This window comes from Apodemus sylvaticus, chromosome 17, assembly GCF_947179515.1.
Source record: "Apodemus sylvaticus chromosome 17, mApoSyl1.1, whole genome shotgun sequence".
NCBI lineage: Eukaryota > Metazoa > Chordata > Mammalia > Rodentia > Muridae > Apodemus > Apodemus sylvaticus.
In genome coordinates, this window is record NC_067488.1 from 54,600,271 (window position 1) to 55,173,836 (window position 573,566).

A 573,566-nucleotide genomic window follows, 5' to 3' on the forward strand; every position below is an offset into this window, starting at 1 on the left:
CGGTAGCTAAAATGCTTGACTCCAACGAGTTCCTTAGATTTTGAAATCTAATGGGCAGCTAACCGGATTCGGTCCCACTTTGTTTAAGGTGCGACATTTAAATGGAAAGAAAAATAATCTAGTTTGGAAGTGACAGTGGGAGGGTCCTTGCTCCCCAGGGCATACTGTGGGCCCTGAACATTGGTGGAGAGAGCCACCTGACACCAAACCACTAGTTACTGCCCATCAGGGGACAAGCAAACACTGAAGGGACAGGCACCGTGAGTGCCTGGGGAGAACCAAGAGAAGGGGGCTGGAGCACCTGTGGAATCGAGGCGTTCACTCACGCCCTGCGTGAAGGGGTGGGGCGTGGCTTTAGATCTGCAAGACAACGCCTTGAATCCTTAGGAGCACACCTTGAAGGAGGTGCTTCAAAACTAGGGAGGGGGGGCGGAGCTTTCAACATTTTCCCCACCTCCTTGAACGGGGACCAAGCCCACCGCAGCCCCAGCACCCACACACTGAGGCAGGCCTCTTGCCTTTGAAAGATTTTTCCTGCTGTGATCAATTGAAGGAGTGGGACCCTGACGGCTGCTTGATCACCATTAGAGTTGGGTTTTCTAGGTAGTCAGGGCCCAGCAGGATGACAACAGGACACAGGGTGGCTTTAAAAACCATCAAACATTAATAGCATATATTTGTACTAATATACATATATATGATATTACAGTATATATATTATCATACATATAGCATAGTTTATGTCATAGATGAATCGCCGGTTTTTCTCAGTAGCTGAAAATGATCTCACTGGGATCAACAGAAGACATTACACTGACCTGAAGGTAGAGTTGTGTTTGGACCCTTGTAAATCTTGGGAGCCCTGCTTTAGAACTGTGTATGAGGAGAGCAGGGAAGGAGAAAAAAAACAAATTTAACACTTAAACGTGACAGGGCCAGGACCACTTTACCCCAGTCTGCTCTTGGGGGTGCACTTGCAGGAAATTCGAGGTTCTGGAGCCTCAGGAAGAAGAGTTCCAGGGATGTGGGAGGGAGAAAGCTGGAGAAACTCTCTCTCTCTCTCTCTCTCTCTCTCTCTCTCTCTCTCTCTCTCTCTCACACACACACACATGCACACGCACACGCACACGTATACACACACACAGAGTTCGTGTAGCAATAGGACTTTAAATAGGGTAGGTTGGGTTTAAATAAACAAAATTCAAATGCAGCGAGTAAGTTGGGTGTGGGTGCTTTCCTGGAATCAGACACCTGCGAGCTGAGCTTCCAGCTAACATTTCCTGGTCCCAGGGATCAGGCCAGCCCACAAGAGCAAATCTGGTTGACAAGCTGTCAGCAGAGGCCAATAAGAGTTTTCTGTTCACAGACAGGCCGGGAGCAAGTCCCAGTCCACCACCAGGTGGGGGCCAAGGGTGCCCCTCTCTGAACCTGGCAAAGTTCATTTCCCAGAGCTATGAAGTGCATAAACGACACCCTCTTTCCCTGTGCACATCCAGGCCCACAGTTTTAAAGGGAAAGGATAAAAGACAGGCTGCAGCTTGGGGTGGGGTTTCACGGTGGTCCAGTGGCATCCAAGGGACAGAAATGGGGTGTAGTTCAGCGACAGAGATAGAGCACCTACCCAGCATGCTCCAGGTCCTGGCATCTAGTCCTAGCACTACAAAACATAATAATTTAATAAAATATGCATGGGGTGGGGGAGGGGGAGGGATTGGGGGAGAGGGATTGTAAGGGTGGAACTGGAAGGGGTGGGGCTGTGATGGGGATGGAAAATGAATAAATAAAAATTATTGGAAAAATAATATGCAGGTTTCACGTGAGAACAAATGTCATCTGTTGGGGGGGAATATATACTTCCATAACAGAATACATGTTTTGTTTTTAAAAAAGAATTATTTGTTTATTTTATCTATATGAGTATACTGTAGCTATCTTCAGACATACCAGAAGAGGGTATCAATCTCATTACAGGTGGCTGTGAGCCATCCTGTGGTTGTTGGGAATTGAACTCAGGACCTCTGGAAGAGCAGTCAGTGTTCTTAACCACTAAGCCATCTCTCCAGCTCGAATACATACTTTGTTATGTGTTCATGGCTAAGGAGAGGCAAGGGCTGTGACTTTTAGCTCTCATCACATTTCCCACTGAATCTGTGCTAGACAGTGGCCCAGTCTGCCAGGTAATTACTGAAAGGAAGACACACAGCTGGGGCTTTGTAGCGGGATGTGGACTGGCGTGGGAGGTAGCCTCATCCGGCACCGCCTGAAGGATGCCCCTAGCCTGGGTTTCTAGCTGGCCGCCATCCTGCTCAAGGAAGCAGTCCAGTCATTCTCCTGCCGATCCCTTGAGATTACTACCTGAGGCCATCCTGTTCACCATGATTTAATGTGTGTGGATTTGCTGCCACCACGCCCAGAGGCGCAGGGGGCTGTAACTGATGTTTCTATTTTGCAAGCATTCCAAGGTATTTCACATCAACTCTAAAAATAGAAACAATAAAAAAAATAAGCAGGAGCTATGAATTTCTAGAGTTGAGTATGAGTTTAAAGTGCTTTTTGCCGGGGGCTCAAATTGAGACATGAATTCTGGACTGGGTTCCTTACCTCGTGCATTCCTGAGTTAGCTTTGGAACAGGCAGCCCCTGCTAAGAAACCATCCCGAGGAGAGAGTCCAGGTGCAATGCGATCTGCTCCTCTGCTTTTAAAATTCACAGAAAAAAAAAAAAAAAAGACTTCGGGAGAGTAGAACTGAGCCCATCCACCCTCCTGACCCTGGCAGCCCTGTGTTCTGAGAGTGGGGAGCGGAGTTGATTCATGGAAAATCGTGAAATTTGAAACATGAAACAAAAACCGAGCCTTGCATTAATGAGGATGCTAATAGAGGCAAGAGAACAGAACGAAGGGATTTAGATCTTAATCAGCTATGTCTTCCAGCCTGGCTTCTCAGGAAACACTAGGCCTATGACAAAAAAGGAAAAATATTTTCCTGCTAGTGAGGCGCCAGAACCAACCCAAACACTGGCAGCGCCATTTCTACCTCAGCACAGGGTGTGGTTTCCCTAGACCCCTACATAGGCACCTCCTGGGACTGGATCCCTCGGGTGTCGCCTGAGATCCCAGCCCCTGATCCACCTGTGTAACTTTTAGGAAAGTCTAGGCTCCAAAATAGATCTGGAAGGATCCAGGATATCACAGCTGGGTACCTACGCAGAAATGGAGTCTGCACTGACTGGAAATGAGGTGAATGCGGGCCGACGAATCTCATGTTCAGAACCTCTTTGTAGTCCCTCTGGGAGAGAGGGCTATGTGTTCCTCAACCCTACAGTCCCCTCCTTCCCCTCGGCAGCTTGCCTCCTTAGGTCCCCACTGCTCACCTTAGTACACTCTGTACAGGACCTGTCTCCAGGCTGCACTGACCCCTAGTGGCTAAACTGTGTCTCTACACCTCAGAACATCCCAAGTTGTCACCTTCTGTTCCACACAAGTACTCAAATGCCTGGAGAGGGCAAGGACAGTAGCCTCTCTGGGCTCCAGGTTGTGGCATTGAGAGCCACACACCAGATGGAGTGTGAACTCCAAGAAGCTTAGACCTGCACCTCAAGTGCAGCCACATACTTCTGGGATCCCTGAGCCCCCTCGAGGTCTGCAGCTCAACAGTTCCCAGCCCTACTGTAGACAGTGGCAAACTAAGGTTCCGCCCTGGTGTACTGTCAGACCTCATCGCTAGGCCCAAGGACGGAAAGTGAAGGGTCAAACCATGTGCCAATGCAGCGGGAAGGGGTCAGTTGCTCAACCAGTGGGAACCCACAGAGAGAGTCAACTGGGATGGACTGGAAACTTCAGAAAGTTGCACAGACAGTCATGTGCAGTCAGAACAGCACCCACCTGCCTGGGCCACAGAACCAAACATCCCTGTTCCTCTCTGTCTCTAGCGTTACTACCCCTGGCCCCCAACAAACACACACTCTTGAGGTTGACACCGAGAAGTAGCACTACCTTGCTTGACAGCATTCCTTCCCTACACACCTCCTGTTTGCATGAAGACAGGTTTGTGTAAGGCTTCCTATAGTGCAGTAGCTGTGATTGGTGACCGTCTCTGGCTACCAGTTACACTGTGGTTCTAACAGTTTTGTTTTCTGCACAAGAAGCTTTGTGAGATCTTAACATTTTGAAAAGAAAGACCCTTGCGTGGTCATGACGTCACCTTTTCTGAAGTTCATGTCTGGGTCAGTGAGTGTATTCACCATCAATTCCACATTTTCATTACCCAGGGAAACCTCGAATCAAGGGCAGTCTCCCACACCCTAATCCCCCTCTGCCCTCAGACCTACTGCCCAACCTCCTGTCTGGATCCATCTCTTCTAGAAGCTTCCAAGTAGTCTCTCAAGGCTGGCCTGTGCCTGGCCTCTGTCCCTCAGTGCAGCCTCAGTTCTCACCCCTTCCCTGAAGGCTTAGCCTCGGTGCTGTGGGTGTTTCACAGTCCAATTAGCCAGTTATCAGTGGACTGGGGCATTGACTCTACTTGTTAAAAATAATTAATTACTATCATTATTAATTAATAATTGTTACTAATTATTAATTAATGTTGATTGTTTGGAATCATCTCCTTCCCCCTTCTTTTTGCTTCCTTGTTCTTTTCCCCCTTTTCCCTCCTCCCTTCCCCCTTTTCCTTTTCTCCTTTCCTTTCCTTTCATCCTCCCTCCCTCTCTTCCTATTATTCGTGTCTTCTTCCTTCCTTCCATGTTAGCTTCAAATTCACAGGCCTCCTGCCTCAGGCTTTGAAGTGCTAGGATTACACTACATCTGACTCTCCCCTTTGAGCACAGGGTGCAGGGGGAGAACAAGATGCTGTTCTCTGTGCAAAATTGCACATAAAATCTTTAAATTTATTCTTTGCTTTCCCATTTTTTACTTTATAGCTATGACTCTGTCATCAATGGCTCACGGGGGACTTTCCTTGGGGACTTTCCTTTGTCCCTGGCGAGTACAGGGAGAGATGCTGAAGCTGACCCGGGTTGGCTGGTGAGGTCTGAGAGAAGCCAGTTGCCTCTGCTTCCCTTTTTCCTGCCTGGTGTGGCTGGACTTAGGAGACCACGGAGAACATAAAAATGGTCACATTTGGGCTGGAGTTTTCGGGCAACTCAGTGGGTCTTGTGGAGTAGAAGTGAGGACACGAGATTGACATCAGGATCTCTCACCATCTGGAATGAGGACAGAGCAGTCAGTGTCTGGGTAACTGAGATAAATGCTATAGCCCTGCCCAGTCTCCCTTTACCCCCATGTCTGGCACACACTGGTGCTTCTTCAGTCAGGAAGCCTTGTCTTGGGTGAAGCCCGGGGGTGTCTAGTGACCATTCAGCCAGGAAGCTGGCTTGAAGAACTCAGGCACCCTACCTAAGGATGCAGAAGATACTCTGACCACCTACCTGCTTCTGGAAGGAAGTTGTGGCCAGTGGGCACATGCACAGCTGTGGGCCCTTTCCTGTTGATTTCTTTGGCTCATGTGTAAATGTGTAAAACTTCTGGAATACAGGTGATATAGACAAGAGTAGTTTGCTCCGTGATTCTACAGAGGAAAAGAAAAGTCCAGAGAAGGTAGAGCTGACATCCAAATATGAGGTATAGTGTGTGTGTGCACACGCGTGCATGTGTGCGTGTGTGCGTGCGTGTGAGTGTGTGTGTGTATGTGTGTGTTGAGGTCTCATGCAGCCCTGGCTTGCTGCACACTCACTTTGCAACTGAGGGTGACCTTGAACTTGTGATCCTCCTGCTCTGAAAGAGCCCTGGGATTGCACCCATCTGCCACCCCACTTGGCTTCTACTAGAGATAGAAACCAGGGGGCTTCATGTATGCTAGGCCGGCGTTCCACTGACTGAGTTGTAGCATTAAAAAAATAAAATGATCGCTTCTCGGCCTTTTGGCTAAGATCAAGTGTAAAAAACTAAAATGAGGGTTGCAGAGATGGCTCAGCAGTTAACAGAAATGGGTGCCTTTTTGAGAAGAGCCAGGTTCAGTTTCCTGCATCCAGGTCCAGTGGCTGACACCTGTCACACTTGCCTGTCACTCCAGCTCTGTGGAATCTCAGGCCCTCTTCTAGACTACTCAGGCACTGCTCTGACACACAAGTACAAACACACACACACACACACACACACACATACGCACACTCACACATGCCCATGCACCTTGTCTGAATCATGAGCTGAATGACACTTTATGCTGGAGTGAGACCCTGTTTCAAAAACAACAGCAAAAGTTAAGAGGACTGAGGCACGTATCTCAGTAGTGCTGCCCTTACCTATTAAGAGAGACCTTCATGCTAAATGAAAGTGTGTGTGTGTGTGTGTGTGTGTGTAGACAGACAGACAGATAGACAGACAGACAGCCATAGTGCTCTAGCCCCAAAGCTAGAAACCACTCCAGTTGATGCTGCCCCATATGAGTTGCCTTCCTGGGACAATGATGGCCATATCCAGGAGACCAAGGCATGGAGGAGAGTCCAGCACGTGTGACAGGTTGCGTCCAGTGATCAGTGACTGGAGATTCTCCCTGTTCAGGTCTCTGTTACAATGGAATGTCCTCCCCACCTCCCCACTGCTGTTTTCATGACTCCTAGTGCCCGAGTCCAGCCGCCTGACAAAGATGTGTTAGAGACAGAGTACAGGCCTCCTGGCTTTGGTCATAGGAAGAGGGTAAAGGACATTTGCCAAGTACAGGGAAGGAAGGGCCAACCTCTCTAAGATGCTGCGACAGAATATGTGATGGAGTCCACAGACTGCCCAGCTGTCAGTATGAACAGAATGCCTTGAAAAGGAGAGTTCCAGTTTGAAAAGAACTGAGGGTAGGTGGGCCCTGCATGGCTTCCCAGCAAGAAATCCCAGCCTCGGAGAGCCACCAGTGCTTAGGGGCTCCATGATGCAGGTCCCCCCAGGGAAAAGAAGCAACCTAAGGAGGTCCTCTTTCCAGTGAAGACTCATCCTTACAGACTCTGCCGAGCTTGCTGAAATTTGGGCAGGGGAGGATCTCTAGGGCCCCACCGGCACTGCTGGCAGAGGCTGTGGTCCCACGGGGCACAAGCAGTGAGTCAGGCTGAGATGGAATGCCATTGAACATGCTGAGATCTGCAGCTTGGAAGAGGAGCTCAGACCCTGCCCTGATCAAAAGCGAAGAAGATGGATTAGGGCAGCGCAAACAGCCCAGAGCCCCAGCCAGCCAGCCTCTGGGGGCCAGGGCGGACATGCTTTCTGTGTTCACAGAGCCAGAACTGCACATCCAAGATGACGATCATGGCAAGCTACCACCTGCATGGCGAGGAAGAGGGGGACCCAGGAGGTTATTGGCAGAGTGATTGGTTCCTTCAAATTCGGACTGCTGTTGGAGTTTGATTGATTGGCTTATTTAAATGACTGAGGGCTCATTGGTTTCTCTGTCCACAGAATCCACTCCAAGTCCTCTGGTCTTCCAGAACCAGCAGTGAACATGTTTGCTGGGCCTATATTGCTGTCCTCTTGGAAGAATAGTGATGGTAGCAATTAAAAGTCCTAGCTGGGGGCTGGAGGGATGGCTCAGCGGTCAAGAGCACTGACTACTCTTCTGAAGGTCCTGAGTTCAAATCCCAGCAACCACACAGTGGCTCACAATCATCCGTGATGAGATCTGACCCTCTCTTATGGTGTGTCTGAAGGCAGCTATAGTGTGCTTATTTATAATAATAAATAAATCTGTGGGACTAAGCGAGCAAGGTTAACTGGAGCGAGCAGGCTGACCAGAAAGAGCAGAGGTCCTAAATTCAATTCCCAGCAACCACATGAAGGCTCACAACCATCTGTACAGCTACAGTGTACTCATATGCATAAGATAAATAAATAAATCATTAAAAAGTTCCAACTATAGGGCTGAAGCAGTGGCTCAGCGGTTCAAGGCACTTGGTGTGGAGGTCCTGAGTTTAGTTCCTAGCACCCACGGTGGACAGCTCACAACCATCTGTGACTCCAGTTCTAGGAGCTCTTCTGACCTCCTTGCCTGCCCGCATGCGTGTGGTGCACAGACGGACCAACAAGCACATACACATATAGATGTAAATTAAAAAATAAATTTTAAGGCAGTTCTCATGGTAGGTTCGGGCGAGTCTCTTTTCTCTCTGGGCCTCTATCTCTGTCCTCTGTATCCCATGCAACAAAATCTCACACTCCTTGGAGTTTAACACAGCCGTCCTGATTTATTTTACAGCCCTGGGGTTGGGCAATGGGTCTCAGCCAACGCAGAAGTCAGAGGCCGTGAGTGCCACATGCCTTTCTGGAGCCTGCGAGAGAACACCTTTTCTTGTTGGATTTTTTTTTGTTTTGAAGCCACTTGCATATCATGGCTCCTGGTCCCTTCCTCCTTTTTCAAAGCCAAGCAGTGGGCAGTTGAATCTTCCTGACATTTTGTCTGAAGTTGGCTTCTGCCTCCCTCCTTTGCCTGGTGTCTTAGTGAGAGTTTCTATTCCTGCACAAACATCATGGCCAAGAAACAAGTTAGGGAGGAAAGGGTTTATTCAGCTTACACTTCTACACTGCTGTTCATCGCCAAAGGAAGTCAGAACTGGAACTCAAGCAGGTCAGGAAGCAGGAGCTGATGCCGAGGCCATGGAGGGAGGTTACTTACTGGCTTGCTTCCCCTGGTTTGCTCAGCTTGCTTTCTTATAGAACCCAAGACTACCAGCCCAAAGATGGCACCACCCACAAGGGGCCCTCCTCCCCTTAGTCACTAATTTAGAAAATGCCTTACAGCTAGATCTCATGGTGGCATTTCCTCAAGGGAGGCGCCTTTCTCTGTGATAACTCCAGCTTGTGTCAAGTTGACACAAAACCAGCCAGTACACCTGGCAAGACCTTTCTGGACACTGGGCCCAGCTACAGCACAGGATACTTTCCTGTCTCAACAGTCAGCTGTTGAGCAATCCAAACTCCTGCTTTTCGAGGGGATCTTGGCTCTATTCCAGTTCAGGTTTGGGACACCGAGGCACAACACCACCTAGAGACGCCTAGGAGAAAACTGTCTATGCTCCCTAGAGCAAAGGGCAGGAAGCAGGGTGAACAGGAAGAAGGTGGGCCTCTGGCTACATACAGGTCTGTCCCGGGATAGGAGCTCTCACAGACCACCACAGCCTTTGTGAAACAAAACTCAGGTCAGGTCTGGAAGGCAGAAAAGCTGTACTCCGTGGCAGTGAAGCAGAGGCTAGAAGATAGATGGGGCTTGTGTCCCATTGGAATCTTCTAGAAGCATGCCATTTGAACAGGGAGAATCAGGGTAATCTGGCCAGTTAGCTGTCTGTAAGACGCATAGGGGTAAGATGCAGGCAAGAAGGGCCGAGCACCACAGCGCGTGTCGTCTTCTTTGCTGTCATGGCTCAACCTGGAACTCAGCGCCTCCAGGCACCTAAGTCTCCTCGTGGGGAGTGAGGGCACTTCTGAGCAGCTGGGGCAAATGAGGGAGGAGAGCACGCACCTGAGATGGAAGAACCGTAGGGGTGGATCTAGAGTGCTCCGGAGAAGCAGAGCCCCAAGGGTGGGTGGCACTGTAACTGGCTGTGTCACAGACATTTCTTCCAAGGAGCCTGTCTGGTCACAGGCACACCCACTAAGACAGAGAAGGAGTCTGTTGGTTTCCAGGTACTCTCCAATCCAGACGGGATGAATCAGTCCTTCCCCTTAGCATGAGCCGTCTACTGTTCTTTCTCCTGCGATCCCAGCTGTCCCTGGTCCTGGGCATCCTTAGGAATGTCTACAAGGTGACCAGCAAGGGTGCGCATGCAGGTCAAAGCCTGGAACAGAATAAGCAGCAGGCATAGATCAGCTCCATTCTATAAGCTGCTCACAAAACCTCACACTCTAAGTTTACTTTAAATACCTGCTCCAGGACTGGCAAGATGGCTCAGCAGGTAAGGGCATCGGCCACCAAGTCTGACGACCTGAGTTCAACTTCCAGGACACATATGGCTAAGGAGAGAACTGACTCCAGCAAGTTGGCCTCCAACTTCCACACATGTGTCATTGCACGCATGCACACTCCCATAGACAAACAAATAAATCAACATGACTTAAAAAGTCTGCTCCAAGGGAGGTGAGAGCTGTTTCAGCAGCCAAGAACATCTTGACACCACGCCCAGAGCGAGTCTTGAGTTGATTGACTCTTGACAGCTTGACGAGGAGAATCACCCATACCTTCTCCTCCATGTGGGCAAATGTCTACACTGTCAGACAAAAGCCTGGCTTCGGGAAAGGCACAACCAGAGAAACAGCTGGAACCAGAGGCAAGTCACAAACAGTTCCTTTGGCAAAGCAGAGTGGTGAATATTGGGCGATTGGGGAGACGACCTAAGGTCCCTACATATTGGGTTGTAAGCTTCAAAGTGGGGTCATATCTCAGGGAGCTAGTGGTTCCCAACCTGCCTGTCAGCAGAGAGAGCCCTCTGGGAAATGTGGACAACTTCCTCTAAATTCTAGGTAAAGATACTTCAAAAGGACGATAATTTCCCTCAGGAATGTGCAATCGGAGGGCAGCTTTCTGCTCTCCCGGTACTGAGGTTAAACTCACACTCTGCTCAGAGACAGGGAAATCCCAATCAAGAAATTAAAGTAGCCCCATATTAAAAGCACCCCTTTATAGCCAGCAGGAGTAAGCGCAAATCCTTCCTGAAGGAGAGATCCCAGTGAGGCCTCAGGATTTCTCTGGAGGAAGCACTAATATGAATTCAAACACAAGGAAACCAGCTGGAGAGATGGCGAGGCAGGTACGGGTGTTTGATGCTCTTACAGAGGGTCTGGTTTGGTTTCCACGAAGCAACATGCAAACATCTGTAATTCCAGTTTCAGGGGATCCAATGTCCTCATCTGGCCTCTACAGGTACCTACACGCATGTGGTGCATATACATACAAACTCAAGCACACATGTACAAAAATTAAAAAAAAATAAAGTAGACCAAATGTGGCAGCCTAATCCCAGCACTCAGGAGGCAGAGATGGGCAGAACTGTGAGTTTGAGGCCAGCCTGGTCTACATAGTAAGTTCTAGGACAATCAGAGCTAGATAGGGTCTCGAAATAGTGAGATCCTGATACAAAAACAAATAAAACAAGTATATGGAAACCTAAATAATGTTATTTCAGTTGGAGCCAGCATGAACTGCCAAATCTAGAATTTCCTTATTTATTTATTTATTTATTTATTTATTTATTTATTTATTTAATGTATATAAGTACACTGTAGCTGTCTTCAGACACACCAGAAGAGGGCATCTGATCATTTTACAAATGGTTGTAAGCCACCATGTGGTTGCTGGGAATTGAACTCAGAACCTCTGGAAGAACAGTCAGTGTTCCTAACCACTGAACCATCTCTCCAGACCAATTTCCCTCTTTTTAAAATTAATTTTATGTGTATGAGTGTGTTTGCCTGCATGCATGTCTATACATCACATGTGTTCCAGGCACACAGGGAGTCCAGAAGAGGATGTTGGATCTCCTGGGACTAGTGTTACAGATAAGTGTGAACCGTGATGTGGATCGTAGGAATTGAACCCAGGTTCTCTGGAAGAACAATTGAATGCTCTTTTATTAAAGAATGTATTTATTGTACTTTGATGTTTTGCCTGCATGTATGTCAGATCTTGGAGTTACACACAGTTGTGAACTGCCACATAGGACTGGGAATGTGCTGGTATCCTCTGGAAGAGCAGCCAGTGCTCTTAACTGCTGGACCAACTTTTTAGCCCCCAGTCAGTGTTCTTAACCCCTGAGCCAAGTCTCCAACCCCATCTATATTTTCTTAATCCATCACTAGAAAGTGCCAAGACAGGGGTGGCAGAGGAAGCAGAGGATCTTGGCCAATTGGAAATCAGGAAGGCTTCCCATGCAAGGGAACAGAATGACTGCTCTCGCCCAATGTCAAGTGAGGGTATAGCTGGCCATCCCTTGCAGGCCCCAGCTGTCTTCCAGAGAACTACATAGCACACTCCAGGCCTAGCCTCTGCCTGGGCAGGTCTGAGGCTCCCAGCTCAGCTCTCAGCAGTAATTAATTTCTGGGGGGGCCTCAGGTCATGTGGGAGGAGGTAGAGGCCAGAACAGAGAATCTCTAGCTACAAGACAACCTGATGCTCTCCTTCTTCTGGCCTCCACAGGCACACACACACACACACACACACACACACACACACACACCACATACACATACACAGAGGTAAAAATAAAAAAATCATGTAAAGAATAAAAACAAATCTTTAAAAATTAAAAAATAGGACAATTTCATTCTATATATATGTATATGTGTATATAATATATAGTACATTTGTGTGTATTTTTAAGTAACCTTTATAGTAGGTTTCTCTCTATATTTTTAAAGGTCTTTGGTATCATTTATCCCTACCCATAATCCTCCTCTAACCTACCCTCCACCCCTCTCCCTGGTGTAACACTTCCTGTTCCATTATTCTCATTTAACCTTTATTCCAGTAGATTCTATTGCCCCTCCCTTACACATCTCTCAGCATGGCTCCTTAGTAAACACCTGGCCTCCATGGATACTCTAAATGAAGCACACAGATACCTCTGAAGAGCCAAAGCTAACAATCCCAGTTGAGCGAAAACATGATGTTTGTCTTCTGGGTCTGGGATACCTCACTCAGAATGATTGTTTCCAACTCCATTAGCCTGCAAATGACATGATTTTGTTTTTCTCTGTAGCTGAGATAATATTTCAGTGTGTAAATACATTTTCAATATCCACTTGTCGTGGCAGACATCTAGGCTGTTTCCAGTCCCTGGCCATTGTGAGCAGGGCGGCAATGACCGTGGATGAGCGGGTATCTCTGAAGTAGAGTCCTTTGGAAAGTTGAATTATGTGGTAGGTCTGTTTTTAGGGTTTGGGGGGGACCTCCACACTGATTTCCATGGCGGCTACATTGTTTTGCTTACTGATTGACCAGTTACCATCAGTTAATGAAGGTTCCCTTTCCCCACACCCCTGCTGGCAAGGCCAGTCCCTTTCCCCTCATCTCTGCTAGTGTTTCTCATCATTATCTTTAATCTCAGTATTTCTGATGTGAGTGGCATGAAACCTCGAAGACGCTTTCTGTGAATTTTCCTGATGGCTAAGGATGATGAACATTGTCAAAAGTGTTTCTTAGCAACCTGTAAGTCATCTTTTAAGAACTGGGGTTTGTTTGTTTGTTTGTTTGTTTGTTTGTTTTTTGAGACAGCATTTCTCTGTGCAGCCCTGGCTGTCCTAGAACTCACTATGTAGACCAGGCTGACCTTGAACTCACAGAGATCCACATGCCTCTGCCTCCTGAGTACTGGGATCAAAGGCATGCACCACCACTGCCCATCAAGAACTCTGTTTACTTCTATGCCCCATTTAAAATGACTTGTTTTCTTTTTTGAGATTTTGATCTTTTCTTTCTTTTTTTCCCCCATTTATTTACTTATTCACGGGCTGGCGAGATGGCTCAGTGGTTAAGAGCACTGACTGCTCTTCTGGAGGTTATGAGTTCAAATCTCAGCAACCACATGGTGGCTCACAACCATCTGTAATGAGAAACAAATAAAGAACCGATGGTCTGCAGGGCGGTGGTGGCGCACGCCTGTAATCCCAGCACTCTGGGAGGCAGAGGCAGGCGGATTTCTGAGTTCAAGGCCAGCCTGGGCTACAGAGTGAGTTCCAGGACAGCTAGGGCTATACAGAGAAACCCTGTCTCAAAAAAAAAAAAAAAAAAGAAGAACCTATGGTCTGGGGTGAATGGGGGCCAGAGCAGGAGGGAGAAAGGGAAGGGGGAAAATTTACTTATTCATTTTCCATCCCTACAACTGCCCCCCTTGATCTTTTCATATATTCTAGATTCTAATTCTCTACAAGACATCTAGCTGATGAAAGTTTTTAGGTTTGTTTTTTTTTTTCCAATCTGTAGTCTGCCACTTTACTGGAGTGATGGTGTTCTTTTCTGCACAGACTTCTTTTAGTTTTATGAAGTCCTGTGTGTTAATTGTTGGTCCCAATGCCTGAATACTGGGATTGTGTTCAGGAAGTCTCTTTTACTGTGCCAGGGAGTTCAAACATTCTCTTCTTTCTCCTTTCTCTGAGCTGGTGGTTTGAATATGCTTGGCCCAGTGACTGGCACTGTTAGGAGGTGTGTCTTGTTGAAGGAAGTGTGTCACTGTGGGGGGTGGGTGATCAGACCCTCCTTCTAAGCCCATGGGAGTCAGTCTTCTAGAGGCCTTCAGATGAAGATGTAGAACTCTCAGTTCCTCCTGCACCGTGCCTGCCTGGATGCTGTTCCCACTTGATGATAATGGACTGAACCTCTGAACCTGTGAGCCAGTCCCAGTGAAATGTTGTCCTTATATGAGTTGCCTTGGCCATGGTGTCTGCTCACAAGAGTAAAATCCAAACTGAGGCACAGAGACAGAGTATCAGGTCTATGTTTGGTCTGTGGAGGTTTGAATATGCTTGCTCCAGGGAGGGGTACTCCTGGGAGGTGCAGCCTTGTTGGAGGAGGTGTGTCACTATGGAGACGGAGCTTTGAGGCAATACATATGGTCAAGCTCTGCCCAGTGTGAGACACAGTAGTCTCTTCTCCTGGTTACCTGGGTGATCAAGATTAGAACTCTCATCTCCTTCTCCAGCACCATGTCTGCCTGGACACTTGCATGTTTCCTGCCATAAAAACGACCTGAACCCCTGAAACTGTAAGCCAGCCTCAATTAAATGCTGTCATTTAGAAGAGTAGCCTGGGTCGTGATGTGATGTCTCTTCACAGCAATGGGAACCCTAAGACAATGTCCTTGATCCATTTGCAGTTGAGTTTTGTGCAGGGTAAGAGGTAAGAACCCAAGTTTCATTCTTCAGGAAGCTGGGCAGTTTGGCCAGCACCACAGTTTCTCCTTGGAGAAGAAACAAGGAGGCTGGAGAGATGGCTTAGCGGTTAAGAGCACCGACTGCTCTTCTGAAGGTCCTGAGTTCAAATCCCAGCAACCACATGGTAGCTCACAACCATCCATAATGAGATCTGACCCTCTTTTCTGGAGTGTCTGAAGACAGCTACAGTGTACTTATATATAATAAATAAATAAATCTTTAAAAAAGAAAAAAAATCAACCACAGCACCAGGAAACACTACACTAAGTGAGCTGACTGAAGAACTTCATAATTTATTCTAGACTCCCTATAAATAGAACCCCCAATTAGCAGTTTGCACTGTCAGCTGGTAACTACTAGAATAAGGATTTATGCAAAGCATTATACACACAGTAGCTTACCACTACTGAAAACAAGTGCAGTCCCTTTAGGAAAGAAAACCAACTGGACTCTAAATTACACAGCATAGTGACAAGACTCCCCACCACTTGGGAATGTAAAACGTTTCATTTAAAATGTTGCCATTGTGATAGACAAAGTAGCTCTTATAAGTGCGCAGGATACATTCTATAGCTTCCAAGCTTGCATTTTTATGGTCGGGCTTAACAGGCCCAATTGTTACACATCAGAATCAAGTCATAACCAATTTAGAGAAAAAAGAGCCCTGCATATTTATTGATCAATCCCCCTCCTTAATGGCTCCCTTGCAGGTCATACAGAAACAGGCATCACCAGAAGCAAGAAATGACACTGTCCTTCTGCACAGTAGTCACTCGTTCTGGCCGAGCCTCAGTGCTCACCCCACTCATCCAGAGTGACATAAACACAGGACAGCCTATTATAAGCAATTTCTTATAGAAAAATTCTCAAATGAAAGAACTTTACAGGACAAATTACAAAATGCCATTAAAAAACTACCTACGCCTCCACCCTCCATGTATCTGGCGAGGTGACTGGATGCCTTTGGGCACCCTAGCTGACTCATGCCTAGTGTGTTGGCATATGGACGCTACTTCAGGTGTACTTCGCCAGCTTCTCGAAACACAACAATTGCCATGTCCTACCGTCTCAGGCTAGTTCTGAAATCCTAGGTGAGTTCTCTAGCCAACTTCTGAAAAGCATTTTAGGGGCCAGGAGCTGTGTCAAGAACGATGGGGAGGTGGGAGACCTGGAATGATGGCTCCGTGGCTAAAAGCACTTGCTGTTGTTGTTGTTGTTGTTGTTGTGTTATTGTTGTTTATTTTTAACTTATGCTTTGTGAGTTTCACATCAGGTACCCTAGTCCCAATCATCTCCCCATCCCCTTATATCTGCCCTTCACCCTTGCCACCTCCCCAACCCCCAAAATAAAAAACACACAACCATTCGACCAACAACAAAACCAAGCATAGAGAGCATCTCATTGTGGAAGCCGTGGTGTGTCACAGTCTATCCCTCTGTGCACACATCTTCACTTGCAGACGTTCATTGCGGTGAGTCATTGGTCTGGCTTGAGATCTCTAGTTTCTGCGACGCCATCTTTATTGGGTCCTCATCAGAACTCCTCCCAGTTATTCTGTTGTTGTCCTATATCAGGGAGCTTCTGCGGCTTTGGATCATCAGGACTTGGCCTTCCACGTGTCCCAAATGTTCACAGATGATATAGATTTTGGGGTGGGCCTACTTGGTGCCCTGGATCTGGGCCTGGGTTGGTAGCTGAGCTGGTCAGCATGCTGGCTCTTCCTTATCTGCACCACCATGTTGAGGTCTTTAACACTACTCTGGCTGGGCCAGCCAATGCTGCCACGGGAGGAGGCAGGGTCAGCTCTCCTGCCCTCATGCCCTTGGGGCTGCTCACCTCCAGAGCCAAATCCATTGTGCTACCCAGGCAAGGCACAGGGTTCACACTCCCAGGTGCTACAGCCAGTGAGGGGGCAGGGCTAGAGCACTCTTGCTCTAAGAACACTCCTTGCTCTTGCAGAAGACCTGGGTTTGGTTCCCGATGCCCACATGGTGGCTCACAACCATGCATACCTCCAGTTTCAAGAGATCAGATGCCCTCTTCTGACCTGTGTGGGCAATGCACACACATGGTGCGCAGACATACAAGCAAGCAAAACACTCATACACATAAGGTAAAAATAAATAAATCAAAACACACACACACAAAATCCTACAAACCCTGGGTCTGGAGAGACAGCACAGCCATTAAAAGTATTTGCTGCTCTTGCAGAGGACTCAAGTTTAGCTCCTAGCACCTAAATCATAGTTGCCTGGGGCTCTGGCTCTAGGGAATCTGATGTCTTCCTCTGGCTTCCTCAGGTACCACACTCATGTGCACATAATTCCACACAGACATACACATAATTTAAAAAAATAAAGTAAATCTCTTTTTTCTAAAAGTGTCCCCCTTTGACTCTGTCCATATTCTCAAAATATGATGCGATGTGTTTATTATTAGGACTGTTTTAATTTCATTCACTGTAAAATTACTTTCCTTTTTCCTTCCAATCATCTCCCCGGTCTTCCGAAGTACAGTCATCTGCTCTCGCTCTAGTGAATCCTGCTGCCCCTTCGCAGTCCCGTCCTTCATTCCCGTGCTTTCCCTGGCTCCGGTTCCCACTGCGGGATGGCCTGCATTCCCGCGCCAGACTTCAGCCAGCCTGCTGCCTCACCATCCACACGGGCTGTTGCATTGCAATCTGTTCCGCCAAAATGCAATCGGAACTCCCTTTCCTGGAAGTAGCTACATTCCACGTGCTCAGTAGCCACGTGTGGTTAATGGGTACACTGTACGGACCCAGCTGTAGAAAACGTGTATAATTCTAGAAAGTTCTACAGTATGAAGCATTGGCCTATAGACCCCTAAAGGTTCCCTTACAAGAACTTAGGATGTAGACCATCCTGTCTACAGTTCATTTTTACATGGGAAGCTTCTTTTGCTTTCTGAAGGGATCACAGGGACCATGAAGGTTGTGCTGGCCATGACTTCCTGCCCCTGCCCCCTGCCCTGGCCCCTCCCCCAAAACTGTTCTTCATACTTTTCTTTATACTTCTCCCACAGATCCTGGCGCTCCACCTTGTCTGCCAACCTCCACCTGCTTCTGGAGACCCCATTCCTTTGCCTCTGTGGCCCCTGTTCTTCTGACAATCTACTTCTTCAAGTAGCCTGTCCTGGAGGACTGGGCAAGGATGTATCCTCAGGAAAGAAACCATGTCTGGGCTCCTCCATGCCTAGACTGTCCACACTTTTATCCACTGTTGGATCTTCTTGCACCCTGCTCCCCAAACCACCAAGGACCAGGAAGGGGCCAGGAAGTCCCCTCCTCAACCGGGTCCAGCCCCACGAAAGCTGCTTCTAACACCTGGCTTTCCGGAGGTCCCTGCTGTCCGCTCCCTCATCCTTTCTGTGTGCACACATTCTCCAACGTTCTCTGTACAAGTTCTCCCTTCTCCCACTGCTCACTGCCCCAGCTACAAAGCCCCTGCTCTGGTTCACTACCCCAGGCCTTCATTTCCCCTGCTAGCGCCTCACCACCCCCACCAGCTCACCGATCCCAGTTCCCCGCCGCCCTGCACTGGCTCACTGCCCTCAGCCCTTCATTTCTCCACCAGCTCCTCACCACCCTGTTGACATATTTTTGCACTACTTTATTGGGTTCTTATGTCTAGCGCCCTCCCAGCCCTCATTTCGCCCCTAACACTAGGTAGGAGAGAAAGCTTAGCGGGGAAAGTGGACAAAGACCTCTTTAGACTACTTCCCTCTGACTTGGGGCATTGAGTTCCATGGGGCAAGTCCAACCCTCACTGTTAGAATATCTCTAGTCAGCAAACCAGCAGAACAATCCAGCATTAGCAAACACAGCAGCAGGGGCCAGCAGCAGCCACGTGCTTTCTACAAAGTCCCCAGAATTCCAAACATAAACTATCTGCATGTGGTAAAAATCACGCCCCTCCTAGAGCATGAGACAATCATAGTGTAGACAGTCTGAGGCAGTCCCATATCCCACACCTGGATAACACATAACATAACTGGAGTTTTATTTTATCTTTTTTTCCCCCAGAGCTGAGGACTGAGCCCAAGGGCCTTGCACTTGCTAAGCAAGCACTCTACCTACGAGCTAAATCCTCAACCCCCATAACTGTTTTTTTAAAGAAACCAAAATTCTAGCCGGGCGGTAGTGGCACACACCTGTAATCCCAGCACTCTAGGAGGCAGAGGCAGGCGGATTTCTGAGTTCGAGGCCAGCCTGGTCTACAGAGTGAGCTCCAGGACAGCCAGGGCTATATAGAGAAGGCCTGCCTCGAAAAAAACAAATCCAAAAAAAAAAAAAAAAGAAAGAAAGAAAGAAAGAAAGAAAGAAAGAAAGAAAGAAAGAAAGAAAGAAAAGGAAAGGAAAGGAAAGGAAAGAAAAGAAAAGAAACCAAAATTCTCTGTCACCTCACTGGTTCACTGTCCACAGCCCCTCACCTCCCCTGTATTGTCCTGGTGTCTATCTCCCCAAATGCTCATACACTGGCCAATATATGCCCATAGCTTCCAGCACTCGGTGTTGACTTGCACCTGCCCCAGAACCTAGAGACCCTGAAGACTGTCGCCCCTCCATGGTCTAACCTCCTCAAATGCTTGCTTCCTAGGTTTTAAGATTTCCTCTTCTGCTAACCGAAAGGCTCACATCACGAAAGGCCTCCCCTCTGGTCCTCTGGCCCTAGTGAGCATGTGACAAATGGTTCACGCGTGGGTCTTTCACCCCCAGAAGGTCTTCATGGCCCAGATCTGCTGGTCATGGGTCTCTGAGAATGGCTGTGGAAGGAGTAAGGGGTAGGAAAAAGTAAGGAGGCAGCCATCAGCCTTTGAAGTAAAGAAACAAAGGCTTTGAGACCTTACAGGGACTGGCCAAGGTCACCAAGCAGGTGAAACTCAGAGCCCAGACTATATCAGGGCCAGAAGTCTGTCCCAAAGTGAACACAGACAGAGATGCAAAAAAGAAAGATTCTACCATGTGGTCCCAAGTGGTGCCTGTGCTTGGCAGGCTGCTGGGTAGGGAGAGGGGTAAAGGATGGTACTGACCTCAATAGGCCATCCCGGAGTGCCATTTCTGTTCTCTGTGCCGTGATACCACCTTCAGCCACCAGGTGGCGCACCTGTCAGCTCTAAAGCCCTAACTGGTTTGCAGTTTACCACCTCCAGCTACCTTTTCTCCCTTCTGTGCACTGACTCACTACCCACAGCTCCCATGCCAGGCGGGGAGCCTGCTTTCTGGTGCCCCACAGGCCTGGCAAGGCTGTACAGAAGACCCTCTATTCTAGGAGTAGAGCCTCCCAGGGTCACATCAGAGTTGGAGATCCTAGGGCAGGACCTTCCCCGTGTCAGGTCACATCACATCCATGTTCCTTCCGAGATGCCCATACCTTGTCATGCTGTCATGGGAACAACCTAGAACAGAGTGTACCTAACACATCAGGATTGGGGTTTCCCCTGAAAGACAGCTGTTACATCGGTGGGGCCAAGCTGGGCGGTGGTGGCGCACGCCTGTAATCCCAGCAGTCTGGGAGGCAGAGGCAGGCGGATTTCTGACTTCGAGGACAGCCTGGTCTACAGAGTGAGTTCCAGGATAGCCAGGGCTATACAGAGAAACCCTGTCTTGAAAAAAACCAAATCCAAAAAACATCTGTGGGGCCTCTGACTTCAGAGGGCATTACTTCAAAGCTAGAGAATATGTGAATTGGGTTTCTAGATGACATCTGACCATTTATTGGGCCCCTACTCACTTAATGCCTATAATAGGGAGAGGAAATGACATTGTGTGCAGACACACATTCCTCTGCTTGACACCATCAGACTACCATCAGACATCATCAGACACCATCAGACTGCGCAGCTCTAGCTGCTCAGGCTTCTTGATCTCTCTTGGAGACTCTGAGTCCTGATCTCCCACAGGCTGCTGCTGCTTGATTCCTCTGTGGGGAGAGAATCGGGGCTGAGACCCAGTCCTTGCTGCTGTCTGGTTATGGAGGGCAGCTCACTGCTGCACCTTACAGACATGGAAACTAAGGATCCAGGGCAATATTTCTCAACGTGTGGGTCACAACCCCTTTGGGGGGGGGGTCCCATATCAGATATCCTGCATACCAGACATTGGCATTATGATTCATAACACTAGCAAAATTACAGTTATGAAGTGGTGACGGAATACATGTATGGTTGGGGGGGGGGTGAGAGGGCAGGTCACCACAGCATGAGGCACTGTATTAAAGGGCTTCAGCATTAGGAAGGTTGAGAACCGCCGTTCTAGGGCGTCCAAAATGTGAGCCCTGGCACATTAAGATCACTGGTCTTTCTTCTGTAAGACTGGAATAAATGGTAAGTCTGGCTTGTGCGATGGACTGGCCTCTGCCTGACCCAGGGAGGTCCTGCAATAGAGAGTCATTCTCCTCCCGCTTCACAATCTCCACTTCTGCTGTGGAAACCAGAAGATGGTGGACACTTTTGTTCCTCGGTGTTCCTCAGAGTTCTGATGGGAGGCTTTGGGGACCAAGAGGGTCCAGCTGGCCTCGGGGTGTAAACAGGTTCTACCTACCTTCCTATAGATTCCAACGAGGCTCAGGAGCTTGGGAGCACCTGCTGGCGTGGCCCGGACTTAGGTGTCCCTCCGGATCGAGCTCACTTTAAGCAGAGGAGGTGGGGTCAGTGGTGTCATTATTGGATCTCAGTGTGTGTGTGTGTGGCCTTTCGTATCCGGTGACTTTTAGGACAGCGGGTGCAACAGCGATTTCCTTACTGTCCAAGGTCAGTTCCTTTTCACCAGGGTGTGGAGTCTCCGCCTTCTCTGTCTCCATATGGTCATCCCTCTCAGTCTGTGTCTGTGCCCCGCTTGTCTTTTTGTAAGAACCAGGCAGATAGCTGGGCAGTGGTGACTGACGCATGCCGTTGATTCCAGCACTTGGGAGGCAGAGGCAGGTGGATCTCCGAGTTCGAGGTCAGTCTGGTCTTCAGATCGAGATCCAGGACAGACAGGGTTACACAGAGAAACCCTGTCTCAAATACTCCCCTCCCCCCACGAACCATGCAGCCTAGACTGGAGCTAGCTTATGTGGCCCCACTGGCTTTTCTGGCCTCTGTAAAGATCCTGTCTTCAAATGCAGTCATGTCCCAAGGCCTGGTGGATTAGGACTTCAGTATTCAGATTTATGAGACACAGTCCAGACCTCAAGAACCTTTATCAGTTAATGAGGTGCCATGGTTGTGCGGAGCCTCTGAGCAGATTGTGAGCATGGTAACCCCAAGTTCTCCTGGGGGTGGTGTCTATCCAAGTCTGTCTTCTAGAATGTACCTTATTGACCAGTTTCACTTCCCACCAGACAGAAGGTGGGAGTGGGCACCCAGTGGATGTTTGTGGACAGAAGGGGAGGGATTAGGGAGCCTAAGAAGACTCTGGAAGTTTGGCTCTGTTGTTGGGCTCCTGTCTACCTCCTCCTCATGGACACTCATGCAAAGCACGTTCCTGGGCACCCTCTGGGTTAGGCCAGGGTCTGGCTGTTGACTGTATCTGCTGGCTCCCTTCCTGATAGGGTGATGTCATAGCCTCAGGTTGACCAGAAGTCCCAGCAGCATCTCCCAGGCTCCCTTCCCCTTCCCATCATCATCAATACATGTAGGCAGAACCAGAAACAGCAGAGGAGATATGCTACAGGAATAAGGCAAGGGAGGGTTCTCCCCTGGGGTCAGGAGCTAAGGGCAGGAAGTCAGAGAGAGCGCGACTGGAAGTAAGGGGCAGGGCTTCCTGTAACAGCCCGCATAGCATAGTGCCCTTCTGCAGCCACACTGGCTGTCCTCAGGATGTCCTGTGTGGTCGTGAGGACCTGCCTGCCATGCTATCCTTGTGAGAGCTGTGTCGGGGTCGAATGTCAGGGACTTACTTATCTATTGCTTTGATGAGACATCATGACAAAGGCAACTTACAGACGGGTGTCTAATCTGGGCCTCCCGCGGGTTAGTCCGTAACTATCACGGCAGGCAGCATGGTAACCGACAGGCAGGCATGCTGCTGGAGCAGTCTCTGGGAGCTTAGACTTTGAGACATGACACGAGGCAGAGAGAAAATTAACTGGGCATGTGGCCTTGTGAAACCTCAAACTCAGAGACACACCTCCTTTAACAAGGCTGCACCTTCTAATCCTTCCCAAACAGTGTCACCATCTGGGGAACCAAGCATTCAAACATGTGAGCCTATGGGGGGGCGGGGGGCGACATTCTCATTCAAGCCTGACCACCTTCCGTCATGAGCCTACTCTATAAAACCAGCTCCAGTCATAAAGCCCTTCTGAAAGCAGAGCCCTCCAAAGAAATCACCGTGCCACGTGGGTACACTAGGGGTTAAGCTTGCAATGCAGGGACTTTGGGGACACATTTTAACTCCAGCGGGGAGGCATACCTACATGAGTGCACTGAGCTTTTCCTTGTAGGAGCTACCCAGCTGAATTCCTAGGAAAGGGGTGGGGAATGACTCTTAAGAACTCTGGCTTCGTGGGAGGCCAGAACCATTTTCTAAACCAGCTGGTCAAGGCAGGCTTTGTGGAGTTTGGAAGTTTGGGTAGGGTAAGAGTGGAGAAGCTTCCCCCTCCCCCACAGGGAGGATATGGCCTAGGCAATCCCAGAGGCAGGAAAGTAGACCTTGTGCTTTGGGGGGGTGGGGAGGGGGGACCAGAGTCCTGTTTTGCTGGAGACCAGAGAGGAAGCAGGAAAAGTCAGAGGTAGGAGGAACCAGCAAGATTGGCATGGCCTTGGGCTGGGACGCCGCACAAAGGTGACTCAGGAGGTTCCTGCCCAAAGTAGCTCTCATCTTGCCAAGACCAAGCCCTGCAGGCAGCTTAGCCTGGCACCTCGCACTGCCAGCCAAGAGCCATGGGACAGACCTCATGTTGTGTTACACATGGGCATTGCTTCTCATGCTGCAGAGAGAGAGGGAGCTCACCTCCTGGAACCCCTCTGGGTGCCAGCCCCTGACCCCTGTTTTAAAGGCATGTCTGGAAAATAGGCAATGCTGGAGGACAAAGGGAGGGAGCCTGAATCCTGCCCCCACCCCCAGAAAGCTTCAGAGTCCTTCAGCACCCCTCAGACCTCCCGGGGTGCTTGAGACATAATAAGGTGGGGGACAGTTCGGGATTGAGAGGGCTAGAGGTGAGGTAGTCAAAGCCTGCAGAGCAAGCGAAGGGTCGCGGGCACAGGTCTAACGCTCAGGCTGTCTCCACTTGCTGATGTTGAGCTTGCTACAGTCACCTCCTACCCTGTAGCGCGCCTCCTAGGTCAGACCCCACAAGGTGCTTGCTGGTCGGTCCTCCAATCAGGTCAGGGCCTGAGGTTCTAGAGGGTGCGGTCTTTATCATTAGTTACCTTTCTGGGGGGCCTTGTCAACCCTTGTTTCTGAAAGGCGAGTCAAAACCGGGAAGTGTCTACTTTTCCTTAAGGTAGAGCTAGGGCTGAAATAGGCTTCCTATCGCTAAGGTGACATTTAAAGGGTGTGGAGCCATTCCTGGCTAGGTACTGAGTGTGGGGGAGAAAGGAGGAGTTGCTCACTGCCCTCCAGGTGCAGATTCCACGTCCTTTTCTCAATGAGGAGCTGTGCCGAGTCCAGCCTGGCGCTGCCAGGACAAGTATTTCTACTCCTAGCACGGGTCTCCATTGGCCGTAACCGTCAAGCCAGCTCACCAGAGAGAGGTGACAGTGGAGTGTATGATTGTGCTCGGTTGTGCCAGTGGCTGCGACTGGCAGGCGGCCACGCGTGCGCGTGGGCACGCGCGGCGAGGACCCACGTGGGTCACCCAAACAAAGGCGGCAGCGCGTGATCGAGCTCGCGCGCGCGCGAACCCGGCTGGGAGGGCGGGGAGGAGAGGGGGCGGAGCGGGGCGGCGGCTGCGCAGGCCCGGTCGGTCGGGGGCGCGCAGACTCCGCGCAGCAGGACGTGAGCGCGCGACGCGGCGCCGCCTCCGCGCTCGTGGCCGGCACCCGCGGGGCCGCGTAGTCCCCGCTCCCCGGCGCCGCTGGGCTCCCGGGAGGGCGGCAGGTGCAGCGCGGCCGGGTGGCCGGCCAGGGGGGCGCCGCGGCGGCGGGTGGATGAGAGTTGGCCCCGATCACCCCGCAGGGTAAGCGGCGCGCACGCGGACTCCCACACGGACCTGGGCGACGCTCGCCACGCTCTGTCCCGGCCGCCGGGCCGCGACCCAGTGTGCTGTGCCTCTCTCACTCGGTGGCCCACAGCGGCGACCCTCCCTTCGGGGAGCAGCGCGGGCGCGCCGCACACACACGCTCCCGGGGCGCGCGTCACGGCCGCCCCTCACGCGTACCACGGGCGCTGTGCGGGTCAGGGTCTTGGTGGGCGAGAGGCAGACGTCAATGGGACTCAGGGCCCAAACTATGATGTGGGGGAGTCATTAGATGGGTCACCATGCCTAGGCCGCTAGCGGGGGGGTTCAGGGTGAGGGCGCAGTAAATGTCGTCCTACTGACCCACTCTTGGGGGTGGGGGAGGACTGGAAAGGAGGAGGGCTGTCCAGGCCGGTGTGGCCCAAGAGATGACCCGGGGGAAAGTTGTGGGCGCTTGCTCCCTTTCCACACCCTGCTTTCTGTGCGTCTTTTCCTTTCATTTGGATTCTATGGGATTCTGGGCACAGTTGGTACCTGGGCTGGAGCTTAGGCCTATGTTTATACAACCGTTAAGGTGGGGGTGCTGTGTGTCAGTCCCTAGCCTAAGACCTCATCTGTCCAGAGCGGACCAGCACCTCTGAAGGGTGGAGAGGGGCTAGTCTGGATGCTGGTTCCCTGCCCCTGCCTGTCTGTGGCCAGGGTAAGGAGCAGGCTTCTAGGGCCAGAGGCAGAACCTTGAAACTTCCCCATTTCCAGAGGTAAGAGAGATACAGTTTGGGGAGACCTTGTTCAGAGTGGGTTCCCTTCCTGTCTTGCCTTGTGTAGATTAGGGACAAAATTAAAGGTGCTGAGTCTTAACACCCCTCCCCTCAACCCCTAATCTCACAGAAGCCCAGCCAGGCAGAAGAGCTTACTTTAGGGTCAGGCCCAAGACTCTGTAGGGTTTGAAATAAAGGACAGTTGGAAGTCAGTTTTTCTTGGGTACCTGTTCCGAGACATTGGGCAAGGCAATGAGTATCTCCTGCCTCAGTTTCCTTATCATTGAGTGACGAAAGAAGATAAGAGTTAATGATACAGTATAGCTTCCTTGCTGGCCAGACACACCCTAGGTGAGGAGTCAGGCGAAGCCATCCACCCTTTGCCTCTCTGGTGGCCTTGGTGGCTCTGCGGAGATCTGAAGACTCTTCTCTCATTCTGTCCAACCTGTTCCTAGGCCCCTTTGGGGACACACAGCTTGGTCCAGTGAGAGTGTTTTATTTAAGTATCCCTGTCCCATGCTAGGATGAAGCCACAATCCACAGATGCTCTCTGAGACACCCCAACTGGGGGGGGGGTGTCGGTCAATATGCCTGCTCCTCCCTCCTCCCCAAGCTGCTTCTGGACCTTGGAGCCCCCTGCTTTTGCTGTGATCCTGACTACTGAATGCCCAGGGGATATGGGCTAGGTACTGATGCCTAGGAGGCTGGATGCCCAGGATCGAATTCTCTGTGGATCATCATGTCCCTGCTTTCTTGCTTTTCCTTGGCCATCCTGGCTGATGGTGGGGAACACGGCTGTCCCCATTGGTCCCAGAGGTGTCTGTCTGAGTCTATGCTAGGACTTATTTCCTATAAACTGCCCGGGACAGTCTCAGAGTTGAGGTCTGTTTCTATACAGCCTTGGCATCTGTTTATCCTGTGCCTCCTACCCAGGTAGGCAGAGGGGTTTTTGCAGAGGTGTCTTCCTTAAGGAAGAACCAGTAGTCTGTCTCTCTCCAAACCTCCTGGCACCCTCTGTTAGCCTGGCTCACCCGGAGTGGCGCCAGCGGACAGCACGGTTGTCAGTGCCAACAGTCATGGCTTCCGCTGTCCTCGCTGGGCTTCACCTTCTTCACCACCTAGAAAGAGGAGAGTTGGACCTGTTTCCTGAATCAACATTTCTGCCTCACAATAGAGAACGCTCTGCACAATGGAAACAGTGTCACTGGAGGCTCTGAGACGCTCTTGGCTGCGCTCTGATGGCCCCAGCATAGGAAGTTACAGCTGTTTAGAAATAGCAGCTACAATCGTGCCACATCTGGATGGAATTCATGTCTGGAGAACCAAAGGCTCAGTGTTCTGCTGTGGGATCCTTGTTGGCTAATGTGCTTCCTGGTGTCCCTTCTCTGGGGACACATGGGAGCCCTATCCAGTGTCCTATGCTCTAGTAGGGCTTCTCTCTAGAAGTTCAATCTACTGAGCCTTTACCGAATTGGGGTGCTCATGATGGGGTGAAGATCGTGTCTGGGGACCATCCACTTTGGGGAGCTGGGCAGGTAGGTTCTCCTCCTGAGGAGCCCTGGCCTCCGTACTCTGGTGTGTGACTTTCTTGGTATATCTTAATGGCAACACTTAGTGTGTGTGGTGGCAAGGGCCTGTTAGTGGGAGATGCTGTGACTGGCTGGTGTGGTTGGGCCACCTTTTCTGAGTTTCTGCATTCTTCCCTGCTGGGTAGATGGCAAGGGTGTGGCGGGCCCTCTAGCAGTGTGGGGCAAGGCTGCTGCCTGCTCGTGTAGGTGGCTGTTGGCACAGCTGCTGACCACTCTGCAGTGTGTCAGAGTGGAGAGACATCAGTCCTGAATCTAGAGATAAGATGGGAGCCATGCAAAGCGAGTCACAGGTGAATGTAGATTCTTGTGAGGCAGATCCTCTTTCCCAGGTGGCCATTTCCTGGGAGGCCTCCGTCCACCCCCAGGCCAGTTTGACCATAAACAGGCACTGGAAGGTTTGGAATGTGATCTCTGTGAGCCGATTGGGGATTTTTTTTTTTTTTTTTTTTTTTTTTTTTTTTTTTTTGGTGCCATCCATAGTGGCTTTGGGGCTGCTTTCTCCTTGGCTTTCCCCTGGTGGCTTCCTGCTTTTCTTCATTCTGGATAGAACTAGAAAATGATGCTTAGAAAGGGGGTGAAAATCCTTAGCCAGATGTGGGCAGCTTTAGGGAAGAGGCCTATCCCAGTCTAGGTGTGCGGGCCCAGGGCAACTGTACCAGCCTGTGGCTGATGGAGAAATGTCCTCTAAAGAAAAAAAAAAAAGCCTGGCTGTGACAGACTGGGGATTTTCTAATTGTAGAAAACGTCGATCTTTTCTCCTGGGGTGTCTGTGTGTGGCCGGTACAGAAGGCCTGGGAGGGGACTTTCAGCTATAAGTCACCACTAATAACATTTGACATCTAAAGGCCATTGTTAAGACTATTTGGTGTTTGAATTATAACCAGGGTTGTGATTATACTTAAGCCTGTGATTAAAGTCCCCTGTGGTTAGACAGAAAGACAGGATGTATTGGCCTATCAAAAAAAAAAAAAAAAGAGTAGTACGAGAAATCAGTCTACACACTACACACTGTGTCGACTGCCTTTCAGGAATCCTCTCACCCCACACCATTTTACGATGATCACCAGGTAAGGAAACTGAGGCACAGAGAGGGCCACAGCTTGTTCAAGTGCTTGTTAGTTTCGAAGCAGAGCTAGGATTTGAATTTGTGGCCACAGCAGCTCTAGGGCCCTCTTGTAACCCTTCTGCAAAGCTGAATTGAAAGAACCATCCGGTTCTAAAGGGCGCGGCAGTATCTCTCAGAGGGCCTGGCAGCATTCTTCTGAGATGTTCTTGTTTGTGGTTTGTTTTTGTGACTAGCGAAGGCAGGTTCTGTGGTGGGCTCCATATTAGAGGTAAGGGAACCTCTAATAACTGAGAAGTTTGGGGGTTTCTCCAAGATACAAGACTTTGTGTCTCCTTTTCTCTTTGTCTCTCCTCCCATGGAGAGGGTGTGTGTTTCCCAAAGACAGGGTCTCTCCACACCTGGTTAGCGCCATGTCCCTTGTGTCTGGCAGCCTCTAGTGAGGCCTTGTGGCACGCAGTGGGCATCGTGCTTTGCCTTCTTTGGGCCATTTGGCAGTTCATACTGTACAGACCCTTGCTTTAGGGTTGAGCTGGGCTGTGTGACCAGGAGGGGCCAGGCTCTCTGACAGCTGCCAACAGGGAGGGAGGGGGCGAGCCTAGGAGAGAGATTTTTTCTTTTCAGCATCTTTGTGGAGGGATAATTCATATGCCACACTACCCACCCCTTACAGAGATAATGTACTGCTTTCAAAGCCATTCATAGTCTTGTCACTCGTCACCATAAACCTTAGAGGATGTTTCCAGACCCAGGCAAGGATCGGGTAGCTGTCACCTCACTGCCTCTTTCCCCAGCTGAGGCCATCACCATCTATCTGTGGATTTGACATTTCTGGATACTTAGTGTACCTGCAGTCACACTGTGTCTGGCCTTTGTGTTAGCTGTCCTTGTTCATTGTGGATGTGTCCTGGTGGCAACTGTGCCTGGTGTCCCTTTCCTGGGGCCCTGCTCCACCTCCTATGCCAACACTCTGTTGCACTGTTAACATTTGAAGCTGGTGTGGTTCGCTTGTTACTGTTTGTGGACTAGTACTCCTACGTTAAAAAAAAAGTTGTAGATTGCATTTACTTATGTTTGTAGTTGTGAATATGAAACGCCACAGCATGCCTGTGGGGACCAGAGGACAATTTTGGGGAGTGAGTTCTCTCCTACCATGGGGTTCTCTGTCCCTAGGGGTGAAACTCAGGTCATCAGATTAGGTGGCGATCTTGCTGTTTCCATCTGTGGTTATCAATGAAGTTCTCTGCTTCACGGGTTACCTTCATTTTTACCTCATGTCCTTGTTTCTGTCCCAGGACCCCATCTAGAGCCGTCATATGTCTGGTTGCCAATTTTTCTTAGGCACCTCTTGTTCGTGACCCTTGTTGGTTGACTCCCTGAGGAGTGTGGTGGCCCGTAGGACCCTGTGTTGGAGCCTGCATATCACTTGGGAATCCACTCCTGAAATTTAGATGGTTTTGTCATGATGAGTCTGGGGTGGTGGGTTTGGGAAGGGCTGCGACATTCTTTTTATTTTATTTTATTTTTTGTTTTTCGAGACAAGGTTTCACTGTATAGCCCTAGCTGTCCTGGAACTCACTCTGTAGACCAGGCTGACCTCGAACTCAGAAATCTGCCTGTCTCTGCCTCCCAAATGCTGGGATTAAAGGCGTGTGCCACCACTGCCTGGTGGGCTGCAACATTCTTGATGTCTGGATTCTATCTTTCAGTGTGACTCCAATATTCCCTATCTGTCAAGGATCCTCTCTAAGGCCCTCCCTATGCTTCTCTTTAGAGGGAATTCATAGTGTATTCTACAACTGAGGCAAGGAAAGGGGGTTCTGTGCTACCCCTCTAAAGGCCAAGAACCTGAGTTATTTGAATTCCGTGTGGATAGGGGAATTGTCTCTTCTTCACTTAGCCACTTATTAATCATTGATTTCTATTCGTGTTGATTCATATTTTACACTTTGTTGTGCCATTCCACTTGGCTTCTTTCCTTACTCTGTTCTTTTGTTATTACCCCAGGGTCCCATAGATAGCATATCCCTACGAGAACCTAAGTTCCTCGCTGCTGTTTGGCCCATAGTATGTTCTAGCTTCAGCCCTAGAGTCTGCCCATTCTATATGCAGCATCAGAAATCCAGATCTAGTGCTGTTTGCTTCTGGAATTTGGTTGCTTCTAGACCCCCTCAAATGGAGGAAGAGGAAGTACATGTGTGAACTCTGACCTCTACTCCGCACCTGCATCTCTCTGTTCATGAGCACATACACCCACACATGGAGATCTGTGTCTATAACAAGGGAACTGTGTTCACAGATGGCTAGCTCTAGTCTGGTCACCCGTGAATGGTTCTGGTCTCTTCTTGTAGATCAATACTATTCCATCTTAGCAGTATGGAGCTAGGATCTGTCTCCCTTAGCTACTCACGCATTTAACCCTTCAATGTCAGTGCTCACAAATCGAGACCAGAACTGTTATCTTGCAGTGCACAGGGAGAGTCTGCCAGCCCAGAGCCTTACCAGCCCAAGCAGTGGGTATGCAGAGTGTAGGGAGGGGTAACCACCTCCCCAGAGATGCTTCTGGGATGGCTTCTGTGATAGAGAGAGAAACAAGGGGAAGTTGTGGATGGGGGGACTTCTCTGCTGTGCTCAACAGCCTGGCTGTGGGATGGGCACAGACTGGGATATCCCTTTGAAACTTGAGAGTGGGACTGACTTTTGAAGGAATCCTCATAATCTGGCCTCCTCAAGAAGGGAGGAGAAAGGCTGTGGTTGCCTGGCAGCTTTGGAGTTCAGAGATCTTTGACTTTGATCCTGGCTGGGTCTGTCTCCTGTCTGCCTCTGAACTTGCCACATCAGCGGGGAGGAGTCTTTGAATGGGTCTCTGAGCACGGAATGTTCACACTGCTGCCTTTCTGGAAAGTGCCACGCATGTGCTGTTGCCGCCCATGGCGGGAAAGGGGGATAAATTAGACACTCCTTTGTGGACTTGGGCTTGGCTTGTTTCCACTTCTATATGGTGGGCTTGATGGTAGCCATTGCCCTGTCCCAGCAGCTGGTGCCTGTGGCAGGGTAGGGGGATCTGTATGCACAGCACTTGTTTAGACAGGAGTTGTGTAGGCTGGAGGTGCGCTGTATGCAGGCTGAATGGATGGGTAGATGTCAGTAGACAGATCCCAGGGCTGAGAGCAGGTAGAGGGGACACTGATATTTCAGAAGAATGCAGCTCAGGAGACACCTGGACAGCACCTCTATTTCATGTTGCTGTCTGCTTGAGCTGAAGAGAGATAGGATACCAGACGACTCTCGGGCTCAATGAGGCTGTTTCGTGGTTGGGATTCTATTTTCTGTGTGATGTAGGCTGAGCTCTGTGTACCCTGGGATAGATGCCGCCCAAATCCCTGACAGGCTTGGAAGTAGATAGAGGGGATGGGGGTGTGATCTGTGCTGTCTATACTCACAGGGAGGGGCATGCATATTGCTGTCTATATGTGGTGACTGCTGTTTTCTCTCTCTCTCTCTCTCTCTCTCTCTCTATATATATATATATATATATATATATATATATATATATATATCTTTAGAACTTAGAAGCATTTTTTTCCTGCCCACTGTTGAATACTGATATGGGGGAGAGCCTCTGGCTATAGTTTAAGAAGCCCTGGCTCGAAAGATCTCAGCTTCATCTGCATACCCAGCCTTGTCTCTGAACATGTTTATCAGGGATCTGCTCCATGCTTGACACTAGACCATGCCGAGTGTCATCACTGTCCCCCGGGGGCCCGTGGTGGAAGGGAGGCTAGAACGCCTGTCTGCTCCCTGAGAAGGCAACCCTGGGAAGCATGGCTGTGACAGTGAAGGTCAGTGGTCCTTCATGGTCCCCTAGTTGTCCTACCCTGCAACCCAGGCAGGTTGCTGAGGCCTGTAGCTTAGAGGACACCTGGGCGGAGCCCTGTGATGTCAGGAAGACATATTACGGATGGCCCATTGAGTGAGCAGTTTGGCATTTAAAACTCTGAAGCTCAGGGTGGAGAGATGTCTCAGAACAGTAGTCGCCATTCTAGCAGAGGACTGGGGTTCAGTTCCCAGCACCCACGCGGTAGCTCACAAGGGTCTAACTCCGGTTCCAGTGGTTCTGATGTTCTCTTTTAGCCTCTGTGGGTGCCAGGCATGAACATGGTACACACACATGCTTGCAGGCAAAACACTCATACACATAAAATAAAAATAAATAAATCCTTTTTTAAAAAAAGAAACCAAGTTCTTGAAAAAAATAAAGACGACAGAGCATGTGACATGACTAAGAGGCTGAGATAGGAAGGCAGTTCAAAACCAGCCTGGGCTACGCCACAAATGTACCTCAGTGCTGTGGCAGTCGTCTAGCATATATGAGGATCTGGGGTTCAATACTCGGTATAGACTATCAATCAATCAATCAATCAATCAGTCAGTCAGTCAGTCAATCCACAAAACTTCTATGTCGCAGAACCCATTCTGTCTTCAGAAGCCTGTAATAGCCAGCTAGCTGCCCAAGGACTGGCTGGGAAGGCCACATGTTGGTAGTGGTTCTATGCTCTGTCTCCTCTACAGATTTCTAACAGGATGGGATCTTCTTTCTCTCAGAGGAGTTTTCAGTCAAGTAGAGGACCCTTCTGGGTTCTCATAAGCTTGGGAGGGGACCCTGAGCTAGAGGAGATGATGTTTTTCTGTCCCTAGCCACTGCTAGGCATCGAGGGAAGGAGGCGTATGAGTCACTTCACAAGTCTGAGAACTGGAACCTGAGGTTTGAGTGTGTGTGGGCAGGGATGGAAGGCTGGCTGGAAGCCCAGCTGTCCAGAGCGATACCCCTCAACATAGGAGAAAGCTAAGCAGTCTGTGCGCTAGGGAGCCTCAGAATATGCCTACCTGGGGTCCCATGCTAGCTTCAGAGGCTGGTTTCTGTAGCCCACCCCTTCCCCACCCAGTTTACCCGTGGAGACTGGTCAGGGGTCTGATAGAAGAAGATGGAGGTCATGTGTCATTTCCCAAGGCAGTGCCAGAGAGGTGGCTAGGGATGAGGGGGTGGGGTAGAGTGGGTGGGGGGAGGGGACAAGGGTTGTGATGCAGGTCAGAGGTGGTAGGGCCTGGAAGAATGTGGAACAGGCATGCTTACTAGATCCTGGATCAAGAAGGAAGGTGACATTTTGTTCAACAGCTTGCTGAGGAGTGCAGGGGTGTGTGAATCACTTCAGAAGGCATTTCCGTCAGAAGGTTTAAAAACAGTGAGAACGAGGGAGGGGTGGTGTGGAAGGAGAGGGGGAGCGGGAGGAGTGGAAGGGTGGGACTCTGGTGCTGGAGGTAGAGTTCAGAGGAGTGACATCTGTGAACACCGGTTGTTGGTCTTTGGGACCACTGCCCCGGTGGGAGCGACCCACGTGCGACTTTACCACACATTTCGTTGTCTTTGTAGAGAGGAAATGAGACATGAGTCAGCCTCCCGCAGCACCAGGGTGGAGCCCCAGGAGGATGGCCTGGATGGCCTCCTACACACACACACACACACACACACACACACACACACACAAACCATCCGCCCTGACTGAGAGCCCTACTCCCCTCACTGTATTCGAGTCAAGTGACAAAGGGACAAGGGCTTGGTCAGGAGAGGCACTGAGGGCAAAGAAGGGGCTAATGGTGGTATCTAGTGATGTGGGTTAGGGAGGTTGGGCTCCCGCCATGTTGGGCTTGATCTGGGATACCTGAGCACTGTTCTCTGAGCTGAACACCAGGAATTGTGACCCCAAGAGTGGATACCTTGGAGAGTCCCTGGGAGGGACAGGCCCTGTGATCCAGGTGATACTAGCTCTACCTACAGAGGACAGTGAATGCCACCAGTTGGGTGCCAGGGCGCTCGTGTAGCTGTTAAATATCAGGGTTGAAGAGGCCCCCAGGCCAGCTCCCTGAGAGGAAGGCCGGCATTCCAGCTCCTTGAGACCAGCAATACCGTGTCGATGAGGGGCAGGCTGGCTGGCTCCCAAGACAGGCATGGGTGGATGTTCTGTTTACGTTGATATATGTAGGGTGGGGCGGGGTGGGCTGCTTATAGGAGGAAAAAGGGAACTGGGCCCTGGCCAGCTACCATCTGGGCTTTTAAAAGCCCATCTGATCTATGGCAACAAAGTGCTGTACTTCAGAATTGCCCATTTATATAGATGAGCCTGGGAGTTGGGGTCCTCAAAGCTTCGAGTTGCCCGTCTAGGGATCCTTCCTGTAGCCCTACATCCCTGTCACTGGGCTAGGCCTTGGTGGTCCCACAAGGTGTGGGGAAAGTATTAGATTGGATGAGTCTGGGTGGCGACTCTTTTCTCTAACTGGGCTGGTGCCAAAGCCCTCAGTCCTTGGTCGTGCCATGGGGCACTCATAATGGTGGGGCCTGGAGCAAGTGTCTGAGCCTCTCTGCGTGTCTCTCCTTTCTCCTCCAGAGTGAGGTCAGTGACTGCAGAATGCTTGTCGGTTCTGGGACGTCACGTGGAAAGTGCCCACCCAAGCAGTGTCAGCCATTGCTGAGTAAAGTCTGGGTCTGTAGGCTGGGAGTCCGTAGCCATCCAGGGCAGCTGCTGGGTGGAGCAAGATGGCTGCTCCAGCACTCTCGCGTGGAGGAGACCTTTTCCAGAGTGAGAGACCTTCTTTGAATATACTGGTTTCTTTAACCCCCCCACCCCCTCTTTAAACGAAGAGAGTCCTGGAAGCTATGGGAGTCCTGGATGCTGAGGAGCATGGATAGCAGCAAAATCTCTGCCCCAGGTGGTCCAAGGGCAGATGGCAGACAGGGGCTGGGTTAACTGGGCCCAGGAAGAGATGCCTGAGGCTGCCCGAGGCAGAGAGTGGATGGGCAGGCCAGAGGGTGCAGGGAGGAGGCTTCCATCCCTTTACAGTAGCCCCAGAAGGGGGCCACGTGATCTCCACATTGCAGATGAGGAAGCAGGCATCCCAGAGGTCCCACCTTGTCTTTTGGGGGAAGGGGGGTGGGGGGTCCACGCTCTCCACATCCTGCTCCCCACTGTGGTCTATGTATTTCCAAAGATCAGTGCTGGTTTTCACTCTTGTTCTTGGGCATGGGCCTTGAGGGGTAATCCTCAAGTCTTTTTGTTGACCTCTCCTCAGGCTTCTAGGTGACCCCCTATCCTGTGTACCCCTGAAGGTTCCCTCGTGTCTGTCTGAACCTCTTTCACCTCCCCTCCCCTGGAAACCTCCTTGCAGCAGACTGTGTTTATGTGGTAGTCAGACTCTCACGTAATCCCCCAGTCCTTCCTAGGACCCTCGAAACCTTTGCCTACATGTGTCATGGCGTGTTCATTGGTATGAGGCCCCACCTTGTAATGTATTCAGTGCTGCAGAGTAGGTTCAAGAGAGGTCAGGTGCCTTCCTGGCTAGATAGCCAGAAAGCTGTGAGGCCGGTGGCTCCAAAGCTAGTGTGTGTCTCCACTGCTGACCTGAGTGACTGAGCCAGAGGCTGGTGCAGACCCAAGGCTGTCATAGATCTTAATTTGGAGGAGAGGAGAGATCTTGAGAGAGAGATACTCAGCTGCCAGTTCTAGATGCCACCACAGACATGACCTGGGGTTGAAAGTCAAGTTGATTTAAACCTAAATTTACCAGAACTTCTCAACAGATGTGGACTGTTGTGAGTTGTGTCCCAAGGGAAGGCCATTTCCACCCCCTCACAATGAGCTAGGCACAGGCAGAGGTGCCAAGTGACGATGATGGGCTTCAGCGCTAGCTCTGAGCCTGAGGGCTGGCCAGTCTGCCATCCCTTCTTCCCGTTGCAGCAGGCTCTACAAAGGCAGGTGCCTCCTCCCCTCTGTCCCCAGCAATTGGCTGAGGGCCTGGGACAGGCATTGAGGACACTGTAATGTCTGAGGAGGGCCCATTGGTGCCAGTTGCCTGAGTACAAATCCTGTCCCCACGGCCTGGCTCAGTAGGCCACCAGGGCTTGTCTTGGCTGTGCAACAGGTATGGTTCAGTCTCTGCAGGATCCTGTTGCCAGGGGAGGGAGGCCAACTTCCCCTGTCATCCCCCTCCCCGACCACTAGCTTAATTGACAAATAAGTATTGTTCCTTTGAGATAGGCGAGGGTGTTGGGTTTTTTTTTTTTTTTTTTTTTTTTGTAATTGAGTATTTAATGGTAGGATTGAAAATAGTCCAGGGTGTTGCTGCAGTGATTCAGAATGCTCAGCGGTTGTGTTGGGGCCTTGCTCATTCATTGTGGGATTGGCTAACTGCATAGGCCTGGGGGTGGGGGGGGTGGGGGGAGGGGAGTGGGAGGGGAGATGTTGCTGGGGGCTGGCACAGCTCCCTATACTCGGCTAGGCAGGCTTCCCACCACAAGGGGCTTAGGGCCCCCTAGTTGCCATGAAGGGGAGTTAGCTCTGTACTTGGTTTTCACTTCCAGGCTATTGCCAGCCTGAAAGAGGGGCCGCAGCTTCCTGCCGCCCGCCTTGCCTCTTCTTCCTGATAGAGGAGTTAGTTCTGCTGTTTTGAGTGTGAAGGATTTTAGCAGTAAATTGAACTCGTTATGGCCTCGCTACCAAGTATCTCAGAATCACACGGATATTTCGTCCTAAATTCCGTGTAATTAGAAGATAGAAACTCCGCTCGGCCATTATTTTGGTTCACCAACGTAACCTAAATTAGAGCTATCTCTGCATGTGTCTTCAGAAAAGGAAAGCTTTTGAATAACAGCACGAAAGGAATTGATTTTTATCTGCTGGGCTCCCAGATGCGGGAGAGCAGAGCAGTGGCTCAAGTACCCCAGAGGCGGGCGCCTCTCTTCCATTTGTTGGTGTTTTCTCCTTACCAGTAAGAGAAAGGAACTGTCATGTTATGATCCCCGACTTCAGGGACCCCAGGCCTTCAGGGACTGGGTCCTCACTGGTGGGGTTTTTTGTCCCCAGGCCTTGGGTGAGAACATCTCCCTGCCTGGAATGCTCTCACAGCAGGCAGTCTCCTGTTTCCACAGGGTGTTGAGAGTGAGGTAATTGGAATGTGTTGCTCTTTCTGCTGTTTTTCAGTTGCCTCATGCCTGTGGGTCTGTGCCCATGTGAGAGCAGGTGGCGACCCCCTCCCTGCCCTCTGAGGAGTGCACTTAGGGCATATAAGGTGAATCCTGTTGCCTTTAAGAAAGAGATTTGGGCTGGATATGATGGCACATGCCTTTAATCCCAGCACTCAGGAGGCAGAAGCAGGTGGATATCTGTGAGTTCAAGGCCAGTCTGGTCTACAGAGTAAGTTCCAGAACATCTAAGGCTTTATCACAGAGAAACCCTGTCTCAAACAAAAACAAAAACAAACAAAAAAAAAGAAGGAAGGAAGAGAGAAGAAAGAAAGAAAGAAAGAAAGAAAGAAAGAAAGAAAGAAAGAAAGAAAGAAAGAAAGAAAGAAAGAAAAGAAGGAAGGAAGGAAGGAAGGAAGGAAGAAAGGAAGGAAGGAAGGAAGGAAAGAAGAAAGGAAGGAAGGGGCTGGAGAGATGGCTCAGCGGTTAAGAGCACTGATTGCTCTTCTGAAGGTCCTGAGTTCAAATCCCAGCAACCACATGGTGGCTCACAACCATCTGTAATGAGATCTGACACCCTCTTCTGGTGCATCTGAAGACAGCTACAATGTACTTAGATATAACAATAAATAAATTTAAAAAAAAAAAAAGCCGGGCGGTGGTGGCGCATGCCTGTAATCCCAGTACTCTGGGAGGCAGAGGCAGGAGGATTTCTGAGTTCGAAGCCAGCCTGGTCTACAGAGTGAGTTCCAGGACAGCCAGGGCTATACAGAGAAACCCTGTCTCGAAAAAACCAAATCCAAACAAACAAACAAAAACAAATAAAAAAAGAAAGAGATAGATGGATGGATGGATGGATAGATGGAGGGATAGGTAGGTAGATAGGTAGGTAGGTAGACAGACAGACAGACAGACAGACAGAGTTGGGCCTGGGAAGATGGCCCAGTGGGTAGAGTAAGGTACTTGCTGTACAAGTGTGAGGATGGAGTTTGGACCTTAGAGGGAATGGAGCTCACCTGTAATTCCAGTGTGCAGGAGGCAGAAACAGGACTTCAAGCATACTGGATGACCAGACTAGCCAAGCTGGTGAGCTCTGGGTTCAGTTGAGAGACCCTACCGACACATATAAGGCAGAGATTGATCGAAGACACCTAGAGTCAAACTCTGGCCTCCATATGCACCGTCCCTACCACAGCTTGCCTGGACAGCCCGGCGCCTGCCTGGCATGCCTTTCCTCCTCCCGGCTGCTCCACTGTCTGGAGGGAGGCAAAGGTGGCCTCATCAGACAGGGCTGGCTGAGTTAGGGAAGAGAAGCATCTTTTAGGCCAGGACAGGTGCAGAAGCCTGCAGGTAGAGGAGCCAGACCTGTACAGTCATACTTGGAGTGGATAGCCTGGGGCATAAGGGCACCGGTGAGGGGTCAGAAGGAGGCTTCCAGGTCTCTTGGAACTCCAGGCAGAGGATGAGATAGTCTCTGGGTCAGGAGAGACTTTTTGGGTCGCTCTAAGCAGGGCAGGTTTTCATCAGGAGGGAAAACAGAGTTAGACACAGGGCAGTCAGCTCTGATGGGACAGGAGGCTGTGGCTCTTCTGATGACAGAATCCCCTGGGAACTTTTTTCCCTTAGGGGAAAGTTGAGACCCCCAAAATGCGAAGGCATAAGAGAGCCAGCCTGGGAGGGAGTAGGCAGGCTCTCAGGCTCCCCACCTCTGCCATCTTGTAGACCTGTGCTGTTGAGTGGACACCCCAGGGAGTTGGACCTTTTGCTGTGGATCCAGCTCTCAGCTCCATTTTGAGTGTCATTTTCCTGTGCCTGCCTGCTACAGGTGACAGAGCCACGGAGCCGAGACGTAAAAGATGCAGCTGTCTATTTCCCACAGCATCAGGCCCAGAAAAATGTCCTCTTCCCTGTGTTGAAGTGACACAGGCTCACGGGAGAGCCTCTGTATCTGCACCTGGAGCACGCAGTCCAGGCGATTTTCAGTATGTGTGTGTGTGGGGGGAGGGGTGTCCACACACAGAGCAGGTTTTCCACCTAGCTACTTTCCAAAGCAAACATATCTTCCTCCTCTGGCTTTCTGCTCTGTGATTCTCCCTTTAAAGCCACATGACACAGGGACACCCCCTCATGTGGGACAGCCATTATCTTCAGACAGTAGCTGGGACCACTTGCAATGTACCCCTGAGGCGGGGCCCACTGACTGTTGGCATTCCCCGTATAGAGGAGAGTAAGGAGAGCCACTGGACCCTAGTCTGAGGTTCTAGCCACTCTCTCCTATGCTCCCCAGACAGCTCTGTGTATGACTTTACCCTAGTTGCCTGTGGCCTTGGGGTCTGGGAAGGAGCTACAGGATATTGAAGCTGGAAAGTTAACTGTAGGGGGGGTCCCACCTATGCAGCTGTAGAGAAGTCATCAGCTAGGCTGAGAGGTGTTTGGGGGTCACCCATGCTCTGTGAGTGAGTTCAGTAAACACGTTGGTTCATCAAGTTGGACACTGGTGGCATAGTACTTTGGTCTGTCCTTGGTACTATATCTGAGGAGCAGACATTTGTTTGGGTCTTCCCTAAAGAAGTTCATTCAGACCTGGTTTTTATCATCCATGGCTGTCTGTGAACCTGATATTCTGAGCCAGTGACACTGGGTTCCTGAGGGAAGAGAATTATGGATTCTGAGAGGAGGAGAGGCAGGGCTTCTGATTGAGGCAGCTCCATTCTTGAAGGGGATTGGCCATCCTCTGCCAGCCATGGGGGAGCCCCCCTTTTCCTGCCCCCATACCCCTGGCTTCTCCCAGAGCCCCTCCCCAACTGTGAGGGGAATAGCTGGGTCCTGTCAGGAGGCTAAGACAAAGCATTAAGAGAATCACCAAGTCCCTACCACGTGGTACGTGACTACCCTGACATCAAGGTAAAGGGTTGAGAGACACATGGCTCTTTAGGGACCTGTGGGCTCTTCAGTCTGCATTCTGGGTTTTTCAGGTTCCTGGTTTTCAATCGATCATGATTGAAGGTGGATTCATTACCTCACCACCTCACAGCTCATCCGGGGAGTGAAGAAGGTGGATGTTAGGAGTGGGCATGAAACAGATTGGGAAAGGATCTTCACCAACCCTACCTCCGACAGAGGGCTAATATCCAATATATACAAAGAACTCAAGAAGTTAGACTCCAGAGAACCAAATAATCCTATTAAAATGGGGTACAGAGCTAAACAAAGATTTTTCACCTGAAGAACTTCTGATGGCTGAGAAGCACCTTAAGAAGTGCTCAACATCATTAGTCATTAGGGAAATGCAGATCAAAACAACCCTGAGATTTCACCTTACACCAGTCAGAATGGCTAAGGTTAAAAACTCAGGAGACAGCAGGTGTTGGCGAGGATGTGGAGAAAGAGGAACACTCCTCCACTGCTGGTGGGATTGCATGATAGTACAACCACTCTGGAAATCAGTCTGGTGGTTCCTCAGAAAACTGGACATGACACTTCCAGAGGACCCTGCTATACCTCTCCTGGGCATATACCCAGCGGATTCCCCGGCATGCAGTAAGGACACATGCTCCACTATGTTCATAGCAGCCTTATTTATAATAGCCAGAAGCTGGAAAGAACCAGATGTCCCTCAATGGAGGAATGGATACAGAAAATGTGGTATATTTACACAATGGAATACTACTCAGCAATTAAAAACAATGAATTCATGAAATTCTTAGGCAAATGGTTGGAACTGGAAAATATCATCCTAAGTGAGGTAACCCAATCACAAAAGAACACACATGGAATGCAATCACTGATAAGTGGATATTAATTAGCCCAGAAGCTCTGAACTCTCAAGACATAATTAGCATATCAAATGATACCCAAGAAGAGGGAAAGAGAGGGCCCTGGTTCTGAAAAGAGTCATCCAGCATTGTAGGGGAGTACCAGGACAGGGAAATGGGAGGGGGGTGATTGGGAAACGGGCTGGGCGGAGAGAAGAGGGCTTATGAGACCGATGGGGAGGGGGGAACCGGGAAAGGGGAAAGCATTCGGAATGTAAACAAAGAATATAGAAAACAAAAATAAAAAAAAAAATAAAATTAACAACAATTTCTAGACCCCTTAAAAAAAAGGAGTGGGCACAAGCTGGCTGTGGGGTACACCGTGTGTGTGTGTGTGTGTGTGCGCGCGCTCCCTTCATGTTCTAGATTCATTGTCATGGTCCCAGGTTGGCACCTTGAAGGGAAGTCAGGGGCCACTACACTGAAGTTTCTCTCTGTTGTCTCTGCCTGGACTGGTGATGAGGAAGGATATGGTAGCCAGGCCCAGCTCCGTGGCTTCTGTGTGGAGGGACTTGAGCTGTGTTTTGGAAGGCCATGGAATGTAGTTAGCTGGTTAGGTGGCATTTCTGAGTCAGGCTTGCAGGTGTGCATGTGGCACAGTGACAGCTGTCACCTGGTTCAGCCTGTAGTAGGACCATGGACATAGTGTCCTGTGGAGCCTGACGTAGCTCTGTACCCGTGCCCTCTGTCCTCTGTGGGTGGAGGCGGGTACTTCTCTGGCTTCAGGGTATGTGTACCCAGCCCAGCCTTTGGTCTTCCATTTCAGCTAACTGGCAGCCAGGAGTTTTTAAGCCTCTGGAATTGGGAGGCGAGGCCCCACGGAGCATGCTCTCTTTCATCCCGGGACCTTCCCCTCACAGTACCCTGCCACCCCTTTGTAAAGTTCCCTTGCGCAAGGTTGACACGGCTGCTGTCTGTCTGGTGGAAAACCAGGAGCCTCCCTTCTCCACATTTCTCGTGAACCTGCTTGTCCGGCCCAGCCAGGTCTTCACGCCTGCGTTCTTGAGACCTGCCCACCTGTGGGACTTAGGGACAGACCTTTGAGCTCTGGGTCGTTGGCCTGGAGGACTGTGAAGTGGCTGTGCTGCGGGAGCTGTCACCGTCCATGAAGAGGGAAGGCCTCTGCCAGGCGCCAGGTGTGGCCTTGGAGCGGTGGTGTGACTGTGGAAGGAGACATGTCAGGAAGCAAGGCCACGTATCAGTTGGACTTTCACGCTTCAGAGCTTGGATTTTCCCAGAGAGAAATCAGTCTAAGCCCCGAGGCCTGTGGGCCTGAGACAGTGCGGTGAGTTTGGGTGTTTGCTGAGATCTCCTCTGCCTTTCTGCTCTGGAAATCTTTCCAGCTGGTTTTCTTATTTTTCATTAGGCCAAAACAAGTGCACTATTTTTTTTTTTTAATCTGAAGTGAGTTTGTGACAGCTTTACTTGACACGGGCTTTGAAAGGCTGTCATAACTTTTCAAAGCAGAGATTGGTCTGTTCTGGTCAGGTGCATTTATTGATTTTTCAGTTTAGTTTACTAGGGTTTCACTGTGGTGACCCTTTTTTTTTTCTAGTGAGACTTGGGCAAGTCTTTAGATGTTTGGGGTTCTCTTGTTGCTGTGGTAATCAAGCAGAGCCAAGGGATAGGGTTGTTGGAGGGAGGGGACAGCGGGGTGTGTGGAGAGGAAGTAGAGTGTGTGTGTGTGGGGGGGGGGTATTGGTAATGGAGGGAGGTGTCAGCTCGTATCTTGGTTTTTGTTGCCGTGTTCTTTTTTTTTTTTTTAAAGATTTATTTATTATTATATCTAAGTACACTGTAGCTGTGTTCAGACACACCAGAATAGGGAGTCAGATCTCATTACCATGTGGTTGCTGGGATCTGAACTCAGGACCTTTGGAAGAGCAGTCAGTGCTCTTAACCACTGAGCCATCTCTCCAGCCCCTGTTGCTGTGTTCTAATTGTAGAAGGTTCAGAACAAGATCCTTCTTGTGGTGCTAGCCTGGATCTGGGTGCTGCTTTTGTCAGCATTCCTTTGGAACCCTGCAACAGTATATGACTTAGGACTTGCCAGCCGTCGGGTCCTGGCTCATGGATGTTCTGGGTATGGGTTGAGCTATGGGGGTGGGGGGTCAGTTCTCAGCAAGGACCCATTGAAAAGCAGCAGTAGCCCTTGACTGTAGAACAGGGGCTCTTATGGTAATATGGCCTTGGTGCAGCTCTGAGCTCCTGGAGAGCAGGGCACCTGATATGGATACAGGCGCTGAAAGTCAAGTCCACAGCTGTGTGGACTCCGGAGCTCTTGAGGCGATGTCCTTGCCAGCACTGAGGCCTATTTCAGGCTGGGACTGCGGGGAAGGGTGCATGAGGCAGGGGAGGAGTGCATGGAAACCGCTGCGGACGGGCATGGGAAGGTCAGGATGTGGACCTGGCATACACTGAGATGTTGTGATGTCAGCTCAGCATGGTCCAAGACCTTAAGAAAATCCAGAACGTGTAATCCAGGAGACCCTTGGAGAACTGTGCCCCTTGGCGCCCAGGGCAGGTACTTCTCCTGTTAGGCTGCGTGGGTGTGGGCCTGGGTACCCTGGGAGCTGTGCCCTCTGGGATACGGTTGCGGAGCTGGCTTTGGCGTTCCCTTCTGGATAGTCTCGTTGTTAAAGAACTAATATCACCTGGAGTAGGATTACCACCTGACAACCCAAATTAGCCAATGAACTTTGTTCTTCTAAACTAGACTCTGTGCTTTGGGGAAGACGGAGGTGTTCCACCCAAAGGTCCCTTGCAGTGAAGTGGCCCCACCCACCTCTGGGTTATACCATCTTGACTTTGCTGGAGAAGGGCATTGACGGGTGTCTCATAGGCCTTGCTAGGTAGGGACTCAGCATTGCTGAGGGGCCTGGGGGTGGGGTGTCTTCTTGTCAGCAGGTTAGTGAGCCTCCCAGCTGTGGCTGGCCACTGGCGGTGACCTTTCTCTCTGTAGCCTGGACCTTTCCTGGGAAGCTTGCTGCTCATGAAGCAAGTGTCACTAAGCCCTGACAGGAGAGGGGACAGTTTCAAGAGAGACTGTCCCATGGCCACCCCTCACCTTTGTTCATATGTGTGACAGGCATGTGGAAACGGGAGCTGAAGCTGATGTGCACAGAAGACTTGCACTCTGCACTTACCAAAGGAGAGGCCAAGGGACAAAGAGCCAGGCCCAGGGCAGACTTCCACAATTACTTTAAGTTGGGGAACCTTTAATGCCCTCTTCCCTTTGATTCAGACATGAGTTAACAACTCTGACGGAACAGCAATACTAGCGGCAACCCAGAGCACAGGCGTCTTTTCCCACACGATGGGGCCCTATCTCTGCCCAAGTATACATACATTCTGGCCTTCGCCTCAAATTTGCTTAACAATTGGGAGATAACACATACAGGGATTTAGACTTCTTTGTCCCTCTTGTTAAATAACTCTGAACAAACCCATTGTTCTTTACCGATCTCTATTTTCTAATTTTATTGGGGTATAGGGAAACTGAGGCAAGGGATTTATGGACCAAAGCATCCCGTAACAGACAATGGTGGGGGTCTGTGGAGGTGTCCTGCCCTTTAGTCATGAAATCTTCTCCTCAAACTGTTTTGGAAATTGACCGCTTCCTGCCTAGTTACATAAGGCTGGCCATAGCTAGGCCCTCCATAATACACCCCCATAGGCACAGTAACAGTTCCTGAAGTGGCTGCCCAGAGCTCTCACCTGGGGGCTTCGTCCTGAGCCCGTCTAGCACATCCCAGATGGGAAGTATTGGTCTTCACTGAAAGGGAGGATGCTGGGTATGGGGCCTTGGGGAGGTGCACAGCACAGGCAGCAGAGAAAGGTGTGCAAGAGAGCTCAGCGCTGGGGAGCAGATGTATCTGAGCAAGCCCTCAGGTGTCCAGGTGTACGAGCTCACCCAGGCAACCCATCCAGGCGTGTGGGTAGGCCCATGAAGGTTCTCAGGTACCTCAGGACTGCTGTGTGCTGAAGATAAGAGGTTTGTGTGGACTGTGGGAGTCAGGGAGGACTTCCTGGAAGGGAGGCCTTATGTAGGGAGGCAGGAAGAGGCAGCTGTGCATAGCAGGGGTTCTGGGAAGTGTGCGTGTTTAGAGACAGGGCTTGTATGGGGCTGGCTGTCAGATTAACGCCAATCTACTGTTGTGCGTGCCAGTCTACTGTTGTGCGTGGGTGGTGTGACATTGACAATGACCAGAAGTCTGGAGCGAACCCCTGCCTTACTGGGTCTCCACCCTTGCCCTTTGTGTTGGGGAGGGACAAAGCCAGGCTGCGGTTAAGAAGCCAAAGGCTTGGGCTGGAGAGATTGCTCAGTGGGTAAGAGCACTGACTTCTCTTCTGAAGGTCCTGAGTTCAAATCCCAGCAACCACATAGTGGCTCACAACCATCCGAAATGAGATCTGACTCCATCTTATGGAGTGTCTGAAGACAGCTACAGTGTGCTTACATATAATAATATATAATAATAAATAAATCTTAAAAAAAAAAAACAAAGGAGGCAGCAAAGGCAAGGCTCACAAGTACTGGCGTAAGGTCCACAGGGCCATGAGCCTGTGGTGGTGAGGCCTGGAGTCCTGACTGGGAGCAGGGCACTGTCCCATCTTGCTGAAGCTCTCCTTGTTCTGTTTCTTCGTAATGGGGTGGTGGCTTCTACATTTGATCTTAGCTGAAAGGCCGAGAAGCGATGGAGTGGTGACCTCCATCAGGTGGATACATGAGGATAAAGTCGGGTCACTGAGGACCCTGAGATGTCCCAGCTGTGTCTTGCCTTCCCAGCAGCCCTTATGCACAGTGACCTCTGGTCAGGGCAGGGAGGAGCCCTGGACCTGACACGCTCCACCCCCTCAGTTTCCATGCTGCCATCATCTGTTTTTGCCCGAGCCACCTGCTGGCCTCCATGCTAACACCCACCCACCTTTTCCTTGTCTCACCCCTGGTTACCAGCTTCTCCCAGGCTCTGCCTGTCAGTGGGTGTTGTGGACAGTGGCCACTTGCCGAGCCATCCTGGGCTGTGTCCTTCTTGACAGTACATTTATACAAGGAGCCGCCCTCCAGCCTTGACTGTGACCTTCAGGTCCTTTGCTAGGTTAGTGAGGCAGGCTAGAGGTCCTCATGTCCTACTAACTTAGAGAGGACTCAGGGCTGTTTCAGGCTGTGACCAGAAAGGAGATGGGTACCCTAGCTGGCCCTGGGACAGGGGTGATGTTCTGGGTCTCCTCTGACCTTCTCTTTAAAGTGAGACTTTCTTGACCTGGCTCTTCTAGATTATGCCTGGACATAGCTCCCTGTAGACCTGCTTCAGTCCTCCAAGACCTAGTGGCAGGTCAGAGGTCACAGGTGGGCTGTGCACTGGTTGCCTGGTGTCTATCTGGGAGGCCTCAGAGTCTGCCTTCCGCCCTTACCTCCTCCCATTCCTTCCTGCTTGGTCCCCACCCCCACCTTGATCCCCTCACAGCCTTCAGGGGCTGAGGACATTCCAGACTGTGTTTACATGGATTGTGTCTGTGGCTACCTCTTGTCCCAGAAGTTAAAGCAAAAAGACTTTAAAGATATTTATTAACTTACTGAAGATGTCCACGACCGCCCTCATCACTACATGTCAGCTTACACAGCACAAGCTCACTCAGAAAAATTTCGAGGAGAACAGAGAACAGGGGCACCAGCATTGCTGTAGCTCTCCATTGGGTCCGCTGTGACCGGACAGCCTAAGGATGGCCAGGTGTGTTTGGGGAGGTGCTTTGAGCAGAGGTTTGTGGACACCTCAGCCCTGGGGGGTTGACTCCATTTTCTCATACTTGGATTCAGAGATCTGCTCACTGGGTCACTGGGTCTTTTCAGTCTCAGAGGGACTGTCTTCCTGCTGCTCTTCATGGTCTTCTGTGGTTGTCGCACACGAGTGTGTGTGTGTGTGTGTGTGTGTGTGTGCGCGTGCGCGTGCAGACACACACACACACACACACACACACACACACAGCCCAGCACAGCTGCCTGGAAACAGGCTCCTTAGTTCCTCCACTCACCTTGCCTCATTCCCGGGTTCGAATCCTGGTGGGCCCCAGGAGAGCACTAGAGCATCTAGGCCAGATTCCATCGTCTGCCTTGTGATGGTTGTATCTTTTCCTCCCTGAGTCCCATTTCTTCATCTCTTAAGAAAGGAAGGCCTCCGTAATCACCATAGACTGCTCGAGGATTCTCTCAGTATGTGTGATGCCTAGAGACACAGATGAGGAGCCGGGAACCCAGCTGCTGTCCATGGGCTTCACTGAGGCGTGGCCTGGCAAGGGCCAACAGGTCGCTTGTCCTCAATGGAGCAGCTAGGCTGGCTTGACTCATTGAAGGCTGGATGGGTTAATTACACACAGCCAATTCCTGCCACCTCTGCTGCCCCATGCAGTCTGGCTGAGACTCCCAGATGAACCCTGAGCTGCCTGCTGGTTTCGATATCTACAACCCGAGCTCATTTCCTGCGTCTTGACCACTGCCTTCTCCCCTCTGTGAGTCACAGGTCACTTGAAGCCCCATACTGTGCTTGGAATGAGATGATCCTTAATAAGATTGCCCTGCCATGTCCCCATTTCCTCTCTGGTTTGTTTTGGTAAGAGGACACTGGCCACGCTGCCTTCCCTGCATATCCATCAGCTGGCTTTTTACCTCAGTGGAGTGGCTGTCTTGGGCCGTCCTGTCTGTCACCCAGGTTAGGGACACTCTTCTCCCCCGAGACCAGCATGCACAGCTCCAGCAATATCACCCTCTCTTTCTCTGCTCCCCAGCCCCAAAATCAAGTGCACCTAAAATTCATGTCTACAATCCTGGCATTCTGGAGGCTGCTGCAGGAGGATTGCTGCTAGTTTGGAGCTAACCTGGGTACATAGTAAATTGATTAAAATATAGTAATATTTTATTCTAGATGCAGCATAGTAACAAAAGCAGAGGCACATCGTAGATGCACCCAGAACTCCTGATAGGTAGTGTCTTTAATGTTCCTGAGTGGTGACACACTCACACACTTCATCTTTACTGGCTGGCTGGAGCCTCGGGTGAAGTCCTCACAGACTGTAGCACTCCCAGGAACACTGTCTTCCTACCACCTTGCCCTTGGGCTGCCGGAAGACTGCCTTAAGGCCAGATCTGACTGCAACAGCTTTCTGGTTACCTGTGTCGTAGGCTTCAGGTGTACCCAGAGAGCTTTGCAACTTGCTTTTTAATTTTTCTCCTATCCATAGAACTTGAGAGTTTTTTGTTTGGTTTTTGTTATTATTGTTTTGAGACAGAGTTTCTCTGTATAACCGTGACTGTCTTGTAACTCACTCTATAGCCGAGGCTGGCCTCAAACTCAGAGATTCCCATCCCTCTGCCTCCTGAGTGCTGGGATTAGAGGTGTGAGCCACCTGTCACACCTTGAGTTTTAAAGCAGAGGCTATAGGTGAGAGGCGAGGGGTGCTGAGGGGTCAAGGTGTGACCCCTGCTGGCTGGCAGGAATGGTCTCCCTGGTGAGTGCTGGTTTAGAGATAAAATGTTTGGTAGCAGTTGTTCTCTGCTGGCAGTACAGTTGGTACATATTCAAGGTTTGCCCGCTCTGTGTGAGTCTCAGGCCCGGCCTCTGATAAGAGCTGAGGCAAGCTAAGAACCAGAAGTGACTGGAGGGAAGGAACCTGGCTTGGTAGTTCACGGTCTTTTCAGCTGGGAAGCTGTTTAAGGCCAGAGTCAGGTTCACGTAGGGACTCCCTGGACATTTTCTGAACTCCCACTGGACTCGTCACTCATCTGGTGCTAGCTCTTGTGTCCAATTGTATATGAAGAGACATGAACAAACTTCCATCTACCCCAGATAGGGCCGGGACAGTAAACCAAAGATACGATCCACATGAGTCTAGCGTAATGAACCAGGGAATTTATTGGGGTTACTCACAGAAGATTCAAAGGTATCTACATCATTGAAAAGCCCACCCCGGCATGGTGATGACTCAGAAAAAAGCTACCATGCTGGGAGTCCCCTGCGCAGCACAGACAGCTTGACCAGTTGGAAAGTCTCCACTCTTCAGAAGGTGTTGCTTTTCTGGGCCTTGTGAAGCCTTTTAACTTTGGAACTGTGTAAGTAAGTTTGATTAGCTGAGGACCTCCCTCCACCCTGCAGGAGGGAGTGCTTTAAATCCTCCACATACCTGGGGAGTTACTTGCTGTAAAGCTGGCTGCCAAGCCTACAAGCCAGCGGATCCAGTTTTCCCGTTAGTGTGCCCTGGGGACATGGAAGAGCCCGTGCAAGGGTCTGGGAACATGACCTGGAATCTCTGCGAGGTGGCACCTGATCCAAGGTTCTTCAGGTGCCCAACATACGCTTGCCACCATGAGTAGAAGAGCCAGCTGGGTCCCTGAGAATGTGCTGGTCCATCCTGGGTAGGCTGGCCTCTGACTGAACCCTCAAGTGACTGCCCTGTTTTGGACTGATCCGGATTTTATGACATCTTCTGTACTGTGTGCTTGGTTGGGAGAATAAGGGATAGTCCTGGCTGCCACTGGGCACTGTGACTGTTCACAGACAGCTTTTCCCCCTGTGCCTATGGCTGCTGAGGATCTTGTAGGCTCTCTTGCCTCTCAGCACACAGCACAGGTGGGATACAAGGGTGAGTGGCAGTGTGGGGCTTCTTACTGAATTCCTCTGTCTCTATGTGACCTGGATTTATGTAGTTCACACCTGACCCTGCTCCTTTCCTTCAGGGTGTATGTTCCTCTGGCCTCCAAAAGTAGAACCCTAGTGCTGGTCTTGGGCCTGAGGTTCTTGCTGGCCTGTCCAACCATTTAGTGGGTCAGTAACTCCCAGGACTCTTGTAGGATTCTTTCTCTTCATAGATGCATTGATCTAGGATGGAAGGTACATATAGCTACCTGTTTCTGCCTGGTTTTGTAAATGCTTATGGCACACAACCATGCCTGTTGGCATTGTGACAGAAAATTGGGCAGGGACTAGATGACCCCATCCCACCTGGCCAACAGGCTTCCGATAGCCCCATCTGCCGAGCCCTGTTCCCGCAGCAGGCTGCATGTTTTCAGATCAATGATGGTGTCACATACTGCTTTCTGCAATGTGGGCCTGTGGGCCGGGGCCACGGCAGGGAGACAGGTTGTATCCAGGAACTGCAGAGGGCTTCTTCTTGCCGCTGTCCCATTGGTTCCATCCATTCCTGGTTGCTTTGAGGATGGCTGGAGTTGGGGAAAGAATGCTTTGCCAGTGAGGAATTCTTGCGTGGGTTTTCCCCGCTGCTGAGTGTAGTCACTTATGTAATAGAGGTTTTTGCTCAATTACCTGCTGAAATGCAGGTTTTCCCTGCAAGCTTTGTTTTCTTAAATGAAGCTGTGTGTGGCTGCTCTGCTAGATTCCCACCCAGTCTCAAAGGCGGAGGGACCTGAGGGCTACATTATACTGGGAAGGATGTCTGGGATCGGAGCCCTGGAGTGTGCTGGGATCAACATGTATTGCTGCTGTCTTACCTCTTACCATGCCTGCCTTCCCAAGCCTCATTTCCCCCAACTGGATCAGCAGAAGCAACCCTCAGTGTGGTGACCGGAACTAAGAGAGAGCTGGTGTGTGTTGCTGGTGGGGCCAGATGATCATTGGGCAGCTTGTCCCACTAACTGTCCACTAAGGAAAGGGCCAACAAATGAGATGCTGGCCTTCGGGCTTGAGGCTAGAGGTCCTGGAGTGACTGTGCTTGTCAACAACATTCCAAGTGTGGCTGCTCTGCTGACATTACCTCTGAGGGTTGTGTTCCCCGCAGGTTGGAGGAAGGTTCTCTCCATTTCAGGAACAATAGGGGCCTAGGGGAGGTCCCGGGATCTCTAAGTGCTATAGCCCCAACTGCCTGGCGCATCTGCAATGGGGTTCTGTGCAGTGAGCCTGGACAGAGACCAGGTCACCTGGAGATGGTCTTCATGTGGGCGGGGCTTGTATATAGTCCAGGCGGCCAGGTATGGTTGGGTCTAGGAAATTATCTTAGGATTTTACTACTGTGAACAGACACTACGACCATGGCAACTCTTATAAGGACAATATCTAATTGGATCTGGCTTACAGGTTCAGAGGTTTAATCCATTATCATCAAGGCAGGAGCATGGCAGCATCCAGGCAGGCATGGTGCAGGAGGAGCTGAGAGTTCTACATCTTCTTCTGAAGGCTGCTATGAGACTACTGGCTTCCAGGCAGCTAGGATGAGGATCTTAAAGCCCACATCCACAGTGACACACCCACTCTAACAGGGCCACACCTTGTAATAGTGCCGCTCCCTGAACCGAACTTATACAAACCATCACAGAACTCACTTCAGTCTAAACCTTGCAGAGCTACTGAGGGACCTGGTCACAGAATATAGAGGGCTTTGTACAGGTGGGAACAAAGAGCTTGGTGGCTAGTGACTGGCTGGAGAAGCTTTGCTTCCTTAAAGTGGCCTCCTCCCTGCCCCCAAACACATCTGTACTTTGGGTGTCAGAGTCCTTCTGTCCTGATGCCTGGTCCGTGTCTCCCCGGCTCCCCGCACTGAGACTGCTCAGAAGCTCCTGGAGACAGTCTTAGGGTAGTCTCAGAGCCACCCACTCTCACTTCCATCTCTTGCTAGATGGGAGGGCCACCATAGTGCCCCAGGGGTTATGTGACGGAGATTTACAGGGAGCTACAGATACTTGGTCTCCTCCTGGAAAGTAGATCTTCATCTTTGCGACTGTCCGTACTGTTGGCCAGACCTGTTACTGGGTCCTTCTGGTGTCATTTTAGGTCATCCTCTATAGCCGTGTGAGTTAAGGACTCAGCTATATCTTCTATCAGAAGAGCCCATGGCATGGAGAAGTCATGTGACTGAAGTCACACAGCCAAGGTTGCAGGCTTCAGGCTGTCCCTGGCACTGCACCACATGGCCAAGGGCCAATCTAGTGGAAGGTGATCCACTCTAGCTTCAGTTTCCCCACTGCTAGGGTATTAGCAGATGTGGCCCTGCAAATTGGGGTTGGAGGCACTGGGTGGTAATATGCATCTCAGACCCTCAAGAGGCGGCATAACCCGTCTTAGCTACTTTTCATTTTCTGTGGCAAACACTATGATCAAAGCAACTCATGAAAGAAAACATTGTATTTGGGGCTCCTAGCTTCAGAGGATTAGTCCAGGGTTATCATGGCGGGGAACTTGGCAGCAGGCAGGAAGGATGGCCTTGAAGCAGGAGCTGAGGGCATACATCTTGGTCCCAGGTAGTGAGAGCTAACCTGGGATCAAGTGAAATGTTGTGAATGGTGTGTGTGTGTGGTGTGTGTGTATGGGGGAGGGGGCGTTGTTTTGTTTTGGGTGTTTGTTTTGTTTTGAGACAGAGTCTCACTATGTAGCTCTGTCTGTCCTGGAACTCACTCTGTAAACCAGGCTGACCTCAAACTCACAGAGAACCCAAGTGCTGGGATAAAAGGTGTACCACCATACCCTTATGGTGTGGGCTTTTGAAATCTCAGCACCTGCCCACAGTGACATCTCCTACAACATAGCCAGCTTAACATACAGGGACCCCAAGTCAGGTGCATTTGGGTTGCCATCCGTTGCCCAGGTTACAGGACCATGGTGTGGACCTAGAGTGCAGGAGGTGGCCCCCAGATGCACCTAGAGCTTGAGCAGACCTGGACACCCTTAAATCTGAACCAACATCCCAGACTGGTGCTGGGATGACAGTGGCCAGGGGCAGATGGGAGTGTATGGACAGAATCTTGGGTAACAAGATCCTTACTTGGAGAGTGTGGGGGAGGGGCACTGCCTGCGAGGGTATGTGGGTGACCTCCAAGGGAACATGCCACCAAAAAGCGTCTGTGAGCTGGAAGCTTGAATACAAGCAGAGGCATTATGTTCTGGGTCTCATCGTTGATTTCTTATTTAAAAAAAAAATAATAATTGTGGCTGGGAGGTGGTGGTGCACGCCTTTAATCCCAGCACTTGGGAGGCAGAGGCAGGCGGATTTCTGAGTTCAAGGCCAGCCTGGTCTACAGAGTGAGTTCCAGGACAGCCTGAGCTGCACAGAGAAACCCTGTCTCAAAAAACCAAAATAATAATAATAATAAATAATAATAATAATAATAATAATAATAATAATAATAATAAATAGTGTATGTTTACCTGTGTGTATGTCTGAGCGTCCTGTCCATGCAGTGCCTCTAGAAGCCAGAAGAGGGCGTTGGATCCTCCCAGGACTGGAGTTACAGATAGCAGTGAGCTGCCATGTGGGTGTTAGGAATTGAACCCAGCATAGATGGATAACAATTTCTCCATGGTTGCATAAAAGGAGCCTTCCCTTCAATTAAGCTTTCTTACTTTGTATACGCTGTCACAGACTACAGGATCATGTGCAGCAGAATTACTTACGGCTAGAGATGTGTGCAGAGAGGGAGTTGCTAGCATCCAAGAGGAGGCTGGAGTGACCCTCTCCACCCTCTTCTGTGAGGGAAGGTTAGCAAAGGGCCTCTTGCAAGTAGTTTCAGCTCCTCGACTGAAGATGGTAATGGCGGTTCCACCCAGGGGACAGTGTTTCACATCTTCTGATGTGGTCACCTGACCATGGGAAGTCTAACCCCCTTCATGTCCTCGAGGCTTAGGGGCCACCTTCCCAAGAAGACAGATTTGGCCCAGGGCCAGGTGGCTCAGTTTGGCTTGGCAGCTGGGGGCCCCTGGGATTGCTCTGTAGGAGCAAGGGTTAGCGTCCAATGGGAAAGAGGATGTGGTTTATCTGGGGATTCGTGGGAGAGCTACCCGATGAGGACGGCCGAAGACCCTGAAGACCCTGAAGACCGCAGCTGTGCCTCAACGCGCGGGTCGTGGGTTACAGGCCGGTGCGTCCTAAGTCGGACTTTGAATTCAGAGAGGAGTTTTCAGCTACGGAAGGTGAGCCTGAGCTGCTCCCGGGCCCAGTGCTAAGGCTGGCAGCCGCTTTTCTTTTTCTTTTCTTTTTTTTTAGTCTTGAGTTTGGAAAGGGAAATAAAGCCCTTTGTGGTTCCCAAGTCCGGGGTTCTCACACACTGTCTCCTTTGTGTGTCTGGGAGCCATTCAGCCGCTTTCCAGCGCGGTGTGCGGTGGCACTCCAGGGCACATTTGCAGAGAGGGGCTGGGAGACTGGCAGCGTGCCACCTGAGCTGGAGGAGCCTAGAGAGCAGAGAGCACCCACTGCCCTGCCCTGCTAGGGCCCTCAGATCCCGGATCACCAAAACCCGGGCAGCAGGTACCAGGCACTCGGAGGCTTTGGTGCCACCCCAGATATGAGACTGGCAGTCACTACTGTGCCCTTGAAATATGCCCCTGACCAGTTGTAGCTGGGGGTGTGTTTGAAGCATGCCTCCTTCCAGACAGAGGTGCAGTCGACAGCACGGCTGAGGGGGTGGTGGATTGTACACTGCGTGTCTGTCACTGCCTCGAGGGAGTCTGTGAGTTCCAGGTAGCACCTGCTTGTGTGGAGCTGTCTTGATCTGGAGAGAAAAACACTCCCCTCCATGCTAGTTGGTCAAGGTAGAGTTTGGTATAACCCAGGGAGAAGTCAGGACAAGCAGAGCAACACGTGGCGACCTAGTGCCACTAAGGGACCCAGCAAAGGAATTGTCCCATCTCAGGAAGGGCCACTACATAGACCTTGACAGGACAAGGGGGTAAGATGTAATAGCTGCAGAGAGTTCTGGCGGGGGGGGGGGGGGCAGGGGGGCAGGGCGGGGCGGGGTGGGGCAGGGCAGGGCAGGGTGCTGGAGTGTACAGGGCTCCTGTGGATGCATGCCAAGGACCTGTTGTGGGGAGAGCAGCCAGGCTACAGGCTGAAGAGTCTCTTCTTTCCGTGGCCTGGGGACAGTGGTCAGTTGGACACAGGGAGGCCTGGGGGAGGCCGTGGAGGATATAGAGCAGTTGCAGTCAGGGCAGCAGGCAAGGCTCGAGCACAGTGGTGGGCGATGCTGCTGCTTTTTACATGGAGGCCCAGCCCTGGAGGATGGGCAACCCTAGGTGCCCTCTGCCCAGGCCTCCTCCTCTGTAAGTCAGGTTGTGTGGAGTTGAACAGTGCCCTCCACGTTCATGTTCATCTAGAAATAGGGTCTTTGCACCTATGGTTGAGGTGTGGTCACCCTGGGGAGGGTAACACGCTGTTCCAGCCAGCAGGGGAATGCCGATGTGGGTGTGACAAGTGTCGGTCCCTGGGCATGTTTGCTGGGAAAGTCAGAAGGGACCTATCTCTGGTAGCTTAGGTTTTAGTCTTTCCCCTCTGAAGCTTGAAGAGTTCACCTTTTTGAGGGTCCTAAGAGGGGGCTAAAAGGAGAGCGGTGGGGCCTGGGAGGGGCCTCTGGTTCCCCTTGCTTGGGGGGAAATCTACACATCTTGGTTCCCCCTTCAGTGCCAGTGTGACCAGCTCAGCAGGACCCTGTGTGAGCTGAGCAGGAGGCCTGGAGCTGGGGAGCCTGAACTCCCATGGTTGGTCGGTTGTCAGCCTCCCATGCCTTCCATTCAGGTGCTGGCAGGCTAGATGCTGGGCCGCCTTTGTTCCCTCTTCTCATTTGCTTGCTGAGGCTTAATGGGGAAGCTGGCCCTAGTTCCAAAGAACTGCAGAATCTTAGCTGGGGGAGCTCTCTTGAGGGAACCCTCAGAGAGCTGAGAGCTCCGTGTAAAAGCGTGCTTTCTACTTTGCCCAGCCTGTGGTAGCCTGTGCCCACTGGGTATGTGTGCCCCTGCATCCAGGCACCCATTGCCACAGCATCTTGGCATCCGCCCACCCTCCTTCTGCAGCCTCTAGCAGCAGGACCAGGTCTGGCCATTCCCAGAACAAAAGGAGCTCAGTACAAGGTTACAAAGGACCTTCTACCTGCTTTGGTTTTGTTTTTTGTTTCCTTCCTTCCTTCCTTCCTTCCTTCCTTCCTTCCTTCCTTCCTTCCTTCCTTCCTTCCTTCTTTCCTCCCTTCCTTCCTCCCTCCCTTCCTCCCTTCTTTCCTTCCTTCTTCCCTCATTCCCTTCCTTCCTTCCTTCCTTCCTTCCTTCCTTCCTTCCTTCCTTCCTTCCTTCTTCTCTCTCTTTCTATTTGTGTGTGCACCTGCTCACACACAGAAGCCAGAAGAGGACACATCAGGTGTCTTCCTCTGTCACACTCCACCTTATTCCCTTGAGACAAGGTCTGTCACTAAAACTAAAACTAGACTGGCAGCCACCTGAACCCCAGTGTCCCTCCTGTTTCCAGCCACCACAGCATCAGGGTGACAGGTGTGCATGTGACTGAGTGCATCTTTTTACATAGGTGCTAGGGATTCGAACTCAGGCCCTCATGCTTGTATAACAAGCCCCCTTACCCACTGAGTCCCCTTCCCTACCCCCCATCTTTTCTTTTTTAAAGATTTATTTATTATGTGTAAATACACTGTACCTATCTTCAGACACTCCAGAAGAGGGTGTCAGATCTATTTACCTGTGGTTGTGAGCCACTATGTGGTTGCTGGGATTTGAACTCAGGACCTTGCTCAGGGAGAGCAGTCTGTGCTCTTAACCACTGGGCCATCTCTCCAGCCCTGATCTTAGTTTTCTAAGTTAAAGCCATAGGCACTGAAGTTTCCATAAGCAGGATGAAGAAGGAAAGGGGCTGGTGCTAAGCAAGAGAAGGTGACTGTGATTTTACAAGACAGAGCACCCTAGGATGGATGAATATAGTTAACACCACCGAGTGCACCCTGGAAAGTGCTTTACGTAGCACATTCTCTGCTGTGTGTGAGTCTTATTATGGTAAATAAGACTCTGGAACAAAGTTGCTGAAAAGGCACCGTGGAACATTTGGAGAGAGACTTGCTGGAGCCGCTCTAAGCCAGCACCCTGATTGGGCTGTGTCTCTTCATACCTATTTGCAGTGACCACAGGGCTATGGTGTTTTGCAACTGGTGTCCCGTACGAGGCCACAGCAGGCACATCGTTGCCCCCACCCTGTATGTGGTTGGTAGTGGGTAAGAGTGACACACAGTGAGGATTTCCACATACAGGGTGTGTACCCCCCCCTTTTGTATTTGATGGTGGGAACGTGGACCACTGGCTCTGCAGACATCAGTATTCTAAGGTGCTAAAGCACCTGCAGTGTTAGTGTGCATTGGTTTCCTGCTTGGCATCACGGCCAGTTCTTGTATGCGCTAGGAAGCGGTCTCCTCACTGCCCCCTGCCATGCCCCACACACCCTCCATCTCCCACTCTCATTTATGCAGTCCTGGGAAACGGGAACCGCTCTTTCGCACTGGCTCTGGCATTTTCGGTTTCATTGTGTGTGCTTTAACTTTTTTGTTTGTTTGTTTCTTGGTTGGTTGGTTGGTTTTTTTGGATTTGGTTTTTTTCGAGACAGGGTTTCTCTGTGTAGCCCTGGCTGTCCTGGAACTCACTCTGTAGACCAGGCTGGCCTCGAACTCAGAAATCCGCCTGCCTCTGCCTCCCAGAGTGCTGGGATTACAGGTGTGCGCCACCACCGCCCGGCGTGCTTTAACTTTTAAACACGTGTGAGCTTTTTTGTTTGTTTGTTTGGTTGGTTGGTTGGTTTTATATTTTACATTTGTCCAATGGTCTCTGTTCTTTTCTGCTTTGTGATTTTATTTTTCAGTCTTTTTTTTTTTTTAAGGTGTATTTATTTTATATTGTGTCTGGTGTGTGTGTTTTGCCCGCGGCACGCGTGCCTGATGCTTGCAGAGGTCAGAAGAGGCACCGACCCCTGAACCTGGAGTTTGGATGGTGGTGAGCCCCAGGGTGTACGCTGGGAACTGGTTCCCTCGAGAAGCAGCTGGCTCCCTTAACTATGCAAGGCCATCTCTCCAGCCAATACTTTCCCAATGCGGACCATTAATTATCTCCTCTCTGGCGTTTTGCTGTATATGCTTTTAAGTCTAATGTCCCTTTGGTCCCCCTGAAATTCATAGTTCCTGCATGAGATATTTCCTAGTGGCTAGCATTTGTGCCCACCCTGAGCGTCTGCTTGCCCCACCCACCACACTGCCTCTGGCTGGGCGTAGGTTAGGTTCCTTTCCCCCTTGGTGTACGCTCGCACTTTGGTCCGACAGATAGGCTGCATGCCTTCATTGCTCTGCGGCTAGAACGAACAAATTCTTTTTCTTTCCTTCCTTTTTTTTCCTCCACTCCCAGCCCCCCCCTGCTTCTTTCCTGACAGGATCCCACGTAGTCCAGGCTAGCCTGGAACCTACCGTGTAGCAGAGGTTGACTTTGAACTTCTGACCCTCTGCCTCCATCTCCCAAGTGCCAGGATGACAGGCATGTATCGCCACAGTGCTGAGGATTGAACCCAAGGTTCTGTCCATGCTAAGCAACTAGCAACTGATCTATTCCCTCTGGAACCCCAGAGCGAGTTTGACAGAGGACTTACGGGTTCCATCATTCGTGAATCTTGCCGAGGGCCTTGATGACAAAGAGAGCAGGAAGGAGCCTTGGGGGCAGGCAGGCTTGTCTGCTGCAAGACTCTGTCCAGGCTCTGATTTATCTGTCCACTGAGGGCTTCCGTGCTCCTGCACCAAACAGGAAGCTCTTCCCGCCTTGCTGCACAGAGTCCAACCCAGTTCACTCCCCCCGGTTTTCCTTACGTGAAAACAATCCTGTGGTTGACTGGGCCGAAGCCCAGGCCTGGGGTCAGGCCCTCAGCATGTGTCATCTTGAATTCCCAGAATACTTTGGCCTGGTCAGGATCATTTCTGTTTCAGAGATAAAAGTCTCATCTTGGAGAGGTGGTGAGCGACAGAGCAGTCTGGAACCCCGGCTGTATCATTGTGCTGCACCCTGGGGCTTTCAGGCTCTTAAAGATGTCAGGACAGGATCTGTGAGGAGGGCAGCCTGCAGCCTGTCGGTCCTGATCTGGACCAGCCTTAGACCTGGAGCTGTATGATAGGAGCTGGGGCCTTCCCTGCTTAGCCAGCCCTGCTATGGGCCTGGGAATGAGGCCAGCTGGACACAGTGGAAAAACAGCCTTTCCCCCTGCAGGGGGGATTTTGAGGGTTGCCATGGTTCTCCTGGTCCAGTTAGGATACAGGGGTGGAAAACAGGTCTCCAGGGGGTGCCCATCATTTGGTAAACATTGTCTGTTAATTTACATGAGTTTTGCATGCAGCACACAGTGTGTAGCGGGACATGGAACGAGGCCTTTGCCCAATTTCTGAGTCCATTTCTGGCAGGACTCGGTTTTAGGAGCTGAGCCTCCAGGGCCAAGCCAGTGTTCGAAGGTGCAGGGGGAAAGTTGGGCAGACAAAAGAATGATGGAGTCAGTCCCTGCCCGTTTTCCCACAGGTCCCAGTGGGCCTGCAGGGCATCTATAGAGGTAGAAGATGCTGAGACCCAGCCTTGGCGCTGTCGCAGGCAGCGTGCAGTACTGCATTAAGACTAGTCTCCAGTCTTAACTCTGAGCGTTTTAGAGAGTACTCAACCTTTTCATTCTCAGCTCTGTTCTTCCCATACCCTTAAATCTGTTACAGTGTGGTGACCCACGCTAGACAGCTGGCCGGGAGGTCCATGGTTGGGGTGATGTCTGGTCCGATCAGATCTGGCCATTCATTGTAGAGCAAAGTGCTCGCCGTCAGCCTCAGTATAGAGCTGGGACCGAACACGGCAGGGGCCGCAGACAGCGGGCAGCTAGTGACGTGCTCCGTTCTCTTGCAGGGAAGCCCCCCGTCATGTCCAGGTGAGGCCAAGGAGCGCCGTGCTGAACATGCTCAGGAGGCTGGATAGGATCAGGTTCAGAGGCCACAAGAGAGAGGACTTCCTTGATCTAGCCGAGTCCCCAAATGCCTCGGACACCGAGTGTGGAGACGAGATCCCCCTGAAGACGCCACGGCCCTCGCCCCGGGACAGTGAGGAGCTCAGGGACCCTGTGAGTATGCCAGACCCTGAGACTTTTACATCTCTCTCGGTGGGTGTGGATATTGAGGGAGGGATATCATACCCAGTTCAAAGGTGGCCAAGCTGAGTCTGGATGTGGGAATACATATGCCTGACCAGGCTGTTTAGATATGCTCAGAAGCCCAATTCTCTGTCTCCTGTTGCCTGTCCACAACAACCCACAGAGCACAGGGACAGGCCCTTGGCTATTCTGTACAAAGCTTTGTCTAGAAGCCATATTTTTTTCTGGGTGTTTTGGAAACCTGTCATATAAATACAGTGTTGTCGCTGGCTGTTCCTCCCACCCCACCCCCAGGATTGGTGTAGTGATGGGCCAGGGTGTGGCTGGTATAAAAGCTACTGGCACCCAGCAGGTCTGTCCATGCCAGGATGTATGTCACTGACCCAGCTACTGGCTGAGCCCTCATTAACCCACACAGTGACCAGTGGCAGGGACCTCTTTGCCCAGGCATCAAGTGTCACCAGAGAACCTGAGCAGGGCAAGACTTTGGTGTGAACAAACCAAGAGCCCCTGCCTTCCAGAGCTTGCGTTTCATGGGTGTGTCAGGCTGGGGAGTGCAGAATAGAGCTGGGTAAGCGAGTGCCTTGCAGTTTTTGCTCTGGACAGGCCTCTTGAGTCTCAGGCTGGCTGTGGCATGCACCACTGCTCAGTCTCTGTCCCTAGCACCCCAGCATCCTTGAGTGTACTTGATGGCCACTGGTTTTCCTCTGTCAGCCCCCGAGCCTGGTAATCTTTCCAGATGTGACTGCGATCACTGGCCTTCTCTTAGCTCTTGCATTATTAATGCTTCATAATAGGATGGGGACTATGTACTGCTCCTGGCAAGATTAATAATTTATTAGCGCAGCCTCCTAAGAGCCTGGCTGTGTGCCCTATGCTGCCTAGCCAGGTGGGTGGGGCCACTCGCCTTCCTATCCAGCCTCCTGGTGTGTGTGGCTGGTGCTGTTCCCAGAGTTCTAAGTCAATGGCTAGTCCATTAGCTATTGGTCTAGGGGATGGGTCATGCTTTTTAGCTTGGTATGTCCTGTTTTGCAGGTGACAGTACAGAGTAATACAGACGTGACAGAAAAATGGGATCTTGTCGAGTGCTGGGGTGGAGGTGTGTAAGCCATGGGTCTGGGTGAGATGAGAACCTTTGGGTTGAGCACCTCAGGGACAAGAATTGCCCCCCCCACACACAAGCATTCATGTACATATATATGCATATACATGCTGGAATGCCCAAATATACACATACAATCACATATACATATACATAAACACACATATATACATACATGCTTGCATACATATACATATGCACATGTATGTGCCTACAGGCAGACAGACAGTCAAACGGATTCACACACACACACACACACACAAAAGATATGAGATTCTGGGTTCAGTTAACAAAAGAACCTCTTCAGAGGCTGAAGCGTGGTTGTCTTGGCCGTCGCTCTGTCTGCCCATCTCTGTGTCTAGCCAGGACTATGTGATGTGGTAGAATTGGACTAGGCCTGGGCCTACTTACCTGTGTACATGTCTGAGGTAACATGAAGCAGTGTATGGAGAAGAGGGTGGTATATGGGTATAAAAGTGACTTATTCTTCTGTAGTAATTGTCATCTCTGAGGCCTACTTCCTCTGTCTGCTAACTTAGGCCTAGTCCTGGAAGCTTCTAGCTTCAGTATAGTCTAATCTAGGCCTAGAATGTTTTCAGCCTCCAAGCCTTGCTATTGAATAAGCTCACCCTTTCTAGCTCTTGCTGAACTCTGGCTGGCTGGTGACCAACTCAGCTGTTCTGGCTCAAAACTCCTCTCCACGCTGACTGATTCAATATGGCTTCTCTCTTGGCCTCTGACTGAATTTCTCTGCTTGGCCTCATACTGACTTTGGCAATATATTCTAATCATTTGACTCCTTCTCATTCTCTGGCTTTTTCTGTCTTCACCTCTTTCTAGCTTGTTCTCTCTTTGCAACCTATCTCTGTACAACTGTTCTGGTAAAACTGCCCTCTCTCCCTTTGTCTCTCAGCACTGCTCTCTTAAGTAGCCTCTCTTTTCTTTCCTCATAAGAGTTGGGCATATTCTATTCTGTTGAATCTTTCTCTGATTGGTCACTTTCTCTGTCACTCATTTAGGCATCACTTTGAACACGGGTGTTTCCTTCTTCAAACTAACTTTACTGTCTCTGTTTGGGATTCAAGGTGTGTACTAAGGGTATATCCAGCCAGAGAGATTAAAGGTGTGTGTTAAGGGCTGAACAACACCACAACTAGAAATAGGGTTTTTCAGTAAATAACACAATCTTTGGGTCCACAGTAGGATCAACTATTCTATAACATACCAGGGATAGCCACCCCAAGTCATAGCCTCATTTGGCCACTTAGCAGCTGTAGGGTCTAGTTGGAATGCAGTTTGAAAGAGTTTCCTATAATATAGTCCATAGGTGCTTCTGTCCCATGCGACCTTCCACCCTGGGTTGTCTGGCCAGCCCTGGACCCTCCTGCTGCTGACTTAGCTAGGTGTTGGGTTGCCAGAAGATTCTGAGTTTGTGGCCTCAGCCCATGGCCACATGCAAATGATTGGGAGCCCTCATGGCAGACAAGGGCTTGGATATTGGTTGATAATAGGGTTTGGTTAGGTAGGGAGTGACATATTCTAGGTCAGGTTCTTGTGGCTACTCTGGGCGACATTGGTCTAGAACTGGGGCACCTACTGAGTAGAGAGGGCAGGTAAGCTTGTGCCCTTAAAATTTGCATATCCTATCTTTGCTTGTCTTGGTGTCACAGGGAGAAAGCCGCTCCCTGGAGTGTGTTGTAGTCGCCAGGGGTACCATAGGAGGTGAGTTGATCTTAGGCAGAAGAGAGTTAGTCCAGAAGTTGCATGTTGCTGGGCCAGCTAGGAGAGGAGACCGCAGGGTCTTAGCTGGAGGCAGAACATCTGGATTTAGGGGATTCTAGGGGCCCTGGCCAGGGAGGGTCAGTGCTGGAGCTGGGCTGTTTTAGGGTGACTAGCTTGGAGGTATAGTTTGGAGAATGTAGATCAAGAAGGGACATGCCAGAGCATGGTGCTAATTGGATGTGTAGGAAACTCCCTGTGGGACAGGAAGGTCCTGAGGGATGTGTTGATTTAGGAGCTGGGCTTTACCTCCTGGGCTGCAGCTGAGAACAGCTGCTGCAGAGGCCTCAGCAGGTCAGACCTGGGACCTGAGACCTGGGCTCCTGAACATTAGGGGCCTAATGCTCCTGGCATTAGGGGCCCTGTGGGGAAACTACACCAGAGGAACCTGGGTGCCAGGAATTATGGGGAATCTCTGCCAGGGGTTCAGTTTTGAGGGCAAAACAGGTCCTAGCTCAGGTCACTGTAGAGTCCCAGGTTACTGGTTCCAGAGGGACTAGGTGATGCTGTTTGCCTTTGAGCTACCCCCCAATGCCCACAGATTAAAAGGGGGACATGTTAGTGTTTGTCCCAGTTTGAGCCTTAAGTGAGGCTCAAACTGGTTGGCCCATTGTTACCATGCAGGTAAGTATCAGCATGTGTAAACTAGCCACTCAGAGGCTTCCTCCCAGGCCAGGCCCTTTGCTGAGACTTGGTTGTGTTTTGTGTATACCCTGCTCTAGGGTCTCTCTCTAGGGACTCCAGGTCGGGGTGCACAGTGCTAAACATTTTCCCACAAGGAGAAAATTCCTCCTTGGAGATGAGGTAGCCTTTTGTTTGTGTAGCATCATGGAGAGATTGGGAGTCCAAGCACCAGCATGGAAGCCTCAGTGGTTGGCTGGTTTGATGCCAGGCTAATACCAGCATCCTCACAGCATTATGGGGGCCATTGTGTCAGTCAGATTCAGTGGTCCCTGGGATATGTTTTTATATTGTGCAGCCCAAGAGGGACTGTGCATGTTTTAGTGGTCATTGATGATTCCCCAGTTTCTACCCTGCCCACCACTGGCCTGCTGTGTCTCTGTGGCATTTTATATTCTTAAAAAAAAAATTCCAGGCATGGTAGTACATGCCTTTAATTCCAGCACATGGGAGGCAGAGGCAGGTTTCTCTGTGAGTTCAAGAACAGCATCCAGACAGACAGACAGTCTGTCTGTCTATCCATCCATCCATCCATCATCTATCATCTGTTTATTCATCCATTCATTCATCTATCATCTATTTATCCATCCATCTATCATCTATTTATTCATCCATCCATCATCTATCTATCCATTCATCTATCATCTGTCTATCCATCCATCCACCATCTATTTATCCATTTATCATCTATCTGTCCATCCATCCATCCATCCACCTATTCTCCTATATTCATCGTGACATGTCAGTAGAGGTCTGAGAACAACTTGTGGGAGTTGACTCTCTCCTTCCACCGTCTAGGTTCTAAGATTCTAATTCAGGCTGTCTGGCTCGGCTGCAGATGCCTTTACCTGATGAGCCATTTCACTGGCCTGGCACTGCCTATCCTGTACATTTTCCTGTAAAACAACTAGCACAGGGTGTGACCTCTGGTGTCTGGCATTTTGCCTTTTTATGACTTAATAATGACCTGTGGTTTGGGCTGAGGATATAGCTTAGCAATGGTGAGGTTACCTAGCACGTGCAAAGCCCTGCGTTTTCCCAAGTGTATCTGTGTGCCTGATTTTTCTGGAGTGTCAGGATATGTCTAATTCCAGAACTCAAGAAGGTAAATGCAAGATTACCACAAGGCCATCTTAAGCGATATAGCAAGTACTGGGCCAGCCATAGGTATATAACAAGACTCTGTCTCCAAAACAAAACAAAACAACCTTAAAATAAACAAATAAAACAAGCCCCATGGTTTGGATGGACCATGTTTGTTTAGCCAAGCACATACCAGTAGATACTAGATTTGTTTCCACTTTGGGGCTCTGAGAAACAACAGAACGCCAGTAGCACAGTTTCTTGCAAACATCTGTTTGCATCTGGAGTCACTGGGTCACATGGAGGCCCTGTGCTTCCACGGGAACTGCTATGCTTCTATCTGGGAATATGCATGCTATCTTCCCAGGCGATGAGGCCGTTCCCCACTCCCATGTGTGGAGTCTGTGGATTGCTACGGTCTGGGTGGCGCAGATGCCCCATTCACCAGCGCTCTGTGGAGCTCCCTGAGGGTCATTGAGTTGTGTCTCTCGGGCATTCAGGCTCCGACTGTGGGATAGGTTTCTGCTTTCAGTGACCTCCCCACTGAGAGACACTGGTGCCCCCCAGCTTCAAGTACTGCTGGGTCTGTGAGTCACTGGAAAGTCGTGGAGCCTCCAGAGGCTGCTGCCGAGAGCTGCCCTCCTCTAGGCAATGTGCTTCATCCCCGTGGCTGGCCTAGAGGCCTGTGCTCCTGGGCCTCTCTGCCTAGGGTTCCCTCCAACTCCTGTGTCAGCTAATTCAGGCAAAAATGACAGCTCAGCTTGCCTGGCTTTTATCATGAGAGAGGTGGTCGTCTCTGCTCTCAGTGCATTATGTAAATCTACAGTGTTTCGTCCCAGTCTCTGTCTAGACCCCCTGACTCCCAAGTCACAGTCACTCTTCCTAAGTTTGAGAAACGGCCAGCCAGGGATCCAGGAAGCTTGCAGAAGGATTCAGAACAGAACTTCAGCCCAGTACCCTGGGGCCTTGTCATCCTTGTTAGAGACCTTTATCACTCGGCCAAGTCCCTTAGGCCTACCTTCAGTGCTGCTAAAGAGTCAGGGGACTCCCTAGAGCTTTGACCTCTTCTGCCCTGAGGCCTCCAGGATTGACTTGCTGGATTGGAAACCCTGAGGCCAGGTGTTAGGACACCCATTCTGGGATGTAAATGAGTGCATTCAAGTGTAGCTGGCCCTCCAGGGATGAGCTGGGTGCTTTTGGCAGGAGCTTGCTAAACCCATCAGACTGACCTGTCTCTCTGCCTTCCCTGCCAGAATCCACACCACACCCTCAGCTTGCCTGCTGTGTGGCTGCCCTGCTTTCTTCTGGGAAGGTTGGCTTACAGGCTGGGAGGTGCTGGTTCCTCTCCAAACTTCCTTCCTTAGCCCCATCCATCACTTGGGGTTCACCCTTCCTGGCCTGGCAGGCTGAGAAGAGTAGCATCGTTGAGTCCAGTTGGTTTCCTGGGCTGATTTGAAAACTGACATTACCTGTAGGCTCCAGGATCCCAGGATCCCATGGTCCCATCATGACCCCAGCCAGGATCGAGAACTTGATCCTTGCTGCTAGAGGACAAGACACATAAACAGGACATATGGGTGACTGTGCCATGCCTGGCACTTGATAGGTGGTTATATTTTGATTTGAAAAAGAACCTTGGGTTCTCCCCCAGCTCCTCCTTGGGAATGAATTCTTGTCTAGAGCAGTTTGTCTTAGGACCCCACTCCAAGGCATCCCCCAGTGGTTAAAGCAGGCGCTTAGGATGAAGGGACATGGGTACACATCCTCGCTTTGTTCCCACTAACAACTGAATGGACTGTACCCACCCGTATGGCCTGACTCACCCAAGACTCCTGCCGTAGGGTCTGTCCCTTGACAAATGGGGCCTCGGACAGGCCTGCTAAGGCCAACATCATACTCCTGCTGTAAGCCTGCTGGTGCCTGTGAGCAGAGCTAGTGAAATATTTAATACATCTGCTTGTAGGCTAGCCCAGACTGCAGTCAGAGTGTGGGGCACTTCTTGGAGAGGAAGGAGGAACAAGGCTGCAGAGCTCCTGGGCTGCTGGATCACATTTCAATTCAACATTGATGACCTCGTTCTTAAGATAGGCCTTGCCTGAGTGTGCCGGGGGCAGGGAGGCTAGATGTGACTCACGGAGAATGAGTAGAAGAGCTTTTAGAAGGTGCACAGACAAGACAGCCAGAGGAGAGGAGTTGGAGACAAAGAAATCGGGGTGCACAGCTAGAACTAGCCTGCAGTAGAGATGCTAAGGGAGAATGCAGTATGCTTACCTGTTCAAGTTAGGAGTTAGGCGCTGACCAGGATGGCAGAGATGAGCCAGTCACATGTGTCCTGAAGTTTGCATCTAAGATCCTGTGTGAGTCACATGGTCCCTTCACAAACAACCACTCCAGGCATCTGATCACCCAGCTACCTTTAATGTTTCAGGGGCTAGTTGAAAGGAGAAGGGGTGGAGACAGTGAGCTATGTTGGAGTTTGCCTGCAGGTTTGATAGCCTGTATCTGTGGGAGCCCTACACACAGGCCACTACAGACTCAGTGGCTCCCTCCTGGCTCAGTATGTTTAGTTTTGGGGCTGGCTGGATCTGAGCCACCTCTGGAAAGATGTCTGCCTGGTATTTCTGGGCTGAAGGTCATCCATCTTCCCACCTGCTTGTGAGATTTCTTGGTATCTACTGCTGTGTGACCTGGAACATGGCAGGAATGCATATCCTCTTGGGGGAGTTTTCTTGTCCTAGACAGGGTTTCTAGAGTACTGGGGTACTCGTGAGCTCCTAGTTCGTCTAGAATAGGTGTCTCTTAGGTGGATTTCATCTGTCAGCTTTGAGCTGGGGAGTGACACCCTAGTGCCTCTTAGCTTTCAGCCAACCCAAACTTTCACATGCCACTGTTTGTACCAGGGGACCTGGTTCATGCCCCTGCAAACCTGTGCACTGGTAAACATAGCTGGGAGTGGAGACCAGGGGCACAGACAGGACTGTGAGGGCTTTGTGCTTATTCATGGTCTGGAGGGCTTTGTGCAGTCTTTGGTCTTCCAGCGCCTGGAAGGAATCCCAGGCTACGGCACCTGAAAGGTACGCATATCGACCGAGTTAACTCAGCTGGCTTGTTACACATATGTCCTATTGCCTAGGAGAAGTTGGGGGACCCAGGCAAGGTGGCCAGGACTCCCCCGTTGCTTATAAGGCACCCGTGTGCCTTGTTTTTGTCATGTCTATAGCAGGGCACAGCTGTGGGGATGACAACGTGCATTCCCACTGGCCCGGAGGCTGTGCAGTGCTGGGTGTGGCTGGGTGGTCACCAGGCTGCATAGCTGTATCCAGCGCCTATGGCAGTGGCTATGGGGATTGTGACTAGAGCTAGCCCCTGGCCTCCAGGACAGGACAGTGGTGGAATTTGCTCTCTGGAGAACCAACAGGAAGGATCTGGTGTGGAGTGCGCTCATCTTGGTTCCTCACAGATCTTACTTAGAAGCTGTTTTGCCCTTGATCGACTCAGTGTGGGATGGACTCCCTTGGGCTTCCATTAGGAGAGCCACTGCTCTGGTTGGGTCACTTCCCGGCTGGACAGTCCCATGGCTTCTTCCATCTGCAGTAGGACAGTTAGTGTTGCTATCATCAAGAGGCTCAGTGCCAGTTGGGCGTGACAATACACACAGCTTTTCCAGCACTGGAGAGTTTGAGGCAGGAGGATAGTAAATTTGGTCTGGACTGTATCATGAGACTGTCTCAAAATCAAAACAACAGAAACCAAGTTTAACACTTTATGTTAACCCCCCTTTCCGCTGTTAAGTCTGTATATGTAGTGTGCGTGTACATGTGTGCATGTGTAGGTTAATGCGTGTGTGCATGTTTACATGTATGCATGTGGAGACTCAAGGTCGATGTCCTGAATCATCCTCCACTAGTTTTCTGCTTTATTCACTGAGGCAGGGTCTCTCAATCGAACCCAGAGCTTGGTGATAGTGAGTCTGGTTAGTCCGTCTGCTCTTGTGAGTCCCTGTCTCTGCTTTCTGAGGCTGGAATGCCCACCTGGCATTTGTGAAAGCTCTGGGAATCTGAACTCTGGTCTTCAGACTTGTGTGGCAAGTGCCTTAACCACTGAGGAATCTCCCTGCCCCCCACATAGGGTTTTGGTTTCTGTGTTATTTCTTAAAACTTTGTGTCAGGTCTGAGAAGTTCTGTACTGTCTAACATCCTGAGGTGGGTGGGAAGGCTGGCACAGTAGAGCCCATGTTTCTTTGTCTCAAATGTTCAGGAAAATGCTCGTGGAGGTCCTCTGGCCATTATTTTGACCATAATATACATTCCTTTGTGATCTGTCTTGCAACTGCCACCCCAAGGCTCTCAGGGCTCCTAAAACCAACTGGGATCAGGCAAGACTACTTCTGTGTGGTCCTCTGATCTCTGGTGTTCTCCCCTTCCAGGCTGGTCCAGGGACCCTCATCATGGCGGCGGGTGTGCAGGACTTCAACAGGACAGAGTTCGATCGGCTGAACGAGATCAAGGGTCATCTGGAAATCGCCTTACTGGAAAAGCACTTTCTTCGTGAGTGTGAGGAAGTATTTGTGGGGGGATGAGCCACAGCTGAGGCAGGGTGAGCCAGAGATGCTGTGCTGTGGACATGGGACAGGTGTGTGTGTGAAGGCAGGTGTGGATGGGGGCGGCACGTGTGGACGTATGCACGCATGGAGGTAGGTGTGAACATAGGTGTGTGCAGGGAAAGGCTTAGACCAAGGTACAGACTTGGACTTTGGACTTTGATGCCCCGACATGACATTTCCCTCTGAACGTGGAGCTTGTCTGTCTGTTGCTTCACAAAACCCAGCCCTGGCCTGTGCTTTGCAGAGTGGGGTGAGGAAGCAGTTGGAGTCTGGGAAAGGAGTGACCTGTTACATGAAAAGTGGCAAGATTTTAATGAACGGAGCACAGTTAACTAAGAATTTTCAGAATCCCTCAGGCATCTGAAACTATTTGTACTGCCACATACAGAGGGACAGTGGGAGGACCCTGGGACCCAGTTGTTTGCTGGCCATCCCCTCCTGCTTCCTGCTGGCCAGATCTTGATCTTTGGAGTAAGGAGGAGGTGGCTTTTTGGCAGAACAGAGCTCTTGCAGGTTCAACCCAGACACAGCTCATGTTTGGTTTTTCTCATAACTCCTACATCCTCCCCGTCTTACAGATGAGTAAACTGAGACCCGGGTGACTGAGTAGTCATCCTACCATATGGTAGGAGTAGTAATAAGGGCTTCAGCCAACCTGGCTAGCTCCAAAGTTGGTGCTTCTGGCCCCCGATATGTGTTGCCAGAACTGACGCTCTGTAGGAAGCAATTGTAGGAAGAGAGCTTCAGCCCTGCTTGCCCAGAGCTGGCCACTGTGAATCCGTGAAGTGGGTCCAGGCCAGGGGCAGGGTGCATTAGGGCTGCAGGAGCACTCACCCCACTGGGGAGCAATTTGAAGGTGCACAGCATGAAGCCAGCCAGAGCTCATGGGGATGTGGGGGGAGGGGGGGACTCTAAGGCTTATAGATCATGAAGGAAAATGTCATACTTGGCTGTAAGACACATTGTTGGCATGCTAGAATCATGCCCACAATTCTTTTCTCAGTGTTGCCCAAGGAGGTGTCTCATCCTACTCCTTGGTAACTCTTCTTCCTGGGAAGAAGGTGGGGGTTTTCGAGACAAGATTTCCCTGTGTTTCTCTGTGTAACCCTGGCTGTTCTGGAACTCATTTTGTAGACCAGGCTGGCCTCCAATTTAGAGATCCGCTCACCTCTGCTTCCTAAGTGCTGGGATCAAAGGTGTGCATCACCACTGCCCTCCTTGGTAACTCTTAAGGTAGGTGTGGCATTTACCCTGACAGTGTGTGGGCTTCTCCTGGCAGTTTCTTTTTTCATTAATTATGGAAGATTTTGAATATACACGGAAACAAAGCAGAAAGCGTCAGGCTCCTGTCAACTCCGCCTGCCTCTCCTGAGCGGATTCTAGGCCAGGCTGGCTTTCGCTCCTCCCACTCTGGGCTGGGGGAAGCTCAGCCAGCGCTCTATCGCTTTATCTGTAAATATTTTAGTAGATAGCTCAATATGTTTTAATGACAAAAGCTGAGAGACCAAGATGGGAAGTAGAACAACACACAGCTTTTCCCCCTGATTGCAGCAGAGACCGACTGGAGCTGGGATCTCCCTGATAGCTTTTTGACAACTCCAAATTGATACCCAACGAGGTCCGTGGGCGGGAACGGCTGGCGTCTCTCCTCTGTCTTTTGGTGCCTTCTCTCTCTATTACTGCCATAATCCTTGGTGGCTAGCTCACCAAGGCTGGGAGTCCCCGCTGGATTCTGTGGATAATGTCCCATAGAGTCACCATGGCTGCCATTTCTCCTCTACAGTGATGGATGTGGTTGGTGTTTGGGGTAGCCCTTTGATGACACTGCTGTCCGTCACCCTGAGGAATGCTGCCCCTGATGTCCCAAAAAGCAGGCATCTCAGCAGAGTTTTCAGACCAATCAATTTTGTTCATCCGTACTTCTTTTTTTTTTTTTTTTTTTTTTTTTTGGTTTTTTTGTTTTTTTGTTTTTTTTTTCGAGACAGGGTTTCTCTGTATAGCCCTGGCTGTCCTGGAACTCACTCTGCAGATCAGGCTGGCCTCGAACTCAGAAATCCACCTGGCTCTGCCTCTCAGAGTGCTGGGATCACAGGCATGCGCCATCACCGCCCGGCTCATCCATAGTTCTTGGTCCATTGATTAGTCAATGAGTTTCTGCAAATTCCTCTTTGCTGTCTTTACCTTGAGGTATGGTAATCATGGGCAAGGTAGGATACACAAACGTCCTCCCTATGTGACACAGTTTCACATATTCCGCCTGAGACCAGGGAGGGTGCCTGCTCCACTGTGTGTTTTAGACTCACCAGGAGCTCCAATAACAAGGAGTGATCGTGGAGTTATGACCTGTGCGTGCTCATATTTCTGCCTCTGGGACGCACACGCCACTCATCCCTTGGCTTCTTGGCCCCGCCTGCCATTAATACTTCCTGTGCCAGTGATGGAATTAACCATTTTTCAGGGCAGCCCTGGTTCTTTTCGGAGGAAAGTGATCTTTGGAGAGCAGCTGAGGAGCTGGGAGTCATTGTGTCTTGCTGGTTCCACTGACCAGGGCCTGGGCAGTATGTGTTCTGACAGGTGACTCTGTAGGCAGAGGCAGCCAGGACGCCTGGGTGTCTTTTGCTCATCCCTGGGTCTTCACTGTGCCTGTGTCTTCAGCTCACACTGAATTTGGTTCCCAGAGGCAGCCACAGTTTTCCTCAGTTGTCTTATCTCACAGTAATATATGCGAGTCTCAGGACCAGCGGGGCATGGTGGTAAACGCCTGTGATCCCAGCGCTGAGGAGGCAGAGGCAGGAGGACTGTAGGATCGGAGGCCAGCCTGGGTTACAGAAGGGAAAAAACCCTGTCAAAACCAAAACAAAACCCCACAACCACCCTGGTGTGGCAGTGCATACCTTTAATCCCAGCTCTTAGGAGGCAGAGGCAGGAGGCCGGAGGCAGAGGCCAGCCAGAACTACACAGTGAGACCCTGTCTCAAAAACAAACAAAAATGCCAGGGCTGCCACCAACCTGGAGACCACTGAGTCCTGTCTGGGTGGGCTTCTGCCACTTCCTCAGCTTCTCCGTTAAAATGCCACCTACATAGTTGGTTCCTGTGTCTGCCTCCTGGCCCTGCCATTGAGGAGTGTAGGCCGTCTCCAATCCTTTCTCCCACCCCCCCACCCCCTGATGTATACAGAGATTGCCTTTGTTTGGCTGGAGTTAATTTCGACTTTATTTCAGACTGAGAAGAAAATTACAAAAATAGCACTGAGAATGTCTACTTGCTTCTCTTGGAGTTACTCCTCAAAGGGTAACAATGTTGTCACACTTGGTAACAATGTTGCCACGCTCGTGCTTCTGTGGGTTTTATCTGTCCAGGCCCCTTTTCACCATCTAACCGTCTATACATTTACAAATACATGTGTGCATCCGCCCATTTATCTATCTCCCATCCACCTCTCATCGATCTAGCCGTCCACCCACACATCCATCCATCTTCCATCCATTCATTTACACATCTATCCACATCCTACTTACCTATCAATTCCCCATGCATCTGTGCATCTCACCCACTCAGGCACCCATCCACCACATCCATCTCTTGCCCACCAGCCCACCCATCCACCCACCCCTTCATCTCTCATCCACCTACCCATCCATCCATTCATCCATCTGTCCATATATATATATATATATATATATATCTGAGCTGCCTGATGGTCTGTTTCAGACATGGTGCTTCTGAGTTCCAAATACTCTTGCCATGCAGCCTAAAAGCAAGGCTATTCTCTTATCAAGCCATGATGTGCAGTGTGCAGTTATCAAAACCAGGAAATAATGTTGCTATGCCATTCTCTGGTAAGAGACCTTATTGTGGCCTCATCATCGTCTCGTGTCCTTTTGAGCAGAAGGAAGGTCTGGGAACACATTGCTTCTTTAGATTCCTTTCCTCAGCTTGTTCCCTGAAGCAGGTGTTTTATGAGGCACGTAGGTTGCTTATAGAATGGGCTTGGGTTTAGATGGTCTCTGTTGCTTTACAGGCTTTTGCCCTGAGTGTCACAGACGTGATGGTGTGTCCTCAGTGCCGGTCACAAGGTACAGGATAACACCTCATCTCATTCTACATAATGCCAAAAGTGCCTTGTCAAACTAAATTCTTGTAGCTATCTAAAATGGTTGCACAGGGGGTGTAGCTTAGTGGCAGAAGGCCTGTCAGGCATGCTCAAGTCAGGGCCTGGGTCCCTCCCACAGAACCAAGGGAAGAAAAAAGCACCCGATCAAGAAAAAAAACTGTTTACAGTAGCGTAAGCCTATGGTTTCAGCGCACAGGAGGCTAAGCTAGAACGTCACCAGAACCCTGGAATTCAACACCAGCCTGGGCAACACAGTGAAACCCCTTCGAAAAGCAGATTTTTAAAAAGATAATACTGGGTGGTTTATGTGGCCGCATTATCAAGTGATAGTCGGGGGAACTTGAGTCTCCTCTGGAGTCTCAATTTTCTTCTAACTTAATAATCCTTGCTATTGATTTTGTGTTGGCTTGCACCTTCCCCTCTAGATAAGGGTTGGCACACTCACGCTCTATGCACACTTGTGTTCTGCTCTGGCAGTCGCTCTCGGATGGTACCAGAGTTACTCCCTGCTCTGTTTTCTGTCTGTGTCCCCAGTCTGGGTGTGGCTTAATCTCCTAGTTGCCTGTTGGCGACTGATTATACCATCTCCAGCCTTCTGCACTGGCTACTAGTTATAGGCAGCCCTTCGAGGCCCTCTGCACCCCGAGGGTGGGGCGGGACCTATTTTTATACCCGAGGCTTGATGTCTCCAGTGTAGTGGGTGCTGAGTGACTGGAAGAAACTGCAGAGAAGCCTGGCAGAGGTGGAGCCTGCACAGAGGAGCCTGTGACTCCACCCAACATGGCATTCCTCACAGTTTCCAGGGTAGTAGCGTTACAGTCTTGAGACAGACAGATTATGTTCTGGCTGTCACTAAGTCTATATATATAACACGTGCTGGCCCGGTGGTTCCTGTTCCTCCTGGTCAGCAGGGGAAGTACCATGTGTGGGGTGGGGAGAGCTGCAGGCTGGCCTTGAGACCTAGGTGTCCGGCTCTTTTCCTTCTTGCACTAGCAGCTCAGCATGAACTGTTTTGAACATTGGCTCCTTCCATAGCACCTAAGTGATTAGTGTTCCGATTCCGTTCAGCTCACCCAGCCGACCTTTCTCTTTGACAGTAGCCTGTCTGTCATTCTTCACGGAGGAGGGAACTAGCTTCAAGTGCACAATAGGTTTCTTCAGTGATTAAATATTGAAGGGTACAGATGTTCCCTGGAGAAGGTGACACGGGACGAAGAAGGTACAGTTCCCAGCCAAGGGCAGGGGCCTAAGCATGTTAAAGACTGTAAATGAGTAACTGGTGTCCATGTCCAGTAAGTCTGAGGTGCATTTCACTGGATTATTGCTCGCACATTCAATAGAAGCACATTCAATTCCAAGGCCTATAACCAAGCACACATTTATTGCTTGCTTGCTGCATACCGGCTCCGAAAAGTGAGATCACCAGCACTGTCACACATGCACACAGCTTCTACCCCAAAGCAGTTTGGCATGTGGCCAGATTTTGGAGGGGAAAGTGTTTCCGGCCTGTCAGGAGCTTCCTGGTTGATGGTTGCTAGGCTGGGCTGTAGAGCTTTGTATGGATTGAGGGCCCTTCTGAGGTGACACCTCCTCAGTGTAACTTCTGCCAGCACCTCTCTGGTCAGGCTAGAGGAGAATCCCCTAGGGGTTATGCCTTGTCTCCAGCTTCTGACACCTATACAGTGGTGTAAGTGGATTCCCAGTGGAGGCAGCCAGTGGATAGCAGTGATTCCTGAAGCGTGTGAGCCAGAGGGAGGAGGCCTTTGCTCCAAACCCTAGACACTCCTAGAAGTCCCCTTCATGCTCAACACGTGGGGGAGGGCTATAATGGCTGACCCTTGCTCTGTGGGAAGAAGGCAAGCAGCGCTTACCTCTGGATGTACAGATTCAGAAGACAACAGGACCTTGTAACATGGGTTAGCCTGGGGTGATTGATCTAGATGATCAGAGGTGAGCAAGACCACCTCACTATTAGTCTGTGGAGAGCAGAAACCTGGGAGTCGCCAGAGTGCCTCCAGAGTTCTGAAGACTGAGGCAGTCCAGAGACCAGCTAGAGACAGAGCCAGGTGTGTTGTTGACAAACAGGCCTGAGCCCACTCCTCCAGACCTAGGTCGGCAGATGTCTTGCTGGGGGGCCTGGCCTCCTAATGCTGCCTCCTCCTATATGTTAAGTGCTGTGGAGCTCAGAGATAACCCCAGGGACAGAGCCTGGGAGGGTCTGCTGCTGTCCCTGGGGTAAAGCTGGTGGGAGGAGGGGTCAGAGAATACGGACGGAAGACCGAGATCAGCTCCACACAGGTCCTATGGGGATTTTTTTTTCCAGGAAAAAGATGAAATTGGCCCCTAAAAAAAAAATTAAAGCTCTGGCCCATTAGGCCTAAGGTTTCATATTTCTCTGTCTAGGGGGATGTGGGCTAGTGATAGTTATTTTCTTTAACATTTATTTATTTATTACATGTAAGTACACTGTAGTTGTCTTCAGACACTCCAGAAGAGGGCATCAGATCTCATTACAGATGGTTGTGAGCCATCATGTGGTTGCTGGGATTTGAACTCATAACCTTTGGAAGAGCAGTCGGTGCTCTTAACCGCTGAGCCATCTCTCCAGCCTCAACAGTTATTTTCTATCATGTGTGAGACCCTAGGATCTGTACCCAGTGCCAGGGTGGGGAGGAGCCCCAAAGTTTTGCTTTTCTACATCATTTCTGTTGCCCAGTAAAATATACTCTTGAAGACTTCATTGCAGATGAAATATCTGTCCCCAAAGCTTGTCATTGCCCAGGATATAAGTTCTTTGAGCACAGAGGCTGAGCCTGCTCACTAACCCACCCCCCACCCCCAGCCTGCTGTCTCTCATACTTCAGAGGAAAAGCTCAAATGCCCCGGTGCTGACTTTGGCGCTGCTCCCAGGGCCAGGCCTCCTGCAGTACTGGGGTGAGATGGTGAAATCTGGGGTTGGCATGTTCATCTGCTGCGTCATGCTGACAGCCGGGCAGGATGCCTTGGGCAATGACAATTGATTGTCATGGGAGTATTCCAATCAGGAGCCTCGGTCCATCTCTGTGACCTCATAACCTGCCCTACAGGCACAGCATCAGCTCCAGGGAGAGGGTATCATCCCATCTCTGCTTCGGGGTGGCATGTTAGAGGGTCCTGTGTTTGTAGTGGGGAGAGAAGACATCGGGCCAGCAGCCATGTATTCTCCGCTGTTTCCAGTGGTCCCCGTGGGAAGCCTCAGGTACCAGAGACACTGTCGAGCGGCATGTGGGATGTGTTGGACAGCCCTGCGGGGGTCAGCACAATCGCCTGTCTACATTGGCATCCACCAGCTGCGTTTTATAGGAAGGAGAGACGCCAGCTGCTGCCTCATCTGTATGGTCCCAGAGCCCGGCAGCTGCAGGGTGCTCAGGACACATCTGGGTGGATGGCTGGATGACTCAGCAGATCGCTGGCTGTACCAGCCAGAGGTGTGCACATAAACAATGGGATGAGTGCATAGATGACCAGAGTGTGCCACCCTGCACCCAGGCATGCCTTTCTGCACATCCTTTGGGTCCTTTCTAGGCACCACCGAAAGCCATTCTCCAGCCACAGCATCCTCCTTTGTTTTCTATCTGGTGTTTGGTCCCAGGCACAGTGTCTCCACACAAACCTTTACTCCCTAGCATGTGTTCCGAATACAAACCTCTGTACCTTGCTGCTGGCGGGGCGTTCCCACCTGCCCTCTGGCCCATATTAAGCAGGTACTGGGTGTCTGGCTGGGAGCTTGACGCTTTGAGAAAGCTTGGCTGCTGGTGCATGATTGGAGGGATGTGACCAGGAGATAGGGAGTGGATAGAGCAGACACCGAAAAAACTGTGCGTATGTTCTTTTGCCTACACGTATAACATATTCATGCACCACATGCATGCCTGGTGTCCATGGAGGTCTGAAGAGGGCACTGGATCCTGAAACACTGTGAGCCATCATGTGTTTGCTGGGACTTGAACCTGGGTCCTCTGGAAGAACAACCAGTGCTCTTAGCCATGGAGTCAGCTCTCTAGCCCTTGCCCTTCTCCTTCCAGACCCGAGGGCAGAGACTTTTTAATAACCACGTCTCTCAGCCCAGGGCTAGCCAGGGCATTGGCGTCCAGCCCTTGAGCATCAGAGGCAACAGCATGTCACACCCACTCCCCGTCTCATACTGAAGGGCTATGTCCTTCCTTCCTTCCTTCCTATCTATCTATCTATCTATCTATCTATCTATCTATCTATCTGCACACAGATTTCAAGACACCGCCCTAGTCCCATAATTGACTTCCTAAACCCAGACTGTCAAGCCCAAGCAGCAGCCTGTCCCATTAGAATGCTAAACGTCCAGAACTTGGCCGCACACTCCCTGATTTTGAAGGAACGTTCAGCTTGGTGTTGACAGTTCATCAGTCTGTAAATGCCACTCCTGAGCAGAGCAATGAACAGCACAGTGATAAGTGAGCCCTAGGAGAGTGCACAGGCTGTGGGGGTCATGGAGGGCAGGGCACCCTCTGAGTGGAGTGGTCAGAGAAAAGTAGCATTGCACAGTGCCGCTTCTCTAGGGCTGGATGTGAACGGGTGTCCCGAAATCAGGAGGTGACTCATTCCTTGTCCACTGGGGAGGGCAGGGCATTGTCTTTTAAAAAGGTCCTTAAGGATAACAGGAAGGGAAACTGGGCTGGCAAAAACCTGTTCAGGTGCCCAGTCGTGCAGCCCAGCCTGGCTGGGGAGAGCTTTCTTTTCCCCTCCGGGTGGCCTTCTGTGTATATGTGCTCTAACCGGGTGGGGAGAAATTTTATTTAAAGCTTATCATTTGATTTCCCCCCTCCCCCTCTGGCTAGGCCTGTTGCATCTTGTGCCAAAGGGATTCCTGCTTGAGAGATCTGCTTTTGCAAATTTAAAAATAGCTTTGAAGTTGTTTTCCTTCCCTGTGGGCCTGCAGCCATGGAGGCTGCGCAGCCTGGGCAGGCCATGCCTGGGGGGCTGACTTATCTCCTCTGTGTCCCCTTGAATCAGCATGCCGAGGAGGGAGGAATGGGTTTCTTGGGGGTCAAGAGTCCACGAATCACCTGCCCTTCACCTTCAGAGCCTGGCGAGGCTAAAGCCTGGAGCAGGTGGGTGGACAGCAGGCCCAGCTGTACCAGTCTCCCACGGCTTCTGTCATGCGTGTTCTGTGAGGAACCCTCTGCTGTACCAGGTCCCCCTGGCTTCAGGGACTCTGCTTTTGAGTTTGTTTTGCCTCTTTGCTTTGGAGATATCTGGCAGTCTCCAAATGGCGTTGGGTATGCCGATCAGAATCTCTTCCTTCTGAGGGTCCCTGAGGGTCACTGTCATAGGTGACCTGGTCCTTTAGGACCTATGTCGGTGTAAACGTATACTTGGACACAGAAATAGTCCCCCCGGCCCCAGCTTTCTCTCTCCTCCACATTCATTTTGCTGCCTCATCAGCTCCTATGTGGGTAGGGTTGGGGTAGACCTTGTCCCTCTGGAACTGTCTTGGTTCCTCTGGAGCCATGCACTTGAGTCATCTTGCTTGTCTTCTTGGTAATTGGTTTGCTGGTCTGCTTAAATGAATAACACAGTGACAACATGGGTGTCATGTGAGCAGAAGCCTAGAACGGAGCTTCTAAAGTGTGATATACACCCTGGGGACTTGGAAGTTGCGGGGACTGACATCTTCAGCAAACATCCCCACTCCCCTGGCCTTCTGCAGGCTCCATGCCACCCCTGCTATGTAACTAGGCCGGACGAGCTCCTGGAGTCGACTATTGCTAGCAGTGGGCCTTGAAAAAAAGCTAACCCTTGGCCCAGGAGCTGTGCCACACCATTTGTGTCATGTGACACATAGTGTCATAGCTCTGCAGCATTGGCTCTGTGGTCTAATGTGCTAAGCTATGGCTTTTGCCTAAATCTTCACTTGTGACTTAGACACAGACCCCAGATGGCTTCCTCGCTTGACTGAGCCTGCGAGATCCCTCCTTGTGGAAACAGGGCTCTGACCTCGTATCCATCTCTGTCCTCAGACAGAGGGCACAGGAGAACAGGTGGCTTTCTGCCGTGTAGCTCAGAGCATATTATAGGATGCCACACCTATTGCCTCTGGCAAAGTGCTGCTGCCCATTGGTTCCTTTCTCAAAACTACTGGATTTTTAGAAAGTCTATGTAAGCATTCATTGGCTAGGCTGCCTTAGCGGGGTGCTGGGGAGTCCTGCTTCTGTGTTGGGGGACATAATTGGAGATGACAAGAGAGTGAAGTTGGAGGGGGGACCCTTCCAGCTGGGGTGGAGGTGGGGGTCCTTGTACCCAGGTAGGCCAGTATGCCCATCAGAGGGGGGCTTCTTGTTTTGTGACGCTCAGGGTAGCTGTGAGGCCAGAGAGTCTTCTGTGGGCCTCTGTCTATTGGGGGCTCCTTTGCCCTGTCTGTTATAATCTCAGGGGAGAACACGGTAAGTAGAATCTCGATTTCCCCACGAGTGTTTACCTCTTAATCCCTGGCAGCTATATGCATGTGACCGACGGTTCCTTGGCAGATGTGACAGAGTTGTCAGCCTGAGGTGAGAAGACCCAAGATTATCAGTGGGTGCAAAACAATCTCAAGGAGGAGGCTGGTGGGTTAGATGGAGGAGGCGGGTCAGCATGACGTCATTGCTCCTCTGGATGCTGGAAAAGATGCAGTATACCTAATCTTCCCTCCACTTCCAAATAAAACTGACCCATTGACACCTCTATTCTATCAAGCCCAGAACACCTGTTTGATCTCTGGACCTTTTAAAACCATAAGATAGTGTCTTAGTTAGGGTTTTACTGCTGTGACCAAGGCAACTTTTTTTTTTTTTTTTTTTTTTTTTTTGGTTTTTTTGAGACAGGGTTTCTCTGTATAGCCCTGGCTGTCCTGGAACTCACTCTGTAGACCAGGCTGTCCTCAAACCTAGAAATCCGCTAAGGCAGCTCTTATAAGGACAACATTTAATTGGGACTGGTTCAGAGGTTTAGTCTATTGTCATCAAGGCAGAAGCATGGCAGCATCCAGGCAGGCGTGGTATAGGAGGAGCTGAGAGTTCTACATCTTCATCTGAAGGCTGCTAGCAGAATACTGGCTTCTAGGCAGCTAGGAAAAGGGTCTTATAGCCCACACCCACAGTGACACACCCACTCCAACAGGGCCACACCTTCTAATAGTGCTACTCCCTGGGCCAAGCATATACAAACCATCACAGATATTGACTATTGTACTAAGTCAGAATGTAATATTATCGGCCACAAGAAGCTCATATGTAGATATTCAAGGGGGGCCATTATCCTACCCTTCACCCCATGGGGGACCCCATGGTCTGTCCTGGGTAGGTCTAGCATCATCAGCCTCTGTAAACAGTGGGGGTTATATTAGAGACTGAGGTGACCCTCCCCCAAGTCGTAACAGTGACAGGCATATGGTATGGGGGATCCAAAGTTCTAGGGCAAAAAGCTGGGACTGCTAAGGGGCCACAGTCAGATCTCAAGACAGAGACTCTGGGGATGGAAGGGGCTGCCATGGGCCTCGTGGCTCCATTCCGTGGGGACAGTGGGCAAGGATGGCCTTACAGGCAGCCAGCTCAGCGCTTTCTGCCTGGCAGGCAGTCAGCCTTTCCCTGAGGAAAGCAGGAGAAACCGATGACTGGGGTTTGTATTGCTTTTGTTCTGTGGAACGGCAGGACGGGACACTGCACTGCATCTGACCTAAATGTGTCACCGTGGGATGGAAGCTGGCCCACATTACCAAGACACTGGGGTTCATTTCAGTTGCAGAGAGAGGGCTTTGCGGGGAGCCATTAGCTGAGGGAGAAAGAGTTCGCGGAAAGAAAGGCTCAGAAATCCCACTGGTTTTTACACGCTTAGCTCTCTCTCCGAGGCACCAGGAAAAGGCACGAAGCCTCTGGGGCCCTGCTGGGAACAGACAGGCTGACTCACTAAATTGGCAAGGGCTGCAGTGGACCTGCCCCTGCAGCTGAGCCCATGATGGCTGGGGAGGGCAGGTAGTGTTGAGAGCTGGGCTGCAGAGGCACAGGATCATAGAGCAGCAGCTGTACTAAGGCAGGGCTGAGCTTCCCGCCCTCAGGGCTCCTGGGAGGGGGGAGGGGTATTTGTCAAGGATACTTACACTCCTCCAAGGGGCCCACACACACGCCCTTCCACACCAGAGAGAACTCTGTATGCACCCTGCTCACCTTGGGAAGGGATCTCTCTCTTCTACTATCCCTAAGCATCTGCCGTGGATGGAACCTGCTGATGAGCTTTCCGATAGAGTGACACCAGGAAGACACAGACATTCAAGGCGGGCCAATTAAGGAAAGCCCAATTTCCTGTTCCTGGCTGAGCAGCTTGCACTGTAAAGATAGAGAAGAATTGCTTTGATCTTCACTTGGGCTGGGAGCCAAGAGGCCATGGGGGTGGTGGGGGTGGGGGTGGGTCAGGTGATCAGACAAGAAAGTATCCAACCCCCCACCCCAGCCAGCCTCAACCCTCCTCCCTCAGTCTCCCTCCAGCAATGTAAGGTTTCTTAGCTCTGCTTATCTGTGGTATAAGCATTGTCAGAATAGAAACAGACGATGGAAGATAGAGACCTCCCAGGCTGAGTCTGCTCCTACATCTGGTTCTTTTATTTTATTTTATTTTTTTTGAGATTCACGTATTATTTTTATATGTACTTGTGTTGGATAGTTCTATGTCAACTTGATGCAAGCTAAAGTCATCTGAGAAAGTCTCATTTCTCAATTGAGAAAATGCTTTCATAAGATCCAGCTGTAGGGCATTTTCATAATTAGTTTGATGTGGGCAGGCCCAGCCCATTGTGGTGCTTTCCCTGGGCTGGTGGTCCTGGGTTCTATAAGAAAGCAGGCTGAGTAAGCCATGAGAAACAAGCCAGTAAGCAGCGCTCCTCCACGGCCTCTGCATCAGCTCCTGCCTCCAGGTTCCTGCCCTGCTTGAGTTCCTGTCCTGACTTCCTTCAGTAATAGACTATGATGTGGAAATGTAAACCAAGTAAACCCTTTCCTCCCCAACTTGCTTTTGGTCATAGTGTTTCATCTTAGCAATAGAAATCCTAACTAAGACAATACTTGTGTGCCCATGTGAGTTTATGTGCACCACATGGGTACAGGTATCCACAGAGGCAGAGGGCATCATATCCCCTGGAACTAGAGTTATGGGTGGTCGTGAGCTATCTGAGACAGATGCTTCGAATAGAACCTAGGTCCTGTACAAGAGCAGTAAGCACTCAACTGCTGAACCGTCTCTCTAGTATCCCTACTCCCTTAAAAAAAAAAGATGTCTTTCCACACCTGGTTCTTGAGCTGGCCACGTGCAGCTGCCCTAAGTGCATGCCTGATTAACTGCACTGAGGACGTGCCTGAGCCAGGTAGATGGGCGCCTTTGGGAGAAAGCTCACTGGTCGTCTTAGAGGAGGATGCCAGGTGGTTGGTCTACCCACCTGCCCATTCACTGAACCCCGATAGCTCTTCTACTACACCTATCCCAGGCTGTAGGACAACGGGCCAGGTGGCTGAGAGTTGGGTCCTGTGGAGGAAGGCTTCTGGCCTGCCTGTCTCGAGTGATCATACACTCTCCATGTTGTTCAGAGGACCAGGCTTTCTTAGCTTTCATCTATCCCATGACCCTCTCAGGGAAAGGCCTAAGGCAGCATAGTCTCCCCGCTGCCCCAGCATTATAGGCATGGTTCTGACCACTAGGGGTCCAGGCTAGCCAAGGACTAGCACCTAGGCTTACCCAATGGGTCCATTCATTTGCTTGAGGCTGCTCATGAGGCCCCACCCAGACGTCTGCTCTGGGCACCATATTCTCCCCAGCTGGTGTCCCAGGAACCTTGACAGGCTAAGGCATTGGAACTCGGCGAGTGTCTACCAGTGAAGCTGTGTGTGGCTAGGCCCTCACAGCTGTGCCAGGCAGCACTGGGGGAATAGAGGCAGCCTTTACCTCACAGTCAGGATTAGCAATAGGGTGGGTGGGATGCCCTATGGTGTCTAGGGCTCATGGGCTGAGGACCCCAAAAGTCCAGGACCCTCTGCTGCCTCTGCTTGGACTTTCTTACGGGGGGGGGGGTGTAGCCAACAGCTGTCATGGGCAAGGCTCTTAGCACCCTGATTCCTCTGGGTCAGTGTCCCCAGGAATCACAATATGTTTGATGTCTAGGGCCTAAGCCAATGCTGCATACATACGCCCATGTTTAGTTCTATGACCCCATGTTTGGTGAGGTGACTAAGACAGGAAAGGAAGCCACTGAGTCACCCTGAGAAGTTCCCATCCAATCCAGAGAGGTTCCAGGCTACTGTGGACCTCACCTTTCCTACCAGCATGGAGTAGCTGCCTCTCCCTGGGAATCTAGCCACATGGCCACACTCAGAGACTATAGAAAATAACTTTGTCTAGTTCCTTTGTCTTGGAGCAGTACAGGGCAAAGCTTGTCTTTTCCGGCAGAGATTTCCCTCCCTAGGGCTCAGCTCACCAACCCCAGGACTGGGGTGCTCTGTGTGATTGAAACCAATATTGACCCAATATCTGAATCAGCAGCCAACACAGGCCACAACTGCAGTCTGCATAGACAGTCCTTAGATCACATCCAGACAGGCTACTGCCATCCAGGGAGCCAAGCTCAGGACACACAGACATGGCCTGACCTTGGCCCCGTGGTTATCATAGCTTGCTACGTGCCTGAGCCTTTGGAGCCCTAGATAGCGGTAGGTGTGGGCACTGACCCTGCTTCCACAGGATGCTCCTTAGAACCAACCTCCACCTCATCCCAGGAAGACCAAACTCCACGTGAGACATTCATGTCCTCTGTGGTGATAGGAACACCTTGTCCTGGTTGTCCCCTTGTCAGCATTGGCAGAGTCCATGGCACGTAGTCTATGGGGCTCTTCTTACCTGGTGTTTCTCAGGGCTCTGGAAATAGCTGGGGGCTGGGCATGTCCTGCGGTTTAAGCTGCCCTGACCCTTGCTGATATCTTCCTTGCTGTGAACCTTCCTCACAGACAGCTCTAAGTACTGAGAGCCCAGGCCAGGCTACAGCTCTGTGAGGTGACATAGCTACCTGTGATCTAGGTGGTAGGACCCTGAAGAGGTTCCCTGCGGAGGTGGGTTGGTCATGGCCATTGTGAGTGGGCAGAGCTGGGTCTCAGAGGCATAGCTCAGCTTGAGGCGGAATGTAAGCCTGGCAGCACTGTGAGAGACCCTATCCACGGCGCTCTCCCGGACCGAAGCCCACCACTGTGCTAGTTAGCAGCCGGGCCTGGATCCTGGGCTATGTCTATAAGCAGGCCTGATTGCTTCATCTGACTGCCTGGGCTGACATCCCCAGATGGTCTTGCTGGCATAATCTCCTACTTCCATCCCCACTTACAGTGGGCGAGCCCTCCAAGGCTCTCAGGTAGCCTGAGTAGTTAGTTCACTTGTCTTCTGACCCCCAGCCCGTACCATCTGCTGCCCTGTCCCTCTCTGCCCGAACCCTACCCTCAATGCCCCTAGAGGGCTGTTTCCATTCCTGTCTGCCTTCCTGCACAGTTCAAGGCTGGCCAGGGCAAGGTTGTCATTCATGACTCCCTCCTGGCTCAGTCTCAGCTGTCTGTGGGGACCATGGGGGAACTGAGCACAAAAAAAGCGGTGTGTCGAGGGCGGTGGCCCTTCACCACCCAAACCCTGGCTGCATTACGCTGCGTCACGTGGAGCGTGATGGAAATAGGGAGATAAAGCGTTGCTAACTAGGACCCCTCTTTTCATATCAGTATGGAAAAGGTGGAAGGGGACAAACCTCTTGTATGGCTGTGACATGCGTGAGTTCTCTCAGAACAAAGGGCAATCTTCAACGACTTTGACCTTACACTTCGACATCTGCAGTTTTAGGCCCCGCCCCCTCAGTCAGCTCCTGCCTCCTCTGCCCTCCAAGCTGCCAGGTTTTCTGCCCGACGCCCCTCCCCCAGCCATCTGCAATCTGGCTCCTTAGTTTCATCTGGGACTCAGTTCTGATCTGACCTTCCTGAGGGTCTTTCCAGGTGTACCACACCGAGTTCCCAGACTTCTTACTACCCAGGTTCCTCTGTATTGAGGTGGCCCGGGGGCTGGCTTGCCTCTATTCTGCTGCTGGCACCTCCTGGAGCCTTTAGTCTTTCTGTCCCAGTCCTGTTGACTGAATCAGATGATGGTGTAATGCCCCAGGGTGTCCTGTGTGCTGGTGACTTGGCTAAAGGGCTTTTCTTCTGTTACTGAGCTCAGGAAAAGCCTTCACCCATGGTTTGCCCCAGTCTTGTCTCCACTGGGTAAGAGGAGCCCCAGTGAAGAGCCCCTTCTCCCAGCAAATACCCCAGAGGAGGGCTGGGAGGAGCTGCTGACACCCTCATGAGCAGACAGGGACCAGACTGCACCTGTCAACTGAGCATTCAGCAAACTTGAGAAAGTTCACGTGCTCTGGTCCCTTACTTACCAGGAACCTATCTGCTGTTCTCAAGTCGGCTTGTGTTGTCATTGGGGACAGTGGGCGTTGAGTGCTGATCACCTGGCTCTCCTCTCCACAGAGGAGGAGCTCCGGAAGCTTCGAGAGGAGACCAACTCAGAGATGCTACGGCAGGAGCTGGATCGGGAGCGGCAGCGGCGGATGGAACTGGAACAGAAAATGCAGGAGGTGCTAAAGGCCAGGTGACCCCACATTCATCTTTTTTTTTTACTACTCTAGCGATATCCCCAACGCTGGTACTTACAAAGAAAAGAGGTTTTATTTAGCTCCCTGCACTGGAGCGTGAAGAACTCAGAGCTGGCATTGATTCAGCCCCGGTGGGGACTCATGGCGTATGGCATCATGGTGAGAGAATGTGTAGGAGAGAAGTTACAATCTGCCGGAGGCAAGGCAGAGTCAGACACACTTAATGACTCTTTGGTGAGAACTAACTGGGGGTCCCAGAGAACTGCATTAACCCATCCCCAAAGCTGCTCCCAGGACTTGAGACTCTTCTACTAGGCTCAGTCCTTTAAAAATCCCCCAACCCCTCCACCATCGTACCAAGAACAGAGCGTCACGAGCCCTTGAAAGACAAGCCACCTTTAAACCACAACTTTACCTCCTCCTCGATGGGCAGGGTTTCCCCACACCCTCAGCTCGGATCCATGGCGTAGCCATGCGCTAAGAATGATGAGAGCTAGACCATCTGAGAAGTCCTACTTAGTCCCTCAGGGGGTTCAAAGTGAGTCATATTGCTGGCCAGATCAGACCCCTACGTTCAAGTCTTGCCTGAGCTTGTCCAAGCCGTGGCATGAAACGTGTCTTTCTTTCTGGGAGATGAGGTACCCTGTAGGGGTGCGCTGTCACCAGCCAGACCTATGCAGAGCTGTGACCCAAGGGGGCCTCAAGACAGCAGGCCACCGGATACCCTCCAGTCTTGACTAGAAAATGCTCCCTGACCCGTGGGCCCTGTCCCCACCCTGTTATTTATTTAGCCCCAGAGAGTTGCCTGGGCCTCTTGGGACCTTCTGAGGACACTGACTCCCCTTCCCTGCCTTGTATTTTCCTATATTCCTTGCCCTTCCCCAGTGGCTACTTCACCCCTGCTCAGGCCCTGTGGCCTAGAGAGAGGCTTGGTTGCTTCTGCAGCTTCAAGGCAGGGTCCTAAGCACCCCCACCCAGCACATGCACTCTATCCTACTTCTGTAGAGTTACCCACCAAGCTCACACCCTCATTGTCGCAAGCTTTCTCTGTGGGTGACGTTGCCACCCCGGCTTGTGCAGGGGGATGTCTGCGAGTGAGAACTCGTCCTTGGATATGCGTTCTGAACACTTAACTCCCCAGGTACCTGCAGCGCCCTTGGCCATCCATCCCTCTGACCACCCTCAGGAGCACAGCTTCTGCTTCTGCTGTCTCTGGTGGGAGGCACATCAGCAAAGAGCCTCATACAGCTATAATCCCTAAGACTGACCCGTAGCTTATATAGTTTGAACTCAGTCCCTCTGCTCAGCAGCCGTAGTGCTAGCTGGGAGACAAGGCTGGGACCCAGGATCCCGGCTTTCTCACCTCAGCACCCACCACCTTCACCCCTATACTCTCAGCCTCTGTCCCTGCCAGGCTAGAGCAAATAGCTGTTGGCAATTTGGGACACCCACTTTTGCCTCGTGAACCCCTCCAACTGGGCAGTCCATGCTCCTGGGGAGTGTCTTCCTTGTTGGGATTTTTGCCCCTTGAGTATGAACCACACTGGCAGCGGTGCTCACAGCTCAGTCTTGAGTGACAGGCTCAAGTGTGTTCTCATCCACTTCCGCCTGGGCCTTAGTCTACAGTAGCAGCAGCTCTGAGAAGTTGAGATCTTGGGATAAGAAGCCGCCTATTCCCTGTCCTGACATTCCTAGTGACAATTCACGTGCTCTGTGGTTCTTGTTAGTCAGGCTACCCTGCTTCCCTCCCCCGGTCTCTGTGCCCTGTTTGGGGAGGAGGGACCCTGCCTTGCCTTTTAGTCCTGGCTTCAAGGCTTGTGCTCCCCACTCCAGGGCCTTCAGGTAGAATTCTCCTGGGTTGACCTCAGAGACTAGAAAGTTAAGAGCGTTCCATTATGCATAGGATGTCCTCTTCCATTCTGCCTCCCAGCTTCCCAAGAAGCCAGACTCACCCTAGCAGGAGCATCCAGCCTCTGGCTGACCCTGTCCCAGCAGCCCCCGCTTCTCCTGCCCATTATCTATCCCCTAGCCCCAACCCCACTCTGAGGCTCTAGCTCTCCTCTCTCTCCTTTCTCCCTTAGTGGGTGAGCTTGCCTGGCCCAGAGTCAGTTCTGAGTACATAAAGGGCCCAACTAGGATGTGGAAGGGAAGGAACATCCGGGTTGTGACCCAGGAAGTAGAAAATGAAGGTCTCAGGAGAAGCAAGGGGCCTCTTCCCTTGCTCTGTTCTGAGGATGTGGAAGAGTTCAGGAGCCCTCTGGAAGCCTGAAACTGGAGGGGTTGGAGCAAAGGACATTTCAGGGGTGGGGGAGGAAGACTTCCTAGTTTGTGATAGTGTTAGTGAACTGTAGGGAGAGAAGGGCCATGTAAGGACACTTCAAACACATGCAGTGCACACTTCCATATACCGCACAGCACATGTACGTGTGTCTTAGGGTTTCTATTGCTGGTACTAATCACCGGGACTAAAAAGCAAGTTGGGGAGGAAAGGGTTTATTTGGCTTATACTTTCACATTGCTGTTCATCAAAGGAAGTCAGGACAGGAACTCAAGCAGGGCAGGAAGCTGGAGGCAGGAGCTGATGCAGAGGCCATGGAGAGGTGCTGCTTACTGGCTTGCTTCCCCTGGCTTATTTAGTTTGCTTTTTTATAGAACCCAGGACCACCAGCCCAGGGATGGCACCACCCGCAAGGGGCTGGACCCTACCCAACTGATCACTAATTAAGAAAATGCCTTACGGCTGGGTCTCACGGAGGCATTTCCTCAACTGAGGTTTCTTCCCCTCTGATGATTCTAGCTTGTGTCAAGTTAACACACCAAACCTACAATGTTTGTAGCCCACATACCCCACAGATACACATATGCATGCTCACACTGCACCCTGAAGCTGCAGTGACAGCTGTTGTATGCCCGTGGCCCAAGCCAGTGCTGGCTGAGATGGCTGGTATCCCAACACTCCAGAGGACAGCATAGCTGGCCAGAGAGACGGGATGGAGTTGCCACCCAAGGGATGTGACCCGGGCTGCTGCTGCTGTGGTGTGTATCTCCCTCAGGGTGTGCAGTTAAGTGTGTAACAGCGAGAGTCTGACAGGTAAAGGGACAAGACTCCAGCCAAAGGCAGAGCCTGAGGATGCTGTTAGACCCAGTAAAGACTCTGCTGGTCATGAGCTGAGCTGGGGAGGGCTGGGGGGTAGGGAGCCAGGGAGGTGACTGGCATGGCCTAGTAGAATCTAGCATAACCATATTGGGGTATCATCCAGCTTTGGCCTAGTGTGGTGTTGGATAAAGAGGAGCTTGGTATTCTCATTAGTAAGTTATTTATTTTTTCCTGAGCTTAAGGATGAAACAAGTAACTGTTAAAATTAATAGGAATGGTGAGAGCCTCTTGCTTATGAGATTCTACTTGCCTTTTGTAAAATAGAGTGTAAGCCCTGGTGCTTGCTGGGCTCTGTCCTCAACAGCCCTCCAGCCTTCAGGGCTTCAGGAGCTGGCAGATCCCACCTGTCCCCGAAGTCCTCTTCCACGTGGGGCTGCAGGCATTTGCACTCATGAACTTTGCCTTTGTCCTGTTTAAGGTCGGAGGAGCAGCCGGCCCAGCCTCAGCAGCCGCCGAAGGGACAGAGCCAGGCCAGCAATGGCACAGGCACAGGTAGGGCCCCCTGGGAAGGGATGGTTCTCTCCTTAGCCAGGCCTCTCCCATGTGGGACTCTGCTGCCATCAGAACTGGATCCGTGTCCCTCACTGCAGCTCGTCACCCCAAAGGTGATCTCATTTCCGTGCACAGATGTGACCTGTTGTCTAGTTTGGCCAGGCCTCCTGAGAGGCACCAAAAGGCACACGCTGGCTATGCTATATTGACTCGCTGACCTGTTCCCCATGACTGGTCATCCCATGTGGGTATTGAGGGGACTGTGGCAGACCACAGCAAGGAATGCCCTAACCTCCCAGGTAGGGAACAAGCCTTTTCTCGTTCCCTTGCTTCCTGCCTTAGCGCCCACATTCATCTTGCCACATACTTTAGCTTCTAAAGTTGCCCTTTAGAGGAGAAGTGTCCCCTGTACATTCTTGCAGGCCCTGGCTGCACCCTCACAGACACTGTCCAACATAGTGACCATGCACAAGGCTCTCCCGCCCTATGCCAGTAAGCCTGGCCTAAGCTATGACTTAGGTCATTAGCCCCAGGCTGCCAGCATCAGGAAGCAGCCCAGAAGAAGAGGCCTCTCCTAAGGTTCTCCCAGGTCCAGCCACAGTCCACCCACTGGCAGCCAGCCCCAGTGCAGGTCTGGCAGCTGCATCCCCTGGGAGGTGGCCTCTGCGGGCCATCCGGAGGGTCCCTGGCCAGTTCCCAGGTGTAGATGGAGAGCCTTTAACTTGTGAGTCTCGATTACCAGGCCAGGAGCAGCACAGAAGACTCCAAGACTAGTGCTTGGTGGTAGTGAGGGTTGAGAAGTTGGGGACACCCAGCTCCTTGGTCATTCACAGGGGCTGGGGACCCCTTGTCCTCTCATCAAGGTCGGGTCTAATTTTTTCTCTTTTACAAAAAGATTTATTTTTATTTTATGCATATGAGCATTTTGCCGGTCATGTATGTCTGTACTATGTAAGTATCTGGTGCCCATGGAGGCTAGAAGAAGGTGCATAGAATCTCACGGAACTGGAGTTACAGATGATTGTAAGCTACTATGTGAGTGCTGGGAATCAAACCAGTGTCCTTGGAAAGATCACTTTTAGCCAGCGAGCCATCTCTCCAGCACCCACAAACATAATCTTGATTGCATGGTCTCCAGGTGTGGTGGGCTGTGTGGGACTGTGTGCCTTCTCCACACTGTGGTCCGTGGTCACCCTCCAAGGCAGGAAGGGTGTGGTAGAGGAGAGGGACCACACCCTGGCTCTGCCACATCCTAGATAAATGAAGGAAGCTAGCCTTCGGGTGTATGCCTGCCTCAGGCTATCCCTGGACCTCAGCTGTACACCTTGGAGCATGAAGCACTGCTTCAGGCCTTTCCCTTCTTAGACACTAGCTCTGAATGTGGCAGAAAGCATCCCCCGCCCTGGAAGTCAAGCAGGGCCTCAGGACTTCAGGACCGGCTGAAGATGGCCATCTTCCCTGGATCTGGGGTCCACAGCCCTTAGGCCCCATCTGTTTTTTTGTTTTGTTTTGTTTTTTTTTTTTGGCATTTTGATTTCGTGAGACAAGGTCTTTCTATGTAGCCCAGACTGATCCTCCTGCGTCAGGCTCCCTGCCCAGTGTTGGGATTGTTGATGTTCGCAACATGCCCGGCCTAGGTTTACATTTTTAAATAACTTTTTATATATTTAAAGATTTACTTATTTTATGTATATGAGTACACCATTGCTCTCTTCAGACACACCAAAAGAGGGCATCAGATACCATTACAAACGGTTGTGAACCACCATGTGGTTGCTGGGAATTGAACCTCTGCAAGAGCAGTCGGTGCTCTTAACCACTGAGCCATCTCTCCAGCCCCCCCGCATTGTGTATATTTAAGTGGTTGGGAAAAACAACACAAGGAAGATTATTTTTAAGTAAATGAACTTCTTGTGTCCAATGTTCATAAATAGTGCAGTGGAAACACAGGCTGGCCGTCTTTTGCCTGGCCTTTAGGCTCCCATACAAGCTTCTGGGCCTGCCTGGATCCACCTGCAAACCTTGGTGGGTAGTTATAGAGACAGAGAAGCCTGCAGGCTGTCTGGGTAGCCCCCAGAGACACACATCTCAGCCCACCCACCTTCCCCCTCCCCCCGCCCCCCAACCTCCACTGCGGTGACCTGTGTCCTTCAGCCTTGTTTATATTGACTGCTGTCCACTCTCCCTGGCTCCACAACACACCGGTGTGTTTTCGTTTAGTTTTAATTGACACATGATATCTGTGTTTATGACACCACAAGTGTCTGGAGTCCGCCTGCTGCCTGCCAGTTCCAGGCTTTTAAGTTATGGTGGAGTAGCGCCCCCTGCAGGCAACTTCACACCTTGTTTTCTTTACGGTGCAATCTGGGGGCACTGCAGGGCAGCCTCAGCCCTGGCTGCAGCTATGAGCTCACCTTGGCCAATAGCTTGGTCGCCGGGTCCTGTACCCCAGTGTGCCCTGCTCACACAGGCTGGACCTCAGGACCTGGCAAGGTAGAACCCCCCTCAGCCTCTTCCCGTGGTCAGACACGGCCTGGACATAAGCCTGAGGCTGCTGGAAAATTGAGGTCTGGAGATTGCTGGAGTCAAGTGTGAGGTTGGGGACATCACGCTTCGCAGGGTCTCTGTAGCTGGGGTGGCTGTGGCCTGCGTTTGTTAGTTTGAACCTAGTGTCTTCAGGCGGCGAAAGGCCTTCACATATTGCTCCGTAGTGAAACCTTCATTCCTCTAAACCTTTCCTGTATCCCCACCTAGACTGTCATTTTCTGCGAGACCCATAGCTGCCCTATATCTCCATCCAGTCTCTGGAGGGGCTGTGTGGACCCTGCAGTGGCCCTCGCTGATATCTGCTCCTTCCCACAGAGCGCCGCAGCCAGGGCTTGTCCGCCCGTGTACAGAAGTGGTTCTATGAGAGGTTCGGGGAGTACATCGAGGACTTCCGCTTCCAGCCAGAGGAGAACACGGTAGAGACAGAGGAGCCCCTCAGTGCCCGCAGGTAGGGGCACCTCGCCAAGACCAAGGATCTCCGTGCTAGGACCAGGGCCCTGCACTAAACTTTGGTGGGCTGGTCAGTCTTGATGTCCTGTTGAAGTGACGACTGCCACAAGCTCCTAGAGACCCCCCTGTGCCCATGTTTCTGGGCCACCTCCTTGTAGGGGCTTGTGGGAAAGTAGAGTCATGTCACATGCACGGTGACTGACTTGTGCTTTGTGACAAGAGTCACGTGAGGGTTGTGTGTGCCCGGTGTCCATCATGGGCACTTGACGGTTCATGGACCTGGTCCGTACACAGAGGCTCCCCTTATCAGACGTTCCCATAGACCCCCAGGGGCTCTAGAGAGCCAGTCCATCAAGGCCTCCTGAGCTGCAAGGGCACTCAGCACTGTGCTGTGTCACTGTGTATGGACTCCAGGCTCCTGAGGGTTCCCGGGCACTTGGATGTCTGTCCTCCTTGCTGCCCTTGTACTAGTTAGTAATGGTGTTTTCTCCAAGTGGCGTGCTGAGCTGCTTGAGGACTTCACCCTGAGACTGGTCTCTTCCCCTCTCTCAGGTTAACTGAAAACATGAGAAGACTGAGTAAGTACTGTGGGGCTTGGCATGGGGGAGGGGAGGGGGAGAAGGAAAGGAGGGGAGAGGAGGAGAGGGGCAGGGGTAGGAGAGGAAGGGGAAGGGAGGAGAAGGAAAAGAAAGGGAAGGAAGGGGGAGGAGGAGAGGGGAGAGGGGGAGGAGAAGAGGGGAAAGAGGAGAGAGGGAGGAGGAGGAGAAGGGGAGGGGGAGAAGAAGAGGGGGGAGATGAGGCAGGGATAAAGGAGAGGGGGAAAGGGGAGGGGAGAGGGGGGAAGGGGAGGGGAAGAGGCAGCCTCTGTGATTGTGAGCTGAATAGAACTCTCCAGAAAAAGCATTTAAGGGCAACTCTACCCTCCACCTCCCTTAGTCCCCCTCAATCCCCCCCATCCTCCCTGAGACAAAAGCCTGTGGTAGAAGTGCCTGGAACACACCACCTTCAGGGCCAACGGAGTGTTGAGCCTGCTCTGGGTAACTCAGAATTTGGAGCAATGGTTCTCAAGTTTCCTGCTGCTGCGACCCTTTAATATAGTTCCTCATGTCATGGCGACCGACCCCCCAACCATAAGGTTATTTTTGTTGCTACTTCATAACTGTAACTTTTACTACTGTTGTGAATCATAATGTAAGTATCTGTGCTTTCAGATGGTCTTAAGTGACCCCTGTGAAAGGATCATTTGACCCCACCCCAAAGCGGTTCCGACCACAGGCTGAGAAACACTAATTCAGGATGAAATACGGCTGTGTCCTCTGATAGTCCTTAAGCCCCTCAGAGTACAAATGGCGGCTGTTCTCACTGTTTCTTCCCTTCCTCATCTCCTGCTACTTGTGGCTGTGCTGGGGGCAGGTTCCCTGTGAGGACCATAGTCAGTGGTCAGGAGGGACGCTGGCAGTAGAGGCCCTCAGTGGGTTGGGTCTTGCACCCACTGCAACCAGTGACCCAGTTTTGCTTCTGCCTTGGAGGCCCACGTGACCCTGCTTGCATGCTACAGGGCAGGCCAGTGCTGACTGTTGCCGTCTGTTCTGTCCCCAGAGCGTGGTGCCAAGCCTGTCACTAACTTCGTGAAGAACCTGTCTGCCTTATCTGACTGGTACTCCATCTACACCTCTGCCATTGCCTTCACAGTGAGTATTCTCCCAGGCTGGGTAGAGCCAGCAGGATGTCTGGACCAGTCTTCCCAAGAGGCCCCTGGAAGGCAGCCCCCAGGTTGCCTAAACATGTTCGGTTTCAGTCCCTCCGTCAGCATTATGGGTGTGTGCAGTGGTGAGCCTCCTCATCAGCTAGGAGAACCCAGGCATGGGAGTCACACTGGAGTAAAGCAAGACCTCTTCAATTTCCCCCACCCCTTCCTTTTCTGATCCCTACTCATCCAGAACAGCATCCCTGTCCACCACCTGCCTGTGTGGACCTCTCTTTTAAACTGGAAGCATCCTTCCCAACTGCCCCATCCCACATGCCCTGGTTCCCTGGACATTTGTTGAGCTGGGATTGGTCTTCCTTGTTGTAGAGAGGAAGCAGGCAGGCCATACTGTGTACCAGAGCGCTCTGTTTGCACGTCCCTCACCTTCCGACACGTCCCTAACCACGCCGCTCACATTTCACCCTCAGGTATATATGAATGCTGTGTGGCATGGCTGGGCCATCCCCATGTTCCTGTTCCTAGCAATTCTGAGGTTGTCCCTCAATTACCTCATCGCCAGGTAGGTGACCTGCACTCTTGCGTGGCTACACTGCATGCATATGACTCTGCTGGGTCGCCTGCTTCCCCATACTGCTGTAACACAAGCTATGCCACATAGTTGTTTGTGAGTGGTCCTCTGAGAGGCTCTGGAGTCTTTAGGGGGCAGGCAGTGGCTAGCTTAGCTTCAGTACCACCCCAACTGCCTCCCTGGGGGGGGTCCCTGGGGTGCTGTGTGTTTGGCAGGCAGTTCTCCCCACCCCTGGGGTGAGTGGGCAACACTGCAGGGTGCTGCACCCCCATGAACATACTGATGCCTGTTGGTTATAAGAAGGAAACACTGAGCAGGCAACGTTAGAGTTCACAGTGTGAGCAGCACGCACACACATGTACACATGTGTGTGTACGCATGGGGGTGCTTCACTCAACCAAGGCTGAGGCCGTCCATTCCCTCTGTCACTGTGTCCTCACTGAACATCCCTTTCTGAAGAAGCCGTGTCCCCTGGGTCGGGCTTTACCTGTGATTGCTCCTAGGAGTGAGCATTAGTCTTCTGCCTTGGCTTGTGGCAGAGCCCTTGACTTCCGATTTCCTCTCAGCTCCTTGTCTGTGCCTGTCCCTGGAATTGATTTGAAAACAGTTTTTGTAAGAAACACTGAAATGCCTCTGAAGGAGTCTTAAGTCCCCATTAGTCCACAGCCCCTAATGACCATCAATCCACTAAGAGGCATTGCTGATGTAAATAAAACTTTATTAACAGACCAGTTGGTAGGCACGATGAGATCAAACAGGTAGTGTCGGGCTTCTCTGTACCCACAATGGTTGCCTTTGAATATGCGCTAGCAGAGGAGAAACTAGCGTGGGTAGCCGGTGAGATCTCAGAGCCCAGCAGCCTAGCTCCTAGGGTCCTCCTATGTGGCCATCCCTGAAAGAGCAGATGGCCATACTCTAACTGGTAACTCAGCTGGGAGCTCAGTGTCGTTCCCCCAAAGGTGACATTGTGGTGGCTTCTGTTTTCCAGGGGCTGGCGGATACAATGGAGCATCGTGCCAGAAGTGTCTGAAGCTGTGGTGAGTCCTGGGGTGGGGGCAATCTGTCCCTCTGTCAGAACTCATAACCTAGGGCCACACCGTGGGGAATCCAGATGAGTATCCTGCCTTGCCAGGGGGCCAGGCATGCCAGCCCCGAGCTCCAGGAGGATACCCACCCAGACACTCAACTGCATCAATCTTCGAGGCCTAGAAGCAGATTGCCTTATCCATGTGCCCTGGGTGACCTTTTCTGCCTGGGACTGATGTAGAGATAAGAAGGGAATTAGTATAGCCCCCATATAGCTTGTGGGTAGGGAGACAGTGATGCCAGACAAGTGGTCATGACTCTGTCCTGGACGCCAGAACTTCCCTGCCTGGCGTGGATATAACCCCTGCAAAAGGACCATTCGACTCCCAAAGGGGTCATGATGCAGCAGTTGAGAACCTCTAAAGTCTAAAGGGACTCTTGAGCCTGCTGCACTGAGGGAGGCCACAATGCCTGCAGGCATACCTGATATTTTTCGGGGTACCTAGGGACTGGGCAGTCTCCAAGAAGGAGAGCCAGTGTCTTGCTGAGCCTAGGACTGGGGAGGCCCTTAGGAGATTCTTTATATGTGTGTGTGTGTGTGTGTGTGTGTGTGTGTACACTATAGCTGTCCTCAGACATCCCAAAAGAGGGCATCCGATCTCATTACGGATGGTTGTGAGCCACCATGTGGTTGCTGGGATTTGAACTCACAACGTTCTGAAGAGCAGTTGGTGCTCTTAACCGCTGAGCCATCTCTCCAGCCCAGGAGATTCTTACTGAAGCAATACTCATGCGAACTTAAATGGGCCTGTCCTCAGTTACCCTGCCTGTCAGGGAGTGAATGGGGGAGGTTTTGACAGGATATCCCACTGCAGTGAACTGGGAGGGTGAGCCAGGGCCTTCGTCCACCACTGTGTATGCTCACCCTATGGGGCCCCCCTGCACTGGGGCAGGGCAGCAAGCACAAGGATAGAGTCTACCCTTAGCCCAGCAGTTGCATTTGCACCCAGTCCTCTGGCTGTTTTGAACAGCAGTGACCCACAGATCCCTGGGGCTGGGAGTCTTCGTGCCGTGTTGTCAGTAATTTCTCTGAACTGTTAAATTCCAGTGGAAAATTCTCTCTCCCCTTTGACTGAAGGAACCTGCAAAGGAAGATCTGACCGTGTCTGAGAAGTTCCAGCTGGTGCTGGATGTCGCCCAGAAAGCACAGGTACCGGCTCTGAGCTTGCCCGGTACCCGGGAGGGAGGAATCCTAATCCAGAGGCCTTACACATCTGCTGTGGGCTGACCTGCCTCTTCTAGTCCATCTTTCTCACTCTGGTGAAGTGGCAGGGGACACGTGACTTCCTGATGAATCTCTGGCCTTTTACCACCAGGGCTGAGCACCCCAAGAATTCATGGCTGGTCATCCCCCAGAAAGTCAGAGCTCAAATTATCTGCCCTCTTCATCACATCCAGTGAGCTTAGCACAGTAGGACCACCAGGCTCTGGAGATCGTGGGCTGTGTATTTCCCTGGTGCCTTCTGGGTGTGTCTGCATGATTGACAGGTCCTGGAGCTTGTGGTCACTTCAGTTTCTTCTTCATGCAGAATCTCTTCGGCAAGATGGCTGACATTCTGGAAAAGATCAAGAAGTAAGTGGCTGCCCCTACAGCGAGGGTGGTGTGCACCGCCCCACCTGACCTCCATCTTCCTTCCAGCTTGTTCATGTGGGTGCAACCTGAGATCACGCAGAAGCTCTATGTCGCCCTGTGGGCCGCCTTTCTGGCTTCTTGCTTCTTCCCCTACCGTCTGGTGGGGCTCGCTGTTGGTAAGGAAAAAGAAAATGCCACTGTCCTGGGGAACGGTTAGCGGAAATGTCACACAAGATGGGGGGATGGGCGGGGTGCCCGCCCTTTGTCTGCATGGACGTGTCCCTGCTCTCTCTCCTCAGGCCTCTATGCTGGTATCAAGTTTTTCTTAATTGACTTCATCTTCAAACGCTGCCCAAGACTCCGAGCCAAGTACGACACTCCCTACATCATCTGGAGGAGCCTGCCCACTGACCCCCAGCTCAAGGAGCGTGCTGGTGCCACCGTGTCACGCAGGGTGAGCCCCTCCAAACCCCACCACCCTGAGGTGGGTGCAAGCAGAACTGTGAAGCTGATAGACCCTGACCTCTGGTTCTACATCTGCTCACTTGGAGCCTGGTGTTTTCCAGACCTTAGCAGCCTCTGAGATAGACAGTGGAAAGCACCGTGAGGTTTTCTCCTGTGACCACTCCACTTTATACCTCAGGGGCAGCCAGCCCTGTCAGTGTGTTCTCCTTAGGCAGGCGGGGTACCCAGGCCCAGCGGTGCTCTCAGGAATGTTTAAGAAGTTGCATTAGAGTCTCCTCCAGATGAGTGTTCTCTCAGGAGGGTCTGCCCCAGTGACTGGCTGCTTTTTGTAAGAATGAAATGCTGGGACCCAGGACAGCAGAAACTGTTGGGAAGCTGAGATCAGCCACAGGTCAAAGCAGCCAGGCCTGGAGAAGCACCGCTGGCTCTTTTCCAACAAGTGGAGGGTCCCCCAGGACACAGCTTGGCCTTTAGGGACAAATCGAGGCCCCATTTTAGCCCTGGATTGGCTGGGACAGGAACCTCCTAGGGCTCAAGACCACATATCATAAGCTAGGACATGGCTGATACATCCTGGTGGAGGCTACCCCACTTGGTCCCCTGTGTCCCACAGGCCTTGTGTGTCTGTGCTGAATTGTGTTCAGTTTATAAGTTCACATCACACGTACTCCATTTTCTTTTGTGACAGTCACATGTGTGCCTGTCATCTCCTTTCTGGCCAGCTGTCAGGGCATGACAAGGTACTGTGTCCATGTGGAAGCCCCCTCGGGCCTGCTGCAGGCTGATGCTATGACATTGCTGTGCTATGATTGATTTTCTAGACTTGTGTGACCAGTTGACTTCTGAAATGTCAATTTTAACTGCGCTAGTGCAAATCCCATGCTAGGCAGCTGTGTCCTTGTGTGTGCTGGAGCCTGGGCTTAGTTCCAGCACTGTGCACATCTCTGGGGGTGGGGGTGGGGAAGTGTCTTATCTAGCCCAGGTAGCAAGCGGAATATATCCAATGCAGGCCCACTGAAGAGGCCTGTGGGATCTACACCCTACATTTTTTTCAGAGGGGATAGAGCCCATCTGTCCATTTGCAGCTGGTTTAGGCAGGCAGGCAGGCCAGCGTGTCCCTGCATTAGCAGCAGGTCCAGCTGCCTCTTGCCAGAGCCTGACCAGGACTGTGTGCTGTTGGCAGCTGCAGACAGCCTCATCACGGAGCTACGTCTCCAGTGCTCCAGCTGGTCTGAGTAAGGACGAAGATGCTGGTCGCTTTCACAGCACCAAGAAGGGAAACTTCCACGAAATCTTTAACTTGACTGAAAACGAGCGCCCACTAGCAGGTAAGCATGCGATGAGTCCATGACCCAGCCAGTCATGGAGTAGAGGGAAGACTGGGGCAGGGTCTGAGCCCACACAGGAGGCATGACCTTACCCCCAGGATCTTCTGAAGGGACCTGTGAGGAAAAGGCCCAGACTTACTTCCCGGGAGAGGCCACATAGGAGTAGGGTCTTGGGTTGTTCCAGGAATCAGGAGGAGGTATGACATCACAGTCCCTGAACTGTTTTCAGCGTAGATTCAGATGGACTTCTCAAAGCAGGAATCCCCAGAGAGTAGGGCTCAGCCTTACCTGCCCACTTGCTGGGGATTCTCATATCATTAACTGCAGGATACAAACCTGACACTAACCCAGGTGTGCCCTGGCATTTTGGCTTGAGTGTGCAACCTGTCACAGATACCTCAAGACTGGGTTGTCCAGTCAGCCTTCTGGAAAGGTGTTCAGTAAGTGTCTGAGAGGCAGAGTCTCCTTCCTTGAGAGTCTCCTCCTGTGCTGCAGGCTTGGTGTGGGAAAAGCTTCCTGAGTCAGTATGGACTGCAGCTTAATTTGGTTATTGTCAGAGGAAAGCTCTCCCCACCCTCCGTGGACTCTGTGTGTATTCACAGTGCTGGGAAGGAACCCAGGGCTGACGTGTGCTGGAAGAGCACTGTGCCCCCATCAGTCACACTTGGACCTATTCTGCCAGTCCCTTGCGGATGTGGTTACATCTTTAACAAGTTGGTGCTGACAGGCCCCAGCCCAGGTCAAGGCCCAGGTATTTCCAGAGGAAGGAAATTCCAGGTCCGTTTTCTCCATCAGTGTGCGAGAATGGTTGGCGTTGCTGCCTCATTAACAGAGACCGGAAGATGCCCACGGACTACATCAGGAATGGGGTTCTGTACGTGACAGAGAAGTGAGTGATGTCACAGGCCCAAGCGTAACTGTCGGGGAGGGAGGAAGTGGGTGAAGGTCCTCCCCGGTTCCCAGACACACGCCCAGGTCCAGCAAGCAGGTTTTGCAGTGCTCAGACCCAACCTCTGTTCCACATTCTCTGGACTTCCGGGCTCTATTCCTGGGCCAGCCCCGCCCTCCCTTGGGTTGATGGATTCTCTCATTTGGGATGCTCATGTGGGTGGGGCTCATGGCTGTTCAGATAGACAAGGGTTAGAATCTCTCAGGAAGTAGACTTCATATAGGGATCTTTGAGGGTCCAGTCCGGGACATTTGCTGTCTGAGGCTAGGCTAAAGGTAGCTTTGGCCTTTCTCCACTCTGGGATTACAAAGCACCCTGTCCATGCTATGCCTCAGCACCCCGTGGGATCTGAGGGAGGGCTACAACAGGGGTAGGGTGTATAGATGGTCATTTCATGGGGCCCTTTACCATCCTGTCCCCTCCCTGCACCTACAGCAATAACCATAGCCCCAAGTCCCTTCCTGCTCACCCAGTCAAAGGAGTCTGCCCGGGAGAGCCTGGTGAGGCCTCAGGACAAGTCCCTGCTGCTCCTGCTAGCAATCTTCTGGGACAGAAAGGCCTAGATCTAGATATAGCACAGAGAAGTTCAGTTCCTTACAGGTGCAGAGTGTGGGGTCACCGTCCATCCATGGGGCTGTGGAGGCAGTCGGGGAGGGCCCCCACCCCGTGGCTGCCCCATGCCTCTGCATTTATCCCCACCCCCTTCCAGTTACCTGTGCTTCGAAAGCTCCAAATCTGGGTCATCAAAGAGGAACAAGGTGATCAAGTTGATGGACATCACAGACATCCAGAAGGTGGGTGCCCACGTACAGCCTGGGGGTCAGTAGGTCACAAAGATGGAGAGGATTCCCGGTACGAGCCCAGGGTTGGGGGAGGTGTGATCTAGAGACTTCTCCTTCTGAGATAGTTGAGCGCCTTGGGCCACAGTGCAGTCCCACTTCTCCCATGTCCCTGGGAGTCACCACCTGGCCTGGTCAGTATTATACACACAGAAAGGGGCAAGAGTGACATCTGCCTGACCTGCTGGACTCACCCCCCCCCCCCCTGCTTCTCGGATCTCATGTAATCCAGGCTAACCCTGAAGTCTTTTGTTTGTCTGTTTGCTTGTCTTGTTTTTTTGTTGTTGGTTTGTTTTTCTGTGTGCTGCTGGGAATCAAACCCAGGGCTTCATACATGTTAAGAAAGCTATCAGCTGAGCTACATCCCAGCCCTTGCTGTGTCTTGAAAGGAGAATCAGACCTTCCGCCTGGGTCTGAGACACCCCCAAGAAATGTTGGGGTCCTGCCACAGGCACTTACAGACATTTGTACACATGGAGTGAGGCTTTCCCCAGAGGGTTGGTATGTGGGATATGCGGTGTCTAGAGGGCTGGGGGGGGGGGTGGATCAGAGGACGAATGACTGCTGAGCTTAGGACCAACCAAGTAGCCTGGGCCCAAGCTGGCAAAAGTCAAGAATGGTCCTAGTATAAGACAGGGTCCTTCTGTTGCCTTCAGCCCATGGCTATCTAGTTACGTCCCCAGGTTCACAGTCAGGTAACCAGAAGGCATGCTGTCAGGCCACAGCCAGGATCATCCTAGCCTATCCTTAGGGATCAGTCATGCTGACCAGTGGTGGCCTTACACTGACTATCAGCCGTACCGGGGGGTGTGGGGTAGGGCACCACAAAATCAGAAGACACAGCCCTTTACCTCCTATGGCTGGGATGTCCTAGGCCTCTACGGGTCTTGGTGTCTGTGTGCCTGACCTGTAGGAGCGTGTCCTGTAGGAGGAGCATGTCCTGGACATGTGGGGGACTAGCTTCATCCTTGCCCTTAGGAGAAGCAGGTAATAGTGGTTGTACCTTTTCATTTCAGTACAAAGTCTTGTCTGTCCTCCCTGGCTCTGGGATGGGAATTGCTGTATCTACACCATCAACCCAGAAAGTAAGTACCTGGCAGATGACAGCCCCCTCCCCCGCCCCCGGCCCCTTCTCCTGGCCAGGGGACCTGAGTGAGCCTCTCTGGAATGTGGTTTCAGCTTGAGGGGAAGCTCCCTTCTCCCTCAACACAGGAACCTACTCCATGGAGTCAAGATCCAAGAAGCTTAGCTTGGGTGGGCGCCATACAGTTACAGGACAGACATGTTAATAAGGCCCAGAGAGAATGGATCCAGCAGATATTCAAGGAGAAAAGGCTTGGGCTAGAGTCTTCTGGGTGAGAGAGTATCTGGTCATTCGCCAGGCTATCTACTCCCTGCCAGGCTGGTACCCTGGTCTAACAGGGGCCACAGTAGCCCCAGCCTGGCTATGAAGCGCTCATCCCCCCACAATCCATTTCTTCTCCCCCAGCCGCTGGTGTTTGGCGCCATGGTGCACAGGGACGAAGCCTTTGAGACCATATTCAGCCAGTATGTGAAAATCACATCTGCAGCGGCCTCTGGCGGTGACAGCTAGTATTGACTCCCAGGCCTTGCTGGAATCCCTTCCAATTGGCTAGAGGAGCAGGCGTCCTCAGGATCTTCGGCAATAATTCTCCCGGGACCCTGGCTGGTTATATTGGCCCAGGTCCTGCAGACCAGAAGGGCTGGACCTCACACGGAATGGTGCCGGGCTGGCCCGTGCTGAGCGCGTGAAGCACCTTCATGGCCACCTGTGGACACAGGTGGGCAGAGGATCCTCTTAACCTGTTGGAAGAATGGCACACGAGACACTGGTCCTCAGGCCCTGCTAAGCACAGCTCCTCACTCTCCTTCCTGGCCTGGGTACAGACCTAGCCCTTGTCATCCTGAGAGGCTCCTTGGTCTTCTGATCCTTGTTCTCCAGAGGCTTTTTCCACTAAAGCCATAGCTGGGAATGGTTGTGGCCCCTTCCTGCAGGGGTGGTGAGACAGAGAGGAATGGTGGGGCGACCCCTCTCCAGTGAAGAAATGACCAGTCATCTCACCCAGCCCGCAGACCCTCCTTCCACGTTGGACCTACTGTGGGCACTTCGAGGCTGTGGGTAGGGCTTGGTGTTTTGGGGGTAACTTCCCCTCCAGTTTCAGTGTCTGGGTATTGAGCTATCATTCACCTGGCTGTCCTCGGCCCGACACTCTAGCCAAGAGGTCAGGCCAGCGGTGGGTGTCCGGCGAGGGCCCAGAATGGCATGTCGGCAAAAGCACACTTTTTAACACTTTGCTCTTTGGAGGGTTCGGGGAGCATTCTCCGCCCTGCTGTTAAGTAAGAGGCTGAGACTCCATGGTGGTCGTCTGACTGGCGTTTGGCCTTCAGGCTGCAGCCACTCTGAGTAACCGGATGGGTTCAAGGAGCTGTCCTGAGGGGCTGTGAGGGAGATAGAGGAGGGCCCTGTGCCACAGGAGACAGCTGTGGGCAGAGCCTAGAGGTCAGGGGCCCAAGCTGCTCTGTACCTCTGACAGCTAACAGTATTCTCTCTCACTGCACGCCCTGCAAGGATAAGGCAGATCCCACCCTACCCATACTCCCTGCCCCAGCAAAGGTAGAGACTTCATGGGTGTGCGATCTTGCAGGCCTGGGCCTCTGAAGGGGGCAACCACTATGCCACCTGTGGATTTCCCAGGTGGACCACTCTGGCTCCTTCAGCTTGTCCCAAGTCCTTCAGATGTCACTGAGATTGCTTTTTTGAAGAAACAGAAGATTATATTTTTTACAGAGAGCAAGCTGTCTTTCTTATTTTTGTACCATTTTTCAAATGTAATTTTTACCTTTGCTCCAACGCTCATTTGCCGGGGTGTGGGTGTGAGGCCCGGTGGCTTGGGCTCATGACACCTCATTCCCAGGGACTTCAGGCCACACACTGGGGGTGGGAAGGGCTTGCCTGGCAACCAGATCAAGCACACGTACCACTCCAGTGAGCGTCAAAGGCCGTATGGCTCCAGGCACATAGCTGAAGGATTCTGAACGGGGAGGCAGGACCCTCCACCCAGGGCTGTGGCTTGGGCCCCTGGAATATGCTCGTGCTTTAAGAGCGTGGCGTGAGCTAAGGAGCACCCCAACAAGCCAGAGGGGAGGCAACATGGCCTCTGATCTGTCTGTGGGGATGGCTTCATGGGTGATAGCCACACACGGTGGCTGACGCTTTATGGACCCTGGCAGTGCTGGGGTTGGTGAGTGTTACCACCTGGTGTGCCACAGAGAGGCCTTAAGCTGTGTAGGCTTTCGGGGTGGAACAAGTGGTTTAGTTTGAGTCTCTTTCTCTGGGAAAGAGAGATGAAGACTGACCATGGACCAGGGCAGTGGGTCAGGGAGGTGGCAGCAGCCCCAAGTTCCACCATTGGCCACCAGCAGGTCTTTGGGTGGAGCTCAGGGGCCAGAGCTGGGCCAGGGGCCTGTGCAGCTTCTAGGAATACTTAGAGAGACACTGGGGTTTGTACTGGATTGTGTGATCTGGGCAGGTGTTTAATTGCTCACTAATCACTGACCTAGAATGTTCAATTTTGTATGTGTGAAGCTTGAGTCCATTTTGGATCTGTACATAATTGTTACTGGTGTAACTTTTGTTCTACAAAAGGATCATATTCTATAAAGGATAGGGAAAAAAATCCTGTCACTTTTTTTTTTAAAAGAAAATCTTGTTTAGATACAAAGTCTTGTATAAATTATAATTTTTATTTAATAAACCTAAAATGCTCCGTGCTGAGTCTGGGGAGTTCTCTGTTCTTAGCAGACTGTGTAGATGTTGGTCGGGAGAGCAGCAGGATAGCTAGCTCCCGGGCCTACACCACACCAGGCTTACACCACTAGTGCCATTGGGTTCAGCACAAAACTGTCTGCGAGAATGAAGGCTTGGGTCTGAAGAGAGATGGGGAGTGGGTGCTGATTGCCCCCTGACTGTGCCCCTTGGTGTGAGGGAGACTGGGAGCAGGAGGTAATCCCTGAGTCCCAGAAGACAGGCAGGAGAAGTGGCTGGCCCTGGGTGTGTGAGGGGGAGTCTGGACCAGGCAATGCCTTGGCTCTGTTGAGCTGTGGTCTCTGCCAGCCTGGGGTCCTGAGCAGAAGGGTCTCTGGCAAAGCTGTGACTTTATTCAGATACCGACTGTACTGGCTGGTTTTGTGTGTCAACTTGACATAGGCTGAAGTTATCACAGAGAAACTTCAGTTGGGGAAGTGCCTCCATGAGATCCAGCTGTGGGGCGTTTTCTCCATTAGTGATCAAGGAGGGAGGGCCCCTTGTGGGTGGTGCCATCCCTAGGCTGGTGCTCTTGGGTTCTATTAGAAAGCAAGTGAGCAAGCCAGGGGAAGCAACATCCCTCCATGGCCTCTGCATCAGCTCCTGCCTCCTGACCTGCTTGAGTTCCAGTCCTGACTTCCTTTGGTGATGAATAGCAGTGTGGAAGTGTAAGCTGAATAAACCCTTTCCTCCCCAACTTGCTTCTTGGTCATGATGTTTGTGCAGGAATAGAAACCCTGACTAAGATACCAACAGTGGATGCAGAGGGATACGATATCTATCTATAACAAGCATATACCACCTGTCCATCCATCTGTCCACCCCATCTGCTCATCCGCTCATACATACATACATACATACATACATCACACCCATCTACCCTTCCACCCATCCGTCCATAGCACACACAGGCTTTGGTGCTGTGACATAGCATAGTCAGAGTTCCCTAGGTACTTAGCAAATAGAATACTCTCCCAAGAGCACACACCGCCATGAAGTCCTAATCACTCCTCACTCACCCTCTCTGTGTCTCTGCAGCTGTCTTCCTGAGCCAGTGGCACGACCTCTCAGGTGTATAGCATCACCATGCCTAGTCCTGTGTGAGGCTCACATTTGGTTCCCTTAGGCCAGGCGGGGTGTCTGAGGGCACAGTGCATGCAGACCCCGATGTGAGCCACTGTGGCTGGCTCTGTAGAGACAGTGTTCATGCTCTACCCAGCAGAGCTGTACCAGGCAAGCGCAGCTGTATCAGTAAGAGACCAGTTGTGAAGAAACACCTGGCGTGTTTCCTTCTGGCCAGTGGCAGAGCCTACTAGCTAAATAATAATGCTGTGTGAGATGAACCCCAGGTGACACAGGGAGGGACTGCTCGCATGTTAAAATGGCAGCAGAGCAGCCCACAAGGGGCCTGGGGGAGGGGTGGACAAGTCAGGGAGAGCACCGTGAATATTTAGGGTGTCATTTAGTTTCTTAGCAAAGATTCATTAAACTGTGATTTCATCTTTTTTTTTTTTTTTAAATCTGTGTTCAAAAGAACTTGTACTTGGGAGGCAGAAGCAGGCGGATTTCTGAGTTCGAGGCCAGCCTGGTCTACAGAGTGAGTTCCAGGACAGCCAGGGCTACACAGAGAAACCCTGTCTTGAAAAAACAGAACAAAACAACAACAACAACAAAAAGAACTTGTAAAGGAGGGTTGAGGGAAAGCCATATTCTACCCAAAGTAGCTTTATTTTTTATTTTTTTATTTTTGTCTTCTCAAACATATCAGATCAAATATGCCATTTCCTAATCTTGAAGCCAGCAAGACCAGGAGGCATACTGGGCCATTCTTATCAGTGCTCCCAGTCAGTGCTCCCAGTCAGTGCTCCCAGCAGCTCCAGGAGATTGCATTGAGGAATGAAGCAGCCTCTGGGAAACCAGTGGCTCCCCTGTTCCTGCTGCTTAGTTTCCAGAAACAAGAATAAGTTACTGCATAAGACTGCTGCCTAATTAGTGTGCACCAGTGGGAGTTAAAACACGGACCGGATCCCCTAACACGGACCGGATCCCCTACAGGATCCTAAGTTGCCACTGTCTAACCTTTACCCCTGTTTTTTTTTTTTTTTTTTTTTTTTTTTTTTCTCCTAAAATACCTAAGACCCAGGGAGGTTGGGCTATTGCATCTAAAAAGCATCATGGAGACCTCTACTGGTTGGGAATATCGGGGTCCCCACCCCATCCTGCGTGTCAAGGGTCCTAAGTCTCTGACACTCACCATGCTCCACGATAGCGCCAAGTTTTGAGATTCCGGACATGGCTTGCACTGCTAAGCACCGTCAAAGCACCTTCTGTCTGCATCTCTCCTCCAGAACTGGCAGTGGCAGGGGGTGGACCAGGGCATGGGTATCATGTGGCAAGGCCAGTGAAGACCTGAATCCTCGGAGGAGAGTGCAGTTCCTGAGATCCAGGGGGCACCCACAGCTGCCTCGGCCCCAGTCCCCTCTAGAATGACAGGGGTGAGGGGGCACATTGAGGTGGCCAACTGAGCATCTGCCCCGACACTGCTCCAGGGCTGCCTACCTACTCACAGAGCTGCTAGTCTGGTACCTTTGGGCTCTGCCCATCCAGGGACAGATCTGGATAGAAATTGCTAGGTGCATTTATTCTTTCTAGTGAGCTTTCTACTCAACAATCATTAAATAGCACCACCACACAGTTGCCTTTAAAGTGGTCCCTAAACATAGCCGCTTCCTTTATAGCTGCTCTTTTGTCTGGATGGGACTGAGTACTAAACAGGATTTCGTGTACGCCTCAAAACAGAGGTCAGTGAAAGAGCACCTAGAAAGCGGTGCAGCCCGCAGAACTCCGCACAGCTAAGCAAGTAACAGGACCCGCAAGAGACGCATGCTTTTCCCAAAGCAGAACCTAAAACCTACTCTTGTAACAGTCAGTGCCCTTCCCCATTTGCAAGTCAAGTTTAAGCTGCGTGGTCTTGAATTTCACATAAAACCCTTTTTACACACATTTCAGATGCGTCTGTCTGTAGACACAGCACAGGCCATAATGTGTGGCTGAGAAGCCCCTGGGTCAGGAATGCCTTCAGAGGAAAACTGGTCATGAGCCCAGGGCTTCAGCCAGGGCATCTAGCGCCCCTTGTGGAGACAGCAAATAGCCAAGACGTGGATTATATTGAACATAGGATGAGATGGACGCGGAGGAAGCTGTGAATAAGTACATGGGACACAATCCATGGTGCAGGAAGAATGGATGTGGACCCAGGAATAAGGCTTGCACCAGGGTTCCTGGGGGTGGGGTGACCTGAGATCATCCACCATCCCGCTGGTAACAGTCGGGTTGAGGGTGGTATCGAACTCACAAAGTACCCTCTGTGTGTGCCAGTTACCCTCTATCCCTGCCACCTTCTATCTCCCTCAAAACCCAGCTATGAAAGTGCTTTGATTCCAAATACAGCCTCCTCTTAGCCAGCGCTTCACAGACTGCCCTGGCCGGGGTGTGCAGGGTACCAGGGCTGACAGAGTGAAGCTTCCAAGTGGGCGCTTTGCTGGATTGTCTCACAAGATGCAGCTGTGATGGCAGCGGATGTGGGGATCCTGAGGATGAGACGTCACCCTGGGTGTCTTCTCGCAGTGACATGGCCCCCCGATCTGCAGGTGTAGCTGTGCGGAGGACCTCGCTGAGTTACAGTTGTGGTGTGCGGCAGGGGCCACATAGCGACATCCTGATCATAAATGAAGGTGGATGTAAAGCGAAGGCAAAGACAGCAGTCTACCTTCCCAAACCTGGTCACGGACAACTCCAGAGAAAATCACCAAAGGAGTCGGGGTGACTGGGTTGTTACCCGTGTGTCCAGATGGTGTAACCTGATTCCTGGGACGTAGTCATGTTATAATGTCCCTAAAATTATTGCAGTGTAGCCCACTAAAGGGCCGTCTTGAAATCTGCATGGTCGGCATGGCTAAAAGCTAGGAAACCCATGCCCGGAACCAGCAAGCGCCGATTGCTGAGAACAGGTGAAGAGCGACACGGAAGTGCGCGTGCGCGGAGCCGAGGGTGCCAGGTATGGATACAGAATTGTTGACAAAGCTGTCTTTTCTAAAAACCAAGATTTACCTATCAAAAATAAATTTCTAAATTCAAATGGATATATCAACATAATTGGTCTGTCGAATTTTTCTTAAGGAATTTTCACACTCCCCAAGCTCAAGGCAGACGGCTCCTGGGCTTTGGGATTCTTGCTTAGGACTCTTCTTCGATTCCCCGAGCAAAGAGGCGCACCAGCTGGCAGTGGACCCTGCGGAGACAAACAGCGCCTTTAAACTCCACGCGTGTCCCGCCACTCACAGCTGACCTGAGCCCGCACCTCCCGGAATCTCACAGTTCTCCCGCGGTCTCCGAATGCGCCGCACAACCACATTAACAGTGTGTTGTTCTCAAAAGACGCCTTGCTTTATTCTTTTTGCAGGGAAAGACTTTTCCTTGTTCTGTTCTATTGGTTGGGGAACAAATGCCCTCCACCGGCAAGAGTGGGCAGGGGAAGCCTTCCTCCGGCCTACTCACTGCTTGGATACTGGGCACTCGAGGCCTAGTTAGCAAGTTCCGGGGTGACTCGTGTTAAGGCTCAGTACCAACCCTGTAAGCTTGGCTAAGAGTGTCTCTGAGCTCCCTTTGGTGACTGGGTGAAGTCACTCAGAGCCAGCCACCTGGCCCCAGGTTCTTGCACACGTCCTTATGGGCCACCGGAGGCTTCCGAGGCCCCTAAGGCTGTGTGGTGTGGCCTCTAGGGGCTCCTCCGAGGCTCCTATGTCCTCCTTCTTTACCTGACAGAACCAGTATGCCCTTCCTGATTCCTCTGACTCCTGCCTGGTGCCCCATATCCCAACCTTGAGCACCTATCACTGACCATAGGCTCTTGGGGCGTGGGGGGTGGAGGGGGATGCGGGGCGGGGTGGGGAGAGGAGTCCGGGACTTGGAAAGCATCTAGGAAGCCAGTCGCTTTTGCTTATTTTAACTAGAGAGGGGGACTAAGACTGACAGAGACCAAGGGCAGAATGGCAAGTATGGCGGAGAAAGAGAACAGAGCCGAGGAGTCTCAAAGCCCCAGGAACCTGTCTGCAACACACAGCGCCAGAGTCAGCACCTGCCCCATGCACACGTCAGACTACACAGCTTCCACACCTGGCATAAGGACACGGGGAAACAACGCCTCGTGCTTTCTGCCACAAACCCCGGTGAGCGGTCGAGATGTCTGTGAAGCACCCTTTGGTGGGGACAGACAGACATCTGGGCGGGTGGCGGGGGCCCCGCCCACTCACCTGACCTCGATGGCGGGGCTGTGCAGGATCTCCCCGTCACAGTTCCAGGAGCTTCTGGAGGCTGAGCATGCGCACGGCGGCTTGTCCTTGCGGATATGCCCAAACTTCTGCTTCTCTAGTTCCTTCAAGTCATTGTCCTCATCCTCCACGTGCTTTGATGTGAAGTGGAATTTCTTGACTCGATAAACTTCAACAAAAGTGAAGTCGAACTGTGGAGGCAAACATCGTGGGGCAGCGGTGAGTGTGTGAGGCAAGCGCCCCACCTCGGCTGCTTCAGCCAGCCAGGACTCGCGCCCCATTGAAGACGCATACAAGTGTCCCCAGGCCATCAGCCCTCCGTGTCTGACAACTTAGAGACCGGATGTGTACTGCCCTCCCAGGAGCTTCGAACAACTGCCGATACCTATGAATCTCAGGTCTGAGACCAGGGAGATGGCGCAGAGGTTACGTGCTCAGAACGCTTTGCAGAGGAATCAAGTTTGATTCCCAGAACCCACATCAGGCAGCTCAACAAGCAACTGCTTGTAACTTCAGTTCCAGGGGAATCCAACATGTTTGTTCTCTGTGAGCAATGGTACACACATGCACATACACACACACACACACACACACACACATACACACACACACGTTATCTTTAAAAATCCTCCACAGATATAAATACTTTAAAGAATCCTATGGTTCATTAGGGGTGATTTGTAGAATTCTGTATTTCTAAAAATTATTTTTAAGTGTGTGTGTTGGGGGGTGGGGTTTGCCTGCACATATATCTATCTGTACACCATGTGTGTGCCTGATGCCCGTGGAGGCCAGAAAAATGGCATTGGATCCCTTAAAACTGGAGTTATTGACACTTGAAAGCTAGTATGTGGGTGCTAGGAAACTGAATGTAGTTCTTCTGCAAGGACAACCAATGCTCTTAACGGCTGAGCCACCTCTCTGGCACCCAGACTCATATTTTAAAAATGAAAATTTACATGCAGGAACTGACAAGGAGCTTAAGGAGAGTGAAACACCCAAAGATTTCCCTCCCAAAGATTTAACTTCCCTGGAGTTAACAACAGATCCTACAAACCAGTACTGTGGTGGTGGTGGTGGGGGGGGGATTGCCCAAATGTAAATGACCTCGGTCGGTCAGGGCAAGAGTGCGCCTCACCTGGTCCTCCTGGTTCGTGTGCCGGATGAGGAATCTCAGGAAATTGAACCTGGAGCACTTCCGGATAAGGATGAGGTCAGAAGACCCATCTCCCAGGTGGGCAAATGGGGACAGGCCCCTGGGGCTCCGAGGGCAAGCACAGGACATGTTGGTGGCGTTGATGGCCAGGAACTTCCCACAGGCCACTTGCCACTCTTCTACTTCCTCTGCGGAGGAACAGCGGGTGGGCGCTAAGGTCGATGTGGCACAGAGGTCGCTGCCTGGCATGCAAGGGGTGCTGGCTGCTCCACCTCCCTCCCGCTGGGTGCACCTGCCTTTCACCCCGGCCTGACTGCACACCATGGGACCACTGCCCACTCGCCTCGGGACCCCCCTCCCAGCAGGCCTTTTTTTTTTTTTTAAGATTTATTGACTTATTTATTTATTTATTTTGGATTTGGGTTTCTCTGTGTAGCCCTGGCTGTCCTGGAGCTCACTCTGTAGACCAGGCTGGCCTCGAACTCAGAAATCTGCCTGCCTCTGCCTCCCAGAATGCTGGGATTACAGGCGTGCGCCACCACCGCCCAGCTGATTTATCGATTTATTATATGTAAGTACACTGTAGCTGTCTCAGACACTCCAGAAGAGGGCGTCAAATTGCACTACGGATGGTCGTGAGCCACCATGTGGTTGCTAGGATTTGAACTCAGGATCTTGGGAAGGGCAGTCAAGTGCTTCAGTGCGCTTAACTGCTGAACCATCTCTCCAGCCCACCCCTCCCCACAGCAGGTTTTATGGGGAGCAGGTTATTTCTCCTTCGGAGAGGAGTTTTGCAAGGGTGAGCAGCCCTATGCAGGGGGTGGTGGATCTGACCTACCATTTCTTTTTATATGGCTTATAGGCTAAAAATGGTTGCCACAGATTTTGGTTAGTCTAAAAAAAAAATTAAAAGAGCAATAGCTTGTAAAAAAAAAAAAATACTACACAAAATTCCAGTCTCAACAGCCCATGGACAACGCTATAGGCCCGGAGCACGCCCATTTATCCACACACTGTAGCTGTCATCCCTGCAGGGAAGGGGGTGTAACAAAGACCTTGTGGTGAATACAGCGGAAGGCACACGTTCAGCTAAGCCCTAGCAGGACATTTGCCAATCCATCTTTCATAGCAGCTGGAAAGGCAGCTGTGGTTCCAGCCAGCCTTGTGACGGTGATGGAACACCTTCCTACAAATATCAAGGCTCCCTAGCATCTCCTATGCTGAAATGACTCCAGGCTGCCTGGAGCCAGACAGGAAAATTGACACCGTACAACCAGAAAGAGAGGGGAGGTGGGTGGACGGTCACGCGCTTCGAGGCGCGTGCACAAGAGCACGCTCGCAATGATTACCTGCGTTCTCCAGGCCATACAGGGCTTTCTTCTGTTCTTCTTCCAGCTGTTGCTTGCTCTGCCTGCACACAAAGCACCTGAAAGACAGCATGCTCGCCTTGCCTCTAGTGCATGCACTGAGCGCCTTTAAAAAGCCAAGCTCCTGGTCTCGACACACAGAAAAGCATTTAAACTCCTTTCGGACAGTAAGAAGCTTGAGTTTCAAAGGCTCCACCGGAAATCGTTCTTTAGGGTACCACTCTCGAACTCTCGAGATTAGACCTAAACTCACCCCTATTAATCAGCAGTTTCCTTCTCCAGGGCTTGCAAACATCTCTAGGATAGGCGTGGCCACCCAGCTCAAGATGCACCCATGGTGGGTGAGAGTGCCTTTGTCTCAGGGAACAGACGTGATGAGCCTGTGCTCCGGTCAGTAACTCGGAGCTGAGCCACTGACTTGGTGCAGATTTCTTATCTGGGTGTGGGTGAGACTAGCCTCGTATTGGATCCACCCCTTGAGTCTGCACCTTGGGGAGAACATGGCTGCTGTGCACACCACCAGGATGGAGTCAACAGGTCAGCTCTTCTGGAAGCATCTATGAACTGGGAAGCTCTACACAACCCTATGAAACTCGGAGTCTTCCCCTCTACATCTGGAAGGTCCTTCTGCATCTACTGTCCTAACAGGGACAGTCTCCTAATCAGCCCTGCACAGGTCAAGTCATTTACAATGGAAACCCAAGCAGACATGCACCTGCTTACCCAGCCCGGCAGGGTTTCTTGTCCCGTGGAGATCCCACCGTGTGCTGTGCGGGGAGGAAGGACACTGTCCCTTCATAGTACTGATGAGAGAGAAAGGCCTTCAACCCTGGGACAGGAAAAGAGCAGATGAGAAAGAGCACCCATTTGTCACTGCCTGGTTGTGAGTGTCCTGATTTGCGCACTACCACCACCACTATCACCACTGTCAAAAGAGTAGAGGTCTGGAGAGCTGGCTCAGCACCTAAGAGCACTGGCCGCCCTTCCGTAGGACCCTAGTTCGATTCCCAGCACCCACATAGCAACTCACAACCACATGTAACTTCAGTTCCAGGGGCTCTGATGTCCCTCTTCTGACCTTCACAGACACTGGGCATGCATGCAGTTCTCAGACACAAAAAAATTAAATAATAATTTTTTTTTCAAGAAAAGAAAACTGGGAACTAACCAGCCTACAGGGGGCAGGAAGGCCCTTGCAGGTGACATTGTTATTTTATCAGAAGGAGGTATGGATTCTGCCGTCCTCACAGTGGCCCCAAGTACCATACCACCAAAAAACCACGGTGAGGGGGATGGTCGGGGCTTTGGCCACATAGTCAGGCTGCCACATATTTGACAGCAGTGCCCTTGTGTGAACTCGACAGCTTGGTGTTCTCCACCACCCTCTTCAACATGGTCAGCAATGCCCCTGCCTCCTGTGTGCTTAACCCCTACCAGAGTCGCTATCATCCACAACATTAGTGTCCCCTGGGTGAACTTAGGACAAAGGTCAGGGTGGCACTGCCCCCCTCCCCAGAGCGCCTACCAAGCCATGATATCCATGTTGCCAGCTGCATGGCGAGGTCAGGATGGGCAAAGCCAGCAGACTGGGCTGCTGGGCCTCTGAGAGTGGGGGGGGGGGGGCGGTCAGGAGAGTAGGGGCAGGTGGCACAGGAGAGTCCAGATATGCCCTGCAAGTCTCGCTCTGGGACTAGCTGGGCTTGCCCTGGTCCTGTGCAACCTCTTTGTCTAGTTTATGTACACTGTGGAGAAGGGCACCACCTTGCCTAGTTTATGTACACTTGAGAAGTCCACCCCAGTTGATCCCTCATACACTGAGCCCTTCCACTCCACCCAGGGGCCAGGCCCCACTTCATCATACCGTCATCTACAAAGCCACAAGCACCTGGCCCCTGGGGAAGGTCCCAGCTCCTCCCTCCCTATTCTGGGTGCTCCTCCAGGTGCTAGTGCCCTGTGCCAGGTGCTAGGTGCAGAAAGTACGCCAGAGGGAACTTTGTGGATAATGGCTGCGGATCGTGGGGCTTCTTCTGCCGTCTCTGCTTGCATTGGTTGGCATTATATTCTCTTTCCAGCCCCTAGGTTCCCATTTCTGGCTGCAGTCGGCCAACCCTAGATCGTCCAAGAGTCCAGGACAGGAGGCTTCATCTCACACCTCATTCTCCTTCATAAAACCCTCAGCTGCCCATCACAGTGGACACTTCCCACCCCACCACAGCCCAACACCAACACCCTGACCAGTGCGTGCTAACACTGTCGAGGGGTTATGTCAGGGCTGTCATGTGGTGGGGACAAAACCCAGGACAGTTGCTCTGTTTGAGAGGAAGGATGGGGCTTCTCAGATGTGTTCTGAGGGAACTGGGAAGGCAGGCACTGGCCAGAGGCTGTGGACCTCGGGCCTGCCAGGTAGCATCCTGGCATAGGGGGCAGGCACAGTACCTCGATATGGAAATGGTCAGTTTGCCCAGTGCCCAGAGCCCTTCTTTTCAGAATGGCTGGGTATATGTTGGATCTCTGGCACACCACAGGGTCTAAGCTGCCTAGCACACTCTGGGAGGCCTTCCCTTCTCTCACACGGAAAAGTAGAAGTTCTGGTGCTTGGAGTCATTAAACTTCACACAGTTTCGCCAGTGGTGAACTGCAGACAACAGGGCTCATACGAGGGACGCAATAGGCACAGGAAAGGGATTCATTCATCGGGACCATCAGAATGCCACATACTGCATTTCAAATATTTTTCTAAGCTCCTCTCTTGGCATTTTAAATCTGATAGGGGAGGGAGGTGTACCCACACATGCCCTGAAGCCAGCAGGCGGTCACTTTCGGTAGCCTGAAGCTGACCTGCCTTTCTTGTTCCTTCTGGCTTGGTGACTAGGTAAGGGGATGTGGCTATCATTGAGGGCTCTAGCTACATCCAGAGGGCCCTGGTGGGTACACTGTTTGCAGGTCTGCAGCATGTCAGCAGCATTTTGGAAAGGCCCCAAGGTCTGGGTTCTAACAAGCCTCCCAGAGACACTGATGTCTACCTCCTCCGAGAGCCACCGGCCCACAAGAAGGGTGACACCCGGCCTGGGCAAGTCCCTTAAGCATACTGCTTATTGTCTCAACTGTGAAATGGGGACTGAGCACAACAGGAGGACAGGGAGGAAGGAAAACACCTGTCTAGTCCTCCCTGACTCTGCTGAGTCCTGCTCAAGCAGATGCAGACCTCAGAACTCCTCTAGTTGGTTATGCATGCTCACAGTTACGCATGCTCACCGATGTAGCTGAATGGATGGATGGTGGCCGCTACTGTAGAAGCTCAGGAGGACAGTGCATTTGTGGAAGGGGAAGAAATGAACCTGAACCCAAAGGACAGATGCCCAGGGCTGACCTTCTTCACAGGGACGAGTCCTCCTACTTCAGCTACTGTAGGCTCAGGGTGATCACAAAAGGAATCTTTTCCTATGAAACCATCTACCTTGGCACCTGGGGTTAGCACCGCTTACTTGACGATGATAGAACAAACAAACCGTCCAGTCCGTACAGCCTCCCTCAGTGGGGTTCCGATACATGTTGTGACTCTCTGGGGAACAGGATCTGGGTCACACTAGCCAGATTCAAGGTCACCTCCCCACTCTGGAAAGCAAGACCTGAGTGCCCTGTCAGCATCCAGGAATGCTGTCTTTGTGGATTTATTTGCTCCACGTCTGGGAACACAGCGTACCTGAGAAATCATAGCGGACGAGGCCCATCCACCGCTTCTTTTCACTGTCCTTGATTAAGTCCCCATAGAAACCGTAGCCCAGCAGAGACACCGAGTACCGTAGCAGTGTGCTATTGTGGTGCACGGAGGACACATCTATAGCCAGTGAGTCCCCTGTGGGAGAGGAGAGCGATAAGGGATCCCCGCCCCCACTCTCACCTCCTCTGCCCTGCCCCAGACAGTTCTCTGAAGACAGCGGAAACGGAGCGCGCTCAGCGTGGCAATCGGAAGGACAAAACTCGGATGTGATGGACTCTGGCTGCGACATCTGTCGCGCCATTGTGCACACCAGGGTCGATCTGGCTGATAAGGCTGGGGTCCCCTTCCTCCTTCATTTCTTAATCTGTGTCCCTCCCGAAGCTGTTCACTCTGTCAGAGGACTACATTCCTGGATTAAGGAGGATCATTCTTGGGCCCAGGGTGTGTATGTGGTGGACCCTCAAAAACAAGCTCTCCAATGGCAAAATGTGGCTCATATGTCCAAGCAAGGTTTGAGAATCGTTCTGATCTGACAGAACAGAATGTTCGGGGGAGGGAAAGGGGGCATCCATATGACTTAATGGAAGAAGCGTAGGGTTGAGGTCAAAAACAGGTTCACAGGGGCTGGAGAGAGGGCTCAGCGGTTAAGAGCACTGATTGCTCTTCCGAAGGTCCTGAGTTCAAATCCCAGCAACCACATGGTAGCTCACAACCATCCGTAAAGAGATCTGACGCCCTCTTCTGGTGTGTCTGAAGACAGCTACAGTGTACAATAAATAAATAAATCTTAGAAAAACAAAAAAAAGAAAACAGGTACACAGCACGTAAAACACAAAATCTGCCAGGTGTGGAGGCGCACACACCTGCACCCAGGAGCCTGAGGCTAGAGGACTGTGAATCTGAGGCTAGACAGAAAAGGCTTGTCTCACAAAATTGGCTCAGTGGTTAGGAATACCAACTGCTCTTCCAAAGGTCCTGAGTTCAATTCCCAGAAACCACATGGGGAAGGGATCACAACCATCTGTAATGGGATCCGATGCCCTCTTCCACTGTGTCTGAAGACAGCTACAGTGTACTCAGATAAATCAAAAATGAATAATATTTTAAAAGTTATTTAAAAACAAAAACCAAAAAAAATCCTGAGTGTTCATCTTAAAATACAGCATTTCCGTATTTCCATGACTGCAAGTAAGACAGGATACTGTAAAGAGAGATGGGGTGGGCGGGGCCACCAGCCATTTCTCATAAGCCCCACAGCTACACCTCCTGTGGGTTTTCTCACTGGGACTGGAAGAGGGGCTGGGTGTGTGTGTCACTCAAAGGAGTAACTGACCCCGGAGCCTTGCAGGTGTTCACAATGGGGATTAGCCCCGGAATGTGGCTTAGGGAGGAAAGTAGGGGAGAGCATGAGAAAATGGGCCATGGAGGAGCCGGCAGGGGCCTGCAGCTGTGTGAGGGGCATTCACGCGTGTAAGACAGGCCTGCAGATCCACAGCTGAGGTATCTCCATGACACAGGGCGACAACAGGATATCTGAGAGGAGCCCAGGGGGAGGATCCAGTATGGGTGCAGCAGAAGCCAGACGCCTGAGCCAGACCAGTGACCCGCTGCAAAGGGCCTTTGCAAGTAAAGCCGTTTGGGTAAAGGGGTAAGCTGTGACACACCACAGCCTCCACGGCAAGATGGTTTTGTTTTGATTGTTTTTTCTTTTGCGGGGGCGGGGGCGGGGGCGGGGGCGGGCATTGCAAAGGACCAATGAGTAGTATTGGGGTGGGTGCATGATGTGAAATTCATAAAGCATCAATAAAAAGTTAAAAGAGAAAACGACAAGACTTGGGACTGGAGAGTTGGTTCAGTAGTTAAGAGCACTTGTTGCTGTTGAAAAAGACCTGGATTTGATTCCCACCACCCACATGGAGGTCACCACTTCCTCGTGCACCCTGCATACATGTGGTACGCAGATGTACACACAGGTAAAATGCTCATACACATAAAATTTTTAAAAAAAAGAACTCAGAAAAAACAAAAAAGGCAGGACTCACCAATGATGATGTGCAAAGCGGACGTCTCTGCATCGTTTGTACCCACTGTTGAGTAGCACACACAATCTGTGGACCCTGCAAAGAGGATGAGAAAACCCTTAGCGCTCATGTGATTGTCCAAACCTGTAACTGACTTCCCGTCAGGTGAGTGGCACCTTACCCTGTCCTTCTGTGACCCTGAAACAGCTGGAGAATAAGAGGAGTTTACCCACAAGATGAATGTTAAACAAATATTTAAAATGCCCTATGACTGGCCAGATGGCGGTGGCACATGCCTTTAGTACCAGCACTCAGGAGGCAGAGGCAGATGGATCTATGTGGGTCTGAGGCTAGCCTGGTCTACAGAGCAAGCTCCAGGACAGCCAAGGCTACACAGAGAAATCCTGTCTCGAAAAGGCCATAAAGGGGCCTGCAGCAGACCCAGACAGCATCCTCACAGACACACCCAGGAGTGGGCTTTCCCAGTCTCCTGAGTAACCCCATGGAGGTAAAAATCAAGATCATCACACTGGATTTTCTAAGAACTAGGAGATTTTTCTCCCCACCCCCCTTTTTTAAATTTGGGGGTTTTGTTTTGCTTTGTTTTTTGATTTTTGGTTTTTTTGAGACAGGGTTTCTCTGTATAGCCCTGACTGTCCTAGAACTCACTCTGTAGACCAGGCTGGCCTCAAACTCAGAAATCCGCCTGCCTCTGCCTCCCAGAATGCTGGGATTACAGGCGTGCACCACCAACGCCTGGTCCTAATTTGTTTTTTATAGACAGGGTTTTTCTGTATAGCCCTGGCTGTCCTGGAACTCACTCTGTAGACAAGGCTGGCCTTGAACTCAGAGATCCACCTGCCTCTGCCTCCTGCGCACAGGGATTAAAGGATTGTGCCACCACCGCTCGTTGGTTCATTGCCTATCCAGCTTCTTTATCTAGCCCATCTGTAGAATCTGGGCCACACCGGGATAAGCATCTTCCCAGACACACAGTCATGTTCTTTCTGCTGGTCATGCATTATCTCGCAGAAAGGAGTGTAGTTATGGGAATTACTTTTTAAAATAATTTATTTTTACTTTATGTGCATTGATGTTTTGCCTGCATGCTGTCTTTGTGAGGGTGTTGGGTCCTTGAGTTACAGATGGTTATGAGTTGCCGTGGGGGTGCTGGGAATTGAACCCAGGTCCCTTGGAAGAGCAGCTATTGCTCTTCACTGCGAGCCATCTCACTAGTCCCCTGAGAAATCACTTAAAAACAAAACTACAACAACAACAACAACAACACAAAGAGAGATCTGATGTAGCCTAGGCTGAACTCACTATGTAACAGAGGATCATCTGGAACTTGCTTCTGCTCCCCGATCGCAGAATCACAATTTAAATGAAGTATGAACCAGGAGTGATTATCCCCTGGGTTGGGCCTCAGCGTGACCATAGGACTTCGAGTGCTCCGTGGCTGTGGATGCAGACCTCCTCCTAACTTCAGCAGTGGAGAGAAGAACGCTATACACACGCCTTACCTGCGGGGATGATGCCGATCCTGAGGGTACTGGGCACCAGCACGGCTCGGGGGTGGTTGGGATCAATACCAGCTCTCTGCTGCGTCTTCCCAATCACCCCATGCAGCACCTCGCTGAACATGCCGTCCCCGCCTACACACACGATGCTGCAGGAGGAGCATAGGTTTGTTGAGTCTGTTAGTCCTCTACTTGCAGTAGCCAGGGGGGTCGGGGTGAAGGGTGGAGAGGGGTGGGGGGGGATAGGGGTGCTGGAGGCAGCTTGAAAGACTGGCCTGCCAGACATCTGCCAGTCTGCCTAATTTACTTTATTCTTCACAAACCTTAGCTTTTCCTGCTAGGGATACAGAATTTTGGTGGTTTCTAAGCAAAGGGTCAGCCATCACCCTAAACCTATGGTTTGGGGGGACTTCACAGATGGCTCAGTGGTCAAGATCACACACTGCTTCTCCAGAGGACCTGGGTTCTATTCCTAGCACCCACACGGTAGCTCACAATTGTCTATTAACTCCAATTCCAGGGAACCTGATGCCCGCTTCTGCCCTCCAGGAACACCAAGCTTGTCTATGGTGCATACACTTACATACATGCAAGCAAACCAACACATACATAATATATAAAAAAACAAAAAAACAAAACCAAATAAACTATAGCTTGGGTTGAAGTAGCTTAGTGGCAAAACACCCCCCTAGCACACAAACACTCTGGGTTTCATCCCAACACTGCAAAATTAGATATTAAATGTTAGAAGACATTGTGTTTTGAGATTTGAGTATGTTTTCCAGGCAGAAATAGCACCCCAGTGTGGTGGTAGCTGTTGAGAGGTCCTCATAGGGCATTGGATACCGTTACAGATGGTTGTGAGCCACCATGTGGCTGTCAGAACTTGAACTCAGGGCCTCTGAAAGAGCAGCCAGAGCTCTTAACTGCTGAGCCAACTATCCTCTCCGGCCCCTGGTGTCTTTGTTTTTATTGTCAACTTGTCATGGCCTAGACTCACCTGGGAGGAAGGAACCTTAACCAAAGATCCGGCTCAATCAGCTTGACCTATGGCCATCCATGTCTGCGAGAGGTTGCTTTGATTGGTGTGGGAGGCCCCAGCTAGTTGGGTGGCCTTGCTGTGCTCAGATAAGAAAGGAAGTCTGCTGCTGTTGTCAAACCCCAGCCCCGGGCACAGTCTTGAGAACTCAGGAAACAGGAGTAGAGGACCAGGTGAGAGCCAGGTCAAATAAGTGGGTAAGGAAAGCTAAGGGGAGATAGTGGGTAGTCAGGGTTTACAATGTCCTGTGCTGGGGATGGCTGGACAGCAGCATGGAGACGTGCGTGCATGGATGTAGAAGACAGATATGTCCTACAACATGGAGGGAAAGAGAAGGACATGCCCAAAATCCAGGGCAACCCAAGCGTTCCCACAGGGTAGCTCTTGGATAGCGCCAGTCTGTGACCAGGAGGAAGGCAAGTGTAACTCACCCGTCATAGCTGTCAGTGTTGATCTCGTATAAAATCTCCTTGGCTTGATTGGCGTGGTCAGTAACTGTGGGGGAAATGTTGCAATGGGACCGTTTTTTCTTCATATCTTGGAGCCGATGTGTAAGCTAACTGGCAACTGATGCTATTTTATAAGAGGTCCCAGAAAGCTTCTAGGAAGATTTCTTGCAAGAAGTCCCACCCCAGACTTGCCTCACTGCCTTTTTACAAAAGAGCAAGGTGGCCTCTGTGAGAAACAGTCATCTCAGGATCCATTCTACCAGAACCTGACAATCTTGGTGTTAGCATTCCTTCTAGGCTCCACCCAGCAGTTACCTGGCAATGGCCAGGTGGGCGTGGCTTACTATAAAAGGGGCTGCTTGCCCCCTCCTTACTCTCTCTCTGGCTTCTTCTCGCTCTGACCCCTTTCTCCCTTTCTCTCCTTCCCCCTCTCCCCTCTCTCTCCACGTGTTCCTGGCTGACCTCTGCTCATGTAAGCTCTCCCCGCCCCCCTCTCTCATAAAACACAATACTTTGCACATGTCAACAACTAATTTCTTTTATTTTTAATTCATGTGCACGAGCATCTGCCTGCACGAATGTATGAGCACTGTGTGGATCCCTCGAGACAAGCGTTACATACAGTTGTGGTGTGGGTGCTGGGAACGGAACCCTGGTCCTCCGCCAGAGCAGCAAATGCTCTTAATTATTGAGCCATTTCTCCAACCCCAACAAATAATTTCTTTGACAGCAACTAAGGGTAGTTTGTTACACTTATTCCTTAATATACAGGTCATTTTATTTGTTTGTTTGTTTGTTTTTAGAACACATCTGAATGTATGAAGGAGATAAGGCTAGCCCCATGGTCTTTGTGCCCAAAGCAAAATTGCTAGTGAAATTTACTACGCACAGGATTGACTCTATGCCCAGGGGTTCCTCACATCACAATCTCTCTCTCTGTCTGTCTGTCTGTCTCTCTGTGTCTCTCTCTCTCATGCTGGAGAATCCTTGGGGGGAGGCCCCTTTAATAAAGTCGCTGTCTACTGCTCCTTTGGAGCCACCACGATTTCATGTTCACATCTCCTCTTGGGGACATCTGCAGTGTTCCCACTATGCTGTTATCATGAAGTGTGCCAGGATATCTGAGTCCCAGTCTTGGTGTACCTGACTGATCAGATTTGGGAAACGGGTTATATTGGGAAAACCTCTTCATTTTTAGACTTTTGACTCGTATTGCTATATTATTATTGTTATTATTATTATTATTATTATTATTATTATTATTATTGATGCAGGGGTTACAGCCATGCCCAGCTACACTAAGTGTCTTACTAACAGGGTTATACCAAACCCCAGAAGGCCTGCAGGAACAGTGGACTGTGTCTGTCTCCTCCTCTGAAACCAGCATCCCACTGATGGCAGAGTGTTAGGATGTGGGGTTACAAAAATGACCTATGCTGTGACATTCTGAGACATCCTCTGCTTGTATCTTTTCCTGCAAGGACTTCCTGTCCGAGAACTCTGGGTTGTTTTTTTGTTTGTTTGTTTGTTTTTTATCTCTTCATTGTTCCTGTGAGTACTTTATAGGCAAAGTACATTGAGTACACTAGGTTTTTTGTCCATTATTATTATTATTATTATTATTTATTGGTTTTTTTGAGGTAGGGTTTCTCTGTGTAACCCTGGCTGTCCTGGAACTCACTCTGTAGACCAGCCTGGCCTCGAACTCAGAAATCCGCCTGCCTCTGCCTCCCAAGCGCTGGGATTACAGGCGTGCGCCACCACGCCCTGCTACTGTTTCCATTATTTTATTTATTTATTCACTTTACATCCCGATGTCAGCCCCTCTCCTCCCCATACAAACCCCTCCCCCAGCACATTTTTTCCTTTGCCTCCTTCCCAACCCTGATTGAGAGCTTGAAATGTCCATCTAGGACAGTGGTTCTCAACCTGGGGGTCACAACCCCCACTGGTGTCACATATGAGAGATTTACATTATGATTCGTAACAGTAACAAAGTTACGGTTAGGACGTAGCAACGAAAATTCTTCTATGATTGGGGGCGGGTCACCACAACGTGAGGAACTGTATTAAAGGGTTGTGGCATTAGGAAGGCTGAGAATCACTGCTCTAGGATAAAGCCTCCCCCAGGGGCGGCATGTGAGTCCCTTTCATGCTGGCCCCTGCATGCTTCCAGGTGCCTGATACACTTACTGATGATCTCGGTGGTGATAGAAGCCAAGGTGAATAGAGGCGCCACTTTTTTTTCATAGATGCGCTTGCCCTGACCTTTCCCTCCGAAAGGGTTGATAAACACCAGCAAGTGCTTTGGTCTTGAAGCTGCAAAACAACATCCGCACACCTGGGTCAGTCACAAGGGGTGCAATAAATTCCAACTCACTTAGTGAGCTGCTGCTGTAGCTGCCGCCGGGGGAAGAGCTGATAAGTTTTGACAAGGAGGTCTTGGTTAACAAAGGAGAAAAGGGACCATCTGCTGAGGTGAGGGCGGGGCTTTGCATATGGGTGGGGCATCAGGAAGGTCCCTGTCCTGGCCAAGTCTCACGAGGTGTGAGCGTGGATGGTGGCAGCTCCTTCTGCCCACAGGAAGGACAAGGCTTTTGAAAACAAGAATGAGATGGGAATATAGGAAGGAACGCAAGGAAAGGAGGACAGGCGCCTGGAGAGACAGGAGGAGTCGATTGGATGCACAGTGGGAAGAGAGGCTCCTAGAGCATCAGAGCCCTCCTGAGGCGCCCGTTTTCCTATGACACTCACACATCTATTCTGGTTGGTGGAAGCACATAGCCATTTAAGTCTATCAAATCAGAGTAACATGAAAGAAGATACCCAAGGAAACCCAAGATGGAAGTCTACACCCAAACTTGAACATGGTGTTCATCACTGAGCTGTTTGGATTAGCCAGCAAGGGGCTGCTCCAGGCCTGTGGGGTTGGGTGAGTGGCTAACAGCTAACTCCGGAGCGCTTACCCATGGAGCCAAAAAATGGCTGACCTCTAGGAGAGAGGCACGTACCCAGAGGGTGGGCGAGTGGCTGGCCATGGGGCACACACCCAGAGTGGCTAACTGTGGGTGCATACCCAGAGGTAGGGCACCACCAAAAGCACCGTGGATGTATACCACGGGTGTGTACAAGACGGCTCATCCACGTGACTCCATTTGCACTAGGCTCTGGTGGTGAAAAAAAAAAAAACAAAGCCGGCTGGGAGGGCGCCCTTATAACTAGAGAAAATGGAAATACAGTGTGTTCGGGGTGGAGTACGGGACAGAGCAGCTGTGGATCATAGATCGGACCTTAAAAAAAGGTAAAGAGACAGAGGGGGGAGGGGAACGAGAAAGAAAAAGGAAAGAGAGGGAAGAAAAAGAGGAAGAAGGAAGGAAGGAAGATCAAATCTTGAGGGAATTTCAAGGGATATGAAGGTTTCAAAATCTGACAGGCGTGGTGGTACACATCTGTAATTTCAATACTTGGGAGCTAGAGGTAGGAAGATCGAGAGTTCAAGGCCAGCCTTGGCTACGTAGAAAACCTGAGTCCAGCCTTGGGTATATTAGACCTACTCTCAAACAAATAAAAGCAAACAAATACAAAATGAAGAGACTTATACTATGTCTGTCTCATATTTTATCATTTCTAGTTGTAGCAGAAAACCCTGGTGCAGCGCCAAGGAGATGATGACTCAGTAAAGTGTTCGCTGTACACACAGGAGGGTCTGAGCTCAGATGCTCTGTGCCTACAGAAAAGTCAGGGGGATGCTGTGCAGTGGTGTTGCATGCCTGTAATCCCAGAACCTGGGAGGCAGAGGCAGGAGGATCTCTGTGAGTTTGAGGCCAGGGCTACAGAGAGAAATCCTGTCTTGAAACAACAATAAAAAGAAGAGAAGAGAAGAGAAGAAGGAAGGAAAGAAGGAAGGAAGGAAGAAAACCAGTCTCCACTGTACGTGACCTTTTCCAAAGGATGGGGGGGGGGGGAGGCATTTCTGAGTGATTCATTAAGAAGTCACTGTGACCTACAAGGCAACACCAGACAGGGATGTCACCGAAAGGAAGTCAGAGGCCAACTTGTCCTTGCACCTAGGTAAGAAACTCCTAAGTGAGGTTTCAGGAAGTCAGATGCAGTGATACGGAAAGGGGCGAAGGTCATGGGCAGGATGGCCGCTCTGGGAAGAGCATTAACAAGCAGACCCGAGCGAGCGAGTGAGCGAGCTTAAATCCAACATTGTGACCACCCTGTCCCCCAGCATGCCCCTTCTGAGATGATTACGATTCTTAGAAGGGAATTCCATTACTGTAAGGAGGCTGACAGGTCCCCTGCATCCCCCATGGCGCGTCCCCCAAGTCAGGACTGAGAAGGAGGTGTGGCTGTCACACTGCACTGGAGGCCCAGTCTGGGCAGCACTTATAGGAAGGGACCACCTTATAGGCGGTGACCCATGCAAGCCTTAGAACCCATAAGCAGATCTGTCAAGGAGAATCATGACCATCTATTAAATGTCTACAAAAAAAGCAAGCAAGCAAGAAAGGAAAATGTGGGTCAGGTATGCTGCTGCTGCTTCATTCCTATAATCTTGGCACTTCAGAGGTTGAGGCAGGGGGATCACGAATTTGAAGCCTTGAACTTGAAGTAGATAGTGAGACCTCTCACCAGAGAACACACAGCTGGCCTATGAAAACATATGAGCGTATGTCTCAAGCATCTGAGAAATATAGATTAATAGTATAATATAAAGCAACGAACCCTGACTGTGGAGCCAGTGGAAGGGACTCAACAGTGGGTGCGTGCAGAGGGACCCTTGGAGATCATCTGGCAGTGTCCACAGTCCGGTCCTCAGCACACTCTGGAGAAAGCCCACAGGCCCACACAGAAGCCATGTAGATGAGCCTCAGCCGGAGTGACGGCTATCAGGCTAAGGATGCTGGGCAGCCACGAGAATGAACCACCACAGCCACACCCGAGATAATGGGGCAAGTTGTACATTCACAATGTTCTTCTCAATGCCAGGTACAAAAGATCTGAGGCTGATCCCTTTGAATCTATGAAGCATGAAACAGGTCTAGTTGTTTAGACCTTCCCAGGGTCACGGTGACATCTGGGACCGAGTAGGGGGCCTAGGGACTCACTGAGTGCCCTGCCACGCTGTTAGAATGCTCAGTGTGAAAGCCCACACACTCAGAGTACAACCGCTTCTCTGTCTGCTTCAATAAAGCATTAAAGCAGGTGGCTCACGGTTAAGAGCTCTTGGCTGTTCTTGCAGAGGACTTGGGTTCAGTTCCCAGCACCCACATAGGGGCTCACAGCCTTCTCTTGCACCCTCTTCTGGCCACTGTAGGTACTGCACACAAATGATGTGTGACACACATGGAGTCAGAACACTCATACACATAAAATAAAAATAAAGACTTTAAAAAATACATTAAAAAAAAAACCTCTCTAGGGTTAGAGAGATGGCTCTGGTTTAGAGCACTTGCTGTTTACGCAGAGGACCTGGGCTTAAGCCCCAGCATCCATGTGGTGACTTACCACCCATAGCTCCCATTCCTGGCCAGGGCTGATACTTTCCTGACCTCCAGGAGCATGGTACACATGCATACAAGTGGACGGAACGTTCTGGCCCACAAAATAAAATGAGTATGTTTGAAAAAAATTTTTAAAAATATGTTAAATGGGGCTGGGGTGACAGTGCATTCAATAACGTGCTTTCAAAGCAAGCACCGGGACCAGTTCAATCACCAGGGTCTATGCTCATAATCTTCCAAGAGCTAGGCGTTGATACACACACTTGTGATTGTGATCCCAATCTGTGCGGAGGCGGTGGAGACAAGTCGATCCCCCTGGGGCCCGGCCATCCTGGGCTATTTGGTGAATGTCAAGCCAGTGAGAGACACTGTCGAAAATAAAAGTTGGAAGACTCTGGAGGAATGAATGATAGCCCAGGTTACCCTCTGGCCTCCACACTGGCATATGCACACACACACATACAGATAGGGCGACAGACAGACTGGCAGGTATACACACGTGGCGATAACAGAACTAGATGCTAAAAGTAGAGAGAGCAGACTCATGTGCTGTTTTATGCCTGTGGGAGTTTTCTGTGAGCTACAGAGAAAGAACGAAACCTCCAGTGGGCCAGGTGCTGGTGGCGATGGCACAGGCCTTTAATCCCAGCACTCGGGAGGCAGAGGCAGGTGGCATCTCTATGAGTTTGAGGCCAGCCTGGTTTACAGAGTGAGTTCCAGGACAGCCAGGGCTACACAGAGAAACCCTGTCTCAAAAACAAACAAACAAAAACAAAAAAACAACCAGAACCCCGGTATTTTCTAGGGGAGTTGGAGCCTGTAGGCTCAAGCCTGACAGAAACTCATGGAAACAAGAGTGGGGGAGGGGCCAAGCAGTGATAGGGGGTGGGGGAAGAAGGACGAGACTGGAGACCAGGAAGCAGAGAAACTGAGGCAGCACAGAGAGCAGTAGCCAAGGGACAGAGCTAGCAAGAGAAGGTCTAGAAACTCAGGGTGATCTTAGAAGGCAGCAGCGGGGAAGTCAGTCCCAGGGCAAAATGGAATCTAGAAAACCAGTTCTAACTAGCCCAGGGTGATGGACAGAAGTGTTTCATGAAGAGGCCTGGAGTCCACTGTTTCAAATACCTTATAATCCAGTTTCTCTCTCTCTCTCTCTCTCTCTCTCTCTCTCTCTCTCTCTCTCTCTCTCTCTCTCTCTCTCTCTCTCTCTCCTGCTGCCTCTGTCTCTCCCACCCCTCTCCCTGCTCCACGCTGTATTGTATTGTATTGTATTGTATTATGTATGTGGAGGTGAGAAGACAGCTTGTCTCTTTCTGGCCTATGGGTTCTGGAGATGGAAGTGAATTTGTCAGTGGCTGCCCCCCCCTTCTCTTGTTCCCCCTCCCCTCCCCCCAGTGCTTAGAGACAGTCTCACTATGGACCTGAAATGCCCTCTCTCCCTCCCAAGCGCTGGGATCACAGGTATGTGCCATTATGTCAGTCTTTTTGTAACTCACCTTAATCTGTTTTTTTTTTCCGTTATTATTCCTTTCTTTAGTGTGTGTGGCATGTGATTGCACATGTATGCCTGGATCACATACCCCAGTGCACGTGCAGAATGTGTGGGATTCAGAGCGCAGTCTGAAGGATTTGGTTCTCTCCTTCCACCACATAGGGGTCCTGGGGCTTGAACTCAGGTCCTCTGTGTTGGCGGAGAGTGTTTTTTACCCACTGCGCCATCTCAATGGCCCTATAATTTACTTTTTAAAATTTACATATGCCAGCCAGGTGGTGGTGGCACGACCCTTTAATCTCAGTACTTGGGAGGCAGAGGCAGGCAGATCTCTATGGGTTCGAGGCCAGCTTGGTCTATAGAGAGAGTTTCAGGACAGACAGAGATACACAGAGAAACCCTGCTTTTTTTTAAAAAAGAAGAAGAAGAAGAAGAAGAAGAAGAAGAAGAAGAAGAAGAAGAAGAATCATATAACAGTTTAACTCTCCAAAAGGTAAAAAGCTAACCTGTACAGTGCTATAGCTGTTGTCCAAGTCTAGTGAATAGCTGTTGCCTTTGTACATAAATTTATAACATTGCCCGGTGTTACAGGTGCAAAAAGAACAGGCCGCCATGTTTAAGGCGACAAGAACTGGTCCCTCGGCACACATTAAACGAGGGACTGGGCTCTGCAGCACTTCAGAGGCCACCTCCCAGAAAGTAAGAGGTCATTCTCCCACATTCTGTCCAGTCTTGGACAGAATTTACACCTGGAAAATATTGGCACCCACCCCACTTACAAAGACAGATAACGAGGCTTTGGAGCCGAAGGGATTTGCTCCAGTCTCCCTGCTCATAATCAGGGGCAGGGCCAGGACTGCAGCAGCAATGCTCAGTCTACAGGCTTCCGCTCCTCCACTGTGACCCTCTAAGTAGGAAACATAAAAACAAAGCAAAGGGAGCCATCACGTCCACCTGGGTCAGGTCACTGAGTCCCGCGTGCCACCACAGCTGTGCTGCCTGGCAACAAATCCGAAAGCTCGCCCACGTACTCAGGCTCTCCAGCAGCTCACGCAGGGTCTGCAGCCACAGGTGACACAGCTGCTCGTCGGCGCTCCAGAAGGTCACCCGTGCCCGCTTCCAGCGGTGGTGTCGTACTCGCTTCACACGGTGGACTGCACAGAAAACCAACACTGGTTAACAGCGTCTACAGTCTACAGCTCCGGAAGGGAGACCTCAGGGCTGTGCGAGCCCCCTAGGGGTCTCTTGTCTCCATCCCTCATCTCACTGCAGGAATGCCCGTGTGGCCAAACCACCACCTTGAGGAGTTTTGCTTTCCTAGCAAAAGATCACCCCATCGGGGCTGGTTGACAGTTTGCACCTCTTTTGTAGAAGCTCAGATGAGGGCAAGAGATTCGCTTTTGAATATCCTGTTGCCCTCTACCACCAGGCAGCGCTGGGCGTGGTCAGGGGCGGGGCCAGAGTATTTAGAGGCCAGGGAGACTAAAGCAGAGGCTCAGGCTGTGTGACTTGAAGGGAAACCCTGATCCCTGATGGGTGAGGCTTTCTAGGCACAGTCTATTGGGGGGGGGGGAGAGGAGCACCCACACCCTTGTAAGTAACTCCTCCTCATCATCATCATCATCAACATCATCTAGGCTCTGTAAGGAAGCCCAGTAAATTCAACTGACTTCCCCAGGGCGAACTTTGGTGCTGAGTTGCCTGGGTTTGTCCTTGGGATGTTGGGAGGAGGGAGAGTTTTAGCAACACATGGAGAGACAGAGAGCAAGCACTTTACACTCACGTTTACCCAGCCCCCAAAGCAGATGCTGAATAATTGCTATCAGCAAGAGTCTATGAAGATGAGCCAATCATTGGCTTTGATAAGTACCCTTCACCGCGGTCTTCATGGAGCTATCTGGGGTGGGGGAGTTGGCACGGGAGGCGGGGAGGAGTTGGGAGGGTGGCAAACCTCTCACCTGTGAATGCGAACGGATTTTCCATTTTATGCCATCGGCCACTGGAGGACTGTTTATCGTGGACATCTTTTTCCTCAACAGCGATGATCTCCGACACTGGTACTGAGCGGGCATCTACAAAGACACCACACTTGGATCCAAGGACCCAGACAAAGCTACACAGACAGAGGCCCCAAACTGCGAAGGCTGCGGATACTCATTCCTACTTTCATTAGACACCCCAAACAGAAAGGAAGGCCTAGGTCTGCCTCCGCGGGTAAAAGTGCCTGCTACCAAGCTTGATGACCTGCGTGGACTCCTGGGATCTGCAGGGTGGAAGGAGAAAACCAGCTTCTACAGATTGTCCTCTAACTTTCCCAGCACACCAGGGCACACACCCTCTCCCAAGAAATAAACTGCGATCTTTTTTTTTTTTTTAAAGAAGGAATGAAGGAAGGAGGGCAGGAAGGTTAGAGGTCATGTCTCTCAGAACAAGAGGCAGCTTGGTGTCATCGGAGGGCAGACTCGAGCTCTGACCCTTACATGGTCTGTTCAGCCATTTAAGCCACAAGTGCTGATTTCTGAGTCAGCTATTGTTCTATGTGAGACGCTGCCGCTCTGGGCATGTTCTCTGTTCTGAGGCCCAACAGTGGCTCAGAAATCCAAGCGGGTTGGAAGACACAGAATACAGGATGCCAGGGCCACAAAGTATGTGAGGCTCAGGGTCCAGCCTCTGGAGAAGTGTTCCGGAGAGGCTGGGCTCTGATTGGACGCAGAGAGATGGGAAGACTTGGACAGGCCCAGAGTAGCATTTTCTCAACCTGTGTGGATCCTTTGGGTTGCATCTCAGATATTGGATATTTACATTACGATTCATAACAGTTATTACAGTTATAAAATAACAATGGAAGAATTTTCTGATGGGGGGGGTCATCACAATGTGAGGAACTGTATTGAAGGGCCGTAGCATTAGGAAGGCTGAGAACCCCTGGCCCAGAGGATTACGGCTCCAGGCAATCTTTTGGTTTGATTCTGTTGCTGTGAGTTACCTAAATTCTTTCTAGGTATCCCAGGTTAGCCATGGACTCTCAATCCTCCAGCCTCAGCCTCCCGAGTGCTAGGATTACGGGTGTGCTTCGTCATGCCTGGTGCCAAACATTCTCTAACCCAGTAGCCCAGAGAGTGGCAGACTGATCTAAACTTGCTTGACTCAAGCTGCAATTACTTGACTTGGATCAAAAGGAAGTTCTAGGCTGGGCACACAGCCGTGGGAAATAATAGGTTCTGACAGAAGCTGTGGGCAGAGGCTATGCCAGTCAGAGGTGCAGAGAAGATTATAGACAGAAGCACCCTCTTTGAACTCAGGCTGGACTCCGAATGCTTCTTTGTGAATCACCTTGTATTTTTGTACAGATGAAGACTGCTACCTGCTGCCTTCCTAGGTTGGCTCTCAACCCTGCAGTCTAGCTAAAAATCCTGCATCTTTGCCAGCAGCCAAATTAGCAGACCTCGCTGTGGTGGCGCCCATGATCCCTTTTGTGGTAGTTTTTCCTGAGTTGTTGCCATTGAAATTGGGACATTAGAACCTAGGAAGGTTCGATCTGAGCCATGAAAGGATTGTTTTCGTACCTCCCGCACCCTCAGAATCCCCAGAGGCTGGGGAAGGACTGAACTGGCCAGAATCAAGCCCATTGCCATGTGGACTCTGTGCCCCACCCCACACACACGGTTTGTCATTACTTCTGCACAGGTGCAGCCCCTTGGCAAGCATCTGAACACCTGCCTACACAGCAAGTAGCTTCACCACCAGCAGCCAGCTCTCTGACAGGGCCCCTCCCTTCTTTTGCAACTTACCCATCTTCCCCATGTCTGGAGGTGTGGACCTGACCCTCATGGAGCCCCCTCCAAATCCTGCCCCACTCATGACTCCCTGTACCCACCTGACCTCTGACTGCCTCCTTCCCACAACACCAGGCGGTGACAGAGGCACAGCTCTGTGTTGTTGTAGGTCACCCGCCAGGCTCACAACAGGTGCTCAGAACAGACCCGAGGCAGTGACCCTTTGATAAAAGTGACCTGTGCTTTGAGTCTAGGACCATTGAGAGCAGACGCCACGCATCTCCCAGTGCCTCTCTATTCATAACTGTGACTGTCCCAAAGAATCGGGTGACAGAGGCTACAGCTGCTGAGCACAGTAGTGGACCGAGATAAGCTTCTGATGTTCAGAAGACTAAGAGGCAACAGTCGTGTGTTAACATCTCAAATTAACTAAAGTGTGCCAGTGACCACTGGACAACTCTCTTAAAAGCGAGCCCGAGAATCATGCTTCATTTTACACATTCAGAGGGAGACTCAGCCCAAGGAAGAAGAGAACAGTGTCCTAATGTCCCTAATGTCACATGCTCTGCTGGCCAGACCCCAAAGGCCATGCTGCACCAGGGACCCCACAAAGCCACCCAGCCCACGTACATTCCACAGCTGCTGCGGCACACAAGCCACACCGCAGCTCACGTGATACTGGCACTGTCCCTTGGTGGGAACAAAGCTCTAAAACCAGCATTGCTCAAAATCCCACAAGCAAAACCCGAGGGTGAATCGGGAGGCGGAAAAACAGCGGAACTAGAGTAAGTCACATGAGCTGTCAGGAGGGACTCGGGCCTGGCAGGGAGGGGCTGGGGAGATCTCGTGATCGGGCTAGTGGTTCAGGAGCTTCTGAGAGAGCTACAGTAGGAAGAGGGCAGGCCAAGAAGCAGTGAGGGGCAAGGAGCCAGCGACGCAGGAAGAGAGAGGCTCAAGAATGGGAATGTCACGTAGGGTGTAGGAGATAGTAGCATCACTCTGCTAGGGACTGGGTGGAGCTAAGGGAAGGGAAGGTGTGAGGCTCAGTCAATACGGAAGGATGGTTCAATAAAACCTGAGCTATTATCATTGGGGCTGGGATTCCCACAGGCCCACATCCTTGCACAGCAGACAAGGCCACCTCTACATCCAATGCCTTGTCGTAGGAAACTGAGACTGTCAGTCACAGAGGTCAGTGGGGACAACTGAGTGACACAGAGGCATTGGAGGAGATGGCAGGTGGTCCTCTTGAGGCGGAATGCCCCTCAAACAAGTTCTCTGCTTTGCAGTCTAGACTGTCTGGGGAGATGTCCACACACCAGAGCGGCCATGTGGAACACTTGATGACATCAACCACAGCAACTGAAAACAGGCTGGGGGAAGGGGCGGGCGAGCGGGGGTGGGGGGTGGGGGGCTGGTAAACAGCTGGCCAAGAGGCGGGAATTCTGGGCCCTTTCTGTTCCTATAGAATGCTACTATTTCTCTGGTACACGTCCTCATACACTGCCAGCAAGGTTAGAAGGTTCACAGAGACCGGAGATGAGAAGTGCAGTTTTCCCAGAGCAGGCAGGCCCCGGGCCTGGGTGAAGGTGACACTGGCATCGGGCTGCCCCTCAGGGATCTTTCCACTTTGAAGGGAAAGGAATAAGGAAGCCAGGCCTAGGCATAGCTCATCCGGCCCAAGGGTGGTGTGCCGTCCTGTGCTGCCTAGGCAGCATCTGGGATGTGCCCAGAGCGGCCGATTTTCTCATGCCTCCCTGGTCCACACTCGGAGCCTGCCAGGCAGCTTTGGCCATGCGCGGTGGGTGTTGCTCCAGGGTCTTGCAGATCCAGTTCCTGATCACAGAAAAGCAGTGGCTGGCAGTCATTAGACGAGTCCCCTTCCCTTTAATAAAATAATGGCTCGTTATGACTCTGAGCCAAACGTCCTGGATCATTACAAAGGATATTAACCTGTGCCCTGCCCCCAGCCTTGAGCGGGCTATATAGACCTTACGTGTTCGCCACAGTTGGTCTTTGCAGACCTGGCTGACCTAGGTGGAGTCTTCTGCCTTGCCTCACCTGCAATTTCCTACAGGAGCAGACTGCCGGCTGGGTTTGCTTTGCAACACAATCCAGCTGAAACAAAGGATGGGTCTGTGGGTTTTCCCTATATAAACAAGAGCTGAAAATTAAACTTTGAGCCTGGATCACAAACCTTTGTCTTGGCCTCATCCTTCTTTCTCTCACTCTCTCTCTCTTTGCGCATGTGCGCGCGCGCACACAAACACACACACACACACACACACACCCATCCTGTTTCATTTTCAGCCTCCCTTTCAGGTATACCCAGTTCTCCACGGCTGCTGGACAGCTACATTAACCTCTTTTCTAGGACCCCACAGTCAGACTGCTGACCAGCCTTAGAGCAGAGCAGTGAGTGTCCAAGACACAAATTGGATGACAGAAGCTGTGGCCCACAGCCCTAAGAACCAAACCCACACCCCCATGGTGCAGTTTCTACCTGTCCCCTCCCAGGGACCACAGTGCTCAGCCTAGCCTGCCACTCACTGTGCCAGCCACACACTAACCCTGGCGCCCCAACACTTTGCAGATGTGACAAGCACTCACAAGTGTCCTTGCTTACTCCATTTGGAACTCTGGATGGGTCCCCATCAGCCTGTCACATGAGGGAGGGCCTAGCCAATCGTGGGTCCAGTCTTGGACTCCCTACTACCAGCAATGTTTCCCAAATCATTCTACATACTTGACCAGAGGGCCTAGTTAGAGCAGTGAGGCCCACCTCGGAGTGTCACCTCCTTGCCAGTGACTCGAGCACCGAGAAGCCACTGTCCCCTTCAAGCCAGAGTGTTTCTGCTCCCAGAGAAATCTACCCTTTTCCTTCAGAAGCCAGAGGTTAGAGTCACCCCTGCCTCCTCCTACCTTCACTGCACAGGCCAAGTGAGCTTTGGCAGCACCTCCCAGGGGCCCCTTCCAGACACCCTCGCCTCACGAGTCCCCCCACCATTCCAGCTTCTCCTCAGCACAGGGAAGCAATGGCATGAATTGCAAAACAAATCCCAAGCAGAGTAGGGAAGACTGGCTTGTCTTCTCCGGGTCTGAGGAGATGATTAGTGGGTACACTGCTTGCTGAACAAGCACAGGCGCTCAAGTTCGATCCCCAGCACCTACTTAGAAAGCCATTGAGTGTGGCATGTGTTTGGGATCCCCGGGTAGAGACCGGAAGACAGACCCCAGGGGTTCACTGGCCAGACATTCTAGTCCCAGGTGCCAGGAAGAGAGCCTGTCTCAAAAAACAAATTGGGGGGCAGGGGTGAGGTGGGACTGGAGAGATGGCTCAGTGGTTAGGAGTTCTGACTGTTCTTGCAGAGGACATGGGTCTAATTTCCAGCAACCACATGACAGCTCACAGCTATCTGTAACTCCAGTCCCAGGAGAGCCGACACCCTTTTCTGGCCTCTGTAGGCACAAGGAACACATGGTACATATATACATACATGCAGTCAAAACACTCATGAGCATAAAATAAATATAAAAATTTTTAATTAAAATAAAGGTGGAGAGTGAACGAAGAAGAGACTTGATGTTAATCTTTGACATCTATACATACACATGTACCTTCGCACATGTGTTGCTCGCATGCACACACACACACATACATAGGCACCTGCACTTCCATGCACACGTGCTCAGAGCTTTTGTTTTCAAAAGCACTACTCCAGTTACAAAGAACAGCAAATGGCTCCGAGACCAGGTCTCTGTCTGCTTTGACAGGACGAAGGCTTCTGCCTATGAGGGTACTCTTTCAGATAACACATCAGGGCAGGTTCATCTTACAAGACTGTATTTTAAATGCTTTTCACACTTTTGGAGTTCAGCTCAGAGATGTTAGAAGTGTCTACTCCAATCACAGAGCTCTTCTGTCTCTTTTCCACCAGGCTCCTCACTGCGATGAAGCTGCTGCCTGTGTGTGACACCAGCTGGGACCCTTACTCATTTCCAGCCAGCAGAGCTAGACCTGATTGGACGTGCCCATTTATTAGTCATCTCCTGACATTAAATCCAGCTTTGATTCCAGCACTGGGGGGGGGGGGGGGAGCGGGCGGGGCAGAGGCAGACTGAGTTCCAGGCCAGCCTGGTCTGCATAGTCAGTTCCAGGACAGCCTACACAGGGAAACCCAGTCTCAGAAAAACAACAAAGAAAAACCAATCCATGTTAAAACAAAACAGAACTGTTTCAAATAGGACAATGTTATAAATTCAACGCTGCTCCTGTTTGATAAGCCTTCCCAAACTTGGACTGAAAATCTGTAAGTGAACCTTGGCTAAAACTCTGAACACTTTTGCTGACAACAGACAAATTCTCCTGCCCTTCTGTTCACGCCAGGGCGACTCATGTGAGTTCGCAGCTCACCCTACAACCAAAGGCCAACACATTCCAGAAAAATCAGCTGCCCTTGGCAGGTGAGGCTGGCCTGCTGGTGCCTGTCATCAGATTGAGTTTGCCAGCACCTTCTCCACAGCCTGCTGTGGTATTTGCAGTCATCACATAGCCTCGTGGGACAGACGGGCATCAGCTTCTAGTACTTTCTGGGTTCTGTGCTGTTTGTGTGTGTCTTATGACCACAGCTCACTGACAGGAAACCAGCGTCTGTTGTCACTCAACTGCAATGTCAGAGTCTCTGGGATGCCCATCAGTTTCCCACATGCCTCCAGGGCAGGAAGATTCACCAGTGACCCAGGTGCATACACGGCTACGATACGCCCGCACATATCGGACAAGGGTCAAGATGATGGGGACATTCCACTCAGTCGAGCCTCCGATGGCCACCTGGAAAGCTCAGGGGATAAAAATCAAGACAACAAACTGGGCACAGTGGCACATACTTATAATCCCAGCCTGGGGAAGTGGATGCAAGAGGACAAGAAGCTTCTTATCAAGAACTGCTGCACGTGGTTCTCCGAGACCTTGAAGTCTGATGTGACAGGAGAAGAGGGGTTGGGACAGGACAGCCACTCCCCCAGTGCCCATTAGCAGGGTTTACAGGTCATGCAAGGCTGAGGCTACACTCCCACGGAAAATAGGTATGAAGTGGCGCCAAGCACCTTGGCTTGTATGCACCCAGTCTGTACAGGAACCTGGGCAACAAAGGCACCCAAGAGAACTGGGTAGGGAACATGCCCTGCAATTAAAAAGGAGTCAGACACACTTCCCTGGCAATGGGCCACTCAGTATCATTTGCTGTGTGAACACCTGGCCTTCGTTAAAACTCTGTACGTGGGCCTCTGGGATGCAGAAATACCACATAGGCTGTGATTCTCAGGGTAATGATTCTCTTTGGAGAATGGCTGACCTTTCTGTTTCCTTCCTTCTGGGCTGGCTCTTCCATCCTGACACAAATTCTGCCTCTTGTATCTTCAAGGGCGCAGACAATGACATGAACCAGACACAGGAGTCACCAGACGGGAGCTCTGAGTTGGCTGCGGGCTCCCCACCTGCTGAGGCCTGCCTGAAGCCTTTGAGTAGGTTACACACTGACTGACGGAGGCGCTCAGGAGAGCTGAAAAGCTTTATGTCTGAAGCTTAACACTGCAAGCTGCTCTCCGTGCCCCCGTGACAGAAATCTGGAGCAATGTGGAGAGGTGCCTAGGAAGTGGGTCAGTAGGAACGGTCTAGTCTGAAACCACAGATACCTTCAACCCCTGGGATGTACTGGATGTGTCTCTCCTCATTTTTCCTTCTTGGACTTCAGATATGAAACCCACCTACGGAGGCTCAGAGAGACAGAGGCACAAGGCAGCTGCCAGGGGTTCAGGGCAGGCAAGGGACCCGTGGGTTTCCTTTTATACCACAGAGCTCTGACCTGGAACGGAAGAAACCACTATTGGAAATGCACAGACAAGACTGTCAACACAAGCTAGTCCCTGCAGCCTCAGGCCAGGGCAGGGTCAGACAGTGAGCCTGGAACAAGAACCACCACACCCCACTGAAAAGGCCAGCCCTCCTTTTCCAAGTGAGCTACCTGTACCGAGGAACTCACTGCAGACTTCAAGATGTATTTACTTTAGGACTGAGGGCTAGAAGCTCCGGAATCCTAACCACTCATGGAAAGAGTGCAGGGGTGGTTGTGCTAATATCCAAACCAAAGGAAGTCTCCCGGGATGGAGGGCCCGCTGTGGCAAATCTCCCGGTGTGCAGCAAAAATAGCTGCAGAACACAAGGTGGAGACGGATAGACCCAAACATCTGTACCCAAACATCTCAAGAACAGAAAGAGCACAGGTCTGGAAAGCAGACAGACAGCGTGCAGAACTCATCGCTGCCTCCAAGGGTGGATACATCCTTCCTGGGAGCCCTGAAAACTGATACAGTCTAGGGGCATTTATCAGGTTCATTTTCTCTGCCACGTAGAGAATTAAAAAGTGTGTGGGGCGGGAGGTGATTCTAAAGCATGAGGGGCAGCAGCAGAGTCATCTCAAATCAAGCATCATGAACAGAATCAGCAGTTGAAGAACAGCGTTTATTGGAAGTGAGGACAGATACACACACAAGCAAACAGAGAGAGGAGAGAGGAGAGAGAGAGAGAGAGAAACAGAACACCCTCTGCTTGCAGAGTGCAAAATCCAGTCTCTTCTGGAAGCCTGTGGGTTTTAAAGCCATAGAGGAGTTTGCCTTCCCTACTTTAGGGCTGGTTAGTTTGAAGAAAGCTCGGCCGGCTGATCATCTCAGAACTACCATGTGACATGCTCTAAGCAGGCCTTGAACTCAGGCAGAAGCAGGAGGCCTTCTGGTGGGAGACAAAAACCTACAAAGTGTTTTGCTTTGTTTTAAGCGGCCAGACTTTGGTTTCAGGCCAGGAGTGTAAGGAAAGACGCTTGGAAAATCAATACCTTTATTGTCCAGCTATGGCACCGTCTCCCTCCTAGCTGCTGGTCCAACAGGGAGTCTGACTCCTAGTCGCCCAAAACCATCTATCTAACCAGGAGACCTCCCCCAAATATATCTCAAACATCTACCTGCCCAGGAGCTCCTGTGTTATACAGTGCTACACTTGAAATGGCCACCATGGTGAGATCAGCTGTGCCTGCTGGCAAGGATCTATCTATCCATGAAGACCTATGGATCTAGGCATTTCCTCAGAGAAGGAGGGAGAGGGGTCAGTGGAGCCCCACTCAGGATTCTAGCCACCCATATACAACATTGCCCTAATTGAAACTGGTGGGGGTAGAGTGGGGTGGGGTGCTCCCGGGGAGGGGCTAGAGTGTATATAGGCTGGGGAAGGGCAAGGGGAAGGAAGAGGGGGCCATCATCCCTGCTGGGTGCCGAACTTCCAGGATGGCTTCTTTAGAAGTAGGAGGGGGAGGGAAGAGGAGGGCCACCCACACTCCTGCCTATAACTTCTCCCCTATGCTTTCTAAGTAAGCCTACTAAACTCACTAATTCTCCGGTAGTGTGGATTTTGCTTTGTCATTAGGACCTTATGAAGGGGGTGGGGGTGGTGTTGCTTAGTGCCCCTTTGGGATGAAAATTCTTGCAGCACCCCAGCACCCCAGGGCAGACTTGCTCTGTGTACACTTACACCTTGACTGTCAACTTCAGTCGATCTATGAATGGAACTGGTCAGAGAGGTGAGAATCCAAGTCCCAGGGGTCCTGAGGCTCTGCAGCTGCAGCTGCTGTTCCTCAGACGGGCTGAGTCAACCCTGAACCTATGGGTTTCGCCCTGGCAGAGACCTGCCACAGCTGCCAGGAGAGTGTGCTCCTCAAATAGAAGCAGCAATTCCCCATCAGGTGTGGGGCTTTTTAAGTTGTTTTGAGCCACCCAGATTCATTACTTCTACAAGATGTCACCCTGTTAGTCCCTCTTTGCTAAAAAAAAATAATAATAATAATAATTACTTAGAGCAGGGATTGGCAGTCTACAACCACTACCCCAATTCAGACTGTCGGCTGCCTTTGTAAATAAAGCTTTATTGGCACACAGCCACGCCCCGTTGTTGAAGTAAGTGTCTGTGGTAGTTTATACATTCAAAAGGCAGACCTGAGTAACTAGAGCCAAAGAAGCCTCTGTTAGTCCCTTTTAGACAATGCTTGCCTTAAGAGACATGCTTATTTTTATTCAAGACAGTGGTGTCTCAGAGCTGGGCCAGGCGGCCTGCCACTTTTCTTTTTCAAGACAGGGTTTCTCTGTATAGCCCTGGCTGTCTTGGAACTCACTTTGTAGTCCAGGCTGGCCTCGAACTCAGAAATCCACCTGCCTCTGCCTCCCAAGTGCTGAGATTAAAAGCGTGTGCCACCACTGCCCTGTGGCCTGCCACTTACAAACCTCTTAGTCTCAGAGCTGGGGTTATAGGCAGGGACAGCCATACCCACTTGCTGATTTGTTTTGGATTACCAAAAGTTAACCAGGAAATCCAGACTATTGCAAGGACCTCTGAGACCTGCGATCTCTCAAGAGCCACTGTGACACCAGCAAAGAGAGGCTGCTTCCTGCCTGAAGGCTGTCTTCCAGCCTCTGTCTGGGAGGCTGCTAAGGCTGCAATCCAAAGAGCTCTGTGACCACTGGACTGATCTGGAAGAAGACTGTTTCGGATGTAGGTTGACCGGATTGCCTTTTATTTCTCACAGGGACACTAGGAGGAAATGTGTGTGCCATCAGCTTCCTGTAAATTGATTGTTTCTGTTGCTTCTGACCTCATAACGCGGCACGAATGACGTCTGTGCGGCCCTGTTAGGTCGATACCTCACAGGGAGCACTTTACACCAGCACCTTTCATGCCAGGATGGTATAGGGGGAGGGGTTTCACAAACTCATCAGGCTCCTCAGACCACCGCTGGCTTCCCCCCCACATTCCTTCAGAGGCAGGAAGAGGCAAGTGCAGTCACCCAGCAAGAATTTACCAGAAAGCCCCTTTCTCCCTCCTGTGTCTCACACTCCGTGACCTCAGGAGACCCAACAACCAACTGCAACTTCTAATCCTGATGGGAAAGTACTGGGGGTTCCTGAGCCAGGGACCCAAGTCCGCCCAACAGAGGGCCTGAAGTGTGACCCAGCTGCTGAGCAAGGAGTGTACGCTGTCCTTGTCCTTGTCACATCCTGTCCTGCAAGCATCTACTCAGGGGATGAGGGAGTCCTTCAAGAGTCAGGAGACACACAGAAGAAAATTCTGGCAAGGATCCTACCCCCAGAGAAGGAGGGCAATAAGAAGAACACATTACAAGGGACAAAAAGAAATGGCCAGCAGAGAGCCCCGTGGAAGGCAAGGCTCTTTGAATCATGATAGTTTGAACCACGAAGGACAGGAACCAGAGAGACTAAGGCTTGCATGGGAAAGTAGAAGGAAAACGCTTAGGCTAGAGAGGGCCACGTCGAGAAGTGCCAGGGAATCCAGAGCATCCCTCGCCCAGGGCTCCGCTGCGCTAGAGAGCACGTGGTGGTAGGGATGTGAACTAAGGTCAGGGTTGTGTCATGGGAGAAGGTGTGGGCCACGCACCCTTGGAAGATGCATGGGGGCAAATCAGACACCCACAGCACTGATAAGCCAGTAGGCCTGAACATAAAGCATAAAGAATCCAAGGCCGAAGTCTGAGGGAGGAGGACCATGAACGTGTGTGTGTGTGTGTGTGTGTGTGTGTGTGTGTGTGGTGGTCTGAACTAGTCTGTGGCCAAAAGAATAGAACTGGGTTCAGCTGAGAACGGAGAGGAAGAATCAGTCCAGAGAAAAGAAAGCTGACAGGCAAAAGAGCCCACCTACAAGAGCAGCCGGCTCATGGTCCTCTGTGTTGGGAGAGATGTTGGCTGTCTCCAGGCCAGAACTAACTCTTAAGAGAAAGCAGAAACAGCTCTTTTCCCTGGCTGGCAGCGTGGAGACTACACAAGGCCTGGAGTCTCTGCAAGAAGTTAAATCAACAGCCTTGTGGGGGCTCTGACAGCCTTTCTGGGTCCCCAGGTGGGTAGACACAGTCAATATGTCCAGACATAATGGGCTTGCTCCCTGCAGTGAGAACTGGCTCCCCACGCCAGGTGCTTCCCCACCACAGGAAGGGAAGTTGGCTCCATGGTCAAGATCTGTGGCGGTCCACAGAGAAGTGGTGGCAGGCCCATGTCCTTCAAGTCCTACAGAGGTTAGGGGGTGGAAAGTGGTAGAAAAAAGACCATACGAGGGCCTCAAGCTAACACCTTGGGGACAGATCCAGACAGGTGGCAGCTACCAGTGAAGACCATCAAGACAGAGGGGTGTGCATTAATAAACTGCCAGAGAGAAAGGGGAGGGTGGACAAGAAGGAAAGCAGTTTGGAGAATGTAAAGAAAACAAACATATTGTCAAGGTCTCAACAAGCACAGACACTGTATCTTCAAAAGCATCTTCTGTAGGATGTGGAGTGGAGAAGTGGAGTTCGCTTCCAGAGCCGACACTTAACATGTGAGGCCCTCCTTCCAGCTTCAGCACCAAGAAAGAAAAAAATAAATAAATGCTAAGTCAAAGAAAACCATTTGGGGGGTTGGAGAGATGGCTCAGCAGTTAAGAGCACCGGCTGCTCTCCCGAAGGTCCTGAGTTCAAATCCCAGCAACCACATGGTGGCTCACAACCATCCGTAATGGGATCTGACGCCCTCTTCTGGTGTGTCTGAAGGCAGCTACAGTGTACTCACATGTAATAAATATTTTTTTTTTAAAAAGAAAACTATTTTTAAATTTTCAAGATATTGAGATTGTTTTCCCCAAGCACCAGAGTAGTGACTGCGCTGGCCCTTCCACCCATCGTGCCTGCTCCCTCACTCCCTGGGAGGAGTTGGGGGGCAGTTCCTGAGGCACCTGAAGGATGCTCTTTGCCTTAACCTCCCAGTCACAGGCTGAGGACAGCACCTCTGTGGCCTCCACTTCAGGATCTGTTTTTGTGAATGGCGTCTCCTGTCAATCATGTGCCTATCTATGTATCTTCTACTTACTTATTTATCATCTACCTCTCTATCAGTAATCTATCTTCACCTGCCTATCAATACTTTATCAATTGATTCTCTATCAGCCATCATTTTATTGATACGTCTATCAACCATCTACCATCCGTCTTTCTACTATCTATTTATCTATCAATAATTTATCTGTTGATCATCAAGCTCTTATTGTCTACTCTTCCGTTTCCTGACGTTGCTCTGATGGGGTGTCCATTTGGAGACAAGGTCTTACTATGTAACCCAGGATGGCTTTGAACTCATGTCCTCCTACCTCCATCTCTCTCAAGTGCTGGGATTATAGGTGTGCACTTCCATGCCTGGTTCCACTTTCCAGCCGATACTGTTTTGTTTTGAAACAGAGACTCACAGTAGAGTTCAAGTTGGCCCTGCTAGTGATTCCCCTCCTTCCAAATCCTGGGATTATAGATGTGTGCTATGAGACCTGCCTTTAATTTTCATAGATGCTTAAAAGGTTTTCTTTAACTTTTTAAGCTTTGTTATATCTGTCACACACACACACACACACACACACACACACATCACATCACATCATATCACACGTGCACGCCATCTTTTTTTTTTTTTAAGTTTAGTTTTGGCATCTTTATTTATTTTTTTTCTTTTGGTTTTTAGAGACAGGGTTTCCCTGGCTGTCCTGGAATTGACTCTGTAGACCAAGCTGGTTTTGAACTCAGAGATCCACCCACCTCTTGAGTGTTGGGACTAAAGGACTAAAGGTGTGTGCCACCACTGCTGGGCATCATATGGATGTTTTACAATTTTTGTGTAGTGGTATAGTTTAGCCTTTCCTGTTTCCTCGTAGGCTAAGAAGGCCTGTTCCTCATTCACAGCTTCTCGGGTTTCTTGTAAGAATTTGCTTTTGTGTAAATATCTATCATCCCCTGACTCTGACTTTAAGAAACTTCCTCTCACAAATTATTCACAAAGGCATTGGAGAGCCCAGTGTGGTTCATGCCTCTAATTCTAGCATTTGGGGGTCTCAAGTAGGTGGGCCTCTTCTAGTGTGAGGACAACTGGGGCTACAAAGACCAGGCTGGGCTGTAGAGCAAGACTCAATCTCAAAAGCCCAACAACAAAAGGGTAATAGTGATTTTTCACATAATACAATGTAATAAAAAGCTTATCTGAAACAGTCCTTTTCCTTAATCTAGCTTGGTCCAGCTTTCTTCTTTAAAGTTGCACCCAAGGGAAAGAAAAGCAGGTATCTCCAAAGGATCCCAGAATTCTTCCATTCTCACACATACACTCAAAGGTGGAAACAAGTCCAAGAATGCAACAATGTGTAAACTATGTATCTATATGAATACACACACACACACACACACACACACACACACACTATTAAGTCAAAATAATTAACCACAGATAGATAGTTTTTAAAACCAGTAAAGCGAGACAGAGATGTCAGGAGTTTTGGCTGTGTTTCTGTGAAGCACCTGGACAGTGAGGGCCATCCCGTGGAGTCAGCTGGGCAGAGAGCTTCCCCAGAACTGCATGTGGGGGAGGCTCTGGGCTAAGGCTCCTACGCCCTATCTCGGCAATGCTTACACAGGTGCAGTTATCAAAACACATCGAACCGTGCCCTTAAAAACTGAGGAGGATTTTATTGCAGGAGAAGCAGATCTCAGTGAAGCCTCTCTTTAAGCAAAACAAAACATGTTTCACAGCAGTAAGCTATGATATGGGAAGTCGCTGTTTATTTCCTATCCTTTTTTTCTACCCCGTGCATTTTACATACACGGAAACGCCAAACATTAAGCACTCTGTATGTATGATATTAAAGGTCTTTTTCTGCTTCCTAGATGTTTTTAAGATTTATTTTTATTTTAAAGTGATGTCTCTGTCTGTGAGAGTATGTACAGATAAGGACAGAAGCCCAATGAAGCTGAGGTTACAGGTGTCCATGAGCGGCCTGACGTGGGTGCTGGAAACCAAACTCGGATCCTCTGCAAGAGCGGTGCATGCTCTTAACCACTGAGCCAGGACTCCAGCCCAGCTTTCAGGATTTTTAAAACTTATTTATTTATTTTTTGCAAGAGGATGCTAGTAACCCATCCTAGGCCCTGGTGTGTATGTGTGTGTGTGTGTTATGCACTCTACAGCCGAGCTATACCCTCAGTCCCATGATTTCTTCGTATAAGCTTGCTTATTCACGGCCCGTGGTGGGGAATGATGAAGGTGTAGGCAAAAGATGGACGGTGACTTGCCCGTGAGCTCACTGCCAGCTTTGGGGCACCCAAGTGGAGGCTGGCAGAAGACAAAGAAGAGGGGCTGGAGATGGCTCAGTGGTTAAGAGCACTGATTGTTCTTCCAGAGGTCCTGAGTTCAATCCCAAGCACCCGCATGGTGGCTCACAACCATCTGTGATGAGTTCTGATGCCCTCTTCCAGTGTGTCTGAAGACTGGCTACAGTGTATTCATAGGCATAAAATAAATAAATATCACAAAAAGAAGACAAAGGAGGTTTTCCCCACAAAGGCAGTGGCCTCAATGCCAACCTTGAGTCTTCAGCACACTCTGAAACACAGCCCACTGAAGAGCAACAAATGCAGAATTGATAGTGTGCCCTGCTGCCCCCGGGGTGGGAGAAGCCCAGTCACTCCAGACTGTTTCAAGTTCAACCAGTGACCCACATAGAGAACCCCCCCCCCATTTCCTGTTTTTGGTCTGCCCCACTTCCGCCCGGGCTGTGGCCTGGAGAAGAAGCACTTGCTGGCCCAGCTTCCTCCAGTGTGGATCTCCTTGCGCCGCCCCCCCCCCCCCACACACACACCATCACATCCCAAGATTGAGTCCTTATCTCTGTTGCCCGGCCCTTGGCAGCGAGCGGGGCAACCGCCCCAGAAAGAATGTGTCGGGGTTCAGAGCCTCCCTCTGCTGTGCACCAGATACCCAGGGAACAAGTAATCTGTATCTTCCAGTTCTCATGTCTACCGCAGGAGAGGATGGAGGAGGAGATGAAATACCCAGCTGCTTGCACCTCAGGGCTGTCTGCGAGTTCCAGGGCCTCTCACATGTCTTACAATCTGTTTTGCACAATCTTCTGCCCATGGTTCCCAGCCCAGGTAATTCAGGTGTGTCCAGACACACCTGGGGAGTGGCAGATTGGAAGTGCCACTGGCTAACTGAATTAAAAGTGCCACAAACTGCTCAGAGCATGCTCTCTGACTCCGCAGACTCAAATCTCACCTTAGTCTAAAGTAGGCCTACTTCCCTGGGGGGGTTGAAAATGCAGGGTAGGGGCGGGGGAGCCAAGATGGCTCCCCCCGACACACCTCCCAAGTTGGTTTGCCAACTTGTTTTTGTATTCAACACAGAGGTGGAGAGAGAGCACCAGGAAGGGGGAAGTGAGCAGGGTGCTTTCTGAGGCAGCCTCCCAACTGGTCCCTCACAGCCAGCCCTAGAGAAGACCGGTCTGTTGGGGCTGCTCCCCAAGTGGCGGTGGATAAGCCTACACAAAAGTGGCTGCAGACTTCACAGGGGTGACGCAATACTCATGGAGCTGGCCAGCTGTGGAAGCCACCTGCCAGCAAAAACAAGCCGAGGAAAAGCAGACGCTGCCGGCATGCCAAGCCTAGAGTGTGGGCACCAGAAACCAAGAGAGAGCGGCTGACCAACTGTGTCAACGCTGACAACGGGGCGACGGGTGATATCCCACCCCACACCTCACAGAGGAGAGTGGGTCTTCATGGCCTCCCTGACCCAGAAGAGGCAGTGCTCCCCTGTAAATTCCGAAATTGGGTTTTCTCAGCCTCAGCTCCCCATCTTGGAGCCCATGTCCGTATGACCCAGAGCAAAGGGCTGCAGTCCCCACATACTGAGCACCCCCCACCTTTCCACCCCCACCCTCCCCCCCATGCAACAGCATTCTTACCCTAAGCCTAGACTCTAGACCCTAGAGGCTTACCTGAAATTCAACCACTTAGGCCTAGGCAGAACAGTGGTAACAAAATAAAGTCAGAGAACACGAGAGACATGGCCCTAGGACGTGGTGCCAGGGGCACATGGGAAGAACTTCAGGGTAATCAAGTTCCTGAGCCACAGAAAGGCCCTCTGAAGACAATGCTGCTTTGATCCCCAGGTTGGTCACGAGTCTGAGGTTACCTTAGCCCTACCTACCTTCAGCTCAGTCGGCAGAGCCTCACAGCGCAATGCCAGAGTCCTTACAGGGCCCCAACTACCCACAGGACACCAGAAAGCCATTCTGGGTTGAATGAATGAGTGAGTGTGAATGAATGAATGTCAGCCGAAACTCAGAGTGTCCTCCAGGGAGTCCTGACTCTGGCTATTCCCACTCTCAATAAGTTTTAATAGAAAACTCCATGCTCCTCCCACAGGTACCTTCGCAAGGTGACAGTCCCACTTCACCCAGCCTTGCCTACCTCCACTGTCTCCACCTAGTAAGTTAACTGGCTGCCTTCCACTCTGCTCTGTCTCTCCTCCCTATCCTCCCTGAAGAGATCGCCAGGTCTTTGTAAACAAACAAACAAACAAACAAACAAACAAACAATAAAGCTGGAAACCACTGTCCAGGGGCTCCTGGATACCCTCAATAAAGACCAGTGCCCACTTCAGCCTGTTAGGCCCCATTCTCCAGCTCTTCCCCACCAACCGTGACCCTGACACACGTGTGTCTTGAGGTTCTTCGGGTCTTTATTAGTTTGTCATTGACACTCAGCCCCTTCAGGTTTCTCTGGGCAAGTGCCACCAAGGAAGCGAGGCCTGCTTAGCCCACCCTGAACCACTCCTTTGTAACGCGAGCTTGATGCCTACCTTCAGAGTTCTTCTTGCCTACCCTCGGAGTTCTTCTCAGGATCCAAGTGACACTTCTTCCCATGTGTCCCCCTGTGCCTCCTTAAGTGCCCCATTCCATCAGCGACTAGGCTAGAATCCCCCAGGCTCATCCCTAGCAGGCTCTGCAAGGGAAACTTGCAGGGAATGTTTGGTGTTTGATGGGAAAGCCTGTGTTTAGCAAGCCATGAGCCCTGGAGTCTATCATTCCCAGCAAAGAAAGAGAGAGAGGAAATAAAAGGCTGGGCTTGGTGGCACACCAAACTAGTTTGAAACCGACTTGAGCCACATAGGAAAACAGTCTCAAGACAAACACCAAACAAACAAACAAACAAATGCAACCAAAATGAGCAAGGAATGAATGAAACTGAATTGTCTACAAGGCCATCCCTGGGGGCCCCCACTCCGGGTGTCCACCCACAATCTTCTGTAATCCTTTTAAGGAGGACTAGTTGACATCTTTAAAATCTCGGCCAATCCCTCGGCCACCAGACAACCTGCAGCAAAGCCCGGGAGAGTGGCTCCAGTGTCCTTCCACTGTCTCAGTCACTGCGGGTGGGTTGCGTCTCCCCCACCCTCCACCCTCGCTGCCCCCGTGCTGGCCTAAGGTGCTCCTCTTTCAACCCTGGGGGCCTCTGAGCAGGGTGCACACTCTCCGGGAAAAGTCAAAGCCCCTTGCTCAACTGCCTAATCGCAGGAAGTCCCTGCCAGGGCCTCTCTGGGCTTCTCCCAAAGAGAAGCTTGTCTGTACTTAGGTTCACTGTATTGGAGGAAGGAGATGACCAGAAACCAGTCCTGTCCAGGTGTGCCAGCGCCATCCAGACGGCAGCACCAGCAACAGACCTCCCCTGGGGTCCTACGGATGCTCCGGGGTGGGGGTGTGGGACTGTGGATGTCCGCTCTTCCCCTCCCCCTCCAGCACCTCCAGAGGCTTTGTCATCCCAGTTCCAGGAATATCTAGGCTCTCAGCACCCGGACGGTTCCCCGCCAGAGGCCGCGGGGTACTTAGACTGCCCGGCACCCGGGCTCTGTGTCTCGGATTCCCCGCGCCTCGGTGCCCCGGCCGCCTCTCCCCGAGCCCCAGGTCTTCTTCCTCCGAGTTCCGCCCCATCCCAGCCTGCCTGGAGCGCTCGGGCTACGCAAGCCAGGGGTAGATGCAGCGCCCGCCCCGCCAGCCCGCGATGGCCACACTTACCGGCACCGGGCACGGAGGGCCCGGGCTCCGGGCTCCGCCACCAGCGTAGCAGAGCCCGCGCGGGCTCCAGGCTGACGGCACAACGTTGCCGCTTCACCCACAGCACCGAGTGCAGCGGCTCCGCCGCCCCCATCGCCCCCATCGCCGCCGGCGCGGCCTCGTCCGCCGGGCGCGGGGCGCGCGGACGCCGGGGGGCGCGGGACCGTTAGCGGCCCCTGCAGTCTGCTCGGCGGTGGCGCGGGGAGGCGGGAGCGGGAGGCGGCGCTGCGTCACCCGGTACGCAGAGAGGGTGGCGGGGATCCGGGAGGAGGCGACCAGAGTGAGGACAAGAGAGGCTGGACTTGGGGACAGAGAAGAATCAGAAACAGAGGATCGAGGTTGAGGAACAGAAAAGGCCTAGGAAGGAACGGGAGGGGTCAGAGGAGGGGACTGAGGGACCTGGCCATGGGGAGGGAGGTCGAAGCGACCGGGTGCGCTGAACAACGCTAGCCTTTCGCTCTTGCTGCCCCTGGGCTCTGCTGGGTCTGCACGCGCGACGCGGTGGGGAGGGCTGCAAAGGGACAGGCGGAGTCCCAGCAGCGCAGAAATGCTTCCCCGGGCGGTCCTGTGCAGTCGATGGGAGGCCTTGGAACTGCCGCTGTGCGCCCACGAGCGATGTGACCTTGGGCATCAGTCTCTTTTTTAGGTCTTGGTCTCCTGGCGGCTACCAAGAGTTCTGCAGGTTGGTCCCTGTAGGCAAAGGAAGGCTAGGAGGGAGAGGACAGGGATTACCTTCTAGGGGAGTGAAAGCTGTGAGTCTACTACAGCCACCAGAGACGGGGAGAAGGAGTCTTCGGGTCAGTCACCTGACTGTTCCCTCCCAAACAGGCCCAAGGAACTGGAGCTGCCGTTCCCGATGCAGCTTAAAATGAGACAAACTCAACATGTCCACCTCAGGGAGGTCTTCCTGGATTCTGTCCCCACCCCCACCCCCCAGCTAAAGCATCCCAATTCAGCAGGGCAGAATTCAGCACTGCCCTCAAAGCATATCTACCAATCTCTGTGAAAATTTCATATGGGCATATGGGCTTGTCCCTTTCTCCAGTGTCTAAAATAGTGTCTGTACATAATGTTGTTATTCGGATATTGGTTGCATGATGCTATCTGTTTCATCTGACCTAGGAAGTGTCTCCTCAGAGATGCTAACTGGTCCAAGAGTGCAGGACTCTGGTGTGACAGAGCTAAGCCTCACATCAGGGTCAGCCTTCAAGAAGACTGGAGAGCCTCCTGCTCTCCCCTCAGCTCTCCTACTGTTGCAGACTGAGGCGGAGCTGGCCAAGTCTACCTTGCCTGTGCCTGGTACCAGAGGGCTAAGGTACAGGTCTGATCCTGTTGGTGCCCTGTGTCCATCTGCAGGGCAGGGACAGCCATGAATCACTTGCTTCCTGGAAGCCCAGCCCAGCGGTGGCAGGCTCCCTGACAGCCCTGGAGTGTTGGTTAGGCCCAGGCAGAATCCTAGCCACACCCTGGAGCAAGCTGGACCTGATCTAGCTCAGTAGTCAGTTGAAGCAAGGGCTGCCCCAGCTCTTTCCTTCCAGGGCTGTCGGGGGATGGGATGAGGCTTGGGTACGTGGACATGAAACTTCTTCAGAAGCCTGGTGTCACTGCTGGTGATGGCTGCCTCTGTTACATGTGAGGGGCTGTGCCAGGCAAGGGCAGCAGGGGCTAGGGACTCTAGAACACCAGCCTCTCTATTGGGCGTCTCTTCTGGCCTTCCTGCCCCTTCACATTTAAACATGCATGGCTTATAATGATGATGATGATGATGATGATAATGATAATAATAATAATAATTATATTATTATTTTGTTTTTTTTGAGACTGGGTTTCTCTGGGTAGTCCTGACTGTCCTGCAGCTCACCCTATAGACTCTCAACCGTCAAGGTCCACCTCCCTCTGCCTCCTGAGTGCTGAGAATAAAGGTATGAGCCACCACGCCTGGAAATTCATGCAGTGTTTATATGTAAGTGTTTATATCCAAGAGGACTTGACTCCACCCAAGTCCCAGAGGAGCTCCATCCAGGAAGACACAGCCACATGGATCACAAAATACTAGAGAGCCTGAGGAGGGGCCCCTGTGTGAATTATAGCCCACTAGTGGGATCCCCCAGTAGCTACTCTGGGCTGAAGTGTATCCCCCCTCCCGCCCCCAATTTGAATTCTGAAGCTCCAAGTTTCATGCCATAGGTACTGGCTTATTTGGAGTCAGGGCCTTTAAAGAGGTGACTCAGTGAGGGCTTTGGGGGTGGGTAAGCAATAGGCATGGACAGAGGTTACCACTTCTCCAAACATGCTCATCCACATATGTGTACTTGCACACATAAGAACACATGTGTACAAACAAGTTAGACCATTAAAGTATTCTCAATTCAGGTCAACTGGTGTACGTGGTATAGGGGAGATTTGAACACAGATCCAGGGATGTGTACATAGAACACAAACTATGAGAAGCACAGGAGGAACGGCCATCTACAGGCCTCAGGAGACACCAGCCTGTTGAACCGTTGGTGTTGGGCTTCCTGGGTATTAATGTTCTCTGGTGACCCTGGCCAACTAGTGTCATTAGTCTGCCAGCCTGGGGAGCTGCAGTGCCAGGACTCGCTGGGGAGCCTCTGCCAAGGGGAGGGCAACCTAGTAAGGGCTGTGTCCTGGGAAGCTGAGGTAAACGGCACGGAAAGGCTCAGGCCCTCCAGGCTGGGGACCATAATGAGCACAGCACTGGGGGTGGACGGAAAGGAGGATGCTCTATCCAGAGCAGCTGCCAGGCCCTTGCTGCCTCTGAGTCCCCTGAGGTTCATCAATTGTTGGGTGTGAAAGCAAATGGCAGCGCAGCTGACAGAATCTTGGAAACATCTGCACATCCTGGATCAGTCCTGGGATGTGGGTCTCCGCACTGGGACACACACCCAGATCCCCCTGATGGCTTCCCAAGCACCCCGGCTCAGCTCTTATCTGACTGGTAAACCCTTCCCCATGTCTATTTGGAAAGTTTCTACCCACTTTCCTTACTCACAGCCACCTCTTTGTGCCGCTGAGGCCCCTGGCTGCCATAGAACTTCAACCTGTGCCTGACTCCCTTACAGCCAATCATGCCCCAGCCTGTTGTTGGCCTGGTGTATGCACAGCTGGCCCCAGGTTTAGAGGGACCATATGAACAGGAAGACCAGGGCGTGGGTTCGGCCCCCCTCATGAGCTAGACACAGTCCTGCCCCTTCCCTCCTGTCGTATGGCAAACTGAGCCACTCAGTTCCTGACCTGATGTTCTAGGTCATGTAAATCTGCAACTATGGCCAGCGCCCTCCCTCCTGGGGGCCAGGTTCTCTCACACATGGGTTGTCTGGCTCCTGAGGTCCTGTCTAGTCCCACATATTGCCACTAACCATGAGTGTCCCACCCACTGGGTCACCCACTGGGGGGCGGGTGGCACCTTCCAACATAGTCCATTCTGAGCTCCTCTCCCTCCGGGAACCTATGCTCATGTTTACACTTGGCCTGCCTGCTTATCTTCCCAAGCTTCCTCCCTGATGAAGTCAGCAGGACTAATTGACATCAGAAACTGGAACACTGCTGGGCGGGGCCAGGGGATCTGGCAGGCCATACCCACAGGCTGCCAGGAATGCTGCCCTCTGCCCTCCACCCTCGAGGAAGAGCCTTCCAAACACTGGCTGTCAGAGCTGACTGCCTGGAAGAAATGTCCCAGGCTCGGAAGCCTGGATGATGTTTAATGGTTAGACTCACGATTCACAAAATTGACAACTGCCCTTGGGACCCTGACAATGACTGGAAATACCCATTATCTACTCCATTTAACAGATGGCAAACAGAGACCCCAGAAACCACACTGACCTGCTCAAGTGACAGAAGAAAGCAGTTAGACGGCAGGGTAGTCAGGCTCTCCTGTCCCTGAGGTGCTTCAACACCTCAGAGTTGAAATGAGACGTTAGATCAGCGGTTAAGGGCAGACTCTTTTCCCCTGAGGTCCTGAGTTCAATTCCCAGCAACCACATGGTGGTTCACAACCATCTGTAATGACATCTGATGTTCTCTTCTGGTGTGTCTGAAGACAGCTACAGTGTACTCATACATAAATAAAATCTTTTTAAGAAAGAAAGAAAGAAAGAAAGAAAGAAAGAAAGAAAGAAAGAAAGAAAGAAAGAAACAAGCAAACAAACAAAGAAACAAAGAAGCATAGGCCAAGCTTAATGCTTCAGTGGCCATGCTGGCTTCTGAGGCACCTCACTGGGACAGCCAGTCCACCTTTCAAGAGGGCAAGTAGGAAAAGACTATTCTGGCAGAAGTGTTCTCTCTCATCTAAGAAATTTAGGCTTGGACTGAAGAGCAGGTGGCCCTTAGTGTGACAGAGCCTAGAAAGGCTTTAGGGTAGATCTGGCCAGAATAATCCTGCATTGGAGCCGGAGATTGGGGTACTTAGTTCTCTGGAGAGCTGGGGAAGTACCCTGCCTAGGATGGGGGGTGAGGCAGAGATCTGACTTTGGTTTGCTTTGAGTCTGTAAGTTCATCAGACCTGTAGGGGTGACCTATCCTGAGCAGGCACAGGAGCTGGGCACTCTGCTTAGCTGAAGCATATGTGGTCCCAGGGTATGGTGCCCCAAAAGGCAAGCCAACAGCTTTGTGAACTTAGGGATCGAGCCCAAGGTTACGAAGCCAAAAAAGAGAACTGGGAAGAACACAGCTACAACATTCAGAGCCTGGCCTTCCCTGCCTGTCAGCCTGTTGGCCACTGTCTGCATCCCTTTCCAGATGGAGAACATCCTGTGAGCTGCCCAGGATGTCAACCCGCATGGAAGTTTGCTCTGTGGCAGCCTTTCTTGGCAAAAGCACCACCTCTTAGGAAGTGAGCGTGAGCTGGGCAGTGCTGGCATGGGCCTTTAATCCCAGCACTTTGGAGGCAGAGCCCCCGGTGTCTGTGAGTCTGAGACCAGCTTGGAACAGCCAGGAATCCCCTGCCTGCTTTGCCCTGCAGCTGGAGGAAAGATGGACAACCTTGTGGACACACAGCTCTTGACCATGTCATGGGCAGGTGACTGACAATGGGCACTCAGGGTGGGAACAGAATGTGTGTGTGTGGAGGGGGGGCTCTCCCGGACTTCAGTGAATAAGAGAGTAGACACTGCGGCAATGTTCAGCTTTAGGAGTTGGGTGAGTTACCGTCCAGAGTGCCCATTAGTGGTACCTGTGATCCTCCAAGGCTCAGCTGAATGGTCTTTGCACATTGAGAGTTGCTTGGGTGTCCTCGAACCATTGGGGACCCTGATCTGAAAGAAGAGATGGGATGGTGCAGACGCCATTGCTATCCCTTCATCGGTACTTGGAGGAGCAGGAGATGTTCCGTCTGTGCATGTTTCACTTGTCTTTTTGTGTACAGGAGAAAGCCACTTTCAGACAAACCCAGTGTGATGGTTTGTATATGGTTGGCCCAGGGAATAGCCCTGTTTGGAGGTGTGGCCTTTTTGGAGTATGTGTGGCCTTGTTGAAGTAGGTGTGTTACTGTGGACTCCGCTTTAAGACCCTACTCCTAGCTGCCTGGAAGTCAGTCTTCTAATGGTGGCCTTCAGTTGAAGATGTAGGACTCGCAGCTCCTCCTGCACCATGCCTGCCTGGATGCAGCCATGCTCCTGCCTTGATGATAATGGACTGAACCTCTGAACCTGTAAGCCAGCCCCAATTAAATGTTGTCCTTATAGGAGTTGCCTTGGTCACGGTGACTGTTCACAGCAGTAAAACCCTAAGTAAGACACCCAGTGCCTTGGAAACAGCACCCTCTGGAGCAGATCATTTCAGAGAGATAACACAGCCACAACAGGCAACAGGCATTGTAACCCAGGGAATGACGGATTGGATCCAACCCCAAATCAAAACCAGAAGAGATTTTAAAAGTCTAAAAAGAAACTGAATACCACTAAGCTCAGTGCTCATGGGTGGCAAAGAAGATACCATGGCCCCAAGAAAAGCCACACTAGAGGCACTGCTGGGCAGTGCTGGCAGAGAAGGATGGGTGGCCACAGGACACCCAGGAAGATGAGGAGCCAAGTCTACCACCCTCAACAGTCTGCCAGAAGCCTGGGGTGTGGGGAGTGAGGAAACCTGAATTGAAAAAGGGGCGCCTGCACCTTGAGAATAATGCTCACCATGTGAGATCAGGAAGCCTCACGATGCTCCCCGCACTGTTTTCTACAGACCAGGAAACTAAAGCTGTAGTGCCTGCATGTGCGCGCGCGCGTGTGCGTGTGTGTGTGTGTGTGTGTGTGTGTGTGTGTGTGTGTGTATGTGTGTGAGGAAGGTCAGAGGCCAGCTTGCAGGAGTCAGTTCTCTTCTGTCATGTGGATCATGGGGGTCAAACATAGGTCATCAGGCATGGGAGTTTTGCCTGCTGAACTGTTTTGCTGGCCCAGTAACTCCACTCCCCCACCCCCCACCCCCCAAAACCCAACTTCCCTATACCATCCTTGTCCCAGGGCTGTCACTTCTGATGTTCTCCATCAGCCCTTGACACTCAGTTCTGTATAGGGCCAGCCACTGTGGCTTCTGCAGAGAGCAGAGCCATACTCCTCTCCTGCAGAGATCTGCCTGTCAAAAAGTGACAGGGCTGTGAAGCCCCAATCATTTGCTGCCAGTTAGGGAGAAGGACCCTTTGTGGCTAGCTTGGCAGAGTTTTCAAGAGAAGGCAGGCAATGACACTTTTATAAGTGACTCTAAAATAGTAATGGGTTTGATTTTAAAGTGGAAAGTGTTTTGCGGCATGATAAAGTCCTGGCATGGGCTGGGGCATCCAGAGGCCAGGCTGTGATGGCTGGATTAGCAGCATAGAGTTAAGATAGATGTAAAAGGTCACTATTCAGACGGACAGTGGTGACACACGCCTTTAATCCCAGCACTTGGGAGGCAGAGGCCGGCAGATTTCTGAGTTTGAGACCAGCCTGGTCTACCGAATGAGTTCCAGGACAGCCAGGGAGACACACTGAAGCCCTGTGTCAAAAAAAAAAAGTCACTATTGGGTGGCAGAGATAGATGAACACATGATAGCATTGTATGACAATGCTCAGACAGGAAGGATACAGAAACCCGAGCGATGCTTCTGCTGAGGGCATGCAGAAGGCTTGCTGGGTGCAGACATGCTGGGTGAGAGGGGACCAAACAGGTTGTCCTGGGATTCTCCCATCCCTAGGAGGCAGCAGGGAGAACCTCTTATAGCAGCCATCAAATCCAGGGTACCAGCTTACCCTGGAGACCCAGGAGCCACAGGGGAGCTGCAGTCTGGTGCTGAGGGGGAAGGAGGGAGGGGATAGTCAGGGATTAGCCTGACTAAGTATCAGGGTCCGAGGGACACACAGAAGAGCCCCATCCTACAGCCCACTTCTGTTCCAGCTGCTGATTCAATGAACAAGATGACTCCTGTTCCTGGTAGTTCACTCAGTTAAGGCTTATCAATACCTTTGCCATGGAAGGAAAAGCTTCATTTCCCATAAAGGATCCTTGTAACCCTGAGACACCACTCTGCACCCTGCCCTGTACCTGCTCTAGGAACCGCTAACCTCATTTCTGTCTGGCTTCGTCCATTATAGATTTTTTCATAAAGTAGAATCACATACTACTCCTCCCCCAACTCTTTGATGGGAACAGAATGAGCTTTGCACATTCTAGAGAAATGCCTTACCACGCCGTTACACTTCCAGTCCCACTAAGTGGCCTTTCTGTCTGTCTTCCACATAGTGCAGTGTTTCTCAACCCATTGGGGTCAAATAACTCTTTTACAGGGGTGGCCTAAAGCCCATAGGAAAACACAGATATTAACATTATGATTCATAACAGTAGCAAAATTATAGGTACAAAGTAGGAGTAATAACTTTATGATTGGGTCTCCCCATGAGTTACTTCATTAAAGGATCTAGGTACCAGAAAGGTTGAGAACCGCTGACCTGGTGTCCCAGTGCACTTCTGCTGTCACAAAACTGAGGACTGAATAATTCCATTCATTCACTCAAGGTCTCACTCATGTTGTAACTCAGACTGACCTGAAACTCATTATGCAGTCCAGGCTAGCCTCAAACTTGCAGCAATCCTCTCACTTCAGCCTTCGAGTGCTGGCATTACGGGCATGTGCCACCATGCCTGGCTGGGACCTAACGATTTATGAACAACAGGAATTCATCATGCTCATAGTCTGGAGGCTGGGCAGTTGGAAAAAAATGAGGTCCATCATCCACTGAAGTCCTCAGACAGGGCAGAAAGGACAGAAGGGTCAAAGGTGTGAACACTTTGTCCTCATGTGGTGGAGAATAGGGGAGCTGAGAGGCCCTAAGTCAGCTCCCTCAAGCTCTCAGGGCTATGTATCCATTCACAGGGGATGGCCACCTATAATTAATTGTCACAACTTCTTCCTCAAAGGCCCCTGTCTTCATGTCACTGCACAGGGCACTTGATTTCAGCATCGAATATAACATTTTCAAGGTCTGTCTTAGTTAGGGTTTTATTACTGTGAAGAGACACCATGACTAAAGCAATTCTTTTTGTTTGTTTGTTTGTTTTTGTTTTTTGTCTTTCCAGCCAGGGTTTCTCTGTGTAGCCCTCGCTGTTTTGGAACTCACTCCGTAGACCAGGCTGGCCTCGAACTCAGGAATCCAATCTGCCTGCCTCTGCCTCTGCCTCCCAAGTACTGGGATTAAAGGCATGCACCACCATTGCCTGGCTTTCAAGGCAACTCCTATAAAGGACAAGATTCAATTGGGGCTGGCTTATAGGTTTAGTGTTCTCTGTTCAGTCCATTATCATCATGATGGGAAGCATGGCAGCATCCAGACAGACATGGTGCTGGAGAAGGAGCTGAGAGTTCTGCATCTTGATCTTAAGGCAGCCAGGAGGAGACTCTCTTCTGCAGGCAGCCAGGAGGAGGGTCTCTCTAGTGCAGTGGGCGAAGCCTAAGTATAGGAGTCCTCAAAGCCTACCTACATAGTGACAGACTTCCTCCAGCAAGAACACGCCTATTCCAACAAGGCCACACCTCCTAATAGTGCTACTTCCAATGGGCCAAACATATTCAAACCACCACAAGGTCTATCCGAATTTTCTGTCTCTCTCCATCCTTCTTGTGGCTTACTTGTACTCTGTCATGGTGTGCTGCGTTGATTTGTTCATTTGTGGACTGATGGGTGTTTGGTTGCTTGCACTCTTTGGCTGTAGGAATAATGGGCTCTGGGCATTGAGGGATGAGTTTTTGTGGATACATGGAGGAGTGGGATTGTCATGTCTTCTGCCCCTCTCTGTTTAACTGTTTGAGGAATCGTCAGACTCACTGCCTGACAAGCCCAGAAGGGCACAGAAGCTTCCAGCCTTTGCATGTCTGCTCTGTTGGTTATGGTTCCCTGTTGGCTGTAGCCATCTGTAAACAAAAGTTCACATAAAGAAGCTGAGCCTTCTCCCTGGACCTTCTGCAAGGCCGATGAACTGATCAGAACTTCAGCGACTGTGGGCAGCTTGGAATGTTACAGGTCCAGGGCCAATTTGTAATTATCTAGGACTATCTTCAGGCCCCTAATAGCCATTTCTCGCTTACCTCTCTGTTGGACCTGATGCTCTAAGACTAACAGATAAAACCCTCTTGGAATGTGTTGGCTTGGCAGGCCACTAGCTTCCTCCAACCTCCCTGTGAAGAACGGTTGGACAAGGACAACATCTGAGGCCTGTAGCTGAGATTTCTTTGCTGCAGTTGTTTCTCTGATGCCCTTACCAGTGTGCTTGAAAAGCACCTTGATTTATGACTTTCTTCATTTTTGACTATAAAAAGTTCATGAAACCACTTCATGTTGTACAGAGTTTGGAGTAACCTAAATCTATGTTCCTGGGCTATGGTCACTTAAATTCAGGTTTGAGATAAAGTTTATCTACTATCCCCACTGAGGTGAGAGGTGCTTTGGCATTGAAGTATCATAGTTGGTGTAAATTGCCTCAGTGGGTTTGGCTTAGCCTCTCTGTGAGAAAGCAGATCTGATCTGTCTTACTTACTCACCTTTCCTCTCTCCCTTGGCTTTTCATTGACAGGGCTGCTGTTTATTTATCCTCCTCTCCAGCTCTAACTGTGTCTACCTCTCTGTCTTTCTTGGGTTTGGATCCCAGCACTGGAAATAAACAGAAAAACATAGGTAGTTTCTGTCTCAGATTGGGGTACACTAGACCAGCCAGAGCAGATTGGACCAGGGTGATCCCAAAGCAGAACTGATGTCTATAGTGATTGACAGGGTGTGGGCAATAAGGGTCTGGGTCCCACATCTGCCCTAGCATCATGTCTGGGTGGGTGGGTGCCTATCAGTCACATCTGAGACGTCTGCTCAGTGAGCATGTGACCCTTGATCTGTCCAGGGAGCCCCATGGCTCTGTTTTCCAGGACAGTCCTGATGTGCACCTACTGTGCCAACATCGATACAGCTGCTCCTCCCTCCAGGCTCTCTTCTCCAGAGCAGCTCTGTGGGTGACTAGTGGCCTTGCTACCCATAACATGTAAGGACAGCTGGCAGAAGAGGGGATCCCAAGAGGACACTATGGCACTGGCAAGACAGTATGGAGGCTGTCAGGGGTCTGGAGAGGGAGGGGTAGCTTTGGGGACGCAGCTTTGTGTATGTTAGTGATGAGAGTCTGCCCGTATCCCTTGAAGCCTCAGTTTTTCTGCATGAGAACTGAGAGTCAGATCACAGATCCAAGTGGGTAAAGACTAGAATTCAATTCAAACTGGCTCTGCCTGCCAGTAGCCAAGTGCCCTCACCAGGGTCTCTTAGGCAAATATTACCTTCCTTGTGGCAGAGTTGTCCCCAACAGTGTGGAATGCTTCCACTTACTAGGTGCCTGTAATAAACCACCTCTGGACATTGTCAAATGCACCCCTGAAGAAACACTGTCTCCATACATCACTTCCATACTCTGAAAACACAGACCCTAAACCCACCATATGGGATGCCATGCTGCTGCCCAGGGTAGCCGGTATATACACGACACTTGATATAGTGTAGGACTCACTAAATGAATCCACAAAATGAGAGCCCACAGTTTGGGGGCACAGTGGAGATATCTGGTAGTCGTGAAATCGTGATAACCTGAGCCTGGCATTGGGGGTAGCCTCCAGAGTGACTGCCAGGTTGAGACGGCAGCTGTGGACACCTGCAGATTCCTGTCCCACCTCGGGGAGGGCAGGGCTTGCTCATGCTGAGAGGAGAAACAATCCAAGGACCCAGATGCTGGTCTTTTGGGGGGCATGAAGGGTGAGTTCCTAAGACATGGTGGTGGCACACACATTTCATCTCAGCACTCAGGAGGCAGAGGCAGGTGGATTTCTGAGTTTGAGGCAAGCCTGGTCTATAGAGTGAGTACCAGGATAGTCAGAGCTACACATAGAACCATGTCTTAGAAAGGAAGGAAGGAAAAAAAGGAAGGTAGGAAGGAAGGAAGGAAGGAAGGAAGGAAGGAAGGAAGGAAGGAAGGAAAAAAAGGAAGGAAGGAAAGAAAAAAAGGAAGGTAGGTAGGAAGGAAGGAAGGAAGGAAGGAAGAAAGGAAGGAAGGAAAAAAAGGAAGGAAGGAAGGAAGGAACTCAGGATAGTTACGTCAGGACAATTTGGAGTGGCTGGAGTGACCACTCCTCTTATTCTGCTGGAAAACCCTGGCTTTACCACTTAAAGTCCTCCATCCAATATTCAGTCCTAAATCCAAAATTCCTGGTCCCACAGCCCTCCTCAGAGAAGAAGCTCACCTGCTGGCCAACCACCCTTAATCTCCTCACCAGGCTCCTCGCAGGCACACCAGGCTGGTGACCTCATTTAGGTATTGAGCAGAAATAGAGCAGCAGCTCTAATTAGCTCATCAGCGGGCTTTGCAAATGGGCCACAGCCTCTGACAGTCTGGGATGTGGAAAATTCCACCCACTCTTCCTCCGGTGATGGGCAGGAGTGTGAGGTCCCTTCCCCTGGGGAACACATCAAACTGTGCCGCTTGAGGAGGCATAGCACCCCCTGCCCCTCTCCCCACGCCAATGCTTTGGGGGCAGATTGGGAGAGAACCTGCATATTTCATACAATCCTCAGTGACAGTATCACCCCCCAGCTGGTCCTCACACTGGACAGTACAACATAGTAGGGGCCTTATTCTGGTCTACCCAAGGGCAGGGATCCAGTGGATTTTTTTATAGCTCTTTCCTAAAAAGACAGCTGAGGAGGTCAAGGTCTGAGTGGGACTTGACCTATCGTTAGCTACAGGGTTGTCACTGCAGCCAGGCTCTGCTACAGTCCTACTCAAAACAGTGGCCTCCCTCTGTCACAGGTGGGCAGTGTCTGGAAGCCATCGGACCTCTGTGGTCCAGACAGGTGATGTTGGCCTTTCCTTTCTCTTGTTTGGCTCTCTTTCCCCTGAAAGCAGATGGGGTGGGGGATAAAGGAATCCCGGGGGGGGTGTCTCTCTGGGTCCTACATGCTGACTGTAGCTTGACTGTGCTCCCACATTCAAGCAGAAGCTTGGCTCTCAGTGAACAGGGCCTAGGTTGCTGGGCCACCCTGTAGCTAGCTGTTCCTGGGGTGTCAGAATGTAGATCAGTCTCTGTTAGGAATACCTTCCCGAGATCTGTGGCCAGTCACAGCCCCAGAAACCATCACTGGGCTGAGAGGGGAAGTCTCAGAAAGCCCCCCACCCATCTGTTCCTCCTCCTCTTTCTCCACCCTCTCTGCTGTGTCCTGCCCTTGGTCCGCTCTCTTTGTCCTGCCTCCCTTGGAGGGAGGGAGGTGCTCACCCTGGCCAGAGTGGAAAGGCAGAGATAGGGTGTGGCTCAGCATTAAAGCAATCCCAAGGCTCTGGGCTTCATCTCCGCCACTGTGAAAATAAATGAACAGATTAATAATTAACGAATTGTTTAAAATAAAAACAAAGCATTGCACTGGGGAGAGGGCTCCAGTTGGTAAGTGCCGGCTACAGAAGCATTGAGGGTTCAAGTCCCACCTCCAGAACTCACTCAAAAAAGGTTGGGTGAGGGGGACATGAGGTTGTAATTCCAGAGCTGGGGCGGTGGAGACAGGGGCATTCCTGGTGTTTGCTCGAGTTCAGGGTTCCAGGTTCAGTGAAAGAAAAAAAAATGAAAGAAAGAAAAGACAAAGGAAAAGCAAGGTGGAAAGAAACTGAGGTAGGTACCCAATGTTGGCATTTTGTCTAGGCTCTGCCCACAGTTACCTGGCAGCAGCCAGGTGTGCCTGACTCACTATAAAAGGGGCTGCTTGCCCCTCCTCTGTCACCTTCTTGCTCCCCAGCCATCCTCTTGTCCTAATCTCCACTCTCTCTCTCCATTCCCCTCCCCCCCTCCATATGATCAAGGCCGGCCTCTACTCCTTTACTCTTTCTCTCTCTCTCCCTCCCTTCCTCTCTCCCTCTCTGCTTTTCTCTGTCTCTACTATCCTGTCAACTCCCCTCCCCATGCCTTGAATAAGCTCTATTCCTGTGTGGCTGGTTCCTCTGGGAGAAAGGATGTCTTAGCATGGGCTCACAGAGACACCCCCTTCCCCCACACCTGACTACACATCCACCAACACCTGACATCAACCCTCTGCCAAATGTGCACACATATGTAAATGTGCACACACACATGCACAGAGTACAGGGGCTCCAGGCATAGCCTTGGCTAGCAATGCAGGGCTTGTTTATGACTTCCTTGAATGATCCACTGGTCTCTAGTTCCTAACTTGCCAACTTGCAAGGGATTGGTCAGGATGGAGTAATGGAATCCCCCACTGTCTGTGACTTTCTAAGGCTTTCATATCCTTGGCCCCCAGTCATTTGGCCAAGCGCTGTTTGTTGTGTGCATTTTGTGACAGTCCTGGGAGCAAGAAGTCTGTGGCAGAGAGGCAAGTTTTAGGTGCTTAGAGTTTGCTTTGCTTCCTGCCTAAACTTGTACAGAAAGAAACCCTCCCTCTTCCTCTTTAGAAAAGGAAATAGCGGAAGTAAGCATGACAGTGTGTCACTGTGACCATAGCTATAAGGATACATTAGAAAAAGACCTCCTGCAGGTCCTGCAGATCCAAAGCTGCAGGATCTACCCGACACAAAGTAACTACAGGATATCCAAGAAGAGTCCTGGTGAGGATCCAGGGTGGACAGCTTAGCAGAAGCCAGAGGCCTCGAACCAAACCCGTGACTCAGTGTAATGAACATTTGCAATTAAAGATGTGTGGATAAAAAAAGAATATGTTGTGTGACACGCTGAGACACACTACAGTTTCCATGATGAGACTTTTGTTTGTTGGGAGGGTTCTTTTTGCTTTGTTTTTGTTTTCTATTTTAATTTAGTTTCTTTTGTGAGGGTCGAGGGAGGGTGTGGTAGGATTCTGTCTAAGCTCCACCCCACAGTTACCTGGCAACATCCAGGTAGGCCTGGCACACTATAAGAGGGGCTGCTTGCCCCTTCCTCTCTCTTACTCTCTTGTCTCTCTCTCTCTTGCCTCTTGCCCTCTTGGGCTCTCCTCTCTCCCCATTCCTTTCTCCCCTCTCTCCACGTGGTCATGGCCGGCCTCTACTTCTCTACTCTCTCCCTTTCTCTGCCTCTCCTACCCCCGTAACTCCCCTCCCCCATGCCCTAAATATGCTATACCATCCTGTGTGTGTGTGTGTGTGTGTGGTCCTTCAGGGAGAAGGGATGCCTCGGCATGGGCCCGCTGAGGCACCCCTCCCCCACACGTCCATAGAACATATTCTTATGAAGTTTTCTCTTTTTTAAGATCAAAACAGGGTGGATACAAAGGGATGGGGAGATGAGTGGGATTGGAGCGCATGATATGACATTCTCAAAAGAACCAATAAAAAGTTAAGGGGCTGGAGAAAAGGCTCAGCGGTTAAGAGCCCTGCCTGCTCTTCCGAAGGTCCTGAGTTCAAATCTCAGCAACCACATGGTGGCTCACAACCATCTGTAATGAGATCTGATGCTGTCTTCTGATGTGTCTGAAGACAGTTACAGTGTACTTACATATAGTAAATAAATAAATAAATCTTTTTTTTAAAAAAGTTAGATAAAAAAGGAAAAAGAAAGAGACCCCTTTGTCAGGCTGTCACCATCCTATGGGGACAACAGTCTCTGCATTAGGATAGCACAGGAGCAGCTGACAGCCAGGGCAGGAATCCTCTGGGACCACTCACCCGTGCATCTTGCCGTAAGGAAGTGGGACTGAGCCTGGCATGGTGCCATTTGATCACTTACGGACTTGAGGAGGATCTGTCAGGTCCTGGGGACCCTCACCACTCCCGAGGGTCAGAATCCTTCTTGGAAGAGGTGTCTGCTGAGTTGTCTTCGTGCCAACTAAGTCCCGGGGGTTAGCAGGAGATTGCATCTTACTAGGGCAATTCCCCAATTATTGCTTTTTTTCAAAATCTTTACTTATGAGGTATGCAAGCTGGAGCTGGTTCCCTCTTTTACAGATGGGCGTGGTTAGGCTCAGAGAGAGGCTGGCTAGCTTATGCTTGAGTCCCATGAAACCTGGGCCACCTAAGAGGCAGCTCTGGAATCTTACCCAGAGCTCCAGAAAGACATCATCAGATCAACTGGCACTTGGGACTGGGAAGCCTCTGGTGGAAGGCACACACTGGAGAAGCAAACCCTGGAGATGGGGGATGGGGGAGCGGGTGAAGGGTGGGGGTTGGACAGCCTGGGGTTGTAGGGTTCCAGGGGTCTCAGCAACAGGTTGAAAGGGTCCTGGAGTCAATGCAGAGAGGACTGGGAAAGGGAGAAAAAGAGGAAACCCTCTGAGAAGTCTGAACCTAACAGCAGGAGTTGTCCTGTAGACACTGGGAGCCATTGATGGAGACACTGGGACTCCTCTGAAGGAGAATGGGCAGCCATTGTGAGGAGCAATTCCTAGGGTGAGCTGGTGGGAGTCTTGGCTTGCATAATCCCATGGGCAGGGCACTTGGCATGCTGGGAAACCAGCTGTGACTGGGACAGGCCATAGCAGCATCTGGGGGCCAGGGACTGACAAGAGTAAGAGAAATAAGGAAGTGGGTAGGGCGTGCTCTCAAGCCAGACTCCTGCTCTGTCTCCCATGCCCCGCCCTGGCATCTGCTTGGTGCCTAAAAGCCACATCTCAGCTCTGACAATGCTTAGGAATGAGCCCCGTGCTGAGATCCCGCAGGGGTAGCCTAGGGTTAAGGATTTATCTAGTTGCTCAATTTAGGCTTCAAACAAGAGGAGGCTCTGACTCAGCTTTCTGCCGCCTTTATCGCCTTCCCTCCCTATTCCAGTTCTTCCCCCATTCCTCTGCCTCCCTGAGACCCTGACAGAAGGTCTGTGGGTTGGGCGGGGCAGAAGCCATAATCCCCACTTTATAGGCAGGAAAGGTGAAGCCCAGGCCAGTTCCCCACCCCTCCTAACACTATCAAGTCTGCACCAGAAAGGAAGCTAAGTCCTGAAGCTAAGCCCATTCTTCTCAAAGCATATATCACCCTAGAAGAACCCTAAGACTTGACTCTGCGCTCCGCCCCTGATTGTAAACTGGGTGGTAGGATCAGGAATAACCTAGAGTGTCCTTTGCTTTAGGACAAGGCTTCTGTGGCCCTATAGCCTTCTGGGGGGCTCTAAATCCTGGCTAGTTTATTTGATAAGCATGTTCTGAACCCTCAGCCTGCTGCTACCAGAACAAACAGCCAGCGGCAGTGAGAGAATGGCTGTCACCTGCTGGACTATCTGCAGAGCCAGAACCATGAGGCTAGAATGAGGAGTTGGGTTTCAGACACAGCCTGATTGAGGACTTTCTGGATGCAGAATGGGCAGAGAGGATGACGGGCAGTATGGTGGCCTCTACTAAAGGGGTCCAGTCCCCTGCTGGAGATGACTCCTTTGCCTCCATAGCTGCCTATCTGTTGGCCAATCCCCTCCGTACAGGGCTTGGCATCCAAAGTGGGTCTGCTTAGCAGTGAGTTCCCCAATCCCTCACCCTCCTGATGCCTTGTGAGGGTCAGAAGAGGGCAGCAAGGCTGGTTAGGAGCCTGGTGGTGATGGCACATACTTTAATCCCAGCACTCAGGAGGCAGAGGCAGACGGATCTCTATGAGTTCGGGGCCAGCCTGGTCTACAGTAAAACACTGTCTCAAAAACCCCAGAAAACTGGTTAAGGGAGGACCCTGGGTTCCATGCAGGCATGAGAGGTCCTGCTTCCATGGGACCCTTGACACTGCTCAGGCTTGTCACCTCCAACAGGATGGCTTCTTATTGAGCAGCTCCACCCCAAGCAGCCTAAGACATTCATTTTTTTCTGAATAGGGCTCTTCCCCAGTGGTAGGCTGTCCTTAGCCCGATCCTTTGTCTCACAGTGAGAGGGCTAGCTGTAGGGCTGACCCTGGCCTGTGTCACACTACCTTCACAGCCCTGGGGTCACAGATGTGGTGGAGGCTGGGTGTTTCCTCCCCTAGGAGCCTGATCTCTTCTTCAGTACCTGGAGATGTGAAGACCACAGTAGCTCAGGGATGAAAGGGGGGCAGGAAGTGGGAAGCCAGAGAGAGCTGAGGGCAGAGCCTGCCCAGGATCGGCCTCCAGGAGCTCTTCCCAGTTGTCTGTCATCAAGGTCACCATAACATTTTCCTGTAACTAAGAGCAAGGGGAGAGGGCATTGGGAAGAGCTGGATCCAGGTTGTAAGACCTCCATTAATAGTTTCCTTCCTGGGCTGGAGAGATGGCTCAGCAGTTAAGAGCACTGACTGCTCTTCCAGAGGTCCTGAGTCCAAGTCCCAGCAACCACATGGTGGCTCACAACCATCCGTAATGAGATCTGATGCCCTCTTCTGGTGTGTCTGAAGACAGCTACAGTGTATTTACATATAATAAATAAATACAAAAAATAGTTTCCTTCCTTTCACCTGCCACATGTGCGGGTTTGTTCTCCCCTTCTATGTAGACAACCTCCTGTGCAAAGCAAGGAACCGAGCCCCTGACCCCTCTGCACCTGAGTCTCCCGGACAGCTGCTGCCTTTGGGGACAACTTACAGTGTCACTCACTGCTTCTCCAGGTGTCACTCTGGAGAGCCTGATGCCAGTGAAGATGAGACAATACTAAAGAGCCATGCATGGGGTCAGGGGTTTGGCGGGGGTGGGGGTGGTGGTGGTGGAGTTGCTCACGAGAGCCAGGGCAGGCGCTCTAACAGGGCTTCTCCGCTGCCAGAGAGCTCTTTCTGACTTACCTGTCCACTTGTGATACATCCTTCCTGAAAGTCCTCTGATCGCGGAGCTTGTTCAGCGTACCAGATATGGCCCTCCAGAATCCCTGCCCTGGACCCCCGCTTTGTTGTACAATAAGACAGTTTAGATATCTTATGAATAGAAAATCGACAAACTACCAGGCATCTCAAAGGATGGGACTCTTCAAACCCCACTTGCAGAGAATGGGGTGAACAAACCTCACTGGGAACAGGAGACTGCTGACATGAAGGAATTACAATGGGCTGGTGTGGCGGTTTGAATAGGTTTGGCCCCCATAGACTCACGTGTTTGAATGCTTGGCCAACGGGGAGTTGCACTAGTAGGAGGTATGGCCTTGTTGGAGGAAGTGTGTCACTGTGGGGGAGGGCTTTGAGGTATCTATGTTCAGGCTTCGCTCAGTGTGTAAGATAGTCTCCTCCTGGCTGCCTTCAGATCAAGAAGTAGTAGAACTGGGCTTCTCTAGTGCCAGTACCTGCCTGGATGCTGCCATGCTTCCTGCCATGATGCTAATGGACGGAACCTCTGAAACTGTAAGTCAGCCCCAATTAAGTGTTGTCCTTTGTAAGAGTTGCCTTGGTCATGGTGTCTTTTCACAGCAATAAAACCCTAACTAAGACAGCTGGAGAGACACCCTAGTGGTTAAGAGCACTGGCTGTTCTTTTTGAAGTTGGATTTCCTGCACCCTCATAGTGGCTTGCTCCGTCTGTAACTCCACTTCCAGGGAACCCAATGCCCTCTTCTGGCCTCCACGGGTATTGCATGGACATGATGCACAGATGTGCGTGCAGGCAAAGCACCCATACACATAAAATAAAATAAATTTAAATCTAAAAAAATAATAAAGGAAAGAAATAAAGAAGGAAGGAAGGCATGACTAGCTTTTGCTATGGGAAAGCTTCACCGTAGTAAAATTGATGAGTGATCGCACAAGGCAAGCTATGCAATAGATCTCTGAAATGGGAAATCTATTACATGTATCCTGATAGATAACTTGCCTCTAGCTAACCTCCAACCTAGGCAGAACAATTAACACTATGGTGATTTGCTGAAGTGAATTCAAATGGCTATCCATCTCCCAGCAAGCCCTGAATTTTAGTGGACTTGGGGGATGGAGAAGGGCTACCCCTATTCTGTCCGTGCACAGGGGTGAGTGGTATAAGCCAATCAGAGTATGGGCCTGCCTTTTCACAGAGCGGTTGCTTTAGGGATGGCAAGGTCAGCTAGCCTTCAGCACCTAGGGAGACCTCAGACTCCCCCTTCCCCGATAATTATCAGATGTGTCATTCTGTCCTATATATAGAAGAGCATGGCTTTTATAGTTCAGAGAAATGGCTTACTCAGCAAAGGGTTTGCTGTACATGTAAAAACTGGACATAGTGGTCCACCTCTGTGACTTCAGGGCTGGGGAGGTAGTGACAGAGGGGTTCCTGGTGTTTGCTAGCTACTGTAGCCAAATCAGTGTGTTCTAGATTCAGTGAGAGATTCTGTCTCAAAAATTATTGTGGAGAGGTACTGAACAAGATATTGACTTGGACTCTTCATGTATGTGGACACAAGTGGTGTGAACACTCATGCACACACATACACACAGAGTACAGTATTTGCTCAGAGCTTACGCCTATCTTCCATGGACTTTAGTCATAGATTATATAACACCCAATACAATGCAAATCCATGAGGTAGTTGTCATACTGTTCTACTTAGGGAAAGATAATGACAAAAGTCAGATGTGGAATCTGTAGATACAGAGAGACAACTGGTATCTAAGCTGAAGTCAGGCAGAGCAGGTATCCACCTGGGTGTGACCACGCCTGGCTTGGGACTGGATTCATTACTGCGTGACCTGCTCTTAGTAGCTCTGAACTAGAATGCCTGCAGCTTCACTGGCAGCCATTCTATGATAATGAGAGAAGCCAGTTTGCAGCTTTTGTTACCCCAGGAAGGAGGCCAGAGGTAAGAGCCTGGTTCCTAAGTGGACCTGCAGCCTGGGCTGGCTATATCCGAAGTGTGACTTATTTCTACTCCCCCCCCCCCCCCCCCATTGCTCGACCAGTAACTTCCTGTAATTGTTTTTAAGTCAGTGTATGTTTTGTTCATCTGGAAACATTGTAACTCATACAACAGAGTTCTAGAATCTTCTCTGTGTACATGTATAACACAGTCTAACAAAAGATGGAACTACGTCTTTCCAATTAATAGTAGCCTATAAATGATTTCTATTCTTCTAGTGACCTAGGTCCTCATGAATACTGAGCTCCTGTTCAGCCACTGAACTATATCCCAGCCTTCTTTTTATTTTTTATTTTGGGGCAGGGTTTTTATTTTGAGGGTTACTCTGCCCTGTACTGGCAGCTGTATCACAGTTCATTTAACCCACTGCTTTTACAGTCGGATGGAAGACTGTGATTTTTCAGTTTTCAATAGTGGTAGAGATGGCACTTGAGATGTGTGTCTCTTTGCCCAGTTCTATAGGGTAAACACCTAGACGTTGAAGTGTGAAAAGTTTGTACGTTTGTAGAGTTCTGAACTCATCCAGTTTGTCAAATGGCACTGTTGAAATGTGGTCCTGGTTTATGCTCTCAGTGACTGTGATGCTTCTCCACAGTCATAACAGCCACATCGAGTATGTGTGTGTGTGTGTGTCTGTCGCGCCACCACAGGCATGCATGCACATGCTTCATGTGTGTGTGTGCAGTTTACTGAGGATTATTTGTTTGGAGAAAGGATCATGTTATGTAGCCCTGGCTGTCCTAATGTAGAGCAGGCTGGCCTTGAACTCGAAGAAATCCATCTGCCTCCCCAAGTGCTGTGATTAAAGGCACACATCTCCACACCTACTCTGTTTCTGGGAGGTTGAACATAAGCTCTCAAGCCTGGTAGGTAACGATCCTATCTAAAGTTAGTCATATCCACAGTCCTTTTAATGTTTAAACTTTAAAATTTTGAGGCAGGGTCTTGCTAAGTTTTACAGGTTGGCTTTGAACCTGCAATGCTTTTGCCTCAGCCTCTTGGGTACCTGGCTTTATCTTCATCATTCTTTTTCATCTTTGTCAATCTTTGTCAAATGTTTCAAGTCTCATTTTCTTTTTGAAGGATGGTATTACTGTGTAGCCCAGGCAGGCCTTGAACTCCAGATCCTCCTGTTTCTATTCTTGGGTTTGCACTGTTTTTCTGTTGTTACAGGTTTGCACCATGTGCCCTGTTTTTGTTTACAATTTGTATTTCCTTTTTAAATGCCTTGATTCATTTTGCTTTTCTTAAAATACATACTTAATTATAAAAAGTATATCTATTTTCTGTATAGAATTTTAACAAATATTTATTTGCTCATTTTATGTTCACTGTAGTTGTTTTTAGACACAGCAGAAGGAGTTGGATCCCATTACAGGTGGTTGTGAGCCACTGTGTGGTTGCTAGGAATTGAACTCAGAACTTCTGCAAGAGCAGCCAGTGCTCTTAACCAGCGAGTCATCTCTCTAGCTCCCTGTATGGATTTTTTTTTATCTTCTTACTTACAAGGTTTGCATATATTAACTCCTCTTCAGACATGCTTGATATATATTTTTTTCATTTCAACTGTATTTTTGACAAACATTTAATACACTGACCAGTCTTCACCACATGTTTCCTGCTTTGTTGTTGTAGAGAGAAGACTACTTACTTTAAGGGAGGATTTTTTGTTTGTTTGTTTGTTTTTTGAGACAGGGTTTCTCTGTGTAGCCCTGGCTGTCCTGGAACTCACTCTGTAGACCAGGCTGGCCTCAAACTCAGAAATCCCCCTGCCTCTGCCTTGCAAGTGCTGGGATTAAGGGCATGCAACCACTGCCCAGCGAGAGAGGAAGGATTTATCTTGACTTGTAGTTTGAGAGGGTACAATAGGAGTGGTTCCAGTCTGATTACATTTTATAGGCAGCTAGGAAGCAGAAAGAGAGTTTGGGCCAGGCTAATTCCATAAAGCCTACCCCTAATGATAAGCTTCCCCCACTGAGGCCCCACTTCCTGAAGATTTCACATTTCCCTAAAGCCAATAGCAGCTGGGGACTAAGGATTTACATACAGGAGCCTGTGAGGGACATCTCACTTCCAAACATAACAATCTTCTTTTTTTTTTTTTTTTTGGTTTTTTGGATTTGGCTGTTTTCGAGACAGGGTTTCTCTGTGTAGCCCTGGCTGTCCTGGAACTCACTCTGTAGACCAGGCTGGCCTCGAACTCAGAAATCCACCTGCCTCTGCCTCCCAGAGTGCTGGGATTACAGGAGTGCGCCACCACCGCCCGGCCATAACAATCTCCTTACTGGACAGCTACCACAGAAGTTTGCCAGCTCCTGTGGAGCAGATGCGGTGGAGAAGTCTCTGAGGGACCTTGGGTGAGCCAGAGCGTCTCATCTTGCTTGCACTTCTTGGGTAGAATGTGCAGAGAATACAACAGCCAGAGCTAAGGAGGAACTGTCCTGAACGTGCCAGGCTTTGCCACAGGTGGACCCTGAAAGCTACAGTACCGGATCCGCCAGGCAAGTTATGCAAGAATGGTGTGACTGTTATGGGCTAATCAGCCACTTTTAAAATTAGACTTGAGGCCTGCTACACAGGAGGGAATTAATGCCTGGTACTGCAAAAAATTCATGCCTGGTCAAAAGTTCATGGCTGGGGAAGGTCACAGGCCCTAAGGAAAAACCTACTACAGCTGTTTTGCTAAATGGACATTATCAAACTGCCTTTTAAACATTTATGTTTCTCGCCCTGTTCAGAGAAGCCTCTTTTTTGCAGTATGCAGCAGTCAATTCAGAGACTCAAAACAACTCAGAGAGACTATTGAGTACTCAGGCCTAAAGGAAACATTTGTGTTAATCCATTGTCCTCAAGGAACATCAGGGGAGAAAGGAACATCAGGGGAGAGAGTGAAGAGCATCAGAGCTGGAGAGTGGGGAGGACTGCTCGACGGCTGAGGCTGAGGCGTGGCCATTCCACTCAGACTCCTGGCAGTCACAGAGACTTGTGGTACCCACTGGTTCAGATTCTTCTCTTTCCTTAAGCAATGATCAGTTCCTTTCGTTGTGTTCTGTCTTGCTTACTAAGCCACAAGCCATGGTCCCATGAGACCCAGTGACCATCCTCCCTGTCCCTCCAGCCTCCCAGTGAGCCCTGCCTATTCTCAGCTGCACTGTTTTAATGTGCCTCACCCCAAAGTTCACAGCAGCTCAGGGCACAGCAGAACAGGAGCTCAGACACATGCTAATGTAAACTCAAAGATCAGAGATGTGGAAAAGTCACACAGACTGTCACAGGCACCTGAATATAGTCTGCTTTAAGATACAAGCACCACAGCACAAGGAAACCTATGAATTTTCCGGTTATTGTTCCAATGCCCAGAGGCAAACACTCCTCTGGATTTGGCTTTTAGCATTCTCATGCTTTAAAAAATGGTATTAATAAAACAGAACACTACTAAATGGTATTTTGCCACATGCATCCATTATAGCCTTTTCTCTCAACCGTGTGAAATTAATGTTGATGTCTGTAAAAGTGAATTTATTTTTATTACCAGAGTATTCTAGCGGGAAACTCGTTTGTCAATTCTTCTGCAGATGACAGTTTGATTGCTTTTCTTCCAACCCCCACCTCCACTAGGAGAGAAGATAAAATGAACATTCTATTCCTTGCACAGCTGGGTATTCTGCTCCAGGACACATAACCTGAGGGAAACTGCTGACTTGCACAATATCTTTATCTATTAGAAGATTTAAATGGCCCAAGTTATCGGATGCATTTGGACCCCCTCCTGCAGTCCATAAAAGCTTGTCTTTGTTTACAAACCCATATTTTCATTCGACTTGGCATTCACAGTTTTCTTCAGTCTTTTCCTTGTCAAACAGTACACTGCTTCTTTTCATTTGCTCGTCTAAACCTCAGTGAATGGAAGCCTCTTAAACCTACTGCTCAACAACTCTTTGCTTCACCTACAGTCCTAGATACTTGAGAGGCAGAGTGGGAGGGTCAGACCAGCCTGTAACACAGACAGGCTCTGTCTTCCTCCCCAAACCGTTCCACTCAACAGATTTCTTACCTCAGGCATTTGGGACAATGTCCTGTCTGCTCCCTGCACAGGTCCTAATCCCAACGTTGCATCGCTGTAACTTTTAAACCTATCTTTCTTCATTCTCCTTTTGAATCCATGTATGCCCTTGCCACAGCCATTTCTAAATGCTCCCTACCTTGCCTTTGTCTTGGTGATTGTCAGTCATGACAGTGCTGTCCCCAATCATTAGGGGTTTGTTTTCCCCCTGGTCTCTCTGAAAGGACTTTCAGCACCAAGATGAAAGGGCTTAAAAGGGGAGAGTATAGAGGGTTAGGTGAGTGTGGCTAGGCAGCGTGGGGGAAGGTGTCCAGGCAGGCCCTTGCCTGGGCACCTCTGCCCCTGAGGGACCACACACACACAGACATGGCATAGAGTTTATTCAGAGTAGGGGATGGGAGTTAGTGGTAGAGAGAGGTAGAGAGGTAGAGAGGTAGAGAGAGAGAGAGAGAGAGAGAGAGAGAGAGAGAGAGAGAGAGAGAGAGAGAGAGGAGAGAGAGAGAGAGAAAATAGAGTGGAGTGGAGGCCGGCCATGACCACATGGAGGGGGGAAAAGAGCCCCAGGGGCAGCAGAGAGGTAAGAACAAAGAGAGAGAGGAGGAGCAAGTAGCCCCTCTTATAGTGGGTCAGATCTCTGGGGTGGGGCATACCTGGCTATTGCCAGGTAGGTGTGGGGTGGAGCTTAGACAAAACCCCAACACTCTCCACCAGCCTGCCTCATCTATGAATGTGAGTGCTCTAATATAGTGTCTGATCGAGGTGACACAGACCAGGCATAACCTTACTCTGCAGACACGGTTAATCTCCGGCTTCACTCTTTGCCCCAAGACAGCATGTAGGAAAGTCTCCAGGCGGCTCTGGACGGCTGACTTTAGGGTACCATTGTCATACCTAACCTGTCACAGCAGCTGCGAACTCCTTCTTTCTGCTCCACTGTTCCTCCTAGTCCTGCTGGCTCCTTGCTTTTTCAAACTTTGCATAAACCAAAGGAGATTCCTGAGGCTACTGGGGCCCTATCCCTGGTGAGGTCTCATGGCTGGCGGAGATTAGGAAGATCCCTGGAGCCTACTTTTTTTTTCCTTTTTTTTTTTTGAGTCAGGGTCTATGTAGATCAGGCTGGCTTTGAACTCACTGAGATCCTCCTGTCTCTCCTCCCAAGAGCTGGTATTAAAAGGCTCATGCCACCAGGCCTGGCACCTGCAGCCTTCTTGAACTCCACTAGGGTTCTAAGACTTCCCATCTCTAGGCACCACCGCATATGCTAGGTAAGCACTGTCACCATTACTGTCCCCAGCCTTTAATATGTATATTTTAATTCTTTTCAGAGAGGATCTTCTTATATACCCCAAGCTGACCTTAAACTTGAGGATCTTTTATCTGCAGCCCCTGATGGCTGAGATTATACACCTATGCCACTGATGCTCAGGTTTTATTTAAAAAACATGATACACTGGGGTGGTCGGATGGCTCATAGAAGTGTTTGTGGCAGAAGCATGTGGGCCTGTGTTTGCATTCTTAGCATTATGTGAAATCCTGGTGTGCCCTAGAACTTTAACACTGGGTGGGCAGAGAAAGGGAGAGTCCCTAGAATAGTCTAGGCAATTGACGAGAGCAGGTACTGTAAGAGATATGTTGGCAAGCCACAGGAATCAAAGACAAGAGGTTCTGTGGGGCCTGACTGCTAGGTCTAACTCAAATTCTTACCTGAGGTAAGAAATCTGTTGAGTGGAACAGTTTGTGGAGGAAAACAGAGCCTGGATGTGTTACAGGTTGGTCTGACCCTCCCATTCTGCCTCTCAAATATCTAGGACTGTAGGTGAAGCAAACCTCCACTGGTGGACACTGAACAACTCAGGGAGGGTTGGGGTATACCTTTGCACACTCTCCTTCTGGGAGACTTCCAAACTATCACCAAAAAACAGAAACACTACTCCAGGGGAGGGCTACTGGGCAGAAGGGCAGCCCAGAGGCTGCACAGACTTCTTCAGGGCCCAGTCCTCAGCAGCATCCTCCAGCAAGTCACAAGACTCCTCATCAGCTCTGTAACATGGGTGCTGTTCTCAAAAGTGCCTGATATGCAGCACAGCAAAAGCAGAGAGGAAAGACGGCTGTTTTTGGTAATGTGGGGTCACACCAAAAAACTGGGACTGTGTCAGTTTCCTGTGATATCTGTAAAAGTCTATAAAGCATATAGCTTCAGCCTAAAGAGGTAGAAATGTTTCCCCTCCTGGGTAGTGAAACCAAGATGTCAGCAGATTGTGCTGTCTGTGAAGGCCATTTCCCACCACATCTAGCGGGACATTTGGGGTTGACTACTGGCTTCTGCCTAACACACACACACACACACACACACACACACACACACACACACACACTCCAATTTTAGTATATGTCCCATTGAAGTGAGCACACCCAATTTTTAATTTCCATTCTCCTGCCTCAAGAAGCTGGGTTACAGCTATGCACCACTAAAGTTTTCTTTCTTTAGTGCTCACTAGGCAGTGCTAGGAAATGGTTATTAATCTTAGTTTTGCCCAATCTCTCAGATTCTAAGGATTATTAGAAATAAGCTGAAGCTATGTTCTACAGGCTGTGCCTGAAGGGATCACCTGGGACCTGTTGACATTGTCCCTGGTATTTCCTGAAGTTTTTACTCTTGTGTCAGAAGGGAGCCCTAGAGAGCCCTGGGGTTGTCATCCAGGCAGCAAACAATTACGAGGCCATGGCTGTACAGGGAATGAAGAGGAAGAGGCGCCACCCCTTTTTGCAGAATCAAAGTGGAGTCACTTATAGACTGCAGTCTATAAGGAGCTGCAGAAGGCTTTCCTCTTAAAAGAATGGGAACAGAGCTGTGATACAGAGTTGGACCATTCATTCACCCTGCTCTGAGTACTTAGGATAAGTCTGGCATACAACTGGGCTAAGCCATATCGAGTCTTTTAGTGTGATTTCTAGCACCCACCAAGTGCTAAACCAACACCACTTTCAGTATGTCTAAAAGTCTGGGTCTTGAGTTAAATAGGGAGACTGTATCAAAAGTAGAAAAAGTGCAAGAGACAGCTGTCGTTAATGTTTCTCAGTAGTAAAGGCACTTTGGCAGTTGGCATTACCAGTGCTACACTAAAGCTCTGGCCTGTTATGTCAGCCTCTCGCCCTTGAGTCTAAGACCATAGAAATTTTACACCAACCACGTAAATAATTTCACGTAGCTACGCTACACTGCAAAAAGTGAAAGTAAACTTAATATATTCTACAGAACCAAATATACATAAAGCATCATTTAATGTGAAATTATACTTAACATATCCATATTAAGCTTTTGGATCTTACAATTAAAGCACACATTACTGCAGACTTAGAAGCAAGCGAGCGCCGGCAAGATGAATTCTTCATGCCTCCGTGCCTATTCGATCTTCAGCTGAAGCCCGGGCGGATCCCCGCCGTCGCTTCAGATATGCTCTGGTAGTAGTTGCTTCCTTCACTTCACTGTGTCTTGTTTACTAATCCGGGGTCAATGCCCTGGCAATGAGACCTGGACCTCACCACAGCGAGAGAGGCTTTCCACCTTCCCGCCGGCAGCTGGGTCCGGATCTGTGCTTTGCTCCTGGTTCTCCGCACTTGTTAGCCGCCTGCGAGCAAACTAAGGCCGACTCGGACCCCAAACGCACGCGGCTTCGGGGCTCATGGCGGGCAACCCGCCCCAGGGGTCAGAGGCTGGGATCCAGCGTCCTCAGCCCGTGCCGCCCGACCTGAGCACTCTCAGGGCCGCCCGAACACACGCAACCCGAAGACTCCGCTTTCTTTGCTGCGCAACAGCCACGCACACCGCTCAGCGTCGCCTTTTCACGGCGTCAAGTATAGCCTGAAACGAAGGCGGGACTTCCGGAATCGCCGAGTCACAACTTCCGGACGGAGGCGGAAGCGCCTCTCGGGTCTACGCTCCGGAGTCCTGGTATCTCTGAGGGGCCACCGGGGCACAGGAGAGGGCCGCTAGAGGTGTGCCGGCCGCTCACCGGTGTCAGGGTTGAGGATCTGAGGGATGAGGAGCGGCCATGGCCAGCGACGGGGCCAGGAAGCAGTTCTGGAAGCGCAGCAACAGCAAGGTCCCGGGCAGGTGGGTGTGACGGGTCGGGTCGGGTCGGGGTCAGGGGTCAGAGGTCAAGTGTCCGTACAGTCCTGTTGGACTGTAGGTGGAGTAGGAGTCTGGGAAGGGGAACCTGGATTCCCAAGAAGACTTTTGGGCGATGTAAGGGGCTCAGGGAGTGGGGGTCCGCAGTGGGAGTGTGGGATCTGGAAGGTGACAGTAGCCCTACCTAAGAGCAAGGAGAAGAAGAGCTGCCCCAAGTGCTTCCAGAGCCTGGCAGGTTCTCTCCAGCGAAACTCTTTAGCTCCCTGGGGAAGCTGGAAGGAACTGACCCGGGTCATGCCCTGGAGAGTTTGCTGGAGTCAGGAAACTGGCCAGGGAGAGGCAGCGCCTGCCAGGGAGATCGGTCTCTGCAGGGTGCATAGTGGTTTGAACACTTGGTTTTTCTTCTCTCGTCTCTCTTGTGATGCTTTTGCTTTGACCGTGGAAGTGCCTTGTGAATCTCTATGAGGTCCCACCTTCTAGCCTCTAGACACCAGTCTTCTGACAGCATCAGGAAACAAAGAATAATAATAAAAATACCTGGGTGCAGTCTGGAAGCTATCAAGCTCCAAAGTCCTTCTGTGATTGGTTATGGCCTGATGCCTCTCTAGACCTTAGGGAATGAAGAGACAGCACGCAGAATATACCTACGATCGATTCAGTCACGGACTAGGCTTTATTTCAGAAAAGTCCATCTCAAAATTTCAAATGTAGTTTATTCTGTTCTCAAACCAGAGATTCAGATATGAAATTTAAGAGTCTAAGAGTAGCCATCACACCAGTCCTGAAGATTCTGACATTAAGGTCACTTAAATAGAACCATTCACGAGCACAGAAAATGGTCTGTCTTCCTGTGTGCTTCATAAGAGACACCACTGTGTAAGTGTTAAAATTGTAAGCTTTGACATCCATTGTAGTCAATCACAATATGTGCTTTTCAGGGTGGTTGGCGGTTAGCAGGGGTTTCTGACTGCTGGGCCAGTGACTTGGAACATGGAGGAAGTACTCAGAGGTGCCCAGACACTGTATTTTTTTACAGTATCAGGAATGGGCTTTATTGAACAGTTAAGAACCTTTATAAAAAACTATTGTTATAGTTTAAGATGAGTTGCAGGGATAAACATGTCAAGCCTAGTGCCAGATAAACAGAAGCACGTGACAGCGTGACTTCTCTTGTTGTTACATCTAGAGACTTGGTTCCCCTGAAGTATGAACTGTAATTTATTGTTATGAGTCAACTGAGATATAACAATAATGGAATTGCTGTATGGAGTTGTAGAATTCAAAGACCCTTCTTTCCATCAAATGCTGTCTCTTGATAGTGCTTTTTTAATTATTTTTTTTTATTATTTTTTTGAGATAGGGTCTCATTTATAGTGCAGGCTGGCCTTGAGCTTCTGATCCTCCTTCCTCCTTCTCCAGAGGAAGAAGTAGTGGGTCACTACACTTGGTGTGGTATTTTGTCTTTGTACTGGGCTAAACAGCAACATATCTAATACTTGTACTGTGACTGTGGCTGTGACCTTGCTTGGAAGCAGGTTCTTTGTGGATGTTACTGAGCAGTGGGGGAGGTCCTCACTCAGGCTCTGGTTCCTGTAAGAACATGGGACTTCATATACAGAGAGAGGCAGAAGTGGGAGGAATGACCATGCAAAGATGGAAGAAGAGATTGGAATGATGTGTTCACAAGTCAAAACTGGGATTTCCCGCAACCACCCGAAGCTAGACATGGTGGGAAATGGCCCTCACAGACAGCACAATCTGCTGACATCTTGGTTTCACGACCCAAGAAGGGGAAGCATTTCCACCTCTTTAGGCTACTGCAGATGTCACAGGAAACTGACACAGCCCCAGTTTGCTTGTGTGTGTGTATGACCCCACATTACCAAAGACAGACTTCTTTCCTCTCAGCTTTGTTGCTGTGTTGTATATCAGGCACTTTTGAGAACAACTCCTATGTTTCAGAGCCGATGAGGAGTCTTGTAACTTGCTGGAGGATGCTGCTGAGGACTGGGCCCCGAAGAGAGTCTGTGCAGCCTCTGGGCTGCCCTTCTGCCCTGTAGCCCTCCCCTGGGGTAGTATTTCTGTTTTCGGTGACAATCTGGAAGTCTCCCAGAAGGAGAGTGTACAAAGGTGTGCCCCTTTCCTCCCTGAGTTGTTCAGTATCCACATTCTGGGCTTTCACCTGTACAGGAAAGTGCTACAGAGATCTAGGCCAGGCTCTTCAAGTGGGCCTCATGATTGTTGTCTTCAACCAGGGACTCTCTCTCTCTCTCTCTCTCTCTCTCTCTCTCTCTCTCTCTGTGTGTGTGTGTGTGTGACCACAGAGATTTACCTCCGAGTTCCAGACAGTGAAGGGAGTTTTGCACAGCAGAACCCTTCTCAGATCCTTGAAGACGATGGACAAAGTTCCATCAAGGACCCGGTGTTTGCCACATACTATTCTCAGTGCTCCACTGTACGTTGTCTACTAGGAGTTTGCCATTTGCAAAACGTGGCTTTGTCCTCTAGGCAACACTTAGTAAGGTAGGGTGGGTGTAAGGCCCTTGGCTGTTTGTCTACCCATGCTTGTTATACACAGATGTTCCTTTGTGCTGTTTTACACTTTTGTAACCTGGCCACTGCTCAGCTTTTAGCCTCAACTCCTCCTCATTCTTTTGAACTGTGCACTGCTGATGGCCTTCACTTCTAGGGTCTTCCATATCCCATGCTGTGTACAATCCCATTTCCATGTACATGGAAAGCTACGTTTTCACGCTCTGTTTAGCTGACTGAATGTTCCTTCCCTCCTCGATTACATTTTTTCTTTTTCTTTTACTCTTCACGCTTCACCTGCAACCTACTTCCTTAATGCCCTGCTGGTTCATCCGCAGTGTGGACTCAGGTACTCGTTCAGGCCCTGGCTTCTTCAGTTAGGCCACAAGCTCTGCCTGTTTAGGACGTACCCTGCTCTCATCTTCATTGTGAAGGACTGAGAAATGGTTGATCCCAGCTATATTAGCCTGGAGTGAGAAACAGATTTAGCTAAGAGAGTTGTGTGAGAGATGGTTTTAAGACCCCTCTCTCTTATTGGGCTTCCTGATCTTTGTATGTGTATTTAATGGAGTTGGTGGTTTTTTTTTTTTTTCCTGAATTTCCATTTTCTTGATGAGCTAACATATATAAAGACAATACCTTCTACCAGAAGGCTATGGATCTGAGTGGATTTTAGCCATCTCTTCCTGTGTGATACTTCCAATTTCTGCCATTCCTGGAGCCATTGGTTGCTGTATCTGTAATGGGACGGGGTTATAGATCACCTAGGTGGCTGTGACAGCCAAGGGGAAGATTTGCTTGATCTATGTCTTAGTAAGGTTTCTGTTGCTGCGACAAAATACCATGACCAAAAATAAATTGGGGAGGAAGGGCTTATCACTGTTCATTATCAAAGGAAGTCAGGACAGGAACTCAAACAGGATAGGGACCTGGAGGCAGGAGCTGATGCAGAGGCCATGAGGAGTGCTGCTTACTGGTTTGTTCTTCATGGCTTGTTCAGACTGCTTTCTTGTAGACCCAGGACCACCAGCTCAGGGGTGACCCTGCCCACAATGGGCTGAACCCTTCCCTATTAATCGCCAATTAAGCAAATGCCCTACAGCCAGATCTTATGGAGGGATTTTCTTAGTTGAGATTCCCTCCTTTCAGATAACTAGCTTGTGTCAAGTTGACACAGAACTATCTAATACAGTCTATCTCTATTCTTTCAGACAGATAGAGATATAGATGATAGATAGATATGATGGATAGAGATGGACTGCCTGAGAGCTTGATAAGTTATTCATCCAGTTAATTTTTATTTAACTCATGCTATTTGCCAGGAACAAAATTGGCTAGGATTTGTGCTCTATCCTTGGAGAGTTGATTGTTGGAAGGTGGTAACCACTATGCAATCTTTGCTGGGAAGGAGGGTGGGCAGTTTAGAGCCAGATGTAGCTGGAGGGTCTCATGGTGGCACAGTGGCTGCACACCTCTCACTGAGAAAGTGCCTTCTGAGTACAGCGCTGTAGGCACTGAGGGAAAGCCCTATGGGTAGTTGGAGGAAGGGGGCTCTAGGCAGAGGGATGGCAAGTGCCAGAGGCTCTGCTCCTCAACAGGACTGGAGTGTGAGGATAGGAGGAAGGAGCACGGCTGCTGTAACTGAGGTGATATGGTCAGAGTAAGATATGGACTGTTACTCTTTCATTCTGAGTGGGTCAGAGCCTTCAGAGGACTTGAGTAGCTGTGTGGCAGGGGCAGCCCTTCCTGTAACAGGGTTGCTTTGGTTGCTTTAATGAAGAGAGACAGACAGAGAGGAGAAGGGCAGAAGCAGGGAACCATGTAGGAGGCTCTGGGAACACTTTCGGATGGAGGACAGGCGTGGTGGTTATTGAAGTGGGGAAGGCAGGTAGGCAGGTGATAAAAATCAGAAAGCCTGGGTCCCTGTCTCTCGTGGGTCTGTTCTTTCTGGAGCCACTGACTGTTGACTCCTGTGGAGCTGCTGCTTTCTGCCATCATCACAGTTGGAATTCCTGCCACACGTAACTTTAAATGCCAAGGCAAACTCCCACACTTTGGGTTTGTGAACACAGGCAGCCTTTCAGCGTGGGGCTTCTGCTTCATATCTTACCCTGATTCTGTTCTGAGTCCTGCTGAGAGGGGGGAGTGCCTGCCCCTGGGGTGGGCGCAGGATGGTATTTGGATGTGCAGTGTTGGCAAGAAAGGCCAAGCTCAATTATGGTGAGGTCCTGGATTTTTGGGGCAAGGCTCGGGCGGAGGGGCAGCCTTAGCTCTGTGCCCTGGAGAGCTTTCAGCCCCTACTGTTGGAGCTGTGAGGAGTACGAGCAAATGAGACTGCTCAATAAGTCTGATTCAGTCTCAACTAAAGGGGGAGGGGTGCTGGGGATAATGGAGCCATTCACATGTGTTTAAGCGCGTTTGATGTGCCCGAGACTGAATGCTGGACAAGCAGATGTAGTCCATGGAGGCCAGCAGGGGTTAGGGTCAGCGGACATGTGAATATGCATGCTGCTTGAAGTTCTGTGAAGGTCAAACATAATTTGGCATGTTGGCATAATACCAGGATCCTATGAGGGGATATGATCACTTCCTTTCCAGGGACATTCTGTTTAAGCCGGGACCTGGAAGTGCAGAAGGAGTCAGGCTGCCCTCAGAGATGCAGAGTGGGCTGCAGGGGGACACCTGTGCCTGAGGAGGGATGAGAGCAGCCACAGCACACCGGGCTGCTAAGGCTTTGGAGGCCTTTGGAGGCCGTGGAGAAGATCTGGGTCTGGACTCAGTCTTGAGAATATTGGAGGTCTTCAAGCAGGGTGTGGTGCTCTGCCTTACAGAGTGAGCATGAGGGGGCAGGCCAGCTGTGAGGAAGCAGTCAGGGTGAGGGCAGACAGAGGCTGTTGGAAGGAGTAGACCGGGTCAAGGATCTATCAAATGGAACTTGCACGTTCACTGACAGCCTGGATGTCAGGGGTGGGCATGATTACTAGCCTGTGGCCTGGTAAGCAGAATCATCATCCCAAAGGTCTGGGTCCCCATCCCTAGAACCTATGAGTAAGCCATGTTATGTGACAGAGGGAGGTCCATGTGATCAACCAGTTGTCCCTGTCAGTAGGTTAGTCCTGGCCGGTGGCGGGTCCATGTGTAACCATGTGAACTTGTAAAGTGGTTGGAGAGAATCAGTATGATTGGAACTTGGTCCACAGTTGCTGGACTTGCCCAGGGAGGATGGGGCCAGATACCAAGGAATGTGCTGTCTTGAGACGCTTAGAGCATTGTTCTACTAAGAGTGGGAATGCTGTTCCTCTACTGCAAGAATCCAATTCTGCCCATAGCTAGAATGAACGGAAATGATTTCCCCCTTTCCAGCATAGACTGGCTCATATCTGGACTAGTCTGCTGACACCCAGGACCACCTTCTAACTTCTGTTCTCTGCACGGAGTGTGCTGAGGCTGTCTAGTGGGGTTAACTGCATGTGACTCTCAGCACCTCCCTCAGCAGAGCCCTGCTCCTGACCATAGGCTGGTTCTTCTGGTTAGCAGCTTTCAAAGTTGTTGGGTAGCTGCTACAAAGTGCCTTTATTCTGGGTGCTGGAAGTGAGAGGGACTCTTCTATCCTGTGTTCTGCTTGTCTGGCCCTGGCATTAAACAGGTTTGCCTCTCTTGTCCTGTTGCCTCATGTTCTTAGAGATCTGCCTTGTGGCTTTGAAATGCTCTTTGCCTGCGTGGTACCCACACTTCCATTTCTCAGCATCCCAGAAGTCCTGGAATTTGCCTCCCTATAGAGTGTGTTCGGAGTGGGGCGGCGGATAGGATCCACCGTGTGACTGGGGGTTTGTGGAGGTGCCAGAAGGTGGCTCTGCTGGGTACGCAATTCTTTTTCCTACCCCTCAGCGAGAACTTCACTTTGCCATGTCAGATGTCTCATTCTGTCAGCTACACTTGAAAATAAACGTGAGTCATATTCTCCCTTGCATATTTAATATAGCAAATCGATACTGGAATTAATTTTAAATGAAGACCAAACTAAGAAAAAAAAATCCTGTGTGCTCTGGTGTAGCTCCCAGGTAGAGCATGTGCCTGGCTTGGTGTATGTGAGGCTCTGGCATCTCTCAATGTCAAACCCAGTAGCCAAAGCCTCAACATTTTATTTCTTATGTAGTTACTATAGCATGAGGGCAGCAAGTGGACTTCCCTGCTGTGTCCAGGGAAAAAGAGGAGTGTGGTGAAGGGAAGACAGACTGCTCTGCTCCCTTGCCTAGCTCTCCGTGCTCCATCAGGACGAGGGCCACGGCAACACGATGGTTCTGGCAGGAGAATGACCTTCCTCTTCCTGTAGCTTAGCCCTCCCCCACCTCCCCCACCTCCCCCACTGTGACGTCCCAGTACCTGAAGTGTGGAGCTTCGCAGGCCATTCTGTGACAGGAGTCCAGCACAGGAGCCAAGCTTTCTGCTTACAAGGGGGCTGGCTGTAAGGACTCCACCCAGACATGGGATGTGGGATGTGGGAGCATCACTTGGCCTCCGGAGCAGTTGTGGTTGACCATGTTCTTCTTCTAGTATGGAATCGAGGGATAAATCATTTCTAGAGCATGGTGTCCATGCTGTGTCTGTGTTGTGGAGGTGGGAGTCCCAGAGCTGGTTGGTGACAGGGCTGTGGGATTGTTTACTGAGTGGTCCAGTCCTCTTAGTGGTTGCTGGGGCTTGAGACTGTTGTTTCCCCTTCACAGATGAAGCTTGCTCAGAATCCTGTGGCTTGTGAGCAGAGTCTGGGTTTGAACCAGAGTCTCTGTCTACTCTGTGTCCGACTGTCATAGCACACACTTCTCATCTCTTTTTCATCCCTAGCTGTGCATCTCTAAAAAGCTGACTCACCCCAGCCCACTGGAACTGGGCCCTCCAGGTGTAGCCTAGACTCCCACCAGCTTCTCACAGCCTTCAGGGTGTGCTGGGCTCCTCACCACCCAGAGAGCACCGAGCTCCCAAGCTGCCAGGCTGCATTTAGGCATGTCTCTGGGTTTGCAAGCTTCTTCCAGGCTCATGCTGGCGTGCAGATATGAGGCAGAGGTGTCACAGGGTCTGAGGGAGTGTGACCACTGTTCTTCCCATTCCTAAGGCTTGTCCGTGGGACTGCTGTTGTGCGGATGCCGGCCTCTCTGTTCTCCTTTTCTGAAATGCTCTTTCCTCTTTTCTAGGGACAGTGTGGGCGCTCCACCTTCGCCTTCCCCTCCCAGTACAGGGCACAGCCGTGGGTTCTCTCATGTAATGAGCTCAGGGCTGAGGAAGCTGCTGTGACTGGAGAGAGAGAGTGCAGGTGGAGCCTGGCCTTGCATTGAGTCCCTAGTGTGCTGTTCTGTCCACTCTCCCTGCGTGGCTGCAGTGGGCAAGCTGAGCCCTGGCCCGAGGCTGCTGCTCCTCTGTGAGCTGGCTGGACCATTGTAAGCATGCAGTCAATCTAGAGCCCTTCTTACCTCATGTGAAGCATTGGTCTGTCCCACATTTCTCATTCTAGGATTCACCCTCCGAGGATACACCTCAGGCCTGATGTGTGCACAGGGCTTGTCCAGCATTCTGATCTGTCTTCCTCTACATCAGCGCTTCTCAACCTTCCTGATGCTGCGACCCTTTAATACAGGTCCATATCTTGTGGTAACTGTCAACCACTTCATTGCTACTTCATAACTGTAAATTTTCTACTGTTGTGAATCATAATGTAAATATCTGCTATGTGACCCTTGTGGGGGTCATGACCCACAGGTTGAGAACTGCTTCTCCACATGCACACTGAGCCTGTCTGACTTGAGCTGTGCACTAGCCAGATCTGAATGACAGAGGTCCAGAAGCCGCTGTCTGCTTGTTCCCTTATATATGTTTCTGTGCTGGTGTGGAAAAAGCATCTTCTCTGAACATTTCTACTCCAAGGCCAGATGGTCAATGTTGGCTGTGGACATATGTGTGAGTAGAGAGGCAGGGCAGAGACCAGGTACTGAAGAGGGGCAAGTCAGTCAGCGGCACTGTGGACCTTAGTGTCAGGGACAGCTGCTTTTACTAGCCTGGGGAGCTGCCTGCCTTGTTAGAACCTGTGATCTTGTGACTGAAGTCTGGCCATTCCTCCTCCACTGTTCTTTGTGCTGTGTCCTAATGAATTGTCCACCTCGTGAAGCCACCCAGCGGCTCTTGTTTTTCTCGCCCCCTTTGGTGTTAGCATTGGCTGCTGCTGGCTTGTTGTATTGGATGAGACTTTATTGAGCTGTGTCGTGCAGAGCGGACAGTATTTTATGGTGCTCCTCAAGCAAAGACCAAGCTGGAGAACTTGATGTACTCTCCTGATTGGTAAAGACTGTTCTGGCCAAAGCCCTAGTGTGGCACATACCTCAGAGCTTTTCTTTCTCTCTTGGGCATTTCCTCAGTGTCTTCAGCCTGTCCTGTCTCATACCAGCCCTCTCTAGAGGTAGGTACTTCTGATTCTGGGGCTACACTATCATTTCCCTTCCTTCTCAGTTCACCTTCTTGAGCTGTCATTTTGGTGAGGGGCAGCTTCAAGACAGTGTTTTTCAGTGTATTCCTGGCTTTCCTGGAACTCACTGAGTAGACCAGGTTGGCCTTGAACTCAAGAGATCCATTTGCTTCTACCTCTTAAATTCTAGGATTAAATGTGCGAGCCACTGATGCCTGCCTAGCTAGCTGGCTTCCTTCTTTCCTTCCTTCTTCCCTTCCTTCCTCCCTCCTTCCCTCCCTCCCTCCCTCCCTCCTTCCCTCCCTTCCTTCTTTCTTTCCTTCCTCCCTCCCTCCCTTCCTCCCTCCCTCCCTTCCTCCCTCCTTCTCTCCCCTCCCTTCCCCCTCCCACCTTCCCTCCCTCCCTTTCTCCCGTTCTACTTCCTTCCTTTCCTTCTTCTAAGTTCTCATTTTAATGGGGCTCCCTTGTCCTGAAAAGGTAAATTTTTCTAGCCCCCTTGGGGCTGTGAGACATCTGCTCTAGGGTCATCTCTCTGCTGCCCTTCCCTGGCTTACCTGTCATGTGCTGCCCTCTGTGGAGATTGCCCTGCTTGCATTTGAGTGAGAGCCTATGCCGTGTAACAGGGTTGCCACCTGTGGCCTCAGTGATGTACATGGCTTGCTTGTTCTCTGTGGGCGAGCCCCTCCTACCTGCCTTGTTGTGGGACCCTCAAGCTATGTGCGGGGTAGACAGTGGAGCGTAACTAACAGCCCCTCCCCGTACGCTCCGTCCTTGGAAGTTTTCCTTTCTAAGGAGTCCTTGGAAAGTTTTCTGTTTCTGCTTTGAGGGGATATAAAGTTCCCGTTCTTTTCATGTGAAACTCCCTGATTTATTTATTTGTTTATTTATTTTTGGCCTGTGGTAATCCATTCTTCCTTCCTTCTGTATGGTGATGTCATTTGCATACCATACAATTCTCCCAGTTAAAATGTTCACAATTTAAACAAGTGTGCGTGTGTGTGTGTGTGTGTGTGTGTGTGTGTGTGTGTGTGTAGGTAAAACCACAACTTATCTGTCTATGAACAGAGGACAATGTTTGGCAGTCTGATCTCCTTCCATCTTGTGGATGACTCTGGGATTCAAACTCAAGTCTACTTGTGTCTAATTCAAGCAGCCATCTTGCCAGCCAGACATTCATGATTTTACAATGCACCTTTAGAGTTATGTAATTATGACTATGATTGACTTCAGATACTTTCATTCCCAGAAAGAGAAACCATATCTTATTATGCCTTACTTTCTTTTTTTTTTTTTTTTTCCGGTTTTTGGATTTGTTTTTTTCGAGACAGGGTTTCTCTGTATAGCCCTGGCTGTCCTGGAACTCATTCTGTAGACCAGGCTGGCCAGAACTCAGAAATCTGTGCTGGGATTACAGGTGTGCGCCACCACTGCCCAGCTATGCCTTACTTTCTACCCTTTCCCTGGAGACCAGGAATTTACCCTGTCTCTGGGGGTGATCTTTAGACATTTCATGTACTGTAATCATACAGTATCCCTTGGTAACTTTTTATTTGTTTGAGATAGGGCCTCATTGTGTATCCCAGGCTGGTTTTGACCTACTACCCTCTTGCCTCAGCCTCTTGAATCCTGTTTGACCTCCTTTTTGCTTAGCACATTTGTATTTCTAGACAGAGTTTTCCTTTGTAGAACTCACTCTGTAGACTAGACTGGCTTTGAACTCAGATATGCCTGTCTTAAGGTGTGCACCACCACTGTCCAGCATGCTTGACATATTTTTAAGGCTTGTCTATGCTCCGGCTTGAGACATTTGAGGTGTTCCTTGGTTTACAGTAGGATTCCATCCCAGTGGGTGCCCTGTTGGAAGGTCAAAGTGTACATAGCTGTGCAGCGTGCCTGGCCTCCAAGGATACCTAGTGGTATACTTCTAGCCTGGGGTAGACTGCTGTGAAGCACTGTGATCTCTGCTGCTCTTGCTATACAGCTGGCCAGGAACTGGGGCTCACTGCTGCCACCAATACTGAGTAAAGGTATTGCATCACATATTACAAGCCTGAGGGGCTGGAGAGATGGCTCAGTGGTTAAGAGCACTGTTCTTCCAGAGGTTCTGAGTTCAAATCCCAGCAACCACATGGTGGCTCAGAAACATCTGTAATAGGATCTAATGCTCTCTTCTGGTGTGTCCAAAGAAGTGACAGTGTACTCACATGAAATAAATAAATAAATCTTAAAAAAAAACAAGCCTGAGAAAGATTATAGTTCAAATTGTTATGTGTGTTTTCTGTTTAGTATATATTGCTTTTACACCATTGTGAAATTTGGAAATTGTGCTGAGCCATCATAAATTGGAGGCCATTTGTAATTTCCTCACTCCCTGCTTGGGACAGGGTCTGGCTTTGTAGCACAGGATGACCTTGAACTCAGTTCCCCTACCTTTGCCTCCTGAGTGCTGGGATTACAGGTAGGCAGCACGTACCTGGTTTCCTTCGTTTTATGATTTAATATTCCACCGTGGACACATCACCCTCATTCCCCTGTTGAAGTGGCAGGCTTTAGGCCCTCTGTCCTTGTCGTCTGCTTGTCATGCTGTGCTGTGGAGCTTTCTGTTCCTCAGATCTGTATTGCCTGCCTCACTGAAAACTGCAGCACCTTCACCTTCTGACTCAGGGAAGCAGTGCCTTACGTGAGTGTCTCTGGTGACCCTAGAGCAGTGGTCGTCAACCTGTGGGTTGTACCCCTTTTGGGGGGTCAAGTGACTCTTTCATAGGGGTTGTCTAAGACTATTGGAAAATACATATTTACATTATGATTCATAACAGTAGCAAAGTTGCAGTTATGAAATAGCAACAAAAATAATTTTAAAGTTGGGGGTGGCTACAACGTGAGGAACTGTATTAAGGTGTTGCAGCATTGGGAAAGTTGAGAACCACTGTCCTAGAGCCTCGTTCCTTAGAAGACTAGTTAGAGATAGAAACCAGCTGTCGAGACTACAGCACCAGGAGCACCGGCGGCGTCTCCTCCAGCTCAGAAACAAGTGTCACACCCAGTGGAGGTTGCTGAGTCTTCTCCTTGCACCCAGGTCCTTTTCCCTGCTCCTAAATAGTCACTGTTCTGAGCTACGCCGTCATTCTCATGCATGCTGTACTGAGCGCCTTCAAAAGCTACAGTCTCCAGATTCCTGCCCTGGTTAATTTCCTGCCCTGACGTCCCTCAGTGATGGACAGTAGCTGGAAGTGTAAACAACCACTGCCCCTCCCCCCAGGTTGGTTTTGGTCATGGTGTTTATCACAGCAATAGAAAGGTAACTAAGACACATGTGATAGGAATTATTTTTGCATTCATGTACACATGCCAAAAGGACAAGGTTTTGCACCAACACTTACTGGTGACATATTGTATATTAACTATACATGGGTATTTTTAACTTGCTTTCAGTGTTCTGTTGGTCGGTTAATGTTATTTCTGTCCATCACGGTTAGTACCTGCTCTGTCTGGCGTAGCTGGGACCTCATCTGTGTTTATACTCACAAACTGTTTCCTTTGTACTCATTCCTCAGTTTATAGCGAGCATCTAGGAGAGAGAGCCTGGAGCCTTCTGTGTGCTGGCTGCCGGCCTTATCACACTCGGCATCTTGGTCGTGTGTGTGTGTGTGTGTGTGTGTGTGCTGGAGGTGTGGCTCAGTGGTAGGGAGTTGGCACAGCACACAGGAGGCCCCAACTCTGAGACCCAGCCCTGCTAAGACTTTTTAGTTTCTTGTGTAGTGTCACAGACTTTGCTGAGCCTAGGGGTTCAAAAACAAGAGGTTTTGTGTCTCTATGTCAGGATGTGGCATTATGTCACATGTCCTTGCCTTTCCCAAAGTATCTTAGGGTCCAGTATAACTGTAGAGTTTTAAAAGAAGTATGATTTATTCAGAAGCACATTTATGTACTTTTTGGGGGGAGGGGTCTGAGACCCTGCACATATACCTCTGCGGCCTGCCCCAGTCTTGTATTCTTGCAGAAAGATTTCCTTATCTGAGGTGAGTGTGCATGTCACTTGACAGTACCTTTCAGTGGCTGCACTGAAGTCTGTTTTTCTTTCTTAGCAATTCAAGACCAAATAAATGCAATTTTAATAAGATAAAAACGAGGCTCCTTTAAGTCTGAGCTTGAACTTTGTTGGAACATTTTCTACTCAATAAACACAAGTGCTTTGCCTATGAAGAATTAATGAGTTTCCCGCTTTGCTGGGAGGGAAAGGCCTGAAATCTTTGATAATGCTGCAGAGACTTTTATGAAAATGACATGCAAATAGTGCCCTGCAGGCCAGGCTGCCGACTGTTTTGAATATAAATATATTGGGAATAAGAAGCAGCATGTGAGTGTTCGAGGCAAGAGAGCTGGGCGGTTGTGACAGGTGCTCCATGTGGGTCGCTCTCTGTATACACAGTGCTGCTACTGCAGCTGTCCTGGCCATGGTGTGCACTTGGTTTCTGTTTGGATGCCAGGTTCACACGGGCCAGCCCACTCTGTCACCCATCTGCAACTGCACCCTGTGCAAATTCTCATTTGGGTTCCCAGGGTGAGGAACTTAAAGACCAGAGAGTTAACTTACTTTGAGCTGTACCAGCTGGTAAGTGTTGGCACTAGAATTGGAACCCAGGCCTTTTGATTCTTCATCCTGAGAACTCTGCACCAGGGTCAGACACCTCTGTAAGGTTTGGAGAAAGGACACTCTAGGTTGTGTACGATCTGAGTAACTATATACCTTTTCTCTCTCTTGACAAGTAGTACATTTCTGATTCTCCTGGGTTCTGTAAAATTCAGGAAGTGCACAGGGCCATGGGGGCTTGGTTCTCGCCTTAGGATGTTCTGGAAGCCTCTGGGAGGACTGGAAGGTTGGGGCTGAAATAAGGCTCTTCACTTTTTGTCTTACTGTGGTAAGACACAGTTAGGATGTTAGTTATGATGGGTAAGTTGAGATGGGTACTCATGGGCACGTTTTATGACTAGTTAGGGTTTCCTCATAGCATATTGACTGGGGTTGAGGAGAGAAAACCCAGACATTCAGGTGGAAGCTCTAGTCAGGGTTCAGCAAGCATGTTAGTTCTCCCATTTTATATCCTGTGTAACTGCACCCACCCTCATATCCCCTGTAACTGCACTGGCCTCATAGCCCCTGTAACTGCACCGGCCTCATATCCCCTGTAACTGCACCGGCCTCATAGCCCCTGTAACTGCACCGGCCTCATATCCCCTGTAACTGCACTGGCCTCATAGCCCCTGTAACTGCACCGGCCTCATAGCCCCTGTAACTGCACTGGCCTCATATCCCGTGTAACTGCACCGGCCTCATATCCCCTGTAACTGCACCGGCCTCATAGCCCCTGTAACTGCACCGGCCTCATAGCCCCTGTAACTGCACCGGCCTCATAGCCCCTGTAACTGCACCGGCCTCATAGCCCCTGTAACTGCACCGGCCTCATATCCCGTGTAACTGCACCGGCCTCATAGCCCCTGTAACTGCACCGGCCTCATATCCCCTGTAACTGCACCGGCCTCATAGCCCCTGTAACTGCACCGGCCTCATATCCCGTGTAACTGCACCGGCCTCATAGCCCCTGTAACTGCACTGGCCTCATATCCCGTGTAACTGCACCGGCCTCATAGCCCCTGTAACTGCACCGGCCTCATATCCCCTGTAACTGCACCGGCCTCATAGCCCCTGTAACTGCACCGGCCTCATATCCCGTGTAACTGCACTGGCCTCATAGCCCCTGTAACTGCACTGGCCTCATAGCCCCTGTAACTGCACCGGCCTCATATCCCCTGTAACTGCACCGGCCTCATAGCCCCTGTAACTGCACCGGCCTCATAGCCCCTGTAACTGCACCAACCCTCATATCCCCTGTAACTGCACCGGCCTCATATCCCCTGTAACTGCACTGGCCTCATATCCCCTGTAACTGCACCGGCCTCATAGCCCCTGTAACTGCACTGGCCTCATATCCCGTGTAACTGCACTGGCCTCATAGCCCCTGTAACTGCACCGGCCTCATAGCCCCTGTAACTGCACTGGCCTCATATCCCGTGTAACTGCACCGGCCTCATAGCCCCTGTAACTGCACTGGCCTCATATCCCGTGTAACTGCACTGGCCTCATAGCCCCTGTAACTGCACTGGCCTCATATCCCGTGTAACTGCACCAGCCTCATAGCCCCTGTAACTGCACTGGCCTCATATCCCGTGTAACTGCACTGGCCTCATAGCCCCTGTAACTGCACTGGCCTCATAGCCCCTGTAACTGCACCCACCCCTCACATCCAGTGTAACTGCACCCCCCCTCATGTCCAGTGTAATTGCACCCACCCCTCATATCCCATGTAACTGTGCCTGCCTCATATCTCGTATTACCACATCTAACCCTCATATCCAGTGTAACTGTACTCACCCTCATATCCCGTGTAACTGCACCCCCCTCATATCCCCTGTAACTGCATCCACCCCTCATATCCCATGTAACTGCACCCACCCACTTCAAATCTATGTAGCTGTATTTACCTACTCAAAGTGTGAGACTTCCTCCATTGCTCTTCCCCTTTTCACTGAGGCAAGGCCTGTCAGTCAACCAGAACTGGCCTGTGTGGTGCCATTGGTCCTGCTAACGAACCTGCTCCAGGTTTCCTCTGTCTCCACCTCCTTGGGTTGGAATTACAGATGAGCTACCATGCTCACTTACGTACACACCTGGTATTTATGAGGGTCCCGGGGTTCCAGATTCCTGTCCTTTTACCTACTGAGCCATCTCCTCAGCCCATCTGTCTAGAATTTGCTTGCCCCCTTTTCTTAGGTTCCGGTATACCACTCTTTCAAGGGAAAACCAACACTGGCCTTAATGTGAGCTCATGCTGCGTTCCCATAGGAATGACCACAGGGCTACACTGTGGTTATAACACTGGGCTACAGTTCTCTTTGATAGGTTCATTGTTCTGACGGCAGTACAGGAAAGGGTAACACAGTTACAGGTTCTGGATGTGGACATTTTGGTGGGACAGCTATTTGCTGCCATACAGCATGAATGACACGGAAGGAAGTCTCACTTTGCAAATCAGTAAGCAGGTGAATCCTTGTTAGCAGATGGACATGGGATATGAATAGTTTACAAAAGAAGAGGTTCTAGTGAAAAATATCTGAGGCACAGAGCCAGTGTGAAGATTGCTTCTGTGCAGTTAGTGGTGTCTGGCCATCTGCCAGCCCTTGTTGAGGGAGAGGGAACTACTTGACTGTCCTTTGGCAGCATGGCCAAATCTCCTTAAGTGTGTGCCTTATGTCCAGGGCATTCCCATTGCAGGACTTTGTCCTCAGGAGGTTATCAAGTGCTGTGTAGCCATTCCTCTCCAGAGGTGTTATTGCTGTCCTTGTAACCACAAACAATTTTCAATCAGTTCTGTGTTTCACAGTCAACCTTGGGTAAACTCATTCTGTTGTAGCCATATGGCAGCACGGTGTGAAATTAGAAGTGATGCTGTCCGGGGAGGTGGCACAGGCCAGAGATGAGGTAACCAGAGCTCGTGCTATTCCTGTGGGGTTTAAACGCTTAATGTTGAGATAATTAAGATTTACAAGGAGTTGCAGAGGTATGTAGAGGGAAGTCCGAGCACTCTCTGCCTCAGAGTAGCTTTTCAGTTTATATATGCTACTCGTAGGCTCCTTACACATCAGGTAACACATCTGAAGGTAAATGAATGATTTTAGTAAACTGAAGAAGGAAGTAATAATTCGGGGAAATACTTCACATTACAGAGTCAGCAAGGTAAGACTTAATTTTTTTAAAAATTATTTTTATTATTATTTAAAATATGTTATTTATATATTTTATTTTTTATGTGTGTATATGTACCACAGCATGTAGGTAGAGGTCAGAGGTCAACTTGTAGGAGTTGTTTTCTCCTTCCATTGTGTGGGTCCTGGGGATTGAACAAACTCAGTTTGTCGGGATTAGGGGCAAACAGTTTTATCCACTGAGTTGTCGTAGTGATCCTAATTTTTTTTTTAACTTCTAATTATGTTTATATGTGTGGTGGTGGAAGGATGTGTGTGTATGAATGCAGGTGCCCATGGAAGCCAGAAGAGGACATTTGGTGTTTTGAAGATGGAGTTATAGGTAGCTTTAAGGTGCCCGGGTTGGGCGCTTGGAATTGAGCTTGCGTCCTCTGCAAGAACTGCATGTCCCCTCTCTCCCTCCGTTGTCCATCTCTCTAACCCTAGGCTTTAGTGAAAAATGTCTTCTAAGCTTTTCCTTGCCGTGGATGGGGATCAGCTCTGTGCAGAAGAGGAGGCGGAGAGATGCCCAGAGCCAGAGATGATGGATCATCCCAAGGAAACCCAACAGGATGATCCACATATTAGTTCTCAGAGACTGACAGCAGGCACCAGACCTGCACCAACCAGATCAGATCCCAGCACTGAGAGGGGGGGGTGGACACACACAGTCTCATCCTGAATCAAGAGACTGTTTGAAAGGGACAATCTGTTTCCTCCAGTGGGGTCTGACTGGGTGTGTCACCACACTCCAGAGTAGCTGGCTGACAAAAAATGCATGCTGGGTAGTTTTGTGCACTTTTTGTTTTGTTTTGTTTTGGCTTGTTTTAATCTTTCTGTTTTGTTTTAATTTTTCTTTCTTTCTTTCTTTCTTTCTTTCTTTCTTTCTTTCTTTCTTTCTTTCTTTCTTTCTTTCTTTCTTTCTTTCTTTCTTTCTTTCTTTCTTTCTTTCTTTCTTTTTCTTTTTGTAACGGAGGTAGGGAGAATCTGAGAGGACCTGGGGAGAGGGATCAAAAGTATGGTCTATTAAAAATAAAAACATGTTTTGACTCACTTAGAAATACTACATATATTTGTGTATGCGTGTGCGCATGTGCACATGTCACAGTGCTTGGTGCTTGGATGGAGTTCAGAAAACAACTCTGGGAGTCAGTTTTCTCCTATCACTATGTAGGTGACTGAATGAACCCAGGGACTGAACTCAGGTTGTCAGGCCTGGCAGACAGCGCCTTTTCCAGCTGAGACATCCGTGGTCCCAGGACTTCATTTAAAAAAGAAAACAACACGCATGTGCTTACCTAAATTACTATTTCTGTCTCTCTCTGCACACTTCTTTTTCCATCAGGGTCTTGGGTCAGAACCCCAGAGTGGCATGTTGGTGAGGATGTCTGATGAGCAGGGACTCCTTTGTCTCCTGTACTTGAAAGGGAAAGGAGGCGATCTGCCTGGACGCCTCACTCACGCAAGCCATCACAAGGCCACTCTATCTCTATCTGTACCAGCCTTGAGAGGTGGCTTCATTCTCAAGACCTCTCATGCTGAGGTGACAGATATCCAGGCCTCACCTCACCTCTGTTCTGGGACATGCCTGACTCAGAGGAGCTGAGGTCTAAGGGAGCTTGCTGGCAGAGCCCGTCTGTTTTTGTGGAAGAGTCGCACCCTCGTATATTTCTAAGATTGATTAAATCTTTACAAAATTCTTTGTGTTTTGATAATCAGAGGGGCATCTGGTGAAAATTCCTAGTGAAGTTATCTTGTGAGGTCGAGTCCTACTTGTGAAACACATTTGTGAGCGGAGGCTCAGGAATGTTCCCAGTGGTCTGAGAGGGCTCCTGGGGCTCCCTGACAGAGGCTTCTGCTCTCAGGATTGGCTTGAAGGTCCAGACTGTTGTGGCCTGTGTGGGCCCGTGGGCGCTGTTCTTCATGGGACTGGCCCTTAGCCCCGGGTGGCTAGACACGTAGATGTTGATAGAATGTGGTTTTCCCTGGGTGTGTGCCTGAGGGGCTGGCACTTTGCTTGGTTCACTGTTGGGCTTTCGGCAGAGCTAAAACAACAACAACAAAAAAACCTAACAACTAATTTTTGTCTCGCTGTTTTCCAGCATCCAGCACGTGTATGGAGCCCAGCACCCGCCGTTTGACCCGCTGTTACATGGCTCGTAAGTGGCAGTCAGTGGCCGGCTTTGCCAGCTCATTGGAGGTTCAGAGGGAGGGGAAATGTTTTCTGAGTCAGCACATGGCTTAGCCACTTGCTTTGTGAGACACTACTACCCGTATATAGTTCCCCCTGAAGCTGGGCCGTGGGATGTGGGCCTGCAGGTCATAGTACTCTGCAGAGAGCTGCCACTCCTGGCTCGAGGGCAGGGTGGCTCCAGACTGCCCTCACACCTTACCTGAACCCTTCCTCGGTCCTGCACTCTCTCTGACTTGGTGTTGGCCCTTCTAAGTATCGGGCCTAGCCCATGCTGGTGTGGCCCTGCAGGGCAGCGCCTGTCTGTCATATTTCCAGACCTCTACTGGGGTCCATGCTATATGTAGTCAAGCTTAGAGAGAACTCTTTGGACTATTCGGTCTCCGAGTGTGTGTGCAAAGGCCCTGTTCTCTGCAAGGTCCTCTTGCTCTGCACCCCTCAGCTGCTGCTTTAGGGGCTTGGCTGGGATGGAGGGCGCGCGGGAGTGGACTTTCTTGCCTTGGCACATTGCCGTGTAGTTCTGTGCTATTGGTGGCCCTTGTCTGAAATTCCTCCCTCCCTATCACATAGCCTGTGCAGTGCCAAGTCCTGTTTTGATGCCCACACTTTGTGCTTTTCTTGGTACCCTCATCTAGATGAAGTGCCTTCTCCCATGGGATTCTTTTTTGGCTGAGTGTGCACAGTAAAGACACCTTTGCCTTGTAGCTTGCTCAAGTCCACGCCCAAGGCACCCAGCACCCCAGTGAAGGCCAAGCGGGTCAGCACCTTCCAGGAGTTTGAGAGCAATACCAGTGATGCTTGGGACGCGGGCGAAGATGATGATGAGCTCCTGGCGATGGCGACAGAGAGCTTGAACTCCGAGGTGGTCATGGAGACAGCACATCGTGTCCTGCGCAATCACAGCCAGAGGCAGAGCCAGCCCTCACAGAAGAAGCCAGAGCCAGAGCCTCAGCCCATAGCAGAGCCTCCTGTAGCTCCCAGTGGTGACCTTCGCCTGGTGAAGTCTGTCAGTGAGAGCCACACTCCTTCTCCTTCAGGTAGGGACGAAGGGGCAGGAGAGCCAAGGAAGGAATAAAGAGGGCTGTGTACCTGTTTGCACCAGGACTCTGGGCCACGGGAGCCTATACAGCCATCTTCCATGTGGATGTGACCCTCCTGGGCCCAGGAAACAACCTTGTTGCCCGGCTCCAGATGGTCTTTTCTTTATTTTTGGAGTTGAGACCGTCTTTTGTACAAATGAAATGACCAGGCTTGTGGCTGGTGTGGGGGCCCAAGAAGAGAGCCACTAAGGAGCACAGGAGGTGGGAGACCCCAGCCTTCCTCAGAAAGGAGCCAGCAGTGCCCAGGCATGCCCCCCTGGGTGAGGGTTCAGCAGTGCCCAGGCATACCCCCCGGATGAGGGTCCAGCAGTGCCCAGGCATGTCCCCCTGGGTGAGGGTTCAGCAGTGCCCAGGCATACCCCCAGGATGAGGGTCCAGCAGTGTCCAGGCATGTCCCCCTGGGTGAGGGTTCAGCAGTGCCCAGGCATACCCCCCGGATGAGGGTCCAGCAGTGTCCAGGCATGTCCCCCTGGGTGAGGGTCCAGCAGTGCCCAGGCATGCCACCCTGGGTGAGGGTCCAGCAGTGCCTAGGCATGCCCCCCTGGGTGAGGGTGCTCTCATTTACAGATGAAAACCACACCCGTAGTAGCCTGAGGCCACCCTGCTAGATTCAGAAAGGGCTTTTACCTAGCCTGGTTTTCAACTGCCTTCTGGGAGTTGATGTGCTAAAACAGTACCATATCTTCAGGTGAGAAGCTGGGTTTATTTCATTTGTAACAAATTTGGATATCCGAGTTGCCATGGCTTTTGAATTCTCTGAATCTGATGGGGATTGCTCCCTTCTAGGCAGGGTGCCCTCTAGTGGCGGCATCCGAGGGTTGGCAGGGCCCTTGGGTTCTTCTGCTCACCCCTGTTCTCATGCAGTGTAGGCGTGATCTCTTAAGTGCCCCCAACTGTCTGGGCTGAGGGCATTGGTATTGCTGGTGATGGTCCTCTGTGGCTCCAGAGTTCCTCCTGTTAATGCTGGCTCCTGCAGATACCAGGAGTTCTCATTCAGAAATCATGCCGCATGGATCATATGATGGATAAATGTGGTGTGTGCGGCAGGGATGCTGCTCAGATTTCTGCAGTGTCCTGGCAGAGACTGAATATCGCCCCCTGCCACCCCCATTCAGTCAGGCCAGGGAGTCCTGCACTGGAGTCAGTGAGACTTCTACCAGGATTAGTCAGGCTGGTCCTGGGAGCTGCAGGAATGTGTCTATCCAGGGCTCAGCCCCTGGTCAGAGTGCTACCCTCGGAACATAACAGCTCACCTCTTCATCAGAACAGCTGCGACTGCTTGCAAGAGACTCTCAAGGTTGGACCTGTCAGCTGTTGATGTTTCCTCATATTAGGAAGAAATGTGAGAGACACTGGATCCTTACCCCAGATTCTAGTCCTTCCCTCCTGTGCCTCCCAGAAAGCTATGTGTGACTCTGCCTCCATGGCATGTTTTCTTCTGGCCTCTGTCCTAGTCAGTGTCCTACTGCTGTGAAGAGACGCCATGACCATTTACCTGGGGCTTGCTTACATGTAGAGGTCTAAGCCATTGTCGCCCTGGGAAGCACAGTGGCATGCAGGCAGGTGTGGTGCTGGAGAAGCAGCTGAGAATTCTATATTCAGATCCGTAGGCAACAGGAAGAGAGAGACACACACAGGCCTACTTTGAGCATTTGAAGCTCCAAAGCCCGTCCCCAGTGACACTTTCTACGAGGCCACACCTACTCCAGCAAGGCCACACCTCCTAATCCCTGTCAGATAGATCCACTCCCTGATGACCAGTCATTCAGATATCTGCACTGTAGGAACCATTGCTATTCCAGCCACCACAGCCCTGGATGCTAGCATGTCTAGATAATGGAGGGTCTCTGGGGCTTGCTGGCCAGTCAGTCCAGCTAAACCAGTGAGCCCCATGCCCAGTGAAAGAACCTGCCTCCAAAAATCCAGTAGTGAGGGACTGAGGAAGACAGCTGCTGCTGAACTCCAGATTGTACATGTCAGTGGACATCTGTGCATCACACACACGTGCATAGACTCCCCATGCTGTTCTGCTCCTGAACTCCAGGGTGGTATGTGGGAGGGTGTATAGGGTGCCTGTCTGCAGGGCCTGAGGTAGACACCTGTGTGTTGAATCTGGATCTTTCCTGAAGCCCACTTCTGACCACAGACTGGTCTGTGCCTTCTGAGAGTCGAGGCTGCTGGGTGGAGTTAGACCTAGCAGTCAGGGGCCACAGAGCCTCATGGCTTCGATTTCTGTGGCTCTGCAGTGAGTGACCTGGCCAGGTTCCAGAACGGATTGTGCCATCTCACCTCCCTCCTCAGGTCTCCTTGAATCTGCAAGGTTTTGGAGGCAGCACCCCTCCTGAGAGAGGGAGGGGTGCCTGACTTGTCCGTGGAGGCTCCCTGCCTGTCTGGCTTTCTTTGTCCTTGTATGCTGGGACTTGGGATGGGTGGGTAGTGGTGGTGGGGTACTGAGTGAGATGTGCTCTGGTCACAGCCAGGTCCTCCTGAGCCTCCTGGTCACTTACCTGCTGCCCTCAGTGCCTTTGGGGCATCATCCTTTCCTTTCCTGGTGGACAGTGACTTGCCTGACGAGTACACCTGGATGACCCATTAAACCTACTCCTGCGCAGGTCTACCTGGCTATCCGAAGGCCTTTGCTGACTGTCAGGATGTGATCGAGTGTAGGTGTATGTTTTTCTGGTGAATAGTACTTCCTCAGTGTGCTAGTGTTTGGTGCTGGGTGATGGGAGGGAGGCAGTCACAGAGGGCCAGTAAATGACATGGTGAGCACGTGGACACCTGGGTAAAGGGAGAAGGTGTGCTCAGGAGGCCAAGGGTTTCTGCTAACCTTGCACTCTGCTCTTCTGTCCTTTCTAGAGAGCACCGGTGATACAGTCCCCCTGCAACGGTCCCAGTCTCTTCCCCACTCGGCCACAGTGACACTGAGTGGGACATCTGACCCACATGTCCTTGCCGGCTCAGCCCTGAGTAAGAGAGAGACCTCTCGGCTGGACAAGTTCAAACAGCTGCTTGCTGGCCCCAACACAGACCTTGGTGAGTCCCCGAGAGTGGGTTGTCCTTTCTTTCTTTATTTTTTTTAAAGATTTATTTATTATTATATCTAAGTACACTATAGCTGTCTTCAGATACACCAGAAGAGGGTGTCAGATCTCATTACAGATGGTTGTGAGCAACTATGTGGTTGCTGGGATTTGAACTCAGGACCTTTGGAAGAACAGTCAGTGCTTTTAACTGCTGAGCCATCTCTCCAGCTCAAGGGTGTCCTTTCTTACAAGACCAAAGGTATCATAACTGGTTACATACATGCAGCATTGTGTTTTCATGATGTAGAGTCCCTAAGATGCTTGCAGTTGGGCTGCTTAATTCCTTTAGCATGTTTGCTGACATATCCCCAGTTCAGTTTCTTGGTATACACATTGAACTCCTTTCTTAATGCTACAGTGTGCTTTTCCTACTGTGGTCCTCAGGGGAGCCCCAGGAGCCCTGGCAGGTGGCTGTCCTTGTTTTTCATAGGCTGTGGGTTGAATGTGACATCTGGGGGGTGATGTGGGGTGACTGTCATCAACTACTGACTTTGTACTTTGCAGACATGGGACTAGGGATGGCATGAGTGTGACAGGTCAGGCCTAGGTGGGCAGTGGGGAGAACGGATGGCTGTGGACTGAATCCTTGTGAGTTGTGTGATCACCTGCAGTACTTGGGTGGACACTGGCCAATCAGTCTCCAGGGCACTTGCTTTCAGGATACTGTGGTGGGATTGCCGCCTGATGACTGGTTCTTTCATTTTCACAGCCCGTGTTTGCTGAAGGAGCTCAAGGATAGGTGTTTATTAGGGACCTGAATGTTCTGAGGGCCAGGAGTGGTCCTGGCCATGGGATCACTCATAGCAGAGAAACAGTTTTGAAAATGAAAGATAGAGGCAGTTCCCCGAGCAGCAGGCTGCAGGCCGGGAACTAGGAGTTGCAATGCCCATTTTGGTCAGGAGGTGGCGGGTGGGGCCTGTGGATGGGCCGTAGGAAGCTGACCTGTGTGTCTGGGAAGCTTTAGGAGGGATGAACAAGTTTTCTGTTCAAGGCTGGAGCAGGGCGCCTTAGGTCTTAAAGCCTATACAATGGAATTTTTCTCCTGGCTTAATAACTTTTTTTCTTCTTGGGTTTTTTTTTTAATTTTTTTTTTTTTTAATTTATCAAGACAGGGTTTCTCTGTGTAGCCCTGGCTGTCCTGGAACTCACTCTGTAGATCAGGCTGGCTTTGAACTCAGAAATCCATCTGCCTCTGCCTTTTTTTTCTTCTTGAGTCAGGGTCTCCCTATCTAGGGCTGGCTGTCCTGGAACTCTGTATGTAAAGTAGGCTGACCTTGAACTCACAGAGATCTGCTTGCCTCTTCTGAGTGCTGTGATTAAAGGCATGTGCCACCACGCCTGGCTTTTAATTATGTTTTAAAAAATCAGCAGCACATGCCTGCCATAGGGTATTAGGGAGCACGAGAGGATGGAGACTGAGAACGGGCCTCTGTTCTCTTGTGTCGGGAGCCCCTGCTCTCCCGTGTCAGGAGCCCCTGCAGAGGCGCCCGGGCGTATTGCTCCAAACACTGTTTATGTGACTTTACACTTGCGGAAGTCTCCAGGACAGAACAAGCAGCTACACACACGTCACACACTTTCCCCAGTTGTCTGAATTTCACCCACTCACCATTCTCGTCTGCGCTTGTGTGTGTTTCCAGACCCATTTGAGAGTACATCGGAGACCTCCTTCCGCTTTCTCCCGAGAGCTTTGCTCTACAGTTCCTAAGAGCATAGGGGTCAGTTCATTCAATACAAAGAGATGTAGCCTAGACACAGCGCCGTTTGCCTTGTGAGGATGCATGTGTTGGTTCACATTTTCTATCTGTACCCCAGAGTGTTCATTATAGCTCCTTTCCTTGTCCACAATCTAGAGCTCCGTGGTCCTCCCCACAGTCCTCTCCTCTCTAATATCTCTGTGCGTCTGGAACGCTAGTTTCCCGTGTGTGCCCTTTGATCCCGACACATTCAAGGCGTGCAGGCAGTTCTCTGTCAGGGTCCCTCTGTTTATGTGTGTCTGAGGCTCCCTTGTGATTAGGGCCAGGGGATGATTCCCCATTGGCAGGGCCTCGTGTTGGGTGTGTGTTCTCCTCCTTCCCTCATCTGGGGTCCTGAGCAGCAGCTGTAGAGCGACACCTTGGCGTCTGTGCAGTTATGCAGGACTTTGTCTTTTTCCTTTTCCCTCTTGCTCCAGCCCTGCTCACTCCAGCCCACAGGCCACCATGTGGTTGCTGGGATTTGAACTCATGACCTCAGAAGAGCAGCCAGTGCTCTCTTAATCGCTGAGTCATCTCTGCAGCCCTGCAGTACTTTTTCTTCATCCACACAGATGGACATGTTGGTCCACACCTTACTTTTTGAATTTATACATATTTATGCAGTAGTGCATAGAGAGCCACATGGCACTCTGTGGGTGCCCGACAGTTTGTTTCTCGAGCCCTGTACTGATGGGGATGGAGGCTAGCGCTGATTGTCAGTGACTACAGCCCAGGACCTTGTACAGATAAGGCGTCTGCTACATTGATGATGGTGTCCGTGGAGCTCACCTGGGGTGGGGAGGAGACTGCCGACAGGGTGGCTTTTTTAGGCTTTGCATAGAGCTAGATGGGGTAGAAGTTAGTTCTCTTCACCAAGATAGGAAATTAGGGTTTTTCATGCAAAAGGAGTAGAATCTCCTAGTTGAGATTGAAATCCTGTCTCTGCCTTTCTAGCGTACCATGCACCTGTCAGTTGCTGAGAATCTTCAGTGGAGCTCACTGAGTATGTAGGGAGGAGGCGGATCCCGCCATGCCTGTGACAGGAGGCTCTGGAGTTGGCCATCTGGGTGGAGGCCTTGAGCAGGCTTGGTAACTTGTGATCCTGGTGGTTCAGTGTCCTTGCTCACCTGGAAGGGGTGCCTGGAGCGGGGCTGAGACAATGCATAGACTGGAGTACATGCCCACGGATACTGCTTATCACAGTCCGGCCCCTTGGTGATCTGCGATGCATCAGAGTTGTTTGCAGACATTTTCCTGAATATGTCTAATGGTTTATGCCATAGCTAGGTAGCCAGGAGATAGTTGATGAAAACAGGTTTACCTGATGGCAGTCTGGATCTGGTTCAGCTCTGGGCAGTGCCTAGAATCTTCTTGCGGGTCTTACCACAAGGTCAGCATCAGACATCAAATTGTCTGGGGCTTGTGGGTCAGCATGAGCATGTGTGGGTGAAAGGTCAGATGCAACAATCAGGCCCTTTGTCAGGTTGGTGTGATTATGGTTTTACTTTTTTCTTTAAGAATTCCGTTTGAATGTTTAAAGCCAGAAAGTTAAAACCATTTGCTTTCAAAGATAAACAATTACTGGATTTGTATTTAGTGGCAAGAGAAACATAGCCTGTAAATTGCCTGTTTTCCTAAGGCCTTTAAGGTAGCTCTGAGGACAGTGGAATACATTATCCTCCCATTACATAAAAACCAAAGTGGTAAATATTTGCCGAAGCTGGAGAAGCAGATCGCTGATGTGCGAAGGACCAGCAGGAATGGCTGTCCCTGCCGAAGGCCTGTGCCAGCGTCCGCCGCTCTGTGTGGCTTATGCTCTGTCGTGAGCCCAGGGATGAAAGTAGCAAATAGAACTTAACAGCTCACTCCCCTCTTAGCATCAACTTAGTATTTACTCACACAAAGCCTGCCTGCTTTGAAGCCTGGGAAAATGACACTTGGAGGCATTCACGTTCATCACATGTGTCTGCTGATCCATTCAGAATATGCAAAGTGTGAGGCTTCCTGAAGGCTGCTGAGTGACTGCCACGCAGCAGCAGGGGCCCCGTGGACAGGCTCTGCAAAGCTCAGCCTAGAGATCTGTCAGCCGGCAGAACAGAAGATGTGCCCTTTGCTCTGAGGACTGAGCCAGGCACAGAACTATGGTCTGGGTACCCAGCTTGTCCACTCTGGGTTTGAGGATGGAAAAGGTGCCTGGACAGAGGGGGAGGAAGGCGTGAGTGAAGTATGGAGTCATGTTCCCTGGGAGCATGGCCATGAGCAGATGCCCTGCGTGCCTTTGATGCGAGGGCCACTTGGCAGGGTCTGTGACAATAGAGTCCACCCCAGCATGGGTTCTGGCTGAGTTCTTTTTTTGTTTTTTTTTTGTTTTTTTGTTTTTTTGTGTTTTCTGAGACAGGGTTTCTCTGTATAGCTCTGGCTGTCCTGGAACTCACTCTGTAGACCAGGCTGTCCTTGAACTCAGAAATCTGCCTGCCTCTGCCTCCCAAGTGCTGGGATTACAGGTGTGCGCCACCACACCCAGCTTTCTGGCTGAGTTCTTCACTCTCTTTGTGACCAACTCACTTGAGTGTTTCACCTCAGAGGAGGGAGGGAAGTCCATCCTCTCCTACGGAGTTCTTGGGAGGGTGGGAGGTAATTGATGCTTTCAGCCATAGGGGAGAAATAGGGACCCAGACCAGCGGAACCCTTGCCCTCGAAGAGCTGCCATTCTAGTCTGGGGAAGACAGACAGACAGACAGACAGACACAAACCCACATCGAACACCCCAGGGATGCTGAGACGGTGGTAAGTACACCTGGAGGTGAAGCAGTACTGAGGGCCCACTGAGGTGCTGCTGGCCAGCAGGTGGCCATCAGAGACCCTTTGACATGAGCATGTTTCTGCTGAGCCTCTTGTGGAGAGAGACCAGGTATGGGGGAAGGTTCTGGGGAGAGGAACCAGGTGCAAAGGTCCTGTGGTGGGAGAGCCTCAACTGCTTGAGGAATGGAGGGAAGAAGGCTGAGAGAGGTGGAGGAGAGAGCCAAGTAGAGTGGGAAGGCACTTGGACTCAGGGCTCAGAGGCGCAGGAGGAGGCACATAGCTTTTGCTTGAGCACGTGTAAGCCCCAGGAAGCTCGGAACCCTGTGGAGTAGAGCTTGGAAGGAAACACCCCGAGGGCTTCCTGCAAGAGGGGGCAAGTAGCCTTGGACTAGGTGAATTGCTTTGGTAATTGGTAAGGTCTAGAGGGGAAGGAGAGGCAAGATGGTTACTAGGGGCAGAATCCAAGCCAAGGGTCTTGACCTTGGACATGGTGGGTGATTTAAATACTATCTGGTGAGTCTGAGTGGCTGTGCATGAAGCAGGGTGGACTGGGAGGAGAGTGTCATGTTGTCATAGCTTGGAGCCCAGAGGCAGCAAGAAGTAAGAACTGGTGGCCCAGACAGAGCACTTTTCTGGAAAGATCATTCCACCAGAGGGAGCAAACACTGGGCTTTGATACGACTGAGAAACTGCAAACCAGTGCCATGGCTCAAGACTCATAGGTCTCTGTCCAACCCCACAGCACCCCGTCTGTCCCTTGTCAGTGGCTGACTGCTCAGGAGGCAACCCCTCAGTGAGTGGAGCAGGGCGGGAGAGGATGAGGCTGGCTTTGGGCTCCGTTCCCAGGTTTTACTTAATGCAGATAGCAGCATTCTCAGTACCCTTTGGAGGCCAGAACTTGTTCTTCTCCTTTGGGTCTTGTTGGAATACTTAGCATCTGGTCTAGAAAAGGTTGGTCGTGGGTGACCTGGGATGGCGTGGAAAACCATTCCCACATCCCAGGCAGCTGGCCAGCCAGCCAGTGTCCAGTGTTCCCCTCTAGTAGCCAGAGCCACATAATAGCAAGATGCCTTAGTTGGGTTTTGTTAGGTGTTAGAGAAGTGTGTATGTTGTGTGTGTGTGTGTGCGTGTGCGTGTGTGTGTGTGTGTGTGTGTGTGAGAGAGAGAGAGAGAGAGAGAGAGAGAGAGAGAGAGAAGAAAGAATCTGTCTGTGTTCAGTGTGATGATAATGTGAGAGGTACAAATCGAGAAGTAGCTAATTCTTGCCCGAGATCTTATCAGGGAAAGTTGCTTTGGCTATTAACACCCAGTGACCCGACACATAGGAAAGCAACTTCTCATGACTCACCAGGGCCCCCTTTCTGCCTGCACCTTCGTACAGCCAGGGATGAATATAGAAATGTCTGCTCACCCACAGTACAATAGTGTATCCTTTAGGCAGGGGCAGGGCTCACTAGCTGTAGGCTCCTGGCTGCCCCTGCAGTCCTGTCCCTGTCCTCTATTCCCCAGCTTTGTTGGCTTGTGTGCTCCCACCTGTGTGAGAAACTGCACCTTCTCTGCATGTCTCATCTTGGTGATTCTGTCACATCATTTATGAGAATGTGACTGTAAGCGGGGAGCACTGAAAAGATGGGGAATACAGCGAACCCAAATGGCTGCTGCATGCACCTGTGGCGTCTGAGGCAGCGCACTCCTTACCCTCTTGTTAACTCCCAGTCACTTCCTGCCCAGCCTTCAAATGCCAACAAGTCTCCCCACCCCCGCTGTCTTTGCTTCATCTGCAGCTCTGGAAGGTGTCTGAGCCCTAGTCAGCATTCTGGTCCCTGACTCAACTGCAGTACCACCTTTGTTTCCCTTTTAATGACGACGTTTTCATGGCTGGATGTGACATTTGAGTGACATGCCATGTCACTAAGTTTAAAACAACCAAACTTAATAAACACAGCCTTGCACAAGCTAGTTGTTTCATTGTAAGTGCCGCTGGCTGTATCTTCAGTGTAATAGGATATTGTTCACGGCTCTTTTAGGTAAATGTATCTGGGGATGATGAACTTTGGTATGTAATCTTCAGAGAAATATTAACAGTGTTCATGGGCTACTGTATAGTTTTAAACAGGCAGGCAACCTTTAAGTTTCTCTGTTACATGTTTGCCCTTTTTTTCCCTGTGTTTCTTTTGAAAATTAAGATGCTAAATAATTGTGCAATTAAGAGACTACAGGATCAGTGGCCGTTAATGAGAAAATTTCCTCTACAGGATGATAGAAGAATGGAGGAGCACTGAGGAACTGCAGGAATTCCGTGCTCCCCATTCTCTGCAGTGCTGTGGATGTGCCTGTCATTTGTCTGCCTCTAACCATATTAGAGCCCATGTCTGTCTGTCCACTCTACAGTCTGAGCCTCCTGCAGGCTGTGGCTGTGAGGTTCATGTCCTTATATTCTAGGAACCTTTACAGGCATGTGCATAGAGCAGTCTCAGGAAGTGCCAGTGCAGTTACCACATGTCAGTTTATTGCCCGACCAGTGTTTTTAATGGTTATGAGTATTTCTGGCTCAGCAGTTGACATAGGCTGCTTTGTGTTAGCGAGTACCAGGGGAGAGGGTTTTCTGAAGGTAACAAAAACCAGACCCAGAGGCTTTACATATATGGTGCTGTGTTTTTCTCAGGAAGGTGTCTGGAGTTTATGAATCTTCTTGCCTCCAAGTCACTTGTCCTCTCATTCATGGCCACAAGGTGGCGATCATTGTCTTGGGTCTGTATCCTTGAATCCGAAAGGCAGACTTGAATTGTTTAATATACTGTGTTGACACAGATTCGTGGTACAGTGATGGTTTCATTAAGACATTGTCACAGAAGTACCACTGCCTTCTTTTCCTCCCATTCCATCCTTTTCCAAACAGTGCCACTTCTACCGCCACAGCGCCATATGTGTGTAAGGATGATTGTAAGTATCTGTGTGAAATCTCAGATCTACAGTGAGAGTAGATGTGTAATATTTGCCCTCCGAGCTGACTTGTTTTACTTAACACAACCCTCAGTTGTATCTGTTTTACTGCAAGTAGCATCATCACCTCACGCTCCCTTATGGCTGAGTAAAACTCCATGTATGTGTGACAGTGTGCATGTGTCTGTATGCGTGTGTGCACGTGTGTGTGTGTGTGTGTGAGTGTGTGTGTGTGTGTGTGTGTGTGCATGGGTGTCCCATTTTCTTGTAGATGGATTCCTGTTGAGATTTGGTAGTCTGGCTGTCATTGGCACTGCCATAGTAAATAGAGATGTGCAGTATCTGAGGTGTGCTTAGAGTCCTGTAGGGACTCTCACTAGAGTGATTGATTAGTGGGTCACAGTGTGGTTCCAGTGTCACTTTTCTTTGAGGAATCTCCATACTGGTTTCCATAGCGACTGAACTTGCTCACACTCCAGCGGCACCTATGTGGGTTCCCTTTTCCCTACGTTGTCACCAGCATTTGTGGCCACCAGCATTGTGGCTGCCTTAGTGACAGCCATTCTGACCAAGGAGAGAAAGAATGTCACAGTTGTATAGTTTGTGTTTCCCCGATTGCTAAGCCTTTTGGACTTTGGTTTTCACTGGCCAGAACGTAATCTTTTTGAAAGCTGTCTCATTAGTCCATTTGTTGAGTACATTGCTTGGCATTTGGTATCTAATCTGTTGAGGTTTTTATACATTATAGGTATTATTTCTCTGCCACAGCTGGCAAGGATTTCACTCAGTTATTGCTTTTGCTGTGCAGGCTTTACAATTTCTCTCACACTGACTGGTCATACCCTGTCCTCTGAGCTGTTAAGAGTCCTGTTCAGAAAGTCCCTGACCACCGCCTGTGTCTGCTTTCCCAGGTCTTCCTCTAACAGTTCCCAAATATCAGGTCTTAGGTTAAGGTCTTCATTCCACTGTCAATTGATTTCTGGTTTCATTTTTTAAAACGTGAATACTTGGTTTCCCCAGCACTATTTGTCAAGGAGGCTGTCTTTTCTCCAGTGTACATTTTGTCATCCTTGTGAAAAATCAGGTGTCCCTGTGGGTTTATTCCTGGGTTTCCATGTATTCCTTGTACCCCTGCACATCTGCTTTTGAGGCAGTCATGCAGTTTTAGTTGCTGTGCCTCTGTAGTTCATCCTGAGGTGAGACACTGTGCTTCTGTAGTGCATCCTGAGCTGAGACACTGTGTCTTTGTAGTGCATCTGAGGTGAGGCACTGTGTCTCTGTGATGCATCCTGAGGTGAGATACCATGCCTCTGTAGTGCATGCTGAGGTGAGACACTGTGCCTCTGTAGTGCATTCTGAGGTGAGGCACCATGACTCTGTAGTGCATCCTGAGGTGAGACACCATGCCTCTGTAGTTCATCCTGAGCTGAGACACTGTGTCTCTGTAGTGCATCTGAGGTGAGGCACTGTGTCTCTGTGATGCATCCTGAGGTGAGATACCATGCCTCTGTAGTACATGCTGAAGTGAGACACCATGCCTCTGTAGTTCATCCTGAGGTGAGGCACTTCGTCTCTGTGGTGCATCCTGAGGTGAGACACCATGCCTCTGTAGTGCATCCTGAGGTGAGGCACCATGCCTCTGTAGTGCATGCTGAAGTGAGACACCATGCCTCTGTAGTTCATCCTGAGGTGAGACACTGTGCCTCTGTAGTTCATCCTGAGGTGAGGCACTATGTCTCTGTGGTGCATCCTGAGGTGAGACACCATGCTTCTGTAGTGCATCCTGAGGTGAGACACCATGCCTCTGTAGTGCATGCTGAGGTGAGACACGCTGAGATTTTAGCATTCCTCTCTTGCCCAGGATTGCTTTGGCCTTTCCCTTCCATGTGAGTATCAGCATTGGTTTTTCTGCTTCCTATAAAGAATTTGCAGTTTTGATGGGGATTTCAGTATCTTTACCATTTTTATTGTAGAAGTCTTTACTTCTTTGGCTAAGTTTATTCACATATATTTTATTGTTTGAAGGTATTGTGAATGGGGTTAATTTTTTGATTTCTTTCTTAGATCTTCTTATACAATATGCTCATTTCTGGCATATAGGAAGGCTACTGATTTCTGTAAGTTGAACTTGTTCCCTGATTTGCTGAGAGTATTTATGAATTCTTAGAGTTTCCTGAGGGAGCCTATAGGGGGTCAAGTTATGTGGTCTGCAAATAAGGATAATATGACTCCCCTTTCCTTTTGTAGCCATTTTATTTCTCCTCTTATGCTTTAGTAAGACTTTAAGCAGTACACTGAGAGAGAAGATACCCATCTCCTGTTCCTGATCTGGGGAAACTTAGTTTTGTTTTTCTCCCTTTTTTCGTGATGTTGGCGTTAGGCTTCATAACTAGCCTTTAGTGTGCTGAGATGCGTTCCTCTATTCCTAGTCTCTTCAGGAAGTTTATCATGAGAGGATGCTGGACTTAGTCAACGGTTTTCTGCAGCTATTAAATAACCATGTGATTTCTGTCCTCAAATCTGTTTATGAGATATTGTATATTTATTGATTTGTGTATGTTGAACCATCCCTGCATCATTGAAATGAAGTCAAGTCTATCAGGATAAATGCTTGTGCTGGTTAATTTTATGTCAGCTTGACACAGGTTCTGAGAGGAGGGGACCCCAATTGAGAAAATGTCTTTTTAAGATTGGGATTGATTGATTAGTGATTGGCCTTTCCCTGAGGAAGGTCCAGCCTATGGTGGGTGGGGCCATCCCTGGGCTGGTGGTCTTGGGTTCTATACGAAATCAGGGTGAGCAAGCCATGAGGAGCAAGCCAGGAAGCAGCGCTCCTCCATGGCCTCTGCATCAGTTCCTGCCTCCAGGTTCCTGTCCTGTTTGAGTTCCTGTCCTGACTTCCTTCAGTGATGGACTATGATCGAAGCAAATGTTAGTTCTTCTTTAAAGGCCTGTTAGGATTCTACAGTGAGTTTGTCAGGACCTGGACTTATTTTATTTTATTGTATGATGTAGGTATATATGTATGTATGTATGTATGTATGTATGTATGTATGTATGTTTTTTTAAAGTATGAGAACAACGGTTTATTTAACAGTCAGAGGTAAGTTTTTTTTTCCTCCTGCTTGCTTTGGCCGGCTCAGTCAGGTCTCACTCCCTTCAGGCTCCCCGTGGGGCCCCTCATCCCCTATCCCCCCCATCCCCTCCCTCTGGCTCCTCTCCTTCCTGGAGTGGAAGGCTTAAGATTTATTTATTTTGTTTTATATGAGTACACTGTTGCTGTTTTCAGACAGAACAGAAGAGGGCGTCAGATCCCATTACAGATGGTTGTGAGCCACCATGTGGTTGTTGAGAACTGAACTCAGGACCTGTAGAAGAGCAGTCAGTGCTCTTAACTGCTGAGCCATCCTTCCAGCCCTTATTTTATTTTTGATTAGGAGATTTTAACTTACTGCATCATTCTTATTGGTTGTTAAAGATCTGATTCCATTCTTTATCGTATCTCAGTTTAACGTTGGTAGGTGACATTCCTTTAGAAAGTTACCCATTTGTTTTAGATTTTCCTATTTTAGTATTTGTTTTGTATTTTAAAATTTTTAAAAATATTTGGTGTGTGTTTGTGTGTGCATGTGTGTACTGCAGTAGGTCAGAGGATAGCTAGTGGAAGCTGGTTCTCCTCCTCTTCCTCTCTTTTCTCTTCTACATGGATTTTGGGGATCAAATTCAGGTTGTCAGGCATGGCTGCAGGCCCCTTTATCTTCTGAGACATCTCTTTGGCCTGAAATGTTTTGAAGATATGTTCTTATTGTTTTCTGGATTTTTGTGGGTATCTATCATGATGTTTTTCTTTTCATCTCTAATTTTATTAGTTTGGGTCTTTCGGTTAGCTTGGCTAAGGGTTTGTCTAGTTTGCTTATATTTTTAAGGAACCAACTCTTCTTCCCATTGCATCTTTTTAAAAAAAAGATTCCACTAATTCCACTAATTTTTGCCCTCATCTTAATTGTTTCCTTACAGCTGCTGCTTTTGAGTCTGACTGCTTGCAGGTGATAGGGTTGCTGTGCATAGCTTTTATTTGTTGAGGCATGCTCCTTCTATTTTTGGTTTCTCAGGGCTTGTATCATGGAGGGATGATGAATATTGTTGAAGGCCTTTTCTGAATCAGTTGGATGATGATGTGGTTTCTGTCCTTGGGTCTGTTTGTCCTTGGGTCTAACAATTTGCTTATGTTAACCTGTCTTTACATCCCTGCAATGAGGCCAACTTGATCATGTTGAATGATCTTCTAGATGCATTGTTGAATTATCCTTGCCAGTATTTTATCCTTGTCAATATTCTTTTGTTTTTCTTGTCATTATTCTTTATCTTATCTCAGTTAACTTTGGTAGGTAACATGCCTTTAGAAAGTCAGCCATTTATTTTAAAAATGTCCAGTTTACTGTTTTTATTTTGTACTTTCAAAAATCTTTTTTTTAATGTTTTAATGTGTGTGTGCTTGCTAAATAGGGAGAAATTCTGATTCCATGTTCATTTGTGAAAATAGTCTGTAAACTTTCTGTTTGTGTGTGTTTCTGGTTTTGTGGTCAGGGTGACACTGGCATCATAGAAGAGTTTGGCACATTCCTTTCTCTCTGCTTTATTGAGTATCTTGAGAAGCGCACTTGTTAGCTCTGTTTGAAAGGTCTGGTGGAGTTCAGTGTGAGTCCACCTGCATCCAGACTTTATTTTTAGTTGGGAGACTTTACTCCTGCTTTGGTCCCACTTACTGTATATTTATTTAAGCTGTTTATATCTGTGATTTTGGTTGGTCACATGTGTCTATATCTATAATTTTCAATTTATTGGAATAGAGGTTTCCAAAGTATGCCCTGGTGACCTACTGAAGTTCATTTGTGCCTAGTTTAATGTCTTCTTTGTCATCTCAAATTTTACTAATTTGTGCCTTCTTTTTCTCTTGATTAGTTTATCTAATGGATTGTCAATCTTGTTTATCTTTTCTTGAAAAGCCAGCTCTGTCACTGCTAGTATATTTGCTTGTTTCATTGCTTCTGGCCCTCATCTATATTATTTCTTTCTGTCTACTGTGTTTGGATTGGCTTGCTCTTGCTTTCCTAAGTTCTTTAAATTATTTTTAGTTCGTTTTATAATTATGAGTCCTTCACCTGCATACATATTTGCATGCCATGTTCATGCCTGGTGCCCATGGAGGCCAGAAGAGGGCATCAGATTTCTTGGGATTGCGAGTTACAAACACTTGTGAGCTGCCATGTGGTTGTTGGGAATCAAACCTGGGTGCTCTGGAAGAGCAGTCAGTGCTCTTAACTGCTGAGCCATCTCTCTAGTCCTTTGTTTTTCTAAGTTTAAGTTATTTATTTGAGATACTTGCATTTTTTAAAAATCAGCTGTAAACTCCCCCTTGGAACTACTTTCATTGCACACATAGGCAATAACCTATGAGTTTTTATAGCTTTACATTTTAGGAGTTTAACTTTTCTCCCCTTAATTTAATTTAATGGTTGTTAGGTGTGTCTCTATGGGTGCCTGTTTGTTTGCAGTTTCTCTTGCTGCCGGTTTCTGTTCTGTAGTCCATTGTGATCAGATGGATTGCAAGAAAGTCTTTCAGTTTTCTTGATCCAGTGTCTCCATGCCCTGATAGACTGTCTTCCACTTGATCTGTTTTATTGGTGAGGTCTCCACTGAGTTATTTTTGACTTCAATTTGATTTTTTCAGTATTTATATTTATTGAATTCATCCTTCATTTGCTGTATTGACATCTTTATTTCATTCAGCTATTTGTATTGTCTTTGAATTCATTCAGGAGTTCATGTCCTCTTTGATTTTGCCAACATTCTTAAAACCATTCCTTTGAATTCTCTGGCATCCATCCGATTCATTCTCACTGAGGTCTGCTGTTGTGCTGCTTGAGGAGTCGCATCGCCCTGGCTCTGTGTCTCTGCATTGGGACTTGTACATCTGGGGTTTGGTTGTTGGTTGCCTCATTATTTGTTTATTTATTTTTTTATTTAATTTCTTTGTGGTGTCGGAGAGCAACTTAGGGCCTTCACACTGAGCTATGTGCCCAGTCCCAGAATGTCCTTTAATCACCTGCATGATTTTGGTTGAGGTTTGCAGTGTCTGGGTGGAATTGGCTTATACTCCTGCGGGGCCACTCCTCTCAGCCTCTGTGCAGGGTCCTTTCCAGACTGTGGGCGGGTAGTGCCTCAGTGAAGAACTGGAGGTTGCTTATGGTGTTGGTTTCTGCCTCGGACAGCAGGGGTCAGCCTTCCCTTAGGAGTGGTCCAGCCCTTAGCCGGGGAATCTGTTTCCCTCAGTGTGCTGCATGGTTCAGCTGACCCAGGGCTCTGCTGTGGCTTTGCTTACCCTTGTGCCTGGTATGTTCTTGTTACCAGTGCTGTCTCAGCTCGATCAGGGTGCTGCATGGCTCTGTGCTCTCTGGGTCTCACTTTCTAAGTGGGTAGAAGGGATCCTCACTGAGTGTCAGGACAGACCAGCTCCTGTGTGGTGCCACGTGACTGTGTTCTGGGGTGCATCTCCCAGTAGGTGCTAGGTGATTAGTTTTCAGATTCTCTCAGGATCTGCTACCTCCTTGCCTCCCTGATGATGTAGCTTACAGGTTTTTGTGTTTTTTTTCCCCCTGCTTCACTGGCTTATTGGTCTCTCCATGAAAACCTTATTTTCAGTGATTTTGCTTATAGGGTTTTTGTTCCTTTTATCTACTGGCCCTGGGCAGGGGGAGGAGGCTCTCCTCTTCGTGCTTCAGTCCAGTGTTCTAGATCATTGTCTGTCTGTGTGAACCAGAAATTCAGTATCTCCGAGTTCATCTACTCTCCACAGTCTATTTGTGCTGTGTTGCTCTTCCGTCCCTGATTTTGAAGGCCCAGGTCCATTGTTTTCTTCCAGATTCCTAGGGACATCAGAGTGCTTCCAGTCCCTACTCTGCCATCCTGTGCCCTTGCCTAGTAAAGGAAAGCAGACTGTAGCGCTGAGTCATGGACTGCCCAGCTATCTGGAGCGATGTTGGTGGTGATGATACTGGTGAGGATGTCGATGGACGTGACAGTGAAGAAGATGATGGCAGTGTTGCTACTGCAGCTGACAGTGATGTTGGTGACAGTGCTGATGGTGACAGTGCTGATGATAGTGCTGATGATGACAGTGTTGATGGCGACAGTGCTGATGGTGACAGTGCTGGCTGTGATAGTGCTGATGGTGACAGTGTTGATGGTGATAGTGCTGATGGTGACAGATTCCTGCACATATCTGTATACTTATGTTGTATAGGGGAAGCTCAGGAGTGTCTGCTGATTCCATTGTGTGGGGTTGATGTCCAGGACAGGCTTTCTGACGAGGCCTTAGACTGTGTTGAAATAGTGTCAAAGGGAAACATTCACAGTGCCCAATGTGGACAGCAGAATAACACTTTCTCCAGACGAGGAATTCAAAACAGGTGGTGATGTGAGCCTGCTGTCGCAGAACACTGCACTGGGCACCTCATAGGACCCACATTGCTTTTCAAGATCCGGGGCTGGGCTGAGGATTTCTGGTGAGGCCTGTCCTCTTCATTGAAGGTGGCACATAAACGTTGTCCCCACATGGCTCTGCTTTGTGTATGTACACACAGAAGGAGAACTAGAGCAGGACATAGAGAAGGAGCAAGGATGGAGGCAGGGCAGTGTTAGAGTTAGAGAAAGAGAGAGGGAGGAGGGAGCAAGGGAGGGAGGGAAGGGAGGAGGGAAGGGGAGGAGGAGGGAGAGAAGTGAGAGAGCTAGAGTTAGTAATAGAGACAGGGAGGTTGGAGGGAGAAAGCTAGAGTTAGAGAAGAAGGAGAGAGAGGGAGAGTGGAAAGAGCTGGAGTTAGAGCAAGAAATAGGGAAGCATCAGGAGAGAGAGAGAGAGAAAGATAAGAGGCAGGAAGGGCTGTAAAAGGAGAGGCAGAAGGGGGAGAGATGGAGGAGGTAAAGGAGGCTCAGAAGGGAGAGGGGCTGGAAATTGAAGGGAGAGAGAGGGGTGAGGGTGGATGGGGAGGGGAGAAAGAAAACCCAGTTAGTGATAGCTGGTGGGAGAGAGTTACACTTGAGGTGCCAGCATGGACCCTGTGTGGAAGGCCTGCAGACACAGTTGGAGTTGGGCCTCACTCTGTGCATTTTTGAAGGACACACTTCAGTCTACAACAAGTAAGGTCTTTTTTAACCCATGATGTTACTCATGTATTTGTTTTAGTTTCTAGAAGTTGGGATACATGGATTATAGAAAAGTATGAGTTTGTCACTTCCAGTTCCTGGCTCTTAGCATCTTGGGAGGCAGGGTGGGGTGGGTACTGAGTGTGGGCACAGGTCCTGCTGTGCCATGCCTGATATCAGCAGGTTGCCTGGGCATTGTCCTGTTACCTCCTTAGAGCTTCCATCTGTCCCCTGTAGAAGGGGCCTCATACTTGCCTGTAAGCTCCCGGAGGTGCAGGAGACCACCTCAGGGAGTGGTTGGTGAGGAGCTCCCGGAGGTGCAGGAGACCACCTCAGGGAGTGGTTGGTGAGGAGCCGGTGGCAGGCACCGTAGTCTCTTTGCTGTGCACACCCCTGTTCTGTTCTTTCCCACAGAGGCTGGGGCTGTTCTGGGATTTGCTGGGTTACTGTTTTAAACTTTCCCCCTGGTGAATGGTCCATCATAAGCCATTCCATGCTGCTGCTTCCGCCTCAACCACACTAAAAACTTAAAAAACTTTATTCTTTAATGTGTATGTTGTATTCACACAGTGTATGTGAGTTCACATACACTGTATGAATACAGATGCCCAAGGAGACTAGAAGAGGGTGCCAGGTCTCCAGGCACTGGAGCTACCATGTGCCGTGTGTGTGTGTGTGTGTGTGTGTGTGTGTGTGTGTGTGTGTGCTGGGAAGTGAAGCCAGGTCCTCTGTGAGAGCAGCCAGTGCTCTTACCTGCTGAGCCATCTCCAGCTCCTCTTGCCATTATTTCTTTAATGGCTGTACAATGATTTGAAAACTGTCTTTATGTAAAATTGGTATTAAAATTACATATCTGTCTGAGGCAGCATTTTATTTTTATGCTTCATGAAGACCTTGACATGTTTTGTGGTCTTCAGAATCAAGACTTAAACTGTAATACCAGGAATGCTGTTCACTGACTTCTGGAGGGGAAGGGGAGGCGAGGCTCGTCACAGCGTCTAGGGAACGGGGATGCCTCCTTTTACTTTTGATTCACTAATTATTTTAATTGAAAAGCTGCATTGCAATACAGATTTAGAGAATTGGAATGTTCCCGAAGGGCCCACACAGTGACTGCTCTCCCTCTGCCACCCAGGTACCTTGTGTCTTGTCTTTTCTCAGGAGGAGGCGTGGCTAAGTACACTGTTGCCCTCCTACTCTTTCAGAGATACAAATGGCAGCGTGGAGGTGTTATATACTCATTCTTTACTTAGAAATAGAGCCTAATCCCAGGAGCCCGGGGACAGGAGGCGCCCAGCATGCTCACTCGCTCCGCCCCCATGTGCTCACCAGTTTCTTAATGCCACAGGAGCCAATTAGTGCTGTAGAGAAACACTCTTATCAAAGTCAATGTAACATTAAAATAAAACACAACTGGCTATCTCAGGGCAGACGGCTAAACACCCCACCCTCCCAGTGGTCATCTCCTTGAATGGCTATCCTGCCATTCTGACAGGACCAGGCTGACTGGCAACTGGTCCTTCATCTGAAAAGGTTTCTGTAATAGTTATGAACCTGAGGACTTCTCATTTTTACTATTGGGTGAAGAGAGGGCCCTTCTTGTGTCTCTGGGGTGGCCTCTTCAGGTGCTCCCCATGACCACAGAGCTCTTCTGTCAGGATCTTGAAGGTGGTTTGTCAACTCTTTTCTTAGTCCTGTGGGACCGTGGGGACCGTGGGTGCCATTCACTCATGCTGTTGACATCTAGGATAGCATGAGGCTTAGGTAGCCTGTGCTTAGCACTAAGACTGCCAGTGGTCTCCAGGCATAGTCCACCTGCTCTTTCCCCTGGGTGGCAGATGGTGTCTCCCTGGGACATGTCGGCGCTCAGTCTAGTGCCCTTCTATCTGCAGTAGGTACTGTTGCTCCTGCTGTGATAGAATACTGGGGAAAGTGATGCATGGAAGGAGGGGTTTCTTGTGGCTCACAGTCCGAGAGCTCAGTCCATTGTGGCCAGGGCACATGGAGCAGGAAGGTGGGCACATGGGGCAGGAAGGTGGGCACATGGGGCAGGAAGGTGGGCACATGGGGCAGGAAGGTGGGCACATGGGGCAGGAAGGTGGGCACATGGGGCAGGAAGGTGGGCACATGGGGCAGGAAGGTGGGCACATGGAGCAGGAAGGTGGGCACATGGTGCAGGAAGGTGGGCACATGGGGCAGGAAGGTGAGCACATGGGGCAGGAAGGTGGGCACATGGGGCAGGAAGGTGGGCACATGGGGCAGGAAGGTGGGCACATGGGGCAGGAAGGTGGGCACATGGAGCAGGAAGGTGAGCACATGGGGCAGGAAGGTGGGCACATGGGGCAGGAAGATGGGCAGCTGCTCCTTTTGCATCTTAGGAAGCAAAGACCAGGGCTGGTGCCTACACTGGCTTCTCTTTTCTTCCCTTTCCATTCAGTCGGGAACCCTAGCCTGTGGGATGGTGCCTCCATGTTCAGGAGATGGGTCTTAGTTAATCTTCTCTGGAACCATCCTCACAGACACAGCCTGAGATGTGTCTCCTATGTGATTTCACATCCAGCAGCAATGAAAATTAACCACTCCACCATCCTGCCCAGTTGGCGCCTACAGCCCTCTGAGGTAATTGCTGTACTTCACATTTTAAGTCAAGGTTCTTGGGTAGAAATGGGCATTGAAGCCGCACCTCTCTGACACAGTCCCTCTGTGCTCTGCTCTATCAGTCCTCCTCTTGCAGAGAACTTGGGGCTTAGTGGGAAGACTGCAAGTTCTGGGTAAGTTTAGAATGTAGCTGTTCATTTGTTTTGTGTTGTTCATGAGCACTGTAACACTGACTAGTATTCCCAAATCCACTGTAGCACCACCTAGTAATTCTAGTGTTCAGCTATTAAGAATCCATAGTTGGGGGCTGGAGACATGGCTCAGAAGTTAAGAACACTTGCTGGTTTCCCAGAGGAGCTGTGTTCAAATCCCAGCACTCACATGGTGACTCACCACCATCTGTAACTCCAGTTCCAGGGGACCCAACACCTTCTTTTGACTTCCTCAGGTATTTTGTGTGTGGTACAGACATACATGCAGGCAAACACCCATATACATTGTGGTAGATTGAATAAAAATAGACCTAAATGGGGTGGCACTGTTAGGAGGTGTGGCCTTGTTGGGATAGCTGTGGTCTTGTTGGAAGATATGTGTCGTCTCAGTCTCTTCCTGCTGGTTGTGGATCCAGATGTAGCACCTTCAGGCTACCTTTTCAGCACCATGTTTGCCTGCATGCCACCGTGGTAGACAATGATGGACTAACCCTCTAAGCTGTAAGCCAGCCCCAATTAAATGGTTTTCTTTGTAAGAGTTCGGTGGTTATGATGTCTCTTCACAGCAATAGAACCCTAACTAAGGCACACTTAAACTAAAAATAAATAGATCTTAGAAAAAAAAGCCCTAGTTGAGAGTGGCCTCACACACTTAGTGTGAGAGCAGGTTCAGGGTTCCTAGGCATGCTCTTAGCAGGTGTGTGCTAGGCACGGGGGCGTCTGCATCTACAAATGAGTGTGCTTTGCTAGATGCTAACACTGAGTGATAGCAGGCTTCTGTGACAAGGCTTTGGTATCTGGTTCTGTGCTGTAAGACCAGCTGGGTGGAGGGGGAGGAGCTGGCAGGACAGGTCTTGGGGGTGCTGCTGTTGGACATGCCAAGAAGAAGGCACAGGCTTACCCTACTCTGACTACTCTTATACATAAGCAGCTGCTTGCCCAGGTCTGATGTGTTCTGGAAGGTGATGTGCACACTTGAGGGTGTTACCTGAGGCTGGTGTTCATGGGTAAGTCCATGGGTAAAACTTCACACTTGTGAGTGTAAGACAGGGCAAAGCCAACCCTAAGGAAAAGCTTAGGAAAAGGGGGCGGGGCAGGTAGCTATCCCAGGGAATGGGGATGTAGCCTGGTGGTTCAGAGCTGTGCAGGCATGGTGTGCATGGTGCCAGGCACTCCCAGTTTCAGGGTCACCCACTGGTAGAGCAGCCCTGGAAACCAGGTGGGTCTCAGTTGGCCAGCCTGCATGAGTGTTGGTTCTGTGACAAAAGCCTTGGGCAATGAGCAGAGTGCAGCTGGCTGCTGGCCACGCACTGGGTTCTGAGAGAGCTGGTGTGCCAAGAGGAGATCACTGGAGGGGGAGAGAAGGTGCTGACATCTCCTCCAGATCCGCCTCCACAGCCTCAGACCTTCTCTCCACTGACTCCATGCTTTGCCTCAGTTTCTCTAACAATAAATGAAGGAGTTGGTGGAGATGGTTGTCAGGATCTGGAAGTCGTCCAGATTTGGACTTTGTTCTTGGATTAGCTGGGAGCCATGGGATAGTTGCGGGCAGGGAAGTAGATGATCGGAACTGTGTTTGGGGGAGGTTAATCAGGCCTCTGTTCCTTTGTGACGATCCCAATGGAAGGCAGGAGGTAGCAACATGTGGGTAACACTTTGAAATTCAGCAGCAAGTGAATTAGTTGGGCTCTGAACTGCAGCTGTTGGAACTCCCTCTGGGCCGTTTTTTGGGTCTGGCAGAAGCTTCTCTCCCCTTCCGCTGCCTCCTCCTGCCTGCTCTCTCCCTGGCATCAGCCCTTTCTTCTCTGCACACCCTATGGTCACAGCAGGCTCAAGGATAATGAGGCTGTTTGGAGCTGGCTGGGGGCAGAAAGAGAACTTGGGGTTGTTCATGAATCAGGATCACAGCCCACAGACAGGATGCTGGCACTCGAGCCACACAGGCCCCAGGGCTCATCCATACCAGCCACTTAAGCTCTGGGGGCTTCTCAGCTGCTGTTCCCAGCTGACTCGGGCCAGCACACCCTGGCTGGAACAAGCTGCCATTTTGGTGGCTTCCAGGCCTTTGTCTAGTTCTTTGGAATCATTTAGAAATGGATTTCAGGGGCTGAGGAGGTGGGAATTTGTGGCAGGCTCACTGTGATCTGAGGTGGATTTCAATTGGAGGAGGTGTGGGCAGGTGCCTCAAACTGTAGGTGACTTTTCTGAACTTAGTATCTTAGCAAGTTCAGGGACTGTAACTCCATTTCCTTAGAAAGCTCTCTGACTCCTCCAGATCCTAGCTTGTCTGTTTGGAGATAATCTTGTACCTGCTTTTAACATTTTTTTTTCCTTTAGTTTCCTGCCAGTCATTTTCTGGTGAGCATGGTCATATAGTCTTGCACATTACAGATCTAATTCTTATGTCTGGACTGCTCTGGTGACTCATATGCCCTCCCTTGCCTGCTGCCTGTTCCCTGAAGTCTTAATGCAGGCCACTGGCTGCCACTGCTTATGCCCTTGGTCTAAGCCCTTCCAGCTCAGGCCATGAACTGTACAGCAGGGCCTCATCCTTTCTCCCATTCGTTCATCGTTATTTTCTGAATAAATGTCTATGGAACTAATACGATGCATGCTTCCTTTGTGTGCTAGTTCTCTCAGAAGCCATTAAAACTTTTTTGTCTTCTGTGCTTGAAAATCATCTCCATTACCTAAAGCACGTAGTGAAGTATAACACCTACTTAGCACAGCCATTCTGATTCTCAGTGTGTATGCAGCACTTAATTTATAGTTATGTCAGATGAGAATTTGAGATTTCTTTGGCTAGTATGGATGATTTTTTTTTCTCTGGGAGAGAAATCTTATTTTCATCTTAAAAGTTTCTTCTTTTTCTTGGGGTAGGAGGAAAATGCTTTTATTAAGAGTGGAGATTACTTCATTCAGTTGCAGTAGGCAGTGGGCTCCTGTGAGGCCTTAGGATGTAGAGTGTTTCCCGCCGTAGGAAGGTAGGAGTGCTGTGAGCGGCTGCTGCAGAGGCGGGAAGGAGAGGCACATCCTGTATGTGCCCAGCCATGGGAAGGCAGTGAGGGAGTGATGTACTGGCTGGGTCTTGGGTGGGGTGTGTCATAGCGCTGGGATGGCTGTCTATGTGCTGTCTGCATTGCTGGCTACTATTGTCAGGTGAGCTGCCACCTAACCTGAGTTGAATGAACTTTACCTTGACCCAAGTTGAGTCCCATCATGACTCGGGTTGACCTTGATCAGGGACTGGAGCAGGTCAGAGTAAGGAGGGGCCACCTCCTGGGCCAGAATGGGATCTGGACACGTCTGGAGTGCTGGGAAGGTGCTGTGGCCTGGGTATCTGTGTTTTAGAAGCAGGGCGTGGGAACTGGCTTGAGGCCCCGGCGTCCTTTAGAAGAGCCATGATGGTTTATACATCTGAGCAGCTTTTGCACGCTCAGGAGACATTCTGTCCTGGTTCACCAGCTGTTGGTCAGGAGTAGCTCCAGCTGTGTCTTCTGGGATATTTATCTTTGTTATTCCTCCTGCCTCAGCCTGCATACCTGCTTCCTCTTTGCCTTGCACTGCCTCCCTCCCTCCATCTTTGACAGCACAGAAGATGGATCCAGGCAGGTATTCCACTGCCTCTCCAGCCCCCTTTTCCTGTTTATCTGAGACAGCATCTTTTTGTTTCCTAGGTCAGCCTTGAATTGGAAATCCTTGGACCTCGACCTCCCAAGTGGTTGGTTTATCTCAGATAACACACATCCAATCTTGATTTCAAATGACCTACCTTTGGTCTACAGAATTTAGCCAACATTGGGCACACTAATAAAAACAGTGGTACCTGATATTTTTAAATTCCTACTGTACCCATGGGGTGGTGTGAAGTACTTCTCCATCACTTCTTTCAACACCCTATTTTAAGATGGTAGACAGAGCCAGATGGGTGATGAACTGGGCAGAGGTTGCACTTTGAGAGCTGGCTGACTTAGATGTGTCTGAGGCTTCTGGGTGTGATCTTGCTTGAGGGTCATAACCTCCAGTCAGGAGGAAAGATAGAGACCCTGTAGCTTCCTCTGAGATGGCCTCTGGAGGCTGTCTTGGACCTGTCTGATTGACTGTGCCTTTGTAGCCTGTGTCCCGTGTGACCATGGTTGGTTTTTTTTTTTTTCTTTTCTTTCTTGATGGCACTTCCTGTGGCACCAATCTTCCTTGAAAATGTGATTGTCGGTGCTTTCGCAACATGATGTGCTTTAAAATGTCCCTTTCCCTGTTCGCAATGGACTAGACATTTCTTAAGCTGGTTTGCTTAGGTAGATACAAGTCGTTTCTGGCATTGCTTCTGTTTTCTGTGGGTCTTAGTTACTGCCTTGTCAGGCACACCGCTGACACAGAGTCTGGGGCCCTCTGTGCTTTCCAAGTATGAGTCCTCAAGAGGACTTGGTGTTAAATGGAGGCTTGTTGCTGGTAACTTGCTTTCTCTGTGGCCGCGCTCGACCCTGGCTCTCCTGGGTCGGGTGATAGCAGCCGTTGACTCATTGCTCTCTGCTTTTCCACCTCGTCTGTGTCTGTGCTCTGAATTGGTGCTGCACACCAGTTTATCTGGACTCTGCTGCTGCCTCCCTCAGAGACTGTGAGCCTGTTTTCCCAGTGTGCCATTTGCCAAGGGTTTTCTGCACAGCATTTCTTGGACTCCTCAAAGGTCAGTAAGCAGTTTTAACAAGATTGCAGCCAATTCTCATTTAAATTAATTTATTTACCCCTCACTAATTAATTCATCCGCGTGTGCATTGAGTTGTCCCCTCATCTATCTGGAACTCTTTGGAGGCTCCTGTCTGGTTCAGCATGCTGAGGGCACAGAGCTGTGTGGTAGCTGTGAGTCTTCCTGGAGGAACTGCTGTGTGGGAACCACCAGTTAGTCCCGGTGAGTCCCGGCCGTGTGGCTTGCAATACAGCAAGGAGCCAAGGCTTGCTTAGGCAGGAGGCTGAGTGAAGTGCAGGGCCACAGGGACTGGTGCATCCTGCAGAGTGCACGCACCACCGTGAGTTGTGGTGAGAGATCTTGGGGAGGCCTCTGGATGGGAGGCTAGTTTGGAATTATAGAATCCTGTTTCAGAAAACAAACAGAATACATTAAAAACGAAAGGCCATCATCACAGCCAATCTCACTCGGGTCTGGGACAGACCAGGCACTTGGCACTTGGAGTTGGGGTCCTGGCTTGCTCTTTGCCCCTCATGTTCTGGTGGCACAGAAGCCATTGTCCTGCAGCCTGTGTCCTGTTCATCCTGTTTTCTTGCCCAGGGCTTTTCTTGGCTGCTGCTCCTACTTGTTTAATCTTCTCCTCCCTCGGAGCTGCCTCCCGTGCCCACCCTGCTTAGTTCTCTCTGGCTCTTCCCCCTTTTCCCTGCTATGTAGTCTGGGGGAGACTGGGGTCAGGGCACTGGTTAGCCCCATTGTCCAAGCACTTGGTGACCTGGCAGACAAGCTCTGCTCTAGGTGGGGTTTGGTCTTTCCTTCATTCATCTCAGTGGCAGATTGTGGTGTGAAAAGTTCACAGGCTCCCTGAATGTGGACCAGGAAGCCTCTGAGGAGGAGCTGGAGGTGGAGTAGCCCCAAGATAAGATGCCTCAGGACTGCATCAAGTCCACAGTGCCAGGGCTTGAGGGCCCAGTGGTATGCCAGGGCTTGAGGGCCCAGTGGTATGCCAGGGCTTGCTGTGAACAGCACTCAAAGGTGGGAGCTGTGGTGCCTGGGGAGTCAGAGAGGGCAGCTCCTCAGTGTCTCCAGAATGGCATGGCCAGCCCTGCCCATGGATGAGCTGAGGAAGATGATGAGTTGGTTAGAGTGGGCGTGGCAGGAATGGGGCGCTGGACGGTGAGTAGGGCTCGAGTCAGCTGGTGAAGGGATGCTGGGTACATGTGAAAATTGTCTCCTTGTCACCTCAGAGTCATAGGTAGAACTGGATTCTGGAGTATGTGGGAAGCACAGTCAACATTAGGGCCTGTTCTCTGTGACTCATGGGTAGAATCAGCATTCTACAGTGGTCAGTACCAGGGCCCCGGCCCCAGGGCAGCCTAGTGGAAAGTGCACTGCTCAGCATACAGACCGCCTCTGCAGTGGCACGCTGATGTGCTGGCCTCCAGACTTGCTGCAGACTTGTGCTGAGGGCTTGATGTCTCCGAATAGTGCTTTGTAAATGCTGACCATGCCACCAAGTTTCTTCTTGTGGGCACTTCTCTCTTCTGAGCTCAGCTTAGCTCGCTGAGTTCCCTTGCTGCAGAAGGTCCCCAGGGCCGAAGGTTAGGTGTACTTGGGCAGCTTGGCAGGGGCCCCTCCTTGACCTGATGGCAAAGCTGTCAGTGCTCAGGGAGGACATGGTACTAGGACGGCATAGCAGTGGAGCAGTCCTGTCCCAGGGAAGATGGTGCCTCCTGCACATGTGCCATGTGGAATCTTTAACTGTGTTTAGGAAGAGCCAAGCAGCTGGGGGATTTGTTTTTATTTTATTAAATTAACCCAGTACATAAAAATATTATCACAATATAATTTCATGTGCAATTGGTTTAAGAACCATTCTAGCTGACTGTGGTGCCTAGTATGCGTTTTACACATAGGAAACATCTTACATGGCATGTTTTAGGTGTCTGTAGACACTGCGACATCTGTATTGGAAAGCACAGGATTGGAGTGAGGTGGGTCAAGCATCTCCTTACGCACGTGATTAGGTTGGGCTTCCTTCTGAAGATATATATCTGTCTTCAGAAGGAAGCCCATTTTTATATATATTTATATATATATACACATACAATGTTTTACCTGCATATATACCTGCATACCAGAAGAGGGCACCTGATCTCACTATAGATGGTTATAGGGTTATAACCATGTGATTGATGGAATTGAACTCAGGTCCTCTAGTAAAGCAGTCAGTGCTTTTAACCTCTGAGCTATCTCTCCAGCCCCTGAAGTAACATTTAAGCTTTGGTCTGAGCTCTGGGTAGTCAGACCTGTGGCTGTTTGGGGTAGAGAGCACATGAGAGGAGCTCACTGTGCTGACAGGCTTAGCTAAGAGGCTAAGCACCATGACTGTGGTGTAGTGAGGGAAAGTGGCCTGGGAAGGCTGTGGGACTGTCAGGGCTGAGCCCCTGGTGGAGGTGGCTGTGGGGATTTGATACCATGCTGGCAGTGGTGGAGGACAGGGGAAGGTTCGCAACACTATCAGGAAGAGATTTAAATTTCCTGAAAGTGCTGGTGTCTTATCCGTGAAGGTAGAAAGATAGCTTCAGGGGTGGTGTGAGGCCAAGGGGAATGTGGGGTAAGGAGTGGGCTGTGGAAGGCCTGGTGGCCTGTGGGCGTTTCTCCAAGCTCTAGAAAAAGGACTTACTCTTGGCTGAATGTGGGGAACTGGAGGAGGCCCTTTGAGAGTGACTGTCAGCCTGTGACTGGATGTTGGCTAGCTATCTACTTACTGAGGTGGGCACTTGAGCAGGTTTTGGGAGAAAAGAACATTTGTTCAGGGGCATATAAAGTTGGGATACCAGTGCAGCATCTGAGATACAGTGGAATAGTCAGGAAACATGGTGGCATGTCTGCAGGGCCGGTGTCCCTGGAGTCACATGGTTTTTGTGCAGTACACTTCTCGCCCTCTTGCTGACCTCCTTGGGCTGTTACATACTTCCGTGCTATAAAAATGTGCTATAAAAAAAAAAGGAAGACTCATGTCTTCCTTTAAAATAAGGTTTCTGTGTGTGCTTTGGGTCTTACTGAAGTCTGTGGTATCAGGGATAACCATCCTTACAGAAGTCAAATAGCTTTGTGGTTCCCGGCTGTCCCTGATCCTTTGCTGTTGGATGCAGAGAATGCTAGTCCCTCCACTGATGTGAATTATGTGAATCCTCTCCACAAAGATCACAGTGAATGGTTTTCAATAGAACTGGCCTCACATACATATTAAATACGTAATATGAGAAAATATTTTTCAAGCAGAAGTTCATCTAGGCTGCGAGGCTGTCACTGTTCTTTGTACAATTAATAATAACCCTCTGCTCTCCGCATGATTAGACGTCCTTCTGCAAGCAAACATTTAATAACCACACAGGGCCGTCATTTGGAGCTGCTGCAGTTTATAGAGACACCCCCTATTGTTATGCATTTGTTTTGTCCCCAAGTTTCCCTGCCAGACACTGCTCTCAGCATCCTGATGCTGGCATCTTTGCTCTGTCTCTGGTTGCTTTCTTGGGATAATTACTATACAGAAATTCATTGATTTAAAGACCACACATATTTAAGACTTGACCACATTGTCCTTTTGCTTACCTATCAGGGACCTCTCTCTCTGTCATCAGTTTTCACGATTGATTACTGATTATTATTACTATTGCCATTATTATTTTTGAGGGCAGGTTTCTGAGTAGCCCAGGCTGGCCCCAACACATGCTTTTTCTGGATCTTAGATTCTTTTCCAGCTGCTGCAGTATGCCCTGACAAAGAAGCGTTTCAGGGGGAAGGCATTTATTTCAGCTCCCAGTTTAAGCTGCAGTCTGTCAGGGAGGGGACGTCAAGGCAACAGGAGCTTGTAGCAGCTGGTTACATTGCATCCCGAATAGAAAGCAGAAGATGAATGCTAGCTGGTACATTTTATGCAGTCTAGGATCCCCTGTCCTGGGAATGGTCTTACCCACATCAATTACTATAATGAAGATAATCTCCCTCAGGTCCACTTAAGTGGTTCCAGATTCTGTCAAGTTGACAGTTAACACCATCACATTCTGTTGCCACCTCTTGGGTACTCAGATCCTAGTGCCTGACTAAGGCTGACCACTGAGCAACACGGTCTCATCTACTGTCTTGTAAGAGGGCATTTCCTAAGGAGCCCAGCCCTCGTTGTGCTGGACAGTGGATGAATGCTCAGCTTATCATCAGCACTTGGACCCCTGTGAGTGCTCTATAGGACAAGCCCCTGGTGTGTGTGTGTGTGTGTGTGTGTGTGTGTGTGTGTGTGTGTGTGTATTCCTAGGGCAGGCCTGTGCCTGCGGGGCTCATGGACACACTTGACCTTTAGCTCTCACAGTGATCCCTGGGATGCTGTTATACCCATTTTACCTTAGAGAGCCGAAGGCCAGCTCAAGGATCCTCCATCTTGGTCACCCACATTTAAGGGAAGGGTGACACCTCAGTTGTCACATCTGCTTCACTGACCCTGACTTCAGGCTCCTGTCTTTCTTCCTCATATTCCTCTGAGTCCCACCTCATATTAAGGTGACTATGACTATAGTGTAGCTTCAGGAACCCAAAGACTTGCGTGTACCTTAGGTTGGTCCGTTTTAAGAAGAGGCAGCTTCAGACCACACGTTTGCATAAGTACTTAGGCTGAATCCTGCTGCCTCTGAGCCACTCTGTCTGGAAAGCAAGGCTTGGCTCAAGTCCTACTCTGCCCTTTAGGAGCGTGGCCTGTTGTAGGTGCTGTTTTCTGCAGGGAGGTTAATGAGCACCCTTCCACCTGGCAGAGTTGCCGGCAGCTTATGTGAGATCACTGCTGCTAGAACACAGAGTGCTGGCCTGGTAAATCTGCTCATTGACTGTGCGGTCTGTACATTTTGATTTTTGAGAAATTAAAATGGTAATCAATGCTGTCCTAGCACTGAGGCTGTGTGCTAATAAAGCACTGGTGCTCAAGGACCTCCAGGAAGGCCCAGGCTGCCTTCTCCACATGCTGGCTGCTCTGCTCTGTGAGGCGCTCCACAACCGCTCCAGACAAGTGCAGTCATTCTGAGGTGAGCTCCCTCAAGTCGGAGGTATGGCTCTGCCTTCCTGCGGTTTCTCTTGCATGGAAGGTTAACACTTTCCATATGTCATATGTCATGTGGCCTTCCCAGGGGCTTCTGCTGTATGCATGAGGTGGAGTTATCTCAGCTGCCCTTGCCAGCTCTTCACAGTTGGCCTGCCTTGGAGGCCAGCTCTTCTGATATTTCTGGGAAAGGCTGTAGCGAGAACCCGAGGCTTCTGGCTCTCACCCAAGGCAGCTGGGCTGTTGGGAGGCCTGGCCCAGAGTTACCACAGGTTGTGAGGCCTGGCCCAGAGTTACCACAGGTTGCCATTGCCACCTGTCGGAGTGATGACCTGTTTCCATGCACAGGAGGCTGTGTAAAGCAACTGTGGGAGCCTTGCAGCTGTGGAGAGGGGAGCCTGGGCATCCCCCAAGTTTATATGATTTCAGAGTGTAACTTAAGGCTACTATGTTCAGGATGGCTCCTGGCTCATGGTTAGCATCCAGTTGTTGAATGAGTAAGTGAAAACGTAAATCTGGCTTCAGTTTTCATTTTTTTTTTATTATTTTTTATTTTAAAGACAGATTAGCTCACTGTAAAATCTGTTTTTCTTCATTTGCCAGAAAGCCATCAACAGAGCCTCTTGCCTCTGTTGGGGTATAGAGTTGATTGACATGGTTCTTTGTGCCTGGAAAGCAAATTATGTTAAAATGTTCTTCGCAATCTATTTATAAGTCTCACAGTTTAGCAGCAGCGCTTGGTTATAATCCGTGTCCTGCAGTGTTCTGTGCAGCAGCTGCTGTCACTTGGGAGTGTGGCATGGGCACTGGTGAGCACAGTCTGGGGACAGAGGACTGGAGCCCACTTCCTCTGCAGGGCGTGGCCTTTTCACTACGAGTGACTAGAGTGAATATTGTGTTTAAGTGTGACTGCTTCACCCACCTTGCTCATCCTCAAGACACTATGAATTCCCATTTCCTTTCTCATGGGAATACTGGGTGAGGGTGCCCTCACGATTACTCTCCTGTGTGGGCGCCGGAGATCAGCCTCAGGTGCTGTTTCTCAGGACACAGGGTCTCTGATTAATACAACTTTGCAAGTAGCTTAGGCTGGCTGCCAGTGTGCCAGGGAACAGCCTACCTCCGGCCTCCCAGTGCCTGAGGGACAAGTCAGTGTCGCTGCCCTGCTCTTTACCAGGGCTCTGGGGGTCGAGCTCAGCCCCTTAAGCTGGCAAGGTAAACTCTTTACAGATGGAGCGATTGCTACAGAGTTCTCTCTCTCTCTCTCTCTCTCTCTCTCTCTCTCTCTCTCTCTCTCTCTCTCTCTCTCTCCCTCCCTCCCTCCCTCCCTCCTGGATATGGGATTCTAGATATATACCACTATGTTTTAGACCCCAGTATATACTAAATGTACTTAGTGAATGATGACCTTTGAACCATAGAGGCCTGGCTGCCAACTAGCACACCTACTCATTACATGTTCTGGCCTGCCTGGGTGGCGTGGGTGTTTCTCTTACCTGGACACACTCCTTGGCTTGGTCAGCTTGTGCCTCCTCTTCCCCCATCAGGTGAGTGGGTTTCTTTGTGGATGACCAACTTGGCTGCTGTCTCAGGGAGGTCCCTAGAACAGCTGGTACTCTGCTCAGATGCCTTTCCCACTCGGGCCTCCTGTTGGCCACTTGATGCAACTGGAAACTCAGAGGCAAGGGGCTTTGAGGATTTTTGTGTCTTGTAGCAGCAGAGGCTTTGTTTGCAGCCAGTTCCTTATTTGTTCAGCATGGGCTCTCTCTCTGACTAATGACCTGTCAGTCTGATGGAGTTAAGACTAGAAGCTGAGGCAGGGGGAGAGGCTGGGGCAGGGCTGGAGGAAGACAAAGGAGTGGGAGTGGAGGAAGGAAGACATTTCTCACGTGTTGATTGTATTCTCAGGTGCTCTTGCTCTGGTTGGTTGGTGGTCTCTGTGTTTTAAGCACAGTGAAGACGCCAGTGGTCCTGCATTTTACTCTCTGTTCCATGGTTGTCCCTGGAGTCCATATTCCTTTGGCCCTGGGCCACTGTGGATGGTGGTTTCTTCCTGTCTGTCCCACCTAGGGATTGTACCACGTAAGTCTGCTGCCTAGGAGCCTTTCATAGGCCCTGTCTCGGGTTCAAAGTGAAGTTCGACTCCTTAGCCCAGGGCAGGAGGCCGAACCTCTTCCTTCTGGCCTTCACCTATCCTCTGGTTCATTGTGGCCTACTTACCTCTTACCTCTGTACCTCTTAGCTCCTCTCCAGCCATGGGGACTCTTCTATTTTAATAACACACACACACACACACACACACACACACTCACTTTGAGTGTGTAGTTCATATGTTGTCCAGGCTTGTCCTGAGTGCCCTATGTATGTTTTTTGAGACGTTGACATTATAAGCAGACTCTCAGGTCACAGGACGAGGGTTAGCACCTGGCTTGTCTGGCCTGTGCTAATCTCCAGCTCCAAGCCTCCTTGTTTCTGCCTGTACTTTCAGACCATTCTGCTGGTCATTAGCTATCAGTCTGACAGGACTGAGAACCCCTGAGGAGACGAGCTCCCACACACACCTGATGACCTACTTAGATTAGGACAGATCTTTGGTAAATTTTCTTAAAAAATTGTTTTATTAATTTTTTTCATGTACAATATATCTTGTTCACATCTCCCCCCCCCCCCCATTTCCAAATACTCTTTAGGTTAGTTGGGGTAGGAAGACTCTCCCTAAATGTGGGTGGCACCATTCCCTGGGCTGCAGCCCTGGGTTGTGTAAGTGTAGACAGTGAGTTGAGCACAAACATTCATTGCTGTCTGCTTGATTGTGGGTGCAGTGTGAGCAGCTGACTTAAGCTTCTGTCACCAAGCCTGCTCCCATGCTGGGCTATAACCTCCCCCTGGGAATAAAAGAACCACCCATCAACTCTCTGAGACAGTGTCCAGATCTTAACTGCTCAAACCTCCATGGCCGCCAACTCCTTTGAGCTGTGCGTCTCTAGGCAAACTCTCTGGCCCTGTGAAGCCACTTAGCCTCCTGGGGCCATTTCACTCGCAGGGCGCGGCTCAGGTAACTCTCCTGGTGGAGTTCTGCACTTCAGCCCTGTACCCACTCCTTCCAAATACCCAGGAAAGCATGATTCTTAAACTTAAATAGGTAACCAATTGTATTTATGGATATGAAACACCCAATTACAAGATGTCAGTTTACAGTGATGAAAGTCTTATCCCAATTTTCTAACCTTCGGATAAGTGAATGTGTGACTCCATTGCTCCTTGGTTCTTCTCCCCTGCCAAGCACGCTTCTCTCCCACACTCCTGTGGCTCCTCTGACCTCCCAACCCTTAGCTCCGCCTCCCCCTTTTCTCTCCATTCACAGGCCTCTCACTGCCTTAGTGTCATTGGATAGGAAATAGCTTGCAACACTCCCCATCAAGTTCCTCTGCCCCAGTGTTTTATCACAAGAAGGGTAGCTGAGACGTTGACATTGTTACTCTCTTGCCTCCTCTCATTGGCTGGCATCTAATAATCAACTAATTAATTCACTTCAGCTTCCTCCCATCCCAGCAAGCCACTTGTGTGGGCATGTGGAGCCCTCTCAATGGCTTGTGAACTCCCGAGGGTAAGGCTGTTTCTTCCTTCATATCCCACCATCCTTGGTGCAGATTGCTGTGAACTATCTCACTTTCCTGGTGCTTGAAGATTTGGGGAGAGCTGCTGTGTTATAGCTCTAGGGGGAGGACTTCCCTGCTTTAGCTCTGCTGTTTTCTGTGTGCTGTGAAGTCAGTTCTGGCTTTGCTGTGGAGACCCAAATGTCCTAACAGACTTACTAGCGTGGAGTGGATCCATCTACTTAACATTGCTGCCAAATTAATACTGCATCTGGAAGGCCAGAGGAAAGCCACTTGAGAGAATCTCCCTGCATAATTTATAAAACTCTAGTCATAAAATAAGCATTTACAATGGCCTGTTTGCCCAAGGTAGAGAATGCTAATTCAGCCATTATTCATCGATTCTGGGCAGGGACATTTCTTTGTCTCCCAAAGGTCTCTTGGCTTGTAATCTCTTCAGTAGGTTTCTGAGGTCACTCCTATCCTCTCTTTCCAAAATGGTTTCTCTTCTTGTTTGAAGACCTGTTCTTTGGGGTTGAGTGTTATGTAAAAGGGTTTAGGAGAACCGAGTATGCCAGTATTTTTGAACAGTGGGAATATCATGGAAAAAGCAAACCAACAAAACGAGCCCCAGAGCATGCAGACTCAGACCGCTGTTCTATGAACAGAGCAGGAGGCAGAAAGGAAGATTAGCCTGACAGACTCTTGTCCCAGGTGCTGCCAGTTGGTTGGAGAAGCAGTCGGCTTACCTGCCAGTGAGAAAGCAGGCCTGGGGAGAGCCTGCAGGCAGCAGGGCTGGCCATGGATTTCGGGTGTCAAGAGTGGGTGTGTGGAAGCTGGAGAGGCACTCAGGGCCAGCCAGAATGGTGAGGGGCTTCTTTATGAGACCCTTGGTTGCCAACTCCAAGAGTTGACTCCAGCAGCTCACTTGTAGTCACTTCCTGTTTGTACCCAGCTCCTTCCAATTGGCCATAGTCTCCTGAGGACAAGGCCTTGTTATCCTTGGTTGAAGCAGTAGTTATATCTGGAAAGGGCATGGCTCCTTGTAGTCTCTGAAGGGCTATGAACAGCTCTGGTGTTCTCCCACTCTGGGATCAAGTTTGAAGCTATAGGCTCTGTCTCAGGCTGTGTTCTCATGGCCGGGGATAGACACAAGGAGCTGTTGGAGGTTCCCCGTGCCTCTCAAAGCCTCGCCAGAACTCTGTGCTTGTCATCACCATGTTCTTTCCAGTACCCGGTGGCCCCCAGCCAAGACTGTCACAGCAGATGAGAACGCATAATCCTTTTATAGTGAGTGACCTTAGCAACAGGGATGCAGGCCACCTGGGCTGTCTAAAAGACCCTAATCTCTAAGTGATAATTTCCAGAAAGTTCATTTTGGTGTCGTGGGAAAGGTGAACTAGGCAGTAAGTGTGGAGAGCCAAGCAGTGGTGCGTGGTGTAGGAGGAAACTGAGTGGTCTCTGGTGAGAGTCAGGAGGATTTGGAAGCTGTTGCCTGGGAAACTACCTGGCAAGCCCAGAGTTCAAAGTAGTTGTTATGGAAAAGGCCATGAGAGGTGGACAGATTGGGCAGTTTAGTGCTGGACCCTTGATTACAGTAACATGAAGCATGAGGTGGCAGTGGGTAAGAAGACACCCTTCCCAACACTGCCCTGACCCTGACCCTGACCTGGAGGGACACTGCTGGACACTGCTCCAGGGTCTCATTTGATGGACAGTAACTCTCTAGGAGGGATTCTCTTACCGCTTAGTCGTTTAATAGTTGTGAGAACTGAAGCTCATGAAGGTCAAAAACCTTGTCCCAAGGTCATCCAGGAGTTGTGTCTACAGTTAAATCCCCAGTCTTGGAGTGAGTGTGTACCTTCCAGTGGGTGGCGTCCCTTCGTGAGTAGGACCACTCACAGTGTACTTCAGTCAGGATTATGACTGCTAGATAATGAAATTTTGTTTGGTGCAGTGTTTTTGTGTAGTTTTTAAAAAGGGGAGTTCACACCCACGGTCTGATTGAAAAAGTAATTAGTATTCAGATTAGAGCTTTCCAAACAATTCCCTGATATTTGAACATCAACAGAGGAACAAAGCACACTGTCTCTTGTCTCTGATTTACAGCTGCCCGTTTCCAATGGCTCTGGGCAGAAGGCTATAAATAAAATTAAAATAAATGGAAACAATGCACCTATAAATTGTGTTGCAGGAACCTCCAATTGCCTTTTAGAGGAAATCCCCAATAAAATGCTGTTTGGCAATCCATTTGAGGGAGAAGGGGCCGTCCATCATTCTGGCAAAGTCAGTGAAGTGAAGGACAGGCTAACTCGCTGGAATATTTTAAGTATGAAAATTAGCTAGCTGATCCCATGGAAATCCACTCTTTGGTGTTATAGCTGTATTGGAAGGTCCTCTGTTTCTTTTTTCTCTTGTTGTTAGTGCTATTTTTTTCCAGGTGGAATAAAGCTGTCAGTTGAAACTGCAGATTTCTTTTTTATTTCTGAGTCAAATCCTGAGCTTTTGATTGTAGAAAGTGATGGTGGCCTAGAGGGCTTGGGCTTGGGCAGAAAGTACAGTCGAAGCAGCCTATGCTAAGGAGAGGCAGCCTGTGTCTCATGGTGGTACTGGAAACCAGGGCTAGAGGTGGGTGAAATGTAAGATGACAGAGTGAGGTGTGCTGGTAGTGGAGTCACCTTGTTGTCTTGGTCTTGTGTACTTGGGGCTGGAGTGGTGGCTCAGTGGTTAAGAGCACTTGCTGTTTCTTGCAGAGGACCTGAGTTTGGTTCCCAGGCCCTTTACCAGAGCCTCCTAACTGTCTGTAACTCCAGGTCCAGGGGATCTGACTCCCTCTTCTGGTCTCTGTGGGCACTGTACAGACTCACATTGCACACACTTAAAAAAGATAACAACAAAAAAGAAAGCTTGTGTTCTTAATTATTTCCTTCCTTTAGTTCCCAGTGGATTGTGTAATGTGTGATGCAGGAAGGGATGGGACAGGGTAAATGGTGTGGACTGGTGGAGAATGGCTGTGTGTGTAAATGGGGCCTGGGGACAACAAAGCATCCGTGCAGTTTGAGATTTGTTGTACAGGACTGGGCCCTGCTGCTTGTTGGCCTGTGCTGGTTGGAAGCCTAGCCTCCATGCAGTTTGGAGCTGTCTGGGTAATGGAAGATAACCTCTTCTATAGCCTCATTTATATGCGTGATGAACAAGCTCTGGTCCCCATACTCTCACATTTAAACATGATTGTGACTGTTGACTTGGCCAGGCTCATGGGAAGTGTTGTTACTGCTGATGGCCACAGGGCAGGGTCCATCTTAAGGCTTGTAGTAGTAGCCTCTCAGGAAGACCAGTCCTGGGACAACCTGAAGTTGAATCAAGGCAACTGTTCATTGGCTGTGAAAGGTTGGAAAGTAGAGATTAACCCAGACCAGCAGCTCCTTGCTGGCAGGCATGCTGTCTTCCTACCATGTCCCATGCCGAGCTGTCTAAGCCCTCAGGGGCTGTAGAGGTGAAGGGACACATATCACTGAGTGAAAAAGGCTTGTGTTGAAAGGAGGGAAGAGCTAACCTAGCCAGACTGACAAGAAGGGAAGGTGGTCCAGGCAGAGCCGCTGGGCTTCAGTGAGCCTACAGACTGGGGAGGAGTGTGGAGTCAGGTGGGGATGTGGAGAGTCTGGAGAAGGTGCAGCTGCTTCTAGCCTGTTGGCTCCCAACCATTGCACTTCATGGGTGAGATAAGGTACAAGGATTTCCTGCAGTTAGAGCTGGGTTTTCATCCCTATTCGGTCCTGGCCTCTGAGTAGGCTCAGTCCCAGCAGAGGAGAGCAGGCACAAAGCTCATCTCTAGAGTAAGAAGCATGCTCACAGACTGCTGGGCTGACTAAAGCACCAGAGAGAGAGAGAGAGCCAGAGGGCCTGAGGGAATGTCACAGGGATGTGACAGGGCAGGGTGGGGTTCAGGACTCATTCCCACAGAGGAGAGCTGTGTGCTAGTGTGGGAGTTTACTGGGAAGTCTCAGTGTTCGGAGAGAAAACTTAAGAATGCACAGAGAAGAAGGTAAGAACTTATGACACTGACCCCAAAGCCAACACTGCCAGTGCCAAAAGACACCCTTCAGCTTTTGAGTTCTCTTTTCTTATTTTTGGAAACATTTATTTAGTGTGCATGCACGTGAGTGTGGTCCAGAGCCATCTAGCCAGCATCAGCATCTGGTTTCAGTCAGAAGTGAAGGTGAGAACACAGAGAAGGGCTAGCTGGCCGCCATGGGCTGCTGCCCCAGAGCTCTGAAGGGATCATGTGGCTGGTCAGGGCAGGGAAGAGAAGCTTTAAGGCAGATACTGTCCCAGCAATAAAAGGCATATAATAGGGAAAAGGAGCAGGGCTCCCCAGTTATCCGGAACTCAACAGAGGACTGTGTTTGTAGGAATTGCCTAGTGGAGTTCATCCAGAGACCTGTCCTTGAGCCTTATAGGCTGTTACACTTGCAGACATCCCCCCCACTAGACCATGTGTCCTTCCTTCCAGCAGCCCCCCAAGCAAGTGCCCTCTGAGGTCATCTTGCCATTCCCTACATACAGCACGTGGCCTTCACAGGTTGAGCCTGATCACACAGACAGCCAACTCCTACTCCACTGGCTTGGGAGACAGAGCCTGACTTTGAACACTTCTAAGCACTGCCTTAGGGGAAATAAACAGGTGCCTCTTAGCACCTGTGCTGTGCATGTATCAGCAAGCTCTCCCCTCAGCTTTGACTGGCAGAAGGGGCTATAGGTGGAATGTTTTACTGTTCCTCTTGTGCTGCTCAGCCTTTGTCAACTTGATGCCAACTACAGCCACCTTGTACCAGGAGCCCTCGATTTAGGAATTGCCTCCACCAGCTTGCCCTGTGGCTAGCCTATGGGGCATTTTCTTGATTTATTAGTGCTGCAGGAGGGCACAGGTCCTAGATGGCATGAGAGAGGAGGTCGAGCAAGCCTTGGGAGCAGCAGTATTCCTTTGAGATGCCTGCTCCTGCTGGGCTTCTTGTCCTGACTTCCTCAGTAGTGCACCATGGTGATTAGGACATGTAGCCAAATAAACCTGTTTCTCCCAAGTTGTTTTTGATTATAGTATTTTGTCACAGTAACAGAAGGCCAACTAGGAAACCCTGAGAAGAGCTTTCTCTGAAACTACTCAGCAGAAGTATGCAAAAATAGCTACCTAAGACTGCAAGGAAAACAAAGAGGCAATATTAAGGAAATGTGATATGAAGCTCTCAAGTGTTTCAGTCCCATATCCCACAGAAATGGAGGCCTACACGAAGGACTCAGTCACTGTTTTGTAGAAGCTGAGGGACCAGTGAATAAGACTTTACAGCTGACGTAAGGAAACAGGGATGAACAAAGTGAGACATTTAACAGACAGGAGTCATAGCCACACTTGAGAGCTGCAGCTAAGCAATGTGACTGAACTAGGAAGTGCGCTGGGAGTTTCAGCCATAGGCTCTTCCAAGCAGGAGGGGGGAGGGGAGAGCCAGTGAATTCAGAGACAGGTTGTTTGTAATTACCCTTCAGGAGAATTGGAATGGTAAGAGTGAAGCCCTCACTGGGGCTCTCTGGGCCTGACAATGAACCAGTAGGAGAAAAGTCACAGAGGCAGAGTGTGGTGTAAAGAAATGTTCACTGAAAACTCTCCAGGGCTGAGGGGAGACACCAAAACTCAAGTCTTCTGAGCCTCACATCATTAAAATCTAGAGAGAATTTTAAAAGCATGAGCAAAAAGCAACTTGTCCTCTACAAGAGAGCTTTATCAGATTTACCAGAAGGTTCTCAACAGAAACTGTGACCTGAGTCAGTGGGATTATACATTCAAAATACCCCATGAGAAACAAACCTGCTAGCCCAGGATACCCCACACTGGCCAACCTGTCTTTCAGAGATGGAGGTGAGACTGGATTTTCCCAGAGAATGGAAAGTGGAGGACACGCATCACGTGGCTTGCTTTTGACAGAAGCTACAGGGAGTTCACTTCAAGTCAGCAATGTGAGCATGAGGAAGGCTAGCTCACTGTGAAGGTTTGCCCTCAGATTCAGATGAATCCGCATGTAGATCACCTTTAGCCCTAGAGTGATTGGAGAGCCTAATGGAGCTGGAAGGAGCTGTGGGACCCAGCCCCTTCCTCTCTGCCTTTGGCTTCCTGGCCATGAGGTGAGTGGTTTCGTTCCATCTTGTGCTGCTACCATAATGTGCTGTTCGTCACAGGTTCTAAAGAAATGGCACTGAGTGATGGTAGATTGAACCTTCAAACTCTGAGTCAAAAAGATTGTCTTTTTCTTTCCTAAGGTTGACCCAGGGCCACACATCCTAGGCTACAGCCCCAGCTTAAAAATAATTGAGACAAGGTCTCACTGAGTTGCCCAGGCTGGCCTTGAACTCACTCTGAAGCCCAGGCAGGCCCTGATAGGTGATGCTCTTGACTCTGCCTCCCCAGGCCTGGGCCTTTTCCTTGGAGTTAACGTTTCAGGCATTTGTTACAGAAATGCCAGATGGCTTACTGTGCTGTCATCAGCTTCAAAAGGCTCTTGCTCTTCATTTTATTCTTTAAGCTCTATGATGTTTTATGTAACCGCAAAGAAAAACCTTTGATTGATATAAAAAAGAAAGAATCACAGCTGCTAGTACTACCAGACAATGATAACAACAAAACCTGACCCAACACCAACCACAACAAAACAAGAAGGCCACTGGAATGGTGCAGTAGGTGATCAGTCCAGGGGCTGTTTGCCAGGGTCAATCAGATGCCGAGCTGCAACAGCTCTAACAAACTGGAGGAAATGAACTCTCTCTTCTGGCCACCATGTTATAAAACTGGGAGTCAGTAATAGGAGGAAAAGTCACAAATAACATGGCAATTAGACAGCACACTTTCAACCAACCAGTCAGCTACAGAAGAAATCAAAGCAGAAGTTAGGTCAAGATGGAAATACAACATACCAGTACTTAGGCAATGCAGCCAAGCTGGCCTAAGAGGCCGACTTATAGTGGTAAGTGCCGTCAGGAACAGGATCTCAAGTAAATAGATGAACTTTGTATTTTAAAGAAAGAGATAAAATAAAATAAGTTCAAAGAGCAGGAAGAATAAATAACCAAACTGAGGGTGTGTGTGTGTGTGTGTGTGTAAAAGAAAATTGACATTTTTAGCTAGACTAATCAGGTAGAGGAGGGGAATAAAATAAAATTAAAAGTAAGAGGAATCAGTATAGCCTGTAGCACACGTTCAGAGGGTGATGTGAGACCACCGTGAACAGTTAGATACTGGATAATAAAAGGAGGGGTTGATTCCTAGAGTACACAACTTCCATGGACCATGGGAGATAGGATACATGCATAAACCAGCAACGAGATAGAGATGAAATCAGTAGTCACAGACTCGCAGCAAAGAGCCCAAAGCGAGACAGCTACACTAGTGATTTCCCCAGTTTTAAGGAAGAATTAACTTTTTCCTAAATTCTTCTAAATATTTCAAGTGGGGGGGAACAGTTCTGCACTTGTGTCACCTGGTGAAAAGCTAGAGAAGAACACCACGGGACAGAAAAACTGCTGACAGTGTTCTGTGAACATTGAAGTGCGCATTCTCAACAGAGTCCTAAGAAATGGAATTCATCAGCACAGTAACAGGATCTAACACCTGATCCTTCAGCATACACAAACCATCAAATGTGATAAGTTTCACTAGCAGAATGAGGGAAAAATTTGCACAGAACCATCTCAATAGATGCTGGAAAACCTTTGAAATCAGTGTCTTTGCATGATAAAATAACGCAATAAATTAGGTATAGAGTGTACATTACACCCCCCCCCCCCTGGCCTGGTAATGGGCAGAGACACTTTGTTAGTGGAACTGTTCTTATATCAGTCAGCAGAGTAGATGTGGTTCTTTGTTCATCCTACCTAGCTTGCCTGGCATGGTGGCCAATGCTGTTTTATGTCTAGGACACATAACAGACCTGTCCTCCTCCCTACAGCTGGGGTGGGCCATAGACATACAGAGCCCTGCCTGACACCACACAGTACAGCACTGGAGGAGGAATACAGATGGTGGACCACCATGGCATCCACAGGCCTGTCCCCAGCCAGCTATAAACCCACTTGCCAGAGGATGTCGCCCAGGGGCCTGCCGGCACTGAGGCTAGCCTGCAGCAGGAGCCACCACAATGTTCGAGTATGTTCTAGAGAGAAGGGAGAGAAAGATAAATGGAGCAGCGCGAGCATTATGAAGAGAGATGGACTGGACACTCCAGAGTGGAGTGGCAGCCATCACCTGGGACCATGGTGAAATCCCAGTCCGAGCTGCCACCGAGTGCCATGTCTGAGTTTGTGGCTACACAGTGCAGAGGCCACTGTTGATGCTGTGACTCATATTCCCACCGGAGAACAATGACCAAGTGGATGTTCAGGGGCTGTGCAGAATGAGTCCTGCCCCTCACTGGCTGCTGCATCTGGAGAGCTGGCCCTTCCTCACTGGCAGCACATGGAGAGCAGGGGCTCTACACCTCACCCATGCAGCACAGCGGAGCATGCCCTGGTGGTGGTGGGGTGATGGGGTGGTGGGGTGGGTGGGTAGGTGATGGGGTGGGTGAGCTGCCCCTAAGAGAGCTGGCCCTATCACTCATCTGCCTTAAAGTGATGTGGTTATAGAGGCGATGCCCTCCCACCTCACCCCTTACCACCTGTGGCAGTTGGGAGAGCTGGTCCTGCCCACTTCCTGGCTGTAGCATTTGGGAGAGCTCACCTGGGCAACAGTGGAGATGGCCCTGATGGCCAAGGCACGGGTAAACCAGTCCTGAGAGTGAGAGCAGGAGAGGTGATCCAGCCCCTCACAGGCTGCAGCACATGGGAAAGTAGCTCCCGTGTTGACTGGGCAGCACAGCAGAACTGTCCCTGGAGGCGTGGGTGTGGATGAGTGGGCCCTGAAGTACGGGAACAGGAGAGCTGACATTGCCTCCTGCCGATGGTGGCACTGGGTGGCCTAGCTAGAGCTGTGCTGGGGCTCTGCTTATGAGGATAAGAGAGAACCAGTGCACTGACCACCCAGTTACCACCCAGACCCAGATCCCGGGCTCTTCTCCAAAATCTATAATGTCTGTGAATGGTTAGGATGCGTGAAAAGCCCAGTCCTGTTGATCCAAAGCTGCAGGATAACCAGTTCTGATGAGGAGCCAATATTGATGGGGTCACAGAAGTCAGAGACCTCAAACCAGACCAATGACTCATTGCAGTGAACATTTGCAAGTAAAAATGTGTGGACAGAGGGGTATACTGTGGGGCACATTGTGACATAACTAAGGCTTCCACTGTGAGTTGTTTTCTATGGTGTGTGTGTGTGTGTGTATTTTGGGAGGTTGGTTGTAAGGGCAAAAGGAGATGAATGGGACTGAGTGCATGATGTAAAACTCACAATCAGTAAAAAGAAGAAGACAGTATATGTTAATTTAGCAAAGGCTGTGCAAGACAAGACCACAGTTGGCCCCGTGCCTGATGGGGAGACATTGAAAGCCTTTCCTCTAAGGTCAAGAACAACACAAGGATTCATCACTCCTGTTAGCACAGCAGTGAAACATTAGTCAGCACAGAGGGCAAAGGAGAAAAACAGCACCCCCAGCCAAACCAAGGGCCTCCAACCAGAACAGAAGCAGTCAAATCGAGTGGTACCTGTTTATCCCCATCTGCCCATCTCTAGCTAGCCCTCCGTCAATTTGGGGATGCATTTCAAAGTGAGATGTGTATGCTAATTTACCCCTAACTGCAATGTACATGCTGTTAGCTAGATATGGATTTTTCTGGAGAAAGTAAATATTACACATGAAATGCTCAAATCTCCAGCACAATACTTACTTGATGAGTTTACATCACAAACGTATTGAGCCTAGCCAGTATCCCTTCAGGAAGTGCTAGAGAGCTCTTTTGCAGTGTACAGACTATGCAAACAGAATCCAGTGAGTATTCTTGGTAGATTGGCATGGAAGGGAGGGCTGAGTGTCCTGACAGGCATGGTTGTGGGGAAGTGCACGGAGGCTGTGCAGCACAGGTGAAGCCTGTGTGCTAACAGGAAGGCAGAGGAAAGAGCAGTGGGACTGGGTCTGATTCTACTGAACTGTGCCATGGCGTTGGTTCCTAGGACACTCTGCGAACCAAGGCACTTGGCTGGGATATACTCTGTCCCACACACTCTGGGGAATGATCATGTCCATACGCTTCTCCCAGCCCAGACCTGCACCTTTGAGCCAGCTCTTAAGCTCTCTAGGCTTTAACGTCCATGTTTGGGACATCGTCTACTGTGGTGTGATGACCATGGGATCCAACACTTCCATGTTTGGGACATCAGCAACTGTGGTGTGGTGACCACGGGGTCTAGCACTTCCATGTTTGGGACATCGGCTACTGTGGTGTGACCACAGGGTCCAGCACATTCTGTTACTTCTCATGAGGATGAGCTAAGAACACCAGTTTCTCTGTGCCTCACCATCCTCTCCTGTCAGATGTTAACACAGCTGGTTGGATAAATTAAGAGTAGGTAGTGGTGATAACCTTGGTTAGTTGTGCTATGAGCAGCTGGTATATTAGATGGTTGTGCTGCCCGCTGGCTGATTGGGAACAGGCAATGTGTTAGGTAGTGGCAGTGCCCTTGGTTAGTCCTGCTCTGAACAGTCAGTATATGACATGCTGGAGAGCTAGATACCTGACTGGTTGGGTTACTAGCAGCCTCTGACCCCAGAAAGTCCTCAGGGTAGCACTTACACACTGCTGGCTCAGCGTATGCAGTGGCTTAGTGTCATTGTGTGAAATTTTAGTAGAATTTAGAGAATGGAGCCAGTCATGGTGGTGCCCACTTTTACACCTAACACATGGAGGGTAGTTAGAAGCTATTCTGGTCTACAGAGAGGAGGCATTATGTGGCTTTCCCATTGTTTTCTAGGCTGCTTAGCCTGGGTGTTGAGTGATGGGACACTGCTGGCCTGCTTCCCTCTTTCTGAAGCATGGGGCTGCAAGTCGTGGCCATGTACATAGTAGGCAAATGATCTGCCCCTGCGCTGTGTCCCCCACCATGTGTTTACAGTGTCACTGTGACGCTGCTTTATGAGCTCACCCTCTGCAGTTCCTAAGCCTGCGTTTGTTATCATCACAGGAGTCCAGTGGAGACCCAGGATGCTTTTGGTGCAACACGCTGCTGCGGGAATCCCTAGTTCTGTGCTTAGCTCCTGGGGACTTTTGGGATGCTCTCAGAGGAGGGTTGTTGGATCCATTATCTGTTTTGAGGGTATGAGGCAAGCAGAGCTGCATTGCCTCCTGCTTCTCTGGGATGTCAAAGGTCAAGTTTCTTTCCTACTAATGAAAGTGAGTTGCATCTGTGACACTAATTCACCTGCGAACAGACACTGGCAGGCATCAGCGAACAACACCCTATGTTCTCACATGATCTGTAAGGGCAGCTGCTTTCAATTCATCACATAACAGACACCAGTTCCCTACTGTGGGGCGGGGGCTAGAAAGCATTTGGGAGGGTGTTAAGAAATCTCAGGCTGGATGCAGGTGGTGTTCAGCAGGATATGGTTCCACAATCTCTCGTTGGCTTGTCACTTGCAAAAGAAGACTTGGCCTGGGTCAGCTAGCCTCACTGTGGTGCAGATTTGAGTGCAGGGTGTGGTGGTGTGGGGACTGGATTTAATCCTTCTGGGTCCTTGGGGAAAGTCCACTGAGAGTCATTTTTGCATTTCCCTGCTACTTAATTGTCTGGAGACCATGAGCTGTGGTCCACGTGCTACAGCTTTTCCCTGTCTCCCTGATTTGGAGAGGTTTACATGCACAGCTCTAGTGAGGTGACTGCTAAGAGTCTGTGAGGCCCCTTTAACTTTGTGTATTCACCCACAGGGCTTCATAAACACCTCCTCTGTGCCATGTAACAGCCATGTGACTAAGGCTTCAGGGTTAGGTACAAGAATTGGGAGAGCTGATGGGAGGATTAGACAGTCCAGGAGTAAGCTCAGCTGGGATGCACAGGCCAAGGCTGCTAGGTGATTCCTAAACAGGGTTGGCTTGGGTCAGCTCTCCCATTTGGGCCCCTATAGGATCTGTAGCTGGACCCATGCGTGAGTAAGTCCCAGCATCCCTTTGGGCACTACAGTAATTGACGGGCAGAGCTGCAAGTTGAACTGTGGGCAGGAATGCACTGTGAGCTTGTGGCTCTAAACTGACCCTGGAATGGACAGCAACAGGAGCGTGTTGGGTCACACATGGTCACAACCTTGTCCAGGTGTTACCAGTGGCCAGGTCTTAAGTCTTTTGTTGCTTCTGCTCTAGAACTCTGGAGAAGACAGCTCTGTTTGTCCATCCAGCAGCCCAGGGGTCCTGGTGTCTAGGACACTATAGACTTTGGTTTCTGTGCTGTCCGTAGGCAGTAGTTACCTGTGTCAGGAGAGAGGCACCGCTGAGAGAGAGGGGGACTACCTTTCATTTTCTGATTAGTGAAGAAAAGACCCAAACAGTGGGATAGTGAGGTTTTTAATCAATTGTTTCCAGATAAATACCCAACTTTCTCTCATCTCAGCTGATTAGATCCCATCTTTGTGTTGCCGACTGACGGATGTCTGCGCTCAGGCGCTGGCTTCTGTCTGACTGAGTCTCAGTCATGTACATGTATTCTGAATAAGCCTTTTGTTCCATTGAGAAGATTAAGGGCAGTATTTGGTTGGGAAAATTTTAATGAAGCACCTAACAGGGCTATTATTCATTTTTGAAACAAGTTGCTCTGGTTACCATAGTGACATTAAACCTTTTATTAAATGTTTTCCTTTCAGCCTTGAGTAAGTTTTTGGGAAATGCTGGTGGGGGAGCTGCAGATCCACGGACCTGGCATCTGGAAGGAATTTTCTGGCTCTGTCGAGTTAAATCATTCAGGGAATTTATGTTATAGGAACATAAAGCTTATAAATCTAGTTTATCATATCTATCATTTAATTGTTCATGCAAGCCAGCTCTTCATGTAGCGATTTACAGTAATCTCAGTGAAATAACAGTTTTGTGTCACAAATGAATAATGCATGCAAAGAAATTGTTGAGCTCCTTAAAATCATTATGCTCAAAATATTAGGCTCTTATTTGAAAGTGATAGAATGATGATCGCATAGAGGCTGCAGGCTGGCGACCTCAGAGTGGGTCGCCGTCATCAAGCCAGGGCTCCAGCTCTCAGGGAGGAAGTGGCACAAGGTGGCTCCGGAATGATCTAGTGTCTTGCCGCAGTTCCTGCTTGTAGCAGCCAGCCGGGAACTGGTGATACCAGGCCTGTGGGTGGGCTGGGGTGTCGGCTCAGGGGGAAACACTCTGTGTTTAAAGGCTGAGAGGCTACGTAGACATCCATCTGTCTGGGACCAGAAGCGAGTTATGTTGTCATTAGTTGCCAGGCCAACCCTGTGGAGTTTGCCACCGAGGGTCTGCAGCTGGGCACCTTGCTCTCTCCTTTCCCCTTTGTGCTTCCCAGCAGCACATGTTTGCCACAGGTAAGCTGTCAGAAGCTAGGATGAGTGGCAGTCACTGCTCTGACGTTCAGTGGGGAGGATGCATTGACCGTGGCTCCTTATTATCCCGTCTGTCCCACGTGTGCATATCCTTGGGCTGGTGACAGCCACCTTGCCAGGACATGAGACCTTTGAATGGCTACACTAAGAAATGTGGATGATATTGGGGTGCCTGGGTGTGAGAGGGAGACAGCTCCTCATCAGAAGGGGGAGGCTCTGCTTCTCAGGAAGCAGGGATTTTCCAGAACGAGTGTCATCAGTCCTTGTCAGAAGGCCTGTGCTTACTTTACCTGCTCTCATGCCTTAAAAAAAGAAAAAAAAAAAAACACCTACATTATGAAAAATTTCAACCATACACAAAGGTCAAGAGAACATGCTATGAAGCCAGGACGCCAGTCCCTGACATTCAGCGACTGTCAGTTGCTGGCACGGTTGGCTCATTTGTCCCTCTTTTCCTTTTCCTTTGCTGGAGTATTTCAAAGAAAATCCCAGACATCATGTCATCTCACCTCCCTGTACTTCAGTATGCATTAAAAAAATCTCTACGTCTCCTTCTATTTTCAGAACATGGTGCTGACAAAAGCCCCTCAGACAGGCCTCCCCGAGTGGAGACTGTGGGGACACAGTAGGTCAGGCCTAGGCCTTCCAGGCTAACTGCCTTCCTCACTCCCAGTCAGGGACTTGTGTGGTCTTTGACTGACTGGGACTTGGGTTGTGGTCTCAGGTTGACAAAAATCATTCAGAAGAAATCTAATCAGTAGCTTGAGTGGTCTCATAACCTAGGGACATGTGGTGTGTTCTTAAGATTTAGTTTGAAGAAGAGATGTTGCTTAGGAGCCCAGGAGGCAGGGTTACATGTGTTGAGGTGTCCTGCTACATAGTCCCTCAGTCCCACAGTCCCGCTCCAGGTTCCCACACTCACGATTCATCATGGATCTTGGATCTTGGGTGTGGACTGCCTAGGTCTGTCTTGTGTCTTGTTTCCTTTTATGCGGAGGCAGCTGCTTCTTGTTCTTCTTGTTCTTCTTGTTCTTCTTGTTCTTCTTGTTCTTCTTGTTCTTCTTGTTCTTCTTGTTCTTCCTCTTCTTCTTGTTCTTCCTCTTCTTCCTCTTCTTCCTCTTCTTCCTCTTCTTCCACTTCTTCCTCTTCTTCCTCTTCTTCCTCTTCCTCCTCTCCCCCCCCCCTGCTCCTCCTCCTCCTCCTCCTTCTTCATCTTCTTCTTCCTGGTCTGCTGGTGATGCCTGTGTGTCAGCGTCTCCTGAGTCAGGACTTAGAAGGTTTTTATGATAAGGTGCACACATTCACGTTGTTTCGGAGCCTACCAGGCACTGTGGTTCACTGGAAACAAGTACACCCTCATTCCCGAGAGCAAAAACAGCATTTCAGGCATTTCAAGTTTCAATTCCAAGTTGACATTTGTAAACAAAACATCTAAAAAGCATGTTAAGGGCCAGTTCTGAGGTACCTTGGGAAACAGCTTACAGACTGAGAGCAAGTGAGTGAGCCTGAGGGAGAGCAAGACCATGTGTGCTCACACGTGTGGGCGTCTGTGTAGAGAATACCAAATGAGAACTTCCCCGGCACCTCCTTAGTGGCAGGCCTTCCTCCTGGGGGGCAGTCTTGTTTCAGAATGGGGTGAGAGCTTATTTGGTATTTGAAGGATGGCTTTGTCATTGAGGGCTTTGCTCATTATGAGTGGCTTGATACATTTCCTCGGTATTCAGGGCCTCTGGTATTTTCACTCCCTCAGACAGTGTGGAGGAGGGACTTGACAGGAGCTCTTGAAGTACCCTCATGGAGATAAGGGTCTGCTCAGCCCCTGCAGGTGTAAATCACAGGCTGGCAGCTTTCCATCAGGGACCCTGAGAACCACAAGGGGTGCTGCTGTGGGGAGGCCGTGCTTGTGTAGCTAGCTGGGGTTGATTCTAGGCCCATAAATTGGCCCGTGATTAACTGCAGTGGTTTTAAAAGCAGGCTGCATGTGAATTTTAAGTAATGCCTCATTGAGACAGCTACTTCAGAACAGGCCATGGGGTTCTTAGAGCTGAGGGGAGACCTGGGGCCAGGCTCTCTGCCAGTGCTGCAGACAACAAAGCCACGCTGGGCTCTTTGCTAGGTATTTATCACTTCTTTCTTCATGACAGGGCCTTTTGGTTGCTGGAGCTAGCGCTGTAAGATGATGTTTATGCTGTTTCTCTATATTACTTTTTTATTGTGTACTATTTCTGTTGCAAATAGTCATAAATATGCTTACAGTTTTGACTGCATCGTGACATGTTGCTGTAAGTATTCACATGCACTTTGGGTTACAGGCAGAGCAGTTTTGTGTTCTTGTGGCATTTCTCCTGGTGTGCATTAGTCTCTGGTAACAGTGTCTGGTCCCTTCCTACTGACCCATTGGGCATGTCAGGGTCTGTGGCCTCTGATCCCATTACCTTCTGAGGCACTTCCAGTACACTCTTGGCCTTCACCAGCCTAGGGCACAGCCACTGATACCTTTATTAGGAAACAGCTAAGCCAACTAGCTCACTTGTCCACCTCACCCTTCTCCCAGCCTGGAATGGTTGTCGAGAGAGGCTGGGCAGTGGGCAGTAGCAGAGAAAAGAGAAAAGTATTGGTCATGTGATCCAGCTTACTTAACCTATGGTCCTCCAGGACCGCTGTCTTCTTGGACATATAACAGCTGGGATTATTTGCTTACGACCTGTACACACATAGTGGCTGAACTGTACACTTCAGATGTTTGTGTTATTTAAATTGTGTGGCAATAAAAGAGTTTAAATTAGGTGCCTTTTGGCACTTGTCATGGGCTATGTCTGAGGGATAGGACAGAGGCCATTTCTCAGGGAGGTTTTGGTCTCTTGCATGGGAGGGTGGTATTAGATGGTAAGTCCTGGCTGGGAAGACTGATGATAGTTTCAGTGTGTTGCTGCCTGATATTTCCTTACTGGTTCAGACATGGGTATTTCTTATGGCCCTCCTGTGTCCATGTGCTTGTCCTGGAGTCCCTTCTGTTACCCCAGCTGTTTGCAGAGACCCCATCACAATTCAAAGGTGGTCAGCTTGGGCTGAGTATAGAGCCAGCATGGATGCTTTAGAGGGCTAAACCTAACCTGGCCTCTTTGCTCACGAGGCAAAATGAGATCTGATGAGCTTTCCTCTGTGGCCCCAGATGTTGAATTAGAATAGTGACCAGAAGTCCACAGTTCACCTCAGAGGGGACAAGATATCCACTGGGGAGGAATCAGAAATGTAGATTCAGATGTCTGAGTTTGTGGCCATTGGCTGGGGAGGCAGGGGAAGGCAGGTAGGAGGAGGGCCTTGCTCAGCACAGAGCAGCTGCTGAATTTAGGCCTTTCTGATGTGCATACTTTTCCTGCCTGGATGTCAAGTTATAGGAATGGTACAACAGTGTTAGCAAGCCAGCATGGACTTTCCAGAGCCCTTCATTTTGTATATTCAGTGTTGGAAGTGTGTGCTTGGATGGGCTTCTTCCTAAAGGGTGCCTTGTCTCACCATGGTGGGGCTCCAGGGATGCTGAAGCGCCCTCCCTACAAGCCAAGGGCAAAGTCAGGATCAGATGTATCCTGTACACTGTGTGCCTGGCTCTTTGCAAAGATACCGTGGGTCTGTGTTGTCTGACATCTCTTGCTGCCCAAGGAGACAGGTGGGTGGTAGAGAGACAAGGGAGCCTTGCCTAAGGCCAGCTCTACCTCCACCAGGCTGGCTAGATTGGAACAGAACATCCATCTTTTTTTCCCTACCTGAGCTCCTAGGGTTATAGCTGTCTTGAGTGGTACACTGTGCTACTTGCTGGGAATCTGGCTTTTATTCCCACTTTGCAGAAACAGAAAATTTGAAGGTATTCAAAGACCTTGCATTTGCTCAGATGTTCTTGAGAGATGAACTGGAGCCAAGAAGTCAGTTCAGTTTCCTGATTCAGAGAAAAAGAAACTGCTCCTAAACATGGCCATGGATTCCAATAGACATCAGTGAGCTCTCACTGGAGATGGGCCTCATGGCCAGAACTGGACAGTCAGCTCATTGTCTGCCCACTGGGTACTGTTGCTCAGTCTCTGTCGGTCTCTGAGGTTCTCTCCTCTGATTCAGCACATTTTGAAAAGCTTTCCTTCCTAGACATCTGTTTCCCCTGCCCCCTGAATGTTCCAGCAGCGGTTCCTTCTTCTACCCTCACCCCACATTTACTAAAGTGAGATTCATTCTTTAAAAACCTTATTTGATTCTGAGTGGCTATTTTTCAGCTCCTGGCCTTTGCCCACTGGTACCCTACCCTTCTGGAGAAGACGTCTGTCTCACTGCCGACTTGTTCCATCTGCAGCAAGGCCAGTGCAGTGTAGAGGTCTCAGACTCCAGTCAAGAGTCAGCCTTGAGTCCTCTCCTCATCTGTAGAGATGGGAACTGCCTTGCAGGGTGGCATGCCATCACTGGGAAGTGACATGGCAGTGGTCATCGTGTTAGACTTCTTACCACAGGGACAGACACTCTAGAAAACAACTTGAGGGAAATATTTATTTGTGTTCATGGTTGGCCGGCTGTGCTGCATTGAGTCTGAGAACAATATGGCAGTTGAAGCCTGTGGCAGGGGCTGCTGGAATTACAGCTGCTGGGAAGCAGAGTGGAGAGTCAGGCAGAGCAAGGCCTGTGCTTGTGCTCTCCAGTATGCACGTGATGGCTCTTCTACTAGAGTGATCGCCTGATTAGGGTATGTCTGCCTAATCACTTCCCAAAGCTCACCAGCTACCACAGCAGGGGTGTGGGAACCTGCGGGGTGTTGCATATCCAGTTGTGGTGGCAGGTCGCCTCAGACCTTCCATCTGTCTCTCTGTCCTCCCTCTTAGTTAGGTTAGCTGCCTTCATTTTCTTCTGCCTCCCTCCCTCCCTCCCTCCCTCCCTCCCTCCCTCCCTCCCTCCTTCCTTCCCTCCCTTCTTCTCTTTCTCCTTCCCTCTCTCCCTTCTTCCCTTTCTTCCTTTTTCTGAGATAGATTCTTGTAGTAACCTAGGTTAAGAGTTCTGCTGCCTCAGCGTCCCAGATTCTGGATTAAAGGTATGTGCCACCACACCCAGCACTAGCTGCCATCTTGGCCTGTTCTTTAAATGGTAGGTGTCACTGGTCTTTTATGGAAAAGCCTGATGGTCTTTGTCAACCTTTCTCATGTCTGTTATAGTGACAGCCAACCTGCCCCTGTTCTTTTACACGTTGGCCCAGGGTTGTTCTCTGCGCACCTGGGCCTGCCTTTGGTCAGTTCATTTTTTTCGTTGACCTGGGGTGACCTCCAGTCAGTTTTCTCACTTCTCCCTCTCCTTTGATTGATTCCCTGTCCTCTAAGGAGGGAAGTCACATGGAAATAGAACCTTCCCCTGCAACTTTCACAGTCTTCGTTTGCTTCCAGAGCAGAGCCTAGCTTCCTGCTACTTAATGCCCTTGGGATGGGAGCCCTGCTCCTGCATCTCCACAGCAGGAGTCTGCTGGTCTGTCTGGACTGTTCCTGTTGCTCTCCTCAGATACTTGTGAATAGTAGCTATTAAAGTTGTGTTAAGATAATAGAAGGCTCTGAGGACAGAGCCACAAGATGGATGCTAGGGTGGGGCTTAGCCTTTGTTTCTTTTCTTTCCATTTCCTGTGATCCCAGCATCTTCATAAAGCCTTGGGATCCTTACGCCAGCTAGAGGATTTCCTGATGCTTGCACACAGACAGGTTACCTCTTGGCCTGGAATGACAATGTCTCACCTTGTTGGCTCTGCACAGTGTCACTTGGTTTTCCATCTACAGGTGTGAAAGGTAGCCTTCCTGGGACAGGGGCTCCTTGACAAACCTGGAGCCCCGTGCTAGTTTGAATGAAAATGGCCGCTATAGAGTCACAGGAGTGGCATTATTGGGAGGTGTGACCTTGTTAGAAGCATGTCACTGGAGGTGGGCTTTCAGGTTTCCAATGCTCAAACCAGTTTCAGTGTCACTTTTTCTTCCTGCTGCCTCATGGTCTGGATGTAGAACTCTCTGATTCTTCCTCAGCACCATGTCTGTCTGCATGCCTCCATGCTTCATACCTTGACCATAACGGACTAAACCTCTGAACCTGTAGGTCAGCCCCAATTAAAAGTTTTCCTTTAGAAGAGTTGCCGTGGTCATGGTGTCTCCCCACAGCAATAGAAACATTAACTAAGACAAGCTGTTCTTTCTTACTTGTCTCACCAGCCCACGTCCTCATGAAGCTTGTGACCAGAGTGTGCATTAGCCTGGAAGCAGGTCAGCTAACACTCGTGCAGTGGGCACAGGAGGCTCAAGGGCCCTGAGAAGAGGGAGCACTCACTAAGGCACTGCCTCCACCAGGAACATTGTGGCGCCCACAGGGAGGGCCACTCTTCTTGGGTCACTGGTGGACTTCTGGGTAGGAACCTGGGATAGACAGTGTTCTAAACAAAAGTACTCTGGTGCCTCCCCTCCCCCAAGCCTTAGTCTGCTCAGCGACTAAGTTATGGGCTGATGATGGCAGCTCTGGCCAGGTTTCCTTGCCACCTGAGCGATCTCTCAGAGCATCACAGGTGACATCATTTGTAGGGACTGGAGGAGTATGTTGCTCTGCCTTTGTAATGACATTGGATACTTATCTGAAGTTAATTGGCTTAGCACAGCAAGACTGTCTCTGTCCTTCTGGCACATCCAGCTTCCTGCCAGTAGACCCTTCAGTCACATGTGGCATCCTTTGGTGCTTCCCAGCCTTCCGGGTCGCAGAAGTAAAGCAGCCAGAGAGAGTCCCTCTGGAGTGCCCCGCACCCCTCTGTCCTCTCCTAGCTGTCCATGGTCGCAGGAGCTTCTGCACATGTCGGATGGCTCATCAGCGCGAGAGCTGGAGTGAGCGGGTGTGGATGGGCTGGAGTCTTCACCCTGTGCACGGATAGGACAGAGGCTGTTAGGAGCCCGTATTCCTGCCTTTTAGCATTGCGTGTGGTGGCATCAGTACAAGGGTGTCCCCAGCCACAGGTGCTGTTGTCACAGGTAGTTCACCTCCGTGGGTCAGGGCTTCTTTTCTTCCACCTTCCCTGTCTCACCTACACACATACAAATATTACAAAGACACGATATTGTATGCTGAAATTCCTAGGAGGTGCAGGGTCTGTCTTCAATGGCTCTTACTGGAATGCACAAATGGGAGTCTCAAGTTTCTAATTTGTTTGCAAGGATTTAGATTTTTAACATGAAATAGCAGTAGCCTTTCCTTTAATTAAATGCCATGCAGCATTGGCTGTGAGATCAATGTATTGAAGGGAAAGCCAGTGTAATTAGACCTTGGGAAGTGACTAACAGGTGATTAGGGCTCTCACAGGCCGGGAGGGAAGGGGGAGCCTGCTCCGTGGTTGTACTTTGCTTTCCCTGTCCCTTTCCTTCTTTTGAAGGCCAAAGTTTCTTCTTTACTATCTTGGGTGTGTTCTCAGGTATCTCTTGAGTAACAATACTCATTTAGGATCTTTAAGATAAAGAACATCCCTGCAAAATAAAAGTTTCACCTTTATGGGTCAGGCCAAATGGGAGGCCCAGGCCACAAATGGCCAGAACTCTGATTCTGCACTAAAATATTTGCATGTGTGTAGGGGACTGGGTAGGGGATGGGAGGAAGGGAGGGAGGGCAGGAGAACTGAGAAAGAGCCACCTCTTTTCTAAATGTGCTGTGATGGGCATTAAATGCCTGTTTGTACTGTGCATGATCCCAGAGTCGCAGAAACAAAGCTATTGGCCCAGGGGTGGGAACATTTTAGTTCCTCTGGCTTGTGGGTGAGAGGAACCCTTCCACAGACATCCACTCAGGATCACCTCCACCCACCCTACCTCTTATGTGGTGAAGGGTTGAGTGTTCCCCGAGTTCCTCTTGGTTCTCTGTACTGTCTGTCCATCTTGTGGTTAGCCACATCCACATCCTGATGGCTCCTTCCATCTTATAGGACCAGCCCTCCTCTGTCTGGAACAATAGCTGTCTGCCAAAGCCTGGCCTTGTACCTGCTCTTGCAAAGCTTCCATCTTTCAGATCTCCCTTCCTGACAAGATGGTGTGATTTGAGGGGAATCACACACCACAGAATCCAGCATCTAAAGTGTGTAGTTCCATGGTCTTCAGTGTATGCATGTGTATGGAGTTGTGCAGTCACCATTGTCAATCTTGGGGCCTTTTCACCACTTCCCTAAGGGACTATGTGCTCCCGAGTGGCATTCCCCACATCCCAGCTCTTCTTGCCTTAGCTACACAGCCACTCTTCTACCGCTTGTGTGGATTCACCTACTGTGAGCATTTTTATGAATGAAACCCTAAGTAGATGGTCTTTGCAGACAGGCTTCTTTCACAGTATTTCCTTGGCCTATCCACATTGCCACATGCAACCTTTGTTAATATATTTTGTTTGAATAGTATTCCATTGTGTGGTGGCTTGGCTGTATCTCCCAAAGACCTCTGTGTTAATGTTTAGTCCTCTCAGCCTGTGGTACTTTTGGGGGAGGTACACTGAACTTTAAAGACAAAGTGCCTACTGGATCTCATGGTCTGTGTGGCTTAGGCCCTCCCCCAACCCTTTCCTTTCTCCATTTCTCAGCATGGCTGTGAACAGTTCTGTCATAGCCTGCAGCCAGGCCAGCAAATAAACCATGGCCTGAAACCGTTAGCTGTGAGCCAAGTGACCCATTTCTCTTTGGAGCTGGTTGTCTTAGGGGTTGCCACAGTGGAAAGCTGACGGCATGGTGTGCAGGTTGCAGTCTGTGTGTCCATTCATCCTCTGATGGACACGGATGTTTCTGCTTTGTGTTTAGTGAGCTGCATGGGGAGACATGTTCAGATGTACATGTCTGTAAGTCTCGTTCCTGGTGCTCTCAGATAGGTGTCGAGGGTGTCTAATGTGCTGAGGACTGGCAGATTGTTTTCTGTTGTGCCATTTTTTCACACTTATAGTGGCTTGGGAAGGTTCTGGTTTTCCTGCATTTCAGAATTTTAGCTTTTGCGTGTGAAGTGGCTCCTCCTATCAGTGTGATTTTGAGTGTCTTTTCATGTGCTTATTGGCTGTCTATATATTTCCATGGGTAAATGCCCCTTCATATTCTTTTCATTTCCGATTGGCTGCTGTCTGCTTATCATCGACACTCATGGAATTTGCTTTATTTTTCTCTTTTCGGTACTGGGGGTGGGTGGGTCACATCCCAAGCTTTATGCATGCTGGGCACACACTCCATCTCCGAGCTCTTGGCCAGTCAGCTGTTATGTAAGCCTACTCCTGACATTTAGTAATAGTCTTGTATTCAGGTTGGCTGCTGTGAGCAGGTCCTATAGGTTGGGGGCAGCACGAAAGCTGAGATTGCAGGTCATGTGGCACCCGTTTCCTGGTTTGACAGTTGAGACCTGTGTGTAGCTTGGGTAGCAGCAAGCTGGGTCTGGGTCCCGTGTCACAGGCTGGTGGTCACAACCAGTCACAAGCAGGTACTGCTATAGTGCTCTTGTTTGGACACCGTCTAGAGGCTTCCTGCACTGATACAGAAGAAGAACAGACAGAGGCGCCTCTTCACAATGACAGTAGAGGGACGATTCTAGGCTTGGAAGAGATGGTTTTAGCATCCTTGCTGGTAGGCTGAGGAGAGGCGGAACACCTAGCAGAGGTGACACAGGGACCTATGCAGCCCTAAAGCAGCTTTATTTCAGGAGGACTTGCTCCCTTCTGGTTAAAGCATGTTCTCTGTGTGTACAGTATAAAAACAAAGTTCACAGTGCTGTTCAAAGTATAAAAGCATCAGTTAGAATAATAACTTAGGATGGAAAAACTTCCTGGAGCACCCGCCTGGTAGGTCCCAGCAAGCAGGACAGGCTGGCATGTTTCTAGAGGTTTATACCTGCGTCATCATGGTTTGTGGCAGAAAGCAGTGTCCCTGCTGGTGTCTGCCCTCTTGCAGAAGAGAAGCCTCCTTGTGGGCAGCTAGTACAGGGCACATGTGTTATTCTGCCATGAAGTCCTTGGGCACAGCCCTTTCATGGTCTTGCAAGTAACACTAGAGGCTTCCTCAGGTGAAATGGCTGTTCAAAGGTTTTAACAAATCTGATCAAGTAGAAATTACCCCAGTCTCTACCCACGGCAGACTTCTGAGAGCAGCTGTGTGTCCAGTCCTTTGGGTGTTATAGTTCATTTACAATTTAATCCGTCATTATTGTGGAGGACTTCTTATTTTAACATGTAGGTCTTTGATGACATCAAGACTTTTGTGCCCTGCTTTTGTGTAGTCTCTGCTGTTTGTTCTGGGACTCTGCATTTTCCCCTCTGGGCTCTTCGCCTTTCAACTTCTGTGCGTGCCCTTTATGTGTGAGTGCCGTGATCCTTTCATATGCTACACGAAATTGTCAAACCTGCCACTTGCTATTTTAATAATCTAGGTCCTTTCGCTGTAAAGTTGCCTCCTGACTTGTATATTTAGCTTATTAATCTTTTTATTTGTAGTTTCTGACATTCATGTTTCATTTTGGGAGGCCTTTTCTCATTAATATCTAACAGAAGATTCCATACCCTCTAGTGCTTTAGCCTTTCCTTTACACACAGAAATAGCCAGGCTTCCCTCATTTAGACTTGGTGTCATTCAGACCTTGCTTTAGTGGTAAGATCCAGACTCTTTCTAGAAATAGGTGAAGTGTCATGTGAATACCACATTATCATATCTCAATGTTCATGTGTGCACAGATTTGATTTTGAACTATTTTTCCTGCCTCAGTACCTGCTTGCTCTGGCCCAAAGATCTATTTATTATTATATGTAAGTACACTGTAGCTGTCTTCAGACACACCAGAAGAGGGTGTCAGATTTCATTACAGATGATTGTGAGCCACCGTGTGGTTACTGGGATTTGAACTCAGAACCTTTGGAAGAGCAGTCAGTGCTCAGACCTCTGAGCCATCTCACCATACCTTTTGAAAACATTTTTAAAGATGTATTTTATTATTTTAAATTATATAGGTGTTTGTCTGCCTGTGGATATGTGCATGTGAGTGCTGGTGTCCATGGGCCAGAGTCACCTAGTTTTCTGGAGCTGGAGTTTCAGATGGTTGTGAGCTATTGATGTGGGTGCTGGGAATTGAACTTGGGTCTCCTGGAAGAGCAACAGTAATCACTGCACCATCTCTCCAGCTCCACATTTTTTATCTTATTTATCGTGTGGTGTATTGTGTGCATGTCTGTGCACATATGCATAGAGGCCAGAGGTCAATGTCATGTTTCTTTCTCAAAAATTTTCACTTAGTTTTGGAAAAAGGGTTCCTTACTGAATTTGGAGTTTATGAATTTGTCTGGATTAACTGGCCAATAAGGCTCAGGCTCAGGAATCCTTCTGGCTACTACTTCTGCCAGCGTGTTGGGGTTCCAGCATGTGTTGCTGTATAGGTACTTGGGTATTTGGGATTGGAATTCAGGCCCTGAGGCTTGTGTGGCAGTCATTCCCTAGGGAGATGGCCATCTCCTTAGACCCCCCATTATTCATTCATTCATTCATTCATTCATTCAGGTTTTTCGAGACAGGGTTTCTCTGTGTAGCCCTGACTGTCCAGGAACTCACTCTAGACCAGGCTGGCCTTGAACTCAGAAATCCTCCTGCCTCTGCCTCCCAAGTGCTGGGATTAAAGGTGTGCGCTACCACCGCCCAGCTTATTAATTTATTTAAAGATGTTTTGAAAAATTTATTCTTCTCTCATACATTACATTTCAAACATAGTTTCCCCTTTGCCACCCCCTCCCACATTATTCTTACTAAGAATTTTATTGGCTCTCTTAGGGCCTTGCTCTCCAGATGAACTTGCCAAATTTTAGGATACTTCTAGCAGAGCCTGTTGCGATTTTACTTTTCTTTGTATTAAAATGACATTTTCTTTTGAGTGACAATTGACATAAATTTCCAGTCTGAAACCCACTATCTATCTAACCTGGTTTGACTTGTCTTGTTTTTATTTAGCATTTCTCTCTGTCTCTGTCTCTGTCTCTCTCTGTCTCGCTTCCTTGCTGCCCTCCCCTGCAGGCAGTCCTCTTCAGTCCCTTGCGTCCACTTTGGCCCTCTAGTCTGCTGTGCACAGCAGGCCAGGCTCGCCTGAGCTCCTCCTGGCTTGTCCCACCCACCTCTTGTCTTGTTTTCCTGTTGTCACCTTCTCTAAGGAGCCAGCCTGACCTGAAGCAGCATGCCACATAGCTTTCCTGGTTCTTCTGGCCTTTTCTCTTGAGTAGTGTTGGTTTAGTTATGGCTTTGGTTTAGTTATTTTTGCTTTGGCTGGGAGGTGAGCCTTCCCCAGTGCCAGGCATAGAGGCCATATTTGTTGTTGCTCATGGATATGGTTTCTTTACCTCTGGCTGTCTCCCTACCCCAGAGGAACTATACCTTAAACCTTGTTGAGCCTGGCACCTGCCTGTCTCCGTGCTCTTCCCAGGGAAACCTGCAAGTTAGTTTCCTCACATGGCCTGTACACTTTGTTTTGTCTTTGAGAGTTTCTTAGTGTAGTCCTGGCTTTCTTGGAATTCATATTGTAGAACAGACTGGCCTTGAACTCAGAAATCTGCCTGCCTCTGTCTCCCAAGTGCTGGCCTTAAAGGCATGTACCACCATGCCTGGCTGACCTGCAGCTTTTAGGTTCATGCCCTTCATAGTTTTCTCTTCTCTGTCACACAGGGAAAAGCTGTTATTTTGGCAAGTTTGTGCACTGCCCATCCTGCTTAGTGTGGGCCTGCATTTCCTGCTTTGCTCTTCCTTCTTCCTCCCTTCAGTAGGTTGTAGCTGCCCAGGTCGATGGTTTTAACAGTATTCAGTCTCACATCTAACCAGGGCACTGTCCGAGGGAGAATAATGGTGGTTTCCAAGGGATTCTTTAGGAGTGAGGACTTTCTTGGAGTCCTGAGCAATTGTGCTATTCTCTCGGTATCTAAGATGGACTCCTAGTCCCATGGCACATCGACTATGGGGAGGGCCTTAGTCATGCATTAGCCTGCATGGGCCCCCTCTGGAGCTGAGTGGGCTGTGCTTGGCTGGCCACTCATCACATCTCAGCATTTCAGGTTGGCCTCAGGAGCTGTGGGCACTTTGACAGGCAACATTCTTCTACAGAGGGAATGCAGGTTTGGGCCATCTGTCATTGCTGAGAGTGGCTTTTCTCCAACAGTAGATTCAACACACTCATTCCTCCACCCTTGGAGTGAATCTTGTGATGTGAGCTATTCTTCATATATATATATATATACACATACATACTACTGTGTCTGAATCTGTTAAGACTTTCTTTGGGATCTCTGTATTGATAAGTGGTATTTGACTGTGCTACAAAGTCTTTAAGAATAGGAGTTAATACAGTGAAGACAGCTTGGTATTAAAGGCCAAGTTACTTAACCTCTCTGAGACCAGTTCTCATTCATGGACAGGGCTCACAGCCCTGATTAATCCAAGCTGCTTTGAGGAGCCAGTGAGATAATGTATGCAAAGCTCTTTTTAAACACTGAACCGAGACAAGACGAGAACTTTATCTCATGCTGTATATGCAAGACTCTTGAGTGTGTGTGTGTGTTTAATGTGGAGATGGGGGCAGAGAACATTAACCAGAGTGTTTTCTCAGTGCTTTCTTCATAAACCACAGCCACTGTGTGGAGGGAGAGACTCAGCAAGGAGACAGAGGTGCAGTTAGCAAACACTGTTATCGGCATTTGGATATTAGGCCCCCATTCTCCATGGCGTCCTTGGGGAGCTGGGGGAGATTTGATGTTTTCTGAGGGTTCTGTGACTGCAGGTTATGGCTGGTGCTGTCATCCAATTACTCTCTACTTATTTTACTTAGACTTTAGTAATTGGAAAAAGATTAGATGTCAGGACTTTGCATTTTGTTGATTATATTACCAAAGTCTTCTCTGTAATCACTTCTCTTATTCCTGGTATTAATCATGAGCTCTGAGCGGCTAGAAGAGTCTAACAGTAGATTTCTAATGGAAGCAAAGGAAGCAGTTGTCTTTGTCTTGCTGAGACTGGAGTGTGTGGATGTCTCTCCACACCCACATGTGCTCTCTAGACCCCCCCCCCCCCCAGGAGATCAGAGACAAGCAGAACCAGGGCCTACTGTTCTTCCCCACCATGTCATAACAGTGACTTCTCTTACCCTCTAAAGCACTCACTGCCCTGGCTGCAGGCCCCTCTCCCTCTGGCCAATCCTCTGGTTCTCCTTGTTAGTGGTATTTGTCAAGACATCCAGACCTGTGTTGTACACTTTGAAACCTTCTTATCCTATCTGTATATCATGTAGCATACCTTTGTCAGTTGTGTGAAAACAAGCTTATCTCCCAGAGACCAGCGCTGAGAAGACAAATCAGATAGGCATTAAGAAACAGTGAGCAAGGGCTGGAGAGATGGCTTGGCGGTTAAGAGCTGGCTCCTCTTCCAAAGGACCTGATTAAGTTCCCAGCACTCACATGGCAACTCACAACTGTCTGTAATTCTAGTTCCAGGGGGATCTGATATCCTTATACACACATACAAGCAAGAAGAACATCAATGAGCATAAAAATAAAAATAAGTAAATCATTAGGAAGCAGAGAGAGGACTGGAGTGGGAGAGAGGAGGAGAGCCGGCTGAGCTGTCCGAATGGAGACTCAGCATGTGGACTCAGGAAACTCAGAATTAGTGGGAGGTGAGGAGTCTGGTACCCTGGATGCTACTGCCCTAGAGAGAAAGGGTCTCACCTGTCCCAGGGTGCACCAGAGATACCTGGATGCCTTTGACAAGTAAGTACCATCTAAGATTTGTGCACAAACAGGCAGTGTTCTGGTTTGCTTTAATAAAGTGGTACGACTCATTTTCTTTTGTGTATCGAGGACATTCACTCTGAAATGTTTATCATTAAGGCTTACTCTGGATTCATTTGTGGGGCTCCCTGCCCCCTAAGGGTACTGACAGGATATGGTAAAGTACTGTGGAACTTTTGGTAACCCTGCTTTTCTTTGTTCTGTTTTTTTCTTCCAACAGAGGAATTACGGAAGCTGAGCTGGTCTGGAATCCCAAAGCCAGTCCGTCCAATGACATGGAAACTTCTCTCAGTAAGTCCGCACACCAGTGCTCAGCCTAGCTACTTATTCCTGTGAGCCCAGTGGCCTGGCACCTGTCTGCAGGAGTTTGGCTTGCTGGCCATGGCCACACACTTGTCCATCTTGGTTGCATAATGACACAGGCCTTTGCCGTGTCCAAGAAGGCATTGTCTAGTTTTAGCTTAATTTCAAGGTTGGTTTGGCAAGTCTGGAAGAAAGTGAAGATGGGCAACAGCTCGTGACTGCTGCGTTCATTCCCATCGACTTCCACCATTAAAGAATCGCTGTGTGCAGGCTTGTGACTCAGGGGCTTACAGCACAGAAGACTGTACGGCCCGGAGGAAATGGTGTGCATCAACAAAGAAGGGTCGGCAGTGCTGCTGTTGGTGGACAAGAACAAGAGGAAGAGGAGGATGGATATGAGGAAAAGGGGAAGAAGAGGAAGAGGAAGTGGAGGAGGAAGGGGAGATGGAAGGGGAGGAGGAAGAAGGGGAAGGAGGACAGGCAAAGGAAGAGGACAAGGAGGCAGGGCAGGAGGTGTTGGACATTGCTTGTTAGTGTAGTGGAGAGGGGGCCAGTTCCCCCTCAGCACTGAGCTGCTGCTCCAGAAGCCCTCAGAGAAGGCCAGTGGTTGGTGCCCTCACTTACAGCTTAAGATTGGAAGTGGGACTAGTTTATTGGCAGCTTGCTTCTCTTTTTCCTTTGTTTTATTTTTGGGAGCTAAGTCACAGGGAACTCCAGGCACCTACTCTAAATTGAGTCTGACTTTCAGTGTTTAAAAGACTTGTGCTAATGAGTCATAATAAATTTTCAGTTCAGTACCTCGTAATCCTAAATGCAGATGCAGCTCTGAACAGCAAATATTTATTGATTAAATATCTCTTGCAATTAAGGCTAGATCTGCCATGATCACTTGCACTCTGTTTTGTAGATTTTAAGTGTTTGTAGCCATATTTCCAAATGTTCTCTAGAAGAGAAGTTATCACTCTTGATTGGTTTGTAGGAAGTTATGATGTAAATGTCTGGAAGCTCCAATGTCAGGGTGTTGTGCTCATCAAGAACTGGCTGAACCAGGCAGTGGTGGCGCATGCCTTTAATCCCTGCACGTGGGAGGCAGAGGCAGGTGGATTTCTGAGTTTGAGGTCAGTCTGGTCTACAGAGTGAGTTCCAGGATAGCCAGGGCTACACAGAGAAACCCTGTCTCAAAAAACCAACCAGGAGAAACAAACAAACAAAAAAAGAACTGGCAGGTCTAGGTGGAAAGGCTTCTGAGAGGCTCTTACCCTTTCCATCACTTCGTCGCCTGTGCGTGTCATAGCTGCAGTGCCCTGAGCTGCTGAGCTGCACACTGGTTACCATGTCAGTGGGCAGAGAGCATCAGAGGAACAGCAAGGGTTGAGGTGGGCTGAGTGGTGGGCTTACCCCACTGCGTTGGTGTGGACCTGGGAGTCTATACGCAGAAGTACTGGCAATGTAGACCAAAGAAAAACTGTAGGGGGCTTCCTAGAAACACCGAAGGCCATCAAGACCCAGCTGCTTCGAGGAAGAGGTCAGGGGTCCAGGCATGCAGCAGGGTAAGTCCAGCACAGTTTGTCACAGTGTATTTGTGAGGTGTTCAGGGCTTAGGTGTCAGCCAAGGGGAGGGGTTGGGATGGTACGATGGGGTGGCCAGTTCCTAGGGTCAGTTTTGTGAAGAGGAGGCTTTACAATGGGTCTCCAAGGCCATTGCAAGTGCACAAGGAGGGCAGGAAGGCTAGGGTAGTCCTCAGGCCTGAATTGACAGGTGAGAAGATAAATTCTAGGTTAGTGGGGAAATCTGCTCTTTGCCAAGGAGGTAGTATAGACAAGTGGGATGCCAGGCAAGGCTCCTTGGCATGCGTGCAAGCTCACAGTGCATCTCTGAAGAGTGTCAGTGTTACTTGGATGAGGGAGTTGGGCAGGTCACAAGCCTGAAGGGTGTAGTATGGGTGGGGCTGGTCAGTAGCACAGGCTAGGCAAGTGCTTCTTCTTCAGGTCTCCTTGGAAAGGCAGGGTGGAGGGCCAGGGATCAAGAGGAGACCATGTGTATGGTTGATCCCAGATAACATGGCCCCCGTCCTGAAGGACTTGAGCCAGGGCCGTGTAGCTATTTCTGGAAGGAGAATAACCTGTAAAACCATTGGTTAGTAATTTACTTATTTGTTGGAGACTAGTTGAACTTTGCGTGTTTCAGGCATTATGTTTGGTGCTGGAAAAGGGCAGGGTATGCTTGAGACTAAGTGCCTGCCCTATTGGGCCCTGCACAATACAGAGGAAATGCCTACCCTTCTGTTACTACGCAGTGCATGCCAGGGCTTCCTGCACAGAAAAAGAGCCTGTTTCTGTGCCCCAGGCATGCTATGTGCCCCACTTGTCCTTTATTGGATGCTTGCTGCGTGCAAGACAAGGCATTCTCAGATTTACTCAGAAGCTGAGTTATGTCCCTCAGAGAAGGAAGTGACTGTTACTAAGTTAGTTTGTGCAATGTATAGTAGTGATGGGGTGACCTCCAAGGGGCATCAGGGAAGCTAGAAGGGGTTTGAGTTGGAGCAGGGTCAGTTGGAATTACCAAGGCCACATGTATTTGTGGAGGGAGTCTGGCCACTAGAGCAGAGCCTGGGTCCTCTGCAGGGCACGGGCATGGGCACAGGCATGTGTATGGGCACAGCTATAGGCTGTTGAGTACTTGGCCTTTGGTTCTGTGATGCTTTTCCTGTGACGTCTGCTGCCTGCAGGCTCAGGACCTGCACAGGAGAGGAAGCCATTTAGCTGGGATGCTAGTCAGACATGGAGTGATGAGGTAGGAGTTGGTCAGAATTGGTGGGGTTTTTCTCAGCTGGAACTATCCGAACCCTGAAGTCCCATGAGAATGGCTTCCTTGTTTGAGGCAGCTTGCAGATGCTGTCAGCTTCAGCATGTGCCTTAGTTGGGTTACTGTTGCTATGATGAAATATCACACCCCAAAGCAAGTTGGGGAGGAAAAGTTCATTTGGCTTATTCTTCTACACCTGTAGTCTATCACTGAAGGAAGTCGGGACAGAAACTCAAACAGGGTAAGAACCTGGAGGTAGGAGCTGATGCAGATCATGGAGCAGTGCTGCTTACTGGCTTGGCTTCTGTGTCTTGTTCAGCCTGCTTTCTTATAGAACCCAGGTCCACCAGCCAAGGGATGGCCCCACCCACAGTGACCCCCCCCCCCCCCCACTCCATGTCTGACCAGCTGTGGTCTCTTTTTAACTGGTTGTATTTTACTGTCACTTGGGAGGTTGGGCAGTACTGATCCCTGGACTTGCTAGTGGACCCAGGTTGAACCCTAGACCACTAGGAAGCATGGAAGACAGGAAGGGCCCAGATGCTCACGAACCTGTAGGAAACTGGTCTCTGGAAAATGCATGGCCCCACTGAAGGCAGTTGCTCACTGGGCCTGACACCCAGACTAAGGGGTTGGACTGGGAGGCCGTGGCTGAGTGGGAAGTAGGTTATGAACCTAGTTCAAGGTCTGGCCCACTAGTAACATTCCTCCAGCTTGCCCATGGTTTGTCATCAGCATAGTTCTAGTGTTTGTGGACAAGTGTTACTTTTAATCAATGAGATGACATTCTTCTGTAGAGGAGAAATCTAGCTGTGTGGCTTTTATTCGGAAGAGCTCTCTCTGTAGCCAATGGGCGCCCCATTAAACACTAGCGATAATATTTAACTTTTAAATTACATGCAAGCAGCATAGGACCTTTCTCAAAATTAGTCCCAAAGAGAATCATAGTTTTGATTCTCTTTTTTTTTTTTTGTTAACTGTTTCAGAAAGAGTGAACAAAAACTAATTAAACATTTAACATTTATGCTAGTGAGGATATTGGCTAAAAATGACAGCGAGGCTCCAGCATCAGTGTGGCTTCTTTCAGTGTGTTACAGCCAGTTTGCATATGAACGCAGTGGGAGGGAACACATTGATTTTTGTGTCACCAGGACAGTTTGGATTTAAGTATCTGCATGCATTGTTTTACATTTATGATTAGTGTTTTTATAGCATGCTAATACAGCAATTAAGTCTTCTGTAGTTCTGTCATTTAAAATTCATTGCATACTTGAATGTATTTCATTTGCATAATTTCTAGTCTTGCTTAATTATCAAGAGGCCTGCACTTGCACATGTGTTTTTTCCTCTAGGAAGGGGATGGCAGGAGAATGGGTGGGCCTCTTCTGATGGCACACTTGCCTTTTAGAATTTGTGTTTCATTTAGTTAACCTTCTGGGAGCAGGGAATCTCCCGAGAGTGTTCATTCCACTCCCCAAGGATGCTGCTGGTAGCCATGGCCGTCTCTGCTGAGCACTCTGGTGATCTCACTGGCCTCTCTGCAGCCTGGGCCCGGGCCCTTCACTCTAGCTGTTGAGTGCAGCGGCCAGCCTTTCATCTGCCAGGCTCTGCTTCGGTCTTTGCTTAGCCTGGACTTACTTCCAGCACATCTCCAGGCGCCATGTCGTTTTCCATTGTCTCTGCTGTCTCCACCAAACCGAGCCAGGGAGCTGGGCTAACTTACTCTCTCCCTGAGACCCTGGGTCTGTGTCATCTCTCTTCATCTTCTTACATCATCCATTCATCCAGCATGCCTTCTGAGTATCTGCTATGGCACCAATGTTCTAAGCCCTTGGGTATATCTCTGAGAAGAAAGAGAGAGCTTACATTGTTACTGGAAGAGATAGAAATACATTGGATATGGGAAGCTGGCAGAGGTGATTGATGGGTGCTGGTCAGGATATGAGCAAATCAGAGTGTTGTTTAAGTGTGTGGTCCTGGTGGGCCTCACTGAAGGATTGGAGCCAGTGGGTCCCAATAGAGGAAATAATGAGTTCAGAGGGAGACCCTGAGGCAGGAGGTGTGGTGTTTGAAGTGTGTTTAACTGATTAGAAGGTAGAGAATCTGTCACATAGAGAAGAAGGAGCTTGTATGCTCTGGCCAGGGAGGAGGAGAGGCCAGGCAGGGCCCGGGTGGCCTCGGATCACATCCTGAGTGTGGCAAAAAGTCATTGAGAGTTGAAGGGGCTGATATGGTCAAATGCTCCCCATTTTACCATATGCTATGGTAAAGTGTGGATTTCTAAAGCCATAGTGCAGAGATAAGTCTCACCAGGGCAGAGAGTGGCGGGGGTGGGGCTCTCTGCAATTTGGCTTCTCCCGAGAGCCGCCTTGTTCCATACATTGAGCAGGGACACAGGTGTTGCTGTGTATGACAAGGCCTCAGTGTGGACTGTTTCTAGGAGCTCTGGGAGCCAGGAGTCAGCTGGTATCCCTGACAGGTGTGGGATTGTAGGGTAAGGGCAGGGACGATATTATGGGGAGGCCTTGGCTTGAGTCTGGCCTCATATTTCTGTGGCTCTGATCATGCCACCATGGTTTGCCATGTCTGTCTCCCTGTCTGAAAGTGGGAACCTTGACTACCTCTGGATGGCTAGGACTAAAGGAACACTGAGGTGCCTGGTGGGGGCCACACCTTCCTTGGAGGCCCCATGGGTGGGCAGTTACCACACAAAGAACAAGATGTATCTTAGGACATTGTTATTCTTTAAGTGCATATGAACTGAAACTGAGATAACTCCAAGGAGAAAGGAGGTGTGGACAAAGCCTACTGCCTGGCTGGGTTGTCCCTGGGGCAGCTGTTAACTGGATGGTGACATACCTGTCATTACGTCTGCCTGTACCCTGACCTTGTAATTTTGTGCCTTCGTCTCAGTGGCAGGGCTGTGTCCCTGGTGTCCCCAGCACTAAGAGCTCTGTTGGGATGTCCACAGGGGTGTTGCAAATGGCTCTGATTACCAGGTGGGTGACATTTGGGCTGGTTCTGGTCCTGTTGGTGCTACATGCTGTGTGCATCAGAATGTGCAGTGGAGTCTTGGCGATCTCCTCTCTTCAGAGAAGAGGAGAGAAGAGGAGAGGAGAGGAGAGGGGAGGGGAGGGGAGGGGAGGGGAGGGGAGGGGAGGGGAGGGGAGAGGAGAGGAGAGGAGAGGAGAGGAGAGGAGAGGAGAGAAGTATCTGAGGGTTGTGGTTTTCCTGTAGAAAACAGTGTCATGAGCCTTTCTTTCCCTTGAAAGCTCTCAGGTGAGCATTTCGTGGTGTGTTGGCTATGAGTTGAATTTGACACGTTAGTAACAGGACTGTGGAGGCACATCACTGGTACCTCCTGTGGCCTCCTTGGGAGTAAGTAGCAGGATCTGTAGTGCCCACAGCTCACATGGAGGAGGAATTCATATCAGGAAGTAATCAGGTGTTGACCAGTGTGTTAGAGGTGGGGCAGTTTATGTAAATATATGTGGAACACTTGGCCTGGTTGTGTTGCCTTCAGGGTGATGTCTCTTCAGGGCTACCAGGCAATCTTGGAAGGACTGCAAGTTAGCCCATGGATCACATACAGTCATATAGCACTCAGCCCATGGATCACATGCAGTCATATGGCACTCAGCCCATGGATCACATGCAGTCATATAGCACTCAGCCCATTGATCACATGCAGTCATATAGCACTCAGCCCATGGATCACATGCAGTCATGTAGCACTCAGTCCATGGATCACATGCAATCATGTAGCATTCAGCCCGTGGATCACATGCAGCCGTGTACTGCTCAGCCCGTGGATCACATGCAACCGTGTACTGCTCAGCCCGTGGATCACATGCAGCCGTGTACTGCTCAGCCCGTGGATCACATGCAGCCGTGTACTGCTGTGGACACTGTGCAGGAGCAGCCACACACTATTTAACAAGCAGGCAGAGTGGGCCCAACAGACTGTCCTTTACAGAAGTAGGTGTGGTTCAGTTGGTGCCTCCTATTGTCAAATGTCATTTAATCACAGTAGGGGTATGGCTGTGATTTTTTTTTTTTAAATTTTTTGGTTTTGGGCTTTTAGTGACAGGGTCTCACTATATAGTTCTAGAATTCTCTCTGTAGACCAGGTTGGCCTCAAACTCAGAAAGATCCACCTGCCTCTGCCTTCCAAGTGCCTAAAGGCATAGGCCACTCTTCTTGACTATGATTTTCAAGTGCAGCATTATGAACCTGAATGTTGGGGAATGGGTGTTTTCCTAAAAAGATCGACTGTACATCAACAACTGGGGCTGTCTCCAAGTGAGGGCCTGCTCTTCATCACAGGACATTACTGGGGCACAGCAGCCCTCCACAGGCCGGGATGAAGATGCTTCCCACAGGCCTCACCTGCAGACCTGGAAGGAGACTGTGCCCTGACTGGCCTGACTGGAAGCAGACTGCATCTGCGCTTACCCTTCAGCATTGCTCCGTGCAGGGCCACCCACAGCCCCCGGGGAGTGCAGATTTTTCCTGCAGTCTGGTGGCTAGCTCAAAGCAGCTAGAGTGGCCACCGTGGGAACTTTTGTTGGAGTATCTGTGCCCCAGCAAGGCTGTACTACAGCCTGAGCCTCACCCTTGTGCTCATGGGTGGCTGCTGCTGCTCACACTTCCCATATTCACCCAGATTCATGGAGGCAGCAAAGGAAAGCCCTGGGCTTTGGGCTACCCAATGATGTGCCCATCTAATGTGTCCCAGTCAGTGCTGGCTGGGGTGTGAAAGGGTGTCACCTCCTTGGAAAAGATCGGGCGGTTCCTTAAAAACTTCTCTGTACCCTCTGATGTCCGCACCTTTCCCTTGCTCTTAGGTCTGAGAAATCAGAGATGCGTACCTCCAGAGTCTGCAAGAATACCCATTAAGCTTTGCTCATTCATAAGCATTTGCTCATTAAACTTACCAGAATACGTGCCATGGCCAAATCTCAGAAGACAGGGTGCACAAAATCCTAGGTTCTGAGTTTGTGTTTGGAGAGTCCCAGATAGAGCGAGTCAGCTCTAGTGAGAAACTAGCACTTGCAGGGTCCAGGTGGGATGGTGGGAATGGGCTGCAGAGGGCACCGTCACTTTGGGCCGTGGCAACTGGGTAACTGGGTAACTGGGTAACTGGGTAACTGGGTAACTGGGTAACTGAGTAACTGGTAAAGACTGTCTTTCTGGGAGTAGTAGTCAACTGCCTGAAGCTTTCCTTGAGGCTATAGGTCTGTGCTTAAAATTAACAAAATTTAAAGGTATACTGTATGTATCATAAGATTAACTTAAAACGTAGACAAAGAAACAAATAAGAAGCCACAGAGAAAAGTGTCCATTTTATGTATTGAAAAGTGCCAGGACCCCACCCCCACCCCCGAGAGGCTTTGGAGAATGCAGGCACATTTGCCCCCATGAATGCTCTGTTTATATAGAATCAATATTTGTGTATATGTGTGCATGGTTTGAGTGTGAGACCAGACACACTTCCCTTCATGTGGATGTAAGCCCTGTGGAGAAGGGGTTAGTATCTCCATACCATGCATTAAGAAAGCATTGGGCCCGGGTATCATGAGATGACGTTTATTGGATGTGAGTGACTTAGAACTGGTTAGTGACACTGGTGGGGTATGCCGGTGCTGCCTGCTGTCCACTGCTTTGTTCTACCTGAGCCATGCTGCACAGGTGATTGTTCTTCACTCTCATGATACACGGTAACCACAGGTGCCTGTGTTCTTCTGTTCCTCCAGGGTTACCTTCCTGCCAATGTTGACCGAAGACCAGCCACGCTGCAGAGGAAACAGAAGGAATACTTTGCTTTCATTGAGCATTATTACAACTCTAGGAATGATGAAGTTCACCAGGACACATATCGCCAGGTGTGTGTGTGTGTGTGTGTGTGTGTGTGTGTGTGTGTGTGTGTGCGCGTGTGTGTGTTGTCTCTCTCTTCACTCAGTACTGGGATTTGGAGGTGGTTTGTAGGGAATGTGTTTCATCTATCAGGAACCTGATAGGCTTGCAGATTTATATTTTCTAACCATAACCATTTGAAAGCAACTAATGTCAATTGGCTACCTGCGGCAGACCTGACTTGCTTTTGTTCCTTCTCAGGCAAAGCATGAGGCTTGAGTCAAGTTACAAAATAGATGCTGAGATCTTCTAGTGATGACCAGCTCTGCCTGGGTGATGGTTGGCATGTGGTACCTTGGCCTGTGCCCAGCATTCTATAACCTATATATATATATAACCTTCTATAGGGCAGTGCCTTGGCCTGGGCCCTGATCTAGTGCCTTCCTGCACTGGATTATCGTGTATTTACTGTCTCACTGAAGGTGATATCCAGGCCCCATGGAGCTAGTTAGCGATAATATTTGCCTGGCTTGGCTTCCTCTCTGTAGGTCACCTGCTGATACTTGTGGCCTTTCCCCTATTTTCTCAGGCCTGTTATTGATGAGGCAGGCCAGGGGCAGGATATGGAGTATGATGCATACACTGTCCTGGCTGCATAAGAAACACATTGCCTGGGGTTCCTTGCTGGAATTGGGTATAGAGGCGGATCAGGCCTGCTTTCATCTTGTAGGAGGCCAGCACATACATCTGTCACCAAAGAGAGCAATGGACTGGCTGTGGCTCCTAGGATGCCATGCTAGTGGACCTGGGCAACCTTGTTCCTCACCCATACCTAGGCTCCTACATGTAGCCCTCCTGAGTCTGTGTAGGTATCCTTCTGCAAGGGTGCCCGTGGAGTTTCTTTCTGTGTGCTCTGTGTGCAAGTTTATCTCATCTTGTTCCTTTGTGCGGAGGACTCAGACTCTCACTAGTAGCCCTTTGAAGGATACAAACTGCAGGCTTTTTGTAGTTGGAGAGGCTGAACCTAAGTGCCTACTCTTGGCCACAGGCTATAGTGTCAGAGTGAAATGGTGACCCTATTTATTAGGTGCTAACTGTGGCACTGTCTGTACATGGACAAGAATGGAACTAAACTGTTGAGTCCCCTTTGGGTTAAAATATGCTGTCTCCCTCAGTTTGTGTAGGCTGTTTCCCTGGAGCCTCAGAGTGATGCGAGTGTTACTGGTGTGGGGTGCGCTCCTGGGACATGGAGCCAGCCTGTGGTGCCAGTTGTGCTCAGAGCACTCCTGTTGGGTCACCTCTTAAACCCCACCCTCAGGCGGTAGTGCTAGCAAACATTGTCAAAACTCTTGTCAGGTGGTGCTCACAGGAATCTGCTGACACCAGCAGAGACTTTCAGGAGCTTCCCTTAATGTGTCCTAGATTCCTCATGGACACTGAGAAATAGAGGAGACTGTGGCCGGTGTTGCAGACAACCCTGTCACTGCTCAAACAGTGCATTGTCAGTGTCCTTGAGTCCCGCCCGGTGTCAGGCTGAAAATCAGTGTGCACTGATTGCATTGGCTCATGCTACTGAGCAGCCGAGGCCCACTCTATTCCTAACCCTGCAGTGAGCACAGCCGGACTGTGAAGGGGCAGGACAGCCACTGAGGACAGTCAAGTCTTGCTCAGGTGGAGTGTGTCTCTGGGTGCTTCCTATGGAGGAGCCTGGTGACAGTCCTCTCAGAGCAGGTTAAGGGTAAGTCACACGTGTCATCAGGACTGCTCCATCCTACAAGATAAACATATGCCTCTCCTGCATCTGCAGATCCATATCGACATTCCTCGGATGAGCCCGGAAGCACTGATTCTTCAGCCCAAGGTGACGGAGGTAAGAGGAGGCTGGCCAGCTGGGAGTCTCTGCTGATGCCTGTCGCCGTGTGTGACCATTGCTACACTCAAGGGTCCTGATCCAGGAGCCCCAAGGTCCATAATTAGTGGGTATGGAAACACTGATCATTCTCAATTTTTTTTGATGTACACCAAAAAATACAGCAAAAAGAATATATGCAGTATGTGTGAGGGTATTTATAGTAGAAATGTATGTCCTTGAATTTAGGAGTTAGGACCTCTCCAATGATGACCAGCTGCCTCTATGAGTTTGAAACTGGCAGCACAGAAACTATTTCTCTGTGCTCATGGTTCTACTGCCGCAGCTCTGTTTCTGTTCCCTTCTCCCTACCAACCTCCAAAAGAGTTGGACTATTGTCTCCAAATTTTATTTGCCGTAGTTCGTGACTTCAACACTAAGGAAGCAGTGCTGTGATGGTGTTGCCTCTTGAACTGTGTGTTCCTTTCTTTGTGCATGCATTCAGTCTCCGAAGCTTGTGCTTTCTTCTACTGTGTAGCAGTCAGGGTGAATGTTTGGACCCTGCCTAGTGCTCTGCAGTTGGGACAGTGTGGCTAGAATCATCAATCTGTTTATGCAGTATACCCCTGTGAGAACTTCTCCAAGCCTTTCAGGATAATATCAGTGTGATTTCTGGAGGGGTCTGCAGACAGGGCTCATCTGAAGTGCTGAAACCCTGGATTTCCATTCCTTGGCAGTTCTTGGAACATGGCCAGGCTCCTGAGCTCTGTATGCCCGGTGGATATTCCCATCATGCTCCTGGCTTCACTTTCCCTGACTGCTGGTGGGTAAAGAGCCTCTCTATATGTAGAGATGGGCATCTTCTGTGTTCCTGATCTGGTAAAAGCTTGTTACTGGCTGTCCCATCCTTTTCTTGTTTTTACCTTAAAAAAAAACTTTGTGATGTTTATACATCTGGGATTCTAATTCTTCATCGGTTATTTGATGGGACAGGCTTAGCTTTGCTGAGTTGAATGTGATGCCCCCTCTTAGGTTATCATGGGATACTTTCTTTAAGAACTCTTTTCCCACACATTTGTCTCATAAATGGTCTCCCATCTCCTCATTTGATAGTTTTCTTTCCACATCCTGTGTTTAATTTGTAGCTGATAGCAGCACCTCAGGGTAGTCAGTCACAGTGCGGGCTGTGCAGGGACTCGGGCTTGTCACCTCAGTGTTGGATCCATCTGCACCATGTTCCTAGGCATCCACAAGGAGGTCAGCGCCGCCTTCTCCCTCTGCAGAGTTGCCTGGGTCCTCTTAGTCTTTACGCAGTCAAGTCATTTTCCGAATCATGTTGCCAGGATTTTAAAAGTCTGTTTGATTTGTGAATGGGATTGCTTGGACTCCTTTGATCTGCTCAGCAGGCCCTCTTCCACTGGGCTCTGACTCCAGTCCTATTTTTTCGTGTTATTTTGAGATCAGGTCTGTCTGAGTTGCCCAGGGTAGCCTTGATCTCAGTGTAGATTGCACATGCCCTGAACTTCCTGCCTTATCCCACCAAGTAGCTGAGATCACTGACAGGGCCACCAGACCAAGGCAAGCCTTTAGGAAAGGCCTTATGTATGTTTTATTAGATTCATCCCTAACCTCATATCTCTGTCACTAAAGTAAGTGGTATCTCTTTAAAGTAGACTTACTATCTGAAATACTTTGTTTTTCATCTTTATTTTCCCCCAGTAAATGCATTTTGAAACGTGAACATCTCTTGCCTGCACAGTAAAGCTGCTAAAAAATTCTGACATTGCTGAAGTAAAAGTGCTCATAGATTGTGGAGCACAAAAGGGGAGAATGAGTTGCCGTAGGGGCGGCCGCTCTGAGGCCCTTCTCTCTGATTGCCCTTCTCAGTGGTGTGTTCACAGTGGTGTGCTCACAGTGGTGTGCTCACAGTGGTGTGTTCACAGTGGTGTGCTCACAGTGGTGTGCTCACAGTGGTGTGTTCACAGTGGTGTGCTCACAGTGGTGTGTTCACAGTGGTGTGCTCACAGTGGTGTGTTCACAGTGGTGTGCTCACAGTGGTGTGTTCACAGTGGTGTGCTTACAGTGGTGTGTTCACAGTGGTGTGCTCACAGTGGTGTGCTCACAGTAGCCAGAATCAAGGGTAATGCATTACCACCTCGTCTTTACTTAAGTTTTTCTTTAACCATGGAAAATAGACCGTGTGTGTGTGTGTGTGTGTGTGTGTGTGTGTGTGTGTGTGTTTCTCTACAGCTTGACATACTGCTCATAGAGCTGGCCTTGTGGCCTCTGGCCACAGTTATGGTCTGGAGTCACTACCATTTTGGTGTGGTCAGGTCTTAGCCCTTTTCCTTAAGAGCATTTCCTTGGCAGTGGGTTTGCTCAGCCCTGAGACTCCTCCAGGGGTAAGGGGTGTGTATACTTAGCAGTTGGCAGGGCTGAGCAGGGGCTGTGCAGCCTTCAGGACAGGTAGACCTCTGGGGAGGAGGGCAGACCATCCAGGCTGGCCATAGTGACCATGGATCACTTGAGGGTAAATGTGTATCTGGGGATATGAACTGAGGAGCAGATCCTTGAGGAAAAGCATTGGAAGGCAGGTCTTGTGTCGGCCAGTTTTCAGGAGCCAGTTAGATTTCTGGCACCTTAGAAGTTGGAATGTATCCACGGTGACAGCAAATCTATTGCCATGGTAGCTTCTTGAGATGGAAGCTGATGACGGTGTCCAGAGCTAGTTGTTGGTCAGACGGTTGGTTGCCACTGTGTGCTTGGCTTTAACCTCGAGTCCAAGCACCTGCTTGGCTCTCTTGTTCACATTTGCATCCCACTAGCAGGTGGGATCCTAAGACGCAGCTAGGAAAGAGCAGGCACATGGCTTATGAAGGCCCGTGAGGTGGCAGTGTGGTACCACTTATAGCCTGGTCACTTAGTGTGGTCACCTGGAGTTACTTCCTTGGATGGGAGCTGGGAAGGTGGCGCAGTGTCCTGAGTGCAGAAGTGCATATGGCGGCTCGGTGGGGCTCTGTGGAGTTTCCTGAAATCAGGCTTTTGGTTTGTTTTCTCCAGTATTGTTATGTGAAAGAAAAATCACTTTTTAGCCACCTTTAATTTTTTTTTAGTCTTGGGCCCATTTTGTTGATGAACTCCCTCTTAACATGACCTGTGGCACTTAGCTGTTTGTAGATAGTCCTGTGTCTTTGTTGAAGACCATATTCAAGTGCAGATGTTGCCAGGTTCAATATCTGCCCAGTGGCCTTTCCTCCACAGCTGTCCTGTTGTCAGTCCTCTGTTGCTTTAGAGCAGTCTCAGGTTCAGAAGTAAGGTTGCTGCTGGGATGTGATATCTTGTTACATATGGAGAGACACAGAATAGTGAGCCACACAGGTTGTGAAACTGAATTTTTGACCCAAAACTACAAGTGGATTTAGAAGCCACCTGTGACTGGGAAAGAAGGGACGTTCTTGCAGTGAAGGTACCCATGGAGCATCAGCCTTTTCTGCCAGGCTTGAAGGCTTCCCAGTTGGAGGTGGCAGTCTCCCCAGATCCACATCTGGTCCCCATGTGCCTATGTATGGTTTGGGGGGGGGTGAGGACAGGGGTCATGTGCTGGTCCCTGCTTCTAGAGTACTGTTCTCCTGCCCTGTTGACAGGCCTCCTGAGCTGCTGGTGCACCTGTGCTTACCAGGTTGCTAAAGGTGCTTGGAACCCTGGCATCAGCCACCTGTTCCCCCTCTTGCTGTAGCTGTGCTGCAGAGTGTCCCCACCTCACCTCTGTAAGGCAAGAACCTCCTTTGATGTCTCCTAGTCTCACCATGGTGTGCAGGCCCTGCCAGGGAGAAGCTGGTCCCTCTTTTCATTGCACCCTGATTCTTCTCATTGGCTTTCCACCCCGATGTGGGCATGCTGCATTTAGAGCAATGAACTAGGCATCTCCACAGCCTCGCAACCCTGGCACGGTGTCTCCCACGTCTGTTTTACCCTTGTCACTTTACTTGATGTCTTAGTTATAGTTCTGTTGCTGCGAGGAGACACCATGACCAAGGGCAGCTTATTGCAGAGCATCTAATCAGGCTGCCTTACATTTTCAGAGGGGGAGTCTGTGATCATCACGACAGGGATCATGACAGCTGGCAGGCAGGCATGGTGCTGGAGCAGTAGCTGAGAGCTCACATCTGGTCAAGCAGAGAGAGGGAGTGAGACTGGGCCTGGTGTGAGCCCCACATCCTGATCCTTCCCAAACAGTCCACCAACTGGGGACCAAGTATTCAAACATACGAGCTTGTGGGGCCTTTCTCATTCAAACCACCTCGGTATCATGCTTCCCCTTCTAATTTACAAATGGGGTCACAGTTTAAGAGTCCAGAAAAATCTTACTTGCTACTGAATCAGTTCATCACACTTTTCTGGTATCTGTTGGGTAGGGGTTGGCCTGTCATTCATTTCTTTTCTCTGTTTTTGTGGCAAAACCATCAGATCAGAAAGCTGTCTTTAACATACATGTCGCATCAAAGAAATCTAAGAGTTTTAATTTTAGGTCTTCATTGTCAGGCATAAGGTAGAGAATGGTGCTGGTATCTCCAAAGTCTCTTCTTGTGCCACATGCTCTTTATGATGTAAGTAACCTCTGTGATTATGGTGGCTCTCCAGTTCTTTGTCATGTCTTTGCCAGTGGCACAAGTATGGACTGCTCTTCTTGATGGTGGGCATTGATGGCCGATGCTACTGGAGTGCTCTTTGGGCAATGCAGCCCTGAGTGTGTCTACCCACCTTGATGATGGAGGTTGACAGATGGTACCAGCAGTGTGCTGGCTGGGGTGTTTCACTAGAGAGTTTTTGTTCATATGTAAAGAACATCAATTGGATTTGCTCCATCATTACCTACTTACCTGTTCCCTAATAGTCTCATTTTTACTTTCTTTTAAAAAAAACTAATATATAATAATATAATATAATATAATATAATATAATATAATATAATATAATATAATTTTCACTAAAACAATTTTACACATGCAAGTGATATACTTTGCTTGTGTTTCCTGCCATTAATTATCCTTCTTTCCTTCTTCTATTCTTTTCTTCTTTTGTTCCATTCTCCCAACCCAATACTCTCTTCCAGTCTTCTGTTTCTGTCTCTCTGTCTGTCTCTGTCTCTGTTTCTGTTTCTCTCTCTCTCTCTCTCTCTCTCTCTCTCTCTCTCTCACACACACACACACACACACACACACACACTCCACACATAAAACATACTCGTTTGAGTCTAGCTTCTTTCACTTAACATGATGCACTCCTATCTTCCCATTTTCTGTAGATGGCATAATTTTATCCTTTGTAGATGAGTAAAACTTCACTGTCTACAAATACCACATTTTCTTTATCCATTCATCTGTTAATGGATGTCTGGGGTGATTCTGTTACTTGGCTGTTGTGCATAGCATTGTAAGCGTGCTTAATCCTCTCCAGCTGTCTATCCAGAAGTGGTGTCACGGGGTTATGTGACAGTTCTATTTGGGTGCTTTGAGGATTGATTTTCACAGTGGTCCCCTGAGGGATGAAGGGCTCCTTTCTCACCAGCGTTAGTTGTTTTTTTAAAGGTAGCCATTTCGACTAGGGTGAGATAGACTTTAAATGAGGTTTGGATTGTTATTACCCTCATGGCCAAGGATGCTGAACTTTTGATGACATATTTATTGGTCCTATCTCTTTGCTTTTTAGTTTAGGGATCTATGTGTTCAGTTCATTTGCCCATTTATTGATGGGGTGAGGTTTTGGTGTTTAGCTCTTTGTGGTTTTTGTAGATTGTGGATTCCTGTCAGATGGCAAAGACCTCCTCCCCTCTGTCTTGCAGGCTGGCGCTGCACTCTGCAGAGTTGCTTCCTTTGGGTCCTTATACAGTCCCATTTATCAGTTCTTGTCCTGACCACTGAAAGCCCTAGTCCTATGTTTTCCTCTAGAATGTTGAAGTTTGATGTCTTATTAAAGTCTGTGATTCATTGTGAATTGATTTTTTTTTTTTTTTTTTTTTTTTTTTTTTTATTAATTGGGTGAGAGATAGTTTCTATGTCATTCTTCTCCAGTGGTTTGGAAAAAGTCTTTCTTGTCTTCTCTGTTTGCTTTGGCACGTTTCTGGAAGGTGGGTGCAACTGTGTAGGTTTGTTTCTGAGTCTTCTGTGCCCGTGGTCGGTGTGTCTGCTGTTAGAGTTAGTTAGTTAGCGGCTTGCTGTTGTTGTCACTGTGTCTTTGTAGTGTAGTTTGAGGTCAGGTACTGTGTAGTCTCCATCACTGTTCCTTTTCCCCTGGCTTGCTCTTCTGCACCTTTATTTCTGGAATGGTTTCCAAGTGGAAAGGCAGTGGTGGCCCGGACCCCCAGCAGCCAGGCCTGTCTGCTGTCTCTCAGGATTTCTAGCTGGTCTTGGCTCTCTTGGTTTGTCTGTCTTTTTTGTCCCGACGTGGCCTTGGTTATTGTAGTCTTGAGTCTTGTGGGCCAGGCCCAGACTGCCTGTTCCCAGTGTGTTTCTTGGCCTTTCCTTGTCAGCTTGTTAGGTGTTATGGACTCTCCCAATTCCAGTTGTGTTTGTTGATCTGTTTGGAGGGAATTAATGTTTTGTTTTTGTGTTTGCTTAGATTTTGTCTTTATTTTTTAAAGATTTTTTTCTTTATGTGAGTGCTTGCCTGTACCACGTGCATGTAGTGGCTTGCCAAGGCAGAAGAGTATGTCAGATTCCCGGAACTAGAGTTGTATAGAATTTGTGAGCACCCACCTCCCTTTCTCCCCTCCCCCAGTGCCGTACTTCTAGTTACTCTCCACGGAGCTTGACTTCTTTTTGGTGGGTGCTGGGATTCTGAACTCAGGGCCTCATGCCTGCACAGCAGACACATAACCCGCTGAGCCCATCCAGGCCTCTTAAGTTTTTCATACCTGGGGAACATGTGGTAGGAAGTATTTTCATTACAGAATTTCAGAAACGAGCCTTTGGGAAGAGTTCAAAGTTTGTGCTACTTTGAATGCAGTCCTCTCCAACAGACATGGGTATTGAGAATGGTGAACAGGGCCAGGCAGTGGTGGTGCACGCCTTTTATCCCAGCACTCGGGAGGCAGAGGCAGGCGTATTTCTGAGTTCGAGGCCAGCCTGGTCTACAGACAGAGTTCCAGGAAGAAAGAAAGAAAGAAAGAAAGAAAGAAAGAAAGAAAGAAAGAAAGAAAGAAAGAAAGAAAGAAAGAAAGAAAGAATGGTGAACAGAAAGAATGGTGAAAGAATGGCTGATAATGTCTGCAAGTGTAGGCATGTCCATGGCCCAAGGCCTCTGTACATCATGCCCTTTAGTGGATCATGTGTGCGCCCCCACAGTTGAGCTAACATTCTGTGCCAATGTGATCTTCTCCTTACATCTGCTCCTTGCTAGGCTGACCCTGCTGCCACGGACAGTCCTCTTCAAGTGAGCATGTTGTTTCTACCCTGCTAGAAAAGTCCAAGAGTTTTTCATGGAGTTGTGTGCTGTGGCCCCTATCCCCTAGAATGTTTTCAGATGATATGACAAAGAAGTTTCAGTAGATAATAAGTGACTAAGGGATCAGGACTGGTTTTGCAGTTCCAGTCACTACCCACTGACTGGAAGTCAGCCTTAGCTCTTCTCCTGAAGCCCATGTCCGCGTGGTTCTAGAAACAGAGCTGGAAGGGAGAGATTTCAAGTCACAGGGATTAAGTTATCAACAACTAAGTTGACTGTGAGCTTTTCTCTGCTCACAAGAAACTGGAATACTTCTGGATTTTTCTGCCTTTTCAAGTGCATTATGATGATAGGGTGTGCTGGGTCACCAGCAGCTGGAGAGGCCTGCTTTGAGGCTCCTTCAGGGGAGCACTGTCGCGCCTCTGCAGAGGAGCAGGAAAGCATTGGCCTCTTGTTTGCAAATTGGGCTCCTTTGTCCTCAGCACACACTCTGTGCTACTAGTTTGCCTTGGTCCCCCAGGAAGGTGCTGGTACTATTGGGTGGTCTCGAGTCTACCTTGAGTCGCACTGACAGAGGCTCGTGCTTGGAACCAAAGTCTTACGAGCCCAGGCCAGCCCAAGTGTTTCTTCAGCCTTCTCAGGCCTTGCATGGCATGTGCAAGGCCAGGGCACAGCATATGTCTTGTTTGTGTGGGTGTGAACAGATGGAGCTCTGCTTCTGGGTAGCTGTGACAGTCTCCTGTGTACTGAGGACCTCTGATGAGGTTCAGATATTGAAGTGTGTGAGTGTGAGTGTGTGTGTGTATGTGAGAGAGAGAGACAGAGACAGAGACAGAGAGAGACAGTATATGTGAGAGATAGATAGATAGAGAGATTGTGTGTGTGTGTGTGTGTGTGTATCATGTATTTGTTAGTGTGGATTTGTGTGTGCATAGGTCCCAGCTCAGCACTGAGTTCTTTCCCTGATTGCTTCCACTTTTATGTTTTGGAGCCAGCATGTCTCACTAACCTTGAAGCTCTTAGATTCACCTAGGCAGGCTGGACGATGAGATGTAGGGATTTTCCTGCCTCTGCCCTGCTGCCAGGATTATATGATTATATGATAGGGCTCATAGCCGCCCCGGCTTTTCACATGTGATCTTGGGATCCTAACTGAGGCCTTGAGCTTGCAGGGTGGCACTTTGCCACTGAGCTATGCTCCTAGCCTCTGAAAACGGTTTTTATTTTATTTCATTTCAATATTTTGGTGGTGCTAGTGATTGTTTCCAGGGCCCTCACACATGCTAGGCAAGTGCTCTGTTAGTAAGCTGTACCCCAGCCTCTGAACTTTGTTTAAATATTCATTTCTCTCTAGGAAACTGTTGACTGATGAAAAATGTATATGAATCTATATGCATGAGCGTGCCACTCACTCAGCAAATATTGAGCTGGTGCCTGCTGTGCTACAGGTGGTGGTGCTTGTTATTTACTTGAGCAGCGGGTGATGCTGCACTGCTGTGGGGGTGGGGTCTGTTTGCCAGTGGTAGGACCATGCCTTGGGATCAGAGGCTTTGCCTGTCAGGGCTCTAGACCTCTCCTTTGTAAATCCTGGATTCATGCACCTTGAGGGCTCTAGACTACCAAGCCCAATCATACTTGGATGGTAGGTGATGTAGGAAGTGCAGCCTGGGGTCTTCCAGACTTGGTGTACTTAGAAGTTCTGAAACAGCTTTACTCATGTGAGCCCTTAATTACTGCCTTACTCTACTGTTTGCCTGTGTGAAGTCTGGGCAGAGCAGTAAGGCCTGGCCTTGTCAGGATTTGGAGCCCAGTTTCAAGCAGGAGCTATCAGTGAATGACAGTGGGAAAGAGGGAGACCAGAGAAAGTCACAAGGTAGGATATGACTTGCTCTTCCATAAAGAAGGTGGGCCGAGAGCAGACAGAATAGAAAGGAGTACTTGGAACTGCTCTCAAATACCAGCAGCTAAGCCAGAGGCAAGGAGAGGCCCTTAAGGCTGTGGGAACTGAGATGTAGCCTGCTGGGCTCTGAGGAGGGTACAGTATGTGGGTGTTGGTTAGAAGAGGCCCCTGGGGCAGGGTTTGGGGAGACCTGGGCAATAAGCTTATGGATGAAAGGAAGATCTTTAAGCCATTGGAGTGGGTGTGCATACATCCATATAGGGTGGTATGTAGGGTGGGATTGGCCTGCTGTACCTTGATAAGATTAATCTGAAGCGCGAAGATGGAGAAGAATGAGTGGGATGATGAAGAAGAAGGAAGTTAGGAACATAGTCATGGCTCAGGGTGCCTACGAGTGTCTTCTTGGATGAAGATAACCTTTAGGGTGTTAAGAAATCCATTTCCCTTGTGGGTAACCGGATGCAGGCATGTGCGCTGCAGCTCTCTTTCCTTCATGCCCTCCTTCTTGTTCTCCCTCTTCTCTGCCCACCCGTCTATCACTAAGGAAAGAGCCATTGTCTGCCAGCTCTCGTTTGCTTTGTGTCCCTATGACCTACTTGTCTCCAAGGAGCAGAGAAGCAGGTGCTGGTCCGGGGAAGAGGTGGTAGAGTACTGTAGTGCCTGTGAGCCAATAAACAGCTAAGACTGTTGGACTTCTGCAAAGAAACTAGAATTGATATCTGTTTATGTCTTGTGCCTTAGTGTTGGAGACAGAAATATTGATGGCATATATTTTAATTAAAAACGTGAGTGCATTTTAAATTTTTACCATGTTATTTCTTGTTTTACTGCCAATTCCATTTTCTTTCAGATTTTCGAAAGGATCTTGTTTATATGGGCTATCCGACACCCTGCCAGTGGATACGTTCAGGGAATAAATGACCTGGTCACTCCATTCTTCGTGGTCTTCATTTGCGAGTACACAGGTAGGCACACACCTTGACACCGTGCCTCCTGGATACCCAGTGTGAATGTCAATGGATTTGCTGTCCTCAATGCATATTTACACCAGTGCCAAAAATTGCCTCTCACCATCACAGTCCTAACGAATGGCAGGTGCTAGTCAGAGTTCTCTAGAGGTTCCGTCCATCCATCCATCCATCCATCCATCCATCCATCCATCCAGAAAGGGCATTTATTAGAATTGTTTGCAGGCTGTGATCTAGCTAGTCCAACAGTGGCTGTCTACCAGGTCTAAGAATCATGGGTCTAAAGCCCATGAGTCTGGATGTCTCAACTGGTTTTCAGTAAATGCTGGAATTTTGAAAAAGCAGGGCAGTGAAGGATGGACTTGCTAGCAAGAATTAGAGCACACAGGCAAAAAGAGTAAGCTCCCTTGTTCCATGTCCTTTATATACACTGGTAGCAGAAGATGTGACCCAGATTAAGAGGTGCATCTTCCTACCTCAAAAATCTGGATTAGAAGTGGATCTTCCCCAACAGGGTCAACTAACCTGGACCCTTGGGGGGGGGGTCTCAGAGATTGAACCACCAGCCAAAGAGCATATCTGGGGTAGACCTAGTCTTCCCCACACACACATGTAGCAGATGTGCAGTTTGGTCTTTATGTGAGTTCCAAACTGGAGCAGGGCTATCCCAAATCTGTTACCTGTCTGTGGGATATGTTCTTCTAGCTGGGCTGCCTTGTCTGGCCTCAGTGGGAGAGGATGTGCCTTGCTCTGCAGAGTCTTGATGTGCCAGAGTGACGTTGGGGGTGGTGGTGCTCCACCCTCTCAGAGGAGAAGGGATATGGGGAAAGGATTATGGGAGGAGGTGACCAGGAGGAGGGGCAGTGAGCAGGATGTAAAGTGAATAAATTAAAAAAAAAAAAAAACCCAAAAAACAAAAAAAGAAGAAGCGGATCTTCCCACTTGAAATGGTTTAATTAAGAAAAAATTCCTCATACAGCTACTTGGATTTTAGTTAATTCCAGATATAGTCAAGTTTGACAGCCAAGAATAGCCATCACTAATCCTGGAGAGGGGCAGTCTTATCCTGGAGGCCAGCTTTAAAAAACACCTTTAAATCCATACTCAGTCACTCCAGATATACTCGCAACTGACACTATCCCATTTTAAAATAATATATGGGAGAAATGAGTCTATTTGGGAGTTTGGTTTCTCCCAGATGCTTTCAGGGCTGGGTTAAATGTATTAGAGTATGATTAGAACAGTGTTTTGTGTATAGCTGTGAAGCAGGCGTGCTCCTGCTGGCTTTCAGCATCTTCTCAACCTGACATTAGTAGTGTTGTTTCATGAGCAGGCGGGTCACATGCTGTGAGAGATAGACTGCGCCATGACTCAGAGTTTTGTATCTTTACAATTTTTTGGACTTTAGTGTGTATGTGTGTGTGTGTGTGTTACATGTGCAGGTGCAAGTGCAAGTGCATGTATAGGTAGGTTGGTTGGTAGGTAGGGTAGGTACATGCTTCGACATGCCTGTGGAGGTCAGAGGGCAATCTGTGCAAGTCATTTCTCTCCCTCCTGTGTATGGACACTGGGGATTGAACTCATGTTGCCAGGCTAGGCAGCAAGCATTTTTACCCACTGAGTCCTCTTGCCTGCTCATGCGTCCTTTTCTTTGGTGTAGAGTAGCAAACTATAACATGACATCCCATGCTTTGAGCAGTTTATTAGTATCTGATTAGTAATGTGTACTTTCTGATTCATGTGTGAAAACATTAAGTACATAGGATGGGCCATTCTTTGGATTGAATGCTGGTTTAAAATTGGCGCCGTTTGTTTTCATGAGGCCACCTTTTCTATGGTGCTGCCTTATTTCTGTGTGGTTATAGACCGGGGTATTTCAGCCCTCAGGCTGCTGCAGATCCTTCCTTTTGTGGTCATTTGGAAAGATGGGATCAGTCAATGACAGGTCACCCTGAGGATGGCAATGCATCCAGTCGGTGAGCTGCTTCTATCATAGGTCATTGCTAAGCAACGAGGAAGAGCCACTGTTTACCCCCCACCCCCAGCATCTTTGTCCTCTCAGGACCATCTAAGAGGTAGTAACAAGGGCACTCCTGATGGTCCTGGAGCTGTAGGACCTCAGTCTGTGGCCCTCAGTCAATGGTAAAGTTCAGCTGCATGCTTAGAGGATTGATGGTTCAGGCTAAATGGGCCATTTGATTAATGTGGTAAATAAGTTTGTTTTAACTGCCCTCTTCTGTTGTAAGACCCAAGTGATTCTTAATGCATTTCCTGATCATTAGCAGACAGGGTGAGTGGCCATGACTGTGGTGTTAATTGTCTAGGAGAAACAGTGATCAGAGGAGGTAGGAGCTGCACTCTGCAAGTCAATCTGGACCTGGGCTCAGAGCTGCTTTTGCAAGAACTCCTCTCTTCTCCACTTGCACCCCTCCCCATGAGCATACACATGTAAAGATACATATGACTATGCACACACACTAAATAAAAGTTGAATTTTTTTTTTTTTTTTTTGATTTGGTTTTTCCGAGACAGGGTTTCTCTGTGTAGCCCTGGCTGTCCTGGAACTCACTCTGTAGACCAGGCTGGCCTCGAACTCAGAAATCTGCCTGCCTCTACCTCCCAGAGTGCTGGGATTACAGGCGTGCACCACCACCGCCCAGCTGAATTTTTTTTTTTAACACTACAGGACTCAGAGAAATAGCCTCATGTGGAGGAGAGACTCTGGGCTTAGGAAGGATGTATTGGTGACCATAATAGTGTATTGAAGAGCTTTAGAGAGATGGACTGTTCTCACAGACAATGTCCTGAGCTGTTGTTGGTTGGAGGATAAAGATGACTTGCAAACCTGCCTACAGTTGGTGTTCCTGTAGGCTCTGAGGAAAGTCTATGCATGGGCAGCAAGCCTCAGAAGTTTTGAGAGGAGCAGGTAATCACTGCTGTGGATTAGCTCTGAGGAAGGCAGGTCTTAGTGAAGGACAGGAGAGGAGATCTAGTGATCTTCAAGATCACTAGAGGCAAGGGAAGAGGCCACAGGATGGAGAGTTGGCTCCAACTGGAGGTGAGCAAGAAGCTGAGCCCTTTGGCTTATTGTGACTCAGTTTCCCTGTACCCTCCTGGGTGTCTGGCTCTTCCTTCTACTTGAGTCTGGGCATGTTGGTGTCATGCTGTGCACTCTAGGAATTTGGCAACGCCATTTGGATTGAATCTCTAAGATGGCTCTCTGTTGTGCAGTTAAGAGCCAGGGCTTTTAAACTCATGTAAAAGAAAGAGGGTTACCACTTTTGGAAAGTACAGGTAAGAGGGAAGGAATCAGTGGGAACATCTGACCTTTCTGTTGGTGGACCACTCTTCTGGGCTTCTTTCCTCTAGCTAGCTCAGGGGTTGCTCAGATTCCTGGGACACAGTACACATTATCAGATGGGAGGAGGCTTGTTGTATAGGCAGCCAGTTGTCACTTGTGGGTGACAGTGATTTTGGTGCTCCCTCTGAATCCTCTTTAGCACACTTGTATTACTGCAGTTGGCAGTACACCGTGCTCAGTCCTTCTCTTGCACCAATAGTAGCATATGCTTTCTCATTGTATTGAGACATCTTCCTGCCCCAATCTCATTCTTGCCTCCTGCATATGGCATTCTGTGAGATAATGTTGTATAATTCATGAACTCATTCTGCTGGTATTGGGTTTTTTGAGCACCCCTCCCCCACGGTGGTATAATTTTTAAGTAAATCCTGTACTTTTAAAGCAGTCACTCTCATATTCTGTCCAAGAATGTTAAATTTGACTTAAAATTAAGAAGCATTATTCCATCACCTTGGTTCACACATTTTCAGCAGAGAATGTATTTTAGTTTAAATATTTTGAGTATAGGAGGGGGAAAAAAAAACAAAACCCAAAGAAACAAAGATTCATTCCCCCCACGCGTCTTTGCTATTTCAATTTAGAAACAATTTTGACCAGGCACTTTGGGCTGCTACCTTAGGGTAATTGAATGTTGGTTGGCTGCTCGGGAGGAATGACGATGACTGTTCTGTGCGAGGAAGACTGTCTCACAGCGGATTCTCTCTCAGGAGGTTTAATCTCAGGTTGATTTGATTCTGTATGTCATCTTCTCATAAATTACTCTTGAAAGCAAACATGGCAGGGGACTGGAACAAACAATGCATTTCCCCACGAGCATTAAGAATATTTATTTCTTTGTTTCATGTGTAAGTCAGAACTTAAAGTACAGCTTGCTCTGAGCATTGCTTTCTGGAGCGGATGCTTCCGAATATGGCTGAGGTATGTGGTACTGCCAGGCTGCAACCACACTGCTTACACAGGAAGCACATCGATGCCAGAGGACTGGACACTGGCTGGATGCACACATGGTTGCCCCTCCAGTGTGCATTTCCACAGAATTTGAGGGACGGTGGCGAGAGGATGCTGCTGAGGCCTCCCACTCAGCGTCAGTTAGAAGTATGTGCTCTCATGCTGGCCTTCAGTCTTACCTCAGTGTACGAGTCTTTCCCATGTGTGATGTGAGCCTGTGCTGCAGCTAAATTCACATGCCAGGCATCCCTGAGTACTCCTCAGTGGGGAGGTGCTGCTGCTGTCCACAATTCGTTCCCAAGCCTGCAGAGGCACAATATGGAACATCTGTGCCCAGTGCAGCTTCTGTGGCCGTTGTCATCCAGGAGGAAGGGCAGACAGGGTGCAAGCGGGTAGAGTGTTACCGGCAGGTGTGAACCCCAGTGCCCGTGAGTTTACAAACATTTACAAAGTGCCAGAGCAGTGTGCTTCTGCTGACAGATTGGAAAACAAATTCAGTTACAGTATGCCCCAGTGGGCCAGAGGCTGTCACTGGGAGGTTTGTCCGTGCATTGCTGTACATGGCAGACACCATGCCCATAGTGTGTGCATGCGTGTGCATGTTTCAGGGTTACCTGGTTCCTTATTATTCAGTACTTAGAGAGTCATTCAACATTTGAAAAGAAATGTTTAAAAATTGTTAGCATAGTGCTTTATCATAATGGGCAGGAAAACTCAGCAGAAGACCAGTGAGGGTCTGGAAGATGGAGGGCCAGCTAGAACCCTGTGCTTGTCAGCAGCACAGAGGCCATGTCCTGTCCAGAGTGCAGAACCCTTGCTTCATGTGGGACAAGTGCTAGTAGTACGAGAGCCCACGCAAATCAGGCATGCTGTGTTCTTCTCTGAACGGGTAGAGTGTTACCGGCAGGTGTGAACCCCAGTGCCCGTGAGTTTACAAACATTTACAAAGTGCCAGAGCAGTGTGCTTCTGCTGACAGATTGGAAAACAAATTCAGTTACAGTATGCCCCAGTGGGCCAGAGGCTGTCACTGGGAGGTTTGTCCGTGCATTGCTGTACATGGCAGACACCATGCCCATAGTGTGTGCATGCGTGTGCATGTTTCAGGGTTACCTGGTTCCTTATTATTCAGTACTTAGAGAGTCATTCAACATTTGAAAAGAAATGTTTAAAAATTGTTAGCATAGTGCTTTATCATAATGGGCAGGAAAACTCAGCAGAAGACCAGTGAGGGTCTGGAAGATGGAGGGCCAGCTAGAACCCTGTGCTTGTCAGCAGCACAGAGGCCATGTCCTGTCCAGAGTGCAGAACCCTTGCTTCATGTGGGACAAGTGCTAGTAGTACGAGAGCCCACGCAAATCAGGCATGCTGTGTTCTTCTCTGAAGTAGCTTCAAGAGGAGAAATCAGTGACTGTCTGAAGAAACTGGAAATTTTAGAACTCTGGACACAGGAAGTCCCTGTGAGATGAAGAAGGTGAAAATAGACACAGAGCCTGGGCTGTAGCCGGGCTCCACCCCAGCAGAGACCCACACTGGGCCGACTGCACTCAGATGTGGTCTCCAGCTGTTAACACAATTGCTGACCCTGGAAGAACAAACAGAGGAGGGGAGGAGTATGCTGGCACAGACCGGAAGCAAGTGAAATGGACAGCAGGCCAGAGAAGGTGCCCACAGTTTTAGCTAACTGGAGCAGGTTTGAGAAAGAGTGGAAGGGAGAGTGTGAGACACTCGAGCAGGTGACACCGTGGTAACTTCAGGGGCACAGAGCACCAAACAGATATCATGAGTAACCCTGCAAAGTAAGTTCAGAATGGAGGAATTCCGTGCAAGACACTGTTGGCTAAGCCGTGCTGACTGATTCTTACACAGATTTGTCACCAGGCTGTCCTGACCGGCGGGACCTAGTAATTCGGGGAGCTGAGGAGGACCCAAGCCTGAAAGATCGGGCAGGAAAGAAGAGTGAGGCCAAGCAAACAGGGTGTTCTGTGTCAAGGCCTCTTTAATGAAACGCAAAACACCTGGTTATGAACCTTCCGTAAGAGGAAGTAGGGAGGGGCTGAGGGGAATACTAGAAGCACAGAAGGAGGAAAGGTCATCCAGGACAGATGCTGGCTGTGGCTCGAGGCATCTGTAGCTTTCCTGGAATGCTGGTTCCGCCCAGACCATCCCAGGTGTTCGGCTGGATAAAGAACCGGTTGATCAGCCTTGTGTGAAGAAGAGTGTGTGTGTGGGGGTCTGCTGTAAACGGCAAAGTCAGTGAACTTTCAAGGTGAGGGCTGTTGAAACTCTGGTTTTCTAGGGTTTGGTCTCTGACACAGGCTAATGGTTAGACACCAGTGAGTTGCAGATGTGAATTCTGTGAGCGACATTTAAATCAGTTGTCTTTGAGTAGAACAGATAACCCTCAATGCTTAGGTGGGCCTCTTCCTTTTGTATAGATAACCCTCAATGTATAGGTGGGCCTCCTCCTCTTGGGCACTTGAAGGCTGTGGCTGGAAAAAGTGCCCCATGGAAGCAGGGCTCCTTGAGTGTGTGTCTGAGTTGCTCTGCCCTATACACCTTTAGATTACGGATTCCTTCTTCTCTACAGTCCCATGAGGCACTTCCTGGAAAGTTTGTTTTCTTTCCCTCCCCCTACCCTATCTCCCATATCATATTTGTAAATATAACACAACCCATATCTTACATATATATGAGATTGCATTAGAAATCTTTAAAACAGTCCCATAATGCCAAGACAGTATATATGAGAAAGAATTAACATGCTTGTGTCAGAGTTTCTCAAGCAGAAGAGGGAGGAACAGTTTACACTCACCAATGGAGGCCATTGTGACCTCATGAGCAGAACCAGGTGGGAGACTCCATCAGAAGAAAACTACACACCGAGATTCTGTAATAAATGCTAGCAAACCCAGTGTGGCAAAGTGGAGGCGGGATTCTGATATGAGAAGTGGAATTTCTTCCCATGACTACAAGAATGCTTCAATGTATGAAAATCTATGTGTTACCCTTTATCTACCGACCAAAGACTAAAATCAAGTGATTATGTCATTCAGTATAGAAAATAATATTAACAGAACCCAGTATAAATTACCTCCTCAGTGATAAAAATATTTTACAAAGGAGTACTAGAAGGGATGGTTCTAGAACAGCTGGATATCATCAGGAGAAGGGATAAACCTTCAGCCCTGCCTCTCAGAGGATGACAATAGGCGGACCACAGACCTGAGTCTAAGGTCATGAGAGGCCAGGCACCGTGATCCACATCTTTAACCCCAGCACTTGGGGGTCAAAGGCAGGTAGGTCTCTGAGTTAAAGTCTAGCTTGGTCTTGCTCAAGGTGAGTTCAAGGCCAGCCACATGTATGTAGAGAGACTCTGGCTCAATAAATAAATACATACATAAGAAAAAGGAGAAAAGGGGGTTTTATAGGATGATGGAGAGGAGGAGCCAGCCATCATGACCTGGGTTAGACCATGATTTCTCAGATGTCTTGCCAGAAGCAAAGACAAAAGGAAAAAAGGGGCTTTCTCAAATGAATTGCTTTGTATTGTGAACAATACCATCAAGAATGAAGTGACAAGCCAAATAGAGAGAGTGTTTGCAAATTGTAAGTATGCCAAAAGTCTTCTATCTGGTGTGTGCAGAGGTCTCTTAACTCAGTAAGACGGCCTACTTCAAAAAAAGGGCAAAATGTTTCCTTGGACATTTCTCCAGAGACAATTTGCAAATGACCAATAAAAACATGTGAAAATAGTCACTGTTATTAATCATTAGGGAAGGCAAATTGGACCCAGCGAGCCAGCTGTCTATATTTCCCAGCTTCCTATCTATCTAAGGGTAGCCGTGACGAGGCCTGTGGTTTCTATATGAACTGTCCCCAGAGGCTCACGTGTTTGAACACTTGCTCTCAGCTGCTGGCACCGTTCTGGAAGGTTGTGGAATGTTTATGAGGTGGAACCTTTCCAAGGGAGGTGGGCCACTGGTGGCAGGCCTTGAGATTTTGTAGTCTTAACCCACCCCTTGTCTGTCTTCTGCTTTCTAACTGCTGATACAGTGTGACCAGAAGGCTCACTCTCCTGCCACCATGTCTTCTGTGCTGTTGCTGGTCTGCACTCTTGGACTGAGCCATGGGAAGGAAGCTTGTAAGTTGCTTCATGCTAGCCGGGCATTTGGTTACAGTAACAGATGCCTGAGATAGAGCAGAGGTGGAAACCCAGGCTGTGGGCATGGGGACTGCCTGGGAATGAGTGCAAGATTGCCTTTGGAGGTGTAAAATGCTGCATTAGATGGTGTTGTGACCACTTAATTTAGTGCATATACCAAGAATACCCTTAAGTGACCTAATTGTGTGGTATGTGAATTGCATCTCAAAGAAAATGGAGCCCTTATTTGTAAGGAGAGATCACAGTTTGGTGACAGACACATGTATAGCTTCTTTTTCTGTTGCAGATAATATCCATAGTATTTGAATAAATATATTCTTGGTTGCATTTGTATTATTTTTCATTGTAGTATCAGAGGCACCAAGAATGACTGACTCATTCTTGGAAGAGGTGCCACTGAATCAAGGTCTACAGCCATTTTTACATCTTGACAGCATTACTGGGCGGTTTACCATAAAGATGACTGACTACATATTTTCATCAGCCATTTGTGGGATTTCCATTTTCCCTTGTCTTTGGTGTGATCTAACTTGATTGACTGGAGAGAGCTCATTTGTGTGTGCACTTATAGACATGATAGTATCCTTCAGGGCTGCATGGCCCAGAGCTCAGATGCTCAGTGAACAGCTGCAGTTAGTGTTCTCTCCCGTATTCACATTTGAGTGTTTGCCTCAGATAAGAGCAGAGGGCCTCTTTGCCTGTTCTAGAAGGAAATGCAAAAATATATGCATGCTCGTGTGTGTGTGTGTGTGTGTGTGTGTGTGTGTGTGTGTATGTGAATGTGTGTGTGTGTGTGTGTGTGAGAGAGAGAGAGAGAGAGAGAGAGAGAGAGAAAGAGAGAGGGAGGGAGGGAGGGAGGGAGGTGGGGGAGACTGAGCATGAGCGCACACGTGCCACAAGACAGCAATGGTGTGTCTGCAGTTGTCTGGTGGATGTGTGGCAGCAAGGTAGAAGTCAGCATGGGACTGGCAGTCTCTTGGACTTGGTACATGAGTGATTGTGTCCACAGGAGTGCTCTGGGTCTGGGTTAACAGGCAGTGGAGGGTGGTCAGTGTGGGCAGCTTTGTTGTGATGTAGCCTCCATCTTGGTTGCATTGTGCCAGCCTCTGATAGATGTTTCTAGAAAGGAGGCATGTGAAGGCTGTGGCCTTCTTAGGAAGATATCTGGCTTTGGACTTGACCTTGACCTGTGCTTCCAAAGTTTCCTGGCCCATCTGACTTAAAGTCTGTAGTGACTACCCAGGAGCTGCCGACAGGTTTCCTGGGGTGTGGCCTTGCCTGCTGCTGCTTCCCTTGTGTGCTTTGTTTGTGTTGGGTCACAGGCATTCCCCTGAGTTATGAGGTCTTTTCACTGTGTTCTGATTTGTCACTCTGTGTTCCAACTGACAACCTGAGAAGACAGATATCTGCCGGCACACTGATGGATTGTTATGGAAGTCTTACTCTGCTGTTATGATGCTTCGTTTCTGGCTCATGCGCGAAGCCATTTGTGAGATTATTGAAGGTGTAAGTGCTTTGCGGATCGAGGCTTAACTGCTGTTATTAACGAGCTCACTTTGTCGGATGCTGTGCTAAGTGCTTAATTACTCTGCAGCCTGCATCCTTAAAAGCTTCGGGCCATAGCGCCCTCTTCCTCATTGAGCACCTGGGGCACCATAAGCCCTTGCATCTTCCTGAGGCTGCTGGGGTACACTGAGTGGCCCGAGGGCTTCAGACCTCAAGCTCCCTCTACCTCAGTGGGCCACAATCAAGGGGAGCACATGCAGAGGGCCCGGCTTTCCTGGCATGGACGTTTTTTCTGTAGGACTCTTAGGCCAGCTTGTGACGCTGTGTATGGTGTCTGTGCTGTACTCTTGTCTCGGACCTGGGATCCATGCTGCACCAGGAGCGTCTTCATCCTAGCTCAGGGGGATCCCTCCCTCCCTCTTTTCCTTCCTTCTTTCCTTCCTTCCTTCCTTCCTTCCTTCCTTCCTTCCTTCCTTCCTTCCTTCCTTCCTTCCTTCCTTCCTTCCTTCCTTCTGGAAGGTTATCCTCTGTGACGGTGGCTTTGATGTCACTGGTCTGGGAGGAGTCAGAGGCGCTGCCTGCTGGGCTTTCTGTTGGTACCAACAATTCCTTTGAGTCCTGCTTCCTCTGCTTTCGGGAGGTACTGAGCAGGTAGAAGCTTGCTTCCTGCCTTCCCTCTTGATCTGTTAATGGGGGGCGGGGGTTGATATTGGTAAGCAGTGTTTGGTGACAGCCATTGTCTTTCTCTATCTGTGTTATTTTAATTTTCTGTTTTAACAAAGTGGAAATAAAATCACTAACCCAAAAGCAAACTAGCAAAATCTCCCTGAACAATCAATCTACTTTCCAGACTCTGGCCGTTTTTGAAGTCTATAGAAGTGAGGTATTTTCTTTTAAAATTTTATTTTTTTCACAACTTTATATACACATATAAAATGTTCTTTGATCCAAGTTACCCCAATTATTCTCTTTTATTCTCTTCTGCCACCAAATCCCTTCTTCCTACTCCTTTTCCTGCTTTCCTGTGTGCGCGTGTATGAATGTGTTATGTGTACATGTGTGTGTTTGTGCCGTGTGGTCGTGTGTATACATGCTACTGCATTTAATTAGGGTTACCTGTGTGAGCTTGGACCAGGGGTTTTCTGCTTGAGCAAGGACAGTGTAGCAGTCGCTGGACCACTCAAAGAATGGCTTCCCCTTTCAGCAAACAGCACTTGCCTGTAGTTCTTCCAGGATGCATAAAGCCTTATGAGACTCTGCTCCAAACAGGATGGAAAGTGTGTGGGCCTCTTGAAGTTCTTCTTTCATTCCTGACCTAAAGGTGCAATTCATGTGAAAGCAGGTACTGCTGCTGTGGATTTGTGGGTGCAGTAGCCATGCTATGTCCAGAAGGCAGCATCTCCCACCTCTCCTCCAAATTTCCTTGTCTTCTAGTTTTTTTCTGTTTCCTCTCTGTGATGATGACCAGTTATGGTCTCTGAATGGAATACTTCCCACTGCAAACAGAAGCTTCCCTGGCCAAGGTTAGGTCAACATATATCTATGGATATAAACATAACTACTTAGAGGGCAGTTTGAGAACACATCCATTTAGCAACACAATAATAATAGGTTCCCCCTGCATCCTATGATGTCCCCAGTGGGGCTTTTGATCAGGTATACAGTACCAGGAACTGATTCTTTTGATGGAGTGGACCTCAAAATCTAATCAGAAAGCAATTGGTTACCTCTGTAGCAGTCATGCCTCTATTGTACTAGTGGACACACCTTAGCTGGCAGATTATAGATTGCACACTGATTGTAGGGTCAGCTTCTGACTCTGCAGCCTCAGGGGATGGAGTCTTTAGTGAGTAGACAAAAGTCTCAGGGCATCTTCTCACCTAGTTACTCCACAGGAAGGGCTCTGTGCTCCTTAGATTTCCTTCACTGTTACCAAACACTGGGTTATTGTAATAAGAAAAGGTTTCTTTAGGTTTATAGTTGTGCAGGCTGAAGGTCACGATTATCAGGCTCTGCAGCTGTGTGCCTGTGGTGGGGCAGCACATGATTGAGGCATGTGCATATGTGGCATGGCAGGATCCATGACTTTGTAAAAGATGGGCTGGGGTTCTGTGACCGCATCAGGAGCATTCCCTCAGTGACCTAGGGTCCTCCCATGGTGCCTTGCCTCTAAAAGGTTCCACTACTTACTAGTAGCCTCCTCCTTATCATGGGTGATTGGGGGCAGTCAGCATCCACCCTCCAGCATGCAGTGTCACATTGCATTTTAGAATAACACTGCAGGAACATTTCTTCTTTCTGGTGTTTTCAGGTCAGACGTAATAGATGCCATTCCTAGATGGCTAACTGCTGAAAGGGGAGGAGGAGATGCAGAGACAAAGACATCTAGTGCTCACATCTGTTCATAAACCTAAAGGTGAACATCTTGTGCATTATGGAGAAAAGGAGGTAGCACCATCAGAAAGGTAGTACATCCTTAAAATAATTGAAAAAGTAGTGTGCTTAGGACATATAAGAGACAGAACCCCATTCATTTGGAGTCATGACTCCATCTCAGCAGCCGAGTATGTGAGGAGCCCTATGCAGGTGGGGTTTGTCCACGGTGAATATGGAATGTGCCATCAGGATTTGCAATTCTGAGATGGTTCAGGCTTAATGGGGATGGCTGCCTAGCAATTGCAGTCCTTCTGCATCTATGGAGATTGGCTCCTGGGCCCCTGTGGACAGTGCAGTCTGCAGATGCTCACATCCATATATGCATGCGGAGGATTTGCATGCAGCCTTCACCTCCTCCCATAGACTTTAAACAGTCTCTAGATGACTCATCACACTGTGCATGTTAATGTGCTGTAAACAGTTGTTTTCCTGCATTGATCAGAGAATAATGACAAGAAAATGGCTGTGCCTGTTCTGTGCAGACAGAGATCTTGAGCTGTGAATTTTAGAATCCATAACTGTGGGTCTCATGAATATGGAAGGCCATGGACAGTGAGTGGCAGAGGGCTTGGTTCACTGTCCTGGATTTCAGGGAGATGATCACTCAGGCAGTCTTACGTCCCAGAGTGAGTGGCTCAGGTGGTGGGGTAGGAGCAGTCTTCCCAAATGGGCTTCTAACATTTTAGGTCTGGAACATGTACAGGCTATGCAGGTTGCCAGCTGGTTTCAGATTTGAAAATAGGTCCATGGTGCTGGAGAGATGACTCAGTGGTTAAGAGCACTGACTGCTCTTCCAGAGTTCAACTCTCAGCAGCCACATGGTGGCTCACAACCATTTGTAATGGGATCTGATGCCCTCCTCCTGTGTCTGAAAACAGCTACAGTATACTCATATACATAAAATAAATAAATAAATCTTAAAAATAAAAGACACAGGTTCATTGGTAAAGGAGTGCCTCAGTTAGTTTTTGTCAACTTGACATAAGTGCAGACATAGCTGGGAAAAGAGAAGCTCAAGTCAGAGTCTCTGTCAGATTGTCTGTGGGGCATTTTCCATACACGATAGACTGTAACCTGCAAGCTGAAATAAACCCTTAGGACAAGCCCTGCCCTGCCCACTTTGGGAAGAAGATGAAGGTCTGGTGATTACCATCCACCATAGCTGCACCTTCCTGCTGTGGCCTGCGCTGCGTGCCCCACATCTTATGTATATTCTCTCCAATCTTTAAAGTCAGTCTCATCACAATCGGGAAATTGATGCCGGTGAAGTTCAGGGACATGGTTGTGGGCGGACTCCAAACTTTCTCCAGTTGAGAACACATAGCTCTCACGGTTCTTTTGTTCTTTACTTGGGTTTAGGACATCAGACAAGACGTCCTTCTGTACTTCACCTTCAGGCACCAGTAGTGGAGCTGTCTTTTGCTTTTACTTTGAGTACTTTCTCACTCTGACTGATGGATAGGGAGAGCATGTCTGTCTGTGGGTGAAGAGCTTGGCCTTATGACAGTGTCTCCTTTACTCCCAAAAGTCCAGCCTTAGCTGTGGCCATCTGTTTCTTCCGGTAAGTCTTAGGAGTCTCTTGTGGGTAATTAGAAGTGGCTAGTTTGGCCAAGCTTTCACGGCTGCTTAGCGATGCCAGTGATGTCAGATGTCTGCGATTTTGCTTCAGTAATAAACACTGAACAGTATTCAAGAAGGATTCAAACTGCATTAATATTTAAGAGCCTTTCTAGATCCAGAAAGTGCCTGCGAGCCCCTCCTGAATGTAATGTATACAGCACATGTCAATTAGGAAGAGATGATGTGCGCGTGGCTCCCCGGCCGCTGAGGCTCCCTTCACTGCATCCCAGGACGTGCTTCTTGCTGGAACACGAAGATTGCCAGTCTCCCAAAGGGATTCTCATGGGAAAACAGGCCTTCCATTACTTCACTGTTCCTAATACATCTGTGTCCCAAATAGGAAAGAAAATCAATTTAATTACTTATGAAACTTTTCCTTTAGGGTGAATGAATTATGAGGAAAAAATGAAGTGTCTGTCTGTCATCAGCGACTTTATTTCAGGCTGAGGATGAGAGATATTAATTTGCTCTGAAGACTGGGTGTTGGGTCACTGGTGAATCTAGAGAGGCGTGCCAAGGTGTATACACCCAAGGCTGCCTGACAGCAGGAGCTCTTCACTTCTGAGACTCCATGGAAATGAGCTTGAGGACCACTGGCAGCGAAGACAGTGCTGAACTGAAGCCAGAGGCCTGGGCAGGTGTCAGAGTGGGAGAATTGTGAAGGAGGAGAGAGTTAATTGCAATTAATGTAATTAGGAGGGGAGAGATGTTCTCTGGAGGGAGTCACATGCCTCGCTTCTGGCTGCTGCTCCCAGCCTCTCTGTGGCAACCATCTCCCTGTAATTAATGAACCCCATCTCCCATCGGAAGGCTTGAGGTGCTGCGCAGGCTGGAGTGTGCTTAGCTAGGTCAGAAGGCAGCTCTCAGCTTCCTCTCCACATGGTCTAGCCTTGCAGTTTGGCCATGTCTGAGGCAGGGAGAGAGCTGGTCTTTTAGCTGTGAAGGGCAGGGTGGTGCTAGACAGGCAGGCTGGAGCACCCAGGATGGGCCTCGCCCCAGCAGCCCTCGGCCTGTCACTGGCCTGCTTTACTGTCCTGCAGGGACACCATGCTCGCCTGTGCACCCTTCCCAGGCTCTGGCCACCTCTCAGCTCTCATCGCTTCTCTGTGTGGATTTGCCCACTCTACACGCTTAGTCGTCCACTGTGTGACTGGTTCTGATTGGCTGCTTTGGTGCATCATATACTTCTGGCCCCATCCATTCCTGGTCAGTACACGCCAGCATCCGTTCTGTAACCGGAGTTCTTCTGTGAGAGGACTCCAGCCATCGCCCAGGGGTTGAGCACTGGGGCAGTTTCTCCTGGGATGTTCTGCACTTCTTAAATTGAATGGCTGGTCATGTGGGGATTCTGAGCTAACCAAATCCTAACCAAACCCTCCTGTAATTTTACAGTCTCATTGGTAACATGGTCCTCTTATTTAAGCACATTCTTGTCAGCTCTGGCTACTATTTTTCCTTTTTAGTTATCCTAGTGGATACAAAGTGCTATTTAATTGTAGCTTTAATTTGTATTGTTTGGTGACTAATAATGTTGATTATGTTTTATGTGCTTATTATTTTTTACATAGCAGTTTTATTTCATAATGATTGGATTCATTTAAGAACCTTTTAACTTTAAATGCTCTCTTTCTCTCTCTCTTTCTCTCTCTCTTTTTTTTCTCTTTTGAGACAAGGTCTCATAAGATGGCTTGAGCTGACCTAGAATTTGCTACTCAGTCAAAGCTGGCCGTGGACTCTCCCACCCCAGCTCTCCCAGTGCTGAGCCACCACCACTGGGAGCATACTGTTATTTTAAAAGTAAACTTTTCCACCTGGGCTTTTCCGTCTGCTATAAATGGTTTGGAATTGTCCTCAGATTTTATGCAATGAAGGGACTCGAGTCCCTGCAGATAGGACAGTGAAGTGCAGGCCTGTGTATGCACAGTGTGTAAAAGCCATTGTCTGCCCATCATTATTTCCTGTGCCCATCTGTCTGTCTGTCTGTTGCACATCTCTGGTTTTCTTTGAATGGGAGCTCTGGCCTGGGCTCGTATAATTGTTCCCTTCCTTGCTCCGGGTGGTGTGCAGGAAATGAGGTCATCTCCCCTCTCTGAGTCTATCTGCCTGACAGCTTGGCTGGCCTTTTGGGAGAGTCTGCTGCCCCTTCCTTTGTGTTGCTCACTTGGGGGACCTGTTTGTTGAGCTCTTTCTTCTTCTCCAGAGAGATGCAGAAAAGCTGGCAAGGCTTTTAGAATCCTGCTCTCACCTGATAAACGCGCCTTTTAATGCCAGCTGCGACTGAGAGAAGGATGCTCTTTGTACACTTGCATAAATGAGGTGTTCTGAGCGGTGCTGTGTTGTCTAGGAAACATGCCTTTGGAGGTCCGCAAGGACAGAGGGCTGGAGCATTAGAGATGAACAGGAGAGATTGACAGAGCACACTGAGGACAAAACAACCTGCATGCCATCAAATGGAACCGTTTAGGTGAACAAGAGACAAGAAGTCACTGCTGCTCAACCAGTCCAGGGTTTCCCTTCAGCCGTTAAACTGACAGGATGTGCTCCTCACTCAGTTCTCCTCTTGCTAGTTCTGCCCCAGAGTAGGCTTTGATCACAAACAGCAACAGTTGCTTCATGAACTCCTGGGTATGCTCCAGTAAAGACTCACTTTGGCATGTGACTGAAGCTCTGGGTATGAGACCCCGCTCTCTTTGGTTGACCCATAGGCTGCGCCTCCATGGGACAGGGCCCCCTCTTCAGCAGAGCATGGTGCCTCTTGGCTCATCATGGGAACTAGTGTCCTTTGTTCGGTAGTGGTGGCTTCAGCTCTTGTTAGCTTGGGACTCCATTGATGCAGGCACAGTGGACTTTGGTCCAGGAGGAGGAAGTCACAACCTTTTAAGAAAGAAGTGGCATAGTTCAGAGCCTGAGACCCATGTGGGCAGTGTGCTTCTCTGTTGTAAGCCACTTCCCTCCTGTGGCCATGCTACACTGACACATAAAAGTGTGTGTTAGCACACTTAGAAACCTACCTGATAGGTGCCCCATGCCCGGTGTAAATGCAGCCGTATGTGCTGGGCACAGAACACACAGAGGGAACAGACACAGTACAGACAGGAGGCATCTCTGCCCCCTCGACTCCTATAAGGTGTGTGGCTGCTCTGATGCTCTGACTTTTGAGCACTGTCCTTGGAACCGACTCAGACAGGTGTAGCCTGAAGGTCCATTCAGATACTGGCATGGCCCTGAGCAGCATGGCAGGGTACATCCATCACTGTGGAGGCAGAGGCTGAGTAACAGAAGGAGGTTTGTGAACCTGGGGCATTCTCATTTCCACAAGAGGAAACTGAACCTTGAGGAGGGCTGTCTTTTCTAGATCATCTAGAATGGCAGTGGTAGGCTGGAGGAGGGAGCGGGCTACTCTTGGCCTTGGTCACCCAGAGAGGGCGTAAGGAGGTGGAGAAGCCACACTTACCTTCCTTGTGCTGCACCTGCTGTGCTGTGCTGCAGGTACAGGGGCAAGTGGGCCGCTATGGGTGTTTTAAGTGGCTGGGGCAGTTCCTAGCAGTTGTCACTTGCTTTGTGATAGGATGTAAGAATTGTTTTTTTGGAGTATCTGATCTGGTTTCTGCTTGGCTGATTTGTGCCTTGTCTCTCTTGTGCCATGCATGCTTCCTGCATCTCTCTGCACTCAAGAAACTTTTATTATTCTGGTGGCATTAAAGGTATTTAAAAATATATTGTGTTAAAATGTATTATAAGATAAAGATAAGGTAGCATTAGGCAGAGTGAGTGAGAAGAAAGGGTTACTGGGGTAAGGAAGGTGGTGATGTTGATCTGGAGCTAGTCTGTGGTTCCCCACAAGTAGGTTCTGGGGGATGTAAGCAACTCCCGTGCTTCACCATAGAGAAGCCTGCAGAGGGCTGGAGGAGGCCCAGACCTCAGTGGCTGGAGCAAGCCCAGCAGGGGAGGGAAGAGAACTCCATAGGCAGAGAAGGCAGTAGTGGGACGTTGGTCATTGTAACCTCATTTGCAAAGGGTCACTTTGGAAGTGTGCTGAGACTAGGTTCGAGAAGAAACTAGCCAGACTCGAGGAGACCAGTTAGGCCGTCGTGCTAGTCTAGACGGGCAGCCAATGCTGGTGGTTTGGAGTTAGGGGTTACTGAGGAAGGTGGTGATGTCTGCTTAGGGGCCAAAGGATTTGTTGATGGACTGGGCAGTGGGTGGAAGGGCAGGAGGGAGAGAAGACAGCGAGAAAGGCCATGGCAAGAGGAGGCTTCGAGGCGGTTCCACAGACCTGCCGCACGGGAGAGAAGGGTGGCTGTTCCTGACAAGGGGTGGCTATTGGAAACTAAGCTTAGACTTCGATGTGCTGTGTGTCCTGACCCTGTAGCATTGCTTTTCTATCATATGACACATGGGAGCCATTGATCTGGCCACCGTCCTTCCAGGTCTTTGTGTCTACTGTGAAGTGTGACCCTCTCCTTCAGGCACCCAGCTGGAGGTTTGTGGCTTCCTGACTCTTCTTTTCCTGCCAAGGTCAGAGCTAGTTGCCAGCAGTCTCAAAGCTGGCTGGTCCTCACTTCTAGTTTGATTACAGTGACACCTGAGGACCCACAGGGAAGGGCGGTGGCAGCATGTGGATCAGTGCAGTTGCCGCAGACCTTCCTGAGGATTGATGAGTGGTAAGTAGGGGACCATGCTGCTGAAAGGGAGGAGAAGGAAGGAGAGGGGTGGATCTTTACTGTCCTTGTGCCTTCCGTGTGCTCACACTTGCAAAGCCTAGGGAATCAGAAGAACGGGTGCACTGGAGCCCAGCCCTGCCTGCTCTGCCTTTGCTCCAGTTTGCAGACAGACTTTGCATTATTCCTTGTCAGAGAGACTTTTTCACAAGTGTTTCTGCCTTGTGTAAGATGCAGGCATGGCATTGCCCTAAGAGGTCTGGGGCGGGGCTGCATCTGCACCCATGTGTGCACGCACCTGTGTCTGTTTGTGGGGAAAGCCGCCGGCAGCTCTCTAGCCCTCATCTGTCTGCGTGCCTTTGTCTCTGCGTGGACTTAGCATCTGCAGACCCAGGCAGCGCCAGCAGCCTCTCTGCTCAGGGAGGTTAATGACTGAGACGTGAGTGCTGGGAAGTCTTTGAAATAAAGTTGCGTGCATTATGGTTATAGCTCTGATGGTATTTATATTTAAATCATCATTACAACAATAATGTACCAGTTTGCCAATAAAATACAGAATCACTTTGGAAGAACAGTCTCCATACCAGCGCATTTCTGAGGCTGAGCTACTTGGTCTAACTTTGGGCCTTTGCAGCTGGATGCAGAATTCATGTATTATGTATTTTCAAAGAGTAATGAAGGTTGTGTGCTTTTGCCTAGGGCACTAAGTATTGAAAATATATGGCCAGTCCAGTGGTGCTGAAGGACAGATGGGAAGTGTACGTTGACAAGGCTGTCTTTTATTCCAGGTTGGGTGCCACTGCCTTCCTTGCCTTGGAGTTGAATGTGGTGATAATGTGTCATTAGGGACAAGTCCCTGTGTCCGCTGTCCAGCAACAGTGAGGCAGGAAGTGGACGAGCATCTCAGCAGTGACGGATGGCTTTTTTCTTTCAGAGCCATACAAAATTCATAAACCTGATTTATAACCAATGAAGTTTGAGCTGCTTGAAGCAGAAGGCTCGAATGCGCAGCTTTCCTGTGCAGGCAGTGGCTTTGTTTTGTCTCCAGTCCTGGTCATGTGGTGAAAGCACACTCTATCAGTGCCACAGGCGCAGGACAGGCAGGTCTACTTACTACTCTTGCGTCTTTGGCATCACATCCTGGAGAAGTTATGGTAAGGGTAGGAGTTGGCCAGAGGAGGCTGTTCATTATTGCTGAGAACAAGTTGAGCCACGTGTCCAAGGCAGGGGCATCTGTACAGGACAGGCGGAAGGAACCTGTGTGTTCTTTGAGTCAGCTCTTTCTGATGCCACTTGGGACCATTTGCCCAGTAGCCACTGTGTTCCTCTGTGGCATGTCCACTTGTCTTTGAAAGCTTTTCCCTTCTGGCTCCAGGCCAGTGAGCCCTCCTGGCCGCATCTATGGTCCCTTTCTTACTGACACCTCGGACTCCTAGTTCTACTGCTTATGTGTCTTCTACTGCCTGGTGCTTGTTCTGTCTGGGTTCCCTTCTCTGTTCTCTGCTCTGGCATGCTAATGGCTTCACTGTGCCATATGTGTTGATACCTATAAGTTCTTTCTAGCTGCTTTGTGAACTTCAAAAGCTAAGTTACACACCGCACTTGTGTTTTTCTGGACATCTGGGTCTTCTTACCGTATTGTGCAGTGGTGTTGAGGACGTGCAAGGGCGAGACCTGGTGTTTGTTACTTTTAGAGACCAGCCTGCCACATAGGTCACATACGCTGATGTCAGGGATAGGTCTGTGCTCTCTTCTCTGGTTGCTGTATCCACCGTGTGTGCAGACACAAGACCTTGCCTTACACCTCAGGCTCAGGTCCTGGACCTGGGCCCCTCGGTCTCCTCCATCTTCTATCCATATCTCGGCTTCATATCAGCACCATATCTCTGGCTCTAGCTTCCCTGGTACCATGCCATTGGGCACCAATGACACCGGTTCTGGTTTGATTACACTCTGCCTCTGTAAGCAGGAGTTTTCTCCCAGGGACATCTTGGGATGCTGTTCACACCTCCACCCTTCCTCAAAAGGATTTCTACTTGTTCATTTTCAGCTCTTGCCCAGTACCTGTCCCCACACAGTGAACTTGGCCATGCTGTTTGCTAGACCTTTGTACATCATTCTGGATTTGGTTCTCTGTGGTGTTTTCCTTATAGGTAGACTGTGGTAATGGGCCTCTTGGAGGAGAACAGAGAAATAAACATTATTTTATTCTATGGGATCAAGGCTGCATACTGTCAACATGGCCTCAGTACTGCTGGTGACCGTGATCCCAGGCTTGGGATAATTGCTTCTCAGTTGTCTGCAGGGTGTGCTCGTGTTCCCACTTCACATCCTGCCTTTTGGATGGAAGTCATTGACCAGCCTTCATTTAAGGAAATTGGTGCTATTCTCTGCTTCTTGAAGGATCTGTATTAGTGTTTGGATTTCTGCATGGGAGGTCTGCCTAGCTCTCACATGTGTGCTCTGATCCTAGTTGTTTGTCTTAATAGGGATTCTAGAATTTTTCAGGATTTCAGTTATAGTTCAGTATTACATTCTTTGATTTCCTGGTGATTCTTTCAGTGCTGTCTTTGAGAACCCTTTCAGTTGAATCTCAGGTCCTGCTGACCTCCTTCATACTGTCTGTCTGACTACTTCAGGAACTCACTCTGGAGGTGGTGACAAAGGCTTTAATCCCAGAACTTCGGAGGCAGAGTCAGGCAGAGTTCTGAGTTTGAGGTTAGCATGGTGTATACAGTGTGATCCAGGCTAGCCTGGTCTGCATGGTGAGTTTTAGGCCAACCAGTGCTCCCCAACCCTCTTTAATTTATTGTATCATAGTGCATGTTTGCCAAAAAAAAAAAAATAATGACTGTGTTTAAATCACATTTTCAGTAGGCGTTGGATTGTGTGGCCAGCGTCTTCTCTCAGTGTTTAAGGATGTTCTTCCTTGTCTGCAGCGTGAGGCGCCCCATTGGGAGTCTGCTGTCAGCATTACTTTTACTCACTTAGATTGGGAGTTGGTGGGAGTCCTCAGAAACCAGTTGGTACTATTCTTCACATTTGCCAGATGTTGACTTGTGTCAGCCTCTGGTAAGTGAACCATTTCCTGTGCATCTCCTTTAGAAACCGCGAAGAGGAGCCGGTGCTGCCTTGCAGTTCCTAAGTTAGGAAGTGGGTGGAGAAGGCTGCTGAGGTGGGCCGTGGAAGCTCTGGCAGAGTCTGAACTCTGCGTGGGGAGATTGGTAAGCCCATGCCAGCTGAGTCCAGTGGACCTGGAAGTCAGGGGCTCAGGCGTTTTTTTGTTGCTCAGCTCTGTGTCACCCTGCCCCTTACAGGCCCGTGCCTTGCTGAGTGCCTTTTACCTGGAATAGGGGAGTGTGACTACCTGCTGCTCCTGGGAGTCCAGACGGAGACATGCGACACTCACGGTGTGAGCAGTTTGGTGGCCCCTGGAAGATTTTCTTGGTTGTTGTTCCAATCTTGCCTGTTGCATTGATTAAAGAATATGCAGGTCAGAGGGCACAGGTTCCCCACTCTATACCAAGAGCCATGGCCACAGCAGGCCTCCTAGTGCCCTGTCCCCTCTCCTCCCCTTTGGGCTCCTGCGCTTCCTTGGCTGTAGAACCACTGCCTCAGCCCGACTGTCTGTTCCCACCTGACTTCCCTTGCTGGCTGAAGCCTGAGAACTCGAGTGCGGACCCTGTTCAGCTTGTCTCTGTTCCTTAGACTCATTTGTGTCACCAAGAATAGATACCTCAAAGTCCTTGTATGACAGGACATACAAGGACTTGTATGTGTAAACTGTCAAGCCCCGAGGAAGTGCCTCGTGGTTTCCCCATCTTGTCTGTTTTCTGCCTCAAGTCTCATGTGCCTAGGATGGGTGGGACATTGTGCTATGTTCTAGGTTCCTGGAGAGCCTGTGAGGACCTTGGTGACTCAGGGGATGGCTAAGAAAGGTGGTACACGGCAGGGTGCATGTGAGAAATCAGTGGGCCTGTGGGGGAAGGGTTCCAGACTAGTGGATGAAGTGGGGAGTGAGGCATGGAGTTGAGGATGGTCATATGAAGGAGGGCAGGGCACGCAGTGCCCGGGGAGGCTGGAGTGTAAGGGGACACTGGGAATGACTCCAACCTGTCAAGCTAGTGACTGGAAGGGGGTGAAGGGGAGCAGGAACTCACTCCACACTCTCTGGATAGCCTCTGGAAGACTCCTCATGGGGAGCATCATAGGCCAGTGTGAGTGCTTGGCTGCCAGCGGGAGCACAGGAGATGTTCAGGGAGCCGAGGTGGTCAGATGTGTGTAGTTTAAGCTGAATGCTTTCCCAGTACTCCAGGCTGAAGTCACTTGAGAATCTACTTTCAGAGGCCTCTGTATCCTCTGTCCTTCAAGCAGGCTAAATATCATCCCCCCTTCTTCAAGCAGAATAGGGTCTCTCATCTCTGGCAGTAGCCTGCTATGAGCCTCCTTCCATCCATTCTGCTTCCAGTTGCCTGCCTGGGTGTGTGGTTCTTATTCCCATGTCTCTGAAGCCTGTGACTCCACTGGACGTAACTCCCAGGTCTTGGCGGCTCACCCCTCATCCCGCTTCGGTAATTCTAGCAGTGTGCATTCTCACAGAGGACAGGAGGGCTGTGTGGTGCATTGAGTGGCATCTAGTGAGACCCCTCTGGGTTGCTGTAGCTCTATGGTAGCAAGGCAGAGGGAGGCGGTCACTGGCTCATACATATAGGTTGTGACTGATGGAACGTGAGGTTGTAGGCAGAAATAGAGCCCCACCTGTTGTTCCAGGGCTTGGTGTGCTTGTCTTCTGTCCCTCCAATGGAAGGTCCTTGGAAAGGACTACTCTTGGTTGCCCATGTTTGATGCAGCCCCATCTCTGGGTGGCAAGTGGAACTCAGGACCTCACTGACTGAACTGGAGGGTGGACAATCACCAGCTCTGAACACTGTTACACACTAATGTCTTCATTCAGCCTCATGAGAGCTACAGTGAACTGTGTTGTCTGCATGCTAGGATCTAATGGGAGATAATGCTGTGTAATTTATACAGCCATGGCATAACAGATTGTGTATAAATTAGCAAAAATGTTTCAAAATGCTAAAAGCAGGTGAAATGGAAATGACTGAATCCCAGATAAAATCATCCCTGAATATGCAAGAAGAAAATCTGATCAGCTTTGGGAGTGAAGGGGTTACCCCTGGTAGTATTTTATTGAACCACAAATTGTTATTTATAACCCATGTCAGGAGCAATTAAACTGATTGATGATTAAGAAAGTTTAATAGTTGAATAATAAGATGCAGTTCTTGACAGCTATTTTTTCTCATTCTGGAAGCATATTTTATGAGTCTAATAACAGTGTTGAGGATGGGCTGTATAGCATGTTGTGGTGTAATTATATGGTGGTAATATAATATTCAGTCTAGTGTTACGTGGTCTATTATGTATAAAAAAATTAAAATACTAATTACGATTTTTGATTTATCATTGAAGTGGTTTATTAATTTTGGCTTACCCCAAATTTACATCCAGAAGCCTTGTTGCTGGTTCTCGTTGCCCTGGCTTTCATACCACGGTGATTGTCTTTACAAATGACTTCTTAGGTTGGTGTGGAAGATACATGTCTCAAAAATTGCTCGAGATATAGGTGTTGATGTTACAAAGGAGGAGATATGAATGCTTACAACTAAAAGCACACTCTAGCCCCTCAACAGCATGTGTATGTATAGAGAAAAGAGGTTTGACTCCCTGACAGACAGGGCGTCTGGTGGAAGCTGTGGAAACATTTGGCTGTGCTTCAGTCGTGTAGGTGCTCGAAGGTGTTCCTCACGTGTTTAGGATGGCTGGTGCTGGTGTAGTGGTAGTCTGTCTAGTTGCTTTACTGACGGTCCTTTGCTCAAAGCAGCCAAGGAAGGAGTCTGGTACCCTTTTCCCAGCAGTCTGGTGCAACCACTTCATTCTTGGTAGCAGAATTTTCTTCTTTGATATAGTTTGTATTCATTATCCCTGGAGTGTCAGCCTGAACTGCTTTTCTGGAAGGCACTGATCCTGTTAGCTTATGTATCTGTTTCTTTTAATGCTGCCTGCCCCTCAGCCCTTCGAGCTGACCTGTTCTATCTGGCCTTTCCAGCATTCCCTCCCTGGGTATCCCTCAAAGCTGCCTCCAGTTTCATCAGCAGCCTCCTGTTGACTTCTGCCCAAAATATGGTTCTGATTCCTTGGTAGTGGGGGATTGTGCCAAAGACTCACGCTTGTTTTTGCTTGGGCCCTGGGAGGCTGGCAAATCTCACCGAGGGACTGTCCACTAATGATGAGTCAGGGCAAGGCCACAAGTCCAAGCTGTCCCTCCAGTTTACGGAGTCTCTTTTCCAGCCTCCAACGGAGGAGCCTCTGAGTCTGTTTGAAACCTGGCACTAACATGATGTGTACTGCTGTCAAACCTTAGTGTGAGTAACGGTGTCGGACCCAATTTAGAAATTGCGTTATCCTTTGCATCCTTTTGATGCGCAACTCAAAGACCCTCAACTTGACATACAGTGGACAGGTCTAGGCCGTCTAGCTTGTCAACACCACCTGAACACAGCACAGAACAAGATTTCCAGTCAGCTTTTAAGAGAATGAATTTTCTTAAAGATGAGAAATGAAAGCCTTTGGCCAGGCTTTCTGTCACAAAGAACCTTTCATAAAACCCTCCTAGAAAATACAGGTACAAGCTGAACGTTAGCTATCTGAAATGCTGGGCCAGAGGTCCAGATGTCAGTACTTAGGGTTTGTAGTGTTTCCACAGATGTTTCAGGTAGAATACTCCATACGTGAAACCCCAAAGACCAAGGTGCTCGAGTTAAATATTCTGATTGCTGCAAGGTCCTGTGGAGTCTAAGGACATTAGATTTGGAGGTGGGGGTCGAGGGTGTTCAGGCCTTTGCCCTTGGTTTTTAGATTACTTGCATTCATTCTGATAGTTAACCTTTTTATCTCACGTAGCTTTAATGTTGATCCTAATTTCTTAACTGCTTTTGAATAAACATAGGTATTCATTATACTAATTTATGACAGTCTAGGTTTTGAAAATCCACTGAAAATGTCATGGAACATGACAAATGAATGTCGAGGATGTTTCCAAGTTCCTTTTAAAATTGTGCCCTATATTCACTGTGAGTTCTGGCCGTGGGTTGACACTGAGGCTCCTTCTCACGCCCACGCACTAAAAACCCCTGCAGCTTAGATGACGCGCTGTGTCTGTGTGCCTCTAGACTCAGGCTTCTGTAGCTCTCCCATCACACTGATTGACCATCCTTAGAGTTGATGCACACCTGGAACAAGCACAGAGGCCATAGGAGCCAGGTCCCTGTCTCAGTTAATATACCCTAATTTCTGTGTGGCTCGAGGCTTTCTAGGCCCACACCCCAAATTCTGCATTTTGTGCATTTAATACAAACATGAGGGAGAAGAAAATGTCTCTATGTAATTGGTTGATAGAGACCACATTTTTCATAGCTTTTCTCTTAGTGGCCTTGCGCTCACCCCAGAAAATTGAGGCACCAGGTTTTGACATGTGTCAGTAGGCCTTCCAAGGCCATGTGCTAAGGACTCAGTGTGAGTCCTTAGAGTCCGGAGGTAGGATAAATGCCATTAATTCTTTCCTATCTCCAACTCCACTCCCACTCACCTTTTAAAAAAATAATGCCTTCCATATAGCCTAAGCCAGACTAGAATTTACTCTGTAGGCCAGGATGTTCTCAAGGTCTTCATCTACCTACCTCAGCCTCAAGTACTGGGATTTCAGGTGTGCACCACCACACATGGCCACCAGTGTCCTTCTAACTGACAGAGGTGATTTGTGGAGGTTGCATGTTAGGTAGTATCATGACTGTGGACTGTGATGGGTTACTTTGCAGAGAAAGATAATGGGGCAGCTTTTCACTTGTGTGTTGAGGAAGTGTTCCTGAGCCCGCTGAGGTGCTGAGCTAGACCAGTGCTTGCTGTGAAGGCAGAGCCAGATGCAGATGTCTATAGAAGGCAGCCAGGGAGAGCCTTCTGCAGTGGGAATCCAGACATGTAGATCCTGCCTTCACCTCCCAATGGAAAGGGACAAAGATTGCTTTAGGTAATCCTTCTGGCATCTTTGTGCAGAAAAGATGCCCAGTTTAGTGCGACATTCCTTATAATAGTAGGATGTGAGGTCAGAGAGATGGTTCAGTGGTTTAAAGCATTTGTTGTTACTGCAGAGAACTTGGATTTGGTTGCCAATACCCATGTGGTACCTCACAATCCTTTGTAGCTCCAGTCCAGGGGATCCAATACCCTCTCTGGCCTCTGAGGGCACCAAGCACTCTTTCAGAGCAGATATGCATACAGGTACTCCTACATACACAGAAAATAAAGTAAATAGTAAGATATGTGATTTGATGTCTACCTCCGAAAGAAAGGATGTGGCTGAGCACCTGGGACCAGCTTCCTGGAAGACTGTGCAGCAGCTTCTGCAGTGGTCATATTTTCGGTGACAGGGTTGTGGCTGATTTCCCCTGGTAGATAACATTTTAAGTGACTCAGATTTCTTCTGCACTGATTTTGAAAAAAGTGCCTGGTCTTTATTCCACGGAGAACTTGGACCTGCCCTGTAGACTCTTACATGTTAGTGTTTGTGATGGTCAGTGTTAATTGTCAATTCTGCAGACTCTAGAGTCACTGGGGAGTTTGGGGCATTATCTTGACTATGCTAATGGAGGCGGGAAGACCTGCCCACTGAGGCTGACCCCAGTCTCTGGGCCAGGAAGCCTGCAGAAAGCGAGTACCAGCATGCATTCACTGCTCTCTTCTGACTGGATGCCCCATGACCAGCTGCTTCAGGCTTCTGCTGCCTTGATTTCTCTACGTGGTGGATGGTCCTCTGACTCTTCCTGCCAGACTGTTCTCTGAGACTTTCTCCCAGAGATCTCAGTGGCTTTTGTTAGCCCCTCCCCACAAAGTCTTCTTGATCCTCTTAGGGCTGAGTACTGTGTTTGGGCCTGGCCTTGTGGGTTCTAAAAGTTTGCTTCTTATTCCTTGGATAAGGTAGGCATCATTTTAACAGAAATGGCCCTCCTGGTGTGGGTGAACAGTATGTCTTATGGACCAGTTGGTTTTACTTCGTGGCTTTAGCTGGCTTCTTTCCTACAAAGTGTTTGAGGGTGTTTTCTTTATTCTCAGGTGGCCTCCTGCCATGTATTTCTTACTGAGAAATAACTCTTTGTAGATTATGGTTATGAGCCTGTAATAAATTTGTTGGCCTTTCCCTCTTACAAGCACTTAAGAGTTTTCGGTGATCCAGTAGCCCTGTTTCCGGCTGCCTTCCTGACCTGCCCCTGAGGGCCTGTGCGGAAGCTGCGCAGCTGCCCAGAGCCTGCACTGCATTCTTGTTTGTAACAGGAGTGGCCCCTAAACAACCCACCGAGGTGAATTTAGTCCCAGTGGAGGACCCCCTGGTGTGGGGCGAGTGAAGCCGGGCTCTGTAGGGCTGACTGACCAAGGGTTTAGGATGAACAGCCTGGGTGGCTGGTCTTATTTTGGTCTTTTATTCTCTCTGTTCCTTTATTCATAATTTGAACCAGGGCTGTTTTGCTGATTGATATGAAGACCTGCGGTTACTTTTGACTTAGTTAGATAGAGATAAATCAGTTTAGTAGATTGATTTATGATCAGTTTGTATTCTCAGAAAGTTCATTTTCTATAGGTTCCCACTGCTGAGAGGTAGGTGTCTGTGTAGTCTCCTAATTGGAAGACAGCTTCAGAAAGAAGGTCTTAGCTGGAAGCCTAAGATGCTTTTCCTCATTAAGAAATAACGAGGGACCCACATCTCCTAATACCACATTCAGGCAGGCATCCTGTGAGATGCTGGGGTGCTGAGCCTGTTCTCAGCTGCACAGCTTGTGGCTTAATGACTCCGAGGGTCCATGGATTTCCTGCTGTCCTGTGTCAGGAAAAGCAGGCTTAGGGTTGAAACCCCCCTCTCTGAGACAGCTAGGATCCCCCAGGGACATATGAGCACCCTGCTTTCCTGAGAAAGTGGGCCTATAATTTTCAAAGGCAAACAGCGTTTTAACAACTGTAGCTTTTTGAGGCTTTCAAAATAGCCAAATTGTTCTCCATCTTCTGAGAGAACTGAGTCTTCTTGAGGGGTGGCAAGGGCGAGTTAAGGGGGCATGCTGGGAAGAATGCTTGCTTCCTTCAATTTGAGTGAGTTCCTTTTTACTGTAGTGTTGTTCGTGCTGTCATTGGCATACTCAGACGACAGTTCTGATGCACTGCCATCAGTTCAGTAATAGCCTAAATGTTTTCTGTAGCTGAGAAGCTGGGCTGGCGTCTACTTCTTATTCCTCAAGGATTAGTTCTTCTCATTATGTTTGTCATTAGTCATTCCTCCTAGACCACAGGCTCTTTGAAGGAAGTCCGTTTATTCCCTCGTCATGCATTTAATGAGCATCTGCTCTGTGCTCCATACTGCTGTAGGTGCTAGAGACATAGGCCTTGAGGTACTCTTCTGTGTTGAGGGTCAGTGCCAGGAAGGCATAGGTAGGAGATGAGGCTTGTGGCATATGCTGTGTGGGGCCTCTGCAAGCTACATTCTGTCCTTTGTGGTGGGGATTGTGACTGTGGAATTGACCTGTCCCCCTGTGCAATTGTTGACTGTAGTGGACCATACTCATTAGTGCTGCTGTGGGCATCTTTCTCTGCGCTGTCCTGTGGCCACCTTAAGTTGGGTTGGCTCTCAGCTTTCAGTGTCTCTGTGATGATAGGGATTTACATGGGTCAGCCCAGAGCCAGTGTCCAGGCTCTGTGAGTCTCACCCTTCTCAACATCACCTTCCTTCCTGCCACTGTGAACTCAGTATGGGCAGCCATCTACACTGGACAGACACCCTTACACTTCCGTCTCTGTCTTATTTGCTTTCTCCTGTTTGTTTGTTTGTTTGTTTTTTAAATTGGCAAACGTCCCTACAAACAAGCAGCCAGAAACCACTGAGTCCAGAGGGCAGCGACTAATCTTTTTCAGACATTAAAGATGCTCTTGTCTCACCCTCTCCCTTCCTACCCCAGTTTCTTGCTAGTGCTTCAAGCTTGCGATAGAACCTGTTACTGCTCCAGCGAGTAGTTTTTTTTTTTATGAACAAAAATGCCTACTCACAGTGTGTTGTGAAGCCAAGAGTCCAGGCACAGTCAGAATGCTGTGTCTTGAAAGAATGAAGAGTGACGTCACAGGTCCACAGAAGGAAGTGCCTTCTTTCTGTGCTTGCATCCCCACTAGGGTCTTGCATCACAGGCCCACTCTCTTCCTGTCTGTGTGCTCTGTGAGCTTGGTCAGTGCTCTGTAGGGCATGGAGAGCGGGGGGATAGGGAGCAAAATGTGTTACTGTGGGAAGCGGCTGCCAATTCTCATCAGCCAGGACTCTTCCAGGCTCCCTGGTCTTGGATATGTACCAGCTCACCCATCTCACCCTTATCTTGTGGCTCTTGTCTGTTCCCACCCTTCCCTCCAATCATAGGTATGTGCTATGGTCCCGTGGGTGGTGGCTGAAGTTTTCAGCTGTGGAGTAGAGAGGGAACGGTGACCGCGGTTTCTTCTATAACCTTGAATTGAACATTATTTATATTAGAATTAAACATTCCCACTGCAAAACCAATTTGATCACAGTGTTAGTTGTTTTTGCTGAACCAGAGTTTTGTGAATTTATAGTCTGGAGTTGTGGCGCTACCCTCACCAAAGCAGGACCCTTTCTCCACAACAGAACCCAAATCTGCGTAATTAAGTGGTACAATCTCCATCACCGAAGTGTCAGGGTTTCAAATTTAAAACTCCCAAGTTGGGAAATGTGAAGATTAGATCCATAGAGCAATTCCAGCTTGCTTATAAAGAACAGAATATTTTTGATTACCAGTTAAGCTCCTAATTATGTGAAGAGGTTTATTGCAGGGTTTGTGCAGCATAGGTGATTAGTGTCGTCATGACAACAGCCTCTCCCTCCTTCCTACCACCAGGAGCTTGCTTTCTGCCAGGTGCTGGCTCTTTACTCTACAGCCTGGCATCTGTACCAGTGTCGAAGGCTCCTTTGGCAGGAGGGGGGGCATATAAACTGGAGTCATTTTCCTCCTTTCCAGTCATCACCCTGTTATGTGAATTGATATGAAAGAGATCCCAGTTCCACTCACTGCCTCCTATTACAAGGTAAAATTCCAGTGCTCAGGTACCTTGGCCATTTCAAATCCTGATGTCATCCCTGGAGGCCTCCCCACCAGGAGGCCTTAACTTGGGGTGATGTCATGGCGTCAGTTCAGTCCTTTGCTTGAGTGACAACCCATGTACTGAATGTTTTACTGACAGTTTCTACTCTCTAAGTTCTACTTTCTAAAGTTGTAGTTGTATAAGTGGGTTCAGTTAGTTCTTACAGGAGCTCCTCCACTCTGTGCCCTAGCTAGAGGCTATGGTGTCAGAGCAGGCAGGTGAAATGGGGAGGGAATGCCCAGGATTCATATCAGGCCCTGAACCTTCCTAGGCCTTGTCCTGAGTTCATCATTTCCCAGTAGGCTGCCCCTGCACCCTAATAGATGCTCTTCCACTAAGTGGGTTGAGTGTATGCAAACAGGCTCTAGCACAAAGTCAGCACAAAGACTCCGTGGTTAGCAGGTGGCCGATGTCCTAGCAGGCAGCTCTTGTCACTGCACTGTTCTCCATTCTGAGCCTGTCTCACCTCTTGCTCCTCTTTGTTTCTGGGTGTGGGAAGATGTGCAGAAATTTTTATTCTTTGCTTTCCTAACATAGCCTTTTTATATTGAAAAACAACAATTAAACACCTGTGCCTGCCGCCTGTCTAAGTCACTTAGATTGTTTCTTCTATCTGTCCACCCACCACTTATCACCAACTTCCTGTCCCCTGCAGCTTTCTGCACTCACATCAGTGCAGACTTTGAGGATGGTTAGGACTTTCTCCAGTGCTGGCCCCTCCTTGTAGCACCCGCCCTGTCCATTGAATGCAGTAGCATTTTTCACCTGGTTCTGACCACAGGACCCTGTACAAGTTCCAGTCGTGCTGTCCTTAGCAGCCCTGGGGAAAGATGAGCTGTCGAGACGGCTCCAGCAGCATCGTCTATCCTGTTCTCTATGAGACTTCCTGCCATTCTACCCCAGACCCTTCTGCAGAGAAGGCCCTAGGTCTCCATCCTTGCCTCTCCACAGTGTATGTGACTGCTGTAAGGGCTAGGGTATGTATTCCATTCTAACAGTGAGGCCAAGCGCTGTCCTCTTGGCGTTTAGAAGACGAATAGGCAGAGGGCTTCTTGGAGTTAAATGCCATTCCTTCGTTACACTGAAGAGTAACAAATGAGCTGCTGTGAGAAATGACGCCCAGAACAGGCTGCTGACATTTCCATGGCTAAAATAATAGGCCGGCTAAACAGACTAAGAAATATTGAGGCTTCTGCCTGCCCCACACAGTGCCTGTTTGGTGCAGGCCCAGGCTAGGCTAGCCTGGCTGCTTCTGTGCACTAGAGGTCTGAGAGGGCCCTTCTTGCTGTTTACCTTTGATTATGCCTGAGGAAATGTCTCTGTGCTTGGAAGGCCCTTGAAAAAGGGTATGCCAGTGGAAACCATCTCAGAAGATGCCCTTGGAATGTGGTTGTTGATTCAGTGCCCTGAGACTGGAAGATAAAATCAGACTTGCTCCTGGGCTCGCAGGGTAGGAGTCAGTTCTGCTAAAGAGTTGTTCCTGGGAAGCAGGAGGAAGCATTCATACCCACATATGCATTTTTTAAAGATTTATTTATTATTATATGTAAGTACACTGTAGCTGTTTTCAGGCACTTCAGAAGAGGGCATCAGATTTGTTATGGATGGTTGTGAGTCACCATGTGGTTGCTGGGATTTGAATGCAAGACCTTCAGAAGAGCAGTCGGTACTCTTAACCGCTGAGCCACCTTTCCAGCCCCCACATATTCATTCTTGATCTTACCATTTCAGTCAGTGGAAAGGGGGCATTGGACTGGGCTGAATGTGAGGCAGGCTGTGGTAGTCTCCCTATTGCATCTGTCACCTGAGAGAGGTGATAACTTCTGCCACTGCAGCCCAAGGGACCAGGGAGATAGCACCTTTCTCACAGAATCACTGAATGGTGTATTCACTAAAGCATGTGTTCAGATCTGCCTTTCCAAGATCAGACATTTTCCAGGAGTGGGCCTCTGAGGACTGACTATGAGGGGAGGATTCTTGCATCCCTGCAGGTAGTAGGGGACAGAGTTTTAGGAGTATATGACTGTTACAAGACAACTCAGGAGTATCAGATGAGGTACCACAGCCATGCCTGTCAGTCTGACCTGTATCCAAGGGAAGGGGAAAGTTAACCAATTGTATCTCTTAGGGTTGTAAATTCTTTGGCTCCAGTGTGACATCAGTGACAGCGTCCTTCCCACAGGGTCTCAGTAGTCACTGACCCTGGTTCTGGATTTCTGCCACTTGGCTGTTCTGGCCCTGAACATGTGTTTTTCTTTAATGAATTAGCCTCTTGGGGGTCATTGTCTATCCTGCCTAGCTGTCTGCCCAGGGCTTGGTCTGGAGTGATAGTTATCATACAGCACCTGCTATGTCCATCACCCCATAATATAGACAGTCCACTATTTGCCAGCATATAGAAAACAAGTCCTGATCAGTCTCCAGCACACATGTACCGTGAAGGCCACAAGGTGTGGGCTCCTCCCTACGAGTCATCCAAAATAGGCACAGATGCAGACAGGAGTTGGTGGATACGGCCAGGAACTGGGAAGATGGTAGGAAGGGAGTGACTCCCGAAGGATACAGGGATTCTTACTGGGCTGAGGAAAATGCCTTGCAGTTAGTTCATGGTGGTGATCTCACAAGCTCTTTCCACAGACTTATGCATGTGCTTGCAGTATGTAGGCATGGTGAAGGCCCTGCTTTTATTCATTTAAAGTGTAGATTTCATGGTATGAACTACGTCACATTTTAAAAAGAGATTCCCTAAACCTAAGCAGTGCCACAGAGAGAACTGGGGCACAGGCACCGTTTCTTACAGACCTACTATCACTGTAGGTGAAGTGTGAGCTGGTACCAAAGGGCTGGGTGCTGCTGGTTCTGTGTTGGACTGTCACCATCTCCAGGCTCAGTAGGTCAGCACAAAAAGCCTGCCTGTCAGCTTCTACCCAGGGACTTCGATATGACAACGCTTTTCCATTACCCTTCTGGTCTCTGTTATATACAAAGAACCAGGAAGACTCATCCTTACGAGTGGCAGGATCCATGCAGGTGCTGAAGAGGAAGTCATCACTGAGGATGGTTAGGAAGCTGGGGGGCGGGGGGGGGGGCTTGGCCCAGGCCCTTTGTGGGGAGCAGTTAGGAAGGTGGTCAGATGTGATGGCAAAGGATGATTGAGCAGCTAGAGACCCCACACTGGTCTCAGGTCTCAGGTCTGTTGTGGGCTTTCTGAATTCCAGGCTGTTTACCTCTGCTGTATTGTTGTTTCTCTGCATGTCATAGGCTGTTAGAGACCCTGACAGTGGGAATAGAGTTGTGGCAGGTTGCTTGAGTGGGCGTGTCTGAGACATAGGGGATGATGGGAAAATGATAAGCTCTTGATAATTAGCAGTGTTGTAGCATTGCTGGGCTTTGCCTGGACTTTCAAAATGAATGTGGACTAAAATGTTTTCTTCTTAAAGAACATTTTCTTTATAAAGATGCACATGTGTTTGCAAATAAAATGAAAATAAGAAAATGATAAAATGGGCAGTCAATTTCTAAACTGTTTATGAGCATTTTCCTGGGTAATAGTCCTTCTCAGGGTCAAAGATGAGTTTGCTCAAATATCTGATGAACCATTTCAATTAGGCATCTGTTTTCTCTACTTTTAGAAGGAAATTATTTTGAATACCACTGTCTTCTCTAAAGCTCATCTGTGCCTCTGCCTTCTGGGGCATTAGATAGTAGCACAGAAATGTTTACCCTGAGCAGTTTGGGAAGCTCTCCCTCAGAAACTGTATTCCAAAGGAATTATTTCCGAATGAATATATAAACTTATTAGAAGCAGAGTTTTTAAAACTCTGATGGAGGAACTCTCAGTTCTGTTAGGACTTAGCAATGTATGGAAGGTTTTCTCTTTCTAGAATATGAGCTGTTTGAGAAGTAATAATTTACAATATATTAATTATGCTAATTAACCAGAATGGATTCAGAATATTAATTATCTGCAACTACTTAGATATTAAAGTTGAGAAGTGTTAAGCGATTAGGTGTGGGTCTCATGAGCCGTTTATTCAGCATGATCACCTAGCCCATGGTGGAGGGAGGCTGGCCTGCACGGGGATGGTGGGTTCCTCGTTTGTTTACTTCACGTGGTTGATTGCTCTTGTGTCTCTCATACTTGCTTCTGCACAGACCAGGAAGACGTGGACAAGGTTGACGTCTCCAGTGTGCCTGCAGAGGTGCTTCGCAACATTGAGGCTGACACCTACTGGTGCATGAGCAAGCTGCTGGATGGCATTCAGGTGAGCCGGGCGGGGTTGGGGGGGTGGGGAGTGGGGGCAGGGAGCTCTAGGCTGGGAAGGCCACTGGGCATCTACCTGAAGAAGCAGGCAGCCTTTCTCTGACTGTGGCAGCACATACTTGCCTCAGTGTCACAGGTGTGAGATAAGTTGTCCATGCTCCTGGTTCTGGGAACAGTCACTGTGTCCTGCCAAGTATTCCAGTACTTGGTGTGTATGGAGTTTGAGCCCCATGCTCTGACCTCCCTTGCTTCTGCATTCTGAATTCTCCAGTCTTTAGAAACATTGTGGGCACTGATTCTTGAGTCCTTGGCAATCTACCGGGCACTTATTCCTTAAAGGGCATCAGGTCCAGACAGTACCCCTTGACTGTACCTTCCAGGCCTGTGACCAGCCCATAGCCCTTCTAGCTTTGATGGCATGGCCTCTGTGTGCATGTGTCACTCCCACTGTGCCTGATCCATGGGTAGACTCTAGCTTTTATAGTCTGGGTACCTGGGTATCATGATGGGGACATTGTTAATCTCCATATGGAAGTTAGGGTTAGTGCCTGTGATGTTCACAGAAAAGCCCCATGACAGTATTTGTGTGTGTTGAAACCTGCACAGTGCCTAGGACATTTCTCATTAGCTAATGACTTAAGAATGGGGACAGCAGTTAGATAACTTGTATAGCAGTGGCTGAAGTAGGCAAGCCAGCTCTCAAATGTCCTGTGGATTATTTTTGGTTTGTCTTGGCCCAGAATACCTTTGTTAAACACCTCCTTTGTACCTGACACTGTGTTCTGCGCTTGGGAAGGCGCAAGGCATGTGGCAAGCCTGGAGGGCCACGCTGTGGACTAAGGCCCAGATGCTTCCTTACCATGCATGGAGGCAGCAAGTATAGGCTCCCAGGATTAAGGGTGGCTAAAAGAGATGCTCTAGGAGTACAAGGAGTTTTGTTGATAGAAGAGGGGGAGGGACCAAGTTCCCAAGATTTTCTCTAGGAGCCACTTGCAGAAGCCATACAAAGAAAGCTGTGCCATGCCAGCTAAGGGAGAGTCTTAGCCCTCAGGGCAGCAGGAAGCCAGCCGGGCCATAGTTGCCCTCCTCTTTCTGAGTAGGTGTCTTGTCTCATCTAGTGGACCTGAAGGTCAAATAGTGCTTCAGAAAATGTATGGTTTAGACCCTCAGGCTTAATCTGCGTGGACCAGCCAAGTGCTGTGTCAAGGAGATGGGTTTGCATTGCTTTTCATACCCGAGACTGACGGGGAGAAATTAGCATCCCCTGTGGAACTGAAGAGTGGAAAGCTCTTCTGGGCTCTTGATGCAGATGGCCCTTGACTTATTTTGTTTCTTGTAAAGACAAATGTGCCCACCAGAGACTTGTTTGGGCCCAAGCATCAATTCATCACTTCCAGCCTTTGTTAATGTTTTCATATTTGCACCTTTTTCAGGAACTTCAGGCCTTTCCCTGTTACAGGAGGGATTGAACCATAATGTAAAAGTTTATAAATTATCATTGTCGCGTCTCTGATTGTGAGCGATGGGACTTGCGCCATTTAAATACAAGATTATCTGGCTTCTGTTTGTAAATAAGGTCGCCGTACAACAGAATCAATGCTGGCCTTCCATTTTTCACCTGAGCTTTGTTGTCGGGCAAAGTGGTTTATTGACAGGGCCGACAAGCAGACGGCCCCACAGTCCTCTGGTGCCTATGTTTATAGCGCGTTCACAGCTCAGTGGGAGCTATCTGTCTTCTCCTCGCACGCTAGGATTGATTTTACAGAAGCCGCAGTAGAAGGCTCTCAGTCCCACCATCCGGGATTTGGGAGCTTGACTAGATTCTTGTGGCTCAGGCAATCTCAAGAGCCTGGAGACTTCAGGGCTCTTCCATGCCAGAGCCAGTCTTTTTCTAGGTTAGCCTGTGAGGGCATGAGCTTGGTTAAAACACAGGCTTGAATGGACCAGCAGCGTGCTCCCCAAGGGCCTGCACGGCTCTGGCCTTTGTCAGTGGCAGCTTGCTTCCTAGACCACTTTCCACAGCTGGTCACACCTCTCTTTCTCCTCCATTCTTTTTGTTCAGTTGGAGTATCCTTCCATGAATAGGCATTTCCTTGTGCCATGGTCTAGGTTGAAAGCCCTCAGAAAATAGTCCTGTTTTATTAAATGGAGATACTTCTATCTGGCCTTTACCTGTGTCTCTAGTTCTTCTATAAGGCTAGGTTGACTTACCAAAGCGTGTTAGGGATCCATAGCACTTCCTATGGAGGAACTTCCATGGAGTCATGGTTCTAAACTATGGACCAAACTAGGGTCACCGGCTTTGTGGCTAACCACAGTGCTCTCAGGGATGAACATGGGAGTTGAGTACCCCATGGCTGCCATGGCTTCTGCTTTGCTGAAGTAGATAGAGTTAAGTTTCTTTTGCCGGGCAGGCTCTAAAACAGTAGTTTTCAACCTTCCTAATGCTGTGACCCTTTTGTACAGTTCCTCATGTTGTGTTGATCCCCAACTACAAAATTATTTTCCTTTCTACTTCATAACTATAATCTTGCTATAAATCGTAATGTAAATAGTTTTAGAGATAGAGGTTTGCCAAAGGGTTTTGACCCACAGGTTGAGAACCTCTGTTCTGGAGGGTAGAAACCACATCTGTCTTTTGTTTTTGTTTGGGACACTCTGAGTAGCTATGTTTGTTTCATTGTGGGCCTCAGTTGGAGATTCTGTGCCCACTAAGTTATTGTAATTGCTGTGCTAACTGTTCCTTCCTCCAGAGTATGGTAAGCACACTGTGCAGGTGTGGAGGGTCACTGTGGTGGATGTGACCAGCACTGCTCTCCCGCCCAGACCTCAAGTCCAGTTGCTAGGTGGGAGTCAGGCGAGCAATGGAGGTGAGCAGAGAGAACTGGCTGGGGGTTCTGGCCCAGGAGGAGAGCAGACTTTGGGAAAACTGTTCCCACTGCAGCTGCCTGGAGTTGACCATGTGCAGAACACATGTGACTTGCTTTGATGGCTTGTCAGCAGCAAGGACAGTCCTCCAGAAAGGATGTGTGTTAGCTTGGTAATAGCCAGTCAGTGCATTTGAGGAGAGTCTGCAAATACACTGTGGCCTAGGTATTCCTGCCCTGGAAGCGTGAAGTAAGAGAAGAGCTGGCCCTGCCCTTGGAGATCTCGGGTGGCAGGGTGTGCAGAGCAGAGTTGCCCATGGCCATGTGTTTCAGGGCCACAGGTTTGCCATCTTGATTAGACCATCCCCAGTCACATTCCTTAGCAGTGTTTCTTCCTCAGAGTAGTGAGCCATAATCTTCCAAAACTCAAATTCTTTACTTGGAAGTATAAATGTTATTATTGGTAACAACCACAGTCTATTTTCTGAAGTGATAGAGGAACTGCTCATTTTAGGGAAAACAATTGGTAAGGTCCCATATTTGCATAGCCAGTTTGCCTCTGAAAGTGGAGAGGGCATCCTGTATAGTTCATAGCTACAGTAGCACTGTGGAACCTTCCTGGAGAATAGCTTGGTTGTCTCCATATACAAAGCTTTTTCTGCCATCCATCCTGCCTCAAAATGTTGGAAGAGGTGCTTCTTCCAGACAGAGTTTAAGTAATCTCAGTAGTAAAATTAGACTTAATTCATTAATTAAAAAAAAAATCGAGACAAGGACTTTCTGTGTAGCCTTGGCTGTCCTGGAACTTGCTCTGTAGACCAGGCCAGCCTTGAACTGAATAGAGTCATCCGCTCTGCCTCCTGTGTGCTTGGATTAAAAGTATGACAACCACCGCCCAGTTAGATTTAGTTTTATTGTAGCAGTTAGATTCCTACTTCATGAAGGCTGTTCTTCAGGGAGGCTTCCTTTTGATTGCACTGACCACCAGCAAGGCTTGGTGGTGCTACCTGGATTCTTGCTTATGTGCTGGTGTCTGCTCACTGTGCTGTGTGATTTAGTACACATGTGAGCAAGTGAAGAAGGTCGTTTGTGTCCTTGTGTTGTTATAAAAACAGCTTTGTCCTAACAGACAACTTGAAAGGGTCTCAGGGATCCCGACAGTCGGCTGGCTGGCCATTGAAGGCTTTTGAATGAGACTCATGCTTTCTTAATCCAGGCACATGACAGTTTCACTGAGAAGCCCCAGAAGGTGAGCTCAGAGAAAGTACCGAGTGAGCTGGACCAGAGTCCTGGCAGAGAGGACCAGGGGATGAGAAAATAAAGAAGATAGGAAAGCCTGTGATCAGGTGATGTTGCCCAAGCTGGTGGCTCATTCTAAGCACACTTACTAAGAAGCACAACATCTTATATACTATTTGCAGGAGTGAAATGGGACTGAGTAGAAAACTATCATACAATGGCATGAAATCAGCAGGAAGCTAATCAAGCAGTGTTGCACAAGGAGAACACAGGATATCCCAAGTTCATCAGCCTTGGGACTTATAACCACAGTCCTTTAGGGGATAAGAGTTGAATTTCAAGATCTAAAGTTGCAGGTCTCCCAAGACCCTAGCTGCAAGCCATTCCTGGCCTTGCCAAGCATGTTCTTGGTTTTAGAGTAAGACCTATATGTTTTCTCTGTACACCAGGGCCTTAGGAAATGCTCCCAACAACAGAGCAGGCAGTGATCCTGTGTGGTAGAAAGCTTTAGTGTCACTGTTGGCAGGACAGGAGTCCTGGCACATTGACTGAAAGGGCTACAGTGTCCTATGTTTAAATAAAATGTTAAATTAAAATATAAAGGGCGGAGACACCGTTTGTAACCAGAATAAAAACTCTGAAGACTTTGAACAAACTAACTGGAACTTCTGGCAGCTAGAATTCCAATCATTACATCGCATCCCAAGAGGAGAGGATTAGTGGACCAAGAAGGTCTGAGGAGATGAAAGGGCAGAGCAAACCCAGACAGAGAGAATGGCTGGAGGGAAGCAGTGAGCAGATGACGACAGAAGTTTGGGCTCTTGTTTTGTTTGTTTATAATAAAATTTTTATTTATATTACAACTTAAGTAAAATGATTATTGCATGAAAGCTAACTGGTACATGTAATTATTCCATTAAAGTCCACTATTAGAAAATATAGAGGGTCTATACACAATGATCTGATAAAATTGAAGAAATATGTAGAAAACAGTGTTGAAATAGGAGAATTTTATGGAAAATAATAATGACAAGTTGGTAAAAATAGAAAATATATCTATACTAATTGGCCAAGCACATAGAAAAATTTTCTGATAAAAGTGAAGATTTTCAAGGAAAATAATTCTGACAAAATAGAAGAAATATATAGAGAAAAGTTTGAAAATTGAAGATTTCATGCAAAATAATACAGACAAAGTGGTAGACACAGAAAACATTTCTAAACTAATTGAAGAGTTAAGTAGAAATATTTTTTCATAAAATTGAAGATTAACATGGAAAGTTCTGATTAAATTGAATAAATACATAGAAAAAATATTGAAATTGAAGTATTTAATGGAAATTAGTACAGAAAAAAGGGAGACATGGAAAACATTTCTAAACTAATTGACAAAGCATGTTGAAAATTTTTCTGATCAAATTGAAGAATTTCATGAAAAATATTTCTGATAAATTAAAGAAATATAGGGAAAAAGTGTTAAAATTGAAGAATTTGTTGGAAAATAGTAATAGTAAAAAGGTAAACATAGAAAATTTATGTTTACAAAATGACCAAGCACATGAAAAATTTCCTCATAAATTTGAAGATTTTGATCAGTATATTTCTGATAAAATTGAAGAAATATAAAAAATGTGTTAAAAATGAAGATTTCCATGGAAAATAATAGAGATAAAATGGTAGACAGAAAAAATTTCTAAACTAATTAAAGAATTAAATAGAAACATTTTCTGATAAAATTGAAGATTTTCATGGAAAATAATACAGATAAACTTAAACATACATGAAAAAGTATGAAAATTGAACATTTTCATGGAAAAAATTAATTGTAAAATGTTAGACATAGAAAAAAATGTCTAAACTTATTAAAGAGATAAGTAGAAATATTTTCTGATAAAATTGAATATATACATGAATAATATTTCTGAAAATATTGAAGAAATATATAGAAAAATGTGCTAAAATTGAAGATTTTCATGGAAAATTATAGATTAAATGTAGAAACAGAACATTTTTAAACTAATTGAAGAGGGAAGTAGAAGCATTTTGTGAAAAAACTGGAGAATTAATATAAAATATTTCTGAAAAAAATGGAGAAATATAAAGAGTTAAAATAGAAGATTTTCATACATTATAGCTAAAAAGGTAGTAATAGAGAACATTTCTCAACTAATTGAAGAGGGAAGTATAAATACTTTGTGAAAAACTAAAGAATTACATGGAAAATATTTCTGCTAAAATTGAATTAATATATAGAAAAAGTGTTAAATTTGAAGATTTTCACGGACAATATTATAGATAAAATGATAAACATAGAAAACTATGTAATTGAAGAAGGAAATGGAAATATTTTCTGATAAAATTGCAGATTTTCATGAAAAATATTTCTGATAAAATTGAAAGAATATAAAGAAAAAAGTTGTACAATTGAAGAGTTTCATGGAAAATTATAGATAAAATTGTAGAAACAGAGAACATTTCTAACCTAATTGATGAGGGAATTAGAAACATTTTGTGAAAAAAAAAACTGAAGAATTACATGTAAAATATTTTTCTTTCTTTCTTTCTTTCTCTTTCTTTCTTTCTTTCTTTCTTTCTTTCTTTCTTTCTTTCTTTCTTTCTTTCTTTCTTTCTTTCTTTCTTTCTTTCTTTCTTTCTTTCTTTCTTTTTTTTTTTTTTTTTTGGATTTGATTTTTTCGAGACAGGGTTTTTCTATATAGCCCCGGCTGTCCTGGAACTCACTCTGTAGACCAGACTGGCCTGGAACTCAGAAATCGGCCTGCCTCTGCCTCCCAGAGTGCTGGGAATACAGGCGTGCGCCACCACCGCCTGGCAAATATTTCTGATAAAATTGAAGAAAGTGTTAAAATTAAAAATTTGACAGAAAAATAATACAGATAAAATTGTAGACATAGAAAAAATTTCTATTGATGGGTGTATTAGTCTGGGTTCTCTAGAGTCACAGAATGTATGGGCAGTCTCTATATAGTTAGGGAATTTGTCGATGACTTACAGTCTGTAGTCCAACTCCCCAACGATGGTCGGCAGTAGCTGTGGATGGAAGTCCAGGTATCTAGTAGTTGCTCAGTCCCATGAGGCAAGCAGGCAAGGAAGAATGAGTAAGTCTTCCTTCTTCCAATGACCTTATATAGATCTCCAGCAGAAGGTGTATCCCAGATTAAAGGCTGTAGGTCTCCAGCAGAGATGGTATGGCCCAGATTAAAGGCTGTAGGTCTCCAGCAGAGGGTGCTGCCCAGATTAAAGGCGTGTGCCTCCATGCCTTTAATCCCAGATGATCTTGAACTGGGAGATTTTCCTTGTCTTTTTTTTTTTTTTTTTTTTTTTTTCCCCAGAGACAGGATTTCTCTGTGTAGCCCTGGCTGTCCTGGAACTCACTCTGTAGACCAGGCTGGCCTTGAACTCAGAAATCTGCCTGCCTCTGCCTCCCAGAGTGCTGGGATCACAGGTGTGCGCCACCACTGCCTGGTGAGATCTCCTTGTCTTAATCTTCTGGAATTCATAGCCACTATGCTTCAAGATCTTCCATGCCAAGATCCAGGTCAGAAATTTATTATCTCTGAGCCTCCAGATTAGGATCATCGGTGTGCCTTCCAATTCTTTATTGTAGTTCATTCCAGATATAGTCAAGTTGACAACCAGGAATAGTCACTACAATGGGTATGAAGTGTCCCTCCTTGTCTTTTTTGATGCCTTTTGATTGAAAGTCGATTTTATCTGATATTAGAATGGCTACCCCAGCTTGTTTCCTGGGACCATTTCCTTGGAAAATTGTTTTCCAACCTTTTACTTGGAGGCAGTGTTTGTCTTTGACACTGAGGTGTGTTTCCTGTATTCAGCAAAATGCTGGTTCCTGTTTATGTATCCAGTCCATTAGTCTATATCTTTTTATTGGGGAATTGAGTCCATTGATGTTAAGGGATATTAAGGAATAATGATTGTTGCTTCCTGGTTGTTTTTTTTGTTTTTTTGTTTTTTTTAATGTTATTTTTATGTTTGTATGGTTACCTTCTTTTGGATTTGTTAGAAGAAGATTATTTTCTTGCTTTTTCTAGGGGGTAGTTTCCCTTCTTGTGTTGGCACTTTCCATCTATTATCCTTTATAGGCCTGGATTTGTGGAAAGATATTATGTAAATTTAGTTTTATCATGGAATATCTTGGTTTCTCCATCTATGGTGATTGAGAGTTTTGCTGGGTATAGTAGTCTGGGCTGGCATTTGTCTTCTCTTAGGGTCTGTATGAGAACTGCCCAGGATGTTCTAGCTTTCATTATCTCTGGTGAGAAGTCTAGTGTAATTTTGAAAGGTCTGCCTTTATAAGTTACTTACCCTTTTTTCCTTACTGCTTTTAATATTCTTTCTTTGTTTAGTGCATTTGGTGTTTTGATTATTATGTTCTGGGAGGACTTTCTGTTCTGGTTCAGTCTGTTTGGAGTTCTATGGGCTTCTTGTTTGTTCATGGGCATCACTTTCTTTAAGTTAGTGAATTTTTCTTCTATAATTTTGTTGATGATATTTACTGGCCCTTTAAATTGTAAATCTGCTGGAGAGATGGCTCAGCAGTCAAAAGCACTGACTGCTCTTCCAGAGGTCCTGGGTTCAATTCCCAGCAACCACATGGTGGCTCACAACCATCTGTAATGGGATCCGATGTTCTTTTCAGATGTGTCTGAAGACATCATAACAGTGTACTCACATATAAATAAATTTTAAAAAAAGTGGAGGATTAAATTGTAAATCTTTGCTCTCTTCTATACCTATAATCCTTAGGTTTGGTTTTTCTCATTATGTTCTGGATTTCCTGGATGTTTTGGGTTACAAGCTTTTTGCATTTTGCATTTTCTTTGACTGTTGAGTTTTCTATGACATCTTTCAGCACCTGAGATTCTTTCTTCTACCTCTGTTTTCTGTTGTTGATGCTCGCATCTATGACGCCTGATTTCTTTCCAAGGTTTTCTATCTCCAGAGTTGTCTCCCTTTGTGATTTCTTCATTTTTTTTCTACTTCTATTTTTAGATCCTGGTTGGTTTTATTCAGTTCCTTCACTTGTTTGTTTGTGTTTTCCTGTAATTCTTTAAGGGATTTTTGTGTTTCCTCTTTAAGAGCTTCTACCTGTTGACCCATGTTCTCCTGTATTTCTTTAAAGGAGTTATTTATGTGCTTTTGAAGTTCTCTATCAGCCTCATGAGATGCGATTTTAAATCCAACTCTTGCTTTCCAGTATGTTGGGGGTATCCGGGACTTGTTGTGCTGGGATAACTGGGTTTTGATGTTACTAAGTAGCCTTGGTTTCTGTTGGTAGGGTTCTTGTGCTTGCCTTTCGCCTCTGGTTATCTCTGGTGTTAGCTGGTCTTGCTGTGTCTGGATGGAGCTTGTCCTTCCTGTGGGCCTGTAAGCCTGTGTCTGTACTCCTGGGAGACCAACTCTCTTCTGGCAGGGTCTGTGCATAGAAGGCTGTGGAGATGCCTGGCTCCTGTCCCAGTTGCTCCACTGATCATATGCTCTCTGTACTCCTAGTTGTTCCACTCTAGAGAGATATTGGAGAGAAGGTGGAGATCTCACCTACATGCTCAGAAGCGGAGGCACTGCTGGGAGATCACTCTCTTCTGGTGGGCTGTCACAGAAGGCTGTGGAGCCGCCTGGCTCCCTGGTGCAAATAGCGACCGGAGTATTTTAATTTTTATTAGATATTTTCTTAATTTACATTTCAAATGTTATATCCCCTTTCGTTGTTTCCCCTCTGATACCCCCTATTCCGTCCCCCTTCCCCCTGCGCACCCACCCACCCACTCCTGCTTTCCTGTCCTGGCATTTTCCTACACTGGGGCATCAAGCCTTCACAGGACCAAGGGCCTCTCCTTTTGATGTCCAACAAGGCCATCCTCTGCTACATATGCTGCTGGAGCCATGGGTCTCTCCATGTGTACTCTTTGGTTGGTGTTTTAGTCCCTGGGACCTCTGGGGGTACTGTTTGGTTCATATTGTTGTTTCTCCTATCCCATATACAGTTACCAAACCCAGACACTATTGTGGATGCCAACAAGTGCTTGCTGACAAGAGCCTGATATAGCTGTCTCCTGAGAGGCTCTGTCAGTGCCTGACAAATACAGAGGGGAATGCTCTCAATCAACCATTAAACTGAGCACAGGTCCTCAATGCAGGAGCTAGAGAAAGGACCCAAGGAGCTGAAGGGGTTTGCAGCCCCATAGGAGTTTTGTTTTATTTTATGTGTGAAGTTAGAATGTGGGTACCATACTCACGTTAGCCTTAGAATCTCGACCCTTGTTGGAGAGAGAGGGGAAGAGAGAGGGGGGGGGGGGAGAGGGAGAGGGAAAGAGAGAAAGAGGGAGAGGAGAGAGAGCAAGAGAGCGCACATGCACAGTGCAAACCGTACAGATGTGAGGTGGGAGGTGTGGAACACAGATATGAGGGACATGTGGGGGGGGGGTTGGTGGTAACTACAGGATGGAGATGGAGGTAGGAGAGAAACAGAGATAGCAGAGGCTGGAGAAAGCGGGAAGATATACTTGATGCTATGAAAAAAAAGACACCCCAAAAGTAGACTGGATTGAAAACCGAGAGCCAGAGCCAGCAGTGCACTCCGTAAGAGAGTCACACTAAACGTGGAGCAGAGGAAAGAAAGCGTGGGGAAAGTGCAGCCATTAACACCATTGTCATAGCTCCTCCCAGGCACCTCCCAGCTATTGACATTTTGGACCCTTATGGTCTGGCTGCTGCTCAGCTACCCCTCAGGAGTCAGAACTCATTGGGTGGGGTAGAGATGTGGCTCCTGATTAAAGGCTTTCCAGATGATCATTCAGGTAGTTCACAGCCACCTATAACTCTAGCTTGAGGGGAATCCCATGTCCTTTTCTTGGCCTCTGTGTATCACAGAGTTTCACCCCATACTAAAAAACAAAAGACAAAATATGAAAGTTGGACATGGTGACATAGACTTTCAATCTCTGCACTTGGGAAGCAGAGTTCAAGGCCAGCATGGTCTACATAGTCAGTTCTAAGCTAAACCAAACCCCTGAACATGAAAGTATAAGGAGTGTAGCTGGGAGGAGGAAGTGCATGGAAGAAATTGGAGGGTGGGGTACTAAGGTGTATGAAAATGTAACCAAACCCATTGTTGTGCATAATTAATAAATGCTAGTGAAATGCTAGTGTTCCCAAGACACATCTGTACTGTACAGTCTTTGGCTTGGCCAGTGGACACCTTGAATCCTGAGGTAGCCAGAGAGCAAACTTACTCTTGTAGCTCACATGGGAGGGATCTGAGAATGGCCTCCCCAAGCGCCAAGGGACCATATGGCTCACAGCCTGGGGCATGCTCCACGGGCTTAGAGGAGTGCTCCACGGGCTTAGAGGAGTGCTCTGGACTGTGCTCAGGCCATCTGTGTGGACCCACCAATTAATTGTTCAGGTTGGTATGGCCCACGATGGTAGGAAATGCCAAAGAGGCAGAAGTCAGAGGGTCATGAATTTGAGGCCAGCTTGGGCTACACCTTTGTGGAGGCAGTAGATCGTAGTACCTGGTGGGATCTTAACCCCATCCCTGGAAGGAGCATGGTGGAAAGAGTCCGTCCTTGCAGCAAGCAGACACTTTGAAGCCCAGGCAGGAACAGTTGTTTCTTCCCCCAAGTACACTTAGAGGCCAGAAAGAGGTATGGAACTTGCTTGGCCTAGTTTTTCCAGTTGTTTTGCAGTTTTCGATTTTTCTTTTAAAACATGTCTTTCTATATAGCCCATGCTAACCTAGGTCTTGTGATCTTCCTGTCTCTGCTCTGTTTCTGACACACAGATTATCTGAAAATGCTGCTCTTGGTGTCTATAGCTTCCTCTGGGGGATAACTTCTGATGTAGATTGTGGGATGTATATGAACAAATTCTGCTGGTTGTTTACAAAGGATTGCATGAAGACAGGTAGCTGGCTTCTGGCCTGGTGACACTGATTTGAATGTTAGTGCTCTGGGGGTGCAGGTTGGTGATTGTCCCCTATAGAGTCTCAGCCCTTCATTGTCATGGAGTCCAAGGTCTGGATAGTTAGGAGTTCCCGGCTGCCAGTGCCCTTCCCAGGCTCCTAGGGGATTATTCTTGTGCTCTAGCCAGTCTGTTCATTTCCCTAACAGCACTCATGCCAGGGTTTGTCGGCTGGCCATTACTTGCTGAATTACGGCTCTGTGCTTGCCTACCCTGAAGTCATACTATTACTCTTGGACTCATTACTTAGCAGGACAGCTTCTTTGAGGAGAAAAGAAGCGTTGCCTTTTATAATTAGTCATTTACATTTCCTTTTCCTTGGGGAAGAATTATTCAATCTGAGAACTGGTTGGTGGCCCTGGCAGAATAGGAATGGGAGGGAAAGTAGTTCCATTATCCTGAAACTCGATGGTGAGAAGGCCACCAGAGAAGGCTGGTGTTTGGAGTGGGCGTTGTCCTGGCATGGGAGGTGACCTTCAAGTAAAGCTGTGGTGACCCTCAGGAATGAGCTCAGACAGCTGGGACTTCAAACTGTCTGTGTCCCAGGGACTAACCACTGCTTACTCCGTTCAAAGGAAGGAGAACAAGGGAGGACCACTGTGCTCAGACAGGAGGCTCTGGCCTGGCCTTTGTGGACAGTGAGGAGAGCAGTCCTTAGGAGCCCTGTTGATTTGAGTGAGTGGATGGAGCACATGCCAGCTTACAGATGGGGACACAGACATCACTCGGAGACCTGCTGAGGCTGGCTCTGTGTGGGAAATGTGATTTGAGAGTCTTGGTCAATAAAATGGAGATGTATTAAACGGAAAAATGATTCTGTAGCTGCACTACTGAGATTCATTAAGAATGAACAGTAAGCAAGTTACAAATGAAATAAATAATAATTTAAAATAGCATTGTAAAAACATAAAAATCCGTATTCTTGCCTGAACAAGAAGGGTATTCCTTTAAGTCACCAGGCTCTCCATTGCCTGACTATGCCAGTCAGCTGACCTCCTGCTGGGAGAAGCCAGGGTGTCTCCATGCTGGCTGCTCTGAAGTTTCTGTGAACGCTCAGCACATGCCTTCTTATGGACATATCCACGTCTCTTGAGTCCTTCTAGGAGTGGCTGGGTCTCAGTATGGAGGGAGGTGTAATTTTAAAAAGCCAAACCTCTTTTCACAAAACTGACCATTCTCCACGGCCTTCACAAAATTGGGTGTACCATGCCAAGCGCTCACCAGCTGTGCTTGTTAATCCCACCTGTCTAACTTGCAATGCTATTTCTTACACTTTACACTTCCTCCTTGCCCTTCACTTAGGCTTCTTGCCAATCCTTTGTCAAGATGTGTATCTGGAGAGCACTCTCTCCCACCATAGCATATCTGCTTAGCTTCCAGGCAGTGCCTTCTAATGAACAGAAATCTCATAGTTTTGATAGAATCATTTTGAGTTGTGTATTATTTTCTGTGCCTTGACTAAAAATCCTTCACCAATTCACAGGATGCCTTATGTATCTCTCTTCTAGAGGCCACAGATGTAGTAGTTTTTTTTTTTTTTCCTACTGCTGTGATGAAATGCTCCAACAAAAGCAATGTGAAGGAGGAAGGGCTCATTCTGGTTCACAGTCTATCATAGTGGGGACATCCTGGCTGCAGGGGCAGGAGCAGGAGCAGGAGCAGGAGCAGGAGCAGGAGCAGGAGCAGGAGCAGGAGCAGGAGAGCAGGAGCAGGAGAACAGGAGCAAGAGCAGGAGAGCAGGAGCAGGAGAGCAGGAGCAGGAAGCAGGAGCAGGAGAGCAGGAGCAGGAAGCAGGAAGCAGGAGCAGGAGCAGGAGAGCAGGAGCAGGAAGCAGGAAGCAGGAGCAGGAGAGCAGGAGCAGGAGAGCAGGAACAGGAGCAGGAAGTAGGAGCAGGAGCAGGAGAGCAGGAGCAGGAGCAGGAGAGCAGGAGCAGGAAAGCAGGAGCAGGAGCAGGAGCAGGAGAGCAGGAGCAGGAGAGCAGGAGCAGGAAGCAGGAAGCAGGAGCAGGAGAGCAGGAGCAGGAGCAGGAGCAGGAGAGCAGGAGCAGGAGCAGGAAGCAGGAGCAGGAGAGCAGGAGCAGGAAGCAGGAAGCAGGAGCAGGAGAGCAGGAGCAGGAGCAGGAGCAGGAAGCAGGAGCAGGAGCAGGAGAGCAGGAGCAGGAAAGCAGGAGCAGGAGAGCAGGAGCAGGAGAGCAGGAGCAGGAGCAGGAAGCAGGAGCAGGAGCAGGAGAGCAGGAGCAGGAGCAGGAGAGCAGGAGCAGGAAGCAGGAGCAGGAGAGCAGGAGCAGGAAGCAGGAAGCAGGAAGCAGGAGCAGGAAAGCAGGAGAGCAGGAGAGCAGGAGCAGGAGCAGGAAGCAGGAGCAGGAGAGCAGGAGCAGGAGCAGGAAGCAGGAGCAGGAGAGCAGGAGCAGGAGCAGGAGAGCAGGAGCAGGAGAGCAGGAGCAGGAAGCAGGAAGCAGGAGCAGGAGAGCAGGAGCAGGAGCAGGAGAGCAGGAGAGCAGGAACAGGAAGCAGGAAGCAGGAAGCAGGAGCGGGAGCAGGAGCAGGAGCAGGAGAGCAGGAGAATAGGAACTGGAGCAGGAGCAGGAGAGCTTGAGTAGGAGGAGGAGTGGGAGGAGGAGCGGGAGGAGGAGCAGGAGGAGGAGAGGGAGCAGGAGCAGGAGCAGGCAGGTCACATCACATTCACAGTTAGAAAGCAGAGTGATGAATGCATTCCCACTCAGCTCACTTTGTCTAGTCTCTATGGACAAGATCCCCTGCCCAGGCTTTGGGTCTGCCCACAGTTAAGTTCATCTGCTTATCCAGGCGGAGAGAACATAAAGTCTGGTTACCAGTGACTGCCAAAGCCTTATTCATCCCAGAGTTTGGCTGTCAGGAATTTTCTATTCCATGCTTTTAGTTTGGGGAGCTGCTTCACAGAGAGCAGCGATAGCTGGGAGGAGAGATGGCTAGAGCAGCGGGCACAGCAGGCTCTATGATGTCTGTGCATCTCTTCCAGACTGACTCCAGGGACCTTGGAAAATGAACCAGCCAACTGGTTGATTGATTTCTGGAAATATCTATCTATCTATCTATCTATCTATCTATCTATCTATCTACATCATTTTTCCTCTTTCTTCTCCCTTAGCTCCTTTACATGTTACCTCATCAGTCCTTTGCAAATTTATGGCCTCTTATTCTTTATTATGTGTGTGTGTGTGTGTGTGTGTGTGAGTGTGTGTGTGTGTGTGTGCACGCGCACGCAAGCATGCACGCTCTCTTTCTTGTGTGTGCATGTTTGAGTGTGAGTCCATTTAGTGTTGTTTATATGCATATGCTTTTAGAGCTGACCACTTGGGATTGGTTTTCCAGTCAGGTGCTGATCTTTGGGGAAGGCTAATTCGCCCCTCTAAGCAGTTTTTAATTGCCGGGTGCTCTTCATCTGGGGGTGGGCACCACATAGGATTTCCCTCATTCACACTGGCAAGTCACCTGATGTTGTCGTTATTTGGTCTTTTTAGGAAGCCATAATGTTAAGATTTCATGAGGGTAACTTCACGGTCGTATAGAAGACACAGTCTTGTAGAAGTCTTTCCTGGTCCTCTCGCTCTTGCAGTCTTGAACATCCTCTTCAGCAGTGTCCCCGGAGCCTTTGGTGTAGAGTTGTGTTATAGGTGTGTCGTTGGGACTGGGCTCACCCTGGACACTTGTTTTGGACACTTTAGCTGGTTGTAGCTGGTTGTTGTTGTTTATGTCTGCTGAGAGAAGAAGCTTCTTTGGTGAGGGATGAGAGCTGCTCCTCTCTGAAGTTCTCGGAGTCCAGGTTCACACTCCGAGCAGAGAGAATGTGTGTTCCTCTTGGTGGGCAAGGTTTGTGTCATTGCCGGGTCACACTGCTGGATGTGCTGCCCTGGTCTGCTGTCCTCCAGGTACTGCCTGCCTTCCCTGGGTTGCTGAGGACTTTGAGACTTGCAAACATCACTATATGACCTGAATCGTAGTGTCAGCTGTGTATTCGAGGACCACTGTGCTGTTTTGGCAGATGGTGTGTCACCGATGCTCTCCTGTTATGATGCGGCTTGCTTCTTGTCAAGGTCCCACCATGAGTCCCTTCTTTTCTGATGGCACCAAACACTTGCATCGCCTTTATTGAGGCCTCTTCTCTCCTCTCTCCCCTGATTGCGCATGAATTATTGAAAGTGCTCACACTTGAAATGTAAATAAATTAAAAAAATAAATAAAAAAGAAAGTGCTCATCTTCTTGCCTTTTTCTTTTCTTTCTTTCCCATCCCCTTTCTTTCTTTCTTTCTTTCTTTCTTTCTTTCTTTCTTTCTTTCTTTCTTTCTTTCTTTCTTTCTTTCTTTCTTTCTTTCTTTCTTTCTTTCTTTCCTCCCCTCCCCTCCCCTCTCCTCCCCTCCCCTCCCCTCCCCTCCCCTCCCCTCCCCTCCCCTCCTCTTCTTTCTTGTAGAGTTTCACTGTATAGCTCTGGCTGCCCTAGAACAGTCTCTCTAGACCAAGCTGGCCTTGAACTCAGAGATCTACCTGCTTCTGCCTCCCAGTTGCTGGGATTAAAGGTGTGTGCCACCACTGCCTGACATCTAGTAATAAAATCTTATGTTTCTCTGTTTTTAAACTTCCTTTTAATGGCTGTTTTAGAACAGCTTCAGATAAAACATTACCCTGGAGCATTCCCATGTAATCTCTGCTCCTCCCCCCACCCCCAGCCACACTTCCCCTGTTCTGAAGAACGCCTGCATTAATGTAGCACACTTGTGATTGACAGGGCAATGTCAATGAGTCATGACCAACTGACTCAGAGTTTAATTAATGCTGTAAACTATGGGCTTGGCAGATGCCTAACAACATGTGTTGTCCATTAGTCCTTGGTAGACATCCGTGTGCCACCTGTTCCTCCACCTCGCCTTCCATCGGAACCTGGTCCCCATGGTTTTGTCTTTGCCAGAATGCCACATAGTTGGCAGGGTGGCCTTTCCAGCCTGGCTTTGCTCACCACTTGTCTCTGATTCATGGTTGTCTATCCTCTATCCTGCGGCGGTGGCTCTGTCCTGTCCACTCCGCACTGTCTTACTGGACCCTGCCCACAGTGTTATCACTCCGTGATGCTGCTTGCCCTGTGGCTGAAAATGAGCCTGGGGCATGTTTCTACAATGGCTTGCAGAAAGAGGCTGCTGCCCTGCTGTGTCGGCTGAACCCTTCCCTCCGTGTTAGACACTGAGCTGTGATCAGCAAGCTGGGACAGGGAGCTTGGGGACGTTCTTGGGGTAGCTTCCATTAGATGCAGTTGCTCACCCTGAGCCCTTGTGAGGGGTCATGCTGCCTGCCTTTCATAGGTGAGAAGCAGGAGGAAGTTGAGCTAGCAGATGGGAAACAAGGAGTTAGGCGAGGCGCCATGTGTTTTCAGCGGCTGGTCTGTGCTGACTGCACTGAGAGGCTTGCCACAGCCTGCCCTTGTCCTCGTCCTTCCCGCCTCTTCTCGGAGGCTGTAATGGAGACATTCAGGGTATCGCTTTAACCAGTGCTTCTAAGCTTGGAGGGACAGCTAATGTGATGGATGACATAATCACGATTCAGAATGAGTTCAGCTGCCTGGAATACCAGCCCAGAACCAATCAAGTGAGCACGCTAATAGGAATAAATGTAAAATCCTGCCTTCAAGTTCAAAAACCCAGTCAGTCCAGGTCAGTTGGAAGCAGTTGGGACAGTTTGGGTTGAGTGCATCTTCGGTGGGAAGCTCTGTCATCATTTTGTCTCCATTATGGCTTTTGTCTTGTAGCTGATAGCCCTCACCCTCTGTGGTCCCACTCTGTTATTTCTACACGGCACAGTCAGGATCTTTCCACAGTTGGAATCTTGTAGCCATGACAGTGGACATGCCCTTTCCCTGGCTGACGTCATTGGACAGCCGTGCTTCTTTCTCTCCTTCTGCTTGCCACTCCTTCAGAATGGCCTCCTCCCAGCCCTTGCGTTGCCCCACACTCCCCAGGGACCCTGGCCCCTCTGTGCCCTGCTCCCTACTTACAGCTTTACTTAGAACCTTGTCTCATGCAGCCCAGTTCTCACACCTCACAGTGGTGCTCCCAGCCAGGCCCTATACTATCCCCAAGGCCAGCATCCACTGCTCTTCCCTGCTGTTCTGTGTCGCCTCGACATGTGTTCTTCCAAGACTGGCACAGCAGGTAATTTCCAAGTGTGGCATTTCCCATGTCAGATCTGAGGGGGGGTGGTGAGAGAGGGAGAGAGAGGGAGAAAGACAAGGAGAGAGGGAAAGAGAGAGGGAGAGAGACAGAGAGACAGACAGAGACTGTGTGTGTGTATGTGTGTGTGTGTGTGTGTGTGTGTGTGTGTGTAGGACTGCTGAGTGATAATTAATTCAGCAGAGTGGCCCTAAAGGTGAACCCTGACCTGGTCTGTCTGTCTTTGATAGTGTAGGCTGGCAGCCAGCAGGACACACAACAGGCTGTCCCTTCTCCGTGCTGTGTCTTGCAGTCCTGCTCTGCAGCCCTCAGCTCTAGTGGCTGCCATCTTGGAGCACTCTCTGTGGACTTTAGAGCTGCACCAGAGCTTCATGGAATCTGGACTTGGTAGATTACAAGCCATAGAGCCAATGTAGTCATAGACATTGGGCCATTCCCAGATGGACTGCCCTGACCTCCATTAAAGTGGACTTTTCCTCTCCCATCCAGTGTTGGGCCAGTCAGAATGCTTTTGTTTTTGTCTCCTGCCTTTGGCCAGAATGCTAAAACCTTGATGGTCCTTTCAAAATAGGATCCCCTTCCTCTTTCCCTTTTCCTCTTATAGAATGGTATCATTCTTGCCTCAGTGTTTAGATTCTGAAAAATCAGCTTCCTGTTCTGAGCTTTGAACAAACTGAGAAGTAAAACAAAACAGTGGCAGATGGAAGCAAAGGAGATCTGTCATTCTTGCTGCACAGTGGGCTTGAAATGTTTTCTAGTGTGGAAGCCAAATAACTGGCTAAATCCACACTGTCTCCAGCCAGTGTTGAAAGGCCGGGCCTGGACAAGAAGAGCCCACAGAGCCTCTGTCCTCCCACAGAGCAGTGATTGGTGTTTTGGGTCGGGGTGGAGCTCTCACCATGTAAAGCACACCTCAGGTGTGAGGAGGTTAGGAAATGTGTCACCCCTAATTTCTTCACTGTAATTGGGGTGACCATTACAGCTCTGGTCAGCTATACAAGGAGGCTTCTCAACCTCAGTGAGCTTTATCAGACTAGAACATAGCAAGTGGTCAGTAGGGCCTTCCTGACCTAGACGCTGCAAAGCACCCTTAGCTCCTCTCTTACCTTTGTCCAGTTGGGACTGTTCATAAATTCCTCCACGTAAACACGTACACACAGACTGGAGCAGTAACCTTCTGCTAGCCTCCTAGGAGAAATCAAGTCTCTCAAGTTATACTTGGCAAGCTCAGACCCAAAGATTATGACGCTCTGAAGAGCAGTAGGCTAGAATCAAATTTAAGGCCAGGTATGTTAGAACCCAGTTAGTCCTGATTCTGGCCTTTGCTCCATCTTAGCTAGCAAGATGCTTGGCCCTCTGGGGTGCATACAGCTCCTTGGGGCCTGAAGTTCTGAGCATGAGACTAAGCCCAATAGTTGCTCCTTCTGAGAGCTGATTTCTATGAGAGTGCATAAACCTGTCAGACAGAGATCTGGCCTTCCAAAACCTGGGTAGGTGGCCATCCTAAGGCTCTGGACAGTTCCCACCATGTTCCCAGATCCTGTCTTTGTTGCTGCCCTAGGTCTCTGCATGGCCTGGTCTGGCCTAGCCCTGGCGAGGTTGGTAGGCACAGCTCTTCTTGGTCTAACCTTGCATATGAGTAAGCTGGAAGTCTAGAGGCCCTCCCTGCAGTTTTGTCTGGGAGAGATGTCCCAGCATGCCTTGCTCTTCCTGCTGCAGATAGACACCTATCTGGCTCATAAGCACTGTTAGTGCTGAGCCACAGTGGCAGCTTGGCATTGAGGACTTTGCCCTCAATCCCTTTCTGCCTTTCTGGAAGTTTCCGCATCAGGACCTGGTGCTGAGCTCCCATGCTATTGGCATGTTCTGAAGGGGATCGAGGGCTGATGCTTCTGACTCTGCTCTGTTGCCTGACTCCTGCTCACTGCAGATCCTTGCTGCCCTTGGGTGCAGGCTGCATGGGTGTCCTGGCCTCTATAAAGCTGCAGAACTGCTTACTGTGGGATGAGAGGCAGTGGACATTCCTGCCTGACTTCTCTCCAGGGCTTCATGCTACTTCTCAGTGTTCTCTTAGGTTGAGGGCTGCCTTTTGCCAGGCCATGTGGTATCTGAAAGCCTTTCCCTTCTCTGCTGGCTTCTGTTCTGTCTGCGGCTCAGAACAGTCCAAGAAGGCAGGATGCTGATTCTCATCTCCTAGATGACAAGGAGCATGCCCAGAGAGACCACACACTGCAGATGTTACATCACTCCTAAGTATTAGCTATGCTTCTAGTCCAAGTCCCTTTCACAAAAGCTCCCTCCCCAAGTCTGCCCCTCCCCCCCTCCCCCAGGCCACCCCCCCCCCCCCCCCCGCCTCCAATCTGTATGAGCCTCACCTGCATCACTGAGACCGGTCACATGTCACTTCTCATGCAGTGACTGCGTTCTTAGCACTTGAGTGCTGCACTGTCAGCACATTTGCCATTTCTCATTGGCTCCCTGGTGGGCCGGGTGCTGGCTGTCCAGGTGCCCAGCGAGGTAGCCATTCCAGTCGGTGGTTCTGCTCAATGAGCCAGACACATGGGTGCTGGTTTGTTCAATTTAAATGTAAATATCCAACATTAACAAATAGAAATGTTCCATGAAGCATTCCTGGGAGCTGTGTGCATCCTCTGACATCAGATGGGAGCGAGGCCTGGCGGTGCTGTGCTCTGTTGCTGTTATGCCGAGTGTGGCCCTGTACCTGTTTCTCATGAAGCAACCTAGCAGTGTGTAATTGATTTGTTTGTAAAATGGTTTTGCATTATAAACTTTTTCACTGGTTTTTCCTCTTTGAAGTATCTGGGTTATTGGCGGGGGTGGTGTTCATGTGAGGTATGTTTTATGCATGTTCACCCATGTGTGAGTATGTGCACAGTGGTATTTGTGTGGGCCTGGGGTTGATTGCCTTCCTCAGTCACACTCCACTTTATTTGGAGGCACAGAGCTCATCAGTTGTGGCTAGTCTAGCTAGCTAGCCTGATCTGTGGATGCCCTCTCCCACGTGCTGGGATTACAGGTGGCTTCCACAACTGCGTGGCTTTTATATGGGTTCTGGGTACCTGAATTTAAGGTCTCAAAGTTTCTTTATTTTATGTGCCTTTAATATATGTTGTTATTTTTTCCCTTAGGACAACTACACCTTTGCCCAGCCTGGGATTCAAATGAAAGTTAAGATGCTGGAAGAGCTAGTGAGCCGGATTGACGGTAAGGCAGTGTCCAGCACAGCCCTCCCTGAGGCAGGGACAGTGCTAGAGTCTGGGGGCTTAGGGAGGCGGCCTCGCTCCTCAGCCCTGCCAGACACCACCATCCTATTCTCATCTGGACAGTGGTGCCTGGTTTGGCTAGCTCTCAGCTAAGTGCATCCTTAGCAGGAGAAGGTGTGTTTCTGCCCTTCCATTCTGTGCTCCAGTCAGGACTCAATAGGGAAGGAGACAGTGCTCTTTGCAGCCAGCCTCCCTCCTGGGTCAGCTGTAGCTTCTCATCTGGGCGGCAGGGTGGTTGCTGATGGCTGCCCTCTGCCTCGCCTCCCCTGCCTGGGTGTATCATTTGCTATCAAGGAGGATAGAGTAATTTCTCCATGGAATCCAATTAATTACCAAGTCCAGAAAGAACATCTTCAATATTATAGAAAAATTATAGTGTGTGCTCGGGCAATTTTAGATTGTACTTTCATGTTTAAGTGAGGCCTTTGAAATACTTTTTACCTTCGTCCTTAAAATAATTCCCCCTGCGATGTGCTGAATGTCATATTGCAATAGCAGAGTTTAATTAAATGAAACTTGAGAGATAATGCTTGCCCATTCCAGGCAGGGCCTCCTGATAGTTTGTTAAATTAATGAGCAGAGCATTAACAAAGTGACGCCAAGCAGAACCAGACCTGTGTATATATATGACAGCAGCCTGTCAGCAGTGAGCTGTAGAAGACACTTTATTTCCCAGAGTCCCAGCTGAGTCGGACAAGTCACCTGACCAAGGGTGCAGAGAACTCTATTGAGATGTAGTCCTGGCTGCGCGCCTTTCTTGTGTGCAGGCTCCTTCCCAGCATTCCCCTGGCTGCTCCCATGGCAGCAGAAAATTGTCATAGTCCTCTTCACAGGAAGACACTTGGTTTGGAAAATGACTGAGTGACATTATAAACCAGAGCCAAAAACCTCGAAACTGCACTGCGTTCCTTGATTGAGTCTGGGAGTCAGCTCTGTGTCTGATGGTTATTACCTCATCTCCATATTATGAAGTCCCACGCACTTCTAGGGATGCTTTATTGGATTCAGTGTGTTTAGCTGCTTTTCAACCTCTCTCCGAAGTGCTGCTCTTTCTCCCGTCAGTGCACCCTGAGCATTTATTCTGTGCTCATGTTGCGCTCTTGCTTGGCTCTGGTTGAAGTTTTTTCCTACTAGCGATTTCACAAGTGTCCCTGGCCTCATTTAGTTCTTTGAAATACTATTTGCAGGAGCTACGAGTTACACAGTTCTAGCAGGTTCTTCTTTTCCTCCCGTGCCCCTCATAAGGCCTATTTTATATTTTCCATGAGCCTTAAGTTGTGGCCAGGGCTGGCTTGCTCCAGCGCTGCACTTGGGGAAATGCTTGAATTGATTTTTTTTCTTGTGCTGTGCTTCAGAAAGAGGCACACTGCAGATTTACACTGTGATTGTTCAGAAGAGCAGCAGTGACTATGGCAGAGCTGCACATGTCTGTGCTCTGGGTAAAGCATCTTCGTCTCCATGCAAGAATCGACTCTTCATAGCACAGGATGGGATCCAGTGTCCCAGGGCAGGCTGTGCAACCTGCCTTCTGTGTTCTCACGACAAAACCTCTGAAAATCTATATAGCTGCTCCATCGTGAGGATGCTGGACTGTGCAAGCAGGACACTCCCATCCTTGGGGCCTCCAGGCCTGGCTGGTGCCTCCTCCTTACCCTGCCCCTAGTATTTGGAGAAGCAGCAGGGCTGCAGCTCCAGTAGCTTCACCTCTACTGGACTCATTGTAAGCCTTTCATCAATGGCAGGATATGCCCCTGTGGAGGAAAAATAAATCTAACTTGTTGCCTGATTTCTGCAGTTCTAGGGAATAGAAGGACCATGTTTGTTTCAGAGAGCATTGGCTTGGAGAGGGGGAAGTGATTGTGGCCCTGCTGACGATGAGGGTTTATGTGCTGTTCCAGGTGGACGGTGTGAAAGAGGACAATTGCAGAGCAGAGTTAGGGAGCTTGGGGATGGGCATAGACGGCAGAGGAGAGGCGGAGTCTGAGAAGGGAGAGGCCCCCGAAGGGCGGCGACTGTTGAAGGTGGGTGCCATCCCCTTTTTCTTGTCCTAAGGAATAATTAAAGCATTTTCTAGAGACACTTTTAAGAACTTTCCCATTTGAGTAATGCCTTCCAGGCAAGACGGACCCTCTTAACGAAGGCGCCACATGGACATGCGGGTGCATGGGTGATGGAGGGTCATGGCTTCTTTGGAGACAGAGGAGGAAGAGGCAGCAGCCTTTGAAATGGCACTGGCTGGGGAAGCAAAGACTGTCCCTGGAGTGGGCAGATGGCTGTTCTGACATTGTGGAAGGCTGTTGGAATGGCAGCTTGAGCCACTGGAGGTGGGACTTCAGAGAAGGTGGAGAGCGAGGGCTTTCACTGCAGCAGGTTCCCACTGAAGACAACTCACCAGGCACATAGGATGCTTCCAGAACCAGCACAGAGAAAGGAGTGAAAAGGAACAAAAGATAGAAAAGAAAGCCAGTGTCTTTTGAGAGAAGGATACTATGTTGCCAGAGATCCAAAGGTTATTGGACCTTTGCGCCAGGCCCTGGTGACATCAGGTGGCATCAAAGCCACTGCCTTCTGGTGGGCATGCCCACTTCTAGAATGAGTGCTCCCAGGGAGGTGTTACTCTGGCAGCCTTGTAGGGTGTTAGGTGGACTCTTGCCTACTGAGGATAGGGGTCTTGGGACATGTTACCTGCTTCCTGAGAGCCAGGAGAGTGACACCCCAGGGTGTGTATGTCTGTGTGTTGGAGGGTAGGGAGGGTCACAGAGCCCTCACATCACTCAGCACAGCTTCTGGTATTGTCGGCACCCGTGTTTTTGGAGATTCTTTCTGGTGTTCTTTCTTCATAAGGCTTATGGCATAGAAAACTATCTTTTGTAGAGGAAACATTCAAAACATAAATTCTCAGGTCTTCCATTTTCAATTGAAGTGTCCTGTACACAGTTGGAGAGGACCCATGTACAAGGCTTCTGTAGCAGGAGCAAGGAGATAAAAGAGCCGGGTCTAGTAAGTGGGGAGCTTTGCTGATCCGTATGCACACACAGCAAAACCACTCTTCTTACTACGAAAGAGAGGAAACGAATCATGGCTATATCCTCAGAGAATGGAAGACTACTCAGGTTTTCAGAAGAAATTTGAAAAATGATCAGCCAGGCAAGCCTGGTGACTTGGGTGTGATTCCTGGAACCCACTTAAGTGGAAGGAGAGGATGCGGTCCACGGAGGTGCTCTTTGACCTCCACAAATATGCCACAGCATTCTCTTTCTCTCTCTCTCTCTCTCTCTCTCTCTCTCTCTCTCTCTCTCTCTCTCTCTCACACACACACACACACACACACACACACACACACCGATAATAATAAAATTTGATTCTTAAAAAACAAAAGCTAACTGAAGAGTTCAGTGAGCAGGCTTGACACATCAGATGAAGGTAGCCACGCAGTCAGTGCCTTGCCCCAGGGAAGCAGAGGCTTCGGAACGTGAGATGCAGAAAGGTAGAGACAATGAGCATGGACTCAAATCTCCATAGGAAGGGAGGTCAGAGGTTAGTAATCTGAAGAAACACTGGTGACAACTCTCAGATTCGAGAGGCCAGTGGGTCCTGAATGGAACCAACAGAGAAACTGTACAAATACAGAGCAGTGGGTTTAGTTAAACAAACCAAGGGGAGAAATTTCACCTCTTTAGAAATCCCTTATTATGTAGATTTAGATATTTTCAATCTCTGATCCTCCTGCCTCAGGCTCCTGAGTGTGGGAATAAGTCACCACCATCCTTCCAGAGTCTGTTTAAGTCATTGCCATCAGTGATGGCTATTCCTTGGGAATGGTCTCAATAAATACACCAGACGATGTTATCAGTCTGCTAAAGAGCGTCATTCTGGGGTCTGCATTTCAGCAAATGCATCCATAAATAAAGGGGGAAAGTGAATAAACTCACCTGGGAACTGCCAGGTATAACCAGGAGACCAGTCCCTGGAAGCTTTAGACCCAATGCAGGTCACAGCTTAGCACCGTATCTATCCTGTGGGGAGAGAAAGGCGGTTTCCCAAGATGTCTGCAGCAGACTAGACAGCATTACTTCCAGAGGGGTACAGTCTCCTTCTGGCTGCATCTGAAATGTAGAGGCTCAGTCAGATCACTGGCTCCCAGGGCATTGGTAAGGATTTGAGATTTCTCATGTGAGCCCAGATACATTCACAGCAGAAGCTGGTTGGAACCCTTACTTTCTCCATGGAGGCTGCATGCTTTCCGCCAACCCACGTGCTGTGGTTCCTGGTAAGGGCCCATTCCCTCCTAATCACACCATTTTGCTCTAGAATTGAAGGAGCAGCTCCTGGGAAAGTTTATTCTGGGCCAGGCTGCTTTGAGAGGCCACCTCCTCACTTGAGGAGAAGTGAGTTTCTCTTGGGACACTTGGACTGCTGGAACGTGGGTATTAGGAGACACTGGCACATAGTGCCAGGTGCCCTGGGGCACTGTCTGAATGAAGGCCAAGGTATGGCACCTGTGATGAGCTCACAATAGTGCCCAGTGCTTTTCCCCTTTTCTAGACACTTGATTGCTTGATCTGCTGACACACACACACACACACACACACACACACACACACACACACTGCTTGTTTCTCTGTTGGGAGAAGCTGGTGGGATCTTCAGCTGGACTGTGATTCCAGCCCTCCACCCAGCCTGTGTGAACATGCTAGACTGGATGCATGAAAGCATTTATTCAGAGAAATACAGACCCAGGCTCTTACTCTGCAGAGCCACCACCATCAGACACCTATTGATGTCCTAATGTGGCATAAAGGCATTACCATCTGCCAGAAGTGCTGCCAGGGAGAGCAGTAATGGTCGTAGGACATTGTTGTGCAGCCTCCTTGGGCTCTTCTATGCTGCCTGAACTCTAGAGGAACCATGTGAGTACTGTATGTGACAAGGACCAAGGCCCTTGGGCCAGCCTCGACAACCCAGTGGGTTTTGAATAATACTCTGGTGTTTGCTTGGGATGTGGTGCCAGTCTGTGGTACTTGTCCTCCAGGCCCGCTGCTCCTCACCATGTGGCTCTCCTCTCATGCCCTGCTGCCACCTCCTCCTTCCTGACTTTCTGTCAGCAGTGGCTTTTCCTCTTCTGGTGGCCACTGTTGATTCCTGTCTTAGGGTTTCTATTCCTACACAAACATCATGACCAAGAAGCAAGTTGGGGAGGAAAGGGTTTATTCAGCTTACACTTCCACATTGCTGTTGATCACCGGAAGAAGTCAGGACTGGAACTCAAGTAGGTCAGGAAGCAGGAGCTGATGCAGAGCCCATGGAGGGAGGTTATTTACTGGCTTGCTTCCCCTGGCTTGCTCAGCCTGCTGTCTTATAGAACCCAAGAGCACCAGCCCAGAGATGGTACCACCCACAAGGGGCCCTCCCCCCTTGATCACTAATTGAGAACATGCCTTACAACCAGATCTAATGGAAGCACTTCCCCAACTGAAGCTCCTTTCTCCTGGAGTGATAACTCCAGCCTGTGTCAAGTTGACATACTAAACCAGCCAGTACAGTTCCTGCCTGACTTAATGCTGTCTGCTTCTCCAAGATTAGCTGTGACCCTTCTTTGTAGTTTCTAAGAGCATGACCATGAACTCAAATTGCACTGGGTAAGGTGTTGACCAAACTCCAAGTGGCTGAGTGTCAGAGTCCACACCACTGTTAGCAGCTAGACTTTGGCTCGTAAATCACAGAAACTGCACTTTAGTAGCTTAGAACAGGGTATGTCCTCAAACAGCCTTTCTTGTGGTGGGCTGGGGAGGCCTCTGTCCTGCTGGCCTTTACTTTGTGATTCAGGATGATGGTAGCAGTGACAGGAGTGTCCTTGTCTAGTACCTGAGGTAGGAGGAGAAAGAGCTTGGGAAGCTTGTCTGAATTCCTAGTGCGTCCACCCACCAGAGATTGCAACACAAAGCCCATTTTATTGGGCAGCCCAGCATTTGGCTACATTGATGTCAGGAACCAGCCTGCGTTGAGAGGGCAGTTTTGAGCACAGCTAATGGACACCATAGTCACCAGCTTAGAAAGGACATTAGAGAGTCATGTAAGCTTTAGTCCCATTGAATTCATTTTACAAACATCTGAAGTCAGGAAAGGTTAAGGGCTTGACATTTTTATTCAGGGAGAATAAAGCTCATGGCCAAGGGACTTAAATGACTAAAAGCTGCATATGTCTTACAGTTAATTCTGCCCATATTCAAGTAGGTGTGTGTCACAGAGCTCCTTAGAAAGCAGATAGAGAGTGCTGTCTGTGCTGCCTTGCTGCCTCTCTCATTATTTAATTTGATTTAGGAGTTTGGGGGCTAAAGAAGATAACACATGTGTTCACTGTCCACGTAGTCTGAGTTATGAAAGTTCTTTATATGTAGTAGCTATCTGCTCTCACAAGTTAGTAATTTCCTATTGCGGCGATAGGTATTTGTGAGACTCCTGCCTCCTAGTGGGATCTCAGTCCAAGGAATGTGGTGTGCAAATTTGCCCATGTTGCATCTGGAATGCTTGTGTATATTTGAAAGTGAGAGTTTACATTTTCCCATCAAATCATAATGAACCCCTGCACATTTTGTTGTCGTTAGCATCCACTATATCTGAGATCACATGGCCTAGATTACTGCCAAAATAGAATGGTCAGATATGAGCAGGCTTCTAGCCTTTGCCTCCCAAAGGCTGTAACCAAAGCACCTCTGCAGAGTTCCAGGCCAGTGTCCCCTTCAGGCCTTCTCCTCATGTCGTGTCTGTGGTGGCGCCGGTGCTTCTGTATAAATGAAATGTCTGATGTGTCTTTTGATATATGAGACATATGAGCTTGCTTGATGTTAGATCACTTGAGTGTATACAGCTTCAGCAGTGCCCAAAGAGATGCTGGTCCTGCCCAGTCAGAAGATTAGAGTATAGAGGACTAACTAGTTCACAGACATGAGAGTGTCAGCCCTTCAGGGCGACACTGGTACCATCTCCAAGAAGCCTGTTTCTGGAGGCACAGAGATGATGTAGGGTGGCTTCAGGGAGTAGAGAAGAGGCAAGACCTTGAGAATTCTTTCACTCTCCCTGGAGCCCTGGGTCTCCTGGGCTTTGTCTCAGGTTCTTGGAAGTAGCCTAAAGTAGAGAGATACTGCTGGGCCTGGTGGGCTGGGAAACTGTGGTGAACAAGCCTGAGCAAAAGGTTGTTGAGGAAGGTCAGCCCGAGATGCTGCTGCAATAGCATTGAAGCTGCTGCTGGACCACGTAAGCTGCTCCTGAGCTACGGGAATGTGCCTTCCAGGGCTTCTCCCCCATGTGGTGCTTTCTCTTTCCTTCAGCGTAAACAGCACTAACATTGCCTCCCACCTGATCTCTCAGCCCCACATGGCTGCTGTGGGTCTAGAGTGACAGATTCAGTACTCAGCACTCACTGAAGCTCAGACTTCCCTGGGCTTCTTTTATCTTATCTGGAACCCTCCCAAGGATGAGCTCAGAGGGCAAAGTGTAATTCAAACCCAATCTAAGCTATAGGCTTACTTTTCATTCTAGACACTGGATAGAATAGGGAGAATATGGCCTTAAATGTAATATATTATTTGAAATAATCTATTATTTGAAATAATAATTATACATACACTTACATGCATTGATATATACAAACCATGTGCATGTACATAGAACATACACATATGGGCCTCTGTACACAATATACACTTATACATATCTGAGTACACATGCATACATGCCTATATACACACATTTGTATGAATATATACTACATCTATACACTTATACATATCCTAGTATATACATGTAGATAATCATATGAATATATGTACTTGTATTTTTATATACATATGTCTATATACATATAAACCATACCTGCACATACTTGTATACCCAAAAATACTTTTATTTTATATATACATATATATGTATAAATTCATATACATCTGTACATACATATTTACACATACTTGTATACACATATGTACACATTCATACACATATATGCTTGTATATACATACATATACACACACCTGTACAAACGATTGTACATGAGTCTAAGTACACACAACTGCATACACATATCATATACCTGTATATATACACACATGTTATCTGTATACACACATGTACATAATATACATATCTTTTTACATGTTTATATATACAATATACATAAACATATCTGTATATGCACCAATGTACACATACACACATCTATATACATACATATCCACAACTGTGTACATTTGATATACCTATACACACACATACAGACACATACACACACACACACACACACACACACACACACACACCCTTTAGATGTGTAGACAGTACATTGGCCATTCATTACTGTTCTTGTCATAGTCTTAGTACTGGTTTCAAATACCCATGTCCTGGTCTCTTGGGAGCAGATTCTCATCTTCTCTAAGGGATTCTCATCTGTGGCCAAGGCTGACTGAGCTCTATAAGCACTAGGGTCCTTTGGCTTTTCACTGTGAGATGCTGTGCTTCCTTAGTGGAGAGCTTCCTTTTCCATCTAACTAGTGATTTTTTTGCAAGGCTAGCCTAGGGTTCCTGTGCTGTGTTGGTAGATACATTTTGTCATCATTCAGAGCCTCCGGGGGATGGAATTGTTTTGTAATGGCCCTGGATGTTGGCCTCTGTGTTGTATCACTATGTCACTGAAGTCTTCAGGTTCAGCCCTCATGACCTTATCTAGCCTAATTAACAACCCTTCAAGGGTTCCATCTCCAAATACAAATACCCTATTATTTGCTGCATGCTGGACACAGGTCTTATGAGCTATTGACCAGGTGATGGCAGAACTGGCTCCTAGGGTGGGGCAGGTTAAATTGGACAGTCAGCCTTTAACACTGGGACTTTGAAGAGTACTAATATTGTGTCCATAGTGGCACATTTGAGGAACTGTCTCCATGAGCTCACCATTAGGAGGAGGCAAGGTCATGTCTTGGGGAAGTGACATGGAAGAACTTGCTGAGTACAGATACTCCAAGATAGGGCCATGATATGACAGGGAGACCCGAGGGTCCTCTGCCCCCTGCTTTTGGAATGAAACCTGGGAGTTGCTCAATCTTAGATACCATAGGTGTGGAGAATTTAGATTTGACTGGCTGAAACTGCACTCAAAGCTGTGTGTTCCAGAAAGTTTGATAGAAAAACTCTTAAGGAAACAAAATCCCTCAGAAGTTTGGAAGTTTGTGAAGTACCGAACCCTGCCTCAATGTGTGGACCACATGCTGAGATGCTGAAGTATCAGAGCTATTTTCTTTGCTCTTCTCCCTCACATCCTAGGATAAGGTGTCAGATACAGACAGACATGTGTATAGGTTTGTGGAAGGTACTTGGTGTGCCCCAAGGAGTGGGACACCCTTATCATCCTTATAAAGTTGGCTGGAGGGCCTTTCTAAGGCCCTCACAGCCTTGTTTGCCTCTGCATCTGGGGGCAGGTTTTGTGCTGCTGATATGTGAGGCAGACTCTGAGAAATAGCCCACCCATGTAGTCAGCAGCTTCAGGGGACCAGTTTTGTGAATAACTGGCAGCCTGTCTCGTAAAAAGTGCTTCCTGTAACTGTATGTAGCATCAGGGACCAGTGTGGTTTGTGCTGGCATGGAGACAGGATGAGAGACTGACCATGAAGAATTAGCAGGCTAGTACCCCATCAACTGGCAGAAGTCTAAGGGATGGGTTGATTTCCAGCTTCAGGTTTAGATAGACTGTAGATCCCAGGGTTTTAGAGGCTGAGTGTCAGGAAAGATGTCTGTAGGAATTTGGGCTCTAGAGACTAGTTTGAGTGTTCCAAAAAAGGAGGCTAGAGACCTGCCCAGGAACCAACCTGGGGCACTTTGGGTCTCATTTCCTTGTCCAGTGGTAGGGAGTTCCAGCCTCAGTTCTGGAGCTCATCCACTAGTAGCATAGATTAGTGAAGAGTGTTCCTATCGCCTCTCCTTTGTCCTGTGTGTGAGGTCAAGAGAGTTATAAGGTGCTTATAGCGATGGACTCAGTGTAGCTCCTGGGTAACTAGAAGAGGCCATTGCAGGGAGCTGGGGAGGGGCCTGTGGTCAATAGTTTTACCAATATGGCTCCCATTTCCTTAAGGAAGAAAACTCTAGAACTTATTACTGAGCAGCAGTCCTACCTCTGCCTGTTAAATGGCTTTATCTCCTTGTACATTTTCCCTTTCTTGGGTTTTTAATTCCAGTTAAATGTGATTTTAATGAAATTTCTCTGAAAGCTGTCATGACTACATTGTAAGGTTAAAATTGACTTATTCTTTCAAGGTAGGATTCAGTTACAGCTAGTAAACTAGATTCAGTTTTATTACCAGCTGAGTGAAAATATTTTTATTACCCCGACAAGGTAAGCAGTCAGAGAGCAGAGAATAAATCAGCAGTGTGGCTCAGGCCCGGGCAGTCCTCACTGTGACTGCCTCTCTTGCCACACAGCAGTCCGTCTCCAGCGTTGCAGCCTCATTAGGCCCCAGAATGGCTGATTCTAAACTGGAAATGATGGTGGTGTTTCATTTGAGACATGCAGCTAAGCTGATTAGAAAGCATATGTGTAAATGAGGTCCCTGTGGGCCCATGCCACAGCCGGGGCAAGTCCCCTTGGACAGAGCAACTGTGTGAACCCTAGCCCATGGGATTTCCCGGGAGCAGGCCACAGTGGCCAGGCTAGGCAAGAGCCAGTATCCAGTGCTTGCTCTTACTCCTCTGAGGACTGTGTCCCCAGTTCTCTTTGTATGCCCACTTACCTCCAGGCCCCTCGGGCCTCCTGGCTTTCCCCCTAAGTGGGCGTCACTCTGGAGAGAGTGCAAGGCTCTTCTGCTTATACAGTCATGATCTGGGGAGACAATGATGACATTTGCCACCCAGGGCTGTCCTTCCATCCCCTTGGGACATCCCCGCTCTCAAGGTCTGATTTGGAGGCTAGCATAGGGCTCTCTGGCCTCCCTCAGAGAGCCTGCAGCCAGCCCTATGCTTGAATGTTTTTGTTTTTGTTTCTGGCTTGCTCTTGTTTCAAGTCCAGTTGCTTCCGTTCACATGGTTGTCTTGGGATCATGGTTTCAGGCCAACAGGCCAGCTTCTCCATCTCTACTTTTAGTGGTAGCCTAGAAGGGTGGCCTGTCCCTGTCCCTGTCCCTGGGCCCTCCCGCACCTTCCACTCCCCTGCTGTCTGTAGCCCTGCTACCTCTTCCTTTTTCTTTCTAGTACAAGCTCATCTTCAGAACTCTTCCAGAATAAGTTGAGGGCTCTATTAACACCAAGGGTCAGTTTGTCATCCCACCTATAGAATGGGGACACCCCGAGGATCCTGGGACATGTGGCCTTCTGGTCTGCCCATACATAAATCTCCTGCAGGACAGGATTGCTCCCCACCCCCACCCCCATTTTAAGGCCTCATACTGATGGGCAGTTGGCTTGTGACTATAGAGGATGATCTGTCCTACATTAGAATGTAAATAGTTGTTTCGAGAGCCCTTTCCCCAGGATATACTTAGCATAGCTGCAAAGGAGTGCTGTTAGAAAGAAAGGCCCCCAGCATGTCTCCACTCCCCCACCCAGGCCACTACATGGCTTGTGGGAAAGCCAAACTGCTTCAGTTACTGCAAGGTGGGAGGGCAGGACCAGGACCCCACAGAGACCCAGGACACTACCCCTTGGCATTGATTCTTCACTGCCCCCACTTCCTTCCAACCACTGAGATGTTCTGGGACAAGGAGACAGAACTGTGATGGGCGATGGGCACCAAGTATGGAGTGTTTACCACCTGGAAGTACTGTGTCCTCCTGGGCAATAAAGTACAAGTGAATGAAGCCCAGCAAGCTCTGGACCAGATGATGGTATCTCTGTGGCCCCCCGTGCTGAGATTGATCTTCAGGGTTTACTGCTGAGCTGAGACCAGTTAATTACATTGTAAGCAGAGACTTCCAAGTTCAGAGATTCACCATGACCCCAAGAAGAAAAGTCTTATCCTGAATGTAGACCATCAGATCTGCTTCCGAAATGTCCCCAGCATCTTTCCTATTCATGGCTTCTGGAGAGGGTCTGTGTGCTTTGTCTTTCTTGAGGTAAGAGGCTGGACTCTTCCTTACTCCCCAGTTGAGTAGCTGCATTGGCAGGGCCTGAGGCAGGGCCTGGGGGATCAGGGACAGGGGAATATTTTGAAAGTCCTGTTCCCTCCCAGCCATGAGCCATCTGCCTCCCATTCACAGGTAGACATTTTCAGCACTAGAAGCCCTACTTCAAAACTGGACCACGAAGCTGTGTTGTCATCAGTCTGTTGACAATTGTGTCTCTGGGTCCAATGAGGAGGAACCCACGAAGACCCCAGTGATCTCTGTATCAGACAGCAGAGTCTGAGGATGGGCTGAGGCTGAGAGGAAAGGCAGCACAGAGGATGGCCAGATGTGCTCTATGAGGCCCTGCCAAGATAGACACAGGCAAGGCCAGAAGCCTCCATGTGGAGACTGAGTCTGGTCTTGAGAGCCAGATCTGGGAATGAGTGTTACACTTAGAACACTGAGCAGAGAACAGAGGGTTTTCCGGAAACCTTATTCCTTCAAACCTATTTTTAATGATGGTTCTTAAATGCTTTAACTTTCCTTGGAGCCTTCTATCCACCAGAGGTAGTGGAAAAGAAAGTATACGTGGAAAGTGGGTCTGTTTAGAAAGGTTCTTTAGAGCGACATCTGTCTGTGTTGTCTGGAAATCAGCAGTTTAGTTCACAGGTTAGCATTAGCTGCTCCACTTGCAAATACTTCATGGATACACCAGCAGTTCAGTTCGGTAGAGTCAGGTTAGCAACAGCAGTGACATGACCGAGCAGAGACATCCAGGCCTCAGCCCCTGTCCGAGTCAGCAGGAGGGACCAGGAGGAACGCCAGGAGTTCTCAGCTCTGTCTCTCTCAGGGAAGTAAAGATCAGCAAAGACTCACAAGCATTGCACAGCTAGCTGTACCAGCAAGCCAAGCTCAGTCTCTGCCACTCTGTGGAGTCCTGTTTATACCCTCCACACATCTGTGTCCTCCATGGGCCTTGCCTCAGCACGTGCATGGAATGCCACAAATGCAGCTCAATGTAAAGCAGACCAATACATGCGTGTTTTTAGCAGAGAATCCTTCACCATGTGTCCTTTCATGTCCTTGCTTTAGCAGAACTTCCTTTCTCCTGTGTCTGCTTCAACATTCCTTCACAAGTCTGCCTTAGTCTTTCACCTGAGTCTACTTCAGGAAAACTTTCCTTCATGTGTTTGCCCCAGCAAAACATTCAACACAACTGACTCTTCAAAGAACCCTTAAGTTTCCACTTCAGTTTTCCTCAGCACTGAGGGGACAGGTCCAGGCACCCCTCTGCCCAAAGCCACAAAGAAAGAAAGTGCCGTGGGTGAAAACTTAAAAACAACAAGAGGATACATGGTCAATACGAACATGCCCAGAGTGCCAGCATCACCTCCTCAGGGCATGGCGGGGGGAGGGCAGCAGTGGCAGTGGTGACAGAGGTGGCAGAGGCGGTGGTGCAGGGAACTACAGTGAGCCAAATGTCAGTCAGAACTGAACCCTACCCTGCTCAGGGGCTGGACTGGTTAGACAGGGCACTGAGACAGTGATTGTGACCTTGTAACTGGAGAAATAGAGATCACACCAAGCAGAGACAGACTGGTCTCCACTGAGTTGGTGGAGGATAGTGAAGCAATGGAAGCCATACTGTGTGGGTTATGGGAGGTTAGACTCTGGAGCGGCTCCTGAGCACAGCAGCAGGGGCTGTGCAGAATGAAAGAACTAGGAGGAAGACCATGGGGTGACACCTGTGGTCTCAAGGTACAAGCAGTGTACCTGTGATTGGTGTCCACTCTCAGGGAACAGGGAGCACACCCTAGGAGAAATGTACTGGCCTTTTAGAAAACATGGATGAAGCCATTGAGTTCCGGGAACCATAGAGGAGAGCGGAAAGTGCACATGAGATGCCAGCAAGGCAGGCCAAATCACCTCAGAGTCAGAGCTCAGCCCCCGATAAAGAAAACTCTAAAGGGAATCTAAAGGACAAGCACAGGGCCAAGGCTTAGGAACATCTCAGGCCGAATGCAGTAGAGCTACATGTTCAGCCCACTGAAATGAAAGGAACCCCAAAGTTGCTACCAGAAAAAAGCATCCCAGAAAGTGAACACTTTGCAGACCAGAAGGTAAAAGAATCCCAAAGAGAGCAGGAGGAACTAGAAAGTTAAAACTGAAGCAGTGCCAAAGACAACCACTGCGTGGAGAGAGGGGGAGGAGACTCAGGAAATCCCAGCACCATGCTGGCAGGGAGGGGCAGATTGGGGTCACGGATCCTCACACTGCACAGGAGGCTGTGCAAACCTACAAGGGTGAACTGATAGGCACCTAGGCTTGCTTTCACCTGTATGGTGACAAGAAAGCTGAGCTTTGGCCAGCAGGCTGTGCTGGAGGCAAAGTAGAATCCATGGCTGATGTGCTTACTACAGGAAGACAAGAGGCGTGTGAAAGGCGAGCAGGGTCTGACGGACAGACAGAGCACCACGAGTCACGCTCCGGGCTCCAGCTCAGCATGCGGAGAAGTGCATGTCAGTGGCCCTGCATGCCAATCAGCAGGCAGAGCTGTCAGACTGGACTAAAGAGTAGGAGTCACCCATGCGATTCATGGAAGAAGTTCATCTTAAATAAAGTCACATGATTTAAAAGTAACATAATCTCGTGCCACTCTAAACGAAGTGAAAGTCGCTGTTCAAAGTCAAAGTTCAAAATGAAGAATATAATCTTTTATGCACTATAATTATATATGTATTCACATATATGTTATAGAAACCTTCATATTAATACATAAAACATTTTACAAAATGGTCATTTTATAAGAGCAAAACTCAGTCACCTGTTCTTACTACCAGATATTAATGCGTGTACTGATAGCTTCAAAATACTCAGAACAGAATTCTAAACTTTTAAGAAGTGGAGTTTTTGTGTCATAGCTGCAGGTTTTGATCACTTTTCCTTAAGCAGTAGGACAGTAGACAGAGAACCAGTGGGGTCACAGTGCGCCTGGACAGCTCCATCAGCAAGCTGCACCTGCTTGACCTTCAGAGAGCTCTCAGGATGTGTGTCTTACCACACACATCTGTACAGTAGACATCTCAGGGAGGCTGAGAGGATTTAAGAAATGTCCAGTATGCTCTCTGAGAACAGGGGAGCTAGTGTAGACATCTGTAGGATATATGGAAGGTGTCCAATGATTTCTAAATCCATCTATGTCCCTTTAAGTCACCCAGTGAGAGTGACTAACTCATAGGAGAAATAACAAGGGACATTAGGAGAATGTTTGACATGAGTGAACAGGAAAATTCAGAAATACAGCGGCAGAGAAGTCACCAAACACAGACAAAGCTGTGGGTAGAGGGAAAGTAGAAAGACACGCATTCCTGAGGGAGACCTGAGTTAAATCAGGGACCTCAACTGCTGACTTAAGGACTTGGAGTGGCTAGTTAGGTGGAGTGAATCCAAAAGCTTGCTTTAAAAAGTCAATAAACAGATGTTTATAGTCAACTGTTCGGGAAAAACAAACAAACAGACAGACAGATTGCCAATATGAGGGCTGGGACAGTCACCACTGTGCAGGCCCCCTAGACATGAAGAAAATAGGGATTGTTGCTCACATTTTGACAATACATTTGCCAGTGTTATGAAATGTGTATAGTTTTCTAAAACCTGAATGACACAGCCAGCTAGCCCTAGAAGAAGTGGATATTCTGAACATCCCCAAATTTATAAAAGCAAATGAGCCAGAGCTTACATCTTCCTTCAAAGAAGACTGTAGGCCTCCACTGGAAAGCATTCAGCCAAAAGTAACTGATTCTACCTGGGCTGCTGGGAAAGTCAACAGGGGGCATGCTTCCCAGGCTTTTCCAGAAGGTCGATGTTTGTCTTATTCCCAAACTTTAAAAGGTGCTTTTAAAGAAAGAACTGCAGACCAGTATCCTCTGTTAACTGAACAAAACTTTTAGCAAGTCAAATCAAACACGACATTAAAAGAACAATCTATTAATGTGACATGTGCTGTATCCTCGAATGCATGACTGATTTAACTGTTGAAAAGCCTCTGATATAGTCCATTATGTTAAAACATCAAAAAGGGACAGACCCATAGAATTATCTCAGTGTGTGCAAGAGAAGCACTTGACAAAGGCCAGTGTTCATCCTTAATGAATGCCGGCAGTAATCAGGAGTGGAAGAGAGCTTCCTAACTCTGCCAAGAGGGTTTCTGCAAAAGCCCGCAGCTGAACTCATACAAGCTATGTGCGTCTGAATGCTCTCTCCAGGCCTGTTCATTCTCACTACTTCTATTCAGCACACATACAGGTAGTCCAGCCAGTCAGCACACTGAGGCAAAACCAGCAAATGGAAGCACACACAGTGCATGAATGGTCCCCAGACTGGAAAAGGAGAAAGGCAACCCCTTCATCTCTCGAGAGCTGATGGAAGCAACAAAAGAGCTGACTAGAACCCGGAGGAGAGTTTCATAAGACTTCAGGACACCCAGCCAGCACACAGAAATAGTGTTTCTGCATACTAGCAGGAAGAAATCAGCATTCCAGTAGGCTAAGATGGCTCGGTTGGTGGGTTTGAGTTTGACACTCAGCACTCACATGAAAAGGATGGACATGGTGGTGTGTGCTTGTAATCCTAGTGCTGGGGAGGCAGAGACAGGGGGATCTCTGGGGCTTACTAGCCACCCAGCCTGCTTACTTGGTGAGTTAGGTCCAGGCTAGCAAGAGAGTTTGTCTCAAAAATAACCAGGTGGATGTGGATGGCACCTTCTGAGGTGTGACATTCCAGGTTGAGAGCCTGTGTACACACATGTACACACATAGATATTAGCAATTGAGAGTGAATAACCACCACTGGTTACTATAGCATAAGCATGCGAAGTTTATCAGGAAAACTCAATATGGCTACAAAAATACAGCTGAGAAAATTCAAAATGACCCAATCATGCCCGTACACTTGGAAAGTCAGGGTGTAAATAACACTTTCCCCTAACTGATTGCACATTCAGCTCAATACTGGTTAAGATCCCAGCCTGCTTTCCTGCTGAAAGGGACATACTGATCTTGTAGTTCATGGGCAGATACAGAGCCCCCGGCATACCTAGACTTACCTACCCAGCAAGATGAACAACATGGCAAGCCCAGGTTTGGCTGAGTTCAAGAATAGTAGATGACCAAAGTCATGTATTATTGACACTGAACTACAGATCACTAGGACGGAAGAGCATTTGGAGGGAGCCACACATAAGGACAATTGATTTCCAGAGGTGGGAAGGAAATTCTTTGGCAGAGTACACATACTATGTAAAGGAACTTGCACCATGCCTTTTTCTCCTTAAAAAGTGAACTTGAATGGATGAGGCCTTTAAATCTCTGGTTCTATAGCTTGCAGGAACAGTGGCTTTGTGCAGTGAAGTTAGGTATTGGAGTTGGTTTCTTAGAAAGCCATCCAAACCAGGAAGCAAGCATAAAGGAGATTTGGACAGATATCAAAATTAAAATGTGCTCTTGAGATGCTTCCATCCAGAGCGAGCATGGCTGCCTTCCAGATGCTACAGCCCTTTTTTGGATCTTTACAGTATCATCTCTTGAGGGTTGTATGGGACAAGGCCTGGGCAGATTGCTCAGCTGGTAAGGTGTCTGTCACATTAGCATGAAAATTTGAGTTCAGACCCCTCCTCCCAAGTAAAAAAGGCTAGGCGTGGCAGTGTATAACTTCAATCCCAGATATGGGGAAGCAGAGACAGGAAGATGTCTGGGGCTCACTGGCCAGCCACTCAGTTGAATTTCTGAGCTTCAGGTTTTATGAGATACACTCTAAAAAATAAGGTAGCGAAGGATTGAGGACACCACCCGATAATGACTGCTGATCTCTGTATACACACATCACCTGAACACACACACACACACACACACACACACACACACACAAGCTGAATGGAAAGGAGTCAGGAACTAAGCCTCATCGGGCTGCCTTCTAGCTCCCCTGTCATCCTCTCTGCTTCTCTGCTGCAGGCTTTGCTGATCTGTCATGGAGAGCACAGTCAGACCTACTGAGTGCTGGGCATCTAGGAAACTCTGCACTATCTTTTCCACTAGAATCTGTTTGGCTGTTGCTTTCTCATGTGATGACAGCCCTGTCTTAGAGGGCCTTATCCAGATGCTTATGAGCACATTTGTGAAGCAAGAGTGATCTAATGCCTTGTTGTCTCAGCTCTGTATAGCTCAAGAAGAACCTGTATTTTAGATTATGTTACTGTCAAAAAATAGACCTTAATGCCTCTCCAGAGATGAGAAGACTGTGTGCTGTGGTGTCAGATACACGCTGATGCTATACAGCCTGCCAGGAGGCTTAATTATATTCTGGGCTCATGTTCACCAGAGTCCCAAGATGAGAGATATTGTCTCCTTCCGGCAAGGCCCAGGACTGAGTATGCTGTGGCTCCTTCCTGGGGCTGAATTAGCCATGTCAAGTGTGCCTTCCTGAAACATTGTGCCTTCTGGGTCTGACTGCCCTCACCAACACACTGTGTTGAGCACCTTAAGAAGGCAACAGTCATGTGCCTTGATGGCCTGGTTAAAATAACCCTTCAAGGACTTGTTTTGAAGGACTGCATTTGTCCTCTACCCTAAAGTCTGTTGGGGATATCAGCCCCGTTGGGGCATTTGGTGGAGTATGTTTACTCTACGAATGCTTAGCCTGGTGGCCATCCGTGTAGAATTAGAGTCAGAGTTTACAAGTGACAGGATGAAGCCACCGTGGCTACTCTGCTCCCACATGCCAGCCATACTTTGGTACCCAGGCAATGTGCATTTCTTATCGACTGGTTCAGAATTCAACAGTATCCTAGCCCTTAAAGCTGGCTAGCTTTTTGGAGTGGCTCATTAGATCCAGGAAGCACCCCAATTTTATTATAGGGGCATGGGCCAGGAGGATCAACCCAATGGAGAGATGCGTGGGGTAGATAGACTGCTTCTCCCTGCAGTTGCCTCTCCTGTGAATGGTAGTGCTGGCCCCTAGGAATCTCTACAAAGCCAGCTCCTGAGAGCTCCTCTGGGGTACATTGTGGGTGTGGGCAAGACCTTCCCTCTCCTTCCCAGGGTCCAGCAAGGCTCCTGGTTTAGGTGACCAGCCCCCACCTCCAGAGCTGTCTAGCACCCACTAGGAACCCCATTAGTATAACAGAGACAATGTGAAGTTTTCAAGGCTCTCTGTCCTGACCTGGCACTGGGGCTCGTCAACTGCTCATCACACAGCAGGAGGCAGCCTTTGTGTGAGGCTACAACTTACCTGGCTCTCTTCTTGCCTCCCTGGCTACTGGGATGCCTTTGAGGGGCATGCAGCCCCTCCAGCCTCTGTGGTTTGAGCTCTGGGCTCAGGAGCAGCAGCAAAAATGTTGGGATTTCTCTCTTTGCCTGGTCAGCACATTCTGAAATGGTGTAAACGTTTTCTAAATAAATCTCATTTCCTATTGATTTCCATTATGATTTCTGAGGAAAATTTTACCCCCCACCCACTCCAGGAAGTTGACCATTCTTAGAGTGTAGTGATGTGTTTGTCGGAAGTGTTGCAGCTCATTTGGTGGCAGTACAGGTCACCTGTATTCCTAGGCAATGCCCAGGCATTCTGAGTTTACTAAACTAGATAATCTCCAGGAGCAGAACTGAGCTGTCCTGAGCTTCAGGGCTGGCCCAGATTCTCTTTCAACCCAGCCTTTCATCCCTGGGGTCTTGCTCTGCTCTCCTATCCCCTTAGGCCAAGAAGAAGTAAGAGCTGCCCTCCTTGATTGGAGCTCTGAGCTAGTAAGGTCTACCCCTGTTCGGTAATCAAGAAGGCTGCATCCTCAGAGCCCTGGTCTCCGTGGTCCTGCTGGCACAGTCCTGGTTTCTGTGGTCCTCTGGCACAGCCTTGGTCTCCATGGTCCTGCTGGCACAGCCCTGATCTCCGTGGTCCTACTGGCACAGCCCTGATCTCCGTGGTCCTACTGGCACAGCCCTGGTCTCCATGGTCCTGCTGGCACAGTCCTGGTTTCTGTGGTCCTCTGGCACAGCCCTGGTCTCCATGGTCCTGTTTGCACAGTCCTGGTCTCTGTGGTCCTGTTTGCACAGCCCTGGTCTCCGTGGTCCTGTTTGCACAGCCCTGGTCTCCGTGGTCCTGTTTGCACAGCCCTGGTCTCCGTGGTCCTGTTTGCACAGCCCTGGTCTCTGTGGTCCTGCTGGTACAGCCCTGGTCTGTCTCCGCGGTCCTGTTGGCACAGCCCTGGTCTGTCTCCGTGGTCCTGTTTGCACAGTCCTGGTCTCTGTGGTCCTGCTGGTACAGCCCTGGTCTCTGTGGTCCTGCTGGCACAGCCCTGGTCTCTGTGGTCCTGTTGGCACAGCCCTGGTCTGTCTCCGTGGTCCTGTTGGCACAGCCCTGGTCTGTCTCTGTGGTCCTGTTGGCACAGCCCTGGCATGTGTCATTCTATAGTCCTTGCTTGTGGGCCCTCTGTGTTGAATCTTCTCCTACTTGCAGCCTGTTTATCATTTTCCTGAGCACACTCTACTGGAGCGCAGTGCGCTGGCCTTGCTGAGAGGAAGCCCGCCTGTCTTCTCAGGGAGCGTGGCTGCTGCTCTTGTTACCTGCAGTGTGGTTTTCTGAGATTGGGTGGCAGGATTTTCTCTCGGGTTCTTGGTTTAGTCTCTCATCCTGTCACTGTGCTGCAGCAGGTCCCCAGGTCCTCTAGTTGGCAGGTGTGTTGGGTACAGCACCCATACCTGCCTGTTACTGCGGCAGAGAAGCTGCTTTTGCTTGCAGAGGCCCCATGTTGACCGTCGGCTGCTCTTGTTTCTGTTCTTTTTTGATCCTCCTAACTGATGAGATGATCGGAACCTTTCCCTTTAATCAAAGCTCATTCCAGCCAGGCCCAGCAAAAGCAGGCGGTGTTCAGCCTGCCCTGAGCTAAGCACGGGGATTCAAAGATTTCTCTGCCGGATATCTAAATGTGGGCCATTGTGTCTGCTCTTTGCGCAAATAAATCTTTCTTGCTTGGTCCCATGTCAATACCGCTAACCTGTAGCGGGAGCTCCAGGGTGCTGTGTGCTTGCATAATTTACCTGCACTTGCAGTCCAGAAGACTAGGTGCTTTCTGCAGGATTTCAGCTTATGGGCCCATCATTGAAAGTACTGAGGAGAGCGCTCTGCAGGCTGTGGCCGCTGTCCCCTTTGATGACTTTACAGCAGTGAACCTTGCCCTGCCACACAGGACGTTTTGGCTTGAAAGATGATAGTAATTATTTCTGCCCACTTATTCATTATACTTGAACCCTGATTGCCAGTGAAATGGAAATTCTGGTTTTGGAATTATTGCTGACCAGATTCCTTTATTAGTGAGAGAGCATGAGCTCATGGTCACTTATAAAACAGGAGAAAGGAGTCATTTTGAGCACACACATTCCCAGTTCCGATGTATATAAATCGGAAGTCATGCCTAGAGTTTAGCAGTCTATCTTACACTATGCTCAGAATAGGAGGCAGCCCTGCCAGAGACTCATTATGCACATTAGAAGCTGGCTGGAGAGCTGGTGACTGGTCCACTTTCTCATTCATTAACTGTTTCCCGAGTAGCATGCAGTGAGTGAAAAATGGCCACTTCCCTCTAATCAAGGATACTGTCCAGGTAGCGTACAGGCTGGACATTCCATCTGCCAGAGTCAGGGTCCACCTGGCAATGCTTAGCCCGCACAGTAGAACACTGGCAATAGATACTCACAGGGGTCCTCCCGATCTCATGTGGTTTCACCACCTAAAGAGTGTTACCTTTGCCCTTTAGCAAACTCCTAGGAGTTCAAGGTCCCACGTTGAGCAAAAGAGAAGGCCAAGTGCTCAGAAGCTTGGTGACATAGATAGCTGAGAGGCCCCAGCCTTGTCCTGCTCGGCTCTTAGAGGAGAGGAGGACAGCCCTTGTATATCCACTCTGGGGAGTGATGCCCTGCATGGGTAGACCTGTGCCCTTATGTAGGCACATAAGCAATAGGTATTGCTGTCAGTGTTGTGGTCATTCTGCAGGACTGGTGCTCTGCAAAGGGAGATGACCACACTTGGGCCCATCATGAACCCCTGGAAGAGCCTGCCCTTACCAAGTCAGCCATACCTGAGGGCTGCAGCTTGCTGGTCCCCGTGCCTGCTTTTGACAGGGTAGAAAGGATTGGTTTTCCCTTTTCTGTTAGGTTACTCGGATGATAGATAGTCCAGAAATGTGTTTAATTTTTCAGAGTCATTTCTTGCCAGTTTGTCTTAGAAAGGTGCTACCTGCCTGCAGGGTGCATGTTTGTTTTCCGGGTCTTAAGATTCCTACCTTCCCATGGAGGGTGGTCTGCTGGTACTATAGGCAGAATGTGGCCAGCATAGGAGGCTGTGGCTCCTGGATGTAAGTCCCTGTGGTGGCTCATTCCCCCTCTTTACCCTTTCTGAATCTTTGGTGGAGATCTCCAGCATTAGCTGTTACTTTGACACAGAGTCTCCAAGGAGACCATCTCTGTGTCTCCAAGGAAACTCTTCCCTTGGAGAAGTTGAGTCTAACCATGAAGACCTGGCGGTCACTTAGTATGTCCATCTGAGGAGGGGACGATGGAGTGGCTGCTGACCTCTGCACTGATGTCCCCAGGACAGCTGAAGGTAGAAGTGAGACTGGCTGTAGCCTGATAGTAAGATCACTGACTGGGACTGGCCAGTGGAATCAGGCACCTGCCTGGGCCACCTGCTCTGGTTTCAGCTATCATTCAGCAACCCTGCAGGCTGCTCTCATTGCCTGCAATTTCCAGAGGTGAGGGTTTCCTCCCCAGTGCTGCCACCACCCTTGGGCTCTGGGTCCTCAAACAGCCACCTGCATATTCATGAAAGCACATTCCTCATGCTCCTGTGTAGAAAGAACCTTGTTCAGTAAATTCAGTCATTTTCTAAACTGCTGGTTTGCAAGTGTTCATCAGATTTGAATTTCACATCAACTGCAGCGCCCTGCTTCAGTGCGCTGGGCCACAGCCCAGGCTGCTGCTGTCCCAGCAGGATGTGCCCTTGGGAACTGCAAAGGTTGCTGGGACGAAGAGCCACTTGAACCCTTGGGTCTTCTATCAGTTGTGTAACTACAGCTAATTTCAGGCTGGAAATGATTTTTGTCTTTGTTAAAAAAAAATTACCTCCATAGAATTAGGAAGTTGATTAATCCTGTTTGCACAGGTCTGTACCAGACTTCTTCAATAAACAGAATCCAGCATCTGCAGTGAGTGGAACCAGCTGGAAGAGCTGCCATGCAGGCAGCCGGCCCCACTGCCCAGAAGCATGGTAGGCTTAGGCCTCTTTGCTGGGCCTGGAACCCTGGTTCTTAAGTCTTTTCCTGCAGAAGCAGCATATGGCAAATACACAGAGACCTCTGTCTTTCTGCTTCTTAGATCAGGAACACTCCCTGTGGCTCTCAGGGCCATCACCCCACCCAGTGTTCTTTCCTGGGGACCTCAGGGATATCACCCTCTTCCTGGAACCCTTTCCTCTAACTCTTAGGACCCTTTGCTTTTTTAGTACATTGCCCCAGCCCCTGTGAGGTCTGGAGGGAATATGGCTGAATATCAGCTCTATTTTGTAGCTATGCATGGTCTTGTTGTAACTGATCTTGAATTGCTTTCTATTTCCCATCAGTAATAAGGGCCTAATCTCTATGCTTTATTCACTAGACCCAGAGTGTTTGCTGATACTGTAGTGAAATACCTGAAACTACTTACTTATAAGGAAAAGAGGCTAATTTAGCTCTCAGTTCCAGAGGTTCCTGCATAGGGTACTGGCATTAGTTCATCTCTGATGAGGACACGTGTCATCACAGTGGTGGTGAAGTTGTGAGAGGGACAGCTCATGCTACACAACAGGAGCCAAAGAGGAGGTCAAAGAGTGGCCAGACTTTTCTTTTGTGACAGTCCTCTTGTTGAGATTTAACCAGGACTCCTGTGAGAGCTGTGTTCTAGTCCCTCCTGAGGGCAAGTCCTCCTTAACACAAGGACCTCTTCCAAACCTTTTTCTTAAAGGTTTCAGCACCTCTTCCATTGCATACCAAGGAGCCAACCACCAGCACATGGACCCTGAGGGGACAAAGCATCACCAAACTGTGGCTCAGTCCAATGAACATCTGGCCCCAGCTGCTCTGGTCAGCCGAGGCCAGCAGTAGGCAGAGAGTGCAGAGACTGCCTGCCTGCTGAGGCCTTACTTTTCTAGGACCAGCCCGTCATTAACTCCTGTGGGCCTGACTGTCTCTTGGCCACAGCAACCCAGTTAAGTGTGCACACTCTTACATAGAAGTGGGTCATCTGTAAGATTCAGAACAGGCATAGGACAGGGTTTCTCCCTTCAATGGTTGGAGAAGCCTTAGTTTTGAGACAGAGCCAATAGTTAGTTGGTAAGGATTTGTGGTGGCTAATTTTATACCAACTTGATACAAGCTAGAATTATCTGAAAAGGAGGGAACCTCAATTCAGAAAAACACCTCCATAAGATCTGGCTGTAGGGCATTTTCTTAATTAATGATTGATGGGGGAGGGCCAAGCCCATTGTGGGTGGTGCTGTCGCTGGACTGGTGGTCCTGGGTTCTTTAAGAAAGCATAAGCCCTAATTGTACTGGCTGGTTTTGTGTCAACTCGACACAAGCTGGAGTTATCACAGAGAAAGGAGTTTCAGGTGAGGAAATGCCTCCATGAGATCCAGCTGTGGGGCATTTTCTCAGTGATCAAGGGGGGAGGGCCCTTTGTGGGTGGTGCCATCCCTGGGCTGGTAGTCTTGGGTTCTATAAGAAAGCAAACTGAGCAAGCCAAGGGAAGCAAGCCAGTAAGGAATATCCCTCCATGGCCTCTGCATCAGCTCCTGCTTCCTGGCCTGCTTGAGTTCCACTCCTGACTTCCTTTGGTGATGAACAGCAATGTGGAAGTGTGAGCTGAATAAACCCTTTCCTCCCCAGCTTGCTTCGTGGTCATAATGTTTGTGTAGGAGTAGAAACCCTGACTAAGACAATAATGAACAAACGAGCAAACAGCACTCCTCCATGGCCTCTGCGTCAGCTCCTGCCTCCAGGCTCCTTCCTGCTCTCACTGCTGTTGATAATGAACTGTGACATGAAATTGTGGATGAATTAAACTCCTCCCTCCCCTAGTTGCTTTTGGTGGTGGTGTTTCATCTCAGCAATAGTAACCCTAACTAGGTCAGGGTCCATACTTTGGGGACAATGTTGGTAGAGTCTGGCTCTTTTTAGTCCTGCATCTAGAGGCTGCCTGGTGTGGATAGGAACAGGTGTGCTGTGTACAGGAGGGATGGCGCCTGGCTTAGGATGGGCTCTCTAGAAGCTTGATGGCTCAGTTCCTTTTCTCCTTTAGCCCGTTTACTAGAGTTACAAGTGGTTGTGAACCTGTGTTGTGGGTGCAGGATTTTGAGCCCAGGTCCTCTGCAAGAGCCTTAAGTGCTCCTAACCACAGAGCCATCTCTCCAGCCCCTTAATTGTTCTCCTCTTGAAGAGTGGACTATGGAGTCTCTCCTTAATGGCATTAGTCCTTTGGCCTCAGGCTCCCCTGACCGCCTGTGCTTGTGTTGTGCAGAGCGAGTCCACCGGCATCTGGACGGGCACGAGGTGCGGTACCTGCAGTTTGCCTTCCGCTGGATGAACAACCTGCTAATGAGGGAGCTGCCCCTGCGCTGCACCATCCGCCTGTGGGACACCTACCAGGTGAGCACCCAGCCTGTGGCCCCAGCCCTGCCGTACCTTCTTCTACACTGGATTCCCTGCAGAATATCCTTTCCAATCCAACAAAGTCTTAAAAAAAATCTAGCTCTAGTGTTCCTGTCATCTGGCTCTATGTAGAACAAGGGAAAGGACTTTCTAAGATTCTTCTTGTCACCTGATTGCTCTTCAGCTGGTTGGTGACAGTCCCCTCCCATGCTCACTGGCAGTTTACATTTTAAGCAGAGTTAAACTGTAAGTGTGGCCGAGTAATCATGTACCTTAGCTGTACATCTGAGCAGCTTCCAGAAACTTCACACTCGGGACTCACGTGTTGTCTATGTTTTGAGTTACTTACAATAAAGATTTAAAGAAATCCTCAGACAGATGCAGCACAATATGAAATTTTCCACTCTTCAGCAATTTTGATGAAATTCCTGTCTTGAGGAGATTGAGTTTTCCGGAAGCATCCACCTTGGTTCCCCTGAGTGTCCGTTGCTTATTCTAGTCTCTTTTCATTTTGTGTGTGAGGCCTGCTGAAGCTGCCCTGTGCGTGCATGAGGTGTGGGTACTGGCTTGCAGAAGCAGGCACAGCAGCCTGGGGAGAGGCATCAGCTCTCCAGAGATCTAGGGAGTAAGCACCAAGTGAGTTTCTCTTTTACAGTAAATGAACAAGTCCTCCCTGCTGTGAGAGCCCAGGATGGGCTTTGTGCCAGGGCTTTGCAAAGTGGGCACTGTGTTGGTGCTGGGAGCAGGTCTAGAAGACAGGGCTCTGGGTGGCATGTGTCCAGGCTTTGCATAGTATTCAGTGTTGCACATGGGCATACAGAGGTTGGTGCAGACAGGACCCTTGCACAAGACTAAACCTTTAGGGGATCTTTGGTTTAGAAATTGCAGGACATTGTTACGGGTGCTGCATCTTTCCCACAGGCCAGGATGCTGTTGGACCCTTGTGTCTACCATCTCTGCCTGAATTTGGAACTCCCATGAATGGTAGCATCACCCTTCAGTCTAAGTGCTGGTGGTGCATTTGTGTGTCCACCCTGGAAATGTCGGTTTTGTGGATATCTTTGTTTTGCTTTGTTTCTTTTTCTCTACCACCTATTATGATAGTTAATGCTGTCAACTTGATGGGATCTAGAGTTACCTATGGGTTTATCACTGCGACTACCTATGAGAGAGTATTTACATCAGACTAGTCTCTGGACAAGTCTGTGAGGGCTTATGTAGGTTAGGTTGGAGTGGGAAGACTCCCCAACAGACAGACCAAGTGAAAAGAACAAGGGGATCTAACCCCAGCATCTATCACTCTCTGCTTCCTGGCTGCAGATGCCATATGACTAGTTGCCTCGTGTTCTGAGACTTTCCCAACCTGATGGCCTGTACCCTTGATCTGCTAGCCAAGCAAACTGATCCTTCTTCAAGCTGCTTCGTTGGTGTTTTGTTGAAGCAATGGGACAAGTAGCTAAAACTGCCTTCTGTCTGCTCTGCCTCCTGTGTTCTGTGGCTTCCTCATGGAGGCCTGCATGGTAATGTTCTATGAGCTGCATGGTTGGATGTGTTTTCATGGCAGAGCATGTTCCTGAATCGTAGGTTTTCTATCTAGGGCTTGGCAGCCTCAGAATTCCCATTCAGTAATGCTAGCTGGGAGTTAAAGCCTTACCTGGAGCTGTTTGGCCAAAGTAGCTGTCAGTCGAGTGCATCGATTAGCTTTCTGTTGGATGACAGGAAACAAAACCTAATATCCTGTAAATTGCAAATGCTCTCATTCCTGTGATTGCCTAGGCTGTTCATGACCCAGGCCTGCTCATTAAGCTCAGAGTTCCTTGCAATCCTGTCCCATTATGAATAAAGCAGGTATCAAGTCAATCACACTTGGAGCAGACAGAAGACAGATCAGCTCAGCCATGTCCTGTACTGTTTCCCTGAAGTGCTCAGTTGGCATTCAAACATTGAGACTGCTCATAACCTCTTTGTTGAGTTAATTTTCCTGCAATTTAATTTTGTCACGAATCAACTCCTTTTTATCAGAGCTCTTTTTTGAACTGATAGAAGCCTGGTCATAAGCCCTTTCCCATCTTAAAATTAGCCTGTTTCCACATTCCAGGGCTGAGCTGCCTTTTCTGGCACTAGAAGCACATAGCCATCCTCAGGGATCAGTTGAGCAGTCACTCTGTATAGCTGGGTGTTTATTGGCTGGGCCACCCCTACAGTGTCTAAGATCCTCTTGGGACACATGCTATGGAAAGGTTGATAAGTACCTTGCCCCAGGCCCCTGGACGAGACTGTGGCCAGGAAATGGATGAAAAAAATTGTCTTAAAATGGGACAAAAAATGGCTCATGCAGGGTTTTCTACCATCTTATCACAAAAACTGGCACCAGATGTGACAGTCATGGATTGGCCTGTGGTTCAGCCTCTGAGAGCTGCTTTTGAGGCACTCTACAGGGTCTATGGATCTAGCCTTGCCAGGAGCACCCCCTTCAGACTAAGCCCTTACATGTTAGCACCTCTGGAATTTGTCATTTGGGTCATGGACTGCAGCTTAGGGCCTTAGTTAATCCACTCCCAGGTCTCTGTCCTCAGCAGCCCAGCCAGCCATGTTGTTTTTCCTTCCCATGTGTTGGGGACACACAGCTTTCTGCCCACACAAAGGTGGTGTGCTTGGATGGTCATTTGGTGACGAATGGCCTGTTGCGCTGCTCCTGACCTCTCACCTGACCCGTTCACATCTTAGGTGGAACACCTCATTTTATTAACTGTCCACACTGCCATTCTTACCGCTCTGGGGAGAGGTAGGTTGGAAGGGAGCTGGAATCAGGGCCTCCTTGCCCTTGGCATGTGCCCTGGTACTGCTCAGGAAAGAGTCTTAGGGATCCCTGAGTCACTCAGTTCACACATATTATTGAATGCTTTCCTGAGTCCCTGGGTCTTGGGAGTATTGCAGAGAGGACTATGATCTCAAAGGACCGTGTGCCAGCGAGAGAGCTAGGCCTCAGACCAGATGCTATTGTCAGTTCCTTTGTCACAGGTATTAGGGGCAATGCTGTGGAAGACCTCCAAAGCTGGGCAGTTCTTGGGGGATGGGTTGCAAGTGACAAGTGGCCTTGAGTTGTGATCAGTGTGCTTAGGTCTCTACAGGATATCTGTGACGAAGAACATTTTCTGTTTGAGGAGCCTAGTGAGGATGGATTCATCCTCACTATCATACTGCCTTATGATAGGCTACTCCTTAGAGCCTCCCCCAGGGTGAAGAACTATGTTCCCAGCCACCTGGAACCTAAGCCCCCATCAGCCATTCAAGTGGGCTAGAAAACAGAGCCTTCCCTAGTCTATCCTTGAGAGATCCCGGCCCATGAGGACACTTCTGTAATAGCTATGAAAAGCCCCAGAAACTGCAGAAGAGCAGATTTCTGTCTTTGGGAACTGTGGCCTCACCATGGTGTATACTACAGAGCTTGTGTGATGAACCAAGCAGTGAGTAGTTAGTTACATGCTAGGATTTTGTTGTTGCAGGTATTTCGAGTAGCATTTGGCATTAAGACTAGACAGGATAAACTGGAGCGTGGGATGAAGAGCTATCAGCTCTTACTCATGTGAGCAGCCTGTTATCTTTTAATGGTGTGCCCCAGGACACCTGGGTCTAGCTGGAACCATTCTTGGGCACATTCAAGAGATGTTAGGAGGGTCAGGCTGTAAAGGCCTGGAAGGATGAAGGCTTTGCCCAGAAACCAGTTTGGAGTAAGCATGGAGTAGGCTCCTCTAATGCTTTTAAAGGAAAGTGATTTGGGTAGAGGTTGAGGTGGCATACAGGAGATGGAAGATGCCAAGAGGTCACTTTAGAGTAGGCACAGCCTGTCAGCACCAGAGCTTGAAATTGGATTAAGTTGTGGTTTCCAAGGTTTTTCTGAGCTCCCAGGAGGTGTGTCTGCTATTGGCATCCATCCATCCTCCGGTCTTTTCCACTGTCACCTATAATATGACACCTGTTCCACAGAGAGCCTGTATGAGGACACGGGGCAGCATCATGGTATCTGAGGAAGCACCCCCAGGAGCTCACAGCTGGCCAGGGAAGGGAACATGATAGAGTCATAGCGTGCTTGTGTTGACGGTGAAGCCAGGCACTGGCAGCTTGGGCAGGAACCTCCCTGTCTAGGGAGTTAAGGAGGACGGAGTGGGATTCTAAAGGCAGGGATGTCATTCTCAGACTGCCACACAGAGTAAGTGCAGTGAGGTGACCATGGTAGGCTGTAGTGGGCCAGTTGTGCATTGCATGGAGTCCAGAGGCTGTAGTCACAGCCGGCTTGGCCTGAGGCATGACCTGCTATGGCCGTGTCAGGGCACCTGGAGTCCAGGGTTGAGGACAGGCTCCTAGCACCTGTTCCATCCTTTATGCTCCCAGCTGACAGCAATCATGGCTTCTGGACCTCCTGGGTGCCACATCACAGATTCTGTGGCTCAGGTGGCATTGGAACTGATGGATTGGGTTAATCTAATAAACCTGAGAAAGCAGGTCTCCATAAACACACTTTTTCATAAGCCCATTAAGATTTGAGAGTGTAAGCTCTTCATGCCTACCCGCCTTCAGGAAGCAAGCATACATCACTGTCGGTCTGGTAAGGATTTAGAAACAGAATACTCAGCAAGACTTGGCTCACTGCAGTGACATTTGCAGGGAGGAGCTGGAAGATGAGAGGGCGAGCCTGCCCCAAGAGCAGCAGTGGCAGCACCATGTCCGGGAATGGAGAGGCCAGCTTACGGCGTGTCTGGAGCACCATTCTGGGCTGGCCACTCTTCTTCCTGTTTTGATCAGCAGCTTTGTCATGTTTAGAGCTTGGGAATGTGAAGGAGACAGTTCCTCCCTCTACAGTTCTGGCCTACCCAGTCTGCTTGGTCAGGTATGTGAGGGCTCAGCAGTGTGGACCAGGCACATCCTAGAGGAGTGATGTCCTGGTTCCATCACCTCCACACAGTCTGACACTGGACATCTCTTGAGACCACTTCAGAGCTGGTATCTTGAGTTCTCTTCCAGTCAAAAAGTGTGCAGCATGTTTAGATCAGTGTCCCACTGCTGCAACAAGTGCCTGAGGTAATGAACTTAGGTGTGTTCTAGCGGGAATTCCTGTCTATGGTCTTTGGACCTGTGGTGAGGGAGCTTGGCTCATGCTTGGGTGAACACGTCTCACCCCAAGGCTGGGCTATGAGAGAGGAAGATGGGCTTGGAGTACTCTCCCTTTCAAGGGCATATGCCCCAGCTTGGAGGCCTCCCACCAAACTTAGCATCTTAAAGGTCCTGCCACCTCCCAGTGGTTATCAGGCTGTGGACAGAGCCTTGGGCATATGGGCCTTTGGAAGACATCCATCTTTAGACAGACTTCAGTGGAACTGAAAACTTGTCGATGGGTAAGTGTTAATTGCAGCTTCTAGCAACAGGCTGGGCAGGCAGCTCAGCACTTTTGCCATTTAGAGTCTATGGGAATGTACAGTTAAAGGGCCACAGCTGCCCTGTGTTCCTGAGTGGTCTACAGAGTCTCACTAAGAAGAACAGTCAGTTGGGCCAGAGGAAGGCCTTTGCCTTTCCCTGCCCAGCATCTTGTCTCCCTGTAGCATTACTAACAGGTATTATATGGCAACCCATTGTGACCACTCTGAATAACTTTCTTTGTATTTGCTTTAAGCTAGACAAGAATAGTAGCTAATTCTAGAGGCAAATTGATTGGTTATGCTATTTTGCAATTGTAGAGTGAAAAGTATCTACTCATGGAGTCCCCACTTCAACAAGTTAGCTTTATGGTACATGTACATTTCTTCTGAGGGCCTCCTGGGCTCTAGGCTTGGGACTGAGACAGTCAACCAGGAAGCAGGTGCCAGAGTAGTTGGGTCACTAGCTTTAACCTCTGTTGTCTGCTCTTATAACAGCCTTTTGTGGATGTGTCAGTGCTTGGTGCCCATCTGGGAAATAGAAGATGTGGAGAACCAAGTAGGACCCTAGACTCATCTGGCAGCTTCATACCTTATGTCCAATCCACCCCACAGTCTTATTCTTAGAAGTAGATGACAGAAGTCAGTCAGAAACATCACTGGGCTTGGAAATCTCAAGGCTCTGCAGCAAGGGATCTGAGAGGAAATGGCAGAAGGAAGCTTGTTACTGTGGTGGTAGCAATGAGGCTGCAGCAGGGGCCCCTCAGGAAGACAGAGTGACATTCCTTGGGTAGAGACAACATGACTTCATCCCCAGGAGACAGAATTTTAATACAGGTCTTTTTAGGATGACAGTAGGGTCTAAGAATGGGGACAACAGACTGGTCTGTTGAGGCCCAACTCTCTGGAGCAGAATAGAAGGTCATTGGACTCCCTATGCAACTCATGCAAGGTAGTTAGGAAAGCCTGCATTTGCAAGTCTGAGAAGAGCTTGGGACTTGGTACTCTCTGTGGAAGTCACTAGGTGGTGTCCCCATGGAGCCCTCAAGCAGCCCAGAGTGTGATGTGTTAGAGGCCAGCAGTGTGCAGCTTTGTCCTCACAGGAGCATCTGCAGGTGGGGGTCGGGGGGTCACTGCTCCATGGAGAAACCCTGGCCATATGGGCCTCTGGTAGGCAGGCCACTGGACCTCTGGGAAAAGCTTTTCAGTCCTTGATTATCCCTTTGAGGTGGTGTGGGAACTGTACAAGGAGACAGATGCCAGAGTCACTGATAAGGGCGAAGTCGAGACTCGTGGGACAGCTGCTCCTCCCTATGTGCAGTAGGCGGTAGAGGACATGTAGCCAAGGGAGGGAAGCCCAGAGCACACATGACATCTGATGACTGGGTTTCCCTGAAGGTACTAGTCCTGATGTCTGTGTGGCTGGAATCTATGGTCTGAAGCAGAAGTCTCTGTATGCTAGGGCTGCTGATGTCATAGGGCATGGCCCTTGGAAAGCATGCACATTCACCATGTGGTTCAATGAAGGAGTTTAGTGCTAATTGATGAATGAATTGATGACCTTCTAGGCCCTGGGTCCTGGATTCCCCACTCAGGGCTAGGAGTGGCTGGCTGTTCTGTGGCCTTGTTCGACAGGAGTGGGAAATCTAGAGGTGGTAGCCTCTCCTAGTGTTACAAAGACTTTGTTCTTGTCCTGTTTCTACTAATCTCTGAGATGATGTATTCATGAATATTTTATCTGAAGAGGGACCTTCAGCAATTTGTCTAAGTTCTACGGGCCTCTGGGTTCAAGAGAGCCAGGCTATTGGAGGGAGCCCTAGAAGAGCCTGGCTTCCTAGCATGTGTGAGTTTGCTTCTCTTGAGCAGGGGTCACCAGCAGGCCACTCCTCCAGGTAGTTTGCCATTTCCCAAAACCCAGATCCCATTTATCTGCTAAAAATGCACAGCCTGGGAGAGTCCACTATGATTACAAGGGTGGACATACAATGAATGATAACTAAGGTTGTGTGCCTTAAATAAAAACCATATGCTTAGGGGAATTGTTAAATTCTGTGTGGCCAGAGAATCCAGTCATCCTTCCAGGGTATCATGCTGGGACGCTGAGGGTTAGGGCGCAGATATGCCTGCTCCCCACAAATGACTGCTCAGTACTTACAGTGACAGAAATGGATGGGGAGACAGTCCACATGAGAGCAGCAAGGGACAGAACAAGGATCTGCTGTGGCCTGGGGAACTCCTCTGAGGACTCTCTCCTGTGCTCTTGGGTAATGTGTGTCCTCACCCTGTGGGGCTGTGCTGTCCTCCAGAGTCCTGCCAACCCTCCCGCCTCTGTGTGGATATTCTCCTCCTTCCCTGGGACTTGCTCTGAGCACTGTCCAGCTGCCCCCATGAGGTCTCCTCCAGGCTCAGGCTGACCTCAGCCTGGACCACGGGAGACTAGGGCTCACATTGCCATCCTTGCTGCTCCCAGGGCATTAGGCTTTACTGCCTCTTGGGAAGCTGATTAGAACAAAGGCTTACCTGCTTTCTGTATGTGCAAGGGTCACTTGCTCCCAACCCATAGGACAATGTATCCACAAGAAAAAGCTGAAAAAGGGACCATGTGAGGTGTGGGTGCCTCCTGGCTGACCCAAGAGCCCTATATCTGCTGTTGTCACTAAAACATAACTCCTCTGGGATGCAGGTTTCTCTGGGCAGTGGAAGGGGGTCAAGGCTGGCTCTGCATGGTAATCGTGCATCTGTATGGACCTGTCTCATTGTAAGGTGGCTTTAAAGTCTGTGCAAGCCCAGTGGATGCTCAAATAGTTCATTTTCACTAATCCTGGCCAGCTTCACCCTGGCATTAGCTCACTGTTAGCCTCAGTTACTGCACAGATGTGGGCTGCCTCTCTGTACAGTGTGAGTTATGCTGCAGTTAGAAGCTGGGATCACTTAAGCTGAGTAGTTAACAGTACATCTGGTGACCCTGTGTTGGGTAGAAATAGTGTCCAGTACATTAGACAAAGAACAAGGACCAAAAGCAAAGGGCAGGGTCGTCTTGACATCAAGACTTTTTAGTGCTTCTGCCAGCCCTAAAGAGGATAGGGCAGCTGGTAACCAGGAACTAAATATTCTCTGGGGATCAGGGCCACCCATATCTCTTCCCTGTTCCTGTATCAGCCCATATATCCCCTTTTATACCCCCGCTTCTCTCTCCTGCCACTGACTTGAGATCCCATGTCACCCCAGGGCCAGGGGAGAGGAAAGCTGCCCTATTCTGCCCAAGGCCAGGGTTTGAGGAAAACTGCTGTTTGTAGGGAGTGATGCTTGTTCCCAAGTCCTGCATGGAGGCCGGAAAGCCTCCCTGGTTCCAGCAGGCATCAGGCTACTGGGTGCATTCTGTCCACATGGCCTTGAGTTAGAGACTCTCCCTGTAAGCACTCGTCCAGCTTGAAAATTAACTCCATCTTTATATGCTGTGAAAGAACTTAAAAAATAAGTTAACCCAAGACCTGCTGTGTAATATCAAGGTTTCCAGTCCACTTTTCTGTAACATTTTGTTTATGGTCCTCCTGACCATAAACAGCTCTGCCTGCTTCCCTTATGCAATGCTCACAGCTTTGCCTTGTGGGTAAGTGTAGGGTTATGGGTCCCGTGTCTGTTCTGCCACAGGGCTCAGCCATGCAGGGAGGCACGATGTGGAAAGTTGACTTTGTTTACCCCAAACTCTCACTGGGTGGGTGTTGGGCTGTAGGGCAGCCCCAGGACACCCCTTCAGGGGTGGGGAAGCACTGCCTGAGGCTCGGGACAGCTAGAGCTGGCTTGGGTCCCCAAACCTGTGACAAGGCCAGGGCTGTCTGGCTCTCCGGCTCTTGGACACCCAGGCTCCCCTGGGAGCCATGGGAGGGTTCCAAGCCTCAGCTCAGCCGGGAACAAGGCTACCTTTCACCGTCCCACAGGAGAGTCCTTGGCTCTGTTTTCTAGGCCAGTTGGGACTAGGCTTTAAGACATGAGGACAGCTTCCTGGGTCAGCTGCTGTCTTCCTATCACTGATAGGAAGGTTAATTGGAATTAACCCCCAGGATGTAGTGCACGAGGAGGGAGTCCTGATAGGACCAGGCCAGTGTGTGCACTTCGTTCAGTGTCTGAACTCCCAACAGGTGTCCTTCTCAACCATGCTGTCACGAACCATAAAGTGGAGTGTACCAGAGCCCAACACAGGTGGGCACTGCTTGGAAAAGAGGAAGTGTTAGCAGGATGTACAGCTGACACTAAAGCCTCATGTCACATGTTGGAGATGGCACTTACCACTGTAGCATGCTCACCGAGCTGACTGCCACCACAAGCAACCACCATGTCCTTGGATGTGACTATCACCGTGACTGCAGAGGATACAGTTTGTCCATGGTCTGTGATACACCCAGCCCCACTCTCCTCTGGGCTCTGTTTCCCTGGCTGTAGCTATCCTTCCTGCCCCTGAGCTCCCCCTCAGCATCACCTCCTCTGCACTTCTCCTCTGGCACAGCCAAGAGCTTTCCAGCAGCTGCTCATTTCCATTCCTAGTATGGCTCTCCTTCCTGCACAGGCCTGCTAGAGCCCGGGTATTCATTTCCCCCTCTTGGATGCGATAAGAGGAGACAGGCACTTTGCTGCTGATTGAAGTCAAGTAGCAGGGCCAGCAGCGGGGTCTGGGAGATTGCTGATGAGCACTATGGTTGGACAAATAGCCCCGACACACAGGAGCAGCACTGAGAGAGCAGTGGCCTCTCAGTGACCTGAGCGTCTCCTGTTCTCCTTCATCACCCTGGACTGGAGCCCTGGTATTGAGCATAGGCTTAGGGGTGCATGTGTCCTTTGCAGGGCTTTGGGGGGAGGGCCACTTCTCTCTGGAGCTAGTGTTGTCTTACTCTTAAAGCATGCCTCGGCTCACAGGAGTCTTAGAAGGCATGTAGGAGCCAAGGTCTATGTGCTGTAGGCGGTGTGGCTACAAGTGGAGGAGCTGATGCAGCACACTGCTCGCCCTTCTTGAGCTCTGCCCATCCAGCTCCCTTCACCCTTGGGACTTGGTCTGTGCATGACTTCCTAGGCAGAGGGCTTTGGGAGTTTCCAGGCCACCAGCCTGGAGTGGCTGCTTGGAACCAGAGACTGCCCTAGCAAGCCGGTCAGAGGACGGTTGGTGGGGAAAGGAGCCCTGATAGTAACTGGGGCAATATGTGCAGCCTTATTTCTTACAAAGACAGAATTCAGAACCTTGGGGCTGAGTATAGCTGAATGGTAAAATGTTTGCTTGGCATATACAAGGCCCTGGGTTCAGTCCTCAGCACTGTGGGGGTGGGGAGAACTTTGAAGATACACACCAATGGGATATTTATCCTCTCAGCATTTCTAATGCCAGTGCCGGGAGATGGGATCACTGAGGCCTGACGTGGTGAAGTCTAGGATACAGAAAGATCCCACCTACAGAAGGGCTACCAGAAAGGGAGGTGGCGGAACATCTCAGGAGGTTGGGAAGAGTGGTCTTAGACAGTGGACCATGTGAGGCCACTGAGCAGTCTTGTCATAGATCAAGTGGCCTTGGAGGAGTCATGTGGCAGCCCTCAGTGCAGGTGTCAGCCAGCCCACAGAATGCACACTCACTCCACACACTCACTTCAGTCAGGGCTCTTAGGCAGAAGGGGAGTCAGTCCTCTCCATCACATGTGCCATCACCAAAGAACCGAGATCTCAAGAAGTTCTCTCTTCACCCACTGAGGATGCTGCTGAATTGTCTGTTTTGTGCATAATGCATGGAATCAATGTTGCGACAGCACACTGTCATTTTCCTTCATTGTCACAACATGCTTAAAACAATCATCTTCAAAGGAGGAAGGACTGGGGCTGGAGAAGTGGCGCAGTATGTAAGAACACTCGTGGCTGCTCTTGCCGAGGACCTATGTTCAGTTCCCAGACTACATGTGGTGACTTACAACTGCCTGTAACTCTACTTCCAAGGGTGTTGAGGTCTTCATCTGGCCACTGGCCACTGCCCACAGCTCTTGCACTCAAATGTATATATACATATAAAAGTAATAATATCTTGAGAGGAAAAGTTTATTTTGGCGTAGCTTTGGGAGTTCCATGGTGGGGGTGCCAGATGGGTCCATTGCTGTCCTGGAGGCTGGGTTTGCAAGCAGGATCTTGGTTGGCCGTGAGTAGACGACATATCCCTGGACAGCAGCCTTAGAGAACTGGTTCTGTTTATTAGAGGGAAAAGGGTGTTTATGTCTGGGGGAGGGGGCTCTGGGGCAAGGTTTGTGTGGCCATTGGCTAGGGCATGGGTGTTGGAATATACTTCATTTGCATATTCAGGGGCTGTAGGCTCCAGGGGCAGTGGATGGGGTGCTTATAAAGTCAGTCAAGGAGCGAAGCCTGTAAACTGTCAGGGTAGGGAATTTTTACTAGGGTTAATGGTGGGGGAGCCAGCTTTCTGGTGCCAGGCGGGGAGGAGGGGAGATAGCCAACTCCCGTCTTTGAGGTTTCTGGGGTTGAAGCTGTCTCCACCCTTCCTTCATGACCCTGGGCCATTAACGTCTCACAGTCCATTGCATTTGGGCCTGTGGCAGGGCAGCACATCACAGGAAGAGTGCAGGGAGGAGGGTGCTCACCTTGTAGCCAGGAAGGTATGACATTAATTTTAGCTCTGAAACGATACAGACACCAACCAGATAGCACAGTGACCTGAGAAGTAGCTCCAGCCGCTTAGCTAGGGAGCAAACAGTTGTAGAGCACAGGAAAGAGTGTAGGGTCCTTTATAGGCTGGGTCCTGGCCAGTCGCATGGAAGCAGTCTGTAAGCCTGACTAGCTTGCACAAACTTGTATGTCCGTGAATAGCTGCCTTTTCTCTTTCAGAAACATCTCCTATGAAAGCGCACTTAGATTCATTTTTGTGCATGAGACTGCTCTTTTGAACTTCACATGGGACTCAGTTTACATTCATGTGGACACAGCTCATTGAGTGTCTCATCTTTTATGCGTCATGTCTCTGCTTTCTTGCACTTATAGAAGTCTGCTTGTCACACAAGTGTGGCAGGGTCAGTAGTGGTGGCCTACGGCAGAGCAGTGCTGTCTTCTCATCCCGTTGGGCAGGTGAGTGCTTTTCAGCCATCCAGCAAGTTCCTAGTCTTGTAGAGGCAGAAGCAAGCTCTTGGATGCATCAGCATCCTGATGGATGTAATAGCAGTGTAGACCCGTGACACATTTCCAAGCTGAGGTATGAGGGGCTACATTTCTGACCATTGCCTTCTCCAGAGTCGAGATGCCCCATCCCTTACCCATATACAGCCTCCCACAGGCCCTCCCCAGGGGATTTTACCATTGGGCTTCTCATCTCTCAGTGCTGTGATTTTTCAGGCAATTAGACCTTAGGGATTTTAGCTGTGGAGACTTGGATCTTTAGCAATTTCAATATTCTGTATTAGATCATTATGGAGACAGAGGGGGGAAAAGTGTGTGTGTGTGTGTGAGTGAGTGTCTGTCTGTTTGTCTGTCTGTCTGTCTGTGTCTGTCTGTGTCTGTCTTTTTAAGAGTCTGGTTAGCACTGAGACCAGATTGACATATGGTACTTGGTGGCTATGCAAGTTCCCAGAGCCAGGCCTCACCTCTCCTCAGAAAGGTCTCTCAGCCCCCACCTGGCTCACAGTACCAGCTCAGGCTGTCCTCAAGTCCCACCTGGAGTAGGTTCTGTTCTGTGAAACAGGTCATCCCACACTTCTGCTAAGTGGCTTCAGACCACAGCTGTTATTCGGTCACATTTGTTCAGTTTGTTCCAGCTCAGCAGGGACAGCATGGCAGGGTGGCCGGCATGATGCCAAGAGCCGTCCCTGAATGTGGCTTACCCGGCTGGCACACTCTGTGTGCTGAACCAGCTCAGCATGGGCCCTGGAGGTCTGAGGTTGGAGCTCGTTTCTCTCTACTGGGCACCTAGTTGTTCAAGTGTCCTCACGGCATGGTAGCTGAATTCTGAGCAAGTTCACCCAACTGCCTGTCTTAATGGCCTCATCTTGGCAGTTACCAGGCATGATTTCTAGTGTACTTTGAGGAAGTCTGTGTCCAGCGGGCTACAAACTCCAGCTCCTGATGTGGCTGGGTCAGGTTCTGAAAAAGCATGGGGGAAGGGAGGTTTCCTATGACAGCTTCTGTTTGCACAATGAGGTGATGGCCATTCTCTCCACTCTGCTGGGAGGCCTCTGTTCACAGCTGTATGGACTCAGTGCAGGGGGCATGGGGCATGCTGTCTGTGGCTCCTCAGGGATCACAACACCAGAGCTCTGGGAGGATGGATGGCCCCTCTGCACTATGCTTACCCCCACCCATTGCCATCCACATGGTGCATGACAGGCGACACGCATAGAAGTTTTCCAGCAGGCAGTGGTGGCTCTTATCCTTGGTGGAATGAGATGTCAGGTTCTCAGTAGACGCCTGGCTCTTGACGTTCTTAAAGGCAGATCTAAGAGAGCAGATTGTAGAGTTACTGGGAGCACCAGCCTGAGCCAAGCGACTTTCCCCGATCTCCTCTTGTCTTAGTGTTCTGTTACTGTGAAGAGACACCATGACCATGGCAACTCTTATAAAAGATAGCATTTAATTGGGGCTGCCTTACAGTTTCACAGGTTTAGTCCGTTACTATCAGGTTGGGGAGCACATAGGCAGATGTGGTACTAGAGATTAGCAGAGAGTTAGTTCTCCATCTGGATCCACAGGCAACAGGAAGAGAGAGACACCGGGTCTGGCTTGGGCTTTTGAAACCTTGAAGCCCACCCCCAGTGACACACTTCTTCCAACAAGGAAGGTCCTATTCCTTCTCAAGTAGTGCTGCTCCATGACCGCTTAGCATTCAAATATATGAGCAATAAAATGGGAGCCATTTTTATTCAAACCATCACACCTCTTAAGTCCCCATGAGATCTGAGGTGTGGAATGCCAGCCAACTCATCCAAGATCCAGATGCTGGTCTCAAGCCATTTGCCCCACTGCTTTTCTGTAAGAGGCTCTGCAGAGGTCTGAGGGCAGCTTGGTGGAGTGTGCCTAGCGAGTGAGTGCTGCCTTCTAGTGGTCTAGCAGTGGAGTGGTCCTAGCCAGGGCTGGTCATTCTGCAGAACCTCCCAGGGGCTTCGAGGATGTCCCTAGGGCTTTCTAGGCTGGTAGCCAGTGTTCATCTGTGGTGTCTGGAACTGAATCCTGTAGCCACATGGTCTCCATGCACTCTGCAGTTCTGATCACTGGCTTCCGGTGCCCTGGTCACTGGCCCTTTGTGTGGGAACATGGCTGGTACATGTTGACAGAAGAGCTGCCCCAGCTATGACGGTAGTCTTCGGACTGAGGGTGCAGGATCTGATGGTCTGGGCTATCCCCTCACATCACTGAGTAAGTTGGAGCTGGTGAGGCAGCATGGGTCTTCCCTGAGCTGTCAGTCAGAGCTAAGCCAACCTGAGTTCCTCCCTTAAGTCTGTGCCTGGTGTAGGGCCATAAGCCTATTTGAACACCCCAGTTTTTTCTTGGCAGGCAAAAACAGCCCATGGGGACCAACAGTGAACAGGATTGTATCATTCCCCTCACATCAGGTATGACTGTGTAGTTCTCCTCACGCCAGGTGGCAAGCATGCCAAGTCTGGACTGCTCCGTGCTCCAGGAGCACAGTCCATCTTTGGGGCCAAGGGCCCAGCCCCCAGCAGGCCTGGAGAGGTCTGCACAGTAAGCTAGCCCTCACCTGATGCCCCAGCCCTGTCTACTCTATCACCACCAACAAAGCCAGCAGCTGCACACAAAGACACATCTAAATATGAATTAAGTCCAAGTTATTAAAAAGTATTGCAAGTTTTTTATGCCTTGAATATTGAAAATGGGAATACATATGCAAATGCAATTTAATCAGCTCCACTCTAACCTCTGAGCATTCAGCTGAGAAGTACTTTGTGATCAGGGAGGCCTCCCTCTAGGGAGAAGGGTGCCAGCCAGAGCAGAGTCAGAGCCCCTCCCCCCTCATCCTGCCAGTGACCTCCAGCCAGCTTTGTCCTTGGTTCAGTGACTCCAGCCACTATTCAGTGTTTCTGCCTTGCTTCCACTGACTCTAATTCTGTTGGGTGCTTCTGAGAAACAGGTGATAGACAGGCTGAGACCCTAACTCTTTCAGTGTGTTGACACAGTGGCCTGGCCCCTTTATATTATATGGCAATGATGCCACCTCAGCAGAGTCAGCTCATTTTTAGAGTGGCATGGACAGGGGCCATTGGAGCCACCCACATCTTGAGTCTGTGGTATTGGTTGTCAGCTGCCTTCTCACACCCCATTTTTACCAGGTTGCTCGGCACAGTACCTCCTGGCACGCAGTCCTCGTACTGAGATCTGCCTTTTTTCTCTGGCATACCAAGTACCTAGGTTTGGCAAAGCATGCTCATACAACACACCCACGCTCTTGTAAACCTTGGGGTATTATAAGAGAGCGCACTGTCTCCCAGAGCATGGGCATGGAAGGAAAGGCCATCGCAGAAGGCAGTCTGCAGAAGGCAGTCTCCAGGGCACGAGGCCATGCCTACATACCACATTTCTCAGGAGTGGGGGCTATCTGTGATCACAATCTTAGGTGGAGTGTGGTACCCTCTTAGCCATACCCCAGGAAGGGGACAATATCAGGGTTGGGGATTCAGATGCCACTGAGTCGGGTTCCTGGAGTTGCATAGCCAGTGCAATAAACTGGGCTAATGGGGGACCAGACACTGGTCCCTCAAAGCTGCAAAGCCAGAGGCTTGCAAGGTGTGGCAGGGCCATTCCTTCTTCAGGCCCACTGAGTTCTGGACCCGACGCAGTGGGTAAGGGCACTTGCTGGGCAAGCCTGAGGACCCACGTTTAGATCTCAGCCCCCACTAACAATGTCTCTAACCTCAGTGCTATCAGGAGACAGGAGGATTGCTGGGGCTTGCTGTTCTAGTCCCCCTCCCCAAAATGCCAGTTCTGTGTCCACAGAAAAATCCTGTCTCAAAAAAATAAAGAACGGAACACCCAGTGTTCTCCTCAAGCCTCCACACACAGGCAGCATACACATTCATACATATACGCTCATACATTCTCCACACTTCCTTGACACACTTGAGAAATAAAGGTAAATAAGGGCTTAGCAGGAAGATCCTCCCCAGGCTCCCCGTCCACTGGTAGGATCCCTCCCACCTCTGTCCCAAGTGTCACGCGGCCTCTTCTGTGTGTATGTTCATATTGCTTCTTCTTAGGAAGGCGGCCATTGGACTGGAGGAGCGCTACATACCATATCCCCAAGGAAACATGCCCCTCTCTTAGAAATGCACAGACCCTGTTTTCTAGAACTCGCTTTCACAGTATCCCTTTGTGTCACCTTCTGGAGACACACAAACACTTCTGGCCCAGAGCCTGCTGTGGACACTGCCATGTGGGGCCCTCTGCTGCGGTTGGTGCCACTGTCTGAGCAGGTGTACCTTCCTCCCCACAGCTCCTGCTAGGCGCCTTCCTCCTTCTGTGTTAGGAAGACAGTTTGGAAATCCAAAGTGCCCATGGAGGTCAGTCTAGACTGGAGCTCTGCTCGTAAGTGTGGCTAATGTCAGGAAGGAGCCAGCAGTACCATCCGACCTGGTGGTGCTTGAGTTAAGTACAGGGTGGTGGTTGGCCTCAGAAAACAGTGTTCCTCCCCTTGTAGCTATGAATGCACTGTTACTAATAAACCTGTGGAGCCTGGCCTGCCTTCTGGTTGTAGAGCAGGGCTGGGTATAACCCCTGCTTCAGTGCCTGGCAGGGCTTTGTCATCACTGTCACCACAAAGCGTGACCCAGTTATCTAAACCAGATGGGGGCACCCTTTGTGCTTAAACTCGGGGGACCCTGCAGCCATCCTTTGTCTCTCCTCTAGGGCTCACTGGCCTGAGTCATCAGGAATGAGTTTCTTTTAATTACATTTCATATCCTGTAGGTGTTAGCTCTAGAATGCTATAACTTCCTTCCTGAGGTTGACAGTGTCTCTTTGAGAAATGTACTGCACACTCGTTTGCCCGAAGCATACAGGCCAGTTGCTGATGGATTTATCAACCTTATAAATGAGAACAGTTGTACTGGTGACTTAAGTCTGGGCTTGAGTCTGTCTGGGCTCCACACTAAGGACAGCCAGTGATGGGTCAGGCCCTCTCAGCAGCTAGGACACTGCACATGGACCTGCTCAATGGCACCCATCCTTTCCAGAGCAGTGCCAGCTCCTCCCCGGGGCCTGCTGCCCTGTCCTCTCCTGTAGTGGGAGTCTCAGAATGAGCACCATGGAGAAGCCACTGCTCTAGGCAAGAGGGAGAGGGTCTAAAGCGTGGGAATCAGAAACGCATAGCTGCTGGGCCCTGTGAGAAGCTGTGAGGCTAAAAGATTACCAGTTCCTTCCTCTCTCCCTACTTTATCTCCACACAGCAAGGGAGGGCAAAAGAGGCTATCACCAGACCTTTGCTTCTGAAGCCGGGGCCTCCTATGTGGAATCAGCTCCCCGAGGCCTGGCTTGTCCTGTTCTGTGCTGAGAAGCAGCAGTTGCAAGTGTTCTGCGCTAATGTGTTCTCGTCCTCAGGTGAGGATATGAAGGAAGGGCTCCTTGGCAGCTTTCTAAATTCTCCTATTCGTTCCTCAAACAACTCTAATGCCTGGCTCTGCATGGTGCCGGGATACAAAGGCCCACCCGGGAGAAAAGATAGCCATACATAGACACATTGAGTATGAGGACCTCGGGTACATCTTAGGACCATGTCCTGTGAATGCTGGACGTGTGGCTCCCGGAGGAAAACCCTGATCCTTGAGCCACTCTGAAATGTGCCCTAGTTTGCAATGAGCAGGCTCACAGAAAGAAGTGCAGCCATTGAGGGCAGTCAGAGACGGTGACAGACTATTAGAAGACTCCCAGCTGTGATGTTCCAATGTAAGACAGAAGCCACTGACATTCAGTAAATCAAAGCACACACAAAAGGACTCATGAGCTGGTTGGTTTGCTATATAGGATCCCCAAACTCATGAAATGGCAAAAACAGCTGACATTTGTTTAGAGAGGTACAGTATTGCCTGTTCCCTTTCTGGGTAGCAGCAGGCAAGGACGTGGCCCCTGGAGTTATATGGGGCCATGGCTGGCATGCTGGGGCACACTGGCCCTAAGCAAGCTTCAGGTAACCTGGCTGAGACAGCAGGTGGAGAGGGCAACATCAGGCTGCCCAGGACTCCTATAGGTGGCCCAGCCCTGAGTGCTTTGCCCAGATGTGGCAAAGATTGGGAAGAGTGTCCAGCTCAAGGCCTTGCTGCGGAAGCAGAGCACGGCACTGATAGCCTGTCACTCAGAACCCTGGGCGGCCAGGTTTCCTAGCTTCCTTGGAACTTGTCCACCCTCACTTCACTGAGCAGACACACTCCTTGGTCCCTTTTTTTCAGCTGTGCTCAGAGGGGGCCAGAGTCTTGGCTTTCACACCCCTCCCCCATACACCCCTGGCTTCCATCACCACTGTCTTTCCTCAAGCCCCAGCTTTAGTGCCATCTGGAGAGTCAACTGCCAATCCTCTGAGTCTGCTGGCACTGTCAAAGGAAAGATATGAGTTTCCAGGTGCTTCTGCCGAGGGCTGCCAGTGTTCCAGGCTTGCTTTCACTGATCCTAGACTTCTTTATAAAGCCATTCTAACTACACTGGGTTCTTTCTCTTAAGACAGAAACTACCATAGTATGAACTCTAGTTCTAGCTCTCTAGGTATCGGATTAATAAATTGCGTAGCCTCCTCTATTCATTCTCTTAGGAGAGACACCAAAAACTGGGCGAAGGATGTAGAAGCTGGCAGAGGGTGGCCTTAGTCTCTCCATTCTCGGCAGCACTTCCCATGTGTGCTTATTTGAACACCACACGACATCAGCACACAGCCTGTGAAGGCACTTGTTGTGAAGTCATTGTGCAGAGAACTGCCAAAGGTGGCCATTGCACTCTGTCTCACTGTGTCAGTGAGTTCTTGTGAGTTATCAGTGTCACATAGGAATTTATGAGGCCAGATAGATGCTAAAGCCCAAGAAGGTACCTAGTCTTTTACGTAGTAACTCGAGAGAAACAGATAAAACATGGTGAGCATGTGGACACACATGTATGCCTGGGCCTTGCAGCTTTTGACCAGTTATTGCTCTATCAAGGCTTTTCATCTTCCTGTCTGCCTGGGACCACAGACACGCATTGCTATGTCTGGCTCCCACTCTTCTCCCTGTCCGTCTGCCTGCCCACATACTCTGCATGGCTCTTACTAGAGCTATATGTGGAACATGGGAAAACCACCGAGGCTATGAGCATGGCCCTGGGGAGTTGGGGCTGGCACATTCTCCCTGACCAAGTTCTGTGCAAGTGTGAGGCAAGGTGCTTGTGAGCTAGAGTGTGCTCTGGCAGGCTGTGCACAGTTGAAGAGCAGTTGTCTGCCCGGTGGCATCTGGGCACGCAGCCCCTCTGCATGCCTTCTAATGAGGGCGAGGCACCAGCTTCCCATTGCCCTTCCTCTTATCTGCCATTATGGCTGGGCACAGAACAAGCACCTACCCTGTTACTAGCCATCCGGAGAGCAGCTCTCACCAAAGGAAGTTGGGTTTTCTCTCTTTCTTCCTTTTTTCTTCCCTTTCCCTTTCCCTTTCCTTTCTTTCCTTAAAATCCAGAGCCTCAGCTTCCTGAGTGTTGAGATAATAGGTGTGTGCCACAACTCCCAGCAAGTTGTGTCTTTTTCTGCAATTTCTATGGCAGTGGTTGCATAAGAAGTTAAGTCCTTAGAAGACTGAGCTGATGTGTCTCCATGCCCACTTCTTGTGAGCTAATCCTCAGTCATCCCGTCAAGTGGCCTGTTCCTTGTCCAGAATTCGCATGCCTGTGGTGTCTCTACTACTCGGGGGCCAGGAGCTCTTGTGGGCGCCCTATTCATGGATTCATGTTGCAGAAAGAGGCGATAATTGATGAGTATCTGTGGGGATGGATAGGATTGTGTCCTCTTTAATGAGCTAACAATTTCAGGCTGAAATCTCAGCAGTGCTATTGTTTGGAATAAGAGGAGACATGCAAATGAGCCTGGGTGCAGACTTTGGAGAACAGTGCTGCGGCCTCTTTATTGGGCCCATTAATTAATTCCCCATCAGCCAGTTTCCCTGGGAATGAACTGGAAAAATAATTAAAATGATACATGAGTTAAGGAGTTTAGAAATTCAAAAGGTGAAGGCAAGAATTAGTTTAATACATAATTAGACATATTATTTGTGACTATACATTTTTTTAAACGTGGTTCACTGAGGCAGTTGGCCCTATTTTTAGTCTTGGATACTTAATAAATACTATTTGGGGCTGTTTTTCAACTCATAAAGGCTCATAAATTCTCTTAATAACATTAAGTGGCTAATTATATTGTGCATTGTTAAAATAACTCCTATTGCAAAATCTAATAATACAACAAAAGTTACAAAAACAAGTTTTTGGAAGAGTTAATTTGACTAGCTTACCAGGCGTCAGCAAGAACTCACAGGTGCACATGACTTTTTGTCCCAAGTCTGATCTAGATGCTGAACCTTGAAAGCCAGCTTCCTTGTGACCAGAGTGGTTGGGTGGAAAGTTGCCACAGGATGAGATTTTTAGTGGACAACTTAAAAGTCATTGGAGGACAGAGTAAAACCATTCTGTACTCGTTCCAAGCCCCAAGTCCTGTCACTGCCAGAAGCACATTGTCCCCACAAGGAATGCAAGCCGGGGCCTCTCCCATTGGTGCTGCTGAGGCTGAGGGAGGAGGTGTCACAGCTGGGAGATAGAGAAGGGCCAGAAAGACTCAGGAGGCCGTATGGCCGCAGCCTGCTGTGCCCTTTCAGATCCTGGCACCTGCAAGCTGTGTAGCCTTTGCTCTTACCCTGGCCTGTCCGCCATGGGTGCCTGGACCCACCTTTATGTTGTTTGCCTTAGCTTTAGCACAACTGAAAGGAAAGGACCTGGCCCTGCTGGGTGCTCCCTCTTTCTTTCAAATGAAACACTGCCTATTAATCATCCCACGATTTGATCTGTCAATCCAGAAACACTTGCTAATGCTTTATGGCCATGGTTTGTGGAGGTTCTGGGAAAGAGCAACAGGAACGAGCCAGTCCTAATAAATAAAAGTTATTTCCTCATTTGAATTTCGGAGTCCAGAGAGTCAATATGAGGCGGACATCAATCTTCTCTTTCTTGAAGCAGAACGAAGATTTCTCGTTGTGCGTCATCCCAGCCGTGATGATAAAGTGCACACTGGGTCTGGCCGGGCGCAGGCGTGGAGTCTCTGGAGGCATTCTGCCTGTTTGTATTGCAAATTACATGCTCGGCTTAATGCTGGACGTGACCTATATCCCCTTGGTCTCTGAGAGTATTATAGAAAATGTCACATTTTAAAGAGGGCCAGTATTCCATGGCTAGTGTGCCTGTGGAGGGCCAGCCAGGGCAGGGGCAATGGCCAGGAGCTTGCTTGTGTTCACTTGGAATTGGGAAGGGAAAAAAGAGATAGGCAGGCAGACCCCGAAGAACCTTGTGGAATCCGGAAAGCTGTTTTGGTTGGGGTGAGGCTGCCCAGATGCCATACTGGCCATGCCTCCTTCCTGAGGCTACTCCATCTGACTCTCTGTCTCACACTTGATGTTTAGGAGCATGGGGCCTGGTTGGTCCTATGTGGCTGAGAGTGGTGGACGAGTCAGATTTGGATGAGTCAGATTAGCTGGGGGCCTGGCACCTCAGTCAGCTTTTGCCACTCCCACAACCCAGGACATCCTATAAGGCAGATACTTGCCCACTTAGACATTCCCCACCATGGGACCTGGTGTGCTGGCATCTCTGAGGGTTGGGCAGAGCATGGCAGGACCCAGCTCTACCTGGTGTCTGATGGAGTTTGCTTGTGAGTTGCTGGCAGGTGTTTGGATGATGCAATGAGACCCTGTCCTCTGGCCATCTCTTTCATGGTAGGGGCCCTTGAACCCTATCTTGCCAGAAGGGAGGCCTTCCCAAGTCCTCTCTGGGCTGCAGACAATTGGGTAATTGGCCCCATGCCCCTGTGTGCAGGGTAGACTGTGCTTAGGCAGGATTTTGGCTCTGAGGTCCAACCTGAATGTAAAACTGAAAAGTTGTGAATTTATTAAGGGCTTTCTTTGGGGCTGGAATATGCAGTAGATTTTCTATCCCTCTCAATTCTCTCCTAAAATTTAACGCTGACATAAAAATGATGGATAACAAATTATTTCAGGGAAAATGATACTCAAAGACTCTTCTAACGGTGGAGACAGTAGTGTAGACTGGGCGAAGAAATACATATGACCCAGAAAACTCAGAGGAAGCAGGAGAGCATGCACTCATAGAAACTACATCTGCACAATTTTAGAGGCTGAGGCAAGCAAGTATTGTTATTCGTACTTTTGAAGTATGGAATTTGTTCTCAGCTGCTGGCATTTTTATGAACTCAATAACATCATGTCTTTTGGGTATTCATCACCAGCCTTCTCTGCAGGGAGCACTGCAGCATCCCGGCCAAGGAGCAGGAGAGACCCAAACCTACAAATGATACAGGCAAATTGCCATCACTCACACAGGAGCCCCCCAGACCCAGGCCGCTCTGCCAGCCTGTCTGTGCTGGATGGAACCATGAAGTCACAAGGGACCTGTCACCCAGATTCAGTTAATGGAGGTGCGGAGGGGTCTGACAAGCAGGACACAGGGAGGGAAGTGGTGTTGAAGTTAGACAGAATTGGTTATCTTGTGAAGACTGAGTCCAGCAATGTGGGTGCCAGCAGCCTTGTATGGATGGAGCTCACACTCTCCCATGTTAGCCTGCTCTTGATAGCCTGCCTGGCCATGTGGTGATGGTGTGACAGTGCTTGTGTCCTATCCCCCAGTCCTCCCCTGACAACTGGCCATACCAGGCCCTGCCTTAGAAGGAAACAGATTGTGGGCAGCCATTGGGATGGCTCAAAAGAGCCCTGTGGGCTCTGCCTGGCATGTGTTACCACTTAGGAGAAACCACTGGCTAGAGTCGATATCTTGGTTACCAGGGTCACTATGGCAACTCCAGCGATGCTAAAAGCTGGCACTGTGTTAGTGCCGAGTCTTAACTCTCTCTGGGCAACTCCTACTTCTTTTCTCTGAAGAGAAACAGGCTTATTGGTGAAATCTGTCTGCCATGGCTCCTAAGCTACAGCCGCTCAAGAGAATAATTTGCTCTTCTGTGTCGGTTTTAAGAAAACAGACCCACAGCTGTTACAGTGCCCGCCTGTGCACGTTGACCTTTGGCTCCCGTGGAGTTGATGATGTCCTTGGTTTGTTGTCCATTGGTTGCTGAGGGCCAGGGCTCCATGCCATCTGGAAGCCATTCTACCACTCTCCTGATGCTTGCTGTGCTCGCCAGATGAAGCTGAGATGCTTAGCTTTGAGGGGTTCTTACACCCCAGCCTGTTAGTGCTGCCATTAACTTTGAATAAATCAAAGCCATTTTGAAGCCTCTGTGGCTCACACAGGAAGTGTGGTAGGCACACGCATCCTGCAACCCTTACTTGGCACACTGGTTCTAAACCATTCCCTTCTGGATACAGCTGTGGGTAGGGCTCCTATCTGTGCCTGACTGTCCGAGGACTGCTCTTCTATCCTCTCAGTCATGCCTGGGGTAGGGACAGGAATGCAGGGCATTTTCCACCTTTTGCAGATGAACATGGGATTTGGTCATTGTGTTAAGGAAGCCTTCTACCCAGTAGCATGTTTTCTGCTATGACCTTCTGGCTGAGCATCTGACTTCTACTGTGTCACCTGTGGTGACAGGAAGAGTTGTCCTCACCATGGTGTCACCTTAATTGTGACTTACATAATCTGGGAAATGTCTTCTTGTGTTTGCCCCAAATCCCCTCATATGCAGGAGCTCTGCCTTGGAGCTCAGTTTCTCCATCTGGAACTGCTAGCTGTGCTTGGTCAAGATCATCAGGACTGCCCCCGATGAGCAAGAGTGAGTGGGAGAGTATTTAGTCACGGTGCACTCTTCCGTGGGGAGTCCCTGTCTCCCCCTTACACATGCACATGGGAGCAGGACTAAGCCTGGCGTGGGGCTGTTCTTGCAGAGTGAGGTAAGGGATGGACAGCCATCACTGTAGAGAAAGATTGGAGTTCCACCTTAGAATGTTGTGACATGAGCAGCTTTTCATTGGAGACAAATATAAGCCCTAAAATCATTCATAGACACAGTTTTACAGTTGTGTAAGGGGAAAGAAACGAGTAAGTAAAGGAGACCCCACTAAGGCACAGCTCCATTATGACCAATGGGTGAGTTCTGGTGGGCCTTGGCCATGTGGCTCAAAACCCCATAGCAACTGCTAACTAATCAAAACAGTTATAAATAGCAGCAGACAAGATGGGAAAACACCAGAATTTTAACATATATTCGTATATGTTTCTGTGTGTGTCTGTTCATGTGAGTGCCTGTGGTGGCCAGAAGCGTTGGAGCCCCTGGAGCTGGAGTTACAGGTGGTTGTGAGATGTCCAGTATACACACGAGGAACCGAACTGAATTCGGGCCCTTTGTAAGAGCAGAATGCACTCTTAAACAATAAGTGATCTCTCTAGCTTCAAGATACTTTGTTTGTTCAAAATCCAAAATGGCCAGGAAATAAAGGCCAAAGGAATAGAAAAGAGACAGTACATACTTCTGTAACGCTAAATCTAAATGGGGTAACCACCCAGAGAGGTACAAGACCCTGTCATGGCTGCACCTTCATGACAGGGAGGAGGGAGGAGTCCTGCAAGGCTTGTCAAAAGAACGCTGGTCACGTTGCTCTCAGCTGGTGGAGACTCCAGGCTGCCCAAGTGAAACAAAGGCGGTTTCTAAAGTTGACAGGTTCTGTTAACCAGGAAACCTCAGCCCTAAAGACATGTTTACAAAACACCTGAAAGAGCAGAAAATGAACCAAAATTAGAGATCAACTGAATGATGGGATGGATGGGCCAAGATTCAGTAAAAATGACCAGGACTTAAGTGACATGCTCAGGGGGCTTGCAGGTCTCACTAGCAGCTCATGAGGGGATGCTGGGTCCCCACAGCCTCTGTCTAAGGGTTCATTGCCAGCCACTTAAGCTGATCTATTTCTTGGGTCATTAAAGCCTGTATAGTGTTTGAAAGGATTGAAATCATGCAGTGTATATCTGGCTGAGAGAATTAAATTAAAAACCAGACAGAGACTAGATATTCCCTAAATTCTGATGACATCATCAGCACCATACTTCCAGCCTTTTGGAATTAAATAAGTGAAAGGGAAATGAGAACACATCTCAGCTGAGAAGATGGCTACCACAGAATGCAGGCTACCACAGAGTACAGACTGCAGAGAGTCTGTGGGCCGCAGCTCACAGCACTAACAGCTCATGTGTGCCTTTAGGTGCACACACTCAAAAGTTAAAATTGATCATTTTAGCCTTACCTTTAGTGTCTGGGGAGAGAAGAAGGAATTAAATGCAGAGGAACTGGAAGGAAGGGAACAATAGAGAGGGCAGAACTCAGTGAAACAGAGCCAGCAGTCAATAAGGGCAAACCAAAATCAGAAGATAATTAACACCGAAATAAAAAATCTCCAGCTAGGCTAATGAGGGATGGAAAAGGTTAACAGCTCCAGGAGTGGAAGAGGAAACATAGCTAGAAATCCACCACATGAGAAAGGTAGTGAGGGGTTGGTACTGACACCTGCACAGCTGTAAACGGAGCCTGCTCAGGCTTCCTGAAGGCCGTTAAATAGATTTGTCATTAAGAGCCCTTGCAAGAGCCCATGGCACACTCAGGTGACTTCACTGGGGACTTCTGAGAGTCTTTGAGAGAGTAGAGGAAGATGAGGCATTGTCCTCTTCCTACTAGTCAGCATAACTCAGACACCAAAAAGAGACAAGGACATTACAAGAAAATTAGAAACCAACATCTCTCATTAACACTGATGCCAAAATCCCCAAGAAAGCATTAGCAAATTGGCTCTCCTAATGTCTAAAAGTGGCACTACATCATGACTGTGTGGGATTTACCCCAGACATGCCAGGTTCACTCAACACTCAAAAATTCATCAGTGTAATTGACCACATTAACTGAATAAAGGGAGAAACCTTATAATTATGTCAATAGATCCAGAAAAAGCAGTTGACAAAATTCTGTGCCCACTCATGTAAAAACTATGACTTAGCTAGACAAGGAAGAAGCTTATATACAAAGACAGTAAGGGATTTGCAGGGTTGGTCCTGGTGAGGTCAAATGATTTTCCCCATGCTGAGAACAGGTCAAGAGTGTGTGTTCTTGCTATTTACCTTCAGTGTTGTCTTGCAGGCCAGGCTGCCAGACAACCAGAGAGCTAGGCAGCCAGGCAGCCACATAGTCCCGGCATCTTGAGAGCTAGAGAGCCAGATAACCAGACAGCCAAAGGCCAGACAGCCAAAGGCCAGACAGCCAGACAGCCAGACAGCCAGAGAACCAGACAGCCAGAGAGCCACATAAGAAGCCAGACAGCCAGAGAGCCAGACAGCCAGATAGCCACATAGGAAGCCAGACAGCTACATAGCCATGTAACCAGAAAGCCAGATAGAGTCAGAGAGCCAGACAGGCACAAAAGCAAATTAAGAAGAGTATATTGGCAGAGCCTGAGTTTAACTTTGTTTACAGCGTATTTAGACAATTATAAAGAATTTGCCAAAAGAGACATGGGATACAAGGCAAATATGTTAGATGTGGTTGGATTTCTGTATATTAGAAGTGAACAATTGGAAAATAGCATTTTGGAGCAAAATACCATAGGTTACATGGATAGTCATAAAAATATTAGGGAGACATTCAAATGAAACTACTTCAGACCTTTAGTCCAGACTCGGCGTCACACTGCAGCCATTGAAACTGGCCTGAGTACACGGTGCCATACTGCTGAGTGGAGACTTAGTATTAAGTGTTAGTCCTTTCCAACTGCTCGGTAGAGCTGGTGGCGCTGCAAATTTGTAACAAGGGTTTGGGTAGAAATTGGCAGGAGTCTTGTAAGATCTCTACAGAGTTGCAGAGGATCTGAGAGAATGTCATTCCTGAAGGAAGAGCTGAAGAGGAGGATTTATCCTCTTGGTTTCAAGGCTGGGCCAGAGCTGCAGTGGTGACAGCGTGCGGGAATGAGGAGGAGTAGAGAGAGAAAACCCAGCCCAGAGCAGTCAGGAGGGAGACTGTGAGGACATATTTACAATATAGGTGTGACAGAGGGTCCCTCATGCCTGATGTTTACAAGGTAAGTACCCAACTTAACAACAATCAAAGTGGTCAGATCATTCTTAAAAGGTGGACGGCCAGCCAGTGAACACCTGAAAAAAACCACTGAGCATCATTAGTCACTTGGGAAGTCACACTGAAACCTCAGTGACATGTGGTGTGCACACTTGGTACAGCAGTGAGGGCCAGACAGCCAGTAATTGTTGAGGACAGTAGCACATCTCCAGCATGCCTGCCATGATAGGAAACGGAGTTTCTCAGAACCCCCTTGCCCCACTATGATCCAGCAGCTCTATCTCCCAGGGGTTTTGTTTTTTTATAAGAAACACATGTTTATATTCATCAAACAGGGCTCATGTTCACAGAGCTCACACCTGCTAAGTCTCCAGTGCACATCAACCAGGCAGGGCCTCTGTGGACCTCACAGAGCTCCACAGCTGCAGAGCAGGGCCTCTTTCATCATGCTGGCCTAGGGAGCCCAGAACAGAGCACACTGGCCCGAGGAGCACCTTCTGGAGCTGACAGAATGACCAGGTGATAAAGTGTGTTCCCTGGGTGGGGCTCCTGATGAAGCCACAGGTTAATTTTTTCTGCAAAACTCATCAAGCAGCAAACATAGGTTTCTGTGTTATAAAGTATACATTAACAAAAAGCCAGGAAACCCTTTTTTAAAAAAAAGAGTCAAGACCCAAACCCAATGAATGAAACCTGGGAGTTACGCTTTTCAAACTTGGAGCTTGAGATTGTGTGCTGGGAAAGTTGCCAAGGCTCTGGGGCAGAGGAGTGTACATTGTTCCCCACTCCTGAACAAAGCCATTGGTCTGGAGTGCTTCAACCACAGAGTCATTTAAGTGTGGAGGGAACACTGTCCTTGCTGTGCCCCCAGACTTTAGGGAGCACTCTGAACCCTCCAGTAAGAGGTGTGTGTGTGTGTGCGCGCGCGGTATTCATTCTTTTTTTTTTAATTTTTTTATTCGATATAATTTATTTACATTTCAAATGATTTCCCCTTTTCTAGCCCCCCCACTCCCCGAAAGTCCCATAAGCCCCCTTCTCTTCCCCTGTCCTCCCATCCACCCCTTCCCACTTCCCCATTCTGGTTTTGCTGAATAGTGTTTCACTGAGTCTTTCCAGAACCAGGGGCCACTCCTCCTTTCTTCTTGTACCTCATTTGATGTGTGGATTATGTTTTGGGTATTCCAGTTTTCTAGGTTAATATCCACTTATTAGTGAGTGCATACCATGATTCACCTTTTGAGTCTGGGTTACCTCACTGAGTATGATATTCTCTAGCTCCATCCATTTGCCTAAGAATTTCATGAATTCGTTGTTTCTAATGGCTGAATAGTACTCCATTGTGTAGATATACCACATTTTTTGCATCCACTCTTCTGTTGAGGGATACCTGGGTTCTTTCCAGCATCTGGCAATTATAAATAGGGCTGCTATGAACATAGTAGAACATGTATCCTTATTACATGGTGGGGAGTCTTCTGGGTATATGCCCAGGAGTGGTATAGCAGGATCTTCTGGAAGTGAGGTGCCCAGTTTTCGGAGGAACCGCCAGACTGCTTTCCAGAGTGGTTGTACCAATTTGCAACCCCACCAGCAGTGGAGGAGTGTTCCTCTTTCTCCACACCCTCTCCAACACCTGCTGTCTCCTGAATTTTTAATCTTAGCCATTCTGACTGGTGTAAGATGAAATCTTAGGGTTGTTTTGATTTGCATTTCCCTAATGACTAATGAAGTTGAGCATTTTTTAAGATGCTTCTCTGCCATCCGAAGTTCTTCAGGTGAGAATTCTTTGTTTAACTCTGTACCCCATTTTTTAATAGGGTTGTTTGGAAATGACCCCCTCACAATAGCCTCAAACAGTATAAAGTATCTTGGGGTGACTCTTACCAAACATGTGAAAGATCTGTATGACAAGAACTTCAAGACTCTGAAGAAGGAAATGGAAGACCTCAAAAAATGGGAAAACCTCCCATGCTCATGGATCGGTAGAATCAATATAGTTAAAATGGCCACTTTGCCTAAAGCACTATACAGATTCAATGCAATACCCATCAAAATCCCAACTCAATTCTTCACAGAGTTAGAAAGAGCAATTATCAAATTCATCTGGAACAACAAAAAACCCAGGATAGCTAAAACTATTCTCAGCAACAAAAGAAAATCTGGGGGAATCAGTATCCCTGACCTCAAGCAATACTACAGAGCAATAGTGTTAAAAACTGCATGGTATTGGTACAGTGACAGACAGGAGGATCAATGGAACAGGATTGAAGATCCAGAAATGAACCCACACACCTATGGCCACTTGATCCTCGACAAAGAGGCTGAAAACATCCAATGGAAAAAAGATAGCCTTTTCAACAAATGGTGCTGGTTCAACTGGAGGTCAACATGCAGAAGAATGCGAATTGATCCATCCTTGTCTCCTTGTACTAAGCTCAAATCCAAATGGATCAAGGACCTCCACATAAAGCCAGACACTCTGAAGCTAATAGAAAAGAAACTGGGGAAGACCCTTGAGGACATCGGTACAGGGAGAAAGTTTCTGAACAGAACACCAATAGCATATGCTCTAAGAGCAAGAATTGACAAATGGGACCTCATAAAATTACAAAGTTTCTGTAAGGCAAAGGACACCATCAAGAGGACAAATCGGCAACCAACAAATTGGGAAAAGATCTTCACCAATCCTACATCAGATAGAGGGCTAATATCCAATATATATAAAGAACTCAAGAAGTTAGACTCCAGAAAACCAAACAACCGCGGTATTCATTCTTAATTGCAAGTGAGGATTCAGTACTCTGCTTTGGAGTGAAAATAAGACAGCAAACTATAGGAACATTAAGCAGTGAGAACTGTCATCCATACCGGGGATTGTAAACTATCAAAATCAGCTTCAGAAAGCAGGCAGGCCTTGCCCGGGCCCTAGTTCTAGCTCCTCAGCACCTCCCTGTCCAGTGGTAGCTGCTAGCCAGACATGGCGGTTTCTATGAGTCTAATTAGGATGAAGAAGACTTCGTCTGCTCACTCCTACTAGCTGTGCTGCACACACTAAAGCCACGCCCTCAGCTAGCCGCTGCTCTGCTTGGGCAGAGGCAGAAGGCATGTCCATTCTTTCAGAGTTCTGTCGACAGTGTAGCTTCAGAACAGTTAGCAACGTGTGCCAGTGACACACACAGAACTGGGGGAGCTGGAGGAGAAGTGCTGGGTGTGGGGCTCGGAGACTCAGCCTCTGCTCCAGAGAGGACATGAGAACCTAAGCGTCCATCATAGATGACGAGATGGGTAAAGGAGCTGCAGAGCTAGCTGTGCAGAGCTCCAGAACGTGTTTCGAGACCATCGTGTGGAATGCAAAGGAAGGGTCCTTAGTGTGTGTCGTACACTGCCTTTATCTAAAATTTGACCAGAGTGAACAACAGTGGTGCAGACGGGGATACTGAGGCAGTGATAAGCACGTTTTATGTTTAGGAGACAGCTGACCTGCAGTGCCCCTGCTCTCAAGGATAGAACTGCTGTCCTGCCAGTGAATTGCTTCTCAGACCGTGGGAGGATGCTAACACTCAAGGTTCTTGGACTGAGTCGTGGCATGCTTACATAATATACATGTGTGTGTTATATATGCTCACATGAGAGAGAACTATGTATTATGTATCTTTTAGTCTTTCTGTCTGTCTTCACTTCTCATGTGCTTCTGTGTGTAGTGCGCATGTGTGTGCTCGTGCATGTGAAGGCCTAAGGCTGATGGCAGGCAGCATCCTCCATTACTCCTGCACCGTATTCATTGAGCCAGGGTCTCTAAGTCAAACTAGACTCATCTGTTTGGCTAGTCTTGCTAACCAGCTTTCCCTGGGTCCCCTTTGTATCTGCCTTCTAAAGTTGAATTACAGATGGAATACCATGTTTACACAGCATTTCTCATGGGTTCTGGGACAACAATTCTAATCCTCACACTGTCATGGCCAAAGCTTTAACCACTGAGCCATCTCTCCTACCCCCAATACTGACCTATTATAATTTTATGTATTACCAAATGTTTAATTAAATAATGTTTAAAACCCCTAAACTTGTAGTTTCTGATGATTATGTATAGAGTTAACTTCTCCCCAGAAGTAAAATAGAATACCACAGACACTGTCTTTGGCCCTCCGATTGGGTAAACCTTTCATTCCTGTAATCCTTGATTGTCACTTCTGCTCTAACTCCGGCTTAGCACTTATTCTTCCTTTAAAGGATGGAGACGGTTTGGCGACACAATGCTGGGCAAAGCTCTCTAAATCGGACTGGAGCAGGATCAGAAGTGGGTGCTAGCACTCAGCTGTCAGTGCCTGCCTCAGGAAGCCTGTGTGAAGTTAGAGAAAACCCTTTCAGCCTTTTCTTTTCCTTCTATTCTTCTTTTTCTTTTTTATGGTAGCAAAACCCTGTTGAATACATGTGCTGTAAGCCTGCAGATAAGCCGTGCGGCGGGGACCTAAGCTGTCAGCCCTGCAGAGGGAGAGCATGGGGGCTTTCCCTTCGGCATGTGAACTATCAGGTCACACAAGGGCCTGAGCAGTGCAGTGCTTATGGCCGAGCTAATGTCGTTCACCAGCAATCTAGAGAAAGGGAGGGAACAACTAGCTAGACTCTGTTTAGAAGGAAGCACATTGATGCCCACATGCACGAATATGGGCGCGTGAGTTATCTGCGTGTGCTTCCTGCTCACTGTTGACTCTGCAATGCAAACTCAACCCAGCAATATATGGTCATGTGCCCAGATTAAGATTGTCATGTGCCCACTGAAATGAACAACTTAATAGGATGTGTCACATACCTAACTGTCAGGTCTGGCTGAGTCCACCAAAGGTGGCATCTATCATCTTCGGTAAGTCACTCAGGCAGCCCATGGTCCAGGCATAGTTTCCTTTACTGTGAATTTAGAATGTAGCCCCTCTCTGGGCAAAAGCCATGGGATCACTGTGTGTTACTGCATGAGGCTATGTTATCTCAGGTACACTTTATTTTAAACAATGGCCTGTCTCCTCTGAAATATAGTGTGTGGGAGACAATGCTTGTCCAATGACCAGCAGAGAACACCCAGTCTTCAGTGAGCTTTGTAAGTCACTAGGAGTGTGGGTAGGCCAGACACATGAACAGTCCCCAGTAAGAGAAAACACAGGCCACTCTAGAAAGTAACACACATTTTTGTTCTCTTGTTAGCCAGAGTCAACTCCTAAGATAGGCTGCTGAAAACATGAAAGGTGGTGTCTCTGGGCCTGTTTATTAAAGTTGTTCCATTAGGAGAGAGGAGAAACGGCCCAGAGCCTGCCAGTATAGGCCTGGACTGCAGTCCACTCACACCTCCATGTGGCATGTTCTATGTGGATGGCAGGACCGAGGATGGACGTGGCCTGAGCTCTGCAGTGCTGTTTCCTAGGAGAAGCAGAGCGTGGGTGAGAGACCCCATTGCTTATCTGGAATTGCTTGGCTGAGTGTGAGCATGCTCACACGCTGCTGTGTCCTTACGGTTTACACAAAATGTATTCCAATGAAGGAGTAGGCTGGGGCCAACTAAGAGGCCCTCTGAAGAGAGTGGGTCATGGGAGGGGCAGGGGAGGCCCAGCCTCCCGGAATACCTGTGGTCTCTCTACTTCTCACTTTAGAAGCATGGATTGCTTTATTTAATTATTAAACCAAAGTACACCATGTTAAGAAACATGTCCTTGAAAACCAGAGTAAAACTCAATTTTTTTTTAAAGTCTAAACCCCATCAAGTTTGTGCTTTACTCGCCCAAAGAGAACTGCATCAGGTGGACTTTCTAGCAGTTGTAGTGTGTAGTCCTTGTAGAAGATAGCCTAGACCCCCAAAATAAAGCTAATAATAAGAAAAATAATAAATTAAGAGCACTATTCAGTAAACATTCACAGTAATATTAGTGTTGTTTTGAAACGGTTTACACTGACTGAAATGCATATATACATATGTATGTTAGGAGAAAACAAATAATTATGATAATGCTATAGGGACTAAGATTTTTAATACCAGAGAGAAGAGAATCAAGCATGAATTTAAAGAATTAAAATCTATATCATCTTAAATATGAATTAAGACTTGGCTTGAAATTATGATACATTTTTTTCTTTTTAAAAAATAAAATTATAATACCTAGTTCTTCATGCAAAATCACTGTATCCAAAAGGAATGTGGGGAGGGGATCAATCCTACCTCAGCCCTCCACCATGTCCTGTGAGAAGAGACCAGGGCTTCTTAGGAGGGGCCTGGTTTAGGATGCCCTGATGAGCCTGTAATACTAATCACAAAAGTGGCACCTCTATCCAACCCCCAGGGACCTGTCAGCACCCTGATTAAAAGGAGCATCAGACAGTGTTCTTCAGGGCCATTTACTGGGGTAGTCTATATGTCTCTGGGTTTTTCTGTAATTTCTAAAGAAAATCCTAGTTTTCTTTAGAGGTAGCTAAGTCACCAGCTGGTAAACAAGAGGAAAGATTCAGGTATGTGACTAGGCATCTTTGGAAGGGGCACACTTTCTTCAGGGAGAAGTGCAGGTGTAGGTGCAGAGGGAGGCTGGAGACCTGCAGTGTGGCTTTCCAGAACCGGTGGGCCAAGGCGGTGCTCACCAGCCCCTCGGAAGCCAGCCAGGGGGAGTTGGTAGTGGATGGACCTGCCTGGCTGCACCTGGACCCAGAGCTTGCAGGGAGGTATTTGATGGATGGTTCTGGACGGCCGCACCTGGGCCTGTCACTCTGTCATTATATCGTAAGAAGGAGACCATGGACATTCTGTGTCTCCCGATGACGTGAACTATGCCAAACACTTGTACTTGAGTACAACCCAGCCGTTCAGTTTGAGTCCAGTTTCCAAGAAGCAACAGGGAAGAAGTACAAGTAGGACCCCCACTGTAGCAGTGGTCCAGTCAAGACTAGGGTGGACTCCCCCTTTTAGCACAAGACTGGTTCTCAAAGAAAACAAGACAAAGGCATGGGGAGGGGGTGTCCTGAGACAGGCTGAGAGGCAGGAGAGTGACCGTATGATGCAGTGAGAGCCTGCATTTGGGAACCATCAGGGCAGAGCCACTCTGAGTGGATGTGGGATTTGAAGGCTCACTGGTGTACAGTGAGGAAATGGAACAGTTTTAGGTGGGAATGTCTCTGCTTGTAGAAAGAGTCCTTGGCTCTAGAAGGAGCAATTTGTGGTGAAGCATGGTGCCCAGGGCGGCTTTAGGATGTCCAGCGGTGTGTGGGTGGGGCAGGGTTGGCAAGGAGACTCCTCACACATCCCAGTACTGAGCAGGTGGGCTCCTCACGTGGTGCTTTCTCCTTGGGGAACTTCTGAAGAGGCTTGTTTGAAAATGCTTTTACGAACTCCACCCCATTCAGGGCTGAACCCCCCAGTTGTGAGTTGTGTAGCCACCGTTTGCTTCATAAAGCAGCTCCCTAATGAGCTGCAAGTGCTCTATTCTATGAGTATACACACAAGTATTTAGGAGGTAGCTTGAGCCTGTGTCCCTTTTCATAGTTGGGCCAATGACCTCCTTAACTGGCTTTAGGCTTGGTTCACAGTAAGGTGTAAGTTCTGGTCTGTGCATCTGGGCCTTAAGTCCAGAACAGAATGCTGTTGGAGTTATTTTTTTAAAAGGTGATGATGATGATAATGATGATGATGATGATGATAAAATTGTGAGGGAAATGGGGAGGAGCAGGAAAAGTTAGACGGGGGAGTGGATATGGTCCAGATGTGTTGTATTCAATTAACGAACTTACGCACATGCACACCCAAGCTTGTGCACACACAGACACACATATGCACGCACATATGCTCGCAGGAGCAACCACTACATAACTCCCTTCCCCACCCCACTACACACACTTGCAAATACGGATAGGTCTGGCCTGAGCAAATGAGCGCTTGAAGCCTGCAGGCAGTTAGTAGCCACAGCAGGCACACACTGGCACTTGGTGTGAGGTCAGCTTGTCTGATTGGAAGCCCAGTCCTCTGGTTCTCATGCCCTCTCTCATTGGGCCGCAGGTCCCAGTCTCTTCTCATAGGGAACTCTTCTCTTGGTCTGCTTCCTGCTAAATGTGCAGTTCCCCGGGGAAGGTCTGTTAGGTGATCCCTTTTGTTCAAATTGGTTTCAAGGCAATAAAAGACACATTCACAGCCCAATTTGTAGGGGGGGACAGGTGGCAGTGTTTGTTCAAGGCTGGTGGTCCCAGGCCCTTTAAGTGCTCAGTCATCAGCCATGGTCAGGGGTCAGGGGTGAGAGTGGCTCAGCGGGAAGCTACCAATTAGCAAATGGTGTGGAAGTTTGCTCGGCATTCCTTCCCTCTCTCATTATCTTCTTCATTTATGATTCCCCACTGGGAGCAGAAGTACAGGGTGCAGAGGGGACCCACAGGAAGGGAAGGAAAGGCCTCTCTTCTAGAAGCTTGTATCCCAGCAAGTGGTTCTTCATCTCTGCTGTGGGTGGGAGTTGTCGCCTCTCTGGAACTTGTTACAAATGAAGGTTCCTAGGCCACCACCAGGAGCCCCACCTCTGTCTACTCTAGGACAGAGTATCTGCTGGCCCATAAGTCCACCTCCATGCTGGGAGCTAGAAGTAAAGGCTGTAGGTCACATGAGGTCCAGTCACGGTCCTCAGGAATTCCCAGCTCGAGGTCATGTCAGGGACACCAGTTGTTCCTATCAGGTACAGCTCCTCGTGTTTATTTCTCTAGCTCCTTCTACAGGCTCCAATCTAAGCCTCTGTAGCGAATCCCTGCCAGCAACACAGAAACCTATCTTGTCAGCCTATATCAATGTCTTCATTGTCTCCTAGGAAATGATTGGCTCCGTCTGCTCTTCAGGTGGATGTGGCTCTAAAAGGCCCACCTGGTGGTGCCCAAGGTGGATGGCCAGGTTATGTAGCCTTAGCTTCAGGTGGCTACTTGCTAGTGACATTACCAAGAGGGAGACTACCATGTGGACAAGTTGAGGCTCATGTTGAGGGTTGTCTCCTGGGGGGGGGGGTGTGGACTTGCTGTGGTTCTTTTCTGATGGTCTGGAGCGTTGGGATGCAGGCTTTGTGCCTGACTACTCTCTTGCTTCCCAAGGCTTCCCAAGGCTTCCCAAGACCTCATGGCTTATCTGGTTATCTCTGCTTCTCTTCAGTTAAGAAGATGCAGGCTGAATTTTCACATTGCTGCTCATTCTGGGGTGCAGGCAAGCCACCGTTGGTTTCACCATTCACAGTCAAATGTTTGCAGTGCAAAGTTAGTTTTGCCTTTAGTTCTTTGAAACAGTCTTTATGTATATCCCAGACTGACCTAGAACTCATTATGTTGCCTACACTGGCCTCAAACTCATTGTAATCCTTCTATGTCAACCTTCAGATTCTGGGATTCCAGCTTCAGACATAGTGCCAACTGAGGACAGGCCTTTGTGCTGTATGTTTAGCCAGCCTTATGGTGAAGTCTCACCAAGATTTGGACTGGGGAACCAGAGATGCTATGTGGTTGTGTAGGTGAGGGTGGGGTTGAGGCAGGCCAGTGACTTGTCTCTCGTCCTGGGGATGGGAGCTGTCAGCATGGGATTGTCTGGCTGCAGTTGTCCTTGAGTGGTGGTGGGGATTAAGCTCCCAGAACACAGGATAAGAGTATCAATGGAAGGCGACCAAAGACCTTAAAGGATATTTTCTAGGGCAGGAGAAGGGGTTTCCCAACTCTGAGAACAGGGGCTAGTTCTTGGAGAAAATAGACGAGACCCCCGGGCAGAGGGCTGGAACCCACAGTGATGGGGGTACCCAGGGGTGCAGGCTGCTCGGTCACTGCTGGTGAGGCTTGCTTATACTTGCATGCCTCCCACGAGAGCAGCCCAGCCCCTGACAGGGCCTGACCGCAGAACTGCACCTCCCTTGCTCATTTCCTGCCTGCCTGCCTGCCCTTTGGGCTAAGCTGGCTTTGCACAGAGGCTTTGAGTTACTAACTGGCATGACGTCATGTCTTTCTTCAAAGTAAAATTAATCAGGGCCCACAGCAGGATCTTTTCCTTCAGTTTCCTTTGAGTTTGCCAGGAGCGTCCTTGACACAAATTTGAAAGTGGCGGAGAGTTTCAGGTTGCAGAGGGTTCTCGGGTTCTTGCACGGCAGCGCTGATAGGCAGACAGCGGCACAGCATCGTCTAAAAAGGCTGAGTTGAGACAGACTTGGGATGGCAAGGTCTGGGACTTGGAGGGGAGCATGGTAGGTTAATTCTTCTTTCTTTAGCTCCCTACAGTCCTTCAGTGCTTGTATAATTCATGAAGTTTTGACCCAGCAGCATTAAAAGGGTGCCTTTGATTTCCTCCATCAAGGAGGGAGCATTTGCAGGAAGTGTGCTCCCTGTGATGTGAGCGTGGTAGCAACAGACAGCCTGTGATCCCACACTGTCCTACATGGTCTTCCCTGAGAGGGTCCTGGGGGACCATGGATCCCTGTTGAGACCCTTGTTCAAATATGTAAATCAAGGTCACCCTTTGTGTGTGTTTCTTGGCCAACTTGCTGGGGTACATTTGTGTGCTGGAAGTTGTTTTTTCCCCACAGGGCCAGAAGAAGATCCTGGATCAGTGGTTCAGAGGGGCTTAAGGATGCTCTCTGTTTCCCAGGATCTCTAGATTCTTCCACACAATCTGGTTGGCCCCTTCTGAGACACCAGCCACACAGGAAGTGGAGTTCCTCACGGAATATTGATTTCTTGTTAGTTAATGGAATATTAAAGGGACCTAGAGACATAGCACCAGAGAACACCTTCAGATTCACGGGCAGACCTTGACCTGCATAAGTTACGGACTGTGATGATAAATTTGTATTTCAGCGTGCTGATCCATCATGCTCAGATAGTTAGACAAGCAGTGTTCTAGAAGTGTCTGAGAGTATTTTTAGAGTGAGATTAACACTTAAACTCGGGGACTTTGTATAAAGCAGATGGCTCTGTATCACATGGAGGGGTGATACAGAGCCTTCTTATAAGGGCTGACCTTATAAGAAGAAGAAAGTCTGTGGGCATGTGGCCTTTGGCCCTGAACTGCTTTCTCTGGGTCTCAGCTGCATGCATCACTTCCTTCAGATCAGCTCCTAGCATGAACACGCATGCCTGGATGGGGACACACCGATGCTCCCCCATCCCTACCCCCACCCCATTCTCTCTGGCTTTGTTTCTCTGGATATCCCTTATCAATATATTAACCAAAAAAATTACTGACAATATTGCTTCCTGTGTTGTGATATCTGCTGGGTTTTGAAGACTAGCTTCAGTCAGGGAATCCTGATATATTGAAGGCATCAACCAGAATCCCAGGAGCTGGCACAGGCCATGAGGGCCATCTTTTCCCATGGGCTTCCTTTCCAAGACTGCAGAGATGAGAATCTGCCTCGTAGTACACAGATGTGATAGCCTGTGACCTTTGTCATTTAAGCAGCTGGAATGCTCTCAAACATGGACAGACACCTGCCAATAAGTATCTGGCCAAAGCTAATGCAGGTTGGCGTGGAGTTGATAGATCGGTCACTTTGAAGCCCGCTCATTTGTGCTCCACGATTTGGCCGCATAATGAAGTGTGATTTACAGTTCTCATTACTGGCCTGCACCAAACACAGGGATGTTGGTATGAATTTTAAAAGGGCCGTGCTCTGCATTACCGCCAGGTAATTGTGTCATGCAGTGGCCTGCTGATGAATATTTCAAAGGAAATCATGGCCCAGCATTTGCCTGCACAGCTGAAGTTGGTGTATTTGAATCTGAGCAGAGACTAGGAAATAGTTTCCTTCATTTGAATGGCCTCAGAAATATATCTATATAAATACAAGTACATTGGGGAATCTCCTAGTGCCAGAATGCCAATCAGTTTTTTCCTAGTGACAAAACTTATAAGTATAATTTAATGATGCAATTAAAGGTGAAAAATTATTTCTTTTACCACTTTAATGTATATACATATATATGTGTATATATACATGTACATACATATAAATATATGTTTATATATATATTTAAAAAACAAAAACAAAATCTGAAGATGATTTATAAGTGGGGTTTTTTGTTTTTTTCCACATTTTAAAAACCACATGTCATATGTAAATTGCATTTAGTTCATCTGTAGTCACCTTTGACCTTCATTTTATTTTGAAAGCCACGTGGAAACTACTGGAAAGCTGGTATGCAGTGTTGGGAAACATGATGTCACTAGTATCAGTGTTCACTTTCTCCCTCTGGTAGCTGAGGGAGGGGAGTTGCTGATGGACAAGAGTATCTGACAGACAGGAGAAGCTGATGGTCAGAGGTAGCTGATGGACAGGAGTGACTTCTCCCCTTGCGTACCTCTGTAATCCTGGATGCTAGGAGCCAAGCCCAGGGCAGTCTCTCACAGAACAAGTGGGCAGAAGTTCCACAGCTCAGGGCCAGGGCAGGAGGTGTGGCCAGGAGGGGAGGAGCAGCTGCGAGCATTGCCAGAAAGAAGGCACTGGGCAGGACTGCCCAAGGTCCTGATGAGCAGACTACAAGGAGATTAGTCTGCCTGGAAGGGCAGGAGGCTGAGCAGTCTACTCCTGTCTTCATGTCCTGGGGTCCCCAGGCCTGGGATACCCAGATGGGCGATCCTACAAAGAGGTAAGGCTGTTGATGACTACAGAAGACCATGCAAAATTGGTCTCTCGTGGTTTTCTTAATCATGAAAAATGTGTAATGTACAGAAAAGTCTAGGTAATAATTCAACAAATACCCGTATACTCAATACCCAGGATATTAAATCTAATAGAGGTTTTCTTTTTGAAATTTCCTGCCTTGGGTCTTTTGTTTATTTATTTAGAAATTAAGTTTTATATATACCTCAAAGTCTTTCCCCCTTCCTTTCCATAGCTAAGTGCCTTAAAATTGGCTTTTATCATCCCCTCTGTAAAGTACTAGTCTATTAATCAAATGTATATATCCATAAACAATTTAGTATTACACGGATACAGTCTGTTAATAGCATCGCGCTTAAGCTACGTTCACAGCATGATGGATGCAGATTTGCTGCTAGGCTCGGTTTGTGGTGATGGCTTCGGCTCAGTTGCTACTGCACTTGAGTTTCCTGATGGCTGGAAAGGCTGGGCTCTTTTCCTCCCCCAGTCACACGGCTCAACAGTTCCTGAGTATGTTGCAACTACGAATAACTCTTAGCCTGACCTCTCACCTTGTACCCATCTCCACATGCCCTTGCCCTAGAGAACTTGAAGAATAACATTTCCTTTTTTTACAAGGTTGGTGGGATTTTAAATTGGCATAGTTATTCTAGTAACCAGTTTGCAGACTCCTGAAAATCAGAGATAGAGCCGCCATATGATCTGTGATCCTGTTGTGGAGATCAGTCTAACGGAGGTGAAGTCAGTCCTGAGGGATGTCTTCACTCAGCATCATTGCAACATTATTCCTGATAGCCAAGGCAGGAAAGGTCCTTGATGTCCATTCTCAACAAGACTTGGTATGTAAAATTGCATGTGATTCTAGCCATATGTGGCATGCAGCCATATGCATATTCTGTGTATCAGTATATAATACACACACACACACACACACACACACACACTAAATGTGTGGGTATTATCCAGGGAGGAGGTCTTGCTTATCATGGTCTCTTGGAGGACCTTGCACTAAGCTAGGCACAGAAAGACAAGTACTGCATGATCTGACTAGTTTGTAGAATCTAAACTGGTTGAGCTCACAGATGTAAGGAGGGTAGTTGCCTGGGATGGGGAAGATCTGAAAAGGGTGTAGAGTTTTAGTTATCACAGAGAACACAGGCTACTGACTACCTTAACAATTCTGTATAGAGACGTGATGTTTGCTGAGAAGGTGGGTCTGATGAGCTTTTGTCACATACAGAGGTAATTGCAGGGTGACAGATGTGCTGATGACCTTGATTATGGGGATTCAGCTCAAATAGAGCCATGTCTACTTCTCTAGTTCTATATTCTCAGTTTCTTCTTGACAGTTATATACTATACTGGCAATGCTTAGAGACATAGTAGCTCACACTAAGGAGGCACTCCAGAGTCTGATGTAGCTGTGTGGTCTGAGGCTTTCTTAGTGGTCTTTTCTCAGTGTACCAAGCTCTGCCGGGACTTGTTTATCTCTTGACCAGTTAGTTCATGGGGGACTTAGGATTGCTAAGAGTAGCTCTTAAAGATGACTAAGGAGGACCATCTCAAAGGAAGAGTGCTGCAGTTCCAGGGTAAGCAAGTTAGGAGGGCCCTCTCCCAGCAGGTTCTTCTTCAGTGGGACAGTGGGGCAGCTAGGTGTATTCAGAGGTAGCCGTGACTCACAATCACCATCTTTTCACCCTGATTGATGCCACTGTCTCTGGGCCACAGCCTCACCTTGCTTCATCTGTCTTACGCAGCAGTGGTGACCTGCTCCTCTATCCCACATCTCTGTGATGGACCAGGTGGCAGCCATTGTAGTCTGCCACCATCACCACAGCTCTCCCTATGAGTGATATGTAGACTCCAGAGACGTCTGCACACAGGGCTTTTGTCCCTGGTAGCTGGCTGTGCTTTGTAGGTGTGGGCCAGGTGGCTGTGGGAAGCCTGTGGTTGTGGGGAGCAGCAGTGACTGCTCTTGACTTTCAGAGTCCACATGCTGTAGAAAAGTCACAATGGAGGTGGACTTCGGATGAGTTCCTTCCCACAAACATTCCCAGTAAGGGAGAATATTCTAGAGAAAATATTGTAGTCTGCCCATTCTATGCTTTCATTGCTAAGGTCACTGCAGAGCTGGAGGTCTGGCCCTCGTATAGCCGAGACTTCTGATTCTCATCATGGATCATAACGGGTGGAGAGTGTTAGAATGTAGAGTGAAGAGAACGAAGGGATCAGGCTCTGCTGTCACTTCCAGAACTGTGTAGGAAGCGGGGGTAGAGTACAGAAGGCCCGTGGCTGGTAGAGCCAGGGTGAGTTGTGTTTTGGGGAGGAAGTTGGGAAAAGCTGTAGGTCAGTATTCAGCTCTACCCTTGGTATATACAAATAAATTTTAAAAAGGATGAGGTAGGTATTGTCACATCCCAGTACACGTGAACCACAGTGAGGATACAACCACACAGCCTTAGGGTGGGGCCATGACTGAGCCACCCAAGCTAATCCTAAGGGCCTGCCTAGCTTGGGTGTGTATTCTCAGGAGGACAGTGGGCCTCAGTCCTGGGGTAGAGCTGGGGGACAGGGACATAAACTATAGAGTATCTAATGGACACGCAGGCAGTGTCAGCCACTAATGGGAGCCATTGCAGGGATGTGGTTGGGGCTATATCGTAGAGAGAATAAAGGCCAACTAGGTAGCCTCTCAAGCCTCTACTTAGTCCATCTCTGCTGCCACAGGCTCATCCTGGCTCACCCTCAGTGCATCACTAGCCCCTGTCAGGAAGGAGATCTTTTCTACAAATGGTGGGCGGGAGTGTGATACCCAGTCTCTGGGTAGATGGAAAGAGCTTTAACTGAATTAGCTCTGGACTTCTGTGGGGCAGCACTTGAGCCTGGCAGGATCTCTTTCAAACGTCACATTTCTTCTCAAAGCTCAGGAGCATCTCCCGACTTGCACAGTGCTCACAGTGGGGCAGTGAGACTGAATCTAGCCCTGGCAGACTTAGTGCCAAGTCGTCAGTTACTGTTTCCTTACCTAGTGATTAAGACAGTGTAATGCCAAAATGATATGAAACAAAAGCTGCTCTTCTGCTGTTAGCACGCACGGTGGTTCCAACGAGATGTCCCCACATTCTTGGCCTACAGTTGGTGGAACTCTGGGGGAAGGTTTAGGAGGTGCAGCCTTAGCTGGAGGAACTAGGTCACTGGGGTGTACATGAATAGCTTCGTTCTACTTCTGGGTTGCTCTGTTTGTTTTCTTCATGCTTATAGTTACGGGTGTGAGCTCTCGGCCTCCTGCTCAGACCGCAGTGCCTGTCCCCTTGCTGCCATGCATCCCACCATGAGCTCATCCTTCTGGAACTATAAGCCTAAATAAATTCTTCCCTCCATCGTCACTTTGGGTCTTGGTGTTAGATCATAGCATCAGGGAGTTACTAACATCCCACACAATAAGAACCTTGAACCTCGAGTTCTTCAGTGCTCCTGTGATGTGTTTCCTCTGTAGATAGGAGGTGTGAGGACAGTGATGCTCTGCCGCCCCTATAGGGAGGAGCCCTGGGACAGACTGTAGGTGCTCTGCTAAGACTGGTAGCCACTGGCCACAAGCACATCTCAGGGTGGCCTTAGCTCTACTCCTCGCCATACCTCTGATCTGTGCCTGGTCTGCAGGAGCCTCCTGCATATGGTCCAGATGCTTCTTTGAGGACAGCAAGGGCATGCCTTGGTCTCCACTTGGTGCTGAGCCATCAGGCTCCAGGGTCTGACTCCTCTCCAGGCCTCTCAGGATGTAGTTAGAGGAGCAGAAGCAGAGCAGGTCCAGCACTGGGAAGCACTGACAAGGGATCTCTGTAACACAGCGGCCTGAGTGGGTAGCTGGGGCCCTTTATCTAACCAGGTAGAGGAATTACATAACCCTTAGCTGGTAAGGTAGCCAATAAGCACCTCATGCCCTCCCCAACTCCACTCCCCATCTAGAAATGTTCTCACAGGTGACAGGGTTTTCTGACTTAGGGATTTCTGCTGGGAAAAGCAGGGCATTCTTAGCATCCCTACAGTTTTGTTGGTACTTGGGCCAAGGGAGGGAGCTTTTCATGTTCCTGCCCCACCCATGAGATTCCCAGACAAAACAGGACCACAGTTGTCCAGGAGCTCTTTCTCCAGGACAGCTCTTCCTGTCCCCTTTTCTGCTCCCCTTACCCTTCTTTTTCCATGGAGCCTAGAGCCTGGGAAACTGAGGCAGGTCTGGTGGCCATGGCTATGGGCAGGGAGGTCAGAGAGGACAGGGAACCAGGGCTGGAAGGAAAGACTGGACCAGGGTTCAGACCCTTTCAAAAGCCTGTGGTCCAGCTATCCAGCATGGCCACACTGAAACAGCTTACACTGTACTTCTCTGTGGTTTGAAATGTTCCTCTCAAGGGGATTCTAAGAGCTATGGTCTTTTCTGCTGGCAAAGGGCTCCCTACAAGTCTTACAAGTAGCCTGTTGGCTTGATCATTGTCTGGCATGGTGACAAGCTATGTGGGCGAAGCAGATTGAGCAGGTCTAGCCTGGGCTTTGTCGTTAGCTGCTACCTTCCCCCTGCCCCACTGTGCGTGCACCCTTCCTGGGATGCTGGCATGAATCATCTGGGTTAAGCTTCATTACAGCAGAGGCCCATTTTCCATTTATGATGAGAATTTTTTATTTATCAAATTGTTAGTCTAATATAATTTACCAAGTCACTGAAGACAAATAATCCACTTAGACCAAGCCATAAAATTCCATTTGTCCACAACGCCTGTTCTGTGGAGTTGGGCTCACGCCTTGCTCCTCTCTCAGCTGGAGACAGTGCACTCTACAGGATTCATAGCCCAGTGCTGGAGTTCGACGGGGTTGGCCTGGAGGGTGTCCTGCAGCCCACCTGAGCCTTCTCTGGGTAATAAAAGGCTGGTGAGTGAATTAAGAGTGTGTCCAAGGCTCTGCAGAGAATCCATCAATCTGGACCGTCCTCAGCACTCCCGAGCCCCTGGTCCTCTGAGTGCTTACAATGCTGAGCGCTGGCCTTCGTTCCTTAGGGAACTCCCTCCAGTCCTTAAGGATCAACTCATCTTTAGTATTTATTAGAAAGGAAAACAAATGCCTATTTCTTTAGATACTGCTCAGTTCCTGTCCACCAATGCTGCCTGCACCGGGCTCTCAGGGGAGCCAGGAGACTGAGAGAGTGGGGTTCCATTCTGTCTCTAATTCTATTTCTGGGTTTGGGGACAGGGATTGCAAAGAAAAGTGGTCCCAGAGACCCCAGAGTAGGTGGAACAGAGGACTAGAAGACAGAGTTTGTGACCATCAATGACCACAATGCAGGACATGGCAGCAGACTTGGTGAGGGCCCCAGGAGGAGAGGTGGGGCTCAGCTGACTGAAGAGAGAATGGATTTCTCTGGCAGAACAAGGGTATGTGGCGTGTGCCAACAGCTCTGCACCAGCCAGCCAGGCTGCAGGTCTGGAGCACTACAGGAAGCAGGAGACGGTCAGAGGTCGGGGTATCAGACCAGAGGCTAGCAACAACTGTGGACCTCCATGGTTAGTGACATGGCAGCTGCCCTTAGTTAGAGGAGGTGTCCTAGTCACACCGTGGCAGAGTGCTGGGGTCACTGCATGAAGGTCTTATGGTATCTTATTACACTTACTCAGTTGCTGCTTATTTCTGCATAGAGATTTTGTGTGTTGTTGGTGCTGTGCCAGCTACCACAGAAGACATGCTACAAGGCTAGCAGGATCGAATGTGTGTTTTCCAAGAAGTTAAGACTGTTTAAAGGAAATAGATGGCAGAGGCGAACTCCATAAGGTCCTCCTCTTCCAGAGCGCACCACCAGGCTGGTGTGGTTTTTTACAAACATGAATACCACTTCAGAGACCAGGCATCTCTGGGAACTCTAAGTTAAAGAATGGCTTCAAAGCTGCATCACCCAGACATCTGCCCTGGGATTTTTGGGATCTGCCGATTACTTTCAGTGAGCCAAGTGCTACAACCTGGACACTGTTCAGAGCTACCAGGTGCTAAGCTTTCCTTTCCTAGCTTTGGCCCTGAAGGTAATGAGAAAAGGAAGGATCCACCACACATTGGCCTACATTCAGTGGGCATGGGGCTCTGGGTCACATGACAGTTGCCTGGAAAAGTTGCCCATTGAACATCTACTTCCAGTAGCCTGGCTCAAAGTCCTGTAAGGCACCAAACAAAGGACAGGCATGTTTGAAAGCAGTTTCAGGGACTCCCAACAGGCTTCTGTTTCAATGAAAGGAGTTACAGGCGTAAGAGTCAGCAGAAAAGATAGCTTCAGAGAGGGGTGTGTAAGGAGGTGCCTGAGATGCAGCCTGGAATAGTCTTGAACTGTTGGAGATGGAACAAGAAAGATCTTAAATGGAAGGAGAAGGAACGAGAACCGTCACAGCGTGCAAGACAGACAAGCCCTCGGAGTTAAATGTGATAAACGAATTAAAGAGGAAGGATAGCACGGGGGATGTGCAGGATCCCTCAGCAGGTACGCATGCCTGCCTGCCACCACGCCTAAGGAGCTGAGTCTGACTGCCAGGACTTACATTGTAGAAAGAGGGGAAAGAGTCCCCCATGCTGTGCCATGCAGGTGCTTGTGCATATGGTATGTGAGTGTGTACACACACAAGCAAATAAATGTAGTGAAACCGGTTTAAAGGAAATTATGACACAGAGGGGCAAAAGACTAGTTAGCTAGAAATGAAGACTTAAAGAAAATCCTTTGCCCACAGGGATATAAAATATAAAAGAAATGGGGACAGAATGACAAAAGCCCAAATCAACCTCATCAGAATTCCAAGAAAATGCAGAGACCATCAGAGGGACAGGTGAATTCCTGGTGTGAAGTTAACAGATCCGATCATGGTTTCCTCTCATCAGAACTGCCCCTAGATTCCAAAAGATAAGACATCTCTGACAAAATAACCATCATAAGTCAACTATACAAGACCAAAGAAGGTTCTAGAGAGCAGCCAGAGAGAGTGAGTTCCTGGGGCTGGATAATAGATAGACTGAGAGCATTAAATAGCAGGAACTAGAATAGTGTGCAGTCAACTGTTCAGCATCGATCGGGCAGCTCACGACCACCCTGAGCATGGCAGGAAAGCCAGGTTCCTGGATTTCAGGAAAAGTGGTGACCCCAAAAGACAGGACGGGTCTCTGAGCAAATCCAAGAGAGCATTGATAGAGAAAGCAACACGAAGGGCATCCCAGGCCCTAAGGAAGATGACCAGGATGACACAGACCACTCGTGTGAAGCTGGGCAGGGGAAAGCAATGTGTGTGTTGCCTGTGACCACAGTGAAGGTATTCCTAACTTCCTGTGTTGATTGCGATTAAAATGAGGATAAGGATTACTTTTCTTTTAGTGTGTGTGTGTGTGTGTGTGTGTATGTGTGTGTGTGTGTTTCTCATAGTGCACATGAGGTCGGAGGACAACTTGTGGGAGTCTCCTCTCCTACAGTGGGTGGAGCCCAGTGATGGAATTGAGGTTATTATTCAGGTGGCAGTCACCTTTGCCCCATACATCATCTTGCAGGCCCCATTTTAACCACAGAATTAAGCTTGTCTGCTAAAATAAGGCTACTGCTAAGCTAAGACCAGAAACTCACTAATTTCTGGGTCAATTAGAGGTAGACCTTGGAATAATGACTAAAGACAAGTCACTTCACTACAAGGAGAAAAAGACGTGAGGACACGGAGCCACCAGCAGGTTGAGAGTTTTAGGATGCAGAATAACAGAAAGTGTCAGTCATGGTTGGCAGGGACTAAGCTGCTGAATTAGGGACCTTGACTTCATTTAGAAAGTTCTGTCACTGTAGAGACAAAGGGAAATTAAAGATAAAAAAAGTTCCAGAAATTAGCCAACTACTAGCATAAGGAAGCAGAATTGGAAGATTTCAGGACAATATTTTCAGTATCATCAGAACAAATGACATTTTTAGGGACATTCTGGCAAACACCGTAATTTATCTGAATCTTGAAAACTGTAAAATGTGCTGAAGATAGAGAGACCTGAGTGAGTGAAGGGTCAGAAAACTCAGAGTTTCTAGGATAGGCATGAGTGTACATAGCCATGCACACAGGCATACAGAGATACAGACACGCAAACAAACACACACACATAGACAGGCATATACACACATAGACACACACATAGACACACACAGACATACACACAGACACACACACAGACACACACACACAAGCATACACATGCATATACAGACACAGACACACATAGACACACACATAGACAAGCATACACATGCATATACAGACACAGACACACATGGACACACAGACACACACATAGGCATACACATACATATACAGACACAGACACACATGGACACACACACAGACACACACACATAGACAGGCATACACATGCATATACAGACACATAGACACACACACAGACACACACACATAGACATAGAGACACACATAGACACACACACATAGACAGGCATACACATGCATATACAGACACACAGACATACAAATAGACACACACACATACACACACACAGGTTGATCTGTTTGTTCATAGCTCTTTTGCAGTAATTGACACACTGACTGTGCAATCGATACAGAACGGAGGAGATGTGAGGCAGCAGCGCTCTGGCGAAGGGTGAAAATGAAAGCCAGGGTGCCCTCGACCTTGACTCGGGGGTGGGCATCAGCTTCTTAGCAGATTGTTGGAGCAATGTTCATGTGCACAAGCGCCCCCTCAGCTACTTTACACTTGTGAAAAAGCGATTGGCAGTGGACCAGAGACCTAAACCGAAAAGGTAAAACTCGAATAGAAGCAAACCTTGTGTGCCCTTGACTTGGGAGAAGGGTTCGTAGATGTAACAAATTAAAATGAAACCTGCAGCAGAATTTAAGATACATTTCCCCAAAGTCACTTTTTCGAGTGTGGAAAGACAAGGTCTAGTCTCATCACATTTTCCCAATAGAGGCTTGCAAGAGACTTACCATGATGAATATAAGAAAACAATCTGTAAAACCCAAGAATAGCAAACAGCCAGAAAAAGCTCCAAATACCAAAAAATGTCATGTGACATGAGGGACACTTAGTCAGTGATCATTTGGGAGATGTAGCTAGGTGCCTGGAAGCCACAGTGAGACAGTCCTGCAGGCTATTAGAAGCCCAATTAAAGCAGAGTGGTTTGGCTCTGTAGAATGCTGGTTAGGATGAGGTAGAGCATGAACTTCCTTCACTGCTCCTGGGAACATAAAGTGGTAGAGCCTTTTTTAAGATGCTTCTCAGCCATCCAAAGTTCTTCAAGTGAAAATTCTTTAACTCTGTACCCCATTTTTTAATAGGGTTATTTGGTTTTCTGGAGTCTAACTTCTTGAGTTCTTTGTATTTACTGGATATTAGCCCTCTGTCAGATGTAGGGTTGGTGAAGATCTTTTCCCAGTTTGCTGGTTGCCGATTTGTCCTTTTGATTTGTCAAGGTGTCCTTTGCCTTACAGAAACTTTGTAATTTTATGAGGTCCCATTTGTCAATTCTTGATCTTAGAGCATAAGTTATTGGTGTTCTGTTCAGGAACTTTCCCCTTGTACTGATGTCCTCAAGGGTCTTCCCCAGTTTCTAAAATGTTCAACATCATTAGTCATTAGGGAAATGCAAATCAAAACAACCCTGAGATTTCACCTCACACCAGTCAGAATGGCTAAGATTAAAATCTCAGAAGACAGCAGGTGTTGGTGAGGATGTGGAGAAAGAGGAACACTCCTCCACTGCTGGTGGGGTTGCAAACTGGTACAACCACTCTGGTAATCAGTCTGGCGGTTCTTCAGAAAAATGGGCACATCACTTCCGGAAGACCCTGCTATACCACTCCTGGGCATATACCCAGAGCATTCCCCAGCATGTAATAAGGATACATGCTCCACTATTTTCATAGCAGCCCTATTTATAATAGCCAGAAGCTGGAAAGAACCCAGATGTCCCTCAATGGAGGAATGGATACAAAAAATGTGGTATATATACATAATGGAGTACTATTCAGCCATTAGAAACAATGAATTCATGAAATTCTTAGACAAATGGATGGAGCTGGAGAACATCATCCTAAGTGAGGTAACCCAGTCTCAAAAGATCAATCATGGTATGCACTCACTGATAAGCGGATATTAGCCTAGAAACTTGGAATACCGAAGACATAATCCACATATCAAATTATGTACAAGAAGAATGGAGGAGTGGCCCCTGGTTCTGAAAAGGCTCAGTGCAGCAGTGTAGGACAATACCAGAACAGGGAAGTGGGAAGGGGTGGATGGGAGAAGGGGGGGGGTTGGCGGCGTGGGGGGTTTGGGGGGAGGAGGGCTTATGGGACTTTTGGGGAGTGGGGAGCCAGGAAAGGGGAAATCATTTGAAATGCTCAGTGTCTTTAGACAGATGAGTGTATAGATTGTGATATGCCCACCCAGGAAAACATGCCACAGCATTGGCAGAGGATAGATACAGGGAAACACCTCAGGATTCGTGGGGAGTAAATGGTGGTATGCCCATTCAGGAGAACCTTAGCATTTACAGGAAATGGAAAAACAAACTGTGGTGTGCTGTTCAGGGGAAGGCTCTGTGGAATTTGCAGTGATGAACTCCGGGTACATGGAACATGACAGACAAATTTCAAAATAGTAGTTCTGAGTGAAGGACATTGGGAAAACCAGTCCATACAGTAGAGTGGCATCTCGGTGCAAGCATGAGTCATAAACTGGCATGTGTTGAATAAGAGCTCAGTAGTTACCTGGCACTGTGGGAGGACTTCTATATGGCCACAAGGACACATATGGGGTGATAGACAGATGTGTGTGCTGTCCTAGCTGTGATGGTGTTTTCACAGGGCACACATAGTAGGATGTAATTCATTTTAAAATAGTTAATGAGCAAAGCTGACCGATGGTCATGGTGTCTCCCTAGCCCACTGCTCCAAACCAGAGACTTGCATAGTGGATTGCTTGAGATGAAGGGGTGATGCTTATCAATGATGATATTGAAGACATTTTGAATTTGTATGCACCCAGTAACATACCTTCCAGTACAGAAAACAAATTTGGCAGAATCTACGAGGAGAAAATAAATCTACTATTGTCATAGGGATTTTTTAATACATCCTTATTTCCTGGATTGAAGATTATTTAAGACTGTGAGTTAGTTTTCTTCAATAGACATACACGAATTGCTGCCTCCAGAAATTCCAGCTATGTATTTAAGAACAGCAGGCATTTTATGGGGTGACTTTTTCTGTGGATATTGAAAGAAACATATACTCAGCCCAGACACCAGCAAAACAAAGGAAGGACCCTGTCCAGGCCCAGGTTGGTGAACCGGGGGTCTGTTACGACTGCTTACAGAGTGTGGAGTGGTTCACAAGGGTCACTCACTGGCAGCCTAGTCATGTTGGCTGTGCCAGAGCCAGGACTGTGGCCTTTCTGTTCACGCTCTTCCTCCAAGGATGCTGCCTCAAGAAATGTTTGTGGAAGCCGTGTTCTATTCCAATCCAAATCCAAATTACCTTCAGAGAACTCGAGTCCTTAAGTCCCATCCTATAAGAAGTTGATTAACTAGCTAGCAGTCAGTAACTCAGAAGCTAAAGGGATAAAAATGAACCATGCATTTTCAGATTAGAAAATGTACTGATAAATCAGGTATGATCCAAAAAAATAAACGACTAAAAGCCAGTGGCATGTTCTTAGATATTGGGATGATAAAGCTTTGTTAAGACTGGAGTGCAGCTGAAGTGCGGCTCTAAGGTTGACTGACAGACTTGTATTGCTTGCTTGTATCAGAAATGAAAAAAGCCAGACACTAATGAGCTTGCAGCCAGCTCCCTTAAGTTAGAGAAGGAGCTGGAAAAAGAAAGTATTCTGCTCTGTCTGTATTTGATCATGCCCACAACAGACTACAAGAGAGAGTCACATTTAGAGGAAGGGAATAATCAAGGTGACAGAAGGTGACAAATACCCACTGTCTTAGTCAGGGGTTTTATTGCTATGAGGAAGCACCATGATGACAAGGCAAGTTGGGGAGAAAAGGGTTTATTTGGTTTGCATTTCCACATCACCTGCTGTTCATTATATAAGGAAGTCAGCACAGGAACTCAAACAGGGCAGACGGAGCAGGATTCTGGAGGCAGAAGACACAGAGGCCATGGAGGGGTGCTGCTTACTGGCATGCTTCCCCAGGTTTGCTCAGCCTGCTTTCTTATAGAACCCAGCCCAGGGATGGCAACACCCACAAGAGGCTGGGTCCTCCCACATTGATCACTAATTAAGAAAATGCCTTACAGTTGGATCTTATGAGGCTTTTCCTGGACTGAGGCTCCTTCCTTTCTGATGACTCTAACTTGTGTCAGGTTGACACAAAACTAGCCAGAACATCCATCATCGAAATCTTAAGTTTTTTGTTTGTTTGTTTTTAGAAAGCAGTTGAGCTTAAACCTGGTCAACTGCTAAGATGGAGGAGAGGGCAACTAAAGTGGGATGAAGAATTGTAATAGGTCCAAACAGCAAGAGGATAATGATGCGGACTGCACCCTCAGGGCCAGCCTGGGCTACTTAGTGAGATCCTGTCTAAAAAAATGGTGTGTGGCGAGCATGCATTTCCATTTCTAAATAGGATATTACTGTTAAATGCACTGAAACCTAAAGGAAAAACCACATAATGAGCAAGTTTGAAAATCTCTTGATGAGAGATTTCTGGAAAATAAAATAAGAATAAACAAAACTATGAGGAAGTTTGGATTGTTTTGTAACCATATAAAATTAATTGAGGGGTGCAGTTTGTCTCAGAGAGAAGTCTCACCATGTGGGGGCTGTCTATCAGGAAAGAGAAGGAACATGTCTCAAACCTGTGTGTGCCCTTCTGAGAAAGGGAAGGGGAAAGAGGCAAACATCCGAGTGCTTAGACCCTGCAGAGAAGTTAGAGAAAAATCATCTAGAGTCTCATCTTGCAGAGTGAGTGCAGTCAGGACCTAGATATCAGTAAAGGCTGGGGTTCCTTGTGACCGGGTAAGTTTATGCTGGAAATACAAGGTTCAATCAAAGGAACTCTCGGGGCATCTTCTCCATCACCAGATGAATGAGCACCTTTTGCCATCTTGGTGGATGCAGACATCATCTGTGTCTGTGACTGTGATTAGAACTCTCTTCAGCCTGGAGCACAAGGGACTTTCCTGACCTGCTGTGATGTCAGGCCTGAGCAGACACCATTCTCTGCAGTGAAATGATGGCGGCTGATCCCTCACAGCCAGGAAGTCGAGGCGAAGTGGCTTAGCTATTCAAGTTGCTAACACAGTGCTGGCAGGGAGTGCATGGAGATGAAACAGTGCCCACCCCTAGGGCTGAGGGTGGTCAGCCAGCCCTGCCCTGTGGCCTCCATGTCACTAAGACCAGTGACCACATTCCCACTCTTCGCATGGGGCCTCTGGACTCCCTGACCACTGTCAGTGTGCCTGCTCCAGACCACTTCTCAACTCCTTGCCCATCCCGTGCTAAGACAGGAGAGTCGTAGCGGTTTTGTCAAATGTATTTTTGCTGCAGTCCTAAAATCTTTCATCTTGCAAATCCACCCGAGTTAATGTCCTTCCTCCATCTTCCCCTTAGATCCCAACATCTCACATGTACAGTATACTATGGGCTCATCCTTTAATGTGCACCTAGAATGTGCATGCTAGTTACATGCTCTTGCCCCGTTTGGTGCCCATCACTAACACCTTTCAGGGTTTGTTTTCTTTCTTTGGTTTTATTTTTCTGAGACAGGGTTTCTCTGTGTAGTACTGGCTGTCCTAAAACTCACTGTGTAGACCAGACTGGCCTTGAACTCAGATCTGCCTGTCCCTGCCCCCTGAGTGCTGGGATTAAAGGGATGCGCCACCACCATCCAGCTCTCACCTTTCATTTTATGCCAGCTCTGCCTCAAGCTCGGTCTGAGCTCTTCCTCTCCACCTAGCCTGTGCCCCATTCTCAGTAGGAAAGCCACCGGAGCCTTTTAATTGCCTGCTGAGAGAGCTTTCCAGGCTCCTGGGAACACCTGGTGACATGGCTCCTGCCGATCTGTGCCCACAAGCCTTCCTGCACTGCCAGCCTGGCTGTCTGTCATAGCGCTGCTGATCTTAGTGTTTCTGGGCCGTGCCTGGCACTCTCTGACCTCGGAGCCTTTGTGTTTCTGTTGTCTGCCTGGCACTCCCTCTTGGTTCCTTGATTGACTGAGTGTTTCTGTAGCTGACTGACCACTGTATAGAAATTAGAGTAGGTCCTGAGCGTGTCTAGACACCCTCCTGTTATCCTTTCCCATCGCTTGCTGTGTTTTTTTCCCAAAGCGTGTCACCTTCTGACGCACTGCATACTTACATTGCTTAATATGCCAGGGACAGTGGCTGCATAGGTATTCGTGGACATAGCAGAACTGTGAAGGTAACACACCGAGCCCTAAGCTTGGGGAGCGCTAGTCTGAGTAGTTGGTGATATGGTCTTGAACTGGGAGTTACAAGGGGTGGAGGAATGAGAGCCTTCTAGAAGGGAGCTGTTTGAGCCCATTGGGGTGGTCTGGGCAGGCCCAGCAGGTCTCCGGGGTGACAGCAGTATGAGGTGGTAAGAACAGAGGGAGGGATGTATCCAGCTGCACTGGGGAGAGACAGAAGGCTGGGAATTCGGGTAGAAGCCACTAGACTTCCTGTCTGCCAGCTGCAGTTCTTACTGATGCCCACCCAGCCGACAGCTCTTCACTGCTTGTTTGGTGTCCCACCCGGGCTGCTTCTTCAACTCTCAGACTTGCTTTCCCTTCTGGGAAGTAGAAGCTGCTCTCCAAAGCTCAGGTGTGGTGGCTGCTGTAGGATGGACATGACCAAACCTGCGGGCACTGTCCCTGGCTGCTGTCATTCATGACCGAAGAAAGTTACAGGCCTTGAAAGCCTAGGCTGGGACCCCGTTTACCACTCTGCGGGGTTTAAAATGGCTTTTATTGTAATGAGATTTGCGTATTACAGTGCAGTCTCTGAGTGAAAGTGAACTTTCCCGTGGCCCCGACTGGAGAGCCCACCCGGATGGCTTTGCCCATTGGCTGATGGCTCTGTACACTAAGCGACTGACTCTCCTTGTTTTTTCTCTTTCAGTCTGAACCCGAGGGCTTTTCTCATTTCCACTTATATGTTTGTGCTGCTTTCCTCGTGAGATGGAGGAGAGAAATTCTAGAAGAAAGAGATTTTCAAGTAAGTAAGCGCTTGTTCAGAAGAGCCCGAGTTAGGGCTTCTTGTTGGGAGAAAGGTTTATTAAATTCTAGTTCACGCCTGATTTGTGGAGGAGCTGTGAGGAGCACTGCTGGTGGCTCACTGCTGACCTCCTGCTGGGACTCAGAGCTGATGGCACTTGGCCACCATGGTGTGAACTGGGCTGGCATCACTAGCTGTTATGCATCTTAACATTATGTATTAAGGTTCCCTGAGCCTTATGTCCTCACCAGTGTGACCCTGGAGGGCCTGGTGTAACCTCCAGTTCCCAGGGCCCTCATCACAGGGCCTGCAATATGTATGTTGGGGCCTGAGTTGGAAAACAAACCACACAGCCTGAGCTCCCTTCTGAGCTTGGTAGCTATGTGACTCGGGAGGCACTGTTTAGCCTCTCTGTGCAAGTTCCCTTACAGAGTAACTGTAGGACCGTAAGGAACCCGCATATGTCCTGCCAGCTCTGTGTTCCACCAGGAAACCCAGGGTCCCCAGGTCCTGGACTGCCTGAGTCCCCCAAGAGGTGGCCCAGGTATTGTGAGGACTGTTGACCCTTCCCAGGTGCTCTCTGTTAACACTGAGGTGTCAGAGAGTCCTTGAGTCTGCTCATAAGGCCCAGGAGCCAAGACCCTTGCTGGACAGGGTGGGGAAGTCTAGGGTGCAGCAAAGAAGACACCAGCATTGTAGGGGCAGGACTCTGCACTGACTTTGTGGCCACTCCCTTGCCTCTAGCTCTCAGTAGGCGAGGTGGCCTGTGGTTCTTAGGGTTCCCAGTGTGGTGACTTGGGGGCGGCCCAATGACCTTGTTCCTTAGCTCTGTGCTTCTCAGGTGGCTCTGAGCTTCCTGCTTCCCATCTGATGACTGTGGGAGGAGTCAGTAAAGTCCTGCACTGTCTCACCAAGGCCTGCTGAGACCTCAGGGGTAACAGTTGGTTTCCTGACCACCAGCTGCAACTTAGAATGACCTGTGTAGGGAACCTCACCTGAAGAACTTCCCCAATTGCCTCCACTGATGTGTGAAGCCTCCTAGTGAGGGCAGCAGCCTAGATAAGGGCACGGTAGAAGGAAGGCCTGAGGCATTGGCCAGGGGAAGGAGCTGTCGGTGCTACCCTTGGCTTGGCAGACAGAGAACCAGCCTGCCCACCAGTCCACAGTGTTATAAGTACATGGGACACAAGGTTGTCTTCAGTTGCTACCTGTGTCATTACAGAACTCAGTTGTCCTGTGAGCTGCTCAGTGTGCTGGCTGTGGTTGTAGGCTGGCCATGATTCCAGGTTGCCACCTCTTGCCTCATGTATGTGGTTTATAAGAGGTTGAGATGTACTGACTGCCTGCCCCACTAAGAGTATGTGAGGTTGCCAGAACTGAAGCCGTCCGGCCTACCTGGCCCTTCCTGCTGCATCCTGAGGACATAGGGGCCCTGGGGAACATGACCTGCCCTGTCACCAAGTGACTTAAAGTAAAACCTCCTAAATGCTCAGCTCCGTCTCCCACAGTTTGCTCGTTTGTCACCAGGACACACTGGGAAGCAGGGCTGGCTCTACAGGCACCACCTGACCTAACTGCCTGGGTACAGAGAAGGGCCCTCCTTTCCTGATGCTCAGTGGCTACTGAGTGTACTGGCTGGTATGTTAGGATCCCACTGGACAATATGTACTCCCGGCCTGACTGGTTCTCAGGAGCCTCCACCAGAATTTGTGCCAGACTCACACTGCTGCCCCACTTCCTGAGGGACAGAGGTCTCAGCTGAGGTAGACTTTCCGGTTACTGCCATCTTGAATCCGGCCTCACTAGCTGGGCACGGTGCCTAAGAGGCTCTAGGCAGACTTTGTTGCCTTCCAGGGTAGGCCAGCCTAGGGTTGGCTATGGGGAGCAGTGAGCTCATGCTGGCCACAGCCAGTGCTTAGGGAGGAATCCTCCATTCCTACAGTGCCTCTGCAGCTCCTCACAAAGACCCTAGACCACATGTGCTCAGCAGCCATCTGTAGCTAGGGCTGTGAGACCAGACCAGGAACACTGATCATAGACTCTTAGGAACAGCCTTTATCTTGTGAGGGTATGCAGTGATGTGTCACAGCAGAGGTAAGCCTCTTGTGGGGTGATTAAAAGGTATGTGCAGTTACTAGACATTGGAGGGGCTGGGTACACTGTGGCCATGTGTGTGATCCTGACAGGCTGCCGTGATGGCACCCCTGCTCTCGCTCAGGCTGCATTTATTTCAGCACTGCTTGTTTAAGTACTTGCTGTTTGGCTGCAGTTGTACTGTGGTGATTATGCTTCACATTGGGAGGCTGAGTCCAGTGTGTTGCTGGCCTCCTGTGTGTCATCACCCACCATCCTCCTCCTCACACAGCTTGGGATGAGGAGGACAGGAGGACAGGGTGTAGTGCTGTCTGGACACCAACCATCCTTGCAGCCTCGCAGCTCAGGTGTGGATGGGGACCACAGTGTGGATTGTATGCTATGTTCCAATGATGTAGTGCTTTAACAGCCTGGAGGCTGGAGGGAGTGTGTGCCTTGAGCCCAGTGTGTGTTGTGGAGAACTGAATGAAATTAAATGAAGAGCCCTGGGGTTCTGGTGATCGCCAATGATTGTGCCTGCCACTGTGACATTTTAAGAAATGGTTCTGCCCTGTGGAAGTGGAGTCGGGGAACCTCTGGCAGTGGGGTGTTCCTGGTGAATAGGCTGCCACACTCTGTTCACTGGAATCCATTGTGTAGGCAGTCCCATGTTGCTGCCTGCCATTTCCATAGGTGCAGGATTGTGCTTGAGGAGAAGACACACCTAGGACAAGGCAGGCACTGGCCTGCAGGCCAGAGCAGGAAGGTGGCAGTTGGGATGCTGCCTGTGGGCTGGTTCTGTACGGTTCTGTAGATGGGGTGGGCCAGCTGGGATGTGTGGGTCAGGCAGGGATTCTGGTTGTGCACTGGGCCTTAGGAGCCTGGGTAGAAGCACCCCCCTGAGGGAATATTCCAGGCTTGTGTGTAAGGATCTGTGGACTGCAGGGCAGTGTCCTACCACAGGCGTCCCTCCCTGTCTGGTGTACACCCAGGACATTACCCATGACGCCCACAGGCTCTGCACAGTGTGTGCAGCTGGACTGTCTCCACAGGCTGCAATTTCCATGCCAGCCAGTGAGGTCTATATTCCTGTTTGTCCTTCAGCCATGTTTTAAAGGGGTCCTTGGGGTGAAAGGAGCTCCAGGGGTAATGTCTTGTATCTTGGGGAGGGGGGCACTTGTCACTCTTTGCCTTCCTTGGTTTCTGTGGGTTTGGTTGGTTGGTTTTTGTAAGTACTTTTGGGAGTGAGGGGAAGGAAGCCTTTGCCTTCCCTCAGTACCTGCTGTTCCCTCCAGGACACATGACCCCAAAGTGCTGGCTGCAGTGTGACACACACTTGACAAGCATGTGACACACTTGAGTGGCTGCATAGCTGGGACATGGACCATGTAGGACCCCACGCAAGACTGCTGATCCCTCCCCAGGAGGCATTGTGCTCATAGTCTGCTGATGCGCAGCTCAGCTTTCCTGGCCTTCGGGCCGCATGGTCCAAGTGCAGTGTTGTGTGCTTTGTCTTCTCATTCCTGAGCTCTGAGCGTCTTGGCCAGGGCTCACTGAGGTTTTGACCATACTCTTAATCCTCCTCCCTGCCTCCAGAGCCGGCCCCTGGCACACGTGTGCTTAGCCCTGACAGGGTTGGCTGTGTCCTGCTGATCTCTAGAAACAGCTGGCCCAGCGGAGTAGTAAGCCAGTATTTGGTGAGCTTCCACCTGTGGAGGGATTGGGACTTTTATTCTCAGTCTTAAAGAGAGAAGCTCTGTAGAAAGAGGAGGAGGCAGCCACCTACAGCGTCGTTTTAGATGATGTCTCCTGGACAATCGTGGGTCTTTCTGTGGACCTCAGCTGCTGAGGAGCCTGCAGGCTTGGTGTCTATGAATACTTGTAGATCAGCACAGCCGCCAGCCTCACCACGCGAAGTGAGGCTGCATGCATGCACCACATGCATCTGTTTGCATGTGGTGAGTGTGTCTGGAGGTCTTGGAAGCAGCAAGGACAGGACGAGAGCAGTGTCTGCTCTGAAAGCCACACTCTGTCTTCCCATGAGAGAAGGCTAGTCTAGTGTACGTAGAGACCCTGTCTCTAGAACACACACACACAGTTAAAAAGAAACAAATTAGAAAGCAAGTTGCTAGGTGTATTTTGAAGGATTTAGAACTGCCAGTGACAGGCAGGCCACTAAACAGGTGTGTGAAGAAAGAGGAGTTTAGATCTTTGGGGAGAACACACAATGCTAAGATTGCCCTCGTGATTTTATTGTCAAGTCCTGCAGCCTGGTAGATCCATACTCTGTGCATGAGTAAGATAAGGCTGGATCATGCTTGTTACCACTGGCGTGTGTCCTTCTGGAAGTTTGATCCCACAGAAAGAGAGAGCTTGGTGTTTCCTTTCACAGAGCTCAGGCATGTCAGTCTGTGTCCATCTTGGACACTGGACTGCTGTGCAGTATGCCTCTGTCTGCCCACCAGTCTCCCTCCATGCCTGTCTGTATCCATCCATGGTCTCTATATATCTCTGAGATGAGATAATTTATAAATAATAGACACATATTTTTCATGGTTCTGGAGGCAAGGATGTCTAAGAGCTTGCTGGCAGTTCGGGCTCTGCTTTCAAGATGGTGCCTTGGTGCTGTGTCTTCAGGTGGCTGAGGTTGACAATGGAAGGGACTAGGCCTCAAAGCCCTGGTAAGGGTGTTGCTCTGCTTGTGAGGGTGACTAAATTCCTGGAAGTACTAACTTCTCTTAGTACTAGCACTAGGGGACTAAATATCCCTGTATGGATGCTGGAGGCATCGAGACTGAGGCGTGGAGTTACATGTGGCTTATGTGAGATCCACAGGCCAGGCATGGCTCACAGATCTACTCACTAGACACCAGGTAGGAACACAAGCATGACCAAACAGAGGTAACTAATATGAAAGAAAGCTTGTGTGCTCATCGGATAGCAGTCTAATTCCGCTCACACTCTAAATACAGATACTCTTGAGTGTACCAGTGTACTCGTCTAGTATTTCATAATCTATGTTCACCTAGGTGTGTTGAGCTAGTTTGCTGCTTGCAAGTCTGTTTGTATTGGAGTCCCCCAGTCACATACATCTGGGCTCCATTAGAAGAGCTAATGACCAAACCCTGGTCATACTCATGCTGAGTGGGAATGTCACTGAGACCTGACCAGATCAGTAGGGAGGAAAGGCATGCAGGGCAGGATCCACACGTATTCCTGACAAGAGATACATAGAACACACTCTCCCAACAGAAAATGAGGGTCCATGCCCATTAGGGACCCTGGAATTTAGGCTTTTCTTGTGGGCGGGGTATGGGGCATCCACCCTCTAAAATCAGGTAAGAAACCCTTGTGTTTTGTCACATGTGTGTGAGCAGCCCAGGTAGGCTGGCCTGGTCTTTGCCTTTAGCACCTATGAAATAGGTCAGAGGCTATGTTCCCAGATGCCGTGCAAGGGGTAACTGCTTTCCTACACCCCCTTGTTACAACATCCTGATAGTGAACTAAAGGCAGAATCACCTGGTCTCCTACAACATTCGGTAGCGTTCCCCAGATGTAAGAGAAAGAGCATCTCTGTTGTTAAGTAGAAATAGCGATATTGTCTGAGAATGCTAAGCTGTCTGGGACTGGCAGCCTCCACTCCACTCCAGGGATGGCACACACTTGTTGCTGCTGTGGGCCCAGCCCTACTTAAATAGCTGGCACAGGCCCAGGGGAAGCAGACCCCGCAAAGGAGAGTCAGACCCTCCCCTTGGGGTAAGAGTCTAGAATCCTGACTCGGAAGCAGGACACGCAGGCAGGACTGGGCTCTGGGTTTCTTGCTCGTCTGTGGCTTAGCTAAATGGAACAAGAGTCAGAGCCTCTTCTGAGGCCCCTGCTGCAGCCACTCAGCGCACTTCCGGGTAGCAGTCACATTGCTTTTATGGCACTTGATACTAAAATGTTGGTTTTTAAGTGACAAGAGCCTCAGGGGAAGGTATTGCCCTAGATTATTCTGAGCATGTACTGACAACCTAAATGTTTGTTTGAAGCATCACAAATGAAAGGGCAGGTGGGAATCAGAAATAGCTTTGGGGGGGGGGATCTCAGCTGGAACTAAAACACACCCTATGTCCACACACAGATTAAAAAGGAAATGTCCCCACGGAAAATGAATGAAGACAGCCAGAGCGGTCAGACATGTCACTGAAAAATTATGCAACCGTTTAAAAAAAATTCCAGTCATTAATATGGAACTGAAAATGAACAGAGGCGATGCGGTCTGCAGACAGCACTTTGTACCATGCACTTGGAGATAAGCAGGTGGAGAGCAGAGCAGACTGTGCACTGCCCCTCCTGGAAGCCAAGGTAGAGCCAGCTTCAGGTCTACGGCCGACTTGTGACCCAGCCACCAACCTGTGAGCTATGGAGAATAGGGTACTTACAGTCTGTCTCCAAGCCATGGGGATTGCTGTTTGGAATACTTTGTAACTATCCAAACTGGCTGGGCACATTTCTGTGGAGAAACCTGGCCCAGAATTACATTCCTACACACAGGAGCAGCAATGCAAAGATAATCCCAGATTGGCTCGTGTTTGAAGCTCAGAGACGTCTGAACAAAAGGAGCCACAGTACGATCCTTGTTCAGATTAGGTTAGTTGTGTCTAGATAATTTTATTCTCTTGTTTGGCCCTTTCCCGTTAGTTCTCTGCTTCTGGCCATTCTGCACAGTTGTGATTCACCAACCAGGGAAGTGCCCACTTTCAGAGCAGTCCCTGCTCTGTGGTTCATGGCTTGAGGCTGGGACTGAGGGATGCTAGGCTCTGAGCCACCGACTGCATGGGATGCAGTGCAGGAGTCAGGCATGTAGGCAGATGCACGCATGCATAGAGTTTACTGGTGGGCGTAAGGTCAGGTATGTGCCCCACTCTTCCGGGAACATGGTTGCTCACAGGTGCTGGTGGACAGTGATAGAGACGGATGTGTGTCTCTCTGAAGCACAGGGGAGAGCCTAGGAGGCAGGGTGAGAGTGGTGTAGGGGCAGGAGACCACACAGCAAGGTGAGTGGATGTGGCGGTTCCCCTACCGATCCCAAGCTGGATGGAGTACTGGGGTGGCTGGCACGTTTCTTCTCTGGTGGCCACTGTGAAGAAACCTCTGGAACTGTTGCCCATCCATGGATGACTGTCAAGGCTACTCCCTGGGACAGGCTTCTTCCTAGTATCATTGGCGTCCCATCTGCTGAGAAGAGAGTTTTAAGAAATCACTTCAGAGAAATGGGTGTGGAATCCTTATACTAATAGATAAGACCCCAGCCTGTCACCTTCCAATCCCCTTCTATCACAGCCACATCCCAGAGCCCAGCTCTTCTTTGGGACCCAACCAAAGATCTGCCCAGCTCCAGTCCTGAGTCAGAGCTTCCTTAAGTGCCCGAACTTCAAACAGAGGGAGCTCTGGTGGGAAGCCACCAGAAAGACTTCACCCTATTCCTTCCCCTGCTGCTTCCCCCACCCCTCCACCCCAACAACCAGACTTTGCCGAAGAGTAGGATCCTGGCAGAAACCCAGCAGTTTCAGCATTCACATGGGCCCTACCTTCTGGGCCTGAGACACCAGCCCTGAGGAATGCACAGCCTCTTGGGACAGACCCTGAGCTCCCCTTTGTTGTCTCCTGAGCAGCTTCAAAGCAGCAGGCTCCATGGCTGAGGTCTTGGCCTGTTGACATGTATGGCGTGTCAGTAATCGAAGTTGTCTTCAGCTTGGTGTCAGCTTTGAAATTCTGCCTGAAGGTGTTGGGGAGACCACTTACTCAATATTACAGCCTACTTATTAAAAGAACCATTCATAGGCCCTTGTGGATACTTGTCTGCTAGGAATGGGGTGAGGAGGTACCTGTCCTGTAGGCCTAAATCCAGACAACTTCTAGATGTCTGTCTCAAATGCAACTTATGCATCACAGAGATACAGGCCGTCGGGTATCTTTTAATGCACAGTTTCTTGTTCACACATACAAAGGAGAAACAACTCCCAGCCAGTGAACCTGAGGCAGCTAACGATCCAGCTGTAAGTTAGGCCACTGGGATTGGAGGTGGGACTTGCTTACAGACAATAGACAGTGGGTAGAGGTGGCACAGTTTGCAAGTCCCACTTCCCAGCACATAGCAAGCCTGTGTGTCCATCCACTGGTGGGAAAGGGACAGCAGGTGCACGCTGCAGCAGGTGCTCCGTGAGAGTGGGGAGGCTAGGGCTTTTGTGTTGGTGAGGCCAGGTCAGCCAGGATGCCAGACACTCAAGGATCACCAGTGCTGGAGCCAGGCCAGAGGCCTGGTAGGAACTGTGGTAGCGGGAAGGCCTCTTACTGCTGGAGCCCTGGCTTGAGTGCACTGAGGCGTACTGGAGACCAGTGTCTGCTGAGCTGACTGCAGCCTGGGCTTTTATTACTCTTCGAAGGCTTATCTCATCTGAGGACTCTTGCACCCCTGCTTCTGGTTGCTGTTCCCAGAGTGCTGCTGGCCATGTGCAGGTGCTTGCTTCTGATGTCAGCTCATTCTGACGTCAGAGTGCCGAGATGGGTGCCTCCATCTTCTTTTCTTCCTGTCAGTTCTAAGTGTTCGCTAGTGTGTTTTTCCTCCCTCTCTTGAGGAGTCCATGCACTTGTACTTGAGCCACACATAGGACCCAGTCCCTCCAGCCACTGTGCCCTGTGCCTGCCCGTCTGTTTCTCTCGAGCCCTTGAACTGCAGCTTCCCATCTAGGGCTGGGAGCAAACCTGGAAAGACTACTTGGAGATGGCAGGGTGGATGGCATTGGTCCTGGCATGCCTGCATCTGCATGGCCTCACTGGCAAGGCCTTAGAGCATCTCTCTGGATGGATACCACTGTCATGGTCCGCAGATCGATGCCCTGTCCTGCCTCCTGGGCTATCTAGTGGACTTGAGGCAGCATGCATTTTCCTCTCAATGTACCCTTAAAGCAGCACATGTCACAAAATGCCAAACTAAAGATTATCTTCTTCATTTCCAGACATTTTAAAGACAAAATTGGTCGATAGAAAAGGGATCTTTGAAATGAATTATTTCTTCTTTGCTCTGGCAGGTTGCTACACAGTGAGGTGTAGGGGTGTCTGTGGTGCAGAGTAGTAGGTAGGCCCTGCGTTGTAGTGTGAGTGTGTTGTGTGGGGCTTGTGTGCTATAGTGTGTTGTGTGATATGGGGCTTATGTGCTATAATGGGAATGTGTTGTTGTTCGGCTCCTGTGGTGACTTGGTGTATTTTAGCTGCTTTAATTTCTTGAACAGGACCTTGGGGCCTGGGCCCAGGCCCTGGCCTGCCATGTCCTAATGATATATGGTGAAATGCATGAGGGATACTGCCTATACTTTCTGCCCTTGTACCAGATGATTTACGGATCCTTCCTGGCCTCAGACATCCTTGCAGAGAGAGGACAGATTCCTAGACCACATACGAGGAGAGACCTGACTGGCAGGTGGACCCTGGCCTGCAGTAGGGCCAGTGGACTAACAGTGAGATGGGTCAGTTATGACATTGATATTTAGGAGGTGCATTTGGGGAAGTGGTAGACAGCAGTCCTCCCCGAGTTGGGTAGCACACAGGCACACATCTAAGTACGTGGGGTGGGCAGGCCACAGTCAGCACACTGAGTCTGAGTGTGTGGGCTACGTGTACAGCAGACCTTGCTCACCCCAGGCTTGCCCCACGGAGTCTTCTCTAGTTCTCTGTCTACTCTTGCTCACTGAGGGCTCATCCCCAGGGTCTGGGGCCATGCAAGACAGATGACAGAGCAGCAAAGGTGGGAGGCGGATACTGCTGTGTCTCCCAGATGAGAGGGTCGGCGTGCTGAGAGGCAGCATGTCCAGGAGAGGCTCTGGGCACAGCCTGCAGTAGAGCAGGGGTAGAGGTGGGAGCTCTGAGCAGAGGCCTGCAGGCCTGCAGTGTGGCTGGTAACCCAGCTGGGTAGGAGCTGTGTTGAGAGAGGCAGAGGGATATCCAGAATAGCTGGGCCCAGAAGCGGGGGAGCAGTGGCCACAGGCTGAGGGTGCAGACTGCTTGGCCCCTTGGGATGGCAGAGAGAGATGGGTTTGGGGTCAGGTGAGAGTGTCTGAGAGGAATCGGTGTGGAGACATGGGCTGGTGGTTCAGGCCACCAGGCAATTGGGAGGACAGGTTAAGTTCCGGTATAGAGCAGAACAGCCTGCAACTGCAGGATTCCCAACTGGGCAAAGTCAGGGTGGCCACAGGCCTGCTGGAAAGAAGGGCCAGCCCAAGCCTTAGCTGTAGTAGAGGGCTAGAAGTGTTTGTGTTCAGGGAGAGAGGGGAGACTTAGGTATTGGGAGGGGGGACAGAAATTTGTGCCTGAATTGTCTAGCTCCCCTGGGGACTCAGCCTCAGACAGTCTTCGCAGCTCTAAGGCCTGCTGCCTTCAGGGTCAGCTCCCAGCTCCTTGTTCTTTGAGGATAGCTGCTGCACAGAAGCCTGCCATCCCAAACTCGTGTTGTGGGACACAGTTTGCATGGGAACAGGCAGACTGAGTGTCTCGTGTCATATCCTTCCTTGTCTGTGTGCCCGTGCCATAGTAAAGTGTTTGTTTCCTGGCCTGCACATTCAAATATGGGCAGTAATTTTCTTTCAGACCTCAGAAGATGTGCCCTCCTTATTAAGCCCTACTGCTCATTATGGTAATAGCGGCAGGCACTGAAGATCTGAGCCATTTCTGAGCGGAGTATCCTGTGGGCTACAAAGTTGAATAGCAACTTTCTTATCAGGAGAAGTGATTAAAGGCTGAAGATGAGGCGTGAGAGAAGATGAAAGGAGCAGATTGTGGGAAAGGCTCCCGGTGCTGTACAGTCCTTAAGTCTGAGAGAAGTAATGAGCGCTGCTTTCCTGTGGCTCAGCCAAGCAAGGAAAGTGCAAGCCACACCCCAAGAGCACCCTCCTTGCTGCCGCGCTGTGTGACTTGCAAGGACGGCCTGATGTTCCATGGAGGTCTGTACCACAGCCCTAACTTGTGGCACACTAGCTTTGGGAGTGTATGCCATCCAAGAGCAGTGCCAAGCACAGCTCTGGAGCAGCGCTAGGAAGCCATACCCTGGGGCTTGCTGCCCAGGAGAGTGGCAGTGCTGATGCAGGGGGGTGCCTCTTTCCAGCCTATCTAGTAGGTCCTCAGAAAAAGAAGCAGCACAGAGGGGGTTCTGCTATGTCTGAGAAGGAGGGGCTCATCCTGCAGCTTTTTCACAAATATGAAAACACACACACACACACACACACACACACACACACAAGCATGCATACACATGGAGACATGTATCTACAAGCATGCATACATGCCCTTAGTATTTCTTAGGAAACAAGGTATGAAAAATGTGGCTGTTCTTTTCCTTCTCAATGTGAAAAAGCAAACCCTCTCTCTTTACAAATGGGAAAGTCTTGCTGAAATAGTCATAAAGAAAGATGATTTCCATTGGCACAATGGCCCCTGTGCTTTAGCTATTTAGTTATTATGACTTTGGGGGACATCTGACTTTCCCATGAGGCTACCTCTCTCCTTCTGTGTTCTTAAAGGAGGATGCATGCTTGCATATGGGAAGGGGGAACCTCTGTTTCAGGGTTCTTGAGCCAAATGTCGTAAGTGGCTGTGGCTGTGGCTGTGTGTTCTCTAGAGCCATGGGTGCTACTTAGAGTGTGGGCTACCCATAGGCAGGGATGGCTGAGTCATTTACCTTCATGGAAGTACCTGGTAACCCTTCCTTCAGGGACATCTAGTCTTCACCTTTGCCCTGAGTTACCTCCCCAACCTTCCCAACACCCTACAGCCCTCAGTTTCTCACTTGTACAAGAAGATAGTGGCTGGTGGAAAAAGGAGTTGCCTGTCCCCTTCCCAGTCCCCGAGTTTCCACCCCTGCCCCTCCCCCCCCCTCCCCGACCTTCATGGCAGAGGCTTCATGTGCCCCCTCAGTAGTCACCTACCTTGGAGAGGTATGAGGGCTGTGTTAGTTCAGACTTAATGTAGTCGCTTCCCCTTTAAGACATGAACCCACAGGCAATTCTCAGAGAAAGAAATGGAAGTCTTGGCTGTAGACAATCAGTTTGAGTCCCGTGGCTGTGCTCAGACACACCTACAGTCAGCTCTGTCAGTGTTAAAGTTTACCTTCTTTGGGGAATGAGCAGCTACAACTTCACGTGTATGCCTGATCAGGGCTGGGATAATGGTCAACACAGACACCTGAAACATGAGGTGTTTGTTCAAGGTGGTCAGATGTTGGCACACCTCCAAAGCACATTGGGAAAGCTCAGGGCTTGCCGAGTTAGGTATAGTAGGTAAAGAAGTGTGAACATAGCCAGATAACCCTAAAGATCATCCATGTATGATATGCCTGTGTCCGAAGAGGCTGGGCTCTCATCTCCCATACCTGCTTACAGGTCTATCCTGCCCTCTTATAGACATGCTGCTAAGTCCTGTCACTGGGTGTTTCAATGATAGTGTGTTATAGCTTCATGTAACTAGCACAAAAAGTTTGAAGTCTGTAAATGTAAACCATTTAACCTCATTGGGCTTGATGAAGAGGATCCCAGGACCTTCAGAGTATGCTTGTTCCCCAGGAGGTAGCTAGAGTGGACCACTGCAGGGCGGTGTTTCCTTAGGTTTATAAGCAGGGCTCAGCAGAGGGACCTAGGCGATGGGCAATGCGGGTGGGGTAATGGCCTAGGTTTCCAAGTCTAGAGTTACTCTCTCTTGCATCAAATTCATCCTCAGTTTCCTCCCTACCCTGCTGCTTCCACATGCCACCCTTATGTGATGTCATCTCCCTACATTCTACAGGAGCTGGCTCCTCTGTTCCTGCTCTGCCTTCTGCCTGCCAGAATGCAGTGAGCAGTTTCCTGGAGTATCCACTGACCACACCACTCTCTGTGCCAGACTTCTGTGTCACATACATGAAAAATTGGGCTAAGAAACATGTAGTGGCTGAAGACAGTAGTGCTATTACAAGAACAATTTACTAACAAGAGGCCATGAATTTGGAGAGTGAGGAAGGGCATATGGGGCAGTTTGGAGAAAAGGAAAGGGAAGGGAGAAATGTAATTAGATTATAATCTCAATTAAAACATAAGGAATTTAATTCATTTACAAGCAAAAATAAATAAAAAGAACCAAGTACATTTTTACTCATACAGTGGGAAAGATATCTTCTGGGCATCAGTGACAGTGTTGTGGTTCTAACCTGTCCAAATAAAGCCCAGCCTTCCCAGCACAGTGGCCCTACAGCATGCTGCCTGACCATGCAGGGCACGAGCTGCCCCTCACCTGTCTTCTGCTTTACCTCAGCTGTTGTAGTTGTTTGCACATAAAGAATCCCCCAAATTCTGTTTTAAAGGCTTGATCCCAGCTGGTGGAGTGAGTCAGTGAGAAGTGACTCAGGGCTCTGATCTAATCAATGAGGTTAGCAATTGATGGGTTTGTAATAGGTTGGTATTGCTAGGAGGTGGTGGAGACCAGGAGGTAGAGCCTAGTTAGAGGATGTGGGTCATTGAGAACATGGCTTTGAAGAGTGTGTTAGTCCCTGGCTTTTTCCTCTGAACTGCTTCCTGACCCCCATGATTTAGACAATTCTACCCACCATGCCCTCCCACCATGATTTTTCTGCTTTGTCTCAGTTCTGAGAACCATGGAGTCAGCTCATCAGGCCAAATATGCCTTTGTACCCTGTTAGTTTTCTCTGGCATCATGGGAATAAAAAGCTGGTTGCCATGGTCAATCGTTACAAGTGGTCATTGCCATGATTACTTGACCGTGTAACTGGTTTACAGGAGGGCATTGAAGAAGTCTGGAGAGGTAGGCTCTAAGCCAGTGGTTCTCAACCCTTTCACAGGGGTCTCCTTAGTCATTTATTATAATTCATAATAGTAGAAAATTACAGTTATGATATAGCAATGAAAAAAATTCTATGGTTGGGGTCACCATAATATGAGGTTTAAAGGCACAGCATTAGGAAACTTGAGAACCACAGGTCTAGGCAGAACTTAGTGGGTGGTTCTCGAGGGAGTTTAGAACCCACAATGTGGCTAGGAATATGGAGAGTAAAGACTGCTCATAGGCTTCTGACGGGAAGGAGGACTCTGTTGGGAAGTGAACCAGAAGCCATTTGTGTTGTACTGTGGAGGGGGACTTGTCTATATTTTATCCATGCCTGGAGACTTTACATAAAGCTGAACTTGGAAAAAAAATTCAAGACCACAAAGCCTCCAGGCTTTGGCGTTGGCATTGCTGGCTGCTTCCAGGTTTGCATTTAAGATGGTTAAAACAGAGAAGGGTGAGTAAAACCTTGTAACTTGTCTAGAAGAGAAGTGCATGTAAAGTCAAGACTGAGAAACCTGCTGCCTAAAGGGATTAGTAACATCAGAAAGAAACCAAGGACTTTGCACCAGGACAGTAGAAAATCTGCCTCCAGGGCATCTCAGGAATGGCAGTATTCCTCCTATGGCACTAAAGAGTATAAAAGTATTAATACATTAAAAAGACTTTCCTTTGAGAAGGATGTCCCACCCAGGCAGGCTGTGCACAAGGGGCCACCTATAGAGATTCATTATTCTGGGAAGTCTTGATGTATAGGCTATTGCAGGGTCTGAGGAGCCCTGGCTGCTGCTTGAAATCACTGCCCCATGTGCTGCTGACTTTTTAGCTATGGCGAATGCAGGTGGAGGCCTTCGCCCAGGTTTTAAATGAAATATTGGAAGTCCAGGTAAAATGTAGCAGTAGCATTCCCCACACCAGAGGGCAGCACATGAAGCTGTGATACTGAAGCTGTTAGATGCAGTGAAGACCCAAGGAAACTGGAGATGCCAGGGGTATGGAGTGTCTGCCATGGAAAGCTTCAGTGACAAGAGCCATCCAAGGAGAGAAGCCATTGCTCTATGACCGGCAGAGCTGGTGTGGCGCTTCCAGGCTCTTTGGAGCTTTTACATGCCACTGTGACCCTGAATGTGCAGGGTTTGCTTACACTGCTAGGTTTCAGCCCTCTTCTTTTTCTTCCTTCTCTGCCCTGTTCCTTGCTTTTGGAATGAGAGTATTTCCTCTGGGCCATTGTGTGTTTGAGTTACAGATTGTCATGTTGAAACAGCTTAGCTAAGAATTCACTGTGAGTCTCAGAGAAAATTTCACCTGGGTTCTTGAGCTGAACTTGAACCATTGAGGATTCCTGGCTATGGACTCAATGCACCTTTTAGTTTGAAATGCATGTGAACCTTTTTAGGTGCCAGGGTGGAGTGTTACAGTTAGACATGAAGTATCTCCACTTTTTTCCCATGGACAGCACATGGGATGTATGTATCTCCACTCCATCATTACATTGCTATTTAACAAGGTGGTAAGTACCCAGAATGTAGAGATGCTTAGCCTCAACATAGCACATCACCAGCAGATCCAGATTCTGGGTGCATTTCACTTTGATCCAAGGCCTTGATGTCTTCATGGTAGATGTCAGTCCAGGTAGAGATTTCAACCCAACCTGCATGTAAGTGTATGACAAGGTAGTTGGTACAGCTTTAGGATATTGAGACTTGAAAATAGCAAATATAAGAAGTAGATTTCGCATGCTTAGGTGATATTTATAAACTACAGTACCCTGTGAATTCTAGTGTACATTCATAAAATGGATGGAGCTTGAACATAAATTGTAGGTTAGAATTGGTCACTTCAATTCTATGTGTGCACAAGAGCTTAGCATCATAGCCAGTTTTAAACTACTCACTACTAAATTAGAAAAACATTACTGCTAAGGACCATCTTAAGCTTGGAGAGGGGTTCCTAAGGGAGGAGTGGTTGGGAGTAGTGAAAGAAATGACTTGAAGTCAAATGACGGGGTGCAAAATGACAGCTCCGTAGTCTGCTCAAAATGGCTCCCTGGATGGCTTTCTATAGATAGCTCTTGGCTCTTTAGTCTGCTTGAGTTAGCTTTCTGCTAGAGATAGCTTTCTGCTCGAGACAGCTCTCTTGCTAGAAAAAATTTCTAAAAGCTTTCTGGATAGCTCATGGGTTTTCTGACCAAAGTCAGAAAAGCTGCAAGAAAAATTCTGAAAGGGCTGTGTTCACTCTCCAAGCAGTTCTCTCTGGGTAGCTCTCTCTTCTTTAGCAGAGTTCCCTTTTGTTTATCCCATGACCTTAGCTCTTTGATTGTTAGAAGAAGATAGCAAGTACATTAAAAAAAAAAAAACCCACAGGGTGGGGGGGCATGGCAAATGATTTCAGAGATCTGCCTGTCTTTATAAGCAGAGACTATAAGCTAGCTGGGTGGGACCCTGTCCTGAGATTACAATTTCCACCACACCTGGACCTAAATTTGTTCTGTCCCAGGCTGACCTTGAACTCAGGAATCTGCCTGCCTTTGTAAGCACAAACAATAAACTTAGCTGGGTAGAGTCTTGCCTTTTGATTACTACTCTCCAATTTTCTTTATCTCCTTCCTTAGTATTTTCTGATACGCTAGCTCATAGTACAGCTGCCACTGTTCTTTTAGCCACTCATATAATTCATATTTCATCTATATATTGTACATAATTGAGAAATTATACATTCTTGAACTCATGTTTTCAGAGTTCTTTTCCACAGCCTTAAGGACTATCCTGAAGGTCACAGAATTTACAATTATGCTAAGTACATTAAACACACTCTTGCCTTCCAGGCTGTGCTGCTTGTAATTATCATGAAGTTATTGGCAGAGAGAACATCTTCTGAAGGAACAACATAAAATTAATTATACAAACAAGCCTCATGCCTAGCAACCCTAGCAATCATCAACACTGGTAGAGGCCTGCACCCTGCTAACTCTGCTCCAGGATCAGAAACTGTGTTACACTATCCCTTCTGTATAACCATGCAAGACTAGGTACATTACCTTGTTCTTAGAGAAAACATCTTCACCATGGAGTTTGGCTGTGTTTTAGTTCCTTCGGGTAGGACTTTGGTACAGTGATATGGTGCTTTGAATAAGAATGGCCCCCACAGGCTCATATATTTGAACACCTAGTCACCAGAGAGTGCAACTCTTTTATAGGAGTAGAATGTGTGGCTTTGTTGGAAGAAGCCCATGCCCAACCCAAGTTCTTTCTCTGCCTATGAATCAGCATATAAAGCTATTCAGCTATTGCCTGTCTGAATGCTGCCATGTTCCCCTCCGTGATGATAATGGGCCAAGCTCTGAAACTGTAAGCAAACCCCCAGTTAAATGTTTCCTTTTATAAGAGTTGCCTAAGTCATAGTGTCTCCTCAGAGCAACAGACAAGTGGTGCCAAGGAATGAGGTTTTGCTTTGGAAGGCCAGACTGTGCTGTTTGTTGGAGGAATATAGAAGACTTTGAGAGTTTGGACTAGAAAAATGGTTAGATAGTAAGTGGTTAGAGACCATTCTTTTGGTACTTCAGCAAAGAAAATGAGTGTTTTTGTCCTTGTCCCAAAAAATATATCTGAAGTATTTTGAATTAATGGCATTGGCAGAGGAGACTTCGAGACAACCTAGTATTGACGTTGTCATGTGGTTATTAGTAGCCACTGTTATACAGATCTCCAATGTGAAGTTACTAGTGGGGCAGGGAAAAATACAAAATGTGCAGAGTGAGGAGAAAAGTAGCACCATGAAAGGTGATGCTGGAGCCAGGTCCTATGCTCAAGGAGATAAAAACTCAAAATCCTGGTGCGAAACAAAATAAAAGCAGTGATGACCTCAGGGCAAGACCCAGCCCAGCTAAGCTTCCAACTTATGTAAAGGGATTAAAGGAAAGCTTAAGCAGGGAAGGGATCCATCTACAACTGAAAGCTGGTGCACATTTAACTGAAAGAGGGCCAAGCACCAACCCCAGCAAGCAGCAGAACATGGCAGCTTCTGCCTTGTCTTGGCTTCATCGCTCTGGATTTAGAGTCAAAGATACAAGAAAAGGGTTGTAGAATCTTCTTCCACAGCTAAGGAAAGCCCCTGAGGCCAGGTGTATGTCACAGGTGTCCCTTCATGGACGCCCAGAGAGTCCATTACCTGAAGCTGTGAAGGTCAAGCCTGGATTGTGTCGGAGATCCCAAGATGTTGGATATGCTAGAGCTGTGAGACTCCTGCCAAGGAGAATTGCTAACAGGATGTAGAACCAGTCCAAGAGAGAGAATGTGTTGCAGTCAACAGAGCTGAAAGAGTTGGTGATCTGAAGAGCACTTTGGCATTAGACATGGAGATGCAGAATGTTTGTCTTGCTAGCTTTCGGTTTTGCTTTGGTCCAGTGTTTCTTCATTGTGCTTCATATCCTCCCTATTGGAATGATAATATATATTCTATGCCATTATATGTTGGAAGTTTGCAATCTACATTCTGATTTTGGTCTTATAGGGGTTACAGTTAAGAAAATGCTTTAAGTCTTGGCAGAGACTTTAGACTTTGAAGCAGTCTTGAGATTGAAAGTCTATGGGGACTTTTGAAGTTAGACTGAATGCATTTTTGCTTAATGATGTGGCTACAAGTCTATAGGGACCATGAAGTAGAATATGGTGGTTTGAATAAGAATGGTTCCCCAAGGGACAACAGCCATACCAGCTATTACCTGGCCATGCAGAGGTTCCAGAATCTATGCTTGCTGTGATGCCAAGGGCTGTGCCACGTAAGTGACAAGTTGACTGTGGATCCTGGTTTTAACCTCTATTTTCAGGTACTTCTGAAATGCCAGTTACCAGAATGCATTGCTTAGTGATAATGAACATTTAATACCATCAAGAGGTGATTCCATCGGTGTGTAATCCTCACACTGTGTGGTTGTACAAGCTGAGATGGTTATGACATCACTGGATGGTATAATTTCATGGGGCCATTGTCCTGTGTGTTGTCTGTCACTGATAATATATTTAGGATCTGGTTGAAAATTCAACTCCATAATAGAACTAAAAAACTCAGGGAGTGATTGTGGTTGTTGGGTGTGACATAGGACAGTCCTCCTTGGGAAGTGACTGTGACTGTGTGGAGTAGCTTAAGGGACAGCCCTCTTTGGGAAGGGGCTATGGTTATGTGTTGCTCTGAGGCAGTCCTCAGCCCTGCCTGGCGTCCTCTTGGGGACAGTGGGTAAGAAGGGGAATCAATGGCTCAGACTCTGGAAGCAGGTGAGAATGCAGCAGCAAGCTCATTTCTTAATTCTCAGAGCGTGTCCTCCACCCAAGTCCCATTGGTCCCAAGTAAGCGTGTCCTCTAAGTGGCAGTTTCCAATTGTCTGTCATTGCGTCACCAATCTCTAGGCTCTCAGATAGGATTCAGTTTAGCCTTCAGGTCAAGCTGGCTCTGCCACTGCACAGCCACACTCCCTGTTTACCAAAGTTTATGTGGAAGCGGCCACCTCCCTAGCAGCAGGGCCTTTCTGCTCCTCCTACAGTTATGTAGACTGGGCAATTATGTAGCATTTGGAGGATCAGTCCTCCTTGGGGAATGTCTGTGCCTATGTAGATAGCTGAGGGGCAGTCTTCCTTGGAAAGGGATGGTGGCTGTATGGAGGAGCTTAGGGACAGCTCCCCTAGAGCATGACAGGCCCTTTGTACAGTGCCGCGCTGTGGTCTGTGCACCTCCATCTGGAGCCCTGGTCTGGGGGCTGGCAGGTGACAAGAGGGCAGCAGAGCTCCAGCTCTGCCACTTGGAACATGGTCTCTGCCTGTGGATTTGTGGGCTTTGTTGATGCGTCACGCTCACACAGCAGCAGCCTTGGCCGGCTCCATTTGTTCTGGTCCTGTGTATCTTTGCAGGTCTACATGCCCTTACCTGGGTGGTTTCCTCAGACAGGTACACTTTCCTCCCCATTTCCCCTTATAAAAGGACTCTCATGTGGGGCAAAGTTGGCACCTGGACCCCAGGACCCTTTTCCTTAGGCAGCTGAGGTGATCAGAAGGGCCACCCAAGTCTGCAACAGAAGAACTGTGCCCTGCTGAGCCGGAAGGCAGCTGAGTGTTCAGAACTTTGCCAGCATCTCTCACTCATTTGCCTGTGAATTAATCCTGCCATTAAGGAAAAAATTAGACTCACCACTCAAATCATTAATTGAGAGGCCTTATTATCTCCTTAATAGTGTTTGATATCTAAGGCAGATGAACTAAAGGAAGCTTGCCTGCTTGGTCCTCAAAGAAATGTAATTACAGCTTGGACATTATTAAGACGTCCCCTCTCTGCTGTCACATGTCCCATTTTGCTTCCTTGTGGACACTGAGACAAGTCTTCCTTGGAAATAAAGATGACACAGCCATAGAGAAGCGCTGCTGGAGGCTGGTGGGTCAGCAGCCTGCAGTGTCCTCAGACCCAAGGGTCCCTGCTGTCCTTGTAGGCCACCTGCTGAAGCAGTCTCATGCACAGAGCTCATGTGATTCTGCCAGCATTTGGAGGATTCAACCAACCTTGGTACATACTGACCTGCAAAGGCTGAGAAGGAGAGGACCTGACACTCTTAGAGGTAACCCAGGTGAAAAGCAGCTGGGCGAAACTGGCTGGATCTATGTGCACCATCAGCCCCAACCCTGCAACAATCATGTCCTTGATTAGCAACCCCCTGGACTTCTTGGTACAGTGTGGGCGATATCCTTTTGTTATTTAGCCATATCCAGAGAAGGGGCTCAGGGGTGAGAGCAGCTTCCTGGACTTTGCTGGGGAGGGGCAGCTCATACCAGAGGGGCTGGCAATGCAGTGGAACCCCCATTAGCATCTAAGACTGACTGCTAGGGAGGCATGGTTGAGTGGTAAGAGAAAACTAGGGTGCCAGGCTGAAGACATATCTTCACTCTCCAAGCCTTAGACACTTCGCTGTGGGACCCCAAATAGCCATTTGCCTGTTGCCCCCTTAGACACAAGTAGTGCTAAGAATGAGCCAACTCCTAGTGGGACACTGCTGATGCCCAAGCTACAGAAGCCCTCAGTGGCAAGTGCTATTGATGACCAGATTAGTGGTGGTGAGTTGTTGTGGTTAGTATTTAATATCAGTTGGGGGTGGATATTCTGCCCTATCACTGATTATTTATTTTCCAGATAAAAGACACCAAGCTTTTATATTTATAATAAGCCTTAAGTAGCACTAGAACCTGGCAGATACCAACCATCTGTATCATTTTGCCTACTTTCCTATCAATAACCCCGAGATATGACTTGCATTTCCACCTGGGCCTCTCTTACTCTGACTGGCCAGCCCTCATGTCCAGTTTTTAGGATCCCTTACCCCATGGTATCTTCCTCTTTTTCCACGTCTCTCTCCTTTCCTGCCTCAGACCCCAAGCCTGGAAACTGAAGCCCTGCTTACCTCTCTTCTGCCCAGCCATAGGCTGTAGGCATCTTTATAAAACCAGTAGTTTTAAATTAAGGAGCAAGGTTACATAGCATCACTTGGTGTGTGAGGATTTTCCTTGTCTCTGAGGCGACCAGATCTTGGGGACCAGTATTTCACATTACGATGCACGGCAACAGACCAGATCTCAACTGTAGGTGGCAAGCATTCGCTCCTGTCTGAGTCCCTGCAGACCTATCCCAGGCAGTGCATAGTGCCTCAGCCACCAGCCCTGGAGTAGGGCCAGGGCAGGAAGGGAACACTTGTCACAGGGACCTTGTTAAGTCTCACTCACATCTGGCACAAATAAAAAAACAAAATGAAATGAAATAGGAGGAAGGTACTGAGAGAAACTTTGTGCTATCTTACCATCCACCTCCCACCAAGAGGCCCTTGATTTGTATTATATACTCATTTTGTTACCTTAATTGGTTTGAGGATTTTCAGGGCAAATATGACAGGATTTCTCAATTCAACTTTGGGGTGTTTGTTTTTTGAGATAAAGTATGTGGAAGAAGTTGCATTGATCTTTTAATTCCTCATGCAAAGAAAAACATATTTGTTATTCTTGTGTTTAGTGTGTATGATTCTTGGTGTGGTTGGCACAGTGGTGGGCTCCAGTCAGACCTGACATTTAGCCTCAGGCCTGTCGCAGTAAGGAAGACTCACTGCCCCTCAGCAAGGAGCCAACTTCCCTCCTCCACCCCTGAGTCAGCTTTACAGAGCCTTAGCGTTGGGGTGCTCTGATGCCTGCCCTCAGCATCCTGACGCTTGGCCCTGGCTCTCCTCCATGGCTTCTTCACTGTAGCTACCTCCATAGCCTGTGAGCAGTCACCATAGGCATGCTGGACAGACCTAGCCCAGGGGCCTGGGAGAACTAACTGTACCTTCCGAGTGCCTCTCAACTGCTTACCTGGGGCAAAGCATTTGTGCAAAGCCCAAGATAAAGGAGGCCGTGAAGACTGGGTCCTGGCTGAAGACGGGGTGCACAAACTGCCTCTTCTGACAGGGACTGAGTCCTGCCAGTGCCTCCCTGAGCCTATCAGAGCTAAGTGCTTTCCTTGTAGGGCTGGGGTTTCCACCTGTCAGTGAGGAGTGTGTTGAGCATAACTGCCCATGGCCTGGCACTACCATGGCTACTTGTCGATCACCTGCTGGGCCTCCTAGTCTCCCTGTAGTCCAGAGACTAAGGGGGATCACCAAGCAGAGAAAGCCCAGCAGTCACCTCATCCCTTGTCAGGGAACAAGTCCCTGGAATTACAGCTTTTCAAGCAAGTGCACCCAGTCCCCAGCTGTCCCGTTTGCCAGCTGAAGACACATGGTCTGATGCACTCTGACCGGGATGAGCAGTGGGTGTTGTGAAGAAGGCATGTCTTCAGCCCTGAAGTCTACTGTGCTGCTTTTCTTCCCTGAGATGTCGGAGCAGGTATGGCCAAAGCTTATCCTTCGACTGCCTCCTCCTCTGGTCCATCTGGTGACCATACGCTTCTGGTGCCATCCATGTAGTGCCATGGGCTTCTATAACAACTTGTCCTGGCCCGGGAGCCTGTAAGCAGCAAACATCTGCTTTTCAACATCTGGAGGCTAGACATCCAAGATCAGGGCTCTGGGGTTTGACAGGCAAGGCCTTCTTCCTGTGGCCTCAGTTGGTAGAAGGGGCATGGCGTTTCTTGAGGCTTTTATTAGGCCACTGACCCATGAAGACTTCTGTGACTGCAAGCCTCCCCCTGTCGACATATTCAGATCATAGTGAGACAGAATAGAAAGGGCCTGGCCCTATCAAGGGTGTTTCCAGGATGGTAAGAGATGCCTCTGCAGTCAAGAACTGCCTTCTCCATGAGCTAGCTGACAGTCACCGCCATCCTCCACCCCAAGGACTGCCCAGTAGCCATGCCATGCCTCAGGTTAGGGTAGAGTGTGAGAGGAGGCATTACTGTGCTGCTTGCAAGGTGTGCACCAGCCCCAGCCACCCGCACTGCACTGACTGGGGCAGCAACTGCCACTGCTGCCATCACCACCATGTCAGCTTCTGTGGACCTAATGGTGGAGGTCATTTAAGGCTTGCCAAAGAATGTGAACACCTCCATCTTAGATCAGCTGCATGTGTGTACTGCAACCCACTATGCACGTGCAGATCAAAGCAGCATGTGCCGATGTGGAGGTGCTGCAGACCTGGTGCCAAGGGCAGAGGACTGTCACTGGAGCACAGCGACTCTGAGCTTGTGCCCACCAGCCCACCTCAGCCTCTGGACACTGCTTCAATCCTCAGTCCTCAGGGAGCCTGTCTGGGAACTCCATCCCCTCGTGCTACAGTGTAAGCCTTAGGATGGTACTGTGTAGCCTCTTCGTGACTTCTGACTCAGCTGAGAGCTGGTGACACAGCAGAGAGTGGCATCAGCCTTTTTGTAAGTTCTGACTGAATTGAGAAACTTCCTCCTGGGATGACACTAGCACCTTTGTTCATAAACTCAGCCATCCCTCCCAGCAGTTTGAACTGTGGCCACGCTCCATGCTGGCCCACCTGACTGGGGCCCTTTGGCTTGTTTGTTGGATAGCTGTCTTTACTCATCCATCCCTGGTTTGCTTGGGCACAGTGACCTGAAGCCTCTGGAGAGCAGTTACTATAAACACACGTTTGAGACGAGTTTGCCAAGGCCAGTACCTCAGTGAATGCCTCTGGCATGAACCACAGGTACCATGGCAGTCACGGCTCCCATAGCCTCATGAGTCAGAAACTTATCTTGGTTTCTAGACGATGTCCTGGATGGGGTGGCCCCAGCTCTTCATTGCTCAGGGTAACCAGTTGCACAGGGAGGCCAATCAGGAGTGTCCCTGTAGGATTACCCTGCCTGCTGGACTTGACCCAGCTCTTTCACACAGGATGTCTCCCAGCTCTTGCATGTAGAATACAGGATACAGGGGTCTCGCACTGTTTGGATAAGGGGAAGCACCTCTCCTGTGGCATGCCATAGGTCTACACTGACATCCTCTGAGGAAAGGAAGGCGGGGAAGGAAAGCCACACTCCCCTCACCTATCCTCCCTTCCTAGCAGCCCCTTTCTTAGTACAGATTATGTCCCCAGATAATCCTTTGTAATAAACCTAATTCCTGTCGTCCATGTAGCAGCCTGTGAGCCTGTCACTGAGTTAAATGGTTTGACATTCCCTCTTCCATTATCACACAGAACTGGAATCTCGCTCTAAGTACCGATCTATGTTTCTGCCTGTAGTCCCCGCCACATTAGCATCTTTTATAATCATTGTCTGACGCCTTTGTCTCTGTGGAGACTGGTCTCTAGCAACAGCAGTGACAACCCAAACAAAGCTCGGCAAAATTTTTTTAAAGCAGTTTCTCCTCACTGGGCACAGTGGACATCATTCGGAACAGAAATTGAGCTGTATGTATTTAGAAATCAATTGAGATCGCATCTCTCAGCTCTGGATGCGAGTGCCAAATCCGTCTGTTCTGTCCAGGGCAGCACTGCTTGCTCCACTTATTTGCAGACGGATCTCATCAGTTGTGAAAAATGCGTCATGGCAGAGCCAAGTTCAGAAAACACATCTTGTTTATCCACAAACTGCCCTTGTTGGGTCCCTGCTGGCCCTGAAAGCCTGTGTGAGGCTGTGGCCCAGGGAGAGCTGGTTCTGGAGTCTTAGTTACTGTGGCCTCCAAGACCCTGTGATGGGTGACACATGATGGAGTGGCTGTCTGTGCAGTCAGACACACACACACACACACACACACACACACACACACACAGTTACACTTCCTCCCTCCTTCCCTCTCTCCCTCCCTCCCTCTCTCCCTCCCTCCCTCTCTCCCTCCCTCCCTCCCCCCTCCCTCCCTCCCTCCTTCCCTCCCTCCTTCCCTCCCTCCCTCCCTCCACAAACAGCCTAGAATAGATGCGCAGTCCAGGTGGACGAGACCTAGCAGAGCTGGGGCGTTCAGCTCTCCTCCTTCACATACTTCAGTGGGATGGCTTTGCCTTTCTCCATCCTCAAGGCAGCTGTTAGTAGTATGTGTAAGATCTGAGCACCTTCTTACATGGTATGCTGTGTGTGCACATGTGTGTGTTTAATCCTTTTAGGGAGGTAGGCTGGCCTCCATTTGAAGGGTCAAGGCTTTGGCCAGGGTTACACAGCTGGCACCTGGCTTTGTGCCATGACCTTGAGCTAAGCATGTCTCCAAATGTGTCCACTCTCTTTCCTTCTTATTTGTGACACACTGAGCATGCTCAGGAGTGAACTGCTTAACGGAGTTGCCCAGGAATGGGCAGCCCTATATGAATATATGTAGGCTCACTAAGTGATGTCCATGCTTTTGTTGTTGAAAGGGGCCTTGCTTGAGAAACAGGTCGCCTCATCTGCTACAGCTCATCAATCTCCACTCTTACCTCTTGTTCAGGTGTGGTGGCTTTAACTCCCCAAGGTGGGGACCCATCTTGTTTGGTTACTACTTCTCTCCTCTTAGCCTGTGCTGGGACATCCTTCTCATCAGAGCCATCAGAGCGTGTCACCCAGCTTCCCAGAGGGAGGCACTGGGAGGAATATGCTCCTGCCCAGCTTTGACTTTGAGGGAATCCACCTGTGCTCAGGCAGGAGAGCCATCCAGGTGTGTCAGGACCCCAGAGCTGGCATGACTGCACCCCTCTAAACTCAAAGTCCTGCCTCTGAGGAGCAGACATGCAGGTCGACAAATTGATGGAGCCCTAAAAGCTGCGCTTGGCCTCATGAGTCTATAAATCTCAGGCTGGAGTGCTTGGCAGTGACCCTTTAACATTCTTGAAAACAAAAGGAAAGTGTCCTAACAGCAGAGGATTTACAGCCTGGGCTTTACTGGAACCAGGAAGTGAAAAGCCTGAAGTCCAGGCTAGTTAATTAGCTTTGAACAGGTTCCAGGAATAAGTTTGCATTTTAAGTATCACCATCAATGCCATTGCACACCTTCAGTGAGGTGACAGCCTGGGGTGGCTTACAGAGCTGGGCTCTGGGAAATACAGAGACCTTCACCTAGCAGGTAGGCCTGCCCAGAATCCTGTGGGAAACCCTGTGTGTATATGTGCACTGTATATGTGCACTGGTCAAGCTGAGTGACCCTCAGGCTGATGGCACAAAGTGTTTTCTGAATGAGAAAGAGAAAGTGTGATCTCCAGAAGGCTGTAGGCTCCATTGCAGATGGTAAATCCCACAGTGCATGGCTGAGGCCAGAGCCCCATCTGCAGCCAGCAACACACACTGTCAGAACAGTGTCACAGGAAGATCCCGGTCTTGGCCCAAGTTCCTGCTTCTCTGAGAAGACCCCCTGCTTCCCAGCATGCATAGCCCTCCTCTGGCCAAATCTAGAATTGGCCACTGAGTCACAGACCATATATCAGAAGAAACATCTGGCTGCCTGCTCCACTGCCCAGCCAAAATCAATTCCTGTCTGAGAGGTAATCCGATTTGATTATCTCTGAACTATTACAGGCAGGCGGAGGTGCTGGACACCCTGGCTGGAGATTAAGAGGCCCTGCTGGTGGGGACGACATGGAAGATAACAGCTGTGTCTGCCTGGCCCAAGAGGCTGTGGGCCAGCCCTTCCCATCTGTAGAATGAAGCTCACAGAGGTTTCCTAAAATCTCTTCATTAGTTCTACCTAGCAACTATGGTCACAAGGCTCTGGCCTCACCGAGATGGATGTGGGAAGGTTCACCGACCTCGCTTGCCTTTCTGTCTCTGAGACAGGCCAGGCTGCCTACTCACAGGCCACTCAGACAGGGAGGCATGTAGGGCCCACAAGCTCCAGTGCTTCCTGGAAAGCCCCTCCCCTCACATACCTCCTTGCAGAAGGTGTGCCCACATGGTTATTAAGTGGGTGTAGGGGCGTGGGCTGAAAGCTCCAGGTTTTGGAAACTAACTCAGTAAGAACTAAGAGCTGTAAACACAAAGCTGGGGCCCGTGTCAGTTTAGCTTAGGAGTAGAAATCAGAACCAGATCGCAGGCTTAAAAGTGAACAAATACTACACCAAAAAAGTAGGACGTAGGAAACTTCATGTCTACACTTCTCTTCCTAGGAAATGACTTCAAGTCTGTACTCCTGACCATCTACTAGAATTTTTGTTGTTTTTCATTAGTGCTTGTTAGCTGGATGAAGTGGGGGTGGGTTTGTTTTGACATTTGCATAAATGCTTATAAAGTACTTTGATTGTCTTAATCTCTGTTACTTTACATATGCCCCTCCCCTTTTTCCTCTCTCCCCCAATATCCCTCTTTTACTGTCCTGTCCCTTTCTCTGTCTAGATCCACATAGATAGCAAACACGCTGATGTTTGTTTGACACTGGGTGCCACCCTACAAGGGTGCAGAGCTCTAGCAGACAGTCCTCCAGGAGGATCTGTGATGGAGTATCTGTATTAGGTTAGTTAGCCTCTGGACACACCTGGGAAGGATTGTCTTGATTAGGTTGACTGAGGTGGGAAGCCACACTTTCTAGGCTGGGACCCTGGACTGTATAAACAGGAAGGGAGCTGGGCCCACATTCATCACCCTCTGCTTCTCAACATGGATACAGTGTGACCAGCTGGCACAAGTTCTAGCTGTTCTGATTGGATTATAGACCAAAACAAACTCCTCATTCCTTAAATTGCTCTTGCTAGGGTATTTATACTACAGCAACAGAAAGAATAATCCATTTGCCTGTCTGAGTCTGGTTTACTTCATTTAACGTGATGATCCTGGCTTTATCTATTTTCCTGCAAATAACATCAGGGCCGGGTAGAGCACCACTGTGTGTGCACACAGCACGTTTTCTTTATGCACTCATCCGTCTACAGGACCCTAGGCTGGTTCTTCTCTGTGGCTAGTGTGTATTGCTGTGGGAAGTGGGCATAGCTTACTCAGTGTGCCCAGGGGCAGTGTAGCTGAGTCACACTATAGGTCCCTTTTCAGTTTCTTGAAGGACCTCCATTCCGGCTCCTTACCAGCTGTACTAACTCCCTCCTGGCAGTGTATGTGGGTGCTGCCACTTCCCCAGTCCTTGCCAGCATCTGTTGTGTGTTTTGTGATGAGAAGCTTTTCTGACTGGGGTGAGATGGCATCTCAATGTGGTTGATTTGCATTTTCCTGGTGGCTAAAGAAGAGCTTTTTTAAAAAAAAAAAATATATATATATTTGGTGGGGGGGGTAGGTAGACGCTCTGGAGATCAAACTGAGGCCTTGAGCATGTGCAGTAAGTACTCTACGTGAGGGTGCAGCCCCAGCTTCATTGAGCACAGCCAGCTCTTCATTTGAAGCATGTTCTGTTTAGTCGCCCAGCTACTGAGCCAATTACTTTCCCTAGTGAAGTTCTGTGTTGAGTATTAATCCTCTCGTGGCCGACGGTCTGCAGGGCTTCCTCCTGCTCTATGGTGTCTTTCCATCCCATTGACTGTCTTCTTTGCAGTGCAGAATTACGTTAATTTAATGCTGCCTGTTTGTCATAGTTGCTGTCATTTTCTGAGCCAGTGGAGTCCACCTCAGAAAGCCCTTGCACCTGTCCAGATTTACGTGTATTCCCTGCTTCCCATCAGTGACTCAGACTTTCAGGTCTCCCATTAAGGTCTCTGCTCCGCTTTGAGCTGATTTTTGTTAACTAATGCCTCCTTAAAGAGAGAGGTTACATAGCAGCAGTACGTGCGTTCTGCCTTCCTGTCTGTTTCACTCTGTCATTACCCAGTTCCTGTCTGTCAAGCCCCGTGTATCCAAGTGGAGCACATGCCCATCACTGTTGCCAACCTTTGTGGGTGTCCACTGAAGGCAACACTGGTGGACTGGGGCACAGTTCCCTTCATATGACACTGTTTCGTATCCTTGAGTCTTAAAGAAAAGCTAAGTCCCAAGGGAGAAGACTTTCATGGTGGCTCCATTGACCAGTGTGCATCCTCCAGTCTGAAGGAAAATCTAATAAAGTGGTAATCTTTCATGCTAGCACCCTTGACCTGGGGTTGCTGTTGTGAGCATCTGGAGACTGCAGAGTGGCAGCTGAAACTCTGGCTGAGGACTCCCTCCTGTAGGGACTTCCATTCAGAGCCATCCTCTTGTCCCCCTGGAGCACCAGCTGGGCTGTGCTACTTCTTGAGGAAACAGTGGGACAGTAACATGGCAGCCCAAATGTGGCTTCTGACTCCAAATCACTCAGCAGGGAGTAATGCCTTAGGGGCCAGGAAGGAGAAGAGGACCAGAGCTGCACTTAAGGGCTGGCCCTCATTAATGAGCACTTGGCTCAAAGCCTGAGGACCAGGATGGACTGATGAGCCCCTCCCAGGGGTAGAGAAAAGAGTCCATGAGGGGCGGTATGAGTCTGGGACCTCCTCTGATGTTAGAGAGCTGGAGAGCCCCCACTAGGCTGATGCTGCAGCCAGCTTGCAGGGCCATGCCGAAGGAAGGTTGCTGTAGACTGCCACCCTAAGGGAGCCCTGAGACACTCACATGACAGAGCCAGGCACAACAGAGAAAGACCCTCTCCGTCCTGTCAGCCAGCAAGTGGGGTTTCCTTGAGGGCCCCCCAAAATGAAATCCAACCACAGGGCCATGATCTACTGAAGACCCTGCCAGGAGGAGGCTGCTCCCAGTCCACACATCTCTTTGCAAACACTTGAAAAAAGATTTGAAACAAATACAGGCAGAAAGGGACAGCATATGGCATGAGAAAAAGAACAGTTGGACTTAACAGAAATCTTTTTTTTTTAAATGTCTCTAAGCAATCTGTAGATCTAGCATGAGCCTTAGACAAGGAGTGAATTCTAGCTTCCCATGCTTAGCGCCACAGCCTGGCTTTGATGGACTGAGAACCACCCAGAGGAAGTGGGGGAGGGCAAGGACAGAGTTCTCCCAGGGCCTTTCCCATGGTGCCTCTTCCTTTCAACTGGTGCCTTCTCCAGGCCCAACTTCCCAGGCTGGCTCTCTGCCAGGCTCATTCTGTCAGATCACTCTCCCAAGATCAGTGCAGAAAAGTGCAGGTCAAACTTGTCCCTTCCAGCTGGGCAGTGGTGGCACACACCTTTAATCCCAGAACTTGAGAGGCAGAGGCAGGCAGATTTCTGAGTTCAAGACCAGCCTGGTCTACAGAGTGAGTTCCAGGACAGCCAGGGCTACACAGAGAAACCCTGGGGGGAGGGGGAAAGAGGGGATGGGGACCTAGTCCTTTCCAATGCGTGATCAGTGTCTACTGCTTGTGTCATGTGACACTAGAGGGTCCCTCTCCTGAGGGATGCATGCAGGACCAATGATGACAGGCATGCTAAGTGACCTATCCATGATCTGCTAAGGACATAGCTGGTCTCTGCGATGGCAGTCTCAGAGCTGGTAGGGGTGTGCTTGTGCCCTGGGCCTCATTAGCACCGGGCCTGTGTGCCATGTGCAGCTGCTGGATGGCCTGTGGCTTCCATTTATCTCCCTCACATGTTTCCCCAAAGTTCTAAAAATAGGAATTTAATTAAATATTTAGTAAAATACTGCCCAGTATTTATCCCTAGAGTTGGCTGCATCGTTCATTTTGCAGAAGTGAATACCCCTGCACATGCATATGTAGTGGGGAGCTCTCAGAGCACACAGTGGGGCGGCACCCTCATGGCATGGCTGCCTGTGTTCAGGGGAATGCTCAGAGGTGACCTGTGCTCTGCAGATGGGCTGGGGGAGGAAGCGGCTGAATGAGGCTGGTGTAAGCTGCAGGTGTCCATTGTGGAGGCTCCAAAAGGAAAGTTCTGGAAAAAAGGAGTAATGCTGGAGCTAGATCACCCAAGAAGACCTGTGGGCTCTGCAGCAATTGGTCCTTTGAGGGTTTAATGACTTCCTAAAAGTGTCCCAATAGTAGGACTTGCCTATGACCACTTGTGGTGGAGTCTCCAAGTTAAGGAGTGTGTGACACACCCCTCTGCTACAGTCTCCAGACTCAGGCGAGCCCACCAGGTGCCTCAAGGCAGAAAAGCCCAGGGCCCTCCATCAGGACGTGGAGAACTGTGTCTACCTGAAGGGCAGTCAGCCTTGGGCGTGGCTCAGCCTCTGTGGCCTTTTCTCCACCTCTACTTCCTCTAAGCCAGTTCTTAGAGCAAGAAAAGGCTAAGAAAAGCCCTCACAGCTGATGGGCAGTGCATGCCCCTGAGACCAACAACACTGGGGCTCCAGGGCACTGTCAGTGCCCCACTGAGTGGATGCCAGGCAAGCAGGTGCCCAGACTCCACTGCCAGCACCAGGGCATCTTAAACACTTGTCTAGTGACACTAAGTGGCTGGAGCACTCAGAGCTGTCAGAAATCAGTCTTCTACCACTTACAATTTCCTCCTTTCACATCCTACAGGGTGAAAGGCTTCGGGTCATGACTCTGCCTGCATGCCAGCCTGTGCTAGGATTGCCCCTTCTATCCAAAATCGTTAACTGCCCCAGCACCTTTGCTGGCGTAGTCGAGTTCACCAAGTGTGCAGACGCCATGCCCTTTGGTCCCTTGCTTGGCCCTCCTGTGTCTGCTTGCCTTTCCTGCCAACCCGTGTATGCTCCTTAGCTGTCTCTCCTGAAGGACCATCCATTTGCTCTACAGACTCATAGTCCAGATTGACCTCTCGGACACAGTGAGTAGACAGCAGTCCTGACCTCCAGGCCTCTGTGTGGCCTTTTACCTGCTGCCTGCCCTTCTTTGGCACCCTCACATACAAACCTTGCCTCCTCTGCACCCACAAAGCTCCCATGTGTACCTTCTCTTGGGGCCAGGTGGGAGGAGACCGGCCCTATTCTGCTCAAGTCTCTCTCCTTCAGTGGGCAGTCCACAAAATGTGACCACCAGCGATGGGCATGTGTCCAAGTGGGTACAAGATGGCTGTAGCCCTTTCTCCTACTGTATGCAGAGAGCCCCAAGGCTCAGGGAAGATGCACCTATTCAGAATGACAGCATGTCATTATGTAGCAGTGTTACAGTGGCCTGCCCTGCCCTGGGCTCATGCCCACACCAGGGCCTGGTCCCTTAACCCAGCCTGTGAGCTGCAGATGCTAGTTCATCTGAGAAGAGGAAGAGGCTGCACCACTGTCTAGTCTTCACATGTACACAGCAAGCCAGGCTGTCGGGGCTGGACCGCTGTTCTTGATACTCCACTGATAACTCTGGTGGGATTTCTGATGCCCTCTCATGCTCTCATGCTCTGGTCAGTACGGGATTTTGAGTCTGCTCCCCACATTCTCAACTGAGACAGGTCATGGTCCCTGGATGCATGAGCGTGGAAACTGACCTTTCCAGACCTCCCTCATTCCCTGTGTGCCTTTCCACCTGACTTCCCCAACAGCAGGAAATCAATGTGAGAACTCAGAGTTGGACAACTCCAGAAATTGAAGAACGTTTACGGAGTATATTACCAGGAAAATGCCATCTTCCTAGTGACCCTGTAGACTCAGCTCTGTGACAGGCAGTAATCTGTGCCTTGAGATACATCCTTCAGTGCTCGTCCATTGCTGGGAGGGGGCCTTGAAGCCAAGCGCTTATGACCCAGTCTGAAGATCAGGCACTCCATCCCTGGGCTGGAATCTTGGGTGACTGAGGAGCACTGGGCTCTGTTGGCTTCTGAGTTTTGATGGGTGCTAAGTTGTGCAAGCTTTCTGGGTTGTGGTGAATGTTAGGCCTGGCCTTGCCTTGTGATTGGGGACATTGTGAGATATCATTTCCCCGAAGGTCTTTCAGACTTCAGTGGGTCACAGATTCCTTACCAAGAAGGTCCCATCTTTCCCTGGGGATAAGGAGGCTCCTTGGTGAGCAAGAATGGAAGGCTGGAGCTTGGGTACTTACAAAGGGAGTGGGAGACCCTGTCTTGAGTGTAGGTGTCAGAGCATGTGCCACCCAGAGCCCAGGTGTCATGGCCAGCAACTCTGTCCTGCTTACTTGCAGCTGTTTGGACTAGGTAGGATCTCTGGGATATAGCAGTCGCACGCTGGGCAGTGATGGGGAGGACTCACCAGCTGCCCTGACTGTGTCTAACAAGCTGAGTCTATACCTCGTTCTCATGTTAGGAGGAGGCTTGGCACTTTCTGTGACCTCTACCTGACACTGTGCGCACTGAGAGGTCAAAGGGCCTCTTGTGGCCAGACTGAGTTTTCTCTGTCATTTCCAAAGCAGAGCTGCAGGGGCAGGCTGGGCCAGATGGAAGGCAGCACTGCTGGAGGATGAGTGGACACGTCCCAGATAAATGGGTACAAGTGTGACCAGTAGAGAGGGGACATGTGGCTTGCATGGGCTGGTCAAGTCTAGGCCTGCTTAAGCCCAGGACTGTGTTCTCACTGTGCCTCCCACTCCCTGCTGCTCAGCAGAATAGCCAGTGCTTCTAAAATTTTGCTGTACTACCAGAGATGTCCTCTGGGTATGATGACAGGACCAGATGACCAGGCCAAGCCCATACACTGCCTGAGGCCCCCTGTGGACAGAGTCATGACTGGCTATCTGGAGCTTTTAGGAGGCTGGGGACCCCCTCTGTGCCTCCCAGTCAGCTTGCCTGTAGCTGCCACTACCTGAGGGCCTGGAATCAGAATGTGAAGCAGACAGCCACTCTGAGAAAGGTCCAGGATGCCAGGCCCACAGCTACAGTGCCGCAGTCCGTCCTGCCCACCCTGCATCCACCTCCTAGTGACAGCTCTGCAATTAGGAGCTGGCAGAGGCCTCACAGAGGCCCTCTCCACAGGCCCTCTCTCTAGGGATTCCGGTGTGAGGGCAGTGAATCTGCAGCCTTGTAGATAAGAGTGGGGGTGGGGGCTCCTTCCTGTGATCACATCCTGCCTTAAACCCCACCACCTTCCCAGCAGTGGCTCGGGACCACATAGCCCCACATCCTGGCCTTAGGTGCCACAAAGCAAGAAGTCTGCTTGGGGATGAAACAGACTCTAATCGTAGTTCTTGGATGTGAGCTTTCTCTGTATGTTGATCAGAAGTCTCTCAGCCATGCTGGAAGATGAAAGGGGAACCAGCCCGGCTGGAGCCTTTATGCCAGCCTGTTTTCAGCACCAAATGCCATTTTTTTTCTCTTTGGGAAAAAAAATGAAATTAATTACAAGGACAATCCATGTCCCCATTGCTGTTGTAGGCTCTTCAGAGGATGGCCCTGTTGAAGTGTCTCTTCTTTCCACTGTGAGGGGACGTCAGCCCGAGAGATGGCCAGCCAGTAGCTCAGTCCCAGCTGGCTGTCACTTGCCTATTTTTAGTCCTGATCTGGACTGAACTTGACAAGATTCTCAAACTAATAAGTGTATTGTCAAAGAAGTCAACTGTCAAGGCTGGAGACTGAGCTTAAAAGATGGGTTAAGAGTGAAGCAAGAAAGGACTTCAGGGCCAGAGTCCACTGTGAACAGGCCCCGTGGGGCAAATGGGGGATCATGGGGTCCTACAACTCCTTCTGTAGTTGTAGGGCCAGCTAGGACCCAGGGCACCTGAGGGGCCTCAAATTGCAATCTGCAAAGCCCAATTTGCTGTGGTCTGTTCTTAGGCACTGAGGTCGCCCCAACACTGACTTTGCTGGGAGTCAGAGATCCTTAGTAGATGTGTTTAGACCAACAGAGTGTCTACCACTGAGGCAGTGTGTGGGCCCAGCACAGTCTGCCCTGCTGTGGTTCCCTGCCTGCCACTGCCTCTTAGATTAAGTTCTGTATGCTTTTGCTTTACTAGATGATAGCCACTGAGTGACCCTGTAAAGTCAGACCCTCTGCAGCTCTTCCTATTTCTTGCAATGAATAAGAGACAGGGAGCTTTTTTCTGGTCAGAGATGGGGCTTCGGCCTTTCCATCCTGACATGGCCAGTCATGGTTCCCGTACCCCAGTCAAGGCCTGTTCTGCATACTTCTGAGCTGCAGGCATGCAGGAAAACCCAGACAGCTTTGACTGAGGCTTGTGGCTTCTGAGTTCACCAGGTGGTGGTAAGCACCTAGGAGGCCCTCCCTGTAGTCAAGCTCAGAGCCAGAAGGGCGACTTAGCAGTCATGACTGTAGCATACACCTTAGAAGCCAGGGCCTACCATCCTTGTAGAATTGCAGCTTTGCCCTGTTAGTAGGTATGGACAACTATGGGGCTACAGCCTTCAGCTGATGTCACCTGCAATTTGAGCTGCAGTTCCCCCGGGAGGAGCTCCTGCCTTAGACAGGTGCCTGGTCCCCTGGGCAGAAATCCCTCAGGTCAGAGATGTAGTCATTTGCATATACCAGATTCTTCAGAGTCGATCTGTATCCCATACCTGACGCCATTGAGCCTCTAGAAGTAGGCTTCAGAAGGCTAGAGTCTCCCCATGGACAAATCCAGTGGGGGGATGTTCCTAGGCAGAAGAGCCCCTGGCTACCTCCCCTCAGCATCTTCTGCCACAGGGCCCAGCATAGCCCTGAGAGCAGACTGGTCAGCCTCATGCTCTGTGTGTGAGGATGGAGATGGAGCCTTAGCTCCACACCACTGGATCGATTATCAGTTCAAGAAACCTTGTGGCTGCCAGAAGATTGAGAAGTGGGAAGGCAGCCCTCCTTCTGGGCCTGTGGCATGGTGTGAGTCCCTGCACTGTGCAGGGGAGAGTCTGCCTAGTCCTGCTGCTAAGGAAACACTGCCAGGCCAGTTAGAGGAGGAGGAAATGCTTGGCTTGCCTTTGAAAATGGAAACCACGGTTTGTATACTCTCCACAGCAAAAATACAACCCGTAGAAAAGAGCATTTTAAAAAGAAAGCCACAGGGTAGCTCTTCCCACCTGAAGCCCAGCTCGTCAAGAGAAGGACCATTTCTTGCTGCTCTGCCTGTTGGCGTAGAAAGGGCCGTGAGTGCCTGCGTAACCTCCACATCACCCCAGCTGCTGCCAAGCACTGGGGTGTCTTCATGCCTCTAGAGAACAGATTTTCACACTTCTAAATAAACACCCCATTGTGCGGCCGTGCCAAGGCTTTTTGAACACTAGCAGGGGTGGACATTTTATTGCTAAAGAAATTTAAATATGGGAAAACGGAAGGCATGGTTGAGAGAATAGCACCTTGATTTGGCAAGCAGACAGATTTATTCAGCCATTGATTACTAGTCAGAGGTTGAGCCTGGGGTCAGTCAGCTGGAAGTGCATCATTAAGACCACCACCTTCACCAGGGCAAGGGGCAGCTCACTGCCAACAGGACTGGGCCTAGAATCACCTAGAAGACTGGTGAGGTGTACCCTTTGAGTGGCACTGTGAGGGTGTTCTCAAAACTAGTTAACTAAGGGGAGCCCCGCTCTGGCTGTGGGCCGCAGCATCCCACTGACTGATAGAGAAAAGGAGAAATGCAGTGAACACCGGCCCCGCTCTGCTTCCTGGCTATGAAAGCAAGGGCTGCTTTGCTCTGCTGTGCCAAACCCTCTGAAGCCACGAGTAAAATAAATCCTTCCTTTATTGAGTTGTTTGTCTCAGTTGTTCGCAGCAGTAAGAGAAATACCTGAGGTGATCTGTATGCATGTGTGCACACAGGCCTGGGACCTCGGTCACACCGGCAGAGTTGTCTCAGGTTCTCTGCTCTCAGCCAGGACTCAGGCTCACTCTCTCCATTTCTCCCCAGGACTGGGGTGCGTGCACTTGTTATGTAGAATGTGCACACCAACCTTGGGTACCTCATGGGCATGGAGCTTGCCAAGGGAGGCTGGTGGCACAAGCTCCAGAAATCTTGCTTCCCCAGCACTGGGCTTTCAAGCACACACCACATGTCCTGTGTTCCTGTTGTTGCTTTTAATGTGGGTGCTAGGGGTCCGACCAGGTTCTCATGCTTGGGCAATAGATACTCGCCTACCGAGCTGAGCCATCTCTCTAGCTCAGGGGTTGTTTTTGAGAACTGTTCTTGCCGGCTAAGTGGGCTCATACCTTGCGAGTTTGTGTCAGGTTTGCCAGGCTGTCATCTCCAGTCCATTTTGGAGCACACCTCTTCACTCGCCTCCTGTTTCTATAAACCTTCTCTTCCTGTCTTTTGCCAGTTTGTTTCAGAGTGTCACTAATCATCCACACACACATACCACACACACTCACTTCCATTTTACATATGTGCCTAACACAAGATGTTTCATGTTGACTGTGGCACAGCCCCAGCAATGCAGTACAGAGGGATGCAAATGTCCCCCCTGCCTTCTGCTTGAGGTCTGGGCTGGAGCGGAGCTGTGACCTGTGGCTTCCCAAGCTCAGGGTTTGCAGATTCTTTAGAGGCTGCGACCAGAGTGGGGAGTCATGAGCCAGAGACAGCTACTGAGGCACAGATTGGCCTCAGGGCAGCAGAGAGCATGGAAGTCTATGTCCCAGAGCCAGGTGCAGACATGCCCCTGCCCTGCTCTTTGTCCCTTCTTATCTCAGATCCCAGATTCCATGTTCTGCTCTGTAAAGGGGCTGTGTGAGGGCTCATATAGCCAGCGCTGTGGGAATGAGAACTCAGAGCAGGCAGCCCCTTAATAAAGCCTGTGCATTGTGCTTCATGGTGTCCTGTTTGTCCCCTGCTCTGCCCTGAGGAGGGGAGTATAGTCTGTGGTCATCAACGCTCATTGTGAAGGTGACAAGGAAACTGAGTTGGTTCCTGGGACCCGTCTCTGCATGGCTGGTTCTGGGTCACCTCCCTCCTGTTTGGAGGGGTGCTTTTTCCTCACTTGTATATCTGGGTGGCCCTCAAAGGGACAATGTATAGGACTCTGATTGTCTCCTGCTGCCTCCTAAGCAGCCTAAGAGGACAAGCTGGACAATTCTTTACCAGGTATATAGAGTGCCTTCCACACGCTCACCCTCCCTTCCCCGCCCCTCCCCTTCCCTCAACCAGCCTCTCTGTGCCTCAGTTTCCTCATCTTAAAAGATTAATAAGTTGGGAGAAAGGATTCAAGAACCCAAGAAATTCTGTGCTCTGTCCCGCATGTCACCAGCAGTGGCCCAGATGGCACTGGCCTTCTTTCCGGGCAGAGGACGGGGGAGCTCCTTGCAGCATCTCCAGCTCTTGAGGGTTTACGGCCGACACACAGCTGAGCCTAGCAGGATGGGGGTGGGTTAGATCAATGAACCCTGCTCCCTGCCTTGTGTGTCAGGATGGAGGCCCCTCCTTCATCTTTCCCAGTTAGGGAGGAAGGCAATGAAAAGAGACAAGCAGGCCCTTTTAGCCCTGTCCTGATTAATTTATTCATCCTTGCGTGTTGGCAATTTGTAAACCTCAGGCTTGAGTGGCTTTAAGCAGATCTGTGTGTTCTCTGCAGCGCAGGAGCTGCTGATAAGCTTGGCCTCCACAGCCATGGTCTGTGTGCACACAGGCCCCGGGTGCCAGGAGGCAGCATGGCTCTGGGCAGAGCCACTCAGGATAGCCATTGCCCACGCGCTTACCTTTCTTTTCCCAGATAGGGTTTTCGTATATGGCCCAGGCTGGACTTGAACTTGGATTGTTTCCACCTCAGCCCTCAGCTGCTGGAGCTATAAACATGTGCTAAACATCTGGTGCCATTTAGAGGATGGAAAGGGAAGGAGGGACAAGAAGAGTGTGGTGGCCATTCTTGGCTATCAACCTGACTACATCTGGAATTAACTAAAACCCAAGCAGCTGTGTATACTGTGAGGGAACAGTATTTTTAATTAAATCATCTGCAGTGGGAAGAGCCACCTTTAGTCTGGGCCACACCTTCTGCTGGCAGCCTATAGAAAGGACTAGTAAGAAGGAAGCTTGCATTCTACCTGCCTGCTCTCCCTGGCAAGCCTCCTCCTTCCCTGGCATTAGAGCCGACTAAATCCCATGTCCATATATATTCTGTAAGTTCTGCGCCTCTGGAGAGCCCCGAGTAATGCAGGCAGGTAGCCAGGGTTCCGTCTGTGCAGTCCCTCTGGGTCTACTATCTGTGCATGACACGGAAGCAGAAGCAGGGTGGAGAGCAAGGGAGTGGTGGTCGGTATGTCTGAAAATGCCATAATGAAACCTGTCTTATAATGCTAACTGAAGCTTTAATGTAATTAAGTCTAACAAACCTCTGTATTTAGTACAGCAAGGCCAAAATGCTATCACTGTAACCTGCATGCCATATAGAATGACTGAAGAGAATCTTTGCCTCCTTCTGTCTGTACCCACCATCCAAAGTTATTCAGGTTCTGACAGCAGCACATATTAGCTAGAGCCCCATTTCTGTCCCGTGGCTCACCACAGCCAGGCAGGCACGCCGCTCAGTTATATCTATTGGCTTCTTTAAACACAATCTCTATTTGTTTCCTGACTCCCCGTCACTGCAGGGCTGGCCCAGGGTAAGGTACAGTCCTCAGTCTGACTAAATTCCCAATGAATGAATAATGTGTCCTTCCCACTGTTTGCTGGACAACAGTGTGATATCCCACACTGCCCAGGCTTTCTTCCTGTCCATATAAATAGAGGGCCTCTGTAGGCAGGGACCCTGTCAGAGGACCTGACAAGAAGGGTCCAGTATACACCAGACATGACCCCTCTAGAAGTCAGGCCACCCTTGACTCAAAGTGGGCCTTCTATTTAGTATTTGCTAATGTATGCCATTTTGAAAAGGTAAGAAAGTGCAGGCAGGTGGTTTGGGGTTTTGTTTTTTTAAGAGCCTACCTTATTCCCTATCTCCACCGGTCCCGTCGGGTCCAGTCACACATGCCTATGAATCCATGTGGCCACACAGAAAGGCAGCTTGCAGGCATACTCCCAGTACACCCCTAGCCGAGGACAGAACACTGCCCCAGAACATGCAGGCCCAGGAGTTCGCATAACAACTGGCTTGTTGTGACCCTGGCAGCTAGCTGTGGCCAGTACGGCCTGGACACAACAGCTCTGTCCCACTGGTCTAGATCTTTGCTTGTCCAGGGTCTTTATAGCTGTGGGGGTCCTGAACTGCTACCTTTCTCCTCAACCCTCCTGTGGGAAGCATCCAGTTGGAAGGTGCAGGGGTGGTGGGCCCTACATCTAACTCTGCCTGGTCACAGGCCCAGTCCTCTGCCTTCTTCTCTTCACCTCAGTCCTGAAGCAGAGGCTGGGTGTACCCTGCATCTCCTCCACCCTCTCTCCCTCTCTAGTTTGTTCCAGTGTACCCGGACTAGAATCCAGTGGTCCTGGTCATGCCATGAGGGGCAGGGCCACACTGATGGTACCTTTCAGGGCTGTGCACAATTTGGCTTTTGTATAGGAGACCTTGTGCCTGGCGCCTGGTGTCCATGCCCCTAGTACAGACAGGCAGTGGCCCTCCAGCCAACCCAGGCATATCGGCATAGAAGGGTCATATGAACTGCCACCAGGCCCAGTAGGTCTTGTACAAGGTTCTTTGTATAGGAACACTGCCCTTCTGCAGCCCAAGTGCACCTGCCCTGAAGGTCTGCTGGGCTTTCCCCAGGACAGGGTGCAGTGGGGTGGGGTAGGGTTGGGTAGAGTGAGGAGCTTTTCCCATTTTATTCTCTTAGCAGTTCCAGTGCCCTCCCTACCCAGTCAACCTTTGCAGGTGTTTTGATTAAATGCAGTTCATTTTGCATCTGGGTTGGAATTTGAAGAACAGGCTTAAGGAGGGTGAAGGACACCACCTTCTGCCTCTCAGTGGCCTCGGGAGCCCCAGGTGTGGTACAGACACTGGCAGGTGTGCCGGCTCAGTGGCTCCCTAGGGGGGTGGATCCTCCCCACAGCAGTGTCTCAGCCCCTGATGACAGTTCTTCCCATGGGACCTGCCTCGTCCCTGCCACATGCAGCACCCTCACAGGGAAGCAGGGCGCTGCTTTCCTCCATCTTTGAGCATCATGCCAAACAGATTTAAACCTGTCTGCTGGTTAAGGAGATGACTCACTTGATAAAGTACTGGTGGGGACCCAGGTTGGACCCCCACAACTTGTGTGAAAAAACTGAGTACAGTGGTGTATGCTTGTAGTTCCAACACAGGAGAGGCAGGCAGAGAGAGGGAACTTGTTCAGCAGCAGGTTTCTTCTTCCAAGCTGTACTGCTGAGAAGCTCCTGCTGTCCTTGAGGTGCAGACCACCTCACTAGTGACAGTTCCACTGCTTATCAGTGCAGGGCAGGCTGCTGTCACTGAACCTTTTACTGCAAGCATTCCGGGACCGTGTGCATACACTAGCAACCAACAGGAGAGGTCTTGGCACTGTCTCCATTTTACAGATGAGAAACAGAAGCAATAGAGGTTTGAGATTTGCCCAGAGTCACACAGCAACAAAGGCAGGAGTGGTGTTTGGCCGTTTGCCTAGCACTTGTAAGCATCAACTCCCTATACTGCCTGGTCTCCTGACTCATTGACCGTGCATGGCCATGGGGCAAATTTGAGGAACCAGCAGACATGTGGAGCTGCTGATGGAACAGCGTCCGGGCAGGACTGTGCGATTCGGTGAGGTTGGTGTGGCCAGAGCCTGGATGAAAATCCATTGACCTCTGACTCCAAGATCCTTCCTCCCCGTCCTCCATCACTGTTGCCTCAGCTTTCAGAGTCTGTGGGTAGTGGGCCTAAGAGGGACCAAGAATGTAAGCAGGTCACCACATTGTCCTTTAGGGAGGGCCTTGTGCACAGAAGACACTGCAAAGTGCTGACTCTCTGGAGACATAAGCTCTTCATCAAGGCGCAGACAGAGACAGTTTCTTTGTAACCCCATCTCTTGGAACCTACCCAAGGACCTCATGTCAGCATGGCATGTCGACGAGGGCATCGCTTAGTACTTCACGCAGAGCAGGGTGAAACAGCCTGGCTTTGGGGGCTTGAGTCAGCATCTTCAAAAGGGCCCATGCCCAAGGGGAGTCACCGTGCACTCTGACCAGGCTACCTGGTAAAACAGAAACTGTCTGGAACCATAGTGCCCTGCTGCTGGGAACCCATAGTGCCCAGAACAAGGCCATGGCTGGGGTGCTAAGCTGCTGTCCATCTAGGATGTCTACCTGGGTTGCATCATGTTGTGGATTTGGTCTAATGCTAGATTATGTTGAGTCCCCAAAATTGTATGAGAATTCACTGAGGGTCCCTGTCCCCAGTTGGTTTTGATTGGTAAATAAAGTTGCTGGGGGCCAGTGGCTGGGCAGGGAGACAGAGGTGGGCCTTTAGGATTCCTGGACAAGGGACTGGGGGAGGAAGAGGAGGAGGAGCTAGAGCCTCCATGCCCAGAAGGAGTAGCTGCTGTACCCGAGAAGTAAAGGAGAGAGAGACAGCCAACATGTCAGAGCCAGGAAGCGCAGCCCCAGGCCCCCAGGCCCCCCAAGCCCCTAGACTGGGTCTAGGGCAACAAAGATGGAATATAGATTTTAGTAAGTAAAATTCACATCGGAGGGGAAGTGTTAGCCACGTGGAGGGTTTGGATGGCCCAGGCATTGAGCTGTTTAAGACTTATTAAAATAGAAGGCTCCGTGTCTGTGTCTTTCATTTGGGAACCCAGAACAGGTGAATGCACCAGCATCAGGCCGATTTGAGTAGGAATTGACAACTGCAACTGTGCCATGGGCATTAGTATGTCTCTGGAGTTCCACAGGTGACCACAATCCACAAAGCATGCTCATGGCTGAGAAGCACTGACCCACAGGGCATGCAGTGGATTGTCACTTTTGGTTCCTCACTGACCACAGACCCCACAGGGGCCCTCCTTTGTTCGATGTAAGACAAGGCTAGCTGAGAAGGGCAGGTGTGTAACACCTCACGGTGGCTTTCCACAGGGCCAGCGTCAGAAGAGAAACCTCCCTTTATGTTCGCAGCCACTAGTGTGTCGTAACACGGGTTTGGTTCTGGAGTTAAGGCAGAAGGCTCAAGAGCTACCTGCAGAGTTCTGACATAGGCTCTATGGAGAGACATCCAGTCACTGTAGTCATGCAATACAGAGCTGTCCCCTGACAGCCGCGGCCTCTATATCATGCCAGCAATGGCTTCATGAGTTACCGCTAGCCTTGTGTACCGTATTCATGGGACAACAGTCTCTAATAAATGCATCATGTTTTCAGATAGGAGATGCCGCTGCCTGCTGCAGCAGGTAGACAAGCCTTTTTAAAAAGAAATCTGTATTTAAGGCCGTGTTTGTCTGTGTTCTTTGCCTGCCTTAAAGGTCACCTGGATAGATTTTTCCTTCTTTAGCATTGCAGGCCGTGAAGAGCCGGGCATTTCCATTCTCCCTCCATCCAGTGAACCTGGGGGACTAAATTAGATTCTGAAATTGAGTGTGCAGTGGAGTCGGTAAGTTACCGTAATGGGAGGGTATTGCTTCTCACCTTGCAAGTAGCGAGGTCATGATAATATGAAGCGAAGTGGATTAAAAATAAAACCAAAGGTATTTATTTATGACCTGCTCAGAATTGGATTGGCATCCGTGTAAGTTGCATCTAATGGTGGAAGACAGGAGATTGATGTTGATGTGTCCCCGAGGACATGCTGCCAGGGAGATCTGCTCCCTGAATTCAATTTAAAGGCCCACAGAAAGTATCCAAAATGCACCGGAAATAGGGGTGGGGAGCAACAGTAAGCGGCGATTACAGAGCGTCCTGGCACGCGGCTCCTGTGATTGGGGTATACAGCCCTGGGCTGCTGGAGGCTCCCTCCTCCCTGGGTTGGACATGATGGGGGCAGAGCCGAGCCTGGGCTACTGTCCTGAGTACCACTGTGGCCTCTCCTGGTTCCACCCATAGTGATTGTGCTGTCCTGCTCCACCTTAGTGGGCAGCTCTGGCCCTTCTGTGGCATTTAAGGGGGTTCTGGAAGCTTGGTGGGCCAGTCCGGCAGCTGCCATGGATCGGGGACCAGGCCCACTGGGCAGGACTCTTGAGGCCAGCTGGTCTCTGTCTCTAATTAGCTGTCTGGAGCCAGGGCATGGTGGCTTCAGGGCCCAAGTCCTCTACAGCTAGTGTGCAGAACCATTGGAAAGGAGTGTGCTGCTTCCTGGAGGGGTGGCTGAGGTCGCACCCATTCCTCTTTGGAAACTCCTCTGCAGGAAACTGTCATAACCACACACACCTCTAAGTCCCGTGTCTGCATAATTCTTCTTGGTATTGAAGTCTCCAGGACCCTCCCAGTACTTGATAAAGTCCCTAGAGTTGCTTTATGTGAGCCATCATCTGATAGGAGAGGTCAGGCTGTCACTGCCATGATTTGGGGGGGGGGGGTGTCACCTGCATCGTACCATGGTACCCCAAGACCATGGCAGTGTTCTCCCTCCCATCACAGGCCTCAGATGTTGTCAGTAACTCACTGTGTAGATACTGTCTATCCTTGGGCCTCTTAGCTCTCAGACATCCCTGAGCCTGCCGGGGTGTTCCCACATCCCCACTCTGAGACACGGCTCAGTGCATGCCTGGGGTGCTGGGTGAAGCAGAGGAGCTGTAGCATGGAAATTCCAAAGCAGGGCTTCTTATCCCTTGTGCCAGCACTATTGAGTGACAGTGGCAGGAACTATCCAGTGTGTACTCAGCCTGCACTCAGTGTGCACCCAGTGTGTGCAGTGTGCATATATACTGTGTGCAATGTCAGCTGTGTGCCCACTGTGTGAATTGGGTGTGTACTGTATGCCCTGTGTGCAGTGCACGTTTATTGTATTCAGTACATGCCCAGTGTATTCAGTGTGTTCTGCTGTGTGCCCACTGTGTGCGGTGTGCCTGGTGTGTTCGTGTGCGCCTGTCTGATGCTGGGCATGTCCTTGTGGTCCATGTATCATCCCACTGGCTGGCAGGCCAATCATGCTGTGTTTACAAATAGGTCTTTGGACTTCTAGGTGGCACGAATCATTGTCTCCAGGTTCTCAGCAAGGTATCTTGTTGTCCAGTCTCCCAATGTCAGAACCTGTTACCTTTGCTTTGGGAAGAGTATGGGAGAGAGGTGACTTTGTTGGGGACCTCCGTGCTGGCTCTGCCCTGTGGTACAAGCGCATTGCAGAGGCCTGAGGTGGTCACCTGTACAGGAGGAAGTGTGTGTCTCTGGCAGTTAGGAAGAGGCCCTGTGTCATTCTCTGCTTTCGGAGAGGCTTTTGGCTCTCAGAATTCTCCTGCAGCCTGGCCCATGGAGACTTGCTGGCCATGGGGACAACTGATACTATCTCACTTGGAGTGACAGAGGGTTGAGATAAAAGGGTCCCAACTGAAGTATGAGGAAGACCCACTGTCTGGCTTCTCAGATGCTGAGCTGGGTGGCAGATAAGACTGTAAAAGCCAGAGTCTGGCTGGGTGGAATTGAAGGCCGAGCGAGTAGGAGGGGCCACAACAGCTGAGGGCACCGCCCCAAGCTTCCCCTGCTGCTGGCGCTCTCCTAGGCATGTGCGCTTGGGACCTGGCCTGCAGCCTGGACTCCCCCTAACTGTCTCTCTCTCCCCACAGGAGTTGCTGCTCTTCCTCCAGAACCTGCCTACTGCCCGCTGGGATGACCAGGACGTCAGCCTGCTGCTGGCTGAGGCCTATCGCCTCAAGTTTGCCTTTGCAGACGCCCCCAATCACTACAAGAAGTGAGCCTGGGGCCCGTGGCAGTGGCCTCACCCTGGGGATAGCATCCCCTCCCTGCCTGGGCAGTTGCTAGCCTCTGGACTGCTCCTTTCTTGGTGCGACTTAGCAGAATGGGCCCCAGCATGGTCCAGGGCTGGCAGGATAGGCAGTCTGGCTTGACAAGATACCAAAGAGAGCCCAGGAGAGAATCCTAGCTTCAGAAGCTCAGTGGCCAGGAGAGTCCCTCACCCTGGCCCTACCTTGCCAAATGCCCTCCCCACAGCCCCCAGTCCAGACAGCCAAGAGGACGTTGCCCTCAGAGAGCCCTGCTGTACGTACAAGTGCCAGGTAGAGGTGGGCAGCCATCTCAAGCCTGCTCTCAGTTGCACAAATCTATTCTGTCAAGTAAAAGAATAAAGTCCAGGAAAAATGCCGAGCATGACTTAGGCTGAACTAGGGTTTCTGCACACAGAGCCTTTAATGGCCACCGTGTTTAGGTTTGACTTGGTTTAAACAGGGCTAGATCAGGAGTTGGATCCTGGGAGACTGTGGAACAAGAAGAGGCCAGGGCAGGCTGAGGCTTCTCACGGTCACCTTACTTTCTGTCTTTAATTTCCCCACTCCCAGTCCTTGTGGGGAGAAGGGTCAAAGAACCCCCAGGTAGGCAGGGGGCTTTGTGAGGACCCCAGAGATTGTCTTGTGGGCCCAAACTTGGCCACAACAGGGCAGGAATTAGTGGTTCCATAGTCCCAGCCTTGTCTAGGGAGGTTCTTCCTACCACCACCTGGATGGCGATAGCCAGGAGCCGCTGGGCTGGCATCTCTTCATGCCCTACTGCCCCTTTCCAGGTCTGCTGGGTTGGAGCCTCTCGCTGGGCTTCTCCAGGGCCCCCAGGCTGGCTCCCCACACGGATATCCCACATATGCCCCCCAGGTTGCCTGGCTTCCATGATGTGGGATCCCCAAGGACCACCTGTAGGGCAAGAGAGCCTTAGACTCCTAGAGCAGACTCCTGTCCTCAGTCACCCACTGCAGCCCACTCTCTGACCTGCCCCTTCTTCAGAAGCAGCACACCACTGCCCAGGCACTAGGACTCTGCCCAGAGGCTGTGGAGAAGACATAGGGAAGATGTGTGCCTGCTTCTGTTCAGATCATCCTGGGTCAGAAGGGGCGTGACATCAGCAGAGTGCTGTGCAGGCAATCCAATGTCCTGTATCAGCAGAGGGACATGCTCCTTCAGACCAGTGCCTGTCCTGGGTGAGAGGCACCCAGTTATAAGGAGAGCTGCCTCCGTGGCTCTGTGGAGAAGCGCCATCTTTCCTGATCCTTCCATGGTGCAGATCACCCCTCAGCCAGACGGTTAGGCCCTAAAGATCTGCCCCATGGTGTTTTTTATGAGATGACAAGGACCCATGAGGTTAACTTAAGCCCTGAATGTATTTTTATGTGTGCAAATGCTTGACTGGGTGAACGAGACGCTGGAGACAGTCCTGTGTCTGAGCCCACGAGCTGAGCCGGGCAGGATGTGTGCTTTGAATGTGATGTGTTGGAAACACGAATAAAGATGCTTCGTATGGCCTGTGGTGTTCTTATTGCATTTATTTGGGGGTGGATGGGGTGTGGGTGTGCCTGTGCCATGGTCCAAATGTGGCGGTCAGAGCACAGCTTGCTGGAGCCTATTTTCTTCACCTTGCCAGCCCTATGGTCTTGACTCACTCTTCAAAACCTAGGCCCTGTCCCAACACTGAGCCTCGTGCTCTGGGCCTCGTCTTGATCACAGCAGTACTGCGACCCTGCTGGCATGCTTGGGACCTCAGAAGAGGAAGGAATACTTACCCAGTGTCACAGGCATGCCATCTTCCTGGCTCTGAAGTCCAGACTTGGTACTGTCAGGACACAAGAAGAATAAGTGTCAGGGCCTCCAGACTTCCTGTCAGGCTCTGGACAAGAGGCAACTCCAAGTTTCCTTTGTAAAAAGCCTGTACTGAGTTGCCCCTGGGACCTGGGCCCCTTCACCATACCCCCAGGAACCCAGGGCATGCCACCCTACCTTCAGTTCCAATGTAAGAGTCAAGACCCTGGTCAAACACCTGCCACATGTTGTCATTTCCTTAATTGAGTACTTTCCTGCCTGGGATGCATACCTGAGGCCCAGGCTTCCTAGACAAGCTCCTACCCTGGGTGGTAACCAGGAATCCCGAATTCACAGGACAGACCCTATCCACTTAGCTCTGCTCTTGCTAAATGCCTGAAGTGAGCCCCTAGGGCAGTCATGCTGGCAAGGCCAGCTGTGTTGGAGAGGGGAGGAGGGTTTCCTGGGATGGCTTGCTCATGTGGGAGCACTCACCCAAGTCTAGCATGGGAGCATCGAGTTGAGCTGCAGGAAATTAGGCCCTGTCTCCGTGGGCAGCCAGTCAGCCTCCAGGAATGTGTTGTCCTGAGGCAGGGGTCTGCCTGCCCTATCCAGGAGTGTTTGTGGGAACAGAAAGCCTGACTTCAGGCCCCTCCTGGAGCCTCCCTACCCTGCTCTCTGTGCACTGGACCACTCCTCTCCCAGCCCAGGCACTCAGCTGGTATGGCATTCAGCTAGCAGGGCCAGGCCACACACATCTGCCCCATGGAATATGGAAGACTTCCAGACCCATTCTGCAGCCCCTGGGGTGGGAGATGCTTAACAGGTAGCTTTGGAGGCACATAGATGAATGAACCTTCAAGTCCATTTTGCTGACAGATTGAGATTGCTTAACATGGCCCATCAGAGAAAAGTGTGGGACCGGGTGGTTTACTGCTGCATTCTATCGAGAATTTCAAGAGCTAACACCAGTCTTCCTCACATTCCTTCAAAAAACCATTTTGGAGGAGGGACCATTTCCAAACTCCACTTACAAGGTCAGCATTCAGTCTCCTTGGTACCCAAACCAGACAAGGACCTCATAAAGCAATTAAACTACAGGCCAGGGCCCTAGAAGAAAAGTCAAAGAAAGGACATGGAAAAGATAAGGGACTCAGGAAAATCCTTAACAATTCCGTGAATTCACAGCACATGGAAATACAGTCCATGAGGACTGAGTAGGATTTGTTTCCAGTGTGCAATGAAGGTTCAACTTAAGCATACCAGTAAATATGGTATGCCTAATTAACAGAATGAAAAAGTCATGTGATCATGTTTTACATGCAGGAAGAATAGCTGAAAAATTCAAGTCTTTCATAATTAAAAAACATTCTCCAAGTTAGATGCACATCTTTAATCCCAGCAATGGGGAGACAGGCAGGTGGGAATCTCTGTGAGTTCAAGGCCAACCTGGTCTATACCATAAGTTCCAGCACAACCAGGGCTATACAGAGCCCTGTCTTGAAAAAAAGAAGTATCCAAATTGGGTATAGAGGAATTATGTACGGTGTAGAGAACTATACGGACTATGTGAGAAGCCCATACCCAGCAATTTACAGTAGAAAGCTGAAGCCCTTTGTAAGGCCTGAAATAAGACAAGGAAGGCTGTCTGTTCTCACCACTGGAGGAACTCAGTACAACACTGGAGGTACTCAGTACAGCACTGGAGGAACTCGGTACAACACTGGAAGTACTCAGTACACCACTGCAAGTACTCAGCCTAATACTGGAAGTCCTTCCTGAACAAGGTGACAAGGAAGACAATTTAAGAAGGAGTCAGAAAGAAGATATGAGCCCATCCCTATTTGCTGTTCGCATCATTCTATTAAAAGATTCTACCAAAAGAGAGAAATTACAACTGAATTAAAGTCCTAGCATTTGCCGTGAGAGCAGCAAACTCGGAGGAAGGAATCGAGATAACTGTTCCATTTACAATGGTTGCCATAGAGCAAAGCACAGCATAAGACAGTAGTACAGTTAGCAAGAAAGTATGGAATCTATTATCCTAGAGGCTAAAGCGTCGATGAAAGAATTGATGAAGGTGTGGCTACACCAAAAGATGCCCTTGTTGGTGGACTAAAGAGCCGACAACATCTTCCAGACCAGCAGTAAAATCCCTGCCACAGTCTCAACCTCATAGCTCACAGAAAGAAAACAGCCTAAAATACATTTGGAATGTAAAACTCAGCCCACTCAGGGCTGGAGAGGTGGCTCAGCGATTAAGGGCACTGACTGCTATTTCGGAAGTCCTGAGTTCAAATCCCAGCAACCACATAGTGGTTCACAACCTTTCGTAATGGAGATCTGACACCCTCTTCTGGAGTGTCTGAAGACAGCTACAGATACTTATATATAATTAATAAATAAAACTTAAAAAAATCCTCAGTCCACTCAATGAGCTAAAAGCAAATCTGAAGATACAATACTGTTTAAGGGCAACTACTGCTACGGCAAGGGCCTTAATACAGTATGTGTGTTAGAATCCTCTAGAGAAGCAAAACTGATAGATTCTATCCATCCAGACATCTATCTATCTCTATATAAGGAATTAGATACATAGATAGATAGAGGGATAGAGAGAGAGAGAGGGTAGGGGCAGGGATTTATTACAGTGGCTTACAGAGTATAGTCAAGCTAGTCCAACAGTAGCAGTCTACTAAAAGAAATGCCAAGACTTCAGTAGTTTAGTTCACATGGCTGGGTGTCTCAGCTGGCCTTCACTATATGCCAGTACCCTGAAGAAGGAGGGCTCTAATGCCCATGAAGGAATGGATTTGTGAGGAGAGAGCAGGCAGGCAAAGCAAGAGCGCTTTCTTCTTCTGCATCCTCTATGTAAGCATCCAGCAGAAGGTGTGGCCAAGATTATAGGCGGATCTTCCCACCTCAAAAGCTTAAAGGTCTTCCCATGTCAAATGATTTAAGAAAAAATCCTCACAGTCGCATGCAACTGCTTGGCTTTCAGTTGATTCTAGGTGTAGACCAGTGGACAACCAAGGATGGCACTGGCAGACAGAACACACTGCTGGCCAAACAGAACACAGAGCTTAGAAGTGGAGTTGTGCACAGAAGGATGCTTATTCTTTGGAGGAAAAGGTGTGTGCAAATGAACACTCGGTGAACAGACTGGCCCATGACCCTGTCAGCCCTTCCAAATTCTCCCCACTCCCGATTATGAGTTGATGGCTGCTTTTATAGATGGGGCTGACAAAGGGTTGGACCTCGTGCCAATGGCAAAACCGGTGTTAAGACAGACCCAGACCAGAGTAGGAGGACAAACCCCTGGGCCACAGGGTCTGCCTGAATTTGAAAAGCTCACAGAACGGGGCCAATAGCCAAGCCAGGCAGGGCTCATTGAGGGGTCCTCAGCTGAGGGGTCATTGAAATTCCTTAGTATACTTTTTTTTAAAACATTTATTTAATGTGTGTTGCACTCCTGCTGTGGAAAGTGGAGAGGAAAAGACAGCTTGCAAGAGCCAGTTCTCTCCTACTGCAGGAGTTTCAGGGATGGAACTCAAGTTGTCAGGCCCCTTTACCTGCTCGTCCCCTTAACTGCCCAGCAGCTGTGTAAATAATGTGTAAGGAATTACACATATGATTATTGGCAATCAATAAAAGTGAGCTCAGCACAGAGCACTGGCCTTCCAGAATAGAAGCAGCAGGGTGCCTGTAACACGCTCACAGCTCTAATCGTTAAGACGTGGGGGACATCCATGCTGAGATGTGTGTCTTGTCAGTGCCTGGTTTCTGACCGGAGATGCTAGACCCATCTGTCAGTCCCCACTGCCTGACCTGGGAAATCTGTGTGCATTGGTACTTGGCAGCTGACCCCGGGCTCCAGGTGGACTCATTTGTTACAAGGCGGTAGAAAACTAACACACTCTTAGCCTCTGTTCGTCATGAAGCGTCTGCTAAGACAAAGCTTGGCCTCTGCTTTAACACTGTCAAGTTTGTCACAGCTGAAGAAGGTGTGACCTGACTCTGGCATCCAGAAAACGATCACCAAGTGCACAGCAAGGTATGGCAGCTGAGATGGACACACAGAGAGGTGCAGCCCTGAAGGGCTCCTTACATGCGTGTATGAGTCACCTTAGTACCATCATGCTTCAGCTTGCCTGTGCCTTTGTTGTTTACACATGTATAAACAATGTATCTATGGAGTGTATAATATATACTTTATATTATATATATATTATATATATATGTCTTATACATATATAAATGTATGATATATACATTATATATTATATATTATACACTATATATTATACATTATACACTATACATTATACACTATATATTATATATCATACACTATACATTATATATTTATATATTATATATTGTATATTATATATTATATATAAATATATTGTGTATAAATGTATAACATATACTTTATATGTATTATATAAATTATATATAATACATAAGTATATATTATATAAATGTATAATATATACTTTATATATACAAAGTATATATACAAAGTTTATAATATACTTTATAAAAACATTTATTTGTTTATTTGTTTATTTATCTCTGTGTGTTTTGTGTGTATGTGTGTGTTTTGCAAATGCCCTCATAAAAGACAAAGGACAACTTGTAGGAGTTGATTGTCTCCTTTCGTTACGTGGGTCCCAGGGATGATACTTAGGTCAGCAGGCTTGGCTGCAAGCCCCTTTACCCTCTGAACCATCCCACTGGCCCACAGTGTACACTAATATGAAATTTCTTTGCCTTGTCTTTTGCCTTGTAGGATCATCGTCCATGCTTTCCCATTGCTGGTGGCTTGACACTGGGTGAAAAGAACACCACGTGAAGATTCGTGACTCTGGTGGGCATCTGGGATGTTTCTAGTTGGAGCTGCTATAAACAGAGCTGCTAACAACATCTGTGTGCATTTCTCCTGGAGGGCCAGCGCCCACTGTTGGGCTGAGCATTTGTCTAGAAATGGGAAAGCAGGGCCAGATGGTGGCTATCTGTCACAGTAATAGGTACTGACAAATTACCTTCCACATTGCAAGGTGTGAGGCTTCCGCTCCCCACTTCCCCTGGAGGTGGGTGGAGAGCCCGGCCGCTGCAGGGTGAGTTGTGCAGCTACTCTGCCTATTCATGACTCAGTCTACCTCTCTGGCTCCCTCTCTGATCTTCTGCAGCTCAGAAGGAGACCTCTCGGGATGTCTGGATGTGCTGATGCCAGAGACGCCACCCTCAATCATTAAAATTCTTTAAACCATGACTGTAACGGTTACCTACAGCCCTCGCGCGCATTATCATAATCTGTTTACTCCTTCATTATAGAGAAAGCTGCTGCCTTTTCTTTCTACATTGCCAATATAACAATGTGAGGAGCATTGTGGGTTCCCAGTACTCTTCCACAGGGCAGTAGCAGTGAGGCTCTTCAGCCATTGCTACCAGATGCCTGAGCTTGTGAACCACACCCAGTGCATTCAGCTAAACCTCAATTTCATTCTCAACCCATCCTATCCCACCCACCCCTGTCTCTACCTCTGCATCATCTTCACCTACATCCCATCCCACCCATCCCATCCCTACCTCCACACCCACCGACCCTCACCTACCCCCAACTGCACCCTCATCTCCATTTGACCTTCTCCCCCTCCCCTTCCCCCTCCCCTCCCCCACTTCCATATATTATTAGAGAACTACAGATTTAAATAGTGAGGTACGCCTATACCTGTTAGAAGGGCCAACATTCAGATTGATTGTTCCAGGATAGCCAGGGCTACAGTGAGAAACCCCATCTCAGACAAAACAAAACTAAGCGAAACGATTTATCCACATTGGGTATAGGTGAGGATGGGGTGCCTTGGGAAGGTTCCTTCACTGCAGACAGGAAGACCATGTGGTGCAACTACATTGGCTACAGCTTGGTGGTGTCTCCCACCCTGAGCACAGTCAGAGCACACAGAACTCCACAGGAGTTCTCCTCTCCAGGAGTGGTCAGTTGACCTGGGAGCTTAATGGTCAGTCCAACCCCCCAGGCAGCCATTCAAGTGTAATTACCGAAGGTGGAGACACGAAGATCTTTTCAGTACGTGAACCAGCCAGGATGCTAACATCTGCACGGTGGCATTGTTCAGAGGTGGGTGGATTATTGATGGAAATGAGCTTCAAAACCATACGGGAAAAAAATCATGCACTCAATAAACAAAGCCAGTTCTAGAAAAGACCAAACTGTGGACACCTAGGAAGATCAGTGGTGGCCAGAAGTCAGAGCAGAGGGACGAACAGGTGGCAGAGAGGGTCTTCATCAGGGAAGCCATTCTGTACCTGTCATGGGGGAGGGGGGCATACTTTTTTTTTTCCCAAGCTATAGGTCTTCGAGAGTCAGCCTTGTTGTCAGTCAATACGTGGTGGACTTTGAGCTGTGGGAACAACTTAATCCGTGTCACTTTACTGAGTCATCTGTGCAGATGTATGGGTCTTTGATACAGGGAAGTCCTATCACGTGTGAGGAGGGCATTTGGGAAAGTCATGCTTTTGCTGACTTTCATTACAATCCCAAAAATTGCTCTAAAAACTGTAGTCTATTAGCTGTAGAAAGCACAGGTGTGGCTGAGTGACTGTAAGTTAGAGGCCATCTGAGGCCCCTGCCCATCTGCGGCCCCACCCATCTGCGGCCCCCATCCATCTGAGGTCGCTTAAAAGGTGGGTTTTGAAATGGTGACAATAGTAGAAAATGTCTGAATGCCCAACAACCACGACTGAATGCAGCGTCCAAGGCGTAACGGATCCCGGTGTTTCTGCAGTGCCGGCCCAGCCCACAGCCGTTGGCCTTGCTGCAGCTTCAGTTCTGAATGCCCAGTACCAACCCCTTGCACTGTGTGTGTGGCACCTGCCACCCAGAGCCAGCCAAAGCTGCCCCGGCTCAGAGTCGAGACAATTGGGTTCTGTGAACTGCAGCGTCCTTACTGCACACCCAGAGCTTTCCACTCTTACGGACACATCATGGTTCAATTAAAAAAAAAAAAAAAAGACATCACATTTTCCTATTGCCACTCCTCAAGAGCGTCTCAAAATTCGCACAGCACTGGATTGCATTGTGTCCGAATGGCGGATCTTTAAAAATGCTGCTTCAGTTGTTGACTAGAGTCATTAAAAAAAAATCATTAAATGAATTTTGGCTTGGAATTAGGACAGAATTTCCAACAGTTTCTGAAATGGCCCTAAACATACTCCTGCCATCGTGTACTGTATCAGTGTGAAGTTGTGCTCTGGGCATTGACGAGTCTAAGATCAAAATATTGATCAACTCTGCAAAATCTTAAAGACACTCTGTATCCTGCAGTATAAAATATTCAGCTGAGACTTAATCTTTATGTAAAGATAAACAATCCATCTCATTAGCATGCAGATTTGCTTCGGTCTTCAATAACTGGTAAAATTATCTGTCTATTAAAGAGTTGTTTCAAAATAAAATTCTTGTAATTTATTATTGGTAAATGTTTGATTTGTATACCCATTTTCTATAATATTTGTCTTAGTTTCTTTCCTGTTGCTGTAATAAAATACTGTGTCAAAAGCAATTTCGGAGAGTGAGCATTTCTTTTGGCTCATGGTTCCAGAGAGATTGCCTAATATGGCATGACAGCAGGAACAGGAGCCTGCCTGCTTATACTGAGGAAGCAGAGAGTGACTAGAACCTGGGGCTCAGACATAAAGTCTGAAGGTTTGCCCCCAGTGAATCTCCTCCTTCCTCAGAAGGCTCCACCTCCTAAAGCTTCATAGCCTTTGCTTACAATCCCACAGGCTGGCACATGAGCCTGTCTGTAACCACACTCGGAGCCATGTACAATTCTCTCTGGCACAAAAGCTAGGGAAAAAGAGGAGAAGGAAGAGGAGGAGGAAGAAGGAAGAAGAAGAAGAAGAAGAAGAAGAAGAAGAAGAAGAAGAAGAAGAAGAAGAAGAAGAAGAAGAAGAAGAAGAAGGAAGAAAGGAAAGAGAAAGAAGAAGGAAGAAGAAGAAAGAAGAAGAAGAAGAAGAAGAAGAAGAAGAAGAAGAAGAAGAAGAAGAAGAAGAAGAAGAAGAAGAAGAAGAAGAAGAAGAAAGAAGAAGGAGGAGGAAGAGGAGGAGGAGGAAGAAGAAGGAAGAAGAAGAGGAAGAGGAGGAGGAAGAGGAGGAAGAAGAAGAAGAGGAGGAGGAGGAAGAAGAAGAAGAGGAGGAGGAGGAAGAAGAAGAAAAGAAGGAGGAGGAGGAGGAGGAGGAGGAGGAGGAGGAAGGAAGGGAGGAAGGAAGGAAGAAGGAGGAGGAGGGAAGGAAGGAAGGAAGGAAGAAAGGAAGGAGAAGAAGGAGGAGGAGGGAAGGAAGGAAGGAATAAGAAGAAGGAGGAGGTGGAAGGAGGAGGAAGGAAAAAAGGAAGGAAGGAAGGAAGGAAGAAGAAGAAGAAGAAGAAGAAGAAGAAGAAGAAGAAGAAGAAGAAGAAGAAGAAGAAGAAGAAGAAGAAGGAAGAAAGAAGAAAGAAGAAGAAGAAGAAGAAGGAAGGAAGGAAGAAGAAAGAAGAAGGAAGAAAGAAGAAAGAAGAAGAAGGAAGAAGAAGAAGAAGGAGGAGGAGGAGGAGGAGGAGGAGGAGGAGGAGGAGAAAGAAGAGGAGGAGGAAGAAGAAGGAAGAAGGAAGAAGAAGAGGAAGAGGAGGAGGAAGAGGAGGAAGAAGAAGAAAAGGAGGAGGAGGAAGAAGAAGAGGAGGAGGAGGAGGAAGAAGAAGAAGAGGAGGAGGAGGAAGAAGAAGGAGGAGGAGGAGGAGGAGGAGGAAGGAAGGAAGGAAGGGAGGAAGGAAGGAAGAAGGAGGAGGAGGGAAGGAAGGAAGAAAGGAAGGAAGGAGAAGAAGGAGGAGGAGGGAAGGAAGGAAGGAATAGGAAGAAGGAGGAGGTGGAAGGAGGAGGAAGGAAAAAAGGAAGGAAGGAAGGAAGGAAGGAAGGAAGGAAGAAGAAGAAGAAGAAGAAGAAGAAGAAGAAGAAGAAGAAGAAGAAGAAGAAGAAGAAGAAGAAGAAGAAGAAGCAGCCCAGAATTAGAGAACGTGTTGAAGTAGAAAGATACAAATTCCAAAAACTGACTCAAGAAGAAATTGAGAACTGAACACCACTAAGCAATGACTGACTTGAACTGTAGTCTGAGGCTCTCCCCGTCTGACAGTTCAGACAGCTTCATGGCCCCCTGTACCGATGCTGTGGTCAGAATCTAGCAGTGATCTGTGAGCCAGGGACTCCAGAAGAGCAGCTGAGCACACCGCCTGGCTACCTCTGGCCCACCTGAGGCTGGACTAGATCTTGCCTGGCTACATGTGGTATTTCTGGGTCAGGTGTGGTCATGGAGTTGAACTCTACAGCCCTGTGGCTGGCTTTTGACTTCTTTCTGGGCCCGAGGGAACCCTGACAAGTGGGGCTTTAACTGAGCAGCTGGTTCCCTGTTTTAGCAATTTTATTTATTTTAAATCTTCAGTGCCTGACCCCTGTTGGGCTAATGGAGTTTCTATATCAGCAGCCAGGGAGTCAGACATACAGGTGGAGGCTGTGTGCATTCCCTTGTGGTTTTGGACTTGATTCTGATCTGGAGGAAGGAAACCTCTCTTTCTCCATTGGCCTAGTTTATTAAAAAGCCCTATGAGCACGGGCTGCCAGTTTAGTGACCCCCCCAACTCATAATAAATTGTATTCTAAACAAATTTTAAAAATGGGGTGTCGGGCTGACTGAATTTGGATGGAAGTAGGAGCTGAGTGAGTGTTGCCAAGCAGGAAGCAGAGGAGTAGCGGGGTAGAGAATACGGACAGAGGGAGTCAGGGATAAGTCTGAAGGGCATCCCAGACTGAGGAGGAATGGCCAGTGGGAAGCAGATATGGAAATGTTGATCAGAAGGAGGGCTGCCAGGCCTGAAGGTGAAGTAGTGGTGGCCTCTACCCAATGGCTACCAACTGGCATGGGCAGGTGGTAGAATGCAAGGATGGTTCTTCCTCAGAGACAGCTAAGACCCCACTAGAGAGACAATGTATCCATTGTCTCTCCCTCCCTTCTCTCCCTCACTCCTTCCCTTCCTGCCTCCTCTGTGATGTCTAAGCTTCAGGGTCAACTAGACTGGATCTGGAAGCAACTAAAAGACAAGCCTCAAGGGACTCTCTTGATTTCACTAAATGAAGTGGGGAGCCCCACCCCAAATGTAGGCTGTACCTTGGCAGCAGTCCAAACCGTGAGGAGGAGGTGTTCAGACAGACGGGACTCTCCTTTCTGCTCTTTGCCTGCTTGCCTTCCTGTCTTGCTGGTGAGCTCATCGACTCTGTTGCTGCCTCCGCCCTGTTGTTGTCCTTGGCTGCCACAAGAAGAACCAAGCTTCTTTGGCTTTCCAAAGTTGAATGAATACCAGTGGCTTTCCAAGAATCTCCTAGGTCTTCAGGCAGGAGTGGGACTCCTGATGCAGCCAGCCTCCTGGACTGAGAAGCTACTGCGTTCTCAGCCTCTCCAGTATGCAGGTGGCCATTGTGGAAATGAGCCAGGTGGTATGGTGTAAGCCCACCTAATAAACTCATTTTAATAGATTTTTGCCCTGTCAGCTCTGCTCTTGTAGAACACCTTGACTAACATCTCCCCTTTCACATTGCTAGAATGTGCTCATCTCCCTTCCGGGCTGCCTACTCTAAGTGCAGGCTGTGTTGCCATCCACTCTTGTTCCCAGCAAGCATGAAGTCAGACACATGGCCAGTCCTGCTGATAATTGAGAGATGGGGGAATGAAGTTCAGAGGGGCTAGTGAGCATGCTCAGGCCATATCCAGGGAGGCCAGGCCTGCCTGATTCCTATAACGGCTTTCTTTCAACTGCAGGGTGTTCCTGGAGTACCTCAGCTGGTCTCCCTTCTCCATTGCCAAGGCTAAAGCCCAGGACTGCTAGGCCTTGTCTCAGGGATCTGCTGGAGAGGCTAGATTGTGCCTAGCAAGTGGGTGAGGCTAGCCTGGGGGTGGGAGACTGATAGATGGTGGGCTGGTTCAGCGTTTATTGAACATTTAGTATCTTCTGGGCTCTCTACAGTGACCAATGTCCATGGGAAGAGGGAATCAGAATCACACATATTACAAGAGTGTGGGCATGGGACAGTTTGGCCAAGGCGCGCGCTCCTGGGAGGCCATGTGACTGGAGTATATTCTTCTGGTCCCCTCTCTAGGGCAATCTAAGTGACCTCTTAGAGGCCAGCATCCTCATGTGGTCATCGCCTGGGAATGCTAATGAAGATTGGGGATCTGGGGACAGCTGGCGCTGACCTGGCTATTAAAAATAATTGGCCACCCATAACACGGAGGAAAAATGTGTTCGTTCTCGGTTTGGCTGGGAAATGTGAGTTATTCTCCTGTTGCTATGGAAACCAAGATGAGTTGGGACCATCTCTCAGCTATTTAAATCTATGAGTCCAGCGAAGACTGCAGGGTACTCTCCAGAGAGAGGTGGGAAGGATGGGTAGGTAGAAGAGAGACAGGGGGAAGAGGCACCCCTGCACAGTAAGCAGACATGGCCCCCACAGCCATCCTGAACCCAAACCGCACTCTTTCTCTCCCCAGGTCCATTGTGGGAGGCGGGACATGGAATATAGCAATTCAGAGCAAGTGGAGCACAAACTCTCTGTGAGCCCGTGTGTCCTGGTCTTTTTGGGGACTCTTGACTCTTCCTTCAAGGTCCAATGATGCCAAAGATCTGCACTGTGTCTACCTGCCAGCATCTTGAGAACGTTGGGTCCAGATCTGAGGTCTCTGTGCTCAGTCTTTCCCTTTCTACACCCTTCCATTAGAGGGGCCATCTCGAGGGAGCCTCATAACCCCACTCAGGTCTTCTTGGTCTTCCTTTCCTCTACCTGCCTCTGTATAGAGTTGGTTGAGGATGGAGCCTCCAGGTATGGAACAAGGGCCTTGCATCCACTCTCAGAGTTCCTTTCCTCTGATGACTTCGGAGCCTTCAGAGATGGTACTAGTGCCTGGGTTGTACCTGTGGCTTTGGCCAACTACCTTGCAAGAGAGTGGGCTAGAAGCGGGAGAGGCCCCGGCAGTAGGTGACTCTTGTGCTGGGACACTGAGAACCAGCAACATGACTGTGGGTCAATGACAGCAAGACATCTGTGCTGAAAGACAGCCCAGGGAGGAGTCAGCCCCTCCCATAGTCCTTCCATGGAAACAGGGAAGGCAGAAGCCCAAGGCACCTTCTAGGTCACACCCAAGTGGACAGCTTCGATGGGCCTGGGTTTAATGTGGACATCCAAGAGAGCTGAGGCAGGGGATGTGGCCTATGGGGTGAGGCCTCAAGGTGGGGGATAGGACCTGCTGCCTAGCTCCCTGGCAGCCCTCCACCCACCCACTGACATCATCTCTCCTCAGGGCCCTCTGGAGACCATTTACTGCCTTTATTCCTAGTTTCAAATAATTTGCTTAGAAATGTCTCTGGTGTTCTGCTAATGGTGACAGAAAGAAGGAAAAATGATCAACCTTAAAATCACAACTTTAAATCGAGCTGTTTTCAAGAGCGCTGTCTCCAATTAGAGGCAGTTTAGAAGACACCAAACACATCTGTCACTAGCTTTGGTGGAGGGGGGTGGTGGCAGTTCCTGGGGGAGAGGCCGTGCTGCAGCTGAGCCTGTGGGGCTGAAACAAAGGTGGTGGTAGCATCCTGTGCCTGTCGTCTTGTGTCCTCCAGGATGGGGACGGCAGATTTAGGAAAGTTCTGGAAATGGAGAACAGAGTGGGAGGTTGGAGAAGGTCCTCAGTCACCTCCAGATTCTGATTCTAAGTGGGGTGCCCCCCATGGCATTGTCACTGAGCCTTGGGCCTCTGTGGAGATGCCTCGCACTGTATCCTCTGGCCCCCGGAGTCACATGTGCTGCACAGGACATCCACAAGAACGGGAGTCATTACAGGCTCTCTTTGTTTCCTCCCTCCCTGCCCTGCTATTCACTAGGCATGGCCCCAGTGCGAAGTCCTTGGTGCCAACTCCAGTCTTGCACATTCAGTGGCTGTCTTCCAGCCACAGAAGCGAGGTTCAGCGCTCAGGCCTGTCCCAAGTCCCATGGACCAGGGACTTGAAGTCAGAGTTGATGTTCTCAGTTGATGTTCACAGCCTCTCTGCAGGTACCTGCCACCCACTGTTCCCTTTTAAAGATGGAGAGTGTGTGACCACAGTCAAGGTCACATGACCAGCTTGACAGAGGATCATGGCCGGTAAGGGTAGAAGGGAGCACCTCAGGGTGGGTTGGGTGAGCCCTCCTACGTGTCCACATAGAGAGCCCACCCTTGGAAGCTTACCCCCAGCCTTCAAGCTGGTCCCAGCCTAGAGCGGCCACCAGGGCTCCACGGCTGAGCTTGGAGAGAGAGAGAGAGAGAGAGAGAGAGAGAGAGAGAGAGAGAGAGAGAGAGAGCGAGCACGGATCCCGAAAGATTTCCATCGATTTTCCAAATTAATGTTTTAGTTCTCCGTGTCTCGGGAGCAGTAATGAAGTGTCACCGGGAACGAGAGGACGAAGCAGATGAATAAAACGTCTTTTATAGTGTCATTACACTTGGATAATAAGATTTACTCGTCAACTTCAACTGTAATAATGTAATAATTTATTTGGTGACCTAATGAAGACATGTGGCCGAGGTTCAGAGTATAATAACCACTCTAGGAAGGTTGGCACCTGCCTGCCAGGCCAAGCTATCGCCTTTGGCACTGGGCTGCAGGAGGATAGAACAGGCTCCTTCTGGTGGTTTGGCAGGTCCAACCTGGGGCAGAACCTACCTCTTGGTTAATGGGTCGAAGCTTCTCTGGGTCTTCAGGTCAAAGCAATTCATCTGACAGCTTGCGTGTGGGTCCTGTGGCCAGCACTGATCTATGGGAGACATGGGTGTTTTCTTCCTGACATCTGGGCCTCTGGACAGAGGCCAAGCACACACTGGGTGGGTGTCACTCGAGAAGCCAACTGGCCACTCTTTCTCCTGTCTATGGCTACAATCAGCTGACCTTGGGTATCTATGTGTGTGTTGGAGGCGGTTGGTAAAGCAGGCAGCCAGTCATAGGTCTGCATATGGCTCCTACCTACCCTATATTTCACATCCTTCTGTCTAACCAAGAGGCAAGAACCTCCCTATAATCTGCCGACTGTGCCATCACTAGATCATGCTCTCTTAGTTCTGTCCTAGAGCTTCTTGGAGATCGCAGTCCCCTTCCCAGTAGTGGCTGATGTCCAGGCTTGGGAAAGACCCAGCAAGGGATGAGCCCCTCTTATCCCCACCTCTTCATACTAGTCAGGCTCCCTGTTGCGAGTTGGTCCACTTACCAGTGCGTAGGAACATTGCCAGCCTGGGCTACTGACCTGCAGGCCCTGTGCTTGCATGTCACTCCTTCCCAACCCCTGGACACCTTACTTGTTGTGGGTTGGGGAGGATGGAGTGTAAAATGGAGGCATATCCTGGGTGAGGACCACTGCCCATGGGAGGTCAAGGCCGGCAAGCCACTACATGGGTGTTACCCCCAACTTCTCCTCTGGATAGTCTTTCTCTGTGCATGGCTGGGGCGTCTCTGGGTCCTGAAGCCAATATGGGTACTAAATAGAGAGTTACCAAGGCTTCCCTGTGTACACAGATGCCTTGTTAAGCAGTTCTTGCCTATGGTTTTTCCTTTGTTCCTGCTTAAGTTCCTGCCCCAACTTCCCTCAATGGGGAATTGTGACCTGGAAGTGTAAGCCAGATAAACCCTTTGCTTCCTAGGTTGTTTTTGGCTGTGACTTTGTGCCTGGTCCCCACCAGGTTCCCTCCTGTCCCCTGGCTCTGGCCACGGGGCCTTAGCACCTCCAGCTGCAGGGACTCCGCCTTAGCACTGCCTCTTTTCTGAAGAGTCATCTCCAGACTTTTAGGGGCTCTTGTTTGCTCCTCAGACTCAGCTCAGTCCTCCGTGGCTCCTCCATGATTGACATACCAGCTCAATTTCCCCCCGGCTCTCTGTGGCTACAGAAAGTGATTTACCCATTGCTGGCTTCACGGGCCGGCTGCTTGTCTCTCCTCTCCTTCCCAATCCGACCCCTGCCTGCAAAGGGCCTGTGATGAGCTAAAGGCAGGAAGCATGAGACCATGGGGATGCTGGACCCAGCCCCACCCCTGCTCTGTGATGTCATCCCCATCACATGGGCCGTCCCCTACAATGTGAGCCTCTGGCTCCACGCAGGGCCTCAGTGGGGACATGGTTACACCTAGAATTCAACCCACAGCTGTGCATACCACTGTACCCATCCTGGAGTGCTGACGTTAGCCATTGACTTGTTTCAACAGGAGCCAACTCTGATGTCCCAGCTCTGAGCTCTGCCAACATCTTTAAATCTTGGCAGCCCCCTGGGAGAGGGTACCATGTATGTGTGCGTATCTTCTATAGTTGAATCCTCAATAGCTGAAGGAAAGCAGCCTGCCCTGCTCCTCAGGAAAATGGAGGCAGCAAATACAGGGTGGAAGCACCAAGGATCTAGCCTAGGGGCTCTTGCTCCCCGAGTAGATGCAGAATGCTGCCGTGCTCCCTGTAGTGCTCCCTCCCCCCACCACACAGATAAACCAATGCTTACAAACGACAGCAACTTCCTCCCATAATGGGTCACATGCTCCAAGTTAGGTGGTGCAAAGTTCAAGGCCACTCTTTGGGATGAATGTATCTGATTGGTTCAGGATTGGCCCCTGCTGAAGGTCCAGGGCCACCACATCCTCTACTTATCCTCTCCTTAATGATGGTGCAGCTCAGGAAGCTGGCCCAGTTGTCAGCTGGTTCCTGCTGTGTGGAGACTGAGAGAGTGCCAGTTTCCCCCTGTTTATTTTATAGGCTGCCATTATGCCAAATGCTTCTCTGTCATGTTCATTAGGCATCTGGTCAATTGCTCTGGGACTTGTCTTTGGGGAGGCCAGTTTCTTCCTCATTAATGTCTGCTCTCCAGGCCGGCCACAGAGTCATCACCCAGCATCGTTTCCTCAGACTGTGGAAGTTACAAGCTTCTGACCCTGGATAGTGGCTTCCTCTAAAGGGCTGGAACTTTAACATGAGATGGGGCTCTGGGCCTTTCTGGGAGTATGGGGGGAATTTCAGATGTACTCACTGGGAGACTTGAAGTCCATCCACATGGATAATCTCATAGAAGTCACGTGAAATCATCCACTTAAAGCATCAGTCATCCCAAGGCAGATGGTCCCGTGAAATGCAGGGACATCTGCAGGGAAGATCATTAGTGAGGAGCACCTGCTGAGGGTCGGAGTAAGAGAGCAGGGCAAATGCGTCTCTCCGCTGACCTCCAAATGTGCCTCCAAATGGTTGTGTCTCCTCTCTGGGTCTCAAATACTCACTGATTCAATGGGGTGACCCCTAAACTTGTCAGATTGTGGGAAGACTAACGTGAACAGGGCTTGTGGGATAGCATGCCTTGAGTTGCCAATGGCCACATACCTTCCTTCCCCAGGTAAGCTGACCTTGTGATTTGCTGCCTGTGATCAAGATGAAGAAAAAATTATTAGGAAGGATGCTGGGTAGGTACCAGGATGTTTTGCCTGTTGGTATGTGTGAGGTAATGAATGCTGTTTGGATATCATGTGTGGATGGTGTATTTTGAATGCTATATGTGCATCAGTTATATTTGGTATGTACAGTGTGTATGTATGTTGTAGGACACATATATGTCGGTGATAAATAATGTAGAAGGGAGATGTGTTTAGTATTCATATATGGTGTAACGGGGAGGTATGTGGCATGCATCCTATGTGTGGTGTGTGGTATAGAGGACATGCGTGCTATATGGTGTGTGTGTCAGCATGGTAACGTATGCACACGTGTATTGGTAGCAATTTTCTCTGAGTTGAAGCACTCCATTTTAAAGGAAAGCTTTTGAAGCTCAGCAAGTTCTAAAGACTCAGAAAATTCTGAAGGGAGGCTCCCTAGGACTCTGTAGATGAACAATTCAGAAGCCTCAGAACTTCACCGAAAATGGCCGCCCTAGGCCCTGCTCTCCCCATGGATGTATGAACAGGGAGCACTGTGGAGGAAACTCAGATGAGCCGAGCAGCCCGGAAGGAGCTGAGACTGAAGGAGCTGAGACCAGTTGAGCTGCCTGGAAAGGACTCTTCCCAACCCGTCCATGCTCCTGCAGGCTGGGCTGTGTGCTCTAGGTGTCCCCACTTAATGGGCTGTCACCCATGCTGGGATGCGCTTTGCTGATGCAGCTGCCTTTGAATCTTCTGCTCCTGTAGTAAGTAACCTCTCACTCAACACTCCTGTAAGAACAAGCCCCCCCCCCACACACACACACAACAGAAACACATTGGGCCACTGAGTTGGACTTGGATAGCAACCTTACATTGATCTGTTGTCAGTTCTTCTTAACAGGTGAGAAGTTCACTCACATTTCCTCAAGAAGAATGTCACACATTATTCTTGTGTGTGTGGTAAAGGTGTACTTGGGAGACTGTTAGTTCTGAATGAAGGAAGATGATGGAATTCACATTGGGCTGAACACGGGGACCATGCTCTTTCTGTGTCCCTAGCCAAGGGCAGATTCTGTGGTCCTCGGCTCCTCCTCTGAGCCTGGCATTTAGTACCCAACTCCCGGGCAAGGTGACAAAGACCGAAGGGTAAAGGGTACCGGATGCTGAGTGTGCAGAGCATTCCTTATTTCTGCCCCCATGTGACTATTCAGTCGGTTCTTCACTGAAGATAAGTTGGACTCTGTGCTCGATACAGGTGTTTATGAATTGTGTGCATGGAAGTACACTTGGAGGTATTTATGATAGATGGCAAAAGCTGGAATATATCTGAAATACCATGTTGTTAAAATAATTGTAGAGTGCTCTGTTAATAGTCCTTACACCACACACTTCCATTTAGAGGCTGCTGTACCTCCTCATTTAGTGAGTGCTAACCCTTCAACCATGTATTTCCAGTGTACAGAGTCTGAGTCTAGTGCTTTGTAACTCTGTGGGGAAGGGGGCAGAGGAAACCCTGAATGATTGGATTGAAGTCCTGAGAGAACATGTATCATTGACATTGTCGTATGTCACTGGCATAGGCACTGTTGTGTCAAGGACCCCAAAGCTCCAAGCTCAGAGGGAAGACAAAGCAGCCCTGGGTGACCGAGTGCCCATGTTGACAGTGTTTATAGTAGATTATGTCCACTATAACTTTCTCCCCCCTGAATATTGACAGATAAAACTGCTCCATGTAGAAACTGCTCCTACTGAGATTAGCTACACCTGTTCCCTTGATTCAGCTGTTGACCATAAACCATGCCTCTTTGTTTAACCTGATATGTCTTGTAGAATGTATACATGTATATGATGTCCTGTTGGGTACATGGAAGCTAGAGTGACTGTGAGGGACTTTATCTGTCCTTGGGGGACTTGATGCTTTGAGTCCCTAAGGGTAGGTCGTCTCCCTAATGCTGGGAAGATAAACTGGATCTTGTCTTTCAATGTGGGGTGGTAGACAACCTATTATTTTGTTAAAGAAAATTTAAGTCACTTTGGGGTGACCTTGTTGTCTTAGTCAGGGTTTCTATTTCTGCACAAACATCATGAACAAGAAGCAAGTTGGGGAGGAAAGGGTTTATTCATCTTATATGTCCACATTGCTGTTCATCACCAAAGGAAGGCAGGACTGGAACTCAAGCAGGTCAGGAAGCAGGAGCTGATGCAGAGGCCATGGAGGGATGTTACTTACTGGCTTGCTTCTCCTGGTTTGCTCAGCTTGCTTTCTTATAGAACCCAAGACTACCAGCCCAGAGATGGCACTACTCACGATGTCCCCTTCCCCCCTTGATCACTGATTGAGAAAATGCCTTACATCTGGATCTCATAGAGTCATTTCCTCGAGGGAGGCTCCTGTCTCTGTGATAACTCCAGCTTGTGTCAAGTTGACACAAAACCAGCCATTTCACTTGTTGACATACAGAATCTGTGTGATTAGTGTGCAGCCTTGGAAGATATTCAAACCGTCAAATCTATCAGCCCAGTCTGTTACAAGCTGTGCTCTCCGCTGGAGCTGTGAGCACATCACTAGGAGCTTCCAGCTCTTTCTGTGTCTCTTGTGGGCCTTCTGATGACTTGCTTTCTTCGTCACTGAAGAGCTGGCCTTGCTTTCCATCAACCACAAGGTGGTTTTGAAATTCTGAGCTGTTTTGACTGTGGCCACCAATAAAGGCTTGGTGCTGTTGTAAGCTGCTTGGTGTTGGGGACCAGTTTGTCACACAGCAGGAGAGATCTGCCATGGACACAAGAAGAAGCAAGAGTTCTCACTGGGGGCATACTGTGCACCAAGCTCTGGGATAGTCAGGGTGACATCCCCTTATTTATCTCAAGGGGCAGAAATTTCACGTTAGTCTTCTGGGAGGATGTGAAGGAGACGCAGAGGTTCCTGGATCGCACTGCTGGGAAGTGGGGAACAGCTGGCCTTGAACCCAGGTCTGTCTTGATTTCAACCATAACCCACTTTTCTTAGCTTTGTTTGATAACCATCTTGCTTTTTTTCTGCATCAAGACCAATTTTTAAAGATTCTGTATTTAGGGGGAAATGTGCAGCATTTGTCTTTTTGTGTCTGGTTTATTTCACTTAGTGTCATGTTCTTGGTTCATCCATGGTGCTACAAATTACAGGATTACACATTTTTAAAATTTTTTGATAATTTCACACATAATTATACTGTATTCAAATCATTTCCACCCTTTCCTCTTCTTCCTTCAACTCCTTCCATGTCCTGTCCATTCCCTCTTGAATTCATGGACTTATTTTTATAATTATTCTTGATATCTATCTATCTATCTATCTATCTATCTATCTATCTCTCCTATTGAATCAACTCAATATTATGCATATGAATGTGTGTATTTAGGGTTGACCCCTTGGAACTGGATATGCTCATCCCCTGAGAAACTGCTTCTACCTCCAGCAGCCATTGAGAGCAGTCAGTAAGTAGCTCTCCATTTCCAATGGGGCCTTGGGACTATTTCATCACCCACATTGACATGTCAACCGCTGTGGTCATCATCTAGGTCTTGGGCAGGCAGCCATGTTGTCGAGACTACAATGGGTGCAGCTTCTCTGTCAGACCTTGAAGACACTGTCCCATAGCAGGCATCTTGGTCCTCTGACTCTTACAATCTTTTTGCCCTCTCTTCTGAGATGTTCCCTGAGCTTTCAATATAGGAGTTGTATTGTAGATGCACCAACTGGGGCTGGGCACCCCATGGTGACTTAGTTACTGCATTTCATACATTGTAGATTTCTATAATGCTATTCATCTGCTGCAGAAAGAACCTTCTTTGAAGAAGGTTGAGAGCTACACTCATCTATAAGCATAGGGCATTTACGATGCAGATAGAAACTGTTGATTTAGGGAACTTGCAGTATTAGATTCTTCTATAACATCTATGATTTCTCCATCCCTGTCTTCTTGGCTAGGTTTACAGCACCAGACTCATCTCCCTTCCTATTGAACAAATCCAATTAGATAGTTGTAAGGTATAGGTGCCACTACTATAGCATTGGTGACATTTCTCCAGGCCGATAGATGCCATGATTCATGGCTTTCCAGCTGGGCAGAACTATTGATTGCTTTTAGTCTCTTAGCAGCTTGCATAGCACCTTCCAATACTATGAGGGCTGGTCCTCAGGTTCTGTGTATGTCTGAACAATATTACCTTGTGTGTACATACACTACGTTTTCTCTTCCCCCCCTCTTGTTCTTTTCCTTTTGTAAAGCTGGAAATTGAACCCAGGGCTTTGCACACAGCAGGCAAACCCCTTACCACTGAACTACATCTTCAGACCTACCACATTTTCTGTGTCCACTCATCCACTGAGGACACCCCAATTGGCCTCACCTCTCACTCACTGTGAGTACTCTTGCAATAAACACGGATGTGCAGGTGTCCCTTTGCCATGCTGACTTTGGTTGCTTCGGACATATGGTCAGAAGAGGAGCTACCCAGAACCCCTTCTCCAAGCCTCTGACCCACATCATATATCTGAACTCCCCTTCTCTGACTTCCATATAAACAACATGGTCTTGACCTTTGGCTCCAGCTGGTTGATTCTGGGATGGGAATTGATCTAAGCTCTGCTAATTAGAGTCTTCCCTGGAGACTCTGAGACTGTAATTGAGCAGAAAGAAACCAAGCTTTCTCTGAGTGCCCATAGAAGAAACAGATTTAGGGAGCAAGTGCTGTTGTCATGGTTTGTATATGTTTGGCCCAGGGAGTGGCACTGTTAGAAGTTGTGGCCTTGTTGGAGTAGGTGTGTCACTGTGGGTGTGGGCTTTAAGACCCTCATCCTAGCTGCCTGGAAGTCAGTAGTCTCATAGTAGTCTTCATATGAAGATACAGAACTCTCAGCTCCTCCTGCACCATGCCTGCCTGGATGCTGCCATGCTCCCACCTTAGTGATAATGAACTGAACCTCTGAACCTGTAAGCCAGCCCCTAATTAGATGTTGTCCTTTATAAAACTTGCCTTGGTCATGGTGTCTGTTCATAGCAGTAAACCCCTAACTAAGACAGCCATTGAGACCGGGACTTGCTGGTAGCTCTCAAGAGCAGAGAAACATCTCTGGGAAGACAGTGGTGGGGACCCTGGGTGTTTCAGCCCCTGATTGCATTTGTACCTGAGAGCCAACTATAATGTTTCCCATGGGTCCGCTGAGTCATTGCCACATCCTTTCAAATGTCCAGTTTTACTTAAACTGGGTGAATTGAGTTTCTGCTCTAAGAGACCAAAAAAACCCTAACTAATAAAATATTAAAACATATATTCCCATCAACTTCGAGTATTGTACAGTTGCCACAAATTACTACTCAAATATGACAGGACATTTGGCATAATTTTATCACAATCGTCTGGAGTTGTACTTTCCAGAATATCTCTAAGTTTCTTTTACATTATGCCAATTACTTTAAGAACATTATGTCTTGTCTATTCGGGGAATTATTTCCTAACAACAGCATTAAACCTCATTTTCTCAGTAATTACTTGGACTCGACCATAACTTTTAATGATCTATTTGCTCATCGTTGTTTTCTATGCTAATTCCAACCCTTTCTTATTTTGCTTTCATTCAACTGAATTGCCCCCCACGGTTATTTTTCTGTCTGACAGAGCGATGTACAGTTGCTTTCCTGTCCAAGTTCATTTTGCCCTCAGGAAGGGACTGCGTCTGTCTGGATCTAGAATAGTGGTTCTGAGTCCCACTCCCTGGAACACTGTGACTTGCACACATGCTCTATCCATTCATTGAGCAGACAAGGATGGCCAGTGGGAACCAGGGTATTAATCTTTTATTTTAAAGCAAGCTCTTTTGGTTTTAGTTTACTTTTTACTTGGAAATCTTGAAGAAATTGTTAAGTCTTGAGTCTTGGCAGCAGCTGTGCAGAAGTGTGTCCCATTTTCCAGCTTTCTTGTCAGGAAGCCATGTCCTGAGGACTTGTGGCCTTTCATTTCAGAGGCTACTTTGCTTACTTTTAAAAAATTGATTCTTTTCTTCACCCCATTCCACCCCTTACCTTGTTCCTATTAGAATATGGGAGTCAGCGTCTCCTAACTGAACATTCTTTTTTCTTTTTAAATATTTATTATGTGTAAGTACACTGTTGCTGTCTTCAGACACACCAGAAGAGGGCATCAGATCTCATTACAGATGGTTGTGAGCCACCATGTGGTTGCTGGGATTTGAACTCAGGACCTTTGGAAGAACAGTGAGTGCTCAGCTGAGCCATCTCAGCTCCTTCTTTTTCTCTTCCCATTACTCTTGATGAGACTTGAGTGATGTTGCCTTATTCCTAATTGGGGGGGTGGTCCAGTCCTACCACTCAGGGCTCCTCCTGTTTCAATAACTGTGCTTTCTTTCTTTCTTTCTTTCTTTCTTTCTTTCTTTCTTTCTTTCTTTCTTTCTTTCTTTCTTTCTTTCTTTCTTCCTTCCTTCCTTCCTTCCTTCCTTTCTTTCTTTTTTTCTTTCTTTCTTTTTTTCTTTCTCTCTTTCTAAAAAATAAGATTTGTGTGTGTGTGAGTGTGTATGTGTGTGTGCATGCATGTGCACATGCGCGAGGGCGTGCATGTGACAGGCATATGTGTGGCTGCCTGTAGAGCCTTGAAAAGAGTGTCCTATCTCTTGGAGTTGGAGTTATAGGTGATTGTGAACCACCTGGTTCAGGTGCTTAAAACTGAACTTGGGTCCCCTACATGGGCAGCAATCACCAGTAATCACTGAGCCATCTCTCCAGCCCCCAATAACTAGGTTTTCAATATCAACGTCTTCCTTCTCGATCTTTAATCCTGTGCTTGAAACATCACAGCTGGTTTGTTTTTTATGACTACGGTATCCTTTTGAGTCTCTCTGGGGATGCTAATTAGAAAATTTCAAATTCTTTCCATTTCCTGCATTAATCCAGCTTCATGGAGGATTAGGGGGCCACCAGGTCATTCTGAAGATGTGATTGGAGGATTTGGCTGCCCTGTGGCACTTCCAGCTGTCTAGGTGAATGTGTTTCTATGTGTCTGGTGCCATAACTTGCAGTAGCTTGGCAGCAGCACGGAATCTGGTCTTTTCTTTCTAGCTCAGGATTTGACGGATGTTTCTGGAAAGGACTACAGAGCAAATAGCTTTGCCTTTGTGGCCCAGTGGCCTCTGTCATGAGTCCCTTGCCACTGAACACAGAGTGGCATTCAATTAGTGTCAATAGCCTGGCTTGGTACAAATATAACTATTCAAACAGACCCTCACATTTGTCCCACGGGTGAGGCTTGTGTCTCCGCTCTGACCCCCATGTGAGCCTGAGGGGTCATCCTCTCCTTGGTAGATCTCCCCCTCTCACTGGGTGCCAGCAGTCAACTGTAACAGGAGCTGCCAGGAGCCGCCACTGCTTTCGTTTCTCTCGGTTTCATCATAATTTCCCACAAGTCTTTGATCCATCTACCCTGGCTCCCTAGATGGCTGCCATGACTCAGTGCCTATGTCTCCAGCAGAATCCACCCATACTGGTGTCTTCTAGCTTCCTGGGCTGCCTATTCCGTGCTCTTGAGAATTCCAGTTTGCTCACCCACCTGCTATCAAAGGCCAGGTTGAAGTCCGCATGCTGATATCACAGAGCTGTTGGGGTGGGAGAAGCACTCCCTGGTTCATCTGTAAGGTTCCTGAAGTTTGTTCCTACCCTCACTTAGAGCCAGACCCAGGGAGGCTTGTTATGTAAATCCTGGTTTCACAGGGATACTTCAGAAGCACTGGCTGTTTCACACGGTGGTGGCATCTCCACAGAGGGAGTGGGGGACAGTTGGGGCTTCCTCTCTGAGAGCTCTTGTGTGCGATTCATGCATTAGTCAGCTCTCTAGGGGAGCAGAGCCAATACAATATGTGTGTAAGTGCATATATTGATGTTTCACACATGCACACACACACACACACACACACACATTGTAAAGGGGGATGCATTACATTGGCTTACATGACACTGTCTGGGTATTCTCACCATGGCCACACCAGAGAGACTGAGAACCTAGTAACTGCTCAGTCCACAGGATTGGAGATCTTCACAGAAAAGCTGGATTCTGACTGCTAGAGAAGGATGCCCACAGCAGCCATAAGGTAGATGCATTCACCTGCCAGAAGTTAAGGCAGACAGGCAGTACCATTCTGTTCTCAGACCTCTTCACACAGGGTCATCATGAGCAAATGCTGTCTACTCCGGGGGAAGGCTCTGCTCCACTCAGTTACTCTTCTCTGGAAATATCCCCACAGACCCATCTATTAGCCATTGGGGCATGCAGAGGTCTACAGATCCACACACGGCCTTGTGCCTGCCAGAGTGTCAGAATCCCACTGTCTCATGCGTATATTTCAATATCTGGTAGAGAGAGGGGTCTCTCATTCCCTTCCAATCCCAATCTTGCTTTTCAGTTCCCCTCTGCTTGGGTGCCAGGAAAGACCTGAAATGTTTTTGTGTGGTATTTCATGCTTGTTTCTCAGCCCAAACTCCCACTAGGACTGTGGCAAATATTTGACCTATTTAGGAGAACTGACCTATTTACGATGTTGGGACTTCCCATAATGTATCATGTTCTCCACACACGTGCACATTTTCTCAATGAAACCTGTAATATTTTTCCCTGTCACAAACACCGACTTTTTAACTGCAGTTACTCTAGGTGCTTTTTTTTTTTTCTCAATTGCTATTTTGAGCAAATTGCTTTATTTTTTCCCACTATGGGCATTAACTGGCCATTGCTATTATATAGGAGACCTATGGATTTTTTTAATATTTATTTATAACTGAATCAAATGGCTAAACTTTCCATTGTGTATGTGCACATACATTAAGATAATTTCTCTGGGATTATTTGGAGATCTATAGATGACTTCTTGGTAAGCACAATGATGTCTACTCTGAGGGAAGGTTATGCCCCATGATTACTCTTTTCTGGAAACACTCTTTCTTCTTAACCAATTATATACAAACAATTTTATTTTAGACCATGCTGGCTTTGAACACACAGAGATCCACCTGTCTCTGCATCTTGACTGCTAGAATTAAAAGTGTGTGCCACCACAGCTGGATTTAATTACTTTTCTCATGCTATGGGTAAAACAACTTCTGGGTTGGGAAGTCATGTGTGATAGGGAAGGCACAGTGATGGAGGCACAAGGCATCTGGTCACACAGCATCTGCAGTAGGGAAGCAAAGGGAGATGACCCCCTTTTAGCTCAGCCAGTAGCTCCAGTCCATGGATGGTGCTGCCCGCACTCAGGTAGATCTTTACTCCTCCTCAGCATCCCTGGAAACATCTTTGCAGATAAAAGGATGTCTCCAAGGGATCTGTCTCCTTCATGATTCCCAACCCAGTCACTTGTAGAGACATCGCCATTGTGAGTGTAGAGAGTCCAAATGACTCTACTTGATGTCAAACCAAGACACCTGTTCTGCTCTTGGCACCCAGGCAGATCCATGAGATGAGGTTTAATTATACTGACACTGCAAAGGTAAAAAGTCTGTGGCCTGCACCCACTGTTCATAGGCACACCCCAGTGCACCGATGTTAGGAAAGGGGTGTTGCGTTGGCTCCTCCAGGGGTTCCTAATCGTCTAGCAGTTTTATCTGGTTTTGCTACAGCTGCCATCTCAGACCCTCGGGTGGAGCAGGCAGGAGAAGGCAGATGCTTTGGATGCTTTGGATGATGGTTTGAGAAACAGGGATTCTTACTGCATCATAAGTGCTGGGAATTCAACAGGGAGAATGGTGATTTTTATTCCGCCTGCCTAGAGAAAAGGCAACAATGGCTGACAAAGCCCATCTGACACAAAATGCTGGTTTTTATATTCCTAATTGTGTTTTCCCTCCCTTTTGAATCCCCCCTCGACTGGGTTCTTCAGGAAGGGGCAACCTTCCCAGGATCTACCTTGGCTCCCTCCCAGATCCCATGTCCTGTTGGTTAAGGACACACAAAACCTTACTGAATGCACATTCTGAAGCTTGAGATTCCCTTCTTTTCTGACTGGTGGCCCCAGTCATGGAGCAGACTACCTGTGACTTTTCAACCCCAGGATACACGGAGAATTTCTGGATACCCAGGTGCCAGCTGCCATCTAGGAAAGAGGGGGGCCTGGTGCCCCTGCTTACCGGTGAATCTCTGATGAACACTAAGTGTATCCCAGGCTGAGAATAGAGCATAATGATTTCTCTCTATGATGGGTAAGTGCTGTCTGCTCACACTTTGGTGCTGGACTTGTGGCTGTCTGTTGCTTATGCTGTGAGGTCCCTTATGCTTTGCCATGGTAGCCTATGACATCCATATCACTTAACATCTCCTCCTGCATGGAGTTTCCTTGTGCCTGTCCCCTCTCCCTAGCATGATGTAGGTCTACATCTGTCTTCCTCTTCTTCCTCCTCCTTCTCCTCCTTCCCCCTTCCCACTCTTCCTCCCCTTTACCTCCCTCCTCCTTTTCCTCTCCTCCTCCCCTCTCCTCCTCCTCCCCTCTTCTCGTCCTCCTCCTCTTCTCTGAGCTGGGGCATCATATGACCACCACCCCCACCCCCAACTCCCCACCCCCACCAGGCCTTCAGGATTTGCTGCCACAGTCCTGGGTGCCTGTGCCTGCCAGCCCGCTGATGTGCTAGCTCTGTTGATGGATTTGTATGTACTCTACTTCTTCACAGCTTTGTTCCAGGCTGGGCCTGAGGACAAAGCTTGAGGCATCCACACTGCTACCGTCCAGCAAGAGGAGGGACTTGGAATGCCTGTGAACAAGTGAGATGGGCCTGCGGTTCTCTCCAATATCACGAAGCTAAGGTTTTGATTCAAGGTTAAGTGCCGTTATCAAACAAATGAGGGGCCTACTTCAATGGTCTGGAGCTGTCTGTCTGGCACTGGAGATATGTTATTTGAAGCTGGTTAAGCCAGGAACAGCAGAGAGGGGCTTAAATTACATTTAAATTTTTCTTTGCATTGTTTATACCCATTGAGTTTGTCTAGAGTTTTTAAAATTTTTATTTTTCTAAGGTAATGCTCCATTTCATTGAGAATTCAAAACTATATTATTACACAACATAAAGCCACACACAGCACCCTTATAATTTATGGGTTTTTGTGCTTTATGCTTTGAGTTACATTTCCCAGAGATTTGTGTTTTCTCACAGGCAAACAAAACTACAGGTGTTACATATTGGTTTACTGGAACATTCGGTTGGTGTTCTAATACAGAAACCCGTCAATTTTCCTGCCTGTTTCTTTGTTTTCTGTGAGATTTATCTTGCTTTTTGTCTAATTTCCACTCTGCGGATAAACCTTAATATGCTTGCCAAGTGATAGATGAATAGGACCTTATACAAATGGCAACGGAATATTACAGAGTCTTCATCGAGAAGAGAATCCTGTCCCAGGCTTAAACTATGTATTCAAACATAGATGTGATAAAAGCTTCAAAAGACTCAGATGTTTTTGTCACAGCTCCTTAAAGCAGGAGTGAAGGAGACAGCACAGCATCCTTTGGGCTGTGGCATCACTGAGGATGCTAGGCCAAATGAGACAGACAGGGAGGCGAGTGAGGGCCCACTCTGGGAGATAGCACTCTCTCAGTCCCAGATTGCATGGTGGCTTCTGGGCCCTGCTGGGCAGAGAACAGGCATGGAGTTCCAGTTCTGGAGATCCTTCCCCACCGCATGAATGTCCTCTCTCATGTGAATTCCTAACATCACCAATGTTTGTGAGAGTCACAATAAAGCCTGCACGATGGAGAATCGATTTACGTTAGTAAGCAAAAGATAGGGCCGGTGAGACAGCTCAGCTGGGGTCTTGAGTTTGAACCCTGGAGCCCTCTTAAAAAAGTCAGGTGTTGTCATTCATGTTAACACACTAGCAAAGCTTGTGAGCAGCAAAGCTAGACACAGTGGCCACTTGTAATCCTGGAGAGGAAAAGAGGGGCAGGTCACCGGGGTTTACCGGCCGGCCAGCTTAGCTTGATTGGCAAGCTCCAGGCCAATGAGAGCCCTGCTCTCAGAAAATGAACAAACACACCCCAAAACAAAAGCAACAACAACAAACTCAAGCAAACAAAACAACAACAACAATAGGCAACCCCTGAAGCCTGAGGCCCCAGGTTGACCTCTGCCCTTCGTATTTGCACACATGCATACAGGACACCCACATACATTTGCACTAACATATTCATGATTCCCCTTGCCCATGACCCACACCATTTTCTGGCTTGAACAGAACCAAGTATTTGCTGTCAAGAAAGATAATAGGGTGGGGGCGGGCGGGCTCAGTGGTTAGAATGTTTGGCTACACAAGTGTGAGGACTTGAGTTCAAATCCCCAGCACAGACATAAAAAAACAAGTGTTGGTGGTATGTGCCTGTACTCATAGCACTCGGGAGGTAGAGAAGGAGGTCCTGGGGGTTGGCTAGTCAGCCAGTCTAGCCAAATTGGTGAGGTCCAAGTTCAATGAAATACCCAGTTTTAAAAACTACGGGTGTATATATATATATATATATATATATATATATATATATATATATATATATATATAGAGAGAGAGAGAGAGAGAGAGGTAGACAACACTGACTTCAGTTAGAGAGAAAGGACAAAAGCTACCCGATCATATTCCTTGATGTTTTTGGTGTGTGTGTGTGTGTGTGTGTGTGTGTGTGTGACATGACAGAACATTTCAACCATGCCACAATTTCATTCAGCTAACAAGCATCAAGCATCATTGTGGGGACAACCATTCAGTTTAAAGGGAAAAGAATGGAATGTTTTAAACATAGACACGATAAAAGCTTTGAAAGCTCCAAATTGTGTGTCACAGCTTTTCAAAGCAGGAGAAAGGCAGTGGGGTAGCGTCTTTCAAGCTCGCACAAGCTAGGGTTCCATGCATCCACACAGGGGGCGTCTCCATTCTGATGCAGAGCCCGTGAGGAAGGGACTTGCTCCTGCAGGAACAGCACAGAGGTCAGGGCAGGCAGTCCAGCCCTCTTTAAATTCAAGGGGAGGCACCTGGACTCCAAGGGGCAGCCTGAGAGTAGATGTTAGGCACAGTGGTCCAGGGTGGGGCATTGTGGCTATCAGAGGTGAAGGGTTCCTATGGAATAAGCTCTCTGCTAAGGGTTGAAATCCACTCTGCTGTGTAATTGCCGCTGATCTGGGGTGAGTCCCACATCTTCCTATGGCATGTGAAACAAGGTCTTGTCCCCACCTCCCAGGGTTGTTGTGGATTGGAAGGCAATATGTGTGAAGAGGCTAGCACCGCCCATAAGGTGCTGGTGCACCCTACTCCCCTCCAGTCTGGGAGGGGAGTCTCTCTAGTGTGGTCCTCCTCCGCAGGGTCTGAGTACCCACTGGAGGTGACAATTGTCCTGGGATTTCCTCATGTAAGTGCTCCTGCCCCTAACTGCCTCTCTCAGCAATGGCTGGTGGAATTATGTTCCCTGGAGCCTCTGCTGTCTTTATTGTGGCCACTGGCCCTAGAGAGGGTCAGTGGGGAAGAAAGTAGTCAGATTTTCCTGAAAAAGGAGTCAAAAGATGCCACCTCATCTTTACCTTTCTCCAAGAGATGCGGACACTGAGGAATACTTTCAGTAGTGTGATGCTAACTTGTATAGAGCTAAAAATGGGATTTGGACCTCTAGACCCACTAAATGAAGTTCCTAAGTAATCACAACCACACAAACATTCTTAAGAAGAGAAGCAACCTAAAATGTAAATGCAGTACTTCCAAAGCAGAACATAGGTGTAGAAGAAAAACACACACACACACTGGGACCATATGCAAGCAGCTTTAAACACACTTAGAGTGCTTAAAATCAGACTCCTACACCTATAACCATGACTCACCCATAAGCACATTCAACCATCAACCATCTATCCATCCACCTACTCATTCACACCCCCCCTTTCCATTTGGGAATATACCACCTATCCACAAACCCACCCATCTACCCACCTGTCCTTCTTTCCATCCTTTCCACAAAATTGTCCACCCATGCATTACTCTGTGTGCACAAATCTGTACATGTACTTATCCATCCATCCATCCATCCATCCATCCATCCATCCATCCATCTGTCCATCCACCTATCTATCCATCATCTGTAAATCTATCCAGCTATCTACCAATCATCCATATATCCATCCATATCCCCCTACCCCGTCATGCATGCATTCTCCAGTCATTGACTATTGACCTCTCCCTGGCCATTCTTCTATGATGAGCCTTGAGACTCAGAGATGGAGCTATTCTAGTTAGGAAAGGGTGTGTGTGTGTGAATGAGTAGGTGGATGGATAGATTGCTGATGGTTGAATGTGCTTATGGGTGAGTTGTGGTTATAGGTGTAGGAGTCTGATTTTAAGCACTCTAAGTGTGTTTAAAGCTGCTTGCATATGGCCCACGTGTGTGTATGTGTGTGTGTGTGTGTTTATCTTCTACACCTAAGTTCTGCTTTGGAAGCACTGCATTTACATTTTAGATAGAACCATCTAGAAACATTAGTAAAGTGTATTACAGTATTGGGGGTAGGGGTACTTCCCAGAAGTGCTACATGCTGCAGCCCGAACCTTAAGAAATGACTGCATGGCAGGCTCTGGTCAGAGAGGGTAAAGAGGGAGGCCTCATTGTTAGAGGAACAGAATACCACATTGTGTGCAGAGTGTGATAGGGTACCATGATGGGAAAGGGTAGTTACAGACATACTGCAAAGGCTGAGATTGAGGGACAGGGTCTGGGGGCTCACTGGGGTTCAGGATGAGATATTTGGACTTTGAAATATTGGGGAGGTTAAGTCCCCAATTTCAGGTGTGGGCCTGCCACACTTGACTTGTAGAAATCACTGGGTCAGGACCATGTGGAGGATGGGCTGGAGGTGAGCCTGGAGCCTAGGATCTGGGAAGGAGGTTTCTGCACAAGTCCAGTGAGACCTGGTGGTTTGGGGACATAGTGAAGGTTCCAAGTCCACAGCATGTTAGGAAGATGCACCTGGCACAGCCTGTGAGCATATGGGTCAGGGAGTTGCCATGGAAACGTCAGACGATTCCTACCTGAGCAGGGTTGGCCGGGAGTGGGCCGAATTGCCTTGGACTTTATAGGCATAAAGGCAGCTCTGTGAAGCCCAAATGAATATTTCTGATGAGTTATGAGCCACCGCTGTCCTCTGAGTGACACTTCGTTCAGAAAAGACACCATTGGGTCAGGGGTGAGCAGAGCTGGAGCGGCCTTTTCATCCCGAGGGCGGGCTAGGGCGGCACTGAGTTCATTAGGCTGCTCAGACCAATTACAGCAGTGAGACAAATTGCCCCTCATAACTCTGCAGCGTGGCAGTCACTTGGCAGAAACAGGTGATGGGGTGTGGGCGAGGCTGTGCTCTGCTCTAACACAGCAAGGTCTTTTCACTTAGGAGCTTGGGCGGAGGTCAAGAAGCCATGGGAGAGTTCTGATGAAGCTCCCCCTGCCACCTGCTCACTCGATGGGTGAGCAAACTAGTAATGGTGATTATGATGATGGTAGTGCTGGTTATGGTGATGGTGGTGATGATAGTCAAAGTGGTGATAGGGGTGGTGGGGATGCTGATGTGGGTGATGATGGTGGCGATTGTGTGGGGATAGTAATGAGGAGTGATGATGATGGTTTGGTGATGGTGATGATGATAGTGTATCACAGCAGTGATGATGATCATGGTGGGGCTATTTGTGATGGTGGTGATGTGGTAATGGTGATGGTGGTGGTACCAGTGATGGTTATGATAGTGTAATTACGAGGGCGGTGATGATAATGTTGGTAAGTGGTGGCTGTAGTTACTAACATATCTTCTCACTCTTTGATAGTCACTATTCTAAACTACTACATTGACTCAATTAATTCTCATCAAAATACTACGAGGAGACATTATCATGGCTGTTTTATAGGTAGGAAACCTGAGGCATAGACTGGCTGGTCATGGGCTTGAGGCACATGTCCCATCAGAGCAGAGCGAGGCTTTCTTACCGTCCACAGGTGTATAAGATGAAGGCCAAGAGTTGTGGGAGAGAACTGGACTGTTCCACCTGACTGGAGATGCTTCAGAGAATGTGAGTCCTGACGGGAGCCAAGCTCATAGCCTAGACGGTATGGAAAGAGAGGAGGAGGATGCAGGAACCCTTGGAAGACTCTGTGGCTCTAGGGGAAAGACGAATCTTTGAATAAATTTAAAGGAAGTCCCTCTAGGATCTCAAACTGTCTTCTCTGGGAGGGGTTGGCATGTGGACCCCAGTGGGTCACGGTATTGGAAGGGAAGTTTTTGGAGTTGGCTGTTGTGTGTCCTTGAGAAGACCCATTACCTTCTCTGGCCTCCTCATCTGTAAGACTAAGCTGTCTTAAGGATTAAAGATTGAAAGATGAGTGTCTTTGGACCCTGGGCATGAGATCACAGCTACCTGAGCAAACCCTGCCCACTCCCAAATCTGCTTTCCCGTGGGAACCTCAGACCCCACAGCCCGAGTGACAATGACCATGGCACTGGCCTGGCTTCTGCCTCTGTGCACACTGTAGATGGCTCTTGGTCTAGCATCTGAGCATCCTCTTTAAGGCTTCATGGAACTGTCTTCTTAGGATATCGAAACACGCAAAAGTCTATCATGAAAGAGTAGACATTAACTTTGGAATAACAATACTTATATAAATCACAATTTTATTTCAGTAAAATAATCAATCCAACAAACCCTCCAAAGAAATATAAAGCAAAAACGTTCATTAAAATAATGAAACAATAAAATATAAGATATATCTAAGAAAAAGGAATGCGGATTGAAACTCAGCAGGGATGATGTTATCCCGTGCTCAAGGCCCGGATGTAGCAAGGTCATTTTATAGGGCAGAGGGGATGAGTATGTGTATCTGGGTTGCAGAGATATAGGTACTACACTCAAGCACTTGGAGCCTACTCTCTGACTTCCAATCTGGGGAGGCTCTTAAAAAAAATCAAACACCTCTCATCTATTTGTAGCGACCCCAGCTTGTAGGGGAACACATCTGAGGTGATTGTAGGGGAACACACATCTGAGGTGAGCAAGTCCCAGACATCCACCGTGACCTCTGCAGAAGGGAAGAAAATTTTTATAAGACCTTGTAGACCGGCTGTTTTTGTCCCTGACCCTACATAGGGAAGTTACTACATACTTATTACATACTAACTTTTGTCTGTCTGATGGGGTGGTTTGAATGCGAATGGCCCCCATAGGCTCATAGGGTGTGGCACTATCAGGAGGTGTAGGTGTGAGTTGGAGTAGGTGTGGTCTTGTTGGAGTAGGTGTGGCCTTAATAGGGGAGGTGTGGCCTTGTTGGAGGAGGTGTGGCCTTGTTGGAGGAGGTGTGTCACTGGGGCTGACCTTGAGCTCTCAGATGCTCAAGCCACACCCAATGTGGCATTCTTTTCCTGCTGCCTGCCAATCTGGATGTAGAACTCCCAGCTCTTTCTCCAGTGCCAGGTCTGCCTGTGTGCTACCATGCTTCCTGCTCTGACAATAATGGACTGAACCTCTGAACTTCTAAGCCAGCCCCAGTGAAATGATGCTCCTTATAGGAGCTGCCGCGCTCATGGTGTCTATTCACAGCAATAGAACCCTAACGACATCTGATATATCTTTATTTTTATCTTCAATTAAAAATGCCTCTGCTTGATACAGAATTTCTAGTTAACCATATTTTCCTGGGTTCAAAAAGCCACTCCCATTGTCTTCTTACTGCCATTGTTCCCTGTGAAGTCAGCCATTATTCTCCACACCTTTCTGGGTAGTTTTTCTCAAAAAATTAAAAAAATCATATTTATTTATGCATTTATTTACACGCATGCATATGCCACACACGCATGTAAAGGTCAGAGGACAACTTGGGAGATTCAGTTCTCTCCCTGCCTGCCATGTGAATCCCAGGGATGGAATTCAGGTCATCAGGTTTGGAGACAAGGGTCAAAGGTCATCTTGCCTACCTTTATGTAGCTCCCCCCACCCCCCCACTTTATGAGTTCACTTTGGTATGTTTCTTTGTCTTTCAATAGTTTGATGAGGGTTCACCAAGAGCTGCCTTTATCCAGATTTCTCCGGTTAGTCATTTCTTGAAGTTTTTAGACATGTTGGGTGTACCTCCAATCTAGTCAACAATTATTTATTTCCTTAATAAAATTTTTAGAGTTTTAGCTTCACTTTTATTCTCCTAGTGGGAATGTGAGTCTTCCAGGTAGAACCTTATGTGTTGTTGCTGAAAATTCTTGGCTCTCACTCGACCACATTTTTTTTCCTAGAAATTAATTAACAAATTCACAGTAACATTTTAAGGTATCACATGCTGCCTCTAACACCTGGGCTGGGTGTTTCTACCTGTGATAATTTGTTACATTGATTATTGGTCACATTTTCACCCAAAAGTTCCAAGGTGCTGAGGTTTGAGCATGGCTTCAATTAAGTTCAGTTTGTATCTGGTCTCCAGGGTAGCAAGGGAGGGGGCTCCTGTCCTTCTGAAATCCCAAGGCTCTGGGACCAGGGTATGAGGCCATTGCTCATTTTCTTCCAACCCCTTTCATGTTCTCTTATGTCTGCCCTCTGGGGCTGGCCTCTGTGACCTTACAGGGAGTCTGTTGGTAGAGGTACAGCTCTGAAAATTTGGTTTGTTTATGGATTCAGTAGTTTTATGAATGAAGCTAGACATCCCACTCATCCATATCTTCAGGAGGATCCTAGAATCTAATATGCAAATTCTACTAGACCCCATGATCCATAGTTCATTCTCTCCATCCTTCCTGATCTCTCTCTCCCTATCTCCCTCTCCTTCTCCCCTTTCCCCTCTCCTCTTTTCCTCTCTCCATTTCCCCCCCTCTCTCCCTCTCTCCCTTACTGTCTCTCTGTCTCACTCCCTCTCTCCCCTCTTTCCTCTCTCTCTCTCTCTCCCTCTCCATCTTTCTCTCTCTTCTTCCCAGAGTCTCCCTCCCAGTCTCTTTCTCTCTCTGTCTCTCTGTCTCTCTGTCTCTCTCTGTCTCCGTCTGTCTCTGTCTCTCTCTCTTATAGGTGTTTACCTATTCACCTATGAAATGGAACCTTGTTTTCTTTTGAAAGTTAGTGATGTCAAATGTTATTTTGCTGGGGCAGGCACACAGGTGAAAGAACGTCTTACTAAAGCAAACACATGAAAGACTGTTTTCCTGAAGCAGACACAGGTGAAAGAATGTTTGGATATAGCAGACATGTGAATGGACCTATGATGAAGGAGTATAGACATGACCCCACAGACAGTGGGAGATGAGCACTGAGCTTTGGTTTGCTCCACCACACATGCACTGATTTGCCCTACATAGTGTTGTTGAGCTCAACTGTAGTAACACCACCATTGAGAGAAACTCACCCAAGAACTGCTTCAGAGGTTTCTGTGGCCTCTCCTCAGGCCTGTTGGTGAGCCTGGTGGTTTCTTTAGGATTGCATTACAGCTGCCTGGGATCTGCTTGCTGAAAGGACTGGACTGTAGCTGCCGGTTTGTGACTGTTGGTTCATGCCTGTTGGTTCGTGCCTGGTGTCTGCCTGCCTGGAGGACTGGTCTGCAGCTGCTGAGTCATATTTGGTGTTTGCTATGGGACAGAACTGCTGTCCAAGAAGATTGAGCTCACCCCCAAAGAACTTCTGCTGAACAGGTCCACTTCCCCCAGACCCTAATACATTTTCTCTTCCACTCCCTCTGCTGGGCTGTGGGCTAGAGGAGAGGTTGAACCCTTATTTAAAGTAGGTTGTAAAATATCTGTGCCAATATGCCCATGGGCTGAATGTCGTCTGTCCTCTGGGCTCACAGTACTTTAACAGTTTGGCTGGCATTGTTCTGAGCTCAAACCTCATGGCTTGTGGTCCATGCACTTCTCTGACCATATGCTGTAGTTTGTCAGTCTCCCAAGAGCTTAGGAACTTAGTTTCCAGAGTGGTACCATGGGAAGGTGGCAGAAACTTTAGGAGGTGGGACCTAGTGGGAAGCCCTCAGGTCACTGCTGGCACACTCTGAAGAAAATTATGGGATGCTGGCCTCTTCTTCTTTCACCCTTTTAGCTTGCTGGTCTTGAGGACCAGTTTGTCCTGCATAGGCTGCCTCTATGATATGGTGTTTTATCGCCAACCGAAGTGAAGAGACAAACCTCTCAAACTCTGACCCCAAATGACTATTCTTTTCATATATTCATTTTCCCGGGTATTTGTGATATCCCAAAGCTGCCTTCTCACATGGCCCATGCTCCTAGCTAGTCATTGCCCTGACACAAAGGCAGGCTGTTCTCTCTCTGTGCCTGCTGGGCTACATTGGGAAAGTGGCCCTGTTAGACTTCCTAGGAGGCATGCACAGATGACACTGGGATGTGTATGCTGTTTTCTGCTGCCATGGTGAGTGGCCATCAGTGTCTCCTGTCCCCAAGGCAGCAGGTCTCTACTTCACACAACCTGGAGTTTAGGTGAGCACTGGGAGGTGTCGCTCAAGGGATAATCTGGGCAAGCATGGGACTGGGCATCTGTGGGGTGCTGAGAGTGCCAGCCCACGGTGATTTGTGGAACATATTTTGCAGCCCAGCAGGTGGCAGAGAGAACCCAATGCTTCCTCAGCGAGCCTGAGATCCTGAGAGGACACAGCCCAGGTTTCGGGAGAGGTAAACATACACTAGCTGGATGCCCCAGGTAGGCATCCAGAACACACAGCAACAAAGAATACGCATTTAAGGGGAAGGCATCACTAGGAGACCAGGGGCTCCACTCGTAGTCAGGACTGAGCAGAGGCAGGCTGTGAAAGTAACCAGCACCGAACATTTCAGAAGTAAAAGAACCAGGACCAGGCTGAGCTGGTTGGCTAGGACTGACCTGAAGAGCATAGTCTTTTAGTTCCTATAGAGGTCAGGTTCCAAGGGTAGTCACAAAGGGGGCAGGAGATCAAGATGGGAGGGGTCACTGAGGAGGACAGATAGCTTCTAGGAGGAGATCACCTAGGAAGGTGACAGTCACCTGGGAGGGTGGACACCAGAGAGGAAGGGAACAGTTGTTATCAGGAGAGGTGGCTGCTTGCGGAGAAAGCATGGGGGCCAGGCTTTGGTCTGGGGAGCTGGTAAGGTTGGCACTATGGCAGCAAGGCCACTTCTCTGGGTTCTAGTTCCTTCCTTGATAAGTGGACCAATCAGGTCCTTGGTATGGCTCAGAACGGAGAGTGAAGCCTCTCTGGCAACTAGTCCAGTCTTTCCCATTTTTGCCGTTACTACACCAGGCAGGCAGTAAGATGATGCTGTCTTTATTGTGTGATAGCATTATATGCTCTCAGCTGCCTGGGAGGAGGGCGCAAGGAGTCTCGTTTGACTCCCCTTACAGATAAGAAGACTGACAGGCCTATATCCAGCTTGTGACAGAGCCTGGCAGGGCCTTCTTCTTGTGAACACTATGAGTGATGGGTCAACCATGAGCTGGGACCCAAATCTCAGAGGCAGAAGCAGGAGAAAGCTAGTCCTGCCACCCAGGAGCTGGTGACAGATCGTGAGCTGTGCAGCCAGGAAGGGAGAATTCCCCAAAGAAACACTAGCAGGCTTTGTTCGTCAGCCAAATTTCGATCAGACTGGGTGACCTGTTTGGGGACAATGGGGTCACATGGCATCCGTCACAACAAAAGAATGAGTGCAGAGGCAGGCCGTCAGGGAAACGGGGCTCTCTGGACAGTTAGAATGGATATGTGCCTGGGGTCCTACTGCAGAGGATGCTTGGGCCAGCCAGTCAACATTCTGCCAGCTGCTGTCAGCTGCAAGATGGAAGGAAACACAGACAGAGCCAAAAAGAGTCTGAAAGGGCCCTGGGGGAGAAGATTCTGGAAGATCAGGCCTGGAGGCAGAAAGAACGTTTTTTTCCTCTTTCTGCACTGGCTCTCAAAACTGATTTATTTCCAAAGAGGTGGGTTTGAGGGATGAGGTGTACCAAATGGGGAGGCAGCAAGGATGCAGCAATCTGGACCATCCTGGATTCCAAATAGCCCGTGCTCTGAATAGACCTTTTGTTCTGCATGGCTGGGACGAAGGCGTGGAACTGGTAGCGGATGCCCAGAAAGGGCTGTGACTAAGTGTCCATTATAAGTGGAGCATTTTAATAGAAAAATCCATGTAATTTATTTGAATAAAAATGTGTGTTCTTTACAATCCTTTTGTTTCCCTAGCTGTCCATATTAATAGATCATTAATACTTCAGGAATGCTAACCATTGTCTTAGAAAACAAACACAAGGGTGGGAAAGGAAACTCATCGTTGCCAAGGCTTAAAAGAACCAAAAACAAAAAAACAAAAACCGTGGTCACAGGGCTGGGGAGAGAGCTCAGTCAATAAAATACTTTCTGTGCAAATATCAGGACCTGAGTTTGGTCCCCAGCACCCATGTAAAATGCTGGCCATTGGTGTGAAGTCTTATGATCCCCACACTGGGGTAGTAGGAACAGAAGGATCCCTGAGGCTCGCTGAGTAGACAGCCTGGCTGAACCAGCAAGTGAGAGATCCTGTCTCAGGAAAAAAATAAATAAAAGTGCACAGGGCTTGAGGAATGATGCCCAAGTTTGACCTTCGACTTACACACATATGTGTGCATGTGTGAACATGGACACAAACAGGCACGTGTACACTTACATGCACAAACTATGATCATAGGAAATGAAGGTCTAGGTTCACAAAATGCTTGGTCTGAGACACCAGCATTAGAAACGAAGAAGTCTGGGGAGTTGGTGAAGGGATGGGGGACTCAGTACATAGAGCCATGGGCAAAGCCCCAGAGTATGTGCTGTACCTATGGGGTACCAGGATAAACTTCAGATTAGAGCCTGTGTGTCCTCAGCTGTCTTCTGCAGGCCTTCCTTAGACAGGTACTCCAGGAAAGGGCTCTGGGGTGGGCTATGTTTGTACAGCTTGGGTATGGGAAGGCATTCAGGAAAGCCTTCACCTTCTTGGGTTGCTGTGTCGTGATGCCCTCTGCTCCTCTTGGGCAGATTCTCTGGTTTGAATGGGGAAGAAGCCCAGCCTTGAGTCTTGACACCACCCATCTCTCAATGATGGCTCTCCTGGGTCCAACTGTGAAAAACTGTAATTCTGTATTGAACCTCCCAGTTCCTAGTCTCAGTTTTCTCACTACAAACCAAGTTCGGTAGCCAGGCAACCTATCTGCATGATCTCTGCCTCGGGACTAGGGTTATAGAGCATTTATTATTCTCCAGTCTGTATCTCCAGAAAGCCATGGTGTGCAGCATACAGGCACCAGCAGCTCACGGCCTTGCTTTGTATATGAAGTCAAATCCTCCCTCTCCCTGTTCATCAAGTCTCTGTCCGTGCCAGAAAAAGGCTCCGAGGTGGGCAGGAATGTGTGAGTCAGGGTCAAGATTGACGTTAGCTTAGGAGGAGGATGCTGGCATGTTCTGATGATATGTTTTCAGAACCATGGACAGAACCAGGCATTGTGAGGCAGTTCATTGTGCATTGGTGAATTCATGACAAATGGATAAGACCCACTCTGGACCTCTAGATCCACCAGTACAGAAGATGAGCCAGAGATAGTTAGTGGCCCCTGTGGCGTGTGTGGCTGGTTCACAGTGCTGATGTCATCTAGAGGTGCTGGAAGAGGGAGGGGGCCACTGATTGGGCAGTTTCCTGGGGATCCTCGGAAAGAGGCAAGGAGTGACCAAGGGTTCACCTTGAGGGCTGAGATCAGGATGAAACATCTGTGTCCTCCTATACATGTGGTGATAGCTCCTTGGGCCTCTCAGCAGTCTGCCCAGCTCATGTCCCCAAGGTGATTTCTCAGTCTGTATCTCTGTTATCTGACAGGCACTGGCAGGAGGCTGGCTTGCAGATGGATGTGCAGACAGACATATTTTGCTGCGGTTGATAAGGTGTCCAGGGAAGGCAGCTCCAGGATGCAGAGCAGGAGGTCAGGCTGAGGGGAAGAGGAACGGCTGTCTTCTGCTGCGTGTCTGTCATGCCCAGCTGAGTTACGACACTGCAGTCTCACCGTGTCACCACCCAGAGTCTCGTTCCCTTCCTCTTGTTATCACTGCTGGGAGAGTGTTTGGTCCAGGTCTATTCTGACACAGTGACACTGTGATCCAGGCCTATTTTGGCACAGTAACACTGTGTTGCCTTGCATGGACAAGGTAGGGCAGGTGGGCATGGGAATTGGGTTTTTTCCTGTCCTCCTCCTTGAGTCTCAGACAAGGTGGGTCATCCCATGCACTTTCCCTGAAGTCAGGCCTCTACAGATCTAGGAAATAGAGTAAACAAGCCCAATGGAAGGGGCTGGCTTCTACTTTGGAAATTTTGTCTTCATTTTTCACAGTAAGTCTTCTGCACAATCCCCATTATTAAGAAGGACTGTGATGGGCTTAGAATCTCAGGAGGCTGCTGTGCCACAGAGACCTGACGTCCAGGGATGAAGTAGACAACTGAGTTGGAACAGTATGGGCATCAGGTGAGGAAGCCTGTCCCTTGGGGGCATGAACTGTCACCATTCTCTGTCTCCATGTCTTGAGTTGACAGAGTTGGGTAGTACACTCACTCTGGAAGATGGCAGCATTGGTGAAGGCAGCCTCCTGCTACTTGACTCTGTTTTCTCTCATCTAGATCCCATGCCAATGTAGGGACAGACAGTCTCTTACCCATCTGCCTGCACATGGAGGGGACAGCTTATTGTCACGAGCTCCTAGACATCCTGGCAAGACAAAGTGTGTGTATTGCAGACTATATGGAACTAGACAGAAAGAAAGACCTTCGGGTCTTTTTGTACCACCTACAGCAGCATGTCCAGGCCAGCTAGCCCTGTGGCAGTTAAATCTCAACACGAACCTGGAGTCTCAGCACCCAGGCTGTGGCCAAATGCCCATGTGGTTATCCAACACAGATGGAGTCAGCTATAGAGAGAGGCATGAGGCTCTTTCTGGACATTGTTTTTTGTTTATTTGTTTTGCTTTGTTTTTGTTTTTCAAGACAGGGTTTCTCTGTGTCACCCTGGCTGTCCTGGAACTCACTCTGTAGACCAGGCTGGCCGCGAACTCAGAAATCAGCCTGCCTCTGCCTCCCACATGCTGGGATTAAAGGTATCTGGACATTGTTTTCACCAGATTTGGGGATCATGGGTCTTTCTCTCGGTCAACTTCAAGACTTACACGTTTGCCGCCTACAGCACCCAGCCTTTGCAATACATCCAGGCAGGGACAGGATTCCTAGTAAGTCTTAGCACTACCTTGACCCTGTCCTTCAGCTCTGGACATTCCCAATGGGACCTCTGTCAACCCAGCCCGTTTCTCTATGGTAGAAGGCTCAGTGTGGGTGAGAAGCGGTGTTTTGTGTTTCAAGGGTTCCATGGCTCACCTGGGGTTCCTACCAATGACCCATCACTGCAAATGTGAAACTCTTCATACCTGACCCCCAGCTTTTGCCTGGAACTTGAAAACCACCTCCTTTCTGAAGTCCTCATAGGTGGGGAGATAAAGAGCAGATGAAAGTCTCTCCCAGTCAGACCAGTTGCTGGAGTGTGCTGTTAGCAGGGAGCTTCCTTTATGCCCCATACTTTCCAAGGTGCTGTCTAGCCCAGATGCTCCTGGTAGCCTGAGGGCCTGCTGTTTAGATGAAGTATTACTGCCAAAGTTCACAGAGGTCAGCCAGAGGAGGTATGGGTTTAGTAAACATGTGTGTGCATTCTCACATGTCTGTGTGCCAGTCTCACCTGGCAAAGGACACCATCAAAAGGACAAATCGGCAACCAACAAATTGGGAAAAGATCTTCACCAATCCTACATCAGATAGAGGGCTAATATCCAATATATATAAAGAACTTAAGAAGTTAGACTCCAGAAAACCAAACAACCCTATTAAAAATGGGGTACAGAGTTAAACAGGGAATTCTCACCTGAAGAACTTTGGATGGCGGAGAAGCATCTTAAAAAATGCTCAACTTCATTAGTCATTAGGGAAATGCAAATCAAAACAACCCTGAGATTTCACCTTACACCAGTCAGAATGGCTAAGATTAAAAATTCAGGAGACAGCAGGTGTTGGAGAGGATGTGGAGAAAGAGGAACACTCCTCCACTGCTGGTGGGGTTGCAAATTGGTACAACCACTCTGGAAATCAGTCTGGCGGTTCCTCCGAAAACTGGGCACCTCACTTCCAGAAGATCCTGATATACCACTCCTGGGCATATACCCAGAGGATTCCCCACCATGTAATAAGGATACATGCTCTACTATGTTCATAGCAGCCCTATTTATAATTGCCAGATGCTGGAAAGAACCCAGCTATCCCTCAACAGAAGAGTGGATGCAAAAAATGTGGTATATCTACACAATGGAGTACTATTCAGCCATTAGAAACAATGAATTCATGAAATTCTTAGGCAAATGGATGGAGCTAGAAAACATCATACTAAGTGAGGTAACCCAGACTCAAAAGATGACTCATGGTATGCACTCACTAATAAGTGGATATTAACCTAGAAAACTGGAATACCCAAAACATAATCCACACATCAAATGAGGTACAAGAAGAAAGGAGGAGTGGCCCCTTGTTCTAGAAAGACTCAGTGAAGAAGTATAGGGCAAAACCAGAGCGGGGGAAGTGGGAAGGGGTGGGTGGGAGGACAGGGGGAGAAAAGGGGGCTTATGGGACTTTCGGGGAGTGGGGGGCTAGAAAAGGGAAAATCATTTTAAGAACCCGATCTAAGCAGGCAGTGAGCTAGTGGAGCCCTAGAAAAAGGCAAAAGGCACATGTGAAAGTACCCAGGGTCTCTGGAGAAAGACTATCAGCCCAGCTGCAGAGAGATTGTCAGGCAGCTCAGTCTGGTGCTGGACTCCCTTCCAGGTGGCCCAGCTAGAGAGGGGGTCTTGCCCAGCAAGGGCAGCTGTATTAACAACCAAGTCAGTCAGACAAGTATCAAGGCCCGATTGTCTTGGCTGGATACAGGTTTCATAGCCAGCCATCCCCGATGACCTCTCCACGAGTCAGATTTCTCTAGGAGAACAGAAAAATAAATGGAGTGTGTGTGTGAGGTTTAGAGAATGTGTGCCACCAAACAATTGGTGAGTGAACAGAGAGTGGTAAGGGAGCCTATATCACCACAAAGCTCTGCAGCAGGCCTGATGAGCACTTCTGGGCTCTGCCACACACACACACACACACACACACACACACACACACACACAGATACACACACACACAGAGATACACACACACAGATACACACAGACACACACACAGATACACACATACAGACACACACAGATACACACACAGATACACACATACACAGACACACACACAGATACACACACACACAGATACACACAGATACACACACAGATACATACACAGATACACACATAGATACACACAAACACACACACAGATACACACACACAGATACACACACACACACAGATATACACACATAGACACACACAGATACACACACAGATACACACATAGATACACACACACAGATACATACACACACAGAGATACACACAGACACACAGATACACACATACACACACAGACACACACACAGATACACACACACACAGATACGCACATAGATACACACACACACACACACACACACATCCAAACACCAAATTAGTTTACTTTTTTAAATCCACCATATCTCATATTCTTAGGACATGAGCAGAGTATACTCAGATGTTTGCCAGAATGTAACATGAATGGTCTTTAGAGTCGTTCCTGACAGAGCATTTGCTCTGCTGTAAACTGTCCACATCCTTGTCATCACTTCAGTCTTCTGAGCCCCCCAGAATCACTCACTGAGCTCTGTTTATAGCACACTATGGGTTCTGTGGCCGATGGTTCAGAACTTTTCCAAATTCTTTCTGGAAACCAGTCCCAAAGACTTAGGAACCACGTGGCCATTTGTTACAGCACCAATTCCATGTCTCTGCTGCCCGTTCTGTCATAGACATTTGTCGTTGATGCTGTGGCTAGAAGGTTTATTTTGGCTTATGACTTCTCAGAGATTTTAGTCACAAAGTGTGTGGACTGGCTTTGTGTCAGTGGGAATGAGAGGTGGTGATTTATTATATGCAAGTGGACAGGAAGCACAGAATATAGGCTGGAGCTTCCAAGGGCCTGTTTCTTGTTCTCTGTGTATGTTAATAGACCTCAATACTATAGCCTTTCTAATAGTCTCACAGTAGTTCCATAGCCTTCCTAATAGCCTCACATGCTGGGGAATGAGTGATCCAAGCATGGCTCTGTGCAGGAACATCCCAAGTCTAAACTATAGCAACAAACTTAATTATTGTCCAGTCTGATTCCTGGGAATCCAGTCTGCAATAGCTAGGGACATCTCTGGGCAGTGGTGAACTTGGCGGCCACTTGGTGACCACCTGAATCTTGTGCCCTGCCTGTTTGAGCAGGCTGTCGCAAAGGGTCAGTGGGAAATCTGGAGTATACCAAACATGTTTACAAACTGTTTCTGGAAAGAGAGTCGGGGCATCTGTGGCAGATGCTGCTGCAGAAGTCTATACTACATGCGATACAGGGTCTCAGGGTCCCTTGCTCTCTGATCCGCTCGTTGATTGGTTGGTATTACATACTTCCCAACGCTTTACCTAAATCATTGTCGCATCAGTGAGCTCAAAAGCCCCAAATCGACCGTTTCTTTGTAGGCATTCACACCCTCCCCTCCCCTCACGTTTGATGCAGGTTCCATGCAGGATCCAATGCAGAGGAAGCATGGGGGAGGTTTTGGGAAGTCACCGGAGGGCCACGATGCCATTATCAGTCGCGAGTTTTCACTTGGATTCAGTGCCTGTCACTGCCAGCGATTTCCTCAGTTTTCCCTCCAGGTGCTCTCCTACACACAAAAGCTGAGGGACTGCCTCAGATCTGCGTCCCTGTTAGAATAAATGCTTTGGAAACCACTCGAGGACCCTGGGCTAATATCCATGGCGGATGGACTGCTTGCTCGCTTGACCACTTCCGCGACTTCCAGATTCCATGAAGATTTAGAAACCCCTTCTGTTGTTGGTGTTAATGCTGTTGTAAACTCATCTGAAAGCTCAGCATGGAGACCAAATGATCTGTTCTCACAGTGTCAGTAGGAAAACAAATTTTGGCAAGGCTAATGTCATGGTAAAAATAATTCTGCCGCTCTGACTATGGAGTTCTGTGTGCGTGGCTGTGGGCCTCTCCAGTGATGTGCAGCAATCTCCTTGCCTAAGCAGTGGTTATCCTTAGAACCTACACCCAGAAAACCTTGGAATCAACAACTGTGTGATCTTAAAATATATTTATTTAAATCTACCATGTCTTCCAATGGCAATACTCCCATTTCCCTCAGCATCAGATTTCCTGAGCATTTGAGCTCTTGAACAATTACTTGGCAAGCAGACTCCAGTAGCCTGTGATGGCACGAAGCCCTTTGTAAACCAAACCTTTAAATTTTGGATGTGGTTTTATAAAAATCAGTTGGAAATCCTTAATTGAAGCAATCATGAATAGAATCCACAAATGTCAGTTATTAACATTTTTAGCAAATTGTAATTATGGGAAACAAAGTTCTCGTGCAGGAACACAGCTGCCATTTATCCCAAGAAGGTGAGGGAGGGGCTGCCTAGAGCACGTGAGGAAGTGGGAGGAGTCTCACGTGACACTGGTGAGGTGAGGGGGCTGCATATGGCACAGCAAAACTTGTAGTGCTTATAGTCCTGACTCACACCTTGCATATCTTTGGCCTACTGGAGAATCCTGTCAGCAGAGCTCCTAACTCTCCTTGGGTCCACTTGTAATAGGGCAGAGAGGGAGCTGATAACAAGGCCAGGACTTTTCTGGCATGTCTGACTGGACCAGTTATCAAGGAGAATCATGGACAGCTCTGTCACATTTTCCACATTTTGTTGTGAAATAGAGTGCCAAAAATACCTACCTGGATGGACTTAGGAGTTAGCTCAGTCAGTAGAGTGCCTGCCATGCATGTGTGAGGGCCCAAGTAAGATACTCGATGCCCAGGTAAAAGGTGAGTGAGACTTGAGAGTGAGCACTTACAATGCCAATGCTGAAGTTGTGGAGACAGGGCGATCCCTGGAGCTTGCTAGCCATCAAGCTAGCCTGATGGGTGACCTTCAGGTCTCAGTGAAAGGCCTTGTGTCAAAAAAAGGAGACAGTGTTAACTGAGGTTGATCTTTGCTTGCATGTGTGCATATGTGCGTGTGTAATTGCACAGCACACATAAAGACACACAGAGAAACACACATGCAGACCCAAGTCATACATACTGGGTGGGGGAGAGAAACACAGACACACACACACACGGAGACATACAGAAACACATAGACAGACAGACAGACAGACAGACAGACACACACACACACACACACACCACAAGTAGAGGTCAAAGACAGTAATACCTTTAACACTTTTTCTGCTTGCTGAACAGAACATTAGTCTTGGAAATGCTGTCTGTTCACTGTGGCTCTCTCTGGGCTTGCGAGGAACCTATATTCCTGCAGAGAGAAAAATTTCTAAGCTAGACGTGTGTCTTTTTTAGGGGAGTTATAAAGTGCATTGATTAAAAGTACATGCAAGGTCATGAATAATTTTTTTATAAAAAATTTACTATCTTACTAAAACACATGATTCTAAAAAATTCTACAGATTCAGGACAGAGGCAGAACCAGGCAGGGGTGAAATGTTCACATGGGCATGTGATAGCCAGTGTTAGCTTCACAGGACTATCTGGGAGACAGGCCTCTGGCCACATCTGTGGGGGATTTTTCTTGGTCCAGTAATTGATGTGGGAAGATGCAGCTTAACTGTGGGAGGGACCATTTCCTAGGCAGGGAATCCTGGGCTGTGAGCACGTTTCCATTGCAGTTCTAACTAGACACAATATGATCAGCTGCTTCAAGTTCCTGCTGCCTTGACCTCTCTGCCATGATGGAGTGTACCTTGCCTGTGAGCCAGGCTAAGCCTCTTTATCCTTAAGTTGTATCAAAGCTAGTTGGTGCCACAGAAGAGGTAGGGCTGCTCACCCAAGACCTCCTGACTGGGAAGTGGGTACTTTTGTACTTTCTTGTATATTCTCTCTCTCTCTCTCTCTCTCTCTCTCTCTCTCTCTCTCTCTCTCTCTCTCTCTCTCTCTGTGTGTGTGTGTGTGTGTGTGTGTATGTGTGTATGTCTGCTATAGAGGATTGCTAGATTTAATTGTTCACTTGACATAATCTAGAAAGAAGGAGGTCCCGGTGAGGGACTGTCTAGAGGGTGACCTTTTCATGCCTCTGAGGAATTATCTTGGATGCTGATGAGGTTCACCCATGGTGAGTGAGTGGCACCTTTCCCTGGGCAGGGGATCCAGGGCTGTGTAAGATTGGAGAATCAAGCTGAGCATTAGCACATATGCGTTCATTGTTCTGTTTTCTGACGGTGGTTGTGATGTCACCAGCTGCTTCAAGCTACTGTTGCTATGACTTCTTCAATGACTGTCACTTGAAATTGGAGGACAAACAATCCTTTTCTTTGTTAAGTTACTTCTTGTCAGTACATTTTATCCCAGTGACTGGGATACTTGATGAAGATACCATCAAGTCTTTAAAACACCACATATAATACTTTCCTCATGTAGCCAAGGCCCTCCCTCTCTTTGTCCATCCTTCCCCAACGTTTCTGGCAATCCACCTAAGAGTGCTTGAGTAGGGGCTTAGATTTTCACTATTAATGATACAATCCCATTAAATTACTTTTAATCTAGCTTAACATAGCCCATATCTGCATTACCAAGGGAGAGAAAATGCCTATCAGTTACCTGTGCAGACCCTGGCTTCCTTCCTACCTAAGGGTTATGGCCACCTGATTTCTGCAGTGACTGTTCCCTTGCTGCAGGTTTCTGTGGGTACCTGGGACCGTCACATAGAGTGTAGGTGGCTGCGACTCTAGGTTGCTCTCTATTTGGTCTCATTGGAACATAGCAGAGCAGGTTGGAGTGGTACACTGTTGCCTCAACTTGTGTTCATATTAATTTAATGAAGCTGAATGATCTCAGCTGTTCCCGGGTCTCTGATGAACATTTCTAGGGCACACACCATCTCCCTCTCCTTCCCCCAGGAGACTGGGGTCTGCAGGATTGTTGTTTATCTGTACACAGCAGACAGGGACCCCTTTCCTTATGCCCTGGTATTGCTCTATGTGCCCAGGCTCTTCCCCTGAGCCTCTTCCTCTGCTGGTGCTTTCTCAGCATGGCCTCTGGGGCACCTTCTCTCTTCCATCACAAAAAGTTCATGAAGCCTTTCCTGATACTCCCAGATATCCCTTGTGATCTGAGTACCCATGTCACAGAGGGCAGCTGATCTATGTCCTGCTCTGGGTCAAGCTCTCTAAGACAGGCTGACTGATTCCTTCTGGTCCCCAGTAGTTGGTTATTTAGGGAAACTCTATTTCATCTAAACTTGCTGTCCTGCTGAGGCAGGTATCCAAGGTTCCGCGTGACTGCTGGCCACTCAGGGGCAGCTGGCCCAGTGTCTACCTTTCTTGGTGGCAAGTGGCCAAGCTGGTGGCCCCCACTCAGCTGCTAAAACCATTCCACTGAACTCACCATCAGTCTTGGTTCTCTGCCAGCTATTGGGTGGTCTGTCCAGATCAGGCTGTCCATGCTGGGCTTTCTTGAGGACCGAAGCCATATCCTCTTGTTCAGTCTGTCTCCTTGTTCTGGTCTGGTGCCAAGGACACAGTGCATGCTCAGTGAACTGTACACACAACTTGCAGATGCTGTGATTTTGGCGGTTTTGACGAGAGGGGGTGTTCTCCCTCTCCTCACCTTCATCTGGAAGCGAGGATCAGCTCTCAGACTTGGCAGATCTAATTGCAAGAGTTGCCTTTGATAGACCTTGAAGGATTCTACCAGCTGGTTCTGGAGGCAGAGAAGTACAGGGAGAGGGAGGTTTGCATTTCAGAGTCTCAGTGGGAGGAAGACCAGTAGACACAGGTGTCTTTGTGTCAGTTCTTTCCTCAGAAGCCAGAGACGGTGCCCAAGCTTCCCATGAGGGACATTTGTAAGCAGAGAAGGCCAGGAAGATGTCCAGCTTCTCTGTAATCTCCCTAGCATGCCATAGCCACTGTGGGCATTAAGGAGTGAGGTGGAAGACATGTCACCTGTGTGGCCCCATCCCAAGTGCCATCTCCTGTCTCTGGAGAACTAAACCCAGAGACCAGGATGGGAAGTATTTTTATCAATCTGGAGAACTAAACTCAGAGACCAGGATGGGAAGTATTTTTATCAAGGTCTTTCTATCACAGCATTCTTGTCTTCTCAGGAAGCTCCTCTCCATCTGCGTTACAAATGGAGCCACCCTCAAGGGGTTGGGTGAGCAGACGCTATGCAAAGCGACAAAGGGAAGTAAGTGTCTCACAGGCTGGCTGGCAGCAATGTGATCACACTGCTCATGGTAGGCGCATTATATGACCTTGTGTGTCTGAGGGCAAGGGGAGGGCTGTGTGTGGTGTGTGGTGTGTGTGTGTGTGTGTGTGCAAGAAAGAGAGAGAAAGATAGACAGAGAGACAGAGACAGACAGAGAGAGACAGAGACAAACAGAGACAGAGAGTGCGCGCACTTAGGAAGAGCAGGGAGAACATGGTAGCCAGCAGGCAGGCAGGCAGGCAGGCAAGGAATCTTAGATGAAGGCTTCCTGACTCACACTCAGGCTCCCTCACCTTTGGAAGCTACTAGTTTGATGAGCCTGACTTCTCTCTCTCTCTCTCTCTCTCTCTCTCTCTCTCTCTCTCTCTCCCTCTCTCACTGAGTCCACTGGGGCTTCCTAGCAGGCCCATGGTGTTCCCGTCTCCCCTGCTCCTTACCTTGCTATCCAAAGCATGACTCAGACCTGTGGAGCTCAGCTGTCAATTAACTCCAGACCACGGAGCTCTCGGTGCTTCAGGGAACCCTCGGTGCCCATGCAGTTTCTTTGTAGCCAGATGCTCTGCTCCCTTACCTATTTGTCTCAGTGGATGTAGGATTGCACTATGATACTATTTTAGAACCAATTGCATCAAAGGCCCTTCCGCCCTTGGATGGGAATAAACTGTTCTTAATGGTGATACTTTCTTGATGGAGCAGGGACTGTGGTGGTGGTGGTGGGGACTTGAGGCTGAGCCTCCATCCTTTCCAAGCCTTGGCTCACTGGGTATCTGCTAAGTCAGGGAGCAACCTGTTTCCACTTTTAATTTAATTATCGATTGCTTCTGCCTTGATAGCAGTAAAGCTTCTGTGAAATGCAATTACTGCCTTCTACCTGAGGCTTTGATCGGCTAATGATGTCTCCAAAAGCACTCTGCATCCATCCTGCTTTTAATTAAACTAGTCTGCCAGGGAGGGAGCCAGCCATCCTCCCCACCTGCCAGCTCTGGCCACACCTGGGGGACGGTGCTCCTCTGTTCCCAGCCACAGGCTGTGGGGTCTAGGAACCCCGCCAGGGGTCCTGGTACCCCGAATAGCATTTATGATCCATGATGCTGTCCTGGGAATCACAGCCCTAATGAAACAAATACACTTAATGGGCCTGTCTCTGTCCCTCAACATAAAGCCATGTGTTACCATACAAATGTGAAGTTCTTACAGATGTTTCCCCTTCAGCACTCAAAGCCAGAGGCTCCCACTGGAATTAAGGTAGGTAGAGGGCCAGGCTGAGGCCAGGGCCCAGGACCGGGTCAGAGTTGAGTACTTTGTCATTTAGCAGCATGCCCTAGAGGAGAGGCACCCAACACTCCACCATATATATATATTTTTTTCTCTATAACAGGAGGGTGACAGACAAGGCTGCAGTTTCTTAGCTACAGCCTTGGTGACAGGAATATCTCCTATTGCTGCTGCTTCTGGAGTTGGGGAAGATGATACCACATGCATCACAATGCCTGATGCTGCCTGTAGGGTCCAGAGTAAATACTCCCCAATCAAATTTATTTTAGAAGCAAAGCATGGCTATTCAAACCAAGAAAGTAAGCAAAGATCCCACCACCTTCTTGTGGGATGTCAGGAAAGATTTCTTTTTTTTTCTCCCCAAGTAACTTCTGAAAAAAAATCTTTTTGATTTTTTTTTTGTGCCCTTTAGACTTTGGAGCTAAACGGAGAGTTGTGTCCTTGAGTGGTGTCCTGAGTTACCTAATGAGTTCTGGGACAGCCTGGGGTGTAGAGCAAGAGCTTATCATTTTGGGGATTTTGTGGTGTTGTAGACTGACCTCCCCCCCCCCCCAAGTCTCACAAATGCTAGATGTGTTCCCTACCATGGGTGAATCCTTAACCCAGTCACGTATTTTATCTGTTTCTGTATATGTGTGTATGCATGTCTGTGAGTGTGAGCGCAGCGCACATGTGCCGTCATGTATATGTGCAGAAGATGTTGCTTCTCACCTTCACCTCCTTGACACGAGATCTCTCGCTGACCTCTGGGTATGCTGGCTCCTGAGCCTCTCATCCTCTCTGCACTTCATCTTGCTGAAGGAGCACTGATATTATGAATATTCTATGTCCAGCTTTACATGGGCTCTGGGGCTCTGAACCTGGGTCCCCACGAGCAATGTGCACCTTTTCCACTGAGCCATCTCCCAGCCCTTGTGCGTCAATGCCACGTTTTTCTTCTCTGTTCACCTGTTGATGGGCACTCAGGTTGGACCAAGTCTTGGCTGTTAAGAACAGTGGAAGCAGGGGGTGGTGGCGGCTCATGTCTATACTCCCAGCACCCAGAAATTGAGCAGGAGGGTCGGGAGTTCAAAGTCATCCTTGACTATGCAGTGAGTTTGAGGCCATTCTGTGCTACATGAGACCTTCCCTCAAAAAACAGAAGAGAGAAGATGCCTACAGCACAGGAGTTGAGGTAATCCTTGTATTTCCTCGCCTTCACAAGTAAACTCTGTATAGACTTCGAATGTTGGAAAGATAACAGAGATATAATCATATTCTCAAGGCTGCATGGTCTCATTTTCTGAGATCTACCCCACCCCATGGATAGAATGTTAAGCAATGTTCCAAACACACAGTATGTGCTTTCCAGGAACTTGCACTGTTAGTTTCAGTGTGAACACGTGTGGCCAGGGTGACATCTTCCATAGGATAGGGGCTTCAGAGACACGGGCCTCTTGTCTAGAGCACACAGATGTGGGGTGGAGGAAAAGGCCACAGGCCCAAGGAATGACCAGGAGGAGGGGCCTTGAGAAGAAGCCTCATGCGAACAGAGCCCAGTGGTTGTCTATTGTTCAACATGGCTCCAGAAGAGAGTCAAAGACAACGAAGTGCTGCTTTTTAGCTGTTGGGTTTGCAAGTTTTAAATATTGGTGACAGCCTTGGTTGACGATGGCATTGGGAACCAGCTGGGCTTACGCTGTCAGTGAGCATGGAGATGTCTTTCTTTCATGGTTAATATCCTGCTTTATGTCAGAGCTCTATTCTTGGATTCTATAACTGGATCTTGGCTACTCTGGAGCTGTGGTTGCAGTCTGTGAAGCTGGATGCTCTCTCGCCCATGATCTACACCAGAACGGCCATGTTGCTTGTGATTCCCTGGATCTTGGAAGCTGTTGCTATGCTTTTTAACAGGAGAGCTGGTCCTTGTACAACTGCATTCCTACTGTGGGGAACTGTATGGACGCTAAGACAACAACTAGGTAGATTAACATCGGAATAGCATGGTGTATTCTCAGTGTTCCCACCTTTGAGTCCTTTGAGTTGAGGGCCCCCTCTTCTCTGTCCCTTGTGATGGCTATAAAGAGCATTTGACATTGTGCTTGGCATAATGAAGATGTTGGACCAACAGACACAGCCCTTTTTTCCTCATGAGCTAAGAGACAAAGGCCCATCCAAAAACTGGTTTGTTTCTGTGGCCGTGATAAACACCATGTTCAAAAGTAACTTGGGGTGGAAAGGGTTTATTTCATCTTATTGCCCACCACAGAGCAGGAATCCAGGCAGAAGCAGAGGCAGGGACCTCCGATGAGAGCTGCCTACTGGCTTTCTCTCCGTGGCTTGTTCAGCTAGTTTTCTTGTACCTTTCAGGACTACTTGTCCAGGGAGAGTACTGCCCACATTGGCTGGACCTGTCTTCACTAACCATTAGTCAAGAAAGTGTCCCATAGACTTTCCCACAGGCCAATCTGGTGAAGGTACTCCTTAAATTAAGTTTCTCGACTTCCAGTTGACTCTAGTGTGGCCATGTTGGCTTATCTAACTAACTAGTGTAGCCATATTGGGTTATCTTAGTGGTCCTACTTTTTGCAGTTAGAGGGTTTCCAGGAAGGCAGGAAAGGCCAGGCAAGGTATAGAGGGGTCAGCTGCCAGCTCTGTGATCTCTTGATAAGTCATGACTGCACTTCAGCTGGCTCCATCTGTAACAGACAGCTTAAACTAAGTTCTGTTGCAGTAACAGCATCCCCGAAAGACCTCGCTCACATGACATTCTCATCACGAGTGGCTTTGGCTCTTCATGTGGACCCTGGGCTGAGGAGCAGGCTCTCTCTCTCTCTGGAGCACTGCTGGCATCAGACAGAGGAGAAGAAAAGAAAACAATCTTTTGGTGGCTTATAGCACACTTTCATTCCCATCCCATGGTCAAGGAGTCACTTGAGCGAGCATCACTGGGGCAGACAATTTCCCTACCCAGTGAGGGGGAGGGGCAATGCAGCACACTGGCGCAGCAACCTGGGTAAAAGAGAGGGCTTGCCCCTTCCTGAATGACGGAGGAGAGACCCAGTAATATGCAACAAGCTCGTGATGTCTCTGCCTCTCCAGGGAGCCCTGTGTTCTCTCTCCTCATATCATTCTGTTTTTAAGGGTCCTTGGTGACCTCAACTCCACAGATTCAGATGACCGAGGACAAGATCCATCTTTGAAGCTGCTTTTGACCTTGGTTCGGGTGAGGATTTGAAAACCTTCAGCTGGTGCTGTTTCAATTCTCAAGATGTGGGAGGAGGGATGGTTTATTCATCTGACCCTGGGCTGTACATTTAGAGGTGTCTGAGGTACAGGAGGGCTCATGGGCTTTCCTGTGACTCCATAGGATGGACTTCGTATTCATCATGGAGACTCCTCGGTCCCCGTGTTATCTGGTGGCTCCAAGCTAGCGGGAGAGTCTCCATGATAGAGAAACAGGGGTGTCCACAGCAAAAAGGAGCTGGGACTATGGAGACGGAGGTCAAAGCGATGTGGGGTCATAAGCCAAGATGTGCCAATGGCCTGAGGGGTTGGGTAAAGCTGGACAACGGGGCCAGGAGCCCTCCCTAGAACTTCCATCTATGCCTTCTGTCCACCTCAGGCTTTCGACACCTAGAACTGTAGGGTAATGGTTCCACGGTTTAACCCTCTCTGCTTGTGATTCTTTGTTATAGTAACTACAGGACACGAATCCAGAAGGCCAGACAGTGGCCACTTCTGGTGAGCTGCTGCATGCTGGTCAGACACTCTGCCACTGTAGCACATACCTGAAGGAATCAGCCTGAGGGGAGGAAGATCTACTCTGGAGCATTGTGTGAAAGTTTTTGTCCAGGGTCCCTTGGCAAGGGGAGGCATAATCCCATGGAGCAAGCTTGGTGGCTTACCTTCCTGTGTCTAGAAGGCAGAGGGACACAGGCAGAGGTAGGATAGGAGGGAGAGAGAGAGAGAGAGATATGCAGTGACCTGCCCCCTCCAGTGAGGCCATGTCCCCTAAGTCTCTGCCACCTGACAATGCCATCAGCGTATGTCTTTATTGCCCCTTCCATGGGAGCCTTTGGACACGCCCAGATCGTATCATGGTGGGATGAGGCTTGAGCACAGGAAACATTGGCTATGCTCACCAAAGCCTTTCCCTGTTCTCATTTTTCTTCACCTACTAGAAGACCAAGGCTATTTATTTACAACTAGGCTGTCTCAGGCTATAAGAAGACAGATCCCAGATAGCCTCTATGGCCTGCAGAGGTTGGGACTTGAGATTTACAGACCCTAAACTGATACTGCTGGCAGATGTCTGGGACTCCCTGGTTGGGGCCAGTGTCCTTAGATGGAGACTCAACCTATAAGAGCCAAACTGTTCCCTTCTCCTATTCTAGTACCTTCTGTAGCCACTGTCTCCTCTTATGTCCAAAGTTCCAGAACTTTTCCCTCTGGGACCCTGTTCTCTTCTTCTGTAGGAGGCACAGGTAAAGGCCTTGTGTGACTTTCTCCTCTACTAATATATCCCATCTCCAGGGGCAAACCAAAGGTCTGCTGTGCGTGAGCTGTGCCTTCGGGCTTTTTCCTTCCTCTGGCTTGGCACCCTCCACTGCAGATCTTTCTTCCTGGTCATCATGCTCTGGTTTACTGATCTTCCCCCAGGGCATCTGTCCTCATCAGTGACAAGTATTGGCCTTTGCAAATGGCTCTGCCATCTCCTATACTAACCAGGGGGAGAGATAGGGCAGAAGCCCAGGCTCCCTGTCTGTTTTATTCAGTATGAATCCTGTTTTGCTTTCAAGACCAGGCATGGCTAGCTCTAGGAAGCCCTCTTGAATTGCTCCTGCCTGGCCAAATTCTTCCATGGCCCAGGTCTTCCTTTATCTTCTGTGTTGTGAATCTCGTCAGCCTCTCAGTCAGAGGGAGGGGTGTGTAATAGACCACTGCGATTGTCTGGTAATAATTCATCATTTGTCTGGCTCATGCTTAGGAATGACTGATTGGTTCCTGGGACTCAGCAGACCTGAGCAGAGAGGCAGCTCCCATGCTTCCTTTCCAACAGAGAAGGGACTGTTTGTTGCTGGCCCGTGCAGCCACTGGGCTTCTCCCAGTGTGCTATGTGGTGTTGGCAGATGCTGCCCAAATACAGATATAATTTCTGTCTTGTTACCATATCTACTTGTAAAAGTAACCTCCGCTCTGACGCTTTTCCTAGCAGAAGATTTAAGATAAAGTTAATCTCCCGGATCAGAGGCTGAGTGAGTCAGGTTGACATGAAGCTATTTAATCAATGGTGGCAGGTGGGAGTCTCTGTGTTTGCTAGGCATGGTGACTCTCTCTGCCGCCCTCTCCAGTTCTCTGTGTTTGTTGATGTCTTTAAAGTTACCATTGTTTCTGAGTTCTGGATGTGCCCAGCCCGTGGACACATGAAGCTGAAGGTGGCTGTGAATCAGCTCAACATAAAATCATAAACCTACTTAAAACACTATGAGGTGTGTGTGTGTGTGTGTGTGCTTTACAGTTGGAGTGTGAAATTTTGTAGGTAACAACATCATTTCATAATGTCAAACATTTGTTTACAACTGGTAGGCTTTTAGATGCTGACAAGGAGCTGGAAAGCAGGCAAGCTTGACACCCCTTTCTATAATACTGCAAATCCAGACTCCTACAGCTTCAGGGCACACACAACACCCTGAACTTTCCATTAGAGTCAATGGTCATTGAGTCAAAGGTGAGCACAGGACTGAAATGCCTATCAGCTCCTAGTATGTAGCTCAGAGGATGACGCATAACTCTGGGCAGGCTAATCAGAACCTCCTTGAATTGTTTTGCAGAACTAATTAAGAAGACGGGCTTAAAGATGTTAGTGTTGGCCATCATTTATTGAATGTACTCATTGGGTGAGGTGTACCCCTCCCCTCCCATGCTAGTTCAAGTCCTCTGAGTACTGTACTTGGACATGAGTCTACCTGTCTTAGGGTTTTACTGCTGTAAACAGATACCATGACCAAGGCAACTCTTAAAAGGACAATATTTAATTGAAGCTGGCTTGCAGGTTCAGAGGTTCAGTCAGCTATCATCAAAGTGGGAGCATGGCAGCATCCAGGCAGGCATGGTGCAGGAGGAGCTGAGAGGTCTACATCTTCATCTGAAGGCTGCTAGCAGAATACTGGTTTCCAGGCAGCTAGGATGAGTGTCCCACAGTGACACATTTCCTCCAACAAGGCCACACCTACTCCAATAGGGCCACACCTTCTAATAGTGCCACTCCCTGGGCGGAGCATATATAAACCACCATACTACCCTAGTGAATGATGAGAAACTCAAGGCTCAATGAGGTGGTAACTTTGGAGATGGCCCAGACAATATTTTGTAAAGCTGGGATATGATTTTAAATCCGTCTGGCTCCCTGTGACTTTTAGATATATTTAATAAGGGACACTGTGTCCTGAGGTGACCACACACCAGTGTACAAATGGAATAGGTCAGTGCCACGCATGTATAGTCTCCAGTAGCTGCTTCTGGAGTCTTAAGGATTCTCCCAGGCCATTTCTAGATAATGGTTCTGAGATGAGAGTGGGAACCTTCCACGCTGTTCACATCACAGTAATTTACGAGAGTGGGAAACCAGAGCCTGTCTAAATGTCCTCTAATGAGCAGATGATTAAGTAAATTATGCAGCCAAAGATGCTTACAATGAGTTTGTAATAACACAGAGGAAACGTCTAGCATATTAAGCGAGAAAAACAAGGTAGAAATTATCTTGGGAGGCTGATCTCAATCAAGGAAAATTACAGATGGAAAGACAGACACGTTCTGAAAGGCCGTAACACCCAATCTTCAATGCTTCCCTTTGGGTCATGAGATAGATCCTTGCTTTTTAGTCTTCGTCTCCAAATTTTCCAAAATGGCAAAGCACTGTGTTTAGAATCGATAGAGAAGAAAGCCTGTTATTAACAATTCTGGTGTGGGAAACGTCAGCGCTCCAGCAGAGCAGAGGCACAGAGAAACCTGGAGTCTGAGAGCAGCACTCAACCTGGAGAGCAGGCTCCTGTGTGTCCCTTCCCTCATGCTGCCCTGTCCTGCACGTGTGACCTCTCCCTATCTCCAATTTTAACTGCTTTTGTTTAGGGGGTCATACATGCAAAAGAACGAGAAAAACAACTGTAACCGCCATATAGAACAGAGTAGCAATGACTTCCCACACAGCCACCGTCCTTGTGGGAAATATCCCTACAAGTTTAGAGCCTTCTGAATTCCTATTCCTAACTCTATCTTCCTCCTTCCCTGCCCCTTCTTACCGAGACTCTCACATTCGTGAACTTTGGGCAAAAGTATAAACATAGACCTGCCTATGTACTCTCAAACATTTGTGAATTATAATTCACTCTAATGAACTGTTTCCTTGCTCCCTGCTTGACAAACACACCTTTGTAAGAACAACACAGGAAAGTGTATAAAGTTACAAGATGCCCTTTTGGTAACAGAAAGCCGGCAAAGTAACCAAGCAAATGGACTTTAATTATTATTGCATAAAGGCTGTGCAATCTGTTGTCAGACCAAGATGAAGGATAAAACCAGAAGATGCATAACATAAATCGTTGTATGTTTATTGCATAGTTTATTTCTCTTCTCCAAATTCCAGTGATATGTCTAATGAATTATTATAATTAAAATTTTTACATAATTGCCTTTTATTGACAGCAGGGATGCATTACACATTCCTTCCTGGAGTCACTGTGAATCTGAGATAGTTTTAAACGTTAACCTTGGGGGCTGAAAAGATGGCTCAAGGGTTAAGAGCACTGGCTGCTGGTAACACTCAGGGTTCCCAAACCCAGACAAGAATCCCCTCCTGCGGAGGTGGGAGGGAGCCGTGCTAGGGCATGTCTGCCTTCGCCAGGCAGATGCTTCATATAGTGGTAAGGACCAAGGAACAGGCAAAGCTGGGCTGGGAGGACAGGGCAGGAATCCAGAGTTGCTACAGCAAGCCTGTATCCCTGCATCCTGAATCCTAAACTGGATGGCAGCATGACACCTCTACAGAGTTTCCTGAAGGAAAGGATGGAGAGCAGGTCGGGCATCTCCATCATGGCTTGGCCATTATCAGTTTTCTATAGAGGGCTGACATGATGACAACTCTGTCACTTGGGGTCCAGGCTGTCTTATGGCCTGCTGTGGCTGGCTCTAGCTCCCCTTACCTTCCTCCTCAGGACTGTTTCTCACTCTCCACCTCAGGACACCTTGTACATTGCTTCTTTCTCTGGGTGGTGGACTCTCTGGCCTGTTGCCTCCATCACAGACCAGTGGGGTTGAAGCTGGCATGTTCAGCATTGGTATTTGTGTATGTCACAGAGCAGTCCAGAGACTGGACATTATGACAAAGGTGGGATGGGCCTGGCCACACCCATTCAGAGATCCAGTAAAGGGGTTGGATGTGGCCCCTGGTCTGTTTTTGTCAAGAAAACTTTATTGATGATACAGCCATGTTTATGTATCGTGAACTCACAATGGCAGAGCTGTGTATTAGGGTAGAGACCATGTGACCTGTGCGCTAATTCTTAGGGTCCTTGACTAAGAGCCTGAATGTGAAATGCATATCATTTCCCATCTGAGGGCTGTTGCGTCTTTGCTGTGTGACAGGATCACAAATTCAGCTTCTTAGAGTTCCCGTGAGAATGAGAAGGGATCTGTTGGCTACCTCACAGGCCTGCCTCAACACACCAGCACCCCAAGAGGCCCTGTGGTGGGTTGTTCATATCAGTATGAGAGATAGAAACAAGGCGTCAGAGGGAGCCTTGCAGCTAGTGTCCTGCCCAAGCTCAGAGCAGTGTCCCAGGTGCCAAGAGAGAGTGGAACCTTTATGTGCAAGCCCAGGCCTCCCTCCACTACGGCCTCTCCCTCACTTCCTAGAGAAACAAGCATGGAGAATTCTCTTTGCCATCAAGAGGACTCTCTTCTGTGTGCTGCAGTCTCTGAAATAGACCTTTCTAGAATAGTGTGCATGCGTGTGTGTGTGTGTGTGTGTGTGTGTGTGTATGTGTGTGTGTGTCTCAATTCGGAAGAGTCTGTCTGGAGTGTGGATCCCCAGAACGTTCTAGATGCCAGACAGTGGCTCCATGTGATGATGCTAAGAGCTCCCACTTTTGTACTAGAATTGGCTCACAGCCATGGGCTCCCTGTTCTTTGTATTTACAGCCTACCCGGAGTGTGTGTGTGTGTACGCACATGCGAGAGAGTGTATACATGCATGAGTGCGCTTTGTTCTACCTTGTTTCTAGCCTTTCCCAGCTCCTGATTGCATATGTAAATGCACTCTAGTTATTCTCTGCTCTCTTATCTTCCTGTGGCTTTCATTTTCTTATTCTTTTCTTCCAAAGAAGACTGCAAAGCAGTTTCAGTGAAGAAATTCCTCTAGAAGGAAAGGGAATGATATCATGTTTGGTATTTGAGCCACCTCGAGTCAATTAGGGATCAACAAGATTAATTATCCTCCCTGGCTGACAACAGGAAGGGGACCTAGGGAACTGGGGCATCCTTTAACCCTCAGCGGGGAATTGGGGGAGGGCTTTGCCAGGCCTAGCTGGTCCAGATCCAGGAGCAGCATGGCACCAGTTCTGTGCTAAGTGGCCTAGGGAGATCTCTAGCTAATCTGCAAGGCCATTTCTGAAGGGTAATCCTTGCATGATTACCACCCACAGGCACACAGGGCCCTACTTCTAGGTTCACAGCAATGGAAGGAGAACTGGGCGTACTCCTGCAATTCCACACTTAAGGAACCCTTAAACTCCACCATTATGATAAAGAACGCGCGCGCGTGTGCGCCCGAGTGTTTGTGTGTGTGTGTGTGCATATGTATGTGTGTATAATCCAGAGGTTGATGTTAGATGTCTTCCCCAAATTCTCTCTACCTTATCTTTTGAGACAGAGTCTCTCACTGCTCTAGAGATAATAAATTTGGTAAGACTAACTTGCCAGTGAATGCCAGTCACCCTCCTGCTTCTAACTTTCCAGGGCTGGGATTACAGGTAAACTGCTTCAAAACCCAGCTTTTACTTGTAGATACTGAGGACTAACTCAGGTCCTTATACTTGAGGGGCAAGGGTTTGACTGACTCAGCCATCTCTTCAGCTCCAAAAAGAAATATATTTTTTACACTTGATCTCAGCCAAAAGTCCGAGAAGCAATATAAATATATTTTTTTAATGCACTGATTCCAAATACCAAAATTAATGTCTAAATCTATGATGAACTAAATATCAAATCTCAAATACAAACATTGCTCTATGCTGTTGTCTACCAGGCAACAGGGATGAAGTTTCTGATGATCTAAGCCCCCAAGGCTTATCTACCCTGTATAAGTCTCTGATGGCTGACCACAGACTGTAGGTACCTGGCCAAGGTAGGGTTGGCCTGCAGCTACCTTTACCTGCCTCCTTCAGCTTTGTGTTTGGGTCCCTGGCCATTTCCAGGCTTGATCCCTATGTGTGAGGCTATTCTGATACAGATGCCTCTAGGCAGTGCCTGCTTGTGTACCTGGGTCCTCCCAGAGGGACGTGCTTCCCAAGCAGAAATGGACCCTCCTACAAAATCAAGTGGCACAGCCCAGGTCTGGCCCTCTCACCATGGACTTTCAAGGCTGATCTTGTTAAGGGTGAATGGCCCTGTGGCACAGGTGCTGATTTCTGTGGAAAGAAGGCTAGCATCTCAGGACACCCATGTTGTCAACATCGGGCCTTCTAAAGAATCTTGGAAGCCTTTGTTCTTGTGACCTTGAGTGGGAAGGGCTCACTAAGGGGCCAGTTCATTTGATGCATATCTAGAAAAATGTAAAGCCACAGGGCTCTGGGTGGCCACGGTTGTCCTCATGAACTATCCATGGGCAGTTGTGGCTTGTCTTGCTGGGGAAGGGTTTCTAATGGAAAGTCTGATTGAGAATGGGAATAGACATCTTCATCAGAGCTGTCCAAAAAACATGCATTCTGTGAACAGCCCTGGTCCTGTATGCTTTAATGAACCAAGGAGACCCCAGAGCTACCTTAGCTGTTGCCCCTGGAGTTAGGCTCTGGCCACCAGCCACCACGAGTTCATCATCTGCCATGCTGCCCCAGAACCACGCAGCAGCTTTTCTTATTTAGCTTAAGCACAGAATGGCCCAGGGTACAAGATGGTCAGTGTTGATGTTTTGGATCCATGTCTTCTGCATTTCACATTCAAGACTATGAACAGCCTGTCCCCAGGGGTAGTACTGAAGGAGGCATCTTGGGGGACAAGCACACCCTAACAGTATGAGCCCTGCTGCTGTTTATTCTCGCAACACCACCCGAGCATGTTCTGGGACATTCCCAGTAGATGCCAGCTCCAGGCAAGATGGGGGCTGTCAGGTGTCAGTTCTCTGCTCTTTCTGTTCCATGGCTTCTTGTGCACATCTGGGAGCAGTACAGATCCTATCTTGTAGGGTGTCATGACCCTTCCATTACCTGGGCAATTTCTGGGCCTGAGCCTGTGTCTCCTGAGAACTCAGTCAGGGAGAGATGCTGGCATGTTCTGTTCGTTCATAGTGTTCCTAAACAAAATGGCAGAATTCTCCTAGAACCCAGAACTGTGAGAGAGCATCTCTTGACTCCTCAGTTAGTCTTTTTTTGATTGGAGACAAATAAAATATAGAATGTTTTTCTCTTTTTGCCATGCCTGCCAGTAAGCTCAGCACCAGATTTTTGGTAATCTCTATGCTGAGATTTTGGCATTTGGGGTTTGCTGCTTTGCAAATCTTCCACAGAGACATGTTCTTCACGATACTTTGCTGCGAGCCCTTTCCCGAAGTCCCTGCTTACTGCTGTTTAGTCCTGGTTGTGTGCGGTGGTGGCAGGATAGGCAGATGGCCATTAAGAAATGGCGCTGTGGTGGCGAGCAGGCTGGCATGGCCAAGGCACTGTGGTGGCCTTGCGTTCATCTTTACTCCCCTCTAAATCAACTTTAGAAGTCTCTGAAGTAGCAGGAAGAGAGAAAAGGGCTTAAAAAGACAAAGTGTGTTACAGGAAAGCCGTGGTTCCGTGGCTGTTTGTCACCACGAGGGCCATGCATTAGCAGAGGGCTGTGATAAGAAGAGCTACTAAAAAATGATTTATTGATACTTTAGTCCTGTTAAAACAGGCTAATGCCAATACAATTAGCTCCAGATCAAGGAAATCCCTTCAGAGCAAAGTTGAGAAAACAGCCTTCGATGCTATTCCATCCTGGCTGGGAAAGGGCTGGGACTTTGCCCTAGTGATGAGAGGAATGGGGACAGTGTCACCACAGCCCCTTTCCCACCAAAGCCTGGGAGGGGTGGGGGAGGGGCTCACTGCCTGGACTCCAAGGCTGGAGATGGAGATTTCAAGCCAGTTCTAAGAAATGGTCAGTTTATCTGGAAGGCGCGAGGGCTTGGCTATTTCATGGATGGGTGACTCCTGAGTAATTGGGGCACTATCGAACCACTGTTATGCTGGGAAAATGGACAAAGGAGAGAATGTGAGTCTCAAGAGACTCTCAGCAGGACGAGGATGTTCTTAGCAGTGAGCAGAACTCAGGAGGCTGAAACTACTCACATCCCTGACCTCTTCTTGCTTATAACTGTGTGGTAAGTATTGTCCGTGACCTCGGCCAGGTAGGGGTGAAGGTGGGGGAATCCTTGGCACCCAAATCATCTCCCTGGCCTGATCCCTGTACACTAGGGACCTAGTTTAACCTTCAGTGTCCTCTGGCTGGTTGTCTATGAGAGAGGCCCTTCCACTGGGAGCTGCCTCTAGAGATAGAATGGCCTATCTAGGTTGGCCCGCCTAGGACCTATGTGGTTGGCAGAATAGGGACCCTTGAAGATGTTTACATCCTAATCCCCTGAGTCCAGGGATGAGGGTTCTGGTTATTTATCCTTTATTGCCAACTTGACACAGTCTCAAATCATCTGAAAGAAGACTCCTTGAGGAATCACTTAGATCAAGTTGGCCTGTGGACATGCCTATGAAGAATAGTCTCTATTATTTACTGGTATAGGAGGGCCCAGCCCTCTGTAGGCAGCACCATTCTTTGGGCAGGTGGTCCTGAGCTGTATAGAAAAGGAATCTGACTCTGAACCAGTGAGTAAGACAGAGTGACTTAGCCAGCAAGCTGTGTTCTTCTATGGTTCCTGCCTTGAGTTCCTGCTCTGACTTCCCTCAGTGATGAATTATGACTTTATATTTCCAATAAAGCCTCTACTCCCCATGTTGCCTTTGGTCATGGTGCTTGCTATAGCAATAGGAAAGTTGACACACATGGCAAAAAGGACTTCTGTGGGTCTGGCTAAGGGCACTGGGGCAGAGACCATTCTGGAATATTGGATAAATGTCTCAACTTCAGGGTCCTCAAGGCGAAGGAAGAAGTACAGCGTGCAGCATCAGGTCATACAGATGTGCAAGTCTCCAGCGGTTGCGTCTGGCTCTGAAGAGAGAAGTGGGCAGGAAGAGATGTATGCTTCTTGGGGTCCCGAAGAGAGCGCAGCGCTGTCAATGATGCCCTGATTCTAGCTTAATGAGCCCCATTCAGTTTTGGGTCTCTTTGGGTGGGAGTCAAGGGTCCCTAGGGTTGCTTAGGAGCAGCCTGGGCAAAGGAGAGAAAGGCAGATGTGGAAGGAAGGACAGACGCAGTGATTGAAAGTTGATTGAGCACTGTGATTGGTGAGGTTGAGAAGGCTTTGGCTCCTCTGGAGTGTATTGGGTTCAATCTATCACCAATAAGAGACCTAACCTTAAATTGACTATTGAAGGAAAGAGTTTTGAAGGATTAATAGATACGTGAGCTGATGTAACAATTATTAAAGGACAAGATTGGCCATGTAGCTGGCCATTGACGGAGACACTTACGCATCTCCAAGGCATCGGATATGCTAATAATCCAAAACAGAGGTCCAACCCCCTTAAACGTTAACGACATCTTTTTCAGGGGAGGGGAAATAGACTGCCTTAATAATTTAAGGACAGTCTCTCAATGTCAACCCCCATGTAGCTAGACGTGCTTTTCAGGGAAATTCAGAGACTCCGATGGGTTATCTCTGGCCTTTGTTCCTTGGAACAATAAGGCGCCTTCACTTTGACTACCAACACTGCCTCAAGGCGGTTTCACCTGGGACCCAGCAGAGACCCCGCCAGACTGGAAGCAGGCGACCCGCTGAGATTTGGAGCCAAAGAGTTCTCGGCCTGCCCTTTGATGTGACCAGCTTCTGGGAGGGGTTGGGTTATTCCCCTAAGACTATATATCTTGACATAGAAATATTAAAGTTAGTCTTGACCAGCACTGTCGCCTTGACTCAGTCTCTCTTTTCGCCCCCTTCCTGTTAACCTCAGAATTCTCTTCCAGGTATTCCGGTTCGTATGTGGCTACTAAGGTTGTAGGTGGGGCCATGAGGGGCAGGGTTCCTGCTTCTGTGGGACCAGAAAGCTTTCTACCCTACCTCTTGGGTAAAGTGAGAATGTCTCAATGCTTAGCGAGAAGGTGGTATCTGTGGATCTGTGGCTTGGTGGGGTTTCCTAAATGCCCCCCCCCCATGGGGTATCAAAACTTCATGAAAGACACTGTGACCTGGAAGTTCACTGACCTTTCCTTTAACCATTGGGGAAACAAAGTCCCTCCTCACTGCTGAACTAAAAGTAGAGACCAAATCCTCTCAGCTCCTCCAGGGCCCTGCAGGTCTCAGGTATCTCCTTGTCAGTGGCCTCAAGAGTCTCATGTTAGCAAGCAATGCCGGACCTTGTGGGAGACACAGAGATCCCCAAATGGAGCTGCACCCTTATGAGCTGGCTGAGGCAGACAGAGCACTGGGCACGGAGAAATTCTTATCAGAGCCTGAAACCCAGAATGCCAGCTCTTAGTTGCTTGTGTAGCAGAGTATCTTCTTGGCAGAGCCCTGCCCTGGCAGGGCTGCATTATACTGACTACAAAAGAGGTCTTGGACCACAAACTTGTGCAGCCAGAGTCAGTGAGCACAGTGAGAGAGGCCAGTGGGTGCTTGCCGGCTTTCTGATAGCAGTGCTGATCACGAAGCTGGAGAATACCCTGGCTGGACTGCAATACAGCGTTCTATGGCCCCTTTCTCCCCCTGGGCCCTCCAGAGTCTTTGTCTTGTGACCCGACCTGACCTTTTACAAATCCTCTTCTTTGCTGAGCTTAACCCAGCTTCTGTTGCTTGCAACTATGTTGTGCTCCCCTTCCAGGGGTCTCCCTACTGGTGTTGAGTAGCTTGCTACTTGTGACAGAGGGAGAAAAAAATGGCAGTACATGGAAGAGAAGGCAAGCACACAGGGGTGTCCCAAGGGGTCCCCGTGCTTATGAGAATACCAGGGAGGAGGGTACTGGGAAGGTGGAGGTAGAGAGAATCCCCCTGATTAGGTGGTAATGGGGGGTCAGGAACAGAAGATACTGAGAGATGCTCAGGGATTTATAGGGAAAGGGCAAGAGCTATCTGGGAATGTTAGCCTACCACAATAGCTGATTCCTGAGATTGACCTATCAAGGGTGACCCTGCATTCCAGCCTACACACCTTACAGGCTTCTCAAAGACTTGGTATCCTAGGGAACAATTATGCCCACTAACCTAGGTGGGTCTCACCTTATACCAAGAAACCAAGGAACATGGCTCAGCTCTGGAAGGCTGACGATGGAGCAGGGGCCAGACACCCTCTCATCCCCCATGGATCTAGGTGGGCTTAGGTCTGGGAGACACCAGCATTGGACATGGGAAGGTAGAAAACAGCTTTGTTCTGGTGTCTCATGTCCCCAGTGACAGACAGAAGGATGTACACCCCAGGGTATAGAACTTCCACTTAGAAGAGAATCTGCCCAGCAGGTCATTACTGATTTGGGGTCCATGTGGACTTGTGTGTGTGTGTGTGTGGGGGGGTGGGATTCACTGTTCCTATAAGGGAGAATCTGGCCACGGAGAAAGAATCATCAGGCAAGTCTGTAGGCGACAATAGCAGTGACTGAGCTTAAGTAAATGTGTCACTTGTGTGCTGGCAGTGACACATGAGGGCAATTTTAATACAGAACACAGAGGTAAATGTGAATTCTGCCTTCCCCATTAATTCTTATTATTGATACCAGTGAATCCGTCTCCATCTTCTGCTCTAGAATTAACCAGAGGCTGTTTTCCCCACCCTCTTCTTCTCTCCCTCCCTCCCTCCTCCTCCTTTCCCCTTCTTCCCAACATACTTCCTTCTTTCCTCAATTCCTTCTTCTTGACAGACTCATTATGTGGCCAAGGCTGGAGGTAACAATCTTCCTTGAAGAAGGTGGTTCCTAGCTGGCCTCCAGGATTAGGTGCTTTCATCAGGGACACAGCATGCTATAGAGAACTCTGTCCCTCTACTGTAGAGGGGACAGAGGAATGCAGAACTGGAGTATGACTCTGATATTGTCCAATGCTGGGTGTGGCCAGTGCTGAAGGGGAGCTGGGGATCCAGCTGTGCAGGGCCTTAGGTAGCATGGGGTCCCCTCACACACCTTTGGCAGCCTCATTCTTAATATGAATGGAAACCCCAAAGCTCAGGAGGGTTTTGTTCCAGAAAGCCAACTTTTAGAACAAGAGATATAGCCCTGGGGTGAGGACAGATAGCCAGACAACTCAACGTCAGGGAACTGTAAGAAGCCTCTCAGCAGCACTGGGGCCGAAGAGGTCAGGAGATGCAGGCAGAAGCCGAGAGGGATTGATACCCTCTAGGATGGTGGGGTTAGGAGCTAAAGAAGCTGTCTCAGTAGAGGATATGGCACCTGGACCAATGTACCACTCAAATAATAGGTGTGGTGGGTACTCAGTGAGACCTGCCCTGGGCCCTTTTCCTCTGAGCTCAGGGAAGGCTGTTCTGCTGTTGAAGTCCCTTTTTGAAAGGCTTCCCACCTAAGCCATCAGCCCTGAGACCTGCCTGGGTCCTGAGATAAGATGGCAGCACAGTCCAGCTCTGCAGAAGTGCTCTTGCCTGCAGAGTGGGTGGAAACAGGCTAAGTGCCCTCCACACTTGGAGCATGGCTCCAGAGAACTCATCTGAAATAGATATTTCCATTGCCAGAGGGATTTATTGACAAAACTAGCCATCTATTAACATTATCTGGGGACTCTGCTCTGGGGAGAATAGACACTATAAATCTTAGTTGTGTGGAAACTCAGGAGCTGGAAGGCTTTAGTGGACGGCAGATAGAAAGTCCAACGAGTTCAGACCTGTTTATTTCACTTAGAGGGAAAGAACATTCTGTACCCAGCCAGGCAGGAAATGGCTTTTGGGGACGGCCACTTAGCCCAGCTGCTGGCCCTGAAACTGTGGGAGTAATTTTTGCCTGCAATTAGAGCAGGCAGTTCAGAGAATCACATTTTGTAATCAGTGATGGAAACCTCTGGAACTTGAGGCCTGAAGCCTTGGAACAGGTATCCCAGGGCCTGATGGGAATTTAAGCACACAAGACAAGCTGTGAGCTCAGTCTCCAGTGTTTGGTGAATGGGTCCCTGTGTCCAGTCACCCAGGGAGTGTTAGTAGCCCTGGTGTAGCTATATCTCTTTATACCCCCGATATTGATGGTTGATGACGTAGTTCTCATTCAAGACCCTCTGTTGCTCTATCTGCAAAACTCAGTCAACCCAGCTGCCTAGCTTGTCTTCTGGGACACAGGGGAGTCTTTAAGGTGTCATAGCTGAGTGTGAGCAGTAAGAGTTGAATCCATACATTCTGCCCCCAAGAGGCTGCAGGTGGCCTTCTCCTTACTGGGGTATAGAAGCAGGGCTCAAGAGCACAGGTACCACTACTGGCTAACTGGTCACCTTGGCTCAGCTCCCAACCCGGCGCCTTAGCTTAGTTTCTCCCCAAAATGGACAAAACATAGGATTCTATTTATGGTCAGTGGGATGTCTTCTCTTTCTTTCTCTTTTGTTGTGGCATTGGGGAAGGGGATTTAGGACCTCAGTGTAGGGTAGGCCAGAGCCTCCCCACTCAGCCACGCCCCTAGCCAGGTGGGACTCTACAGTGGACTTTGTGTTAATTCCCTGCTTGCTGCCAATCCCCCAAACTCCATGGTTTTCACAATAGGAATTTGTCACTTGCCATTTCTGGGTCCTGAGATGAGAAGTCACAGTACTGTCCAGCTCTGCTCCCTATGGGTCTGATGGAGGGTCTGATTCAAGCCTTTTTTTTCCTGAAGATTTTGGATCAATATGCTGACTATATTTTATGTCCTTTGCTATATAGACACATTCTTTTAATTTTAATCTCAGACCTCCAGTCTCTGTAGTGAGGAGTCTAGGATATGGATACCATCCTTGAAGACCAATCATACTGTGTGTGTGCTTTACCCTGCCTCTGAGAAGATCCAAGATGTGCCCACCTGTGTTACAGTCACTTCAGACCCTTGTGTCTGGGTCCCTGAAACTCTGTGCCCTGGGAAACTCACTCTGGTTAGCAGGCCCTGTGCAACATAGCACCTTCCCTGTGGAGAGTAGCTAGAGGGAACCTCAGGGCCACTTACAAGTACGAGAGATTCTACTTGACTCCAAGAGTCCTACTCAGTCTTTCCTATCTGTTCTGGATAGAAGAAAGTGCCCCTGCTGGTCACCAAGCCCAGGACCAGTTCACAGCTTTACCAGTCATCTTTACAGAGACTTCATGTACTAGGTCATTCCCTTGGTAGCAATGCCAAGAGTCCATCCTTGGGAAATGTCAAGAAAGGACCTTTCCAACCCTTGAGAAGTGCCAGAAGATTTGAGCAAAAACTGGAGTGGCTTTGTCCCTCAGCACTTGGCAGGCATAAAGCAAGACAGACATCAGAAGGCAGGGGAGCCAGCTGTTCCCTGAGCCTCAGTTTCCCCAACACAGGGAGCTGGGCCTTCTCTTTCAGAAGCCCCAAGGTCGCTCTCAAGTCTATCCTGCTCCTTGTGAGAAATGGATGTGCCCTTTCCCGGGTGAGGGGTGACTCAGGAAAAGGCAGCAATAATTAATATTGATGATGCTTCAAATGTTAAAACTTAGAATCAAGTTTTGTGCAAAAAAAAAAAAAAAAGGACAGGGTCACATGTAACCAATTAGACAGCCACTTGTTCGTGGCCTCACGCCCACTTTTGGGGGGCAGAATGGTCCTCATTCGGCTCTGCCAATTAATCTCACCTCACCTTCTTTGCTGGGAGCTGAGCCGTCTGCAAATTGAAGGGAAAGGAGATGCTGGCTGGTCGCAGACACATAGACCATCTCCCGTTGTGCAAATGCCAGCGAGCAGGAAGCACCGATCAATTTGCAGGGCTGAGACTGCAGACGGCCCTGTGAGGAGAGGCAGCTGCGCTGTGCCCGGGTGCGGGTGTGAGAATTAATGAAGGAAAGATGAAAGTGTGCGGGCATTTGAGATGAAGCCCAGCGGGTTATGAGGGTTCAGGATGAATTTCAAAATGCAGAGATTGCAAGGCCACGGACTAATTATCTGGCAAGGATGGACTGGAGGGGGCTACGTCTACCCGCTCCACATATCCAGGTGGGAAGTAAAAGAGGTGCCCGCTGGGGACATTGGTTTGGCAGAGGGGGTGACTGTCTGGGTTGTGATCTCCTGCACCCGGTCTTGTAGTGGCAAGCCCAGGGTTAGACACTCTTCCTTTGGGACTCAAGTATAGGCATCAGCAGGTTTGTTCAGGAGCTTGCCTGCAGGGAAGAGTGAGGGAAGGATTTTGGAGATGTGGATGCTGCCCTCCAGCAGTCCAGGTGTTCTGCCCATTCCGGAACCTCCCCTGCATCAGCACGGTCCTTCACACAGGGGCTTCATCCCTGAGAGCAGGTTATGACCATCCTAAACCCATGTTCATGCCAGAGATGAGAAGACAGCAGAGGCTGGGTTACCAGCTGGCCATTGGCAGAGGCTAGGATCCATCAGGTTACTGGCCTCTGGACAACGTGCTGGCTATTGAGGGCAGCAAGACTGTTACGTCACCAGAGGAGGATGGGCTTGGGGAGAATCGGTTACTTGGAGTATAAGGGGTGCTTGTTAGAAGCTGGGTGTGTGTGTGACGGGGAACACTTGTTCTCAGCAGAGAGAGAAAAATCAGTGGTCAGTTTGGGTAGGTCTCAGGGCCACATAGGATGGATGACATGGAATATGTGGCTTCAAGTAACGAGCGAAGTCAGAGAAAGGTCTCTTGTACTTCTACAAAGCAGGACCTCAGTGTGGGACTGAAGTGCCCTTAGGTCACCTATAATATACTGGGGTTCCAGTGTGAGTTTTGGGAGTTCTCTCCTGGGCCTCTGAGTTGAAGCGGCTGTGAACAGCCTGTCCTGTCAAAACACTGCCTTTTGGGGACAGGCTTAAGAGAAGGCTGAGGTAGTTGTGAGCATCAGTCAACTGTTGATGTATGACTAACCACCCAATGATCCAGTACCTCAGAACACCTGTCATTTCTGCAAGCTCAGTTGGGCCATAGCTGTGGTTGATCCCACCTGGGCCCATCAGGCTTCACTGGTACAAGTGGGCCTGCTTGCTTCTGCCTACTCTAGTGACAGGCCCTTCAGCAGAGCTGAGACAGAGCTCTTGTAGGATGAAATTCCCCAAGGTCCCTTGAGGCCAGACTATGCCTGATAATACCTTTGCTAGATTCTTTGGGTCAAATCAAGTCACAGGCTACCGATGCACAAAGGGAGAAGTTTCTGAGCTACAAGCAAGGTGTGTGTGTGTGTGTGTGTGTGTGTGTGTGTGTATGAACATGCCCCTGTATAATTTTAGAAACCACACAGACTGTCTTCATTGGGCCTTTCTTGTCAACTCTCTCCAGCAAGTCTTCTGCTCTCTGCAGCTGGTACAGGCTACAGCTTCCCAACATCTGGAAGAAGGAAGGCAGGGCAGAGCCTAGTAGTCAGGGTTTCTGGGCCTTTGCCAAACCCCTGATCATACTTGCATTTTTACAAAATCCACTTCTTTCTGAACTCTCCGGCTTGCTCGACTTATTTCTAACTTGGCATCGTGGAAAGGAGGCTGCCCACTCCCAGGTGAGTCTGTGAGTAGGCCAATTGCAAACTCATAATTAAAGCAATTTGACAAGAATCGAAGAAGACTGGCCTCCACCAGAGGTTTGGGGAGATAATTACCAGTGTGCATCCAGCTATGATGGGTCTGTGAGTCTGCAGGGGCGGGGGTGGGGGTGGGGGCACGGAATACCAGGGATCTGAAGGGAGGATGGAGTGAGGATGCGTGTGCCATGCAGAGTTTGTAATTGTGAGCCCTCCACTGACATCTGAGGGGTAAAAGTAGGCCTTGCTTCTTATGAATTTAGCAATACAGGTTTCCTCACACCCATGCCCTGTCGGGAGGAGTCTCTTCGAGTTCAGGTTCTGAGCAGTCCCTACAAAGCAAAGAAGGTAGTGGAAGGACTTTTGTGGATACATTCATTTGACCGTCTGGGTCTCTCCAGATCAGAGGCCATACAGAACATGCAGCTTGGCTCTCTACCCCACAGCCTTTCTCCAAAATGTTTCCGCTGGCTCTCATTGAGGGCTACACCTTGCAGTAGGTGTGGGAGGGGCTTAGGTCCTCCAGGTCCACCAGGCTTTTGAGACTACTCTTGTATTAGGTAGCTCTTTCTTTTTTCTTCCTTCCTTCCTTCCTTCCTTCCTTCCTTCCTTCCTTCCTTCCTTCCTTCCTTCCTTCCTTCCTTCCTTCCTTTCTCTCTCTCTCTCTCTCTCTCTCTCTCTCTCCTTCCTTCCTTCCTTCCTTCCTTCCTTCCTTCCTTCTTTCTTTCTTTTTTTAAAAATTTAACCTTTTGATTTTGTTGGTTTTTCTCCCTGAACATTCTGGAACATTCTGGAAGGCTCTTCCTAGTCTCTCTTCCATCCTTCCACTCCCAGAACTGGGAAGCTGCAGGACCCATGTTTGAAAGGCTCTGGGGACTCATCTGATGTCTTCTGAGCCTTCAGCTAGGGCTGCAGAAGAAGCCCACAAGGAACAGCCCTAATCCATCCTGTGTGAGGAGTCCAGCTCACCTGAGTTCTGCGCATACACCAACTATCCTGCTGGACCTGGTCAGCTGAGCTGAGGCAGCTTGCTGACACCGGGACATTCAGGATCAGGAACTCAGGGGTGGGCTTTGTGGGTCCAAGATGAGATTACCTAATGGGTACCTTCTCCTTGGGCCCCTCACTGTCTTCTGGGGTTCTCCTAACATGTTTGTTGTCCTTATAGGCATTTCATTTGAGGGCAGTTATTCCAGGTACCCAGGAATAAGTTACAGTCTATCCATAAACCAGATCTCATGAATTTACTAAAATGTTCAGTTTTGGTTCTTGCCTAAACTGTGCCTGCTTCCTGTTCCTTCCCCTCTTTGTGAGGCAGGAAGATGGGCTGGGCTGGTGAACAAATTGTGAGTGGCTCTCTCCAAAACCTTGTGGAGATCCTGGCCATGCCAGGGGCAGACAGGCTCACACTGCTGTCAGCAGACAAAAGAGATGAGGGTCTGGAGACATTCAAAGGACAAGTGTGCTCATTGTGGTGGGCTGAGAATAGTCCTTGGAATTTATCAGGTAGAATAATACCCCTTGGACCCAGGATGTGACCGTGTTGGGACACAGGGACTTTACAAGGGTAACTCAGCTAAATGAGGTCATACAGGTGGACCCCCAATCCAGTGTCACTGGTGTTGTTATAGGGGGAGGAAGCCCACATCCAGATAGGCACAGCTGGCTGGGCTGGCCACATGCCCAAGGAGAAGATGGTTTCTAGGGTGAGCAGAGATGCCTTGGTAGAGCCTTGGCCTTCCACACTTCACACTTGGGCGTGTAGCCTCCTCCCCCATGAGAAGATGGGTGCCTGCTACTACCTTGGTCTCCCCAGCCTTGCTTGTGGCTCAGGCAGAGCCCATGCTGGCAGCATCTGGTGGCATCTGGTTCATAGGGCCTTGATCACTGGCTGGGGGCAACAGAGCTGGCAAGAGGCTGAGATGCACTGGACACCTGTGGTGCCTGCGTATTCCCAGTTAATGATGCCAGGAAGTCAACTGGTGTGTGTGTGTGTGTGTGTGTGTGTGTGCGCGCGCGCCTCCATCTGGTCTGTGTGGGAGAACATTCCATGCTCTGCTGAATTTCCAGAAATCTCTCTTTAGGTCCAATGACTGGCATGGACCCATCTCTTGGAAGTGGCGATGCTGCCAGAAGCTCTAATAGCCTCGGTGGGCCTGATAGGACCTTTACTTTGCCTGGAGTGTGTCCAGTGGCTTTGAGGCTGGTTCAGAATGCTTCAGAGTAAGCTGTGAGGAGAAGACTGTGGGAAGAGACCACTCGCCCTCCATCTTCTCTGAGTCATCTTCCAGTGCATATGTCCCAGAGGGAACTGAGGTGACCAGAAGTTCATTAGGGACCCAGCCTAAGCTGATGGCTCCTTGTAACAGCAGAAGCAAATGGGTCTTGGTCATGCTCCAGACCAGATATGCAGTGCAACCACTTAGGCCTAGTGAGCTGACCCTGCTGTCTCCACAGACACTGGGTACATATCATCAGAAGAACTCTGGACTGCAAGGTGTGGCTCTGCTCTCACTCAGCTGAGACTTGATATGAACATTGAAGTGTGACTGCCCAGTCATGGGACCTTCCAGTCATCCTCAGTAGCTGTTACTGCCTTTCTTGTCTGTCTTCTGTCTACAATGTGGTTTCTGATGTGTGCTGAAGAGTCATTTTGTTCTGATTAATGAATTTGCCCTCTGGATGCTGATAAAACTCTCCTAGGTGAGGTGTTCCATTCTACAGATGAAGAACCAGGCCAGAACTGTTGCTGTGTGTTCACCTGCCAGTGAGGAACAGGGTTTGCACCAACAGTCCTGCCTGGAGGCTAGCTACCCAGTCTTTGGGCCTCTGAATATTGCTCTAGTCCCCAAAGTCATAAACATGCCAACCCCTCATGCCAAGGTTCACAAAGTTACTTTATAGAATGGTATGGAAAAAGTTATACATGGTACAAACAATGAATATTGAATTTAAGCTCCAAAATGAAACCTTTTCAAAAATGAAAATTGGGCTGGCTCAGCATGTCAAGGTGCCTGTCACCAACCCTGGTGACCTGAGTTCAATGGCTGGGACGCTGATGATAGAAGGAGAAACTCTATGCAACTCCTGCAAGTTGCCCTCTGGTCTCCACGTGTGTTCTGTGGTATGTGTATTCTCTATAAATAAATAAAATATAATAAAAATGAGATTGAAAATGAAAGTCAGACAGTGCCCTTGGTGTATGACCTTGTGTTTGAAATGGCTTCCAGTAGCTTTGGGCTCTGTCTTCTCAAAGAATTGATGCAAAGTTTGAGCCAGATCCTAGGGTCATGTGATCAAACACCATTTGCTGCCATTCTGCCCATTGGCAACATCACCTCAGGACTGACCCAGGTCAAGGACCTGGCTCTCTCCTCCAAGCTAGATACTGATCTTATTCTTCCCAACTAATGAGTTGTTCTTCTCTTTCACTGACAAATATAATGTTGGGATTTGTGTGTGTGTGTGTGTGTGTGTGTGTGTGTGTGTGTGTGTGTGTAAAATCATGCAAATAGGTTTTGAGCCTAGCTGAAATTTTATATCTAATATTTCAAAATAATGATGACATTTCCCTCACCATCCACAGATGTTGCTCCCAGGACTTTAATAATTCCTCTTCAGGCTTCAAATTATAACCCTCACTCAACGTCACTGACGAGCTGTCTCCGATTGCATTTTTCCAAAGATGATGCTTTTGCTTTGAATGGATAAACTACATCATGAAACACTTTTGCATTTCTTTGGGCTTCATAACTTTGTGCTGGTCTTGAAAGTCTGTGCTTAGACCATAGGGAAGGCAAGTTCTATGCCCCAATAAATCCACTAGGGTGGAATCCCCCTGTCCTAGCACCAAAGCAGGAGCCAGCTCCCCCTGCCCGGAGTTCACATTGCAGAGACACCATACTTGGGTTCTGACCCTGTTCTCTGCAACTGGCTGTCTGATCAGGTCTATCATGTTACAAGAGCCTTAGGCACTCTCTGCATTCAGCACCTTGACCTTGGAATTTTCTGGAAGGAGTTCCCTCCTCCCTGTCCTGCAGCTGCACTGGTTTTTTGGGGAGAGCACTGGGCACATCTGTGAGCCACTTGGCGAACTCTTTCTGTGAAAGTTTGTCTAGGTGGCCGATGCTCCTCAGTGCATTCTTCTTGAGGAATCACGTCTGCACGCTTGAGCAGCAGCCCCTAGTGAGTGTCGCTTTCTTGGTCTTTGTAAGGTTTTCCATGTAGACCTGGAAGTGATTCTCAGACCTGGGAGATGTTGTAGTCTTGGCAAGCTGAGGGGTGGGGCAGCTGGGGGAGAGCAGGTCAGAGAGGCAGAAAAGTACTACTTCTTTCCTGGGAAGAAGGGACTCCATTTTATGTCTATGAGTATCTGTTCTAGATCCATGTTTTGTCGGATGAACTACCCGAGAGCCCAAGGCACACCTACCTCCACGTGACCTCAGTTCAGGCTCCCCCACACCTAGGTAGTAGTCTTTCCTACTACCCCTGGCTCTCTGAGGTCACCTCTTTATTGTCCATGACGGAATCTAGACTTCTCTAGCTCTCAGCTTATCCTGGATGCTTCTCTCTGTTTCTATGATAAAATGGTGCCCAATGTGGGAAGAAAGGGGTTTATTTTATTTTATAGATCACAGTCCATGGTGAAGGGAAGCCAGGACAGGAACCTGGTGGCAGGAACTGAAGCAGAGGCCATAGAAGAGTGCAGCTTCCTGGCTACCTCTCTGTACCTTACTCAGTTTGGTTTTTATATAACCCTGGGGTGGCACCATCCACAGTGGGCTGGACCATCCCACATCTGTCATTAATCAAGAAAATTTCCCTATTGACATGCCTACAGGCCAATGAGCAGGAAGGACCCCTTCAATTGAGATTTTTCTCTTCCAAGAAAACCCAAGGTTTGCATCAAGCTGACAAAAACCTAATTGGTACACAGCTGAAGAAGAAAGCTTGCCCCGACCCTGCAAGAGCTCTGGCTAGTACCACCTTCTGCTTCCAGCTATGTGCCAGCCCCACCCATGTGCCCCTTCTCCTTGCTATCTTCTACTTTTCCCTGTATCTCCCATAAGAATAGCTTCAGCATCCATGGGTAGTCATTTCCAGAGCCCTCTACAGATACCCAAACCTGCAGATACCCAAATATCACTTATAAGACGACACGGAACTTTTCTGTGAAGCTATACGTATTATCCTACACAGTTTATTTTGTTTTGAGCATAGTCTCAAACTTTTATTGCTTAGGCTAGACTAGAATTTTCTGTGTTGTCTAGGCTGGCCTCAAGTTTGTGGTTCTCCTGCCTCAGCCTCCAGGTACATGATTATAAGTGCGCTCTCCCACTCCAGGCTCTTTTCTATTGCTGACATTTGGATGAGAAATGCCCCCATGGGCTCATGTGTTTGAAGACTTGGCCCCCTGGTGGTGGTGCTGTTTGGGAAGGTTGTTCAATTGTTAGGAGATGGAGCCTTGCTAGAGGAAGTATGTCAGGAAGTATGTCAGGCTCTGACGTTTTATAGCTGGCCCTACTTCCTGTTCCCTCTTCCTGCTTCCTGTGGGTGGATAAAATGTGACCTCTCTGCTTCCTGACTGCCAAGTCATCCACACTCTCCTGCTATAGGAGTGTGATATAGATGCTCATTTGGAAACGAGAGTACAACAGATACTTGATCTCTGTGCTTTGATAGTGCAGGTCTAAAAGCTCCAACTCAGGTCTTCCTGCTTGCACAGTGAGTACTTTATTGACTAAGATATCTCCCCAATGTGTGTGTGTGCGTGTGTATGTGTATATGTGTATATGTGTGTGTGTATGTGTGTAAATGTGTATGAGTGATACAGAATGTGTGGTGTGTGTCTATGTATGAGTGTGTGGGGGTTCATGTGTGAGACTGCGTGCATGTGTCTATTACAGTGTGTAAAAGAATGTGTGAAAGTGTGTGTGAGTGTGAATGTGTGGAGAGTATATGTGAATGTGTGTGAGAGAGTATGGAAATGTGAGAAAGTGTGTGTGTGAGTGTGAGTGAATGTAAGACTGTATGAGTCAGTTGTGTATGCATGTATGTGTGTGTGTGTGTGAGAGAGAGAGAGCGAGAGAGACAGAGAGAGGAGGGGGAGGGATAGAGTGTGTGTGTGTGAGAGAGAGAGAGATGAGGGGAGGGATAGGGTGTGTGTGTGTGTGTGTGTGTGTGTGTCCTGGACAATCCGAATTCTTCCTGTGAATGGGTGTTTTATCTGCATTGTAACCCTCTTCTCTGAGGTTCTGGCTCTTTGGCAGGTTGGCGCTTTTCTGTCAAGGTTTTCTCTTTCTTTTCCATGGCTACCATTGGATTCCACTTCCTGTGTTTCTGATTAGTTGGAGATCCATGAGTGTGACAAGCTTGTCCAAGCGTCTGCCATACCTTTCTCCTAAATGTGCCTTTCGTTTACTTTAGGTTTGAGATCTTTGTCAGTCATGTGTGCCATAAATATTCCTGCTAATAGTCTTTTTCCCTTTGAGCTCTTTGGCATTTGAGATGAACAGAAATACTTAACTTTTATGTGGCCAAACACACCCAACTTTTTTTCTCTGGCTATTGCATTTGACTCCTGTTCAAAATGTTCTGCTATACAAAGGTCACAAGGAAGTCCCCCTCTATCATCTTTTAAAAGCTTTAGTGAGTGTTTTGACATTTGAATTTGGATCAGGGTCTGTCTAGAATTATTATTTTGAATATGAGGGAGTTGGGGATCAAGTTTTGTTTTTCTCCCAGGGAGATGGCTGCTAGTCCCAGGGCCTCCTTTCCTCCTGGTAATTCCACATGTCCTCTGGCCAGGGCTGTCACATCTGTCTCCTCTCTTTCATTGCATTTACACCCACCTTGTCTTCATCTCAGGGTCCTCATGGTGCACCAAGTTGCTGGCAGAGCAAATGCTCTCCAGTTTTATCATTTGACAATGGTACCTTGCCTTTCCTTGACTTTTGTATTTCTAACCAAAAAGAACCCAGGCCAAGGAGAGAGTTCAGTCGATAAGGCACTGGCCATGCAAACATGAGAATTTGAGTTCAATTCTCAGAATCTACCGCTGAGTGGATTGCCAGGCACAGTGGTGCACACTTACATTTCTAGTGTATAGGAGGATCTCAGAAGTCAGGAGGATATCAGGGCCCTCTCAAAAGACAGCCTAGTCGAATTGGTTATGTTTCAGACTAGGAGACCCTATTTCAGAAATCAAGGTGGGTGATACTTGAGGAAGGATGCTGGAGATTGACCACTGGTCTCCACGTGTGTATACACACTTATACAAACATATTCATGAACACAGAGCCACACACACAGCCACACACACAGTCACACATGCACACATGCGCACACACATACACACATATGCACATACACATGCACACATACATATGCACACACATACGCACATACACACAGACACACACAGACACACACAGACACACACATACACACACACACACACACACACACACACACACACACACGAGCCAAATTTTAGAATTAGTCTGTCAAGTCCCACAGAAGTCCTTGGGGATTGTGATTCATATTCCATGTTTTCCACAAATTCAAGAATACGAACACGGGCACCAGCATAGGATGGAGGCTCTAATCGCTGCAAATGCCTCTGCCCAATTTTAAAGCTTCTTCGACATCGCCTACAGCGTTTTATAGTTTCTTGAAGAAAGACCTTTTGCATTTTGTTAGATTAATTTCTTCCTCATATTTTCAGATGGTATTGTAAAATTTTATTTCTAGAGCTTTCCTTGTCAAGGGGTAATTTGCATACAGTAAATCATACAGAACGTAAACTCCAGATCAACGGGTTTTGACATCTGCATACACTTGAGCCATGAAAGCCTTAGTCAAGAAATTTCCCCAATGCTATTTCTGGGCAGCTATCATAGTACCGAGGTTTAGTGTGTTCACGGGGACCTTTGGTGTCACCCTTTGGTGTCGAGCTTCTTTGGTGAACACCTTTGTAGAGCTCGTCTCTGCATCCCCCATATGCGTAATCATTTAGCTTTATTGTGTGGTGTTCGCTTTTCAGTCCATCTGAGGACGGTCATCTGAGGATGGCTCTTAGCTTTTGGCAATCATGAACCACTCCAGTGTTGGGATTGTGGGTGCATGCTGCCATGTCTAGCCTTTGACAGGGGGTTGACGATTCCGAGTCAGGTACTCTTGCATGGTGGGCACTTTACTGATCCAGCATCTTCCTAGCTCCATTAGAACCTTTCAGAGCGCCAGAATTTGAGGTAGCCACATGATTCAGTAATTGTTCTGGATGTGAGTCACCATCTGTGAATGCACCTCCTTTCCCAGCTAAGAATCTCTCTCTATCCCTGTCTTCTGTGTCCTGCCTCCTGGCAGCAGCTGGGAACTCCGGGGCATATGGAGAGAAACAACGGAAGCAGATCTCCTAGAGTTGTTCCCACCTCACGTGGAAATACTTGCTCCTCACTCTCAAGTACGTCAGCTATTTTAAAAGACTGTATTTAGTGGTGACAAGAGTGTTAGCTACAGTTACTGCAATAGTTCTGTGAACAGAATCCAGAGTGTCCTGCACACCAACCAAGTACTCAACAATTGAGCTACGTATCTAGCCTTGCGCCATATTGGTAGGTTCTTTTCTGGCTTTGGTGTGTAGAATGATTGTCACAAGTGGGCACTAAGTTGTGCTATTTGATTTTTTTTTCATATAGAGATAAGAAGATATCAGCCCCCATATCCCTCTAGCATGGTGAATTAATTTTCTAAAAAGCTTTATCTTTTATTATTTTAATTGTGTGTGTATGAGTGTGTGTATATATAAGTGTACGTATGTGTGTGTATGTGTGTACATGAGTGTGGTTGCCCACAGAAGCCAGAGGCATCAGGTTCCCTTGAAGCTGGAGTTGCAGGCAGTTGTGAGCTAAGCGATGTGGATGCTGGGAATTGAACCGTCCTCATCTGGAAGAACAATATGTGCTTTTTAAGCAGCTGAGCTATCTCTGTAGCCTGAAATGACTTGCATTTTAAATATTGCAGTAATCTTGCATTTTTGAGACTAAGCTAGTGTTTTGTTGAGATTTTTGCAGCTATGTATCAGGGAAGTGTTGTTTGGTAGTTTTCTTTCTTTATAGGGTCTGTACCAGGTTTTTTTGAATTAAATATATTTTAACCAATACATAAAAACATAAAAAGGGACTTCCCCTTCTGCACCTCCCTCTGATGGGGACACGGATATTAGGGACAGATGCACATCTCAGGGTACTCTCCTCTTGCTGAGCAAGGCCACTTCCCTGAAGGGCACCCTGGGGAGGCATTTACCCAACACCCAACTGCTTGGCAAAGAATGCCCCTCATATCTCACCCAAAGCACCTCTCTGACTGCTGCGGAGAACATACAAGGCCCAGCTCGTCTCCAAACTATTGTAGGAAACAGCTTGGTCTCCAGAGTCCTCAGAAATGAGGATTTACTTGCCTGATATCTGAGCTGTTTAGAAATAATGAGAAGAACCAAGAAATGCAGGGTGCCAGGCTGTGGAAGAAGGAAGGCACAAATTGCTAAGAGAGAGCCCGGCTTGGAACCTGCAATGGCTCTCGGTCAGTCGGAAGGCTCACTGCAAGCATAGGCTCAGACCCAAGCTTTGATGCACTGGGGAGTGAGGGAGGAGGGTGCAGGAGCCATGCACGGCACACAAAACCAAGAACAATACAATGACCGTCAAGGAACAAGGTCAGGAGCATATGACCTGGATGGCCATATTTATCCAGCTGGGTCACACCTGAGGGACCCAGGAAGGGCTGAGTTGGTCAGCATGCTCTAGGATGTCCTTTGTGCCCAAGCCTGAGCTCAGGCAAGGGGCCATCCCTTGCCCCATGCCGCCCCGCCCCAGTGAAGGCCATACAACGAATGCCCCTGAAAAGAGAGCAGAATGCCCCACCAGAATTACACCAGGAATCCATGGTTAGGAACAGAAATAGAGACAGTCTATTAAGACTAAAACGGAAGTGGGTGGGTGGGCATTGTGAACCGTGAGCCATGCAACCCTTTATAGAACCTGCTTTCTCTTGATTTGCAAATCTTAGACTTTCTTGGGCACGTTCTGTTTGTTGCATGCAGTCTAGGTAGGGAGGGGCTCCCAGGCCTCTGCTGAGTGCTCCTCTCTTATTAATTTGAAACATTTCTCTCCAGCCCTTACTCTTCTGATACCACCCCCCAGCAACAGATGCTGAAGTCAGTTTGGCTGGTGTCCACCCCCCCCCACACACACACACACACTCTGGCTTCACACGGCTGGAGGAGGGAACTCCTCGGAGACGCTGGGATGATGTTTGCTAAGGTGATCAGTCCCCTGGGCCTTGAAATCCTGGCCCTTTGTTACTTACTTAACCTCAGTGCTGACAGAATCCCTGGACACTAAATAAACCCTGGTTTGACTTACTTAGTTGGTTAATCTATGCTTAAGCCCTCAGAAGCAATTTATCGATTTGCTTAAAGAGAGATCCCAGGGGAAGAGACCATCAACTTCTCCAACCGTTCTGCCGTTCAGCTCAATGATGACAGTTCTTCAGCGTGAGATCCCAAGACAAGAATTCCATTCTGAAGGAAAACTTAAACACCTTCACTGTCCTTGAAGAGAGAAAACTGTTTGGCGATTCAAGATTGTCCAGCAACAGCTGCCTGGCCAGATCCTTTGCTTCCACAGGAACCAAGTCCTGTGGAAGGAGGACCTGCAGGTGGCAGTCCAGGGCAAGGCAGAGTGCTGAGGAGGCCCTAGGGCTTCAGGTATAGCAATGGGACAGCAAACCACTTAGGATGTCAGCCTGGGGATACAGGGCTGCTTCTGAAGGGAGGGATGGTTGTCTAGGCCTGGAAGGAGTTTATCAGTGGTGCTCTGGACAGGATTTATGCAGAGAAGTGGAACCAGTGGGGTAGGTGTAAGTGCATATAGGAATACGAGCTTCTATATGCTCACACATCAGCACAGTTATACATTCATACACTGTAGTCTGAGATGGCATATGCCACCGTATTCATGTGACAGTTATCTTACCGTGTATTGACATGTCCTGCAGAACTCATCAGAGATGACCACTCAGTCACACAGTGTATGACCATTGAAAGTCTTTATTCTAGCTGTCCTCAGCCACACCCTGATAACCCTGAGTGTCCAGAGGACAGTGTCTAGAATATGGGAATTTTTAAAAGACAGAAAGTACATCCTTGCCTCTCTGAAGCTGCAAGGAACTTTGGGAAGCAAGCAGTTTTAGCAGAAACGAAGAGAAGCAGGTGGCTGGAGGGAGTTCTGTGTACACGGGCAGTTTAAAGGAAGTTAAATTAGCTGGGGCATCCTGGCTTTTGATTCTGAAAGATTTGGGAATCCATGGGATTCTCCATTAAGGAGAGCTAGTGAACTAATTAGATTCTAGTTAAATGTAAAATGGTCTCAGAAAGAATAAAAGATGGGGGAACCTCTGCACTGTCTTGCTCCACCACAGTTCTGGGCATCCTCGTTTGGGTTTGGGGCAGTACATTCTGTGCCATTAGCATGATGACATGTTAGCATGATGACAAGTTAGCATGACAACAAATTGCCTAGTGACACCTTGATTAGAACATCAGACACAATGCAAGTAATATATAACTGTAATATGTTACATATATATTACATATACATACATGTACAATGTGATAAGTGTGTGCATATGAGTGTGTGGACGAATGTGCCTGTGTGCCTATGTTTATGTATGTTGGGAAAAAGAGACAGAGAAAGGGGGCGCTGGTTCATGTAATGGTTGAACCTGGCTGTCTGAACTCTGTAGAGGTCCCAAGAGACCAGAAGAGACTGGTCGTGCAGTCTTGAGTCTGAAGGCCAGTGCGAGCTTAACTCCCCTTTCCTAGCACTGCCTCAGTCTTTCTGGCCTTCAACTAACTAGAAGAAGCCCATCTCAAATGGAGTAGCATTTTAGACCTCACCAATGTGACCTGGAATCTCATCTGTAACTCTTCCTAGCAACACTCTGATCTCTATATGTATGACCAGGCATATCGGCATCTTGACCTCATTATATAAAACTATGTGACAGGAATCTTCCTGGGAGAGAAGCAGGGTCCTTGGCCAGGGGCTAGGATATCAGTCACCTGGGTCTATATGTAGTGGAATAGATGGGCCGGGGAGCTGGAGTCAGGCCTTGGACTTACTCTCTGGGTCTGATCCAGGTGGTGGAGAGGGAAGCCTAGTAGGTCTACGGATATCATAGACAGTGCCGCTGCCTCTGCACTGATACATGTCCACAGAGGGGGACGGGACAGTAGATTGGGGCTGGACAGAGTATTAGAGACTGTTGCCAGGTGGGATGGAGGAGCTGGTGGAGGCAGATGTGACACATTCTCGTAGGAGGTAGGAGCTCTGAGGAGTCCCTAGCTACCAAGAACTACCCACCTAACGGACTGCTTTGCCACAGCTGCCGTGTAAGCGGCTCGTTGCAGAGAATGGTCCGCTGTAGGCTTCCTCCTCCCTTCTTGATGCCCTCTGCTCCCCACTTCTGCTCTCTCCTGCCCTCCGTCCTGGTGTACCTTGAAGGAAGGACCACACCAGATGCAACACCTCCATATCAGACTTCCCAGCCTCCAGGGGACCCGGAGAAATGAGTTTCTTTATGAACCACTCAGCCTGTGACAGTCCATCACAGCAACCAAAGACTGAGATATAGGTAGCTGTGGCCACCAAGGCACACTGCCACAGTTGTGGGTCCGGGGAGGGAGGGAGGGAGGTGTGACTGTTTCAGACAGTCTACCCCATGGCCCTACTAGAGCACTGGATTTTTATAGGAAGCCCTTGTTGTCAGGAGGAAGGTGGATGAAAGGAGATGGTTCACAGGCGTGGGGTTGGGTGGTGGGGTGGTGGGCCTGAGGTGGTGGGATGGAGGTGCTGTCTCCTTGCTACAGAGTCTCTGAGGGTTGTTTCCATGGAGGAAAGTTTCGCTGGATGCCCTCTGTGTTGGCTGCTGGTGCTTTTCTTGAGATGACACCTTTCCGCAGGCTTTTCAGCCCCGGATTTTTCCCCCCAGAAGTCAGTGCTGTTCTGAAGTAAGTAGGAACAGCAGAAGAGCCAGGCTGGGAGCATCTACGACCTGCTGGGACCCGCCACCTGGGAGCGGCTCACTTAAATCAATTTGGAAATCTCTTCCATGTAACACAAATGGACTTGTCAAGGGAATAGAAATCGCTGCCAAGTCCCTACCTCGAGCGGGATGAAAAATTAGATGAATCTGCAAAAAGCAGTCAGCAGGCGGCTGCCTCCCCTGCCACAGAGACTCAGGAGGACTGGCAGTGGGGATGGGGCATGGTGAGAACTTCAGAGCTGAACAGGGGCTTCCTGTCCAGGGGCTGCCCATGCTGTGGGGGAGGGGAGCTTTGGTCATGTGACCCGAGGTTGCAGGAGTCTGTTGCCTAATGCTGGTGTAGTGGCTCTTAGCTGGGCTGTGGAACATTTCCATGACCCTGAGTCATTGTGCTGAGTGGGGCTAGGGTGGGAGGCTAGGCTCCTTTTCCTGAGAGTTCCTCAGCCAGCAGAGCAGGAGCGTCTCCAGGCCCTGCTTGCAAGCCGACCTCTCTGTTCTTTGCATAGCTCATCACGTGGTGCAGAAAGGGCATGCAGGGCCGGTCCTGCTTTCCTTCATTCAGCACTGCTAAGCTTTTGCCTCATAGCAAGAGCTGCGTGGGCAGAGCACGGTGATCTGTACAGCCAGCCGGTACTGTCTAGCAAACAGGAAGCCCAGGGTTCCGTCCCCAGCACCTACGCCATCAGGCTTGCTGGCACGCGCTTGTAACCCCAACTTCCACTCAGGAGGTGGAAGCAGGGGTGCAGAAATCCAAGGTCATCCTTGGTTCCAGAGTGAATGGGAGACCAACCTGGACTACAGGAAACCTGTTAAGAGGAAGGAAAATGAGGAGGAAGAGGAGAGGGAGGGGAGGAGAGAGGAAGATAGAGAAGTTGTTATTCATTTCCAATTTTGTAAATGACTTTGCTATTATCAGTTGGTTTCTGTTATTATTGGTATTCTTATACCGCGAAGATTGTTTCATTTAACAAAACGAAACAGCACCCGATCTATGACACAAATGCCCTATTTTCTCCAGGTTTTGGCTTAGTTTCTAAGCGTTGACACTAAGATTAAAACAATTGGGGGAGGGGGAGGGCTGGGGAGATGGCTCAGTGGGTAAAGTGCTTGGCTTGCAAATGAGAGAGCCTGAGTTTGAATCTCCAAAACCTACATGCAACTGGCTCGATTACGTGGCCTGTAATATTGATGCTCCTAATGGAGAGATGGGAGGTGGAGAGTCCCCAGGCCAGCTAGACAGGCCACTATAGCAGCGAACAAGAAAGGTCTGCCTTAGACCAAAAGAGATTATACTCTGACCTCCACATACAACACCCGCCCCCCCACACACCAAAACAAACAAACAATTTTTTATGTCATTGAATTTATTTTTTTCTATAGACTCTGGTTCCAGGAAGCCTGGGAACTGTTGGGTGGCATTCTCCTACACCTGCCTCCTTTCTTTCCCCTTAGCTTCTCTGCAGGACTGGGGTGCTGTACCCCTCCCTGAGCTTTGCACTCTAAAAGCTGCTGCTCTCTGAGACCTGCGGACAGCTGTAATTGCTGAGCTTCCTACTGAGTCGCACCGTTTATCATTATAGAGTGACTTGTTTTAAATAATGCATTTTGTTCCCAAATAAGGCCTGTCTGGTATCGATTGTTGTCCCTGCACTTTAAACAATGCATTTACCTTCTGTGCTTTTATCTTTGACCTCTGTGAGCAGCTTGTTTTCAGCTTATCTCTGTCCCTGGATTTTCCTTCTTGAATTAGTTAAAGCTTTGGCCAAGATGCAGAGCCTTTCCCAGCGGTGGTTGTGTTGTCTTGTTTGCTGCTACCTTTGAATTCGCCTGGGGAATACATTTACTACTTCCCCAGGGCTTTTGCTTGTCTGCTATTTTTTTTTTCCAGTTGGAAGGTGGAATGTTTGTTTCAGTGACTCTCTCTCTCTCTCTCTCTCTCTCTCTCTCTCTCTAATTACACTGTAGCTGTCTTAAGACACACCAGAAGAGGGCACCACCAGATCTCATTATAGATGGCTATAAGCTACCATGCGGTTGCTGGGAATTGAACTCAGGACCTCTGGAAGAGCAGCCAGGGCTCTTAACTGTTGAGCCATCTCTCCAGCCCTGCAGTGGGCATCGCTTAATTCCAAGTCTATCTCATCCTCTATTGACCCTAGAGACAAACAGTGAGAGGATGCGCATACCTCAACCTCCTCAGCTTCTTCTATTTTCTGTTCAGCTGTGTTTTAAAGTCTCAACATTCCCTTTTGCACTTTTAAAGTTGATTTCTATGCCTATTAATGATCTATTAGTTAATGCCTACATCTATGGAAATATTAGATGTTCTAGACTACTTTCGTATTTGTCCAATTAGGCATGTACCTGTTACTCCATAGGTTTAATTATATAGCCGCTGATTTGTACATTTCACCTTAAATGCTTATCACACTGAAATAAATATTTTCTCTGGTTATGACAGATGTTGAAATCTGTGCTTGTATACCATTTCTCAAACTCCTCTGCCCTTTTTCTTCTAAACCTCTCTAAAGCAGAATATTTCTAAGATGTTCTGTGTATAGCAGTGGTATTGTATCTACTAACAATGTTGTGCTGTTTTTAGTGTGTGTGTGTGTGTGTGTGTGTGTGTGTGTGTGTGTGTGAGAGAGAGAGAGAGAGAGAGAGAGAGAGAGAGAGAGAGAGAGAGAGAGAATCAAGTATGCGGGCCTGCTCCCTCTGACTGGTGGGGTTTGACAAGATCTTTCTTTTTCTTTTGCTCAGCCAAGGCTGTCCTCTGGCAGCGTCTTCAGGATGGTTCCCTTCCATACTTCTCTTTTGATATTTATTACCAATTCAGAATATCAAGATTTTGACTTGATATTTATTACCAATTCAGAATATCAAGATTTTGACTTGAATAGATTTTGAACTTGACGTTCTGATTGAACTTAATTTTCAGAACACATTTACCATTTGCCTCTTAGAAAACTATTGATTAATTTTATGTGTAGGGGCACTTTGCTGCATGTATCCCTGTGTACCATGTGTGGTCCTGTGGAGATCAGAGTCAGGAATTAGACACCCAGGAACTGGAGTCACAGAGATGGTTGTGAGCTACCATGCAGGTGCTGGGAACTGAACCTGGCTTCTGTGTGAGAGCAGCTAGTGTTTTTATTTGTTTTGGTTTTTCAAGACAGGGTTTCTCTGAATAACCCTGGCTGTCCTGGAACTCAGAAATCTCCCTGCCTCTGCCTCCCAAGGATTAAAGGCGTGTGCCACCACTGCCTGGCTCAGCTAACTGCTGAACCATCTCACCAGCACCATGGTTTGCTTTTATATTTAAAGGACAAATTGGCAAACTGTGAGATTTTGGGGTTACATGTTCCTTTGGGAGGACTATGAAGGCCTCAGTCTTCTGGGTCCTAACACTGAATCCTGCCCCTGGCACCATAGCCCATCCTGATGGGTTTATATCTTGTCCACAGTTTCCCCTTTTCTTTCCCTCTGGTCATGGACAGTTCTTGCTGCATCCATTTCTGTCTTGTGTGGACCCTTTCATGTCCCACTGAAGAGATTGTGCACAGGGCTGATTTCTTTAGGAAGATTAAAATCTTCTTGATGGTTGTGAGATCCTTGGTGTGTCAGACACTAACGGAAGGGGGTCCTGATGGGATGGGGTGCTGTAGGGACAGTTGTTTCCATTCCTTCCCCCTGATCCCACCTGGTGAACTTTTAGTTCACAGCACGGCCTAGCTCACTGAGGCTTTCATTCTTGCAAACGTGCCTTCCTGGCTCAGGTTTTTACTATTCTGGAAAAGCTGCAAGGTTGGTCCACAGGTTTCTGCTACATAGCTGATACCAAACCCCTTGCCCCAGAGCAGGACTGTTAGTTTTCAGTGTGGTTTTGTCACCCTGCCCCCAACACCTGCCCCCACAGGTAACTTTCTAGTCACATTCTTACTTGTCTGATGTTTATTGCATATGTCAGCTCTTCCTTGGACACAGAGGCCCAGGGCTAAGGCACCACTGTTTCTACTGTCCCTTTTGCTCCTGGTGAGCATCTGACAGGAGGAGGGGAACCCCTTCTCTCTAGTTTAAATTGCTTCAGTCATCGGTGTCTCTCTTATAGATGAACACTGCATACATGTCCCAAGCAGGGACCCTAGAGTAAATCTAGGAGAATGCGCCGTGGCAGGTGCTGTCCTGGAGTTCTGACATGGCTTGTGCTAGGTAACCAGCTGCTCATCTAGTATAGACTATGTCTCTGTGGTCTCCAAACACGAACTAGGACCACTCAGGCCATGGTAGGGACAACCACGTAAGGCTTTGTCACCTCAGCTAACCCACATTCAAATGAACTGGATTCAGTTTTTTTTCCCAGCATTAACTTAATGCAGTGGCAACCATTGAGAATGTCACCTGAACCCCTTATGCACATCCTGCTCAGGCATTGGCATGGTTCTGTCCCCCTGTCCTCCCCTCTCTTTATCCCCCACAATGCCTATGAGTCACTCTGTGATCCTGGCCTGTATTTGCAGGCTCTTGACCTCATGGATGGCTGTGCACTTAGCCAGAACCTTGATGTTCATCCCAACAGTGTCTCGGTGACTGCTCCCACTTCAGAGCCCTCAGCTCTTCTCCTTCGTCTTCTTTCCCCTGTGCCCTCCTGAAGCTGAGGGCTCCATTGTTGGCTCTGGCGAATGTCAGGTGTGGCAGTTCCCAGTCAGATGGCCCTTCTGCTCTCTCCTGCAGCTGAGGGGAGAGAGTCCCCGTATTGGCTGCATTTCTGTGTCCACCTTGTGCCTTACGCATCCGTGGACAGTACCTAAGAGGTTCTCTGCCTGTTCTTTAATCCCCTAAAGAGCTATTTAGATCCTCTTCCTTAGAAGCCAAGAGAACACAGGGCTCTTTCTATTCTGTGAGATGCTTCAAGGATTCTAGAGCTAGTCAGGGGATGCTCTGCAGGGCAGACAGCTGTAGGAGTCCCTGCTCTGGAAGGGTCTGTTTATCAGGGCACACAGACACTTACTTAGGTCACTAAGGATGCTTATAGAACCATAACACTGTGAGCTCCCTCGTAGGAATCTAGGAACCAGTGTTGTATTCTAGGTACCAGGAGAATCAACTGGGGGGGGGGTCTTAAGTGAAGGCCTATGATGTGGGGAGTCTAAAGTGAAGGCCTCTGTCTTGTGGGGAAAGGAAGGGAGGGAGTATGGAGGGAAGTTTTCAGAGCACTGCAGAGCTAGAGCCTGAAACAGTGTGGCCTCAGTGGAGGGGCAGAGGGACTCAGTTGTGGAATGGGAGGGGCCGCATGCAGCTCATTTTTATACTTTCCTCCAAATTAACCCTGGGTACAGAGACCAAGATCTGGGGCCCCCTCAAAGGACTCCACACAAGAATGGGGGGAGGGAGGAGGCCACAGATTTCATACCAGGTCTGGAAGACTCTGAGAGCATCCTGTTTAGTGGTGGTGATAAGAAATGATGTTATAGCCTTTTCTTTCACGTTATGGACATCCTCAGCAGGGGCAGCTGATCTTGGGCAGAACAGCCAAGGCTACACCCCCCTTCTCCAACTCTCCATAGAAGGCCCCAGAATAATTGGGGATGGGCTGGATGTAGAAGAGGTCAACCAGGGCCAACCACTACCGAAAATGAAGGGGGCGGATCCAGAGAGGTTTCGACCAGGCTCTTTGAAAGAAAGAAAGTCATCTCATCACCTCAGAGCTTCGAAATTAATTTATTGCAATTAGAGCGGGAGCCCCGGTTCTGCACACGGTCCGCTTACAGCTCGGCTCTGCAGCAACAGCTACGCAGCAGGAGCAAGGACAGAAAGGAACTGCCCTCCACACCTCTTCTGTCCTTCAGACATCTGATTCCTCCCTCTTCCAGGCTGACCAAAGGTAGGCCAGTCTGACCTGGTATCTGCACTAACCTTGTCTGTCCATGGCAGCTTCACCGCTGTCCAGGATTTGATGTCCTCATAGTCGTTTCATTCCCGTGGGCAAGTTCTTGCACACACTTCTCCCCTTTTCTGTAGGTGTATTAGTTACTTACCTTACGCTACGACAAAATACTAATAGAAGCGACTTAAGGAAAAAAAAAGGTTTATTATTCCTTGAAGTTTGAGGGTGTTGCCCTTCATGGTGGAGAGGTCATGGTGGCAGGATTCTGAGGCAGCTGTGAACACTGTGTCTGCAGTCGGGAAGCGGAGAGAGATGGATGCTGGTGCCCAACTCACTTTCTTCTCTAGGACCCAAGGGTCTGAGCCTAGGGAATGGTGCCGCCCATATTTAGAATGGCTCTTCCTGATTTTGATATTCCAGTCTGGAAAATTCTTCACAGGCATATCCAGAAGATTTGTCTTCCAGGCATTCACATGTCGTTCCTCTCAAGCTGCCAATATTAAGCACCACACAGCAGGTATCCGTGCTTTGGAGTCTTCAGCTCATTCACGGCCTACGCCTGACAATTCTCCTTGTGGGGACAGGCATCATTCGGTCACCCTGTCATGATCTGCCATGGGAGGCTGAGGTTGCAGAGCCCTTTCCTGACTTCAGTGTCAGCTTCTAGTGGTGTAGAACACTCACTAGAAAGTCTCCTGGGCCTGGATGGATATCTCGGATGTCTCTAAGCCATGATCACCCTATGTGAGGAGGCTTAAAAGAAAACTTGTCTCTTCCCACAGTCCAAGGCCAAAAGTCTGAGGTAGAGGTGTTAGTGGGGCCATGGTTCCCATTAGGCTCTTAGGGAGGGCCGTTCCTGCCGCTTCCAGTTTTCAGTGATTCCAGATATCTTTGAATTACGGTCACGGTGCTTGTATCTCTGACTCCTCGTTCATGTGGCTGACTTTGTGGTGTGTGTGTGTGTGTGTGTGTATGTCTGAGTGTCTCCTCCTCCCCTTCAATTAAACTGGCTAATTAGATTTAGGGTTCAACCTACTCATTAAGGTAAATTGTCACTGTCACCTTGGCTGGACTTAGGATCACCTTGGAAACATTTCTGGTTGGTCTATAAAGATTTCTCCCAATGAAGAAAGACCGGCCCTGATGTGGGTGGCATCCTTCCCTAGGCTAAGCTCCACGACTGTGTTAAAGAAGAGAGCCGGACAGCAGCATTCATCTTCCTCTGCTTCCTGACTTCAGATGCAGTGCGACTTCAAGGTCCTGAAGCTTCTGTGACTTCTTCATCATGACAGTTTGTGCCCTCAAACTGTGAGCCAACATGAGTCCTTCCATCTTTAAGCTGTTTCCATCAGGTATGTTGTCATAGAAACAGGGAAGTGACCATCTGTCTGTGGTGCTGTCTACTGATCCTTATCTTTATTACCACACAAGGTCATAGTCTGTGTTCCCAGCAGAATTGGGCAGGCTTTTTTTTTTTTTTTTTTAAAGATGATCAGAGCAATAGAATGTATGCTATAAGAATACTATAAATAATGTTATAAATAGTATAAATGAATATATGTTATAAGGGGAAATTTATTGAGTTAGCTTATACCATAGAGTCTGGAGGACCAGATAACTTGGTGGCTTTCCAATCCACAGGGCACAGTAGTCCTAATCTGGTGCTGAAGCCCTCGGGCAGCTGCTGGAGTTGAGTCCACAGTGAAAGAACCTGGTATTTGATGGGCATTTGGTCCTGCAAGCTTTGCCTTTCTTGGACCCTCCTTCCTCACCCTCGCTTTCGGGACTCACCCTTGGTAAGGCGCTTCCCACACGGAAGGTGAATATTTTCCTCCCAGGGACTGCCCTGAATGTCACCTCTTTTTCCACATACAGGCACACAAGTGCCTCACTGGTCCTAAGCATCTCTCAGTTGAGGCAGGCTAGCCAGCAGCAAGTCAAAGGGTCAAACTGCAGCCACCAAGTCTCGTGAGGGGGACAGCTGGGGCCATTACTACTCCAATCCATACTCCTTCACTCACCACAGCCCCACAAAGGTCTCCTGAGCCCCAGCCTTGTACTCTCCTGGTCACATCATCAGGTCCCAAGGTCCCAAGTGCCTTTGGGATGGAAACTCCCTCTCCTGCCCCTTGAGTGGAACAGGCTCTTTTGTTTCCTACTGCATCCACTGAGCACTGTGGATGACAGCTGAGACTTCCTATCAGGACCGGTCTCTGAGTGTGAACTCTGGTAGGTGACACATTGTTCCCACCCTCCAGGGACTGGGGTTGGGTGGAGACCTTAGGACCACTGAAACACCACACCGATGTGTGCTCGGTCCCCTGTGGCCTTCTCCACAGCCTCTCCCTGCCCTCACTCGATGTCTGGGAAGTCCTGCTATGCCCCTGCCCCAGTTAAATCTGCCCCATCGATACTGGTGAAATGATGGAAACCCTTGGGAAGTATCCCAGGGCCTGGGAACTGCCGCCGGCCATCACTGTGGAAAATAAATCTCTTTCCCTGATAGCAGACAGTGCCTGCTGTATTTCATAATTGGCGAGATGAAGAGCCCCGTTTTTTTTTTTCCTCTAGATGTTTGGGAATAACTCAGTTTAAAAGACCACGTCCTAACAACCGGAATGGGCCGATTATTCCAGCATAATCCGCTGAGAATCGTCGCTGCGCGTGGTAGGCAAATGTGTCTGAGTGATTGCCGGAAGTTTGCTGAGAGACTCTGGCTCCCACCACCAGGAGACACGTTAACGCCCATTTGTTAAAAAATGTTTTGGAGGTTTATTTCCAATAGAAGGATTTGTTTCGTTTAAGTGTGTCCTCTGAAATGCTTACGATGACAAGGCCATCTATCTGCCCTCTGCCTTCAACTCCGCAGTCTGGAAGTTGCCTAAGGTCTGCAGAATCCCAGCCTTTCTGGGGCTAGAGAAGGATGGACTCCCCTCCCCACCCCAGGCCAGCAGGAAAAGCAGGACATGTTATTCATGGCATCTAGGGGCCAACTCATCATCCATCCAGATGTTCCTCCACAGGGACCACTGTGCTCCCATTGTCCCAGCTGAGGAGCCCTGGAGTGTCTGTAGGATCCAGTGGGAGTTTTTATGGATGGGGAGATGGGCAGGTAGATCAGGAATGGAGACCTCAGGAACCTCTAGGACCACCTCCCAGCATCTCCCATGGGGGCTTTAGGAGAGGAACAAAGGTCAGTGTAGCCCCTTGGTGGCAGAGGAGTGAGGTCAGCGTGTCGCCCATGGTGGCAGAGGGGCTGTGTGTCTGCTAGGCTTCGATCCTTCGGCTCCTGGATCAGAAGCTGTCTTATCCACTGTAGAAGCCTCCTTGTTGGATTCTGAGCTGTGGGCGTTGGGTGTTGGCCAGAGCAGCCTGCCTGCTCAGATGCTTCCAGGGACACTCCAGGCAGGCAGTGGCTCCCCTTTCCCTGAAGTCCCAGCTTGTGGCATGTAGGGTTGGGCAGGTGATGCTGATTCTCCCCTGAGTGCTAACTGTTGCTGCTATGCTGAGAAGCGAGGGCCCAGGCTCTCCTCGTAGCTCTTGTTCCTCTAGCAGGGTGGCAAGCGGCCTGTGAGCTTCAAGCATACAGGATATTTCAGCAGGCAGGGGACAAAGGCCTCACCTCTTTGGAGTACTCTGTGCAGAACCTCTGTCCCCTGAGCTCTCCTTGCGTTGTTCCTTGATTACCATCAGGCTGGATGCTGAGACTGACTTCTGGGTCTAGTGAGGAAGGAGAGGCCCCATGCTGCTCTGTTGGAGCCTGCTCACATGCCTGCTGCTGGCTGAGGGATCCCTGCCAGCCCTGTGGTAACAGGTGGAGGCCAGAAGCATCACTGTAATTAACAGTTTTATCTCAGAGCTCTCTTTGTTTCAGCCTGGGGAGCTTTTCATGCATTCTTCTCCAGCAAACAAGAGTCTTCCACTTCAGGATGAATGCTGTGGGGAAGGAAGACATTGGCTAGGGATGGCGAGTGCAGAGGAGGCGCATGGGTGGGTAAGATGATTCCCAGTGGGCCTCAGGCACTGGGCTCCATGCACTCAAATTTGGATGCAGAGGCCTATAGGGCTTCTCTGCCATGGGAAACTGAGACAAGACCCACTGTGTACACCAGTCTGGCCTGGGCTCTGCCAACGTATGCCTGCCTCTGTGAGTACTTGGCAAAATATTCTTTTCCAGAGGTGATCATGGTACTGGGGAAAATAAGGTCTTCTTTTGGGGTTCTTAATCTCACTAATAAAAGAATTTTAAAAATGGACTCAGAAGGAAACTGGGGTACAATTTTTATTAATGCTTGAGAGCAAATCAGCAGGGCAGGCAAGCTGTAAAATCCTGGCAGCTGCCTGGAGGAGGTGGAGAAGAGGCCATGACTTTGAAGTTAGGCACCTGCACCAAGGTCCAAGAAACAACAGGAAAGCCCGGATTGTCAGGGTAAGGGCACTGAGGCCAGCACATGAAGATTAGATTAAGGGACAAAAGGGAAAATAGTGATTAACACTAGGCCCTGAGATCAGAACTCGCCTGGTAACAGGATTTTGATTCCCAGGATAAAGTGTTGATCAGACACATATGTAGTTAGATAAAGTGAAATGGACTCAGCGGTATGTATGTATATTGCATGTATGCATTTGTATGCTTGTGTGTGTATATATGTATGTGTAATATATGTTGCATACGTGCTGTGTATGTATGTGTGTGTTGTGTGTGTATATAATATGTGTATATTGTATGTCATATGTGTTGTATGTGTACATATGTCTATGTTGTGTGTGTTGTGTATGTATGCATATGTTGTGTGTGTATGTGTGTATAACAATAGCAAAAATTAAAAGGTCATGAATTAGAGTGGGAGAGGAACATGGGGAAGGGTTGGAGATAGGAAACGGGAGAAATGATACCAATATGGTACTCTTAGGAAATTTAAAATATAAAAAGAAATGAAAGAGAAATACAGACAGATTATTAAGAAAGGAAGAATGTAGCTAAGTGGTGGTGGTACACACCTGTAATCCCAGCACTCTGGGAGGCAGAGGCAGGGCGATTTCTGAGTTCGAGGCCAGCCTGGTCTACAGAGTGAGTTCCAGGACAGCCAGGGCTATACAGAGAAATCCTGTCTCAAAAAATCAAAAACCAAAAAAAAAAAAAAAAAAAAAAAAAAAAAAGGAAGAGCGCTCTCTAGAACAGAAATAGACAGCTGGGAGCTAGGAGGAGCCCAAAAAGAGCTGTCCAGGAGCTACACTGTCCTTTAGAAGATGTTTATGTAGCCCCGCCTCTCCTGAGTGTGTACATTTTGGACTGTTTTGGCACATGCTTCAGTAGCCAGGTGAAGCCTAGGTAGAGATGGGCTTCCAGTGTTCCTCTGCAAACTGGCCTTTTTAATGGAAATTCTGACCATCAAAGAACTAAGCAGGCATTCAAAGAGTTGGAGAAATTCAGATTTGTTTGCACAGGTTTGGACCCAAGCTAATCATCTGTGAACAGTGGCCTGCAGTTTCTTTTACCTTTTATAGGTTAGACAGTGTTAGGTCCAAAGTGGGACCCAAAATAGCAATGTTGCTGACAGTGTGTTTTCAATGACAACCTGGGCTCAGCGATGGCCGGACTCTCACCAGGTAAACAGAAGAATTGCTATTTAAAGTCAGCATTCCTTAGAAATCTTGTGAGGCTGGTTTCCATTTATATATATCCAATACTTCCCTTATCTGTCCTTAAAGCCATCTACCAACTACCTCTGGCAACGGGCATAGAGTTCCTGATTAAAGCATCCTATAGCAGTTCAGAATTCCCATGCTTGTCCCCTTGGCCGTTCTGGTCCTACAAGCCACTTTCCGCTGCTCTAACTCCTAGGTTGTTCTGGTACCCCTCAATGCTACCTGCTCCCCATAAAACTGCCAAGGCTTTCCCACCAGCTACCCTTGAGGCACCTCTGAGGCAGCCTGGCAGTTTAATTCCTCAATAAACCATTCTTTCTACCATGGAGTAGTCTAGTTCATAGGTTTTAGTGGTTTCACTGCATTCTGCTTACTGATAGTGCTATTGAAATCCTCATCCATGTGGCCATCTAAGAAGGCAGTCTTTGAGGTCCATGCCCACTGAGGGAAATTCCATTACAGTTAGACATGCTTACAGCAGCAAACCTTACAGGAAGTGGTTCAAACTAGGATCCATTTGACCTGGTAGCTGTGGCAATCATTTCTTAAGGCACTTTCTTGAAGGCATGGCAGAGGAAGGGACTCTACCAAGCGATCACAACACACACGCTTAATACTAACTTTAAACCACTGGAATCCTATGCAATCCTATGGTTCCCAGTCAAGGACTGTTATTAGATTGTCATAATACAAAGTAGTAATTTAATTTTGTTCGGTGTGTTTAATCAGGGTACAAAATATCTCCTTTCTCCTTTAGCCCAAGCATCTTCAGTTTGTTGTGTGAAGTTCGGGTGAGGAGGGACCCTGAGTCTTCCTCTGCGAACTGGCCTGAGCATACTCTACTCATTATATGAAGCCCTGGGAAGGAGGGGCTTCCAGTCCTCCACTACAAAGTGCTGGTGTTCCTATGTTAGTCCTAAGTTTCAGTCTCTACACTCCTGCCATGGTATTTCCAGGCATGGCTGGCCTGACATGTCTGCCACTCCCTTCTGAGATAGGCATTTGTGGCGTGGACCACGATGCCCACTACCCCTACAAATAGACTCGTGTAGCTAAGATTTTTAACAAATTTGAAAGCAATCTCTGAACTTGATCAGTTTCATCTGAACTCCATTTTTCTGTCTGCGTTCTCTTTGATGTTTCAAGAGGTTTAGTGGTATTTGGCTGATTTTAATAGAGCTCTGACTCAAAATGGCCAGCTGGTCTTCTCCTGCTCACCACAGACTTATTGTTCCTCTGTCTCGCCCCAGCCTTGGGCTAGCACGAGGGCCAGGCTCTGGATCTGCCTGTCCCACCTCACTTGAACTATTACCATGAGTGATAAAAGTTGGTGGGACACAGGGGGGGCCATGGCCTGTGCCAGGGACAGGGGGCAAGGTGGCCCAGAAGAGTGGGTGTTTCTGGGCAGAGGCAGCGGGATTTCTGGTGCTCTGAGATACATTAGAGATGTTGAAAGACAGCCTAGGAATGCTGGAGGATCCCAGGACATAAAACTGGTCAAGCATCAGTGCCTGCCAGCGTCCTGGAGGCAGGCTGTGCAAGGGTTATTAGGAGACGGGAGGAGGATCTTATCCTCTTGTGTTGGGTGGGAGATAAATGGGCCTGGCTTCAAAGCTGTGTCCATAGTACTGACCACATGAGATCAGAGAACTATGTGATCTTCCTGAAGCTTGGCGATGTCTCTAGAGCACAGTGATTGCAAGGGACCAAATCTAGAGTGACACAAGGATAGTCTCCCTCTCTCCTCTAAGTTCCTCAGAAGGGCCACAGAGGCTGTCTCTTCCCTCTGTCCCACAGTCTCTTCTTGCATTCCAGAATCTTGGCTCCCCTTGTATACTTGTCATGATAAATGCATCTTCACCTGATTCAAGCACGTTTACCTTGTCTTCCTAAACCATCCGCTGCCATCCGCTGCCTAGCTTTGTCCAGACATGGCACCTGTATCCCTCCTGAAGGCTTTGGCTCACTTAGTGTCTTACCCTAAGTCTCCCCAGATGACTGGACCAGGTGTATCCAAAGTACTGAGCAGGGAGAATGTCATCTGTGCCGAGACACGGGTGCAAGTGGGGCTGAGTCTAGACCCTTGTCTCCATCTTCCTACCTGGGTGCCAGTTCAGCCCTGCGGTGTAGACATGACCTACAGTGGGTTGGGTAGGGTGTGCCACTCCCCAGATGTCCCAATTCCAGAGCTCCTGGCCCTGGAAGGTACAGTCCCAATCCTCACAGTCGTCAGATCCAGAGGTTGGCATTTTTCCACGTACATGGTGCCGCTCAGAGATGAATTGGCCCCAAAGCCTGCACACAAAACAAATAAATATTTGTTCCAGAAACCCTTGTGATGTCAGGTTTTATTGTAAGTACATCTGGCGTGTGACAGGCAGATAAATCTTGCCTGTGTTAAGATTCTCCCTGCTTCCAAGCCCTGGGTCCTACTGCTTGTCATTCCAGGGTTGTGTGGCTCTGTCACTAAGACACAGTTCTTGCCATTTCAGTTTGTCCCCCAGAGAGAACCTCAAACCTGGGCGGCAACCACCTTATCTCATCCCATCTCAAAAAGATCCCTGACTCCCATTTGCTGTCTCTTCAAAAGGCCACGGAGGTGGGCGGCATTTCTTCTGAGCCTCTCTCCTCTGGGTTGACTAGTCCCTAAGTATCAGGGAGGATGGGCTTCCTGAGCTGAGCCTGGGGCTTAGGCCTCAGGAGACCCCTCTGAGGTAGAGATGGGGCCTCTGTGTATGGCAATACCCAGTAAGTCTTCTGGAGACTGACCCCAGCAGCAGCCAGCAGGCAACTGCAGTCCATGGAAAGCCCCTGTAGGAAAGACAGTTTCTCAGTGTTCTTCTTCTGGGCCTTAGGTGAGGGCCACACCGCCTGCAGATCTGCCTTCCTGTTTGCTGCTGTGGGGTTCATGGGTATAGGAATTATTTACTGGGAACCCAGGAATTGCTAGACTTAGGATAACTTCAGGCATGGCCATTTCCCCAGTGCAAGAGTGTCTCTTATGTGCCACTGTGAATAGAGACTCTTAACCTGTTGCTTGGGCATCCACTCCTTGCAGCTCACATGCAGGTGCCCAGTCTGGGTTCTGATGGGGTCCACTGTGGCAAGGAAATGCTGGGTGAGTGGTACCTGGAGACATGTCTGGGTGCTGGCATTACAGGTAGGGGGGAGGACAGTGTGGCCTGAATCCTGGCGATGAATGTGGACTCTTGCACTGCCCTGAAGTGGGATTCTCTATTTTGACGGGTTGGTGATCATTTTCCATGTTCTGCCTTGATATTTCTATGGAAAAGGAGACTCTGATGCTATCCTGAGTGAAGGAGGTTGGAAACTCTACTAGAGAAGCTGGTATTGCCAGAGTAGAGCCTGCTTGAAACCCATAAGGAGGCGCTGAAGAAGGGGTGTGGTCAGTGGGTTAGGCCAGGTGAGGGGCCTCATTTTTGTGCACAACGATACAAGGGCAGGTCTGTCTTTCTATTTTGATTTGTTTGTATCGTAAAGTTCAGCTTGGAGCAGTAAACGGAGTTGCAGAGCTTGGTGATGTAAGATGAGTCTGAACACCAGCACCTGCGGTCCCAGCAGCTGGGAGACAGAAGCAGGAAGCGTCCGTGAAGTGTGAGGTCAGTGTGGCCTACATGGTGACTACCAGGCCAGCCAGGGATCCATACATAAATAGGAAGAAAGGTGGAAGAAAGGAAGAAGGAAGGAAAGAAAGGAAGGAAGGAAGGAAAGAGAGAAAGGAAGAAGTAAAATGAACCAGAGCAGGGGTTGGCAGATCACCACTGTAGGCTAGAACTAGTTACTATGTGGTTTGGAAAGTTAAAAGTTTGAAAATAAAGTTTTCCAAGAACACAGTCCTTCCCATTAACTGAGGTGCCACCCGCTGTCACATCCTGCATTTGAGAGAAGCTGTTCAGACCCAGGTCCGATGGATGGCTCAGACATCTTGGAGCTGTCCACACCCTCACCAACCAGGTACTACAGGTGCTAGTAACACTTTGCTATACCGTATTCAGGCTGCTGAGATTCCTGACTTAGTTAACCAAGTGTTAGGTTGGATCATAGGTTGTTTTGAAAAACTTGACACAAACTTAGCCAAACTTGGGAAGACAGAAGCTAAGCCCAGTGTACTGGCTAGTTTCATGTGTCAACTTGACACAGGCTGGAGTTATCACAGAGAAAGGAGTTTCAGTTGGGGAAGTGCCGCCATGAGATCCAGTTGTGGGCATTTTCTCAATTAGTGATCAAGTGGGGAGGGCCCTTTGTGAGTGGTACCACCTTTGGGCTGGTGCTCTTGGGTTCTATAAGAGAGCAGGCTGAGCAGGCCAGGGAAGCAAGCCAGTAAGAAACATCCCTCCATGGCCTCTGCATCAGCTCCTGCTTCCTGGCCTGCTTGAGTTCCAGTCCTGAGTTTAGTGATGAACTGCAACGTGGAAGTGTAAGCTGAATAAACCCTTTCCTCCCCAACTTGCTTCTTGGTCATGATGTTTGTGCAGGAATAGAAACCCTGACTAAGACACCCAGTAACTGCTTCCATCAGTGTGTTCTGAGGGCAAGTCTGAGATGATTTCTCAATTGCTGAAGGATATAGGAGGACACGGCCTATTCTAGGTGGTGCCATCCCTGGGCAGGAAGTTCTTGGGAGTATAAGAAAGCAGGCCAAGCCAGCCAGTAAGCGGCATTCCCCCATGGCTCCTGCTTCAGTTCCTGCCCTGGCTTCCCTGGAAGTCAGGTAAGCCCTTTTCTCTTCAAGTTGCTTTTGGTCAAAGTTGTTTACAGACTCTGAAGAAAACTTAAACTAAAACGCTCAGACTTGCCACAAACTCATTATATAGTCGAGGATGACATCCATTCTCCTGCCTCCATCTCCCAAGAATTGGGCATTTTTAGGAGTGAATCACCACCCTATGCTTGCCTTCTTGTTTGTTTTATTTTCTTTTTTTCTCTTTTCCGAGTCTCGTGTGCATTTGGCTCACATGCGTGAATGGGCATTTTTCGTGTGGAGGCCTGCAGGGTAAATCAATCAAACCCAGAGCTTGCCGATGCAATTAGTCTTGATAGCTGGCTTGCTTGGGAGGTTCTGGGTCTTGGACTTACAGAACGGTAATTCTGTGCCCCTCGGTGTTTATGTGGGTTTCTGGGGATCTGAACTCTGCTCTTCCTTCACACGCACACTTCAACAACTGCACGATCTTGCCAGCCCCTGTTCATTTTACAAGAGTCAAGATCATGGTGGATTTTGAAGTCCCCTATCCTTCACACCACCTGCCCCTTCCTCTCCCTCTGTCTGAAGACACAGTCACTCAGAATGTCAGGTACCCATGTATTAGTCCCTTGCTTTGCATAGGTGCCCACAGACTTTATTTAGCAGTTATTATTCATTTGACTTTATATGGGTGAAGACTCACGTTTATCATGTATTAAAGAAATCTGGGGGGATGGTCTCAGCTTCTTGCCACTCTCTAATGCACCCCTTTCCCAGTGTGGGCACATAGACTGCTTCCCATTCTACTGCCACATGAGGCTGCCCAAGCCTCTGTGGATTTGTGCATTTAAAAAAAAATCGATATTTATGGCCTCTGTGAGTGTCTCTGTGTATGGATATGTGTACATGTATGGACATCAGTTTCTCTGGAATTTCAGGTGGTTGCGAGTGTGTGGGTGTTGGGAACTGGACTCGGGTCCTCTGGAAGAGGAGCAAGGAACAATCAATCCTCTGGAAGAAGACCAAGAGCCTCAGCCAAGAGACTGACTGAGACGGTGAGCCTGGCCAAAATGGCTGGATTACACAGGGAAGGGCAGCAGGGTGCAGAGCTGCCCAGCCCCTGTGCTGGAGAAATTTAGGGTAGGGGGCAGGGTTTGTTAGCCATGTGTGTAACTGTCAGTGACTGAGGGATCCTGAGAGACCCTGGAGGCCAGGTCAGCTCTGATAGATTAAACAGGCACCTATTTAAATGTCTATTTGTCCCAGGGTTTGAGACTCAACATCCACCAGGAATACTGAACCCCCTCAGCAGCTCTGTGCTCTGACAATCTGGCCTGGAGGTTTGCTGTGCTTTCCCCTTATGCACCACCTAGGCAGCCCTCTAGGACCCAGCTGTTTAACCAAACCCTAATGCACGGATTGCACTGAAGGCATTTTGGGGATGTTGTCGGCAAGGCTGGCTTCCAGTAAAGGAACAGTCTCTTTATCGGTTAGTGGAACAACTTCCAAACAGTAAATAAGATTTCTAAGCAAGAAGAAATTCTGCCGGCGTTTTCAGGCTTGGGCATGCCCAGTGGGTTTCAATCTTGCCAGTATTCAAGGCTGTGTGGGCCTCTTTCTTAAAGGCACCATACCGATACCTTATTAGGTTGGGTCATAAAAAACTCTGGCTGAGCACCCTGTTTACTGTGAGCCGTCTTCGATTTAATTAATTAATTAATTAAATTTACTATATATGAGAACACTGTAGCTGTCTTCAGACACACCAGAAAAGGGCATCACATCCCATTACAGATGGTTATGAGCCACCATGTGGTTGCTGAGAATTGAACTCAGGACCTCTGGAAGAGCATTCAGTGCTCTTAACCACTGAGCCATGTCTCCAGCCCACGACATGGGTCTTTATATCCTGGATGGTATCTTTCTGATAAGCAAAACTGTCTTCTTTGGCATGTATAAGGTTCTGGGTTCAATCTCCAGCACTAGGGGAAAAAAATCTTCCTTTATTATTTATGTGTGTGTGTGTGTGTGAGCATGTGTATATGCTTACATCTGTAGGAGTATGTGTGCCTGTGTCTGTGGCAGTGTGTTCTTGTGCTTGTGTTTAGAAATCTCTCCGTGCTTTGAGATCATGAAGATATCTCTTGTGTTCTTCCCTGGAGTCCCTTTCCCCAGGTAGTCAAGTAGACACGTGTACTGAGTGACATAGGTGTCAGGAGCCACCTAGGGTACAGTGGTTACTGGCTGTATGTGTAGCTTCCCCTAGAGCCGAGGACCCTGCTGGAGCAGGTCTGGAGCAAACCTCTCCATTGAGACCACCCTGTAGTTTCTGCCTGTGGTAGCCCGTTCTGGGGCAGCTGCAGCTAGTTGGAGTTCTCACTGTAGGGAAAGCAGATTCAGGCCCGTGACATTAAAAGAGATTTTCTTCCACCTTGTGATACATGTTGGACTTGCTTTGCTTGGAGATATGAGCTGCTGTTGCCAGGCTGTTGATAATACAGACCTACCCTGGATAGATGACTGTACTGTGCCACCATTGCTCCTGGCCCTGTGGCTGGCATGGCCAATAGAGACCTGGGACATTTCTCTGCATACATATCACAGTACTCTGACTGGCCAGAGGGCTTAGCTGGAACTCACCTTTGAACTTAAGATATGTAGGCAAATCCCTAGCCAGTGCACTGCAGGGCTATCCTGCGGTTTCAATTTGATTTTATTTCTTGAACACTGACATTGGTTCTGGCAGCATTTACAGAACAATGTGTTTGTTCTCTACCGATTTTTGGTTTTGCCTTGCTGTGCGCATGGTGGGTATTGATTGCATCATAGGCCCTGTGTCTGAGAACCGTAGTTTATGTTAGGCCCCGGGTCTTGTTAGCTTGCTCTGGAGGGGGCTCATTGCTTTCTAGCTGGAATGAGGGGCCCTGGGGATATCAGGCTTGCCACACTCTGCTCTGCACACAGAACAGCTCAGAGCAGGGCTTGGGCAAAGTGGGGTTCAGCTACCTTGGCCTTAAGAGTGGTGTGTGTGTGTGTGTGTATGTATGTGTATATGATTGTATGTGTGTGTATGATTGTATTGTGTGTGTGTATGTGTGTATATGGTTTTATGTTTGTGTGTATGACTGTATGGTATGTGTGTATATGATTGTATTGTATGTGTGTATATAATTATATGTTTGTGTGTGTGACTGTATGGTGTGTATATGTGTGTATATGTATGTATATGTGTGTGTATATATGTGTATAAATATGTGTATGATTATGTGTATATATGTGTATATGATTGTATATGTGTGTGTGTGTGTATATATGTGTGTGTGTGTATGTATGTGTATAAGATTGTATGTGTGTGTATGATTGTATTGTGTGTGTATGTGTGTATATGATTATATGTTTGTGTGTATAACTGTATGGTGTGTGTATGTGTAGGTATGATCGTATTGTGTGTATATATGATTAAATGTTTGTGTGTATGACTGTATGGTGTATGTATGTGTGTATATGTGTGTGTGTATCTATGTGTGTATATATATGTGTATAGGTATTGTCTTAGTCAGGGTTTCTATTCCTGCACAAACATCATGACCAAGAAGCAAGTTGGGGAGGAAAGGGTTTATTGAGCTTACACTTCCACACAGCTGTTCATCGCCAAAGGAAGTCAGGACTGGAACTCAAGCAGGTCAGGAAGCAGGAGCTGATCCAGAGGCCATGGAGGGATGTTTCTTACTGGCTTGCTTCCCCTGGCTTGCTCAGCCTGCTCT

The 573,566-nt window shown here is 49.0% G+C and overlaps 3 protein-coding genes, 1 long non-coding RNA gene and 1 other non-coding gene across 6 annotated transcripts; 2 read left to right on the top strand and 3 right to left on the bottom strand.

Annotated features, from left to right (window-relative positions):
• Positions 1-24,808: 24,808 nt before the first annotated feature.
• Positions 24,809-105,176, top strand: Gramd4 (GRAM domain containing 4). 2 transcript variants are annotated; one of them, XM_052161415.1, is made up of 19 exons: positions 24,809-25,011; positions 59,918-60,128; positions 69,230-69,350; positions 86,094-86,214; positions 89,794-89,867; positions 92,730-92,862; positions 93,417-93,442; positions 94,464-94,555; positions 95,040-95,131; positions 96,129-96,177; positions 97,305-97,376; positions 97,756-97,799; positions 97,866-97,975; positions 98,099-98,253; positions 99,448-99,592; positions 100,388-100,481; positions 101,251-101,335; positions 102,397-102,465; positions 102,870-105,176. In XM_052161415.1, the coding sequence occupies exons 1-19, from the start codon at positions 24,983-24,985 to the stop codon at positions 102,972-102,974; spliced, it is 1,827 nt and encodes a 608-aa protein (XP_052017375.1). In that variant the 5' UTR covers positions 24,809-24,982; the 3' UTR covers positions 102,975-105,176. The 2 variants fall into 2 exon arrangements, with proteins under 2 accessions (XP_052017375.1, XP_052017376.1); XM_052161416.1 differs by lacking the exon at positions 24,809-25,011 and adding an exon at positions 28,355-28,425.
• Positions 105,177-106,899: 1,723 nt separating this feature from the next.
• Cerk (ceramide kinase) lies at positions 106,900-150,297 on the bottom strand. Its single transcript, XM_052161417.1, has 13 exons — positions 149,551-150,297; positions 130,770-130,883; positions 129,843-129,965; positions 124,003-124,128; positions 121,792-121,855; positions 120,325-120,470; positions 118,823-118,897; positions 116,763-116,915; positions 113,783-113,888; positions 113,042-113,118; positions 111,675-111,880; positions 110,519-110,727; positions 106,900-109,497 (listed from the first exon to the last, which is right to left on the bottom strand). Exons 1-13 carry the CDS (start codon positions 149,690-149,692, stop codon positions 109,443-109,445), a joined length of 1,596 nt encoding a protein of 531 aa, XP_052017377.1. The 5' UTR covers positions 149,693-150,297; the 3' UTR covers positions 106,900-109,442.
• Positions 150,298-157,270: 6,973 nt separating this feature from the next.
• On the bottom strand, positions 157,271-164,962 carry LOC127667652 (uncharacterized). Its single transcript, XR_007973911.1, has 4 exons — positions 164,758-164,962; positions 162,371-162,450; positions 159,614-159,722; positions 157,271-157,371 (listed from the first exon to the last, which is right to left on the bottom strand). It is a non-coding gene; the product is annotated as an uncharacterized LOC127667652 (long non-coding RNA).
• Positions 164,963-177,764: 12,802 nt separating this feature from the next.
• Positions 177,765-467,933, top strand: Tbc1d22a (TBC1 domain family member 22A). Its single transcript, XM_052160274.1, has 13 exons — positions 177,765-177,993; positions 196,894-196,950; positions 197,688-198,019; positions 200,942-201,118; positions 261,579-261,649; positions 270,224-270,352; positions 272,131-272,193; positions 282,366-282,480; positions 317,574-317,683; positions 339,133-339,208; positions 364,947-365,074; positions 420,540-420,635; positions 466,254-467,933. Exons 1-13 carry the CDS (start codon positions 177,932-177,934, stop codon positions 466,380-466,382), a joined length of 1,545 nt encoding a protein of 514 aa, XP_052016234.1. The 5' UTR covers positions 177,765-177,931; the 3' UTR covers positions 466,383-467,933.
• On the bottom strand, positions 436,727-436,789 carry LOC127668312 (U7 small nuclear RNA). The gene has a single exon (XR_007974081.1). It is a non-coding gene; the product is annotated as a U7 small nuclear RNA (small nuclear RNA).
• Positions 467,934-573,566: the final 105,633 nt, after the last annotated feature.

Excerpts from the sequence above, each read along its gene's own strand:
- Gramd4 (XM_052161415.1), top strand. The coding sequence starts at position 24,983 with ATGAGAGTTGGCCCCGATCACCCCGCAGG. Across the intron at positions 93,443-94,463 it reads TGAAAACATGAGAAGACTGA|AGCGTGGTGCCAAGCCTGTC; the intron begins GTAAGTACTGTG and ends TTCTGTCCCCAG. Across the intron at positions 99,593-100,387 it reads AAACGAGCGCCCACTAGCAG|TGTGCGAGAATGGTTGGCGT; the intron begins GTAAGCATGCGA and ends TTTCTCCATCAG.
- Cerk (XM_052161417.1), bottom strand. The coding sequence starts at position 149,692 with ATGGGGGCGATGGGGGCGGCGGAGCCGCTGCACTCGGTGCTGTGGGTG. Across the intron at positions 124,129-129,842 it reads TGAGCTGCTGGAGAGCCTGA|CTTCAAGACCAAAGCACTTG; the intron begins GTACGTGGGCGA and ends GTTGTTTTGCAG. Across the intron at positions 118,898-120,324 it reads GATCGGCATCATCCCCGCAG|GGTCCACAGATTGTGTGTGC; the intron begins GTAAGGCGTGTG and ends TCCTCTTTGCAG.
- Tbc1d22a (XM_052160274.1), top strand. The coding sequence starts at position 177,932 with ATGGCCAGCGACGGGGCCAGGAAGCAGTTCTGGAAGCGCAGCAACAGC. Across the intron at positions 196,951-197,687 it reads GACCCGCTGTTACATGGCTC|CTTGCTCAAGTCCACGCCCA; the intron begins GTAAGTGGCAGT and ends TTTGCCTTGTAG. Across the intron at positions 365,075-420,539 it reads GCCTGTGGGACACCTACCAG|TCTGAACCCGAGGGCTTTTC; the intron begins GTGAGCACCCAG and ends TTTCTCTTTCAG.